This window comes from Lepus europaeus, chromosome 4, assembly GCF_033115175.1.
Source record: "Lepus europaeus isolate LE1 chromosome 4, mLepTim1.pri, whole genome shotgun sequence".
NCBI lineage: Eukaryota > Metazoa > Chordata > Mammalia > Lagomorpha > Leporidae > Lepus > Lepus europaeus.
In genome coordinates, this window is record NC_084830.1 from 22,167,872 (window position 1) to 22,668,479 (window position 500,608).

The 500,608-nt window shown below is 39.0% G+C and overlaps 3 protein-coding genes, 1 long non-coding RNA gene and 1 pseudogene across 8 annotated transcripts; 2 read left to right on the forward strand and 3 right to left on the reverse strand.

Moving 5' to 3' along the window:
• The first annotated feature begins 2,413 nt into the window (after positions 1 to 2,413).
• Positions 2,414 to 14,943, forward strand: LOC133757552 (uncharacterized). Of its 2 annotated transcripts, XR_009865696.1 has the most exons (4): positions 2,414 to 2,546; positions 9,476 to 9,529; positions 9,950 to 10,128; positions 14,667 to 14,943. It is a non-coding gene; the product is annotated as an uncharacterized LOC133757552 (long non-coding RNA). The 2 variants fall into 2 exon arrangements; XR_009865695.1 differs by lacking the exon at positions 2,414 to 2,546 and having other exon boundaries at positions 8,835 to 9,529.
• MTBP (MDM2 binding protein) lies at positions 13,608 to 105,644 on the reverse strand. Its single transcript, XM_062188049.1, has 22 exons — positions 105,472 to 105,644; positions 104,580 to 104,660; positions 103,040 to 103,113; positions 102,807 to 102,958; positions 101,197 to 101,255; positions 98,169 to 98,313; positions 97,132 to 97,249; positions 93,982 to 94,113; positions 90,551 to 90,645; positions 88,359 to 88,431; positions 78,728 to 78,845; positions 52,938 to 53,111; positions 51,117 to 51,224; positions 43,527 to 43,688; positions 38,555 to 38,672; positions 33,518 to 33,673; positions 30,100 to 30,195; positions 21,496 to 21,762; positions 19,453 to 19,705; positions 18,469 to 18,582; positions 14,285 to 14,350; positions 13,608 to 13,708 (listed from the first exon to the last, which is right to left on the reverse strand). Exons 1-22 carry the CDS (start codon positions 105,590 to 105,592, stop codon positions 13,670 to 13,672), a joined length of 2,721 nt encoding a protein of 906 aa, XP_062044033.1. The 5' UTR covers positions 105,593 to 105,644; the 3' UTR covers positions 13,608 to 13,669.
• Positions 105,645 to 105,883: 239 nt separating this feature from the next.
• Positions 105,884 to 149,246, forward strand: MRPL13 (mitochondrial ribosomal protein L13). The gene is made up of 7 exons (XM_062188051.1): positions 105,884 to 105,987; positions 106,856 to 106,979; positions 116,055 to 116,148; positions 120,988 to 121,048; positions 128,802 to 128,888; positions 139,233 to 139,354; positions 149,040 to 149,246. The coding sequence occupies exons 1-7, from the start codon at positions 105,961 to 105,963 to the stop codon at positions 149,059 to 149,061; spliced, it is 537 nt and encodes a 178-aa protein (XP_062044035.1). The 5' UTR covers positions 105,884 to 105,960; the 3' UTR covers positions 149,062 to 149,246.
• On the reverse strand, positions 136,790 to 137,159 carry LOC133758288 (small nuclear ribonucleoprotein Sm D1-like; annotated as a pseudogene).
• A 24,616-nt stretch (positions 149,247 to 173,862) lies between the features above and the next one.
• Positions 173,863 to 438,750, reverse strand: COL14A1 (collagen type XIV alpha 1 chain). Of its 4 annotated transcripts, none has more exons than XM_062188053.1 (48): positions 438,560 to 438,750; positions 415,648 to 415,772; positions 406,850 to 406,963; positions 400,627 to 400,770; positions 395,400 to 395,486; positions 352,195 to 352,350; positions 351,153 to 351,272; positions 349,478 to 349,642; positions 343,938 to 344,099; positions 336,115 to 336,266; positions 334,870 to 334,999; positions 333,232 to 333,377; positions 329,221 to 329,350; positions 324,550 to 324,689; positions 319,062 to 319,188; positions 317,232 to 317,371; positions 316,622 to 316,754; positions 314,615 to 314,674; positions 312,953 to 313,104; positions 306,536 to 306,665; positions 302,553 to 302,675; positions 300,384 to 300,533; positions 297,310 to 297,426; positions 287,014 to 287,160; positions 283,393 to 283,449; positions 279,829 to 279,968; positions 278,915 to 279,038; positions 278,604 to 278,747; positions 276,758 to 276,922; positions 276,143 to 276,181; positions 275,839 to 275,977; positions 268,291 to 268,433; positions 266,380 to 266,489; positions 264,287 to 264,445; positions 256,102 to 256,179; positions 252,083 to 252,169; positions 240,526 to 240,579; positions 236,445 to 236,540; positions 235,171 to 235,224; positions 234,731 to 234,784; positions 216,391 to 216,444; positions 215,852 to 215,923; positions 205,659 to 205,694; positions 204,621 to 204,687; positions 201,220 to 201,408; positions 178,739 to 178,816; positions 176,292 to 176,447; positions 173,863 to 174,731 (listed from the first exon to the last, which is right to left on the reverse strand). In XM_062188053.1, exons 2-48 carry the CDS (start codon positions 415,733 to 415,735, stop codon positions 174,652 to 174,654), a joined length of 5,388 nt encoding a protein of 1,795 aa, XP_062044037.1. In that variant the 5' UTR covers positions 415,736 to 415,772; positions 438,560 to 438,750; the 3' UTR covers positions 173,863 to 174,651. The 4 variants fall into 4 exon arrangements, with proteins under 4 accessions (XP_062044037.1, XP_062044038.1, XP_062044036.1 ...); XM_062188054.1 differs by having other exon boundaries at positions 312,962 to 313,104; positions 406,850 to 406,966; XM_062188052.1 differs by having other exon boundaries at positions 406,850 to 406,966; positions 438,560 to 438,749.
• Positions 438,751 to 500,608: the final 61,858 nt, after the last annotated feature.

Genomic DNA, 500,608 nt, shown 5'->3' on the forward strand with positions numbered 1-500,608 from the left:
TTTACATAGACAAGTGTTCTGTGTTAAACTAACATGTTTTTTAAGAGTCATATTTTAACAAATACCTATGCAAAGAGATTTAAAAAGTGAAATTGTTTTAAAAGAATGTGATGTTGCCCATTCAGACATACTTGTAATTGAGTTACAAAGTTCTATTTAAAATTATCATTTCCCCCAATATATGTATTGTTTGACACTAGTTCTAAGGGACATTGATTGAGAGGTATTATGAAGGGGTGGGAACAGGGTAGGGGTTTGGTAATGAAAATCTTTGTTAAATACCGAGTTAAAATAATGTTAAACAGATTTCAGTACTGCTGGCCTCCTTTTCAGACTTTGATGTTCACTGTGATTCTTCCAGGGGAGAATCCCTTACACTTACCCACAGAACTCCCTTCTAATGGGCCTCTGGTGAAGATAGTGAGTTTTTGAAAATTGCTTTAGAAAACACAGCTTTAGGATATTGACTTTTTATTGCTTATTTTAAAATGCTGAAGAGTGAAATCCCATCTTAAATACTGTAGAACAGCTTTGATGCATTTGTAAATTGTCTTGTACTCTCTCACTCTATATTTTCAGAATCACTGGAATGTTGTTATACAAGAGAATTATACTTGTGTATTGTAAATAACATGTTAAAATCCATAATTAATGCCAATAGTTTAATTCAACATAATGTAATCTAAGGTGCTCGGTACTACATGAAGTATGAGTTAATTACTCATGACTAAGTTGCAAAGATCCTACTATATATTTATAGACAGATTAAAACAATCATTACAAATATTATTTCTTCACTTAAGTTTTGGACTAATATTTGTGTGGAGATCAACGGAAACTACATTCTCTTACATTTATAAAAACTTAATTTAAATATTTATATTTTAGGAAAATATATTTGAATAAAAATCATGCAATTTCTGAAGTAAATTAAACTGTGTTCTTAGCAAGAAATAGAAAATTTTACCAAGAGAATTGTGTTGTGAATCATTATTTTTTCCAAGTATATAATAACAGAGTGAGTCTGATAAATCAATTTCAACTACCCATTTTTTCTTCTTTTGAATTGATTTCCATCTTGTCTCAATGTGTATTAGTGAGTATGACAGAGGCTCCCAAGTCTGGATCATCTCTGAGAATATTCAATGGATCAACTGAGTCATTTTGAGAAATTTGTCCAGTTCACTCTGTGCTCAACCCCGTGAGTTATTACGCTAATGATGTTTACCCTACATGAAAATCGATATAAATGAAAAAACAGTATTTGAATCTGTACTTTGTGGGAAGCTGTCCATTTTTCACTAGATGTGGTTCTGTGAGTCCTTTGGTTGGTGACATCTCTTAAAAGAGATTAAAGAAGGCCAATGTGAATATAGATATCAGTTGTTTATTCTGACTTGAATTAAGCAGGAGAAACAAAATCATAACCTGAATACAAAGTACCCAGGTGAGGTATTTAATTCTAACAAAGGATAGGATGAAAATGCTGCAGATACACAACCCTTTGTCTAAAAGCTTGTGGACCTGCCTGAATGGCAATGGAAAGAATGGTTTTAATGCTGAGGTGGATTCTCCTAAAATCATAGATCTCTGTTTTACAAATATTAGAGATTTCACTGGAGCAGGCTGGGAAGAGGAAGTAAATTTTTGGGTATTCCTAGAATTAAAAAAAAAAATGTGCCTGTATTTATAATATCATGACTATCATGTCAACTTTATACATGAATTAAATAAATATTCATCCATGATTTTCAATGCAGAAGTCTACATTATATTCCAAATATGATCTATAGTAGAGTGGATAGTGTTTCCATGACAGTTCAGACATGGTCTCAGAGGACCAGAGGAGTGTGAAGATGTCCTACCATTTCCTTTTGCCAGGAGTGGCTTTGGAAGTGCTCATGGATAAAGGGGATGCCATTAGAATTTTTTTTTGGTGGGTACACTTTACTTTCTGCATTCATTTGAAACATACAGGCTTTATTCCATTGCAGCAAGCTTTGAAACTATCTGAAAATTACATTGTCACCAAATTACCATGTTGAATATAGTTTCAGGATAGGTCTTTACCTGGGGCTTAAGCCTTTCATTTGTAACTAAAGGTTTCATGGGATTTGACCTGTACACCAAAGTCCAAATACTCAAATTCCCTTTGTCCTAGCATTTGTTTTTTGTTTAAATTGCTTGTGAGGGTTTTGTTTACAGGTTGATATTTTAGATTTACAACTGTATAATCTCAGAGATCATCAAGCACATCTTTTCCCAAGGTTTATATTTCCAGCAGTGCTACCTTAATATATTAAAGCATATTATTTGCTATTGATATAATATAATATAAACTTATAAAAATAAATATACACCAATTAAATTTCTTTTAGTCATCCCACACAGATGCCATGGTCAAGGTACTAGGGGAAACATTGACCTCGTATAACATTCCACTAAACTCAGAAATGTCTTCCTCAGATCTCTTGATGTTACTCATGTAACCCAAAGCTGAAAATTTCCTACTGTTGGGGACTGAGCTGCTTATCTTCCCCAGCCAGGTAATTCCAGTGGATCGTTTTAAAGTTCTTACACTCTTAGAGACAATACTTCTATCTGCCCAACTTTCAGTCATGACCTTCGTTCTACCTGAGAAGACACTGAAAGTCCAATTTCTCTTGCATATGGATGTCCGTAGAACAAGAGAAGTTGAAGCTGTGAGCTACTGAGTAACACACAATTGTCTGTAAATGGCTTTAAACCGGTCTGTAATATCTTATTTATATAAGGTGATTTAAGAGATTTACAGATTTAAGAGCATAATGATACTTCCCACCCTATACTCCCTCCTGTCCACAATCCCACCCTCCCTCTTCCTTCATTTCTTATTTTTTATTTTAATTTTTACAATGAAATATTTTCAGTTTATAGTCACAAGCTTAATCCTCCACCAAATAAAGAATTGACCAAGTAGTAGTTAGAAAAACCACTGTTCCTCAAGCGTATAGAAAAGGGCTGTAAACAATCAAATCTAAAAACATCAGTTTCACTCATATATACTACATTATTTTGTGCTCTGTATATTAATTACCACAAGTCAGGGAAAACATTTGTCTTTTGGAGACTGGCTTATTTCACTAAACATAATGTTTCCAATTGCATCCATTTTGTTGCAAAAGACAAGATTTCATTCTTTTTTACAGCTGAGTATTATTCCATAGTGTATATATACCAAAATTTCTTTATCTAGTCATCAGTTGATGGACATCTGGGTTGATTCCGTATCTTAGATATTAAATTGAGTTGCAATAAACATGAGAGTACAAGTAACGAACATGGAATATTTTTCCATTTTTTGTTTTCTATTTAATGTTTATAATTTTCATTGTAGAGATCTTTCAAATCCTTAGTTACATTTATTCCAAGGTATTTTAAATTTTTGTAGCTATTGTGAATGCTACTGATATTTCTCAGCTGTGGAGCTATCTGTGTATACAAAGGTATTGATTTTTGTGTATTGATTTTGTATCCTGCAACTTTACCAAACTTCTGGTTCTCCTATATATAGGATCATGTCGTCTGTAAACAGGGATAATTTGACTTTCTCCTTTCCAATTTATATCCCTTTGATTTCATTTTGTTGCCTAATGACTCTGCTGAAAGCTTTCGGATACCAAATAGGAAAGGTGAGAATGAGTATCCTTGTCTGGTTCCAGATCTTAATGGAAATGGTTCTAACTTTTCCCCATTCAATATGATGCTGCCTGTGGATTTGTCATATTGTTTTGATTGTGTTGAGGAATGTTCCTTCTATATCCAATTTGCTTAAGTTTTTTTTTTTATCATGAAAGATGTTATATTTTATCAAATGCTTTCTCTGCATCTATTGAGACAAATTTTTTTAATTCTTCAATATGCTAATGTGATGTATCATATTGATTTCTTGTGTATGTTGAACCATCCCTGCATAGCAGGGATAAATCCCACTTCATCCCGGTGAATTATCTTTCTGATGTGTTGTTGGATTCAATTAGCTAGTATTTTGTTGAGAATTTTTTCATCTATGTTCATCAGGGATATTGGTTTATAGTTTTCTTTCTTTGCTGATTTTTTTTCTAATTTTGGACTTAAGGTGATGCTGGCCTCATAGAAGTTTGGGAGGATTCCCTACCTTTCAATTTATTTTGACTGGTTTGAGAATTGGAATTAGTTTTTCTTTAGAAGTTTGGTGGAATTCAGTGGTGAAGGCATCCAGTCCGGGGCTTTTCTTTGTTGGAAGAGTCTTTATTACTGATCTCAGTCTTGGTTACTAGCCTTAATTAGGACATTTAAACTCCCATATTTTTATCTTAAAGAATGAGTCGACCAAGGTTAAAATTTTCTCTTATACTTACTGGTAGAAGGTGATGGGCATATATACAGCCATGATAATGTGTATATTTGGCTATAATTTTGGGTCACCTGGGCAACAGCCATAAAAATCTTAACATGCATGTACCTTTTGACTTGTGAGAGTTTACTCCAAGGCAGTGATTACATGTGTGCACAAAGGCTAATGTGCAAGGATCACTTTGGCAGCATTCTTATGAACAAGGAGCTGAAAAAGTCAATGTGACTAAATAAGCCCTGGGATACAGGTGTATTTGAATATTCTAATGGTTACAGTCAATGGTAATCAGCAAGTGGTCACACTGTCTCCCATCTGTTTAGGGCGTTTTTAGTGGTTTTGGGTTTTTTATTTTTGTTGTTTGTTTTGTTTCTTTTCAGTGGTTCTCAAGGAGCATTCTGTCTTAAACCCCACAATTAAGTCTAGGGGGGTTCTACTTGATCGTCAGAATGACTTGGGGGGAGGGAGCACCCATTAGTAGATATCATGCTAATGACAGCTCTTCATTAAATGGTGCTGTTTCCGTCACAATTTTTGTGTGTCTGAGTTAGTCACATATGTGAGAAACCTCTTTAAAATAATGTAAGCCTAGACTTTCACTACTTTCTAGATATGAAAACATTTTTTACTTATGCAATGTATCCTGAATGTTCGAGACATGCAAGTACCATGTATATGGAAGAAAGAACATATTTTTGTTTAATGCATTACCAAAAATCATTAACCTTTTATAAAATAAGTCACAAGTAGCAAGCCTGTATATGTGCTTGAGTTACCAATGCAAACCAGCTGGCTTATAGCCACTTCATTCATGGCAAATGTTAAAAAAACACATTTGACTTCATTTTTTCTTCTCTAGTTGTGCTACAGCAACTCCATATTGAAAAGTATATTTTTATCTAGTTTCCTTCTTAAAAATGCCTTTGCAGTTAGAATGTAGATCAATTTTTTAAAAAATTTCATTTTCTTGAAAGGCAGACAGAACTACTGGTTCTCTCCCAAAAATCCTACAATAGTCAGAACTTGGCTTGACCAAAGCCAGGAGCCCAGAACTTCACCTGGGTCTGCCACATGGGTGGCATGGACCCGACTATTTGAGCCATCCCTTGCTCCCTCCCGAGATGCACAATTAGCAAAAATAAATAAATAAACAAATAAGCCTGAATTGAAGTGGAGCAGACTTGAATCAAGCACTCCTATGTGGGATGCTGATGTCCAGTGGCACCTTGTTGTTGAGCCAAATGCTCATCCAGAAGCTATCAACTTTTTGAAGTCCTGAGTGTGTGTGTGTGTGTGTGATACGAGCATGTTGAATACATCCTGGGTACCTCCTGAAACACCTTGGTGCAATGCCATCCTCTCTTCTCCTAAACTCTCAGCTACTCTCTCAACCTGTACCACCACAGCTGGCTCTGCCTCTTAGAACCAAGCAATTGCCTTTCTGGAGATGCTGCCTTCGCTTCCCTCTTCCTTGGCTGCTGCCCCGTGGCCAGACTAAGGAGATGCATATGTAGACTTTTGGGTTGGATCATCAATTGCAGATCCAGAAAAGCAGCTACACTGCAAGGAATAGGAACTGGCTTTCTAAGCAGGTGCTAAAGAAAATAACCTGAAAAATGTAAGGCTGTAGGAGATTTAAGTCCTGTGGGGCCCAACAGGAGTTAACAGTAGAGAGGAGCTGACAGGTCAAGAATCCTCTCCTGGCCTGGGTACTTGTCTGAGGCACGGTTTCCTCCATACACCTTGGGCCCTGAGACGTTCGATGTGAAGGAGAGGACACCTGCTGCTGAGTGGCTGGCCACAGCTCTTGGGCCTCATGGAGCACTGATGATTCACCCTGCATTGTGTTCCTGCCTTCTCTGTCGCTCTTGGTGCATTCCAATTGGACCACCCCATAGAAGCACCAGCACTTAATTCTTGACTCATTTTTTATTTTCTAGGAAGCAGAGTAACCTGTAATGGACAGAACTTAGGATGAGAAATATTTGGGATTTTGTTTAGATTTTGGTATATTTGCATAGACATAATGAGATATCTTAGGGATGGGACCCACATCTACACCTAAAATTATATTTGTTTCAGATACCTTATCTACCCAGCCTCAACGTAATTTTACACAATATTTTTAATAATGCCCTTGAAACAAAGTTTCACAGGCTGAAATTCTCTACTTGTGACATTGTGTCAGTACTGAAAGTTTGATTTGGAAAATTTCAGAGTTTGGATTTTTGGATTAGGGATGTTTAACCTGTATTTATTACTTTCACTTCATGATGGCAAAGTGGACATCAAAGATGCTTTATTTTTTTGTGTTTTTTATTTTTATTTTTTTGACAGGCAGAGTAGACAGTGAGAGACAGAGAGAAAGGTCTTCCTTTGCCATTGGTTCACCCTTCAATGGCCGCTGTGGTGGTGCGCTGTGGCCGGCGCACCACGCTGATCCGAATGCAGGAGCCAGGTGCCTCTCCTGGTCTCCCATGGGGTGCAGGGCCCAAGCACTTGGCCCATGCTCCACTGCACTCCCGGGCCACAGCAGAGAGCTGGCCTGGAAGAGGGGCAACCGGGACAGAATCCAGCGCCCCGACTGGGACTAGAACCCGGTGTGCCAGCGCCGCAGGTGGATTAGCCTATTGAGCCATGGCACCAGCCAAAGATGCTTCTTATAAAAAGGGTGCTTTAGATAAGAAAATAGGATTCATGTAATTGAGAAACAATAGACACATATGTAATAAGCTTGCAGGTATATAAAAATGTTTGAGAGGAAACACTTTTAAAAAAAATAGGGACCAGTGTTGTGGTGCAGTAGGTTAACACACCCTTGCAATGCTGGCATACCATAGGAGCACAGATTCCAGACTTGGCTCCGCTGTTTCTTATCCGACTTCCTGTTATTACATGTGCCAAGGGAGCAGATGATGGCCCAAGTACTTGGGCCCCTGCCACCCATGTAGGAGGCCCAGATAGAGTTCCTTGCTCCTGTTTTTGGCCTAGCCCAATCCTTGTTGTTGTGGCCATTTGGGGAGCGAACCAAATAGAATTAAAACTTAAATAAATTCTTCTAGTACATCACTGATTGTTTCCTCAGTATAACTTACTAACGTAGAATTTTTGTGTCTCAAGCTTTTTTGTAAACACTTCCAAATTGCCTTCCTGAAATTCCACTAGCAGAGTCCCTGTTTCCTTTTTTGATGACTGAAAATAATAAAGGTGAACATTTTGGAAATGTGCTGGCAAATCTTTAATTGTTTAAGCCTAGCTTTTCTGACTGATTTGTAATGGTTCTTTTATGTTAAGGATATTGGCCTTATGTCAGTTTTGTTTGCGGTATTCTAAAATTTTATTTTTATGCAAATTTACCACCCCTTCTTCTTTATAATTTTTTCCAAATAAACAAATTTGCTTAGTGCTATACCGTGCTTATGCTGAAACCAACACTTAATGCTTTCAGAAATTGTTTCTAGGAGTTCCATGAAGTTGCTGATTTGAAATGCTTTTGCCTGAGTTTTTCACTGTCATAGGATAGTGCAGTCAGTGGATGTTCAGATACCAAGAGGTCAGCAAAATTGTCTTTTAAAATATTATACCAATAGGTTTTTTTAAGTGGAAATTCACCCAACCAGATTTACAAACATTTATAATGTGGAAAGGTTAGACATGACAGTTTGAAAACATATGGCTAAGGCTGTGTCCTGGCGTGGTAGGTAAAGCCACCACCTGTGATGCCCGCATCCCATCCAGGGTCAGTTTGTGTCCTGGCTGTTTCACTTCTGACCCAACTCCCTGCTAATGTGTCTGGGAAAGTAGCATTAGACGGACTGAGTCCCTGGGCCCTTGCACTCATATGGGAGACCCCAGTGAAGTTCCCAGCTCCTGGGTCTGGCCTGGCCCAGGCTGGCTGAGGTAGCCATTTGTGGAGTGAACCAGCAGATGGAAGATCTCTGTCTCTCCCTCTATTTTTTTCCAAGTGAAATAATATTATATATATTAATATATAATATTATATATAATATTATATATAATATATAATATAATATATATTATAATATATATTATATATTATAATTATATATATTAATATATAATATTATATATATAATATATATTATATATATATATATATAGATAGCTAGGAACTGAGTAATATCATAGGAAAGTCTTATAGCCTTAATTTCCTTTTCGTTAAGGATAATAGTAACATTTGTTGAAGGCTAACTTACTTCCAGTCATTATGCTAAGTATTTTACTTAATTATAGTAGCCATATGAGAGATATCTCCCATTATATAAATAAATTGAAGTTTAGCATGAGTGAGTAAATTTGTTAACATCCAGTGTCACACAGCTTGGAAATTTGAAGAAGCATCAGAACTTGATTTGTTGAAGTATACTGTTATGCAAATATTCAATCTCTTCAAGCTCTGGTTTACACAACTTTTCATTTTATTTCTTTCAAGAATCCTGATTTTCTACCATACTTATAGAGATTAAATGAAGTGGTTCACTCTCTAAATCCCACAGCAGTCTGGGCTGGGCTATGCTGAAGCCAGGATCCAGGAATTCTATTCTGTTTTCCCACATGGGTGATAGGGACCTGAGTACATGGGCCATCATCTGCTGCCTCCCAGGCACATTAGCAGGAAGCTGGATGAGAAACAGAGGCAAGACTCTATCCTGGGCGCTTTCCGTTATGGGATGCAGGCATCCCAAGCAGCAGCTTAATTCACTATGGAATAACACCATCCTTTTGATTTATTTATTTTAGGATGTATGACTCATTTTGAGTTAATTTTCAAATAGGGTTGGAAGATGTCCAACTTTATTCTTTGGCATGTAGATATCCAGTTGTCCTAGCACTTTTTGTTGAAAAGACAATTCTCCATTGAACTTTCTCGGCACCACAAACCTCATAAAATACTAATGAAAACAGACCTCAAAACTGTCAAAGTTCAATGGGCATGGAGCAGGATAAGAAAACATTCAAAGTTGCAGGTGTGGACTATTATTATTATTGGACTAGACTTGTCAGAAGAGTGAAGAATAATGGAGTACTACTCCTAGATAGCAGGTAACAGACCCTGATGAAAAAATGTCCTTGTCCTTCCAGTCCCAGCCTGGACTTCAGCCTGGATATGGACTAGTGCCTGGTCTCTTAATGCAAGTAAGTATCAGTTGCAGCTACCCTGCTTCTGCCTCACTACACTATATATTGGGTGTATGTACGGCCATTCACTTAGTTTTTTGGGTCCCAATAAATGAGTGAATTGTGGATTTTCGAAAGCCACACCTTAAGAGTCTCCTCCCTATCAAAATCATGAAATAATGGCCACTAGCCTGTACTGAATAATTTGCATGTGGAAAGAATGAAAGTAATTGTGACAAGAAGGTAGAATGTGGCAAGTTAAATCTATCAGCAAAGTTCTGAGCTCCTCCTATCAGGAAACAGTGTCTATTTCCCTAGTCTTTCCATCTGTGCTGGCAGTGTGACTTACTTTGACCAAGGCAGTGTGGCATAAATGACATCGTATGAGTGGGAACCTAGGCCTTGAAAGATCTTGTAGCTTTTGTTTTGCTTTTGTAGAATTTCGCCCTACGGGAAGGGGAACCACGTCAGTAAACTGGTCTAGCCAACTAGATGAGAGGCCATAAGGAAGATATCTGAGGTACCCTGCCTAACAGCCAGTACCAGCTGCCAGACATGTGAATGAAGCATCTTGGACCTTCCAGCCTAGCAAAAATGCCCCAGCTAAATACAGCCACGTAAGTGAGCAAACAAGGCAAGGAACTGCCCAGCCAATCCACAAAATAATGAGAAGTTATACATTGCTGTGTTGTTTGCCAACAGGTAGTGAGCTGGCTTGTTTTGTATACACTTAGGGTTACATTCACATTCAAATATTGAGAGCCAAGTGCAAAAATATTGAAAGAATTTGATTTATTAAAGGCCTTGATTTTAAGGAACAAGAAATAGCTTTTTGGACTGAATTTACCTTTCCTGTGAGACCAAGGAAATTTTGTAGAGGCATTAGTCTCTCCTCCCCACCTGCTATGTGCAGGTTAAAATTATAAAGCAGAGTAGCTGCAATGAATGTGGTGTTATTGAAGGTCTTTCCTGGATATCGCCTTTGGGTTCTTGGGAGGAAACAGGCTTAATTCATGCAAAGAATTATAAGTGAAAGTTGCTGAAAACATAACTGGCTTTTTTTTTTTTTTTTTTTTTGAGAGGCAGAGTGGACAGAGAGAGAGAGAGAGAGAAAGGTCTTCCTTTGCTGTTGGTTCACCCTCCAATGGCCACTGCGGCCAGCGCGCTGTGGCTGGCGCACCGCGCTGATCTGAATGCAGGAGCCAGGTGCCTCTCCTGGTCTCCCATGCGGGTGCAGGGCCCAAGGACTTGGGCCATCCTCCACTGCACTCCCAGGCCACAGCAGACAGCTGGCCTGGAAGAGGGGCAACCGGGACAGAATCAGGCGCCCCGACTGGGACTAGAACCCGGTGTGCCGGTGCCACATGGCAGAGGCTTAGCCTATTGTGCCGGCCAGCTTTTTTTTTAAATAAAGTTTTCTTTCAATATTTCCTGGTGTCGGTCCAAACCAAGTCAGAATTACAGGCACAAGCCATGTGGGAGAGCTGGGCAGTCTCCGCCTCTGAGATGGGAGCCAGTGCAGTAGGTTTTGTCCATAGTTTACCTTTCCCTCACCACAGTGCCAAAGGCAATGGATAGTCTGTGCATCAGTTCCCCTTGCTGCCTCTTGTCCCCACAGGACTTCCTTACTTTTTAACATCCCCCAGTTCCTGCTGTGATACTGGCTGAGACATGCTCACTATGTGGAGTCTTAAACTTTAAGAAAAGGCCTTATTTATGTCCAAGGAGAAAAATGGATAAAGAGAATAAAAGGCCAAACTAGAAGTTCCTGCTGCTTTCCGTTATCATTCAAATGTGACTCCATACCTTCCTTGGACATGGTTTAATCACTTTAATGAGGTATTATACTTGTTTCCCCTTATGAAATCAAATTTAGTGTAATTTAGAGGACTGTAGGTGACATGTTAATTGACTTCTGGTCACAAATTCAAATAGTTCTATTATTTAAGATTTTATAAACAGGTTAAAAATATTCGCTATCATCAGAACATTACCCATAAAAAGAATCATTCTTAAAAGAGAATTTGCAAACCCACATTTAAGAACTTCAGTAATGTAGAAGGGTACTGAGGTCATTCTCATCTCTGGTCCCATTTCACTACAATAACTTAAGGAAGGGGCCTTTTAGAATTTTGTAAAAAGATTTATTTCTACATTTATTTCAAAGGCTGTGTGTGTGTGTGTGTGTGTGAGAGAGAGAGAGACAGAGAGAGAGAGAGAGAGAGAGAAAGCTCATCCATGGGGGATACATTTCAAGAATCCCAGTGGATGCCTGAAACCTTAGATAATACCAAGTCATACATATACACACACAATGATTTTTTCCTATATATACAGAAATTTAATGGTTTTTTCCATCTTCACTAATTATTATGAACTATGGCCAAACTTTTGTAGTTTAATGTGCAACAACAAAATTAGCATAAATTTTCTCCCTTCTCAGTTATACAGATAGAAGATTCCTTCTCACCAGAGATCTTAGCTCAGCATGTGATTTTTTTTTCCCTTCCCTTATCAAGTGTAGAACTTTCACCTTTCCATCACCTGTAGGAAGCACTTTATGGCTTCTCTTTGGCATATCCAAATAGCCAACATCACTATTGTGCTTTGGGGACTTTATTAAGTAAAATAATGTTTACTTGAATACAAGTGATACAATATCATGACAGTAGACTTTTTTTTTTATAAAAGATTTATTTACTTTAGAGGTAGACTTACAGAGGGAAAGACAGAGAAGTTTTCCATCTTCTGGTTCACTCCCCAAATGGCTGCAATGGACGGAGCTGAGCTGACCCGAAGCCAAGATCCAGGAGTTTCTTCTGGGTCTCCCGTGTGGATGCAGGGGGCACAAGCACTTGCACCATCTTCCACTGCTTTTGCAGGCCATAAGCAGAGAGCTGGATAGGAAGAGGTGCAGCCAGGATATGAACTGGCGCTCATATGGGATGCTGGAGCCACAGGCAGAGAGACTTTGCTTACTATGCCACAGCACCAGCCCTGCTGGTAGACTTTATAACCAAGACAGCTAGTAAGTGAGTAGGAGAGGATAGTGTATACAACGTGGATACACATTAGCTAAACAGATGATTCCTATTCTGTGTGGGATTGAGCTGGACAGCATGAGATTTCATAACAGTACTCAGATTGGCATACATCTTATTTCTGTAATTTTCCATTTATTATTTTCAGACCAAGGATAACTGAAACCATGGAAAGTGAAACTGCAGATCTGAGTGGAGTCGAACTATATTGTTAAGTGAAAAAGCAGACTATGAATTAATACCCACAAACACATACATTGTATGGTCACAATATTAATGTGTTAATATTATAGATGGGGGAACATTAGTATATTTTTTCTACTCCCTTATATTTTCTACATCTTCCAGATTTTTAAAATTTATTTGAAAGGCAGAGATCTTCCATCTGCTAGTTCACTCCCCAAGTGGCCCCATGACCAGAGTGGTCCAGGCCAAAGCCAGGAGCTACTTCCAGGTCATCCATGTGGGTGCAGGGGCCCACTTGGGCCATCTTCCCCTGCTTTGCCAGGCACATTAGCAGGAAGCTGGATCAGAAGCGGAGCAGCTGGGACTCAAACAGGCACCACAGGAGGCTGCTTAACCCACTACGCCATGGTGCTAACTCCATCTTTCTACCATGGGAAAAGATATTTTTTCTGGGAGTTAGTACTTGGTTATTTTCATTATATCTTATTTTCATAATTTCTGCCTTTTCTTATTTCATTCAAAATAAACAATGGTTATGAAAGTGGCAGCTATAGGACAGAAGACTATAAATTGGGAGTAGTCCAATAAACTGTGCAATTGGGACACATAGGAAAAGCCTTTGGCAATGTACTGCTTAAGATTCAGTCATCCAAGTAGGCTTAACAACAATGACATATAACTCAAGAAGTAAACAATATTTCTATTTATTGTAATAAATAATGTAGTAAAATACATACAAATAACTTTTAAATATGGTAAAATGTATAAAATAATTAAAAATACATTAAAACTAAGCATTATCAAAACTATGAAATTCCTTAGAAATGAAATATTCTTAAAATGAAGTATTTTTCATAATTTTCAAACTAAGGAATGAAGCAGTAAATAGCTCCACCGAATTTATAGTTGTTCTGAAGAGAATGCTGCTGTATCATTTCTTGCTTGTCTTTTCTAATACCCATTCAATCACCTAGGGGAGAAAAAGCAAATAATTCTGGTACATTCCTATTGAAAATACAAGTGATAAAAAAAGTGTGGGAACTTCAAAACAGTATGGTAGAAAGCTTAAAACACAATATATCTAAACCTTATATTTAAAAATACTATATTTGCTAAGTAACACTTTTTGCTAGACTTCCAATGTGAGTACAATCTTGTTCTCAGTGGACAAAGTGAAGATTCTACTTCATTTTCCACTTGTATTGGAAAATACATTTTCAAAGGGTCACTCAAAAGAAATTAAACTGAACTTTGAAAGCAGCTAATCAAAATGGATTAATTTTTTTCCAGCTCAATGGATTACTTTTATTTTTCTTTTTCTCTCAACATAATTTTAGAAACTCTTTTGTTAACAGAGCAACCTATTAAACACTCTTAAATACTCTGACAGAGTAAATCTATTATTAAGTATCTTAAAGAGTTTTCATAGGGTAAGAGTTGAAAAGACCAATCACTAAGAATTACTGTTTGTATAACTGCAGCAGAGCTACCCTGAAATAAAATACTAACTTAACTGAATATAGTTTCTTGGTGGTAATTTGTTTACCTGTACAGCATTATTGTTTGCTGTTTTCTTCATTTCTTCAAATAAACCCCTTGAAGTTTTAAGATCCTAAACATAACAAAATACAGCATTCTGTAATTTGCATATTTGAGAACAACTATCAGTAAGTAAACTTGAGATTATCCTAAATCATTATACAAGTATCAATGTGATTAAAGAAATACTACCCTCCAGAAATCAAGGTAACAGATCTAATGCCATCTTGAAAAATAAAAATGCTCTAACCAAAATACACATACACACATACTTTCAATTGCACTAGACCTAATCTAAGCCTAATCCTCTACCATGAGCATCCACTGGTGTTCATTACTCAAGAACTTAGTATGTAGTCTGTACTTTTAAACTTTTTTTTCTTTTTCAGAGGCAGAGGAAATTGACACCAAATGTCCATAATGGCCAGGACCAGGCCAGCTGAAGCTCAGAACCAATAATAAAACCCAAGTGTCTCACTCTGATGAGGGTGCCAGAATGAAATCACTTAGGCTATCTCCACTGCTTCTCAGGGTAACAGCAAGAAGCTACAGTCAGGAATCAAATCCAGGCACTTCAATAAATGGGCTCAGACATCTTGACTGGCATTGTTTGACCAACACATGCCTTATATTCATTTTTTTTTTAAAAATTCATTTTATTTTTACTTAAAGTCACAGTTACACAGAGAGGAGAGGGGAGGGAGGGAGGGAGGGAGGGGGAGGGAGGCAGAGAGAGAGAGAGGTCTTCGATCTGCTGATTTACTCCCCAGATGGCTGCAGCAGCAGGAGCTGTACAGATCTGAAGCCAGAAGCCTGGAGCTTCTGGGTCTCCCACGTGGGTGCAGGGGCCCAAAGACTTGGGCCATCTTCTACTGCTTTCCCAGGCCATAGCAGAGAGCTGGATTGGAAGTGCAGCAGCTGGGTCTTGAACCAGCACCCATATGGGATGCTGGCACTACAGGCGGTGGCTTAACCCACTAGGCCACAGTGCCGGCCCTCATTTCATGTCTAAGATTTTTATTTTTTTAATTTATTTGAAAGGCAGAGTTACAGGGGATGGAAGCAGAGCCCATATGAGATGCTGGCATCACAGGCAGTGCCTTAATCTGCTGTACCACAACCTTGGCCCCCAACCCTGTGATCATTTATATGTTTGTTTAGAAAAAATACATTGTTCTCTCTCCCCCTCCCTTTTGGTTATGAAAAGGAACTGAAGTCTCCAATTTTTTAAAATTTAAAGACTACATCCAATTAGGTTACAAAATTTTAAAAAATGTTAATTATATATATTTTTAAAGGCAGTTTGCTGCTTAACCTTTAAGTTATGCTCCACAGAAACAGCCACTTTCAGTTCTCTTGGTTGTTCCCCTTATTTCTACAGTCATGTTTGCACCAACCTGCTTCTTGTGCTGCTTGGTGATTTAATCATCACAGGCAGCGACTACTGATATCTGAGATGGTAATTGTGGATTCAGGTCTCACACACCCTCTCTTCACTTCCTCTCAATTATAGCTGCACCATAATTTTTGATTAGGAAATAGTGCTTGCATTATTATATTAGGAAAATACTGTTGAGTCCTGAGCTAATTATAATTAGAATATTAGGGTTATAATTTCTCTCACATCCGATGTTCTGTAAATTCTGTAGCTAAACTACCATATTTTTTCATTTGCTTAGTTCTCCATGTATATAATTCTGTTCCCCTTTGCCCCCCATATGCTAAAAACGGACTAAATAAATGTGCAAAATTCTTTTAAATATCAAGTATACTGGATCATCTCTCAGTTCAGTTCCTTCCAAAAGATTCTTTGACTCAAAGGGGTAAAAATAAGTTTTTTTAGACCTACCTTTTCAAGATTTTATTTATTATTTGAGAGGCAGAGTTACAGACAGTGAGAGAGAGAGGTATAGAGAAAGGTCTTCTGTTGGTTCACTCCCCAAATGGCCGCAATGGCTGGCCGAAGCTAGGAGCCTCTTCCTGGTCTCCCATGCAGGTGCAGGGGCCCAAGCACTTGAGCCATCTTCTACTGCTTTCCCAGGCCACAGCAGAGAGCTGGACTGGAAGAGGAGCAACTGGGACTAGAACCGGCACCCATATTGGATGCCAGCGCTGCAGGCGGAGGATTAACCTACTGCGGACCTATCATGTTTCAAAGAAACATCTTCACTGAACCCTCATACCTGACTAAATTCTAGACAGGGCATATAGAATATTGAGTAGTCACTTTCTCAGAATTTAAATGTATTTCTCTGTCTTCTAGCATACAATGCCATTCTGATCCTTGATTCTCTATATGTAAACTACATTCTCTCCAGGGAACCTTTCAAGAAATGTTCTATGGCAGTGATGTGGGATTCCACAAGGAGGTGGCTTACTGTAGGGTTTTCATTCCCGGGGCTGGACAAGCAGTGTGCCCTTCCCAGCAGGCTTGTATCCTTCAGTTCTGGGAAAATTTCTGCTTTGTTTGAAAGTTTTCTCTCCTCTGTTCCCTATTTTTGAAACTCCAAGTATCTTGATCTTCTAAATTAATCCTTCAATTTTCTTTTTAGTGTTCAATGATTTTGAAACCTGGTTGTAATTTTGGGTGAATTTTTCATTTCCACTGTTTAGCCTTTCCATTGCATTGCTTTCATATTCTATTTCATGGAGTTTTTGTGTTCTACCCATTTTGGGGGCAGGCACAGCCTCTTGTTCTAGTTTCATGGATGCAATTATCTGGTTTGTAAGAGAATTTTGGCTTTATGAAGCGTTAGTCAACTTTCTGTTCCTTCAGAGTTCCCTTTCTTCCTTTTTAATTCGGCATCACTTGTTAGAAACCTCCCTCAAAGTCTGCTAAATCTTGGCTGTTATGTCACTTTAAAAAAAAAAAAAAAGGATTTGATTTATATTACAGGGAGAATTACAGAGAGAGGGAGAGAGAGAGAGATCTTCCATTTGCTGGTTCATTCCCCGAATGGCTGTAAAAGACAGGGCGGGGTCAGGCTGAAGCCATGAGCTTCATCCAGGTCTCCCATGTGGGTGTCTGGGGCCCAAGGACTTGGGTCATCTTCCACTGCTTTGCCAGGCAAGTTAGCAGGGAGTTGGATCAGGACCAGAGCAGCCGGGATTTGAACCTGGCACCCATATGGGATGCCAGTATCAATGGTAACGGCGCATCAAAGGCAGCGGCTTAACCTGTTATGCCACAACACAGGCCCCTGTCATGTCACATTGAAAGAGATACTAAAAACCTTACTGGCAGTTCTGTTGCTGTTTACTGATGGCTATACAAGTTAGGTGGTGTGACAAGGTAGCCAACTGGCTTTTTCATGGCAGCCTCTAAATTTTCCTACAGAGACTATTTCCTGCACTAGCACAGAGGTGGGGGAAAGAACCATGAATAACATCATGGGAATGGCACATGCAGAACAAGTTCAAGGTTCCCCAGTTCCCTTCGCAGATCTTTTTTTAATCCCCCTAGTTTCCACTTAACACCTTGCCTCTATTTTTCTTGTACTGCGTTGTCTTCAAATCCTAAGCACCTTACACATACCATCAGCCAAACTGGTATGGCCCTCCATGGTATTCCTCAAGGTAAGCATCAACAACATTCCAACTTCTTTGACCCTGCTCTGCCATGCTTCCATCCACTTTTTCTTGTTCAACAACATATATTGCTGTAACTTTTTTGTTGCCACTTTTGCTTGTGTTTGCTATCCTTATATTTTAGAACAGAGGAACACAGAATGCATATGGTCCACAATTCTAACCAGAAACATACACATGACTTAAAAAAAATTCAAGTCAGAAACTGGATCTAATACCATCCACGTTTTTAGAAAACTGTCAGCTGAGCGGCTATTCTGCCCAATGTCTTACAATTAACTGATAATGGATCCGAAATTAGAAAATGAGTGTTTTTATGTTCAACCCAGCAGCATTCTGACTATATACTGTAATACATTTACTGATTACTAACTAGTAATTAACAACTTAGACTTGTTGGGGAAACACCAGTAAAAATGTACTTTTCCTATATAAGAGAACTAAAACTGTTTTGGTTTCAATTCTATCTCCATTTTTAAAAAAATCTGAACAAGGTCTATGTTATCAGTGTAAAACATTTTCATTTAAATAGTTTTTAGGTTAAACAGGAACATCGGAACAGGAACTAAGCTTTGCCATTAGTAGAGACAACACTGTACCTACCTTTAGGTAGAATTTAGAGATTTCAAAAAGACGCTGGCTGCATGCAGTGAAACATTCATGAGCCTCAGTTATACTGTGCTTCCGCAGGGTTTCAGTAACCACTTCCTTCAGTATCTAGAAGAGAATGTAACATTTGACCACTGTGTCTTGGAAAATGTACATATATTTCAGCTTTAGAATTTAATTCTGTGTATTACACATTCCGTTGTGCTAAAGATAGGTAAGATTATTAAGACAAAATGATTGAAAAGAACAGATAATCTGTAACAATGACATAGTTACACATGTCACTGGATTAATATATTAGCAGGAACAGACTGGCATATCTTAAAAGGATTCAATAATGAGTTCCATATTGAAATCTGAAGATAAAATTTACACCAACAGGCATATATTTGTGAGTTTTTTTAAAAATGGAAAGATTTATTTTTATTGGAGTAGCACAGTTACAGAGAGACACCCAGAGAGTTTCCAACAACCTGTTCACACTTCTATGGCAGGGGCTGGGCCAGGCTGAAGCCAGGAGCCAGGAACTTCGTTTCTAAATGGGTGGAAGGGGCCCAAACACTTGGCCAATCCTCTGTTGCTTTCCCATGCATATTAGCAGGGAGCTAGATTAGAAGTGGAATAGCCAGGACTTGAACCCATGCCCATATTGTTTGCTGGAGTTGCAGGTGGTGGCTTTACCCACTATGCCACAATGCCAGCCACAAATTTTCATTTTTATTATGGAAAATTGCAAACATATAAAAGTAGAGAGAATACAATAAATCTCTATCTTGATATATCAATAGCTTCACAGGTTAACTAACTTGTGGCTAATTCTGTTGCATTTATATCCCCAGTTACCTCATCCTTCTAGTACTGAATTCTTTTAAAGTAAATTCTACATGTCATTTCATTCATTAAATGTTTAGATATACATGTTAAATAAAGGAAATTCTTCCCACATAGAACTAAGAAAGATGGGAAATAAATTATTACCCGTGTATGCTTCTGTGATCTGGATTCCTTAATTTGTCTAGATGGTTTTGATTCACGCATACTTTTTTGACCTGAACTGGCCTTCACAGTGACTTTTGGAACTTCACAGTTAGAAACTGGAACCAATGGATAAGTCACTGACAAGGAACGCTCAGCCCATGGCTTTCCAGATTTCACCATATGATGATGACGACGATTACTACTGTTACTTGTCTGAGACAGAAGCGAATCTGAACTTTCACATTTCATGAGTCTATAGGAGGGAAAAGTCAAAAATGTATGTGAATAAGCAATGAAATTCATTTTCTTAAATGTTATTCATTCAAACAAATTCAAGACAAGTAAAATTTCTTGTACTGCCTTAAATAAGCAATTCACATCATATTATAAAGTTGTTCCTTTAGTTCTACAATCAGTGACAAGAACTCAGAAGCAAAGAACTAGAATTTCAGTTAATAGGAAAAGCAAAAAGTAATATTACTGAGCTCAAATCCCTAAAATTTACAATTTCTCCAATGAATCAGCTGTCACATACCAAATGGTCTTTTTTTTATTGTATGTTCATCTGTTAACTACTTACACTTTTCTATTAAGAGAACTATAAGAAACCACAGCCTATATGTTGTTACTCCTATGCAACTGCCTGTGCAGACAGTGTTAAAATAAATACAAGCAAAACCATAAAATGGACTCATTTTAATCTAATTACATGTTCTTCAGTCAAGACACCAATTTTTCTTTTTCAAGATTAAAGTCTCTGAGCTTTCATTTCTGCTAAGCCATAGGCTACAGTGTGCTGTATTTTCCTGAACACATATCTTTTTATTAGTCACAGGTCAAAAATAAAAAAATACAGTTAAAAAAAAAAAAAAAGTATCGCAAATGTTAATGGATTTGCTTTTTAGCTTTATAGGTATAAGAAGTATTATGAATTTATTAAGCCCTCATCAAAGTACCTTAGGTCTCCCATATCAGGGAAAAATATTCTAATATTTTTAAATGCACACAAAAAAATTTGAAAATTTTGCTGTCATGTTATGTCATACATTTTGGAAGGTTTAAATAATATTTTTGGGCCGGTGCCGTGGCTTAACAGGCTAATCCTCCGCCTTGCAGTGCCGGCACACCGGGTTCTAGTCCCAGTCGGGGTGCCGGATTCTGTCCTGGTTGCCCCTCTTCCAGGCCAGCTCTCTGCTGTGGTCTGGGAAGGGAGTGGAGGATGGCCCAAGTGCTTGGGCCCTGCACCCCATGGGAGACCAGGAGAAGCACCTGGCTCCAAGCTTCGGATCAGTGCGATGTGCCTACCGCGGCGGCCATTGGAGGGTGAACCAACGGCAAAAAGGAAGACCTTTGTCTCTCTCTGTCTCTCTCTCTCTCTCACTATCCACTCTGTCAAAAAAATATATATATTTTTGAAGTCTTGCTTTAGACACCAAGCACCTAAATTTGACCAAAATTCTAGATACATAAATTTAATGGAAATTAGAGTGTTTACTATAGAAACTTCTAATTTCTGATCAAGTATTTGGACACTTTATCTAGCTAGCCAAAGCATGTCTGAGAATTTTGTGTAAATGTCTCATTATGCAGAGTTTAACACCGTAACTTATATGTGACCATTGGTTTGACAATGGTGTTTCATGGAACCTGCTGCTTGGAGGCAAAGTGGCTGAGGCAGCAGGGAGGCGAAGCTATCAGGGAACTCCCATCTCCAAACACCATCTGCAACAGAGCAGTTGAGCCACTTCACTGAATGGGGAGCTCTCCGGTATTCCATGACTTAAAAACTTTACAATCCACTGTGCCAATGGACTCTCTACATTAGCATATAAAGCAAGGAACTTTTTAAGATTCATTTTGTAGTCATTTCTTTTTATAACTTATAAACAAAATCATCAACTGCTTATAGTGAAATACTTGCTGGTATGGAGGAATCTAAAATTCATCTAGAAAGTAACTTAAAAATATGAAAGACTAAAATGAAGAAAACAAGCCTAAAATGCTTTCTGTGAAGATACTGTTTTTGTGCACTTCATCTGTCACCTTTTGGGGGGCTGAAGGCAATTCAGATCCTTGGCTCTCCGCTTCAGTCGGGATGCTTCGCTTCGGAGCTCATTTTGCAAAGCTTCTCCATCAGGGACGCTTCCAGACTCTGACAAAACAGCAGGAGATGGAAGAGGGCTCAACACAGCAGGTACTGGAAAGTTTTCTCGGGTGCAGGTAGTTTGCGTCTCATAACGAATGAGACGAGATTGAAGTTCGGAAAATTCCCCATCTCTTTCTAAAGCTTTTCGGTCATCCAAGCAATACCTAAAATGAGGGAAAGATCATTAAAAGTCTCCATGACAGCAACAGGCTTTCCCCTTTCAGTCAGCAAACAGCAAGACATTTACAAGCTCTTAACCTCCCTACAATTGTCGGAGGCTGAGTGAACAGCCTACCTCTCCCACAAGATCAGCTGCTCTCCAGTTTGCTATAGGACAGGAAGAAGGTTAAAATATTTGAAGTATAATCTGATTTTTCTTTAATTGTTCCTGGGTAACAGATTAAGTTAATCCTTTGGCTTATTTTCAAAATAATACAGCTGCTAATACTTTTTAAAAGTCTACCAACCTCTGATTTCTCAGCATGGCTGACACAGCACAACGTGAAACATTGACTTCGGGTAGGAAGGGCAAGTTTATTTTTGACACAAAGATTAAAAGGGGATGGATATATTGTAAACTGCCTCACCAAGAAAGTCATTCCCCACCTTACTAATTAACAAGATGTCCTTCAAACACTTCAGCTCTCTCTGTATCTGGCTTCTAGCTAAGTCTGATTCAGAGAATGAATGAAATGTTAGTGCTTCTGGACACAAAGAAATCTCATGTTGTTAAGTACAACAAACAAGCCCATCAGAGAAATCTCCAGTGAAGGGTGTGGCCTTGCCAAGCTCTTCATTTCCTCCTCTTTCTGCAGATGCATGAGGGAAACACAAATGGCCATACAAATGTGGAAGGGCAGGACTGAAAAAATTAAAACCTTTCTCTATTGTCTTTTTATCTGTGAAATTCTAAGGAGTTTCCTAAAATCAGATTTTTGAAGTTCAACTCCTGTATTATTACCCAATATCAGATTTCCTGACAGAAGTTTTAAGAACTTTATCTTTCCCTTGTTCTAGGAGTACAAACTATGGAGCCAGATGCCCTGGATGTAAATCTTATCTCCTCTACTTATGTGAACTTGGCCAAATTACTTAACTTTATCTGTGCTACATTGCCTCATGTATAAAATGACTTATACTACTTATCAGAAAGAGCCATAGTGAGAATGTGGGTACCTATTAAATATTTAAAATAAGTGCTGGGAACATGTGAGCAAAGCAGTCATGAAATGTATGCTGCTAGCACCAACATCGTCAGATTTATTTTCTACCACAACAAATCATATGCTAATAATATGTACCACAAATCAGGATTTAGTAGCATTTTAGTATTTTCCCTCTTATGTAAAGTTTGATCATCTTACTCGTAGATAATACATGGCTGAATGAGAACCATCTGAGGAGCTTTTAAGGAATACTACATGCCCAGAGTCCCTAATTTAATTGGTTTGGGGTGAGACCTAATCATGGACATTTTAAAATACCTAAATATTTATAAAGCATAATACTATAAAAAAGCTGAATATATTAAAACAGAGTACAGCAGTGGTTGCCAGTAGGGAGAAAGGCAGAAGATGTAGGTCATGAGATACAATATTGTAGTTATGGGGCCGGCGCCATGGCGCACTAGGTTAATCCTCTGCCTGGGATGCCCGCATCCCATATGGGCGCCAGTTCTAATCCTGGTTGTTTCTCTTCCAGTCCAGCTCTCTGCTGTGGCCTGGGAAAGCAATGGAGGATGGCCCAAGTGCTTGGGCCCCTTCACCTGCATGGGAGACCAGGAAGAAGCATTTGGCTCCTCGCTTTGGATTGGCACAGCTCTGGCTGTTGTGGCCATTTGGGGAATGAACCAATGGAAGGAAGACCTTTCTCTCTCTCTCACTGTCTATAACTCTACCTGTCGAATGAATAAATAAAAAAATCTTTTAAAAAAATTGTAATTATGTAGGACGAATAAATCTAGAGTTCTAATGTACACCATAAGGACTACAGTTAATAACACTGTATTGAATGTTGGAAGTTTGCCAAGAGAGGAGAGTTTGGGTACTTCTACTAAGAAAGAGGTAACTGAAATGATATGTTAACTTACTGGACTACAGAAATCATTTCAAAATGTATGTGTGTATAAACACCATGTTGTATATCTTAAATACATACAATTTTTTACAAATTGCCTATGTCTCTCTTAGAAATAACTGGTCCCGAAAAATCTGTGATCTAACCACTTCAGTTTTAACAGCTGAGAAAGCTGAGCGCCCAAGTCAGAATACTACTAGACAATCTAGAATATAGAGTAAATTTAAGAACTAGGTATTTTCAGAAGGATTCTAGGTTGAAAAGTGCAGTGCTTGATTAGTCTGTATATAGGACATTGTTGAAAGAAAAGATGTACATCTGATTCTAAAGAGTATTTTTTCCTACCCTAGGGTTCTGCTTCTAAGACACAGATTTTTTTCTTCCATTTTTTAACATCTCTTACTGACAGCTGTTCATCTCATCCCTTCTACTGAATTATGTTCGCTGCACAGGTTGACTTTAAAATGATTATACTATGACTTACCATTAAGACAAAAAGTTATAAACTAGAAGGGAAAAAGAAACAGTAGCTTATATATAGTTGCCATTTTGTGAAGTAAATGTATATTGTGGGATGAATGACTGCAATGCCGTATTTTCTTACAAAACAATTACCAAATGTTTTATGGGTCCTAAGAAAGAAAAAAGATCTGTAAGATGAGTAAGCTATTTTTGTTTTGTAACTAAGAAACAGACGAAATGCTGTCTATCACACACCAGGGCATTGCCACCGAAGGCAGGAAAAACCACCAAATCTCCTGAAACAGATGAAAGAAATTTCAAATCAGCAGAAGCTGGTGTGACACGAGGATTGTCACAGTATGGGAGCAGAATTTAACTTTTTGTTTATGGAAAGAATGTTACAACCAATGGTTTTCTACTTCAGGATAAGGTATAAAGTGAAGAAACAACAGTGCTTGGCATATTTCATTTGGCCTTAGGGAACACTGATTTGCACCTGAGCAGTGAACATATTTCTTCCAAATATTCCTTTATGTCAGAGAAGAGGAAGCTGTTTGGAAGTTCTCAAGGCCCACAACAATACAGGAATAGAGAACTTTCTTTGCAGTTTCATATTTACATTAAAATTCCTTTTGAAGCTTGTTTCTACTCCATAAGTTATGCTGAACACACAAATAAATGCCCTCATATCATATTCATGTGCCCAAATTGGGAAAAACATGTTTCTAGATTCATAGACTCCTACAAATGTCCTCTATAAATGAGCATACATTTATTGTTAAAAAGCAAACAACTGAGTCACAGTAGATCTGTGTAAGTGTTCATTTGTTTCTGGAGGTAGATAGCTAGTAGAAAGCAGGACTACTCTTATAAAATGAATCATAGCCTTGTAACATGTATATAAGAAAGCCCTATGTATATTTAGGCCCATCAGGAAACAGTGCTCAATTAATTTTTAATAAATAATTCAAAGAACATATCAAATTCTATAAATTCATGTGTCATTAAAATTTTCTGCAGTAAATGGAAAACAAATTGTAGGGAAGATGAGACAGATTAAACAAATATTTTAATAATTAACACATGGTGATGTGCTGAACACCTGAGCCAGCAATCAAAACAGAATTATTATAACTTATTTAAATTAGAGCTTCAATGAGTTTAAGGGCTGCAGGGGCAAAAGCATGGGCGCCCGGTGGGAATTCTGGCCATGCAGTAAAGACAATGTTACTTCTAGTATCTTTCCTCAGCTGTGATCACTATTTTTTATCATAGTAATAACATTATTTACTGCTTTTAACTATCAGATTCAAGTTACGTGCAAAAGAGCTAAAATGCATATATCAGAAAACCCCAAAATTCTTACCAAAATCGGGGAGGCACTGTTGTATAGTTGACAAAAGTTTAAACTTTTTTTTTTAAACACTTGAGAAAATAGTAGAAAGCTCAAAAATTGAGAAGGGAAACCAAGTCCGTATTGTTCATACTAGAGCATTCACAATATTTCCTAACACTGACAAAATTATATCCTGTAGAATAAAAGAGTCAACCATCAGGGAAACTAAAACCAAATAATAAAAGAGCTGTTTCTGAAAACAGAGATAATGTTTAAAGTCTGGTTATTTAATAAAATCCAAAAGGAGGAAACAAAAATATCTTATTAATCACATTTTTTTTTTTGACGGGCAGAGTTACAGTGAGAGAGGGACAGAGAGAAAGATCTTCCTTTTCCATTGCTTCATTCCCCAATGGCCACCATGCGCCGGCTGGTGTGCTGCGCCCACCCAAAGCCAGGAGCCAGGTGCTTCCTCCTGGTCTCCCATACGGGTGCAGGGCCCAACACTTGGGCCATCCTCCACTGCCTTCCTGGGCCACAGCAGAGAGCTGGACTGGAAAAGGAGCAACCGGGACAGAATCCAGCCCCCCAACTGGGACTAGAACCCAAGGTGCCGGCACCGCAGGCGGAGGATTAGCCTAGTGAGCAGCAGCACCAGCCAATCACATTTTCATATAGAAGCTTCCACTTAAACTTCATTAAGGTAAATTTAAACAAAAACAAATTTTATAATCAATGCACAAAATGGCATATAGCTAAAGATATAAATCATTTAAATAAAAAGGTTTACCTAATTTTATGACTAAGTGGGAAATATCCCTAACATTTTGATGCTAGAACAATAATCTTCTCAAACAAAAATCTTCTCAAGCCTTTTTGTTATATATCAAATAAAAAGGTGGAACAAGTGGCATTTCTCATCTTCTCACAGAAGTTGTCTCTGCATTGCCTATCTGTTCACTTAAATAGCTTAAAACTCTTATCTGAAACACTGGATTCACATTAGCACTTCATACAGGATTTTCAGAAATGATTCGTTATTGGATGCTATACTACCTATTGTTCACATCAAAGTCCTCAAATTCTTACTTCAACTGTTTTTTCACACAAATGTGGAAGGTTGTTGCATGTATCGATATTTTGTTCCTTGGTTTTATATAGTAGTAGAATTTGATAAACATATATCACAATTTATCTATTCTCCTATTGATACCTGCCTAGGCTATTTTCAGTTTTGGGCTATTACCAATAAAACTGCCAATAACATTTTGGTATAAGTCTTTATTTTATAGAAATATGCCTTCACTTCTCTTGGGAAACTACCTAGCATTGGAATTGCAGGGACCTGGGGCACAAGTATGTTTACTTTTATAAGGACCTGCCAGATTCTTTTCCAAAGAAGAGGGATCTCTTTATACTCCTACTAACAATGCATGCAAGTTCTGATTGTTCCACATACCTGCCAATATTTACCTCCCTTTTTAATTTCAGTCGTTTTAGAGGCTGCACAGAATCTTTATAGCTGTACTGTAATTTATTTAACTAAGTTAGACATTGTTTCCAGTGTTTCTCATTTGAAATAACATAGTAAAAATATCTTTGCAGAATAACATCAGTAATTTTTTCATTAAGCTGAATTAACCAATCAGATATTGCAAATTTTACATAGCCTTTGGGAAATTACAGCCCTCTAAAAATTTATACTCTTATGAGGTGAGTTGCTCATGTTCCCTCACCACCACCGGGTTTTATATTTAAGATTGATTGGCAATTTTATGAGTGCAAAAGTGATCTTACTGTTGCTTTTGATTGAGTCTCTCTCTCTGTCCCACCCCCTTCTTTTCATTAAAAGGCAGAGTTACAGAGAGAGAGAGAGAGAGACCTTCCATCTGCTGGTTCATTCCCCAAATGGCCACAATGGCCAGAGCTGGGCAGATCCCTACTGAGGAGCCAGAAGCTGCATCTGCGTCTCCCATGTGGGTCCGTGGGTCCAAGGGTCCAAGTACTTGGGTCATCCTCTGCAGCTTTCCCAAGCACATTAGCAAGGAGCTAGATGGGAAGTGGAGCAGCCAGGACTCAAACAGGCACCCACATGGGATGCTGCCAGCTTCACAGGTGGCAGCTTTACCCCTGGTAAAGTGGCCACAATACTGGCCAAACCGACATTTTTTTTTTGTTCACTCGTAAAGAAAAGCAAATTTTCATATGTATGCATCATCTGTGTTTCTTAATAAACAAATGGTTCAAGATTTTGCCACCTCTTCTACAGGGGTATTATCATATTTCTTACAGATTTGTTAAGTATTCTCTAATTATAAAGGAAGTATGCCTTCTCATTTATGTTAAAAATAATTTCCCCAAAGAAATGCTGAACTATTAATCTTGTTTTTGTTGGCTACTGAATATTTTTAAATAAGACAATTCTATTATCCTTTCCTTTTTTGGTTTCATCTTTTGGTAGAATGAATAAAAAAGCCTTTGCTACCCTTAGAACAAATTTCGTCCTATGCTATATCCTTTAATTAATTAATTTATTTGAAAGGGAGCATGATAACTGAAATTATGATAGTATCAAAAAAATGCTTTCTGGTTGTATGATAAAACATATCCTTTAGGGGAAAGGTTTCTTACTAGATAAATTATAAAATTATTTAATAAGTTCAAAATTGAAAAGAATTATACTGAGTATTCAATTATTTCAGGAGAACTAAAGCCTTTACAACATGAAATCTTCCCAAAGAAATTAGGCATGTTTCCCATAAAAAAATCAGCATTGCTTTTATGTGTCTTGTTTTTACAACTTATTCTACATTTCTTGCTAAGATTATTTCTAATATTTGTAGTTTTATTTGCTATTTTGCACGGATCTTTTTCATTGTGTTTCACAGTGGAAATGGCTGATTTAGGAAAAAGTTATTGCTTTTCACATGTATTTTATTATCTGCCACTTCACAAATTCTACCACTACCAATAGTTTTCAGGTCTCTTATCTGGCAAAATCTTGTTCTCCTTTTCAATAGCCAAAACTCCTTCAAACTCTTTAGTTTTCCTTATTTTAAGTTATTGGCTAGAACATAAAGAAAACTGGTGGGGGGGTGCTGTGGCATAGTGGGTAAAGATGTACCTTGCAACACTGGTATCCCTATGGGCATTGGTTTGAGTCCTAGTTACTCCACTTCGGATCAAGCTCCTTGCTGTTGGCCTGGGAAAGCAGGCCCAAATGCTTGGGCCCCTGCATCCACATGGGAGACCCAGGAGAAGCTTCTGGCTCCTGATTAGGGATTGGCCCAGCTCCAGGCTTTGAGACCATTTGGGAAGTGAACCAGAGGGTGGAAGACCTCCTCTGCCTCTCCATCTCTGTAACCCTGCTTCACAAATAAATCTTTTAAATAAACACCCCCCCCCCAAAAAAAAAAAAAAAACAACAACTGGTAGCAGCAGGTATTTTTTTTCCTTGCACCTGATTTTAATGAGGAGCTTGATTTTATACTTGAAAATAATGACTAAATATTTTCTCTAGTGATGAGTTTTCCATAAATATTCTTTAAATGAACTAAATCCTATTTAAACAAAACAAGGAACTTACACATTCCTAGAATGACTTGCTGCTTGCTCTTCCATTGTTTCTTCAATTGCATCACCATTTATCCAACACATCCAAACTCTATCCTACAGAAATGCTCATCTCCTTTCTCATCTCCCTTATCTAAGCAGACTCTTTTTGGGTTTCGTGGATAGCACTTAGTCACCTTCCTATTTTCATTGTATTGATGGTATCTTAGTCCCTTAACATCTTGCCAGAAATATTTTAATTCAATTTATCAAAAACATTTCTTTCAATAGCACAAATCCACAAAAGACACATTTCTTTCAATACCACATAATCTCAAACATTGAAACAAAAGGTTTATGACCAACTCAGAAATAAAGTCAATCCCTTTGCTATGTCAACAATGACTTTCATAAAGTGATTTAGTCCATCACAGTATAAACTTATTACAAAATAAGGAGTATTCAAAAATAGCTGTGCTATTTCTTCCTTCTTGAATCTGTACCTCTGTGAAAAATCAGGCCATTCCCTATTCTTGTTTATAGAAGATAAACAAAAATATTTTGTGAAATGAGTCACTGAGATCTTGAAAATTTATCATAAAATATATATTTTTCCACTTCCATTTCTTGTCCTTATGAAAATGGTAGATGTGCAACTGACCTCAGAAACTGTAGAATTCCTTAAAATTGTATTCAAAATGGCCAACCGAAATAATATCAAAATGTACCTATAATTAACACTTTAGAAACTGGGACACATTTCATCTAAAAATTTCTAAGCAATTACAATGACCAGAGAACATTAATGTGACCTATGGTATAAGAACACATTTATAATGAAGGACAAAAATAATTTTGATTAAAAAAAATAGCAATAATGGATTATTTAAATGATGAAAAACTGATGAATCAAATTTTTCAATAGTGGACAAATTTTTGTGTATGCACTGCTTTGCTTTTTGAAGTTTTTGACATACTTCCCTTTGACTCTCAATTTCTATCATCAGTCTTACACTCACATGAGAGAAGTTATACCAACTGCACACAGAAGTATAAAGTGTAAATAAAAACTTACTCAATTCCATGATAATGACATACTGAAGCTTTTTCAAAAGGTAAGATCCGAAGAGTCCGAGGACTAAGCTCTGGTGTCAAAACAAAAGTCTTCTCCCTGAAATTAAAAAAAAAAAAAGCTTACCTAATGGCAAATGGTTAAAGTTTCTAGATAAATGCATCTGACTTCCACCACTACAACTGAATTTTATATGGGATAAAGGTTAAGGTAACCCCGAAAGCCTAAGCAGGAGATGAGGCAAAGTTAGGCTGTGGGTTCTGTCATTTACACTGTACCTCAGTTTTAGGAAATTAGGATTTTATTTATCAAGCAGAACTATTCTTGGAAATGGATACATCAAGAATGGAAAATGATGTGTAATGGAAACTCAAGAATTTTATTATTCCTAAAACTTGTTTTTCTTTTTCTTAGTGGAGTGTACTACCACATTTAGATAAATCCTTTTTGGCAAAGGAATAAGGTCAACTTGAATCTTTGGTAACAAAACAAGTATTTACTTCCTATTCTAACACATGGAGGGGCCAGATCTTTCTTTGCCTGAAAATGTAGTCATCTTGACTGCACTTTGAGAGTCAGCAAGTTTTTACATATCAAAGGGCAGACAGCTGAATCCAGTTATCCTTCTCACTTAGATTTTTAATCAGAAGGTATGTTAGAAGGTATGTCACTACTATGCTCAACACCTTCCACACCCAGACCTAGGGGTATGCCAACATCTGGAAAAGATAAAACTCTCTGGGTTCTGATAGCTGCCTTCCTTCTCTGCCTGAACTGGGAATCATTGTTCTGATTCAATGGGCCCTGAATGGACCATGGTCCTGAAACTCAGAACTTGTTAGATGGCAATGAGGAAGAATTTTGTGAGCATTACATAGTGGGCAGAAGAAATATCCAGGTAAGTTCTGAACAATTAGCTGGGATACATGGAAAGGTAAGTAAATAGTAGAGTACCAAGAATAAATTTGCCATCATATTTTTCTCCTGTGGCGTTAGTAATGAAAACTGCCTTCTGCCAATGAAAATTACTTAGGGTACTACAAGCCTCTGAAATTTTTACAGTAAAATGTAAAACATCTGTCAATTAGTGAATTCTTTAAAACAGACTTTTTTTTTTGGATAAAGTGTTTTTTTTTTAAATTTTATTTAAGTTATACAAGTTTCACATATTTCATACACACAGATTTAGGAACAAAGTGGCACTTCCCCCCAAACCTTCTTTCAGATTTCCAATCTTAATGTTTACAACGATACATTTTCAGTATACTTAATGATCATATAGTTAACCCTGCTCTAAGTAAAAGAGTTCAACAAATATTATGAAGAGGAAAAACAAAACAAGAACTGTTCCTCAGTGGAAGAGACAAGGGCTACAAACAATCGTCAATTCTCAATATGTCTATTTCACTCCAATACATTAAATTTTAGGTACTCTGTTACCTTGCATCAGGGAAAACAAGAGTTTATATTTTAATTCATCCATTCAAGACATTTCATGAAAAGTAAAAACAGTACTACAATCACTCCAATATTTTATGGCTCTAACAATGAATAATAATTTTATAATATACAACTCTAAATATTTTACTACTTTCCTTTACCATGCTGTCTTCTATTTCTCATTTCAATCTCTCTTAGTTACTTTGCCTTGTTTCGGTTTAATTTCCCTCATAAGTGGTTCTTTCTTAAAAAAAAAAAAAAAAAAAAAAATCAAGGCCAGCACTGTGGCTCAGCAAGCCTCAGCCTGCAGAGCCAGCATCCCATATGGGTACTGGTTCTAGTCCTGGCTGCTCCACTTCTATTTCAGCCCTCTGCTAATATACCTGGGAAGGCAGCAGAGATGGCCCAAGTCCTTGGACACCTGCACCCAACATGGGAGACCCAGATGAAGCTCCCAGCCCAGACCCAGTCATTGCGGCCATTTTGGCAGTGAACCAGTAGATGGAAGACAGATTCTCTCTCTGTCTCTCTAACTCTTCCTCTCAAGTAAAAATAAATAAATAAAAGAAACATTTCAATAAATGTGCATTTTGTCAACATATATTACTTCCTTGGTATGCACACAGGAGTCATGCTTGCATTTTTTAATTGGACATAGCATTTTGTGGTTCCTTTTATAAGAACCTGTAGGTTCCTGTTTAACTGCCAGGAAAGCTCATCCTTCAACATTAACCTTAACAGAAGACACATTTGATAATGATGCAGTTCTGCACTAACATGAAAGAACCACATCAGATTTTCCTAAATAAATCACTTGGAAACTCCATTAAAAAGTAACCATATTTCCCCTACACTGCACCTTGAAAGACACTCTAGTCAAAAAGACTACAATCCACATAGATAAATAATTCAGTTTCACAGACTCATCTGACTCTGCCAGTTCCTACTTAATGATTTGAAAGGACTGCGATCCAACAGCTTAAATAGACGAAAATCTGTATGCTTCTTCACTTTTTTGATTTCCACAAAAAGGATTATTAATCCTCCAAAGCTATAAGAAAAGGCAAATTACTCCAAAATTATATAATTTTGATGTTATTATGATCATTAAGTCATTAAGTCCCAGAGTTATTAGGACACTTGTATTTCCAAAGTGGCTCTCTTCCTCTTTTTCTAGCAAACATGCACACAAACACAATAATACTCTAAAAATATTTTTGAGATTTAACTATTGTCAAATAAATCCTTTCCGAATTTCATCTTTAAAATCAATATTTATCACAGTGTAATTCAAAACAAGTTTTGTAAAAGTGATTTAAGTGCTCTACAATTTAAAGTCCTTTGGAAGGTTTTCAAAATAATGGAAAAGCAATTAAAAAAGAAACTGGGGTAATGAGCAAATAATTCAATTCTCATAAGTATTTGGAATCACAATTTTATCAGTAATTTAGTCAGCTTCAGCAGTATCCAGCATTTATTAACTAGTAACTCAGTGGAACTTAGGAAGTTGTCTAAAAAGTCAAATTAGTTGTAAATTATTCATGAAGACACTGAGCTCTTACTTGGTAGTAGTTTAGTTTCAAATGCATTTTTATTGCATCATCTCATTCTTTTCAGTTGAAAGGCCCATGCTTTTTGCTACAATTAGGCATGACTGACAATGATCACGCCAAGTTTTCACAAAAGCAAAACTGGAAAGTAACACAGAAAAGATTGTTTTAAAAATTTACAAGTCAAATTCCAACGTTTTTCTTTAAAAGATATTGTCCTTTGTATACCAAGTAGAAGCTAAGGTATTCCCTTATAGTCAATATCACAAAACAACTATAGGTAAGGAGTAAGGCCAGTTGTAACACACTAAGATCAAACGAATGATTTTTGCCTCAGTAGCATACAACATCAATTAACTAAGGAGTGACAATGTTATTTAAAAATGACTTGTAAAAAATTAACTGGAAATTATTTTAAGTTTCTAACTTACCCTTTTTGAATCTGTAAAGGTTGAAGATCTCCCACTGGCAAACCATCAGAAGTAAAGTGTTTCAGCAATTCTTTAGCATCCAACAATGTGCTTGAATCTCGTGGACCCTCTTTGTGACCTAGCAACTGTTCAGCCGAACGGGGCAATGAACTAGTTCTGGAAGATGTTATGCAGATTTATTAAAAGTGCATTCGAATTCACCATCATCAGGAAACGGTGATATGAGTAAACACCAAAAAAAGCACCAAGATAATTGAATAATTATACATTCAGGAAAGAAAAGAAAGTAAGATCTTTACAAATCATTTAATTTCAAACTTTTTAATTTGTAGGTCATGATGAAACTTGTCATTACCATTTTAATAATTCTACTTAAATAATAAGATAAATATACTATTTATAAATGATGACATATTATGCATTCTGAATTCTTGTATGTTCCAAAACCCCATGATAAAGAAAATTTTAAGGGCAGAAACCCAATGTCCCAATTTTCTGTGAACTTGAAAGATTAAGTACAACCAGGAAATGAGGCAGTAACTGGAATTCTCTCCAAGATCTGTTTCAGCCATGTTTGTGACTTTCTGAATATGCACTGAATCATTATGATACCTGAAATATATGCAGGACTTTATATTTTTCAAACTGCTTTACATACAGTGTATCCTTGATCTTCACAAATTTGCTTAAAAAAGATGGAACAGATCATTTCAAAATGAAGTAAACCCATAAATAAGTACTTTGTAAAGTGAAATCAGTACATCAAACCTAAATACAATCATTATTTCTATTTCTTATATACAGATACTTAGATCCTGGGTGACCCAGCTATTTAAGTGAGAGGCAAGATTAGACTGACTTCAAATTAGGTGCTATTTTTACTTAATGTATAAACCAGAAAAGTTCACAGAAAGTTATAAAAATTGGAGAGAGAAAAATACAAATAGTTTCGCTTTAGGGAACAGTAACAGTTTTATTAAATTACAGGTCCCCAAAGTTCTGCCACAATAGCACAAATGAAAAGTTTTCAATGCCTATACAGAAAAATAATTTCCTAACTTTATATAAATTCAACTATTTCATGATCACTTTATTATTCAAGTTAGGCATTTTTACTAATAACTACATGATTAAAATGTGGGCCACACAGTTTTAAATATATATTTCTATATACTGAGGATCGTAACATAGTAACTGTCCCTTTCCCCTACTGATTTATTTTTAAATAAAAAATATAAATCCAATATAAAGAGTTAAACAATACTCAACTATTTTCTTTGGCCTTAATATTCCAGGAGGGCAGGAATTACATTATGAGTTTAATTTAATTTCTATATTGTTAGTCTCTAATAATGACTCACAAAGATTTCTTAATGAATATCACTCTCAATCACTTTGGAGGCTAGATGCAATGGGGAAATGTACAATTTGCATTTATATAGAATCCTGAATACAAGGATATCAAAGCAATTTAAAAGTCCTGCTTATGATAAATTATACTCCCATGATATGTCATAGATTAAAAAAAACACTGATAATATTTTGCTCAGTGTTTTCAAGCTTACTAAGTGTTTTTCATATATTCTAATTTTTATAACTTCAGACTAGAACCAGAATTGTTATCCCCGTCTTAAAGATGATACAATAAACGCACACTACAGGTAACTGAGTATGCCTAAATCCAAATTCTTATGACTTATGAACTCTATAATGACCTTTTATTCTCTAGTAAAATTTGTTTTAACACAATAAATTATGAAAATATGAAACCTAACTTTTACCTCAATAATTTGGAAGTATTTCCTCATCTTTTGAAGTGCTCACAAGTATATACTGAACATTCACTTTACAAACATCATTAAGAAGTAACAAAGAGAGTCCGCTATAAGGCCGGCGCGGTGGCTTAACAGGCGGCGCCGGCACACCGGGTTCTAGTCCCGGTTGGGGTGCTGGATTCTATCCCGGTTGCCCCTCTTTCAGGCCAGCTCTCTGCTATGGCCCGGGAAGGCAGTGGAGGATGGCCCAAGACCTTGGGCCCTGCACACGCATGGGAGACCAGGAGAAGCACCTGGCTCCTGGCTTCAGATCAGCACGATGAGCCGGCCGCAGCGGCCATTGGAGGGTGAACCAACGGCAAAAAGGAAGACCTTTCTCTCTGTCTCTCTCTCACTATCCACTCTGCCTGTCAAAAAAAAAAAAGAGTCCGCTATAATTTACAGACCCATAATCACTGTTCAGAATATAGCATATGGGAATGACTTAGGAGCAAGAAGGTGAGAGGAGATAATACATCAACAGAGAGCAAGGTGAAAAGATAGAAGAAAACATGTTTTATGAAGGAAGTGATAAATAATACAGTCCCTGGGGTTCAAAGCAGGAAGATCACATGGTGTTGCAGTATTGGTAAAAAAGGCTTAAGAGAAAGGTGATATTTGACCTGAATCTTGAATTACAAACAAGCTTCTAGTTTAAGCAGGTATATTGCACAAAAACATTAAGCTCTCCACTCAAATTGACATCACCACGTTGAAGTACCAAAAATTAGGTTCATAATGAGAGTTGAGAAAAGGAGGAAAAAACAGTGAGCCAAGAGTTAAATGGATTTCAAAAAGGGATAAACATTAGCAAGTACCTCAAGAAGGACTAGGAAGAAAGGTATCAAAACAAGGTAGAATCTGTCTTCCTCCCTTACTACAAAGTAAAGGTGAGACTAAGTTTGGGGTTAGAGAGTGGCAAAGGGCACAAATCAAGGCAATAAATTTTAAGAATCTTAAAGATTTGCTTAACAGACAGGTGTTAAGCAATATCACCTTCCCACAGTCCACCATACTCGCTCTCCTCTACCTCCAAGTTAGAACCAAAGAAACTGCTCTCCAAGGATACAGAACAATGTCCTAATGTCAGCAGTCATGGCCAGGAAAAAAGCTCCCCTAATGTAGTGCTGGGTGAAGGGTCAAGGCAGCCTGATTGCAGATACCTAATGTATGTCCTGAAATGCTCTAAAGTGAAGACTGCCAAGTACACATTGCCTTTCCTCTCCCTCTTCCAACATTAATACAGCTGGAATCAGGCAGGGAACAGGGCTACACATGTGGAGAGAAAGGACATATCCACTGCTGATATAAAATCAAGTAGAAGAACAGGAAAAAAAAAAAAAAGTACGAGGAATTTAAAAAACGGCTAAGCCAAAAATTTTAACAAAAAAAAAAAAAAAAAAAGGGAAGCAAAAGTAAAAGAAATATTCCAGAACATAGAGCAGAAAAGATGAAGAAAGAGATTTATTAACAGAAAAATCAACAAAAACAAAATGAACAACAACAAATGAAAAAAACCGAACAACAACAAAGCAGCATATTCAACATTAGTTAAACAGGTATTTTAGAGATAGAAGAAAAAGGGAAAATGGAGGGAAAAAATTATTGAAGAAATAATAGGACATTTCTTAGAACAACAAAAAAGTCCTGAAACTAAAGCATCCCAAAGCATGGTCGCATGCAATTTCAATACATGAAGGAAAACAGAAAATTCTAAAAGTCTTAGAAACAACAGAATAACTACTAAAGAATAAAAATAAATCTGGCATTAGATTTCATAAGATGTGAACTGAAAAATATATGGAAATCATATTTTCCTTTCCCCTTCCCCTTCACTCCCCTCCCCTTCCCTCTGCTTTCTCCTCACCAAGTGACTTCCTCTACTGTCATGCAGTCATAATGACTGCAATTGAATTCAGCTCTCTCCTCTATTTCACTTGGTATTTCCCCTTGGGCAATTCACAGATCAAACTTAGTATTCTTAGAGTAGAATTCTTGAATTTTTCTTTCCATAGCTGGACTAACCCCAACTTTCCACCAGTATTCCATATTTTAAGTGAGACCACCACTCATGATGTTGTTAAAGTTAGAGATCTAAATTACCTTCAATGTCTCCCTCTCCCTGTCCTCCATATCCAGTCTCTCACAGGAAGTTTTTTCCTAATTACTACCAAAATACCTTCCAAAATTTTCCCTACCACTACTCTAGTTTGGAAGACAATTGTTTCCCTCTCAGGTAGCCTACAGAAAACAGATCTCTCTACTCCTAACCTCTCCCTCCTGCAGTCTACTTGCCACAAAAGAATAAAATTTTTTGCAAAACCAAGATCCCATCAGTTTTGGTGTAAAAAACCCTTCAAAAGTTTACCAGTGTCCTTTGAATAAAACTCAATGTCTGTATGATGACCTAGTCAGTCCCATATGACTAAATGGGCTTTACCAATTCATTCATTAGGTTTTAGCTCAACTATAAGAGTTCACCCTGACCATTGACCTCATCTTGGTTACCACTTCCATTCTTTTAATTACCTCTCTTGTTACATGATAAGATCTAAGAGAAAAGGGGCAATATATAGCTTGTTCTTCCTCATATGCCCAGTGCTGAAACACAGTTGGTGCTCAATAAATATCTGTTGGCATGCATATGTGAAAAAAATCATAGCAAGTCCTAAAATGATATCAACAGAAGAGCTAAAAATAGAAATGTGACTTATAATATTTGGGAGGAAGTCAATATAAGAGGCCTAAATTTCTATTTTAACTAATCATTCAATAATTATGTACTGAGTTCCTATTATGTACTAAATCAAAACCAAAAATAAATCCTGCCCCCTAGAATTAGTAAATAGGAACTATATGAACATTTGTAAATATAAAATAGGGACAGTTCAAAGTAACTCAATATTGGGGAGTTCTTCTATTTCATTTCACATGCTCCTGTATTAAGTTTGGCTTACACATTTATATATTTGTGTGTGTTGATGGAAGCTACATCCAGAAATATTCACTGTTATTATGTTCATATGGAAAGTACAACAGGAAGCAGAGGAGGGCAAATAGTTCCCTTTCAATTGATATACTATTCTACTAACTACTTACAGAGAGCACGTATTTCTTTTCAATAAAACAATAGACTACTTGTATGTCATAAAAATAGGATTGAAAAAGAGTTCATTTAAAAATACTAAGCAACAGCATCCTTTACTACAGACTCAAATATTACCTCATTTTTTGTTTAGCTTTTTCTAAAGTTTCCAAATTTTGAAGAACATGTCTCTCTGGCCATTCCAGAGGATTGGTTTCAATAAGACTTGAAGCATCAGGTTCTACTGGACTGGCATCTAAAAAGAAAGAATCACACATAAGAACTAAAAAAATTCAGCACATTGCTACATGAAAAAAAATACATAGAGACACATATGTGTATAAGCATTACCACAGCATTTATTAAAGACCTCTCTGATGGCCTGATTTCTGTCAAATGCCATAGAAAAGCTTGCTGGAAATGAAAAGAAAATATTTCCTCAGGGTAAATGCTACGAGCTAGAATTCAGAGAGCTGAATGGATACTATGAGGACTCACATGGAATAAAAGCATAAGTTTATTAGTGACATTAGTTCAAAATGAAAAAGAGGCAATTCTAGAGAATATATTAGATATACTATGTGATTTTTATACTAAAAACAGGAATGAGCACAAGTAGATTGAAAAATTGCATATCTTTAGAAAAGATATTGCTTCATTCTCAAAAGTATAATATTAAAATAATAAATAACCTAAAGTGATATTATCAGGTAAAGGTTACTTTAGAAATAATTCTCACTTATCTATTAATAAAACATGCCTTAGCATATACATCTTTAAATTATTAACATTGAGTATTATTTTATTTGATGACAATAAAACATTATCTGTCAGGTGTATAGATTTTCCAGTTAATATACTGCAGTGAAAATCAAGATTGTTCATTACACTGGATTCTCAACAAAAAAAAACCTAAAGGATAGCTGCTATTCTAATTGGAAATTACTAGCATATCCAAGCTGTTTTAATACTAGCAAAACTATTAACAGTACTAATCTTTGGATTCCAAACTATCTGGCTTTTAAAAATGCTTTGAACTATTTCTCAGACAATGTTCTAATAAACTGAAAATCACTGGACATTAGCTATTTGACTATCAATGCTGAAAAATATACTCATTTTATATTTGAGTGTGAGGAATCTTACAAAATAATGATTTGCTAATTTTTTTTTTTTCCTTGAGCAACGGAGAGAAAGAGCAGAGAGGTCCATCTGCTGATTTGCTCTGGAAAAGCTCTTAATAGCTAGCGCTAAGCCAGGCCATAGTCAAGAGCCAGGAACTCAATCCAGAACTCTCACCAGAGTTTAAGGAATTCCACATGAAAGGCAGGGACTCACCCACTTGAGCTATTACCTGCTGTCTCCTAGGTTCTGCATTAGCAGGAAGTTAGAACAGCCATCCTAACTAGTATCTTAACCATTAGTTTAATGCCTACCTCAGTTGTAGAATTTTAAAACAAAATATAAAATACAAAGGAAAGTTGAAGCCAACTGCAGGTTATTTTCCCTTTACTTACTAAACTATGTAACCATGAATATTTTAAATATTTCAATGCTTGTATGGGATTCACCTCACCAAATATAACACTTCCTTATAATTGGTATATGCGGTTCTTCAAAAAGTTCATGGAAGGGGTTCGTGTTTGGCCTAGTGGTTAAAATGCTGTTGAAGATTCCTATATCCCACATCAGAGTACCTGGGTTTGACCCCCAGCTCTAGTTTTTCACCAGTGCAGACCCTGGGAAGCAGCAGCTGATGGCGTAAGAAGCTGAGTCTCTGCCTTTTATGTGGAAGACAGCTTCAGCCTGGGCCAGTCCTGGCCACTGCAAGCATTTGGTGAGCGACCCAATGAATAACAGCTCTGACTGTGTGTCTCTCTACTTCTCTAATAAAAAAAATTAAAATGTCCATGGAAAACATGGAATTAAAAGATAAACTTAGTTTGGTGCAAAAAATTTTGAAACCCATGAATTGTTTTCTCATAAAATCAATTTCCATAAGTATTTTCTATGAACTTTTTCTGACCCCTCATATTTAATAAAGAATTATTAGTGCATATTAGAAGACTATTTCTAAATGTGTTAAGTAATTATATCAATATCATATAAATTATTTAGAAAATTCATTTATGCAGTGTGCTTACTCAACTGTCCCAAATAAAGGAGATCTAGTTATTGTATTGAGTTTATATATCACATTGGACATTGTGAATTCTTTAGCAACTTTGTGCCAAGTACATAAAATAGTTAAATTAAGGCATTTTCTACACATTTGTCAATCGTGACACATGCTAGAGTTTTTACGAAAAATGAGTATATCAAATAATCTCACCAATTTCTAATAACTCATAATGTGCATGGTTGCAAATAATGGATCCGCATGAGAAACCTGACTGATATAACTGTTTCTTTGGTTATATCATTTACACATAGATGTATAATTTAAATTGATGTCACAAAAGACATTACAAATTACAAGTTCATTCTCACTAATAATGTTTAAAGATACATCCTGTCAAATTTCAGTTCAAGGTCTAAAAACCTTCAAGCTTTCGTTTGCTCAATAATTACTTTAGGGATAGCCTATTCCTGTGTGCTAGGCACTATGTGAGGCTCTAGGGACACTGGAGAAAGCCAATAGGCACACTTTCATTGTTGTTGTTCAGAAGACACAACAGTTAGAGAGAAGACAAATATTTAATAAAGAATTGCATCAATAGTATGTAATTTTAAAAGTGGTAACTAACTTGAAGAAAAACTTCAGTAACTAAATACAATAGGAAGCAATTTCATTTTAGTAATGTCTGAGAAAGCCTCCTTGAGAAAGTGAAATTAGGATCTAAAAGCTGGGGAATGTGAAAGTGCACATATAAAGTTCCTGAGATGGGAAGGAAACTGTCATGTCCAAGGAATGGAAAGTCTAGTTGTAAGGAAACAGAAATGTGACAATGGGAGGACTAGAAAGAGCACAAGGCCACGAATCATTAAGGTTCTTACAAGCCATACTGAGAATGATCTGTTCTATGTGCAAGTGGGAATGATGAAAGAGCAAATAAGTGATATAATCTGACTAGCATTTTAAGATAAGCATTCTGCAGCTCAGTGTGGGAATAGCATCCAAGAATGTGACTTTGTACAGGTAACTCTCTGAGACACATTTCCTTATAAATATTATAGCAAGTATTTGAACCCTTCCTACCTTATCTCATATACAAATCCTCTGTTAAGGTTCTCTCTCTCCTTCTGTATGATTGATTTATTTACTTGTGAGAGTGACAGAGAATCAGAATCACTTTCCAAATGGCCAAACTGACCAGGGCTGAGCCAGACCAAAGCCAGGAGCCTGAAATGCCATTTGGGTCTGCTTTGTGGTGGCAGCTGCCCAAACACGTGGGTTATCTACTGCTGCTTTCCCAGGAGCATTAGCAGGGACTTGAACTAGTGACTGACTAGGGTTCTGGCATCACAAGCAGCAGCTCAGACTACTGTACCACAATGCTGGCCCAAGGCAGCTTCTTTCTTGATCTGAATTTGCCTCTTCTTACTTCCATGACTGGGTATGTCATTTCTTCTCTTTAAGAGTCCTACCTTCTATCCATCTACATCTTTTGCATCACTCAAAACCGACATCAAGTCCCTCAGCTCCTAAAAAGCCTTCTGTAACTACTCTGTCTTAGTAATAATAGTCTCATATGCCTCCCCTTTAAATTCAATTTTATTTGTTTAATGTAGGAAATGTATAGCACTCACCTCACACCATGCACCTACCTAAGCAAATGACAGATAACTAATCTAATTTTCACAACAATCTATGCTATTCCTAATCTAAAGATAAAGAAACTAAGGCTCAAAGAGGCCACAAAATGTTTCCAAATTCACACTGCAAATACACTGTAGCATTGGTATTCAACCTTGCTAGTCTTGCTCCTGGGCCCAGGGCCAGAACCATGAAGCCATATTTTCTCATTTATTGAACACACCCTCGACTTTCAAGTAACCTAAAAAAGTCTCCAGCATCCTGCAGATCTTCTGCACTACAATTTAACTTTACGATGGACCATGTGCTAATGACAGTGGCAATTCAGTTGACACCTAATACTAATTTGGCACAACTTTTGTTGTGTTTTACATGTATCAACCCAATCTTCAAGTAACCCCAGTAAGTGGGCCATATTATTAATCCCATGTTAAACATAAGGAAACAGAGGCATACAGAGGTTAAATAAATTGAGCAAAGACATTCAGCCAAGAAGTAACAAAGCTCAGACTCGAACCTCCAGCTCCAAACTCTCTGCACTTAACACAGCACCAAATACTATTTTTATATGAAGCTTTCCAAATAGATCTTAAGCCTGATAAATGCCCAGGACCAAGATTTTTACTTCTTTGTGCACCTTCATGGCGTCAAACACAAAAAAGGCAGTGAATAAATGTTATTGTTAAGTTGAATCTGTGATCATTTTCTCATTAACCTATGCAATACAAATGATCCTCATGTAATAAAAACAAACATCTTGAACATTTCAAATTCTGTCAGGCAGTCGTGAAACACTTTGTTACACCTTGGAAAGCTTCTCTCGATTCAAATTTATCACAATAGAATCCAAGAAAACCTAAAATCAATTAAATACAGGAATGACTTCTTGCTCCCTAAGTGAAGTTTGAGAACTGCTTCTGTCTTAATGAGTGCCAAATGTGAAGCATCGTGTGTCCTAGGTAGTTTGACCGCCACTAAACCTGCTGTGTCGATTTTACTTTCCTTCACTATATGAAAACATAGTTTAATAGAAATCACCAATTCTAACAGCTTAGTAAGACTAATAGGAGGGATTACCTTTAAATGCCTCTTCCTGCACTTAAAAACTAATATACTAACCAGGCTTAGTGAAAGATGCTTCAGAAAGTTTGTACTGTTTAAACGATGAGAAGCACAGCTCATGTATACATGCAAAGTTACATATATCTATTTGTGTGTGTGTGTGTGTGTATCAGCCTTTAATCTCATAAAATACATTTTGGCTGGACTAAATCTTGTAAGTTTTAATAATAATAACCATTACAGATGCCACACCCCAAAGGTCCCTAAAATTAAAAATAATAAAAAACTTACCATTTAACATACTGGAGGTTTTAATTTTGCCTGTCTGTCCTAAAACTGCTTTAGGAATAACAGCATCAAAATGATCTAAAAAGCGTTCCCTCGTGAGCATTAACAGACTTTTGAGTTCATCAACAGAAACTGCTTCGGGCTGCTTTGCCAACTTTCTTCTTTCTGAGAGACAACACAACACAATTAACCAGATGACTATGTTTTTAAAGCATTACTACAGTTTATCTACTTCTCTTTCAAGAAAAACAGTTCCCAAAGCTAAACAAGTAAATTTCTCCAGGACATCAACATTCCTATGTACTCTTGTTTCTGTTTTAATACCATATGTAGATAATGGCAGAATTTCCAGTTATACCAGATAATCACAAAAAGAATAATTTATTAATACCTAAAGTTCATAAATGGCAAAGGCAAGTTTACAAAAGTTTTCAGAAATACATTTGGAATATTAAAAAGATTTCATATTGGCATTTGTGTGGAAATAAAATGTGTTAGACTTTCAGTTAAAAATGGTAATTTGGCCACTTCTATTTCTTCTCTGTTCCTGAACCTGAAACCATAGCAAAAAAATAAAATGGAAGGATAAATAAAGACTTTTCCACAAATTCTGGCAGGCAGAAATGATACTGGAGTGGCCGCTGACTTACAGCAGAAGGAGGATTGCCTGGGGTGCCTGTGAAAGGCAGTACTGAGGAGTCTGACAGGGTGCTGAGGTTCTGGACTTAATGAGGACTGGATGGATAAGAAGCAGTTAGAACTCAAGGTCCCCTTTGTCCCTCCATCCTCTAGTTCTCAGAGCTCAGAAACTCTGGTTTCCTTTTTATTTTTCTTTGTTGCCCATGAATATGAAACTTAAGAAACACGGACTAGTAATGTTGAGACTGGGGTTAAAACTAAAGGATTAAAGAAAAGTCTATGCACTAAAAGGTCCGATTCCAAGCACTGCCACTGAAGAGCTAGCAGCTACAAAGGCCCCTCTGGCAAGATCACAGGAGTCTCATTGTGAAAAAACTAAACGCCATCAGAGAAAAGAACTCTGGATACTGATACTGGGGAGGAGGCGGGAGAGGAACTGACAACCGAAATGTTAAATTGTCACACTACCGCTCTCCAGTGAAGCTTGCCAGATATATCAGAGGTAGACAGATAAAACTTACACTTTAAAACAGGATGGACAGAGATGAAACGTCAGCCATTTAAGGGAAGGTGTTCAGGGAAGGGGGCTCTCTCAGACTTTATTAAACAGGTAAGGACTTTGATCCAGTAACACTTCCAGCTCCCGTCTCCCCTCACCCTTCACAGAGCAGTCATATGCTACATATACTCTGTTAACCCTTCTCTTTCATCAGAGCCAGACAGTTTTCAGGAAGCATGTTCTCCATAGAGAGGGAAGAGGCCTTCTCACACAGCACTGGTCTTCAGTTGCCTAGCTCTGACAGCCACTTGGACTAAGTTCAATTCTGCCTATTGACAGATGAAAAAGCCATCATAGCCACAGACCTAAACAGCCATATCCACTTCACCCATAACTTGTTTCCATCAGTAAGTTTCTCAGTATGTTTCCTTAATTGGTTCCAACTCTGGCAAAGAGAGAGGGCATTATTGGACTCCCCCAAACTAAAAGAAGTCCAATGTGAAAAAAATGTTATAATTAACATTCTCATAGAAACAAGAAAAGATATTAGAACAAGTTCAGGATGTTTTGATAAGGAAACAACTAACAAACAAGCAGTTAATTAACTGGCATAGCAGTTAATTTGCCACTGGGACACCTGCATCCCATTCTAGAATTCCTGGTCCAGTCTCCCATACAGTTTCCTGATAATGCACTTTATGGGAAGGAGAAGGTGATGGCTCAAGTACTGGGGACCCTGCCATCCATGGGAGAGACCTGGACTGAGTTCCAGGTTCCTGACTTCAACCAGGCCAAGCCCTGGTTGTTACAGACATCTGAGGAATGAACCAGCAGATGGAAGATATTTCTTGTTCTTGCTCTCTCTCAAAATGAAAATAAATCGTTTTTTTAAAAAAGGAAAAGCAGATGAGAGCTCAGATTTTTGAAATTTCATAAAAGGGCTGTAAAATAAAATGGAAAATGCCCTCATAAACTAGAACAAAAAGAAAATTAGACATTTTGTCTATGAATGTCAATATGTAACAAAAGAACTATAGAAAGAAAAAAGAGGAAGAAGGAAGTTAGGAAAGCAAAAAGTAAAGAAAAATGTTCAGGCTTAAAGATGTGACTCTTTCACTGTAATGGCTTATCAGGTACACAGCTCAATAAATCAGGTAGGGAGATGGTAGGAGGTACACATTCTATGATTCACAGTACAGCTTCCAGAGAGAAAGGAAAAAGAAACCAAACCAAGATCTCTGCAAAGGATAAGAACAGCATGAGATTTATCAATAGGAACACAGCAAAGATGCTCACAAAGGAACAGTCTTCAAAATTCTGAGGGTAAACAATTTTCAACCTCAAATTCTATATAAATTGTCAATCAAGTTATTTTCAGACACGCAAGAATTCAAACAAACATGTACTTCCTGAACTTCTACTCAAGGAGCTACTAGAAGATATGCTTCAACAAAACAAGAAGTAATCTAGGAAAAAAGAACAAAAGGTCTAAGATAAAGGAGATATAAAAGGTGAAGAAGAAAAAACCAGAAATTTTGAGGATTTAGCCAGTCTAAAAAGCAGTCAGTTCCCAGTTGAGCAAAATACAAAACACTCCCCCAAAAAACTAATAAGAGTGTCAATTGTTAAATCAACAACTGGAGTCACTGTGCACTTACTCCCCATGTAGGATCTCTGTCCTTAATGTGTTGTACTATGTGAATTAACAGTATAACTAGTACTCAAACAGTACTTTATCCTTTGTGTTTCTGTGTGGGTGCAAACTGTTGAAATCTTTACTTAGTATATACTAAGTTGATCTTCTGTATATAAAGATAATTGAAAATGAATTTTGATGAAGAATGGGATGGGAGAGGAAGTGGGAGATGGGATGGTTGCGGGTGGAAGGGAGGTTATGGGGGGAAAAAGCTGCTATAATCCAAAAGTTATACTTTGGAAATTTATAATTATTAAGTAAAACTCAAAAAAATACGCAAACCAGAAATTAAAAAAAGAAATTAAAAGGCACTGATAAGTTTGAACATGCAATGAATGCTAACATTATGGGTGTAGCAGAAACGTTGGAGTCTATGGAAAAACGTATTTTGTCTGTATGGAAGAGTAGGCTAATTAAAAATAAGGTGATTTGATCATCATCATCTATAATATGCCTTATTTTATAGTTATAACAATAATGTTAACAACTTCACTGATTTAACCAGAACTCAAGACTTACCGGGGGTTGGGGAGGAAAAGTGAACATGATGTAGAAACATTAAGTGTTTATAAGCCACAGTTAGATGTTAAGATAATGCCTGAGAGCACTAAATTAAGAAATAGGAGCATGCATACATTATTTAGAAATTAAAGGAAATACCAGAAGAGCCAGCTGGAACAGATAAGGATTGCTGCCTGTGGATATAGAGGCTGAAAGATGAGGCATTGGGAGGGTAATCTTTTCCATTTGAACTTTGCCAGCATCATATGGCTTTCAAACTTGCTTTGATAAAAATATTTCATTTTAAAATACTTCAACTAATAACAATTGCTGCCAAAAGAAAAGCTTCTTATAAATTCATAGAAAGTTCAATTGAACATTTATTGAGAACTTACTGCCTGCCATGCACTGTGCTGCGCCCTGCAACAGAGAAGATTAAAGCATATTACATTACACTATGTGAGGTCAGTACATAAATAACGCAGGAACAGGCTGAGAAGGAAGCATCTAGCTTCCAGGTTCTACTTTGGAATGCCAGCTTTGTGATACATGCCTCTGTAAAATCCTACCTTACCAGTATAGATATTGGTAGGATCTCCAGAGTTGACTTAAGGTAAGTCATACAGGTTTCTGTAGTCAAAATGTTCAGTGACGACTAAATGGTAAATGCAGCTTTACTATTGGTAAAATCAGAGTTGTGATATTTTCTGCTTCTATTTCAACTCCTCAGAAAATAAAAAGCTCCACTGTTTTTATTTTCTGCACAATCTGGCATTCATTTTAAAAGGTATCACTTTTTGCTTTCATCTCAAAGATGCATTAACGAGAAATGAGCTTCAGAAACTACAAGCCTCCACATTTTTATTAATGCTAAAAATATACTCAAATCATGAACTTGACTTCTATTTATTAAAACTGTCAATTACATTACAATTTAGAGAAAGGGTAAGAATTCATAGTGACCTTGAAGACTGAAAAATAGAAAAAACAGATGAGATTTAATAGAGTTAGGAACAGGGTAATTTATATAGTCAAAGAATAACCTTCAGACAAATAAATTTGATTACAAGTGAAAAATAAATATTTGGGAGAAAAATATTAAAGTAGAAAAAGAATGTTACATTCCTGAAAAAGCTACCAATAACTAGAGATTCTTTAAAGAGAAAAGTAAAAATATCTACAGGTATCAGCAGACTGAGCATCAGCCAAGTTTGCACTGGGTTCTATAATTTTTTAAAAGGGTATCTAGAGGGGCCAGTGCTGTGGCATACATAGCGGGTGAAGCCATCCCAAATGGGCGCTGGCTCCATTTCCGATCCAGCTCTCTGCTATGGCCTGGGAAAGCAGTAGAAGATGGCCAAAGTCCTTGGGCCCCCTGCACCTGTGTGGGAGACCTGGAAGAAGTTCCTGGCTCCTGTCTTTGGATCAGCACAGCTTTGGCCGCTGATTGGGAGGTGAACCAGCAGATAAAAGACCTCTCTCTCTCTCTCTGCCTTTCTCTCTCTGCCTCTCTCTCTCTCTCTGCCTCTCTCTCTCTCTCTCTGTGTAGATATGACTTTCAGGTAAAATAAATTAATCTTTTTTTTTTTTTTTAAGTGGGTATCTGGAGCCCAGAGTTGTGATTGCAATACTGGAGAAAAATGACAAGACTGCTCTTTTGATATTTATGTTGCATCGCACTGAACAGTCTTTTCTTTAATAAAAATGGTTTGGCATTAAGCTTTTTCTTGGAAAACCAGTGAAACAAGATATTTATCATTCCAAATATAAAAAGTAACAAAAAGCATGTAAGTATAAATTACATAATTATAAATATAATCCTTCTAATAAAATGGTACTAGGTATAATTTGTAAAATAAATTACAATTAATGATAATGTTAACTTCTAACAGATTTTATTTATTTTCTTATTATTTCAAAGTACCTCAATAGTGTCATAAATAAGTGTATTTCTGTGCAAACTTTTCAACAGTTTTTTTAATTCAGTACTAGTGAGGGAAAAAGAAGACAGTAATGTTTACTTAGTGGGTTGTTACTAATTTTAAACAAGTCTTTTTGAAGAAGTTTTATTTTTCTGCAAGGAGTGCAATTTTTCTATCAAGGTTGAATCATTGATTTTTTTTTTTAACAAAGAAAGCTGTCTCATTACATTTTTATTTTTTGTCATTTATAAATGAACTAACTATATTTAAATACTTTTAAAGACTTTTGTGACATTTCACTTATTTGAATATCAGTGAAGTAGACACTGAATATGCTTACAACAGTAACTTTTACTGTCATCTTCAGCTGCCTTTTTGAGATAAAAGAATTCAAAACAGATGATTCTTTGTTCTCAAATTTTTAATCTACTTTTCACTCTCTGGGTAGAGAAGAGCAGTATTTTCATTACAAAAAAATTAACTAGATCATTAACCTGAATCAAGATTCGATGTTTAAAATTGCCAGTTAGTCATTTCATGGATACTCCCAGAACTGGTGTTTCTAGCGGCTATGACCTAAGGCTTTTTTCAGTTTCAGGATCCATTCCTGTCCTGTGCCCAGTGCTGTGGCAACTGCATATGTTCTTATGTCCTTATAACTGCATACATTCTTATCAGCCTTGGGCCTCCCTCATGTCCTCCTGATGCTGTAGAACTTTCATCTACACCTCTAGGCAGCAACCTAATTATAGCTGTCAGTATTTCCCTTCCCACCCAACCAGGAGGGCTGGCCCTACTGCAGTTATCTCTTCTTTCCCAAGGAGAGATGCATCAGCTTTGGAGAGCTCCCTGCTCTTCCACTCTGACAGTTTTTCTGGCTAGAAGGGTGAAGAGGAAAGGTGAAGAGGAACAAGCAGAGATGTTGAAGGGACTGAGTTATGAAAAGCTGCAGGAGGCTTATGGCAAATTGGAACTCAAGAGATATTTGGCAGGGACAGAACAAGAAGTGAATAATACTGATTTGAAATAAACATTTTACATCCATAAAAATACTGGTATTTTCATATATTTTCTCTTGATTTCAGCATGTACTACCTTTTATTGAAACAGATTTGCCTTTGTAATTATACTTTCCTTGAAAGAACATCATTTTCTCAATTGGAAAAAAAAGCAATATTGGAGGAGTTCAAGAACGCACAATATAGGGCTGGCATTGTGTAACAGATTAAGCCGCTACCTGCTATGTCGGCATCCCATAATGGGTGCCAGTTCCAAGTCCTGGCTACTCCACTTCAATCCAGCTCTCTGCTAATGTGCCAAGGAAAGCAGCCAAAGATGGCCCAGATGCTTGGTCCCTTGGCACCCACGTAGGAGACCCAGGTGAAGCTCCTGGCTCCTGAAGACTCCTGGAGACCTGATAAAGCTCCAGCTCCAGCCATTACGGCCATCAGGGGAGTGAACCAGCGGATAAAAGATCTCTCTATCTCTTCTTCTCTCTCTGTAACTTTGCCTTTCAAATAAATAAAATACAAATACTACATGGCTTTACACAAGTGAAAAAAGTTTGAGATCCTAACATGAATAATTGAGATGAAGTATTCTAAAATTATCTTCTACTGAATAAAATAGGTTACTGAATTTAAGATATTTTAAATGTTTTTAAACAAAAGAATGATAGCTTTTATATAATTCTAGTATTTTTCTTCTGTATGCAACTAACCAATTTGTTGGCAATTACATATCAATGACTTATAATCAGTTCATATTAGGCAATAATGAATGCATAGTATTTAAAAATTTAGGAATAATAAGCAAGTTAACAGTAATAAAAGCACTCTTAAATTACGACTTTTAATAGAACATTAATGTCCTAAATAAAAGTCCATAAAGTCAGCTGCCTTCAGTATGTGAAATGTGACTATTGCTGATGATCATGATTAAAATCTAAGAATCAATGCTCAGGTTAACGTATTAATTTCTCTGAACTTTCATCTTCTTCTATTTGCAGTCTATCTTCCTGCTATCAAAAATATAGAGAAATTTTATAAGACCGATATTAATCAAAATAATAAAATATATATTTTTCCTAACACATAGTTTATAATAAATGTTGAAACACAAAATTTGCCTGGCAAAATATTTTTACAAATGTTAAAAGTGATATACAAATAAACAGGAATCTCCTGAATCCAGTAAAAATAAAATTGCATACCTCTCCTACTCTATATCACCTCTACCAAGAACACTTCTATATATAGTGTCATACCTAAAAGCATATAAGACAAAGTCAAGTCAACATTCTTACACTATGATTAAATGCACAAATTGCTACTTACTCAGGCATTCTTTCAAAGCCAAAACTTGAACATTAGCTAACTGCTTCTCTCTCAGTACAATCTGCTCCCCAGAAAAATGTGGAAGTGGTAATAAATCAAAAGGAAAGTCTGAGAAATAGAAAAAAAAAAAAAAAAAAAAAACAACATTAAAGATGTCCTATACCAAAATTCACTATTCAGTACCTAGGAAATGTGCTATGACATGATTTCAAAAAGTCAATTACTCACCAATCTTGACCTTGTGGATTTCAAAGTAACAATTAAGCAGAAGAAAATAAGCATACTAAATTACTTTGCATTTTAAACTTTGACTTGATTCTTAAATTGTAGTAATTTAAGTATCAAAAATGCAGATGGATATGGCAGCTAGTCTCTACAGATAGCACCTCTACTCACAGTGATTCATTTGCCCTATTATACTTCCTTATGCAGTCCTTTCCACAATGAATACAAGCTAGACATGTGTGCTAGATGGTCTTAGGATGGCTCTGGTTGACCTACTCGCTTCTCCTTTTAAAGCTCACAATAATTGCAGAATGTGCTGGAAATTTACCATTTTGAGATAGGGAGGAACTGCCCAGAATAGTTACGGCTTTGTTCCTGACCCTCCTAGCGGATATAACATCTGAGATAGGGAACTGCTTGGGACAGCCTGGAATTTGCTCATCTCTCCCCCAAAAGCAGATGTCCTTCAAAGCTTTGCCCAGTGAATCACAGGGTTCCTGAAGGGCACATGTAGTCAAAACCTCATCTACCCTGGGAAGCCTTCTTGAGCCTTGAGTATCCACCTCAATACGGATCCTACCCTTCTTCTGTCCTTTGCTTCCCTTCTGTAAGTCATAAATCCATTCTGTGTAACTTGTGGATGAGTATGTTCTGACTCAGTCAAACTGATAACACCAGGGCATGGGAGACCTAAAGAGTAGCTCAAGGGCAGTGGGCAGAAGTATTTGGATTCCTGTTCTCAGTGGCTGGCCTAGTGATCTTTACGATTCTCCATGTTGTAGGATGGCCATTCGTGAGCCTGCTTCACACTATGTGGCCAATAATGTATGTAAAAGTGACACAGGATGATTCTAGGCTAGACTCTTGTGGCTTCTTAAAACAACTGCTTTAAGAGAAATACGAAACCATGTAAGAAATCAGAATATCCTGAGACCACAATGCTGCGAAGAAACCCATGCTGACCACGGGGCAAGGTCTGACGTGAGAAAATCAGCCCTCATCTCTTCAAGTCATCCTGTCCCAGACACCAAACATCGGGGTGAGGAAGCCATCTTAGACACCAAGCCCTGCAGAGTGTTCAAATGACTGGAGCCCCAGGTATAAGTGACCATAATCACATATGAGAGCTCAAAACAGAAACACTGCCTAAATCCACTCAACTCAGAGTCATGAGAGGGAACAACAAATTGTTTATAAGGTATACTTGGGGTAGTCTGTCATGCAGCAGTGTATAACAAAGATTAGGGAGAAAAGTAAATATGGGCAGTGAAACAGACCAGAGGCCTGAAAGTAAATGAAAAATAGATTACAGAAAAATATTATGAGTCTATAGTAGAAAACACTAAAAACTTCATATTCTGAATTTCATGTTGATCTACTAAATATTTCTAGGTACAACATTAAGTGAATTAATTCTCTGCACTTTAAATTGTAAAAATGTGTTATGTTTAAAATAAAAAGTAAATTTAATGAAAGAAATGGAGTTTGGGGAAGTAATTTTATTAAATGCCTAATATTTCTACTTAAAACCATATAAAATGAACTATGTTTACAAACAAATGTAAAAATATTTCTCTGTCCAATATTAACACTTACTCAGTTTGGCTTCTTCTGTCTCAGTCTGCATCTTCCCATGAATTAAGCTGAGTGTAAATGAGCCACTGATCTGGTTGGCTGAGTGAATCAATGTGGCTTTACATCTTCTATTGCCATTACCTTGTACCAAGAGATAATAGCTAGAAAACTCCCCTTTCACTTCAACATCTGGAACTAAAGAAAAACAATTATCCTTAAATATGAAAATTTACACAACACAGCAGAACCATACACTGACTCACAAGAAACAATAAAGTATGTATGTTACTTCAAAGCAATCCATTTCAGAGTTAATGGTAGTCCACTGCATTGAGAAAACTGCTAAAGCAGAGTCATAACCAAAATAATATTCACAAAGCATCAATCTTTTATTTTCAATTAAAAATGTGTATTCAGGGTTGGCACTGTGGCGTATCAAGTTAAGCTGACACCTGTGATGCAGGCATACCATATGGACACTGGTTCAAGTCTTGGCTGCTTCACTTCCAATGCAGTTCGCTGCTAACATGCCTAGGAAAGCAGTGGAAGATGGCCTTAGTCCTTGGACCCTTGCACCTATGTGGGAGACCTGGATGAAGCTCCTGGCTCCTGGCTTCACATTGGCCCAGCCTGGGCTTTTGGGGCCAACTGTGGCGTGATTGAAGATCTCTCTATCTCTCTCTGTGCATCTCTCCCTCTCTGTAACTCTGCCTTTCAAATAAAATAAAATTTTTAAGTGTATTCATTCATTAACTTTTGATGTGGCTTACTAGAGTTTCACAGTATCTTACATAACCTCACTCATAATATACTACTATTTCCAGCTCTATTCCTTTATAGCATAATAAACAGAGTCCTGTAAGCACATGCAACTCAATAGCTGAGAGCAGAAGTGTACAGATAAACTTAAGAGTAGCTTTTTCTTGCAGTGGGCATCTATGATATACTTTACAGAGGGAATAAGGGGCATTCATTAATCTGGCATGTCAGTTATATGAAGGTCAGTTAGGACAGCTTCCGATATACTTTAAAAATAGAAGTAGAGCCTTTTTGTTGAAGATGCTGTGGTAGACATAAGCATTTATTTTCACTATCTCTTGAAATTCCACTAAATGAAAATAAAAAATTTTTAAAACAGGATTTACTACAATGATTAATATTTGGAGAAAATAGCAACTAATATTTTGAAATCATGAAAGCATACGAACAATTGGTAACACAGCTCAATCTCTCAGTTGCTATGAAAGCTGAGAAAAACAGTGGAGAAAGCCCAGAAGAATTAAATTTTATATTATAAGCACCCCCAAAGGACTCTGGAATAGTGTGCCTAGATAGCAATGGAAGTGAAATGAAGTAATAATAGGAAGATAAGTGAAAGTTGGGTTGAGAAGCAGTTAGACCCCCTGATACCTCTTTATATCATGCAGGCAAATGATTATCCTTCCCTAGCCACGAAAATTAAAGGTTTATTCTTGGAAGAAAGCAACACAAGGTGTCTCTGGCCTGGGAGACAGAAGACAGAGTAGGAAGTTGGGGTTCTGATTGTTAATCTAAGTCAGGGATGGGAACCATTTTTTGTGCTAAGAGCCATTTGGATACTCACAACATCATTTGTGGGTCATATAAAATTATCAGCTTAAAAGTTAGCCTGCTCTAGATTTACTGAATTTCTGTCCTGCCTGTGATTGCCTTGGCAAGGCCATAACAGAAGACACAGGCCCTATGTGACCCGCAGGCTGGATGTTCCCTATCCCTGATCTAAGTGAGTGTTTACATATTGCGTATTATGGCCCCTTAACATTCCTTCTCCTACATAACTTCCAGGATTTTGGAAACCAGATAGCAGAATTGGGCCTTCTCTTAAGATATACGGCCACTACTAGAGGAAAGACTAAAGAATCTCAGCATTGTGACTGTGTGGGGAGGAAAGTGGGGGAGGATGCAGGGGGTAGTTATCTAATGTAATATCCTAATGAGATCAGCCTAAAGTGAAGAACACAGTCAGCAAGCTTTAATCACGCACCTACACTACCAAACTTTCCAACCAGTTTTCTAATACTCTATCAAATGTGAACGGGTAGCCAAAAATTATTTGACCTCAAAGAAAGTTTTCCATATGAAAATCAGAGACCAAAATAAATATGAAAAGCAACTTCTTGTAGCTTTGTTTTAATTGGCTTATATAGATAAAAGATTGCTCATAAATTTAAACTGCTAAAATTAGTCAAAGATATATTTTGATTTATATGACCTGAATCTCTGTATCAGATGTTTTAAATCTGTTGGTAGAAAGAAACTAAAATCGTCTTTATATGTTTGTGCTTGAGTTTGCTGGTTAAACAAGCAGCTACACCATGTTAGATGTTAAAGAGTTGTTTCTAAATATGTGCACTCTTGCCTTGAAATTTGTAGAAGACATTGGATCTTCCGGTAAATGTTTTCCTAAGTTGTTATTTCATGGTTGAAATTGCTTGCTAAGTTTTCATTCAATATTTCTATTGTCAATAAGCAAACTGGGACTTGCTCCCTCATTTCTCTATTCTCTTCAAGGTGGGAAACTGACTATACTGAAGGACTCTCCAAGGTGCACAATTTGATTTTTAGATCTTATAAAAGGGATTGCTAACATTTTTCTGTAATAGCATGGCCAAAATGAGAGCTTAAATTATAATTTCAAAGCTAGATTTACTTCACCATCGGCACGGTAAACAGGCAAAACCTCCCTTTCAGACCAAAGAGAGAAAGTTTTAAAGTGAGGACACAGCTTTCCTCATGGGCATTGTCTATCTCACCAAAAAAAACCACTATCAGAACATGCCTGTGACTACAGACTTCTAGTTTAGGCCACAAAAATTAGAGATGGGACTTGAGCACCCCCTTAACTTGCATCCTCTGGTCTGCCTTTAAAAACCCAGGAGGAAAAGAAAGCTAGGCACAGAAGCAATGTGAAGATAGGTGGCAGGCCCGTTAAAGGCTGCTGTATATAGTGATCTGCCATCAAGGAGACCCAACAGGTCAGTCCACTGCATTGGTTTTCAATGTGGAAAGCCAGGGATTCAGCAGAAGTCAGCTTATGAAGAGCCCTGGCAGCTCTGCCAGCCAAGAGTTTGAATCACTGGAAACGGAATTGCCCTGGAGTGGAAGGACTCCCAGGTCAGAACCACAGACCTTGCTGGCTCTAAGCTGAAAAGCCCTTCACTTGGCCCAGCTTGCAAAGTAACCACCACTAAGGGGATGGCCAAGTAGGGTCAGTAACATTGCAGACAGCACTGTGAATTTCCTATTGGAGACCTGCCTTCACCTGTCCAGCTCTCCTCCCAGCCCAGCTAGGTAATGGAAGTCAATAGGGTGCCTTCCCCAAGGAGGTTCACATCCCATGTGAAGAAACAGACAGGTCTGGACCTCATAACTTATAAGGCTTTAAAGCGCACCTGATTATTATCAGGCCCCTTCTGTCAGGTTCTACTTGCCTCTCAGTAGGAAAATTTATCCGTGTTTAGGCAGCAGATTTCTTAGGTCCTCCAATGATGACTCTGTCCTTTCTTCTGGACCCTATCTAACACACCTGGGGCCTCATTCCTTTGTAATCCTAGTCTCTACTTTAACATCAATGGCTCTACTTCCAACCTGTGTGTATTGATGGTCCTCTCCTCCACTTAATGTTGTATGATTGTTCAGAATTTCTCCACGAAAAATCCCTCTACCCACAAAAGATGAGTGGTCTTTCTCCCAGTCTTGGTTGAGATCAGCTTTAAACTACATCCATCAAATAGTCTTCACAAGGGTCCAGAGGACCTCCCTCCCCATTTCCTCTCCTCTATAAATCCTCTCATTGCTTGGTTAATGTCAATCTTAGGATTACTGGTTGCTAATCTCACCCTGTCTTTATACAACCGTGTTTAAGTGTTTACAGGAGTTGATAATGGAACAAACCAAGGCCTTCACCAACCAGGTGTTCAACCAAATACTGCTAGAGGAATATACTCATTTCCCGACCCAGGAGACAGAAGCTTGAGACATCGCCCCCCGGCAGCAGGGAGTACCTTGCTGCCCCTTGTCAGCAGGTAGTAGCTCTAAAGACAGGTCATCGTCCCTCTACCCTTCCTGGATTTTAGGAGCTAATGTAATCCCATACAACTCCTATTAAAAAAAACAAACAAACAAAACAAAACAAAACAAAAAAAACAAGGAGAATGTTAGTAAAATGGTGCAGTCTTATCCATGGCACAATCTACACCCCAGACACCATCCTAGGCTCTAGCCTCCACTGCCATGGCTGGAAGCCAGATGACCACATGGCTCAACCACAGGTGTCAGCTCCACCCCCTACCCTAATGGGATTTGCTGCTCCTACCTTCCTGCCTGGCCCCCTGCAGTTTTAAGAGGACCTGTTCCTGAATACATGGCTCTCTTTCTCTCCATCTCCTGATCTCTCTCCCTTTCTTTCTCTCTCTCAATAGCTCTCTCTCTTGCTTGCTCTTTCTCTTGCTCTCTCTCTTATGCTCTCCTTCTCCCTCTTTTCCTTCTTTGCCCCTTCCCTCCAGTCTGTCCAGTTTCCCCCAATAAATCCTTTCCATTAAAAAAAAAAAAAAAAAGGAACTTGTATGAAAACAAAGAAAATGTAGCAAATGGTACAGCTCTCCTCCCAGGCCAGCCAAGTAATGAAAGTCAACAGAGTGCCTTCCCCTAGGAGGTTCACACCTCCCTTAGGATATACCCCATGTGAAGAGATAGATAGGTCTGGGCCTCTTAACTTACAAGGCCTAAAGCCCACCAGATTATTATCAAGCCCCTTCTATCAGGTTCTATTTGCCTCTCAATCAGAAAACTTAATTGTAGCTTAGACAGCACCTTTCTTAGCTCCTCTAATAATGACTCTGTCCTTTGTTCTAGGCCCTGTCTAGTGCACTTGGGCCTCATTCCTTTGTAATCATAACCTCTACTCTACCACCAATGGCTCTACTCCCAACCTGTGTGTATTGATGGTCCTCTTCCCCACTTAATGCTGTATAATTGTGCAAACCTGGTAAATGCCACTCTTAGGATCATTGGTTACTATCCTCACTCTGTCTTGTATGACCTTGTCTAAATATGATCAGAGTCGGTGAACTTGGAAGGCTTCCATAGCCTTGGCAACTCATGACGACAGCCTAGGATGGTTACTGGCGCCATAAACTAGAGTGTCAATTTGTTGGGTCAACAACAGGAGCCACTGTGCAGTTACTCCTCACGTGGGATCTCTGTCCTTAATGTGCTGTACATTGTGATTTAATGCTATAACTAGTACTCAAACAGTATGTTTCACTTTGTGTTTCTATGTGGGTGCAAACTGTTGAAATCTTTATACTAAATTGATCTTCTGTATATAAAGAGAATTGAAAATGAAAAAAAAAAAAAAAAAGCAAATTACAAACATGGCCAGTGCCATGGTGCAGTAGGTTAATCCTCTGCCTGCGGTGCCGGCATCCCATATGGGCATCGGTTCTGGTCCCGGCTGCTCCACTTCCAATCCAGCTTTCTGCTATGGCCTGGGAAAGCAGTAGAGAACGGCCCAAGTGCTTGGGTCCCTGCACCCACATGGAAGACTGGGAGGAAGTACCTGGCTCCTGGCTTTGGATTGGAAGGAAGTCCTTTCTCTCTGTCTCCCTCTCACTGTAACTCTACCTCTAAAATAAATAAACTCTTTAAAACAACAACAACAACACACAGATCAAAAAATGCAGAACAGGAACATCAAGTAGATTTCTATAACATTCCAGGGAGAAAAATCCCAATTTCTTACAAGTACTCAATAATGAGAATGCCACTAATCTAAACAATAGCACTAAATGCTGGGAGACAGAAATGTCTACAAAGTGCTAAAAGAAAAGTGCTCTCCAACCTAGAATGTTGTAAAAAAGCATGACTAGAATAAAAACATTTCTAGGCATAGAGGGTCTCAAAAAGTTTACTTTTATGCTTCCACAGAAAAACTTTAGTGAATGTGGTCCACCAAAATGGGAAAGTATATGCAAATATGGAAAGATAAAGCACACAATGAACCAACAAAGAAAGGGCAAAAGAAATCTTCATAATGATGAAATGATACCCTTGGAGCCAAAAGCTATAGAACACATCTGGAAAGTAAAACAAACCAATCCCTTGGACCAAACAAAGGGCTGGGAGAGATTTCCTACACATATACACTTGAAAGAATACTACACAGCTTGGCTCCAATTATGAGAACTGGTTACATAACCATAATAATGAAAACAATGAATGTTAACCTAAAATTACTATAGTCCATTCTTAAAGGACAGAAAAATAAAAATAATGGAAGTCAACAGAAATTATACTACACTTTAAAAGATCAACAATATAAGAAATGGGCAAAGGACCTCAACAGACAGTTCTCAAAACAAGAAACACAAATGGTCAACAAATATATGAAAAAAATGCTCAACAGCACTAGCCATCAGGGAAATGTAAAATAGGCTAATCTTCTGCCTGCGGCGCCAGCACCCCGAGTACTAGTCCGGGTTGGGGCGCCGGTTCTGTCCTGGTTGCTCCTCTTCCAGTCCAGCTCTCTGCTGTGGCCCGGGAAGGCAGTGGAGGATGGCCCAAGTCCTTGGGCCCTGCACCCGCATGGGGCACCAGGAGGAAGCACCTGGCTCCTGGCTTCAGATCAGCACAGTGTGCCGGCCGTAGCGGCCACCTGGAGGTGAACCAATGGAAAAAGGAAGACCTTTCTCTCCGTCTCTCTCTAACTCTGCCTGTCAAAAAAACAAACAAACTAACAAACAAAAAATCATAAACCAAAAGCTCACTCCTGTCAGAATGGCTAAAATCGAAGACTGTAACAAATGCTGGCGAAGACATGGAGAAAGGGGAACACTTTATACACTGTTGGTGGGAATGCAAATTAGTGTAGCCACTGTGGAAAACAGTATGGAGATTTCTTAAAAAACTGGAAATAGACTTGCCACATAATCCAGCAATCTCACTCTTGGTTATATATACACAAAAGACATGTATTAAAGAAATACCTGCACTATCAAGTTTATAGCAACACTGTTCACAATAGCCAAAAATTGGAATCAACCAAGGTGTTCAACATAAGATGAATAAAGAAAATGTGGTATATACAATGAAATATTATACAGCTATAAAAAGCAATGAAATTCTACCACTTGCATTAAAATGGGTACAACTGGAGGGCATCCTGTTGAGTGAAATAAGGCAGACACAGAAAGACAAATACCACATGTTCTCCCTTGTATGTGGGGGCTTAGATTAAAAAAAAAAAAAAAAAAAGAAAAACAAATCAAAAAACAAAAAAGAGAGAAAGAAATGCCTGTATGTATCAGCACTGTGCAAATACAGTTTTTTGTTTTTTTTTTTTTGACAGAGTGTCTTGGCTTTCCATGCCTAGAATACTCTCATGGGCTCTTGAGCCAGATCCAAATGCTTTAAGGGCTGATTCTGAGGCCAGAGTGCTATTTAGGACATCTGCCATTCTATGAGTCTGCTGTGTATCCTGCTTCCCCAAATACAGTTTTATAAAACTTTGTTTTATACAATTATCAAACTAATGGTTAAGAATGTTACACTACTATAGTTTTAATGAACTGTGATTACTGTAAAATGTATTGTATAAAAGCAAAATGGTCATTTTTCCATTCAATTATTGCTTACAGCTGTTGTCTATATTCCCGCTAACTAAGGGTCTTTTTGCTTTTTACTTGTTAAATGTCATATCTGGTAAAGCACTAAGCCTTTTTTACTGTAATGTAAATTTAAAATATACTATCTCAAAAATTAAAGAAAGAAAAGAAGAGGAAAGAAGGGTGGGAGGCAAGGAAGGAGGAAGGGAATATTATATTCTTAGAATTGTATCTTTGAACTATGCTAAATCTGTTAAAAACTAAGAATTTTTAAAGCTATTAAAAAGTTATCTCAAAAATAAAGTTAAAAAGAATACTAGCACACAGAAAAAAATTGTTAATTAAAAACAATAGAAATCCACAATCTGGGAAATATAAACAACTGATACTTTTAGATTTGAAAACAGTTGCTTCTGGAGAAAAAAATGAAAAGGGAAATGAAATATCTTCAGAGTTGTATGCCCATCAACACAATCTAACTTTAAAACATTTCATCCCCCCCGAAAGAGAAACCCCATACTCAATAGCAAAGTGACTGTGGTAGGGGTGTTCCCAGAATGAAGAAAAGAACAAAGACAAAGCAATGTGGCCTAATTAGTATCAGTGTACGTGCCTCATACATAGCCCTGTAGCAACCCTGTGGCCTTAGAGTACCCAATCAGAATGTATGCAACCACATAAGGGGGACAAAGGGACTAAAATTATAAAAGGGAACTAGCCAAAGGTTATATAAGGCAATGCTCTGCTGTGTGCAGGGCTTGTCCTCTGCTTGAAATCTGCTGAGCCAGTGCCTGCAGGAATAAACACTGCTTCCTGCTAAAAGCCTCGGTGTCCCACCACTTGGTTTACGAATCCCGCTAATGACTGCTTACTTCACAAATCTCATAACCTATTAAAATATAACATCTTGGGCCGGCGCTGTTGCATAGAGGGTAAAGCCACTGCCTGCAGTGCCAGCATCCCATGTGGGCGCTGGTTCCAGTCCTGGCTGCTCTACTTCCGATCCAGCTCTCTGCTATGATCTGGGAAAGCAGTAGAAGATGGCCCAAGTCCTTGGGCCCCTGCATCCACGTGGGAAGACCCAGAGGAAGTTCCTGGCTCCTGGCTTTGGACTGGTACAGCTCCAGCAATTGAGGCCAGTTGGGGAGTGAACCAGCAGATGGAAGACCTCCCTCCCTCTCTCTCTCTCCCTCTCCCCCCAACCCCCGCCTCTCCTTCTCTGTGTAGCTCTGACTTTCAAACAAATAAATAAATCTTTAAAAAAAATAACAACTTTGTCTGCTAAAATATTATGTGTGACTTTGATTAAAAAAAACTAAATGCAAGAAATAGGTATTCATTATTTACTCATAAGCTATATAGTAAAGGATAAAAATTACAGAAATAACAGAATAGCACTGACCACCACAAAAGCATTAATATTTAGATATGATTACATTTCTATACTTTATATTTACATAAAAAGTTATGGCTAATAACAAAGCCAAAACTGATGCTAACGGGGGAGCATGGAAATAGAGTTAAAGGGCACTCATAAACAGATGCTCAAGGTGTTGTGATACTAGAATATCTGGGTCAGTCAAGGAATGCTATGTGAAGAATTAGAAAAAGGATGGAAGTGTGAGGAAAAGAGTGAACTGTAACAACGAAGAATAAACTAATATCAGCACTATACATGCTTCTCTGCCATAAGGACTACTACATCATGTTCAGCCTCACAGCCCCAAAAGCTGTGGCACATGGTACATGGTAAGTGTGCAGTAAATGTTGACTGATTCATGAAAAGAAAAACAAATGACTCAAGTTGTCATGTGGTCTGAGCATTAATTATGCAGGTTTGCTTGGAATATCAATAGAAGAAAAATAATAGTGGGGCCGGCACTGTGGCATAGTGGGTAAACCAACCACCTGTAGTGCGGCATCCCATGTGGGCGCCAGATTGAGTCCCAGCTGCTCCACTTCCTATCCAACTCCCTGCTATGGTCTGGGAAAGCAGTATAAGATGGCCCAAGTGCCTGGGCCCCTACACCCACGTGGAGGCCAGGAGGAAGCTCCTAGCTCCTGGCTTCAGATCAACGTAGATCCGGCTGTTGCAGCCAACTGGGGAGTGAACCAGAAGATGCAAGACCTCTCTCTCTCTCCTCTCTGTAACTCTTATTAATAAATAATTTTTTAAAAAAATTTATTAAAGAAAAATAATAGTGATGATATAAAACTAAACAACGTCAATGATGCAAAAGATCTCCACAAGAAGCCACTTGAAAATTCTGCAAATAACTAAAGACAACTGAGAGGAATCGACCCTGTTCCAACCTCAGGGAATGTTTAATAACAGCGTGACTTTCCCCTAACACCCATGAATTTGTCTTACTGAAAAGTCAACATTCTTCTTATTCTGATCTCACTCTGAACATGACATTTCAACCATTTTTATTGGCTCCTGCAAACTTTCAAGCAACGCAAGAGTTTGCCCTCATTTTATTTCCTTGAAGTCAAGTGTTCTCTCTTTGCAATCTTATTTGCCCCTGACTGTACCAATCCAAGGCAATACATTAGGTTAGTGAGAGTTTCTTCTTAAAAGGTAATCTACATCTCTATTTCCCTTATGTTTACTTTAGGGGCTAGCAGAAACGCAGGTGAGACAACCTATTAATGTACTTCCCAGCACTACAAGTACATCTGGTAAAATTATCCTAGGGCTTTAGAGTAAATTAATATTTATTCTGGAAAATATACTAAGACTGGGTAAAAAACTGTGAGAGTGACATCACATTGGCCATGACCTGCTTTTCCCAACCCACTCACAGCACAGATGGACAGAAAGCTCCAATTGCGGCAGATACGGCTCTCAGCTCAGTTTAAGGTTACAGTGTATCAGGGGAGGTGCTTGCTGCCTGTGCTTCCGATGCTCTTGAGTTACTGATTAGTGTGAGTACAGAAACTCACTCCCTCCCTCCACTTGATAGCCACTTAGGTTACAGACTCCAGCCCAAAATAGGCTACCTGGGAATAATTGGGCCCCCACTCATAAACAGGACAGAAGTTCTGTGCTAGCTGAGAGAAGTATAGTATATAAGACCAGAAGCCACCACTTCAGCCTAGTGCACGTTGAGAGATTTTGCCCAGGGTACAAGACATTAAGTACAAAGGGCTCTAAAGTTCTTCCCAAAGAAACCGACTTTATCTGTAACAGAGTGTGGGTAAGTTTAAGCCTAAAGGTGGTCATAAAAATAATGAGGACTTGCTAATAGGTAAATAAAAGGAGTCTGGTAGTTCATTTAAGAGAAACTAGCAAAAGATCTAGTTCAAAGAGAGACCAAGAGTCAAGAGGAGCTGTCCTGGTGTCAGAACCCAATACAAAAACTGGTCTCAAAAGTTACCCAAATTTAACTCCATCAGCAATTTAAATGACTGTGAAGCAATTTAGCTAGGAAGCACTGTAGAAAACTATAAAGCAATAAGCTGGCAATTAGTGCAGTCTAACTGCTCGGGGTGATACCAAGTGAGGCAGACAAGGAAGAGATGGGGAGGAGGTGAGGGAGAGAAAGACAGCCCTGCAAAAACCACCTTATTCCTGTGGTGAATCTGCCCACAATGAAGGCTGCGACCTCTGAGAAGTGAAGCCAGCACCTTTACACAGCAGAGAAAAAGGACTTTATTAAAATAATAGCCGAGCCAACTCACAGAACAAGCAAGCAAATAGCAAAATACACCTACTTACAGAGGGAAAGGAATCACATTCCAGTTGCCACAATGACAATGCTTAAAATGTCATTTTATTTTTTTACAATTAATTAATTTGAAAGGTTCCAAGAGTGACAGAGACAGAGACAGACATTGATCTTGGATTCCCTCGGCCAGGCCAAAGTTGAGAATGGGAAACATGATCTGGGTCTCCCATGTAAGTGGCAGGGACCAAATTATTTGGGTCATCATCTTCTACCTAGCACCTTAGCTACTGCTCCAAATTCCTTCCAAAATGTCATTTTCATGAAAAAAGTATGAGACATACAAAGAAGCAGGAATGGGTAACACATACAGAAGGAAAAAAGTGGAAGAATATGCTGATGCCAAGGTCCAAATGTTAGATATAATAAAGGTTTCAAAGTAAACATTAGAAATATGCTCAAAGAACTAAAGGAAGTGGGGGCTGGTGTCCTGGCACTGCAGGTTAAGCCACTGTCTTTGACACCAGCATCCCATATGAACACAGGTTCCAGCTCCCTGCTAACGTGCTCAGGAAAGCAGCAGCAGATGGCTCCAGCACTTGGGCCACTGCCACCCACATAGGATTCCCAGGTGAAGTTCCTGGCTTCCGGCTTCAGCCTGGCCCAGACAAGGCTGTGACAGTCATCTGGGGAGTGAACCAGTGGATTGGAAGATCTTTCTGTGTCTCTAACTCTCTAACTCTGCCTTTCAAATAAATAAACCCATAAATAAATAAATAAATAAATAATCAAATAAAACCATGCTTAAAGAGGGGAAAGATGATAATGTCTCACGAAGTAAAGAAATAAACAGACAGGTATACTAATAAAATAACCAAGTAGAAATACCAGTGTGAAAGAGGTCAACAGCTCAAATAAAATAACTAAAATCATACAAAATATGAGTTTCCATTTCCATGTAGTACAATTGGAACCAATATAGAAAGAATTTTGGTAAATTAAAAAATACGTGGATATGATAGTTCTTTATTTTTTATTTTATTTTTATTTTTTTTTTTTGACAGGCAGAGTGGACAGTGAGAGAGAGAGACAGAGAGAAAGGTCTTCCTTTTGCCGTTGGTTCACCCTCCAATGGCCGCCGCGGTAGCGCGCTGCGGCCGGCGCACCGCGCTGTTCCGATGGCAGGAGCCAGGTGCTTCTCCTGGTCTCCCATGGGGTGCAGGACCCAAGCACTTGGGCCATCCTCCACTGCACTCCCTGGCCACAGCAGAGAGCTGGCCTGGAAGAGGGGCAACCGGGACAGGATCGGTGCCCCAACCGGGACTAGAACCCGGTGTGCCGGCGCCGCAAGGCGGAGGATTAGCCTGTTGAGCCACGGCGCCGGCCAAAATACGTGGATATGAAACAACATTCTACTAAATAACCAAAGTTCAAAGAAGAAATCACAAAGAAAACTAAAAAATACTATAAGATGAATAAAAATAGACACAATATACTAAAACCTGTAAAATGTAGTTAAAACAATGCTGAGAAAGACTTATAGTTATTACTGCCTTGAGCAAAGAAAGGCAGAGGGAAAGGAGGGCAATCCGTTGTCAATACTCTAAATTCTACTCATGGATTTACACTCAAAATAATTAAAATGTAGATTCATAGCAGCATTATGAATATTTATAGTAGCCCAAAAGTGTAAATGGCCCAAATGTTCTTCAACTAATGCATGGATACACAAAATGTGGTATGCCCCAACGATAGAATATTACACAGCAATTCAAAGGGCAAAGTACTGGTTCATAACATTTGAAGCTTGCAATCACTGTGCTAAATGAAAGAACCCAGTTACCAACACTAGATATCATATGATGACACTTATGTGAAGTATCTAGGGGATACAGGTTGTGAATGGGGAGTAGCTGTCAATGGTTACAGGTTTTTAATCAATGGAGATAAAATTAGCCAAAATTGATAGTGCTGTTTGTACAACTCTGTAATTATACCAAAAAGAGTGAACTGAATACTTTAATAGGCTAAAACCTATGCAATGTGAATAACTCAATAAAATTGCCTTTAAAATTTATCTTTAGCATATAATGTAAAATTCTACTTACAAAAGAAAGTTCTTTATAGTACACAATTACACAACAAAAGGTCTTTTATATTGTAGCTGGACTGCTATATGTATCCACACATAATATCCCAAATTTCTAAGAAAACCATTACTATATTATTATTACTGGAGTAATCATTAATTTTACATATATGGGCATACTGTGGGTTAAACACTATCCCCCAAAATAGTCATTAAGTAGAAAAAATTTTTGCAAATGTGCAGGAGAGATATTAATTCTACTAAATAGTGGTTTTACAAAAAAAAAAAAACCTTAAATAAAAGAAAGGAAAAATAGTTGTTACCAGGTTTTTATGGACACCAAAGTTTGCTGATAGATATGGTGACCTTTGTGGCCAGCACTGTGGTGCAGCAGGTTAACGTCCTGGCCTGAAGTGCCAGCATCCCATGTGGGCGCCAGTTCGAGTCCTGGCTGCTCCACTTCCGATCCAGCTCTCTGCTATGTCCTGGGAAAGCAGTAGAAGATGGCCCAAGTCCTTGGGCCCCTGCACCCACATGGGGGACCCGGAAGCTCCTGGCTCCTGGCTCTGGATCGGCGCAGCTCCAGCCACTGCGGCCATCTGGGGAGTGAATCAATGGATGCAAGACCTCTCTGTCCGTCTCTACCTCTCTCTGTAACTCTTTCAAATAAATACAATAAATCTTTTTTTTTTAAAAAAAAGATACAGTGACCTTTATTATCTTGGCACTTAGCCAACTCAAGTTGTCTTCAATCCATGACTTCCTTTCCATATGTACTTTAAATCCCATCATCCTAATCAGCATTTTAATTATGAAAACCTGTAATTACAGCAACCTTATTTTTCTCAAAATAAAAATATTTACTTTAAGGAACTCCCCTAGCTATAATGACTACACAATCACTAAAAAACGTTGTTCAAGATTTGGCAGGTATTAACAGAAGACTTATTAAATAACTTTTATTAAAGTACCATAGAGTATAACAGATTTACAATTAGCATAATTACACAATTCTCATTATTCTTCCTAAAGAAATGAGAAAATGATAATAAAAGAACTTTCTATTTCAACTGTCATATTTACACTGTGGCCTGTTAAAGGGATGTTTAAGTTACATGATCCTTTTCCACATTCTGGATATATCACACAAATAAATGTGAAAAATAGGAACTGCCAACTATCCATTATTTGCATCAAATTTTATAAACATATAGAACAATGAAGGCATATTAGTAGTAGAGTTTCATTAGCCAAAACATTATCATATGATAAAAATCAGGTGATAGTCTATATCAACAAGCTTCTTAGTGGTTTTCAAAAATACTCTTGCAGGGGCTAGTGCTATGGCTTAGTGAGTAAAGCCACTGCCTGCAGTGCCAGCATCCCATCTGGGTGCCAGTTCAAGTCCCAGCTGCTCCACTTTTGTTCCAGCTCTCTGCTATGGCCTGGGAAAGCAGTGGAAGATGGCTCATGTCCTTAGGCCCATGCACCCACATGGGAGACCTGGAAGAAACTCCTGGCTCTTGGCTTCAGATCAGCTCAGCTCTGGCTATTGTAGCCAAATGGGGAGTGAGCCAGCAGATGGAAGACCTCTCTCTCTGACTCTTGTTCTCTCTCTGTGTAACTCTTTCAAATAAAATAAATACATTTTTTAAAAAAACTCTTGCTTTCTTAACAGAGTAGAATAATACAAAAACAAAAATCGCATTAACTTAAAAGTGAAATAATATTCCATGTAATGAAAGGAAAAAAAATATCCTAGGACAATTAAGGAAACGAGATATGCTGGTTAAGTGATATTCTGACTTACTGACAATTATGCTCCTAAAGAAATGGTAAAACAATATAACCACTTATTTTGTCATGTGCAACAAAATGGATGCAACTGGAAACCATTATACTTAGTGAAATAAGCCAGTCCCAAAAAGCCAGATATGTTTTGCCTGATCGGGGGTAACTAATAGAGTACCTAAAATATAACGTATTGGAGTGAAATGGACATTTTGAGATTCGATTATTGTTTACAGCCCTTGTCTCTTCTGTTGAGGAACAGGTTTTTTTCTTCTTCTTCTTCACACATCTGTTGAACTCTTATTTAGTGTAGGGTTAACCTATACTAAGTGTAGGTTACTTACAGTAAACTGAAAGTAGATTACTGTAAAAATTAAGAGTGGGAATGGGAGGGAAGTGGAAGGAGGGCTGGAGCATGGGCAGGAGGGAGGGTAGAGTAGGAAATATCACTATGTTCCTAAATCTGTATATATGAAACACATGAAACTTGTATACCTTAAATAAAATTGAAGAAAAAAATCATGCCAAAAATTAAAGAAAATATAGTCTTCAACTGAGGCTTTTTTTTTTTTTTTTTGAAATTATTTATTAGAGAGGCAGACAGGGAGGCACTGCCATCTGCTGGTTCATTCCCCAAATGCCTGCAATGAAAGGGGCTGGGTCAGGCTGATGCAGGAAGTTTAGGACTCAATCTAGGTTTCCCACTTAGGTGTCAGGGACCCAAGTACTTGAGCTACCACCTGCTCCCTTCCAGGGTGAGTATGAGCAGGAAGCTGGAATCAGGAGCAGAGCTGGGACCTGAACCCAAGTACTCTGATATGGGATGCCAGCAGCCCAAACAGGTATCTTAGTCACTACACCTGCTTCCCCAACACACACCATGTGGGCATTTTAGCAAGTTACATTCTTCCCATCAATTATATTCACTATTTAATTTTTTTTTTTTTGATAGGCAGAGTTAGGCAGTGAGAGAGAGAGAGAGAGAGAGAGAGAGAGAGAGAAAGGTCTTCCTTTTTCCGTTGGTTCACCCCCCAAATGTCCGCTGCGGCCAGTGCACTGCGCCCATCCTAAGCCAGGAGCCAGGTGCTTCCTCCTGGTCTCCCATGCAGGTGCAGGGCCCAGGCACTTGGGCCATCCTCCACTGCCTTCCCAGGCCACAGCAGAGAGCTGGACTGGAAAGAGGAGCAACCGGGACAGAATCCAGCGCCCCAACCAGGACTAGAACCCGGGGTGCCTGCGCCACAAGGCGGAGGATTAGCCTAGTGAGCTGCGGTGTGGGCCCACTGTTTAATTCTACACCAAATTTTTTAAATAGCCATTAGGGCCACATGGAGAAGTGCAAGAAAAAGTCAATCTACTTTATTTTCAAAAAACATCTTCAAAAAAACTATACCTAGTCTGATTTCTTACCATTTTCATCATTTAAGTTTTGAACAATTTAGCATAAAACTTAGCTGCCATTGAGACTGTCACCCAAAATGCCTGGGGCTCAATTCTAGAAAGAACTTAAAATGGTTTTAAAAAATAATAGTATTGTTGAACAGGTATATGAAGTCTCCCACTGTGAATATGGGGAAAAACGCAAAAGGGTTTATACATTCCACCATGACTGTTAGACGTTTAGATAGATGCTAACTCTTTGTTTTTCATTTTATTTGAAAGGCAGAGGGAGAGATCTTCCATTTGCTGGTATGTTCCCCAGTGTCCACAGCAGCCACAGCTGGGTCAGGCCAAAGCCAGTAACCACGACCTCAATTTGGGTCTCCCACATAGGTGGCAGGGAGCCAAGTATTTCAGCCATCATCACCTACCATGCCCTGAGTACACATTAGCAGGAAGCAGGATCGGAAGTGGAGGAGTCAGCGGTTGAACCAGGCACTCCAATATAGGCTGCAGGCAATCACAAGTAGTCACTTAACTGCTGCATTAACCACTGGCCTGATTACTTTAAATAAGTACCATTAAAATCATAAACAGTATATTCTCTCAGTTAAAATACAGTAGAAGCTGCCACAGTCAACAAATTCTTAATTTCATGAACAGTTTGACTCAAATAAGCTTGGGATATACTAAGCAAATCTAACGAACCCCCACTTCCCAGATAAAGAAGCAAAGGCTTTGAGCAGTGATTCTCAATTTTCTCTGCCTTTAGTCTCTGAAGAACTCCCTTCAGGAACAGTGACTCTAGGCTAGGGCTGAAGAGGGAAGCACCTAGGGCAGGGGTTCTCAGTCTCAGGTGCAGATCTGAATTACTTGGGTGATTCACTCTTACAAACTACTGATGGCCTGGGTCCAATGCAGAGATTCAAAGGGAGTTGTTCTCAGGCGGGGACCAGACTTACTTTTTAAAAAATACCTGTCAAAGTGATTCTAATTGGTGGTTGGTGTTAAGAATCACTGAACTAGTCAGAGGAAGAAAACTGCATTTAGATCAAAGGACCTTCAAGTGACTCTCATAAAAAATACAGGCCTAACAAGGTATACTTTAGATATATATGTACATGCATATATCAAAGTGCAAGTTTAATGAATACAGTGAAATTTACACAATTGTGCATCCATTACTAAAATCCAGTTTTGGAAAATTTCCATCATACTTTTGCAGTCAACCTCCCCTCTTATCCATGACTATAGGCAACCACTGATTTGCTTTCTGTCTTTTGCCTTTCACAGAAATTTTATATAAATGATCACACAATAATCTTGGCTGATTTTATTTATAAACTAGCATGTTTTAGAGGTGCACCCCAAACTTTTTATTCCTTTTATTGCTGAGGAGTATTTCACTGTATGGCAAAAAGCCAAACTTTATTTAAACAGCAGTTTATGGATATTTGAATAGTTTTCGATTCTTAGCTGTCAAAAGTAAAGCTTTTATAAACATTTCCTTACAAGGCTTTGTGAGAACATATGTTCTCATTTCTCCTAGGAATGAAAGCACTGGGTTGTACAGCTAAGTGTAAGTTTAACTGCCAAACTGTTCTCCATAGTAGCTGTATTATTATACATCACAGCAACAATGTGTGAGGTCTGCAGTTTCTCCACATCCTCATCAACATTTGATAGTTCTTAATTAAAGCTGAGCTAGTGAGTGTACTGCAGAACCACATTTTCGTGTAATTTGCATTTCCCCAAAGACTTAAGTTGTTGGGCGTCTTTTACATGTGCTTTAGTAGCTATTCATTTTTCTTCTGTGAAAAAAAAAGTATCTGCTTCGGTCTTACCCACTTATTAACTGTGTTGTTTTATAAGAATTGACCAGGGCCGGCACTGTGGCTCAGTGGGTTAACGCCCTGGCCTGAAGTGCCGGGGTCCCATACAGGCGCCAGTTCTAGTCCCGGCTGCTCCACTTCTATCCTGCTCTCTGCTATGGCCTGGGAAAGCAGAACATGGTCCAAATCCTTGGGCCCCTGCACCCACGTGGGAGATCCAGAAGCTGCTCCTGGCTCCTGATAGGCGCAGCTCGGACCATTGCAGCCATCTGGGGAGTGAACCATCAGATGGAAGACCTCTCTGTGCCTCTCCTCTGTGTTAACTCTTACAAATAAAAATAAAATGACCATTGTCAGATATACGACTGGCAATATTTTTTAAAACAGTATTTTTTAATTATCTTAATAGTATTTTTCAAAAAGGGGATATTTTAAATTTTGCTTAATTTTAATTTACCAATCTTTTCAATGGATTTTACTTTTGCTAAACACCTATGTTATCACATGAAAATTTTAGTTTTAGGTCTTAAATGGGGGTATAGAATTTTTTGAGATAACTCCATGGAAAATCAAAGTCTCTATATAACTTTTCCCTATGCACTGTGTTGAGAAGACCACCCTTTGCCAAGGGCACCTTTGTCTCTGCTCTGTTCCACTGGTCAATGTGTATCCTCAGTCTAAAATCAGTCTTGATTGATCACTGTTGCTTTACAGTAGGTTATGAAATCAAGTAAATTCAAAAATGTTCTCTTCTTCAAAAGCATTTTGGCCATTCTAAATCCTTTGCAACTCTATATGGATTTAGAATCACTCTGTAGTTTCTATTTAACGTTCTGCTAAACTCTCGATAGGATTTGGGTTGGATTTAACAGATAACTTAGAAAGAAGTACTTTCTTAATAATATTGACTTTCCCAATCTATAAACCTGATGTCACTCTGCATTTGAATTTTAATTATTCTCAGCAATGTTTTGTGGTGTTGACTGTACAGCTATTGTACTTCTTCTGGCACACACTTCTCAACATCTTATTCACTGATTGTTCTACTACCTTCCTTCACTTGGATTAGGTTTTCTTGCATCTTGAGGCTGATGTTTAGATTACGGATCTTAAAGATTTTGTTTATGCCAAAGTAAACATTTAAGATTTTGGGACTACTTTTACTGCTTTCCATAAATTTGATTTTCCCTCTACTCAGTTAAAACTGTTTTGTAATTATACTTTTGGCTTCTTCTTTGATTTGGCAGAGTGTTAATTGTCAAACATTTTAGGGATTTCTCAGATTTTTCTATGGCTCATTTCTAACTGAACTATATTGTAATCTAAGAACATGATATATTATTTCTGTCCTTTTAAATCTGAAATTGATTTTAAAGGCCTAGCATATGTATGGTCTGTTAAGTAGAATGGTCCACATGTGCTTGGAAAGAATGAGTATGTTCTTGGGTAGAATGTTTAATAATGTCAGTAGAGTCAGATCGGTTTCGAATGTTACCACTGTATTGCTCGCACACAGAATAATGCCTTGTAATCAGCAGTCACACAATAAATATTTACTGACTGAAAGGACACTTTGCTCTGCCACTAAAACTGTTTCCAGGTACCTGCAGTACCATAGTGCAGGTTATTACTCCACCTGCGGTGCCGGCATCCCATATGGTGCCAGTTCTAGTCCTGGCTGCTCCTCTTCCTATCCAGCTTTCTGCTATGGCCTAGGAAAGCAGTAGAAGATGGCTCAAGTCCTTGGGCCCCTGCACCCGTGTGGGAGACCCGAAGAAGCTCCTGGCTTTGGATCAGCGCAGCTCCAGCCATTGTGGTCATTTGGGGGAGTGAACCAATTGAAGGAAGACCTTTATGTCTCTCCCTCTCATTTTCTGTAACTTTAGCTCTCAAAATCTTAAAAAAAAAAAAAAATCTGCTTTCAAAACTTTCTGCAGAATCCTTTATACTCTTTCTCACGAGAGTCAATTATACATCAGTTATACTGTTTCATTTTTACCCTGTTTCAGCTCACTATTCTGGAACACTTTTATCAGGTTGATTTGAGCATGAAGAAGGTACACAGTTCATCATTTCACAACTTTCCAACAGTCCATAGCCCTATCCCTTATAAACATTTTCATTAGAAGACTTGTGTGTCAACAAAACAGTAAGACATGATTTTCTCTAAGCACATCTTTAAAGTTTTTCATTTCAAAAGAATTCCAAAGAAAAAGCAATAAAAATCAGGATTATAAAATTATAGACATAAAAATACAAATTAGACATTGTTTTGTTACATAAAAATAAATGACTCCACAACATCAAGAAGCAAAATAAGACAACATTTTTAAAAGTATTTTCAACAGAAGCTCTACACAACGTAATAAAAGACATGAAGTATATAGCCTTTAGGTGATTCAGAATTGGCTGAAAATCCTGCCCTCTGACATTTAAGAAATATCTTCATTTCTCTGTTCTGCAGTTTTCTTATTTGTAATATTAAGATTTTTTTAAATCTACTTTTCAGTATTACTTTGAGAATCAAAGATAATGAATGCGAAGTAGATGGCAGATAGGTTTGTAATATTTGTAGCTAATATTTTTATTGCACAAACCTATGACCTGTTTATGTTGCAGATAATGTTCATTCAGTTTTTTGACAATTTCATAAAATATCTGAGAATTTATCATTAGGTAGGCAGTCTTCCTTACAGTTATGGTTTTTCAATATAATTCTACATATACAAGCTATTCTTTAGAAATATAATAGGGCTTAGATAATGGTATTTGTTAACATAGTTCTGTTTTTTTTTTTTTCCTGGGTATTTCACTGAACAATGCTTTTCAAAAAGCATTCTTTTGCTAATGTAACTTAGCCATATTTGTACTTCAAATTGAGCAAGATTTGTCTTTTAGTTCAAATCATCTGAAAAAGCATTAATTTTTGATCGACAAAAACAGCAACATTTAAACTAATACATTTATATATTTTATTTCAGCAAGGGATGAAACGTACAGAACTGATAGAAAACTGGGACACACATTTTGGTTCACATTGCCAGAGTACAGTCTATTCAAAGCCTTTTTTTATTTTTCTGGACGACAGTTATTACCTGGAAATACATACTTTATTTTTAAGTAATACTGTTGAGTACCAGCTACCGTTGAGTATCTACTGTCAAGCAGACACAGTATATTAGACAGTGGTTATGTGCTAAAGAAGAAAACATAAAGCTGGGAAGGCAGATATAAAGTCAGAAGAATGAAATTTAGAGGGGATAGAAAAACAGGTCACGAATGTAAAAATACTCTGGAGTAAAGGCCTGCAAAAACTAAGAGATCTAACAACATGGCTTTCCTGGCTAAGAATTACACTTGCTATCCTTACTGCATGAGGGTAAGGATTATGTTCTACATACTGCTTGTACAGCATTGAAACCAATGCCTAGCACACTGTATTTTCAATAAAAATATCTATCGGAAAAAAGGAGTATTTCATACTCAACAAATTGAGATGTTTTTCCCACAAATGGTAGTTTAACCACTGCATGCACATCTTGCTATTCTTACACAGTGTATCTAGTTACCACTAGTAACCACTAGTTACTGCTACATACAATATTATAGTTAAGACGTAAAATTACTAGTCAATTACTCCTAAATGTTATAGTGATACTTACAATTAATTTTCAATGGCCATTTTCTATGGAGCAGTATAAATTCCCTGAGAGGAAGATCCAAGTCTATTTGCTTGATCACTAATTCCCATGTTAAACTACAATGCCTGATGTGCAGTATCTGCTCCATATTTAAATAAGTGAATGAAAGGTATTACCAACTGACTCAATGAACAACAAAGTCACAAAAGAATAAAATTAGGGAATAGTTTTATGAAGTAATATAAAGTTTAGTTTGGAGACTATGGAATATGTAGGAGAACAACATAGAATATTTGGGCATAATTCAGTAGGAAGTAGAGAAAGTTATGGTTTAGGGGATGCTCTGAGTTGAAAAGTTGTTTAGAATGGTGAGAGTCAATCATTACTGGCAAGTTGTTTAGAATGCTGAGAGTCAATCATTAATGGTGCTAGGACACAGATATGAAATATTCAAGATGTAAGAGTTATAAACACTTTTATACTTAGTAAAAATTAAGCTTCTCTATTTTTACCAAAAGAGCTCTGTACATGGATTTGTAATGAATTTCCCCCTTCAGTTAGGGTTATGGGTAGAACAGAATTTAATAATCAACTGTACAATTTAATTCTGTTTCTACTAAGATTGAAAAAATACTGTAAAGCATCAGTTTAATTAGCCCTTAATGAACTGGTCTAATCAGTAATCAACGATCTGGCTTCAAAGATTATCATGTGATCTACACCTTATTATTAGAAGTTACCAATATTAACCTTCCAAATCCAAGTGATAATTTTTTAAAATGAAATTAAGCCACATAAACTACTTTCTTAAAGTTGCAATGAAAATCAAGCACAAAATCCCAACTTCAGTAAATTCTAAATTAATAAATTACCTTAAAATTAGAACCTCCAATATAGTAGCTATTTGAAATTGCAGAGTTACAAAAGAAAAAATGATAGATGGGTTATCCAAAATAAACTGTTTATGTAGAAGATGTTAGTATTCAGTAATATCAGTTTTAGAAATATAAGAAATGACTAATGTCATCCTACAATCTCATATGGTATCAGTGAACATTGCCACTCAGCAAGTCTATTTCTGATTTTGTTTTTGCAACTGCCCAAATCATCAGGTATACATTTATTCCTTGAGAGGAATAGGAAAGTGTTAAGACTATAATTACTCATGTACTACTACAGTGTAACAAGCTGTATTAATATCCTCTTTCCCTCCCCATTAGCCTGAGGCTAAGACTACATTAGGTCAAATGCCCTGGAACTGCCCTCCACCTTACTTTCATGCTATCAACTACACTCCTCACTTGACTACAAACTCCATGAGGGGCAGGATCACAAATCTACCTCCTTAAGTATAAGGATCCAACCTGATTCTCCTTTATTACTCATGTATTACATATTTTTACTCCATATTACAAATGTTTATTTTCATCATGATAATGATTATAACTAAGGCTTTCAACAACCATTCACTAAATTACTTTTTAACTTTTCTCCCACTTTTGCCTTAATCAAAGAATTTTCACATCCTTGGCTATCTTCTATAGCCATACTTTCCATGAACTGTTTTTATTTCAACCATTCCTAATTATTACCTGCATGCACATATGGGAGGTTTTTACAGTAGTGGCTTCTCAGTATTCACACCTTCTTGATTTTGAGCCCTTCTTGTGACAATGTTAAATAACAGAATCTGGCAGAAGTGATATTGGGCCAGTTCTTAGACTTAACCTTAAAAAGTCTCAGCAGCTTCAACTTTTCTGTGTTTATAAAAATTCTAGAGCACTTGCTAAAGAGATCACGTGAAGAGACCACACAGCAAGGAAAAAGACCTGGAGAGGCTATAAGGAGAGAAGCGGCCAGTTTTGTCTCTACATCCCAGCTGAATGCAGCCTCCAATTACTCCACAGAATTCAATGCAGCCACATCGGTGACCACTGGTGAAATACACAAGAACCACCTGGATGGGCTCATGTTAGCTCTCCCAAGCCACCCAGTTTTAGGGCAGTTTGTTACATAACAGGTAGGCAAAGCCTCTGGTAAACTCAAGATCAAATTCACTAGCCCTGACTCTATTCTAGAGATCTAGACCTAAATTTCAAACTACATGAAATTTTAAATCTGTAGTTATCTTGCCTGCATCTCAAATTCAACATCTGTTAAAATAAAATTCAGTATCTCCACTATTTCTTATATAGTACTGTAAACCACTCATTTAAAAACTATATTTCTCAAATTTCAGGGTTCTCTGCGGTATTCTTACAGGTTTCTCCTAAAACAGTACTGGTAGACATGCACTATATCTTATTATAGTCCTTAGTAAATTACATCATGGGTCACAAAAACTAACTGTAAGCTCAAGTTCTTGTTCAGTTTTTAAAAACCACTGAAACTGAAGCAAAAAGGTATGATAACTCATACTGTAACCGGCTCTATGACTTTGAGAAAGCAGCAAGCCACAATTACCACATGAATATTAGAATTTGGGTTTACATAATTTCTAGTTTTATAACAGAAATTAAGATTTCATTTTTATGGTGAAACTCTGAACATACCAGATTATTAGAGAAGCAATCAGAGTATAAGAGCACAGAGCCTGGGTTCAAATCCTTGGGGAAATTGCAGTCTTATTAACTGGGAGAGCCAGGATTGGTACCACAGTTGACAGTTAATACTCTGTTACTTCTCCAAGTCCCAGTTTCCTCATTTGTAAAATGAGGATAAAAATAAGCCTATGGGTCATCATAAAAAAATAAATGAATTGATATTTTTAAAGTATTCAGAACATTTTATACAAAAGTTAAGCCATTAAATAAACTCTACTGATTTCTTCAGAACTTGTAATCATAGGCTATAATCACCATGTAATAAATAAGCCACTAATTTTCATCAATTTTATTCGTGGACTATCTCTAAGAAACCCACGTTCAAAACAATTACCTCTCTAACCAAAAGTTCTGCCTTGGGGCTGGCATAATGGTACAATGGGAAAAGCTGCAGCCTGCAACACTGGCATCCCACGTGGGCGCAGGTTCCTGTCCTGGCTGTTCACTTCTGATTCAGTCCCCAGCTAATCACCTGAAAAGCAGTGGATAGCCCAAATGATTGGGCCCCCACCATGCATGTGAAAGACAGGGATAAAGCTCTTGGCTTCAGCCTAGCCCATCCCCAGCCATTGCAGCCATCTGAGAATTAAACTAGCAAATGGAAGATCTCTTTCTCCGTCTTTCTCTCTCTCTGTAACTCTCTCAAATAAATAAATAATTAATTTTTAAAAGTCCTGCCTTCACAACACTGATTTTTTTTTTTTTTAAATGGTTGTTAAAGATAGTTAACAGGGGCCGGTGCTGTGGTGCAGTGGGTTAATGCCCTGGCCTGAAGCACCAGCATCCCATATGGGCGCCGGTTCGAGACCCGGCTGCTCCACTTCCCATCTAGCTCTCTGCTATGGCCTGGGAAAGCAGGAGATAATGGCCCAAGTCCTTGGGCCCCTGCACCCACATGGGAGACCCAAAAAGGCTCCTGGCTTCGGATTGGTGCAGCTCCGGCCATTGCGGCCAACTGGGGAGTGAACCACCAGATGGAAGACTTCTCTCTCTCTCTGCCTCTCCTCTTTCTGTGTAACTCTTTCAAATAAATAAATAAATAAATCTTTTAAAAAATTAGTTAACAAGAAGAAGTATTATTTTCTAAAAAGAAATGTTATCTCCATTTCAAATTTGATACTTTATCTATGCAGCATCATTCAAATAATTTAAAGATCTACTTACCACTGATGGTCTTGGGTTTTTTAGCTACGTATTCTTTCCACTTCCTTGAACTGAGTTGGTTGGGAGGTGGAATAAGTATGTTACTAACAGTACATGGCAATATAAACAGAGCACCCACCTGGATAAAACAGAACATGCTTTTATTGACTTCATACTGAAATTCTTAAATTGTGTCATGTGATAATTTTTCAGTCCCATTTCACCTATGTAACAAGAATTTACTAGTGATCTCTCCCAACAATCCCACTGTAAAAAACTATCACTCTCCAGCAAAGAAGATAAAAAATAAGAAAGCCAAACAGCAGACAAACAAAAGCAGAGACAAGCATCCAAAGCTTTAGGCTTCCCTTTTCTAAGGTACACATCTCTGAAAACCTTACTATTCATAGTATTAGCTTTAAATTCAGGTTGTGGGTGTAATTTCTTTGCAAATATTCAAAACAATGAGAAAAGCTGGGATTCTAGCACCAAAAGATTTTGTCATATTCAGTCATCAGAATCAATGCACAGGATTATTGTCCTGGTTTCAAGATTAGGATACATATGAAAGTAGTTTAGAAGCATTTATTCCTAGAAATCAGAGATTTAATGCTAACAGGTAAGAACCTCAGAGAATGCAGAAAAGATAAAGAACTATATTCTAGAAAACAGAAGCTTCTGACTTATGTGCAAACTCATTCATTTTTTATCTTCCCAGGGCTGGGCATACAGATGCTTATTAAGCATTTGTTCAAAAAAAACCCCATCATAATATATTTAGGTAAATTCTCAACTTAATTAAAGGCTAAATTAAAACTGCAATTCTGAAAGCTCTATTTGTTAATTTTAGAGATATAGCTGCATCAATCAGCACACTCTAGTAAACAGCACACTTTTTCTTGAAAAATTTTTGGAGATATCTAGGCAGCAAGGGACTTACCAAAGATCTTAAAACAAATGCAAAATTATTTTTATCTTTCCTTTGTAGATGGATTTGTTGTATGAGCTATGAGATACTCAGATAATTAATATTTTAATGTGCTAATTATGTTGCTATTCATTTTTACTTGTGCACTTATAATTAGATAAAAATTTTAGGAACAAAGTAAGGAAGATAATAAATATGCTTATTAGAATAGCCATAAGTCAAATCTATTTTATATAGTCAAGTACTAGACATTAAAAATAAAAATATTTAGCAACAGAAAATCATTAAATGTAAAAGATATATCTAATTTTCTAAACCTTAAATCCCAGTTCTTCTCTCTTGAGTAAGTAAGACTTCATAGCTCCAAACGCATGTCAAGACCATATGTCCAGGAGAGCGGCAAGATGGTGGAATAGGAAGGGAGCACATTTATAGTTCGGCAAGACACAGTTTAGTAAAAGTGGAGATACTGCAGGGACAAGGAAGAGTAGGGGAAGAAACAGCAGAGGAAACTCTTCTGGAACTAGTGATTCACAGGGGACCTGCGTGGAGAGCGTGGGAGCCCAAGTTCGGGACACCAGCGGCAGAATCAACACACCAGCGCGGGAACGCGAGGTGAGCCGAACCTCAATAGCCTGAGACACCAGCGGGCAAGTGGAAAGAGGAGACTAGAGGGAACGAGGCTTGAAACTCCGTGGGGAAAAATTCACCAGGCTAACTAGAAGAGAGAGAGGAAAAAAAAAAAAAAAAAAAGTGACCGATACGGACACGAGTTTCTCTCTCTCCGCTCACCCCTCAAAGGCGAGCAAGACAAAGAGCAGGTGCCATTTTGGACATACTTCATAAGCAGGGCGACATCAGGTCTGCACCAGCCCTGAGCCTAGCAGAAAAACCTGACTCTGGGGGGAGGGGTGAAATAACAGGAGGTGAGCATCTAACTTGGCAACCCAGTGGGAGACTGCAGGAGAATTGGAGCCCACACTGAGGGCAGCAGAGATTCCCTGTGTGGTCCTTGGGAAAGAGCTTCTGATCTCTGGCTCCTGTAGGTATATCATTCGCCTGCTAACTACCTCCAATTACGTTCAGCTGTGCGGAATTACTTCCCTTTTGAATCAAAAAAAAAAAAAAAAAAAAGAAAAAGAGAGAGATTTATAAACACCTAACCTGGGAGTGTCATCTTTGACACACCCTCAACCCTGAGGAACCAAACACAGCTCTCAGTCCACACTCATCTCAAGCCTCTAAGGCTCCACCGAAAGCAGACAGTCCACTTAATATAGAGCCATAGTGTAACAAGAAAAAACACCACAGTGAAGAAACCAAATATCTCCAACATGCCAAACAACAAACGCAAAAAACGAGGTAACAAGAACAAGGAAGACACTATGATGCCCCCAAATGAAAAAGACACCCCAATGCAAGATTATGAAGATGATGAGATAGAAGAAATGCAAGAAGTAGATCTCAAAAAATTGATAAGAACATTAAGAAGTTCTCAAAAACAAATTCTTGAACTACAGAAATCCTTAATGGACAAGATAGAAAATCTCTCTCGTGAAAATGAAATATTAAGCAGGAATCAAAATGAAATGAAACAACTCGTAGAACAAGAAACTGTGATAGTGACGAGAAATCATAATGAAATGAAGAATTCAATAGATCAAATGACAAACACATTAGAGAGCCTTAAAAACAGAATGGGTGAAGCAGAAGAGAGAATATCAGAAGACAGAGAACAGGAAAGGAAACAGGCAAACCAAAGAAAAGAAGAAGAAATTAGAAATCTAAAAAATATTGTTGGGAATCTACAGGATACTATTAAAAAACGTAACATTCGGGTTCTAGGAGTTCCTGAAGGCATGGAGAGGAAGAAAGGATTAGAAGGCATTTTCAGTGAGATACTAGCAGAAAATTTCCCAGGTTTGGAGAAGGACAGAGGCATCTTAGTACAGGAAGCTTATAGAACCCCTAATAAACATGACCAAAAGAGATCCTCACCACGACACGTTGTAATCAAACTCACCACAGTGAAACATAAAGAAAAGATCCTAAAAGGTGCAAGAGAGAAACGTCAGATTACTCTCAGAGGATCTCCAATTAGACTCACAGCAGACTTCTCATCAGAAACCCTACAAGCTAGAAGGGAATGGCGAGACATAGCCCAGGTACTAAGAGAGAAAAACTGCCAGCCCAGAATATTATATCCTGCAAAGCTCTCATTTGTGAATGAAGGTGAAATTAAGACTTTTCATAGCAAACAGAAACTGAAAGAATTTGTTGCCACTCATCCTGCCCTGTAAAAGATGCTTAAAGAAACACAGAAACACGGTCACCAATATGAAAGAAGGTAAAGGAAGGAAACCTCACAGCAAAAGATCACAGGAAGCTCAATTTCTCTTTGACATAGAATTAAACTCTGATGCTCTGTTAAAGCAATGTGTTAAAGTAATCTATTATGTTCTCTTGATGTCTGTTAAATTCTAATTGTTCAAAAACAGCTGAATTTTTATTAAGAGCTATGGGTTATTTAACTATGTGCTTATTTTCAAAGACTTGAATAATCACCTTGTAACAATAATCAAATTTGGTCTATGTTATGTCATGATTTTAAGGAATCTTATTTCAACCAGATATTTTGGATTTTGAGCCTTCTTGGCATTCTCGACAGGCATTCAAAAAATCAAAGTTTCAAACAATCTGGACTCTAAAATTTCCAGTAAATCCTGGACTTTGGTTTTTCCAGTTTGGGCCCAACTGAAAAAATCGAAGGACCTATGTCTCTCATCTTATAGACACACCAACTAATCAGGCTATTTGGATTATATTAGAAGTACTGTCAAGATGTGATGTGGTACCAAACTTTAAGTTTCTATAATGGAAAATGCTATTAATACAAATGTTTGAGAATTAAAAAGTCTAATGATCTTGTGTTACTAGACATGATAGTTATTTTAATGAGAAAGCCCCAGAGGCCTAAAGGGTTAAATACTTGTAAAATCCTACAGGTGCTTTCAAAAATACTGTGAAGTAAGCAAGTGCCTCTTGTTGGTTGATGAGTTTATAATTTTAAACATGGCGACTTAAAGTCTTTTGTCATCCATAGTTATATATGATGTGCTGCTCATAAAACTAAAGCGTTGTTGGTTCTGTGTTTAGCTGTCATCCTATAGGTTCCTATGGACTTTTTCCAGCCACTTTTATTGTATTCAGTACTTTGGGATGGCTCTGTAAACAGATGAAGCCAATAATGTATTAACAGTACCAACTGAGAGAAAGTATGGTTAACTGAGGTTACTAAAAACAAAAAGCAATTCAAATCAATTGGCAATCTACAAAAAGAGTTAACGATTTTAAAAGCTATTATTAAAATTGCTATATTGGTCTATTATGCTATGTTATATGTGTGTACATATTGTATGTCCACATGGGGAAATTTTATTAAGAGTTTTATTTTAAATGGCTTATAGATAAGATTGTCCATAAATTTAAGATGCTAAATTCAATCAAAGATACATTTTAATTTGTGTGACCTGAATCTGTGTATCATATGTTTTAAACTTGTTGGTAGAAAGAAACGAAAAACATTATAGATGGTTGTGCTTAAGTTTACTGGTTAAACAAACTACACCATGTTAGATATTTAAGAGGTGTTTTCAAATACATGATTCTTAAAATTTATAGAAGGCATTGGACCTTCTAGTAAATGTTTTCCTAAGTTGTTATCTAATGGTTGAAATGGTTTGCTAAGTACTCATGTGATATTGCTATTGTCAGCAAGCGATCTAGGACTTGCCCCCTCATTTCTCTATTCTAAGCCCAACTTGTTCTTTCATTTCTCTATTCTCTTCAAGGTAGGAAACTAACTATTATGAAGGAATCTGTAGGATGCACAATTTAATCTTTAGACCTTATAAAAGAGATCGCTAACATTTTTCTGTAATAGCATAGCCAAAATAAGAACTTAAATAATAATCTCATAGCTAGATTCACTTCGCCATCAGCGAAGTATACAGTAAGTAGAAAAAACCTCCCTTTCAGACCAAAGGGAAAGAAAGTTTTAAAGTGAGAATATAATTTTCCTCATGGGCATTGTCTACCTTAGAAAAACTACTACAGAACATGCCTGTGACTATAGACTTGTAGTTCAGGCCACCGAAGATTAGAGATGGGACTTGGGCACTCCCTTGACTTGCATCCTCTGGTCTGCTTTAACACAAACCAGGAGGAAAAGAAAGCTAGGCATCAGAAGCAATGGGTGGCAGGCCTATTAATGGCTGATCTGTACAGTGATCTGCCCTCAAGGAGACCCAACAGGCCAGTCCACTGCAGTGGCTTTCAAAGTGGTAAGCCTGGGCTTCAGCAGAAGTCAGCTTGTGAAGAGCCCTGGCAGCTCTGCCAAGAGTTGGATCACTGGAAATGGACCTGCCCTGGAGTCGAAGGATGCCCAGGTCAGAGCCACAGATCTTATTGGCTCTAAGCTGAAAAGCCCTTCACTCAGCCCAACTTCCAAAGTGACCACTGCAGCTGAGGGGATGGTCAAGTAGGGTCAGCAACATTGCAGGCAGAACTGTAAATTTCTTGTTAGAGATGCCACCTGCCTTTACCTGGCCAGCTCTCCTCCCAGGCCAGCCAAGTAATGAAAGTCAACAGAGTGCCTTCCCCTAGGAGGTTCACACCTCCCTTAGGATATACCCCATGTGAAGAGATAGATAGGTCTGGGCCTCTTAACTCACAAGGCCTAAAGCCCACCAGATTATTATCAAGCCCCTTCTGTCAGGTTCTATCTGCCTCTCAATCAGAAAACTTAATTGTAGCTTAGACAGCACCTTTCTTAGCACATCTAATAATGACTCTGTCCTTTGTTCTAGACCCTGTCTAGCGTACTTGGGCCTCATTCCTTTGTAATCATAACCTCTACTCTACCACCAATGGCTCTACTCCCAACCTGTGTGTATTGATGGTCCTCTTCCCCACTTAATGCTGTATAATGGTCCAAACCTGGTAAATGCCACTCTTAGGATCATTGGTTACTATCCTCACTCTGTCTTTTATGACCTTGTCTAAATATGATCAGAGTCGGCAAACTTGAAGGCTTCCATAGCCTTGGCAACTCATGACAACAGCCTAGGGTGGTTACTGGCGCCATAAACTAGAGTGTCAATTTGTTGGGTCAACACAGGAGCCACTGTGCACTTGCTCCTCATGTGGGATCTCTGTCCTTAATGTGCTGTCCATTGTGATTTAATGCTATAACTAGTACTCACAGTATGTTTCACTTTGTGTTTCTATGTGGGTGCAAACTGTTGAAATCTTTATACTAAATTGATCTTCTGTATATAAAGAGAATTGAAAATGAATCTTGATGTGAATGGAAGGGGAGAGGGAGCGGGAGAGGGGAGGGTTGCGGGTGGGAGGGAAGTTATGGGAGGGGGAAGCCATTGTAATCCATAAGCCGTACACTGGAAATTTATATTCACTAAATAAAAGTTAAAAAAAAAAAAAAAGAATAAAGGAGGATTACTTTTGCTTTGAGGAAAAAAAAAAAAAAAAACATGTCCAGAGGTCCACACAGCTATAATGTGAGCGTGGCCATGATGTCAGGTCCCAGTCACAGCTTTCTCAACATGTCAGGAATGCTACAAGCAGTTCAATGCCTAATTGACAGCCTGATAGAAACATGTCATGACCCAGTAGCTGACGAAGTGGCCACACTTTTGAGAGAACTTAATTTTGATTAAACATGTGTTACAAGTATGAAAATAGTTCTAAATCTCAAACTATAATTCTCTACAAAATACACTTCTCAACTGTATCTATTCATTCATAATTAATTTGGATCCTGTTAACTTGTTCCCACCACACTAATCATTAGAAAACCTCTAAGAGACCTGAGGATGATTCGTTAAAGACTATCATTCTTTCTAGAATTTAAACGCCAAATACAGGAACTTAAATCTGAGTTTTAAACCTCCTGGCCCATCAACACAATGACCACCCAGCACAACAAATCCAAAACACAACAATTGAAAATGTGGTATTATTAAATATCAATAGTTTAGCTTGCTTTAGAATTAGTGTTGCCAATATTCAATAACCATAAGGATTAATTAAATCTATGCAATTACAGGCATATATTTGATTTTTAAAAAAAATTTATTTGAAAGGCAGAATGATAAAGAGAGCTCCCATCAGCCTGGTTCAAACCCCGAATGCCCACAATGGTCAGGGCTGGGCCAGGCCAAGGCTAGGTTCTGGGGACAACCTGGGTCTCTTACTTGGGCGGCAAGGTCCTAACTAGTTGAACTTTTATCTGCCATCTCTCAAAGTGTGCATCAGCAAGAAGCCAGAATTGACAGAACTAGGACTTGAACCCCAGCACACAGAAATGAGATAGGGGTGTTCCAAGCAGCACCTTAACCTCTACACCAAAGGCCCACTCCTAAATATCAGATTTTGATTTATAATATTCTCTATACAATTTGCATAAATTTCTCCACAAAATGTTTACAAATCTTATCCCATTTTTAAATATCTAGTGCTCCATGCTTTTCAAGAAACTCATATGTGTATTAATCATTTAAGCCATATGAACTTCAAAGATAATAAAAAACAGTAGGAAACACTTATGTTATAGCTTAAAAAATACAAGGGTATTTTAAAAAGTTAATGGAAAAGGAAAGTAAAAGTTTATTTTGGTGCAAAAAATTTTGAAGATTCCTCATATTCCAATTTGGTTTTCATTACAACTCTGAAAGAGGTAACACAAGGTTTATTATTTCAGTAATAAAGCTGTAATTCAGTGAGTGGCAGAACCAGGGTTCTAAACCCAAGTTTTCTAAATCAAATGCTCTTTTAAAAAAAGATTTATTTATTTTACTTGAGAGGTAGATTTATAGAGGGAGAGAGATAAGGGTCTTCCATCTGCTGGTTCACTCCTCAAATGGCCCTCAACGCCCAGAGAAGGGCCGATTCAAATAGGATCCAGGAGCTTCTTTCAGGTTTCCCACATGGATGCACCCATATGGGATGTTGGTGCTGCAGGCAGAGGCTTAACCTACTACGCCACGGCCCCAGCTGGTCCCAGCACTTGCTCTTCTCTTTAGGGTTTTCTACAATACCGTATTTCCTCCCTCACTTATTTGACAATATAAGTGAGATGGTTAATAAAATGGTAGAGGCAACCACGCGACGTACTGGTTAAGATGCCACCTGAGATGCCCAAATCCTATACTGGAGTGCTCACATTCAAGTCCCAGTTCTATTCCCAAGGCAGCTTCTTGCCGATGTACAGCCCAAATGGCAGCAGGTGACAGCTGAAGCACTTGAGTCCCTGCAACCCACACAGCAGACCTGCATTAAGTTCCTGGTTCCTAGCTTTATCCTAGCCCATCCCTGACTATTAAGGTATTTGGGGAGTGAACTAGGGGATGTAACTCTCTCTCCCAAATAAATGTTAAAGATAATAATGAATGATAGATAAGGGCTTCAAAAAGTGACTAGACACTGTTATACAGAAAACTACGTAGCTATTTCAGTGAAAATAGAAAGTTTTTTTTATTCTTAGTACATATTTGTTAATTGCATCTCCTCACAAGACTTCTACACACATAATGCTGTAGAAATGGACAAGTTTAATCTCGTTTTCTCTATTTAAAGTACATTTTCCTCACTTATTCACAGCCTATTTTCTTCATAGCTTGTATCATACCTACAGAGACTTATTCTCTATTTTCACACAAAAATCTTAAAGTTTTATGAGGATAGAGGTTTCATCTGTACAATTCATTAATGGGTACCCAACACTAGTGCACTGCCTAGCACACAGGATATATGTTAGATAATTAAAAATAAACTTCGTGGGGCTGGCGCTGTGGTGCAGGAGGTTAAGCCACTGCATGCAATGCCAGCATCCTTTATGGGTGCTGGTTTGAAACCCGGCTGCTCCACTTCCAATCCAGCTCTCTGCTATGGTCTGGGAAGGCAGCAGCAGATGGCCCAAGGCCTTGGGCCCCTGCACCCATTTGGGAGACCCAGAAGATGCTCCTGGCTTCGGATTGAGGCAGCTCTAGCTGTTGCAGCCAGTCGGGGAGTGAACCAGTGGATGGAAAACATCCCTCTGACTCTCATTTCTCTGTTTAACTTTTTCAAATAAATAAATAAATCTTTTTTTAAAAAAAAAAAGCAAACTTCACAACTTTGCATATTGGGTTTTCTTCAGCATGCAAACCGGGTTAACGTAGTACTATAATTTAAGCTACTCAATCAAAGGCCATTTCATCAAATATTTTAGCATACTACTAAAAAAACTATCAAATTTATGGGAAAATAATTCTGAAAGCCAGAATTTTGAGTGACCATTAGTTGAGCATCTTAAGATCAAATCATATTTCCTTCATTATATCAATTTTCTAAGGGAATTATAAACAAGATTTTAGTATAGCATCATGGGAAGTCCAATAATTATAATAATCATTTTCTTTTTACAGGTTTGATAATAGTCTGTTATAGAAACCATAAGCAAATATGATATAAATACTGCCAATAAGTATTTTGTGCATTAAAAATTTGAAATGTGTTAATACAAATTAGGACCAAAATCATGATTTAGTACATTAAAGGAACAAAGTCATCATGTAAAAACTGTTAACAAGTTACATCCTTTTTCTTACACATCCAAAAATGTTAACTATAAAAACCAAATATGAAATGCAAAAGCAACTATACCTTGCCACACAGAGAAGAAATCTGCTCCAACAGCAACATAGAATTCTGTCTGGTACTGTTTTCTGTCAATCCTCTGTACTAAGGAGTTAAGGAAATCAGGAAGTAGGAACTGCAATACTTGTACTCCATAAAACAAATTTTATCATTTTAATTCTTCCACAGGTTGTTTAAATGCACTTACTAAAAAGTTTAACTGGGATCAGCGCTGTGGCATAGCAGGTAAAGCTGCTGCCTGCATTGCCGGCATCCCATATGGGCACTGGTTCTAGTCCAGGCTGCTCCACTTCTGATCCAGCTCTGTGCTATGGCCTGGGAAATCAGTGGAAGATGGTCCAAGTCCTTGGGCTCCTTTACCTTGGGCTCCTGCGTGGGAGACCCAGAAGAAGCTCCTGCCTCCTGGCTTAGGATCAGTGCAACTCTGGCCCTTGCGGCCGACTGGGAAGTGAACCAGTGTTCATAGAAGACCTCTCTCTCTGTCTCTCCTTCTCTCTGTGTGCAACTCTTTCAAATAAATAAATAAATAAATCTTTTAAAAAAAAGCTTAACTATGGGAATTAATAAACTGTTGGTAAGCAAGAATTTCAAAATTTGTAAATATAAATAACTTTATTTGGAAAAAAATTTCAAAGCCACTCAGTGATTATTAATACTCAAATTACCCAAACTTGAACTCCTCTTTATTTATGAAATCTCCTCTTCTCATGTTCTCTTCATTTGTGGCACCAGTATCAACACAGGGAACCATCCTACCCTCCATTGGGACTCCTCACTTTCCCTAAATCTAACAGGTCATGATGTGCTATTACTTTTAAGTTGTTAACAAGTTCTGAATTTTTCTAGGATCTCCAGTCCATGTGCCACTTCTTATGTTCAAGCTCTTAAGTTTTTCAAAACCTTACCAGTATAATCTAAAATTTATTTTTTAAAAAATATTTATTTATTTTGAAAGTCAGAGTCACAGAGAGGGAGACACACAAAAAGAGAGATCTTTCATTTGCTGGCTCACTCCCTAGATGGTCACAATGGCCAGAGCTGGGCCAAGTCTAAACCAGGAGCCAGGACCTTCATGTGGGCCTCCCATGTGGGAGTGGGGACTCAAGTACTTGTACCATCTTCTGCTGCTTTTCCCAGGCCATTAACAGAGAGCTGGATCAGAAGTAGAGCAGCCAGGACACAAACTGGCACCCGCTTGTGAAGCCAGCATCACAGGCAGAAGTTTTACCCACTATGCCATAATGTCAGCCCCTAAAATTTACTTCTGATTAAGCTACTTCCTGGTTTGTAATTCTTCTATGATTCCTCACCCTCTTTAGGACAGAATTTAACCCAAGTCATAGTATATGAGGTATTTTAGGATATGGTCCATTGGAAAAGGTACCACAGACTGATTTCTTACCAAAGTTCCCCCCCCCCCCCAAAAAAAAATCACTTCTTTATTGATGCTAGAAAACATTTCTCAGCTTTGTGAGCTTCCTCTATGCCTCCATAAATACTATATCTTCCGGACAAAGGAATTTACAGTAAGACAACAGTGGGTACTCTGGTTTGAGCTGATATAATACAAAGTCATATTTACTGAGAACCTACAGTACACCATGACATACTGTAGTACCAGAATTTTTCAACAGAAACATTATATGGAGAAAAAACATGAAAGTCAAGAAGATGCATTCTTGGATTTCAAAAAAAGGGAGATTATTTTTAAAAAGTATTGAAGCACTAACCAGAGTAACAGCAAAAGTAATAAAAGCACATAAAATATACATGTTGGGCTGTTTGGATGGAGGGTGGGAGGGATAAGAGTTTTAAGTATTGCTAGACTAGGTGAGAGAGAGATCTGGCCTGTGCTCAGGGAGAGAACATTACAACTCCATTAGAAAACCAAAGCTCAATCACTTTCGGATTACTTCCAAAGCCCTACTCACAGCAAATGTTCAACAATAATGCCTGCAAATACTTACCTGGGGAGAAAGATTTCTTACAGGACAAGTATAGGATCCAGAATATGGAAAGAGAGAGAAGTTTCTTTTCTAGCAGCTTCAACAACAAAAAGTCTGGCAGCATAGTTGGACAACAATGTATACAGTGAAGTAAAAATGAATGCACACTTATAATAGATTTACCTGTCAATATGAGACCGTAATATCTGATACAGAAAATATGATCTAAATGAATATGTAAATAAAGGATACAACTCAAATTCAATGTCTGATAAATAGCAGGAAGGTAGATCCGATAATTTTATCATCTGTACAAATTCTAAAGCAGGGCCATAATAATGGAAAACCTGGGAAAAAAATTAAAATACTATAAAAACTAAAATTATAAAATTTAAAATTTAAATTATAATACTTTAAAAATGAATAAAATGAAAACCTGGGAAAGAAATTAAAATACTTTAAAAACTAAAATTATAAAATTTAAAATTAAAATTACAATACTTTAAAAATGATGAATAAGATGAAAATTACAAAATTAGTGATTAATAGTTCAAAATTTTAAACCAGATCTTGAAAATTAACATAGTATATATTATACAAGCCAGATATTTAATATGCTACAGCAGAATGAAATTCTTCTGCTCCAATTATACCTTTTAAACTAGAGAGATGGATATTTCCTAGTGACCAAAAAGAGCTTTAACAGAAGAAAACGTGTACAAAAAGAGGCAAGGAACAGAAGACTAGAGTTCTAAACTCGTGCTGTTTTTATTCAGGCAACCCACAAGATGAAGAGTGCTGAATAAATGAGTAACATACCTCTGCAGGTGGGATGTGCAGAGCTAAAAAAGAGAAAGAAAAGACACTCCAAGAAGAACTTAGGTTCTATGCAATGCTGAGATTAAAAAAAAGGGGGAGGGGGCATCACTGTGGTACAGCAGGTTAAAGCCCTGCCTGAAGCGCCAGCATCCTATATGGGCGCTGGTTCCAGTCCCGGCTGCTCCTCTTCCGATCCAGCTCTCTGCTATGGCCAGGGAAAGCAGTGGAGGACGGCCCAAATCCTTGGGCCCCTACACCCAAGTGGGAGACCCGGAGGAGGCTCCTGGCTTCGGATCGGTGCAGCTCTAGCTGTTGCAGTCATCTGGAGACTGAACCAGCGGATGGAAGACTTCTCTGTCTCTACCTCTCTCTATAACTCTTGCAAATAAATACAATAAATCTTAAAAAAAAAAAAAAAAAACCATTCTGGGGAAGCCAACAGTTGCCAATTAACACAGAAAGCTCCAGAGAAATATAATTTTAGCATTTCTTAAGGTAGAGTCTAAAATAAAATTACAGTGAGCTAGAACAATCACTTCAATAGCTGGAGCTGCAGTATTTCATATGTGAGGCCAAGAAAAGAGAATACACCTTGATGAAACTATATAACTTGAAGAAAGCTGTGTAATTCTACCATATACAATTATGAACATGTGTATAGATTATGTACAAGGGGTCTTGAAAAAGTTCATGGAAATGCATGCTTTTTTAAAAGATTTACTTATTTGAATGGCAGAGTTACTGAGACAGAGGTAAACAGGAAGAGAGAAAAGGGAAGGGGGGGAAGAGAGAGAGAGCACGCACAAGCATGTGTGCAAGCTAGCCCTTCCATTGCTGGTTCACTTTGCAAATGGCGACAATGTCTGAGGCTAGACGGGGCCAAAGTCAGTTTCACTCAGGTTCCCACGTGGGTAGCAGGGGCCCACACACCTCAGTCATCTGCTGCTTTTCCAGGAGCATTAGCATGGAGCTGGAAAGGAAGTGGAGCAGCAGCTAGGACTCAAACCAGTGCCCAAATGGGATACTGGCATGGCAGTCAGTGGCTTAACTCCCTGCATCACAACTCCAGCCCTGGAAAATGTTTACTAAAAAACCCTATGCTAGGGCCGGCGCTGTGGCCTAGTGGGCTGAGCCCCTGCCTATGGCACAAGCAAGCCATATGGGCACTGGTTCATGTCCCAAATACTCCTCTTCCGATCCAGCTCTCTGCTTGTGGCCTGGGAAAGCAGTGGAGGATGGTCCAAGTGCCTGGGTCCCTGCATCTGTGTGGGAGACCAGTAACAAGCTCCTGGCTCCTGGCTTCAGATTGGCCCAGCTCTGGCCACTGTGGCCATTTAGGGAGTGAACCAGTGGGTAGAAGGCCTTTCTCTTTCTTTCCTAGCCCCTCTTTCTCTGCGGTTCTGCCTCAGATGAATAAATTCTTAAAAAAAATTTCAAGAATTTTTGCATCAAAATAATCTTTCAATTCCATTTTCCACAAACTTTCTGAAATACTTATGTGTGTGTATACATATAAATTAGCATATATTATGTGTGTATTATAGAGAAGGAGAGAGAAAACCTTATATTTATTGAAGATGTTGTACCCTGACATTCTCTTCAACGGTAGAAAAAAACATTCATACAGGAATAGTATATTATCAAGAAAGAGAAGTTGAGGTCATCAATCACATGACTAATTTTAGAAAATAATTTAATATTATTGTGAAAGATGCACACAGTATGTTAAAGTAGAAAAATTCTAAACACTAGGAAATCAGTTTACATCAGGAATTATGCCCTTATTTGTAACACACTTTGATCAGAAACATTAGCCATCAATTTGACACCTTTGTAACTTCATAATCACTATATTGGGAAGGTACAATGGGAAGTATCATTATGCTCTTAAAACTCTATGTATAAAATACATGAAATTTGTTCCCTTTTTGTAAATAAAAAAAAATTTAGTTTTAAAGTGCTGCCATATATAAATCTGTTATATTCCTAATGTTTCTTTTTTTTAAAAAAGCTAACTGACCCTTTTCCTAGTTATTATTATATTTTTTTAAAGATTTATTTTATTTTTTATTTGAAAGAGTTACAGAGAAAGGTATAGACAGAGAAAGAAAGGTCTTCCATCCAAAGCCAGGAGCTTTTTTCGGGTCTCCCACGCAGGTACAGGGGCCCAAGGACTTGGGCCATCTTCCACTGCTTTCCCAGGTCATAGCAGAGACCTGGATTGCAAGAGGAGCAGCCGGGACTAGAACCAGCACCCATATGGGATGCTGGCGCTTCAGGCCAGGGTGTTAACCTGCTGCACCACAGAGCCAGCCCCGCAGTTATTATATTTTCTAATTACTTGTATTTTAATAATAAATATATGATAAGGGATGAACACATGTAATTCTTAAGTGTATGTCAGGTACTATCTCAGATAATCATTTCTTCATGTCATCTAAACTAATTAACTTTGTAAGAGAGAAGTGTTATTATTACCCACATTTCAGAATTAAGTTATACCCAATACTTTATTTGTGACAGTCAGGTTTCAAATCCAGGTCTACCTTCTATCAATGCCTATCCTCTTCCTGCTCTAACATATTCTCTCCAAACGGAGTCTTAGAAAGATCACAGAGTAAAGTTCAAACCAAAGGTAGTTTCAGGCTTATATTGCTGGAAAATTGGCATTACTTTTTTTTCTAACTCTAAAACAGGTTCACCACCGCTTAATATTGATTTTAATAAAATGTATGCTAGTAAACTTAAGCATGTACATTAGTAATATTAACCCAAGACTCAAATGTATTTTATAGGAACAAAAAGATACAAATGGATAACTGCAAAAAAAAAAAAAAAAAAAAAAAAAAAAAAACCACAATTACCTTTGGCAAAATATTTTTGTCCCTTGATGTCATCTTTTTGGCAAAAAGGAAAGTATTTAAATTATATGCACTAAAGTTCTTCGGTGTAACTCCCTTCAAACAAAATTCAGGAAAACTAATTTCAAATCCAAACTGCAAAGAAATCCAGAGAACACAGTTAACAGCATCATGAACAAACATAAAAATTAATCCAATTTATTACATGTACAAGTTTAGAGGAAACCCATGTGTAAATTTATTTCTGATGCCTCAGTTTAGTATATGGTTCTACCATTTAGATAAATATCTTTCCATCTGAACTGAAACATCAGTTTATCAAAAGCTCTCATTGGCCCTTCACCAGCCAGCAAGAGTATGTCAGTCTATTTATGCAACCACAGGCCAAAAAAACCTATATCGCATTTATTTGTTCAATATCTGGCTTCCTACCAATCTGTAAGTTATATAAAGATGGAAACTGTTTTATTCACTACTAGATCCTTAGTGCAGTGCCTCATACATATTTAGCCTCAATATATGTTGTTGATGAGATCAATTATTTCAGAAGTAATAACAGTAGGTGTTAACAATAGTAATGGTAGCAACAATAATAATTGCTAACACAGGGTGGTTACTTTGTGTTTTAAATAATTTAGTACTCATAAAAATCTATGAAATAGGAGCTATTATTATCTCTTTTATAGGTGAACACAACTGGGGTATCAAGAGGCAAAGTAGTATTTAACATGTCATACAAAACCTGAATGAAAAAGAACTGACATTGAAATGCACACACTATACCTCTTCGATCTATGAACAGAACCACTACATATATAAAATGCATTTTGACTAACAGCTATTCTGCACTAAAAAAATGTGACTTCAAGTTTCAAATGCATATTGTGGAAATATGGACATTCAAAAGTATTCAAAAGTAAGAGAATCACATGTAAAAGACTCTGCAGATATCTGCCTACAGTCATGTAAACTTACAGATTAAAAAAACATATATAGAAGCAACTTTAGCTAATCATAATTTCTATTCTTCCATCTGCTAATATTTCTTTCACATTAAAATCACCTGCAGAAGAAGTTTCATCTGTTAATTTAACCTTCCTGAGATTATAACAGGCCAACTTGTAAATCACTAAGACAGAAACGTCACATGAATTCCTGTCATCTTATTACAGGTTTTAGTAAGCCATTATTAAGGGTGAATTGTAAAGGGAAAAACAGGCGACACTGCCTGCGGTGCTGGCATCCCCTATGGGTGCCAGTTTGAGTCCCGGATGCTCTACTTCCAGTCCAGCTCCCTGCTAATGTTCTTGGGAAAGCAGCAGAAGATGGTCCAAGTGTTTGGGACCCTGCATCCATGTGGGAGACCAGGAAGAAGCTCCTGGTTCTTGGCTTAGGATAAGCTCAGCTCCAGCCATTATGGCCATTTGGGGAGTGAACCAGATGGAAGATCTCTCTTTCCCTCTCTCTCTCTGTTAACTCTTTCAAATAAATAAACCTTAAAAAAAATAAATAAATAAGAGGGCAGGGGGTAGATTCTAGGGATGGCATTGTAGCCTAGCAGGTTAATCTGCTGCCTGCCCATTCCTGTCCCAGCTGCTGCGTTTCCTGTCCAGTTCCCTGCTAAATGCCTGGGAAAGCAGCGAAACATGGCCCAAGTGGTTGATCCACTGCCACTCCCATGGGAGATCAGAAAGAATCTCCAGGTTCTTGGTGAGAGTGAAACAGTGGATGAAAGACCTCTTGATCTCTATCTCTTCTTCTAAGTCTGCCTTTCAAATATGTAAATAAATCTTTAAAAAAAAAAAGGTCTATTGATGAACACAAGAAAAAGCTTAAGAACACAAGGGTCAACTCATACTTCCATGCCATCCTGAACAAACAATAAAACTGTTGTTTAGTCTACAAAAAATACATAAATTACTAGAAACACTGTTTTCAGGCTAAACACTTTAAGATTTATTTATTTATGTGAAAGGCTGAGTCACAGAGAGGGAGAGACAGAGGGATCTTCCATCCCAGGGTCACTCCAAAGGTGTCTGCCAACTGCCAGGGTTGGGCCAGACCAAAGCCAGGAGCTTCACCTGGGTCTCCCACGTGGGTGCAGGGGCCCAAACACTTGGGCCACTTTCCACTACTTCTCCCAGGCTATTAGCAGGGAGCTGGATCAGAAATGGAGCAGCCAGGATGTGAACATGGCCATATGTGATGCCAGTGTTGCAGGCGGTGGCTTTATCCCCTGGCTTTATGCCAGCACCAAAAGGCAGATTTGAGAGAGACAGAGATCAATCTTTCATCCTGTTTCACTCCCCAAATGGCTGCAACAGCCAGGGCTGGTCCAGGTTGAAGCCAGGATCCTGTAACTCCACCTGGGTCTCCCACAAGGGTGACTGGGGATCAAATACTTCAGTCAATTTCCACTGCCCTCCCAGGAACATTAGCAAGGAGCTGGATCAGAAGTGGCACAGCTGGGACTTGAACCAGCACCCATATGGGAATCCTCTGCACCCTAATGCCAGCCCCAAGGACATACTTATAAAAACTTCCCAACATTTTCATTCATAATAAGAGACACCAAACTAGTATTGGAACCTCACAGAAATTTAGGATAGAAGAAACTAATTAACCTAATACTCTCATCTCACAGTGAAGAAATCTGGGGTATAGTAAAGATTTAAAAAAACCCAAAATTAGAAAACTGGTTAGTACAAAGCAGAGATCACCCAAGACAGTCTTATAAGTAACACAATATGCTCTGAGCAGTTTTTCCAGGTACTTCACACATGCAAAACAAAACAAAACAATTTGGTTAAATATGAACTTGGCTACTGTCAAATTCTGTTTCAAAAGTATTACATTCTAGAACTGCAAGAGCCAAAATTTCAGAGTGAATATTTTAATTAAAACTCAAAGAAAAATGCAGCTCATCCATCAAACTAGTCACATATAAAGTATTTAGTAGCTATACATGGTTGGTTGGCTATTGCAATAGTTCAGATATAGAACATTTCCACTGATGCAGAAAATTCTACTTAGTGCTAATCTAGAACATCTGTAAAAGGTACATTTCCAATAAGATATATTTACATTATCTGTGTAGTCAACAGAGTTGCAAGGCCTGCTTGGTAAACTGTGATAACAGAAAAATCCATTTACCTTTCTTTCCCATATCTGAATCTTTCCCCTCCACAATTCCTTTGGGTCAATAGCATTTCTGAGATCTTCTAAAGACACAATATTAGCAGAAAGGTACTCTGCAATTTTCTGACAGTTTCTATTAAAAAAAGATTATAATTAAATACAAGGTTTTATATTTTAGTTATACTTAATGGTTACAGTTAACTACATGCCTAAGAGGCAAAGTTGTAAAATTTGCACCATTTTTTCTATTTACATATTATGGAACATCCGTTAATTTGGTCTCTGAGTGAAGTGCTGTTATATGTTGACTTAATCCCACATCCCCACAATTTAAAAATAGTAATTATCCTTATTACTAAGGATGAAGAAATAGAGGTTCTTATAGTGGCTTAAATGTATCTGGTGCACACACAGACAGAAACTCAATGTTGGTACCTCATGGTCAAAAACAGAACTGCTCTCCTAAATTGTTCCCACACAGCTTTGTACAGAATTTTATCACACTTATTACAAACTATTTTGAACATTATCATTTCTGTTTCACCTAAACTTTGATGAAAAAGATTGTCTTCTTACTTTCTTAACTCAAAAGCACTTATTGCTGTGCTTGACATAAAGCTGGTGTTCAATGAACATGTTCGGAATGAAAAATATCATGAATAAATCCAATCTGAATACTTATTTAAGGATCAAAACTGTACCATATAACTGACATACACTAAAATGTCATAAAATACAACAGTGAATAATTCTACATTGTCACATAACACACAAACAAATATGACATTACAAATACAATGTATCCATGGTATTCACTGGACACTACAGCCTATTTTAAAACATAGAGTTTAAAGAATATTCAATAACAGTTATGAATTAGCATTGAAAATATTTGCTAAAAACTTAAACATCTTAGAAATAAATATGAGAAAAATCTAATTTATCCCCAAGAGATAAAACTAAGTTGTCACACTAAAGTAATTTTGAAATGTTCCCAACACCAACATATTTGGAAACAAAAATGGTAATAAAATATGAACAAAGAAGCTTACATTTCACAGTGATTTCCTGCTATAGTTATCTTTGCTGAATGCCACTCCCTCAAATGTTTTAATGCCCCTACAGTAGGTAAACAGTCTTTCACTTTAGGAGGGTCTTTGTCAGAAGGCAATAGTATTATATCTATTATTGCTCTACCTAGAAAGAGAGAGGAAAAATTATATTTTTGAGATGCTATACCTGATATTTCTCAAAACAGTACCCTGTACAATTGAATCTTTTTTTTTTACAAGATAAAGGAGGATTTTAACTTCAATTTCTGAAATTCTTCACAACAATATATATCTCTAGGAGTTCAAAATTTTTTAATGTTCAGCATGTGATGAAAAGCCATGTTCTTCTGAAATAGCTAGCATATGCTAGAAAACAATGAACTATATCATAATTACTTGCCAATTCTGCAGCAGTGGTTAATAACACACATTGCTCTTGAGATCATCAATGCTATTGTTGTACTCAGTAGAGGAAAAAAAGCTGTGCAATTCATTATATTTTTCTACTCTCAATGTTGTTATCCAAAAGGGAATGAATTAGTATCAAATTGTATGCTCAAATAAATTACTTTTCTTTTAAAAGATAATGAAACACTCAGCAAACCCAATTATACTGATAACATCATTGGATCCTTAAAAAGAAGGATAACTTCACAAAAGTTTAAATTTTATAAGATTATAAATTTGCTGGAAAATAAGAAAGATCAAAATAAGGCAGAAACCAAATAAAAATAATGAAAGTTCCTATTTGGTAACATAACACCCATATAATATTTTAATGCATATTTGGAAATGACAGATTAAGAAATTGGTAAGTTCACTTATCAATGCATTCAGTAATTCAGTACTGGGACATTTTGCATTAAAATATGATTGTCTTGAGTATCAGAATCAGACTTTCGTGAGCCATGGGTCCTTGATGGTCACCATGCATGCTTTACTCATCATTGCATACTTAGTCCTTAATACAATGCTTGTCAAATTATAGATACAATGAACATCTGCTTAAAATAGCCTTCACTGAAAATATTCAGAAAAGAAAGCTCTTCAGAAGTATTTGTGAATGCCTAATTGTTCCAGATTCTAGATAGGTATATAACACAAAGAAATGTTTAAGATAAAAATCAGTTTTAAGAATAGAAATGAATCTGGTTACCATTACAGGGAAAAAATATGAGTTTTGTAAAGAAATGCTGACTAAAGGGCTTCTTTTGCTGTATGAAATTTGATAATGCAGATATTGACTTGACCATAGAAGAATATTATCCGAATTATCTAGGACCTCTTTCTCAAGGAATTATTCATAGAACTTCTCTTCTCTAGCACACAGTCTGCAAAACAATGGTCCATGGAAAATGTAATTAAAAGTTAAACAAGGGGCCTGCACTGTGGCATAGAGGGTAAAAGCCACCACCTCCAGTGCCGGCATCCCATATGGGCACCAGTTCGACTCCTGGCTACTACACTTCCAATCCAGCTCTCTGCTGTGGCCTGGCAAAGTAATGGAAGATGGCACAAGTCCTTGTACCCGCGTGGGAGACCCGGAAGAAGCTCCTGGCTTTGAATAGGCTCGGCTTCAGCCTTTGTAGCCATGATAGGAGTGAACCAGCAGATGGAAGACCTGTCTCTCTCTGCCTCTGCCTCTGCCTCTTCGTGACTCTGCTTTTCAAAATAAATAAATCTTTAAAAAAAAGAAAAAGTTTCCATGCCTACAATACTCTCATGGGCTCTTCGGATCTGGCTGAAGAGAGGAGAGAACTTCCACTTTGACTATGACCCTATCGGAATAAGATCAAAGTCAGCGAACTCTAAAGGCTTCCATAGCCCTGGCAACTCATGACTAGAGCTTAGGGAGATTACTGACGCCATGAACAGGAGTGTCAAATTGTTAAGTCAGCAACAGAGTCACTGTGTACTTACATCCCATGTGGGATCTGTCCTTAATGTGTTGTCTAATGTGCAGTGATGCTATAACTAGTACTGAAATAGTATTTTTACACTTTGTGTTTCTGCGTGGGTACAAACTGATGAGATCTTTACTAATTATATACTGAATAGATCTTTTGTATATAAAGATAATTGGAAATGAAAAAAAAAAACCTGGTGTTAAATTGGAAATGGCATAGAAAATTAATTAAAAAAAATATTATGTGGGATCTCTGTCTTTAATGTGCTGTACACTGTTATTTAGTGCTATGACTAGTACTCCAACAGTATTTTTTCACTTTGTGTTGCTATATGGGGGCAAACTGTTGAAATCTTTACCTAATATATACTAAACTGATCTTCTGTATATAAAGAGAACTGAAAATGAATCTTGAAGTGAATGGAAGGGGAGAGGGAGTGGGAAAGGGGAGGGTTGTGGGTGGGAGGGAAGTTATGGGAGGGGGGAAGCCATTGTAACCCATAAGCTGTACTTTGGAAATTTATATTCATTAAATAAAAGTTTAATAAATGAAAAAAAAAAAAAAGAAAAAGTTAAATAGGGGGGCTAGCATTGTGGCATAGCAGGTAAAGCCTCCGCCTATAATGCTCATATAGGCACTGGTTTGTATCCTGGCTGCTCCTCCCTCTAATGGGCTTGCAAAAGCAGAAGATGTCCAACACAGGAGACCTGGATAAAGCTCCTGGCTTCCACCTAGCCCAATCCAAGCCATTGTGGCCAACTAGGGAGTGAACCAATGGGTGGAAGACCTCTCTGTCTCTCCTTCCCTCTTGGTATCTCTTTCAAATAAATAAATAATTAATTAAGTCTTAAAAAATAATAAGATAAATAAGGAAGCAAAGGTTGGTATTTAATTGTCTAAGTTATAATCTTTGCCTAAAAAATTGAAAAGAACTAAATGTCTCAGTAATGTACTTTATTAAAATAATAGAGTGCATCCTGTGTGAACATAATGAAGAAATTAATTTTCATTTTTAATTTCAAAATTAGAACTGAGAATACTATCATAAATGCTAAATTATCACCCATTCATAAAAAGTATAAAATAAGTTATACATTATGAAAAGTATCATTAAATATTACCAGGAGCAGGAAGCTTGTCTGATAACTGATGCAAATTTTCAGCAGATTCTTCAAACAGACTACAATAAAATGATATGTTAGAAACACATGCACATACCCAGAGATTACATATAGCCACAATATAAAATATTAACTAAAAGGATCTATGCTGAGTATTTGATCCTGATGAAAAGCCAATGATTCACTACATATTACTGCTATTATATTTCTATTTTAAATAATTTGTCTAAAGCCACATAATTAGCATGTGTGGAAGCCAGGATTTAAACTCCAAGCAGAAGTTCTTGCCCACACCCAAAAAACAAATAAATTTTAAAATTCCCTAAATTATATCTAGCATATAAAATTCAGAACAAAACATTTTTCTGAACCTTAAAAAGAAGTTAATGCTAAATACATAATAAAGAAGGATACTGGTTTTTCTTGATATGAAATAGTCCTGATTAAAGAATATAATGCTCTCTTCCAAATCTTGAAAACCTACAACTTTTAACCATGACAAAATTTTTTCTCAAATTGCTTATTACACAGCCTAAAAGTACTTAAATTCTTTATTAGAAACCCATTGCCTAAAAATTTCAAGGTCTCTTACATTAAACTATGGTTTTTGGGCTCCCTCTTGTGGAAGTAATTATGAGATCACATGTCAGAAACGCATACTTTCATATCTGTCATTCTTCGTAGTTGTAGGAAAACACAAGGACTGGTAAGAGTTTTGGGGGCTGACTGAAGGTGCCTTAGAAACCACCTAAAAGGATCCCCAAGCTGTATGGATGAGATAACAAAGGACCAGAGAAGCTTAAGTGACTGGTCCAAAATCATATAACCAGAGATCGCTTCCAAGAACCCCTGGCTGAAAGCACTTTTCCTGATGCTACACTCTCAGTATCAACAAATATGGTCTGGAAACAGAAAATGAAAACTTTCAAGCTTGCAGTTGCCTTCAGGTATACAAGTATTATTTGAATATAGAAAAACAAAAGTAGCTTTCTGTCGTGAGACAATGAAGACTAAAATGAAAGGTTAATAACTATCAGTCAGAGATGAAATATTGTACAAAGAAACAATTACCACAGCTATCATCTGAGACAAGTTATATGTTACACCACAATTCAAAAAAAACCTAAAAGGAAATTGGTCATGTAAATAATCCCCAAAAACTCTGGATTTCAAAAGCCATTTGAAATGCAGAAGTTAAACAAACTGAATAAATCATATATTTCAGCTTGAAGTTGTAAAATGAAAATGGTATTTTGATTTGAATGCCATCTAATAACATTAAATAACATTTCTATTCAAGTTCTTAAAATATAGAATCAGAATTTGTTTTTGAAAAGTGGCATGTTAATTAAAATATCACTTTGTATAATTCTTGCAATTACATAAGCTTGAGAAATAAAACACTTTTAGGTATGAATTTTTGTTTTTAAAGAACTTTAAGATAGGCCCAAATTGCCTAATGTCTTCCAAAACGAAGAGCTGAAACCTTCAATTAATTAAAACATTCTAACTATGGTTGGTAAGATTATTATAATCTTCACTTTCATGGCTTAGAATAACTGTTGAATGTTAAATATTTAACAGATAAAATAAAAAGTATACTAGCATACTCAGCCAAGGATAAGGATTCCCTGCTATTACTATCTTCTTCTTCAAAACACTCAACAGCATTCAAACATTCTTCGATATTTGCTTGAAGAATATCTTCAATCTCATCTTTCTCCGTATTAAAATTTATCTCTTGCCAGTCAGAACTGCAAAACTAGTAAACCAAAAGATGGCACTAAGTAACGGATTCATGGGATTCTCTCTATTAGCAAAGGAATTCTCTAGTAACTATTACCTGATAAAATCCACATATCGCCTGCACTGCAAAGAACCACTTCCTGGAACCAGGTACACTGCCAACTGTACAGGCTTGAATACAAAATCACACTTATTAGAACGCAGACCACAAACAAGAAAACATCACAACATATATATTCACAGAATTCTTTAAGTTTGAAACGTAGCTTTCCAAAGTTTATATAAATGTGGATCTTTTAAAAATCTCTACTAAAAATTCAAATAGATTGTTGTCTGCCTCAAGAAAAAAAAGCATGCATTTAGAATGAATCCTTTGCTTTAGTTCATCACAATTCAAAATCCATTATTGTAATGATCATACAGATCAAAATCTACCTTAAAGATTCTTAAAAATAGAGCCAATTAAATACTCCCGAGTAACACAAAAATCACAGAAGCCATATTAGTAAAAACAATTTCCTCTCCAAAGACTATGCAAATTTGGTTCCACTTGATTAGAGAGAGGAGTTAGAAACTATAGCCTAAGGGTATGGAAGACTATCTTGGATGATGGACTATTACATGAGTATATAAAATTAAAGGTGATGCCACGGTGCATATCAGAGAAAAGATGATGATGTTAGCATCATGAACAGAAATTGGATTCCAAGCAGGAAGCAGAAATGTGGTACTGAGGCTTGTCATCAAAGATGTTAAGTACCTATTAACACGTCTAATAATTTCAGCAGAAGACTTTATCTCTTTCTTAAAAAGATAGAAGTTATTATGTAATTCCCATAACATCCTTTCAGGAAATACACAACTCTTTGCTGCCGTAACTCTAGTAATGACTAGGCATTAATGAGAGTATTACTGGGACTTGGGAAACAGGCTATTGCAGAACGCACTCATCAGAAATCATTTCCCACTGGTAGTTGACACCGAGACAAGAGTTTCTTCAATGAGAGAGAGAAAGGAACAGATTGTACATTCATGACAACATCAATATTATAAATAAATGATTGTACTCCTCCTGGCACCTACAGAAACTTCCTTGAGTTTTTAGGCACTGGTCTGTCTCAGAAGGAGGCCATGAAAAAGAAGTAAAAACATGATAATTATTAAAGCAGGTAGATGGGAGGAGAGGTCTAAAAAGTGAAATACTTCAAAAGGTCAAAGCAGATGAGAATAAACATCGCTGTGTTTAACGATTAAGAGACTTGGTAAGAGCTACTGACAGAATAAAGAATATTGGTAAGGAAGATGGTGGTGGCATAAACAAAGTGCTTTTACTCAGGACCACATCTTCCTTAAAATGCCACATTCTCCTATATTATATGGACCAGTAATGATCCGCAAGAAAATATTATAAAGGGAGCAAAACCCAAGCTGAATAATCATCATCATAATTTTCGTAACAACTTCCTGACATTCAAGAATCATGGAGAGGTAATATGTTTTCCAGTTTTGTATCTCTTTAGCCACCTCCACATCCCAGTGCCTTGCAGACTGTCAACAACTGTGCCTTGTATTCCAAAGTGCCCCAGTTAAGTTAATTCCAATACAAATTCGCGCTAAAGAATTTATTTTATACTCACCAGGGAAAGTACTATCTTCTGGGTTCACTGCAGCACTGATGCTTCTTTTCAGGAGATGATAAACATTCGCTGCAGTGAAGTCTGAAAAAGAAACCAGACCAGCTCAGCGGGCTCAGAGCACGTAACCCAGGTCTACTCCGATGTGGCTATCAGAAAGTCTCAAGACCAATTTATCGTGCATAGAAAACCACACGCTACTCAAGGTGTGTTCAAGTTTTGATAAAGCTAAAGCAGATGGAGAAACCAGGAAGGGCCCCAGATTGCACATGCCAACCAGTTAACGCAAAGCCAAGATTCCCCTCCCTCAAAGGAATAATTTCAAAGAGGAGAACTGTCACAGTATCTTATACACAACCACATACATTTCCTCCTCGTCAAAACAAAACCCCCACGACGAACTTCAGAACACCAAGGAAAACAGCAGTACCACGCAGTGGAACTATTGCAGTCATAATCGATTAAAATCTGTCATTTGTTTTTTAAGCTTAGGGTATACGTGAAATGTCTCCTCCCATTAGAATGTAAACTCGAGGGCAGCAAACCCTTATTCACCTGTTCCCCATTAACTGCACGTGGAAATGAGGCGGCAGAAAGGCTTATTGAAGGCATATGTTGCCAAAAACCACTGCTTAGGCAAAGGAATTTATTCGGCTAAATAGCTACAAGTTCCGCAAAGTTCTGAGAGCTGGAAATCTTGCGTCCACTAATGCGACCCTATTTTTTCGCTTCCACGATATTTTTCGGCTATCTTTACTCGGCACCGCCCCAGGCAGACTCACAGCTTCCCGGGACACTCCGACACATCGGTCGGTAGGTCCTCAGCAGAAACTGATCCAAAACGCAGAGTCGCCTCCCGCAAGCCGTTCCCGCCCTTTCCCAGCCCAAAGCTTACCAGGCTGCTTCTCGCCGCTTCTCTCCTCGGATGACACCGCTGGCCCACGTTCCGCCTCCCCGCTGGCCGCCGACGGGGATTTCCCTTCCCCCCAGACCACCAGCAGCAGATAGCGATCCATCTCGGAGCTCAACCCCAGCTGTGGGTCTCCGCTTCGCCATCCAAATAGCCGCGCGCTGTGACGTACTTCCGGTTCCCTTCTGGTTAGAGCCCCTGGAAATCGTTCCCTGTATTAGGTTTCCGCAATTTTCCATCAACTGGGCTACTTTCCGGCGTTATTTTCTCAATGACTGCATTAGTTCACCCTTTCAATACGAAACTGCTTTCGTGGGGAGACTGGAGGGGGCCCCAGGCATGGAGAAGTAGCGGAAGTGTTGTTAGGCGCGCCTAGGAACTGTAATGCTTGGTTCTGCGCGTTTCCTACCGGATCGGTAACGCTGTGTGACCCGGCTCCGCGCCCGGGTGAGAGGGTCTGCCCGTCCGGGAAACATGGCGAGTTTCTCCAGGGCGCCCCAGGTGAGCCCGGATTCTCGTGGCTTGATGAGGTTCATTACGACTGCAGAAGGAGAGGGATGAAGCTGAGTCGGCCGGGAAGCAGAGCGCGTCCACCAGGAGTTGCCTTGGGGAAGCATAAGCGAGAGGGTCCACCTTCTCTTTCGTCCTCTCCTCTTTCTTAGCCTATTGTCTTTTTTTTTTTTTTCCAAAAAAAGATTTTTAGAAGTTCAGAGGAATAATGAACTGGGTTACCTGGGGGCATTGTAGACCATTGTAAGGATTTTGGTTTTTTTTTTTTTTTTTTGTGGTTGTTTATTTTTTTACTAAGCAAAATGGGACCTGTTGGAGGGTTTTGAGCCAAGGGGTAGCGTGATCTGACGGAGGTGTTGGGACGAGCGCTGTGGCCGCTGGGCCGAGAATAGACTGTTGCGAGGTGGGGGTGAGGGGAGGATGAAGCAAAGAATCTGTTTGGAAGCTGTCGAAATAAGCCAGGCTAGACCTGCAGGTGCACTAGCCAGGCTGGTAACACTGGAGTAGGACGACTGCGCAGGTTTTGTTGGAAGATGCTGGCGCCAATAGCATTTCCTGACGGATCGAACGTGGGCTGACATCAAAAAACTCCAAGTTTATTTATTTATTTATTTATTTATTTTTAAGAAAAGCAAGCAAGAAAAAGTACTGTGTTTACCTTCATAGAATGATGAGAAGAGACCCTCTCTTTCCAGAAATACAAATGAAAATAGAAATTCTTTACTGATAGTGTTTTATGTTCAGAGTCATTGGACAGTCATAGAATGGAGGTGATAGAATATAGTATTAAATAAAATCATTTCCATTTTAGCTAGCATTTATTTTCTCCTTTTTTTTTTTTTTTTTTTTTTTTTTTAAGCAATGGGCCACTTTTGCTCGAGTGTGGTATCTCTTAGATGGGAAAATGCAGCCCCCTGGTAAACTTGCTGCTGTGGCATCAGTGAAACTTCAAGGATTGCATAAACCTATATACCATCAACTGAGTAAGTATCATTTTACATTTATCATTAACAGCCATAATTTTCATGCCAGAATCAAGGACTGATGAAATTTAACTGGGCTGCATTTAAAGACCAGCCCTCCCACCCCAATTTTTTAACCCCCTGAGAATTCCTTGTTCCAGTCTTGCTGGCAACCTTCTAGGACACAAAACAGCTTGGCTTCTTAGTGGGAAACCATATGGGCCAGTTTTCTTGGGACATCTCATTTGTATGCCACTGCCCAGCAACATTATCAGTAGCCCCTCCATTTACTCTCCACAAAGTGTCTCGATTTGCACTGTGAATTAAATGTTCACCCTTATACATGTCTCTTTACATGATAACATGCATTTGAATAGTTTTTGAGAATAATCTTGCCCTGTCTTCTAAGAACCCTTTCCCTTAGAAAGATACAGAAAGCTGTTGAGGTATGAACAGCCTATTTCTCACTATTTCGAATTAATAGATACACTTTTCTGTATCTTTTTTTCCAAAACAGAATGAAAATTCTTTTAAAAGACTTCAGCTTATAGGTCATTTTGATTGACTTCCCCTTGGCATTTTGCTGCCAAATCAGATGTCAGTTCTTCATCCTTATCTCCTTTAACTTCTCAGCTGCATCTGTTGAATTGATCACATTCTTAACTTTCTATTGTGAAATACATTAAACATACAAAGTTATATAGTGTATTTGTGTACATATAGATTAAATGTGTATCTATTTGTGTATGTGTGTGCTATATAGGAAATTAACAATAGTAATGATAATGAGCAAATGAATACCTATATACCTAGCATTTGGGTTAATTTGCATTACATACAATGTAGCTATCAAAAGTCTTGCACCTTCTCTGTATACCAAGAAGAGTTTTTCTGGGATATGGCCATTAGATAGGAATTACCGAGTTTTAGATGAATGGGAAGCTACTGAGTCTTTATGCCAATGTCCTATCCTGCTAAAAGCATGTAATAGTTTCCATTCAGTAACATTTGACATTTTCATTCTATGTAATTTTGATTACTGTGGTAGATGTCGAAATGATGTGGCTCTGTGGCTTTAATTTGCATTATCCTTATTACAAATATGGTTGAATGGCTTTTTGTTTATCGGCCTTGATATGTCCTTTTCTGTAAATGTGCATGTGTTTTGCCCTTTTTTCCCCTGGGTTGTTTGTCTTTTCTTTCTTTTGTTATAAAAGTTTTTAAACTTTCAGAAAAATTCATAGTACAGTGAATTTTTTTATTCTCTTCACCTGGATTACACAACTGTTAATATTTTACCACAACATGTTTTTTCACTCAACCATTTGAAAACAAGCTTCAGATGCCATTATTTATCTCCCTAAGTTCTCAGCACATATCTCATAATAATAAAAATGTTCTCTGGGTGGGCGCTGTGGCGTAGCATATGCGAACAGCCCATGTGGGCGCCAGTTCGAGACCCGGCTACTCCACTTCCGATCCAGCTCTCTGCTATGGCCTGGGAGGGCAGTGGAAGATGGCCCAAGTCCTTGGGCCCCTGTACCAGTGTGGAGGACCTGGAGGGGGCTCTTGGCTCCTGGCTTTGGATTGGTCCAGCTATGGCCATTTAGGGAGTGAACCGGCGGGTGGAGGACCTCTCTCTTTCTGCTTCTGCCTCTCTGTAACTCTGTCTTTCAAATGAATAAATAAATCTAAAAAAAAAAAAAAAGATGTTCTGCAACATAACCAAAATGCCATTGTCACCCCTATGTTTAATCCTATGGTCTATTGTTCAGTGCATTTTTAAAATTCCTTAGCTGTCCCAAGAATGTTTCTTATTTGCTGTTTGTTTTTTATCTAGGATCCAACCAATGTTTCTTAATTGCCTTTAGTTTTTATATTCTTTTAGTCTCTCTCTCTTTTTGTTAAATATTTATTTTATATATTTGAAAGTCAGAGTTACACAGAGAGAGGAAAGGCAGAGAGAGAGAGAGGTCTTCCATCCAATGGTTCACTCCCCAGATGGCTGCAATGGCCAGAGCTGCGCCATTCCGAAGCCAGGAGCCAGGAGCTCCCATGCGGGTGCAAGGGCCCAAGGACTTGGGCCATCTTCTACTGTTATCCCAGACCATAGCAGAGAGCTGGATCTGAAGAGGAGCAGCCAAAGCTAGAACTCCTGCCCATGTGGGATGCCGGCGCTTCAGGCAGCAGCTTTACCTGCTATGCCACAGCAAGGCCCCTTTTAGTCTCTTTTAGTGTGGAACAATCTTCTATTTTTCTTTCCAGTAACTCAGTAGTACAACTAATTTCCATGTCTTAATTTTTTCTCAGGATGCCATTCTCTGTTTCTTCTCCATAAATCTAAGGCTCCTTTGTTGTCTTCAACTTTCTAAAGTCTTTTTTTTTTTCTCACTAAAAGTTGGGAGTGCCACAGGCCCCATCTTTGGACCTCTTTGCATTCCTTAGGTGACCCCATTCTCAGTTATCTAAATATTCTGAATCCTAATACTTACAAATGTTTGTCTCCCATTTTGATCCTTTCTGTGTATTCTTGACTCACATAACCAAATTTCTTCAGTATCTAAGTAGACATCACTAAATGAGTAAGTAGCAGATCCTCTTGGGTGTCTAGTAAACATCACTAATGAATACCCACTTGGATATGGCTTGCTTCCTGGTCTCCTCAGTCTAAACCAGCCTCTTCTCAGTTTTCCCCAACCTCAATTAATTATATTTCTGCCCTCCTTTTTGCTCAGGTTTGAAGCCTTTGCATTATCTGCAAACTCCACTTTATTCAATAACCCACTTCCCAAAAATTGATTTTGAAATTTTTCGTAAAAAAAATCTGTAATACGGTACCTTTCGTCATCTCTGCCTTCTTCACTAGTTTAAACTGCCATATTCTATCATGTTTATTCCAAAAGTCTCCTCACTGATTTCTCAACTTCTACCACTGCCCATATATAATCCTTTCCCCACATATCAGCTGTGATTATCTTTTGGAAAAGAGAAGTGAAACAAGAAGTAAAACAAGAAGCTTTGTTCAGTCTCAGCTGAAAATAACAAGCAATTTGCAAATACAGAATCTGTGAAGCTGATCTGAGATCAGCTGTTTTGAAAGTAAATTTGTATATGTTCACTAGTAATAAACCAGTCTATTTGCTTATAACATGTTTTGGCAGAGCAGAAAAATGTTATGCCTATAAAATTAACAATTTTATTTCTTTAGGACAGTAGATATTTTTGCTTAACTGCCTCATTGAAAGATGAGAAAACTAAGATCAGAAGAGTAAAATGAGTTTCTTGCTGTCATTCAGCTACACTCGCCTTCCTTACAAAGCAGGTCATTATTAAAAAGCATTTCTTAGGTACTGGAGACCAAGCATTCTGCTAGCATATCAAAAGAGTACTTGGTTTCTAAAAATGTCAAGTTTCTAAAAATGAGAAATTAACTTTTTTTGTTTTTTCCTTTTTTTAAAAAACATTTATTTATTTAAAAGGCAGACACAGTGAGAGAGAAGAGATCTTCCATCTGCTGGTTCACTCCCCAGATGGCCCAATGGAACTCCATCCGGGTCCCCTACATGGGTAGCAGGGCTCAAACGTTCAGACCATCTTCCACTGCTTTCCCAGGTACAGTAGCAGGAAGCTGGATTGGAAATGGAGCAGCCAGGACTGGAACCAGCACTCATGTGGGTTGCCAGCATCACAGGCAGCAGCTTAACCCACTATACCACAATGCTAGCCTCAAGAAATTAACCTTTTAAAAATATTTTTAACTTGTTATTTCAGAACATTTTTAAATTTACAAAATAAAAAATTTTAAAGTAGTACAGAGTTTCCATATATCAGGCCCAGCTTCCCCTATATTAACATCTTATATTAGTATCATGTATTTGTTACATCATAAAAGACTGAATTACATTTTTGTTTCACTATATTTAATATGATCTATATCAGCATGACTCCTTATGTCCACAAGGTGTCACTAAATTCGAAACTTAAATTGCAAGTGATTTTTCAATTTAAAAGATGGTATGTTTTAAGAGTTTATTTCTAACATTTTCTTGGGCTTTTTGTTTTGTTTTGTTTTCTTAAAAAATTTATTCACTTATTTATTTGAAAGGCGGAGTTAAAGAGAGGCAGAGAAAGAGAGACAGACAGACAGGCCCTCCATTCGCCAAAGGGCCACAAGAGGCAGAGCTGGGCTAATCTGAAGCCAGGAGCCACGAGCCTCCTTCAGGTCTCCCACAAAGGGGTGCAGGGGCCCAAGGACCTGGGCCATCCTCCACTGCCCTCCCAGGCCACAGCAGAGAGCTGGATTGGAAGAGGAGCAGCCAGGACCCAAACTGGCAGCAACATGGGATGCCAGCACTGCAGGCGGCAGCTTTACCTGCTACACCACAGCACCGGCCCCTACATTTTATAAGCATGTTTTATAAGCATGTATTAAGTGTTATGGGATCATAATCGCTATAAGCATGTTTATTTGAAAATTGGTTACAATTTCCCAGGAAAATATCAAATAGATCTTTATGAAATATTGGAGAAAACCACCCTTCCATTTATAAGTTTATTTTTTATCAAAAATATGGGCCAAGATGGTAATAATGGGAAACTAGGAAAAGAATTTCCTCCTCCTCTGTTTAGAGCTGCTCCTCAGCTTTTGGGCCTTAGGAGCTCTTGAATATTTTTCTTCTTGAACCAGTAAATCAAAAGAATGGGCATGTGATTTGTGCAGTGGGACTTGCTCTTCATGAGTACTCTACTTTCACTGCCCACCAACTAAGTAGTTAGAGGACTATAAGAGAATTTAAAAGAAAAAAAAGCAGAGGGAAACCTCTCTTTAACATTACTGGCCATTGCAGCCATCTGGGGAGTGAACTAGTGGGTGGAAGACCTCTCTCTCTATCTCTCTTCTGTGACTCTTTCAAATAAATAAAACCTTTAAAAAAACTAAAAATGAAAGAGCTTAAGTTACTCTAGGTCTTGCTTTCAGTTCTTAAAATTAATATCATGAATGCTAGCCCACAGACAATTCAGCAAAGATGAGACATGATCTAATCCTAAGTATACTTCCTTATAAGTCTATGATGACTTATTTATTTACTTGAAAGACAGAGTTACAGAGAGAGAGCAGGTCTTCCATCTGGTGGTTCGCTCCCTCAATACATGCAACATCAGGGACTGCATCACTTAATGTGCCATCAGCACTTAATGTGACTGAAGGCCCTATTATTATATAGGGGACCTACAATTAAGAGTCTGCAGCAGGGGCCGGCGCTGCAGCTCACTAGGCTAATCCTCTGCTTGCGGCGCCGGCACTCTGGGTTCTAGTCCCGGTCGGGGTGCCGGATCTTGTCCCGGTTGCCCCTCTTTCAGTCCAGCTCTCTGCTGTGGCCCAGGAGTGCAGTGGAGCATGGCCCAAGTCCTTGGGCCCTGCACCCATATGGGAGACCAGGAGAAGCACCTGGCTCCTGCCTTAGGATCAGTGCAGGGCGCCAGCTGCACCGCTCCGGCCGCAGTGGCCATTGGAGGGTGAACCAACAGTAAAGGAAGACCTTTCTCCCTATCTCTTTCTCTCTCATTGTCCACTCTGCCTGTCAAAAAAAAAAGGGGGGGGGGGGAGTCTACAGCAGGAACTTATAATCTAGTTGGAAGGTATAAAGTTATAAAATACTAGAACAATTGATAGTTAACTCTGTACCTAGAAGAAATTTAGTCATCTTTAAAGAGTCAAAGGAAATTTATTTTAGTATTGGGAAAGGCTTTGTGAAAAAATGATATTTATGTTGAATAAAATATGGATAAAATTTAATAAATTAGATAAATCAAAAGAGCATTCCTCTTGGAAGGAACAAAGACCAAAATTAAAGACTGGAGAACATGTTTAAGCATCCCTCTGTGTGTGTGTGTGTGTTGAATAGGGATGATGAAAAATAGCAAGTGGTGTGGCTTATCTGGCACAGACCATGGCATGGGAAAGGACTCATAAATAAGGCTAGAACATTTTGTCGTATCTATAGGTCTCTTTGAATACCTGAAGAACTGGTACCTGGTGAAGTGCCAAGATGACAAACCACTTTCACTCTCTCTTAGCATGCTTCTCAGCATGTTAAGAAGGATATCTGAGATTTTAGAAGCAGGCAGAAAAGGTGGTATGATTGACTATTGAGTGATACCATTGGCTCCACATGGCATTACACGCATCCCTTCTTACTGACCAGAGTGGTAAAAAGAGTAACAGTTCTAAGAGTTGGATTTGAAACTTGATTTCACCACATACCAGCTGTATAATTTAGCCATTTTAATGTGTTATCTCATTCAAAAAATCTAAGTGTTGGGAGACAAAGAGTACAACAAAGTCAATCTGACAAGTTAGTTTTAACATGCTCAGTGTTAGAAAGTGAAAATAAATTTCCTTGCTCAGTTCATTGCCTAAGGAAGATACGAATAAATGTTACTTCTCCTCCTCCTGGACAAATTTGAGGAGAACCTGTGAGTTATGGCTTAAAGGAGAATATGGGTCAAAACACCCAGGCTGCAGGACTGAGAACTGTCCTTGATTTTGTCATGCCTGATGATTCATATGAAAACTTAGATGCTGGGGCTGGCATTGTGACACAGTGGAGTAAGCCTCTGCCTGCAATACCAGCATCCCATATGAGTGTGGTACAAGTCCTGGGCTCTCCACTTCTGATCCAGCTCCTTGGTAATGTGCCTGGGAAAGCAGCAGAAGGTGGCTCATATACTTGGGCTCCTGCCACCCACGTGGGAGCCCCACAGCTACTTGGGAAATGAACCAGCAGATGGAAGATCTCTCCTCTCTCTCTCTGTAACTCTGCCTTTCAAATAAATGAATAAATCTTTAAAACTTACTTGTTGACTTTTTGGTTTGTTTTTGTATGAGCAACCAAATTTAGTGGTATCTTTCAATAGAAAATTAATGCCATACTAAACTGATCTTCTGTATATAAAGAGAATTGAAAATGAATCTTGATGTGAATGGAAGGGGAGAGGGAGTGGGAAAGAGGAGGGTTGTGGGTGGGAGGGAAGTTATGGGGGGGGGAGCCATTGTAATCCATAAGCTGTACTTTGGAAATTTTTATTCATTAAATAAAAGTAAAAAATATATAAAAAGAAGATAAGCTTTATACCACATGGACAAGTTAGGTTTTTTTTTTTTTTGGCTTCTCGTTGGTTCTAAGATCAGAGTAAAAAGAGAGAGGAGATATATATTTTCTGTTTTGTGTTCATAATAGCCTTTAGAAATTCTTTTTTTAATAGATATTGAGTTTCTAGTTGAAAATGTCTTGGCTGAAGGGGATTCCAATACAATCCCATCAAGGTGGCATGTACCAATGCCATCGCACTAGTCCAAGTGATCATCTTCAGTTCACAGTTGATCACACTGATAGGTCTAAGAGTCAAAGGGATCACACAAACAAGACAAGTGTCTGCTAATACTAACTGATAGAATCAAAAAGGGAGAGAACGATCCAACATGGGAAGCGGGATACACAGCAGACCCATAGAATAGCAGATGTCCTAAATAGCACTCTGGCCTCAGAATCAGCCCTTAAGACATTCGGATCTGACTCAAGAGCCCATGAGAGTATTTTAGGCATGGAAAGCCAAGACACTCTGGTAAAACAAAGAAAAAAAAAGAAGACCTAAATGAAAGATCTCTGCGAGTGAGATCCCAGTGGAAAGAACGGGGCCATCAAAGAAGGAGGTACCTTTCTCTGAAGGGAGGAGAGAACTTCCACTTTGACTATGACCCTGTCGGAATAAGATCGAAGTCGGCAAACCCTAAAGGCTTCCATAGCCTTGGCAACTCATGACTAGAGCCTAGGGAGATTTCTGAGGCCATAAACAAGAGTGTCAAATTGTTAAATCAACAACAGGAGTCACTGTGTACTTACGTCTCATGTGGGATCTGTCCTTAATGTGTTGTCCAATGTGAAGTAATGCTATAACTAGTACTGAAACACTATTTTTACACTTTGTGTTTCTGTGTGGTTGCAAACTGATGAAATCCTTACTTAGTATATACTGAATCGATCTTCTGTATATAAAGATAATTGAAAATGAAAAAAAAAAACTTGGTTTTAAATTGGAAATGGCATAGAAAATTAATTAATTTTTTAAAAATATCATGTAGGATTTCTGTCCTTAATGTGCTGTACATTGTGATTTAATGCTATAACTATTATTCCAATAGTATTTTTCACTTTGTGTTACTATGTGGGGGCAAACTGTTGAAATCTTTAATTAATATATACTAGACTGATCTTCTTTATATAAAGAGAATTGAAAATGAATCTTGATGTGAATGGAAGGGGAGAGGGAGTGGGAAAGGGGAGGGTTGCGGGTGGGAGGGAAGTTTGGGGGGGGGGGTTAAAGCCATTGTAATCCATAAGCTGTACTTTGGAAATTTATATTCATTAAATAAAAGTTTAAAAAAAAAAGAAAATTAATGCAATAAATATATTTTGGTTTTCAGGTCATCTGGCAAATGTATTTCTAGTTACATTTGAGAGTGGCAGTTTCAACTTAATCTAGCTAAATGTGATTTGCAAAGGCTTTGAGGCAATAGTTAAGCCTAAGATCATAGTGCTCTATTGTTCTCTAAATTTGAAAAGAATAATCTATTAGAATGTATCACATTTGTTTTCAATTTACTTAGTTATCAAACTTACTTTTTGTTACATCTGTATGCATATTGTTTTCATTTTCTTGACTCTTTTTAAGGGAAAATTTGTATCAGAAATTTAAACATACTTAATATAAATGATTTTATCTAAAGTATAATTACTAATGGGAAGAGTAATAGGAATAAAGGAATTTCTCTTTAGAAGTGTATTGTTGTGGGAATCTTTATTAAATTTCACTTTATAGGGTTGAGATTTTCCACATGGCCAACCAATTCTTTCTATGTATAAAAGTTATGTAAAAAAAAAGAGAGAAGTCTATTGAAAGTCTTTTTGATGTTGTACTGTAACTTCCTTTTTATTTTTTAGTATATTTTATGAACTTTGATAAGTTTATAAATAAGGCCATTTATTTCTTACAATTATTTTTTTCATATAAAATCTTTCTTTTTTTTCAATTTAGGTGACTGTGGGGATCATGTTGTCATAATGAACACAAGACACATTGCATTTTCTGGAAACAAATGGGAACAAAAAGTATACTCCTCACATACTGGGTAAGAGAAAAATACCTTTGTCAAGGAAAATGGAAGTTATAATATATTACTGTAAGAATAGTATGAGTGTTACTGTTTATTAAAAAAAAGTTAAAAGTTGGTATTTTGAAAATGCTGATTTTACTCATGCTATATAATAATAATAATAATATGGATGTTCTCATCAACTATAGGGGTAATTGTTTTCTGTTTTTTCTGTTTCTGCTGGCTTTCCACTTAGACCTTGGATATATGACTTTATTAGGCTCATAACACTGCATTACAATTATTTATCAAAATTTGTCTTTGGGGTCCAGTGCTGTGGCATAGCTGGTAAAGCCTCCACCTGCAATGCTGCTGGCATCCCATATGGGCACTGATTTGAGTCCTGGCTACTGCAGTTCCAATGCAGCTCTGTGCTATGGCCTGGGAAAGCAGTAGAAGATGGCCATGTCCTTGGGTTCTGCACCCACATGGGATACCCAGAGGAAGCTCCTGGCTCCTGGCTTCAGATTGGCGCAGCTCTGGCCCTTGTGGCCATCTGGAGAGTGGATGGAAAACCTTTCTCTCTATCTTTCTCTCTCTCTCTCTCTCTGCCTCTGCCTCTCTCTAGCTCTGCCTTTCAAATAAATAAATAAATCTTTAAAAAAATTAACTTTGAAAATTATAAAAATTTTAATGCATGCTAATTTTAGAAGAAACAGGAAAGCGTAAAGAAGAAAATAAAATTCACCTCTGAGCTCATGGCTTTGCATTTAAATATAGAAGTTTATATCCTTTTTCTTTTCTTTTTTTTTTTTTTTGACAGGCAGAGTGGATAGTGAGAGAGAGAGAGACAGAGAGAAAGGTCTTCCTTTTTGCCGTTGGTTCACCCTCCAATGGCCGCTGAGGACGGCGCATCTCGCTGATCCGAAGCCAGGAGCCAGGTGCTTTTCCTGGTCTCTCTTGCAGGTGCAGGGCCCAAGCACTTGGGCCATCCTCCACTGCTTTCCCGGGCCATAGCAGAGAGCTGGCCTGGAAGAGAGACAATCAGGATAGAGTCCAGCGCCCCAACCGGGACTAGAACCTGGTGTGCCGGCGCCGCAAGGCAGAGGATTAGCCTGTTAAGCCACGGTGCCAGCCTATCCTTTTTCATTTAATATAAAATTTTTTTTTTTGACAGGCAGAGTTAGTGAGAGAGACGGAAAGAGAGTTATAGAGATAGTGAGAGAGACACAGAGAAAGGTCTTCCTTCCGTTGGTTCACTCCCCAGTGGCTGCCATGGGCAGCTCTGCACCGATCCAAAGCCAGGAGCCAGGTGCTTCCTCCTGGTCTCCCATGCTGGTGCAGGGACCCAAGCGCTTGGACCATCCTCCACTGCCTTCCCGGGCCACAGCAGAGAGCTGGACTGGAAGAGGAGCAACCGGGACTAGTACCCGGCGCCCCAACCGGGACTAGAACCTGGGGTGCCGGTGCCACAGGCAGAGGATTGGCCAAGTGAGCCATGGCACCGGCCTTTTTTATTTATTTACTTAATATAAAATTTTTAGAGAAGCCTTTGTAAGTTTTACTTTTGGTCACTATGTAGTACTATATAATATAATTTATCATAATTAATCATTGCTCTGTTTTTTGAAATGAAAATCTTTTGAAAAAATGAATTTCAGAATCAAAAAAATGATCATTTGTAGGTCTTTTAATAGGCATTTTCAAATATCAGTTTACTGTTGCATAAACATATAAGAATGTCATCCTAGGACACAGCATAATTGTGAAAATGTTTTACATTATTTTTCCTATTAGTTTTCACAATAATACAAGAGTTTAACAGAGCAGTTCTGCTTTGATGAGCATCTGATTGCTTGTATTTGCATAATAATGAGATCTCTGCTTTCCTTATCACTTTCTGTAAACATTATCAAGAATATTGATCCACTATTTCATATTTTACTTTTAACGAATTTTCTTCATAATGTCCTTTACTCCTCTTTAATTTTTATGATTAAATTTGCCTTTTTTCTTTGTGTTTGTTTCTGTCTTCCAATCTCATAAACTCCTTTTTGGTCCACATATTTCGAAAACATTCACTTCTCATTTTTTAGGAGTTGGGTGAGTGGGACATACATGCACCTTAAACTTTTACATCCAACTGTTTATTCACTTAAAATATATTAGCATTAATTGAAAGTGCAGATTACTTCTGGTTGTATCAACAGTATTTAGTCATTTTTCTTGAAGACAAGATTCTGTCATATTTATCTGTACATTCCCAATACCCAGCGTAGTACACAGTCAGTTCAGTATTTATTGCATTAATTTAATAATTTAAATTCTCAGCTAGCATTTAAAACAAATTTTCTCTTACTCCATCCAGTTATTTCATACTGGACAAGGAAATGCAGTCATGTCTTCACTAGTAAAAAATCAACTGAATATTGCATTACTCAAGTCATTTCCTTTCTTAGAATTTTACATTAGTTTTCCAAATCTTTCAGAATAGTCCAAACCTCTCAAATATAGTGTAAATGGTATTATACTTTAGAATTTGCCATCTCAATGTTAATAATAGAAAAACAACCTGTAGCATAATAGTTTTTTTTTTTTTCCATACAGAGAAATAGTACAGGAATAGAAGTCTTGACAGAAATTTCTTTTTCTAAAACTGAAATTCCATTAAACAAAAGAGTATCAGTTTGATGGTTACCCATCTTTCTCAGCAAACTTCTAAATTTGGTTCCCTAAGTTTTATTATTAAAATCTGGTACTTTAATCATCTTTAAAATGTTTTAAAACTCTGTGGAAAGAATTTATGAGAAGAATCACAGTTAGATAACCTTACATTTTTCTTGCAGAATCCAGTAGCTTTCCAATATTATTTCACCCTTTCCAAAAAATCATTTAAAATTTTGTTCATCTATTCAGGATAATAAAACCTGCTTCTGTGTACTGTTTCTGTTTTCAATATCATAAGCCCTTTCATGCACACTTTCTAATTTTGCTCCGAAATTGTGTTAGGTAGATGTGGCAGAGTTTGACTTTTTTTTAACTCTAAGTTAAAACCATACATGGATGATGGATGGGTAAAACAACTTCCCTGTTAGTACCAGGAGTCACTGAGAAAGTCAAGATTCCAGAGCTGGATTTGGAGTATTAGAGTTATTAAAGTGTCTTCAATACTATACCATTTTTTTAAAAATGTAAGGGAGGAGGACGAAGAGATGGAACATGGTTGGGAGGGAGGGAAGTGGAGAAAGTGTCACTGTGTTCCCAAATCTGTGTATATGAAATACACGAAACTTGTATAGCTTAAATAAATTTTTTTAAAAAAGAAATAAAATATTTATTTGAAAAGCACAGACAGAGAGACAGACAAAAAAGAGTTCTGTTATCTTCTGGTTCACTTCCAAGTGCTCACAACATCAGGAACTGGGCCAGGGTAAAGCCAGGAGCCTGGATGCAGTCCAGGTCTCCCACATGGGTGGCAGGGACTGAAGTACTTGAGCCATCAACTGTTGCCTCCCAGGGTACACATCTGCAGGAAACTGGACTCACAAGGCCAGACGCAGACCCAGGCACTCCTGTATGAGATATGGGCATCCCGAGCAGCGTCTTAACCACTTCACCAAGTGCCCATCTACTAACTTTTTTTAAATTTCCAGTTTATCCATTTTATATATAATATTGGATTTGAACTCAGAAAAATATTTTATTACTTAGGGTCACTGTATACCTTAATGACCTGTTAACAACTGTTAAGAGAAAACAGGAGCATTATCTCTTGATAGTATGAACTTGAGAACAAATGATCTGCAACTGTGTTCTCCAGACCTCATCCCTAGTTTATACAGTTTGTCTAATCTGGCCAGGCATTGTTATGCTATCCTATTATAAATGTATGTCTGAACGAATGAAAATTCATATCTAAAAACAGTTATGCTAAGAATTTTTAAAGGTATAACACTTTATGAAGGCATTATCATTGACTACTTGAGAATAGCATTTCAAATAATAGGTTACTATGTGATATTTTTAAATCTGTTTTTTTTAAACAAGATTTATTTGTTTGTTTCTTTGTTTATTTGACAGAAAGAGAAGAAGGGAGAGAGGGAGAGAAAGAGAGAGAGAGAGATCTTCCATCTGTTGGTTTACTCCCTAAATGGCTGCAACAGCCAGGGCTTGCATGGCTGAAGCCTAAAACTACATCTGGATCTCCTATGTGAGTGGCGGGGCCCGAGTACTTGAGCCATTTAATGCTGCCTTCCCAGACACCTTCCCAGACAGTACCAGGGAACTGGATCAGAAGCAGAGAAGCTAAAACTCAAACTGGTGCTCCTTTATGGGATGCTGATGTTGTCAAGCGACAACTTAACCCACTTGCCACAATGTTGGCCCCATGTGTAATTTTTAAGTCATTAATAAGCAGCATAGTTTTGAAAAAGAGTATAATTTATTAATATGGTTTTCTTATTACCAAAGAATAATCAGTTTAAGAAAATAGTACTCACTGGGTGTTGTGGCGTAGCAGGTTAAGTTGCAGCTTGGGACACCTGCAGCCCACATCAGAGTGTTTGGGAATGGGTTCTCCCTTTGCTTCCGATCCAGCTTCCTTCTCCTGCATCCATGGAAGCATCCAATGGTAGCTCAGGTGTAGTGTTCCTGCCACCCACATGAAGACCTGTGTGAAGTTTCTGGCTTCTGGCTTCAGTCTGGCCCCGCCCCAGCTGGTCCAAGTATTTGGAAAGTGAACCAGAGAATGGAAAATCACTCTATGTCTGTCTCTCCCCCTTTGTGTTTTTTAAGTAAATAAATAAATTAACTTTTTTAAAAATAATACAGTTCCACAGTGTGTTAGCAATTCTAATGTCTTGCTCCTTTTGACAGTTACCCAGGCGGATTTAGACAAGTAACAGCTGCTGAACTTCACCAGAAGGATCCAGTGGCAGTAAGTCTGTATTGTTTTATTTATCATCCAAGGAAAGATTGATTCAGTTATTTTTTTTTAATCTCCCCTCTTTTCTAATGTAGCTAGTACTCAAGGTTACAAATGCTTCATCTTATCTATATTATGTAAATTTTGTTAAGTATTATGTTCATTATTCAGTTTTATCTTTTCTCTGTTGACTACTGTAATTCACATTTAGACGAATTCTGATCTTTTTAATTTCTTGATACCTACATAATTTTCTAAAATATTATGAATTTACTGAAAATGTCTTGTAGAGAGAGAAAGAGATTTGTACAAGGGTTCTTCAGAAAGTTCTTGGGAAAATAGAATTAAAAGTATGAGCTTATAAGTCTGTCAATTTTTGCTCTGAGTATTTTGAAAGTTTTGTATAAGTTTTAGGTTTGGGGTTATACCTTCCTAAAGAATGGACCAGGGTCAGTATGTATTGGCCCTATGTTTCCAGTAAAGCTTTTTATACTCTGAGGTCTATTTTTTCTGATACTACTGTGTCTGCCACCCACCTTTTGAGGAGTGTTAGCCTGGTATATCATTTGCCACTGTTGAATCCTCAGGTAGTCCTGTATTATTGTAAGCAATATATAGATTTATTTTCTTTCACCTCCTGTTTTCTGCCCTGCTTTGAATTGATTAAATTAGTTTGTTGGGAGGCTGAAGTTAAGGCTGAAGTTAATATCTTTAACTTCCTTCAACACAAATCAAGATTCTTAGAGGATGTATAGTACTCATCCTTTCTCCTGAACTATATGCTTTCTCTGTTCAAGATTTTTTAAACATTTTTTCAGTGAAACATTCTTTTTAATGCTGTATCCTATTATTAATTTTTTATGATTTTAAGATTTTTATTATTTATTTGAAATTCAGAGTTTACAGAAGGAGAAGGGTGAAACAGAGGTCTTCCACCCAGTGGTTCACCCTCAAGGTGGCCCTAATGACCAGGGCTGCACCAAGCCAAAGCCGGGAGCCAGGAGCTTCTTCCAGCTCTCCCATGTGGCTGACAGGGGCCCATGCACTTGGACCATCCTCCGCTGCTTTTCTCAGGCCATTAGCAGGGAGCTGGATTGGAAGTAGAACAGTGGGACTAGAACCAGAGCCTGTATGGGATGCCAGCTTTGCAGGCGGCAGCTTTACCTGCTGCACCACAATGCCAGCCCCATGATTTTTTATGATTTTCTTTGCTGACAGTCCTTTCTTGTAGTTCAGTCTGCCTTCTGGGATCGGTTTCTTTCTCCTTGTAGTGCTTCCTGCTGTTACTGCCATAGTAATAGTCTCTTAATACTTAACTCACCTTTTTTATCTAAAACTGCCTTCTTTATTTCTGCTTTCATTCTTGAAAAGATAGTTTTACTCTGTATACAGTTTTAGATAATAAATTTTTTCTCCACCTTTTGAAATTTATTCAAATAGATTCTAGATTCTCATATTGGTATATGTAAATTGGATATTAGTTTAGTTATTTGTGTTGTGACTTCTTTCTGAATACTTTTAAGATCTTTAAGATCTTTTCTTTGGCTTTCATTTTCATATGTTTCTTTCAGAGTCTTTATTTTGTTTGTGGGTTGGTGTATTCAGTTCTGGAAATTTATTAACTTTTATATCTTCTGATATTGCTTCTCTTTATTCCCTATTTGTTCTTTCCCTTTGGAAATCTGATTATATTTCCTGTAGTCTCATTTCACTGTGCATGATTCATTGCTTTTGGTTGTTCATGGCTTCCTGTCTCTGTGCTGCATCCTAAGTAATTCTTTTATATCTATGTTCCAGTTCTCTGTCTGGTTAATCTGATTTTTATTGAGTTCCTAATTTTAATTACCATCTTCTTTCCTTTTTTTGAGGCTTTATTATTTGCTTTGCTTTGTTGCAAATTTGCTGGTAAGTTTTGGTAGTCTATTAGTCTATTCTTTTGTTGTATTTTGGTTCCCTTTTATGTCTTTCAGCATAATAAACATAATTCTTAACATTCATATTTGATTCTTGTGTTTGTGGGACTGCAATTTATTTTGTCTGCTCAGGACACTTGGTAAGCTCATGTATCTTGATACTTTATTCAGGGAATTCTTTAGAGTCTGTGTTAAAAATAGGTTTCTTCAAAAAAAAAGATTCTGGCAAGTGCATGGTACTATACCAACCTATGACTTTAAACTAACCTCCAGACTTATGGAATTTTGATCCCTATAAAGAAGTGTGAATTTTAAACTCAAAGCCTTTTGACTTCACACTTAGACTTAGCAGTTATCTATCATTAAATGCCGTTTTTTAAATTTCTCCACTGTACACCCTTGATGTGGTCTTTCAGAGGAAAGTCTAGATTTATGAAGGAGTTTTTCATATTACTTCTGCACCAGGAGTTAGCCTTTTCTTTTTCTTTTAAGATTTATTTATTTATTTGAAAGGCAGAGTTACACAGAGGCAGAGAGAGAGATGTCTTCCATCTGCTAGTTCATTCTCTAAGTGGCCAGAGCCAGGCTGATCTGAAGCCAGGAGCCGGGAGATTCTTCTGGGTCTCCCACGCGGGTGCAGGGGACCAAGCACTTGGGCCATCATCTGCTGTTTTCCCAGGCCGTAGCACAGAGCTGGATCAGAAGTGGAGCAGCCAAGTCTCAAACTGGCACCCATATGGGATGCCAGTACCACAGGCATCAGCTTTACCTGCTATGCCACAGCAAGACCCCTTTTAGTCTCTTTTAATGTGGAACAATCTTTACTCACTATGCCACAGTGCCAGCCCCAGGAGTTAGCCTTTTCAAACCCAAGGCCTGCACTGAGCTGCTGGCTTAGAATAAACCAACTCTGGGGTTTATTTCATTGGAACTCTTACATCCTATTTCTTGCTTCCAAATGGTTCCATGCTTTAAAAAATAATTTTATAAGGAATATTATAATTTCACCAGTATTTGTTTATTACTTACTCATTTGGGTTATATACTGAAATTCTGATCCATATTGTTAGTCTCCAGTACTGCTAAAAAAAAAAAGTCTGCTGTTTGTTTGTTTAGAACGAGAAAAATAGATGGAACCCCTATCCAGTGGTTCACTTCCCGAATACACGCAGTGCCCAGGCTAAGCTAGATCAAAGCCACTAGCCAGAATGTGATCCAGGACTCCCAGAGGAGTGGCAGGGATCCAATTACTTGAGCCATCACCTGCTGAGACCCAGAATACAGGGTAGCAAGAATCTGGGTGTCAGGAGCTCAGCCAGGACTCAAAGGCAGGCACTCCCATATGGAATGAGGGTGTCCTAGTGAGCAATTTAATTAACCACCAGACTAAACACCCTCTTTTCTTGCTGTTTCACAATTAATGTTTCCTTACTCAACTCTTGACAAACCTAGACTTTGACTGATACGCATGGAATAGATAGCATTTTCCTCATTGAGGATTGTTTTAGTTTTTTCACATAAATACATTCATAAATGAGCAAATATGTCTTATTTCACTAAAGTAAAAATATGTTAAAAATATGTATTTTCGGCCGGCACCACGGCTCAATAGGCTAATCCTCTGCCTGTGGCGCCGGCACACTGGGTTCTAGTCCCAGTCGGAGCGCCGAATTCTGTCCCTGTTGCCCCTCTTCCAGGCCAGCTCTCTGCTATGGCCCGGGAAGGCAGTGCAGGATGGCCCAAGTGCTTGGGCCCTGAACCCGCATGGAGACCAGGAGAAGCCCCTGGCTCTTCGCTTCGGATCAGCGTAATGCACTGGCCACAGTGCGCCGGCCGCAGTGGCCATTGGGGGGTGAACCAACAGAAAAGGAAGACCTTTCTTTCTCTGTCTCTCTCTCTCACTGTCCACTCTGCCTGTCAAAAAAAAAATGTAATTTTGGTATGCAAACATTGTTCAATATAGTACTTAAGTTTCCTTTCTTTCTTTCTTTCTTTTTTTTTTTTTTTTTTTGGTAAAGAGGAGAGGGATATTTTGTTATATTAAGAACTGATCTACCATTTAGATGTCTAACTGTCTAACTCTCACTAACTCTGCCTGTCAAAAAAAAAAAAAAAGAAAATTTATAGTATAGTGATCAGTACATTTTTTAAAAAAAATCTTATCATGCTGTGAAGTAGGTTATAAATAGCTCTGATGGATAAGAAAACACACTTAGTGAATTGAAAGGAATTTCCCAATTTTATATGTCTAATAAATGGTGGTGCTAGAATTCAAACCAAGGAGTCTTACTCCCAGAACAGACCTATAGCACATGCTGGTATATGTTTGTACACAGAAAAAACACAGTGAGCTCTGCATAAAAATACAGATAGAAATTTATTTATTTAAAATAAACCATTTATTTTATATAATTCCTGCCTATTTTTCAAAAAATATGCTTAGGGATTGTTTCTTAGGAAGTATTTAATGTTCTGTTTCATAACTAATATGTTTTTAGATTATTGCATTCTAGATATTCTATTTTGACTATTAATATAGTTTGCATATAATGTTATAAAAGTTATAATGGTTACTGTTAATATATACCATAACTGTAAAACATTTTGTTTTAAATGTTTTCTAAACATTAGTTTGTTTTATTCAGATATATTTCAACTGTACACTAGGAGGCAGTGTAGTCTACCTTTTTTAGTAAGGCTTTGTCATTGGAAACCATTTACACAAGTTTCAGATTATTTTTTATGATCAAAGATCGAAATGCATTACAAAATGTTTCATAAAGGCTTAGAAATATTGCAGAGTTAAGTCCATATGAATTATCACCTCATTAAAAGATCTTAATTTTTTTTAAAGATTTATTTTTTATTTATTTGAAAGTCAGAGTTACACAGAGAGAGAAGGAGAGGCAGAGAGAGAGTTCTTCCATCTGCTAGTTCACTCCCCAATTTGCTGCAATGGCTGTAGCTGCACCAACCCAAAGCCAGGAGCCAGGAGCTTCCTCTGGGTCTTCCCAGGCAGGTGCAGGGGCCCAAGGACTTGGGCCATCTTCTTTTGCTTTCCCAGGCCATAGCAGAGAGCTGAATAGGAAGTAGAGTGGCTAGGACTTTAACCGGCACTGCAGGAACAGCTTTACTTGCTATGTCACTGCGCCAGCCCCAAGATCTTAATTTTTTAAGACTTAATTTTGACCTTGTATTTTGAGGGTATCTTTTTTTTTTTTTTTTCTTTTTTTTGACAGGCAGAGTGGATAGTGAGAGAGACAGAGAGAAAGGTCTTCCTTTTTGCCGTTGGTTCACCCTCCAATGGCCGCTGAGGACGGCGCATCTCGCTGATCCGAAGCCAGGAGCCAGGTGCTTCTCCTGGTCTCCCATGCGAGTGCAGGGCCCAAGGACTTGGGCCATCCTCCACTGCCTTCCCGGGCCATAGCAGAGAGCTGGCCTGGAAGAGGGGCAACCGGGATAGAATCCGGCGCCCCAACCGGGACTAGAACCCAGTGTGCCGGCGCCACAAGGTGGAGGATTAGCCTGTTAAGCCACAGCGCTGGCCCACTCGCATAACTTTAGTGTGTAGACTTCATAGTCTGATTTGATGGAAGAATAGGAAGAATAGGAAACCCTCTTGTAATGCAGCTCCATGCAACTAAGATGATATTCAGAGGATGTAATGGCTTATTTACTCAGAAAATCTGACAAATGGTTTTGGTATGTCAGATACTACTTAACAGCTTTTAAAATGTTAAAAAATTTAAATGCTGATATCTAAGTCAGTGCTGTCCACTAGAAATTTCTGCCATAGTGGAAATATTTTACGTCTGCACTGGCAAGTATGTAAAGTCTCCAGAATATAAAGTCTTAACAGCACTAGGACAGGAAATAGATGGAAACGAGGTACTGTAAGCCATTAGCTTTGTGAGACTTTGTAGTCTGATTTGATGGGAGAAGAAAAGGAATAGGAAATGCTCATGTAAAAACTTGTTATTTTAAGCCGGCGCCGCAGCTCACTAGGCTAATCCTCCGCCTTGCGGCGCCGGCACACCGGGTTCTAGTCTCGGTCGGGGCACCGATCCTGTCCCGGTTGCCCCTCTTCCAGGCCATCTCTCCGCTGTGGCCAGGGAGTACAGTGAAGGATGGCCCAAGTCCTTGGGCCCTGCACCCGATGGGAGACCAGGAGAAGCACCTGGCTCCTGCCATCGGATCAGCGCGGTGCGCCGGCCGCAGCGCGCTACCTTGGCGGCCATTGGAGGGTGAACCAACGGCAAAAGGAAGACCTTTCTCTCTGTCTCTCCCTCTCTCACTGTCCACTCTACCTGTCAAAAAAAAAAAAAACAAAAACAAAAAACTTGTTATTTTAGTGATTTAGCTTCAACAGACATAAAATTATACCCGTGAAATATGAGTGCAGGTGATAAAAAGCAATTCAACCTTTCAAAATTTCTATCTGTATTTTTATGCAGAGCTCACTGTGTCTTTTCTGTGTACAAACATATACCAGCATGTGCTATAGGCCTGTTCTGGGAGTAAAACTCCTTGGTTTGAATTCCAGCACCACCATTTATTAGACATAAAATTGGGAAATTCCTTTTAATTCACTAAGTATGTTTTCTTATCCATCAGAGCTATTTATAACCTACTTCACAGCATGATAAGATTTTTTTTTTTAAATGTACTGATCACTATACTATAAATTTTCTTTCTTTCTTTTTTTTTTTTTTTTTTTTTTTTTGACAAGCAGAGTTAGAGAGACAGAGAGAAAGATCTTCCTTCCGTTGGTTCACCTCACAAATTGCTGCTACGGCCAGTGGGCTGTGCCAGTCCAAAGCCAGGAGCCAGGTGCTTCCTCCTGGTATCCCATGAGGGTGCAGGGCCCATGCACTTGGGCCATCCTCCACTGCCTTCCCGGGCCACAGCAGAGAGCTGGACTGGAAGAGGAGCAACTGGGACAGAATCCGGCGCCCCAACCAGGACTAGAACCCGGAATGCCGGCACTGCAGGCAGAGGATTAGCCTAGTGAGCTGCGGCACTGGCCAACTATTCTATAAATTTTCAATAAATATTAGTCATTACCATTATTGTAAACCTGCTTCTCATAGGTTTATGAACTAAAATACGGCTGATCTCCCATCTGAAGGAAACAAGATTAAGTCTCTTAGATTCTGCTCTAAGTAGTATGTGATAGATTATTTGAGTCACAGGTTTTTTGTTTTTAATACTTACTTACTTACTTACTTACTTATTTGTTTATTTATTTGAAAGGCACAGTTAGAGAGAGAGAGAGGAGAGAGAGGAGAGAGATCCTGGTTCACTCCCAGGAATGCTGGGAGCTGGGCCAATCCAAAGACAGAAGCCAGGAGCTTCTTCCCCTTCTACCATATGGGTGCAGGGACCCAAACACTTGGGACATTTTCCACTGCTTTCCCAGGCCCTTAGCAGGAGCTGGATCAAAAATGGAGCAACTGGGACTTGAGTCAGCATCCACACATAGGATGACAGTTCTGTAGGGTGGCTACACACACTATGCCACAGCACCAACCTGGAGTCACAGGTTCTTATATATGCTTAGAGAATTTCTTATTATTCTATCTAAAACTGGCACACACAGATTATTTTTCATTTCTTTCTTTTGTTATTTTTCTAAATAAACAATAACTTTTTTAGAACTTAAAAAAGTTATGCACAAAGTAATAAAACTTCTTTTTCTGTTGCTTCCACATTTTTACTTAGTCTATTTCTTTCATGTATTCATGTTGAATCTTGCCTACCTGTTTCCATCACCATCTCTCTAATCATGTTTGCTTTCTTTTTATGCCAAGTCATGATTTACTTATTGAATCCTAGATATACCTGTTTTTCAGATTGTAAAATTGGCTATTTATGGCATGCTGCCCAAAAACCTTCACAGAAGAACAATGATGCAACGGCTACACCTTTTTCCAGATGAGGTATGTCAGTAATCGTTGGTTAATGATGCTTTTCCTAAATTTTCAATTAAGTATTTACTCTGCTTTTTAAATAATTACATAATTACATAGTACTTATTTTAATAATTATGTCAACCTCTGAATTTTCTTATTTTAATTTTTTATTTTATTTGAGAGGCAGAGAAACAGAAAGATGGAAAGACAGACAAGCAGAGTGATCTCCCACCACTGAATTATTTCCCAAATGTCAGCAACAGCTGGGGATGGGCCAGGCCAAACCAGGAGCTGGGAATTCAGTCCAGGTCTCCGATTTGGGTAGCATGGACTCAACCACTTGAGCCCTCATCTGGTACCTCTCAGCATCTGCATTCGCAGGAGGCTGAAATTGAGAGCAGAGCTGGGACTTTAATCCACACACTTTGATACGCGATGTTGAGATTCCAACAAGTGTCTTTGTAAAGTGAGCATATACGCATATGTATACCCTACACATGTTTATGTGTATATAATGACCAGTGCTTCTCTCCATCATTGGAATAAAAATCAAAAGCCTATATTTTCCAATTTTTCATTTTAATAGGCACTTCCTTTTTGTTGTTAAGATTTTATGGATGTATATATTTATTTGAAAGTCAGAGTTACAGAAAGATCAATCTTCTATTTGCTGAATCTCTCCCCTAGTTGAACGCAATGGCTAGAGCTGAACCAGGCTGAAGCCAGTAGCTTAATCCAGGCTCTCCCACTTAGGTTCATGGGCCTAAGCATTAGGGCCATCTTCCGCTGCTTTTCTCAGGCCATTAGCAGAGAGCTGGATCAGAAGTTGAACAGCTGGGACATGAACTGGTACCCATCTGAGATTGTTACATTGCAGGCAGTGGCTTTACCCACTACACCACAATGCTATCACATGCTTTATTTTTATTTCTTATTTTTTGTTAAGATATACTTGTATATGATTTGAAAGGCAGAGTTATACAGAGAGGGAGAGACAGAGGTCTTCTATGTGTACCCCCAAATGGCCACAAAAGCCAAGGCTGGGACAATCCAAACTAATGAGCCTAAAACTCCATCTGGGTCTCTTAATGTGGGTGGTAGGGGCCAGAGCATTCAGGCCATCTTCCAGAATCTTGCTAGGTGCATTAGCAGAGAGCTGGATTAGAAATGGAGCAGCCAGGACTTCAGCCAGCACTGATATGGGATGCTAAAATCTCAAGCAGTGGCTTAACACACTGCACCATAATGCCAGCCCCTCAATAACTACTTTGTTTTGAACAAAGAACCATGATGAGAGCTCCTGTTATATTGCAGTACTCATGGATAATTTTACCAACTATGGAAAGAAGTATTGATTAAGTTCACTTTTTGTTTGACCAGTAACAAAACGTCTGTGAATCATTTATTAATAACTTTGGTTGCTAATTATTATCTATAAATTAACTTTAGAATTTTTTTTCTGCTCAAAATTTATTCAGATAAGAAATAATTTTTAAAAATATATTTATTATCATTATACTGTTAAGCACTTAGCTTTTCCCTTTAGTATAATATAATAAAACACTAGAGGCTCTGGAGTGCAGACTCTGGAATCAGACTGCCCGGGTGTGAATCCATGCTCCACCATTTACTGACTGCGTGGACATGTGGACTAGTCACTTACCATCTGTTTCCTCATCTGTGAAATGAACTTAATGACAGTATCTACTTCACAGCATTGTTGTATGGGGTAAATGAAATAAATGTAGAGTCCTTAAAATACGGCCTAGCACAGTAAGTGCTTGTTACTGTTGCCCTTTTAGTTCCCACTGAAGGAATAATGAAGAAATTCATTCTAGAATATCAAGTTATAACAGTTGTTCATGCTGCTTGTGTGCTGTATTGCTAGCTTAAACAAAATGAGTAACTGTTTATACTAAGTTATTCATGTTTTTCTCAAAATGATTGATTGACTGCCACTGTTGAGTAAGATTATTTTCCACTACTCACTTTACTTCAGGTAACAAGTATGAAGTAGTATCATCATCCAAGGATAGATAACCTTCATGAAATCACAAGATTTAAAACTCGCATTTCTGATTATATATCACAGTTTTGGGGAATCATAATTTCCAGAAGACCCCAGAATATTATTTATTCCAATTACAAAGGAGCCAGATTTGAGTACGACTGTTTTAAGTATTTGTAATAATTCACTTGAATAGTGTGTCACCTAATTTAATTAATTTCAGACTATAAAATAAATGAGCCCAGTTCCTCAGAAATGAGCCAGTAAATATTCAAAAGCTGTAGGGCACATTTTTATTGTGAAGGCCATTGTGAAACAGACCTTCAGACATTGCTGAAAGTACCTTATCTGGGATTCTGGGAATTAGATAACATTTATCAAAAATACATATATTAGGAGATTCGCCCTTGATCCTTATATTGAGTAGATATACAAGAATGTAAAATATCTAGGGTGGAAGTACAAATTACTCTTAAGTGGTTCATCCAAAAGAAAGTCTATATATAGACAAAGAGAGAAAGCAGACATGTCATAGGATAACAATTGTGAATTTAGGGGAAGGTTATGTTAGTGTTCATTGTATTCTTTCAACCTTTATGTAGATTTTAAATTTCTTAAAATAAAAAGTTGCACCAATAGTGAAGTAAATGTATCCTACTTTAATGCTTTTGCTTGCTTCCCTTTTCCCTGCTGTGAAAAGGACTTCAGTTTGCATTCATGGGTCTATTTTGTCTGTATTCAGATTGAAGGAGGCCCTTCTCCCTCTCTTTGGTTTCATGTGGAATACCTAATGATGAACTTTAATTCTTCATTTTTCATCAATTTTATCCTTTCTGCAAATTCTCCCAGTAATAAGGGAATTTGGTAAACTTGTTTCAATCAAAATTCCATTCCATTCATCAGATATTTTCTCAGAACCTACTGTGTTCTCCACTCTTCTCTGTGCTGAGTGAATGAGTGGCAGCTTTTGAAATTATCTTTACAAATAATCTAGAGATTTTTTTAATGACTACTTAAAGAAATATGAATTTTAATAAAGTTCTAAATACTAGGTAGGCCCTTTCAATAAGTAAAAAGCAAGTGTCCCATAACAATATGTGTGTGTCTAGGCATCTACTGCTTATCCTGATTCTCTGTAACTATATTGGTAGATTTGAATACACTGAAGACACGATGGTGGTGGAGAAAGGGATTTTAAATATTATTAAAATACTTTTCAGTGAAAAAGTACATGATCTAAAGTATTTGTTGTGTTGTATATATTAATAGTGGCAGAGCCAATCCAAGCCTTAATTGTAATAGCCATTTTAAATACTTAAAAATGCTATAAAAAGTTTGCTATATTAGGTTTTAGAACAAATACAATAGAACTCTATGATTCTGAAGCTATTATAAAATTATACTTTAATTCTTAAGACATACTAATAGATCAGAACTGTCATATTTGGTGCCAAATCTTTGGCCACACATTTGATTCAAAATTGCAATATTGCTCTCTGTCCAGAACTGTAATGTATTATATGATAATCTTGTTTTGAAAACATCTAGACAAATACTACAAGGAAAAGAGGGAATTTTGTTGATTCGCCTTGTAGAAAAGCCCATAGGATATTTCCATATCAGCACCTTACCATTATTTCAACAGAGTCCTCCAAATTAATTTATCTCTTAGTCTTAGAATACAATTCTCCTTTCTACCTGCCTTTTTTTCTGGGTTACAGGCACAATGTTAATTTTTGGTTAACCACACTCTTTGTTTTATCATTTCCTTTATTTGCTTTAATGCTTATTCTTTCTTTCTTTCTTTCTTTCTTTCTTTCTTTTTTTTAAGATCCAGATATTTATTCCCTCAACTTCTTAATTTACAAAAGATGCGGAGGAAAATTACATACTGGTTGTATTTTGTCCATGCCAGTTCAACATGAATATTCATATAAAGTTGTCTTAATTATGAATTTTATACATTCTTTTTTGGATCAAAGGACTTGTATTCAAACTGGCTGATTTGTAATAAAATAAGTAAACACTATGGGTTAACTTTTATGACTTATGAACAAGAGAATAGACAGTCAATTGTGGAATAATCAAGAAATATTTAAATTTACTTGATGAGAGTGGATACCTTTATTTTTTTTACTAAAAAGGATAAAGTATTACATTGTACATCTAGAGTCAGGACAAGAGCTGATCAGGTCATTGTTTCTTATAGTGTCCATTTCACTTCAACAGGTTTCCCCTTTGGTGCTCGGTTGTCACCGATCAGGGAAAATAAATGATATTTGTCTCTTTGGGACTGGCTTAATTCACTCAGCATGATGTTTTCCAGATTCCTCCATCTTGTTGCAAATGACCGGGTTTCACTGTTTCTTACTGCTGTATAGTATTCTATGGAGTACATGTCCCATAATTTCTTTATCCAGTCTACTGTTGATGGGCATTTGGGTTGGTTCCAGGTCTTAGCTATTGTGAATTGAGCTGCAATAAACATTAATGTGCAGATGGCTTTTTTATTAGCCAAATTAATTTCCTTTGGGTAAATTCCAAGGAGTGGGATGGCTGGGTTGTATGGTAGGGTTATATTCAGGTTTCTGAGGAATCTCCAGACAGACTTCCATAGTGGCTTAACCAGTTTGCATTCCCACCAACAGTGGGTTAGTGTCCCTTTTTCCCCACATCCTCTCCAGCACCTGTTGTTGGTAGATTTCTGAATGTGAGCCATTCTCCCTGGGGTGAGGTGAAACCTCATTGTGGTTTTGATTTGCATTTCTCTGATTGCTAGTGATCTTGAACATTTTTTCATGTGTCTGTTGGCCATTTGGATTTCCTCTTTCGAAAAATGTCTATTGAGGTCCTTGGCCCATCTCTTAAGTGGGTTGTTTGTTCTGTTGTTGTGGATTTTCTTGATCTCCTTGTAGATTCTGGTTATTATCCCTTTATCTGTTGCCTAGTTTGCAAATATTTTTTCCCATTCTGTTGGTTGCCTCTTCACTTTCCTGACTGTTTCTTTTGAAGTACAGACACTTCTCAATTTGATGCAATCCCAAATGTTAATTTTGGCTTTGACTGCCTGTGCTCCTAGGGTCTTTTCCAAGAAGTCTTTGCCTGTACCTATATCTTGCAGGGTTTCTCCAATGCTCTCTAATAATTTGATGGTTTTGGGTCATAGGTTTAAGTCTTTAATCCATGTTGAGTGAATTTTTGTGTAAGGTGAAAGGTAGGGGTCTTGCTTCATGATTCTGCACGTGGAAATCCAATTTTCCCAGCACCATTTATTGAATAGGCTGTCCTTATTCCAGGGATTAGTTTTGGATCTTTGATCAAATATAAGTTGGCTGTAGATGTTTGGATTGATTTCTGGTGTTTCTATTCTGTTCCATTGGTCTATCCATCTGTTTCTGTACCAGTACCATGCTGTTTTGATAACAACTGCCCTGTAGTATGTCCTGAAATCTGGTATTGTGATGCCTCTGGCTTTGTTTTTGTTGTACAAGATTGCTTTGGCTATTCGAGGTCTTCTGTGTCTCCATATGAATTTCAGCATCATTTTTTCCAGATCTGAGAAGAATGTCTTTGGTATCTTGATTGGTATTGCATTGAATGTATAAATTGCTTTTGGGAGAATGGACATTTTGATGATATTGATTCTTCCAATCCATGAGCATGGAAGATTTTCCATTTTTTGGTATCCTCTTCTATTTATTTCTCTAAGGTTTTGTAGTTTTCATCGTAGAGATTTTTAACGTCCTTGGTTAAGTTTATTCCAAGGTATTTGATTGTTTTTGTAGCTGTTGTGAATGGGATTGATCTTAGAAGTTCTTCCTCAGCCGTGGCATTGCCTGTGTATACAAAGACTGTTGATTTTTGTGCATTGATTTTATATCCTGCTACTTTGCCAAACTCTTCGATGAGTTCCAGTAGTCTCTTAGTAGAGTTCTTTGGGTCCCCTCCGGTTCCCGCGCTGGCGAGATTCTGCGGCTCGGCTCCCGTGGTTGGGTTTCCACGTGGTGGGCTCCCTGTAGGTCCTCTGTGTCACATCCACTAGATCTGGAAGCGTTTCCTCTGCAGTTTTTTTCTTGAGTCTTTTCCTGAGGCTACAGTAATTCCACCTTTATGAAACTTTATTTTCGCAGACTATCGGCGCACGTCCTCACTATCCGCCATCTTGGCTCCGCCCCCGAGAGTGGATACCTTTAAATATTTATGACAAGATTTATGGTAACTTTAAAAAACACACACACACCATCTCCTTGCTATCACTTAATTGTATATAACTTTCCCCCAAGGCCTTAACTTTTAGATAACAGCTTTGCAGAAAATCTCCTTCTTGTTTACAAAATAAACAAAAATCCATAGGCATATTAAGCAGAAATATAGATTTAGGCTCCCCATTGGCCTCAAAGTAAGGTTTTTTTCCTTAACATATAAGCAAATGGTAGTAAGCTTTACAAAGAATTATACACACCAAGAAGCATTTTTCTGTAAGCTTAACCAATTAAATCCTTAATAATAGGAAAAAAATCATTTTGCTGTCGAATAAAGATTTTTTTCCCTTCTGTTTTTAAGGACTCCTTGAAAAAGTGCTGGAAAGGGGAGCCACTTAGGTGCCTCCACATCAACAGGTTTCAATATTGCTCATAACTGAGAATCTACAGCAGTTTCAACTCAGAGGCACATAAAACTATGTTCTATTCAGAACCTTCTAGAAAACTAAAGAAACAAAAACAAAAACCATTAACAATGACAACACAATCAATGACTTTTTTTTTTTTTTTTGACAGAATGGATAGTGAGAGAGAGAGAGACAGAGAAAGGTCTTCCTTTTTGCCATTGGTTCACCCTCCAATGGCCACTGCGGCCGGCGCATCTCACTGATCCAAAGCCAGGAGCCAGGTGCTTCTCCTGGTCTCCCATGCGGGTGCAGGGCCCAAGGACTTGGGCCATCCTCCACTGCCTTCTCGGGCCATAGCAGAGAGCTGGCCTGGAAGAGGGGCAGCTGGGATAGAACCCGGCAGCCCAACCGGGACTAGAACCCGGTGTGCTGGCGCCGCAAGGCGGAGGATTAGCCTGTTAAGCCTCGGTGCCGGCCAATCAATGACTTCTGATTCAAAGATGACTACCACCAGGTACCCAAGTCTCCAAAGAGTGAAACTCAGAAAAGCAGAATGAATGTTAGCCCCTATTCTATAATGACTTGAGTTTCTTTTTTTTTTTTTTTTTGACAGGCAGTTAGAGAGAGAGAGAAAGTGAGTGAGCGACAGAGAGAAAGGTCTTCATTCTGTTGGTTCACCCCCAAATGGCTGCTACGGCTGGCGCACTGCGCTGATCCGGAGCCAGGAGCCAGGTGCCGCCTCCTGGTCTCCCATGCGGGTGCAGGGCCCATGTACTTGGGCCATCCTCCACTGCCTTCCAGGGCCACAGCAGAGAGCTGGACTGGAAGAGGAGCAACCAGGACAGAATCCGGCGCCCCGAACGGGACTAGAACCCGGGGCGCTGGTGCCGCAGGCGGAGGATTACCCAAGTGAGCTACAGCGCCAGCCTAATGACTTGAGTTTCTACTCTACCAAAAAGAATTTAAGATTTCACCTATAGGTAGGTTCCACAAACAGGAGTCAAGAGTAAAGTAACAAAAAACATACTCAGAGCATGTGAAGTAAAAAGGTATGTGGTTGCTCTCTTTCTATATATATATTCATAATAGAAAAACTGTATTTAAAAAATTAAGTCTGATCATCTAAGAAGGAAACTATCTAAGAAATGCTTAGGCCTCACAGGGGCAATTTCATGAATATGAATCTACTAAAACCTTAATGTGATGCAGTCAATAGATAATTCTGCCCAACATTTATATTTATTAAAAAGTGACATAAACAAAGACTGTACAAAAGGAAATCCTGAATCACTCATCACTCTCCATCAGTAATCTTGAGAGACATTATCGCCTGGGACCCCCTCTTCCTCTGCTACAGCCACGGCCTCTTCCTCTACCCCGGCCTCGGCCTCTTCCTGCAACAGCTTCCCTTTTCTTAGATTTCACCTTGGGTTCAACATCCACAGCAGTGTTTCCAGAGGTAAACTGTCTGGTAGAATAAAATAGCGAATGTTATTTCCTCGAATACTCAGTGTTTCCAGCTGTACAGGTTCTCTGTTCTTCATGGTTATCTTCACAGCTTTACGATGCGTATTCATGCTGACATCTACACCTGTGATTATTCCATGGATCTGTGTTCCATCTTTAATTCAGTGGTTACAGTTTCATGACTCAGTCTCATCAAAAATCTCACGAGCTTCATCGTAGCGGCGCAATCGTCCTGTCTGCTGGATAGCGCAGGGAATGCCACAACCGAGACCGACTAGGCGTGTGAATGGCCGGAAATGCCTGATCCACGGGCTCCAGACGTAGCAAGCACGCAGAGCACTGTATACTTTCTTCTTTTAAAATACCTCTCAGATCGGTGCTGTACTCTTTAGTTGTTTTTTTATTACCCACATCCAGATTTTTACATCTTACTTTGATTACTAAAATAGCCACTTAACTGTTATCCAGTTTTTCCCTATTGCAGTCCGTTCTGCCGGCTATTGCCAAACCAGGCTTCCAACTTTTCATTTTTCTGAACATTTGGATATATAATTGGGTGAAAGTGGTTCTGAGCAGAAGGAATACTCTTAATAAAGGCCCCAGGATTTGAGTCTAGACCAAAGCAGGAAACACAAGGAGATTAAGTAAGAAGCCATAGATGTGTGTGAAATAAAGCTGGAGGAGCCAGCAAGGAGTGGGGACACTGGTTTAGCTAAGGAAGTGTAGCAAAGGAGTTTGAACATTATTTTAGGGGATTTTAAGCTGAGAGGTGACTTTAAAAACTGTAAACCTTTAGAGGCCTTGATCTACTTATTTTTCTTGACATATTTAGCACTGAGCACAATTTCTGGTTCATAGAAGAAATTCAATAAATGTTTCACAGAGAACTAAATGACTGCAGAACCAAAGAGATTTTCAGTTTTGAAATTTTTTTCTGGCAACAACCTAGAGTATAGATTAAGGTGGTGGCACTGGATACAGTAGACCTAGTACATGTACTCATCAGATGAAAAGACTGAAAATGAGCAAAGGCAGTGACTTTTTGCAATTAAAAAGAGAATAAATTAAATAGTATTTACTAAGGCAGTATATTATTATAGAAGGATATATCATTAACTTGGGATTTATACAAGTTTTTTATTTTTTTTTTTTAATTTATTTATTTGAAAGGCAAAGTTACAGAGAGGCAGAGAGAGAGAGAGAAGTCTTCCATCCGCTTGTTCACTCCCCAAATGGCCACAACGGTTGGAGTCGGGCCCATCTGAAGCCAGGAGCCAGGAGCTTCTTTTGGGTCTCCCATGCGGGTACAGGGTCCCAAGGACTTTTGCCATCTTTCTCTGCTTTCCTAGGCCATAGCAGAGAGTTATATCAGAAGTGGAGCAGCTGGGCTGATGCCACAGCTCACTAGGCTAATCCTCCACCTACAGCACCGGCACTGTGGGTTCTAGTCCTGGTTGGGGCGCCGGATTCTGTCCAGGTTGCTCCTCTTCCAGGCCAGCTCTCTGCTGTGGCCCAAATCCTTGGGCCCTGCACCCGCATGGGAGACCAGGAGGAAACACCTGGCTCCTGGCTTTGGATTGGCACAGTGCGCCAGCCATAGTGGCCATTTGGGGGTGAACCAACAGAAGGAAGACCTTTCTCTCTCTCACTCTTTCTCACTGTCTAACTCTGCCTGTCCAAAAAAAAAAAAAAAAAAAAAAAAAGAAGTGGAGCAGCTGGTATGGCGGTATGGCGCCACACCAGGACTGCAGGCAGCAGCTTTACCTGCTAAGCCACAGTGCCAGTCCCTTTTTTTTATTTTAAAGATTATATTATTTTTCTCATTCTGCAATCATTTTTTTAAGATTTTGCCAGATTTGCTTGCTTTTTATGTTATTATTTTTGTTTATTTATTTATTTGATAAGCAGTGAAAGAGAGACAGACAGAAGTCCCATCTACTGGTTCACTTCTGAAATCCTCATTGTGGCTGGGAATTTGGCCAGGCAAAAACTGGGAGCCAGGAAGTCAATCCAAGTCCTACACTAGTGTCAGAGACCAACTACTTAGGCTGTCACTTAGTGCCTCCTGAGGCGTTTATTATAATGAAGTTGAAATCTAGAGTAGACCAGGGGTTTTATAACGGGCACTTATGTATGAGAAGAGGCATCCCAACCAGTGCCTTAACCACTAGGCCAAAGGCCCATCCCAGCATTCTTTGCCTGTTATTCTTTAACATTTTCTAAATATTATTGATTTGTTTCTAAGAGAAATATTTTGAGAAAATTAAGCCTAATTTTTTTATTGTAGAATATTCCAGAAGATATCCTTAAGAATTTAGTGGAAGAGATTCCTCAACCACGAAAGGTACCTAAACGTCTCGATGAGTACACACAAGAAGAAGTAGAAGCTTTCCCAAGGATATGGTCTCCGTAAGTGTTTCCTTTCTACTTCCTGGATTCCTTCTTTTTTATTTGTAAAGTTGAATTTAGTTTCCTGATTCCTCAAATGATAAGATCCTTAAGGGTGGAAAGAATGAATTCATTTTTTTTTTTTTTTAACTCTCAGAAACTCAGCAGCTACTACCTACGAGTAATCTCTACGTATAGATGTTAGAACCAAAAGTATTTAAGCCTTAAGACTTTGCTTCATAGACAGTGCAGTCATATTTCTAGGTGCCTCTAGTTGTCAAATACTTTATTTAAGATGACCTTAGTTGGATTGCCTGTAGTCTTTTGGAATGATATATGAATTGTCATTAACCTAAAAGAAAGTTTTCCAGTTTTCCAGATTGCTTCATAAGCCAAAGATATTATCTAATAAAAAGTTATTCATTATGGAGTTAGGAGTCTTGACCCTACTAGAAAAACAAAATAAAAACCTTTTGCTCTCTTCTATGGAGTTTTCCTATCTAAGGCCCATAAAGCTGCTAAGATTTGACATGCTTTCTCCCATCTGATTGTTCCCAGGCTTCTCTGCCCAGGAGGTATAGCAGATGAAGCATTTAGATGTAACTTCCTCAAGCAATTCTTCCTGTAATCCTTGAACTGGATTAGGCTTCCAACTATACTATCTCATTGTACACTTTCCTTTACTTTTACTAAATCCACTCTAATGTAATTAAATATTTATGTAATTATCTGTTACTTAGTAGATTTCCTGAAGAAACTACGGTTGTCTCTTGTTTAGCTCAGAGCACAGTGCCCAGCACATTAAATGATCACTTAGCTAATATGTATTGAATGAATTAATGAAGATCTAGAATATCCTTTTATCAGCTTTTATAAGAGAATTTACACAGGAAGTGAAGCAAAAACAAATTTAATTTTTTTTGACAGAATAATTTGATTTATATACACGTGTTTATTAGTTTCCCTATACAAATAGGAATAGTAAAAATAGCAAGTACTAATAAAACATTTACTGTGTGATTTACCCGTACAAACCTATATAATCCTCAGGGTAACCAAATAAGTTAATAAAATTTTTATCCCCATTTTCAAACATAAGAAAATAGAGATAATTAACTTGTCTAACATAGATATTTGTAAGTGGTAGATGGGACTCAAACTTTAGGTGACTAGCTCCTAGGTCATGCTGCTGATCAATGTGCTGGAGAGCCCCTTGTTACATTGAGTACCCATAACATCCCAAATTCTCTTCCTGAGTGGTAGGGATATAAGTGCTGTATGGAGGGCAGATACATCGCCTTGTTCAGCACTTAAATCCCCAATACTTAGAAATGGTACTTGGCACATCAGAAGAGTGAAAAGATGAATTATTTCCCCTAAAAATTCATTAAAAATTAATTTTGAGGCTGTGAGTAACTTAATGAAGTTTTAGAGAAGTCTGAACCTAGTTTCAAATGTTGCCTCTATGGTATCTCTAACTGGGTGTTGTGGCTGTTTGGGGAGTAACCAGCAGGAGGAAGATGCCCTTTCCACTCATTTTCCCACTTCCCCACCCTTTCCTGATCCCTCTTACTGTCCCTCTCTGTTACTCTGGATTTCAAACAAATTAATAAATAAATCTTTTTAAAAATTCCGTATCATTTTTGCAGACTTGTTAATATAACGTTTTATGTAAGTATACTTAATTTGTATGTAGTTCTCAAATACTCAATTTGCAAGTTATATTCTAAAGAAAGCATTTTAATCCTTGAAGCTTTGGCAGCTTATCTTGCTGAAATAAGTTCTATAAATATATCATATGTATTTCTTATGTAAATACCAACATAAATGAATTTTATTCCTGACCAAGACTTTTTTTAAACTAGAAATACCAAAGGTGCTGTCATATCAAATATATGACAATCACATAGGGTACATTTAAAATTATAGTCACGAGTATTCTAAAATATATTCTCAATCCGTTAAACCCAGCAGTATAGTAATGTAATAACCATTCGCAGCAGTTTATATTGAGTGTCACTATAGCCAAAGAGGACTGTTGAAAATGTTTATTTTACTGAGTGGTTCCTGCTTCATTGTAAAACAAATGAGAAGGTAACTAAGTGCCTTAGAAAGTTTTTTTATTGTTATTTTTAAAGAGACTTTTAGAAAAACTTAGAGCCATTTGATGCATTTTTAAGTTACTACTCTGGAATGCAAATGGGTTTTTCTGCCCTTTATTTTTTCATTCCAATTTTCTCTCTAGCAGGAATATGCATTAGATATCACATTTTCCTTTATCTTTAATCAAGTTGTGATCTTTCAGGTACTCATGCAATATTGTGTTAACTTCTGTTCTCAAAATAATAGTGAGTATGCATTTATTAAAACCTGAGGCTATATCATTATATAAAAATTTAATAATCATTTGACACAAAATGTTCAGTTTATCATTCTTCCTGCATGTTAGAACATCAAGCCCAGTTAGTCTTTTTCACATGAAAAGCATGTGACCAGGAAAAAATAGTCATTTTGTGGTTTACCATAAACTTGATGTCTAACAAAAACATGAGAATTTAGTGCCATCCAATAGAACTTTCTATAATGATTTCCAAAATGATAAAACTCTGTATCTGAGCTTCAAGTATAGTAGCTATAGTATATAGTAGCTATATATTAGTCACAGGTGGCCCTTGAGTACTTGTACTATAGCTAGTGGGACCCAGGAACTGTTATTTTATTGTAGTTTAATAAATTTAAGTTTCAGTAGCTCATATGGAGCCTTACTGGATTATACCATTTTGGTCATTTTACCATTTCATAAAGTTCTATTGTGAAATATTATATACTTTAGAATTAGAATTAAAATATTTGATGTATCATACAACTGAGTGCATTTAAAATGGGAATCCTCGTTTATTGGAAGGTTTGCCTTTATGATGGAAAAAAAAAGTGATGTTCCTTTTGGAGGAGAAACACACCTAAAATATGCTCTCATACCACCCAAAGTAGGAAAGCCAAGAATGTACTCTTCCTGTGGAATGTGGTAACTAGAATTTATTCAAGATAGATCAGATGGTGAATCTGCCGAGACAGATTGAAACATATTTACTAGGATTGCACCACAAGTAAATAGACAAGAAAACAGCGTGGTTTGGTTTCTGTATCCCTAGTAATAAAGTTTAAAATGTTTATAGTGTAAAATATACATCTTACAATTAGATTTGCTATTAATTTTGATTAAATATACTAGCTTTTCTAATAGAGGCTAAAAGCTTTTGAGCAACAGTAACCAATTTCAAACTAAGTTTAAATCTAGTGGATGAATAACAATATTTTTTAAAAGATTTATTTTATTTATTGGAAATAGTTACAGAGAGATGTAGAGCCAGAGAGAGAAAGAGAGAGAGAGAGGGAGGGAGGGAAAGGGGTCTTCCATCTGCTGGTTCACTACCTAAACGGCTTCAACAGCTAGAGCTGAGCTGATCCAAAGCCAGGAGCCAGGAGCTTGCTTGAGGTCTCCCATGCAGGTGCAGCAGGTGCAGGGGCCCAAAGACTTGGGCCATCCTCTACTGCTTTCTCAGGCCATAGCAGAAAGCTGAATCGGAAATGGAGCAGCTGGGACTCGAACCAGCACCCATATGGGATGCTGGTGTTGCAGGCCAGAGCTTTAATCCCTTGCACCACAGTGCTGGCCCCAACAATATTGTTTTAATGTTAACTATAAGCTACTGTTGGACCTGATGTGGCGCAGCAAGTTAAGCTGTTGCTTGCCATGCCAGCGTCCCACACTGGAGTGCTGGTTAAAGTCCCAGCTATTCTGAACCACTTTCCTGCTAATGTACCTGGAGAGCAGCAGAAGGTAGCCCAAGTGTGGTGGGCCCCATCACTCTTGTGAGACACCAGGATGGAGTTTCTGGCTCCTGGCTTTGACCTGACCCAGTCTGGCCTGCTGTGACAACTTGAGGATCTCTTCGTCCCTTATTCTATCCCTCCTTCTCTGTGTTGCTCTGTGCTCTGCCTTTCAAATAAATAAATCTTTAAAAAAAGAAAGAAAATGCTACTGTTGTTGAGATTTCATTTAAATTATCAAAAAAATTGATTTTGTTTTTGTTTTATTTGAAAGGCAGAGAGAGACAGATATCTTCCATGTGTTAATTCACTCCCCAAATATACACAACAGCCAGGGCTGGGCCAAGCTGAAGCCCAGAACCTGGAATTCCATCAGGGTCTCCTACATGGGAGGCAGAGACCCAAGTGTGTGTGTGTCTGTGTGTGTGTGTGTGTGTGTATTTTTCAGGTAAAATCAATTTCCCATGTAAGTATTGCCTGTTCATTTTACTTGTTAAATTAATGGGTATATTTCATGTGTTAGCGCTTATGTTTCTTGATGGTGTATAGTAGATGTCTGTTTGCATGTGTAAGGGTGATTGTGGGGTTTGCATGTAGAATTTGTTTCTCTGTTTCTTTAAAGAAAGCAGTAACAACAGCACTATCCTTTTTTATAATTCATTTGACTAAAACTAGCCTTAAAACAGTCAGCTTATCTTAATAATATCTTCATAATCATTTCCATAATTATTGGAATTTTTCCAATGTATTACAAAACCCCAGTAATCATGGAAATTATAATGCTCCCATTGTAATGGAAATTTTTTATTTTATATAGGCCAAAAATAAAACTTGGAATATTTAAAGCTTTTTTATTTTCAAGTTTTAAAAGTAGGAGAGCTTTTACTTTGGAAAAACTAGGTAGATGGAAAATTTCTGAGGTGGCTTGTTTTGTATTGTTATGCTTCACTGTTAACTCAGGGTTCTATTTTAAGCAAAACTCTTGCCTTTGTAGAGATACTAAGTATGAAAAGTTTCAGCATCAATGAATGCTTGAAAACAGGTGTGTGTTGATAATGAAAAACCACACCCCTGATGTTTAAATGTCTTTACAGAGTGTGTGTTATTGGAAGTGTGCTTTTGGAGGAGGAAAGGGTAGGAAGATGAAGGTGGGGAGGTAAGATGAGGTGTGAGTGTGAGTATGAGATCTGAAATTTTCTCCCTAAAAGTAGGACTAAGTTTAGAAGTTTAGTCTGTAATCAATCTTGATTTGTTAAAGACAAACAGGGTTCTAGGTGCTTAGAATATTAGCATTAGAAAAAGGCCCGTTGAAGATCCTGTTTAGTCTATAGCTTTAAAAGAGAGCAAAAACTTAAGTTTAGGGAATGCCCTTTGATAAGAAACCTATTAATCCTAAAAATCTGTAGATTTTTCAGTTTTACTTAAATTAATATGCAGAAAAAATTAGTCTTACCTATGCCTTTTAAATATGTTTCAAATCAGAGACTCAGTTTTAAGAAAGCGAAGAAGGATTTTTACCTTTTCCAATCCCATATGGAGCTGAGATCTGGACAGCTTTAAGATTTTCCATAATTTTATGCTAGTCTAGTCATGTGGCATTTTCCTACCAGATTTAACTTAATTTGCTGCTCTTCTCAGTCAGAAGTTATTAGCTGGATTTGGGGGCAAGGTTACTTTCCAGCTTTCCCATCCATTTCAACCAGCTCAGTATTGGCTTCAACTGTAGACCTCAGTGTTTCCAGTGCTAAGTTTTGCTCAAATTAGCTATTCTAAACTGGACTATTCTTTTAGATATGAACACATCAGTACTGGTTGTTAATATAAAAAATCAATCTTATATTTAAACAAAATTTTAACAAAAACTAGTTAATTGACAAGTCCTAGCCAATGCAGATTCTAACCAAAAAAGTAATAATTGAATGCAATGGCAATTCCTGTTCATTTCTTTTTTTTCCCCTCCGGTTTTTACTTTTTTTTTTTTTTTTCCCAGAATGAACCTTTTATTTAAGGAATACTTCATGCATATCATACATGCAACTTTAAGAATATAGTGAATCTTCCCATCATACCTGTCCTCCCACCACTCTTCCTCCTCCTGTCCCACTCCTAGTTCCATTTTCCGCTGAGATCCATTTTCAGTTAACTTTATACACAGAAGACCAACTCTATACTAAAGTAAAGAGTTCAACAGTTTACATGGGGAAAAAAAAATAAAACACCTATTCCTCAACAGTCTAGACAAGGGCTGTTCAAAGTCATTGCATCTTGAAGTTAATTTCACTTTTTTTTTTTTTTTAGACACTTAACTTTAAAGAAGCACCCAAGAATGATACATCTTTTGGGAGCACTTAGAAGTGCATGTTAGGGATCTGAGTGCAAATCATCTAATCCAGTGCTTGTTTGCAAGCACCATTTTATTCCACTGAACTCCTATTAGATCGCCAGTTTTTCTGAATACAGGGTCCTAAACATTGCTCTTAAACTCCCAGCAATTAACATCGTGCCAGGCATAGAGTGGATCCCTGGTAAGACATCTGTCATTACAGCACCATGTCTGCCTTGAAAAGGCCACTTCATTTGCAAATTCATTCTTTCTTCCTTCTAAAGACAAGTAATCAGGATCTCTTCCAGATGGTCAATTTACTTGCAAGAGGGGAGAAAATAGTATAATGGCCAAGGGAGTAGATACTTTAGATGCTGGCAGAGTTTAAAACATCACCTCATACTGGAGGCAATTAGCCATATGACATGGCTTCAGGAGGTTCCCCTGTGGGAAACGGGTTTTATACTCAGTATGGTTGTATTTCTCTCAAACACAAACAAAAGCAAGCATAAATATACCAGCTTGGATTGCACACTCCCACTAAAAGAAGGAAATCCAAGATAACATAAGTAAGGAAGGGGAGAGCTAAAACTTTGGTACTTCTCACACTTGAGTTGGCATACAAATCACTTGAGCTCTTAGGAAAACATACATTCAGATTTCCCCTCATCTGTCTGTGGAAGGGCTCATCATTCTGCCTCCTAACAAGCTCTCCAGTGATGGAAATTGGTTCATGGATCACACTGACTAGCAAGGGTTCACCTTAGACTTCAGAGAGAGGACAACCATTTGAAGATGCTAGAAAGCAAAAGCAGCATCTGTGGATGGAATTTCTAACACTATACTAACAGGAGGTAACATCCTTCCTGATTGTGTAGCCTTAAAAAAGTTACTGAGACTCATAGTGACTTTGAACTGCAGAATGGGCTGAATAACAGTGTCTTTTTCACAAATATAATTTATTTGAGAGTAAAATAATTTTTATAAAATAGTTATACTTCATGTCACCTAATAAGCACTTGGCAAGTTAGAGGCAGTATAAATCCAGAAACTCTGTAGAAGAGCCACGCATTCTGAGAAGCAATCCCGGGGAAAGGAGCTCTGCCTAGGTTAGAAAAGAAGCGTTATGGACAACTTGCCAAAAGATATAATGTTTGAATTAGACTTTGAAACTTGGGTCAAGTTTTCTACAGAGGAAAGAAGTTCCAACCAGAGGAAATTTCCAAGTTCCCAAGAACAGCAGTATGAAGGTTTTTATCTGGGCAACAGCAAGGTGCAGAAAGATAGGATACAGAAGGAATGAATCAGCAGGGTTACCCAGGGCTGTGTCATAGGGAGCTATATGTTTAGTTTGCACTTTGATAAAGCAAGAGAGGGTTATTGAAGATTTTTAGCAGTGCCCCGTGATATGGCCAAGTAGCCAGAGAAAGGATCTATGCTAGAGACTCTCTGGTTTATTCCTCCTTGCCTCAACTCTCCCAGTGTACAAGCCTGATTTCTTGCTGCTTAATTCTGTCCAGATTTCATCATATTCAAAATAACTGTTGGGGGCTGGTGTTGTGGTACAGCAAGTTAAACCACTGCCAGTGATTGTGGCATCCCATATTAGCAAGCCAGTTTGAGTCCCAGCTGCCCATTTCCAATCCAGCTCTCTGCTAATGTGCTGGGGAAGGTAGCAGAGGATGTCCCAAATGCTTGGCCTCCTGCCACTCATGTGGGAGACCCAAATGGAGTTCCAGACTACTGGCTTCAGCCTGGCCCAGCCCTGGCTGTTGTAGCCATTTGGGAAGTGAAGCAATGATGAAAGATACCTATCTCTCCCTCCCTCTGTTAATTCTGCCTTTCAAATAACAAAATCATTTTTAAAAAATCAATCCTGTATACCATTTTCTTCAAAATAGGGTGGCATTCACTTCATTTTTCAAGCTGAAAATGAATATAATCTTGGAATCTCATTTTCCAGTAGTTCCTTCCTCTATCTTGTCCCAGGCCCCTTCCCTCTTCTCTCTTCCTTTCCAACACCCACCTTGCATGTTACTCTGCTGATTTCAAAATGCTGAAGCTGATCTTGCGTCTCACTCCTGATAGTCATCATCTTCATTCTCCTCACTTCCCCTAAAAGAATGTAAAACCAATTTGGCTCCACTGGCCCCCTCTTATCTTGAGGTCAAGATCCACATTCCCTTACATGGCAGATATCACCTTCATACCTCTTTCTGCTGAAAGAGACTTCATAAATGAACCTTTACTATGGTAACAGCTAGTTACTATGACTAAACACATTTACTTCTCTTTGAAGCAGATTTGTAAAGCCTTCTTTGGGATCTTAGCTTAGAAGATTTCTTTCCAATTACATCACCACCGTCCTGTTGCAATTATATGAACCAGCTGGATGGGAGAATAAATTGTTTTTTCTAATGGACTGATGTGTCTTGACTGGATCTGCTTTGATTGTGCTGAATCACGTAGCAAAGCTTCAAAGGGCACATAGTGGAGCCACTTTCAGCTGCCTTATCAATGGCCATTTTCCAGACTTAGGGTGCAGTTTTTACAGTTGAGAAGAGATTTCAAAAATACAGTGGCACAAATTCTGCAGTTCATCTTCTTGTTATAAATGACTGATATGGTGAAGCATATCTGGCTGGTTTCCCAGTTTTAAATTGTAATACACTTCTTTAATGAGCCAGTTGTTGATCTTCTTAGCTGAGCCATTTGATATCTTGAAGAGTATTCAATTAAAGAAAACATGCTGTAAAAGTAAAAAAATGACTAGATAAGTTGTTTCATGCAAACAGAGTTTATCCATTTTTTAAAGGAATTCAAAGTATCAAAGATTTTTACAGCTGTTTCAAAAATCAGTTTGTTTATTACTAAATTCCTTTATAAAATTCCATTTGAAAGCCCAACACTTACAAATACACTATTGAAAAGGTGGCAGAGACACTAAATGTTTTGTGTTTTGTGTTTTCCTGTTCTTCATTTTCTCTGTTATGACTTAACATTTCCCTGAAGTTTTCTTGGTTTTAATTGACTAATAGAAGCAAATTTGGAGTATAGTACTATAAATATGTACATGAGGGAAAAAATAGCCATATATAAATGAAATAGCAAAAGGCTGGTGTTTATACATGTCTTTAGTATATCATAGTGAAAATTAAATTTAGCATATGAAAAAATAATAAAAAGTGGAAAATTTGCCTTTGTAAGGTAAACCTATTTTTTATAGATCTTAAACTCTCAAAGATCATAGTAATACTTTCTATGAAAAGCACTTTATGAAAGTGATTAAAAATGTAACATCTAATTAAAATACTAAGAGGCACAAAGAGAACTATGTATTTATGTTCAAAAGTTCAGGATCATCACTTAATTGGTCTGCTTTAGGATGATTTGGTTTTAGTGATTTTACCCAGAATTTAGAATGTTTGCAGATATTTCTCAGTGAACATTTACTTTTATTGTAAATTGCAGAAATAATCTTTGTTCATCAGCCAAGAGAAATGAAATAGTGATTCATGAAGAAATAAATGTTTGTTGATTTTTGTCTTTCAGACCTGAAGATTATCGGTTGTAGCAGACTGAAAATTGAAGAAAGAATCAGTCAATTGAAACTGCTTTGTGATGTGTTTCTGTAACCTACAGGACAGAATGAAACAACTCCATTTCAGCATCCATTGCACCTGCTAAATGCTCAGGAGGAAAGGTCAGGGAGGGATATTCCTTCAAAAGGAATTTGCAATAAAAAAAAACATTGCTTGATAGATTTATTTTTATTATATAATCTTATTTGATTTTAAATGATGATTAAAAGTTTCCTTATTTAATTATTCAATTTTGTATTTAATGAAAACTCAGATCTGGGTATAGCATTGCAGTTATAAGTTTTAAAAAACACCCATCCAAGCAGATCTTTTTAAGTTAGATATCACTGTTCTCTTGCCCTGTGAACAAGCTCCAGCTTCACGTTTCCTTTCAATGATTATTTTGTCTACTCTTCATCTATCTAAATTCATCATGGTAGCCTAGTGTAGGGTAAGCCTTGCTAAACTACTCTCATCTTCTTCTATATCCAGTATAGCCTGTTGGTTCCATGACACCAAAATAACTGAATGCCTGGCTACTTCCTATAAATCTCCCTGCTCTGCCTGGGATGCGATTTGCGGACTCTGTACCGGTTCTCCATAGCTCTGCTGTTGGTTTCTGTTCACCTCTGTGCTGCGTACTTAGACTGGGGTCTGGAATGAATATCCCTAGCAAAATGTCTTCTCTTGAAATTAACATGCTGAACCACTGCCTGTGAGCTTATTTATGGTAATGGGTTTCCTTTTCATTTTTCCTTCTGTTGCTGTAGCTAGCCAGTCCAGTGAGTTTCAGACCATATTTCCCAGTCAGTTAGCGAACATATACTGAGTGCTGCTATATGCCAGGTACAGTGTTAAGCGCTAGGAAAATAGAAATCACTGATACCTCCTTTAGTACCTCCATTCCCCACCAAACAGCATACAATCTATTGTGGGTTGGGAGAAAGCTATGTATAGCTGGAAATAAGTGCCACTGAGTGCCAGAGGTGCTGATAGAAGTATGTATGCACTATGATGTGAGCATGTTTAGAGGGGAATAATAACCGCATTACATAAGAAATGTTGGGACAGGTGTTTGTATAGCAGTTAAGTTGCCAATGGGGACACTAGCTTTTCAGTACCCAGGTCAAAGATGCAGTTCCCAATTCCAGTTTCATGGTAGTGCATACCCTGGGAGACAGCAAGTGATTGTTAAAATATTTCGGCCCCTGCATTGACTTCCAGGCCCGGCCCCAACTCTTAAGGGCATTTAGGGAGCAAGCCAGTGGGTGGGAACTTGTTCCCTCTCCTTCTCTCCTGTATCTCTCTGCTTCCCAAAAACTTAGTTTGAAATATTACTAGCAAGCTCATGCTACATTCCAGGCTTTATTTAATTCACCCATCAACTCTATAATAGGTGTACTAATAGTCTTCTCATTTAAAATTGTGCACAATAAGGCAAAAGTACATTAAGTAATTTGGTCAAGGTTACAGAACTGCTGAGTATAAAATCAGAATTTGAATTCAGGAAGTCTGGCTCAAAAACCCATGAGCTTAGCCACTGCTGGATGAGAAAAGTACTTATGAATCACAAATTCTGATAAAACAGGCATAACCTCACAGGTTAACAACTACAGTTCACAAGGAACTTTTAGTTATATGTATTTTAAAGTATTGGACCAAAAAGAAGCTCCATCCCCTCTTGCTGTGGTCATCTTAGGTGAGTGAGCCAATATGAAACAAGCCCCAAGCTCCTGATACAGTGTCTTGATAAACAGTGATTTTTGGCTGGTGTATCCTAAACATCTAGAGCAATGCCTGGCCCACATTTACTGGACAATGAAAGGATATTGAAAAATAACCCTTATTTCTAGTAAATCGAATGGTTTGAGCAGGTGAAGTCATGGAGAAATAATATTATTTAATAAGAATATTGATACCGATCATATAAACCTCATTATCACTTGCTATGTATCAGCAGGAAGAGTTGCCTGATCCTGGTGACATATTTAAACCTCCACAGTGGCTATGGTGGGTGACTGAATTTCCCACTCCCTTCCTGCCCTTGCTGTTGGGAGATAACTCCATTTGTGCTCCATTTGTTCAGAGGGAATGGAGCAGGGAAGATTTTGCACCAAGATACTGCAACAGCTCAGGAGCAGAAACTACTACATGTGGCCATTTGCTGTGCCTAAGAGTTTGTTAACAGCTTGATGTAAACATACCCTGGAAGAACACAACCACAAATACCTAAATATGAATAATTTGTAGTAACCTAAGCGAGGAAGATCAGCTGTATTACTAGTAGTCCCTGTAGCTAACAAAATGAAGAAACAAAAGTGAACTGTTTATAAGATAGTAAGAGGGTGGACTTTGGTCTAGTGATTAAGCTGCCAGTCAGTATGCCCTAGTCCCATGTCTAAGTGCTTATGTTTGAATCTCAGCTCTAGATTCTGGTTTCCTGCTAATGCACTCTGAAGGGCAGCACATCTCCCTGCCACCCTCATGGGAGACCTGGATTGCGTTCCCAGTTTCTAGCTTCAGCCCAGCCCAGTCCCAAGTGTTGTCAGTATTTGGAGAGTGAACTGGTAGATGGGAATGATCTTCATCTCCCTCATCCCCATCTCAAAGTAAAAAAGCAAGAAAACTTACAGAAAAAGAAGGAAACCTAAGTATTCCAATAATTTTATGGGAAGGACAAGAAAGCCAATGCATGTTTTATTACTATGTTTATAATGTGCATAGTAGTGCAGATAAATATGTAATCAAAATCAAAATTTTTATAAGCAGTTTTTCACCAAGTGGCAGTGCATTGCACTTTTAAGTAATAACAGGTGTGAGAAATGTCACCCAGCTGAGCAGAGTGACCTGGACAGATGTACAACCCACCTCCTCTTATCCCATTGCCATGTGTGATTTATCCTGCTGATTCCAACTTTATGTATCTTCTCAATAAAACATGAGTATCATACTGTCACTAGCAAAGGGAAAGCCTTAGTCATCGTGAAGTTTTAAAACGAGAAAATGTGAAAGCACAACAGCTGGTGGGCCTGATGCAGTCACATAAGCAAAGATAGGAGACAGCAGTGAAAACAAGAGCTTCGTATGAGCGAATGATCACTGCTTCCCAGAGAACTGACACCTGAGGAGCAATTGGAGTGGACTGACGACACCTGGAAATCCCTTGCAGCATGAGAGCCCTTTGTGTCAACCATTCTCACCCGGCCATACAGATGACTTCATTATGAGAGCGTCACTTAGTAAACAGTAAGGGCTGCATTTCCGCTTTAAGCCTGTTCAGAACAAAAACAGAACAGCAGGCCACAGTCACCTTCCTGCCTTCCCATTTCATTCAAAAAGCTATGATCTTCGTCCACAAAACTGGAAATCCCTTATAGTTCATGTAGGGTTATTCCTCCAATTCAAAAGCCACAACATTTCACTTACAGATATGTACCAGGCAAACTGAATACATGTTAAATATTAAAATAACATTCTGTATTTACTATAATATTCCTTTACTAGAAATGTATGATGTTAAGAATTATGGTAACTTTTCTTGCATTCTATCATTTACAAGACTACAAGTTTTGAGTTTTGGGCCCAACTCGATTTGTCCTATAACTGTCTTAATTTTGGAATACAAAATTCCTTTACATGGGGATTATTTTAGGACTGCATATATAATACTATACTATAGGACAAATCGTACTCACTGCGAGTACGGGTTTAATGCATCCTCGTGCCAGTCAGCCTCCTGTTCCGGAGTCCTGACACACTTGCTCAACCCCAGCAGGTGTGGCCCCATGTACAGTAGTCTGGTTCAGTCCCCTTGCTTTGCCTTGCCTCGCCTTGCCTTGCCTTGCCTTGCCTGGGTTAGAGTAGGGAGCACCTCACTGTAATGTGTTCTTAATGGGCATGGAAACACAGCTGCCAAAGCCCACATGTTTTAGCAGTTCAATCAGGCCCTAATAGATGGGCTGAGATAAAGCTGGGAGATACAGCAGATCCTTACAACCAGTTCTTCCCCAGCCTTCCGCCCTTTCATTACCATAATTCCTACTCCACCAAGATGGCTGCAGGAGCTATGATTGGTGAGTTTGATAAGTTATGTCTCTTGATTTAGACAGACTGGACTGTGTGCTGCCACAGAGATTTGGGATAAAGGTAAAGAAATAATGTTGCCATCTTTAAAAGTGATTGAAGAGCAGAGTTTTGTTTTACTTAGAAGGTTATTGTGGAAGGGGAGGACGTTTAAGAAATGTGCATGTAAATTGCAGTATTTATCAGATTCCTACTGTAGTTCTTCTCCTTTATTACTAATTCCATCCAAGCCCAACTAAGACTGCCACTATGCATATGCTTCATCTTTTTTCTATGCTGCAGTTGACTGATTTGTTTTCCTACCTTCTCCTGGAAAAGGGGGTTAGTACCACATTCAGCCAAGAACAATTAAATGTCGAGGTCTCTCCTGGCTAAAAATCCCCCGATGGAACAGGTAGCAAGGTCTGAATCTGCAAAGCCTAGAAGCCCCAGGAGGGATTCGGCTGCCAAGTTCTACAATGCAGAGTTTGAGTTGGATAGAGCCCTATTTAAGAAGGTATGATCTTTCCAAGACAGACATTAAGGCTTCATTTCAACTTAAATACAAGTCTTGCAGAGAAACGATACTTCTCCAACTATGCCCAGAAATCTAAAATAAGGGAGTTGAGTAGTTTTGCAGCATCACTACTTCTTTGGGCTTCACCTTGGAAGAATGTAAATCTGAGATCAGCTACCAGTAAAACAGAAGGTCAGCTGCACCTGAGGGCCAACTTTTATTAGGCCACTTGCCAGGAAGGTTAAGGATATAGTTTCCACACGAAGACAGCATAAACAGGATCTCCAAAGGAGACACATTTGTATCAGTGCCATCTGGTTCCTGAGAAACTCTTTGATTTCAAGCAAATCTTTACTTTGACTTAACTCTGCTTTCACTGCCCCCAGTCTTCAATTCCAAAGTTACTACCTAGTAAAACCTTGCAAACAGTGGCTGCTTCAAGAGCATTTTCTTTGTGGTGGGACACCTGTGCTTTATAGGCACTGTTACAAATTCCAGCTCATCAACCTGTATTAAATCGTTTAGAATCAACACTTTGAAATTGTGATGCCATTTGGCATCTTTGTTAGCAATCACAAAACTCAAAAGGGTCTGGAAATTTATAGGAAATTCTGAGTATAAAGCATCTGTCTTTTACTTTTTGGCAGATTCACATGTTCCAAATAAAATATTTGTATAGCTTGTTAGAACATTACCAGTTATTTTACCATTAGTCCACTGTTACCAGCATGCTATATATACAGAGCCAGTAACTCATGGAGAAATGTGAATATGTCTATTCTTCAAGCAGTTTGATCTGGAAGTCTCAGTGTTGGAAGCAATGATTAAGCAGCCAGCTCTCCAGGCTACACTAGCAAGGATCTTCTGCTATCTTTCATCCAGTCATTCAACCAATTCCTGTTAGAGATGCATACTTGCATATAAAACAAAATTACCTGTTATCATGGAGCTACGTTATAGTGAAGAGGGGCAGATAACAAACATATATATATGGGGTGTGTGTATGCTAATATGTGTTATAAATATATATGTTGCATACAATTTTTACTTAGTATTCTTAAGTGTGAGATCTCTTGAGTGATAGCATAATAATCCTGCACAACTATCTCAAAATAATGTTTGTTTTTTATTGCTCACATGTGTGAGATGGCTGGACTTGCCTGATTGAGGCTGGGCTCAGCTGGGCTTACCTCCAGCTCCAGGTCTAGGGTGCATGTCTCTGGTCATCTTTGAGCCTGTACCTGAGGCTTGTTCTCAGAGGGAAAAAGAACACACAAGAGAGCAACCGTAACTGTGCAGGCATGGTTCAGACCTCTGCTGTGTATGTACGTGAACATCTCATAGGCAAAGGAAAGTTAAGGTCAAGGCCTTTGGAGTTATTCTATCATGGAGGTCAGAGAAAGGGGCAGGAAGGAGTAGATATTTTCTAGAACTTATCCAAAGTATAAACAGGTGAAGAGGACTAAATGGCATCTAGAGAGCTAAGGGGCTACAGGTAGAGCAAGTTACAATTTGTGGTGACATTTAAGAAAAGTTTGAGGAAGGGTCCAGCATTGTGGCAGTTAGTTAACCTGCCACCTGAGATGAGAGCATTTCATATGAGTGCCAGTGCAAGTCCCAGCTACTCCACTTCTGATACAGCTCCCTACTAATGCACCTGAGAAAGCCACAGAAGATGACCCGAGTGGTTGGGCCCCTACCGTCCATGTGGGAGACCTGGATGAAGCTCCTGGCTCCCAGCTTCAGCCTGGCCCAGCCCCAGCTGTTTAGACCATTTGGAGAGTGAACCAGTGGATGGAGGATCTCTCTGTCTTTCCCTCTCTCTATAACTCTACCTTTCAAATCAATAAATCTCTTAAAAAAATGTTTTAGATATAGGAGTAGCTAATGCAAATACTCCTAGAGAGTGTAATAACACCACAAAACACACCAAACACGGGAGTTAGAGGAAAGGTTTATTGTAGGGTGGGGAAAGCCCACAAGGCTGGAGGAGAGGGCGAGAGAATGAGAGAGAGGAATCGGGAGAGAGTGCACGTGTGCGATCAGCAGGTCCTGCTATACCTTTGCAGGGGGCAGGGAAATAGGAGCAGCGAATCCCATTAGGGTGGAGGTGGAGCTGACATCTGTGGTTGGTCCATCTGGTCACCTGGCTTCCAGCAATGGTGATGGGGGCTAGAGCCTAGGATGGTGTCTGGGACATAGACTATGCCATAGATAAGATAGCACCACTTTACTAACAGGGAGGAGCATATGTAATATCTATAGAGAATTACATGGAGACCAGTGCAGCTGCAGCAGAGTGTGCCAGTAGGCGAGCAATAGGAGGGGTAGAGTTTAGACAGAAAAAGAGGGGGTCAGTGCTGTTCTAGCCTGAAGCAGTGGCATCCCATATGGGTGCAGGTTCTAGTCCCAGCTGCTCCACTTCTGATCCAGCTCTCTGCTATGGCCTGGGAAAGCAGTAGAAGATGGCCCAAGCCCTTGAGCCCCTGCACCCACATGGGAAATCCAGAAGAAGCTCCTGACTCCCTGGCTTCAGATCTGTATGGCTCCAGCTGTTGCGGCCATCTGGGGAGAGAACCAGCAGATGGAAGACCTCTCTGTCTCTACCTCTCTCTGTTTCAAATAAATCTTTAAAAAAAGAAAAGGAAGAGCCTTATAAGCCAAATGTAAGAACTGTGGACTTTTAAGAAGTGACTTATCTTTGAAAAACATCACAGTGACTGAAATATTCACAATTGATTGTGGGGAGCCAAGAATAGAGGCACAGAGAGTAGCCAAGAGCAAAATGAAATCACATTGGAGTAAGGTGGTAGCTATGGAAATATGGAGAAGAGGTTGGATTTTCTGTTTTTGTTTTTTTAAGATTTTGTTTGAAAGGTAGAGTGATAGCGAATTTTTATCTTCTGGTTTACTCCCCAAATGACCACAATGTCTGAGATTGCTCCAGGCCAAAGCCAGGAGCCGGGAACTCCATCTGGGTCTCCCAGGTGAATAGCAGGGGCCCAAGTGTTTGGGCTATGTTCCTCTACTTTCCCAGGTGCATATGCAGGGAGCTACATGGAAAGAGAAGCAGACAGGACTTGAATTGGCACTCCAATATGAGGTGCCAAGTGTGGCAAGCTGTGGCTAAATCCACAGTACCACAATGCTGATCCTGCATTTTATGTTTGTAAAGGAGAGCCAGTTGATTGATCCACTTTGATTTTTTAACTTTTCTTTTGGGCGTCACCCCAATATGTCAAATTAGTGAAATAAGGAAGAGAAGCAAGCAATTTTATTGAGTCTAAAAAGAGTTGCCTGAGCAAAGTGTTTAAATCAGACTCAGCAGGCCAACGCCATGGCTCACTTGGCTAATCCTCTGCCTGCGGTGCCGGCATCCCATGTGGGTGCTGGGTTCTAGTCCCAGTTGCTCCTTTTGCAGTCCAGCTTTCTGCTGTGGCCCGGGAGGGCAGTGGAGGATGGCCCAAGTACTTGGGCCCCTGCATCCGCATGGGAGACCAGGAAGAAGCACCTGGCTCCTGGCTTCAGATCAGTGAAGTCCAGCCCTAGCGGCCATTTTGGGGGTTAACCAACGGAAGAAAGACCTTTCTCTGTCTCTCCCTCTCACTGTCTGTAACTCTACCTCTCAAATAAGTAAATAAAAAATCTTAAAAAAAAAATCAGACTCAGCAACGGGAATGCATTGTGCACTGATAGGCTCTGCATGAGTAAGAGGTGCCAAATTGCTAAGTCTAGATCCAAGGGACAACCAGATCCTAAAGGCAGCAGCCTCATTCATTTAATCCAAATGTGATGTGTAAATATTACAGTTTCCTTGTTGGCATGATGTGAAATGACTCAGATAATGCAACTTGAGATAACTGTGTATGTATAATATCCTAAAGAAATCTATCAATGCTGTCAGTCCTGACATAGTTTACTCAGCAAATGTCTAAAAGTCTCCCATGCACATGCTCTGCTCTAAGTACTGCAGGGAATATAAGATAAGTGAGATGTACTACATGTCCTTGGGGAGATCCCCAAAAGAGGTAAAGTTCTGCTCCTTTGACAACAGACAATACAAAAACTTTAGGCATCACTCTGGATTATGACTTAAACATTAGCATCAATTCTGCCCCCTCAGATTTGTCACTGCCAAATTAACTACTATTAGTGGCAAAAGGCTATTGACTTTTTTTTTTTTTTTTTTGACAGGCAGAGTTAGACAGTGAGAAAGAAAGAGACAGAGAGAAACGTCTTCCTTCCGTTGGCCCACCCCCAAAATGGCCTCTAGGGCCGGTGCTGCACCGATCCGAAGCCAGGAGCCAGGTGCTTCCTCCTGGTCTCCCATGTTGGTGCAGGACCCAAGCACTTGGGCCATCCTCCACTGCCCTCCCGGGCCACAGCAGAGAGCTGGACTGGAAGAGGAGCAAACGGGACAGAACCGGCACCCCAACCAGGACTAAAACCCGGGGTGCCGGCACCGCAGGTGGAGGATTAGCCTACTGAGCCACGGTGCAGGCCAAGGCAAAGGGCTATTACAAGAAACGGATTTACTAAAAATTGACAAATTTATTTGTTCTGATTAGTATGTAAGAAAGGTTAAGAGTAGCAACCACTTGATTGCAAACTAATTATTCAGGGGATGGTTCTGTCCTTGAAGCACTGCTTGCCTCAGGGTTTTCAGGATACATTTCTGGGTAAAACAGATTTGTTTCATGATGGTTGATACTTAACAAGGATTTCTGTGTGGGTTCACTTATAAGTGGAATATTTTCAAGGCACATAATGGAAAAATTGGGAAAACAATTTGCAAAAATTTATAGATAAACTACTTAGCCTGAAGGTATTGGGAAAATTAACAAAAAATTAGGTCTGTCCATAAATGCCCAAAATACATGTAGATAATCTATCATTGACTACCATAAAATATGCACAATATTATAAAGTTTTTTTTTCAAGAAACATTTACATACCATACATCGTGCCATTGCAAATGAAGGAAATGTAAACAAATGTATGGATGCAGTATTAAAGCATAACTGCATAAAATTAGCAATAGTACATATTGTACTATGTAATAAATTCTTAGCACTTCCTGTTGCCATACCAGGAGCTCGATTGTAGTGTGTACCCACTTAGAATACCATGAGTCACTAATTATCTCCACAGGAGACTTCATCCCTCCCAGCAACTGCCTTTCACTGTAAAAAATGATATTTACCAATTCTCATGCACTTTTTACTACATATAGTACCTGGAACATGTAAAATATGTGATAATTGTTTGTTGATAAGGCTTCCAATTAGCAACAGGCTGTTAGGAGTTGTCTTGGGGAGAACACTGCTGTCACTGGGTGGTGGACAGGTGGGGGTTAGTAAGTATGCAGAGACGTTGTCTTCCTGTTAGATTGTTCAGATTGTCTACCCATTGTGCTATACATACATTTTAGTTAATATTGCTGTGCATGAAAGATAAATAAGTCCTAACGTCCAATGTATGTTAAAAGTAGAGGTAGTAAAATAATCCATGTATAAATGTGCCTTCTGGTAGTTTTTCGGAAGAACTATCTTCCTGGGAGTGACCTTTGCTAGCCCTCCTCTGGGAGGGAGATGTCACAGTCCTGGGCTCAGCGATTGGAATTGTGAAAGGGGAGGATAAAGGGAAGGGGCTCATGACTGGTATCTCCTCTGTAGAAGATGGCTTGGGATTAGGCTAGTGGTGTATATGTGCGTGTTTTGGTAAAGTACCTGTGTTTATTGTGGACAAGGTTCATTCTTTGCAACATCTATGATTTATAGATATCCTAGAGTGGCCATGTATGATTAAAAAGTAGAGCTAGTGAATTAGCCAGTTTGTATGTATCTTTTTGTTACAATTGATAGCAAAAGATGCATCTTGCACATGGAGTTGTTAAACCACCTCTGAGCAGTGTGTATCAGAACTTCCTCACCAGCCTGGCAGCAGTTTTCGCTTTGATGAAGCCATTGATGATTGTGCATTTCTTTTGGCTGTGCTGTAGGAGTACCTTAAGTCAATGAAAGCAAACATGCCTTCGGGCTAATATTTCAATAATACCAATCTGAACATGAATTCTCTGAGAAACAATACACTTAGTATGCACCATTGCCGTGTGTGTCACTCTAAATCAGGCAGTGAGGGAATTCGGCATCTTGATTGTAACTCGGCCAAAACTTGTATTTATAGGTGTGTTGCTATTTTTGTCTCCTACAAATATTTTGTCCCCAAGAAAATCAGAATTACATTTTTTCTATCATATTGAATTGGTGTAGTGTATTCTAGGTTATCAAAATATTAATACAGCTTTGGGATTTTGGATTGTTAAGTATTCGTGAAGTATGAAAAACAATGATCCAGACATTCTGTACATCCACAAAGTGGATGTTGTGTGTGCATGCACGGGACTGAGAAGGATCTGTTGAACTTAACTGCTTGTGATTGTGGATGCCTTTGTTCTTTGCTTCTTGTTTTTCAGTTTCCTGTAGTGCACTTGTTAGCTTTGAGAAAACAAGTTATTTCAAAAAACAAAGTAATATTTGGACTCCTCATTTGGTGGGGCACAGGGAGTGGGTCAGCATCCCTAATCCTCACCTTGTTCAACAATGGACTATATTTTAAATGCTAGGCAACAGCAATCCTTCCCTCCAGTTGTACACACTTAGTAATAAATAGGAGCATATGGTGTAAAGTTAGTGTTCTTTTCTAAAGTATTTGGATGTTTATATTCCAAATTCAGATTCTGAAAAAGCACATCTTACAACTGATATTCCTTAAATGGAAAGCCATTTTACTTCTGCTAAAACTATCAGCCTTCTAATTCTCTGACTTACTCTCCTTCCCAGGCTTCCCCTCTTTCTTCATGTTAAATATCATGGATCTTGATGTTAAATATCATGGATCTTGGAGTTTTTCTAAGCACCCTGTGGGTTCTTCTTAACTGATTACCTACACATGCTTATCATCAAGTCTCCTTGTCAAGATTTCTACATCTTTATTTTTATGTAAACTTGATTTGTTGAACTGCAAACTCACCTGTCTACTAAATTTCTCCAGTTGAGTATCTCCTAAGCTCTTCAAATAAAATGTTGCATGCAAAGCAACTTGTGCGTCCACTTGCATCTATCTTTATTTGCCCAAGTCAGAAATTTGAGATACATCTTAAATTTCTTCTTTACCCTAAATTTGAGTCATCATCTATTGCTGCTAATAAATCTCCCAGCAACTTAAAACAACTCATCTTAAAACAGCACTTCATTTTTGAACGTTTTTAAGTAATTTTTTATTTACTTGAAAGGCAAAGAGACAGAGACAAATAGACTTCCCAACCACTGATTTCACTCCCCAAATGCTGCCAACATCCAGGACTGGGGCAGGCCAAAGCCAGGAACTGGGAATTCGATCCAGAACTCCCACATAGGTGGCAGTGACTCAAGTACTTGAGCCAACACTTGCTATCTTCCAGGGTGTGCATTAGCAGGAGGAAGCTGCAATTGGAAGCAAAGCTGAGACTAGTATCCAGGCACTCTGATATGGGATATAGGCACCCCAAATGACATAAACCTCTGTTCAAAACAGCATGCCCCACAGCACATATTTATTATCTCCCAGTTGCCATCAGTCAGGAGTCCAGGCCCTGAGTTAGCTGGATCTTCTGAAAGGCTCTGAACAAGTTGTGGCCAGAGATGGAGTCTTAGCTGACCACCTGACTGTGCTGACATCCACTTCCAAGCTCATTCACTTGTTGGTAGAATTCATTTCCTTGAGGCTTTAGGACTTGGGGTCTCATTTCCTTGCAGGCTATTTACAAAATGCTGTCCTCAGTTCCTTGCCATATGGACCATCCACCTTAACCACTTTCCTTCTTAAAGCCGATAAGCAATAGTGACTGACCATCAAAATGACTGCCATATTGTTAAGTAACACAATTATGTCCAGCCCATCACCTCAGTTGACTGGTATTGGTTAGAAGCAAGTTATGAGTTCTGCCCACACTCAAGGGGAGTAGCTCACATGAGGACAGGAATGACTGGAGAATCAGTCTGTCTACCACATTCAGGACCATGAAATACTGTCTCTTCCACCTTACTACTGTAGTTGAACTATAAATGAGTCTACTTAAGATCATTCCATCTACTTTGATTTGAAACCCATCCTCTTGTTTCTACCAAGGTCATTGGTCTAGACATTCCTTCTCTGCCACATGTCAACTTTTCTCTGTAACGTTTCCCTTAGCATGCAAAACGTTTGTTTCTCTCCTCTTAAAATTGTTTTCTTGACTCAACTTCTTTCACAAGTTACCTCCCTATTCCTTGCTCCTGTTTGCAGCAAAACTGATCCAAAGAATGGAATATTGCCCTCTCCACTTGTTTTTAGTTTCTCCCTCTCTTTTTAAAAGATTTATTTATTTGAAAGGCAGAGTCATGGGGTGGGGGGATTACGGGGGATAGAGAGATCTTCCATCTACTGGTTCACACTCCAAATGGCAGCAATAACTGGAGCTGGGACAATCAAAAGCCAGGAGCCAGGAGCTTCTTCCAACTATCCCACGTGGGTGCAGGGGCCTAAAGACTTGAGCCATCTGCTATTTTCAGCTGGTTCTTGAACCAGCACCCATAAGGGATGCCACAGTGCCGGCCCCTTTAGTTTCTCTTTTTGTCTTCATTTTCCTTGGGCATTTTTCCCTCACCACTCCACCGAAAGTGCTTTCTTAAAAATCTCAAATGACCTCCACATTTCCCATTTACCTTATAGTAAAAACCAATATTTACACAGTGGCCTATAGTTCAAAATATGAACTGGCCCCAGTCATCTAATTCCATCTCCTACAATTCCCCTTGTGTTTAACCGTGCTAACTCCTAGCTAATCCTAGAATATCCCAGGTACCTTCCCTTCATGGGGATTATTCTCTTGCTTCATATGTAGCTCACAGCAGACTCTGTCACTTCCTTCATGTCTTTGTTCAATAAAGGCCATCCTGATCACTTTATTTAAAATTATAGTTCTCTCTCTCCCCCTCAGCAAACACAATCCTTTTACCCTTCTTTTCCCATAACACCTACGTTTCATAGTGCTATACCATTTACTTACTTCTTAAATTTATTATTCATTTTCTTCATTCTCAGTAAAGTACAAACTCAATGACCGAGTTTTTGTGTCATTTTTGTGTTCCAAGGGCCTAAAGCTTACCAGAAGTATATAGTTACTGGTTCATAAATACATCTCCATTCTTTACCTATTCATCATGACTGGGGCAATTATAATGATTTCCTAATTTGTGTTGAATTTCTCCTCCCCACCCCCTCCCTTGCTTAAGACCCTTTAACTCATCTGTGACTTTAGCCAGAGCTCTGGTGACCAGAGGGTACAGACTCATCTGTACTAGGTGTGTCCTACCTCAAATATATGCAAACAATTTGGTGCTCTGCCCTTGAGTACCCTTGTACCAAGATGAGTCTCAAGGTTGGAAGTGAAAACTTGGGAGAGCAAGGCTCAACTAGAGGGAGACAGGAACCAGAGGAGGAAAGCTCCAGCCCCCCACCATCTGTGTGATAATTCTCGGAAGCATTCTTTTATTCCACTGAGGTCAAGGTGCAACTGAATTCTTACTGCCCACAGTAGTGACTCTGGTGATCCACTTTTAATTGATGCTCATTCACTCTGTTTCTGCACTGCACCCCTTGCATGGAAATCTTTGTTTCAAGTTCTATTTTCAGAGGAACCTGAGTGCCATTCACCCTCATATTGAAGCCAGGTAGATGTTTCTAACATAGAGGACTCCTAACGTTACTAAATCACTTAGGGATTCCCATCACCTGGCTTAAAATGCACATGCCTTAGGAAAGCCAATAAGACCCTCTAAGACTCTTCTCACCCCACCTCTCCATTCTTATCTCTATCTACTCCTATTTTTATACTTTACATTCCAGTTGCTCTTAAATTTTGACAATGCCCACACAATCTGCACTCTTCCACTCTGCCCCTTTTCATGCAGAAAACAACTCCAGCTCCCCCCCCCCCCCACTGACCCTATTTCCGCCATGTTTCATACATTTCAGTTCTTCTCAGACATCCTGAGCTATTTCTCCTCCCTACTGTGTCTGCTGCCTATATGTATATCTTTTCATTACCATTCCCTTATTGTGTTATAATTGCTTATTTCTCCATTGGCAAGCTGAGGCTGTAGAGGGCAGAGATTGTGTCCTGCCTTTTTCATCTCTCCAAGACCCAGCACATTGCCTTGATCATAGAAACATCTAAAAGCATGCTTAGGAACCAAGTAGGTCTGCAATAAAACTGGCTTATGTGAATGATGGCACTTTTGTTAGTTATGGTAGCTGACATCACACACACACACACACACAGATTTCTAAGCTGTTACACAGTGGAAGTTTATTTCTTGTTCATGTAATGATACAATACAGGTATTCAGGGTATGTCTTTCGGCTTCCACAGAGTCATTCAGGATCCTAGTCACCCTCCATCCTATAGGTTTACCCTCTAAGAAGACCTTGAAACCATAAGCATTCAGGTGGCAAAGGGAAAAGCAGCAGGTGGAGGAGACAACCATTTCTCAGCTTCCTTGACTGCTAGATCACATAAATATTTTGTTGACGAGAACATGCCATGTACCCGTATGGAGGGGTTCCAGGAAATGAGAATTTATACCCAAGAAGAACTGAGAAAATAAATTTATCTGTAGCTTTCCAGTTTGAGACACAGCAGCCAACATGAAATTCTCTATGGACAGGATATGACTATGTCTTTGTTAATATCAGAGTTGGAGAGATGAGAACACCAAACTTGCAACCACAACCCAATATTGGTTCTTGGTGAATAACAAAACAGGTGTTTGATTCCAAACACATTCGATTTTGCTGCAGTCAGTGCATGCTCTAACAGGAATACAAATGTTTTTTGAAAGTTCTAATTCAGAAGTAGCATATAAGCTATAATTTTTCTGGAAACCAGAAAGGTCTTGTACAAGTATGACAGCAGAATTATCAGCAGTTCCCTTGCTGCTAAGCTTTTGGGTGGATGGATGCTGACTTAATTGTCCCTGTAGTACTCCTCATCCTTGAAAGCTGTCTTTACCTGTGTCTATACCATGTAGGTATAGATCCAGATTCTTCAGATAGTACCCATAGATACGGATGACAAGTAGATATTTCGGGAGAAGACAAGTTTGTCTCAAAGCCCTAGAATGCCAACAAACTGACATTATGGCCGGCGCCACGGCTCACTTGGCTAATCCTCCACCTGCGGCGCCGGCACACCGAGTTCTAGTCCCAGTTGGGGCGCCAGATTCTGTCCCGGTTGCTCCTCTTCCAGGCCAGCTCTCTGCTGTGGCCCGGGAAGGCAGTGGAGGATGGCCCAAGTGCTTGGACCCTGCACCCTCATGGGAAACCAGGAGGAACCACCTGGCTCCTGGCTTCTGATAGGTGCAGCGCACCAGCCGTAGCACCCATTTGGGGGGGTACCAATGGAAGGAAGACCTTTCTCTCTGTCTCTCACTGTCTAACTCTGCCTATCCAAAAAAAAAAAAAAAATACTACTTGCACAGCAAGCTTTGCTTTTGCTCAGTATCTAGGGTCAAGGCTTCACTGGTTTGATGAAACAGATTCACAATTGAGAACAGAACCAAAGATAGAATTTGTGGACCACACTCCAAGAATATGAGCAGGGAGCCTATAAGATTGGAAATTTAGGTAGCAGGACTTTTACTGTGATATTCAAATCTGATAACTTGAATGTTAGGAAAATGAACTTCCAAAGTTCATTCCTTTCACTCTCCAAACTTTCCAGTTGAAAGGCAAAATATGAGCATGAATATAGGAAAAGACAGGTGAAGTGAAAACATGAATTTCTGTAAAACCAGATCCTCTTCAATGCATCCATTCAGTATTTAAGCAAATTTGAAAAATAATGACTTCTTGCCATGAAAGCTGAGCTGGCTAATGATTTTATGATGTGATTTTTTTTTAGAGCATAACCAGGATACAGTTTTATGAGGACTTACTGAATTTGTGCCAGATGACAAGACACTGAAAAATGGAGATCAATGTCTTTAGTAATTATGCTTCTCCCTTGTATCTTACTCATATTTTTGCTTTATTGCCAGACAGAACTCATTTTATTTCTTAAATATTTTTACTGCTCTGGAATTCATCATAAAGCTTCTTTTAAGTTAGGTTAATAAAGTTGAATTTTAACTTTTTAAAAATACAGTTGGGTTTTACTATATTGGTCATGGATTTTTTTAATCAACAAGATAATTAGACAAAAATTAGAAAATATGGTTACTCATACCAATGTTTTTAATTACATAGTAAGATACACAGGAAAATCAGACCATTAACTGCATTTATAAGTGCTACCCAAACATGCAAATGCTAGTGTGCATTTTGTTCATTGTTCCTCTTAGTCTGATTTTAGAATCATCATCCCCTACCATATTTATAAATGTCAGTAGCCCATTTTTCTTCACCCTCATTCCATATCATTAATTATACTATAAAAGCAATGAATTACTTCATAGAGTTTTATAAAATCTTGTGTTTTGCCAGTAAAGCTTTTGAGGGTACAATATTTCGTTGCAAAATATTTTTCAAACCATACAGAAATAGTAAACATTAACATTTAAGTGAAATTAATACTTTGAGTGAAAGCTATTCACAATCTCATACCCAGGAGGTAATCACAGTTCCTGGAGTTTATTCATTTCAGTTTTTCAATCTGACTAGAAGAATAATAGAAGTTTTATATACACTGCTCTGTAACTTTCTTCATTTATTAGTATATTTGACTATCTAGTCAAATATATTCATTTACTTAATTTGTTTTATTAATACAAAGAGAACAGATTTCATGTATCTCATTGGTGCAGTTCTAAGAAGATAACCATACTTCCCTCCTCCTTTCCCTCTTTCTCTCCCTCCCTCAATCCCCCTACTTCCTTTTTTTTTCTTTAATTTTTGCAGACAAGCTTTTAATCCACGCTATAATCACAGGCTTAATTCACCACTAACCATAATATTCAACAAATAAAAAGTAGAAGGATCATGGTTCCTTGTTAGTATAAGCAAGGGCAAAGAATAATAAGATGTCCATTTCATTTCTATAATTTTTTGTATTTCATATTAACTGCCACATAACAGAAAAAATGTATTTGTCTTTTTGGGACTGGCTTATTTCACTAAGCATAATGGTTTCCAGTTACATCTATTTTGTTGATAGTTTTTTCTATAGAGTATAGAATAACCAGGACTTTGTGGCATAAAGTTCTTTGCCCTCAGAGCTTGTCTAACACAAATGAACCTTTTCCATCAGTTTTTCCAGTGCCACATCAAATTTAAATGAAAAGTTATTCTTTTTAGTCAAATATTTTGGTTCATACTTGGAAACCTCCATTCTGAATTTGAACAGCCTTTCTTGTTGGGGACAGGCCCAAAGGGATTAAGCCCTGGCTGGCTGTCACAGCCTAAATTAGTCATACAAAATTATTCTACCCTCTTTTATCCTTCTTAAGACTCTATCTGCTGCTAATAATATTCTTATTCTGGAAAAGGAAGAAAAATCCCAAAGTCAATCTAAAATCATTTCCCTTCAAGTTTTTATCTCAGTGAAAATGTCACTCATTCAGTCTAGGACTTGAATTTGTTTTTAATTTTTATTTGTGTTTGAGAAGGAGACGTGAAAGAAAGAGCTCCTATCCTCTGGTTCACTCTCCCAAATACCTGCAAAGCTGGGGCTGTGCTGTGGCAGGCCAAAGCCAGAAGCCAGGACCTAATCTAGGTCTCCCACTTGGGTGGCAGGACCCTACTACTTGGGCCATCACATGTTGTCTCTCAGGATCTGCATTAGCAGGAAGCTGGAGTCAGGAGCTGGAGCTGGGCATCAGACCGGGGTACTCCAGTAAGGGACATGGACATCCTGAAAGCATATTTAATATAGACTGAATGCCTGCACCCAAACTTAACTTGAGGGTCATTCTTACCTCCCTCATGTCACTACCCCTTATCCTATCAGCCAGTAAGTTCTGTCCATAATATTTCCTCAGCAATCCTCAAAGATGACTATTCTCCCATTGCACTGCTGGAAGTCCAGGCCCCCAACTTCTGAAATACCCCAACAGAAAGTGTAATGTTTGTAAGGAAGTGTTTGCAAATTTTGGAATGAATCAGAGTTGGGATCCCTGCTTTGCCACTTCTGTGTGTTTAACCTTGGACATGTCACTTACTTTCCATGTTCCACTATATATCACAAAGGGGACACCTACCTTGACTTGCAAAAATCAACTTCAAGCAAAGCGCCCAGAACAGAGGCCACTACATAGGAAGTCTGCATTAAATGTCTTTTTCCTTTCTCAAGTTTCTCCACCTTAGTCTACTTTGTACCCTCTATCAAAATTGTGCCCCCAAAGAACTCCATCTAGTCGTGCATATGCTTAAAAAACATCCATTGGCTTCCTGTTTCCTGTGGCAGAAATCTGAACATCTTAGAATAGAATAGAAGATCTTCCACAGTGTGGTAAAAGCTGTCTTCCCTGCTCCAATTTACAGCAGAAAGTTAGGGAGTGGCTATGATAGTCTATTCACTTCTCCTTCGCCAGCAACCCAACACATGCCTGAACTCACAGCAAGTGCAAATTAAAAGTCTGATGGGTGTATCAATACATGTGTGGAGAGGTGGATAAGTACATGGAAGTATGAATGAATAAATTTATAGTAGATCCCTTTTTGGTTTTTCTTTCCATAGCTTCAGTTATTTGTGGTCAATCATACTCTAATATTAAATGAAAATTTTTGTAACTAAACAAGTTTTTACATATTGTACATTCTGATAGCATAAACTTTTTTTTTTTTTTTGACAGGCAGAGTGGACAGTGAGAGACAGAGAGAAAGGTCTTCCTTTTGCCATTGGTTCACCCTCCAATGGCCACTGCGACCGGTGCGTTGCAGCCGGCGCACCATGCTGATCCAAAGGCAGGAGGCAGGTGCTTCTCCTGGTCTCCCATGAGGTGCAGGGCCCAAGCACTTGGGCCATCCTCCACTGCACTCCCGGGCCACAGCAGAGAGCTGGCCTGGAAGAGGGGCAACCGGGACAGGATCGGTGCCCCGACTGGGACTAGAACCCGGTGTGCCGGCGCCGCAAGGCGGAGGATTAGCCTGTTGAGCCACGGCGCCGGCCTGATAGCATAAACTTTTACATCATCCCACTCTGTGGCTGGGGCATGAATCATCATTTCATCCAGTGTATCAACACTGTATACACTACCTGCCCTTTAGTCACTCAGAAGCTATCCTGGTTGTCAGATTGACTGTTGCAGTACTGTGGTACTTTATATAGGGTGTGGTACTCTCCACAGTTCCAGAAATCCTTTGGAGTACTGAAACACATTCCTTGCAGACAGGGGAGATTACTGTGTAGGAAGACAAAATTGTTTCTCTCACATTCTGTAACACTTAATAGATATGAACTTGAAAGTCTTCATAGAAGCTGGTCATTCACTTCTAGGCATTAGTAGTCATATATTCCAAATTTTCTGCCTTATACCTAGATAAAACTCTGCCTACTCTAAGCAGAATATGTGATTTGGCTCCGATCTTCATTGAAACTGCTAGGTTGTGATGCTTCTTAGTAGTATTCTACAATCACTGTTTGAGCAGCTGTCAATTGTCAAGCACACTGAGTAATCTGAGACCTATTAAAAATACACACAATACAAGAGCTCACACATTAAAGATTTCACTAGAAAATGGAACTCTGGTGTCATGGCTGTCAAAGTATGTCAAAGATACAAAAACAAGAAAGAACATGCCTTATGCTTGTTATACAACTAGTTCATTGTGGTTGTAATTTGGGAAACATTTGGCTGAGAGATCCACTTAAACATATTTAATAAAAATATGAATAACCAAGTAGGAAACTCTGGAAACAAAACGAAATAGGAGAAAGTGCAAAATTCGCCCAATTAAGTTAGTTCCTGTCACCCTCACAATATATCCTCTAGCCTACACACTGATGACTCACTGTTGGCTAGCTTTGATTTCTGTGTGCCACCTCACATTCAGTTTTTCTCCAGACAGAACTCTTCAACTTCCTTCCCCCAAATTTGTAACTCCCATAGGGATAAAATCATCTCCAGCGACCCAGTTGCTTGTACCAGAAGCCTGGGTTATCCTTAATACTCTCTTCTCCTTGTCACCACTTCCAGTTGATTAACAAGCCCTGTTGATTCCATTAGCTTAGATGGTCTTCCATTGTCTATCATGGGTCACTACACCAGGATAACTATGTTCCTCCAACCCACTCAGCCCAAGCAGTGCTTCTCATGCTGTGACTTGCTGCTCGCTTGAGATGCTCAGTTGAACAAAAATCCAGATATCTGTTCTCAACTTGGACAACTTAAATTGGAACTTGGGCTGAAGTTCTTAGAGTCCAGGAATCTGCACATTAATAAGCTCATTTCCACCTTTTGCCATTAAAGTTTAATAATCTCTGATACATGAGGCAGACCAGTTGAGAGGTCAAAAGTGGATGTCTTGAGCCAGATTAAACCTAACCTGGAATTCTAGCTGTGTGTCTTTGGACAAATAACGTCTCTGTACTTCTGCCTCCTCACTGGGAAAATTAAGTCAACAGTGAACTAGCTCTTGGATTGTTGTGAGCCTCAAATGAATTAAAATGAAAATGGTAGCATGTATTGATTGATTCTCACCAATATGCCTGGTTCTGTTTCCTAACACCTGAGAAGGTTGTATGTCTCTGCCCCCATGAAGTTAAATATGGTCGTACAATTTATTTAGGCCAAAGAAATATGAGTGGAAGTAATGTGATCACTTCTGAAGGAAGCTTGGGGAGAGGGTTCTCCATGTTCCCTCTGTTATGGAAGTGTTGAAGAAGAAACAGTATAGAGCACTGACCAAGATATGGTAGACAACTGCCCACTGCTCTGTGAGAAGAAATAAATGTGTATCGTGCCAAGGTCCCAAGATGTTAAAGATTTTTGTTAGCACTGCATAGCCTAGACCTACCTAACCAGCATAATTTTAAAGTTCTTAGAGTTGGCTTGGTGCAACTGCTTCATGATGGCTTCAGAACAAAAGTCTTGCAACAAGGCTTGATGGAAGAGCATTTTTTTTGACAGAATTAGAGAGAAAGAGAGGTCTTCCCTCCATTGGTTCACCCCCAAAATGGCTGCTACGGCTGGAGTTACGCCAATCCAAAGCCAGGAGCCAGGTACTTATTCCTGGTCTCCCATGTGGGTGCAGGGGCCCAAGCACTTGGGCCATCCTCCACTGCCTTCCTGGGCCACAGCAGAGAGCTGGACTGGAAGAGGAGCAACTGGGACTAGAACCCAGCACCCATATGGGATGCCGGCACCGCAGGTGGAGGATTAACCAAGTGAGCCACAGTGCCGGCCATGGAAGAGCAATTTTCCCTCCACTAACTTAATCATATACCAACTCAGGCCACTCCTGTGTTGACAACCCCTTGATTGCTTCTAATGGAATTAAAAAAAAAAATGTGCATTCAGCCCTGCTTGCTTTGTTCTCCAGCCTTATCCTACTCACTCTTCCACACATTCTCTTTCCAGCTGTCCTTCCTATGTTCCTTCAATGTGACAAGCATAGTTTTGACAAAGAGCCCTTGTATTTTATAGACTGTGGGCTTGAATTCTCCTCCCACACCTTTTGCCATCTTCTCGTCTCAACTTTCATGTCAGACCTTTAGGGAGGCTTTGTTTTGTCCATCAGTTGGAGGTAGATGCTCCTTTACATGCCTTCCTTATCTTATTCAGTCTCAGCACCTGTTCTGGGTCTTTCACATTATTCACTGTGATTTATAATTAATTCTGCTTGTCTGTACAATCAATTCTGTTTGTCCAGCACCAGAAAGGAAGCTCTGTGTGGAGGCCCACATCTCCTTGCTTTAGTATCCAAACCATAAGGGTCCCTGGGACACAGCTACATGAGATACAGTGAAATGGGTGAGGCAGAAGAGGTGGAAGAGAAGGAGGAGGAAGAGGAAGGGAGGATTGTCTGAACAATAAAATAATGCCCCAAAATGACCATACTCAAAAGAAATTGAATTTATAGCAAACATAGTGAAAACTGAGTAATGTCTTTTAAGAATGACACCTTGGCCGGCACCGCGGCTCACTAGGCTAATCCTCCGCCTTGCGGCGCCGGCACACTGGGTTCTAGTCCCGGTCGGGGCACCGATCCTGACCCGGTTGCCCCTCTTCCAGGCCATCTCTCTGCTGTGGCCAGGGAGTGCAGTGGAGGATGGCCCAAGTGCTTGGGCCCTGCACCCCATGGGAGACCAGGATAAGTACCTGGCTCCTGCCATCGGATCAGTGCGGTGCGCCGGCCGCAGCACGCTACCGCGGCAGCCATTGGAGAGTGAACCAACGGCAAAAGGAAGACCTTTCTCTCTGTCTCTCTCTCACTGTCCACTCTGCCTGTCAAAAAAAAAAAAAAGACACCTTAATTAAAAAATACACTATAAAATATAAACATTCTTGTCAAATAAGTAACTCAATAAAATGCACATTGAAATCAGCTTTTATTACAGCAATGTATTGCAAACACACCAATCCAGAATCTGAGTTCCACCTTTTATTTTGAACATTCCACTCATTAAAAATCCGATATTTGGTCCAAGTGATGACATACTCAACTAATGAAACTTTTCTGTAGTGTAAACAAACTTAGATCAAGGAAAATCAAAACCAAGTGTATCTGTAAAACCCAAGAATGATGTGAATGGATTAGAACTTGTGGCTTCTACTTCACTGTTTATAACAAACTTTGAAAGTATTTGGAGGGTCACAATAATATTTTTTTCCAAGAACTAAACACTAAGACATAGAATGTCTTTTCTATATGCACTTGTCAAATATCACAGACTGAGAAGTCTGAAAACGCAAGGTCACAAAGTGACCAATCAAAAACTCTAGTCAGTTAAGTGGGAGGAATTCTCTAGGGTGGTTGTGGTTCAAGCCATCTTGATCAGCCTTGTGCAAGCTTTCCTCTCCGTCAGTGCTGCTGCCTGCAGGAGGAGTCATACGGCGTAACTGAAAGGGAGGCCGTTGCTTATCTGTCTCTATCTCCTTTTATTCCATACAAAGACAGCACACACTATTTTCCTAGATCCCTAAAAGCACACAAGTAGACCTTATTGTTTGAACCCACTGGATGAAGAGGTCTTCTCCCATCTGTGCACTGAGAGCACTCAGAAGAACAGGAGACCCTTAAGAGGATAGAGGACCAGAGAACCTGGTCTGTGATCTGACAGACATTAACCATCTAACTAGCCTTTCCTGATTCAGAAAGAACCCAATGGCTTCCCTTTCTTTTTAAGATTTATTTATTTGAAAGAGTTGAGAGAGGGGTGGGGGAGACAGAGGAGAGAGGAGTGACAGGGAAAAGTCTTCCATCCGCTGGTTCATCCCCAAATGGCTGCAATAGCTGGAGCTGCGCCAGGCTAAAGCCAGGAGCTTCATCTGGGTCTCCCATGTGGATGCATGGGCCCAAGCACTTGGGCCATCTTCCGCTGCTTTCCCAGGTGCCTTAGCAGGGAGCTGGATGGGAAGTGGAGGAGCCAGGACTTGATCTGGCGCCCTTATGGGATGCCCGTATCACAGGCAGCAACTTTACCTGCTGTGCTGTAGAGCTGGCCCCACAACCAGCTTCTTGTTATAAGTTACCCCCTCCCTACATTTTAAAATTAATTATTAGGAATGAAAAGGCACATGGTTTTCTTTCATTTCTCTTTTTACCTAGCAAACAATAGTACTCAACTACTTCTCAAATATCTAGATTTTTTTTTTTTGTTTGTTTGTGGGCAAAAAGGGTTAGAGTCTATTAGATTCAACTTCATTTATTCTCTTTCTAGAGATCTTCAGGCTTTTCTGGATACCAGAAGATAGACCGTTTCCTTGGAAAGCCATGAGAAAGCATTTATTTAGCAAGAGTTAGGCATTTGAACTGCTGTTACTGCATGGCAGATTACAATGAATAATACAATTCTGTCAGTCTTAGTTCAAAATTACTGCTTCCTCTGTTAAGCTTCCTAATGAATGGATGAATGAGTGGGTGAAAGTTTGAATACTTACCCAAAGAAATGCAACTTTTGTTTCTCTGGTGACACTCAGCTAAGACCAAGAAATTTAAGATAATATTTATAAATGTAATAAAAAGAACCCATATATATTGTTTAAAATTTTTATTTGCTTACAAAAGAGAATAAAAATTGTTTGCAAAAAATTATCTACATGTACAAAGTAATCCCTGTAGACAAGGAGAGGCAAGTCCTGGAACTTACTGCTGGACAAATCATTTATTACAATTGGAGTACTTTTTCATCAGTGCTGGTGGAAGTCATTATTTTGCATGAGACAAAAACCACTGAAAACCTATATCTACTTTTTAAATCACCAAATTCATAAAGATTATATTCTGACACTTATTTTTGGATACCCGTGAAACCAATTACCAAATAATCTCAGAATTGGACAGATCAATTAAGCAAGAGGTAGTTTCTCCAATAATATCCCTTTTTTATTATTATCCAGGTCATTTCCATAGTGGGTAGGGTAGTCAGTACAATCTTTGACTCTCGGTTAATCCTATCTCTTCTGGGACCCCATTTTCCTCAAACACAACTTTCTCTGTCTTGTTCATTTAAGGACTTGAGAGAGAAAATTCCAAGGTTCAATTTGATTTTACCCAATTCCTTTTTGAGCACTCTTCTCTGGAACGGAGTTTTTATCTGGTATGTCATTAAAACCACAACGGGCAATCACTGCTATGGTGCCATAGATCAAGGTGATTTTTTTGATATACTTTTTTGTTAATCTCCTCTTTGGATAATTTTAATATTATTAACACTGCTGAAATGAGCCCTCCCAAAATAGCATACAAACCAAATAACAACACTTTCTTGAAAAAGGTTTCTTGAGAGTTTTTGTTGTTGGTCTTCAAATTTCTCCTGAGGCTGTCAGATCCCAGGGCCCCACAGTTCCATGGCTTCATCCTCATCTTGGACAGGGGTGAATTCTGGCTGATCCGGATGGGGAGCTAAAGAGGAAAAGTGGGGGGTGGGGACTTGATAGGACCCAGACACCATACATTGATAGTCTCCTCCCACATGGGTCCTTAGAGATGTGGGTTTGGTCAGTAAACTACAGAGATATCCTGCTTGGGTAGAAAGCAGTAGATGCCTTAACCCACCACATCGCTTGCACCTTCCCCACAGGGTTACAGAGGATTAATAAAGAAATGTTAAGAGAAATTGTTAGAAAACCAGAACCATAGCCAACTGCTTAAATATTATGTTTTATTTACAAAAGAAAACCTGGAAACTCAGTAGGATTATAAAAGAAAAATATATTTTAAAAATCAATCTCTTGTTAGAATTCCATCACCAGGGAGTTCACTGGGAAGGAACAGAAAGTAAGGTGGTCAGGGAGAAAGATGCCCATCCATCTTGTGCAGGGACAGGAAAGAAGAGAAGGCATATTTAGGTAAACTGATTACAGAGCCTTCACAGAGGGGAGTTTGGGATAAATTGCCGATACGAACATCTACCTCTACCCAGGCTGACAGAGCTGTTTCTATTGCAATGGACATACATGGTTTGGTAAAGTTCCAATGTTATTGCTGGATTGTGTCTACAGCAGGGAGCTAAGAGATTTGAAAACGGGAAGGCAGAGAAGCAGGTGAGGCAGGAAAGCAGAGTGCCCATTGTTAGGGGCAGGGGCTTGATGGTGGTGGTGGTCAACAGGACAGTTCTGTATCCAAAGCCAAATGCCCAGGGCAATGTAACCAGAGTGGAGGATTTTCACTTCAGTGCTGGTAATCATTGTAAGGAATCAGGTCTTAATATAAGACAGGGGGATTTGAGAAAGCAGGGAGGGAAAAGATGAACACAGAAAAACACATCAGCAAAACTCTGACCAATGTCGCTGGTAACCAAGGTTAAATTTCTCCTGAAGCAAAACATGTAAATTCACTGACTAATAAGTGAATTGCCCCAGAGCAGTCTCTGAACGGTCCCCTTGCTAAAAGGTCCCACAGCACAGCAGCATGCAAACTGCAGGTGTTCCTAAGAAGCATAATCTTTCAGAATTTCAGCCCAGGAGTTAGTGATGAGACATGGACCACATGGCCACTCTGTGTCTCCTTAAGACTATCCCTCACCACCTAAGGCAGGCAGGATGTCACTCATGAGAATCTCAGGGGAGCAGCCCATTATGGAGGAAGCTCTAACTTGGAGGTTTCCACAACAATGAAATTTTACAATATGTCACGGCTGCACCACAATAGTTGACAGAGACTAGGGGTCCCCGCAGAACATCTGATCATGTCCATCACGTGATCAAACATGAGGTCACAGGCCAAGTCTATGTGGATCTACCATCTGAAAGCACCCCAAGATACACTGTCGCTTTGAATTTCCTCTTAAAGTTTTTAAAGAAATAGCCTCTAGAGTAATTTGCCTCTGGATAAATTAAGGTAGTGAAGAGTTCAAGCTCTGTTTCCCTCTTATAAGTGATGTACTTTCATCCCACTCTTACCACACTTTGGTACTAACCATAGTAAAGGCCTGCTCAAAGCCCACCAAAGGCTGGGACTTACCTCCCACACCATAGGCAGAACACGAGGAGGGGTCACAATATCCAGGCTGGCCAGAAGGACCTTGGGGTCCAGGCACCCCCAGATGACCAGGTGGACCCCTTGGTCCAGGAGAGCCAGGGGGCCCAGGACTGCCAGGCCGACTTTCTCCTGAAGGTCCTAAGAAGCACAGATAAATGAGAAGTGTTGATCTTTTACCATAACAGCTTGAGTCTTAAAACGACCTAAAAGTAAACTAACTACAACAAGAAGCAAACATACATATCTTGCCCATTAACATAAACTGCCTTTTTCTTCCCATTGAGCTTTTTTTTTCTTAAACCCATTTCATGGACAGAGAAGATCATCCTGTAAGCACACATTCTCTTGGAGGTCAGTGCTTCTAATCAGCTCAGGAAACTGGGAAGTTCAGATGTTTTCTTTGTGATCTCTTGGGTATTACAGTGAAAGGAATATTCTATTCTCAACAAATTTTGTTTTTAGAGCTTTTGTTTCTCAAACAGTTCCTTATGAATTTCATGTATAGGCATGCAGACATAATCACACATACACACATTCAAATCAAACTTCATAATCTATTTAAAACAGTCATGTAAATTAGTATTGGCTTAGGGACCTAGGTAATTAAAATAAATTAATCTGAGTCTGAAAGAAATTATCCTGGAGGAGACAGTCTGCAAGGAGACCCAATATGAAATTCAGGATATTTTTGGGCTAGCTTCATTGACATAAATTATATTGAATGTAAATAGAAAGATTAAAATTTTTGTAAAATTAAGAAATTTTTCAGTTCTATATGCCTATTTGGTTTCAGACCTGGGTCTAACTATACTTAAAGACATTCTTCAACTAGAACTGAAATTCTTCATGTAGAACTGAAATGAAAAATAAGTATCCCCTAATATTTGGATAGCATGGTAACTCAGATACATTCAATTCTGCTCAATTGATACTCATCAAAAATCCATTCTGCTGTAATGTGTGCACCAGATCAATTCTCATAATCAATCTCTACCTACAGAGGTATTTACACTCAAAATGAAGCTTTTGCATTAAGCATTTCTCTCAGAAGTGTATTGTAATATTAGAATTAAAGTAGAAAGAGGCCGGCACTGTGGTGCAGATTAATCCTCCACCTGTGGTGCTGGCATCCCATATGGGTGCTGGTTCAAGACCTGGGTGCTCCACTTCCAATCCAGCTCTCTGCTATGGCCTGGGAAAGCAGTAGAAGATGGTCCAAGTCCTTGGGCCCCTGTACCCACGTGGGAGACCATGAGGAGGCACCTGGCTCCTGGCTATGGATCAGCACAGCTCTGGCCATTGCAGCCATTTGGGGAGTGAACCAACAGAGGAAAAACCTCTCTCTGTCTCTGTGTATAACTCTACCTCTCAAATAAATTAAATAAATAAAATCTTTTAAAAAGTAGAAAGAAAAACCTATAAAGCATTATTCTTTTTTTAAAATTATTTATTTATTTATTTATTGACAGGCAGAGTGGACAGTGAGAGAGAAACAGAGAGAAAGGTCCTCCTTTGCCATTGGTTCACCCTCTAATGGCCGCCGCACCACGCTGATCCGAAGGCAGGAACAGGTGCTTCTCCTGGTCTCCCATGGGGTTCAGGGCCCAAGTCTTGGGCCATCCTCCACTGCCTTCCTGGGCCACAGCAGAGAGCTGGCCTGGAAGAGGAACAACTGGGACAGAATCTGGTGCCCCAACCGGGACTAGAACCTGGTGTGCCAGCGCCACAGGCGGAGGATTAGCCTATTGAGCCGTGGTGCTGGCCAAGCATTAGATTCTATGTGGCTAAGATTGTGATTATAAGTATTCAATAGGATTGTAAATTTCACAGTTTTAAATATCAAGTCTGACCATATAGAGATCATTCTAAGACCACATAACTTTGTACTGAAAACTCTAAATTTCTCCAAAGCTCATTCAGTAAGACTACCATGACCGGACTGAAGAGTGCTCATCAAACATCCATGAGTTTCCCAGGTTTCATGCATCCCATACAAATCATTTGGGGGCTGTGTGATTAGTGGCCGCCAGTGAGATATGAATGGAAATGACCTATGACTCTCTTTGGAAAGTTGAGACCGGTGTGCTTCCTCTTTCTTTGGGAGGCCATACAATGCATTAATAAGGTCACAGACTGCATAGTAGGGGAGAGCACCCTACATTAAGTGTGAGTGTGAAATAAAGCTTAAGTGGGCTAATTCACTAAACGTTTGGGGTTTATTTGTTAATATAGCATAACCCATCCTATTCTGATACAACCAATAAGATCTTAGAGTAATCCGTAACTTTTTGGGCTTCTATATTGAGAGCATTGAGAAAGAGAGCCATTCCAGTTAGATTCAAGGATAGAATAAGGCCATTCTTATCTGCAACATTCAGTGAATATAAAGATTTGCATCCTGAAGTTTGTTGCTAGGTAGGAAGCTGTACCTGCTGGTCCTGGGGGACCTCTTGGTCCTTGCGTTCCAATGCCTGGATTTCCTTTCTCTCCTTTGATACCAGTTAGTCCTGTTTAGAAGAAGAAAAAAAAGAAAAAAAAAACTTCTCTCTTAAAATGTAAAATGAAATCAGGATAGTTTTGCTTTCTTCTGGGTTTCAGAAGTACTACTTTGCTGAAAACAATGAAGTGGAATGAGTGGGGTTATGAGTATCATGAAAATTTCAAAGCAAACTCTGACTCTGATAGCTTCTGCAAAATTTTCTCGAAGACTGGTTCTGTCTCTGATCCTGTAGTCTGTATTTGCTATAATGTAAGTTTATCTTTTTCCTTCCCACTGAAGTGGGTCAGACTGCCAGGAACTGGCCTGTCTCTTTACATGCACCAGGCCATTCAACGTATGCAGTTGGCACTCCACAAGTAACACAACAGAAATCACCAGTGAACACGTCTAACATTTTCCTTTTAGTCCACTCTGTAATGTATCTGCAAAATGCATGAATTGTAATTGGGCAACAATATTCTGAAGAGCGTGAGTTTCCATTAAATATTTGGAAGCTTCAGGAAAACCTGTGTTTGATTTGGCTGATTCAGTCCCATAAAAATCTAAACCCGTTTGTGTTTCTTTTCCACTGAGAAGCCCTCTTGTTTCCACATACTTTACAGTGCGATTAGCAAATGATACATTTTAAAAGGCAAAAACAAAAACCCAAAGAAACATACCCCAATATCTCATCATCCAAACAGGTCCTATTACAAGATCACCTGACAAGTGTGAACACCTGTACTGAGATGAGGCTTAACCCAAGACAGATTCATCAGAATGGGGTCCAGGTCACCCTGGCCCACACCACAGAAAGTCTGTGCTGTCTGCTTTAGATATGCAATAATGCTTAGAGCAGAATACAGAGCTGCATCTGTTACACCTACTGAGAAATTCTGCCAAATTGGAAACACCCAGTGAAGAACATAGGTGAGAACAGCCAATCTGATAGACAGTAGGCATTAAAGGGATTAAATTTTTTTTAACTACAAATAACTTCTCCTTTTCTATAAATGCCCTAAAATATTCACTATGAACAAATCAGAAGATACAACAAGGAAGATTCTAGTACTTGAAAATAATCACTGTTAACATCTTTCTTCCTAACTTCAGAAAGATGTTGATAAAGTATTTATTCTGGGACTGGCTGGTCAAGAAGACAGTGACGAGCAGCTCATGGGTTTGTTTTGTTTTTATTTTTATCCTGCACATAGCATGTGTGTCCCTGTAGTTTGGGTATCTTCCTTACCTTTTTTTTAGTAACCACATCTTGGAGCCAGGATATAACCTGATATCTTTTGGGAAAAACGCCCCTCTTCCTTGCTAGCAATCATCCAGCCTGGTCTCCCCACAGCTAAACTTCCCAACAGCTAGTCCTATTGCACATGGCTTTGGTGGTGTATCTGAGCTCCAAAACACCAGTACTTCGATGAGATCCCAGGAGCTGTTCCTGTGACCTCCTGTTAAGACCTGACTTTTTCTTAGGTTCCAATGAGGAAGATAGTGATTCCTCAAAAACAAAAATACATCCTCATCTGAGTTTCTAAAGCACACAACTAACTCTGACTAGTCATCATTTAATGTTCTATTTCTAATCAAATCGTTCAGACAGAAAACCATTAGTTCAGGAGCTAAGTAGAGTTGGCACATTTTACCTCATTCTTGTGCCTTATTGTACATTACAGGATTTTACCAACAAAGGGGCTTTTTCTGTTAGCATTGGCATCACTTGTGTGGGCATTGGCAGCAGTTGTCATGGCTTGAGACACATGCATCTCACATTGGAGTGCCTGGTTGTAGTCCTGGCAACTGTGCTCCCATTCAGCTTCCTGCTAATGAGCACACCGAGAAGCAGCAGATGATGGCTCCGATACATGGGTCCCTGTGACCTATGTGGCAGACCTGTAATGAGTTCTGGGTTCCTAGCTTCAGCCAGGCCCAGACTCAGTTGTTACGAGCATTTGGGGAGTGAACCAGTGGATGGAAGATCTGTTTGTCTCTGTCTCTGCCTTTCAAATAAAATAAAAATAAATAACAATTTTAAAAATAATTGGCATCAGTTTCCTGCAGGAAACCACTAATATGACTTTAGAGCATAACAAAATATACTGATGACTAATACCAGGCTGCTCTTAATTAACTGCAAGGTGACTCAGAGACCTCTCATGACTTCATGGTGCTGCAAGGTCATCCCTAACCACATGGTTTATTGGTGGCTGATTCTCCACCAGTAAAAGACATAGATTAGGCTGCATATATATATTCAGGATATATCCGTGAATATATCCTTAGGAATAACTCCCTAGATTTCCTGACTTATCCTTTACTTATTAATAAGAAAGCAAAGGGTGGAGAAGATTGGGGAGCCAAAAGTCTTGTTGTTTTATGTGAGAAAAATAGGATTTTATATTATCTATAACAAAGTGAAATGATATTCCAGGCCCTCCATATGCCTTAAAAACAAATTATAAAGCTACAACAATATATTAACAGAATTTTAGATTGTATTATCCTTGAAGTTATACTGTGTTCCAAAATACATACAGACTAATACACTACTAGCACTAGCATTCCATGTGTTCACAAATGGTTCTCACACTAAAGGAGTATTCATTTCCATGGCAGCTGAACTTGGCTGTAGATCTTTAGTTGGGATGAAAATAATGTTAAAAGTTAATGTTTAAGTACCTAAATTTAAAATTAAGAGCTAAGCTGACAGACTTATAATATCTAAAAATGGATCTGGATATATTTTTTGATAAGCCTTATGGGCTCTGATTAAAGGCAAGGAAATCTACCATGCTAAAACATCAGGCTGTAATTGTTCATGAGATGCCAAAGGGCAACCAAGCTAGGGAGAAAGTCATTCTTTACAGATAAAATGCAGTCATTGCCACCATAAATCTCTTTTGCAAGGATCCTAGCTGGAATAACTTGGTGCTGAGATGGAGTCCCCAGAGATAAGTACCAACAGCTTTCCACGAGGACATTAAGGCTTGGAGATTCATGGGACTCCATGCAAGAGGTATACCCTCTTGAAACACCCTCTCACCTTGTTTGACTCCTTCACTACTACTACTCATTGAAGATCCGACTCAAAACTTCTTTAAAATCATAATAAGGAGTACCACAATGGATTCAAGAGGGTAAAAGTTATTTACTCATAACTATATCTCCAACACTTCTATAGCATCTTCTACATGATATACAATAAACAAATATTTCCTACATAAACAAATGAAGGAATTAATCTATGACAGTATCTGTGCCCACTTTGGTAACACACCCCATAGCATTGCTTACTGTCAAAGTTAGAAATCCACTGACTGCAAGGACCAAGCTTATTTATCTCTCTAGCATCAACTGCAAGGAGAGTCTCACAGTTGATAGGTGGCCAAGTAAATACAGGAAGACCAACTGAATAAATGAATGCCTAGCCTAATACTTAGTCACCTATTATGAGAAAGTATGGCCTTTTAATTTCACACTCCAGGGTTATGTGCACGCTGGTTTTATAGTGAGTTTCCTGTGTGGGGATAACAAGTACTAGTGCCTTTAGAGATGAATATAAGGTTCTGTGATTTTTTTCATGATTGTAGTTAATATAGATGAAGATGTAACTTACCAAAAGTAAGATTTGGCCAACATTAAAATATACTTAGTTGTCTTTATTTTAATAATTATAAAAAGGGAACAAATTTAATGTATTACATATATACAGATTTAGGAGCAAAGTGATACTTCCTGCCTTCCCTTCCCTCCCACTCATGCTCCCACTCTTTTCCCCATATCCTTGCCAGCATTTATTGTTTTTTGATTACTGTTTGAGAGCCATTCAAACTGGGGTGAATGAAAGCTCACTGTGGTTTTAATTGGTATTTACCTGATAGCTAGAGATCCTGAACATTTTTTCATGTGCCTTTGGACATTTGAATTTTCTCTTTTGAAATATTCCTATTCAAGTCCTTTTCCCATTTCCTAACTAAATTGTTTTGTTGGTGGTGAGCTTCAGCTCTTTATACATTCTGGATATTAATCCCTTACCAGTTTCATAGTTTGCAAATATCTTCTCCCATTCTCTCCCATTCTATTGGATGCCTCTTCATTTTGCTGAGTGATTCGATTGCAGTGCAGACACTTCTTAGCTTAACGTAATCCTATTTATCTATTTTTGCTTTGATTGCCTATGCTGTGGGGTCTTTTCCAAGAAGTCTTTGCGTATGCCAATGTCTTGCAGAGTTTCCCCAGTGTTCTTCTCAAGTAATTTGATGGTATCAGCTCATATATTTAGGTCCTTATCCATTTGGAGTTGATTTTTGTATACGAGTAAGGAAGGGGGTCTTATTTCATGCTTCTGCACACATCAATCTAATTTTCCCAGTACCATTTGTTGAAGAGATTCTTCTTCCTTCAGGGCTCAATTTTAGTTTCTTTGTCAAAGATTAGTTGGTTGTAGATGCATGGATTGATTTCTGGGGTTTCCAGTCTGTTCCTTTGGTCTCCACGTCTATTTTTGTACCAGTATCAGACTCTTTTGTTATAGCTGCCCTATAGTATGTCTTGGAATCTGGTATTGTGATACTTCCATTACTGTTTTTAAGATTACTTTAGCTACTTGGGGTCTCTTATGTTTCCATTTGAATTTTGGCATCAAATTTTTCCAAAAATGAGAAGAGTATCATTGGTATTTTGATTAGGATCACATTGAATCTTTAAATTGCTTTGGATAGTATGGATATTTTGATGTTATTAATTCTTTTAATTCACAACATGGAAGATTCTTCCATTTTTGGCCCTCTTTCTTTAATGTTTTATCATTTTCATCATAGAGATTTCACCTCCTTGGTCAAATTTATTCCAAGGTATTAGAAGTTTTTTGTAGCTATTGTGAATAGTACTGATCATACAAATTCTTTCTCAGCCATGGCATTGTCTGTGTATACAAAGGCTATTCATTATTGCATCTTTACCAAACTTATGCATTCCAATAATCTTAGTGGGCTCTTTTGGTTTCCCTGTATATAAGATCATTCCATCTGCAAACAGGGATAATGTGACTTTCTTCTTTCCATTTTGTATCCCATTGATTTTTCTTGGGTCATCTTGCTTTGTCAAAGTTCACAATCTATAGGGTATAATATGTGCCTGTACATTAGACCTCTCTAGGATTTTAATGTCGACACTTTAAAAGTACAAACTTAGTCTTCACAAGAACTATGAGAGAAGACACTAGTATTAACCCTGAATGAGGACTGTGATACAGATACGACCCAGGATGATTGATATGAAAATCTCTATACTTCACCACTACACTTGTTGCTTCTCCATCCTGAGCCAGACCTGCAGGCTCATTCTTGTCTAGTTTGCTGTAGTTGCAGTTTTCCGAATTGCCTGCCAAACGAGGCTTCACTGCATGTTCTTCCTGGCCTCACACTCGGCAGTCAGCCCCAGGTTTATCACCATGTTTCCTCAGCTACTACCTCTGCTTGCACACTTGCCCTTTGCTCTGAGCAAGACTGAGGGTTGATTTTAAGAGAATTAATTTTTCTCACAATGAGTGCATTTCCAGGGACTGACCCTTAATTGTCTGTTTCCTGTTTCTTTGGCCTGTTGGCCTCTGAGTTGGAAGATTTTCCTCATTTCCATGGTCCCCTGGCCACACCCAAGCACTCCAGGCTGGAATCTCATGCTACTCCTTTTTGATTCCAGACATGCTGAGGAACTCACAGGATTTATACCCAGGAAGATTTGCAAGGTCTGGGGAATGCTTTCATTGTAATTGTACCAAGAAGTTGCTGAGCCTGTGGAGCAAGGCTTCAGCTGTGTTATTACATTGTCTGTTGCCTGGGAAATGCTGGCAATGAATTCAAGTATGGTCTGTTCTTCATTGAGTGTATGATTGAATGCCTACTAGGTGCAAAGTACTAGGTTTAGTATCGAGTTAAAATAAGGCAGATGAATTGGACTCAACACAGCCAGTTTTTCATACATGGTGCCATGGCTTGCTCCTTCTCCATGGTTACTTTATAGGACTAGTACCAGCATGTCAGGATCCATGCTTTGTGTTAAAGTGCCAAGGCTGAGAAAGATGCAGTTGTTTTAAAGGTAAATAGTCCTTGCAATTGATTATTATAGGTCTTTCTTCTTAGGGGTTTTTTCCTATAACAACTGGATGTATAGAATGCTTCTTTAATTCAGGGTTAAGAAAAGGAAATATAAATGACTCTAGATCTTTCAGGCTTAGAGAACTTAATACACAGGCTGGATAACATCAGGGACAGAAGGGCTTAGGAGCCAAATAAAAATTCAATCCTTCAATTACAACAGCAGGAGCCACTACCACCCCAAGAAGTGCAAGGGCAAAAGGAAAAATTGGTGTAACCGGAGCTCAGAGTGTAGGGCCCTCTGGTAGGACCTACACAGAGGGAAAAGCTTAATAAGAGCAGAAGCCAAGCGGGATTGTAGCCCCAAGTGGGACTGCAGAGGAGGCAGGGGTGGAGTTGATGGCAGAAACATCCTGCCTTTCTTTTATTTGCACTCTCCAATCTGCCTCAATGCCTCCCATTGGCTGATCCTTACCAGGAACATAGGGAAAGGGGGCTTGGATACATAGCAATAGCAACACACAACTAAAACAGGGAGAAGAACCAACCAACAACTGCCTAGCCCAGTCCCAGTATGCTGAGAATCCACAGTCAAAAGGGGCACTTTTTGCTTGTAGCAGATCCTCATGTAGGAGGGGAAACAGATGGAGAGTAAGTAGTTCTAATGCAATGTGAAAACAGCTCAGAACTGAGACATCCAGGGGGAATCACAGAAGGTGTCCTATTAAAGCTGACCCCTGAAGTCTTGAAGAGCAGGCATTAGTCACACAGAGGAGTGACATATGGGCACACGGCTGATGAGAGCACAAGTGTAAAAGCTTGTGGTGGCTGCAGCCACGGCTCACGTGGCTAATCCTCTGCCTGTGCAGCCGGCACCCCGGGTTCTAGTCCTGGCTGGGGCGCCGGTTCTGTCCCAATTACTCCTCTTCCAGTCCAGCTCTTTTCTGTGGCCTAGGAAGGCAGTGGAGGATGGCCCAGGTGCTTGGGCCCTGCACCTGCATGGGAGACCAGGAGGAAGCACCTGGCTCCTGGCTTCGGATCAGCGCAGCGCGCCGGCTGTAGTGGCCATTTGGGGAAGAACCAATGGAAAAGGAAGACCTTTCTCTCTTTCTCTCTAACTCTGCCTGTCAAAAAAAAAAAAAAAAAAAAAAAAAGCTGGTGGTGACAGCAGGGTACACCTGGGGAACTAGAAGTGGATGGGTAGGTTTTGGTAGCTGCATTTTGGGAGCAGAAGAATACAAGTATTATGAGAATGCCAAGCATTTTGTGACAGCTTTAATATGACCCTTCATTGTATGTGCCATCTTCAATACTCCTTACTTGTTTTAGTGTTCATAACTTGGTCTCTTTTTCTTAAGAGTAACCCAAGGTGTTTAGGCTTCAGGTCTTACAGAACATGGGTCTGCCCTTGCCAGGAGCTACAAAGTAACATGACCCATTAAGGCAGAGTGGAGTCCTACAGAGCTCAGCTCCACCAAGACACACATATAAAAGCAAGAGGGAAAGGTGCTGCATCATTAAGTTGGGCTCTAGGGTGGTCCCAGGAATGCACCAACCACACCAAGATCAAGAAGACAGAAGAGGTGTGTGTCAGGTTTTTCTATCAGTTTCTATGAGACAAGACAATGCATCCAGAGGGCCCTTTGATATTTTGACCACAGACACACTTAAATTTGGGCAGTGAGCAGAGGGGGGAGGAAGTGAAGCAGAGAAAAGAGGGTGAAAACAGGGAGTGTAGAGGTGAAAGAGAGGGAAAAGGAGACAGGGTGCATAGTTCATCAGTGCTCAGCAACCCACTGTAGTTTGCTGGCAGGGTGAGAACAGGGTTTAGATTGGGCACCAGGAACCCCAGCTCCCATTTACCTGATTTTACTACTAATACCATGGCCTCTCAGGCACTTAAGAATGTCATTCCAAATGCCAGTTTATTCCTTTTAGCTCCAAAACACTGATTATTCCTTCTTAAATATCATTGCTTCTAATATTGACTATTAAAAAATTGTAAATTATCCAAAATTAGTAGAAAATGTGCTTAAAAAGATGGGCATTTAAAGTTAAATATTCAGTTGATGGAATTTAACGTTCATTGCAGAAGTGCAAAATGCTGTGATGCCCTTGACTCTTGGGAGAGAAGAGAATTCAGTCAGGGCCCTGTATAAGGTCAGGTCTAAAAAATGTAAAGCAAAATGTCTTCTGAAAAATTACTCTACATAAAAAGTGTGAAGGTCTTCATATTAGGAATAACACATCCTAAAGCCAGAAAGAGCACTGTGGGTTAAGCCACCGCCTACAACGCAGGTATCCTACGTGAGTGCCAGTTTTGAGTCCCAGTTGCTCCATTTCCAATCCCACTCCCTGCTAACGCACCTGGGAAAACAGTGGAAGAAGTCCCAAATACCTGGGCCCTTACCACCCACATGGGAGGCCTGGATAGAGTTTCAGACTCCTGGCTTCAGCCTGGCCCAGCCCTGGATGTTGCAGCCATCTGGGGAGTGAACCAGTAGATAGATCTCTCTGTGTCTCTGTCTCTCTCTTTCCCTTTGTAACTGTGCATTTCAAATAAGTCATTTTTTTAAAAAAAATATAAAGACAAGCACATGCCACATTGAGGGTCATCATCACGTTTTTCCAAACTAGCAAAGAAGTTCAGGAAAGTCAAACATTGCTATAAGGCCAAAATTGTCTAGAACCAATGAAAACAAATAATTAATGAATATACCTTATCTATGTAACTTCTTACCCACATTTAAAAATGCATTTGGTATATTATAACATTTATTGCTTTTAAAAGCTATGTCAAAAATTCACAGAAAATGGCTTATTTTCACTAACAAAAAGAGCTTTAGTTTTGTCTACAAAGAGCTTTAGTTTTGTCAGAAAACTAGTAGGCATTATATCTATTTCACTTGTTTATGTTCAAAACCTAGAAATTCAGAAAATAGAGAAATATATCCCTCTATTTTTTAAAAGGAATTTCTCTCTCTCTACCTCCCTCTTTTCCTTCTTCCCCCTTTCTGTTATCCAGTTAAACCAAATATCCTTCTTAAAAACTGCACCCTAGTTTTCTGACTAAATTTACACGCTGATGACTTGAAAGGAAGTGCTGACACTGTTAACTTGGCAGTTATTTGCAATTAACATGTCTTGGGACAGATGTGGTATTACCACATGGGCCTCTGCTGCTATCACAGCTCTAGGACGAATGAGGACTTGCAGAGAGCTAGCCAAGAGGTAATCAGCACCATAAATCATATATAATCCTTTAAATAACTATTATATTTCAGGTATTATGTGTAATAAAAGAGAAATACACCTTAAATTTGGCCTCTGGGGGAAGAGTGAATTAGATAGCATTAACAGACATAAAATCAATTCAAGAAAGTATATTCTAAATGATATGTGTCATGCACTAATGAGGTATAGATTAGTTATCTATTGATTTATTAAGTATTTGCTCAGATATACTATATAGACTCGCTAGTTAAAGTTCTTAAAAGTTTTTAAAGCTACAGAAACAAGTGGCTACCATGGCAAAAAGGAGATGAAACAAAAGTCATAGCTTTTTTGTTACTGTAACAAATCATATTGTCCTAATTGCAAAGGCTGATGACAATTTGATGGCAATATTAATTTGTCAATAACTTTCATTTATCATTTTTAGAAAATAATTTTGTCCTGATTACATTTAATTTCAGAAACAGGGACAAAATTTTCCATATTCTGCAAAAACGTTTTTCTGGTAGGTGCTACTCTTCTTCAGGTGGTTGAACCTGCATCTTGTATTTCCCTCTAAAAAAACTACGTCTGGCACTGAATGAGTTTGCAGCAGCAAAAAATACAGATAAATGGTGAAAACAGGCAGACGCCGAGTGAGCCAAGCTTTCCTAAGTGCCCCTCATTTTTCAGCAGCCCAGAAGTCACCCTGCTTAGAAATCATTCTAATGGATAAAACTATTACCATGTTTGTATTCCAAGGCCAAAGGGTCCTTGGTTTAACTTAGAGGAGGGTGACTGTAAACTTACCTTCACAAATTCTTTGGTGTGCCTTGTGCAAAATGTACACAGCCCAGCTCCCTTCTCCTTGAATGTGGACTGAGCTTAGACAAATAGAACAATTCTAACAAATAGAAAGTGGCAAACGTAAAAGCTTGTAACTTCTGAGATTAGGCCTTGTCAAAAAAAGGAATTGTGAATGCCTCTTGCCTCCCCTCCCCTCCTTCCCCCTCCCCAAAGAAAGCAGCTGCTGTGCTTTGACAATGAACACTCAAGTTTTCATGATGGAAAAACTGGGCCCTCTATCAATGGCCTGCAATTCTCCTGCCAATGGTCTAGAGATGGAGCCATCTTGGAAGCAAGTACTTAGCCCCAAAGGTTCATATTGCACAACCTTAGAAGACATTGTGAGTGCAACCTCCCAAAAGACACTGAGCCAGTAACATCCACCTAAACCTCGAATCCGTGACCCGCAGAGACAGAATCTGTATGCCTATTGCTTTAACCACTAAATTTTAAGGTAATTTGTTAGCAACAGATAGCTAATAGAGATTATTTCTGCAGACATGATCCTATGTAAAGAGTCACAGTGTGAATGTGATGTAATGATGAAAAAAAGAAAAGGCATTCATTCTCAATGCCTTACTATGGTTGATTACTTTAGGGAAACCTTAATCAAACCTCTGGGGGAAGGTCTTATGCCAAAAGAGGAGAACTCTGTCTCAGAAAATGAGAGGCAGAAAAAGATGAAGCAAAAACTATTTCAGTAGAATTTGAAGGCAATGGAGAGAAAGAATATCTGGTGTGGTTGACTACCAACTACAACACAAAATCACAGGATAGACTTGTCAATATTTAAGCACCAGCAGTAAAACTACATGGAAGCTCCAGAGTGCTCTCTTTAATCCAGTGGACCTGTCCCATAGATTTCATTTTCCAGGGATAAACCAAGAAACACAGGGCATTAAGATGCTTCACAGAAAGTATCTTTACCATTGTGGCATTCCTCACTCAGAGCTGCTATGCTTTTATTCTGATTTGTTACCAATCTTCTGTCAAATTAATCATCGGGTCCCACAGCTTTTCTGAACCACAGAAATGCTGAAGCTAAGAACCCTGCTTTTCTCTCCTGGCTTTAAGTCGATCTGGGCCTCAGTTTTCTCCAGAAATCTGAGCCTTTGGACTCCCAGTACAGCCTGGGAATTAGGGACACAGGCTTGGCTTGAGCTTATAAATAGCATTTCCCTGCCCCGGTTGCCTTTTCTGAGTCTCCAAGAGGGACAGTCATTTATTTATGTTGAGAGCAAGGCTGATTCCTTTACTATTCTTGTTTGCTTCAGGGAGTTCTGTTTGCCAATGAGCCTGTGGCTAGAAAGTGAGAATGAGATAATACAATTGTATTGGCATAATGTCATTGTGTATTTGTTATCTTAGATCTTTAGTCAACAAAATAATGATAAATGTAGTTTAAGATAAATCTTTACAATGACATTCTGAGGTAGGACTTGTAGAAAGTTTACAGTGGCCGGAGCCGTGGCTTAACAGGCTAATCCTCCGCCTTGCGGCGCCGGCACACCAGGTTCTAGTCCCGGTTGAGGTGCCAGATTCTATCCCGGTTGCCCCTCTTCCAGGCCAGCTCTCTGCTGTGGCCAGGGAGTGCAGTGGAGGATGGTCCAAGTGCTTGGGCCCTGCACCCGCATGGGAGACCAGGAGGAAGCACCTGGCTCCTGGCTTCGGATCAGCGAGATGCACCAGCCGCAGCAGCCATTGGAGGGTGAACCAACGGCAAAAAGGAAGACCTTTCTCTCTGTCTCTCTCACTGTCCACTCTGCCTGTCAAAAAAAAAAAAAAAAGTTTACATTGCTCTTAGGATCAAGTTCAAATTCTATTTTCTTAAAAATTGCATCTACTTATTTTTTAAAGATTTATTTGTTTGAGAGGGAGGTATTCCATCTGTTGGTTCACTCTCCAAATGGTCGCAACCACCAGAGCTGTGCCAATCCGAAGTCAGGAGTTTCTTCCAGGTCTCCCACACGGGTGTAGGAGCCCAAGGACTTGGGCCATCTTCTACTGCTTTCCTGGGCCATAGCAGAGAGCTAGATTGGAAGTGGAACAGCGGGGTCTCAAACCGGTGCCCATATGGGATGCTAGTACTGCAGGCAGCAGCTTTACCCACTATACTACAGCACCGGCCCCATCATCTACTTATTTTTTAAGATTTAACAACTTTTAACATGTTATTGTTCACTTCATATATAGCTTTATATATTTATAAATTTATATTTATAGGTGTTATATAAATTCTCACCCACGAAGCTGGTGCTACTAGATTAAGCCTCTGCCTGCAGCACTGGCATCCCATTTGGGTGCTGGTTCGAATCCAGCTGTTTGACTTCTGACCCAGCTCCCTGCTAATGTGCCTGGGAAAGCAGCAGAGGTAGGTTAAAGTCCTTGGGCCTCTGCATCTGATGTGAGAGACCTGGAAGAAGCTCCTGGCTCCTGTCTTCAGATCAGCTCTGGCCATTGTGGCCATCTGTGGAGTGAACCAGCCAATGGAAGACCTCTCTTTCTGCTTCTACCTCTTTGTAACTCTATTTCAAATAAATCTTTAAAATTCTCACCCATTATTTTTTTCTTAAACAAGGATATTAATATCATATAACATGGGATTTATGACAATAATCATACAGTGAGGAAGAAGGTATAGTATTATGTAGATGGTATAGTTCAGTGAAGACAACATTTTGGACTATATGCTAAATAATGTAACATCCACACATTGGTATACTCTATGTGTATCTTAACTTGTACATATCGGAAAAAACATGGAGAATCTGTGTCTGGTTTGTTTCACTTAGCTTTACCCAGACCTCTAAAGTATTGGTTGCCTCATGTGGCCACTGTCCAATCCTCCCTTTTCCTGGGTTCTTACTCCCTTCTACAGCAAGCTACACGTGTTATTCATTTTTCTGTTGTTCAAAGCAATGGATCTTGATATTTTTTAGGGACAAATTATTTTAATATAAATGGAATTCCTGTGTATTATACTGGGGTGATTCTTTCTTTGCTGGTGTTTAGTCATGTGTAAAGATAGGTTATATTTATTAATTATGAATTTCAGTTTAGAACAGTAAAGGCATTATCACAAATTATGTTATAAAAAGGGAACAATGTACCTTCTAGGGTTGAGAATTAGGATTTTAAGCTCTTTCTCACTCCAGGTTCTTTGCACATGCCATTGCTTCCTCTGCCTAGAATGCTCTCCTTCAACTTGGTCAAATCCTTATGAAATTTTCAGGTATCAGCTGAAAAATTGCTGACATTGTAGACTGTTATTTTTTTCTGTGCTCATACACAATCTTGCACTTTTTTCAAAGTACTTATCACAACTGAAACTATTTATGTGGTATTTGTTTTATTAGCTATCATCCCACCAGATTGTAAGGTACCATGAAAGGCAGTAATACATGCCATTTACCGCTCTTGTCAATTCCTAGCACCCAGCCTGACATGTTGTAAATGCCGAATGAGTACTGGTTGATGGAATGAAAGATGATGCAGAGATTAGATTTTAGATATAAGTAGTCAAGATTGCATATTTAGTAAGTGGTAAAGTGAAGATGTCAACCCACATATGATTGAGGCCTCAGTCCATATTCTTTCAATCCCATCATGTTACTTCCAACTAAAATAGTATCACAAATTTGTAAGGCAAAAATGGTTTTGCTTCTATTGTATTAGAAGTAAAACAGGATTGAATTCTGTCAGTTCAGATTTCTCTCCTCTTTGTTCGCAGGGTAAGATACTGTAATGTAAGTATAATGTCTATGGTTGCACCCAAAGTGCCAGAATCATGAACAGTTTCTCTACACATAACCCCTGGACTTGGACTCTTTTTTATACAGTCTGCATATATGTTAAAATCACAGAAGAAAGGTCCAATTCAAAAATATATTACATGGAAAATATTTTTATCACATCCATATTTACCAATAGATCACCCAGATTTACTGGGTCATATACCAATTCCCAAGGCTATCCAGATACAGTAAGATGGAGTGCACAAGGAAACTGCAAACAGTATAGTTACAACACATCAGGACATTCTAGTCAATTCATTGCTTATTTTTTCCATATGTGACCTGAACAGTTATCAGTCCAGCTGAGCCATGGTTTCCACGTATACAAATGGGTCTAATCCTAATCTCATAAGATGTTTATAAGCATTCTATAATATACTTAGCAAATAATTCCTTAATAAACACCAGCACCATTTGTTATCAGACCACAACGGCATCTTTAAATTCAATTCTAAGATGGCTGAATAGGGAAAAGACATGCTGATTCTGAAAGCGGAAGATAGCAGAAGAAAAGTGGAGGAAGGGTCTTCCCAGGGGAAGGTTGGAGAAAAGTTTGCAATTGAAATTCTACAGAAAGAAAAGGAACACTGTGGAACAGCATGGAAAGTGCGAACATGCAGCAGTGAGCAAGGGACACCATCCACACTCCACAGCCAGAGGCTAGAGGAGATGCCAGGTTCTGAGAGAGAGGTGAGGACAGACTGCAGCAACCCATATCACTGGTGATATTGCATGAGAGGGAGCACTTTGTGGACAGCATTGACTTTGAGTCTGGCCTAGAGCTCTAAAGGTGGGCAGTGTACCCTCCTAGGCCAGCAAAGGAAAAGCACTTTCTTTCTCCTTAGTCCTGCACAGGGTGCCTGACAACCAGTGGGGAGAAGGTACCATCTTGATGCACGTAGAGACTGCAACAGTTCTCGCATTACCAGGGAAATGTACAGGAGGGAAAAACTTGCATTTCCCATTGACTTGTAGTCTGGGAGTGTGGACAGGGGGCTGAGCACTCACTTAGGACTGTGAGGTGCCCCCATCCTCTCAACCTATCACAGGCTCTGGGGCTCTAACTACCAAGGCAGAACACCCACGGGCAGTTGGTTCTTGAAATGATGCTAGTCTCTCTGTGGATGAGGCAGGCTTGCAGAGCAGGGAGGGGATCCTTTATACCCCACGACCATGGAAACCTTGCACACTGTGACTGTGGGAATCCTATGACTGCATAATAGTGCATGGGGTGTAGCTGAGTCTATGGGCAATCACTGTATCCGGCATCAGAGGCTCAGAGCACTTTGACTGCCTGGGGTTGGTCACTGCAGAGGGTTCCATGCTCACACTAAAGACTGCATAGATCCTTTGTGCAGTTCATGCATTAGTGTAGGTAAGGACTGTACCCACGTGGACTAACCTTGGGCACTGATCACCTTGGAAGAGAGGAGGTGAGGCTATGATTATGCTAAAAGGCATGATCATACCATCTCCATTGCTGGCAACAGAGATCTCCCATGCCCAACTTGGGTGTCACCCTGGATTTTCACCCCACCTTTGAGCACTGATCAGAGCTCCTGGGTCTTGCCCAGCACGTGCCTCTGGTTATTTGCTGAAGGAAGGACACTCCACTCAGCCACAGTTCAAAGATAAAATACATCAGTGGAGAGAATATGTCCATAGTACCTACCCAAAGCAATTTATATATTTAATGTGATCCCAATCGAAATACCAATGACATTCTACTCAGATATAGAAAAACTGATGCTAAAATTCATATAGAAACAAGAGAGACCCCAAATAGCTAAAGCAACATTAAACAACAAAAACAAACCTGGAGGCATCACAATACCAGCTTTCAAGACATACTACAGGGCAGTATAATAAAAAAAACACCTGGTATTGGCGCAAAAACAGCTATGGAGACCAATGGAACAGAATGAAAACCCCAGCAATCAATTCATGCATCTACAGCCAACTAATCTTTGACAAAGGAGCTAATGTCTATTCCTTGAGAAAGGATAGTTTCTTCAATAAATGGTGCTGAGGAAACTGGATATCCTAGTGCAGAGGCATGAAACAAGGCCCCTGTCTTACACTTGATACATTGAGTTGATTTTTTTTTGTATAAAATATCTAATTCTATGAGCTTATACCATCAAATTACTTGAGGAGAACATTGAAGAAACTCTGTAAGACATTAGTATTGGCAAAAACTTCTTGGAAAAGAAACCAGAGGCACAAGCAATCATAGCCAAAATAGACAAATGAGATTACATTATGCTAAGAAGCTTCTGTACTGCAAAGGAAACCCTTATCAAAGTGCAGAGGCTCCTGACAGAATGGGAAAAAATATTTGCAAACTATGCAACTAATAAAGGATTAATATCGAGAATCTATAAAGAGCTCAAGAAACTCAACAACAAAACACATGATCCAATTAGCCAATGGGCAAAAGACTTGAACAGGCATTTTTCAAAGGAGAAAATTCAAATGGCCAACAGACACTTGAAAAATTGCACAGGATCACTAGCCAGCAGGGAAATGCAAATCAAAACCACAATGAGGTTTCACCTCATCCCAATTAGAATAGCTCTCATACAGAAATCAAAAAAAACAATAAATGGTGGCAAAGATGTAAATATTATGATTCCCTAATCCACTGTTTGTGGGAAATGCAAAGTAGTATAGCCATTGTGGAAAACGGTATGGAGATTTCTCAGAAAGCTGAAAATAGATCTGTCATATGATTTAGCCTTCCCACTCCTGAGAATTTACCCAAAGGAATGGAATGAAATGTGCACAGAAAGCATTATCTGTACCCCCATGTTTGTTGCAGTTCAACTCACAATAGCTAAGATATGGAATCTACCCAGATGCCCATCAACTGATGAGTAGATATAGAAAATGTAGTACATGGGCCGGCGCTGCGGCCCAATAGGCTAATCCTCCGCCTAGCGGCGCCAACACACCAGGTTCTAGTCCCAGTTGAGGCGCCGGATTCTGTCCCAGTTGCCTCTCTTCCAGGCCAGCTCTCTGCTGTGGCCAGGGAGTGCAGTGGAGGATGGCCCAAGTCCTTGGGCCCTGCAACCATGGGAGACCAGGAGAAGCACCTGGCTCCTGTCTTCGGATCAGCGCGGTGCGCCGGCCGCAGCGCGCCAGCCGCGGCGGCCATTGGAGGGTGAACCAACGGCAAAAGGAAGACCTTTCTCTCTTCTCTGTCTCTCTCTCTCACTGTCCACTCTGCCTGTCAAAAAAAAAAAGTAGTACATATACAGTATGGAATTTTTTTTTTTTTTTTGACAGGCAGAGTGGATAGTGAGAGAGAGAGACAGAGAGGAAGGTCTTCCTTTTTGCCGTTGGTTCACCCTCCAATGGCCGCTGCGGCCGGCGCATCTCGCTGATCCGAAGCCAGGAGCCAGGTGCTTCTCCTGGTCTCCCATGGGGTGCAGGGCCCAAGCACTTGGGCCATCCTCCACTGCACTCCCTGGCCACAGCAGAGAGCTGGCCTGGAAGAGGGGCAACCGGGACAGAATCTGGCACCCCAACCGGGACTAGAACCCGCTGTGCCGGCGCCGCAAGGCGGAGGATTAGCTTGTTGAGCCACAGTGCCGGCCTACACTATGGAATATTATCCAGCCACAAAATGAATAAAATCCTGTCTTTCACAACAAAATGGATGCAACTGGAAAATATTATATTTACTGTAACAGGCCAGTTCCAAAAAAGAGAAAAACCATATATTTTTCTTGATCTGTGGTAACTAATAGAGTCCAAAAAAATAATGTATAAGTATTTGCATTGCAAACTGCATAAAAATATTCCTGTGCATAAATTCTTGAGGGGAAATGGCTTAAAATCTTGTAACCACAGAGGAAATATTTAGGTTTTACATTGTCCTTGGTGTTATTTCATTGAAAGTAATTATGAATGATTGACACAAAAAACATGCGTGAAATGGGGATTCATACATTCAATTATTTATAGGCATTGTCTATATTCCCAGTAAACTAGGGTCTTTTGGTTTTTATGTTTTTTAAAGTTCCTATTTAGTGAAGTATTAAGCCTTTTAATGCAATGTAAATTTAAAATAGGTTATCTCAAAAACAAAAAAAAAGGTAGAAGGAAGGGGAGGGTAAGAGGGTAGAGGAGAAAGGGAGAAAGGGAATATCATTATGTTCTTAGATTTGTATCTACAAGTAATATTGAATCTGTGAAAAAATAATGAAAATATGAAAAAAGTCTGATACTGTATATTTTGTACCTCTCTTAACATTTACCATCTCCCAAATCGTACATTCAATAAATTTTTAAATTCCTTCTTTATTCTAATCAAGTCTTTTATTTTACCCAAACAAAATAGTGTATGTATAGGACCAAGCACAATATTTGGAAGATGCAATTGATGCCTAATATGTGAAATCCAGAAACAATATCATTGTCTCACATACTGCCAAGCCAAAAAGTCTTATGAAAACTCAATATTTAACAGATATCTGCCTGTTAATTGTACAAAACCAACCAGATATGAATTCCATCTGTTATGAATATACAACATACAAATGAAAATTTTTCAGTTGGACAATGCCTCTGATCCAATAATTTTAGGGAAATCATCAAAACTCAAGAAGTTGCATGAGGAATGAAACCAGAATAATTTCTCATTCTTAACATGTAATTAAGGAAACTTAATTTTGTTCACTGTAGACCAATGTATTTATTAATGACTTCATTAATGTATGATTCACAATACTGGTATGAATTATGAACATTTAAATAATAGAGTAAGTAAGTAACAGGTAAGTCATCCAGCAATTATATGCAGGGATCAAAATTAGATGGTTTTGTTATCAAGGGAATCTAGCTGGAATTACCCAAAGCTGTGATTAAACGGTGAGTTAAACTCAGAAGATCCAGGACTTGGCTAACGCTTAAAGTAAATCCTGTCCTCTTCCTGAACTTTGAAATCACATGAAACTAGTTAATAAAGCACTATTTACCTGAAGATACTGTACAGTTTATTGGGGAGAACTGACCAAGTAGGAGTCTTTGGAGGAGGAGCACTTTTTTTCACAAACTAACAGTGATAAGAACAAGCAGATAAGAAATTGGACTGCATTGCACATGCATGATGTTATGCACATGAAACCTCTTAAATTTGGACAAAAATAAGTATCCGAATAAGTTGAAGTTCAAGATTTAGATAGAAACATGAACAGTATGAGCTACAGGACACCTCTAAATATGTAAATTCTAAGAGTTATCTATATAATCTTTGTAAGAAGATACCTAAAAGCCTGTCACCCACACAAACTTACGAAAAAGCACAGCATTGAAGTTAAAAAAGACAATGGGTTAATGAGAGAGGCAGACAGGTAATAAGGAAAGCCATGAAAAGCCACATATGTCATATTGCTAGTAGCACAGGTATGTAATTCTTCTGTGTAAACATAATAGCCAAGCAATATACATTTTTAGTGAAAGATATTATAACAGTGTTTTTCAAATGGAAGTAATTAAATTCAGTCTAACAAAATGAAAAAAGCCACAGTGTCTTGTTTTGCTTTATGTTTGCATGTATGCATTTACCTATGAATATATACACTCATGTATAGTGTATCACAATGTAAATTATTTTTACTGTGTATAATCTTTTTCAAGTTTAAAATTTTTCAATAGAGAAAACAGAGCACTTCTGTTAAAAAAAATTTGCCAAAATAAATGGCGTCATGAATTCTTTTAGGAAGAATCATATGAAGCCTCAGTAGAAAGTGAATTTCATCTATGTCATATGCCAGAGTATTCAACAGCTATGTTTGTAATAATCTTTCTTAGTTTATTATATTGTCTAGGAGTAATACTCAATTTTACTCATTACAAATAGGACCCTTTAAACATTATTATATGTTGCATAATGATAATTATACAGAAAATGAAAACATGGTCTCTGGTTTTAATATCCTATCTTGATATTAGCTGACCCTGAGCCTGTTTTTGATCTTGATATCTTTTAATGTACCCTTTTGTATAAAATGAACAGATCAAAAGAAGAGATTGTTCTAGACTCTTCAGGTTCTGAAGTCTAACATTGTGGGGGCTGGCATCATAGCACAGTGGGTTAAGCTGCCACCTGCAATGCCAGCACCCCATATGAGTGCTGGTTCAAAAGTCTTGGCTATTCTCCTTCTGATCCAATTTTCTGGTGATGCATCTGGGAAAGCAGCAAAAGGCCCCTCCCACCTATGTGGGAGACCTGGATGAAGTTCCAGGCTCCTAGCTTCAGCCTGGCCTTGTCCTGCCTGTTGTGGCCAATTGGGGAGTGAACCACCAGATAGAAGCTTGCTTTCTTTCTCTCTCTGATTTTAAATACATAATTTAAAAAAAAAAATTTAATGTTCTTGCTTAAAGGAAAGGCGCAGACATTTCCCCCTCTTAATCTGTCCTGGGGAATTTAGCCCATAAAGCTAAAAAAAAAAAAAAAAAATCCCCACCCACCTTAGGGCAAGGAATCCCAGCTGCAACTAAATACTTCCCTGGGAATGAAGAGCCCAATGGATGCTGGCCTATAAAACCCAGCCTAGGAGTCCCAACACCTCACCCCTCACTGATCACTGAAAGTACATTTCCTTGTGCTTACAGGACACTTGTTACTTTGACTTTCATCCTCTCTGCATGAAGGCTCTTCAGAAAGCTTGTGTAAAATGACTATTACCAAAAAAAAAAAAAAAAAAAAAAAACTATGCACACATTTCTAATTGGTTTTGTAGCAAACACTTTAATTCCATTTCCCCATGAGCTTTTTGAATTACCATATTTATGAAATATAGATGTTGATGTGTCTGTTGTACTGTCAAAGAACATCCATATCTTGAAAAGAAAATTACATCATGGAAATTCATGTTTCCATTGGTTGCCTGGGCCACCGTTTGAGAATTCCCGGGTGATTTCCTCTGGCCTAGTCATTCACATGGTCTCAGAACAGGAAAGACTTGGTCTGGCAAAAAGAGGGCTGAGACGTCCAAAGAGAACAGAGAACTTATGACTTGCTGGGAGTGACTCAGGTGCTGGCTCTGTGCTCCCTGAGTCACAATTTCTCCATCACTAGCATGATCACAGAGCACCCTGCTGACAGAGGCAGCCACCTTCCAGGCTGCCAGGTCTTGGTGTGTTATGGAAACATTATGTCTTTATGTCTACTGATTCTGTGCCCTAACATAGGAAAATCCTCAAAGGAAAATCGGAACTGGATCACAGTCAAAGCAACAATGAGTTAGTGAGTACCTATTAGACATCATACAAAGCAATCAGAGGTGATCTAGCTGCTCACTAACATCTGATGAACCCCGAAATGAGAAGAATGGCCAGCAAGTACTGTAGGTGTTCAGGGGTGGAGGTGTTTGTGGTCTAGGCTGACCAACAAAAGCTTCACGCATGAGGTAGGTGTTAGCTGAAGGTTGAGCTAAGAGTAATGTCTACAATAGACAAAGAAAGGGATATTTCCAAAGGGGAAAGAATATGTATAAAAGTACAGAGGTAGACATGTACAAGGCTGATCGACGTGGATCAAGAACAAATGTGAAATATTTTTGTAATGTACACTTTATATCCCACATTTATATGCTATTCATCTCACAAAAGTAACATGACTCACAGGTAAATAGGCAACAGTTAGCTATACCACACATTATTCTAGAAACTGTTTTTAGAAAGTAGTTTTATCAGTTGTCCCTTTTCCCATCACTGTCCTCAGGGTTATTGTGGAACCCCATTTCACATATCTGTTTTATCTGCTTCTGGATTGGGAGATGCTGATAGTTATAGAAACTCGACGAAATTCAACCAAGTGAGTCTTACCTTTGGATTACTTCTAAGACCTGTAGATAGTAGAAAATAAGGCAAAATAGGATCTTAATTTTAGTGAAAGTTTCATGGCAAAGACAAAACACTGGCCCATGAAACTCTTATGCTATCAACTCATAGTACAGAACAGTGAGCCACAAACAGTACTTGAAGTTTGGAGCTGACACCGTCTACGTAGGGATATGTGAACCTGTGTCCGCATAACTTGTAACTCTTCCCAGAAATGCCACGGAGTGTTGCCCAGTGTGGGCACTGCACAAAAGAAGCACTACATATGCATACTAAATGAAGTCTGCTGTCATGACTCCTGTGATATCATGTTTTCCCCAAGGGAGACATCATCTCCTAATTCTTCAACCTGGAAGAGGCAGCTTATCTGAATTGGTCTCTCTGGAGGGAATATCTTCCTTCTGTTAGCTCAAAAGCCTCTTAGAGTTGTGTTGGGGTTTTGAGCCTCTACTGTTCTATTAACAGATATGGCTCTGGATAAACATGTTGTACACTGTTCTTTTCTCCATCTTGGGAATAAGTAAGATATTGAATTGCAGGTGGAGAAGGGGAAGCGTCACTGTTGTGCCATGCTTCAATGTACCCATCTCAAGCAACTGTACCGGAGGAGTGATCCAGCTTACCTCGTTCTCCTGGGGTCCCTGGCACGCCTGCACTTCCTGGGAAGCCTGGTGAGCCCGGGGGTCCTTGTTCTCCAGGTGTTCCAGGTGAACCTGGTCTCCCGGGCTCCCCAGGAGGGCCTTGGATGGTCCGGATGGATGAGGAGTGGCTGGGAATCTGGTTGAGGATGGCTGTGTATCTGGCCATGTGACCTGAGGCAGGAAGCATAAAGCAAGCATTCAATGAACTGGCCCACAGAGGGGTCTGGGGGGACTTATTTGTTAAGGCTTTGAACAATTTCATTAGACATCCACCAAGAGAGAAAAAGCACACCTCTCTGAAATGTCGATTTCCAACTTAACATTTTTTTACGTTTTACTTTGGATGATAGTAGTGGCTGGATTGTACTCAAGGCACATCTCATATATTTGGAATTCTACAGTTCACGTCAGCATCTCAATAAACACCATTGAGCAGAAGTCATAAATTTTATTTTCACCCCCAACATTTATCTGACCCCTGAACCCTTACCCAGCTGCCTTTTTCTCTAGAAATTTCCCCCAAATTGTCTTTTTTCCAACCCATAAAGCCTGCTCCACCCTCTTGCTCACAAATCCCCAGACAAGCAGTGTCTCAACTCCTCTTTTTGCTGCCAAGATTTTCTTTCAGGAACACTTACTTGGGTCCCAGCTGCAGAAACGTCCATCAGTTTTTCTAAAAAACAAATCTGGCTCTCAACCCCATCGCCTCTTAACTCAATTATGCCTGGAAGAATATAGTTTTTAACAACTGGAAATACATATTTATAAAGTATTTGATACTATGGTTCCTCATTCTTCCAGCATCATCATCAGGAGATTTTTTTTTTCCCAAGTAAGTGAATTTCCTAGGTGCTTTATTTTTCATTTAAATATTTGCAAAGGGAGAAATAAAAACTTGGGAATTCAGCCTAGCGATTAAAATGCCAATCAAGATGTCTGCAATCCACATTATCAGTGTGCCTGGGTTTGATTCTTGGCTCTGGCTCCTGATTCCAGATTCCTGCTAATACAGATCCTCGGAGGTACCACTGATGGCTTAAGTGATTTTATTGCTGCCACTCACATGGGAGCCCAAGACTGAGTTCCCAGCTCCTCACTTTGGCGCTGGCTGAGTTGTCACAGTCAGTTGGGAAATGAACCAGCAAATGAGTTTCCCTACCTCCTTCCCTCCCTCCCTCTCTCTCTCTCTCTGCCTCTTAAATAAATTTAAATATTTTTAAAGACAAATAGCAGCCATCTTTTGAGGGATCATTTCTAATTCACTGCCTTCTTAAGCACAGGACTGTGATGTCACAAGGGTCTCCCTGATGTCTTGAGGGCCATCAGTAGCCATGTCTATTGCTTTCTGGGCAGCTAAGACATAGCTGCATCTGTGTCTTTCTCTTCTCCCTGGACAAGGGGGTAATCCTTTACCATTCTCGAGGCTGTCATCACTTTGGCCTTGCACAGTTTCCCATCTAACCCTTTTTCATGTAATCTTATCTACTGAGAACTGAAAACCAGATGACTGAGCTTGTAAAAAAAAATCATAGGCTAACCAGTTAATCAGGTTCTCAGTGAGAGCCCAAGGAATAAAATAAGGAGCACAGAGAAAATCAAAGCTGCATTTGGGAACAAGGTTGAGGTGCCAGAAATACCGCCTCTGAGTGGGCTGGATAGAATCTCTTCCATTTCCTTCCCTTAGATCTGAATTGACAGGCAGGGCCTTCCTATTCTAAAAACTTAATTGAACTTTCCTGGCCAACTTCCGGACCCCACCTTCTAGAAGTCATTTACAAGAATCTGAGAATTCCTAAGGGGCAAAATACAATTTTGAGCCCTCAATTTTTAGGGCAGGTTTTAAATAATCATATATTCACACAAATTTTTATTCTATAGTAGAATAAGAAAATATCATGATGCTTTCTTCTCATTGTGGTCTATGAATCATAAAATGTATCCCTCATTTTTCCTACAATAACAGTCCATTTATTTACACAGTACGCTTGAAATGAGAAACCTGCCAAATAATCCAATATGGGCCAAATTTGGATGCATTATACTACAAAAATGACTAATGTTCTATTTCCCTTTTATAAATCATATTTTTAAAGATCTCATTTTAGTATTAAATGAGTTATTTTAATTTAACGACAAATTCTCTCTCTCAAACACTTACAGCCAGTTTGGACAACATGTATAACATAAAGTTAAACTAAAGGGAGCATTACTACAGTTGTGAGAAGACAGTAGGTTTGTATTTGGTTTTCCCTGATGTTCTTACCTTAATGAAAATTCTGTGAAGTCCCTGCATTTCCTCACTTCATGGCTTCCCCAGGGTGACATCTGGATTTACTGCAGAACTCTGGATGGTAATCTAGACCCAGCCCTACAGGGCTCCCCTGACCTAACACTCAACTTTTCTTGTGTTAAAATAAATATAATCCTAAAGTAAACAAGGTAGCTACTCAGGTAATGTCAGCCCTGATCTCCTGGGAGGTTGCGGGCAGGAATCAGGCTAGAGTTGGGTGGGTTTGAGAAGAATAGTTCATCTCTATTTGGCTGCAGATCTTCCTCATACTGAATAAATTATTTAAAAGAGAAGAATACACACAAGGGAATTTCTGACTAGATTGAGACAAAATATATATTCAGTGAATAGGAAGAAAATATGCAAAATGGGAGGGTTAGTAAATGGATGAGCAGGAATCTGTCATTGAAACACAATGCTGTTGAAAAGTTCAAGTTTAATATGAAGAAAAGGGACAGTTATCAGGTGTGTTTCAATGTAATTTTTGGCATGAAGCCCAGTGTCATAAGTCTAATCAGATGTCGCAACAAATCTGTCTCAGCGTGTGTGAAAATGTGTGTATTTTGGCATAAAATCTAAAAAATAAAGGGAAGGACCTTAGGCTAAACAGAAGATGACAGATGTAAAATGGATTTTAATAATAAGGAAATATTGACTTAAATACTATGAGTCTGTGTAGCCATTTGGCCTAGCTGTTAAGCCACTGGTTGGGATGCTTGAATCTCATATATGCGGACCTGGCTTTATGTCCTAGCTCTGGCTCTTCATTTCAGCTTTCTACCAATGCTGGGGGCAGCAGCAATGGCTTGGATGATTAGATTCTACCACCCACATGGAAGACCTGCACTGGGTTTCCAGCTCCTGGCTTCTGGCCCCCAAGCCATTTTAGCCATTTGCAGCTGAGTTAGTAGACAAGAATTCTGTCTGCATCTCCAATTCTCTTAAATAATTTTTTAAAACACAACTGTATGTCTTCTTACATGTCTGCACCAAGACAAAGCTTCAGAGATATTCCCCTAAGTCTTTATGCTCATGGGAAAGGCCCACTGGGACAAGTAAGGTGAACCAACCTGCACAACCGCAGTGTACTTACTCTGGATGAGCTGTTCACATACTTGACGTGCCACTGCTCTCACCATGGCTTGGGACTGCAGGTCACCCTGGATGAGAAAAAAGCACAGTCCTGACTCGCAGGCACAGGCCTTGCCACACACCAGGACTTCCAGGATGTGGCTCTGACTTGGACCCACTGATGCCATCAGGGCTCTTCGGCTCCTAACAGAACATAGGAAGCTGCACGTAGAGGAGAGGGCAATTTGACATTCATGGCTCAAGATTCTCAAGAGTCTTATTCAAACGAAAAGGTGCAAGTATTTCTATCCCAGATTCCAAAGATTTAATAGTTTTGAAACAAACCATATATATTTAATGCCTCATTTACAGCTCTTTAGAGCTTATAAAATATAGCACTTTCTCAAGCAGTGATTCATTTAATACTAATAATAACTCAGAGGAAAGATGTTAAACCCATTTTATAGCAGAATAGTGTTAAGTACATTGCCCAAGATTTCACAGAGGTAAGTGGATGAGCCTAGAGCCACTGCTTTTCTATTATAGCCAATAGCCCAATTGTATTAGCAGCTGCATCACTTCTTAAAGGAGAGAGAAACTGACTTAAATTTGGAGGTCAGTTCTTTAATTCTATTCCTGTCATTGTCTGCTTGGGTTCCAATACTGGGCTATCAGGAAAAGCAGGACTCCCATGCTATTACTTAGCATTTGTAGAGAGCTTTAAGTTTTCTATAGCCCTTTTGCTTCCATACAATTTCCTTTGAAATTCACTTTGTGAGTTAAATGAGTTTGATTCTCCTCATTTTGTGCTTAGGAAGCATGCCCAGGTTATCAAGGTAGATGGTAGCAGTAAAGTAATATAAACTAGCTCTTCTGACTTCATCTTAGGGCTTTTTCCACTGAAAAATGTGTTCCCAGTCGAATAAGGTAGAGGGAAGACAAGGAAATGGCGTCACAGCAATGAATAACCACTGTAGGAAATAGTCATCCTTTAACAGGCTCATGCACTGGATGGTGTACAGCCAGCTGCAGCCTTTGAGCAGAGCCACAGAACACTTACGCGCTCTCCTCGCTCTCCCTTTGGACCGGGGACACCCTGGAAGTGAGAAAATTGTCGAGTTACCTAGGATACCACACATCGCTCAAACCAGCCAGCATGCATCTTTTCTTATTTTGTTAAGACCTTTTTCTTTTTTTTAAACTTTTATTTAATAAATATAAATTTCGAAAGTACAACTTTTGGATTATAGCGGCTTTTCCCCCCATAACATCCCTCCCATCTGCAACCATCTCATCTCCCACTCCCTCTCCCATCCCATTCTTTATCAAGATTAATTTTCAATTATCTTCATATACAGAAGATCAACTTAATATACACTAAGTAAAGATTTCCAGTTTGCACCTATACAGACACACAAAGTATAAAGTACTGTTTGAGTACTAGTTTTACCATTAATTCACATAGTACAACACATTAAGGACAGAGATCCTACATGAGGAGTAAGTACACAGTGACTCCCGTTGTTGATTTACAATTGACATTCTTATTTATGACGTCAGTGATCACCCAAGGCTTTTGTCATGAGCTGCCAAAGGCTATGGAATCCTCTTGAGTTCACAAACTCTGACCTTATTTGGACAAGGCCATAATCAAAGTGGAAGTTCTCTCCTCCCTTCAGAGAAAGTTACCTCCTTTGATGGCCCCTTCTTTCCACTGGGATCTCACTCACAAAGATCTTTCATTTAGACCATTTTTTGCCACAGTGTCTTGGCTTTCCATGCCTAAAATACTCTCATGGGCTTTTAAGCAGATCCGAATGCCGTAAGGGCTGATTCTGAGGCCAGAGTGCTGTTTAGGGCATCTGCCAATCTGAGTCTGCTGTGTATCCTGCTTCCCATGTTGAATCGTTCTTAATTCTATCGTTTTTGATTCTATCAGTTATTATTGGCAGACACTGAAGACCTTTTTCTTAGCACTAGAAATTCCACAACAAAAACAGTTATACAAGAACAGGAGTAAGACAGACAACAACCTGTAATCCCACCAGGCATAAATAGCTTTTCTCAACATTTTTATCCTCCAGCCTTTTTATGTAAATTGGAATGCAACACTATTTCTTTGTAACCTACATCTTTACTGAATGGGTCTTTCACCTTTTGCCACACTCTACTGTATTCTGCTGCTGCTTTGTAACTTATTTCACACATTTCTACTGAATAAATTATTGCAGTATTAAAGGAATATATCTGAAGCAAAGAACAGATCTCTCAACCTAGAAATTCAAATATGAGATGGGATGCTATACAATTCTCCCTATTTATCCTCAGTAAAAGAACACAATTATATTAATTCTCAGCTGAATTATTGTTTTTCAATGTGGCTTTGCTAGTATTCAATCCAAGGAAGATGTCACAATTATTTTAAAAAATTTCCTGAATAAGAGACATTTGCAGTACCACAGCAATAAAAAGTATACTCATGACATAAAACACGTCTTCAGAAGGATTTCATATTTTTGTTTCCACTCTTAGGCAAGGTTCATTGAACAAAATTTTACACTCACTTCTCCAAGGAGAGTAAATGGAATTTGTACATCAAATGTGCGACATTGTCAGGTTGTGCTCAGTCATTACTTCAACCTCAACAGGCCCCAAGAAATTCAGTGTGCTCTCCAAAATTTCTATTCAGTTAACAGTTACTCAAACTCAAAATTCTGGATTTACCCCATGATGTCATAAGTAGACTGGCTTTCCAGGAAAAGAGGAGTTGGGAAGAAGAGAAGCTCACAGTTGAGTCTCCTGAGCAAGTAAAGATTGTCCCTAATATGTTTTCCTTCCTATTCCTCTATGTCTACAAGTATTCAATACATACTCTATTTTTTAACTGCATTGTATTGCCTTTCACATTCATCTCTTCTGTCCCACCAATTCAGATGCTACCCTTGCCATCTCACACCAAGGCATTTGTAGCCTTTTTTTTTTTTGACAGAGTGGACAGTGAGAGAGAGACAGACAGAAAGGTCTTCCTTTGCTGTTGGTTCACCCTCCAATGGCCACCGCGGCCAGTGCACCGCGCTGATCCCAAGGCAGGAGCCAGGTGCTTCTCCTGGTCTCCCATGGGGTGCAGGGCCCAAGCACTTGGGCCATCCTCCACTGCACTCCCTGGCCACAGCAGAGAGCTGGCCTGGAAGAGGGGCAACTGGGACAGAAACCGGCACCCCAACTGGGACTAGAACCCGCTGTGCTGGCGCCGCAAGGCGGAGGATTAGCTTGTTGAGCCATGGCGCCGGCCTGTAGCCATCTTCTAATTGACATCCCTAATTAATGACCTTACTGCCAGTCCATCTATTTCCACCGACTAATCTCAACTCCCTATAATACCTTAGAAAGCTCAGTGACTACTAATTGATGGCAGCCTTTCTTCTACTCAAGATCACTCAGTGGTTCTCAGACATTCATGGGAAAAAACCCGAGTCCAGGAATCCAAAGTCTTTTGAAACTCAGACTCAACCTCCCTACCACTTACTCTTCAAATTAGAACTTCTTATTTTCAAGGGCCTGGTCAACTCAGCATATAAGAAATTTGAAATGTGAGAAGAATATTAAGCATAAATATTACCAATTAAATATTAACAATAGGAATAGTCTAATGAAGTATGTACCTTGACATAAAATTTGACACTAAATTTTTGTTGTATATATTTAATTTCAAATTAACGGGTGGGTTTTCCTTCTCTGGTAGGTGATAAGATCCCAAAAACAGAGAATCATACTTATTTTATATTCCCCAAACCACCTAGTCAATATCTTCCTTAAAAGAGTCACTCAAATATCCTGATTAAGTCCAATATGAAACTGAAATATTTATTATAAATCTAAGACTGCTGTTTACTTCCTTTGGCCTTGGGTTTCCTTTTGCTTTGTTAACAAAATGGAAAGAGTGGCTGGCTCTGTGGCCTAACTGATAAAGCTGCTGTCTGCAGCACACGCATCTCACATGGGTGCTTATTTGAGCCCCTGCTGTTTCACTTCCAATCCAACTCCCTGCTAATGGCCTGGGGAAGCAACTGAAAATCGTTCAAGTGTTCTGCACTCACATGGGATAGCAGGAAGAAGCTCCTGGCTCCTACCTTCAGATCAGCCCAGCTCTGGCTATTGTAGCCATTTGGGGAGTGAACCAGCAGATGGAAGATTCTCTCTCTCTCTTTCAAATAATTAAATCTTTAAAAGTAAAATAAAATGAAAAGAATATTAACTGATTTCAACTAGAAGTATGTGTGTACTTCAAAAAGTATGTAACACATAATTAAAAGATTATTTTGGTGCAAAATTTTGAGATCCATACATAGATTTTTCATGATGCACATTTTCCATGAACTTTATAAAGACTTCTATAAATTTACACTGTAGTGTGCCATAAGGTAATTTTTCAAGATCACAAATTCAATCAATGATTTAATCAATGAAAAGCCATTTAAACGCCTTGAAATTCTTTTTAAGATGGGGCCAAAGTATATTAAGTAGCCTCAGGGGTCCCTTACAAGGCTAACACATTATCATTCCATGATATGGTCACTATTTGGAGCAGGGAGCACATGAATAAGAAAGTAATGAAAAAGATAAGGAAGGATTCCAACTTCCCTAGAGAAGGCAGATCCTCTCTTGAACTGTGACTTCTACAAGGATGAGGCTAAGTCAAGTTTATAGGCTTTTGTATCCCAACTCCTAGGACTATGCCTGGGACATGCCAGGTGCTCAAAAAAATGTGTTGATTGAATGAATGGATGGTTGAGTTTCACTTCAAGTCTGGAGGACAAGCCAATCTGTGCTTCATTTTAACTACATTGATTGAAAAAAAATATTTAACACATACTCAAGTAGTGGACCTCTAGAGCATTAGAAAAAGTGTTGATTCTGTTTAAAAAAACTTAAATTGCAAAAATTTTCTGCAAAAATAAGATTTACATAGCACTCTTCCTCTGCCAGCTCAAATTCTCTTTGGAACTAAATGTACTGGCCGCGCCCTCTTCCCTCATTCCTTAGGCTCCACAAATGGACAAGTACCAAAAGAGATTCAGTCACGTCCACTGCTAGGTCCAAACAGAGATAAGTACTACTCTTCACACCACTAAATAAATCGTTAATGGGAACTACTTTTCAAGCATTGAGCACAAAACAAAACCAAAAATCAGCCACGAAAAATTAGTAAACACTCCACATTTTTAATGTAGTAAGAAACCAAAAATGCTAGGGGTTAATATTTAAACTGCTTTTCCCATGTACCAAGCACTATTTGTGGTGTTTTTACCTTGCAAAGCCAGTGAATCCCTTTTCTCAAAAATTTTTAAAATTTTCACTTTTATTTGAAAAGCAGAAAGAGAGGGAGAGATCTTGCATCTGCTGGGTCACTCCCTAAATTTCCACAATAGCCATGGCTGGGCCAGCTGAAGACCAGGAACCTGAAACTAATCTGGGTCTTAGGCATTGCTGGCAGGGACTGAAGGACTTAAGCCATCACCTGCTGTCTCACTGGATGTGCGTTAGCAGGAAGCTAAACTGGAAGCAGAGTACTCACAACTTGAACCAGGCACTCTAACATGAGACACAGGCTTTCCAAATGCCACACTGTAGTCAACCTTTGTAATAGTCTTCTAAAATAATGAATTTAATCCTTATAATACTCCTATAAGATTGGCTCATATATTCTTTGCAACAATCCTATGAGATAATATTTATATTTTACAGATTAAGGAAATGATGTAGGGATGTTAAACCACTTGTCCAAAGTCACACAATAACACAGTGGAACCTGAACCCAAATTGTGAGCTCCAGAACCCATGTACCCTGGAGTGCACTCTCTCTGCTGGAAGAGGACACTGTTCAATGAATGTGGCAGCCAGTGCCTTCCATTCTAGTGCAGATCATCTTTTCCTAATTACAACAGAACAAATACAAGCAAACGTAACATCCCTTAAACCTAAGTTTAGTAAATCAGAATTAGGTTTTAACTTGATTCCTGTTTCAAAACCCAGTTTTGTCTAAAATGTTTTTTCTTTCTGCACCAATACACTTTTTGACATTTCCATTGCTATCACTTATTATATTGTCCTGTTTGAAAATGTTTGAAATTTACAGAAAGAAAGTACCATGCAAAGCTGATTGATAAAGTAAATGGAAAGCAGCAGCCATTGCACCTTCTGGAACAGAGACGAATGTGTCTATTTGGGCCCGAAATCCCTCACACTCAGTCTCATGGTGCTTTTTATTATGCATCTAAAGGATCCAGCTAGGAGGCTGTAAGTGAAAGATCGTTCTAGTGAAATATCTCTATGGTAAGAAATTATTTTTATTCCAACTTTTCTGACTTCTCTCCCTTGATTTCTGCAAAGTAAAATAAAAACAAAATAAAAATTCCTGAGCAAATGAAGGCCCATAACTCCACCAAAATATGCTTTAGGGAAAACACATATTCCCTGTAGATGGAGGCCAGGAAAAAGTAGCACTGTTTCCTTTAATTTCAGGAACACTTGAAATGTAAAGAAAAGAAAATACAGTACCTACATTCACAGATTCACAGAATTTTAGTATTGAAGGGAAGAGGAATGATCTTGTGGTTGAAGTTCCATGTGTTAAAGATGCCTGTTATGCAAAATCAAACATTCCAGGCTGGTTCTGAAGGTCTTCCATGACCTAAATCCTGATCTACAATCATAGTTTTATTTCTCCCTTGAACACCAGCCTAACTAGAACCCATGTTTTCCTTCTTTCTCTTCCTCTGTTACTTATTTTCTTCCTCCCTCCTCCTGCCCCCTCCTCAACAGATACATATTAAGTACTCTGATTGTATCCGATCTCATTTCAGTCCTCAGAGAATTGCCACTTAGTAGGGGAACCCAACAGCTGAAGGAGATATCTAGCAGCCTAAGGAGATAAAGGTGGTTTTACAAGGAGTCTTACAGTCTTTGAAAAGGAACAGCCCAGACCTCAATGGGACCTGAAAGGAAGAGGAAGAAGCCCAGACTGACAGAAGAGCATCTCAAGGGGCAAGCAAAGCGTGAAACTGTGAGGCAGATCCTTGAGAGCTTAAAATAATTACATGTGACTCAATGCCAAGTAAAGGGATAATGGTAGACCCAGATAGAGGGGAAAGTGAAGTGCCAGGGCCATGTACACCACACTGAACACACAGGGCCCAGCCTTTGTTGATAGGGATCCAGCAAGGAGACTCAAGCCAGGGGATGACCCATAACAACGTCCTAAAGGATGTCCCAGCAAGCCAAGGAGTGGACCAGACCAAGGATATCACTGAGGCCATGGGCTAATAAGAGCTTCTCGTGACAATGTTTGTGAGAACCAAGGAGGGCCTAACACAAAACTATGGTAGTTATGATAGAGCTAAAGAAAGAGCAGAAAAATGCTTTAAAATGAACAAAAGACAGGAGGTACCTTGTCCTGTGTTTTACTAAAGGCACCACTTAAACACTATTATCTTCCTGTTTTTGAGGGTGGGAATCATTCCCACATTCATATTTCAAGATCCCAGTGACATGCTGCCTCTAGGAACTATAACTCCACCCCTGCAATGTAGGGATCTCCCCCTGCCCTGCCCAACCTTTCATAGCAAATTTCTTATCTTTCCTTTAAGGCGTTTCAACTTTCTGCCTTTTATTATAGAACTATCATTCTAACTAGATTTCCCATAAATGTGGAAGAAGGTCTAGATTATTTTACCTCTCACAACCCTTGCCATCTTGTAGGCTCATACATACTGTGCCTACTTGGTAAATATCTGCAATGACTGAACTAGCAAACTGATGTTCTGCAAGACTAGAGGATGTGTGTAAGTAATATGGCTCACACAGCTAGTGAGGGTCATGTCAGGGCCACAGGTAGAACCCAGGTATCCTGATTTGCAACATAATGCTCTTTGAGTGACATCACATCATACCTATATACTCATGGGGAAGTCAAACTAAGCATACAGTGCCAGCCAGAAGCAGCCTGTTCTTGCAAAGCCTTCATCATGCATAAACCCAACACCAGGAGGAGCACTACATTCAACCCTGTGCTTAAAATCCGGCAGGAATCGGGACCTTGGCAGCAGCGAGGGAGATTCTGCTCTAGGAGTCAGCAGTGAAGGCAGAGTGCATGGAAGCAGACATTTCTGGCACCAACTGTAGGAAACACATTGCTATTTTCAGCGGTGCAGTCTGTCTCTCTTGGTCTCTTTTCCTCCTGCCTTCCTAGACAGACATCCATGGGAAATCAATCAAGGCCTGAGCACCATGACACCGAGCCTGCTTTAATAGTTACACTGGTCTGGCAACCAGCAGGCATCTGAGAGCTGTCGGCCAAAATACAGGGACAAGTCTGGGCTGCACAGGGCAGAGAATGAGCTCCTTTTGAGAGGAAATCCCCAAGTCCACCACGGTACACCCACTCAGTGCCAAAGACCTAATTGTTCCTGCCTCTGATAAGACTATTAACAGCACAGGGCACATTCAAGGTCAAAGCAGGTGTTTTATTTGTGAGAAAATGTATTAGTATTTCTGTATGTGCTGTTTTTAGAATATAATCCAGAGCTACAAAAGGCCAGGTGGGTGAGCAGGTGCTATCATACTCACTTAAGGTCTTCCCGATCTCACTCTTTCCCTCCATGCTCCATTTTATCTCTCCCCAGGCCCCCAGAGCCTGCTTTTCCTTCCTTAGCCCTTCCCATTTGATCCGTCTTTGATCAGGATCAATCCATGACTTGTTCTTTCCTCACTTGAAGAGAAACTGTTGTAGTTGACACCAGTAAGAATGCAAAACAACAATCACAACAGCAACAACAAATGTGTTTATTGTCTAACGAACTTAGACTACGTTTTTCTGTATTTTCCTGTTTTATTTTCTGATGTGTCAAAGACATTAGCGCATTAAAATCTCCTGTAACTTTCTTAGAAAGAGTTAGCCTCACAGCCCCTGGCACTTCTTTGAACAAAATCTCTTGCACTCTTAAGCCCTATGGGCCTTTTCTACGCTCTGTCTCCCAAGAGTACATTTTGTGAAGCAGAGAGTATGTTTTTACGTCTCCTTTCTCATGTGCAATAGCCTGGAACCAAATGATAAAACACCAAATTATCTCCTGTGACCCACTACTAAATTGATTTGAAAAGAGAAAATTCAAAGGTATTTAGCAATGGCAATGTAGTTGGAATGAGTATGCAGTTTGTAAAGTGACTACTAGTATTATATAGCATTGCAATATTACACAGTATTACATAGTAATATTATACAGTATTATTTATAGTATAGCATTTGAATGCACAAGTTAGGCTGCACTTGCTAAAATCTAGATGCATTTTTATGCACATTCCTTATGTGATGTGTATATATGTACCATGTGAATCATAGCCTAGAGAAGGATCCAGGGATGGAAGAATTTTATTGAGGAAGAGCCTCTTTCAGTAGATAAAGAGAGGCATCTTTCTGAATAAGAACCAGTGGTTCTGGGCTGGGATTGTGAAGTAGCGGTTAAAGCTGCCACCTGCAAAGCTGGCATCCCATAAGGGTGCCGATTCATGTCCCAGCTGCTCCACTTCTGATCCAGCTCCCTGCTAATGGCCTGGGAGAAGCAGTGGAAGATGGCCCACGTGCTCGGGCTGCTGCACCCATGTGGGAGACCTGGAAGAAGTTCCTGGCTCCCAGCTTCGGCATGGCTCAGCCTTGGCCATTGCAGCCATTTGGGGAGTAAACCAGCAGATGGGAGATTGCTGTTTCTCCCCCTCTCTCTCTGTAACTCTCATTTTCAAATAAATAGAGACATCTATTTTTTAATAAAGGAAGCAGGGGCCAGTGCTGTGGCACAGCGGGTTAAAGCCACAGCCTGCAATGCCAGCACCCCATATGGGTGCTGATTCACATCCCAGCTGCTCCACTTCTGATCCAGCTCCCTGCTAATGTGCCTAGGAAAGCAGCAGAGGATGGCCCAAGTTCTTTGATCCCCGCAGCCATGTGGGAGACCTGGAAGAAGCTCCTGGTTCCTGGCTTTGGATTGGCACAGCTCCGGCAGTTGTGGCCATTTGGGTAGTGAACCAGCAGATGGAAGACCTCACTCTCTCTCTAACTTTGGCTTTCACATAAATAAAATAAATCTTAAAAAAACAGAAGCAGCATTGTTTGTTGTGTCTTATTTACTCTAATAGGCAGGAAAATGGTCCTTTCCATTCCAAATATTAATGCACTAATCCCAGAACCTGTGGATATGTTACTTTTTGCAGCAAAATGGGTTTTGCAAATGTGAAAGATTCAGGGAGCTTATCAATTGTGTGGGTGGCCTGAGATAACTACATAGGTCCTTAAAGGCCAGGCCTATTCCTGGCTATGGTGAGAGACAGGTGTGAGTGGAAGAATGGGTGGAGCCACATCACTGACTTTGCAGATGCATGTGGCCCCTGAGTGCAGGACAGTGAGCTGCCTTTAGAAGCTAGTACAGGTGAGGAACTAGATCCTCCTCGCTAGCCTCTGGAAAGGAAGCACCACACCCTGCTTCGTACTCAGTGAGACCAAGCAGCAATAGAAGGCTCATTAATTTCCTTCTTCCAACGTTCATCCATCAGATTTCATTCTTCCACAGCTACAAACAGCTTCTCAGCATGTTTGTAGCAATACATACCTTTACATATTTCAATTCTTTTAAGCCATGTATGTGGATTTAGGTCATCACCCATACTATCAGAATGCTAACTAACATCCACATATAGAAAAAACAACTTGCAAGTCACACATGCTGCTGCTATTTCTTCAAAATACACATATCTCATTTTACAGATGCAGATACAGGCCTAAAAGTGTTCATTTGCTTTTCTTTCATCTTATCCCTTGTGGGCAGAATTTAAAAAATTATTCCACTCACATTAATTTCTCATATCCGATATGTGCCCCCCTTGGGAGCCAGGCTTGACTGACTCTTAGCTCTTATACCCAATTCTTATAAAGATGATACTAAATTTGGCTAACACAGAGCCAAACACAAGCAACAAAACCTGTATAAGGAAAAGCATGATTGATTATGCTGTTAGGACCATGGTATATGTACAACCTTATACTAATCTACGTCCAAAGAGCTTCTCTGCTTTCCTTTATGGATTCCCATAGTGTTCAATATTGAATAAACACTGCTGACAAATAGAGATGCTGGTGAACCTAAACACGTAAGTAGAAGTGGTGAGTTGCCATGCATTCTGACCAGCTACTGCTGCAATACTCACAGGTGGCCCAAGTGCGCCTTGTGGTCCTGTGCTTCCAGTGATCCCTGGGATTCCAGGAGCTCCAGGAATGCCCTAAGGAAAAGGCAGGGATATGGAAGAAAGGTAAGAAGTCACACATTCTCCTTCTCATTACTGGTGATCGGGTTTCAGAGAACAAACATACACCATGATAACATCCTTCTCTCTCATCACCAAGACTTCAGGATTGATGGCTCTTTCCTATTCCCAACTACCAAAAACATAACGCAGGTATTTTTTAAGTCTGCACACTACTAGTCAGGCATACTTCTTTCAAATTCAAGCCTTTCTTGTGTCTGATGAATCCAGATCCATGCAGGTTCTCTTATGGCAAGAATGGCTCAGAGACAGAATTAAGCCACATGTTATATTTTCTAGGATGTTTCAGGGAAGACTCTGTGTGGTCCCACAGCAAAGATGGCTGCTGAGGAAAAGGTCCGGTAATAGGAAACCCTCTCTAAAGAAATGGAACAAAATGATTTAAAGCACAATACATCCTAGCAGTTTCTGGAAATACTTACAATTGGCCCTGGTGGTCCTGGAGGGCCAGAGGAACCATCCTTTCCAGGAAAGCCCTGGGAAAAAGAAGCACAGTGTGTCAACCAAGCAGTGGCTTTCCCTGGCTTTAAAAACAGGCTCACCTAATTCCTGTTGGTATTTGAGCAAGTCTTGCTGTCTGCACTGGATGATCAAGGATTCACTGCTTTTAAACTCTTCATGAGCATTGTTCTTGGCAAGATTTTTGTGTCTGTTGGCTCCAGAAAATTGTCCAGTCTAAGAATTTTAGGTGTAAGAAATGCCACTCACAAACTGAAACAGGAACTTGTTTCCAGAAGGTGTTTTTATTAAACTAAGCATAACAAATGAGAAGGGGATTGATTCTTGGTCATTCATGATTGGACAGAAAGATGAACTAGTAGTATCTTGGGCAAGGAATCCTTGTCATCGAAATCTATGCTGCATTGTGAGTACAACACTATCTGAAACCATGAGACTCTTCAGGAACAGGCTGGGAAGAATATAGGGTGCTTCCCGTTGCATGATATAGTTTTGATTTTGGACAAGTTTGTCAAATGGCTGTCTTCCTTGGATTACAAATAGCTAAATAATCATTTCCCATTCCAGGCTGGAAGAGTTTAAGACAGAAAGCAAATGTTCTCCTTTTAAAAACATCTTCCTAAATTACAGGATATGTGTGTTTTATTTTTAAATGAGCATTAAAAATATAAAACAGCTGGAATGATTCATTTTTAAATGGTTATAGTTCTTAATTGCTATTAACTAGCCTTTCCAAAGCAGTTAACATATAGGAGGGTTTTCAATCTAAATTTTATAACAGCTTCATAAAATTTTTGTTCAAATGATCACCTTCTGCTATAGGAAGAAACAGAATTTTCACCATGGGATTCATCTCCTATTGGAACAATCATTTCCTAACTCAAACCAACTAGAGCCAACCTCTTCTAGCTATGTTTCAGTAAGCTATGTTTCCCACCTATCTTACTCATGAAGAGTCCTCTTAGGGTTCCTCTCCTCAAAGACAGGAAGTAGTTGAGGCTGAGTGAAAAGAAATGTTGCATGATTGGCAAGAAACAGTGTGAGGTGGTGCAAGACAGAGATGGGATGAGTGTGTAGGAAAAGCATTGGTCAGCAAGGCCCTCAGGTCAACTGCTCAACCTCAGAATGCCAAGGAGTCATAAAACCAGATAAAGCCAAGGGTCCTGGAGCTCACTGATGTGCATAGCTTTCCTTTTCTGCCTGGACACAGTGCTTGGCTATGTTTGGCCACTGCATCATAGTTCTGTTGGAGTGATTGAATTCTGGTCATTGGAAAAGTGGTCAGTTCTAGTTCTGGTTCACAAAATTTATTGTGAGTCTCCACTTTCTTTCCCCCTACTGTAGCAATTTGAGAGACTGGGTATTAAAGATGAAAGTATTGAATTTTTTTTTTTGACAGGCAGAATTAGACAGTGAGAGAGAGAGAGACAGAGAGAAAGGTCTTCCTTTTTCCATTGGTTCACCCCCTAAATGGCCGCTATGGCTGGCATGCTGAGCCAATCCAAAGCCAGGAGCCAGGTGCTTGCTCCTGGTCTCCTATGTGGGTACAGGGCCCAAGCACTTGGGCCATCCTCCACTGCCTTCCTGGGCCACAGAAGAGAGCTGGATTGGAAGAAGAGCAACTAGGACAAAATCTGGCACCCCAACTGGAACTAGAACCTGGGGTGCCAGTGCCGCAGGTGGAGGATTACCCTAGTGAGCAGTGGCACTGGCCTGAAAGTATTGAATTTAGAGACTGGGTATCGAAGACAAAGACCCTAGTCTATTCTAGTATATTGTATTCAATCACTGAGATTTTAGGGTTGTTTATTGTAGCAGTTATCTGTATTTTTTTACTATTAGTTCTGTTCTTTAACATTGATCAAGAATATTAAGTCTGAGAAAGCTACAATGATGAACCTTGATAAAATACAGATTGTCACAGAAACACGGACACACACATACACACACACACCTTTTCTTGGACCTGATAACTAAACAACAAAAATTAATACCTAAAGAAATTATTTTAAACGGAATTTAAAGATAGTATGTCCAGGGGGCTGGCGCTGTGGCATAGCAGGTAAAGCTGCTGCCTGCAGTGCCAGAATCCCATATGAGCACCAGTTTGAGTCCTGGCTGCTCCTCTTAAGATCCAGCTCTCTGCTATGGCCTGGGAAAGTATAGAAGATGTCTGAAGTCTTTGGGCCCCTGCACCCATGTGGGAGACCTGGAAGAAACTCCTGGCCCCCGGCTCTTGGTTCTTGGTTCCTGGCTTTGGATTGGCACAGCTTCAGCCATTGTGGCCATCTGGGGAGTGAACCAGCAAATGGAAGACCTCTGTCTCTCTCTCTGCCATTGCCTCTCTGTAACTCTGTATTTCAAATAAATAAATAAATTTTAAAAAAAGAAGAAAGTCACACAAAATTCAGAAGATGTAAGAAATGGACAGGACATTAGAATTCATTCAGATCAACTCCCTCATTTTATAAGAAAAACTAGGACCAGGAAAGGTTAGGGAATCTAATAATTAAAAAGACCAACTATTAATGTCTTATTTCTTAGATGAAATTCGCATAAGAGAAATGAACTCTGGACACATATTCAATGACTTAACTCTTTGAGCACTGCATAGGGAGTTCACAGACACTGCGAGTGATCCTACACATGACACACGGCCAAGACTATTGCCTAACAATCGAACAACAGCACTACTGCTGGAATCTTCCTTGACTCATTTCCAGGCTGCTTCCAGAGGGGAAACATTTCAGAAACAAATAAGGGCAGATTTACTCTGAGAGAAGCAAACTATCACATATTTTCTTAAAAGAAAGTTAAAGAAAATTGAAGCGTTTCAAGGAAGATCAGCAGGAAATAACACATTTACTCTTCTCTCTGCATCCCTGGAAAGAAGCTCTTAAAAGAAACCATCTTATGGGTTACAATGGCTTCCCCCCTCCCATAACTTCCCTCCCGCCCGCAACCCTCCCCTTTCCCGCTCCCTTTCCCCTTCCATTCATGTAAAGATTCATTTTCAATTCTCTTTGTATACAGAAGATCAGTTTAGTATATATTAGGTAAAGATTTCAACATTTTGCCCATATAGCAACATAAAGTGAAAAAACTACCATTGGATTACTAATTATAGCATTAAATAGCAATGTACAGCACATTAAAGACAGAGATCCTACATAATTTTTTTTTCAAATTAATTAATTTTCTATGCCATTTCCATTTTAACACCAGGTTGTTTTTTTTTTTTTCATTTCCAATTCTCTTTATATACAGAAGATGACTTCAGTATATAATTAGTAAAGACCTCATCAGTTTGTGCCCACACAGAAACGCAAAGTATAAAAATACTGTTTCAGTACTAGTTATAGCATCACTTCGCTTTAGACGACACATTAGGGACAGATCCCACATGGGGTGTAAGTACACAGTGACTCCTGTTGCTGATTTAATAATTTGACACTCCTGTTCATGGCGTCAGTAATCTCCCTAGGCTCTAGTCATGAGTTGCCAGGGCTATGGAAACCTTTAGAGTTCGCTGACTTTGATCTTATTCCGATAGGGTCATAGTCAAAGTGGAAGTTCTCTCCTCCCTTCGGAGAAGGGTACCTCCTTCTTTGATGGCCCCGTTCTTTCCACTGGGATCTCACTCACAGAGATCATTCATTTAGGTCTTTTTTTTTTTTTCCATGATATCTTGGCTTTCCATGCCTGCTATACTCTCATGGGCTCTTCAGCCAGATCTGAATGCCTTGAGGGCTGATTCTGAGGCCAGAGTGAAGTTATGGGAGGGGGGAAGCCATTGTAACCCATAAACTATACTTTGGAAATTTATATTCATTAAATAAAAGTTCAATAAAAAAATATATATATATGCACTCCCATGTTTTTTGTTTTTTAGAGTTTTGAGCCCATTTTAATTACAGTGATTGGTATAAACGTATAAGCAGCTTCTGTTAATTCAAACAAGTGAGACAGATAATTGTCCTGATTGGCCTAATTGTTAGCATGTTGATCAATCAATTGAATTGGAGAGAAAAAGATAATCAGGCCCAGCCCTGGACCTTGGTGGCCGTTTGGTGAGTGAACAAGTGGATGCAAGATCTAGCTTTCCCCCCCAACCCCCATAACTCTGCCTTTCAAATAAATAAAAAATAAATCTTAATAAAGATAATCAAGGAGCTACAAAGACTGCCTGCAGTTGTCAAGATCCCCAGAAGCATTCTAAAAGGCCTTAGATACTCAGTTAACTACACAGATTTTACTGAAACAAATTCAAAAGTCTCTGTCCTCATTTAGCAATATCTTCATACTTTTTTAGGTGTGCAAAGATCACCAGAATGATGTGTATCACAGCTAAATCAAAATCTGAATTTACAGAAATGATTTTATCTGGGCAAAGATGAACTATCTCTGTAGGAGTTTTATATTTAAATACTATTTGTACCAAGTTCAAACGTGTACCAATATTACTAGATATCAATTGTGTACCTAGTGACCAGTTACAGGAGTCATGGAATGTCAACCAAGGTTGGGGTGTTTGGTACAGTGTTTAAGAAGTCTTTTGGAAGTGATCCCTGTTAAATTTAAGAGTGGAAAAAGAGAGGGAGGAGATGTACAATTTGGGACATGCTCAATCGGACTTGCCCAAATGATGGAGTTAGAAATGTGCCAGGGGATTCCAACACAATCCCATCAAGGTGGCATGTACCAATGCCATCTCACTAGTCCAAGTGATCAATTTTCTCTCATAATTGATGGCTCTGATAGGTCTAAGAGTCAAAGGGATCACACAAACAAGACACGTGTCTGCTAATACTAACTGATAAAATCAAAAAGGGAGAGAAGGATCCAACATGGGAAGTGGGATACACAGCAGACTCATAGAATGGCAGATGTCCTAAACAGCACTCTGGCCTCAGAATCAGCCCTTAAGGCATTCAGATCTGGCTGAAGAGCCCATGAGAGTATTGTAGGCATGGAAAGCCAAGATACCATGGAAAAGAAAAAGACCTAAATGAAAGATCTCTGCGAGTGAGATCCCAGTGGAAAGAACGGGGCCATCAAAGAAGGTGGTACCTTTCTCTGAAGGGAGGAGAGAACTTCCACTTTGACTATGACCCTATCGGAATAAGATCAAAGTCAGCGAACTCTAAAGGTTTCCATAGCCCTGGCAACTCATGACTAGAGCCTAGGGAGATTACTGATGCCATGAACAGGAGTGTCAAATTGTTAAGTCAGCAACAGGAGTCACTGTGTACTTACACCCCATGTGGGATCTGTCCTTAATGTGTTGTCTAATGTGCAGTGATGCTATAACTAGTACTGAAACAGTATTTTTACACTTTGTGTTTCTGCGTGGGTACAAACTGATGAGGTCTTTACTAATTATATACTGAATCGATCTTCTGTATATAAAGATAATTGGAAATGAAAACAACCTGGTGTTAAATTGGAAATGGCATAGAAAATTAATTAATTTTTAAAAAAATATTATGTAGGATCTCTGCCTTTAATGTGCTGTACACTCTTATTTAATGCTATAACTAGTACTCCAACGGTAGTTTTTTCACTTTGTGTTGCTATATGGGGCAAACTGTTGAAATCTTTACCTAATATATACTAAATTGATCTTCTGTATATAAAGAGAATTGAAAATGAATCTTGATGTGATTGGAAGGGGAGAGGGAGCGGGAAAGGGGAGGGTTGCGGGCGGGAGGGAAGTTATGGGAGGGGGGAAGCCATTGTAAGCTGTACATTGGAAATTTATATTCATTAAATAAAAGTTTAATAAATGAAAAAAAAAAGAAACCATCTGTCAGTGCTCTCATCTGTGATGGCAGCATCAGCATACTTTTGTGAACAACTTGATCTATGGACACCACATGGAGGCACGTGGAAGGGAAGACAGTGTAGGTGAGTTTAATTTGTCAGTGGATACAGTGTTTTAGTGAGATCAGATCAAACCAAGAGGCTGGATAAATGTTCGTTCTATGATCTTCTCCACACAGAGCATCTTCAGAGGCTGAATTTTTTTTTCTTTCTTTTTTTTTTTTTCTTTCAGGACAGGAATCATGTTTTATTTGCTGTTATAATCCTGACACCTTACTAGCACACCACAGACACACAATAGATGCTAATAAATGCTTAACATGAATAAAACTAGAGATTCCTGGAAGAAGTACTCTGCTTATCACGTTGAATAAGTAAGTGTTAACTGCAGCTGTGGAAATGTCTAGGCGGCAGGAGGAAAAGCTGGTGTCATTCCTCCTTGCCTTTGAACCCTCAGCAAGCAAGTAGGAAACTTACTGAGAGTCATGTACCCTGGGAAGCTGAAATTTCATTCCAATAGGCCCTTTTAAATTTTTTTAAACTTTTGTGATAACATTTTTTTTAACTTTTATTTAATGAATATAAATTTCCAGTGTACAGCTTATGGATTACAATGGCTTCCCCCTCCCATAACTTCCCTCCCACCCGCAACCCTCCCCTCTCCCACTCTCTCTCCCCTTCCATTTGCATCAAGATTCATTTTCAATTCTCTTTATATACTGAAGATCAATTTAGTATAAAGATTTCAACAGTTTGCACCTACATAGAAACACAAAGTGAAACATACTGTTTGAGTACTAGCTATAGCATTAAATCACAATGTACAGCACATTAAGGACAGAGATCCCATATGAGGAGCAAGTGCACAGTGGCTCCTGTTGTTGACCCAACAAATTGACACTCTAGTTTATGGCGCCAGTAACCACCCTAGGCTGTCGTCATGAGTTGCCAAGGCTATGGAAGCCTTCCAAGTTTGCCGACTCTGATCATATTTAGACAAGGTCATAAAAGACAGAGTGAGGATAGTAACCAATGATCCTAAGAGTGGTATTTACCAGGTTTGAACAATTATACAGCATTAAGTGGGGAAGATGACCATCAGTGATAACATTTTTAATTTACATTGTAGTCAAATGCTTAATGCTCCTTTAGATCAAGGGTTCCTCTCTGTTTCTCAATACCCCACCCCATAACTCCACCTTGCAAATAAAATGAATAGATATTTTAAAAAAACATTGCGGGCCAGTGTTCTGATATAGGGTAAAGCTGTGGCCTATGACGCCAATATCCCATATAGTTTCTGGTTCAAGTCCTGGCTACTCCACTTCTAATCCACCTCCCTGTAAATGTGCCAAGGAAAGCAGTGGAAGATAGCCCAACATGTGCCTCTGCACCCACTTGGAGACCCTGAAGAACCTCTTGGCTCCTCAAATCGACCTAGCTCCAGCTGTTGTGTCCATTTAGGGAGTGAATCAGTAGATGGAAGATTCTCTCTCTCTCCCCCCTTTCTGTGTATGTCTCTCTCTTTATCTTCCTCTCTCTGTAACTCTGCCTTTCAAATAAATAAATATATCTTTAAATCCAGAGTACAACAAATAAAATGTAAAAAGACCTTAATTCATCAGGAATAGAGTGAAGGGCTATAAATGATAATCAAATGAAAAGATGTCAATTTCACTAAAATGCATTCAATTTTAGGGGCCGGCGCTGCAGCACAGTTGGTTAATGCCCTGTCCTGAAGCACCAGCATCCCATATGGCCACTGGTTCTAGTCCTGGCTGCTCCATTTCTGATCCAGCTCTCTTCTATGGCCTGGGAAAGCAGTAGAAGATGGCCCAACTTGGGCCCCTGCACCCATGTAGGAGACCTGGAGGAGGCTCCTGGCTTTGGATCGGCACAGCTCCAACCGTTGCGGCCATCTGGGGAGTGAACCAGCAGATGGAGGACCTCTCTCTCTCTCTGCCTCTCCTTCTCTGTGTAACTCTTTCAAGTAAATACATAAATAAATCTTAAAACAAGGCATTGAATTTTAAAACAGTCCCAGACCATTACAACTATAGTAATGTTTCATCCCAATACAATCTTATGGCTACTTTCCTAGGAGCAGAATCAATGGGTTAATGTCATCACAGGAGTAGGTTCACTACAAAAGCAAGTTTGCATTATCTTTTTGTCTCTGGCCATCAATGCCTTCTGCCATGTTATTACAGCAAGAAGGCCCTCAACAGGTACAACCCCTCAGTCTTGCACTTTGCCACTTCCAAAACTATGAAACAATAAATTTCTGTTCTTTATGAATTACCAGATCTCAGGTGTTCTCTTACAGCAGCATGAAACAGACTAAAGTAGGACAGCTGCATTGTTCACATGCCACTGCAAAACCACACATAGCCCACCCTGGAAAGTCGTTAAATCTTACAGAGCGTCTGTTATAGCAGCACAGGCGGACAAACAGCTCTCTGCAATGAATCTCCCTATGCATACAGCACTCAGTACCAGCACACTACCCACCATGGGCAGGTTGGTCAGCTCTTACAAGGGCAGGGTTCACACCCTTTGCTCCCTTCTTCATCTCAGGATAAGTATCAGCAGAGGAAGCTTTTTTATAGGAAAACAACAAATGTGGTGGACAAAATTTTGTAAAATGGCTGCATTTTATGGTGTAAAATAATTGACTCCAAATTCTAGTTTTATGATTCAATTTATCTATAGTCAATGTTCACTGAATATTTTTCAATATGTTAAAACTGTATTTGCATTTCCCAAAACTTTCTATTGTAAAATTATCACATCAAGGAGCCAGTTTGAGGTGTATGCTTATGAATTAAGTATCCTCATAAAATCCAGAAACTTTATTGCAGCTCAACTCATAGTAGCTAGGATATGGAATAAACACAAATGTCTGTCAACTGAAGAATGGATAAAGAAATTATGGGATATGTATACCATGGAATACTATGCAGTGGTAAAAAATTAAATCCTGTCAACTGCAACAAATTAGATGCAATTGGAAAACATCATACTTAGTGAAATAAGCCAGTCCCAAAACAACAAGTACCATATGTTCTCCCTGATCTGTGCTAATAGAGCACCTAAAACGTAATCTATAGAAGTGAAATGGACACTTTGAGATGTGATGACTTTGAACAGCCCTTGTTTAGACTGTTGAATAACTTTTTCTTAATACTATTTGTTGAACTCTTTACTTCTAAAGAGTGTATAAAGTTAGTTGAAAATAGATCTTAGTAACAAATAAGAATGGGAATAGGAGGGGGAGGAGGAAGAAGGGTGGGAGTGGGAGTGGGAGGCAATGTAGGAGGGAAGAATCACTATGTTCCTAAATTTGAATTTATGGAATGCATGAAGTTTATATATGTTAAATTAAAGGTTTTTGGGGAAAAAAACAAACTTTAAGGAATGCAGAATGAATATTAGGAAATAGGTTAAACAATAGCATAAAAGCAAATATAGCATATTAAAGAAATTCACTTAAGCCAAATAAATGTTTTGGAAAGTATATAAAATCAGCTGCTCACAGTGAAGTTTTATTATATGAATAGCTACAGGTATTTGTTTCCTTTTCACTATTTCCACTTGAAAATATTAATACAGACCCACAGCCCACATTAAAAATAATTTTTGCTATAAAAACTTAAAAGAATTTTTATAATTTCCTTGTGAAAACATTTGGCTCTGAGCAATTTATTAAGTTATTATTGGTTATGATTTAGCAGCAAAACAAAATTTAATCTACAATTTGCTTTCAGAATCACTAATATTTGAATGAACACTAAATGTAACTAAAATTCGCAAAGCATATGTTCTATAGACATTTAAAAAACATTTATTCATTTACATTTTTTCAGTTTCTTTTCCTTATGCTAGAGAAAATACATATTATAAATGCTTTTTTCAGGTCTTAAGCAGTTTTTTTTGGGTAGGCTCTTAATATTTTTTGTAGTCTCCAGGTACTATGCCTACTATACCTAAAGGATGAAATCCCCCTACTCACAATATTGAGCTGAAATTAAAGTCAGAAGCTGGCACACGTAGGTTTATGTAGCTACCAGAAATAGTGACATGGCTATTCATCATCCACGGCTTCTTTGAATCCTGCAGTGGTAAATCATACTAGCCTTAAGATTCTGGAATATGGACAATTATTAAGGTTCTCCAACTACCACTGCACTCTTGGGTATAACGGGATCCGTAAGCAGCTGATACCTGATGAGTTTGTTGAAAGGGGACACACATACATAAGGGTTGGAAAAATGCTTGAAGAAACCCCTGAAGTACAATTTCAACCTTGTGGTGAGGCCTAGACCTCCTGAGAGTGGAGCAGTGTGGCAGTCAGCCATAAGAAATAAGGCCGCTATTTGCAGCTAAGAATTAAGAACCACCACCAGATTAAGAGGCCAAGTAGCAAAAAGCCACAGACTGCACACTGGTCCAGGCTGGAGATCCAAGATTAATCCCTATGGATGATACCAGTTGGGTCGCCTGAGAAATTTTAGTGATATAAACACACACTCAAAAATGTATATGTAAATATACATATGTGACACACAATTTTAAACATGTACACTTTTACACGTAATTTAATGGATATATAAAAGTCAACGTGTATATTTTTACTCTCCAGTGATAACTTCAAAGAATTAAGTCACAAAATATTAGCAATGTTCTGTCAAAGAATTACTTTAACATATAATAGGACTCCTGCAATATATGCAGGGTCTTTAAGAAGTTAATGGAAAATGCATATCATGAAAAAACTATACAAGGATTTCAATTTTTTTGTACCCAAAATGAATTTAGCTTTTAATTTCCCTTTTCCAGAAAGTTTGTGTAGTACCCTCTTGTTTTTGCAGCAATTCTATAAGCTGGCTAGTTATCACAATCACTGAGCTGTTTTTAGACTGTACATTTCTAAGTTATGCTTAAAATCTTTGATATCTGTATTTCTGAGAATGAATTCCAGGAATCTGTATTAACATTAAAAAAATAAAGCAAGAAGCTATGGCTGGGTGTAGTGGGCTAAGCCTCTACTTAAAGACAAGCATCCCATATGGGTGCCAGTTCCTGTCCTGGCTGCTCCACTTTCGATCCAGCTCCCTGTTAATGTGCCTGGGAAAGCAGAAGATGGCCTAAGTGCTTAGGCCTCTGCACCCAGTGGAAGACCAGGAAGAAGCTCCTTGCTCCTGGCTTCTGATCAGCCCAGCTCTGGCCGTTGCAGCCATCTGGGGAGTGAAGAGCGGATGGAAGACCTTTCTGTGTCTCTTCCTTCCTCTGCCTGTAAATTTGTCTCTCAAATAAATAAAAATCTTAAAAAAAAAAAAGCAAAACATCAAACAAGCTGATGGTTTAAGTTGCTTAATTTTAAGTGTATAAAGTTAATTAAAAATAGATCTTAGTAAAAAACTAAAATGGAAATAGGAGAAGGAAGAGGAGGGGTGGTACGGGGGTGGGAGGGAGGGTAGGGTTGGAAGAATCGCTGTGTTTCTAAATTTCTATTTATGTGATGTATGAAGTTTGTATAGCTTAAATAAAAGGTTTCTGTGGAAAAATAAGAACTATAAAAAAAAAAAACACACACACACACACACACACAAAAATATCTGCCCTGTTTAGGATCTAGCAGTATAGGAGCCAGAGCACAACTCAGATGTTATTGTTTGCATTATGTCTGTGCCCCAACAGCAACAGCAACCTTTAAAGCCAGTGATAACACAGGACAAAATGACCCAGCCATTGTTGTCTTCTCAGAAGTGTGTCGATACGCCGTTCTCCATGGAAGGTGGAAAGTGATCAAAGAAAACAATTTATGGGTGTAGCGTTAATATTTACTTAAGAAACTGGGATCCTCCTGCCCAAAATGCTGGGTAAGACATCTCTAGCATCAAGTCCCACTTTTTTTTTTTTTTTGACAGGCAGAGTGGACAGAGAGAGAGACAGAGAGAAAGGTCTTCCTTTTGCCGTTGGTTCACCCTCCAAGTCCCACTTTTTAATAAATATCTCCTTTGTGGAAGATTTTTGCACAGTCACAAAATCCCACAGCAATCTATATTAACATTATTTGGTAGAGAGAAAGAGAGTAGTGTTGGATTAGAATGCTGGCTCCTACAGTTTCTGTGTGGCATTTTACAGTTCCAACAACTTGGTGAGTTTCAGGCTCTTTGTAAAATTGGGGTAACAGTAACTCATATTCCTGGTTATTCTGAAGGTTAGAAAACCTAACATTTTTAAAGCACATATTCAATAAAGATGGTAGTCATTGCTAGTTTCTTAAGTTAATCTGCCAAATCCTGATTGCATATGCTATCATCACTCTGGCTGACTAGGAGAAAGTTTTCCTGGGATTTTATGAAAATCCATACAGAGCCACAAAGAAGAAAATTAATTCATTCTTTCCACCAAGTTTTTGAAGGTGTATTACATTTCCTCTCTTACATGAGGAAGATGCTGTGAGGGATAATTATCTCAGACCTTAATATTCCGCAAACTACTGGTTATGGATCTCTCATTACTGCTTTACATTTATAATAGGAATTAAATCTAGCGAGTTGAGTCAAGTTCAATTTCTCAAGTATATTCTTTTAAGTCTAATTCACCTTTGATGAGATGGGATCATTCATCACAATATAGCCTTTGTGTAACATCAAAGCCACACATATAAATAAAGAAGCAAATTTCAAGTGTTCTTTCAAGGTAGAATTCACTTACTTTCTCTTTAGACTTCTCTGCTTTGCTTTATAATCTTTCAAGACATCTTATTATATCAATTATAAGCATTATAATTAGAAAATATCCTAACTCATTAGGATTTTCCTAGAGAATAGTAAATACTGCTAATGCTAGCTAAAAATGAACTCTTTGTAGAAATGCTTTATATGGATTAATCTTCAGAACAACCCCAAGGAGTCAATTTTTTTTTACCCTACAACTAAGAAAAGTGAGTCTTATAAACATTTTTTGAACCAATGTCACGTGACCAGGGTTGAAACTCAGGTCTGACTAAGCAAAATATAGGCCATTCACCACAGGGCCAACTTGCATCCCAATTCCCTCACAAGTTCTGCAGGATTCAGATGCAGGAAGTTGTTTAAGTATTTCATCTTTTATACATGAGGCAGGAAGGCTGTGGTTGTGGCATGAGGGAAGGAAACATTCCAAATTAAGTCTACTTGGATCTTAAAAATGAATGCACTGTGCACCATGGGGGCATCACTATCTTTCAGATGTCATAGAAATATACCTCCTTGTCATTTTCATTTCTTGTTTCTTTGACATTTTATATAACCACCTTAAGAATTGGAAAACAGTTTACTGACTCTGATCATATTCAGACAGGGTCATAGTCAAAGTGGAAGTTCTCTCCTCCCTTCAGAGAAAGGTACCTCCTTCTTTGATGTCCCCGTTCTTTCCACTGGGATCTCACTCGCAGAGATCTTTCATTTAGTGGTTTTGTTTGTTTGTTTGTTTGTTTTTTGTTTTTTTGTGTTTTTTTTTTTTTGCCAGAGTGTCTTGGCTTTCCATGCCTAAAATACTCTCATGGGCTCTCCAGCCAGATCCAAATGCCTTAAGGGCTGATTCTGAGGCCAGAGTGCTGTTTAGGACATCTGCCATTCTATGAGTCTGCTGTGTATCTCGCTTCCCATGTTGGATCGTTCTCTCCCTTTTTTATTCTATCAATTAGTATTAGCAGACACTAGTGTTGTTTGTGTGATCCCTTTGACTCTTAGACCTATCAGTGTGATCAACTGTGAACTGAAATTGATCACTTGGACTAGTGAGAAGGCTTCTATAGCCTTGGCAACTCATGACTAGAGCCTAGGGAGATTACTGATGCCATAAACAAGAGTGTCAAATTGTTAAGTCAACAATGGTGTCACTGTGTACTTACTCCTCATGTGGGATCTGTCCTTAATATGTTGTCTGTCCTTAATATGTTGTCTGTCCTTAATATGTTGTCCAGTGTGAAGTAATGCTATAACTAGTACTGAAACAGTATTTTAGACTTTGTGTTTCTGTGTGGGTGCAAACTGAGGAAATCTTTACTTCATATATACTAAATCGATCTTCTATATATAAAGACAATTGAAAATGAATCTTGATGTGAATGGAATGGAGAGGGAGTGGGAGATGGGAGGGGTGAGAGTGGAAGGGAAGTTATAGGGGAGAAAAGCCATTGTAATCCATAAACTGTACTTTGGAAGTTTATATTTACTAAATAAAAGTTAAAAAAAAGAATTGGAAAACAGAAACAATTTGAACATTTCTACTTGTAGTCTTTGATATAAGTGATCCTCAACAGAAAAACTGTTGAATTTTCTTTTTCTTTCTTTTGCTTTCAGCTCTCTCTCTCTGACTCTGTATCTCCTCTATAGTTTCTCTAAGGACCACCAGGATGTCTACTCTGAGGATGACAAATCCACTTTCCATCAGAAGAGTTCAAAAATCACCTACTAGGCCCGAGCTTACAGATACCAAGAAAAGAAAGGAAACAAGAGGGAGGTGACAAGATCCACAGTGGGAAAAAAAGATGAGACCAGAATGCTTTTGGTTGGAAGGGCTCAGAAGGAAAAGTGGATGCCTAAAGACATTCGCTGTCCAATCTGAGTGTTCACTGTTGCTTTTTAAAGTGTTAACCTGCACTACGGTCCTTTGGCTTCCCAGGAGGGACAGGAACTGGTTCAGTGAAGAAATCCAGCTTTTGCTGGACTTGCTTATGGCCTCAGGCCCAGAGTTAAATAAGAGCTGCCTCTAAGAGTCAAAAGTTCTCCTTGGGAAAAGACAGAATAAGCCAGAAACACCAGAAGAGAACTTATTCCACCGTTTTCACTATTACTATTTGTGAAGGTCTCCCTCCTTCCAGGCCATATTCAGAGGTATCATTGGCACTATCTTCAGGAAAGTGGTGCTAACCTTCCACTTGTGCAGCTGATGCCAGGTTTGGGCATTAGTTCTCGGCTGTCAATACGAGCAGGCAAAGATGAAAAAGAGGGAAGGAGCAGTAAGGAATCGCACACTTCACTCACCAGCTCTTCAGACTGAGGAGGTAGAAGCACTGATTGAGCATCATCACAAATACTGCAGCCTCCTCTGCCCACAGTAGGTTTTCAAGAGAAATGTAGACCCAGCAACATCAAGATATTTAAGTGCTCAAAATGAAGGAAAAGCATAGTTCTGCTTTCCCGATTCCCTAGAAAGTCAAGCTGAACTGGAGAGCTTTCTGGAAGTAGCTACCCATGTATTTTCGTAGTGTCTCATCCTCCTCTGTTCACCTCCAAGCTCTTTTATGGCATGGTTGTAATTGCTGTTGTTTTTATTATGTTTCTCTCAATGAAGCCTTGCCTTTCTGGATGTCCTGAGGCCAAACAGGAATAATCATGAGGTGCTTGTTCTTGGTACCCTTTCAGCAGTCCCTTCCCTCCTACCACCTAACCAGAGAGACCTAGACCTCCAATGGAGCTGTCTTGCAGGCTTCTCCATGGCCCACATCTGTCTACTACCATGAAAGCAGGTCTTGGGCCTCCCCCCTTATGGCCCTGCTAAATAACTATCTAGTTGTTTCAGATCTTCTCTATCCTTAAACCCCCAGATCACCCGACTCAGCAGATCAGAACCAGTTAAGTAACTGTTTTCTCCCACGCTGCCTGACTTCCTTCTCTAGCATCTCTGAGAAGACCCATTGGCTTTCCTGGTCCAGGGAAATAATCACCCTTTGGACTCCATGGCATCCTTCCATTTCTGCTTGGCAAATGGTCTACAAATTGCCTTCTTAATTTCTGACATGTTCTCCTCTTCTAGATTCTTCTCTCCAGGCAATGAGGGACAACTCTTGGGGCTGGCACTGTGGTGGCAGCAGATTAAGCTGCTGTCTGCAGTGCCGGCATTCCATATGGGCAACTGGTTTGAGTCCTGGCTGCTCCACTTCCATTCTAGCTCCCTGCTAATGCTCCTGGGAAAGCAGTAGAAGATAGCCCACATCCTTGGCCCCTGCACCCACATGAGAGACACAGATAAAGTTCCTGGCTTCTGGCTTTGGTCTTTCTCAGCCCTGATCATTGTGGCCATTTGTGGAGTGAACAAGCAGAGGGACAATCTCTCTGTCTCTTTCTCTGTCTCTCTGTCTCTGTCTCTCCTTCTCTGGTACTCTGACTTTCAAATAAATAAATGAATCTTAAAAAAGGACAATTCTTTCCAGGGTGAGCATAATACATGGCTCATTGTATGTGATCAATTAGGATATGGCTGATTGATACACACACACACACACACACACCTCTCAAGCAAGGCAGGCATGTTGCACCATTCCATGGCATTACTGTGTTTTTACCCCATGTGAATGACATTCCCTTGAGACATACACGAATAGCACTGCCATCAAATATCTTTTCTAAAACAATCATCAAATGATTCATAAAATATTTTTTCTTTTATAAAAAATATGGTTCTGTAAGGAATGAGTATCCTCTAAGCCCAGCTTAAAAAAAAAAAAAAAAGAAAGTGCCTTTCCATCCCAGAAGTTTTCAAAAGAATCAGATGCACCCTGAATGTTTTAGTTCCACATTGAGAGAAGGAAAATTTAAATCCAGACACAGCTACCTCGTCAGTCTCTTATAGCTCCATTGCTTTTAATTCTATAGAAGAACACAACACATTTGCAGGCACAGCAAAATATTTATGTAAGGCTCAGGCTGGTATATTGGCTTTAAAAGAAAGAATTCTAAAACCAAATGACCCAAACACTAATCCAACATTTTTGATTTTGGAGTTCTTTGCCAAGATTGGACTCCATGCATAGGTAAATCAAATAAACTCACTGAACCAAATCTCCAGAATTGCCGTTTTCAGAATGTCAGGAATCAGGAAAGAATCTAGGTGTGTAACCACACAGGATCTTGGCTGAAGCCCTTTGCCAAAAAACATAAATACTTCTACATACTCCTTCCATGTATACAGGAGCTTTATAATAATCTAACTTTTATAGAAAGTAAAAAAGGCCTTTTTCAGTTTCATTTATCTAACCATGTTTTACAGAAAAGTTCCATTTGTTGAACAGAAACTACACTGAGATTTTAAGCAAATCAAAGTTTGGTGTAAAATAAAAAAAGAAAAGAAAGTGGAAAGGATTTAAGACCCCATATCTTCACTTCTATAGGAAAAACAGTTCCTATTCCTAGGCAGTATAGTTACCCTGAACTAAAGACAGTGTTTGAATAGAAAAATGAGTCTTCCAGGCAACTGTTTGCTGACCTAGCAGGTAAGCTGTACCAGAAACATCAGGAAACGCCAATTGTGTTGTCCTTAATTGGACTGGATCTAAGTGGTTGTCACTCTATGTAACTCAGTCTTAAGAAAAAATGTAGAACTGCTCATATGTCTAAATTAGTGACGGTTTAAATGATAAGATTAGTTTTTTTGTTTGTTTGTTTTTTTTACTTGCAGAAAATTTAATGATTTCGATTGCTTTCAAAATCCTCAACCTGGAAAAACAGACACTTCTAGTGAATTTGTGTTTACCTCCCCAGTTTTCTCTCTTGACAACCTTCTCCTATCTAAGCAATACATGCATACATGTGTATGAGTGTGTGAGTGCACACACACACACACACACTGTACTCTGATCTTCAGCAACACTAAACCATGTACAACACAGGAAACATCCCACCTTCTCTTCATGGCTTCTCTTTTGTATGTTATTCTCTGCTTGTCATAGCTTTCCTTTCCTCACCCTCCTGGCTTCCTTCCCTCTTTCAGTGACGACTCAGCTTAGACGGTCACTCCTCTGGGAAGCGCTCCACAATCTTGCAAGTCTGGCTTGGTTATCCCTTCTTTGTGTTCTCATAGGGCTTTGCCCCCATTATAGCATGTAATAGAGTTTCTCATTTAGTTATATTTCCTCTCAGTAAACTGTAAATTCTTTGAAAACAAGAGGCTCCAACCTGACTCAGAAAACTTTGTCAACTCAATGCCAGATGCTAACTTATCCATCCCTGACCATATTTATGCTCGGTATTATTGCTGATGACTTGAACAGGTTAAAAGAACAGATAAATGAAGTACACTAAATAAATAGAGATTCTATGCAAAGACATTCATTCTACTTAAATTTTAACTCACATTATTCTTGATTTCCTTTGGCCTCATGATGTAAGAATTTGAATTAGAAAAATCTAAATCAATGGCCCAAACTCAGAAGAAACCAGATTCACATAATGAGAACATTCGGAAAGAACCATGGTAGTCTGGAAGGTCTGATGAAAGTTTCCAGGTTTTGATGAAAGTAATGGACACAGGATATGTTACTGAAGGGAAATGGATACAGGGTAGGTATAATGTAGCTAGACAGGAGAAAACAAAATACAGAAACTGGCTTGACTTCCCAACGTGGAAACTGCCAACAGCCAATAAAGACTCGATGAAAAGTCTACTTCACTAAGGAGCAATCAGAACCATCCTTGGGCGGGTCCTTACCCTCTGGCCTGGTGAACCATCACGTCCAGGTGAACCAATGCCTCCCGGGATACCCTAGGTAGAAGACAAACAGAAATTCAGATCCACAGAAAGCGGTCAGTCTCATTCAACTTCCCTGAAACAAGTCAAAGCCGCGAAACAAAGCTAAAAGCAAAATGGTGAACCTTGATGACTTAGGTAGAGTTCAGTCCTGAAAGTTATCCACGGAAGAGAACCTTAGCACCACTATCCCAACCCCAGGGCCCACTAGAGCTTTCCTGCAGAGCATCAATGTGGGTCTCGGATGGAGCTTACGGTAAATGAATACAGGCACACAGTCTTTAATATGGAAACCATTTGTTGCCAAAATCACAGCTGACTTCAGAAACTACAGCCTCTTTTCCTTGGCAAAACTCTAGAGCCAATAATAGCATTAGACTGAAAAATATTAAAAATAATACCTGTGGGCCAGGAAGGCCAGTATCTCCTTTCTCTCCTTTTTCGCCTGGCATTCCCTGAATATCCAAAAGCACAGAGAGTTAAGTTCACATAAGCAAATTCTTAGTCTTAACTTCTCCCTGCTCTGACTTGTAGAATATGCTTCAACACGAAATTGCTTTAACACTAACATCCAAAAGAGCATATTTCACTCCTCACATTTGCTATGCCATTTATGTAAACATTCCTGTGAAGCTGAACATTAAACACCAGAATAGTTTCAACATAGAATACACAGTCCAACATTGCTAAGCAAATACCCTAAATACATGGGAAGGAGAGTTGATTTTTCCATATTATTTATATTTTAGATTTTAAAATCTCATACCTATGTAGATTTGGTTTTATTTTGGCTCAAAAAACATGAGTAGAATATAAAAATAGAAAAGCCAACACAAAACCTAAAAAGTAGTAACACCTCAACAAAATGTTTATCATTTATAATCATTTGATTATACAAACTTGCATGCTGATACTTTCTAAAACATAAAAGTAATTCTGTAGGGGAAAACTCTCAGCTAAGGAGACAGAAATACCATCTGCAGAAGGGTTGCTAAAACGTGTGTTTAAAGGAATCTGGTTACTTTAAATATTAATTAGAGACAGATCTTATTATTTAAGCTTATACCTTATTATTTTATTATATATTTTATTATTTTACTATTTAAATTTAGATCCCTATAGGAAGATTAATGAGAATCAGTGAGTGGAGTTACACTTGTCTTCAATGGTTCAGAATAGCTCTGCAAAGGAATGTTAACTCTATAAATACACCATCTAAATCTAAAACTCCCACTCAGTGTGACTGCACTGTGATGCCAGCTGCAATTAGGCTCATGAATAAATGGCTTTCTTAAAGCACATCCAAAATTCCTAAAAATAAATATTGAATAACTTAAATTTGTGTAACATTTATTCTTTTTTACTTAAGAATTTAGCCAAACAGGAAAACAGGCTATACATGATAAGCCATATTTTTCTCCCACAGACATAAATTTGTAGTTTGTGGATATTCTTATTCCCTGCTCATGCACCTGTATTTAAAAGACCTCCAACAATGAGCGAAAAGAAAAACAAACCAAGTGGCTAAGGACATAGCTGGAGAAGAGGCTCTCAATCAATCATCACTTTCAAAGGGACTGAGGATCATTATTAAAGCACAGAAGACAAAAGTTCATTCTTTTTAACCTCATGGAAAAGTGGATGAAACCCTTCTGAATGTTTGCACACAACTCACGGGCATTCCTTGAATGGACAGACCACTTGGTCCTTGAGGTCCAGGGGGACCTTGGGGTCCTGGAGGGCCTGTTTCACCACGAGGTCCATCTGGTCCCTGGAATACAAGACAGAAAAGTCATTCTAGAAACAAGTTAAACTCTTTGATACCAAGAAGATATTTCTGCTTAGGGCACTTACCATGTATTTCCTTATACAATTTTTCCTAAGCATGAGACATACAAACAGCAGCAAGACACTAAGCCTTAAGTGATTCCTCTCCCAGGCAAAATGTCATCCGTGAACTATATAACAGCAAACACACAGGGATTGCTACAATCTTATTTTTTTTGTTGTTTGCTTCCCTAAGTGAGAATGCAGTACCAACTATGTGAGTAATTAGACCCTCCACATGCCATAATAAATTCAAAGGGCTCAAGTGCTTCAAGACTGCCCTCCTGGGCTGTGACGTTTCAGTCACCCAGCTGTACTTGATTCTCTCCATCTTCATCACTGTCAACTACCTACCTCAGGGACATGCCTTTATATTTACTGAGAACTTTGCACCTGGCCTCAGTTTGCTTTCTCACCTTGGAACTGCCATCCCCTATACTTCTTCAGTGCCCACCGAATGACCTGCTGTAGGCTCTGTATTATTTGTTTACTTTCTTTTCAGGATAAGGTATCTCTTTCACTTTAGTACCCTTTCTATAATTTGGACTCTGTTGTGGTTTAAAAAATGCCGCCTCTATAATCAGAAAATCTACTTATCCTCAATTTCTTCTTCCCTTATTCTGTGACTCAAACTAAAGCTATATTTTATGCAGTTAAAATTGCCAATATTTGGGTACCACCTTATTTATTTAAATTAACATAAAGATGTATATTTATATGATGTACTTGATATTTTGGTACATGTACACATTGTATAGTATTCACATTAAAATAATCATATCAAAATCATAAAACATTTATCATTTCTGAGAAAAAAATCCAAAATCCTTTCTTCTAATTTTGTTGATATATTTAGTATATTATTACTACTACAGTAGTAATTACTATTAAAGGCACCCTACTGTGCAGTAGCATAGCACAATTTCCCTCTCTTATCTAACTGCAACTTAGTGTCTGTTGACCAAACTTTCCCTTCCCATCTCTCCCTCCTATACTCCATAGCCTCTAGTAACCACTGTACTACTCTCACTTTTACCAGATCAACATTTGTAGATTCCACAGATGAGTGACATCACACAGTATTTTTTTTTTTAAGTCTGGCTTCTTCAACTTAACCTAATGACCTCCAATTCTATCCAAGTTGTCTCAAATGCCAGTGTTTAAAACTTTGTAATGAACATGTAGTATTCCATACTGTATCACATTTTCTTTATTCGTTAATTAACTGATAGACATTTAGGTTGTTCCCATTTCTTGGCTATTGTGAATAATGCTGCAAGAAATATGGAAGTGCAGATGTCTCTTTGACAGATTGATTTCATTTCCTGTAGTTATTTCACTTGAGAACTATCTTATGCATAAGCTTGGGGAATCCACTACCTGAGTCAAATAATACAGAAGAAAAATCGTAATGGGATAAATAAAGATAAATTCAGTGAGAAGATGGAGATCTCATAAGAGTTAGATGAATGGGGAAAACCACATGGAAATGTCCAACAGTTTGGTAGTCAGGTGAAATCTGGATGGGATTTGGGGTAGTTGAAGACAAATTGTTAGGTGAAGTTATTAAGGAGAGTTTGTTGATACAGTGAAAGAGAAAATGGATAAAAATGAGATAAAAATTATATAGGAGAGAAAGAGAAGCCTTGGAAATAATCCAAAATGAAAAAGTGTAAGAATTTAGGGAGAGAATGAAGATATAATGTGGTAGTAGTGTAGAATGGGCTAAAAGAGGAGAAATATCCAAATAATGGGATGTCCAGTTGTTTCAGATATTGTATATGTCATAAGCAATATGGGAATTAAACCATAGCCAATGGAACTTGTAATGAGCAAGTAATGGGTGACTGTAATGAGAGGAATTTCATAGGACTTCTAAGGGAAGATAAGTCATATGCAGGTTGAGAATTATTTTGGAGATGAGGAGGTAGAAGCACTGAATGATAACTGTACATAAAAGTATGGTATAAAAGGAAAGAAGATAGAGGTATCTAGAAGTTTAAAAGTATGACTGAGGAGACAAACAGGCAGTTTATTAATATTATGTAACACTTTAATAGTTTAATAATATATAGATTATATATTATTGAGTAACTGAGATAAAAGTATTAGGACAAAAATTAGGTAGTCTGATTTTATTTCATATAAAGACACAAATATAAATATATATATATGAGACAAAATGACTAGGAGAAACGAGCCACATGATTTGCACTTCCAAATTCTTTTTATCTATTTGTTCTAACAAAATTTAAAAATATATATTGGAGCTTTAATATCAACAATGTAGCTTATCTGTTCCTATACTGTTCACACTGGTGAACACATGAGCATTTTTTGTCCAACAAAACTTTCTAAAACTCTTATATAGTTGTATAGTTGGTGCATCAAAATTATCTTATAGAAATAATCATATCAGTAGTAATTTTGTGGGAATGAAACAGTAGAATTTGGGGGCCACTAAAAATGTAGGAACTAATGTAGGAACTAAATGTAGAAACTAATTTATCTGTATAATTGGAACTATCATCCAGTAATAATGTTGGAAACACAATGAGGTCATGCCTGCAGGTGTTGGGATGAGGAGGTCAGAATCCACAGGAGCTCATGGGCTCTGCTGTTGGGTAAACCAAAGAAGATCCAGAGCAGCCTTATTTGACAAGAGGCCTCCAATCATGGACCTTTCTTACAGCACCACAAGAGATGGAGCCAAGTCAGATACTTCAACTACGCCTCAGGACACAGAAGACAATAAGCAGAAAAGGAGACAGCTTATGGTCTGCGTATGAATTAGTACTTGATGAACTATCTTCAGCCTTCTTTCAGTTACTTCATTTTATCCTCATAGTTTCTCCAATGTTGTTTCAGCTGTCTCCAATTATATAGTAAAATATTTTTAATGTTGTCTTCCCATGAATAAATGCTATGAAAATCTAATAAGAAGCCATGTTGAAGCAGTAAGTCAAGCAAGATGGCTGGAGAGGAGATGGCATGGAACAACATGATGGAGATGAGATGGGGATCAGATTACGAAGGACTTTGAATGTCATGCCAAAGAGGATGACCTCTGTTCTCATGGCAATAGCACATGACTACAGCTTTGGAAGAGAATGACATGATCCAGCATACACATTAAGGAAATTAATCTGGGGACAGATGTGAAGAATCATTGAGAAAGTCAAGCCACTGGAGACAGGAGACCAGTTAAGAGAATTGCCAAAAGCTAGAGGGTGGAGGATGAAGCCTGAACTCAATTAGTGGCTGGGATTCTGCCAGGCCTTAGGTTGCCTTTGTGCAAAATAGAAAAATGTGTGTCTTGGCATTGCTTACCATGGCCTGGTTGTCTTGGATGATGCCTTTGTACAACCTGAACCACCACATTTCACGGTTTTGGTCAGTGACAATGGAAAGTAAAGCTGTGTGTTTGATTATACAGAGTAGCAAAGGAGAAGAAGGAATCTAAAACCTGAGATATTACCTGGAAGGGATTGATGCCAAATTGTGATTCTGTATTATGGTTCAAAAATATACATTATTGTTGTAGATAGAGGAAGATGAGAACGTACCAGAGAAAGAATTATCTTAGAGACCAAGCCACTCAGAAAATTAACACTCTTATTTTGGACCCAGAAAAACTTTCCTGTTGTGAAACATTATTTTTGATTTAACAGCACATGTCTTCAAATATAAGGAAAAGGGATTCAATATGACTTTCTTGAAAATGTAGGCAGCTTTAGGCTACAATGGTGGATTAAATCATATTGAACTCCAAAATGATGATGAATTATAACAGAGAGGGAGGGATGATAAATGGATAAGAGGAAGGGGGAAAGGAATGGTAGAAGGGAAAAGGAGAGAGGGAGGGGGAGCAAGAGGGGGAATGAGGGGAGGGGAGAGGAGAGGAGAGGAGAGGAGGGCGTGCACGTTACCTTAGGGCCTTGTTCACCTTGTTGGCCCTTTGGTCCTCGGAGTCCTGGACCACCCTGGCAAACAGATGTTAAGTATTAGCTCAAAGAAAACTCTCAAAACAGTATATTTCATTCATTTCCCTTAATAATACAGATTATGTCATTATTATTTTATATAAAACCCACACATTGTGTAATGGTATACAAATGTACACCACATGATCCTTAACTGGAAATTTGCCTTCAAGTCTCAACCTTCCCTGTAGATGATTGCATAGTTTGAGAAAACTTTCTTTGCCAAATCCTTTCAAATCTTCAGAAATTATGAAGTTTATTTAGTGATTATGTAAGACTGCTATGACGAATAGATGCAGAAAATAAAACATATTGTTAATCTAAAATTTGCTATGATTTATAACATAATTTTGAAATTATTCAACTAAATTGTAAAAGGCACATGAAAATAGCAAAAATTCAATTTTCTTTACACAGAAAGAAGACAAATATGTGTTTCTATAATTTCAAACATTTCTACTTTCCCTCAAAATTATAATGTATCACCTATATTAGTATTCAACAGTTCTCTTTACATAGGCATATATACACATACAAAATAAATATGTGTATAAGTTCTTTGTATATATGCTTAACGTATTTAAACATATGCATGCATATACAGACTCTGGATAGTTTCTTTGACTCACTATTTCACTTAAATACATCTATTTTATTTATTTATTTTTTTGACAGGCAGAGTGGACAGTGAGAGAGAGAGAGACAGAGAGAAAGGTCTTCCTTTGCCGTTGGTTCACCTCCAATGGCCGCCACGGTTGGTGTGCTGCGGCCAGCGCACCGCGCTGATCCGATGGCAGGAGCCAGGTGCTTATCCTGGTCTCCCATGCGGGTGCAGGGCCCAAGCACTTGGACCATCCTCCACTGCACTCCCTGGCCACAGCAGAGAGCTGGCCTGGAAGAGGGGCAACCGGGACAGAATCCGGTGCCCTGACCGGGACTAGAACCCGCTGTGCCGGCGCTGCAAGGCGGAGGATTAGCCTAGTGAGCCGCGGCGCTGGCCTTAAATACATCTATTTTAAAAGAAAATCTTATAGCATTACAGCAAATGGATAAAAGTAGCACATGCTGAAGGAATGAGGTAACCTTAAAGATATAGTATAAATGATTTTACTAAATTTAGTTAGATGTTGTTCTTATAAAAGTCTGTGAGCCCAGAGTTTGCTTTTTGATGAAGAAGGAGATGAACAAGTGTTGGAAGGGCCACATGAGCACAAGATATAATTTCTCCTTCACATGAGCAGAAAGATTGGAAATGGATAATTTTTGTTGGGCTGGCACTTGATGTAGTAGGCTAAGCCTCTGCCTGCAGCACCAGCATGCCAAATAGGTGCAGGTGTGTGTCCCGGCTGATCCTCTTCTGATTCATAAGCTCTCTTGCTTATGGTATGAGGAAGCAGTGGAAGATGGCCCAAGAGCTTGGACCCCTGCACCCATCTGGGAGACCCAGAAGAAGCTACTGGCTCTTGGCTTCGGATCTGCCCAGCTCCAGTCATTGTGGCCATTTGGGGAGTGAATCAATGAATGGAAGATCTCTCTTTCTCTGTAAACTCTTTTAAATAAGTAACTATAAATCTTAAAAAAAAAAAAAAAGGAAACAATTTATGTCACTGGGAAAGTACTGGGTTAGGGATCTTTATGGCTTCTCCCACCTAATCTTAATCACTTAAGTCCATTCCCTCCTCAATATTAGTTGGGTGCCCATCTTCCAGATTTTTTTTTAATTTATTTTTTATTTCATAAATGTGAATTTACAAAGTGCAACTTTTGTATTGTTGTGGCTTCCCCCACCAACCTCCCTCCCTCCCGTGGCCCTCCCCTCTCCCTCTCCCATCCCACCCTTTATCAAGTTTCATTTTCAATTACCTTCATATACTGAAGATCAACTTAGTATATACTAAGCAAGGGATCTTCCAGATTTATAAAATGCAATTTCGAAATTGCATTTTATGCCTCTGTATGTATATCTATAAAAATATTGAAAATATTGCCTATAGCTACTATTGCAGTGTTAGTTCATGGTATAGATGTCATACATAATTCTAATTTTTAAACTTAATATGTTTTAGAGATATTACACAGAGATTAACCCATTATTCTTAATTTTTGCATAGTTGTCCAAATCTTAGATACGTATTAATTTTTTTAGTTATTCTTCTATTATTGGAATCTAAAGTGGTTTTCCTCATGTTTTTTGCTGTTTCAACAAAGCTTAAATTAACATCTTCATATATTCCTTAAGTTAAAATGTTAGTATTTCTCAAAAGATGCCAAGAAGTAGAATTGTAAGTGACATTTGACAGGTATGCAGATGCATTACCAAATTGTACTTCAAAATTGCTATGCCAGTTAAATATCTGCCAGTGATTTAAGAGGCTCCCTATTCTATAAATCTCAGTCAACATCAGATACTATCAACCAACATTTTAATAATCTGGTCAAAAAAAACCTCTTACTCTAATTTTCATTTCTCTGAAAATTACTATGATTTTTTCATAACTTCTGTCCATTTATGTTTTATCCTAACTGTGAGTGCTATTTATACACTTTGCCAAGTTTTCTATAGGATTTCATGCCTTTTCTCTTAAATTGTTAGAAATTCTTCATGTATTAGAATACTATACCTTTGCTGTATATATGTGTATATGTTCTAGGTACATATGTTACATATGTGGCAAATATTTTTCACCAGTGGGTCAAATACAATAGGTTGACCACCAGAGAGCCTTTTCTGACTCCCTTCTTGCTTTTCTACCTGCTGTTATAGGCTTAAAAAATAATTATTTGCTTTCCATGTTTTTTAAAATTTTTTATTTATTTTTATTTATTTTTTTGCAGGTAAGAAAGGCTACATTAACCTGTTTTGGCCAATTTGATGGAGAAGCATCAAGTCTAAGGAAGACAATGTGAGACACTGGAAGGAGCTCAGGTCCATGATGAAGCTGTTGACCAGACTCATCTGCCCAGGAACACTTATCTCTAAACATTGTGTTGAGTGAACAATTAATGCCCTATTAGAGTACACCTCTGTGTTAGTCAAATTTTCTGTTTTTTGCAGCCTAACTACAGTTAACCTTATTGAATGTCTATAACAACTCTAATTTGACCTGTGCATCTTAAGTGATTTGTATTTAACAAGTTTTATTCCAATGCGACTGTTTGTCACCCATATACTCATGCCAAAGGCCCCAATTCTCAAAGTTGGGGATCATTTTATAGCATTAATTTATTTTCCCTCCTTATCACTAACCTTCATCTCTGAGTATATAACAATAATTCAACAAATACTTGTGTATGAAAACATCTATCCTTTTAATAAAACAGAATCGGTCTAGCCAAATGCATATGGTTCTTCTGCCCATGCTTTTCTACAGGTCTCTTTATGATTTTATTGGCTGGTCATATCACTTTGTAAATGATTGAATGAGAAGATAATCAAAACTATGTTCCATCACCAGGCAGGATTTATTACATATTGTTTGTGATAATGTATCTTAATAATTTGTTATACTTTATATAAAACTCCTACTTTACATTTTATGCCCTTCCACCCAAGTTAGAGTTCAACCACCCTCCCCCCTTTTTCATTTCTCTGCTGTCTTTTCTCATTAGAGAGTTTCAGTCTTAGGTAATAAATAAATAAATATTTTATGAGTTGCTCCAGAAGTATTGCAGATGAAAGAAGTTCAAAAACCCTCCAGCTACAAATGCTTATTAGTGCTACCTAAAATAAAATAAACATTATTGTAATTAAGCACCGAATCCTTAATTACCAGGAATAAAGAAGAAACCAAAAATTGCAGCAAGACACATGCATTGAGATTGCCCTTGGGGAGGAGTTAGGATGGTTGAGGCTTGCTGCAAAGCTTAAGTGTAAGAGCCCATGCAGAGCGCTGAAATGGGAACCTCAGGCCATGACATGCAGGGAAAGGGTTGACTAGGAAACATTCTTTGAAAACAAAGAATCTGAAAGGCTATCTTCTGAAGGACATAGAAGAAAAAATGTCTCACTGTGTGGTGGAGACCAAGATAGTCTTTCTATTTTAGTTAAGGCAGGAATACAAAATGTCTCCCCTAAGAAATTTTACCTACAAGCCATTCTTATACCATCTGGGGATCAGAATTCATCTTGGCTAAGAGACTCAAAACAAAATGCCAGAGTCAAACCTTTAAAGTGGTTTTCTGTGCGTTGTATATCTAGGAGCTTAGCAGAGTAGATATAGGTATTCCCTGGAGTTTAAGTACAAGCTCCAAATACTATCAGAATTAAAGTTTCAAGTGTTATTGACTCAAATCCATATAAACACACACAATTACATAGTACATGCTGAAATGTTACTATGAGTAAAATTAGCATACAAAATGCAGAATCACATATATAGAAAATATTGAAATTATCAGATAAAGAATATAAACTTCAGGGCAGGCTCTAGCACAGAAGTTAAGATGATGCCTGGGATAGCCACATTGGTTCTCCAAGTGCCTGGGTTCAACTTCCAGCTCCACTTCTGGTTCCAGCTTCCTGCCAAGGCACATGCTAGGAGGCAGCAGGAGACAGTTCACATGGTTGGGTCACTGCTACCCACATAGGCGAACTGTACTGAGTTCTTGGCTCATAGCTTTGGCCTGCCATAGCCTTGGCTATTAGGGGTATTTGGGTAGTGAACCAAAGAATACAGGAGCTTTCTCTCCCTCTCTCTCACCCCAACTTTGTGTTTGTGTGTGTGTGCATCTCTTTCAAATAAACAAATAAACTCTTTTAAGAAAGGGCATTTAAAAAAAGAATATAGACCATATTTAATATTTTTAAAAGATTTATTTATTTATGTGAAATCAGAGAGAGAGAGAGAGAGAGAGATTACAATTGCCATCTGCTAGTTCACTTCTCAGATGGCTATAGCAGCCACCACTGGGCCAGGCCAAGGCCAGGAGTCAGTAGCTTCATCTGGTCTGCCATGTGGGTGGCAGGGGCCCAAACACTTTGGCCACCCTCTGCTGCTTTCTCCAGGCCATTAGCAGGGAGTTGGATCAGAAGTGGAGCAGTCAGGACAAGATCTGGCACCCATATAGGATGCTGGCATCACAGGCAGCAATCTAACCTCCTACATCACAATGCCAACTCCTGTATTTAATACTTTTAAAAGAAAAACTGTTTGAAATGTATTATACGAGAAGAAAAGATGATACAAATGATAAATATAAACCAAATATAATGCATAGATATGCAAAATACAAAGTTGAAATCAAGAACAAAATTGATAGCTTAATTAGCATATAAATATAGCCAAATATAGAATATACTGGAAGATAATTTTGAAGAAATTATCCAGAGATAATGGGTAGAAAATAAATGAGATGAAATCCAGAGAGATGGGTAGAAAATAAATGAAAGATTAAGTGACATGGAGAGTAGGAAATCATAATGCATATCCAGTTGGAGTATCAGAAAAAAGTAAAAGGAAATATCCAGAGAGATTGTGGCCTAGAATACTAAGTTATTCAGAAAGTTGATATTCAAATTTAAGAAGCTTAAAAAATCTAAAGGAGTTCAAACAATGACAATGGTGAAAATTCACATCAAAGATATAGTTCAGTGAAATTTCAGTACACAAAAGCCAAAGGTGTCTTATAAGCAAACACAGAGAAAAGACAAACTTCCCACAGAAAAGTGGAAATTAGAGTACCAGCTAATTTTTGAGTAACTATAATGGAAATCTTAAAAGAGTATAATCATTTCTACAATATGTTGAAAGAAAACTGATCTAGAATTATACCCACAGATTATTAGTTTAGAAAATTCTCTGCTTTAGTAGAGATCATGTTAAAATTTTAAAGACGGGAGTTATATTATTTTTGTATTAAAATCTGGTTGAAGATGGTTGCACATCTTTACCATGTAAGGCGGTATGAAGACTTCTGTTGCTTTCATCTTATTGCTCTACTAGTGCTCCAGGGCTAACTTACTGCGATCATGACCCCTTGCTAGCATGTCAGTTGGAAAGGAAGAAAATGGTTAGGGAAAGTATTTGGCTTCTGCATAAGAACAAGATCTACAGTATATGCAAGAACCTTTCTCTTATAACCCATTAGCTAGAATTCAGTCATGGAGTCATACCTATCTGTACAGGATTTCTCAGAAATCAAGTCACTAGCTGGATGGCCACATGCTTAGCTAAACCTCAGAGGACTGTATTACCATAAAGAAGCAGTGGGAGTTAATGTGGAGAACAATTAGTAATCTCTGTAACAACCATCAAAACTATCTGTTCATAATACTTCAAATATTTTCAGAAATAAAGACAATTAATAGAAGCAAAAATTAAGACTTACTAGCAACAGTCTCTCACTCAAAGGAACATCCAAAGGAAATTATTAAGAGAAAGTAAAATGTTATCAATGTTTACAAGAATTATAAACAAATAAATACCAAGCTATAGGCCAGCCTTAAGAAATATGAATAATAATAATCAAGATGTCTGATTCATGGTGTTAAAAACATTACTAAAATACTGGGGAACAATAGGACGTAAATTATAGAAAAGATGATCCAAGATAAAAAAGAACTCCAAAGACATAATACAGGTTGAAATGACAGTAAAAATATTGATTGTTGAGTATATCTGCTTATTTCCAGGTTAATCAGTAGAACAGAATTAATTTTCCAATTAGTGGAAGGGAAAGGAAAAGAATGAGAATAAAAGAAAAAAAAAGAAAACCAAAATTAAGACGATATATGCAGACAGAGCTGGTGAGAATGCAGGAAACCCAGACTCCTAATGCACACCCTCTGAGAAGAGAAATTGGCCCAACCAACTGAAGAGCAATCCGGGGTTTCTTCATGAAGCTGAGGTTACATCTTTCTGATTCTCCACAAGTCCAATTCCAAGTGCAATTTCTGGAGAACTCATATATGTTTGCAAGGAGACATTCAAAGAATTTCACTGTGGCAATATATGTATTAGAGAATCACTTCGCATGTAGTATTATATAGTGGAACTCTTGAGCTAAACAATGTGTATTAACTAAACAGTGTTCATGTACATACTTGTGGATGAAAAACAATCAAGTTGAAAAAAAGACACAACAACATCTCAAATGTGCAATACTATAGTATTTGTTCAGGGGTGCATACTTATTCAGCAGGAGTATATGTAGGAGTATACGTAGCAGCAGGTACGTATACGTAGCAATGGTACATGTCAAGTTCAAGGGAAGAAGGTAAGAGGAAAGAAAAGGAATGGGGACTGAGATTTAGTATGTGTCAGTAACTCGACATTATGGAGTGACCTGAACAAATAAAGTGAAAATGATTTAGCCTACTGGTAGGTACAAAAAATGATTATAAAGTAGATTGAAAGTCTAATATTTGGCGCTGCGGCTCAATAGGCTAATCCTCCGCCTGCGGCGCCAGCACACCAGGTTCTAGTCCCGGTCGGGGCGCCGGGTTCTGTCCCGGTTGCCCCTCTTCCAGGACAGCTCTCTGCTGTGGCCAGGGGTGCAGTGGAGGATGGCCCAAGTGCTTGGGCCCTGCACCCACATGGGAGACCAGGAGAAGCACCTGGCTCCTGCCTTCGGATCAGCGCGGTGCGCCAGCCGCAGCACGCTGGCCACGGCGGCCATTGGAGGGTGAACCAACAGCAAAAGAAGACCTTTCTCTCTGTCTCTCTCCCTCTCACTGTCCACTCTGCCTGTCAAAAAAAAAAAAGTCTAATATTACAAAAATTACAGAAAAAAAAAGGAGGAAGGAGGGAGGATTGAAGGAAGTATATTTTTCTTCTTAGAATCATATCTACGAGGGCCCAGTGCTGCGACGCAGTGGGTAAAGCTGCCTCCCGCAGTGTCGGAATCCCATATGGGCGCCGGTTCAAGTCCCAGCTGCTCAACTTCCAATCCAGCTCTCTGCTATGGCCTGGGAAAGCAGCAGAGGATGGCCCAAGTCCTTGGGCCCCTGAGCCCATGTGGGAGACCCTAAGGAAGCTCCTTACTCCTGATTGGTGCAGCTCTGGCTGTTGCAGCCAATTGGAGAGTGAACCAGTGGGTAGAAGACCTCTCCTCTCTGTCTCTCTGTCTCTGTCTCTGTCTCTCTCTTTCTCTGTCTCTCCTTCTCTCTGTGTGTGTAACTCTGACTTCCAAATAAATAAGAATCGTATCTATGAAATACAAGAAATATGTCCTCTTTATATGAACAAAAATTTTGGGGTCAGTGCTGTGTCGCAGCGGGTTAACCCCCTGGCCTAAAGCACAGGTCTCCCATATGGGTAGCGGTTCAAGACCTAGCTGCTCCACTTCCAATCCAACTCTCTGCTATGACCTGGGAAAACAGTAGAAGATGGCCCAAGTCCTTGGGCCCCTGCACCTGTGTGGGAGACCCAGAAGAAGATCCTGGCTCCTGGCTTTGGATCGGCACAGCTCCAGCTGTTTCGGCCAATTGGGGAGTGAACCATAGGATAGAAGACCTTTCTCTCTCTCTCTCTTTGCCTCTCCTCTCTCTGTATAACTCTGACTTGCAAATAAATAAATCTTTAAAAAATTTTAAAAAGAAGAAAAACATCTTATTAAAGTCTTATTTAGACATGTTATTTGAGGAGAAATTTTAGCAGAAAGTCCAGAGAGTTTTCACACACCCCCATGCACGCACACCCAGCTTCCCCAACTATCAACACCCAGCTGCAGAGTGGCACATTTGTTTCCATTTATGAATCTGCAGTCATTAGGTCATTAACACCCTAAGTCCACGGTTTACATTGTAATTCAATCTTGGCATTGAATGTTCTATGGGTTTGGACTAAATTATCCATCCACTCATACAGTATCAAACAGAATAGTTTGGTTGTACTAAATTATATTTTATAATCTTTTCTAGGCTTGAATTGTTCAATAATTAAACATTTATTTAAGATGTTACATACAATGTATACAGCTTTTATTTTGATAAAGAAAATTAGAGAAGTAAAACAATCTGTGAGTAACAAAGGTTAACTCAGCCCTACCCCCAAAATCTACTCAAACTGACCCTTGTGGGCCTCCTTAGCGTCCAGTCAATACTTTTTGCCTCCCACTAGGTTTGAAGGCTTATTCCTGAAAATACATCTGGACTTTTTCTGAGATTCTCAGGGACACACAAATGTGTAGCGAACACATTTCAGCCATGAATCAGTGAACTTCTAATATTCTGGACAGAACCATCATGCCTTAGTGTGCCTAATGATTGTTGATTCCACACTGCCATGTTGGAGATTCTATTTTTATTAAGTATCCTAGGTGATCAGATCTAAGCAGCGCTTTTATAAGCCATGGTACATAATACTGCTTATTCTCATTCTGGAGGCTGAGAGGAAAATTTGGCACACAATTGAAAATGAATCTGTTTTCAATTTCCAGGTTGAACTGCACATAACACCTTCCATTTAACTGAAGTTTTGTAACACAAAGAATGTGGGCATGCATATTATCTTCTGTAGCCTTCCCAATATCTGTTCACAAGGTAGGCACTATTTGTACGGTATAAATGAGGAAATGGAAGTTCATGGTGGTTTAGTAAACTGCCTAGTATTAAGATTTAAATTTAATATGTCTACCATTACTCCACATCTGCTTCTGTAGGATAAAAAGTCCCTTGTTTAAAAAAAAATGGGGTTCTACATCCAAAACTTGAAAGAATGATCAATATGCTAAAGATAGAGGAGGACATTCTGGGACATATTTCAAATACATTCAGCAAGTGCTCTTCATTTTTGTTCAGCTCAGAAAAAACGTATTAACAAATGAAGGAACATTATGTCAGAGGAGTCAACCTGGCCCGAACTTTCATGCTTCAAGCCAGCTGTCCATGCAGGTTACACACTGTGCATGTGTTTTGTGCTGCTGCCCCTGGCTAGGCAGTGTGCAAGCACAGGCTGGGCAGGAGAATATTTCTCCTGCAAGCCCTTGGGTTTATTTGCTTGTGCATCTTCTCCCCATTTTCTTTGTAATGCTGCCTTGAGACATTTGCCTTTCCTTAACTGCAGAATGGCTATAAAATCCTCATCTTATTTATCTTTTTCAATTTGACTATTATTTTTTAATTTTTAAAATTTGTATTAATATAAAGAGAAAAGATTTCATGTATTTCAGAGGTATAGTTCCAAGATGATAACCAGAGTGCCCTTCCTCGCTTCTCCCTCCCTCAACCCACCTCCTTCCTTTTTTAATTTTTGCAAAGACATAATTTCAATCCCCTCTGTAATCAAAGGATTAATTCACCACTAACCATACTACTCAATATTTTAAAGAAACTCATAATTCCAGCTTAGCATGTGAGAAAGTAAACTTTTAAATATATTCCAAAAAATGTATCATCATAAATTCAATGACCCAGATAGTGTGATTATTCACAGTTTATATTGTATAAAAGTGTTCTCTCTGCTCCCTCTCTTTCTTTGCCACTCCCTCCCACCCTGCCTCTCATTCTTCTTCCTTCTTTCTTTGCTTTCTTCCTTCTTTCCAAAATAAAATTCTGTAGAAAGTTTATGAAAGTGGAGAATTTTATGCTCAGGTGGGTGTTTTTCCTACTGAATTAGAAATACTCCCTTTGTGGGGGCCAATGCTGTGGTATAGTGTGCTGGGCCTCCACCTGTGGCATGGGCATCCCATATGGGAGCTGGTTCTAATCCCTGCTGTTCTTCTGATCCAGATCTCTGCTATGGCCTGGAAAAGCAGAAGAAGATGGTCCATGTACTTGGGCCCCTGGACTTGCATGGGAAACCTGGAAGAAACTCTTGGCCCCCAGCTCTTGGTTCTTGGCTCCTGGCTCCTGGCTTCGGTCAGCCCATCTCCAGCAGTTGTGAACCAACAGATGGAAGACTCTTCTCTCTGTCTCTCCCTATCTCTGTCTATAACTCTACCTCTCAAATAAATGAATACAATCTTTAAAAAAAAAAAAGAAATACTCCATTCACACACAAATCAGGATACAGAATGGGCCTGGGCACAGATGAGAATCTTACTAGGTGTAAGCAGAGGTTCCATGATTGAAACATGCGCTATGATGGTAAACCACAGGCAGTTAAAGGAAAGATTTTAAATACACAGCGTTAGGAGAGATGGTATGGCATACTGACGAGAAAATGGCTCTAGAAGTCTAAGACTTGTATTTGAAGGCAAGCTCCTCCACATTGTGTTCTTCAGCTCAGTCACGGAATGTCTCTGCACCTCAGATTACTTACAGGATTAAGTCTGTGTAACAGCCTTTCAGTATAGGGTGCTTCAAAAAGAGAAGTTTACTTGGGGACAACAAAAGTTTGAAATGCACCCACGGTCTCTTCACAATAAAAATTTTCCATGAACATTTTGAAGACCCATCTAGGCACGGATTTCAAATTTGCACCAAAATAAACTTATCTTTCAGTTCCATTTCTCCACCAACTTTTTGAAGCACATTCTCAAACAGCGGTCAGCATATGTGAGACTCAAAAAATGATGGTTACTAACAGTATTACACATTTAAGGCCCCACAAGGTAAACTTACTGGTGGACCTGCTGGTCCCAGAGCCAATTCATTGGTTTCAGAACAGGAGCAGGAATGTGGGAGGTCTGGGCAGGATTCTTCATCTCTCTGAAAAGAATAACAAGTGCACATTTAAGACAATTTAGAAATGGTTTGACTCAAGGAAATCATTTCTATTTAATACATTTAAAAAATTTTAAATGAGCATTTGTCTAGAAAGGCAATGAGTATTCACTTGTGATCGTGAAATTTTTTCTGTAAAAAAAAATGCATGCATGCTTAGTGAATCACTGATAACTGCTGTTATCAAAGATGTTGACAAAACCGGTATAGGATCCAAGCGAGGAGAGAAAGTCAGAAGTGGGCAAAAAATATTCATGGGTACTATTTAATTCAGTTGGAATAATAGTACCCTATAAATTGAAGGCCCTGAAAACTTTATGCTACAGTATTTTTGTTTGTTTGTTTCAAAGGATAAAAGCAAACTTGTTGGTATGCTAAATCCAAACAACTGCATCTATATTAAAACAAAGAGATGAAACAAAATAAAAACAGTGTGTAAAAACATCATCAATTCCCTGTGACAATTTCACCAACTGCTTACATTCTGTGGCTGACAAAAAGAGAAACATCAGGGCAATCTGCGCTTTGGGAGAGGATATTGCTTTTCTTTCTTGGAGAATTGCATTGCCATGTGACATTGCAAGACAGATTATTAATGTCAAGCAAAGTATATCTGCATGAGTTACTGGGATATAGAAGGAGACAGAGCACCTGGTTAGAGCTATTGAACAATTTGGAATTATCCTATTCAAAAAAGCAGCCAAAATCAACTCAGCCATGGAATAAAAAAAAAAAAAAAACTATAGACCTCCACAGAGTCCATCAGTCCCTTTGGACAGAGAAAGTGAGTTTCATTATTGAAGACTTTGTGGGAACAAAATGGTTAGAGCTGAACAGAACACAGATGATAGTTAAAATGCCAAACTGAAAATAATCTGGGGGGTCAGTGCTTTGGCACAGTGGGTAAAGCTACCGCATGCAGTGCCAGCATCTCATATGGGTGCTGGTTCATGTCCTGGCTTCTCCACTTTTGATCCAGCTCTCTGCTATAGACTAGGAAAACAGTAGAAGATGGCCCAAGTCCTTGGGCACTGGCACCTGCATGGGAGACTGGGAAGAGGCTCCTGGCTTGTGGCAATTTGGGGAGTGAACCAGCAGATGGAAGATCTCTCTCTCTCTCTCTCTCTCTCTCTCTCTCTCTCTCTTTCTCTCTCTCTCCCCTCTCTCCCCCCTCTCTCCCCCCTCTCTACTCCCTCTCCTCTCTCCCTTCCTCCCTCACTGCCTCTGCATCTCTGTAACTCTGCCTTTCAAATAAAAAAGTCTTTAAAAAATTAATCTGAATCTCTGAAATATTCACAACAAAATCCCGCCAATGGTTGAACAAATGGTCTATACATACTCCGCATGCTTTTTTCTAAATGCTGGACAATGGTCAAAGATTGCAGTTCAGTCCTACAGCTAACATATCTGACCACCTGAAGTGAAATAAAAGTGGAAATATTTTGAAAGATCCTTAAAATAAAGCTGACGTCAACCCCCTTGTGAGCAAAGACTGATGATTTTGCTATTGCTGTCAACTGCATCTCCAGGGAAATGGTAGATTCCTGGACACATACAACCTACCTAAACTGAACCAAGAAGACATAGAAAACCTAAACAGACCCATAACTGAGTCAGAAATTGAATCAGTAATAAAGGCCCTCCCAAAAAAGAAAATCCCAGGACCGGATGGATTCACTGCTGAATTCTACCAGACATTTAAAGAACTAACTCCAATTCTTCTCAAACTATTCAGAATAATCAAAAAAGAGGGAATCCTCCCAAACTCTTTCTATGAAGCCAGTATCACCTTAATTCCTAAACCTTAAAAAGATGCAGCAGAGAAAGAGAATTACAGATCAATTCCCCTGACGAACATAGAAGCAAAAATCCTCAATAAAATTCTGGCCAATAGAATGCAGCAACACATCAGAAAGATCATCCACCCAGACCAAGTGGGATTTATCCCTGGTATGCAGGGATGGTTCAATGTTCGCAAAACAATCAATGTGATACACCACATTAATAAACTGTAGAAGAAAAACTATATGATTATCTCAATAGATGCAGAGAAAGCATTTGATAAAATATAACACCTTTTCATGATGAAAACTCTAAGCAAACTGGGTATGGAAGGAACATTCCTCAATACAATCAAAGCAATTTATGAAAAACCCACGGCCAACATCCTATTGAATGGGGAAAAGTTGGAAGCATTTCCACTGAGATCTGGTACCAGACAGGGATGCCCACTCTCACCACTGCTATTCAACATAGTTCTGGAAGTTTTAGCCAGAGCTATCAGGCAAGAAAAAGAAATTAAAGCAAAACAAATTGGGAAGGAAGAAGTCAAACTATCCCTCTTTGCAGGTGATATGATTCTTTATTTAGGGGAACCAAAGAACTCTACTAAGAGACTATTGGAACTCATAGAAGAATTTGGAAAAGTAGCAGGATATAAAATCAATCCACAAAAATCAACAGCCTTTGTATACACAGGCAATTCCTCAGCTGTGAAAGAACTGCTAAGATCAATCCCATTCACAAGAGCTACAAACACAATCAAATACTTTGGTATAAACTTTTTTTTTTATTTTTTAAATTTTTTTGACAGGCAGAGTGGACAGTGAAAGAGAGACAGAGAGAAAGGTCTTCCAGAAGCCAGGTGCTTCTCCTGGTCTCCCATGGGGTGCAGGGCCCAAGCACTTGGGCCATCCTCCACTGCACTCCCTGGCCACAGCAGAGAGCTGGCCTGGAAGAGGGGCAACCGGGACAGGATCGGTGCCCCGACCGGGATTAGAACCCGGTGTGCCGGCGCTGCAAGGCGGAGGATTAGCCTAGTGAGCCGTGGCGCCGGCTAAATACTTTGGTATAAATTTAACCAAGGATGTCAAAGATCTCTATGATGAGAATTACAAAATTTTAAGGAAAGAAATAGAAGATACCAAAAAATAGAAAAATCTTCCATGCTCATGGATTGGAAGAATCAATATCATCAAAATGTCTATTCTCCCAAAAGCAATTTATAGACTCAATGTGATACCCATCAAAATACCAAAGACATTCTTCTCAAATCTGGAAAAAATGATGCTGGAATTCATATGGAGGTACAGGAGACCTCGAATAGCTAAAGCAATCTTGTACAACAAAAACAAAGCCGGACGCATCACAATACCAGATTTCAGGACATACTACAGGGCAGTTATAATCAAAACAGCATGGTGCTGGTACAGAAACAGATGGATAGACCAATGGAACAGAATAGAAACACCAGAAATCAATCCAAACATCTACAGCAAACTTACATTTGATCAGGGATCTAAAACCAATTCCTGGAGCAAGGACAGTCTCTTCAACAAATGGTGCTGGGAAAACTGTATCTCCACATGCAGAAGCATGAAGCAAGACCCCTACCTTACACCTTACACAAAAATCCACTCAACATGGATTAAAGACCTAAATCTATGACCCGACACCATCAAATTATTAGAGAACATTGGAGAAACCCTGCAAGACATAGGTACAGGCAAAGACTTCTTGGAAAAACCCCAGAGACACAGGCAGTCAAAGCCAAAATAAAAGCATATTTTTCTTTGAATTTGTGTGTATTATTTTTTATGCAACCACCCAGTTGTTAGGACATAAATACTTAGTAAGATTTTCTGACTTAATGTTTTCATAAATGGAACTGTTGGGTATTTCTTTTGTCCTGGGGCTCCATAAAAAGTGTGAGACCCTGAGGGTTTTGTGAACCATGAGAAGCAGTTCATACCACATGGGGGTATGTGTCTTAAGCTTGTGGGTTTCAGACATGCCTCCTTCTTAACATCTTCCTAATTTTAATTATCATCACAATGGATTATTTATGAATACTGAGAAATAGCATCTCATTTTCACAGAAAACTAAATTAAATTTTTAAACTTTCAAGAATCCTTACCAGGCCTGGAAGTTCACAACATTTGTCTCGATTGGCCCATGATGTAGAGCAAACAATATCAAACATCTGTAACTGGAACTGGGATTTTAAAAAGAAAAAATTGTCATTCAGTAAGAAAGATATATGTAAATTGCTTTTATTATAATAAATTCATATTGTATATTACATAATAAACCACTAATAGATTATGCTCTAAATAAATTTTAAAAGACTCCAACAATATCAAACTAATTTTATTCTTCAAGTGATCTACTATTTTGCCTACCCTGTCTACCATCCAAATCCCCTTCCTCATCACAATTCCCCCTCCTAGTACTACCTAGAGCAAGATCTTAGCTTCTCTGTTAAAGACTCCTAGTGAAGCCCATCACAGCATTCTGCAAATGCATTTGTAACCACACAACAATCCATTTTCTCTTTGTACCATACTCCCCTCCCACCATACAATACAATTATTTATAAGGGTATTATCTGCCCATTAGACTCTTCCAGGGACAGGGAAACACTCAGAGAACACTCTGGCAGCCTTCATAATATATGGCATATAATAAGCATTGAGGGAGGCTTATTAAATTAATTTTTACTTCATTCCTCTATGTATATACTCAGCAAATTTTTTAGTGCATAATGTAAACCAGATCCTATACACACTTCCAGGATAAAAAAAGGAGAAAATTTCAGGCCTGGAAGAATTTACGAAGAGTAAAAGATAGGCACATAACCACTGTACTCAATGACACAATGCTGTGTCATGACAGATCCACACTTGGCACTGTGAGGACATGAATAAGCATATTTTTATTTAAAGCATTGATTACTCTGTAAATATTTGGACAGACTTGTTCCACTCCTGCATATGGGTGACAATTCAATGTATGTTTTGAAATATATGTATTGAAATATCATTATAAAAACATTCAGAGCAAATGCTAGCTTAATGGCCTAAGCAGTTCTCATATATTTCTTCCTATATCATTGTCAGATATTAAAAGTGTCTTCAATTACAGAGCTGGAAGAAAAATAAAATTATTTTCATCTTAAAATCCATAAGCTCTCTTCAGCATCTGATGTTTTCAGCAGAGGTTTGAAAAGTGTGGTGTCTTATTTTCTCCGCAGAAGCATTACCCATCCCTAAGTCCAAGGTACTTCTAGACCACAAGACGGCCCAAGGAGATGGCACAACTGAAACAGGCTGTTAAAAATTTGCAGAGCACCACCAAAGAGGCTGCGCTAACCGAGGGTTTTTTTGCCTTTACATTCAAGAATTTCAGTGTCTTATTGTATCATTCATTCCACTTAATAGAACATCCCGTGACCACTGACAGCAGATCCCAGATCTGTAAGTCAAGGTATCTTATTTTCTTGATTTTATACACGTGTTGTGCTGTTTGCAGAAGTTTTTGTATAGCTCATTGCTTTGATTTTTGTAGATATTTTAAGGTCTCCCTATCAAGGTTGTGATACCTGAGCCTATCCAGGGCAAACACACAACAAAATTACCATCAATAAAAATTAAAGTTTTTAAAATAAAGCATTTTGTTCTTTTTTATTTATATAAAGGGGATAAATATCATGTATTTCACATATTCAGCTTTAAGAGCATAATGCTACTTCCCACCCAACCTTCCTCCTCCTCCTCTTATTTTTCTTTTAATTTTTTCAATGACATACTTTGAATTTTCTTTCTAATCACAAGCTTAACCCTTCACTAAACAAAGAATTCAACAAGTAGTAAGCAGTAAACCAACTGTTCCTAAAGAGTACAGACAAGGTCTATAAATAATAATCAAATCTCAAAATATAAATTCACTTAATACATCATCTTTTTTGTACTTTGTATATTAGTTACCACAAATCAAGGAAAACACAAAATATTTGTCTTCTTGGGACTGGATTATGTCACTAAGCATAATGGTCTCCAGTTGTATCAATGGATAAAACATTTTTTAAAGTGCACTGCAGCTGATTTATATAAATAACAGCAACAAACATTAGACTGGACTACTGGGATGTAGTCACTGATGAGCTGTTGTAGACAAATAATTTAGTGTCTCAGAGTCTCAGCTTTCTCATCTGTAAAGCTGGTATAATAATCAGGTTGAATACCCCTAATCCAAGAATCCAAAATTCAAAAATTTTAGAGCCCCATATGACACCATAAGTGGAAAATTCCACGTCTGACCTCATTTGATGGGTCATAGCCAAAATGCAAGTCCACTAAAAATATTGTGCTAAGTTATCTTGAGGCTACTTGTATAAAGTGTATATAAAACATAAATAAATTCTGTGTTTAGGTTTGGGTCCCCTACCCAAGATATATCTTTATGTATACACAGACATTCCATTGCAAAGTTTGAAAACATTCAAAGTCTGAAACACTTTGGGTAGCAAGCACTTCATATAAGGGATTCTCAACCTGTAGCAGCTTCTCATATAGCTTTTGTGAGGATTAAATGAGTTAGCATAGAGCAAATATTTAGAACAGTGTCTGGAAAAGAATTTTCATAAATAATAAATACATTAATTTTTATGCATAGTGCTTTCATAATTAAACTTTTAAGGTACTGGGGTATATATAATACAGATGGCAAAGAAGAAAGATCAGAATATGTGATGGTATTGCAAGCATAAATATAATAGTAATTTGTTTCCACAATAATAACCTTATATACTTGGTGTTGTGATTTAGAAAAAATTTACCAACTAACATAAACAGAAACCAACTAGTTGAAAATCTGTATGTACCAGGAACTATCTTAAGTATTTTGCATATATCATTTAATTCTCAGATTACTACTATATAATTCTCAGATTATTACTACTATAAGGTAGTAATCTGGGATGAAAAACTTAATTATTTGTTGAAAACTTAGTTCTGGTTGTGATTAGAACAGTATATCTCATTTTCATGTGGTTTATTTTGCAACAAAAGGATCTTTGATCTAGTGTTTAAAATGTAAATAGCCCCGTCTAACTTTATAATGCCATTTCATCTGGAGACATTTATTAAATGGATCCCATTATGACAGCATTACATAGATTCAGCTAAGTCTGCAAATCATTCTTCCATTAAGAATTTTCCATTTATGAATAGAGCTCTCAGTGTAAAAAATATTTTCGTGAATGGAAAGATTTACTTAAAGCAAAGGCCTTTCACTAGTCCAGTAAGCACTAGGCTTTCTTGAAGTTTTTCAAATAAACATTCATTGCCTAGCCACCTGTAATAGTACAGTGTCTACATACAAATCTTTTGCTAGACTCTTACCTCTGGAGTTACTGGATTAATAGCTCCATGTATTTATTTAAGAGTTTGATTGCCTACTAAGAGCTGAGTGAAGCTGATACTATCATTCGAGGAATGCTACGTGGGTTGCCCTTTCTTTTGCAAGTGACATGAAGTCAGCAGCTTGCTCTTAGAGTACAACAAATTTATTCATAATTGTCTTGAATTTATAATAGTGTAGATTCCTCAAGCTTTATTTAGAGGCTTCTTTTCCAAGATATATTTCTGGGGATTGACTTAAAAAAAAAACACTGTGGCTTTTATTACAAAAGCAATGATACACATATTTTCACAAAATATACAGATATGGTATATCTGAATATCTTATATTTGAGATCCTTAAAATACAAAATAATGTGACCTAAATAAATCATATTTTAGGCAACAAATGAAAGGGGCAGCCCTTTTCTACTTTTGTGATATTTTTCCTTTTCAACTAACTGAAACAATTTGAAAGATGTATTTGTGGGGGAAAAGAGGGGTGATTTGTTTAAAAAGGGGTGGGGGAGTGAGGGAGAGATGTGTAACCTCTTACTATCATTTTTTAGTGATCTCTTTCAAATGAACACATAGCCATTACAAGAGCTCATTTTTCATTATTGGACATTTCTTGCTTGGGTGTAACACAAAAGTCAAGTCATTTGGGGTCAAATGTTAGCATGAAAATAAGATTAAAATATTTGTCAGAGGCTGAGTCATTTTAATCTGTGAATGGAAATTAAAATGCCTTCCTGGCTCTACTTTCCACATAGTATCAGAATTTTCTCCCCTGATTTTTTTTCTAGCACAATATAACTCAGCTCAAATTTTTAAATACAGTTCTATTAGAATTCATACAAATATACAAAAAGCTTTATATCGCACAAGAATAATATAGAAAGAGTAGGGAGGACCAAGCCACCTTAGGCTATGAATAACTTCTATTGACTCCATCTGAAAATACGATTTACCAATCATTCACCATATTTTAGCTGTTGAACTGAGTATTTCTATTTGTTCTTAGTCCATTTATTGAATTTAATGAAAACACTAATTAGATTAGAAAATAAAAGTGAATCACTGTTGTATTTGTTGGTAGTAATTAAAGTATTAAATAGACACTTGGGGGTTATGATTCAATCAGTGGTGCATCTTTAGACCTGGCAATGAACAGAGTACATGGTCATTACAGATTGGACACTCTCTCTGCCTTAAGTTCTTAAAACTCAGTGTCACATTCAGAGGAACAAAGTGCTCCAATAGAAGGCAGGTGGTCCTATGAAAGGCAGATTGGGACTCTCTCCTTACTTTCCACACTTTTTGGAAATGGACCCCTCCCTAACTTCAAGCCTGAGTTTCTGCATGTATGGAGAGGGGGTAATATAAGCATCTTTTTTCTAGGGTTCTTTTGGATTAAATGATACCATCACAGAGAAAAATACACTGCTTAATTCTTAGTAGGCAAAAAATAAAGTTTACCTACCATTATCATCTTAAGGATTAAAAGACATAATTCATGTGAATACACACTAGCATTTTTTTTTGGTAATTTAACTTATTTTGTGGGATCATTGATTAGCCTACTTTTGAGTTCTACATAAAAGCTTTAACTCAGTGAATAAAATTATAAGCAACCCCACTGAATATTTCTCTTCTTGAACAGATAAGGGATAAATACATGCCAGTTAGATAACTACCTAAGGCTAGATTTGAAGAGCTAGAAGAGACACTGGGAGACATGATCCTATGTCCGAAGCTGAACGATTTTCTAGAATCATCTCTTTAGGCATCAGAACAGGTGGAAGAAATTTCTTAGTATGAAAAAGTTTGCAAAGACAGAGCACAGTGGTTAAGCTTCTTTCCACGTGTGTTTTCATGACTAAGTTACATCTGCTTATTAGTTTAGTCTCACCATGGACTGTCACTGCCTATAAAATCTTCCACTGATGAACACAAGCTGTTTTTATTAAGGATGTGAATAATTTCTATACAGTAGTTACTGTATCCTCAAATCCATTAATCTGTCTTCCACTCAACTATGGTTGAAAAAGAATATTTTTTCTAAAGACTGGATCTCTAGAATCTTCCACCATCTGGTATTTATTACTGTGGAATTCAACAGAGAATGCTGAGCTATAAGCTACTAATCTCTCTCATATGATAATTACTCCTTCTGGAATAATCCAAAATTTGTCCATCACACATTCTCTTTTGCTGAGCATTTGAGTGCAGGTATATATAAAGATTGTGTTAACAATCTCTGATTTTCAAACTGAACACTAACCACTGGGGCCTCTCTTACCTTGTACTGAAACAAATAATATCCCACACATCTAAGTTTCCAATCACATTCTTGGGATCTAACCTAACATCATCCATTTCAACATAATCAAATTCTTCAGTGAGTGGGAAGACTGAAAATCTATTTTGTAATCCGTTGTAGACTTCTAAATTCTAACAAAAGCCATGACTTTTTTCCATCTAGCCTTACAAAGAACTCTTTAACCACTGACTTCCATAAATTCCCCTTTGTCTACTACTGGTTTGAAGTTCCCACAGAGTGCCCTGTTTAATTGCTTTCCCTTCATGGCCAAAAGTAAAGATTGATCATCATTATGTCTAAAACCTACAGGCACTTTCACTTATAGAAAAAAATTCCTTGATATTTAATTGGCCACATATTTGAAAAATAATTATGATATATAATTTTAAATATAATTCTCATAATTGTTATTATAGAAATATGGCTATAAAATACAAGTTATGATTTAAGAGAAAGTGTGATACATATAACTGGATTGTTGTCAATGTTATAATATATATTCCAAACAAAATTTTAAGAAAAGACATGATGCAATTAAAATACACAACATTTTATTTAAATTCTACCAAGTGTTTCTTCCATGAAAGTTTCTATTATTCTCAGTTATGGTAACAGATTTTAAATAACTTACTCTGTTCACAGAATTTATTAGATACTGTGCACTGTAGGGGTGGTTTCTTTTTTTTTTTTTTTGGACAGGCAGAGTGGATAGTGAGAGAGAGACAGAGAGAAAGGTCTTCCTTTTTGCCGTTGGTTCACCCTCCAAGGGCCACTGCGGTCGGCGCATCGCGCTGATCCGAAGCCAGGAGCCAGGTGCTTCTCCTGGTCTCCCATGCGGGTGCAGGGCCCAAGGACTTGGGCCATCCTCCACTGCCTTCCCGGGCCATAGCAGAGAGCTGGCCTGGAAGAAGGGCAACCGGGATAGAATCCGGCGCCCCGACCGGGACTAGAACCCGGTGTGCCGGTGCCGCAAGGCGGAGGATTAGCCTGTTAAGCCACGGCGCCGGCCTAGGGGTGGTTTCTAATGAAGAATATGACAATGGTTTCTATTTTGGATAATTTATGCTCTGGCTACAAAGATGAAATGTGGATATATGAAGGAGTAAACGAATAATATGACTGTTGGTAATCAAGTACTAAAAGTCTATAAAAGGTGAGATGGAGTTTGTATTAATAGCTGTTTATCATTGAGCGCTTACTAGGTGTCAGAGATTTTATATGCATCATTTCTAAAATTGAGAACATAATAATAAGAGTAGGAAGTGATTTGGGCCCAGAATCTAACACACATAAAAATGTTCATACATTTTATATTCTCTTTTTAAACATCTAATCCATAGTTCTTCCAGGCAAAGTAGGATCAAAACAACTTAAAGCTACTTCAAAGCTAAGTATTAAACTAGTTAGCACATATCTACCTATCAAAGTGTGGGAGCATGGATCCTTCCCTATACACACGAGTTCTACTTCTGTTGTTACCACAAAGAGAAATAACACAAAACAGGGATATCCCAAAGTAAGTCACTCTACCTCTCTGGGACTGTTTATTGGTAATAAAGGGAATGGACTCTACTAGGGAAGTAAAATTAGAATTGTGCTCCTTGAAGGGATTATTGGAAGGTAAAGGCACCTGCCACATCATGTCTCTGCTCCCCCCAATTACCATGGGTCCATTTTAGTCTTACTTACTGACTTGAAACAGTATAACATTTCATTCACCCAATGTGATCTTCAGCATAAAATAACTTTGAGAACCACTGAATCTTTCTGAAGTTTCATATGGCTAGCTAGTACTACAGATTTACGAAAGTAGGAGACAGTAATAGCAATTCTTAATACACTTGATTATTCTGTTACATAGAAGAGAAATGTAGAATAGAATAGTCAGCATTGTTCACAGAACAAACTGCCTTACTAATTATAGAATGACTCCAATTAGAGAATATTGTTAATTAACTGAGAAAGCTTGGTGTTAAAAACACCATGTATCCACTATTCTTTTTGTGAGTGATGAGTGAAGAGAATTTATTTATTTGCCAATTGGAAGTCTCCCAGACTTCAACTCTATGTTGTAAAATGAAAAATACAGTCTATTAGGATGACTTGATACTTAAATAACTATTAATATTTAAAGGGTGAACACCACATCAGTCATAGAAAAAAATCCAGTATAAAAATGTTAAAATCTAACCCAAATTACAGGCCTGTGTCAATTTGCTGTATAAAAATATTCACAAATATTTTATGAATTTGCATTTACTTGTATGTATAAATTTCTTTTACAGTTTTAACAAACCATTTATGTCACAAATTGTGTGGCGAACATTTTACTATTCAAGTCTTGAAATGTATTTAGAAAATAAACTAGCCTAATTCCTGAAGCATTCTTCTTTTAAATAGTGGAACCCTACTGCCAAGAGCTTTGAATATACATGTTTTAGAGAATTATTTATTAGCCATTATCTATTTGGAAATCCATACATCTATTCATACATCCAGCCATTCCTGTACCAGACATTTCCCCCAGAAAGAAGCTGAATATACATTAAAATGATTTTTTTCTATAACAATAACACAGCTTTACTTGTTTGTCTACTTACCGGTGCCGAATTTCCATTTGGTCCTCTTGATCTAACCATTCTCCCTAGTACTTCTACACCGTCTGCTGTGATGTTAGCCGATGCATTTATTGCCTTCTCACCCACTTCCTTGCAGTCAATAACCACCTTGACCAAAGTCTTACTAACAATAACATGCAGCTGAGTAAAAAAAAAAAAAAAAAAAAAGTTTTAGGAAGTAAGAAGAAAGAGACATTAACCAAATTTGTATAGTTGTACGAGTCATCATTAAAAGTATGAAGAAAAGAGTATTTTCTCATCACATATTTTGCTAGAGAAGATAATTTTTTTTTTTGGACAGGCAGAGTTAGACAGTGAGAGAGAGAGAGAGAGACAGAGAGAAAGGTCTTCCTTTTCCATTGGTTCACCTCCCAAATGGCCACTACAGCTGGCGCTGTGCCGATCTGAAGCCAGGTGCTTCCTCCTGGTCTCGCATGCAGGGGCAGAGCCCAAGGACTTGGGCCATCCTCCACTGCTTTCCCAGGCCACAGCAGAGAGATGGACTGGAAGAGGAGCAACTGGGACAGAATCCGGTGCCCCAACTGGGACTAGAACCTGGGGTGCCAGTGCCGCAGGCAGAGGATTAGCCTAGTGAGCCGTGGTGCTGGCCCAAGTGCTGCATTTTTTAGCTGTTCAGAGATCAGTGGGTTTGCTCACCAAACACAAAGCAAACATGTAGAATGAAACATGACTACCCCAGTGATCACCAGAAGTAAATGCTTCTGAGAAATGAACATCAAGCAATGAAGATCTGTTGAAGATGCCAAGTTATTAAAATTATTAAAATTAAAATAACTAAAAGATTTTACAAAAGCTTCCCCCAAGATATCTGACATGATGACACTGATTTTTTTTAACTTTTATTTAGTAAATATAAATTTCCAAAGTACAGCTTTTGGATTACAGTGGCTCCCCCCCACCCATAACTTCCTCCCACCTGCAAAACTCCCATCTCCTGCTCCCTCTCCCATTCCATTCACATCAAGATTCATTTTCAATTCTCTTTATAAATAGATCAATTTAGTATACATTAAGTAAAGATTTCAACAGTTTGAACCCACACAGAAACACAAAGTGTAAAATACTGTTTGAATACTAGTTATAGCATTAATTCACATTAAGGACAGAGATCTCACATGAGCAGTAAGTGCACAGTGACTCCCGTTGTTGACTTAACAATTGACAATCTTGTTTATGGCATCAGTAATCACCCTAGGCTCTTGTCATGAGTTGCCAAGGCTATGGAAGCCTTTTGAGTTCGTCAACTCTGATCTTATTTAGACAAGGTCATAATCAAAGTGGAAGTTCTCTCTTCCCTTCAGAGAAAGGTACCTCCTTCTTTGATGACCTGTTCTTTCCACTGGGCTCTCACTCACAGAGATCTTTCATTTAGGGTGTTGGGTTTTTGTGTGTGTGTGTGTGTGTGTGTGTTTTTTTTTTTGGCCAGAGTGTCTTGTCTTTCCATGCCTAAAATACTCTCATGGGCTCTCCAGCCAGATCCGAATGCCTTAAGGGCTGATTCTGGAGCCAGAGTGCTATTTAGGACATCTGTCATTCTATGAGTCTGCTGTGTATCCCGCTTCCCATGTTGGATCGTTCTCTCCCTTTTTAATTCTACTAGTGATGAGACTGATTTAATATATAATATTTAATATAAAAATATCATGAATCAGTTTTATTTATCTTCACATTTTAAGATTTTGGCTGATTACATGTCTTCATCTGCATTGGCGACCAGGTAGACACATAATATACCCAATGAGCAACAATCCATTTGGTAACAAATAATCCTCTACTGTATTTTCCTCAAAGGGAGAACCTGGACCACTTCTACCAACATCTCCTAGAATACCTGCTAGAAATGCATATTTCAGGGTTCTAACTCAGATCTATCCACTCAGAATATTAAGTCCCAAAGATAGTAATTCTTTTTTTAATTATATTCTTTTTCTTTTTACAAACAGCTATTCTTATTCCCATTGAAATTTGAGGTCCAAAGCTCTATTAATTTTTAATAACTCTATTCTTTTGTCCAAGAGCAAGTAAAATATATATGTATATATGACATTACTAACCTTATGAAAGCTTCCATAGAAAATTTTCTTAATTTCAGGTCCTTCAAAAGTAACAGTTTGAAAATCCCCACTGTAGTCATAGTTGAAATAGGTTAGAGTTTTCCCACCATCTATTCAAACACAGAAAAACATTTTAGAAAGAATGAAATTGGTTCAATGATTTCTTTCCTACAATTCAACCCAAGACTGCAAATAATGCATCCATTATTAAAATTGTGCTTAAAACAGTGATGGGCAATGAAATGATCTATGGTACTGGTGTTGTTTCAGGCCTTCCAATGGCTATATTATCTTATTTAACCGCATAGTGGTAATGGTGACGTAAGGACCCCTACACAGACTCTTCTTCTCTACCATCTTGCTTATGCTCTTATTCCCACCACTCCCTTAAGTGAGGCTGACCAAAGCTGGAAGTACAGGAAGACAAGGGAAAGAATAAAGTTAATCAAATCTTAAGAAATTGAAACCAGGCCCTATGTCTTAGTAACGCACTACAGTGATTAACTATCCCAAGACATGCAGTTTATACCATCTAAGATACGTCATCCATTATGAACAAACAAAGGCCTTCCTAAGCCTAAATAGGGAACATTTTATTAATTAAAAACAGGAATATTTTCCTCTGTGCTTCATTCCTATGTTACAATTTAATTCTTCACTCTGCATTCAGAAGGAGCTAGTCTTTCAAAAAAAAAAAAAAGAAGATTTGTTTATTTGAAAGAGCTACAGAGAGAGGGAGAGACAGAGAAAGAGAGATCTTCTATTTGTTGGTTCACTGCCCAGATGGCTACAACAGCAGGAGCTGGGCCATGTGTCAAAGCCAGGAGCTTCTTCTGGGTCTCCTACATGGGTGCAGGGGCCCAACAAGTTGGGCCATCTTTGTTGCTTTTCCCAGGCCATTAGCAAGGAGCTGGATTGAAGTGGAGCAGCTGGGTCTCCAGTCCAGATCCGCATGGGATGCTGGCATTGCAGGCAGTGGCTTTTCCTATTATACCAAAATGCCAGTTCCAAGAACAAAGTCTTAATCACTTTGGAGACTTTTTTGTCTTAGAGTCCACAGTGTATATAGAGTATCCTATTTTAATCATCAGTTTTCTCTTAGTTTCAATGTAAATGCAACACACTTTTACAACATCATATTTAGTTGGTGATTTATTTCCTTATACTGAAAAGTCCTTTTATAAACACCCATTGGAAACAAGCTTAGAACACTTTCCTTATCCCAATGTTTGAGTGAGCACCTAGCAATAGTCTCCAAATTTTGGATCCTAGTTTCATTGGAATCCCACACTAAAACCAACTTTAGAAAACTCGACAATCCTCTTAAGTGATCATCATGTGCAACATTCAAGAGCGTGATTTGAGAAGTTTCTTTCACAGGTCCCTCCTCAACATGCTAAGTTCCAAAGACTAGGGCTTCTCTGTCTTTAGATCTATTCTCCTTCTAGACTCACATTCTAGAGGAGTCATGGCTTACAGATCATATACACACAACTTCCAAATTTATATATCCCAGAATTCTTCCTGATCTGCTGCTGCCAATCTGACATCTCTGGAATATCAAGTAGACATCTCACATTTATCTATCTGCTTGTACCCCTCCCTACACCATCACCACCACCAATCAACCTTGGTCTTCCTGGAGTCATCATTATCTCAGTAAAAACTCTTTGTCGCTCGTCATGTTGCTTACTACTCTATCTCAGAGCCTAGTGCTGGCACAAGATAGAACTCGAAGACTGTTGTTAAAGGGGTTAGTAAATAAACAAATGAATCAACTATTACATTAATTATTTAGTGTTTATACATTGCACGAGTTACTCTGCAATATACATGAAACAGGCCAGATGGCATGCCACACACATTATTCATTCTTGCATGTGCAAATGTTATATAAATTAATATACTTACTATCTAAAATGATCCCAACTAAGGGGTCAGAATTTTTATTTAAAATTTCCCAAAGAGCAAAGGGCTCCTGTGGTGTGTCAGGAAGAATCCGGAACAGAAAACTGATTGTGTAGTCAGAGGGCAAACCTTCTGGATGCAAATACCTGAAAGTGGAAAGAAAATAATGTCTTACTGTGTCCTTGCTCCAAAGTTACTTCTCTGATTACAAAACAATAAACTAATTCATCAAGATTTAGAAAAATAGAAAAGAAAACCACCACTAATCCCAGTCAGATTGCTGTTTTGGTCTGGCACATTTTCTTCCAGTCTTTAAAGAACGCTTGTCCCTTGATATTCGTAGCATCATTTAATAGATACTTACTTTCTTAGACACTTTAAAAGCCTGATTAAATGGCTGCGTAGCCGTCTCTTGGTTGGCTACAATGCTTCCTGTTGAACACTGATGCACTTTCATTAGTTTCAGTATAATAAAGAATGTCTACAACCCTTTTATAAAGCTTAAGACATTATCACTTTCCACCACATTTTTCATTTAATTGTGCTTCTCCCTTGGCTGTGTATTGTGATACACTATCTAGGTCAGCCTTCAAGAGTGAAAAATATATTACCAAGGTCCTGGGAATGTGGCTGAAGACAGCTTTCAGGCACCAACCCCCCTTCAGGAACTGCCTTTGCTGAAGAAAGACTCCTCGGCAGTGCTTCTTTTCCATGACTGATCTTTAAAAATACCTAAAGACCGGGTCTTTTGGTCTCAGCTCCGAAGGGTCATCCCATGTTCAATATCCCTCCAGCTGTGGCTTTCACTGACATGGCCTGACCTCACCCTCTGCCCATTCCTGCTTCCTTCATCCTTCCACAAAGTCACACCCCCTCAATTGCCCGCATGCTAATCTCCATGGGAGACTGCCCGTGGGGAAACCAACATCTGACACAAACTCATCTCTCTTCAAAATAGCTAAGCAACACTTATTTATTTTTTTAAGATTTATTTATTTATTTGAAAGGCAGAATTACAGAAGGCGGTGGGGAGACAGAGAGAGACAAGAGAGGACTTCCATCTACTGGTTCACTCCCCAAATGGCCACATGGCCAGGGCTGGGCCAGGGCTGGGCCAGGAGCTTCACTTGGGTCTTCCATGTGGGTGCAGAGACCCAAGCTTTTGAGCCATCTTCTACTGCTTTCCCAGCGTTATCAGGGAGCTGGACCAGAACTCGAACCTGCACCCATATGGAATGCCAGAATTGGAGGTGGCAGCTTTACCTGCTGTGCCACAATGCTGATCCCTTACTTTTTAAAAAATATTTATTTATTTATTTGAAAGGCAGAGTTACAGAGACAGAGGAAGAGACAGAAAGAGAGAGATCTTCACTCCCTAAATGGCCACAATGGCTGGGTCTGGGCCAAGCAGAAGCCAGGAATCTGGAACTCCAGCAACATCTCCCACGTGAGTGACTGAGGCTAAAGTACTTGGGCCATCTTCTGCTGCTCTTCAATCATCAGCAGGGAGCTGGATCAGAAGTGGAGCAGCTGGGACTCAATCCACACCCATATGGAATGCTGACATCAAAGGCTTAACGTGCTGCACCACAACACTAATCCCTCATTTATTTATTTTTCAATCTTCCCCCAAGCAAAATATAGCCCTTTTAATACAGTAGGAACTCTATAATAGTTATTAGCTGGATTGATACATTTTTGAGTATGTGGGAATTTAGCATGAGTGTGAAAATGAAAGTGTGTTTTGCATAGATAAAAATTAATATTTTGTTCAGTCATTTGTTTGTGTATTGGTTAATTCAACAAAAACTACTAAGTGTCAGACATTATAACAGAAATTTAAGATATATCAGTAAATAAAACTGATTAAGATCCTTGTCCTTGTATTACTTCAGTTCTAGCAGGGCAAATTATATGAGGGGTCTTCAACACATTCTTAGAAATGTGTATTATAAAAAATTATGCATAGATTTCTAAATCTTTTGCATCAAAATTAACATATCTTTTAATTTAACTTTTCCACAAGCTTTTCCATACAATTTATCAGAAGGTAATAAGTGCCACAGAAAAATAAACAACAAACATTTCATCATTTTGGGGGTTTGAAACATTGGAGGAGGATTATGTACCAATTTTACTTAAAGTCATTATGGTGGGCTCATTGAGAAGATTACATTTATTCAAAGCTTAATCAAAAAGATTATATTTGAGCAAAAACTCAAGAATGCAGGACAATTAACAATATGGGTCCATGAAGAAAGGGTGTTTTTGGAAAAAGGATTACTGAAAAGACACCAACATGAGATGTACCAGTTGTGATTAGGTTAACACCATGGAGGCATTATTCCTGGAGCAAGACTGAACAAGACAGGTGATGAAGTCAAAGAGGTAACAGTTTCTCATGTAATATGGAGCCGTGTAGGCCATTCAGGAATTTTGCCTTTGTCTATAAGGTAAATAGAGAACCGGTGGCAGATTCTAGAATGACATGATCTGATGTACATTTTAAAAGAATCATTCTGACTGCTGCTGCTACTTGTAGAACAGATGAGAGAGGGCAAGGGTTTGAAGCAGGGTGACCAAGCGGGAGTGTCATAGGGCAGAGATGATGGTGCCCCTGACGGGGCTGATGGCAGTGGAGATGTAAGAAAGTACAGATGAGAGGATTTCTTATAGACTAGATATGGAACACGACAGAAAGAGAAGAATTGAGTTCTTTTGCCAGAGAAATTAGTTAAACAGAGCTGCTATTAATTGAGATAGAAAAGACTGGAAGAATCAATATCATCAAAATGTCCATTCTCCCAAAAGCAATTTATACATTCAATGCAATACCAATCAAGATACCGAAGACCTTCTTCTCAGATCTGGAAAAAATGATGCTGAAATTCATATGGAGACACAGGAGACCTCGAATAGCTAAAGCAATCTTGTACAACAAAAACAAAGCCAGAGGCATCACAATACCAGATTTCAGGACATACTACAGGGCAGTTGTTATCAAAACAGCATGGTACTGGTACAGAAACAGATGGATAGACCAATGGAACAGAATAGAAACACCAGAAATCAATCCAAACATCTACAGCCAACTTATATTTGATCAAAGATCCAAAACTAATCACTGGAATAAGGATAGTCTATTCAATAAATGGTGCTGGGAAAATTGGATTTCCACGTGCAGAAGCTTGAAGCAAGACCCCTACTTTACACCTTACACAAAAACTCACTCAACATGGATTAAAGACTTAACTCTACAACCCGAAACCATCAAATTATTAAAGAGCATTGGAGAAACCCTGAAAGATATAGGTACAGGCAAAGACTTCTTGGAAAAGACCCCAGGAGCACAGGCAGGCAAAACCAAAATTAACATTTGGGATTGCATCAAATTGAGAAGTTTCTGTACTGCAAAAGAAACAGTCAGGAAAGTGAAGAGGCAACCGACAGAATGGGAAAAAATATTTGCAAACTATACTACAGATAAAGGGTTGATAACCAGAATCTACAAAGAAATCAAGAAACTCTACAACAACAAAACAAACAACCCACTTAAGAGATGGGCCAAAGACCTCAACAGACAACTTTCCAAAGAGGAAATCCAAATGGCCAACAGACACATGAAAAAATGTTCAAGATCACTAGCAATCAGGGAAATGCAAATCAAAACCACAATGAGGTTTCACCTCACCCCAGTTAGAATGGCTCACATTCAGAAATCTACCAACAATAGATGCTGGAGAGGATGTGGGGAAAAAGGGACACTAACCCACTGTTGGTGGGAATGCAAACTGGTAAAGCCACTATGGAAGTCTGTCTGGAGGTTCCTCAGAAACCTGAACATAACCCTACCATACAACCCAGCCATCCCACTCCTTGAATTTACCCAAAGGAAATTAATTTGGCAAATAAAAAAAGCCATCTGCACATTAATGTTTATTGCAGCTCAATTCACAATAGCTAAGACCTGAAACCAACCCAAATGCCCATCAACAGTAGACTGGATAAAGAAATTATGGGACATGTACTCTATAGAATACTATACAGCAGTAAGAAACAATGAAACCCGGTCATTTGCAACAAATGGAGGAATCTGGAAAACATCATGCTGAGTGAATTAAGCCAGTCCCAAAGAGACAAATATCATTTGTTTTCCCTGATCAGTGACAACTGAGCACCAAAGGGGAAACCTGTTGAAGTGAAATGGACACTATGAGAAACAATGACCTGATCAGCTCTTGTCCTGACTCTAGATGTACAATGTAATACTTTATCCTTTTTAGTATTTGTTGTTGTTGTTGTTGTTGTTGTTCTAGTACTAGTGGTTGAACTCTGTAATTAACACACAATTATTCTTAGGTGTTTAAATTTTAACTGAAAAGTGATCCCTGTTAAATATAAGAGTGAAAAAAGAGAGGGAGGAGATGTACAATCTGGGACATGCTCAATTGGACTTGCCCCAAATGGTAGAGTTAGAAATGTGCCAAGGGATTCCAATACAATCCCATCAAGGTGGCATGTACCAATGCCATTGCACTAGTCCAAGTGATCAATTTCAGCTCACAATTGATGGCTCTGATAGGTCTAAGAGTCAAAAGGATCACACAAACAAGACAAGTGTCTGCTAATACTAACTGATAGAATCAAAAAGGGAGAGAACGATCCAACATGGGAAGCAGGATACACAGCAGACTCAGAATGGCAGATGTCCTAAACAGCACTCTGGCCTCAGAATCAGCCCTTAAGGCATTTGGATCTGGCTGAAGAGCCCATGAGAGTATTGTAGGCATGGAAAGCCAAGACACCATGGAAAAGAAAAAAAAAGAAGAAGACCTAAATGAAAGATCTCTGTGAGTGAGATCCCAGTGGAAAGAATGGGGCCATCAAAGATGGAGGTACCTTTCTCCGAAGGGAGGAGAGAACTTCCACTTTGACTATGACCCTATCAGAATAAGATCAAAGTCGGCAAACTCTAAAGGCTTCCATAGCCTTGGCAACTCATGACTAGAGCCTAGGGAGATTACTGACGCCATAAACAAGAGTGTCAAATTGTTAAGTCAGCAACAGGAGTCACTGTGTACTTACTTCTCATGTGGGATCTGTCCTTAATGTGTTGTCTAATGTGAAGTGATGCTATAACTAGTTCTGAAACAGTATTTTTACACTTTGTGTTTCTGTGTGGGTGCAAACTGATGAAATCTTTACTAATTATATACAGAATCGATCTTCTGTATATAAAGATAATTGGAAATGGAAAAAAAACCCTGGTGTTAAATTGGAAATGGCATACAAAATTAATTAATTTGTAAAAAATATCATGTAGGATCTCTGTCTTTAATGTGCTGTACACTGTTATTTAATGCTATAATTAGTACTCCAACAGTATTTTTTCACTTTGTGTTGCTATATGGGGGCAAATTGTTGAAATTGTTACCTAATATATACTAAATTGATCTTCTGTATATAAAGAGAATGGAAAATGAATCTTGATGTGAATGGAAGTGGAGAGGGAGCGGGAGAGGGGAGGGTTGCGGGTTGGAGGGAAGTTATGGGAGGGGAGAAGCCATTGTAATCCCTAAGCTGTACTTTGGAAATTTATATTCATTAAATAAAAGTTTAATAAAAAAAGAAAAGATTGTTAACTGAAGCTGGTTCTGAAGAGATGATCGCAGATGTTATATAGAACACATATTTTGAAATGCCCTTTAGGCATCCAAGTAGAAATGTCTAGTGGGAAACTGGATACATAGGTCCAGACTTGAAGAGATAGGTCTGTACTGGAAAAGCAAATTTAGGAATATTTGGAAAATAGACAGTTGTTAATACTGTGATGCCAAAGAGATCAATAGGGTATGGGTGCAGAGAAAACAAGGAGAGCAATGAGCGAGGGAACAGCCCTGAAAACAAACAGCCAACAATATAGACAAACTCAAGAAAGTCCATGTCCTGGGAGCCCAGTGTGGAGAGTATATCCAGGAAGAGAGTAATCTACTGATCCAAATGATGAAGATAGGTTGAGGAATAAAAGTGAAGGGAACTGATGGTTGCATTTAGCACAGTGGACAGTATTGCAGACTGGATGGGCATTTCAGTGGGATATAAGAGGATGAGATGCTAGCGATTCTCATTTCAGGCTAGGCTTCTGGGAATGATATTTTCAGATGCCCATTTTAATAGTCATAATTAATATGAGAAAGTCCTGCTAGACAGGAACACTAGATTTTGGGTTTGTCTAAAACAATATACATATTCTGTAGGACAGACATTCCTAACTTTGTCTTAGAAAATTGAGCTATACCTGTAAGAAGAAATACTTAAATTATTAGCAAAGCTCTACTAATTTCAAGTATTATTCCCCACAAATAGCACAAAAAAGAATTTTGACAGTACTAATATAGATTAATATTTAATAAATGACATCTTTGAATAATACAGGAAAAATATTTTATAAATGGGAAAGTTGAATCTAATACTCTAACACAATCTTTCTCACTTTTTTGTGTCCATGTGCACAGTATATCAAAATTCAAATACTCTGAAAATGTTCCACATGAAACATCAATGGTATTTTAAGACAAAAACATTTTAAAAGGTGCGTGTGAGGAGGCAGCATTGTGGCATTAAGCCATTACTACCTGTGATGCCAGCATCCCATATTGGAGCACCAGCTCTGGTTCCAATCCAGCTTCCTGCCAATGCACCTGGGAATTCTGTCACCCACAAAGGAGACCTGGATGGAATTCCAGGATCCTATCTTTGTTCTGGACCAGTCCCATCCATTGTGGCTATTTGGGGAGTGAATCAGAGGACAGAAAATCTCTGTCTCTCCCTCTCTGTCACTCTGCCTTTCAAGGAAATAAAATAAATTTTTAAAAAGGACAAAAACAAATGTTGGTTTGGAATCTAAAGTAGCAGGTTTCAGGGTTTGAGAGATGATCCCTTAAACCATGATCTCATGGCCTTCAGCAATCTAAAGAGTTGCTGAAAATGGCCCCATGGAGCCCCATGTGTCCTACACTGTCTGCAATGTGGCTAGATAATGTGACTTTTACGTAAACTTGACACTACTCTTCAACTCTCTAGAGTTGTGACTTCTCAGGGGTAAAAGCCTTCTGAGTCATGGCATCATTGTCAAACAGTTCAGTGCTTGGATCATTTAACAAACTGTGCTACCTCATACAAACCATTACTTCTTTGTGCTTTGGTTTAATCCTTCATACAACTGAGATAATAACCAAGCCTAACTCACAGAATCATTTGGTGTTTGCATGAGTAAACATACAGAAGCATTTAGAACAATGCCTGATACATTGTCTTGCTATGTAAGTATCAACTACTTTTATTCATTTCCTACAATCAATTATACTAAAATTCCGGTAGTGTTACATGTGAGTCTGGTGTTTTAAAACACAAGATGTAAACATTAGCTGCTCTTAAACATCATGGAAATTCCTATCATGAGCCATTAGAGCATATTTCAAATTGACATAATTTTTATATTGAGAGCCAATAAACAAATGATTGCTTTAACATCTTGCAACAGGAACATACTTAGTTGGCTGGGAAACCAGAGCGTCTTTGTGGAGCTGGTAACAAGGATACACATTGAAGGTACCGGGCTCCATAGAAACTCCTTCCACCAATGAAAAATCCTTTTCAACCAAACCAAACATTTCCATCATCTTAAATCCTAAAAGACAGAAAGAGAGAACAAGAATAAACACACACTTCAGAGTTTTAAATTTCAAGGTTTTTCTATTAAGGATTTAAAAATAATAATAAAAACAGAAACTTGGACCTCAGATAAGAGTTATGCAAGATATTTTTATTTGGAAAAAAGTGTGATAGTGCGTACCTGCAAGATCAATGCCATCCTTGTGCAATAGTGGGCAGGCTGGAAAACAAAACAAACAACGTAAACCCCTTATGTAGACACTTTCCAAGCATACTCTTTTCCTGTCCTGAGAAGTGGAAACTAACCTAGTCTTTCAAGAAGTATGTGGACGGGCTCCCTATCAGATGTGGCTATGGTTTTCTGTGGTTTCACAAAGATGGAAATGTTCTAATGTCTTCCACTAACACCAGAGGGCCACAGCTTTCTTCTACTTTCTGTGGCCCACCAGAATCACTGTCATTGGCAGCATGTGTCAGAAGACAGTTCACGCTAATTCATTTTCCAAATAAGCAGTCTTAACACACTTTTGAAAACTGCCATTTGTGTTTAGCACAGCTGCTTTTAAACATATCCTCTCATCCAATAAGAAAAAGCCTGATCAACCTAAAACTCTAAACAAAGCAGAGGGCAGGTTTATTCCATATGTTCAATGCCATAAACCTTAATGTCTGCTTAACAGATAGCACAAGAAGTCAATATTCTTTTCTCAGATCAACCTGGGAGTCCTTATTTCATCAGTACTAAATAGTTAAGCCTTTAAACAACACAAGTAAGTGCAAATTCGAAAACACTAACTTGCTGATGCGGTTTCACAGACAAAAGTAATTAATTCATCTTCAATCTTCTTAAAGGCATCAAAATCGTCCACAAAGAAGACGTGGCGCGCACTGGGCTTACTGCCAATGTTAACCAACTCCGAGTAATCTGCATCGGCCACACCGACTGCAAAAATGTTGTAGCCTGTGGCGGAAGGGAAATAGATTTCTGATTACTTTAAATTGTACAAAATACAAATAGTGCATTACAAGACTCGTCCAAATGTTTAAAATATGTTTATTTAGGAAGGCCAGTTGGGGTGGATAATTCATTCTGTACAGTCTGTCGGAATTCTACTTGCACTTATTTCATTATGTGATAATTATTCCATCAAAGAAATTTTCCATTTTAAAGAAATTCAAGAGGGCCAATGCCCCAATTAGCGCCTGAGACCAAATAGTTCCCATTTAAGTAACATCTCTGCGATTGCCTATTTTAATAGTTGAGGCAGAGAAACTAAATTTGTCTCATTTTTCTGTTTGTGTCTTAGTTTTCAGAAACAGAAATGAAGATATTAATAGGCCTAGCAATTTTTTAGAAAACTTTTATTTAATATAAATTTTGAAAGTACAACTTTTGGATTATAGTGGTTTTTTTCCCTCATAACTGCCCTCCCACCCATAAACCATCCCATCTCCCACTCCTTCTGCGATCCCATTCTTCCTTAAGATTTTTTTTTTTTTTTTGGACAGGCAGAGTTAGAAAGTGAGAGAGAGAGAGAGAGAAAGGTCTTCCTTTTTCCATTGGTTCACCCCCCAAATGGCCACTACGGCCGGCGCACTGCGCCGAACAGAAGCCAGGAGCCAGGTGCTTCCTTCTGGTCTCCCATGTGGGTGCAGGGCTCAGGCACTTGGGCCATCTTCCTCTGCCTTCCTGAGCCACAGCAGAGAGCTGGACTGGAAGAGGAGCAACTGGGACAGAATCTGGCGCCGCAACCGGGACTAGAACTCGGGGTGCCGGTGCTGCAGCCTGAGGATTAGCCAAGTGAGCTGTGGCGCCAGCCAAGATTCCTTTTTAATTATCTTTATATACACAAGATCAACTTAGTATAAACTAAGTAAAGATTTCAACAGATTACACTCACACAGATACACAAAGCATAAAGTACTGTTTGAAGACTAGTTTTATTGTGAATTCTCATAGTACAACACGTTAAGCACAGAGATCCTACATGGGGAGCAAGTGCATAGTGACTCCTGTTGTTGATTTAACAACTGACACTCTTATTTATGATGTCAATGATCACCTGAGGTTCTTGTCATGAGTTGCCAAGGCTATGGAAGCCTCTTGAGTTCACAAACTCTGATCTTAATCGGAGTGGCAGTTCTCTCCTCCCTTCAGAGACAGGCACCTACTTTTTTGATGGCCCCTTCTTTCCACCAGGAGGCCCAGCAATTTAAGGTAAGTCAGCATTCAATGCTTGGCAAATAAATACCAAACTACCATATTCCAGACATATTTCATGTAATTTAAATTTCACAGCAGTCCTGTGAGAATCCCTGTTACAGGATAGAGAGCTGAAGAGGTTCTATAGCGAGTTTCTCCCCCTGGTCCTTTATATTAAATATTGCAGTTAATTGATGGAGATCCTTATATTAGGCATCCTGTACATAAAAATGGTATTAGAGTGATAAATTTTCTTTAATAAAGCAATGTAATTAGATTGGTAATACAGAGGGAGTTTTAAAAATCACATTGTCGAGTTAGTATTAAGAAAGATTTTGAACCATTTAAGGAATACCGATGAGGACTATAAATTTGTATTTAGAAAACAAAAGTTCTGACTTTATTTGTAACCCCTATTGTTTCTAAACATAAAACTTACCATCTGATTGCATCTCCTTGGAGATTTTGTTCACGTCATCTTGTGATCGTCCATCAGTTATAACCACAATGACTTTCGGGATTCCTCTTCTTGTACCTGACTCTGCAGTAAACAAGGTGTCTCGAACATGCTTAATTGCTTTCCCTGAAACAAAGGAAGACAATATTTAATTTCAATCCCTCCCATTTTTGTTTTTTTGGGGAGGAAAGGATAGGGAAGAAGTTCCTAAAGAAAAATCCTTTTGAAACAAGCTCATTAATAGCTGTTAGTAATTCACTACTTTGACCCTCGCTGGATTTGCTTAATCTTACCTGTTTTTGTATTTCCTCCTTTGTATGAAATGCGTTTAATTGCATCAAGCAGAGTCTCTTTGGTTTCATAAGCATTTAGTTTAAATTCTGTTCTGGGGTCATCAGTGAACTGAACCATTGCAACCTAGAAAGAGAAGTGGAGTCATTTGTACATATGGAGATTTCTACTGGGTCAGAGAGAAAATATCATACCACAATATCACCTACAATTTTAATTTCTTCCTTAATCCATTCCACGTTCATCTTGGGTTAAAATTTCATATAAGTTACATACCAAATTTGAAAACGACTAGCATTTTTCCTGTAAGTATTTCTCAAGAAATATAGGACTTTTTAAATTAATTTATTTTTTTTTATTTATTTTTTTTTTGACAGGCAGAGTTAGATAGTGAGAGAGAGACAGAGAGAAAGGTCTTTCTTCTGTTGGTTCACCCCCAAAATGGCCGCCATGGCGGAAGCTACACCGATCCGAAGCCAGGAGCCAGGTGCTTCCTCCTGGTCTCCCATGCCAGTGCAGGGCTTAAGGACCTGAGCCATCCTCCACTGCACTCCCGGGCCACAGTAGAGAGCTGGACTGGAAGAGGAGCAACCGGGACAGAATCCGGCACCCTGACTGGCACTAGAACCCGGGGTGCTGGCGCCGCAGGTGGAGGATTAGCCTAGTGAGCCGCGGCACCTATGGGACTTTTGTCACCTCATTTGACAGATGAACAAAGGCAGTCTAGGCCTGGTAACTTGACCCAACCAGGTATAAATACACTGCTTTCAAATGCAGAGTTTTACCTATACTTCATTTAGAGTTGAATCCAACCATTACTGTTCTTTATTATACCCCCGACAAGTAGCCAGAATAAGGGTTAAGCAATAATGTTAGCTGTGTAAGGATGAATTAGTGATTGCTCTATTAGACTTGCCTGAGTTCCATCTGCGCCAATCTTGTCCAGGGCTCCAACTGTGCTATACAGGAAGTTGATTATCTTATTGAAATTATCATCTCCAATGCTCCAGGATCCATCCACCATAAATACCAGGTCTGCCTTGGCAGCTTTACATACTGAAGACCAAGAATGAATTTTAAATCAGAGATAAGGGGAAAATATAGTAGTAACTAAGCCAGTAAGACAGATAATGATTTCCCTCTGGTGACTCTCTCTAAGGAGATATATGAAGCTGTTTAGCTTTATCTTCCAAACTCTTGCTCACCCTGCTTCCTCACCAACATTTCTCTTCTATCTTCAAGTTTCCTATTTATGACTAAAAAGCTTCTATGGGCATTGGAAAACAGAGAGAAAAGTCCACTAATTTAATCCCCAAAGAAAAAATGAGAGAATAGGAGAATGTAGAACTAAAGGCATTTAGACACAAAAGTATGAGCAAATGATGTCTGGTGCCTACTGATTGGAAGAAATGCAAAGGTACCACGCTGCACACCCTACCCTCTGCCGTTTCAGTCAGCAAGTTAATGTCAAAGATATTCAAGCTCAGAGGGAAGGCATGTGACACAATGGAAGCAGGCTAATCTAATCTACAATTTTATATGTATTTGGCCTGAGGCCATAGCAGATTTTAATCTCATCCTTGCTCAAAAATTGTCTATGCCTTTCTACCATCCACTGATACATGTCAAGAAATGTACACTAATGCTAGCCCAGGGAAACTATTAGTGGCAAGCATTAATAGATAAAAATATAATTGGACAACAAAGGATAAACCACTACCAACAAAGCACTACTCCCTTGAAAGCATTTCTAACAGTCTTTTTTCAGTATCATGGACTGTTTCAGATTATCTGTGCCTTTCTTCCCCTTCATCAGTGTACATCACTGTGGTTGATTCCATTTTATGATGAAGCAAACAATTTACTCTTCAATAATCTGAGTCTTTTCATCTTGGGCCAGTTGCACACAGTATTTATGAGTAAAGTGCCTTTCTCCTTTCCTTCAAAAAACTGCAGTTAGGTTTTTATCATACTAAATGCAATTTTATTCTCTTAAAAGCTATTTATAATATAAAATAAACCATCTTTAACTGAAGTAATTCTCTAGGGATTTTTTTCATGATTATGTGATTATTTTCATGAGTTCTGCAATTTACAAAATTTTACAAATTTGTGGTTTGAATTTAAAACTGAAAAGGATAATATTTGTTAATTTTAAGTTCTTAAAATGAGACCATCTATTTCCAAGGAAAGATTAAATAAAGATTAGGCTTCGGCTTCAAAAAGAGAGCAAAATCCATTTAAAAATGTACTCAAAATGAAAATTTTTCAAAACCACAGAAAAGAAAGAAAATACACCAACAAGTATGAAGGAATTACCTCTGGGACACAAACTTGTGTTTTTAATTTTCTTCTTTAAATTTTTCCTACTTTTTAATGTTTGTTTAATAAATAGTATTAGTATAATAACAAAAATTATAGGATTTTAAATTAAATAAATTCAGGGCAGACAGTCTAAAATGAATAATTCATTCAAATTGCAGAGGTCCCACCACATAAAGCATCATGATGAAAATTTCAGAACCAATGTATCCTCCTTGCTGATCTTAATTTGCACAGACCTTTCCAAATCACCTAGGATTCCCAAGAGAAATCATGAATTATCTAGTGAATGATATCCAAGTTCAGCTATAAATAAAAATATTCTGACCTCAAAGCATTCTGTAACACCTTCATCAGAAAGGCTTAATTAGTAAATTTAATTGGGATTATATTTTCAGTGTCAACAGTGTGAATAATTATAGATATTTAGACTAGAGAAGGCTAGATATGAAGATGGAAGGAGAGTTTGGTGTTCTAGATAGTATGAGCATAGTTTAAAAGATGCAGGACATCAGAAGACAAGTGTGGGGAATCCACAGTTGTATAATTTTGCTGTCATATAACATGATCTAGGAAACGATGCCATAAGTTGGGTTGATTACAGAAGACATTCCTGCCATGATAGGATAGATTTTGTACTTTATCAGAGTTTCTCATTGCCTCTTTGCTTCCCTGACAGTCCACTCTGACTGCACTGACTTTTAGCTCCTGTACGATAAGAACGATTTATTTTTCATTGTATCTGTGGCATGTATGGCATCTTGTGTAGTGAATGGAAGAAGCTTCCAATGCACCCTCTCAACTACATGCCCTCTCCCTTCAGCCGCCCATCTCATTTCCAAACATAAGTTTCCCTTTCTCAAACATAAATTTTGTCAAGTCATATTCCCTTAACACAAACTTCTTATGCAGGTCATTTCCTTTAATATAAAGCCCAGAATCCTGATTCTGGTCTACAAACCTGTTAGTAACTCTATCCTAACCTTTTTCTATGTGCTATACTAAAACATGTAGAGTTTCTCAAATACATTATTCACTTGGATTATTTTATGATTTTAAGTTTTTTCATTCCATTATTTATCTCTCAAACCCATTCCTCAAAATGTAGCTTAAATTCCTTATTCTTTATAAGCCATTTGCCTATGACAGCATTAACTGTTTTCATTTCTGAGCTACCATAATACAATCTCAATTTTAGTATATTTGGTAATTACCTAGGCAAGTATCTGTTTCTCTTGTAACACTGACAGTAAGCATAGAGCAGCACCCATGTGTTATGAATATGTTCCTCAAGCCTAGTATAAGAGCACTGACAATGAATAGCAGGATTAATAAACATCTACCCATGGAATGACAAAGAACTAACTATTTTGTTGAGAGGCATTTCTTTTTTTTTTTTTTTTTTTGACAGGCAGAGTGGATAGTGAGAGAGAGAGACAGAGAGAAAGGTCTTCCTTTTGCCGTTGGTTCACCCTCCAATGGCCGCCGCGGTAGCGCGCTGCGGCCGGCGCACCGCGCTGTTCTGATGGCAGGAGCCAGGTGCTTCTCCTGGTCTCCCATGGGGTGCAGGGCCCAAGCACTTGGGCCATCCTCCACTGCACTCCCTGGCCACAGCAGAGAGCTGGACTGGAAGAGGGGCAACCGGGACAGGATCGGTGCCCCGACCGGGACTAGAACCCGGTGTGCCGGCGCCGCAAGGCGGAGGATTAGCCTAGTGAGCCGCGGCGCCGGCTGAGAGGCATTTCTAAAAGTTACCTTCATAGCTCAGGTAAAAACTTCTAAGGAACTGTTGTGATGACAGAAAGAACAAATGGGAGAGGCATTTCAGAGGGAAAATGGAAAGCAATCACTCTTGACTACTGTATCATAAACTGCATTTTCTCCAAATTACACAACTATTCTTTCTTGGCGAACATTTACTACTCATATTTTCAATATTAATCAGTTATTTTATAAAAGCCACTCTTTATGTACAGAACTCATTATTAAGTGGTTAATTTTTCCAAATTATCACATTATGGTTTGACAAGCACTTGTTATGAAGAAAATTAAATAGCAAATAAATATCTTTTAGTAATACCCAGTTAAAAGTCAATAGCAAAAAAGAAACAGAAATCACAGGTCTAGGATCACATTATTATTGTTTTATTAGTTTTACCTTCTCTTGCTGGTGGAATGGTTGGAGGAAAAGTTGGTGGTTCAGTTGGAAAGGATTCTGCAAAGGAGAGGGAGAAACAACATCGATTATCATCTTCTCTGTGGGAAAAGAGGGAGTGACAGAGTAATAATTATTCTGGGGAGTCAATGATTTTGACAACTATCTGAGAATTTAATGACTACTACAAATCAGCCACGGCCTGAGGAAACTGGCCCCATCCACCCTCTCATACTCAGACTAAAGGCTTGAAATGCCATTTTGCCACAATTCAGTTTACACAGCAGGAGTCAATGAAATCAACCTGTCAACTACAAAGGTGTTATAACATGGATTTAAGGCAGGAATCTTGTCAGGCCATTTCAGATTTAGTGTCTGGCTGCTTTCACACATACAATTGACTTCATTCTCATTCTCCCGGACCAAGGGTTGACCATCAATCCTTGCTCAGTAGCGTTTCCTCCTTTTCCCACCATGTGTCCCCTAGGATGTTGGTTAGCAGTAGAATCTGATTCACTCTCTAGTCTGCGTGGGTTGTATCTGGAAAACGTTTTTCAGTTCTGAGTACCAAGTGTAAACATTGGCAGGCTAGAACTTATTTAACTATTTTCAACCTGGATGATATGCAATGAGATACCCAGACACTATGCAGAGGTGTGGTTTGGCTACAGGATCTGGGGACAGTTAGATCAGAGTAGTGATATTCATAGCAGTTCAAGTGCCAAAGCACTAGGAAGTTATGATGTCATTTGGTAAACACAAAATATTTATTATGTATTCACTAATTATTCTTATTTGGTACTAGAGATTTAAGAAAAACAGAAAATTCTTCTCATCATCTAAGTTTAATATATAGGAAAACTTGCTTAGGAATCAGAGCTATTCACAAAGGGGATGTCCAACCTCAGGAAATACTAAGCACTAAATAGCCCAGTAGAATTTGGACTCTGGCAGACTAACCATCTGCCCAGAAAATTACAAAGGGAGTTCTCTTGTTGGCAAGACTTTTGGATGAGGTAAATTTTAAGATCTGCTCCAACTCTAAAATCCAAAAAAAAAAATTATTTAAATAAAATAATTCAGAATTAAAAGAATGAGGTAACTATATTAACACTGATATGAAAAAGTCCAAGTTAATTATTATACAAAATGAAACATGAGAATACCATGGCATGATTTCATTTGTGAAAAAATGAAGATATATATATATATATATACATATACATATTTACACACACACACAACACACACTCACATCTAAAAAATCAGAATTTCTTGAAGGAAACCACAGAGGTAGAGATGGATATTTCTGGAAAGGAAGAATGAAGAAAGAGGAAAACTGACAAAGCACTTCATGCACTTCTGTTTTACAGCTACCTATCTCACTATTATTTTTGGAGATAATTTTTTGAAGCTAAAAAGTTTCAAAAGTAAAAACCTTTGAGAAATACTAGTGGTAAAGCTTTCTTGAAAGCATAACAAAACATTTATAAGCTGAGATTTATTCACCTTAAAATGGGTGCCAATAGTAGGCTATCCTTATAAATATGTATCTTCTTTAATGTGCACAATTGAGGCATTTCCCCAATTTGGTCAATGAATCTAGAGCGAAATCATTGAGGGGCGATGGCAGACAAATCATGATGTTTGGACAGAAACTTAGGCCAAAGACTCTCTAGGGTGAAAAGAACCACCATGAACTGGTGAGACGTGCTTATATCTGCACGTGGCATACAGATGGTCCCCATCTTCAAGTATGTGAGGGGCTGTCACACACACAGGAAAGAACAGCCTTGGTTTGCCCTGCTTCAGAAGGTTGGACTAGAGTCAACGGGTGGAAGAAGACAGATGTCTCCAACATAAGGAAAATATTTACATAAAACAGAGCTATCCAACTTGAATTAACCCTAGGTTGGCAACTGACAGTTGTGGGATAATATTAGGGGAATGTAAAATAGACCAAGGATTCCAAATTTGAATATTTTATAGGCCATATAAGTCATATAAGCAAAGAAGTTAGCCTAACTATTAAGGAATGGTAGCAAACTTGAGTGTTCATGCACTGTCTCAATAGACAGCAGTTAACTTGTTCCAATAGATCGGCACTATCAGGGTATATAGGTCCTGTGTTGCAGTATTTTTTGAATTTTCCAAAGAACTTTAAAATTTAAAATTAAAAAGTATGATCTAGAAAAAACATGGCTGATAGTGAGATCTAGCCCTATGGCCATCAGGTTGTGACTTCAAAGAAGATAATAATGGTAGGGGGGCAGCGCTGTGGCATAGTGGGTAAAGCCGCCACCTGCAGTGCCAGCATCCCATAAGGGCGGCAGTTCGAGTTCACAAACTGGAATTCTAATCATCAATAAAAAGGAACAACTGATACATTCTACAACATGGATAAACATTTGCCAGATGCAGAAGATTACATATTGTATATCTCTTTTTGCATCAAATGACCCCAAAAGGCAAATATATAATAAAAGAAAGTAGATGGCCTTGGGCTGAGGACAAGAAAGGAAACTTACTGTGAACAGGCAAGAAAGCCACCTTTGGAACGATGGAAACATTTTAAAATTAGACTGTAGTTATGGGTACACAACTCTTTAAATGTACTAAAAATCATTGAATTGTACATGCAGGATGGCACTTAAACTTTATGGTATGTAAATTATACTTCAAAAATATACATGTAATATAAATTGCTGAATATTTCACGCTATTCAATAACATTCTATCACAAAAAGATTAGATAGCTCAATTTATACCCTTACTCTGTGTTTGAAGGTCCTACATGGGTGATTTTTTCTCTATGTGCCAAAGAAGCTAAATTATCTATCTATAGCAGGTAGTTCATTCTAAGAACCATATACATGGTAAAGGGACTATCAAGAAAGGCATGACCCAATTGCAATTCAGGCACATATCCTCAGGGATTTCAAATCCAAGTACCAGATACTGAGTCAAGCACACAGTGTCTCCCAGAATCCACTACAATTCAAATCATTTCAACATTTGCGGTCTCCAGAGCAGGAATCCTTGATTAAACTCCATTCCAAGAAGTTGACACTCTCTCTGCACTTTGGAACATGTGAAAAGTGCTTTGTTTTCATTTTATACTTTGCCTTTCCCTTTGGTGCATCAGATCTGCAGCCAAGTTGGAAAAATCACAAGAGCCTCTTAAGCAGGCAGTGACTAGGGTCAGCCAGTTGGAACATCCTGGCTCCATTCCCACCCTCATGGCTGTGGTAATATGCCATGTTTGAATGTCAGGACCCAATACTTAAACTCCGTTTCACACTCCACATACCACAAATGTTCCTTATGGATATGAGTCACAATAGAAATCATTGTTTCAAGTCCTCTGCCATCATATGGCCTCATAGTCCTTTGTGAAACATATACAGAGGGTGGTAAAAACAAAAGGCCATAAGGATGACATCAGTGAGCCACATGCAATGAATTCTGGGGTTGGAAAGGGGGAGCAAAAGTTGTATTACACTGTATATTCCTGGGCAGCAATGGGTAATATTTCTCTGAATGGAATAGGTATTTGAACTGACATAGGAGGATGACAACACTGCTCATGGGTAGGGAGATCAGGAAAGAATATCCTTCACTTACGTGTTTTTTCCATTATGCTCACACTAGGTCCCTCAAGCTCCTGGAGCTTTGTGTAAACACTGATTTTATATTCTGAATCAGGCTGAAGTCCATAGAAGCAGTGCCTTGTTGTCCCTCCACTCACAGTGGATTCTTGCTTTTGTGTATCTATAATAAAACAAAACACACACATAGGAAAGTTTTGAAAACAGCCATTAATAGATGATATCCACTTTTAGTTAAAAATCACATTTTATATGTATAAAAATGAAATTTACTATAAAAGATTCCTGCAGCCAACTGAATGAAGAACAATTAATGAACACAATAAGGTACACACATCTTAACTGATTTATTGGATAGGTGTGAATGTATTTATATTTTTAAAAATCTGAACTCCCCTTATTCAACACGATTCTCTGAAACACAATAAAACACAAATAAAACAGATAGACACAGAGGAACCCATCCTTTTGGTACCACACTTCTTACTATCCAACAGAATCTAAACAACTTCTTACCATCCAACTCTCTAGTCTGAAGAGTATAGAGTTAGAAAACACAGGGTCTCTTGCCGGCGCCGTGGCTCAACAGGCTAATCCTCCGCCTTGCGGCGCCGGCACACCGGGTTCTAGTCCCGGTCGGGGCACCGATCCTGTCCCGGTTGCCCCTCTTCCAGGCCAGCTCTCTGCTGTGGCCAGGGAGTGCAGTGGAGGATGGCCCAAGTGTTTGGGCTCTGCACCCCATGGGAGACCAGGATAAGCACCTGGCTCCTGCCATCGGAACAGCGCGGTGCGCCGGCCGCAGCGCGCTACCGCGGCGGCCATTAGAGGGTGAACCAACGGCAAAGGAAGACCTTTCTCTCTGTCTCTCTCTCTCTCTCTCACTGTCCACTCTGCCTGTCAAAAAAAAAAAAAAAAAAAAAGAAAACACAGGGTCTTGGCAGACATCATGCCTTCAGTCTAGGAGTTAGGGTTCCAGGGTCTCAGAAGCTTTACCCAAGGGCCCAGACACTTTTCAAAGCTTCCAAACATTCAGGCAAGAGCTTGGAGAAATCCTGGGACAATCAGGGAATCCCTGCATTCTTAATTCCCTCCTTCAAACCTTGAGTTTTAACCCATACTCATGATTTCTTCCACTTGCACAGGAGATTCCTAGCAATTTCAGAGGAAGCTCTCCAAATTCCCTGGATCTACTCTGAAAAGTTTTTTATTCCTTTAAAGTGATACTTGAAGAAACAGGATATGGTGCTTAAGTGACTTAGGGTGAGACATGCTGTAGAACTGTCCCCAGTTCCTGGTTCCAGGTTTCTTTATGTAGTACCAAAGAGACACATCATCTACAGCCAATTCCATGAAGCATCATCTATCATTTTCCCCACCACTGCAGAAGCACAAGGAATTTTTGGGATCTAACTGTTGGATCCTTTTTCCATTCCCACAATCACAGCAAAGTTATTGTGCTTCTCCTGGAAGAGTTTGTGCCAGCCCTTTAGTCTGGAGCCTACAGAAACAGATTAACTATGTTTATTTCTGGAGGGCTTACTGGCCATCAGGCTGTGTGTCTGATATTTAATGCTAACAATAACAACAAAGACAATAATAGCCAACTTTGAATGAGTGCTTACAACGTGCCAAGAAACAGTCTAAGTATTTTATACGTATTAACTCTTCTGGCTCTTTATAACATCTATAAATCACCCTCAATCTAAAGCCACGAAACTGAAGGTCAGAAAAGTGAATAACGTCTCCCCAAGTCCATACACTATGTAGCAGAACTGAGATTTGAATTCAGAATTCTAATGCCCAGTCTCAGAGGATATTGTTATAATTTCCACTAATATATCATAAAAATATAAATTTAAAATACTATTTTTCAAAATGAAACTGTTTGAGGGCTGCTAAGTACATATTAAATAAGCAAACATGATAGCCTGGGGGTGAGGAGTCCTATGACTCAATACTTTATCACTTTATTGGACATGGCTTAATTGGGTGGCTTTAATTACAGAAGACTCTCAAGGGATTTTTCTTCACAGGCATACATTATTGTTTTTTCCACAAGGGATAACTGGTTGAAAGGCACTGTTACTGCTACCATGAAAAAGATAATTATTCAAATTTCCTCCTAGTTCAATCTTCTTTTGGTCCATAATTACATCTGTTTAATCAAAGCGTTATAAAATCTTATTTTTAGAAATTTAAAATTAGTTTTTAAAAATTGCATTGCTCAACATGGGTTTGTCCTGAGAACATTTTCAAATAACTTTGTAATAAGGAAATGGCTCTGTGCATGTTTTTGGAAATTCTTGTGTACATATATAGAAGGGAGGCGATGATTATTTTTCTACAAAGTAACTTATGATTTCTACCTTTCTAATGTGCCTTGGAAATGTGCCAAATGATGGGAAAAGAAATAGTAAACTTCATGATTCTTGAGTGAAAAAAATTGCACTGTTCAGATACTTATGCATATTATTTAGTGGTTACCAAGATCTATTCAGTTAAATGTTATTTTCAAGGAAGTTTATTTAAATAACTGAATACAAATATTTAAAAAGATGGAAGTGCTATTTATCATGCTTTCATCATCACACATTGTATACATGTATCAAATTATCACACTATACCCCATAAATATATAATTATTATGTGTCAATTAAAAAGAAAAAAATCAAAATCTAAAAAATATAAAAACAGACCAGTTGCTTTATGAAATGCAAGATGCAAAAAATGTCAAGTAACAGTTTTGTCTATTTTGTACATTTAATATCTATTCAAATTTCAATATGTATTTCAATATATATGGGAACAAAATATATGCATATATTCAAATAAACATGTTTGTCATTTTTAATTCTATGGACAAATACTGACTTTTTAAAGTAAAATTAAAGTCACTTGTTAACATTTGAAATTTATTTTTATATATTATGAATATTAAAGTTTCAGAGGTGAATTTTGTAATATAACCCTTATTCATATGTTTGTTCAGAATGAAATACTGTCTGCCTTAATCACATCTTTCTCATATTATGTAGAATGATGGAATAAAATAGTTGTTAAGGTTTTTGGGAGATCATGCATTACAGCGAAAGGAGTTTGATAGTAAATAAACCCTGCGCTCTGCTTTTCTGCTTTGCTGATATGCAACTTGAGCCTGGGTCCCGGGTTCGGACACTACAGTGACTATTACTTTCTGACCTGTCACTACCCTTTGCTGCCTCCTGGAAGTGTCTGTGAGCCACTGTCCGAGACACATCTCTGGACTCCTGGGCATGGATCAGATTGTTCTATCAGATTCCAGAGACTCCTGAGGAATTAATTCCGAATGTGCTTTTCAGTCATTTCCTATTTCTTGTGGATGCCCATCCCTTTAAGACCCTTGAAAACAGAATATAAGTGGATTTGACTGCCAAAAGAAAAATAAATTTTATAAACCATTGGAAAACTGGAAAGGTACAGTAAAATAAATGGCAAACAGTATCAGTTTGGTTCCCAATACTAACAAAGAGGGTTATATGAAGGAGGCGTATCCATGTTGCTTTTGGCATGTGTAGCTAAGGTCTAATGGCTTTGCCTTAAAGAAAAACATTAAAATTGATCAGATGATGACTAATACCCTCAGCCCCTTGTACCAAAAGCAAGAAGCCAATTTAATTTGGGGGTATGGGAGGGGAAGAAACCTGCCTTTATTTGTATATTCATTTATATGAAGCAAGGGTCAATACATTTTCTGGATTGTTATCCAGATTCCCCGTATTATTACAATGATGATAGTGACGCCACCAATTTGACTCACCAAAATTTCCAGCAAAAAGGTACTAAGATCCCCAACCAAAGGACATCCAGGATCCAGAAAACTATTCTGCTCGAATTATTTGATAGAAATATACTTTCTCATCCCTGGTCTCTCACATCATACCTATACCCCAATCATAATGTCATTGCTTTAAAAGTTGAATTTTGAATATAGACTTTGTTAACATGATCTTTTTTTTTTCTGTATATGGTTTTGGTAAGATAGACTCTCCACTATGCTGTAATTTTCTGTCCTTGTTAACAGGTAAAACAGCAAAATTGGCATCTCAATACCTAATGAAAGACAAGGGAACCATCCTATGGACCCTTTTCTATGTAGGCTATAAAGAAGGTCATCAAATTATAAGCATGGAGGAGGTAACAGAGTATTTGGGCCTCTATGGAATACAAACATATGAACTTGAGGGAAAAATGCTATGCCTAGCCTTAAGTACCGAGTCATAACCAGTTGAAGAGAAGGATGGAACTCAACAGTATCCGCAGAACTAATGTGGCTCTCACAGGGTTCTGAGTTACTCAAGACCAACCAAAACTCTCTCACTTTGGCCTGTCCTGAAATTAACCAGAAGCCTTTCATTTAATTTGGCAAGTGGGTGGCTGACTCAAAAGCATATTTTATTTCAGTCTCTCCTGAGAGGAGTTCATCCTTCTGGTAATCTTTATTTTTTTTCTTTCTTGGCCATAAAAATGTCATAATATTTACATGGGTAGAGTACATCTGTTGTTTTTGCCCGTCTTGCATCTAATCCCTTTCTTTGGACCCATTCCTTCCCACTCATGGTCTTCTGCTTTAGGGAAGATTGAATATCACCACCATCACCACTACCAATACCAGATACATGGGTGGAAGGCAACCAGGTCTAATCAGTCAGTTTATTTCATGCCCGTGAACTCAATGACAGATTTAAGGGCATATGACTTGAGTCAAGCCAATATGACTCAATTCCTGGACTTCTGTTGGAACTGTTGAGAAAGAGAAAACTCAATTTCACCAAAACTGCTAAGCTAGAAGCTGGAAAGATATAATTCTGGATCTGACTGGAGTCCACTCAGTTTAGCTGAGAATGAAAGCAGAAAACAACAGAGAAAGATGGAGCACGACTTCCTCTCAATAACATTGTTTGAATATTTTGATCCACCTGTGTCTGAAATTGGATGCTTTCAGACTTTTTAGTACATAAGCCAATAAACCAACTTTTTGCTTAAGTTCCTTTTATCTGGATTTCTGTGACTATAACAAACACACCTGAATGACCTGGCCTAGCTACTTTGTCACAAAACCGGTAAAATCTGTAAGCATTGCCTTAGATTCAATTGAATTAACTTCAGAGAAACTGAAGCAGAGAAGTTGACCAGCAGCTGTGGTTACAGTGGAGACTTCTCCATTGGTTCCAGCTTAGAAAAAAAAAGTGTACATGATCAGGCCACGGAAAACACAAGTATATGAAATAAATCACTGGAAAAAGTTACTCATCAAACTGTAGAAGTCTGGCATACATATTCAGAAATAGGTCACACTGGGTTAAAGCTTCTCTTTAACACGGGGGAATCTGGTACCATTTCTTCCTAGTATCTCCTCTGGTGAAACCAGAGAGAGAAATTTCTGCTGAGGCAGCTTAGACAACCAACGGGAGATATGACAGAGCCAAATCACCTGGGGCTCTGGGACCCAGTGGCACATGGAAGAATGGATATTTCACCATAAGCCCTTCAAAAATAATAAATCATGATGGTGACTACATTTCTCGATAAAATAAAGAAAAGCAGCCTAACTCTTCCCTACGCCAAAGAAAAAGATCATGTCTTGAGTTAACTAATGGAAGCTAAAATATCTAAGCTATTTCCTACTACCACCACTCCCTCACTCTCTAACCAAGCATTTTTTTTTTGTCAATTAGAATCTTTTGCTGATAAATAACATTTAACTGACTACTGGGCACTTGAGTTGTAGGCTAATTTTCTCATAAATTGCCCAGCTATAAATGTTAATGAAAAATAAATTCAACAACATTTTTGCGCATCCTTGTTTAACTAAGACTATAGAGGCTCAGTTGAAAATGTTCTGGCAGCCTGAAAACAATACTGAGGGAATACAGATTGTGCTGTTTAAAGATCTTGGCTTCAAAAAGAAGTTACTGGAGTTTTTGATTATCAGATCAATTTTATCACATATATCAATCACACCCTCTGATAAAAATCTCAATGCCGAGGTGCACATTTGACATAGCATAAAAAAGCCACTTGAACCTCACCCCGGTGAGAATGGCTCACATTCAGAAATCTACCAACAATAGATGCTGGAGAGGATGTGGGGAAAAAGGGACACTAACCCACTGTTGCTGGGAATGCAAACTGGTTAAGCCACTATGGAAGTCAGTCTGGAGATTCCTCAGAAACCTGAACATAACCCTACCATACAACCCAGCCATCCCACTCCTTGGAATTTACCCAAAGGAAATTAATTTGGCTAATAAAAAAGCCATCTGCACATTAATGTTTATTGCAGCTCAATTCACAATAGCTAAGACCTGGAACCAACCCAAATGCCCATCAACAGTAGACTGGATAAAGAAACTATGGGACATGTACTCCATAGAATATTATACAGCAGTAAGAAACAATGAAAACCGGTCATTTGCAACAAGATGGAGGAATCTGGAAAACATCATGCTGAGTGAATTAAGCCAGTCCCAAAGAGACAAATAACATTTGTTTTCCCTGATCAGTGACAACAGCACCAAAGGGGAAACCTGTTAAGTGAAATGGACACTATGAGAAACAATGACCTGATCAGCTTTTGTCCTGACTCTTGATGTACAATGTAATACTTTATCCTTTTTAGTATTTGTTGTTGTTGTTGTTGTTGTTCTAGTACTAGTGGTTGAACTCTATAATTAACACACAATTATTCTTAGGTGTTTCAATGTTAACTGAAAAGTGATCCCTGTTAAATTTAAGAGTGAGAAAAAGAGAGGGAGGAGATGTACAATCTGGGACATGCTCAATTGGACTTGCCCCAAATGGTGGAGTTAGAAATGTGCCAAGGGATTCCAATACAATCCCATCAAGGTGGCATGTACCAATGCCATCTCACTAGTCCAAGTGATCAATTTCAGTTCACAATTGATGACTCTGATAGGTCTAAGAGTCAAAGGGATCACACAAACAAGACAAGTGTCTGCTAATACTAACTGATAGAATCAAAAAGGGAGAGAACGATCCAACATGGGAAGCAGGATACACAGCAGACTCAGAATGGCAGATGTCCTAAACAACACTTTGGCCTCAGAATCAGCCCTTAAGGCATTTGGATCTGGCTGAAGAGCCCATGAGAGTACTGTAGGCATGGAAAGCCAAGACACCATGGAAAAGAAAAAAAAAATAAGACCTAAATGAAAGATCTCTGCGAGTGAGATCCCAGTGGAAAGAACGGGGCCATCAATGATGGAGGTACCTTTCTCTGAAGGGAGGAGAAAACTTCCACTTTGACTATGACCCTATCAGAATAAGATCAAAGTCGGCGAACTCTAAAGGCTTCCATAGCCTTGGCAACTCATGACTAGAGCCTAGGGAGATTACTGACGCCATAAACAAGAGTGTCAAATTGTTAAGTCAGCAACAGGAGTCACTGTGTACTTTCGTCTCATGTGGGATCTGTCCTTAATGTGTAGTCTAATGTGCAGTGATGCTATAACTAGTACTGAAACAGTATTTTTACACTTTGTGTTTCTGCGTGGGTACAAACTGATGAGATCTTTACTAATTATATACTGAATCAATCTTCTGTATATAAAGATAATTGGAAATGGAAAAAAAAACCTGGTTTTAAATTGGAAATTGCATAGAAAATTAATTAATTTTTTAAAAAAAATATTATGTAGGATCTCTGTCTTTAAAGTGCTGTACACTCTTATTTAATGCTATAACTAGTACTACAACAGTATTTTTTTTTCACTATGTGTTGCTATATGGGGGCAAACTTGAAATTGTTACCTAATATATACTAAACTGATCTGTATATAAAGAGAATTGAAAATGAATCATGATGTGATTGGAAGGGGAGAGGGAGCGGGAAAGGGGAGGGTTTTGGGTGGGAGGGAAGTTTTGGGAGGGGGAAGCCATTGTAACCCATAAGCTGTACTTTGGAAATTTATATTCATTAAATAAAAGTTTAATTTAAAAAATTGGAAATGGCATAGAAAATTAATTTTTTAAAAATATCATGTAGGATCTCTGTCCTTAATGTGCTGTACATTGTTATTTAATGCTATAACTAGTACTCCAACAGTATTTTTCACTTTGTGTTGCTATGTGGGTGTAAACTGATGAAATATTTACTTAATATATACTAAACTGATCTTCTGTATATAAAGAGAATTGAAAATGAATCTTGATGTGAATGGAAGGGGAGAGGGAGCGGGAAAGGGGAGGGTTGCGGGTGGGAGGGAAGTTATGAGAGGGGGGAAGCCATTGTAATGCATAAGCTGTACATTGGAAATTTATATTCATTAAATAAAAGTTTAATAAAAAAAAAAAAGAAGCCACTTGAGACACGTGTATCGTATATCAGAACACCTAGATTCAGGTCCTGCCTCTGCCTGAGATCCAGCTTTCTGCAGATGGGTACCCTGGGAGGTAGCAACGATGGCTCAAGTCCTGGGATCCCTGCCACCCTTTTGGGAGTCCTGGGTTGAGTATCTAACCCTGGTTGCTGAGGGCATTGGGCATTTGGGAAATCAACCTGCAAATGAGAGTGCTCGCTCTCTCCCTCTCTCTCTCTTTTTTCCTGCCTCTTTCAAGTAAGATGAAATAAAAGTTTGAAAAATACCAGTGATGCTTTGCAAATACACTATGAAATGCATTTTATTAAAATTTAATAAAATTACATGTGTTTCACTAATTTCATTAACAAAGCCATCCATATTTAATATATATTTATGTCAATCTATATATTTAGAATTTTACAAAAATGAATGTGTATGTAAAGAAGCTCATGGACCTTATTTCATGTTCTTATGTGACAAGTATAAAATTGCTGTGGGATAATTTGGGAATGTGATTATTATACCTTTTAAAGCTCAACAAATGCCACCAAACATCAATTTTCTGTATGAGAGTATATGTATATAAATATGTATGAAACATACATCTTGAGGTGATCTTCAAGATGTTATAGTTGTTTCTCAAATAGTTTCATCTACTTTTACTTCAGTATCCCATAAATCATATTTAATCCACAAAATCCATATGACTTGTCCTGACCTTCTCTTCTTCAATGTTTATTCCAGATTAAAGCCATTCCCATATGTACAGTTTTTATCAGGCTACAGGAATCCTTACATAAGGGAATCAGGGGAGTAGTGGTGCAGGAGGATCTTGGCAACAGTTGGTAGCAATTTCTTCTATTGTGTTTGTCGTATCTCAGCTCATTCATGGTCCACAGAGGCGTATTTCAGAAAGCTCTTAGCACTCTTCCAAAGTGTACTTTCCACTCATGGAGTGGATCAAAAAGCGGAATATATGGATTTTGAATGTAGTTAATATCAAGGATAAGGGCTACTACACCCAGTTTGGCTGGACCTCAAAAAATTAGTGTCTCCTTTTTATTAAATGAAGAAACCAAGATCACTTGTCCAGAAAGAATGGGCTACATTTTAAACAATTTTACTGCCAAGACTGAAAGATTTTAAAAAATCATTTTGGATTCTGCAATGTCTCCTGTAATTCTCACAAAGTGACAAATAGCTTATCTTCTCTGTTTATGCAGATCTGATTAAAGCATTTTTCATCATTTGGTTTCCGTTTTTTGAGTATTCTCTGTGCTAAGAGGATTAACAGGCCCTAGAAACTCATTTTTGGGTAATCATCTTTTTGTTGTTGTCCTTGCTATTTTCAATGATGACAAGAAGGCATTTTTCATGGTTGAACTTTGGAACAAATTGTAGATGTACCTGAGAACTATGATGTCGAAGGACTTATTCATGATGGTATAGACATATTAAACCCGCCCCAAAATGACAGTCTGATGTTCCCCAAACATCCCCAAAAACTATAGACACACTCTAAGAAAATCATTAAATTCATAGTTGATCCCCACAAATAAATACCAAAATTACAGCCTCATACAATTTTAATTTATGTTGTTCATTCTGGCTATTTGGCTCCAACCACCAACAGCAGCTAATATTTCTTAGGTGCTCTCTGTGTACAAAGCACTGTCACAAGTTCTTCATAAGACCTATCTCAGCTGAATCCTCAAAGAACCCTAAAACATCAACACTATGGCTATATCAGCTAATGGAGAAAATGGAAATTTGGCGAGGTTATGAGCCAGTACGATGCCAGGTGCTGCATGCTGCATGATTTAGCACCATAGAAATATCTTCCTCCACAAAAGGGCTCATGTTGAATGTTACTTATGTGTTGTTCAAAGTGATTTGCGTAGAACCAAGCACCTGAGTGCTTGACAAAAACACAGGCGATGGACTGTACTTACCTTGGAGAGATTCTATGACTACCCGGTAGGCTGTGGCATGACGGTGCATCTGCCACTGAGCACACAAGCTGGTCATTTCAATTTGGTTGGCTTGGAGATTGGTCACACCCAAAAACACTGTAATGAAATATGAACATAACTGCGGATAATGCCACAAACGTCCTCAAGTCTGAGATTCATTTACAGCAAAATTCTCATTCAAAGCTCTACACTCAGAGGTAGAAAATCCATTCACTCCCAATAGGCTAGTGTATCAAAGGGAACTATTTTATGATTTGAGAGACTAGCTTGTAAAATGCTGTGTATGATATGTTCTGGTATCTGTAAATGAGAAGGGAAATATATATTCCCAGGGAAAAGATCAGATATAATGGAGAGTATAAGTATGGGTGATTTTTAATCCTTCCTCTCTACTGTGTTTTCTAAATATTTCAGAAGTAATGTCCAATAATTTCAGAATAAAAAGTAAACATAATATGTGCTTATAAACCCATGAGATAGTCATGGCTTAAATGAAAAGGAAAGCCGGCGCCGCGGCTCACTAGGCTAATCCTCCGCCTTGCGGCGCCGGCACACCGGGTTCTAGTCCTGGTTGCCCCTCTTCCAGGCCAGCTCTCTGCTGTGGCCAGGGAGTGCAGTGGAGGATGGCCCAAGTGCTTGGGCCCTGCACCCCACGGGAGACCAGGAGAAGCACCTGGCTCCTACCATCGGATCAGCACGGTGCGCCGGCCACAGCGCGCCTACCGCGGCGGCCATTGGAGGGTGAACCAACGGCAAAAGGAAGACCTTTCTCTCTGTCTCTCTCTCTCACTGTCCACTCTGCCTATCAAAAAAAAAAAAAAAAAAAAGAAAAGGAAGAGAAAAGTAGACACAATGAGTGTTGTGCAAACAGGAGCATTTTATAAGACCTTACCTTCAAAACATGACTGAATATGAATGAAAACTTTAACTTTATAACAAAGAGTTTACATGCATAACACATTATTTAAAAACCATGTAAATTTTTATTAATCCTAGAACATTATGATAATAAAACATGGTTATTTGTGAAGCAAAAAGGATTGTTTCTCCAAGACAACAGAGATGTAAGTATCTGGTGTTTAGCATTTAGGTCCAGGCAAAAAAAGCCGAAAACTGCTTTCCCTAACCACCCCTTACTTCCATCCATATGATACTGTTTTTCTTAGCTAATTTGTAAAATAAAAATATTTTATGATTATTATTTCAACATGGTAAAAATAATGTTGTTCAATCATAACTGACATCTTTACATAGTTCCTTTTTGTTAGGGCAGAGAAGGAAACATTTTTCCTAAAGCAAATTAAACAATTCCTGTCTCCCCAGGAAAAATGAAATCAATAATGATCTTTATATGAGAATAACTACATTAAATTTAGAAAACAACCTTAAATCAATTTGCTTGCCATTATGTGAGATTTTTATTTTATTTGGGAGAAAGATAATAAATAGTAAATCCACTACATTTTTACTTTAAGGATAAGAATATAAAACAATTCAACATTCTCAGTATTTTAAAATATGTATTTATTAAGGAATGGAAGAAAGTAAATACAAGAAAAAGGGAATCAGAAATGAGAAAAACAAGGCAATGTAGAGAAATGAGAAACTATTAAAAAATCAGAGATAGAAGAAGTGCAGAGATAGAGAATTTTGACAGGAAAATAAAGATAAACCAGAGAGGAAGAGGGAGGAAAGATTGTGGGAAAATACACAAGATTTTTGATAGTGTAAGGAAGGAAACACTGTAGAACTATAATAGCACAACAGAGGGAAGTACTTGGAGGTTATGCAGTGTGCTTAGAACAATATTTCTTCAACAGTCAAGTTCAAGTTGGGAACCACATGCCAATGGTTTCCTAGATCTGTTGAATATAAAGACTATTTCTTTTGAGATCAAATTTATTTGGTACCTAGACTCCTCTATGAAATGGCTGGCCAGATCTACAATCAGGAGTGGTTTGGGATTTGGCTTAATACATGCCCATTCTTGTCAGGTACCACTTATCAGATTAATTATTTGATTAGGGATTAAGATAAGATACAAGCCAAGTGCATTTGGCATAATTATCATAACAGTAACAGTGGTTTGCTGTATGGTAGGCACTTTATATACCTTATCCCTTTCATCTACAGCTTGTCACTTGGTTATTAGCATCTTCATTTTAGAGTTGAGGAAGTTTGAGCTTAGAAAAGTTAAGTAGTTTGCCCAAGGCCATACTTAATGAACAGCAGATTTTGTTTATTGTTTTGATTATACCATCACTATCATTTTCAAGAGGGGAACACTTACTTTTGATAGCTCTTGGGATTATGTTAATTACCACAAAGCCAAATCATTTATATTTTGGTCATTTGTGCATTTAATATGTACTAAAAATATTGGTCTTATGTTGAGGGTAAAAATACTGGTTTTGAAACATACTTAGATCAAAACTGTAAGTTGGTTTGAAGCAAACTATTAAACAGATGGTATAGCAATATCATAAATTTTAGGAATATGGAATGTACATTTCTGGACTTTGGAAACATTGCATTACTCGGTGGGTATCTGGCAGTGGTATACATCAGCAAGAACCCCAGATGGTGTGCAGACAGCATGGAAGCTCTTAAAGGAGATGAAAGCCTTTTGAGTGGCGTGCCATATATTTTTGATGATGTGTGTGTGTACACAGGGCCGGGTAATGACTTTGAGATATGCAACTTCCCCCTAGCCCAACGTTGGATGGTATTGGCCAAGTCAGACTACAGGTTACTTGGAAAATGTCACCTAATTTGAAAATGCCAGCGAATATTTTCCAGAAGGAAATCCTATATCTGCAATCACTATATCTGGAAGCCAGGTGCTGAATTCCACCTGCCAGTCAAGACTCTGAACTGCCCTGAGTAAAAAGCACATTTTCCTTTCTATATAACAGCATCCGTAACAGGTAATTCTGATGAAAAGAAAAACCAATGGCCAAGTTGAAGGAGGGACCAAATTACAAATTACAAATTTTGTGCAACTGAAGCAGCAAAGCCACACGTGGGACTGAGATGGGTGGGCAGCGTCTTACATGTCTTCACCATGCCCGTCAAAGCATCGCTGAAGCCAGAAGCCTGAGAGGCAAATATTTTCACATTGTAGTCCATTCCACTAAGGAGGTTGGTGATAAGAATGGTGTTGATGTCCGCTCCCACAAATGTTTCCAATGTTGGACCAGTAACTACAGGAGAAAGAACACATATTTCATGTACAACAGAATATGGGGGGGTGGGGAGCACTCCTGGAGCAAACTGTATTCACTCAACTCCTTTGTGATTGTCCAGGTTTGTATAACAAGTCATCATCAGGACTGAGGTTGGAATCTAATCCATCTAAAGCTCTAATGGCTACATACCTGATCCAGGCTACATCCTCTTTTTGGGAACCTACTCTTTCCCCCAGATTTAGTTTTCCCACTTGTGTTTATACAAAGAAGTTAGCCCACCTTGCAACACAACATCTACCATATTATGAACTACCCTGTTATAATGCAATAGAGTATTTGCCCATTGGAGGAAATAATTTTCAATTACTCCTTTTCATACTCCCAACTGTGTCCTCTACAGGCATGCAAGGGGCAGTGTCAGCAAATTTTATCATGGACACCAGATCGCCACACAGGGAACCAAGTTGAATTACCACTATAATTTTAATTACTCCTTTTAGGATTTTCCATACAAGCAGATGAGATTAGTATTTTAAGACCCTTAATTAACTCTTTTTTTATAGGCCTTTACATCTTCCCCATTGTTTTGACCTGGTTGGGTCTTTGATTAAAGAGTAAAAACATTCCTTGCTAAGTTCTATACAAATTTATTTACCTCCTGACTGTTCTCATTTATGCTCATTCTTTAAGACCGTTGACTTAATGGAAAGTTCCTAAAATCCTCATCACTTTCCTGCAGAAGCCCTTCCAACAATCTATTTCTGTACATTTCCATTATCTCTGTGTTGATCTTCCCATTCCCCAAACATCTGGTGCAAATGACCATGAATGCTTTTCCTGCCCAGCCTCAAACAGGATTTCCCAACCTCAGCACTGCTGATATTGTGGACTGGATAATTCTTTAATCTTGAGTGGGAGAGTACTATACATTAAAATTGTAGGATGTTTACCAATACCCACTAGATAACAGGAGCAACGCCCTGCTCCCTTGCTCCAGTTGTGATAATCAAAAATAGCTCCACTAGAGAGCAAATTACACTGCAACCAGAGGCCTATAACAAAGTTATTTGTGGTCAGAAAACCTGAAAAATATTTGTAAAACAGCCTAAGAAGCAAATTTGATAAGTCTGTCTTGCAAATTAACACATGCTTCAAATTTAAAGCAGAGTCAAAAATATTAATGATGGATCCTAAGAAATCAACCTGAAGCAGGCTGGTGCATCCATGGTCCATTGTTACTATTTCACTGTCTTGATTCATAAAGATGACTGAGGAATTTGTACATAGGGTAGTTTAATTCTGTTGGCCTAGAGACAATAATGGAACTCAATGGAAAACGCTGAAAATTGATAAGGCAAGAGCAATGTCTCTTGCCTTATCTTGGTAGATTGGGACTAATGGAGACATGGACAGCAGAAAGAAGCTTTCAATGACCAAAAGAATGTTTTCAAAATTTTCCTGTCTAATAAAAAAAAAAAAAAGCAGGGGCCGGTGCTGTCGACTAATCAAGTCTCATCATCAAGTAGAATAAAAGGCTTCTGGAAAAAACCCAGTACTTCTTTAACATGGTTTATTTCCCCACATAACTTCCAAAATGAGAAGTCTGAGAAGTTTGTCAATGGAATTTTTCCAATCAATATAAGTAAGGGAGAGAAGAGAAGTTCAAAATTATAAATTCCAAATTATTTAGAGATTACATATCCATTAAGCCATAAAGTTTCCTATTTCTATAGAGGGTAGGTCTCTTTATACTAGTCCCTTGTCAAGGATGTGATAAGATCACATGCATACCAAATATACAGTACATTCTGCACAGTGGTTTCCTAAGAGAGGTCATAATTTCATCATTCTGATAATCCCTGACACTGACTCTACTAGAAAGTTTCTTTTTTCCAAAATAAATTAAAAGCTTTTCCTACTTCTTTAAAGGATAAAAGCATGCATTAAGAGAAAATTAGAATAAAACAATTCATTTTAAATGACATTTTAGATCCTCACCCATGATACCAATCTTTCATAAAAAGCATCACTTACCACTCACTGGTTTATAGACAATCCGATAGCCCTTTACAGGGGAAGGTGGAGGGTCCCATGTAATGCGCAGGCGGTTATACCATTCCTCAGAGACCCTTAAGTTTTGAGGACCCGAGGATGGCACTGAGCAGGAAAGAAAAGGAAAAATGGCATTCAGTGTAGTTTCCTCCTTCAGAGCCTACACTGTTTTCAACAAAATAAATGCATATTTTCTCAAGGGTAAAATCAAAGTTCACTAAAACACACAGCCAGAACTCCCAGAGAACTTGTGGTTTTTAAAATATTAAATACATGGAAAATAATCACTCATGATGAAACACTTCTACCTGAAATCCAGAAGCTGATTCAATGTCATTTAGCTTCCTTTTCTTAATTTTAAGTAAAATCAAACTAAATAGTGTTTATTAAAAATTTCTGTTTATACATCATTCTGTTCCACTATCAAAGTTATTTGTACAGCAGTATTGAAGGTGATACTCAATGCTCACACAATGTTAATGATGATATTCTTACAGGTAAGATTCTGATTTATTTTGTTTTCATCTTCATATTGCCTGTACTATCCAAAATTAATAGTGTCATTTGTTAATTTTTATCAAAACATTAATTTATGCAAAAGCCTTTTATGAATGATTACAGATATTGACAGATACCATTTTGTTGTTGATAGAATATATTGGCATTTGGGCCGGTGTTGTGGCATAGCAGGTAAAGCCACTGCCTGTAGTGCTGGTATCCCATATGGGCACCAGTTCTAGTCCCAGCTGCTCCATTTCTGATCCAGCTCTCTGCTACAGCCTGGGAAAGCAGAACTGGCCCAAGTCCTTGGGCTCCTGCACCCATGTGGGAGACCTGGAAGAAGCTCCAGGCTCCTGGCTCTGGATGGGCCCTGCTCCAGCTATTGCAGCCAATTGAGGAGTGAACCAGCGGATGGAAGATGGACCTCTCTCTCCCTCTCCTTCTCTCTCTCTCTGCCTCTGTAACTCCACCTTTCAAATAAATAAATATTTAAAAAAAAAAAAAGAATTTACTTGTGTTGACCATTGCTTAAAGAAGTAGAGCATGTCAGGTTGCCACATCCCACACTGAAGTGCCTAAATTTGGTGTCTAGCTCTGCTCCTGATTCTGGTGTTCTGCTAACACACACTTTGGAAGGCAGCAAGCAGTAGCTGAAAGGACTGGGTTCATGTCGCCCTCATGGGAGGATTGAGTTCCTGATTCCCAGCTTCTGTCTGGTGCAGCTGCAACTATTTTGGACTTGGGAAATGAACAAGCAGGTAGAGGAGATGTCCTCTTCTCTTCTCTCCTCCCCTCCCCTTCTCTCTCTCTCTCTCTTTCTCTCTCCCTCCCTCCGACCCTCCTCCCTCTCTCTCTTTTCCTCCCCAACCCTGCTTTTCAAGCAAATACATTTCTGTAAAAAAAAAAAAAGTAGACCAATAACAGTTTGATATCTGTATTGAAATTTAAGTCATTTTTCTGTAGTAATATTCTTTATTTATAATTAGGTAAATATTGCTGTTTTCTTCTTTAATCATTGCTTACATCTGGGGTTTCCAAACATTCATTTAGCAGCAAAATACCAAAATATGCAGCACATTCTAATGCATAGATCAATTCAAGATGCTGAGGCACTGCCACCTTGACATACACAATGTACACAACGTAAACAAGAATCCAATGTAGAGACTGATTCTAGGTGACGTGTGCTAGTAAAAATAGAATGAAAAAATGGAAACTCTTCTATAACTCTGCTCTCCCCTTTCCTTCTCTCTTTCCACATGACCCTTCAGGAAATAATTATGGCAACTCTGAGAGCTCACAATACTCTTAGTGATCTTTAGCAAAATGTGGTTTGGTGGGGGCCTGGGTAGAGGCACACAGAGCACAAGTAGGAGAAGGAGGAGATGCCAGCACTGTTAAATGAGGAGGTGCTACTACTGGGCTTGGCTGAGCAGAATTTTAATGACTTACACAGACTTAGTTGAAAAACTCACACTCAGGTGTCCAGTTACATAATTCAGGCTTCGACACCATTTTGTACTTAGTCTCACGTAACCCTTTGATAATTATGGTGGATTAAATATGTCATGGATTTTTTTTTGACCTGCCTTCCATGGAGAGGTGGAGTCTAGGACTCTTCAAATCTATAACTGCCTTGACCAACAGACTACAGCAAAAGTAACACTCTTCATTTCTGGCAGACCCCTGAACTCTGATAGTCTCCATTTTCAACTTCTTGAAGCAGCTCTTGCTCTTACAGCCTTGAGTTTCCAGTAAGAAACATGACTAACTGCTGGAAAGAAAATGCAGAGATGTTTTGAGGCTAATGGAGCCAGAGTCCACTGAGTCGGGCTTCCTACCATCCCACCAACATGTCAGGCCACATGTCCAGGCTGCCCTGGACCTGCTAGACCAATGTAGGATCTAGATGAGTACATCCCGGTTGTGCTAATGTGCAGCATACCGACAGGAAGAGTCTCCCAGCAAGCCCAGCCTAAATTTCTGCATCATATAATTGTGAACTATAACAAAATGGTCAAACTCTTTTAAGTCATTAATTTGTTGCATGGTCTTTATGCAAGGATAGGTAAACATTATGGTAAAAAAGACAACTAAGACCTTATAGTGCTTTAACAATGGGTTTTCATGTATATTCCTCATCTGATGGTCATGGCCAAGTCATCTTAAAGAAGCTTTTTATGATGCCTCATCGGTGCCATTCATTGATGCAGAAGCTTGGAACATAGAGGTAAACAACATAAGACCCCATGCTCCCTTGATGTTTGTCTTCCAGGGATGGGAAACAGATAAAGAGCTAATACATGGGGCCAATGCTGTGTCTGCAGCACTGTCATCACATGTGGGTGCTGGTTAGAGTCCTTGCTGCTATACTTCCAATCCAGTTCCCTTCTAATGCATCTGGGAGAGCAGCAGAGGATGGACCAGATCCTTGGGTCCCTGTATCCACGTGGGAGACCTGGGGGAAGTTCCTAGCTACTGGCTTCAGTCTGGCCCAGACCCAGTTGTTGCAGCAATATGGGGAGTGAAGCAGCAGATGGAAAATCTCTCTCTCTACTCTCTTTCTGTAACCCTGACTTTCAAATAAATAAGTAAATCTTTTTTAAAAAAAAAAAGGGAGCAAATACATAAGTAAACAAGCAGTCTCAGACAGTAAATAGTGCTATGATATGATCAGAGATAACCACCAACCAAAACTAGACAATGTCATAAAGAGTAACAGCTACTTTGCATGCAGTGGTCAGAAAATGCTGAGGAGGTGACACTGAGACGGGAATGACCACAAAGGCCGCATATGCAGACATCTGGGACAGGATATTCTAAATGGAAGGAACAGTGAGTGAACAGGCCCTTGGTCAGGGACAACCTTAGAGAGCCCAGTGGAGAGTAGGAAGTCAGGTGTGGTTGGAGGGTTTGTTAGAAGCTGAGATCAGAATCCAGGTCACATAGTTAGTAGGGTCTTGGGAAGGAGGTCATATTATTTCAGTATGCAGGAAGCTATTAGGAAACTTGAGACAGAAGGGGTGATAGGAGATCTTTGATAATTTGAAAATGTCTTTGGGATGGAAAAGGAAGGCAAAAATGGAAGCAGGAAGACCTGACAGGAGGGTAAGGTGCCCGTCTGGGTAAGAGGATGTGGCTTGGACTGGGGAGGAGGGAACACCAGGTGCAGGAAGGGGGACAGGTATGCAGAATTTTGGTGAACCAACAGGATTTGTGATGAATTAGATACTAGAGAAAGATGGAGTTGTTTTTCAAGTCCGCTTTTACACCAACAAAAGCCTGAAGCCCAGAGAAGTTAAGCAACTTGCCTAAACTCACAAAGGATTCAAACAGATTTTCTGCTTCCAAATCTCCTTAGTTCTTTTCACTAGACTCTACTGCACCTTTCGGTGTGTATTGCAGAGGACAAGCACTTCCAAGACAGGATCAGCCAGTATGCAGAGGGAGGAAGTTTCACTTACAGGTTTTCCCAGGGGCAGAGACGCTGACACCTTCTCCATCAGAGTAGATGGGCGTCACGGTGACTTTGTATTCCGTATCCGGAAGCAGAGACTTCAAAAGGAGACTGTTCTGCCCTCCAGGCACCATGACCTGAACACAAAAGTAAAGGACATGCTGTTGGTAAGGTGCCCGGTGCCCAGGGATTGACTGGTGGAGCACAGCTGGAGGCATTTGGAAATAATCAGATGCAAAGAGATGTGCTGAGTGATGAGAGAAGAGAGACCATCCATGCAAAATCACTTCTCTCTGAAGCTCCCTTCGTACTAAACCTACTTCATAATCACTAATACAAACTAATACAAAGGGGTTAACTCTGAAGCTCTTACGGCTCTAAGGAATATTCTTCTCTCAACATCTTGGCACTTGTAAAGTAGGCAGAAGAGAGAATAATGGCCTGTTTCCTCGGTGGGTGTTTATAGACTTGAACTGCTCATTCTATAATCCAGCCTGCTGCTTATCGGGTTTGACTCAACTTAAATGTCCTCTTGCAGAGGCAAAGTCAGCCTTGCAGGCTTTCCTTCCTCAGATAACCCGCCCCCATCATTTTCTTCTTTCAATTAGAAAGAATGGATGCCAGCCAAGAGCAAGAGAACCACGCACCCAAGCCAAGTTTTCTAAGCCGAAGCATATTTACCAGCAACACTAAAAAAATGTGTAGCTCTTTTATTTCTGAAAGGAGATGCCTTCCTCAATCTGGAATCACCTCCATCCCTGTGTCACTAAAAGACTGCCAAAAAAAGAAATGTGGCTGCAGGGTCGACACTGCACACGTGTGAGTGCAAGGCGCCATGTGGCACAGCAGAGTGAACTCGTGTCCCCAAAGAAGCCACATGCTCTCCATGCTGACACCACACTTGTTCGATGCTGGCACATCTTGAGGCCATTTAATCATGGCTGGAAAAAAAATGCTAGGATGTAAGAACTGACCCAAATGGGCTTAAGGCAGTCACAAGACCAGGACAGCTGGAGATGCTTACCGTGGAAGGATGGGTAAAATACCAGGCCAAGGGTGGTGCTGTCTACCTCTGGATGAAGGAAGGAACATATAAATCATGGAATAAGCCCTAGAAAGCCTCCAGTTGAACCCAGAAGCAGCTGTTGCTAAGATAGTACTGAGCCTAAAAAGGAATTTTAATAGTAAAAAAGATGACCTGAACTACATGACTTTATATTTAATTCACCTGATTTTGCTCCTCAAAGCAAAGTGACACTGGAATGTACCAGGCTGTATTGATGTGTGGATGCTAGTCCTGGGAAGGAAATACACACAAGGGAGCTTTGCTGTACCTAGAGTGAATTCGACAACTCCGGCATTCAGGACTCCGGAAAGAATTATGGCTGCCCTGCCTTATGTTTCCCCATCAGTGTACTTCCTTGGGGTGTTTCTCTTGAATATCACTACCCAGAGCCTGGGCTTGCCTTCCAAGCTGTCTAGAAACCACCCATGTTGACATTCCTTAAATAAGATCATCTCTCACACTGAGAAGCACTTGGCCTTGGAACCAGTCAGATTCAGGCTGGGAACTACTTGAAAAGTATTGTGATCATTTGAGAGAAATCATTGAGCTTGCCAAGAAGTTGTTGCTGTGGTTTTAGTAATACCCCTCACTCACCTAGCAATTATTATGTGCCAGGTGCTGTTTAACTATTCCAATACAGTAATTCACTTAGGCTTTGCCACAATGTTTTGAGAGAACAGATATCATTAAGCTTATTTTATAGATGGGGAAACCGAGGCCCAAAACAGCTATTGTGTAATGGGGCCATTTTGAAACCCCAGGAATCTGGTCTGGGAACCCTTACCCTTGTATGAACATTTTTATCCTAATGAGACTCATTTCCCAGAGTACTTTCCCCTTGGGTATGCAAAGTTTCTCTTGCTGGGTCTCTGCTTGCTTGGACAGAGTAAAGAAAATGTGCTTCTACTAAAAACAAATGCTGCAGGCCATAGCAGATGGTGATTTTATTTATAAAACAAGTCTATAAAATATGCTCATGGCTAAATGGAAAGCAAATATACCCAGAGTTCTCAATTTTTTCAGAAACGCATCTCCACGTCTGGCTCTATGATCACCCAGAGCTCTTCAGAGTAGCCTGGACCACATCCAATAAGTTCTTTCCTACAGTAGGAAGGATCCCCTACATCTCATTGTTTTCCCATCTCATAAAATTCTGTTGCTAGACAGTGATTCTCGAACTATCTGTTGTGTTTGTGGTGGTGGTGTTGTCATGCTCACTCCGATCCACTGCCAACCAAAACTTGCAGAAACGACAATAAGACTCAATTGCTAAAAGAAGTAACACGTTTGTGGACTGTTGTAGCAACATCGAGGTGGCTATCAGTACTTCTGAAAGCTTAAGCTTATTATCTTTCAGGACACTGAGTCATACTTCGATGAGCCCTACTCTGGAAAATTTCTTGCAACTCAGAATTCAGGTCAGACTTAAAGATGTTGATACCCGGGTTCTAGAAAAGTCTGAATCCTGATCAGACTTTTACAAATAAGTGAGAGACCTCCTTGCCCTGACAACACAATTTCAGATAATGTTACTGCCACTCCATATATCAAAGCAGAATTCAAAGTCAATCCATTTGAAATATTTGAGGGGCTGATGCTGTGGCCATGCGGGCTTTAGTTCATGTCCTAGCTGCTCGTCTTCCAATCCAGCTCTCTGCTAATGGTCCAGGAAAGCAGCACAGGATGGCCCAAGTGCTTGGGCCCCTGCACCCATGTGAGAGACCCAGAAGAAGCTCCTAGATGCGGGATCAGCTCAGCTCAGGCAGCTGTGGCAATTTGGGGAGTGAACCAGAGGATGGAAGACATCTCTGTCTCGCCCTCTCTGTCTGTAACTCTTACCTCTCAAATAAATCTTTAAAAGAAGAAAAAGAAATATTTGACAGGTAGCCTATTTCAAATCACTTAAAAGTGTTTACTTGGAAACATTTGTTATATATGATTGTATCCAGAAAGTATATAAACATTTCATATATCCCAATTGTAAAGGTCAATTTTAATTCACATTGCTTTACATATATTAAAGCTGACCATGGCTTATAGTTTTAAACATATAAGTACTTCAAAATGTTTGTTGAAATGGAATTAAAGGTAATTTTATTTTGATAAAAATTTTTAAATCCATGTGCAGTTTTTGACTAACAGACATTAATGAACTTTTTGGAGACCCCTTGGGGCCAGCATGGTGGCTTAGTGGGTAAAGTTGCCACCCGCAGTGCGAGCATCCCCTATGGGCACCAATTTGAGTCCTGGCTACTCCACTTCCAATCTAGCTCTCTGCTATGGACTGGAAAAGCAGTAGAAGATGGCCCAAGTGCTTGGGTCCCTGCAACGCATGGGAGATCCAGAGGAGGCTCCTGGCTCCTGGCTTCAGATCAGCACAGCTCTGGCCATTGGGGCCAATTGGGGAGTGACCAGCAGATGGAAGACCCCCCCCCCCCCGCCCTCTACCTCTCCTACTCTCTCTCTGTAACTCTTTCAAGTAAAAAAAATCTTTTAAAAAAAATGAAGACCCCTATACTAACCTATTCTTTAACTTTAATGTTATATATTATTCATAGTTCATGTAAATATAATCATCTTTTCCGTTTAAGGAAAATTTGGAAAAATGGTATGTCAGTCCTCTTATCTGGACACATTTCCTCTTTTGCTTTTTGTGATATAAGGGGATTTCAAGAGGGTCATAGAAAATAGAGTTAACAGATAAGTTTACTTAGGTGCCAAAAATTTTTGAGATCCCTACAGGGGTTTTTCATGCTACACATTTTCCACAAGCTTTTTGAAGATCTCTTATGTTTTAGCCAGTTGCCTTTCACTGCCAGACACCATTATTTTTTAGAAAAGATTTATTTATTTATTTGAAAAAGCAGAGTTACAGAGAGACAGAGACAGAGGTGGGGGGTGGGGGGAAAGGTCTTCCATTTGCTGGTTCCCTCCCCAGATGACCACAATGGCACCATTACTTTAAGACATCATTTGGTCCATGTGATTTCAGGGCACTGGGACTTTAGCACAGGCCTGTGTGCATCTGCCTATCCTACCTGAGCTGCACAATTCACACTTTGATGCACGCCACCTTCTGGTTCTTCTAATCTATACTGCATGTGTACAGCAGTGATACTTCATCAAACAGAGATAGATATAAATGGTCATTTATTCCCCAGGTGAGTTCCTGAGGAAGTTCCTGTAAACTCAGTGTGCACAAACCCAATTTAATTAAAATGTACTAAAGGAGCTTGATATTTAAGGCATTACACAGTACTTTATTCTGCATATCAAAAAAAAGAGAACCTCACTTCTGTACAGTAAATAATCACTGCCAAATTTATCAATATTTTTTCATTTTTGTTAAAAGTTTATTTAACTGGGGCAGACCAGTTAAACCTTTTGATCTTTATTTTTCCCTTCATCTAGGTGTCCAAGTGTTTCAAAAACAAACAGTGTTAAATGAAAGAAATTAGCAAAGGGCAAATTATCTAGAGACAATCCAAAGAAAATATTATTATTATTTTACCGTTTAGCTCATAAGTACATATGTAAGATTAAATTGTTGCTCTTTCCAAATCAGCAAGAATAATTCACCAAGAAGCTTAATGTGTTTCTTGAGTTAAAAAAAAAAAAGTAAAAGCAATAAAAAAATAAACTCCCACTCTGGGAATTTTTTATGCTTCTTATTTTTAAGAACTGAATTACAATATGAGGACAAAAACAGGAAAAATAAAACATTTCAAATTATATCTTTAATTATCATCCCTAAGCACAGCTTGAATTGTTTTTTTGAATGTGCCAGTAATGAGTCATTTGCAACGTATGGTCAGATGAATTCCTAATTCCACCTATGTTGCTGACGTGCCCTATACCCTTCTCCAGGTACTCTAGGGCAATTTCATGGATCTCCATGCTCTCCACAGTGGATGTGGCTTTTGTTGGGGTTATCATTGCTTCCTCACTATGTCCTCTCTCAGCCTGCAGTAAAGTATGTTCCTGAAAGAATGCTGGGTTTAGTAATTGTTTACATAAGCACATAAATGAAAATGTTTCCACCCAACACCTTGTAAATAAAGAATGGAAAGCAAGTATAATGTTTTTGAGTGATAATGAATTTTGGAGACTTCTTTTCTAGTGCCACCCCCTCAAATAATGTAATGAAGCACAAGGAATGCAAGTAATGTGGCTCAGAAAAGCTTATTCCATAATGCAAAGAAAAAAGAAATTCTTTTGGATGAAAACTGGAGTTATCTGGTCTGACTAGAAACATGTCTAGGAAAAAACAATCATGACTAAAGGGAATGATATGATATAAACTTAGAGAACATAATTAAGAGTGTACCCAGTTTATCATACAGGAAAGGAAATATTAATAAAAGTTAAACAAAATTTCAAATTACAGAAATCTCAATCCCTGAGGAGAGACATCCATGATTAAGTTAGAAATGACAATAAATCTTTTGAAAATGAGTTGATGTCTGTGAAAAATATAAATGTGTGGGATCTTCAAATTCATGGGGAAACTATTAAAGAAAAACTATCCACAGATTTTAAATTTTTCTTCTGCACTAAAATGAATTTACCTCTTTTTGTTAAGAGACAGAGAGCGAGAGAGAGCACCCCCTCTCTGCTGGCTTACACTCCAAAGGCCTGCAGTAGCCATGGTTGGGCCAGGTCAAAGCCAGGAGCTATAAACTCCAGCTGGGTGTCCCATGTGGATGGCACTGATGCAACTACTTGAGCCATCATCTGCTGCCTTCCAGAGTGTACACTAGCAGGAAGCTGGAATGGAGAGCTGAGCTGGGGCTTGAACCCAAGGACTCTAATATGGAATGTGGGCATCCCAAGAGGTGTCACCATGCCAAACGCCCACTCTACACATTTATCTTTTCATTGCATTTTCATTAACTTTTGAAGTATGTCATATTTGTTAATGGATGGCATTTTACTAGGAACTTTACAAAAATAAGACCTTTTCTCTGTGTGCTTTCCTTAAAAGCTTTTTATAAGGTTCCCACAGACAAAACAGTTGAGTAACTGTAGATACAGTTGTATACATGTATAAACAGATACAAGTGTATAAGGGCCCTTTTATGACCGAAATTTGCTGCTCTAACAGGTGGTGAAGACAACAGAAGCAATGATGGAAATGAGGTTCAGAGGTTTTATCAGTCTCAAAGAAACTGTATGAAGCCAGTTTGGGAACTAGAAAATCATCAAGAACGAGTAGTGAAATTTGGATTAACTAAGAGCGTTAGTGTCTGGACATGGCAGAATCATCAAGAAACAAGCAGCAAAAAGCCTTTGGCAATAGCCTTGTTAGCTCTGTTAGGAAATTCCATGTAGTTTCTAGTTAGCTGGACTCATACAGACCGTTCCTACCACTTCTTCCGCAGGGTCCCCTTGAGCGGTCAGGTAGGTCACCCTAAACTGCTCCACATTGCTGTCAGAAATGTCCCATGTTACCCGCAGGCTAGAAGTGGTTTCATCATCTACAACCAGGTTTCTGATTCCTGTCTGGAAAACTGGAATAAACACAACCAAGGATTAAAGAACGTTTAGCTCATCATATTTCAAACATTTAATGGGAGTCCCACATGGAGCAAGAATAGCTCATCTCTAATGGTTAGTGAGTCATGATACCTACCATTTGCAAGCAAATATGGATTTAAGAGATGCGTACAAGATCAGAGACCCCTCAAAGGTCTCAGCTCTGTAGTATTCATATACTTGCAAAGAGAACGTGGGAGAGGCAGTTGAACTAGCAAACTAGCGCAGAAAGTACTAAGGGGAGCATGGTCATGTGAACCTCACACTAGTGCTTTGCTGAAGGGGGCAGGTGTGCTCAGCCTGCTTGTGCAATCCTGTATCCAACAGGTGTCCCATCCACCTGGCCCCCATTTCTATCTAAACAATTGTTGCCTGAGCACGGATTGCTCACTCAGGCTGCCTTCAGCCATTTGGCCTACACAGATATCAACTTTTCTCCGATGTTTGCCTAGACTTCTTCATTGAGTTCTGTGGCACGTTCATCCTCATCTCCCAAGATTCCTGCTCCCTCTTTTGTCCCATTTTTTTCTTCTCCCATCTGCCCTGACTTCCTTTCATTCTGTCTTCCTCCACTGAATCTTCTTTTTCATCATTCGTTTAGTCAGAAAACATCTACTGAACTTTTCCTATATGTCAAGCCATATCAGGTCTTTGAGATGTGCAGCGATTTTTCTCTTTGCCAAAACAGCGAAAATGGCAGAGAGGAAGGAGGAGATTGAAATTCACCTAGAAAAACCAGGAGAGGCTTCCAGGTGGTCATGGGAGAGGACTTGTCACGTTCAAGGCAAGGAGCTCTTGACAGCAGAAAGGAATGGGGGATGCATAGGAAATATGGTTGAGACCAGGAAGGGAAGCCAGAATCAAATGGGAAAGATCTTGAAGGTTATGACAAAAGGACTTGAGGGCACAAAGCAGGGCTCCATAAAGATTAAATGAAGAATGAATGAAGGAATTAGTGGCCTCTAAAATGTTTTATATAAGGAAAATTACCATCAGCTGGTTTGGAGGTGTATTTCAGTAGAGAGGAAAGCTGGGCTGATAGGAAATAGCTGGTGCAGGGAGCACAATAGAGCAGCCAAGTCTCAGTTACCATGGAAAGGCACAGAAACTGTGATATGAGGAATTATCCACAGAGAGCAACAGGAGAAGTCCTAGATAAAGCAGAGAGCAAAGCTATCTGGTGGTGGTCGGGGGAAGAGGTTTGCTAACTTCACATCCTTTGAAAGGTCAATCAGAGTCCAAGGCAAGGATGGAAATGGTAGAGCGACGTGACAGCAAGACTCGCAAGCTCTAAGACTGGAATTTAAGTGTAAAGATGTTGGGAGGGTCTGAAAGGAATTAAATATAAACCTGTTCACCCGAGAAGGAAGGGAGGGGAATCACCTTTCAAGTTAAAAACATAAAATACATGAAGCTGGGATAACACAACTTCTGTTTAAATCAAACCGTGTTTTGGTAGATAAATAAGCTCATGTGTGTTCTTACCTGAAGTCACAGAACTGGTAGGTGCTATGGTTGTGACTGGTTCTGTCCAAAAACTGTCAACTAAAAAAAAAAAATTCATTACTTTTAAATTTTGTAAAAATGTAAGTGACCACAAATATGGATATAATATTTTATAGCTAAGAAACTAAATTTCTCCCATATTAAATCATTTGCTTTCCACAACAAACTTGACTGGTTGAAAAAGAAGGGTGTTCTAAGCATAGCGGTCATATTTGTTTCCCAGATAAGGAAACTGAAACTCAACGACCTAAAAGTGCTCCATCATAGATACCGGACTTCACAGAAACATTTATACCTACAAAGCTGTGAAACCTCCCAACTACTTTGAAACAGGGGCATAACCATAATTAAGGGAAATTAAACAGTGCTACAGACCAAGTTGTGAAACAGCTGCCAAACAAGACTACTAAGGATGGTAATGTGCTTGGACAAGAAGTGCCGCTTCTATTTCTTATATGAACCCTAGGAGCGGATATGTGGTGCTCAGCTCCACTGCAATACACTCTGCCAATGGCTCACATCTCTGGGAACTGACTCACTTGAGATCACGCCTTCTGTCAGAGCATAATCACCTATAAGGACTAGAGATGCAGAGGTACAAAGGCCCAATCCCATTCTCTCAATTTCGGACAATTCAGAAGGGTCATCTCAGCTCTAGAGCTCCTAATAGGATTTGCTAAAGGTTCAGGTTCCACTTCTCCCTATGTCCCACGCTGTCCTCCGTTCATTACGTAAGTATCTCCCAACTGCACTCTTCAATAAACCTTCTGGATGCAATTTTCTGTCTCAGAATCTGATTCCAGGAAACCCATTCTAAGGCAATTCAACATGTGGTTAATATCTCATATTTAAAAAATGAAGGAATGAATGAATCAGTGAGTAAATTTTGTACAAGATTTTTGGAAGCAAAATCAACTTGGAAAATTCCAAAAACTCTTGGACATGTTTATTTGTTTGCGAATTTATACATTTATAAATTGTTCCATCCATCCATCCATCCAGCTTTCGAGTATTTATTGTGCAGCTAAAGGCTGCCAAACATGGGCCAGTGTCATAGCACAGCAGGCTAAGACACTGCTTGTGATGTTTGCATCCCATACTGAAGCATCAGTTCAATTCCCAGATGCTCCACTTCTGATCCAGCTCCCTGCTAATGTGCTGGAGAAAGCAGTGGAGAATAGTCCAAGTGCCTGGCTCTGCCACTGACATGGGAGACTTGGATGGAGTACCTGGCTTCTGGCCCAGCCCAAGCTGTTGCAGGGAATGGAAGGCATCTGATCTCTCTCTCTCTCTCTCTCTCTGCCCCTTTCAAATAAATATTATAAAAAATAGAATAAAATGATGTACTGAGTACTATGCTAAGTGCTGGGGAATATGATGCTTAACAAGACAGATAAAGCCCCTCCCCTCATGATGCTAACAGTGTAGACGCTAAGATGCTTTACATACATATTTCAATGAAGGTGAAGACATACCAAGAATTCTGGAGGGCAAAGAGAAATTGAAGTTTCCCTAGCCAGGGATAGGGCTAATGTTAAAAGAGACCTAGAGAGTGGCCGGCGCCGTGGCTCAATAGGCTAATCCTCCGCCTTGCGGCGCCAGCACACTGGGTTCTAGTCCCGGTCGGGGCACTGGATTCTATCCCGGTTGCCCTCTTCCAGGCCAGCTCTCTGCTGTGGCCCAGGAGTGCAGAGGAGGACGGCCCAAGTCCTTGGGCCCTGCACCCCATGGGAGACCAGGAGAAACACCTGGCTCCTGCTATCGGATCAGCGCGGTGTGCCGGCCGCAGCGCACCGGCTGCGGCCGCCATTGGAGGGTGAACCAACGGCAAAGGAAGACCTTTCTCTCTGTCTCTCTCTCTCACTGTCCACTCTGCCTGTCAAAAAAAAAAAAAAGAGAGAGAGAGAGAGACCTAGAGAGGTGCAGAAGGTGCCAGAACACATAGTAGAATCTTCTAAAGCTAATCTTTGCCAGACTAAGACTTACGGGTGGTCCCAACAGCAGTCACCACCTCACTCTCACTTCCATCATCAAGTACAGCCAACAGTGAAACTTCATATTCGGTGCCGGGCTCCAAGCCTTCAATAACATGTGAATCTTGCTCTTCCCTTAGGACAACCTAAAAAGCATTTGGTGCTTAGTAACTAGGTTTACTTGAATAAAAAGAAGAAAAACAAAGTGAAAAAATATAAAAATGAAAAATATTCTTAGCAGAAGAAGTCACCAAATATAAAGAAATCCAAGGCTGTTGATGTCAATCTTTAAGTCATTAAACATTTTATTTCTTTTGATTTCTTCAACAAATAATTGTTAGTATCAAAAAAACTGACATTATGAGGTTTTACTAAATTTTATTTCTGAAAGCTAAATACTTTGAAAATCTGCAAAATATATAACTAAGTCCTGGCAATGCTGAATTTTCATCGTGGAAAAATATATGATTTGACCTTTATAAAACTTCATGTCTTGCAGCATATTAATTACTTGTGGGGTTTCCAATCTGTTTTAAAATGAACGCTATTCCAATGCATCAGTAGGCATTCAGTTTCAGGCAACATACTTAAGATTTATTTTCAGTGTGTTCCAAACAACTCACCTCTTGAGTCTTCCCACCATAGACTGGAATCCACATCAACTTGTGCTGCCCTTCATCAGCCGAGAGGGGATGCCAGGTCACTCTGAAACTGTCTGTCGTCACCTCATCGATTTCCAAGTATTGCTGGGCTGGAACTTCCTCTGTAAGCCAAGGCAGGAGATTTTGTTAGGGAAATGACAAGGTAAGAAAGCCAAAACGCAAGCGGCTCCCGGGGGGCCTTAGGAAGAGAGGACTCTTTGAGGAATCTTTTGCTTGTGGAAAGCACATGGGTGAAGGGAAAGCACAGATCAGTCCAGTATGGACTTATGTCTCTGCTTCCAACACGCACCAGCAACAAAAATGAAGAAAACCGTGGAATAACAAAATTCAAAGTTCTCTAGGGGCTTCCAGAATTCTTTTTAAAAAAATTCTTATTTACTTATTAGAGTGAGACGGTGAGAAAGACAGAGAGAGAGAAACACTCCCCCCACGTGCTGGTTCACTTCCCAATAGCCCATAACAGCAAGAGATAGGCCAGGCTGAAGCCTGGAGCTAGCAACTCCATATGGGTCTCCCAAGTAGGTATCAGGAGTACAGTCACTTGGGTCATCTTCTGATGTCTCCCAGCTCTGTGTTAGCAAGAAGCCGGAGTCAGGAGCCAGAGTCAGGCATTAAACTCATGCACTCCAGTGTGGCACACAAGCATCCTGCCTGGCAATTTAACCACTAGGCTAGATGCCCACCCTACTTTCCAGAACTCTTAAATTCTCTCTCTGGCTCTTTTCATTAACTATATAAAAAAAGAGTGCCATATTATTTTACAAAGATATTATTTTTGAGCAAATTAACAAATGGTGCCCGAGAAGCTTGAGAAATGTTACCTTTTAGCTTTCTTTCCTTTAGGGACAAATCACTCCCTAAGCAATAAGTTAGTTCTTGCAGAATAATTTTTTTCCTTTTATCTTGTTCATACAGTTGTCATCAGAAGTGAAATGTAATTTACCAAACCTCCTGCTATCTTACAACTTACACACTTTTAGGATGCACAACAAAGTTTAACATCCAGCTACATCCAAAGTAAATGTTCATGTCACTGGCTTTTATTATTCAAGATCACAGTTTGATCTTGTTGCTAGGGCACTCTGAGAATTCCAAGTAGAGTGAGCCCTCAGGAAATTTTGTGAAATTACTGAACTTTTTTCTGTAAACATTATTTCCCCATCCAGCTTCTTTCTTGTTTTTCTCCAAACTGCTTTCTCATCTCCTCTGTACAGGATTAACTTTGTACACAAGTGCAAGCAATGTTAAGTTCAGAGAGCAAACAAAGTTATTTCCCCCCTCAGAGTCAACAATGTTTTATATTTATTGATGACTGGGTACATACAGAAAATGAAAATAATGTATTCCTGTCCTATATTATTAAGATTGTAGATTCCATGAAAATGCATTATTGGATAAAACTGATATATTAGGTTAAATAGTATGAAACTGTCATTTCTGTAGGTCAAAAATTGTTGGACAGTAATAACTTCATGTACACATTCATATAAATAGAAAAAAGATAGGATAATATTACATCACGAAATGAAAGAAAAGGTATTGGATTAGGAAAAGAACAAGAGGCATATTTTTTAAGTTGAGAACTTTCAAACTTAGATATGCCTGTCTCTTTCCTTACTCTGATATAATTATCCAGTGCATGTATTTGCTATCTAATTGTTCATTTGTTAATAACAAAATCAATAAAAAATAAAATGTGATCCCTTCAAAATCACAATTAGTGGAGATGTTCCAGGTTCTGGTTTCAATATAGTGACTCTTGAAACCCCCTCAAACCATCACGAAGCTCACCTGTGGTAAAAACCCCGGTCAGAGGCTCTGACTGCCCTTCCTCGTACATGGAGAAAATGGCCACAGTATACTCTGTGAGTGGTGTCAAGCCTTTCAGAGGGAAGGTAGTAATAGGATCAACTTCAACCTGCAAAATAGAGGAGACGAAACAGCCACATCTTATGCTTTTGTCCACAGCATCGTCTTATTATTGTCTGCAGTTCACTTGGCTAGCAGTAGAGCTATACATGCTGCAAACAAATTATTGAATTAGAAAACCAGTCAGCTTCTATCTACATATCTCTCATCTTGCACCCTTTTATTACCTCTTAATTAATTCTCATGACAACTTTGCAACCAATATCACTTTGTCTCATGAAAAGTATAGGAAATTTTAGTGGTGGATGTAAAGATCTAGACTGTCCCCAGCCAGATCTGCTACGGGAAGCCAGTTTTTTAGTTTCAGGTAAGTAATACACATAACTTCCTGTAAGAGTTGGAGAAGTGAGCAACCATACAGAGAAAGATTCAGAGAGTACCAATGCTAAAGAAAATAGTACACATTTGAAATATGCCTGTATCTTCCACAGAAAGATGTATCTGGGGACAACATGGACCAATCTCTTTAGTGCACATGAGGGATAGGGATCAAGGGTGTAAGAAATGGAAGGATGAAAAAAGAGAAATCTACAACAAAGAGCAGACTTTGAAAAAGAAACTCCCACACCGAGAAGAGATGAAGACAGAACCTGGAAGATGGCCCTGATCAAAGTCACCTTTAAGGGGAGAGGGAGGACAGATACAGCTTTATCATTGAGAAGTGGGGTGTTGGTCTAAGGAGATGTAAAGAACAAAGAACAGGAATAGGGCACCCATACCTAAGTACTTCACATATCTTCTTAATTAATCCTCACAAAAACTTATCACAATTTCTCACAAGACACATGGGCTCTGGTGAGCCTCGGGAAAAATGAAATAATTGTGCTCACCTGGGAGCAGGCACCCCCCAGATAGGTCCCAATTAAAACATGTTCCAGAGACATTTTGGAGCAATATCAATAAGATGTCTTATTTATAATACTATCAATGGCTAAATCTTGAAGCTGGTGAAGAGGAAGATGACCAAACTCACTCGATGTGTTTGCTGATGGCAGTCAAAGTGATCCTTACCAAAATATAAAATGTCAATTCCCTACTTTAACTTGCCCTGCCTGTTTCCCTCCAAATCAAAACCAAGCATCCAGAGATAACCTCTTCACATCTTATAGTCAGAGGCACTACCTCTTATTTCTTCCACTTTCCCAGTGTCCCACTAAGCTCCAGCAATACTGCGCTCTATCAGGGCCAGTGAATATGCAATTTATTCTGCTCATGAGTCTATTCCCAAGCTCTTTTCAGAAGTAGGCTTTCCTCACGTATTTGGACTGCACTTAAATAGCAGCTCCTCAGATGGGTTGTTCTCTACCACTGTTTTTTCTTTCCTGGCACCAATCACACCTGAAATTATTTTTTTATTTATTTATGTACTTTTTTATTGTCTATGTCCTAAACAAAATGTAAACTGCTTGAGAGAAGAATCTTTAGTTCATGTTATAGGTTAAACTGTATTTTTGTTTTGAGTGAATATAATAAATGAGAATGAAGATAGAGGTGTCAAAGAGCCTTTAAAAATAAAAATCACTACTCTAAATTAAGAGCCAGTTCACAAATAATATACATCTCTAAGGCACCAACCTGGGGCAGGAATTTTGCCTTGGATGTCTTCATCCCAATACCAATTCAAGTCCTAGCTACTCTGCTTCCAAACCAGCTTTCTGCTAATTCAGCCGGGAAGGCATTGGGCGATGGCCCAAATATCTGGATCCTTGCCTCCTATTTGGGAGACCCAGATGGAGTTCCAGGACCCTGGTTTTAGCCTGGCCCAGCCTCAGCTGTTATAGGCATTTGGGAGTGAACCACTGGATAGAAGATTATATATATATATGTTATAACATATATATATAATCTTGTGCTAAATTATATATATAATATATGTATTATATATATAATATATATTATATAATATATAATTATATATAAAATTATATATAATATGTATTATATATATATAATCTCCCTCTTTTTCTGTCACTCTGCCTTTCATACAAATATATAAATAAATCTTTTTTTTAAAAAGCATACAACTCTGAGAAGAAAAGCTTCCATTTTACCATATTGGTGCCCTGAGCAATTCTGCCACAGAGCGCCAGATAACCACAGCCTTTTCACCCCAGCTGAGGTCCAGACATGGAAATGAAGTCATCTTGGGAGTTCCAGCCCAACAAAACTCCAAGAAGAATGCAAGACTCACCCCGACTGACACCGCATGGCTAAGCTCGCCAAGGTTGTGCAATCATGAGCTGCTATTTTAAGCTGAATGTCAGTCACACAGCAATACTTAGCTGAAATTATATCATTTTCTTCTGAATCAAGAATTGATAACATTATTCACCATCCCTAGCACTTACATAGACTTACTCCAGTCTATGTATTGTCTGCATGCTTTATACATATTAACTGACTCAGTCCTTAGCACACTGTTGTAGGGTGACTAAATATTACCCACAACTTAAAGATGCCAGAAAAGAGGATAAGTAAGTTGCCCAAGGAAAATCAGATTGTGAGTGCATGCTTCAGTGTGTATTTGTGTGTGTTGAAAAGGATCTAGTTTATTAAAGTATTTATTTGGCACTAAACATATTTTATATCATTTCAACATTGATTATTTTATTTCATTGAATAAAGACCTCCAGGCATTTTTTCTTTTTATTAATTATCATATTTAACCTATTAATTCTGGAACTGGGTTTCTTTTCTGGTGTAGTACTTTTAAGATGTAGGAGAATTTAAGTAAATGCTAACAAATGACTATGATTTCATTGTTATGCAACCAATTTTGAGAATGCTTTTTCAAACAATCTAAAGGCTTAACTCCAGCCTAATTTTGGGAGGGATGAAAAGAGAGCCCTTGATGAGGAATGAGGGATTTGGGCTTCTCTCTGGGCTCTGCATCTGAGTCACTGCTTTTGGGAACTGGCTTGAGTCTAACAACTGTGGCCTTTGCATTTATAAAACTCAAATGGCAGCCATTAATTCTCTATCATGTTAGCACATACCCCAAATCCTTTCAAACTAAATGCTATCCAAGATGGCTTATGTACTTAATTTAACAATTTAACTACTCTTGCCTTGCCAGAATTTTGTTCTGAAGGATTGCATAAAGCACTCTCTGAAGAGCTCTCAAAATAGTACCTGGCTCATGGCAAGTGCTCAGAAAATATTAGCTTCCATTGTCATCATTGCCTTTTTCATCATAACCACTACCATCACCATCATCACCATCATCACCATTGGGGTAAGTGTCTGGTTTTATTTTTATTCTTTTGTCTTCGTAACGTTGAGGAGAGCAGTAACACAGCAAAGATACAGAGGGAAGAAGGTAGGAGGAAGAGGGAATGAAGTAGGGGAGAGGAAGAGGAAGTGAAACAGAAAACTATTAACTGTGTGTAATGCAAGTTTTTACAATTAATTACATGTATGCACAAAGTGTATTTCAGTAGAGATATTTAAAAGTTCATTCTGTGATATTTTGGGGGATTTCCTAAGAAACATTATTATCTATAAATAGAAGCTTATTAAATTCTTAGAAGCTAAGGCAACATCTGGTAGGACTATCCACACTTAAAATCATATGTTCCAATATTAGGCAAAGTAACACTTCATTTAAATGACACTTATCCAGCGACCTTGAGACTCCATTTCATGGCCAAGGATTTGGAAATAAAACACACACAGAGGCAGACATTGTGGCATTTAGAGGTAGGGCCTATGGGAGGTGAGTAGGATTAGATACAGTCATTAGGGTAGAGATCCTACATTGAATTCTGATGGCTCAATATGAAGAGAGATCAGAAGACACACATCCATTCCTTGTCTTTTGCCATGTGATACCCAGCACCATCTCTGGAATCTGCCAGCAAAAAGGCCAACCTCCATTGTGATCCCTCAATGTTATACCTCCAGAGCCATGAGCCAAATTAAATTTCTTTTTATTTAATCTTACCCAGTCTGTTACACTGTGTTACTGATAGCAAAAAATGGATTAATTTAGCATCTGTGTCCCCAAAATGAGAACACAAAATACACCTGTTAGCCTGCCATTTCAAGAAAAGACAAACAGGAGAAAGAGTCTATTCCTACACATTGATTGGCATGCTTCCCTCATTTCTGTTATCTTCCTCATCTCATACTCAACTCAACTTAGCATTTTTATTTCTCTCATTTTACCGTTACAAGTTCCTGTCTTCAGAAGCAAAGCAAACAACAATGAGTTCTTTAGGATTGTTTTCCCTGAGGACTTCAGAAGGTTTAATGGAAGATGTTGAACAATGTTAGCAAATGTGCATGGTTATCTATCCATTATACAACATCCCTTTTGAGGGTACATTCTGTAAAATATTGTTTGGATTTAACTGCAGGAAAGTTTGTCTCTGCATATGAAATACTTGAATTATTTTTTCAGAAAATAAAAATGATGTGACCCAACATATTTCCTTCTTTGTCATAGCTTCCTGGACCAAGATAAGAAAACATAAAAATAACTTTATCTTGCTAAAACATATTTCCAAGAATTTCTGAAGGTATTAGTCACTTCATGCAAGATACTGTGTCTTCGGGGGTTTTAACAAGCTCTATTATTTTAAAGTATTTTCCTACACAAACTTGGACTATTGATTTTTTTAAACTTAGGCTTACTACCTGGGGTCTTTTAGATGCCAATTTACTCACAAGTAATAAACTGGATAACACCTATGCTATTTCTAATTTGATATTTCTATGAAGATAAATACTATCACACCCCCTTCCATAAGTATTTTCCAAAGATGACCACAACAGTGTATATCTCCCATTCTATACAACTCTCTTATGGAACTGATGTGCTTCCCACTACAGCTAAGATCTGCATTTCTCCCTACCTTGAATCTGGGCAGGGGCTGTGACATCTCCTATAACAGTGTGTAGTAGAGATGACAGTAAGACACTTCTGAATTTGAGTTATTAAAGAAGCTAATGCTTTCATCTAACTTTCTCTCCCCTTTCTAGATGTGAGAGGTGGAACTACTAGGTCAATTCCCCCAAAACTGCACGCTGGAGGCATCCTGTGAAGAGTCTGGCTGCAGATGCAGAGCTGTGCACCAGCTCACAGCCATTGCAGTCTCTCCAGATCAGGCATCAGACACATGAGTAACGAAGCCTTGAACATGACACCAGCTCCAGCCACTATCTATAACCACATGAGTGACATCCAGTCAGAACTGCATATTCAAACTGCATTTCTAGACTCACAGAAACTTTGAGAGAAAATAAGTAGTAGTATTTTTAAACCTCTAGGTTTGGGTATGATTGATTCTACAGTCATATATATCTAATACACTATCGCCCAAAAATATATTCATGTTCCACAACTTGCCTCATTGATTTCAGTCCCATCTGCGTTGTTATATACGATTCTGTAGCCACTGATCTTTCTTGAAGTTGGGTCCCAGGTTAATCGAGCACTGTTAGAGCCAACATTGGAGATCCTCAAGTTTCTTGGTGGACTTAAGGGCACTTTGAAAGAAATGGAATAGAAAAGAATTAAAAATTTAAGTAACACCCATTGAAAAGTGATAAGAAACGGCATCTTTGATTTCTAAACTCTTACAGATAAAAATCTCACCCAGATAGTAGCATAACCCTGAAATAGCCTGAATAGAGAGTTGTCACAAAAATTAATACTGTGCTCAAACTAACAAAGAAAATGTTTTTCTTGTAGAGAATAAATAGTAGTAATACATTGCACATGTTTAGACATAAGTAAGATTTAGGTAAAGTTTCTGTGGCTTTTTGTCTCTGGTTATTGCTATCATTATAGCCTGATGTAAATATGAAACCTAACAGACGGAGACACAAGGTCATATGAAATCAAATCTTAGCTATTCCATAGACATTTCATGTGACTTTGGAAAAGTCACTCTCTTTCTCAGCTCCATGACTTCCAACTTGTAAAATGGGAACTATCCATCTGTCATCTCTTTGTAGGGATCTATTAGGCCTCTCCAACTTAACCTGTCCAAAACTGTACCTGCTGACTACCGGCTCCTCCCTCAACCTTCTCCTTCAGTCTTTCCCTCTGAGCAAACTGGAACTCTATACTTCCCATCATTTGGGCCTAAAACCTTGGAGTCATTCTGGGTTTTCATTTTGCTCACCATTTACTGCCAATCCATCATCACCTACATCCTTCTAGATACATCCAGAACCTGAAGCCTTCTCTCCTCCCCCACTCTTCAAATTGGAGGAAGTGCCTGTCCCATTTTTGCTTCAATGTCCACAGTTGTCTCCTAGCTGATGTCCCTGCTTCTGTCTGTCTCCCTACTGCGGCCATTCTTATATAAGCAGAGCCCTCCTTTGAAAGCCTAAGCCAGATACTTTTACTTCTCTGCACAAATACCTGCCGAATGGTTCCCAAATCCCTCTGAGTAAATCCACAGATCTTAAAATGGCCGGGGAGACCCTGCACCCCAGCCCTCTGCCATCCTGCTGCCCTCATCTCCCACACTGGCCTCAGCCATCAGAGGCCACCCTTTCTGGTGCTGGAATCTGGCAAACAGTTCACGCATAGGGTACTGCCCTTGCTGTCCCCTTTGCCCCAGGCCTCTCCCCCAGATAGCTGCACAGCTCATTACCTTGCCTCTTGCCTCTGGACATTTGCCACCTTCTTGGTGAGGTTTTCCAGGATCATCTGTGTAAAATAACTCTTCTACCCCAGCACTCCTTTTTTTTTTTTTTCCCCACAGGCAGAGTGGATAGTGAGAGAGAGAGACAGAGAGAAAGGTCTTCCTTTTTGCCATTGGTTCACCCCCAAATGGCCACTGCAGCCGGCGCACCGTGCTGATCCGAAGCCAGGAGCCAGGTGCTTCTCCTGGTCTTCCATGCAGGTGCAGGGCCCAAGGGCTTGGGCTATCCTCCACTGCACTCCCGGGCCATAGCAGAGAGCTGGCCTGAAAGAGGGGCAACCGAGACAGAATCCGGCACCCCAACCGGGACTAGAACCCGGTGTGCTGGCGCCGCAGGCAGAGGATTAGCCTATTGAGCCATGGCGCCGGCCAATATTTAAATTATTATCATTTATTGAGTGCATCCCCTGAGTCTGGCACATATTATCTCATTAAAACTTGGCATTTGACTGTAGGGATAAAGTTGCAATTATTCCCATTATATTAATGACAAAATTTAGATTACTTGGCCAAGGTCAAAGTTAATAGGATTAGAAGAGCAGGTAAGAATTTAACCTGAGTACTTGAATAAAAAAGAATAGATGAAGGGGATTCTTCCCCAGTCATTAAACTTCCATTTTTCCAAGTTGAATCTTAAAAGGAAAGGCATTGTCAAAATTCCACTATTCACCTTGTCTGGAGGCTAGAGTGGTGACAAGGTCCCAAGTCTCCCTGCACTTTCTTATATCTCAGAAGATCATGAACAGAGCCAAATTTTTTTTTAAAGACTTGTTTACTTATTTGAAAGGCAGATCAACAGAGAAAAAGGAGGGGAGGAGAGAGAGAGAGAGACAGAGAGAGAGAAAGAGAGAGAGAGAGAGAATGAATATCAGAATCTTCCATCCATTGGTTCACTCCCTAAATGGCTACAACAACCCAGACTAAAGGCAGGAGCCAGGACCTCCACCCTGGTCTGCCACATGAGTGGTAAGGCCTCAAGTACTTGGGCAATCTTCCACCACCTTCCCAAGAACTTTGACAGGAAGCTGGATAGGAAGTGGAGTAGCTAGAACTTGAATCAGCCCTCTGATACAAGCTGACAGTGTTGCAAGCTGCCCCTTAACCTACTGCACCACAACACTGGCCCCAGAGCTAATTTTTAATGGGAAGTGGTAAACATTAGTATGCCAAAGTAGTACTTTGTCTACAGCATATTATTTATAAATGGAAGCATGAACTTCCTTGCCAAGAGTTGGATCACTGGAAATGGACCTGCCCTGGAATCGAAGGATGCCCAGGTCAGAGCCACAGATCTTATTGGCTCCAAGCTGAAAAGCCCGTCACTCAGCCCAACTTCCAAAGTGACCACTGCAGCTGAGGGGATGGTCAAGTAGGGTCAGCAACATTGCAGGCAGAACTGTAAATTTCTTGTTAGAGATGCCACCTGCCTTTACCTGGCCAGCTCTCCTCCCAGGCCAGCCAAGTAATGAAAGTCAACAGAGTGCCTTCCCCTAGGAGGTTCACACCTCCCTTAGGATATACCCCATGTGAAGAGATAGATAGGCCTGGGCCTCTTAACTTACAAGGCCTAAAGCCCACCAGATTATTATCAAGCCCCTTCTATCAGGTTCTATTTGCCTCTCAATCAGAAAAATTACTTGTAGCTTAGACAGCACCTTTCTTAGCTCCTCTAATAATGACTCTGTCCTTTGTTCTAGACCCTGTCTAGTGCACTTGAGCCTCATTCCTTTGTAATCATAACCTCTACTCTACCACCAATGGCTCTACTCCCAACCTGTGTGTACTGATGGTCCTCTTCCCCACTTAATGCTGTATAATTGTTCAGACCTGGTTAAGGCCACTCTTAGGATCATTGGTTACTATCCTCACCCTGTCTTTTATGACCTTGTCTAAATATGATCAGAGTCGGGGAACTTGGAAGGCTTCCATAGCCTTGGCAACTCATGACGACAGCCTAGGGTGGTTACTGGCGCCATAAACTAGAGTGTCAATTTGTTGGGTCAACAACAGGAGCCACTGTGCGCTTGCTCCTGATGTGGGATCTCTGTCCTTGATGTACTGTACATTTTGATTTAATGCTATAACTAGTACTCAAACAGTATGTTTCACTTTGTGTTTCTATGTGGGTGCAAACTGTTGAAGTATTTTATACTAAATTGATCTTCTGTATATAAATAGAATTGAAAATGAATCTTGATGTGAATGGAAGGGGAGAGGGAGCGGGAGAGGGGAGGGTTGCGGGTAGGAGGGAAGTTATGGGGGGAGGAAGCCATTGTAATCCATAAGCTGTATACTGGAAATTTATATTCATTAAATAAAAGTTAAAAAAAATATTATGAGTTCTTAACACACAGCTCAAATTAGCCTTATCTATACAATTTTTACTCAAATAAAAAACTAATTAGGGGGCTGATGTTGTAAGCCCAGTAAATTAATCCATTGCTTAAAATGCTGGCATCTCATATCAGACTATTGGTGCAACAGCTCTACTTCCAATCCAGCTTCCTGCTAATCTGCTTGGGAAAGCAGCAGATGATGGCCCAAGTATTTGTGCCTCTGCCACCAAATGGGAGACCCAGATGGAGTTCCAGGCTCTTGGCTTCAGCATGGCCCAACCCTGGACACTGGAGCCATTTAGGGAGTGAACTAGCAGATAGAAGATATATCTATCTTTCTTTCTTTCTGTCCTTCTTTCTTTCCTTCTGTCTTTCCCTCTTCCTCTCTCTCTCTCTCTCTCTCTCTCTCTCTCTCTGTGTGTGTGTCTGTGTCTGTGTACATCCCTCTCTGTACCTCTGCCTTTCAAAAAAGTAAATCTTTTAAAATAACAAAATAAAAATAATGCTAACAAGCTCAGATAAGAACAGCAAAGATTTTAGGAAAAAGTTGTTAATTTTGATACAAATGGGACACAGATACTGAGTAATACATACTAAGTACTTTCACATGCACTGCTACATTTACTCTTATGTCAACCACATGCTGTAAAATCACTATTCCTCCTTTTTCAGACTCAAAGCTGCATCCCTCGCCCATGCCACATAGTTCAATGTAGCTTGAGCTAAGATTCTCAGCCACCACAATTCCAAATCCTACACTCTCCCTGCCCATTCTGCTCTAGCATTTGGATTCAGACTCTGATGGAATTATCTGGAGGGTGCCAAGGTTTAGTTCTAGCATCCATATCATTCAACATAATACATGATAGTAAAAAGACATTTCCTTCCTCTAAATATGATACACAATTTCTTAAGATACACTTTAGCCTTCAAAGGTTCTCATCTGAACTAGCATTTGCAGTTCAGAATCTCAATATTCATAGAACTTTGATTGCAGCATTCCATCTCTGTGATCACTCTGCTCACATGTTGTTTCCTGCCCTGTCACAGGATCACTGGCTTCTTCTCCAAACATGGCATACACCGTGACTGTGTACTCCGTATTAGGTGACAATCCACTCAATTCAATATCTGTGTAGGTCTCTCCAATTTTCATCTGAAAAGAACACACAGTATTAGTTCACTTGCCAATGTCTATTATTCATGCATGGGAGTAAAAGTGAATGAAGGTGAGACTTCATGGCATAAGACTCCTTATAATCCTTTCATCAAACAGGCGTCAGGAATGATTTTTCATCTTCTGTGGCTTCTTACTAGGAACAGGTACAATGGATCATATACAACTGAGCATACCCACGCATGCCACGCTGGGATAACTCTTAACATCTGATCAAATGGCAGCAGCAGCCAGAAATTACCAGTGCCTAGTGTATGGTTCCCAGAAGAGTGTGGGTGGAACTGAATCAGAAATTCTCTCTAGAGTGTGTGAGACACAAGCCAGTATGCTGGAGGCAGGGGAAAGTGGGCCTCTGTCACATTTGGTTAATTCCAACAAGTCCTCTGGCTGGGTGCCCATGTGTTGCTTCAAGCTTGGGTGAGCTGGATTAGTTCTGCTGCCCATTTAACAAGGGGCTTGTCCAGTTGGATGACAAGCCCCTACTGTTATAAGTTATGCCCACCTTGACACTCAACTCTGCAACTTTTGATAGTGGGATATTCACAGTTGTGTGGCACCCACATGCCAACTATGTACAGGCAGAAAAAACCCTCCATGGACAGTCTCCAGTCACATGACTGCCAGTGGTATTCAGAAGTTAAAATATTTAATTTGTTTATATCTTAACATAAAACAAACATACAGAAAATAATTTAATACACCCAGATGTATCAACTATTCAAAAATAGATAATATCAAATTTTTTTATATTGAATTCAGATCTCATTTTTAGAAGGACTAAAATATTTAGATGTAACAGAAATTCTTTCTCATTCTGTTTTCCACCTCTATCCTGGTGTTGATTTAATTCTGATTGCTGCTGAATTTTTTCCCAAAAAAAACTTTTATTTAAGGTATACAAACTTCATGCATTTCATAAATACAACTTTAGGAACATAGTGATTCTTCCCACCCTACCTGCCCTCCCACCCACACTGCTACCCTTCTTCCTCCTCCCTCTCCTATTCCCATTCTTACTTGTTACTAAGACCTATCTTCAATTAACTTTATACCCATAAGATTAGCTCTACACCTAGTAAAAGGGTTCAACAAATGGTATTAAAAAAAAAACTGTTCTTCAACAGTTAAGACAAAGGTTGTTCAAATGTATATCTCTCTTAACAACAAATGGTCCTATGTTTAATATATGTAAATGGAACTATATCAACACTTCCTTTTTACAATTTGTTCTTCTTTTGTCAATATTATGTTTCATGACTTGATACATATAGATTTGATATTACTAATTCCTCTATGGTATTCTTTTGTATAAGCATAACACTTTCATCCATTCTACTAGCCTATTAGTTCTTTATAACATTTTGATGTGGCCAACTATATGAATTGATGTTTTCCTGTGATATATTTGGTATCTAAAAAACCAGTATGCATCTTCAACATGATTAAATACTTCAAAATATTCTCCTAAGCAGCTGTACCAATTGACATGCCTATCAGGAGTGTGCAGTGAGAGTTCTCCCATAGACTCACTAATGTGTGGTCTTATCTACATCACAAAATTTTTGCTAATCTCCTGGCTATGAACTAGTATTCCTTTATCTTTATTATTCTCTTTCCTAGTAATACTTAGTCTCTTTCCAACACCATTTTTAAATCTTTGCAAAATAAAATGTCAGATCCAAATTGGTAAAGGTTGTCTAGAACTTGGGGAAAAAAGGGACACCTGCCACCTGTGCTATCTGCTGTTGGCACTCAGTTACCCTATTTTTGATGGTAAAGATTTGGTCATGGAGGCAGGTTTTAAATGGTATTAGAGATCCAAATTCCATACGGCTTCTCCTATGCATCCTACTTGCCTAGTGAAAACATTCCTTTTTATTTCTTAAATGTCTGCATTAGAGTAATCATTTCCTATCAATTAAAAACAGGAACTAAAATAAATCATTTGAAAGTCAAGGATTCATCAATTAAAATGGAATTAATGCCAAAAATTGATATCAATGAGATAGATGTGTCTGCTACTGAAATCACTAAGATAAATTTCTTTCAGTGTATATGGGGAAAACGGCATTGAAGAACTGCATATAGCAAAATTAATTACATTAAAATTTCTCTAGGGGGCAGGCATTGTGGCCCAATGGGTTAAGGAGACACTTGGATTGCCCATACTCCCACACTGGTGTGCCAACTGGAATCCCAGTCACTCTGAATCTGATTCAGCTCCCTGCTAATGTGCCTCAGAGGCAGCAATTGATGGCTTAAGTGTTGGACCCCTACCACTCATGTGGTAGACTTGGATAGAGTGCCTGGCTCCTGGCTTTGGCCTGGCCCAGCCCTGTTTTGTTCAGGCACTTGAGGATTGAATTTGAAGGAGTGAACTTTTAGGCACTTTAGCAGATGGAAGATCTCTCTTTCACTCTCTTTCTCTCTCTCTATCGCTCTGCCTTTCAAGTAGATAAAAACAAATAAATGAACATTTTTAGAATTCTCTAGAGCTATTCAATAATAACTGGTATAAGCCCTAATAATGTGCATGCCTTTGAAAAAGAAACTCCACTTACATGAATTTGTCCTAAGGAAATAATGGGACAGTTTTGCAAAGATTTGTTAGGAATGTTCACAGAATCATTATTTACACATGCATGTTCAATAACATTAATTAATTAAATATGATCTATATAAACTAACATTGTAATATTATGGTAGTACTAATGATTATATAAGATATTCTTAGTGATCTGAAAAGATATTCACAATAATAAACCAGAAAACCATTTCCATTTGTTATATTTAAAAATACATTGAGGGGCAAGTGTTCAGACTAGCACTTAAGATACTAGTTAATGCACCCTCAACCCAAATCAATCTCTCTCTCTCTCTCTCTCTCTCTCTCTCTCTCTCTCTCTCTCTCTCTCCCCAACACACACACACACCCTGCCTTGAAATAAATAAATCATTCCTACAATGCACTGAAAAGGACTGTTAACTCAATGTTAACAATGGTTATCTCTAGATGGTGGGGCTATAAGTGATTTTTTTTCTTTTGATGATCAAAATTTTCTAAATTACACATGCTACATTCATACAGGAAAGCAATTTTTTTAGATTTATTTTATTTATTTGAAAGAGTTATAGAGAGAGGTATATATAGACAGAGATCTTCCATCCACTGGTTCATTCTCCAAATGGCTGCAATGGCTGGAGCTGAGCCAATCTGAAGCCAGGAGCTGGGAGCTTTTCTTCTGCGTCTCCCATATGGGCTCAGGAGCCCAAGTACTTGGACCATCCTCCACTGCTTTCACAGGCGCATTAGCAGGGAGCTGGATCAGAAGTGGAGCAGCTGCACCAGTGCTGCGGCTCACTTGGCTAATCCTCCACCTGCAGCACTGGCACCTGATTGGGGCACCAGATTCTGTCCCGGTTGCTCCTCTTCCAGTCCATCTCTCTGCTGTGGCCCAGGAAGGCAGTGGAGGATGGCCCAAGTGCTTGGGCCCTGCACCCGCATGGGAGACCAGGAGGAAGCATCTGGTTCCTGGCTTCAGATCAGTGCAGCGCTGGCCATAGCAGCCACTTGCGGGGTGAACCAACGGAAGGAAGACCTTTCTCTCTCTTTCTCTCTCTCTCTCTCTCTCTCTCTCTCTCTCTCTCTCTCTCTCTCTCTCTCTCTGTCTAACTCTGCCTGTCAAATAAATAAATAAAATAAAACAAGAAGTGGAGCAGCTAGGACTTGAACCAGCACCCATATGGGATGCAGGTGCTGCAGGCTGGGGTTTTAACCCGCAGCGCCATAGCGCTGACCCCAGCAATTCACTTTAAAGAAGTCAAGGATGCTAGGACTCAAGTAGGCAGCAGATGGTTACCTCCTTTTCATCTCCAGCCAGACCCTCTGTGAGAGGAGCATAAAGGATCAGGTATCCTGAGGCTCCAGGCACTGCATCCCACTTGACCCGCATACTGTTCTCAGTCACATCATACAGTTCAAGGTCAGAAGCCATGGGTAAAGCAACTGCAAAAGAAGATTTTTTTAAAAAAAAACTTTCAGACATTTGTAAATATCCTTGAGAAAAAAAAATTGAATAGCCAAGATATAACATTGGTCATATTTGAGGTATAGGGAGAAAGGTATTAAAGATATATTGCAAATTACTTCTTAAACAATGCTAGTAAAAAAAAAAAAACAAGAACCACTGTTGTTTTCAGTTATAAAGCTAGACTTTTCACAGCGTGGCCCTGCAAGCTTTCCTTGCCTGCTGTCCTAAACAATGTCAATTTCAGGACTTTGCTTACAGTTGTAACTCTTTGTACACATTTCTATTGGCGTGCCCACAACACTTCACCACCCTAGTTTGCATGGCCTTGCTTTGTATCCTCTACCCCTGACCAGACTAAAACATCCTTGAGAGTGGGAATTGTTACCAACATATTTCTGCAAAATAAGGGCATTGCCACCTGCCTTACAGATTGTTGCCAGGGATAAATCCTAACATGCATAGCGAGTGGATTATCATAGTACCTTGTACACTATTACTGTGTCACTGTTGTATCAGGCAGATTTTTCAGGTCAGCTTTACATAGAGCCTACCATGTTATAGGAACTCAATGTTTGGAATGGCTAAAAGAATGGTTGATCTTTTCTTCTTCAAGATCATCTCTTATGGGCACTGGTTCTGCCCTGGCTTCTCCATTTCCAATCCAAATGCCTGCCTATGGCCAGGGAAAAGCAGCAGAAAATGCCCAGTTGTTTTCACCTCTGCCACCCATGTGGGAGACCCAAATCAAACTCCTGGCTACTGGCTTTGGTCTGGCCAAGCAGTGGCCACTGTGGCCATCTGGGCAGCAAATAAGCAGATGGAAGATATTTAACCCTGTCTCTCCCTCTCTCCATGTAACTTTTTCAAAATAAATAAATAATTTTTTTAAAAAGTAATTAATTTCCTCTTGTGATTCTCTGAGTTGTGTATGTAACATCATGATCATGCCCAGGAAAGGAATTATTAGTAGTCAAAAACTTGATATAAATGATATTAATCATGAATATATGAGCTTACTTCAAAAACAAAAAATGAAATTCAAAGATGTTTACTTGGTTTAAAATTTGAAATCCATTCATAGATTAATACATACTTTCGATGAATTTAGTGAAGATTCCTCATAGAGGTAACATAATTTTTTGGTGTTTTACTGAGCAAGAGAGCTACAGAGCTCCTTCCCTGTTCTACTGATAAATTCAAGCTCAGTTCTTAGTTCATAACAGGCAATAAATAAATTAATGAATATGTTGTATCTTCCATCACTAAATTTGCTCACTTCTAAATAGATCAGAGTGTGATGTCCTGATTCCCAAAACATAGCACCTGCAAAACTGCAGCTGTAGCACAGACAAGTACAAATATAGCATAACAATGCTTTGCAATGAAGTTCATCCAGGATGTCAGCAGACAGAATCTTAGCAGAATTCCAGTTTAAGAGAAGGTCATCTGGTAGAATGAAATACATACGTGTAGTTTCAGTTCCCCGGAGGCCTTCACTAGCAGTATGCGCATATATTGCAAAGACTGCTATCTGATACTCAGTAAGAGACATCAAGCTTTTCAACACTGTGGAAGATACACTCCCATCCACCACCACCTGTTTAAAGAACAGTTTGAGGAATGAGAGTATGTCATATCTCATGTGCAGAATTGAAATTAGAAAGCAAATAGTCCCAGGAAGAATATTTCATTACATTTTTATTTCTAGGGCCCTATCCTCCCTCCCACTGTGGCAGTCAACTCCTGTTGAATATTAAGTGACCCGCCTTTTACAGGATGCTTCCAAAATCCCCTTACTAATTTATATCTGATGGAAATTTGTTGGTCCCTGGCTAATTATTATCCTATTAAGAACAATATAAGCAATATTTTTCCACGGAGTTTTGAGAAGCATTTAAAAGGACTGTTGGTCATGAAAAGATAGAAGCATTGGAAGCACTCTCACTTTTTTGTTTTGGTCTAGAATGATTTAAAATTCTGTGATCCACTACTCTAACACTTTATAAAAAAAAATACCATAAATCCTGCCATAATAGAGAAGAAAATTGTGAAACATGCTGAGTTCAATCAGAGGTTAGAACAAAAAAAGGAAAAACGATTCCATCATGTTTTTGTATTTTCTCTGTGAACTGCTGTATCAAAGGTAGGAACTGGGAAGGATCCAGTCATCTGGCAATAGGTTTTCTCCTCTGTGTTGGCCAAACCATGAAAAATGCTGGCCACCATTGCCTTATTATGGCTTTTCCATTGCACTAATCTCTCCAAATGTCCAGGAAACTCCAAACCCTGGAGAACTATAGTGCATTTATGAGATCACATAATTTGGAACACACAGACTGCACTTAGGCAGAAAGCTCAGAACATTCCCAAGTAGAAATAATGCATATATAGCAAAAGGGGTCCTGGCCAGATAATTCACCAAGGATACCTTTTGCTTCAGAGCTCATTAATTCTGATCAAATCATTTGTGTTATAAATGCATATCTGGCCAGTTCAGAGGTTTTTTATGTAGAAACGAGAGACAACATAAATACCATAACCGGAGAACTGAGAGAACCATTTGGATACATGGAAATGTATTTCAGTCAAATCATTTAAAATATTGGTGACAGAATAATTTCCTTATATATTCATTTCTGTCTTTTTCTCCCTACTGTAGAAGATGTGAGAGAATGAAAAGAATGGCTTGAAAATACTTTAGTTCCTTAGTACCTCTTCTGGCTTGCCACCCCTGGTAGGATAATAGACAACTCTGTATTTCTGCACTTTTCCTGGGGCATGAGTCCAGTTAACCATAAAGCTCCTGGCAGTCACTTCAGAAGTAATCAACTCTGTAGGCGGCCCAACGGTGGCAAGAGCTGAAGCTAAATTAAAGAAACACATCAAATAAGTCACTTTCCTAAAGTTATTTCTTATGAACCTAAGACACTGCATTCATCAGAAAAGACTACTGGTTATTTGCTGTCTTTAATTTTTTATATTTAGATAAATTTATTGTTACTCATTCTCACATTTGTTCATTCAAACATTTAATTGGCTATTTGGTATCAGGCATCACGCTAGATTCTGAGGCTATAAACTTAAGTAAGACTTAGCTCAACTCCAAGGAACTTTCTTAATTAAAGACATTGCTAATGAATAATTAAAACAAACATTAATTTAGCACATTTGCATCTAATAGTATTCTTCTGAGGTCTTTAAAAGAATTATCTCATTTTCATTTTCAGTAGTTGCTGTTATTTCTAACATTATGTAGAGGAAACAATGAAGTCAGAATGAAGTTAAATAACTTGACCAAAGTAACAGAGTGGAGAATGATATCAGGGCTTCTAGACACAAGAACCTATGTTTTTAAGGATCAGAAGATATAGCCTCTCTATTTAAGATTTTAGTTCAACCAATGACCAATATCTAAAAAATCATAAAATAAAAGGCAAGGAACATATACTGAATACCTCCTATGAGTCAGATACTACGTAGCTTTTCAGGTGTGTTACATACATGTTAAATCAAATGGTTCTATAAAGATGTAAGACATGTAGAATTTAAGTGGAAAAGAAAAACAATGAAAATGAAAATAAGGAGGTTAAACATTAGGAATTCTCACTCATTAGGGGCACTAGCCAAAAGGAAGTTTAATAATCACAATAATGAAAAAGCACAGCTTTGACTATGAACTATGCCTAGGAACTATATTAAATGCTTGGTCATCAGCCACATGTAGAATTATTTTGATGGGAAAATCCAAGCTCTAAAATATTCTCACTCTGAAGTTCAGAGAAATTTCTTCAGTATCCTACTGCTTAGATGCTCAACTCAATTCCAACAGATTTGGTTCAAGGAAAGGGGAGTGCTATAAAAGAAAAGGACATGAAGCCAAACAGAACCATTGTCAACCCTGGATATAAGAAAGGCAAGAAATAAAAGTGGAGTCTTAAAAGAGAACCTGGGTAATGCCCTCCTCTCAGATCACATCCTTACCACCAGACCAATGATATCATGAGGGGCAAAGGCTAAAAGTGTTCTACTGGTAAGCCTGAGTACATAGATTGTTTTCTACTTCTGCTCCTAAATATAACTAACTTATCTGAAAATTAAATTCAAGCATAAGAAGGCACTGAGAAGTGGAGAGAAAAGGAAGATGATTTGGGGCTGCAGGATTCAATAAATGGCACGGTGGTAAGTTCTCCTTCTTTTTGACTCACAGATCCCAGACATGGGACTAGACTAAAGTCACTGGCAACCTAGAAACACCGCAACAGATATCAAAAATGAGGCCCCCATAAATTTGATTTCTTTAACTGAATGGCCAGGAAATGGTCAGCCAAGAAGACAGAAAACATCAGGTGATAACTACTCCACTCTAGACAAATCTCACAGAAGAATAGCTATAGAGCCTCCATCCTCATTCATTTTCTTTGGCTGCAATAGGGTGCTACAATATCCTGCCCTATCACCTCACCCCAGCAAGAGTAGGATGAGAGAAGATCAAGTGGGAGAGAAGATGGTCATCCCCAACCAGGGGTAGCAAATCCATTCCCTCACAATTCCACCTGTGACATCAGCAGAGACCACACAAGCAGCCTGCCTGGACTTAACAATTGCACATGGTAGTAATGAAGCACTGCTCTCCCTTCACTCTGTGGTGGTGTCAGAGGAGAACTAGTTGAGTTACCACTGTTCAGCAGTAAACGAGGCTATGGTCACAGCAGTGCCAGTGGAAGCCTCGTGGGGAACAGTAATGAGGGACCCCTGTTCTCTAATAGAGTGGTATTAGCAGAAGCCTGGTGAGTAGGTGTGCTTCTCTCCTCCCGAGGATGTCAAAGGAGGCCAATCAGTAACCTGGACTTTTTACCCTACCTGGTAAAAATCAGGCATGCCCTTATTCCCCTGCCAGAGTGGTATAAGTGGAAGCCAGCTAAATCAGAAGGGAAAGCCATCAGATAAATGCTTCAATGGACAATTACAAACACAAATGAAAAAATTAACACTCTCAGCAAAGAAATAGTAAGACTTAGCCAAGAATCAGAAAATATAAAAATCACGTAGCAATTGTATAAATAAAAATAACCAAAACTTTTTAAAAACTTACTGGGGGCCAGCACTGTGGTTCAGTGAGTTAAGCACCACCTGTGACACTGGCATTCCCTATCAGTGCCACTTCGAGGCCAGGCTGCTCCACTTCTGACCCAGCTCCTTATTAATGGCCTGGGGAAGCAGTGGAAAATAGTCCAAGTCCTTGAGCCCCTACACCCACGTGGGAGAACCAGATGAAGCTCCTGGCTCCTAACTCCAGCCTGGTCCAGCCCTGGCCATTGCAGCCATTTGAGAAGTAAACCGTCAGATGAAGATTCTGTGTGTGTGTCACTTTCTCTCTGTAACTCTGCCTTTCAAATAAATAAATCTTTAAAAAACTTAATCTATGGGTTTAATAATATAGTGAATGGGCAGAAGAAGGAAGCAATGACCTTGATTCAAAAAACAATAGAAATTTGAAAATGAATCTTGATGTGAATGGAATGGGAGAGGGAGCGGGAGATGGGAGGGTTGCGGGTGGGAGGGAAGTTACTGAGGGGAAAAAGCCACTGTAATCCATAAGCTGTACTTTGGAAATTTATATTCATTAAATAAGTTTTAAAAAATCAATAGAAATTACCTAATCTGAACAACAGAAAGAAAACAGACTTAAAAAATTCATAGAACCTCAGATATATGAGACTATAATATCTAAATTTCATGTTGTAAGATCCCCAGGAGGAGAAACAAGATAGGGATGAAAAAGTACTTGAAGGATAATGTTGAAAATTTCCCAAATTTGACAAATCACATAAACTATAGACCAAGAAAAAAAGTAGACCTCAAATAAGATAAGCCCAAAGAAATTTGCACTATGACATAGCATATTCAAACTTCTGATAACTACACATAAAGAAGAATCTTAAAAACAATGAGAGAGAAAGAAATGGCTCCTTACCTAGAGGAGAAAAACAATTTGAATAACAGCATGTTTCTCATCAGAAGCTATGGAGAACTGAAGGCAGTGGCACAACACTTTTTAAGCTAAAAAAACATTTGTCAAACCAGAATTCTATATCCAGCAAAAATACCTTTCAAGAATGAAGGGGGGTGGGGGCAATGGCGTCCTGGCTCACTTGGCTAATCCTCTGCCTGCAGCACCAGCACCCCAGGTTCTAGTCCCGGTTGGGGTGCCAGGTACTAGTCCTGGTTGCTCCTCTTCCAATCCAGCTCTCTGCTGTGGCCCGGGAAGGCAGTGGAGGATGGCCCAAGTGCTTGGGTCCCTGCACCCACATGGGAGACCGGGAGGAAGTACCCAGCTCCTGGCTTCCGATCAGTGCAGTGCACCAGCCATAGCGGCCTTTAGTGGAGTAAACTAACAGAAGGAAGACCTTTCTGTCTCTCTCTCAGTGTCTATAACTCTCTCTCTCTCTCTCTCTCTCTCTCTCTCTCTATCTCTGCCTGGCCAAAAAAAAAAAAAAAAAAAAGAATGAAGCGGGGGAAGAAATCACTACATTCTCAGATAAAGGAAAATTAAAAGAATTTGGCACCAACAAACCTATTTTAAAATATTCTATTTCTAAAAAAAAATGATAAGGACAATGATATATAAAGAAAAGATTCTACTCTCTCAGAAAGGAAGAAAAAAATGAAAAAAGCATAAAATGAGGAAAACACAATACATTTTAACCTTTGGAGTCTTCTAAGTTATATTTGTAGGATAAAGCAGCAACTATAAAATTTTCTGATGTTTCTAAATATATAGGAAGAACTGTTAAGGATGATTATGTGTAAAGGGACACAGGTGTGGTTAAGGGCCTGGCAAGAGGTAAGGTTTATTCACCTCTCAAACTGGTAAAATGTCAACATGCAAGGCTGTGATAAGTTGTCTGTATAAACTATAGTACCCAGAGCAATTACTAAAAAAAACCTATTCATACAGGTTCGCTCAAAAGCACTGTGAACCAATCACAATGGAATTCTTAAAAAAATATTTAAGCAACCTGCAGGCAGAAAGAAAAAGGTAAACAAAGAACTAGAAACCAGAAAGAGCAAACAGGAAAAAAGAAAAACAAATAAAACGTTGAATGTACACTCAAATATGTCAATAATTACATTAAATGTTGGATTTATAGACATAACCATCAGTATGCTGTCAACCTAAAGTCAACTTCAAATATAATGAGATACATAAGTTGAGAGTAAATAGAGTTATATTATGTAATATTAACCAAAAGAAAGTAGGGGTGGCCATACTAATATCAGATAAAGTTAGACTTCAGAACAAAGACAAGTACCAGAGACAGAGAAGGCAGTGCAATGGTAACTGGTTAATCTACCAAGAAAACACAGCATCCTAAATGTGTATGCACCAAAGAGCTGCCAAATATGTGAACTAAACATTGAGAGAAATAAAAGAAGAAATAAACAAATTCAAAATTGTAACTGGAGACCATCATTCTCTCAATAATTGGTAAAAAAAAATAAATAAATAAAATACCTCCGCCTTGCGGCGCCGGCACGCCGGGTTCTAGTCCCGGTCGGGGCACCGATCCTGTCCCGGTTGCCCCTCTTCCAGGCCAGCTCTCTGCTGTGGCCAGGGAGTGCAGTGGAGGATGGCCCAAGTGCTTGGGCCCTGCACCCCATGGGAGACCAGGAGAAGCACCTGGCTCCTGCCATTGGAACAGCGCGGTGCGCTGGCCGCAGCGCGCCTACCGCGGTGGCCATTGGAGGGTGAACCAGCGGCAAGGGAGGACCTTTCTCTCTGTCTCTCTCTCTCTCTCACTGTCCACTCTGCCTGTCAAAAAAATTAAAAATAATAATAATAAAATAAATAAAATAAAATAAAACAACTAGGCCAAAAAAATAGTAAGGACATATCAATAAGACCATTAGTCAGTAGGATCATAATAGATCATGACAATAGCACATAATTATAACACCTTTTCAAGCAATCACAGAGCACATATCAAAACAAACCACATCTTGGTCATAAAACAAAACTCAACAGACTCAGAAAACTTCCAAGAAGTTGCAAGTTAACTTACCACTACATAGTCTGAAAAATCATTGAGTCAAAGAGGAGAGGAGATGAAAAATTACTTGAACTAAGTGAAAATAAAAATACAATCTGTCAAAAGTTGTAGGACACTGCTAAAGCATTGCTGAAAAATAAATTTATGACAGTAATTACTTATATTAGTCAAGAGGAAATATCTCAAATCAATAACCCAAGTCATCACCTAGAATCTATTAAAACAAGAGCCAAATAAACCCAAAACTAGCAAAAGGAAAAAAATGTAAATAGTAGAAGTGAATGAAATCCAAGACAGAAAAACAGTTAAGAGCTGAAACTTTGAAAAGATGATGAAGAAAGGAGAAAGGAGGAGGATCAGAAGGAAGAGAGAAGAAGGGATGGGGGAACAAAGTCCTAATTTAAAAGGGAAAAAATAAGGGAGAATACATAAATTACCAATATATATAAGGAAAAAAGATATATAATTATTAAATCCATACTCATAAAAAGAATAGTAACAGAATATTATGAAGAGCTCTGCACACATACGTTCTACAAATTCAATAAAATACATTCCTTGTAAAGCAGAAATATTTTCCCTATAATGGAGAATAAGGCAACAACATTCATTCTAAGCAGTTTTATTCCATATGGTTCTAGACATTCTATCCCATGTGATAAGCAAGAAGAGGAAGTACAAGGCACGGAGATCAAAAAGTGATGAATCAATCTATCCCATTTGCAAATGGTATGATTTTCTACAAAGAATATCCCCAAAAATCTAGAGGAAAACTCTTTAACTACTAGTGCATTAAGATAAGATCATAACATACAAGATGCTGTATTTCCTTTTACTGCAATGAACATATGGACACTGAAGTTAAAAATACAATACAAAGTCACTCCAAATAAAGTAAAATAGGTATGAATTAACAACATGTGTGTAGAAATTGTATTCTGAAAACTATGAAAAAATGCTCAGATAAAAGAAATCAAATAGATATCTAAATAAACAAAGAGATATACTGTGTTCATGGATTGGAAAAATCAACATAGTAAAAATGTCAATTCTCTCCAACTTGGTATTTTATAATGTATTATTGCAATTCTTATTAAAATTCTAATAAGGTATTCTAATATGTATGGAAAGGCAAAGGAAGTAGAAGAGCAAAAACAGATTGTTTACAGAATAATCAGGTGAGTGAATTCAAATCTACCCAATTTCAGGGCTTACTACCAAGCTACAGCAAATCAAGATTATATGATATTAGAAGAGGGCATGATACATTGGCCCTTTGGAATCGAATAGAGAACCCAACTCACACAATTATGCCTGATACTTGACAATAAAGAAAAAACTCCAACTAGGTAATGGGGAAAAGACATGAACAGACATTTCACCAAGTGGATATACACATGGAAAAGAAGCATGTGAAAAGATATCCAATAAGTCATGAGTGAAATAAAAATTAAAACCACAGTGTTAAAAAATCATACAAAAAAAAAAAAAACCCCAGTGTTGTATCACTACATGCCAATCAAAATGGATAAAAAAAAAAAGCACTTGAATGACAACAGATAATGATAACACATCGAAACTGAATTACTCATAACATTATCAATGGAAACATTATCAATGTTACAGTCACTCTGGAAAATAATTTGGCAATTTCTTAATGAAAACCAAGTTAAAAATGTGACTCAGATATGATCCAACCATTGTACTCTTGGGCATTATCCCAGAGAAACAAGAACTTATGTTCACATAAGAACCTATACACGGATATTCAGAGCAATTTTATATGTAATGGCCTTAAATTTTAAAGCACTCAAATGCTCTCCAATAAGTGAATGGTTAAACAAACTGTGTGACATCCACACCATGGAATATGCCACATGCAACACTTTGGATTAATCTCTAGAAATTATCTTGCATGAAAAAAGCCAGTCACCAAAGGTTACATAATTCCATTTATATAATATTTTTGAAATGAGACAAATTAAGAAATGGAGAGAAGATTAGTGATTGCCAGGGTTTAGGGAGACAGTGAGGGAGGAATAACAAAGGGAGTGGCTATAAAAAGGCAAGATGCCTTGTCTTTGCTGTGATGGAAAAGTTCTGTGTCTTGGCAGAGTCAACGTTCTGCTTACAATATTGTACTATAGTTTTGCAAGATGCTACCATGTGGGGAATCCAATAAGAGCACATGATCTCTCCATATATCATTTCTTACAGCTGTATATGAATGTGTAATTATATTGTAAATGAAGAGCTTGAATTTTTAAAATGATGCTCTAAATGTAAACACTACAGAAAAAAAATCGAGTAATTAAAGAATCCGTCTCTCATCCACAAAGCCGGCCAATATACTCCCTTTTCCTCCCTGATGACTCAGTTCTTAGGAGAAAAAGGAGTCTTTAAAGCCAATGTGAACAACAGCAACAGTTTTCCTAAAGCACAATAGACCCAGGCTGCCCAGGCTGCTCTCTGTCACTTGTTTACCTTTGATTTCTCTGTCCTGTTCTTCCACCCTGGAGCAGACAGTCCTCGTCAGACTCTCCACCACCGTGTGCATCAGGTCGAACTCTGCGACGTTGTACACATGAGTGCTGTCTGGTTCGGAGGCAATCTCTTGCAGTTCATTCACATCAGCGTTTTTTACCCCTGGCATTGAGGACGATAGGAAGGACAGTGACATTCGCATCCCACTGGGAAGAGCAACTGCAGTGAGCCTGACCTGACCCAGACTCCACTGCAAACAAAGCTCTGGTGTGGCTTTTTTAAAAATATAAATAATGCAAATTTATTTTATAAACACATATGAAATAAATTAATGAAATGAAAAATATAGCTAAGTCTTGTATTTATTATGTAACAAAATAATAGCACTAACAGATTATGCAAATAGAAAAAATAAATAATAAAAGAGAACATCAAGAACATGTATCAGGATGGCGCTGTGGTATAGTGGGTAAAAGCTGCCACCTGCGGTGCTGGCATCCCATATGGGCACTGGTTCATGAACCAACTTCACTTCCAATCCAGCTCTCTGCTATGGCCTGAGAAAGCAGAAGATGGCCCATATCCTTGGACCCCTGCACCTACGTGGGAGACCCGGAAGAAGCTCTTGGCTTCGGATCAGCACAGCTCTAGCCATTGGAGCCATCTGGGGAGTGAACCAGTGGATCAAAGACTCTCTCTCTCTCCCTCCCTCTCTCCCTCCCTCTCTCCCTCTCTGCCTCTGCCTCTCTGTAACTTTGCCTTTCAAATAAATAAATCTTAAAAAACTAAAAGAACACATATCAAGGACAAAACAAAAGATATCGTATGCCTATGTTTGGATCAATGGCCACTTGGAGCTCCCATCTTAGAGGCTGCTCTCTCTCCCATTGAGAGACTTGTCATTCTTGGATTTGCTATTTGGAAGAGCCACATTTCAAATCAGATTGTTTGGGGAAAGGTTGTTTGAATTTTTATTTTTATATACTTTAAAGGCTGAGAGACAGAGATAGAGGTCTTCCCTCCATTGATTTATTCCTCAACTTCCGACAACAGCTGGGGCTGGGTCAGGCCACATTCAAAATCCAGATCTTTCATGTGGGTGGCAGGGACCCAGGTTCTTGAGCCATTAACTGCTGCCTCCCAGAATGAACATTGACAGGAAGCTGTAATCAGAATCAGAACTGAGACCCAAAATCCAAACACTGATATGGGATGGGGGAGTTCTACCAGTGTCTTAAGCACTTGCCAAATGTTAGCCCCAGACTGCTTTTTAAAAGTTGCCTTCAGGGGCTGGCACTGTGGCATAGAAGATTAAGCCTCTGCCTACAGTGGGTCCCATATGGGTGCTGGTTCAAGTCTGGCTGCTCCACTTCTCATCCAGCTCCTTGCTGGGAAAGCAGCAGAGGACAGCCCAGGTGTTTGGGCCCCTGCGCCCATATGGGAGACCTGGAAGAAGCTCCTGGCTCCTGGCTTTGACCAGCCCAGTTCTGGCCACTGTGGCCATTTGAAGATGGAGGACCTCTCTCTCTGCCTCTCCTCTCCAGCCCTCACTGTAACTCTGCCTTTCAAATAAATAAATTAATTAAGAAAAATATAAGTTGGCTTCAGAATAAATTTAAATGATTAAATATTAATTTTTCGTTGCACATCTTAATAGGAAAATGAGTTGATGAGATTAACTTGACTGTGTGAACATTATACAAGCAATCATAACTAATCCAGCATTCCAAATAATCAAAGATAGCTTTAAATTTCAATCAAATCAGTTTACTTACATTGAGAGGAACTTCAAGAACAATATAATATAAATTATTATACCATTAAACCAAAGAGGAAGTTTATGGGAAAAAAAGTTTTAACACATCTCAATATAGTTTTTGTCTAATAAGCACCACAATTTTGTCAAGCATATAGCATATAGGAAAGTTCTGGTCCTTTCATGGTATTGAATTCCATTACTATGAAGATCAAGTATAGTGCTGGGTGTTTGGAATACAGCAGAGAGCAGAGTGAACAGCAAACTATGGATGCTAACAGTTGGTATGCTTATTACTCTCCAAGCACTGTACTAAGTGCTTTACTTATATTAACACATTTACTCCGCATAGCCAATCCCATGAGTTTGACACTACTGTTTCTGCCACTTTACAAAAGAGTAAACATTCAGAGAGGTTAACTAATTTGCTCAAGGATGCACAGTTACTAAGTGCAGAGCTGCTGTTCCCCCATATCATGCTGCCTCTCACAAGATTTAAAATGTGTCAACATTTACCAATGAAATAAGAGAGAGGGAAAAAAAGGAAGGCACAATGTTAAGTAGACTTCCCTTCTCCAGGCTTCAGCAAACAAGGAGGATTTTTTTTTAAATCCTGTCATTTCAATCATCTGAGGGTATTAAAAGGAGGTACTACAAAAGCAAGGAAGAGAGATTGCCTGGGGCACATGGATTTCTTCTTAGATGCCTGACTACACCAGTTAATTTACCTTCCAACCTCAACTTATGGAGTAACAAAGGATTACTTGTCTCTAAACTATTTGCTTCAGGATGTTGTAAGATAATAAATGCTGACGATTTTCAGGTGACTTCCAGAGAAAGTCCAAATCATTTCTGAATGAATTCACTTAAAGTTTTGTTTAAATCCATTCTTTATTAAAAGGGGCAGAAAATGGAGGGTAAACATACAAGTTAATCCCCCCAATCACTTCAAGTTTCTAGAGATTTCCTTTATGAACAAAGGAATACAAAAATAATAAAATCTGATGTTTCTTGCCTGAAGGACTTCTACAATAGCATCTGAAAGGTATATCTGAATCAATGGAACACTGAGAGCATACCTAAGCAATGATCTTTGTGTCTATGTTTTTTCATGGCATTCATAGTCCCAAATCTATCTCCCTGTCTCCCTCCCTCCCTCTCTCTCTCTCTCCCTCCCTCCCTCTCTCTCTCTCTCCCTGCCCCCCCCCCCTTTTCTTACTCTATCTCTTGCTCCTTCTTTCCAAATAAAATAGTTTGTTGCAACTGCTTGGAAACAGAGTAAACGAGCAGCATGACTTTGAAGGAATCTGTTTGGTAAGCATTTTGCTTTGCTCATCTTTGTGTTCCAGTATCGGACACAATGCCTGGCATACAGTAAATAAATAAGCAAATACTTGGATGACGCCTTCTGTAAACCACATTTTCAGTAACAAATCCAGGAATGCGTCAGAGAATTTTTTCTCTCGCATTGGTCGCTCTGAAAGATGTACTGTTAAAGCACAGGTAAGAAATGTTGAAGCTAAGCAAATTTGAATCAGTTCCTCAGACCGAGGTCACGGTTATCTTCAACAGTGAAGTGACCATATGGTTGAAGTCATTTAGTTTATTGCACAGTTAGGTCCCAGGGGCCTGCTGGTAAACGTGGTAAATATTTAGCTTTCTGCTCTGATTTGTAGTGTTTGCCATTATTTTTTTGTAGTATAAACACCCCACTCGACTTATTTAAAACTACCAATGTGAGGTCAAGGATGCAGATGTTGGAAGAAATGTGCAAAACTGGCTCTTGCAATATGTTATAAGCCAGCTCCTGCACACCACTGAGATACAACATCCATCTTCCCCACACATACACATGCACACAAATTAACAAGGTGATAATTTACCAAAACAAAGTCTGAACATAAAATATCTTTAATTGTTCCCCTGGACTTCTTTGCTCTTTCTTCTGTGTGTGGAAAATGTTTCAGTGATACACAGATTACCATAGGATAATATACTTGAATAGTAGTAATACACTTCTCTCTACATGTGTCATTTATAAACATCGTAATTTTTAACATTAATGGTAATACTGCTATTTTATAAATTCTTTAGGCTATTAAATTATTCAACAGCTACTCACTGGACACCTGTTAAGTGTCACACACCAGGGCAGGTAACTGGCAAGAACCACTCAGAGAAGCTGTGGGGCTAATGAGAAGGAAGAATACAACTTCCATCACTTCTGCAACTGTTCTGAGTACTAGGCTAAAGTGCGTAGGAAATAAGTTCTGAAAAACTAATAGATCAGAAACACACTCTGACTAAATAAAACACATACAAAGGAGAACAGTTAGGGTCTTTCTCTAAGGGAGAGAATCTTACCAATGCACATAGTCGAGATAGTCCAATGAGTTCACCAGCAGCTCTCATTTCAACTCTGAAGAATGTTTTAGAAATACACATATGGAAAGCCCACATTCCCAGGGCCTTTGCCCCAGATATTTCAATTTAGTAGGCCTACACCAGGACCCTGGAATCTGTACTTTTTCTACTGGCATGTCCCTCCTATCTGGTATGCAATGCCAACATGGACAGCATACTCTTCTGATTAAGAAACATCTCATAGGCAGTTCACAAAGACAAGACTACACACTATCATTGATAAATACAGATGTAAATGCATACAATTGATCTTAATATTGATAGTAAAAATAGTTAAGTATGCAAAACAATGAAAAATGGATCACTCAAAATAACCAATTAGTGTTGGATCTCTGTTAATGAATTTGCTGTGGCATCTCAATTTATATTTTAGAGTTGCTTGGGACTCACTTTTTTTTTTCTGAAATCTTGTGTATCTCTACCAAACAGGAGATTTTCCTATTGCTTAACAAAATGTAAAACTTTAATTAAGAGAGAAATTGCATCGTGTAAATATTTTGTATTCTGAATGTATGTCAAATGCCTACTTGTATAAATTTTTCCACAAGACGTACATCTTATAAAGGGTTAGTATCAAGTAAATAATACTATATATGTAGAACTTTGTACTTTCTTTAAATAAGTACAGGTACCTAATTCCTTAAAAATGTTAAGTTGGTTTATACCTATACAACAAGAAAAGATGTAGCTACAAAGAGACCCTAAAGAAAAAAGTCACCACTAATTAAATGGTAATTATGCACCTGACCTTTGCATGACACTTATGCTTTTCACAACATGTTATATATATGATATCTCAACTAGAAATCCTGATTTTATGGGACACACAACAGTTGGCATTATTCCTGTAACTGGCTAGGGAGTTGGGATCTAGCAAGTGCTCAGTTCTCCTAACTATTCATTAAAGTGCACTTTGTGTTGCATATTGTTTTAAGCAGCTGTGTGTCTCTGGCCATAGTTGAAATAGGGCCATAAAGAACACATACCAGGGCCAGAGCTGTGGCATAGCGGGCAAAGCCGCTGTCTGCAGTGCCAGCATCCCATATGGGCACTGATTTGAGTCCCTGCTGCTCTATTTCCAATCCAGCTCTCTGCTATGGCCTGGGAAAGTGTAGAAGATGGCCCCAAATGTTTGGGCTACTGCACACATGTGGGAGACCTGGAAGAAGCTCCAGGCTCCTGACTTCGGATCAGCACAGCTCCGCCTGCTGCAGCCATTTGGGGAGTGACCCAGCAGATAGAACACACACACTCTCTCTCTCTCTCCCACCCCCCCCCCACCTTTCTGTAACTCTGCCTTTCAAATAAATCTAAAAAAAAAAAAAAAAAAAAAAAAAAAAGAACACATAAGAACACATACCTATGGCAAACAACTCTACTCCAGATTCACGAAGGTTTCTGGATGGCGGAATAATATCATCTTGGGATTTTCCATCTGTGATTAAAATTCCAATTTTGGGTACTCCACTCCTTGATCCTGCTTCTGGTTTGAAGCTGTTTTCAAAAATGTAGTTCAAAGCAAGACCTAGGAGAAAACAGGGAAAAATAAACATTAACCAACCATCTCTAATAAAAAGCCTTCTATGTAAAATTAAACTATGAGATGGGTAACTTATTGATCTGAAAGTTTTTACTAGGTGTGAACCTTCATTTCTGTAATGACCTTGTCTTTGATATATCTGATGAAAAACTAAAATCCACCAGATAAAATTAATCAATGCATTATTTCAGAAACTAACATTCATGATTAACATTGGATTCATGTCCAACAGATGCTAACAGACTTTGTAAAAAAGAAAATCTAGGCCGGCGCCGCAGCTCACTAGGCTAATCCTCCGCCTTGCGGCGCCGGCACACCAGGTTCTAGTCCCGGTCAGGGCACCGGATTCTGTCCCGGTTGCCCCTCTTCCAGGCCAGCTCTCTGCTGTGGCCAGGGAGTGCAGTGGAGGATGGCCCAAGTGCTTGGGTCCTGCACCCCATGGGAGACCAGGAGAAGCACCTGGCTCCTGCCATCAGATCAGCGCGGTGCGCCGGCCGCAGCGCGCCTACCGCGGCGGCCACTGGAGGGTGAACCAAAGGCAAAGGAAGACCTTTCTCTCTGTCTCTCTCTCTCACTGTCCACTCTGCCTGTCAAAAAAAAAAAAATAGAAAATCTAAATCTTTAGGATAAAGCAAGAATACCTCCCCACCCCAAGGAGAGATTGTCCCCAAAACACTCCCTGGCTTGCTTGCTCTCTTTCTCTCTTTCTCCTACCAGCAGAAGATATAAAACCATGATCATACTCCTGCCCTTGGAGTGTGACACTTTCCACCCTAAAACTATAAGAAGTGTTGCAATATTGTTATAGGATTTATATTTAATAACTTTTAATTCACAAAGCTTCATTAAATTATAAACCAACATGGCAAAGCAATTACTAAGATCTCAGTGGTTCACTTGGAAGTCAATCACAGCATCTATATTGTTTGTGCTAAGACATTCATTGTGCCTGTAGAAGGCAATAAGAGCTTGTGTGGAGGTTAAAATCTGCACAAACCCCTATGGCTGTGCCTTGGGTAATTATAATGTCAATATTCTTAGCTTAGTCATTCATCAAAAGGAGTGGTGAGCCAAATATCCACAAATATTTTCATGATAACTACTGATTACAGAATAAGGGCAAAGAAAATATTCTCTATGAAAATAAAACAGAATTTTGTTTTCATTTCAATGACTGAATGGCTGGAAATGAAAAGAAGGGAAAAGAGAGGAAGGCACACAAACTAGTCAAGTTTAGACAGCGTCTGAAGGCTATTGGCCTCATGGGTTACTTCATTGTCTTCTAGCCCAACCAAGTCCTTCCTGGGACATTAGATTCATACAGCAAAAGAAATTAGATGCCTAGGGTTTGAACTCTTAATGCTGAGGTTGGGAAAAGCCCTCTAAGAATTTCATGTGGTAGTTTGGTTACAAATTAATAGGCACCCTCTTTAAAAAGGGGAGAAAAGAGGCATCCAGCTATTGTTGCTAAGAACGTGCACTACACAAAACATACCTGTGAGTGTGTTTCCTCCCTTATAAGGAAGGTTTCGAACAGCTTCAATTACTTCATCTTTTGTGCTAAAGGCATTCAAGTGCCATTCTATTCGAGGGTCCCCGCTGTACTGTGCAAGACCTGGAAAAGATAAATGAGAAATCCCACCAGAAATAATGGGTTACCCAAAGACCTAGAGGAACAGTCAAGAAACAGGAATGATTAAGGGGGCCCAATACTTCCTTCCTTCCTTCCTTATTTATTTATTGCCTAACCATTGACTTTCAAAAAGACTTCCTGACCTCAATTAAAGGAATCAGGTTGTGTATATCTGAGGGTGAGGGGAGGTTTCAAAAATTTTGTGGAAAAGGGAATTAAAAGATAATGTGCATTTTCCATGAAACTTTTTAATCCTGTTTGGATTTTCCAACAATTTAGAAGTGACTACCCAATTAGGCCACTGGCATTAAAAATATCCTGATTATGTGTATAGGTGAAAAGCTGAGATATATTTGCTGTTGTTTTCTTCTCAAGGGAATTATTTTCCTCAACGGCTATTTAAAAGCTAAACTGTAAAACATTATATAATAAAAAATATTATTTTTATAATATTGCTCAAAGATTTAAAACTTCTTTGCTTTTTTATCTTGGCTTGGGTTAATTTGGCAAAGAGTATCTTGCACTATAAAACTATTTCCAATTTTCAATTTCCGTAGTTCAACATTTTCCTGGATCCAGCTGTTTCTTTTAAATAAAAAGAAAACGGCTCTGTGACAACTTCTTAAGCCAGCTACAACATTAAACATTGTTTTATATTTTTAACAAAGAATATTTTTATTTTTTCACAAAGTTAAAGTGTTTCTGATAACTAATTGGATGACAACGCCCCAGCAAAAACCAATAGTAATAATTATTTATTATCCAGAATTCTGCTTCAGGGAACATTAGTAAAATTTATCAATAATTCTGAAAGTCACTTTGTAAAGTTTTTAAAAATCTTCAAAAGCTTTGTGGCAGTTCTACATGGACAGCTGATCGCTGCTGCTAATACTAGAGGACGTACCGACTCGTGTCTTCTCTGAGCCCACATTGAATGCTGTAACCAGGTTTTCCAAGAAAAGCCGGACCAGTCTGAAGTTGAATCTTCCAATACTCCATGAACCATCAACCAGGATTACAATGTCAGCAATGGCTGGAGTCTCACAGACAAATTTCACTTCTGCAAGGCACAAACCACAAAAGCCCGTGTGTTACTGTTGGAAACTTTAAAGGAGTGAGTCTATTTTAATATCTTTCAGAAAACTTAGTGCTAAGAATACAATAAAGTTCCCATTAATACAGCTATCTTTTTATAACTCTTCCCTTAAATGCATTTTCACTAGGAAAAAAATTGTATTAACAACTGGCAGCAGAGTTGGTGCTCTGGAAACAGTTAGCAAAAACACTGGCAGGTTCACGCCATCCTGGCAACTCAGCCTTCTGTGTGTTTTAGAAAGCAGTGTCCATGCAAAATCCTCTGCGTTGGGCCCTAGCCTGCAGATTCTTTCCAGGAAAGGTCTCAGCAAAGCTGATGCGGGCCAGTCAGCCGAGATGGGCAGATGTCCAGGAAGCAGAAATGCGGCTGTCCTATTGTGATAAGTCTACGCTACAGGAAGTGATAAGGGGAGAGAAACACGGACTTCTCAAATGCCAGAACAAATCAGCGCCGTGCATTTAATCTAACAAAGCCACACAGACCCAAGTTGAAGCAGAAGATATTTTTGGAAGAAGAAAATAGAAAAAAAGGCTCAAGAGTTTCCATAAATTCACAAATTGCTTGCATGTTGTATCCTTGTGACAATAAGATGTATGTCCCTAATGAACATTTCAATAACTGATTTTTAAGTGGTTTAATTAGGACTCAGGATGAGAATCCAGAGAATGGTCCCAGCGGCTGGAGTTGTGTAAAATAAGCTTTACCATTGAGAGAGGGCCTGAGCCACCTGCAGTGATGCTGGGGAAGTGCTGAGGGGAAGTGGCTAAGTCCTTACATCAAAGAGGGAGGCTGTGTGAATACTGAAATATTCTTAGAGAAGTTTAGGAATCCTTGAAAGTGTCTTGGTATTTTCCATGTCTTTAGTTGCACTGCTTCATATTTAAACCTGTGCTTCCAAAGGGCTGCTGAATTTCACTGCATTTTCATGTTAGGACTGAATATTGCCATGTGCATATGCATGTTTCTTACATGTATAGTTTAACTTCTGGCAGGTCCAGAAAATCCCTAATCTGTTTTTTAACATTAATATCACAACACAAAATATTTTAAGCATAATTTATGTAAGGAAAACAAAATTTTTTAAAAAATTGAAATACCATGGTTTACTTAGGCAGTTTAATATAATATGCCTTTCTACCTACCTTACTTTGCTTAAAGGATATTTGCTTTTTTTCCCAGACAAAAATTTGTGGGGAAATGCCTAGATCCTTTTACCAGATGAGGAAAAATGCATTTGCCAATGAAATAGCACCATCTTCATTATGAACAGTACAACTCAAAGTCTATACATTGCATTTTGGGCACCAAACCCTCCTCCTTCAATCAGCCCTACTGTAACATACTGCAGAAAAATCCATAACAGAATACTGCAAGGAGACATTGAATAGAAATTATGTTGTTTTTTGGATGTGACCAAGAAAAATTCAAGTCTGATTAAGCTTCAAGAACCCATTCTCCTGGTTTTCATGGAGAAAACTTACTCTGAAATGGAGATTAGTTTTTTTATGTCTTCCAAAACTACTAAGAATATTATTTCATTTTTTAATTATTTGAGAACATAGAAGGTATCTTAGAAAAGGAATGCTTCTTAATGTTTATTTAGAAAAGGAATAAGGAAGCTAGTATTTTTTTTTTACATTTTTTAAAAGATTTGTATTTGTTTTTATTTGAAAGTTTATTTGAAACTGCTGGAGCTGCACCTATCTAAACCCAGGAGCCAGGAGCTTCTTCCAGGTCTCCCATGCGGGTGCAAGGACCCAAGGAGTTGGACCTCTTCCACTGCTTTCCCAGGTCATAGCAGAGAGCTGGGTTGGAAGTGAGCAGCCGGGTCTGCTGGTGCTTCAGGCCAGAGCATTAACCCACTGCACCACAGCACCGGGCCTGAAACTAGTATTTTTTTAAACAATTGATTTCTAACAAAAAATTTTGTTCATTCAAAAGAAATTCTTTGGGGATACAAATTCTAACAACTAAATAAAACATAATTGATTGAAAGGATTGAAAATACTAAAATTTAAAAATCTATTCATTAAAAATAATTTAAAGACAAATAAAAAAGTAACAACTGGAAGAAAATATGCATAGTATTTTAAAAAGAAGAATTAGCATTAAGAATATATAAAAAACCATGAGCAGACCCTTTAGGAAATAAGCAAAACATATCATTAATAAATGAATGAACACACATTTAAATTAATGACTGCAGAAAAAAGCAAAATTACAAGAGATAGAATTTGTACTCATTCAACTGGCTACAATTAATAAACAATGCTATTTACAACTGCTCTGAAGATGATGAAATACTTAAGTATATACTTACTAAAACAAGTTCTTGGTCCTAAAAATTACAGAATGGATAAAAAAAAAAAGAATTTTAAAAAGTGGAGAAATGGGGCTGGCACTGTGGTGTAGCGGATAAAGTCGCCACCTGCAGTGCTGGCATTCCATATGGCCGCCGGTTCAAGACCCGGCTGCTCCACTTCAGATCCAGCTCTCCGCTATGGCCTGGGAAAACAGTAGAAGCCCTTGGGTCCCTGCTTCCACGTGGAAGACCTGGAAGAATTTCCTGGCTCCTTGCTCCTAGCTTTGGATCGGAACAGCTCGAACCATTGCGGCCATTTGGGGAGTGAACCAGCGATAAAAGACCTCTCTCTATCTCTCTCTCTGCCTCTCCTTCTCTCTCTGTGTAACTCTGATTCTGACTTTCAAATAAAATAAATCTTTTAAAAAAAAAGAGAAATGTGCTGTATTCATGGGTTGTAGTACTCAACATAGTAAAGATGTCAATTATTACCATATTGACCTATGTTTATTATTTTATCTAAATAAAATAATAAGTGAATATAAGTGAAATATAAGTGGAAAATACAAACTATAAAATATATAAGTGAACAATACAAAATCTAAGACAATTGAAATCATCATGATAAAGACTAAAGTATCATGAATCATTTTACCCAATCTTAAGACTACCAGCGACTGGCACTGTGGCATAGTGGGTAAAGCTGCCACCTGCAGTGCAGACATCCCATATGGGTACCAGTTCGAGTCCTGGCTGCTCCACTTCCCATTCAGTTCTCTGTTACAGCCTGAGAAAGCAGAAGACAGCCCAATTCCTTGGGCCCTTGTACCCAAATGAGAGACCTGGAAGAAGCTCCAGGCTCCTGGCTTTGGATTGCCCAGCTCTGGCTTTTGTGGCCATTGAGGAGTGAACCAGCGGATGGAAGACCACTCTCTCTTTCTCTCTCCCTCTCTGCCTCTGCAACTTCCCCTTTCAAATAAGTAAATTTTTTTTTAAAAAAAAAGACTACTAAATAGCTTCAGTAGTCAGTAAAATGTGGTATTATTGAGGGATAGACATATATACATCAACGGAAAAGAACAAACTGCAAAAGTAAACACAGTATGCTCAACTGATTGCAGACAAATGTACAAAAGCATTGCAACAGAGGATGCTGGGAAAATTGGACATTCATGAACAATAAAAATCAGCCTTGACCTAAGCGTCATATACAAGAATCAATTAAAAATGGATAATGACTTCTAATTTAAGATGTAAAACAACAAAAATTTAAGAAAGCACAAGCAGAAAATCTGTGAAACTTAGGGTAGTGCAAAGAGAGTTGTCATCAAAAGTTAAACACATAAAAGGAAAAGTTGATAAATTGGATCTCATAAAATATTTTTGCTCTGCAGAACCTCATATGAAGAAGATAAAAAGATAAGCAATGGACAGGTACAAATATTTGCCAGTTACACCTCCAACACAGCATTCGTATAAACAGTACATAAAGAACTTTCTAGTAATGACAAACATCAAATAAGAAAATGAGCAAAACATATAAACAGGCCTTTCTCCAAAGAAGATAGACAGTGGTGGATTAAGTACATAAAAAGATACCAACATCAAGAGCTATAATGGAAATGCAAATTAAACTCACAAGGAGACAGTACTATATTGCTATCAATAACTACAATAAGAATTGGTAAATGTATGTAGAAATTGGTTCATGCTAGTCTAGAGATAAAGTAGTACAAACACTCTGGAAAAGTTTTCCAGTTTCTTAGATACTAAACATACAAACATGATATGATTCAATAATTGCCATTTTGGGCATTGATGACAAAAATGAAAATTTATGTCCAGACACACAACTATACATGAATGTTCATTGCAGCTTTATTCATGAGTCAAATACTAAAATCAGTCCAAGTGGCCTTCAACAAACATTCACAGTAAGGAATATTACTCAGCAGTTAAAAGGAATAAAATATTGATATATGCAGTAACTTAGACGGCTCTCCAGGGAATTTCCTTAGTGGAAAAAAACTAAATGCAAAAGGTTACATGTTGTGTGATTACATTTACATAACATCTTTGAAGTGACAACATTTTAGGGGCTGGCACTGTGGCACAGCATGGTAAAGCCCCGGCCTGCAGTGCCAGCATCCCATATGGGCACAAGTTCAAGTCCCAGCTGCTTCACTTCTGATCCAGCTCCCGCTAATGTGACTGGGAGAACAGAGAAGGATGGCCCAAGTCCTTGGGCCCCTGAACCCACATGGGAGGCCCAGAAGAAGCTCTTGGCTCTGGCTTCTGATCGGCTCAGCTCCAGCCATTGCGGCCATTTGGGAAGTGAACCAGCAGATGGAGGACCTCTCCTTCCCTCCCTCTCCCTCTCCCTCTCCCTCTCCCTCTCCTTCTCCCTCCCTCCCTCTTCCTGTAACTTTGTCTTTCAAATAAATATAATTTTAAATAATTTTTTTAAAAAATAAAGAAAATGTTTAGAAATAGAGGCCAGAATCATGGCTGTCAAGGGATAGAGACAGGAGATGGGCAAGCAGAAAGCAGGCAAGTGTGATTACAAAAGGAGAAAACAGCGTCTCTGACTGAATACACAAACATAAACATGTGATCAAATTGTAAAGAATGAGATTTACACATACTCACATGCATGCCCCCACCCACATACACACAGATACACAAAGAAATGCAAGTAAAAGTGTAGTCATCTGAATAAGTCAGTAAACTATATCAGAATCAACATGCTGGACTGATACTGAACTACTTTTGTAAAAAAGAAGTATAGAGGGGAAACTGAGTAAAAAGTATTCAGGAAATTTATTATATCTTATAGCTTCATGGTATCTACAATTACCTCAATTAAAATTCAACCAAAAAGCATAAACGATAAAAAGTAGAAAGTCTAATAATACCAAGCACAGTACAACAGACTTTCAGGATGTCTCCTACCCTGCTGTTGAAATGTAAATTGTTGTAAATTCTTTGGAGTATCTTTTTGGCATTTTGTATTAAAGTTGAATATTAGCCTACCTTGCTACCCAACAATTCCACTGTTAAGTCTATAACAAGGGAATTTTTTGCATGCATGCATACAACAGGAGATAAAGATTTTTTTTAAAAGATTATTTATTTATTTGAAAGGTAGAGTTACAGAGAAGCAGTAGCAGAGAAAGAGAGAGGTCTTCCATCCACTGGTTCACTCCCCAGTCGGCTACAATGTCTGGACCTGGGCCAATCTGAAAACATAAACCTAGAGCTTCTTCCAGGTCTCCCACATGGGTGCAAGGGCCCAAGCACTTGGGTCATCTTCCACTGCTTTCCCAGGCACAGTAGCAGGGAGCTGGATTGGAAGTGGAGCAGCTGGGAGTCAAACCAGTACCCATATGGGATGCTGGCACTGCAGATGGTGGCTTTACCTGCCACACCACAGCCACAGCATTGGCCCCAAAGAATTTTAATGCTAGTGCTTGTTTAGGACAGCCAAAAGCTATAAAAAGTTTAAACACCTATCTGTAAGCAGGTGAACCCATATATTATATAACAGCAAAGACATGTAACATATTGAAATACAAGAATTTGAATGAATCTTAACACCATATTGCTGTCTGATGGGTAGGAAGATTTGGTGAAAAAATTGCCCCAAAAGGTTACACTTAGCATTTTTTTTAAAGAGTAAAGAGCTTGTGTTCTCCTAAATTTTTGTTGTTTTATGTCTTAAGTCATTATTTTTTAAAAAGAGTAAAAATAGTTAATATAAAAAATGTACTTTTTACAAATGCATATAGTTACCACAGGTCAATATATAAAGGAAATTCAAGGCAGTAAGTAAGAGTAATCAAGGTGGTGATTGTTTTAGATGGGAAACCAAAGAGCTTGCGTGGCAGTGGCATCTTTTGAATTTGGAGAGGGATAAAAGTTTTGGTACTTATTATGCCATTGAAAATAACTAATTAAAAGAAGAAATAATCCTATCTAGTGTATGGAAGATATTATCTAGAAAAAATATTTTCATGTCTTTTTTTATTAATATAAATAGAACAGATTTCATGTATTTCATTGGTACAGTTCTAAGAAAATAACCATAGCATTTTTGTCATACAAGCAAACACCAAAAACCTTAAAACAAGCTACAATTCAGCACATTTCATTTGAAATTAAGACTCACAAAGATGCTCCTTTCAAGGATCTTAGAAGTCAAATATTGTTCTGGTTTTGCATTACAGAGTATGACATTTCTTCAAGATGGGTGCACACTTACTTGGGAACTGTGAAAAAAAAATTTTCCCAGAAGTCCTGGTTTTTAATTCTAAGATACACCAAAACACAATGAGTTCTAGTGGCCATTTTCCAGATTAACTGGTACAAATTCAGTGTGTCCAGCTTCAAGAAGGTTTATTGCAGGCAGAACTTTGTAAGTGCAACGTTGGTCCTGTCAACAGAATTGCCAGTGCCAGAGGCACATGGATGTCCAAACATTTGGACAAAGAAGTTGTTTTAACGTTGCTGTGTTCAGTAACTACATAGCTGAAACAGGATCCCAGCTGCTACAGTAAAGCTTCTAAGAGACACATTCATATCATTGTTTTACTAAAATCAGCCCTGATTTGAAACTGAAGACGAGTGCACCTTCCAGTGGCAAACAACCTTATCCATTTCACTGTTCTTAAGAGACACTAATCAGAAGGAAAAAAAAAAAAAACTGAGTGCTTCAATATGTGTTAAAGAATTAACTGGTAGAAAATTAAGCCAGACACACCTGAAAATCCAGGTGGATGCTGTATAAAACCCATCATTCAAGTATAATTTAAATCTCCATTAAAGAGGATAAGAATACAAGCTCTTATTTTCCATAATTTTCTTAATTTTCAATAATTAAGCTTTTTAAACAAATCCTTTTGGTCTTCAATTTTGTATTTAAAAAAGTATGGGAAAATGTTGGACAGTTAGGATATTTTAGATGATGTTAGTGATGTAAACACGGCTTTAATCAACATTCTAGTGAATAAATCTTTGCACACACTGAATAAGAAATAAAGCAAAGAGGTACAGAAAGTGACATCATTTTAAAAAAAGATTATTTATTTAATTTATTTACGTATTTATTTATTTGAGAGACAGAGTTACAGCAAAAAGAAAGGTTTTCCATGCATTGGTTCACTGCCCCAAATGGCCAGAACTGGCCTAATCCAAAGCCAGGAGCCAGGAACTTCTTCTAGGTCTCCCTAGAAGGGGCCCAAGTAGAGGCCCAAGCACTCAGGCCATCTTCCACTGCCTTCCCAGACCATAAGCAGAGATCTGGATCAGAAGAGGAGTAGCCGGGACATGAACCTGCACTCATATCAGATGTCGGCACCACAGGTGGAGGACACTATCTCATAGGGCTGGTCCCAGAAAATGACATTATTTTAATTCTATTCTTGTATTTTAATTCCATTAAAATTAATTCTATTTAATTCTATTATTTAATGTATTTTAATTCTATTCTTGGCTTAACATGGGTTTTATCTAAAATGTAGCTCTGAATATACAGGTAATAAATACCTAAGAGCAAATGAATGCAATCCAAAGGAAGCTTGCATTATATGGACTAGATTACAAAGGTAATAATATTCTGGCATCACAGACAGAAACAGGAGGAGCAATTACACAATTTCAGGAGGAACAATTCTCATTCTTTCCTACACCTTCTGAACTGCATGAGGAAGTGGCCCAGGAGAACTAACAATTTCTTAACATTGCATATCTGAAAGTTATGAATATCACTGTACTCAATGTATGCCCCCACACTTACCTATGAAACAGGCAGTGTTATAATCAGTTTTGATGGCAGCAGAGTGGCTGACATAAAAGGGCTGTGTGATTTGCCCAGGATGTCACACAGCTAAGATTGGCAAAGCTGGGACTTGAGCCCAGGTAATGCGAGCATGTCCCCATAGACTAGGCTCTTAACCATAAGGCCATATTGATTCCAGAGAGGCACTGTACAATTTAGAAGGCAGGAGAAAGAAGCCTCTAATGCAAGGTGGCATCTCCATCAGGCTTGCCCTTGATGTGTCCACAGCTGATATGTGCTGTTTGCACACATGTGCTTTTATTCACAGGAAACTGTTTCCTCTCAATGTGTGCATTTGTACTGAGGCAGCCCATGCAAAAAGCAGCCCTTTACCAACAACTTCATAACAATTTTATTGTGTTACTGACATCATGAAAAAATATAAACCCCTATTCATGAATTTGACATTATGCAACTAATTCCTTGGATGAACCAAATGTAGTAAGAATATATATATTTAGTGCTTACTATACACCAGGCACTACCAAAAACAGAATAAAGTTCCCAGCTTCAGACAGCTTACATTCTCAGTGAGAAGAAATACTGTCATAAAACAACCTAAGTTCCAACTGCAAAAAGACAATCATAGAAATGATATCTGTGCATGTGAGGAGAGGTATTCTACTTTAATGAGAATGATATGACATTACCAAATTGATAGTCTTCTTTTTAAATCATATTATTCCTTTTGTTCAAATGGTATTCAAATTAAAGGTCTAATTATGGCTTATACAGAAATGTTTACAACATACTGAAAAGCATTCACCAACGTACTTAATGAATATGGAGAAAGAGGAACTGTCAGAAGACATTTTCTGCCAGGTAAACTCCCATTCCTCCTCAAAAACCCAGATTACACTTATGCAACTCTGTGAATCTTTTCCCATAGTCCTCAGATGGGACGCGTTACCCGCCCTCGGTATTGCCTCTGTATTTGCACATGGTTTCTTGTGCTAATCACACTAGAATGTAATCATTTGTTTCCATTTCTATCTCCACGACTACATGGGGAACAATTTGAGGAATGAGGGCTTTTGCTTCTTATCTTTTTAGCCCTTTCCATCCTGCTTACCTCTTAGTATCCAAACAGTTCATGAAAAATTAAATGAAAAGGTAAATTCACTCTGGTGCAAAATAATTTGAAATTCATGCATAGTTTTTTTCATAATATGCATTTTTCCATGAACTTTTTGAAGACTCACTGTCTGCATAGATTTCCAAATTTTTTTAACTAAACCAAAATTCCCTTTTAATTTCACTTTCCACATACTTTTCGACATACCTTCTCATACGGTATATCAACCAATGTGAACTGGATTGAATTATGTTGGTAATGAATTCCTCTTCTCAGATAACTGATACCTACAGCAGGGCATTACAGAAACGAACTGTGGTGGCTCAATTAAGTGTGGTCTCTGCTGCCCCGCCACTCTACCACACTGGGAAAGCGGATTACAGTTATTTAGAGATCAGAGCTCCTATCAGAGATGCCTGTCTTCCTTGATATTTGCCCAGTGCTGGAGGCTAGGGTGAATGAAAGGGGAGTGTGTACTATTTTTATTCACTCTGTTTTAACATGCAGACAGAAAACCTCACAAGGATTTCACCACAACTGCACTAGGATTCATTTAGTGGCTTTGAATTATTTTCTTCTATGCCACTAGCAAAATACCTAGCTAAGCCATTCATTACCCAAGACATTTGAAGGAAAACTGTGGTTACAGAACGATTTTTCACTTAAGTCTCCTGTGAGGTTAAATTCAAGTTTCCAAACCCAGAGCAAAAGAAAAACCTAAGAATTTGGAGCAGTAGAATTTTTGAAAACTTACTGTTACCAAGCTCAGATTGGTTCCAGCCACACCACTGAAGGTATTACTGATCTGAGAGACAGACAGAGCTCTCATCCACTGGTTCACTTCCCAAATGCCCGCAATGGCTGGGGTCAGATCCAGGAGCCAGGAACTCAATCCAGGTCTGCCATATGAGTGTCAGGAACCTAACTGTTTAAGCCAGCAGCAGGAAGCTGGAGTCAGGAGCTGGAGCCAGGACTCAGACCCAGACACTCCTATATGGAATATTGGCATCTTAACCGCTAGACTAAATTCTTTCTCCCTGGAGACTATCTTTTAAAGAGTTAATATCAATTTATATTTCCAAACTCTGAATTGTTCTAAAAGAGTGTTTAAATACACTGGTACATTCTGATTCTCACAACATTCATGTGAGAAAGCAGTATTTTCTCCATTTTTCAGAAAATAAAAATGACATTCACAGAATACTAGTGAACTCACTATTTATTGGGACTTGATGCCAGCTCCCCTAAGTTTAGCCTCCATATGTCTTTTTTTTTTTTTTTTTTTTGACAGGCAGAGTGGATAGTGAGAGAGAGACAGAGAGAAAGATCTTCCTTTTGCCGTTGGTTCACCCTCCAATGGCCGCCGCGGTAGCGCGCTGCGGCCAGCGCACCGCGCTGATCCGATGGCAGGAGCCAGGTGCTTCTCCTGGTCTCCCATGGGGTGCAGGGCCCAAGGACTTGGGCCATCCTCCACTGCCTTCCTGGCCACAGCAGAGAGCTGGCCTGGAAGAGGGGCAACCGGGACAGGATCGGTGCCCCGACCGGGACTAGAACCCAGTGTGCCAGCGCCGCAAGGCGGAGGATTAGCCTAGTGAGCCGCGGCGCCGGCCCGTATGTCTTTTCTAACATACCATGCTATCCCTATCACAGATGATGTCCTTATAGAATGCAGCATGGTGGGAGGAGGGACTCTGTGGCCTAGTAGGTTAAGTCTCTGCCTGCAGTGCCAGCAAGCATCCCATATGGACACTGGTTCATGTCCTGGCTGATCCTCTTCCAATTCAGCTCTCTGCTAATGGCCTGGGAAAGTAGTGGAAGATGGCCCAATAGTTTGAGCCCCCACACCCACATGGCAGACCCAGAAGAATCTCCTGGATCCTGGCTTTGATCTAGCCCAGCTCCAGCCACTGGGGCCATTTGAGGAATGAACCAGCAGATGGAAGACCTGTCTCTCTCTGTCTCTCCCTCCCTCTGTCTGTGACTTTGCCTCTCAAATAAATAAATCTTAAAAAAAAAGGATGCAGCATGGATGGTCACTGTCATAAAACATCTAAAATAGTCCATTTAGTGGATATGGAATAAGGGATTCAGCTCAGTTGTATTTATGTCTTTTTTCTCAGTTTTGTTTAGAGTTCACACTAATCAAAGTGAGCTTAATCCTCTTGTAATCCCATGTTGGCAAAGAAGTACCTTTGATCACCCTGTAAGATAGCACTCTCCTTCTCTCTTCTCCTCTATCCTATTTTATTTTTCTACGTAGAATTCCTTGCATAGAAATATATAATGTGATACACTTTTTTTTTCTGTGTGTGTAGCAACTTTATTGGGCCAAAAGTGGCCCACTTATTTGGCTAAACATTATTCTAGATGTGAATGGATGAGGTTGACATTTAACATGGTAGGCTGAACACAATAGAATGCCCTCTCTACTGTGGGTATGTCCTCTAAAATAATTAAAGACCTAAATGGAACAAAGAGGATGAATAAGAAAGCATTCTGTGTGCCTGACTGCCTTGGGCTGGGACAACAGTTTTTTCCATCCCCCAAAATGGAACTGGACATCAACTCTCCTTGGGTTTCAGGCCTACTGGCTTTTGAATTGGAACATTTGCCGTCAACTCTCTTGGTTCTTGAGCCTTAGAATTGGGCTGAAACTGCACCATTGGCTCTCTTGGTCTCCAGTTTGCTGGCTTCAGATCTTGACTCTCCAGCCTCCAAAATCATGTGGGCCAATTTCTTAAAATACATCTCTCTGTACATGTATCTTTTCCATTTAAGCCCAATATCAAACTCTTAAGGTAGGAGTTCTTCCCTCTTCATAGAGAAAGAAAGGTTCAGTAACCAGAGAGGTTAAAAAAAATTGGCCACTAACACACTCAGAACAAGTGGAAAGGCTGAACTGAAATTCAGGACTCAATCCAAAGCCTGGACCATTTAGCTATTGTGCTATTTAAGTCCTATCCCAGAAGAGAAGTATTGGGAGAGAGTGAAGGAGGGAGAGAAGAAAGGAAGAAGAAAGGAAGAAGAGAGGAAGAAGAAGGTGAGAAAGAGAAAAGGAGGGGAGGAGAAAAGAAAGGGAGGAGAAAAGGGGGGGAGGAAATGAGCAAGGGAGAGAAGTAGAGAAGGAAAGAAAGAGGGAAGGGAAGCAAAAGGAAGGGAAAGGGAGAAAGAGGTTTCCCTTAACAGAATCGCTAAGGAGCCTCAAAAATCCTCTTAATTGGTTGAACTACATAACTCAAAGTGACACTACATTTTATAAATTTTTCCACCTATCAAATTAAGCTCAAACTATTCATTGCACTTTTCAAAGCTCTCTGTAATTCAACTTCATTGACCTGTCCATATAAATTCACTTCTCACCATGTCCTCAGGGAAGGAGGGAAGAGATTGCTAAGACTTGTGATTAAAGATAGCATCAAATCAAAGTGGTACTCATGTGTCCTATACCTGACCTGAGATGAATAACATGACAACTTGCAGGAACGTGAAGCCCAAATTTTGTACCACTGCCAAGAGAACATTGCAGGTGTCACTCAGAGACCAACATCTTGACAGTAACTGACAGTCCTGTAAACACCACATTCATCACACTTCTCCTTGGCTCTAAACCTTAAAGGACAAGAAGAAGACAAGGCAGCTGTCTTCAAATATTTGAAGGGCTGTCCTACAAGAGAGGGATTATGATTATTCTGCATGCCCACAAGGCATGTGCAAGGTGACAGATTTCAACTCAATTAGACAGGACATCTACAGACCACTGTCTTGGAAAACAGTAAGATCTCTGTTACTGAGTGCAGGTGCAGGACAACCCTTCATGCAACGGCTAAGGAACCTCAGCCATCCCCTTCCCTGGTGAAACTACAAGGCTCTCAAAGTGGCTTCCAACACTACATTTTATGACGATTTCTTCCATCCCACACCTACCAAACTCAGCCTAAACTATTCACTGTGCTTTTCAAAGCACTCCATAATTCCACTCTGGTGACCTGTCCACCTTTATTTTTTGCTGTGTCCTCAGTGATTCTTCCTTTCCCCACTGACATTTCCATCTCTCAGACTGTAGACTCAATTTTTATTCCCACCTCGATCTCTTCTTAGCCATCCTTTCCAAATTCTAACCAGCACAACGCAAGATCTCTGCAAGTTTTATTTCCTTTGACAATATGCAAGCAAATTTATACAAAGGTTGCTTTAAATTTTTATTTGCACGGTTATCTAAGTTATTACCTGACTTCCTTTAGTCAGTTAATGCAAACCCAAAAGAAGTTATTTTGCCTTACGTCTCCTATTTTAAAATGAAATGTGCTCAACTTCAGGAGCAAAAGTATCATATTCTCATTTATTTTCAGCTCTGTGTACAATAAATATAGGATTTAGCTATATGTTTATTTTGATTGTTTAAGGTGATTCTCAGCAAGATACAACAACTCAATCACCCCTATTACTATAATTCATTATTAATAAGGATATCCTGATATTTTGCCATTTTTAGAGCCAAAACATATGCTCAATTTCAAGCCAACATTCAATTGTATGCATATTGAAACAAGATGTTCAACAGAAAATTCTTAGACAAGAAATAAGGCACCAATTAGACCAACTCAAGCACACCTATGGGAGACAGATTCTGCCAAAATCAATAACACTACTCATAGTTGTAAGTAACTGATTTTTAAACAATATTAAACGTTCTTTTAAAAATAAAGATGTATGAAAACTTATTTTGGATAGAGCTAACAATTCTTACTATTAGAGAATTCACAGGTTGAGAATAAGCCTTGCTGGAAGTCAGGAGAAGAGACATCAAAATTCTTTAAAACCATCTTAGCAAAGGCAGTGAGGGAAGAACTAGGGGAAAACTGGAGGTCTAATGCTAGGAGAACAACACTAGGGATGTGCAGGTATAATTGTATGCACAGGTAGAGAATACTTTACAAGTGTTCAATGATCATTTTATGAATGACTGATCCTCATTCTTTTTTTTTAATTACTGGATGCATAAACCATAGTGTTTGGCATCAAGAAAAAAAGGGAATCTGTTTTTATTAAAAATTCTTCTAATTAAGAAGACTTTCTTGTATTTCAATGCAAAAATTAAAAAAAGGATAAGAAAGGAAGGAGGGGGAGTCTGGGAGCATGGGAAGGAGGCAGAATAGGGTGGGGAAAAGGTATCATTGGGATTTTGATAAATAGTGCACTGGATCTGTAAATTGCTTTGGGTAGGATGGGCATTTTTACAATATTGAGTTTTCCAATGGATGAACATGAGAACATATTCACTTATTTTATTATTCCTTAGTTTTTTCATCACTGCTTTACAGTTTTCAGTGTACAAGTCTTTAAGCTCTTTAAGTTTATTTCTAAGTACTTTATCCTCTTGATGCCATGATAAATATAACAATTTTCCTAATAAATACTTTCTTATTCTCCCTGGGATTTTGAACCTCTTTTCTTGAGTCTAAAAACAAGCAAAAATATTCCACAAATAGTTTTTGAGCATTTACAAAGGATCTTCAAAACATTCATGGCATATGTGTCTTATCTTGTAATTCTAATTTCCCTCTAATTACTTGAAGTATCCTCATATAATACAACGCACTGCTGTGTTCTGTATGCTAATATTTTCTTTTAGAAAAGAAAGCATCAAAAAAAAAAAAAAAAGAAGAATGAGAAAAGGAATGAAAGCCAACTTTCTGTAAGTACCTACTATGTACCTGGCAGGTTACAAACATAATAGCATTTAATCCTCTGAACAATCATGCATAACATTCATGACTACTATGTTCATTTTGCAAACAAAGAAACAGATTGTCCAGAGTGAATATAACTAAGTTTACACAGGTAGGTAGGAAGCAAAGGGATTTTTTATTCCAAGGGATGTTTGACTGAAAAAAAAAAAAAACTGATGCACCAAAGAAACAATACTGCATGTTCTCATTCATATGTGAAGGATAAAGAGTTGATTTCATAAAGTGAAGTGTAGAACAGTGGTCACTAGACACTAGGAAAGGTAGGGGAAGAGTAGACAGAGGGAAAAGACACAACAAGTACTAGAATACTGGAATAAGTTCCAGTGTTCTACAGCACAGTAGGGTGATTACAGATCACAATAACTTATTTTATATTTTATAGAGAACTAGAATAGAGGAGTTTAAACCTTCTCATTGCCAAGACATGATAAATGCTTCTGGATCAGGAAATGCTAATCACTGTCATTTGATTCATCCATGCATCAAATTATCACAATGTGCTTCATTATGCGTGTCAAAAAAAAAAAAAAAGCTCTGTATTGTCCACTAATCCAGACAGACACAAATAACAAGAACAATGAAAAACAAAATGTTGAGCTATGGGATGAAAAACTATTTTCCTAACAATGTTGTTCCTCATACTCTCCAACGTCAGGCTAGAAAGCCATTCCTCTTATTTCTGATGTCATGTCTGTTCATGGTGACTGCCTCCAGGAGCCCTGAAACACACTGACTGCCTGAAGTTTGAGAGATTATCTTTGCAGTTGGTCTCTGTTTCCCCAAGGCAGTGTGGGTGATCAGAGGGCAGAAGTGGGGGGAAAAAGGGCTAGAATCACATGACTCTGTGACTCACTTGTCACATCAGAGCAGTGTTTCCCAACCTTTTTATCAATTACTACTCCTATAAGGGGTCTTTTTACAAATTTTTTCTTTATCACTTCCTTGAGAAATTTTAATGTTATGGATATGCTATATACTTGTTTATGTACTTGTGTATACCTATACTTTTTTATAAAAGGAATAAGGTTTTATCCTCTGCCCAAAGAACAAAGTTGTGCTCCATTGAAAGTGATGTTACCCTCATTGGGAATAAAAGTGTTGGGTCATCATTTTTTAAAGGAAATTGCTTTTTTCCCCAAAACCAGACCAATTTAAGACATCATTATAAATATGACCTTAGTGGTTTAACTATACTTAGTATGATAGAAACTCTACTCTTTAAAAATTCTTCCATGAGGTAACAGAAAAAAAATTTATCTTAATAGTGTTTATTTGGGGGATAATCTAAGGACAATCATGAAATATTTTACAAGCTCCCTGTAGGATGACTTAATATGTTTGCCCAGTATCATTCTCAATTTAAGGTATCTCAGTTAAAGCTGATCTTATCTATGTGGTTCCTGGTGTGGCCAATCAGATGCTTAGGCAATTGATTCAGGGATGGGAATATTATTCAAACTGAAACAATCAAAATGCCTCTTGAGATGTCTCTGAAACTTACATTAAACAGGCTACCTCCCTTATGAGATTGGGATTGCTCCTAACCATGTAAATCCAAAATTAATGAGCATCTCCATTACCACCTTGGTGATTCTGTCTAGAAACACACCCATCCTCAAGGATAGCAGAGCCATGAGATGGAGAGGCAAAAGAGAGCCACTAAAACTGGATTGAGACCCTGGGCCCCAAAATGTTTCAAATACATGAGCCAAAAAACTCCTTTTTGTGTTTAAACAAGTTGGAATATGTTCCTTTCAAATGAAGCCAAAAGATTGCTCACTCAGACTACCTAGAACTTTTCAGTAAAGGCGGATCATAAACTAAATGAGAACCAGGTATAAAGAAGAAAAGAAAGAACACTACATAGAGCCTGAGAACTTAAAAAAGTATTTCAATTATCTCTAATGAAGACAAAGTGTGTGAGTTCCAAGTTCTGTCATATCAATTTCCTTCTTACATTCAGATGGCAGCATTTAAAACATGTTACTAGGAATATTCCCAGACTGTTGACTTCTTGTATCTTTGTTGTCATGGCTTCATCTAAATCATTAACATCACTGTTTTAAAATAGTGGCTTCATCCCACTCCTTGGAATTTACCCAAAGGAAATTAAATTGGCAAATAAAAGAGCTGTCTGCACCTCAATGTTTCTTGCAGCTCAATTCACAAGAGCTAGGACATGGAATCAACCTAAATGCCCATCAACAGAAAACTGGATAAAGAAATTATGGGATATGTACTCTATAGAATACTATAGAGCAGTAAAAAAAAAAATGAAATGCAGTAATTTGCAGCAAAATGGAGGAATTTGGAAAACATCATGCTGAGTGAAACAAGCCAGTCCCAAAGAGACAAATACCATATGCTCTCCCTTCTCTGTGACAAATAACTGAGCACCTAAAAGGAAAACTGTAGAAATGAAATGGACACTGTGAGAAACAGTGACTTGATCAGCCCTTGTCCTGACTGCGGGGAACAGCTTACTATTTTATTCCTTTTAGTGTTTTTTTTTTTTTTTGGTTGTTGTTGTTCTACTTAATACCATTGGTTGGACACTTTAATTAACACACAATTATTCTTAGGTGTTTAAATTTAACTGAAAAGTGATCCCTGTTAAATATAGAGTGGGAATAATAGAGGGAGGAGATGTACAGTTCGGCACATGCTCACTCCAATTTATCCCTAATGGTAGAGCTAGAAACGTGCCATGGGATTTCAAATCAATCCCAATTAGATGGCATGACCAATGCCATCTTACTAGTCAAAGTGATCAGTTTCAGTTCATAATTGATCATAATGATAGGATTAAGGGATCACATAAACAAGACTAGTGACTGCTAATACTAACTGATAGAATTAAAAAGGAGAGAACAATCTAACATGGGAAGCAGGATACACAGCAGACTGATTGGCGGATGTCCTAAACAGCACTCTGGCCTCAGAATCAGCCCTTAAGGCATTTGGATCCAGCTAAAAGCACATGAGAGTTTCTCAGGCATGGAAAGCCAAAACACTCTGGCAAAAAAAAAAAATGACCTAAATGGAAGATCCCTGTGAATAAGATCCCAGTAGAAAGAACAGGCCACAGAAGGAGGTACCTTTCTCTGAAGGGAGGAGAGTACTTCCACTTTGACTATGGCCTTGTCTAAATAAGATCGGAGTTGGCGAACTCAAGAGGCTTCCATAGCCTTGGCAGCTCATGACAAGAGCCTTGGGTGATTAATGATGCCATAAACAAGAGTGTCAATTTGCTAAGTCAACAACAGGAGTCACTGTACACTTACTCCTCATGTAGGATCCCTGTCTTCATGTGTTGTACTATGTGAATTAACAGTATAACTAGTACTCAAACAGTATTTTATACTTTGTGTTATCTGTGTGGGTGCAAAATGTTGAAATCTTTATTTAGTTTATACTAAGTTGATCTACTGCATATAAAGATAATTAAAAATGAATCTTGATGAGGGGTGGGATGGGAGAGGGAGTGGGAGATGGGAGTGTTGCGGGTGGGAGGGAGGTTATGGGGGAAAGGCCACTGTAGTCCAAAAGTTGTAATTTTGAAATTTATATTAGGAGAGCGGCAAGATGGCGGAATAAGAAGGGAACACATTGATAGTTCGGAAAGAAACAGGTTAATAAAAGTGGAGATACTGCAGGGTCAAGGAAGAGTAGGAGAAGAAACAGCAGAGGAAACTCTTCCAGAACTAGTGATTCACAGTGGACCTGCGTGGAGAGCGTGGGAGCCCAAGTTCGGGACACCAGCGGCAGACTCAACACACCAGCGCTGGAACGCAAGGTGAGCCGAACCTCAATAGCCCGAGACACCAGCGGGCAAGCAGAAAGAGGAGACTAGAGGCAACGAGGCTTGAAACTCAGTGGGGAAAAGTTCACCAGGCTAACTAGAAGAGAGAGAGGAACAAAAAAAAGTGACCGATATGGACACGAGTTTCTCTCTCTCCGCTCACCCCTCAAAGGCTAGCAAAACAAAGAGCAGGCGCCATTTTGGACATACGTCATAAGCAGGGCAACCTCAGGTCTGCACTGGCCCTGAGCCTAGCAGAAACACCTGACTCTGGGGGGAGGGGTGAAATAACAGGAGATTAGGGTCTAACTTGGCAACCCAGTGGGAGACTGCAGGAGAATTGGAGCCCACACTGAGGGCAGCAGAGATTCCCTGTGTGGTCCTTGGGAAAGAGCTTCTGATCTCTGGCTCCTGTGTGTGGGTATATCATTCACCTGCTAACTACCTCCAATTACGTTCAGCTGTGTGGAATTACTTCCCTTTTGAATCAAAAAAAAAAAAAAGAGAAAGAGAGAGAGAGAGAGAGATTTACCACGCCTGACCTGGGAGTGTCATCTTTGACACACCCTCAACCCTGAGGAACCAAACACAGCTCTCAGTCCACACTCATCTCAAGCCTCTAAGGCTCCACCTAAAGCAGACAGTCCACTTAGTATAGAGCCATAGTGTAACAAGAAAAAACACCACAGTGAAGAAAACAAATATCTCCAACATGCCAAACAACAAACGCAAAAACCGAGGTAACAAGAACAAGGAAGACACTATGATGCCCCCAAATGAAAAAGACACCCCAATTCAAGATTATGAAGATGATAAGATCGAAGAAATGCAAGAAGCGGATCTCAAAAAATTGGTAAGAACATTAAGAAGTTCTCAAAAACAAATTCTTGAACTACAGAAATCCTTAATGGACAAGATAGAAAATCTCTCTCGTGAAAATGAAATATTAAGGAGGAATCAAAATGAAATGAAACAACTAGTGGAACAAGAAACTCTGATAGTGACGAGAAATCATAATGAAATGAAGAATTCAAGGGGTGGAGCCAAGATGGTGGATAGTGAGGACATGCACCGTAGTTTGGGAAAATAAAGTTTCATAAAAGTGGAATTACTGTAGCCTCAGGAAAAGATTCAAGAAAAAAACTGCAGAGGAAACGCTTCCGGATCTAGTGGATGTGACACAGAGGACCTACAGGGAGCCCACCGCGTGGAAACCCAACCGCTGGAGACCAGCCTCAGAATCTCCCCAACGCGGGAACCAACGGGAGGCAAGACAAAGGCGTCAGAAACCCGAGACACTGGGGGGGGAAACCAGAGGCCTCTGAGCAAAACAAAGAGCAGGCACCATTTTACATATGTAAAGCGCCACCAAGGAGTTCACAAACTCAGTAACCTTGGAACTTCGGTGAAATTTGAAAACACATTGAGGGCTGCATAAACTCTTTGTGTGGTCCCAGGGGTAGATCAAACGAATACTCACAGAGGCCAGATTTCAACTACACTCAATTCCACTCACCTGTACCGAATAACTTCCCAACTGAGTCAAAAAAAAAAAAAAGAGAGAGAGAGAGAGAGCAATCCAGCAAGGAGCAAGGGAGAGAACAATCTGGGTGAGTCGCTTTTTGCACAGCCTTAAACCCGAAGAATCAAGCAGAGCTCTCTGGCCACACCCATCACAGCCTCTAAGGATCCATCAAAGCAGACAGCCCACTTAGAGGCATAGTATAACGAGAAAAAAACACCACAGCCAAAAAAAAAAAAAAAAAAAAAAAAAACATATATTATCTCCAACATGCCAAACAACAAACATAGAAACCGAGGTAACAAAAGCAAGGAAGACACAATAATGCCCCCAAATGAACAAGACACCCCAATCCAAGATTATGAAGATGAAGAGATAGAGGAAATGCAAGAAGCGGATCTCAAAAAATTGGTAAGAATATCAGCGCGGTGCGCCGGCCGCAGCGCGCCAACTGCGGCAGCCATTGGAGGGTGAACCAACGGCAAAAGGAAGACCTTTCTCTCTGTCTCTCTCTCTCACAATCCACTATGCCTGTCAAAAAAAGAAAAAAAAAAAAAAGAAAATCCTGGGTGGGGGGGGGAAATTGGTAAGAACATTAAGAAGTTCTCAAAAACAAATTCTTGAACTACAGAAATCCTTAATGGACAAGATAGAAAATCTCTCTCGTGAAAATGAAATATTAAGGAGGAATCAAAATGAAATGAAACAACTAGTAGAACATGAAACTGTGATAGTGACAAAAAACCACAATGAAATGAAGAACTCAATAGATCAAATGACAAACACATTAGAGAGCCTTAAAAACAGAATGGGTGAAGCAGAAGAGAGAATATCGGAATTAGAAGACAGAGAACAGGAAAGGAAACAGGCAAATCAAAGAAAAGAAGAGGAAATTAGAAATCTAAAAAATATTGTCGGGAATCTACAGGATACTATTAAAAAACCCAACATTCGGGTTCTAGGAGTTCCTGAAGGCATGGAGAGGGAGAAAGGATTAGAAGGCATTTTCAGTGAGATACTAGCAGAAAATTTCCCAGGTTTGGAGAAGGACAGAGACATCCTAGTACAGGAAGGTTATAGAACCCCTAATAAACATGACCAAAAGAGATCCTCACCACGACACGTTGTAATCAAACTCACCACAGTGAAACACAAAGAAAAGATCCTAAAATGTGCAAGAGAGAAACGCCAGATTACTCTCAGAGGATCTCCAATTAGACTCACAGCTGACTTCTCATCAGAAACCCTACAAGCTAGGAGAGAATGGCGAGATATAGCCCAGGTACTAAGAGAGAAAAACTGCCAGCCCAGAATATTATATCCTGCAAAGCTCTCATTTGTGAATGAAGGTGAAATAAAGACCTTTCATAGCAAACAGAAACTGAAAGAATTTGTTGCCACTCGTCCTGCCCTGCAAAAGATGCTTAAAGATGTGTTACATACAGAAACACAGAAACACGGTAACCAATATGAAAGAAGATAAAGGAAAGAAACCTCACAGCAAAAGATCATAGGAGTCTCAAACCATATATTAGAAAAAATCTTTGGCAAATGACAGGGTAAAGTTACTCCTTCTCAATAGTCACATTGAATGTTAATGGCTTGAACTGTCCAGTTAAAAGACACCGATTGGCTGATTGGGTTAAGGAACAAAACCCATCTTTTTGCCGCTTACAAGAAACTCATCTTTCCAACAATGATGCATACAGACTGAAAGTCAAAGGCTGGAAAAAGATATACCACGCCAACAGAAATGAAAAAAGAGCGGGCGTAGCCATCTTAATATCGGACAACATAAACTTTACCACAAAAACTGTTAGGAGAGACAAAGAGGGGCACTATATAATGATTAAGGGATCCATTCAACAGGAAGATATAATGATTATCAATGTATATGCACCTAATTACAGGGCACCAGTTTATTTAAAAGATTTGTTAAGTGACTTAAAGGGAGACTTAGACCCCAATACAATAGTACTGGGGGACTTCAATACTCCACTCTCAGAGATAGACAGATCAACAGGACAGAAGATCAACAAGGAGACAGTAGATTTAAATGACACTATAGCCCAAATGGATCTAACAGATATCTACAGAACATTTCACCCTACATCTAAGGACTTTACATTCTTCTCAGCAGTACATGGAACCTTCTCTAGGATTGACCACATACTAGGCCATAAAGTCTCAGCAAATTCAAAAGAATTAGAATCATACCATGCAGCTTCTCAGACCACAAAGGAATGAAACTGGAAATTAGCAACTCAGGAATCCCTAGAGCACGTGCAAACACATGGAGATTGAACAACATGCTCCTGAATGAACAAAGGGTCATAGAAGAAATTAAAAGAGAAATCAAAAATTTTCCGGAAGTAAATGAGGATAACAGCACAACATACCAAAACCTATGGGATACAATAAAAGCAGTGTTAAGAGGAAAGTTTATATCAATAGGTGCCTACATCAAGAAATTGGAAAGGCACCAAATAGATGAGCTTTCAAGTCATCTCAAGGATCTAGAAAATCTGCAGCAAACCAAACCCAAACCCAGTAGGAGAAGAGAAATAAATAAATTAAAGAAGAAATCAACAGGATTGACAAAAAAAAAACATTACAAAAAATCAGCCAAACAAGGAGCTGTTTTTTTGAAAAAGTAAACAAAATTGACATCGCATTGGCCCAACTAACTAAAAAAAGAAAAGACCCAAATCAATAGGATCAGAGATGAAATTGGAAACGTAACCTCTGCAGTTTTTTTCTTGAATCTTTTCCTGAGGCTACAGTAATTCCACTTTTATGAAAAGTAACAACAGACACCACAGAAATAAAAAGAATCATCAGAAATTACTACAAGGACTTGTATGCCAGCAAACAGGGAAATCTGTCAGAAATGGACAGATTCTTGGACACATACAACCTACCTAAATTGAGCCAGGAAGACATAGGAAACCTAAACAGACCCATAACTGACACAGAAATTGAAACAGTAATAAAGACCCTCCCAACAAAGAAAAGCCCAGGACAAGATGGATTCACTGCTGAGTTCTACCAGACATTTAGAGAAGAACTAACTCCAATTCTTCTCAAACTATTCAGAGCAATCGAAAAAGAGGGAATCCTCCCAAATTCTTTCTATGAAGCCAGCATCACCTTAATTCCTAAGCCAGAAAAAGATGTAGCATTGAAAGAGAATTACAGACCAATATCCCTGATGAACATAGATGCAAAAATACTCAATAAAATTCTGGACAATAGAATGCAACAACACATCAGAAAGATCATCCACCCAGACCAAGTGGGATTTATCCCAGGTATGCAGGGATGGTTCAACATTCGCAAAACAATCAACGTAATACACTACATTAACAGGCTGCAGAAGAAAAACCATATGATTCTCTCAATAGATGCAGAGAAAGCATTTGATAAAATACAACACCCTTTCATGATGAAAACTCTAAGCAAACTGGGTATGGAAGGAACATTCCTTAATACAATCAAAGCAATATATGAAAAGCCCACGGCCAACATCCTATTGAATGGGGAAAAGTTGGAAGCATTTCCACTGAGATCTGGTACCAGACAGGGATGCCCTCTCTCACCACTGCTATTCAATATAGTTCTGGAAGTTTTAGCCAGAGCTATCAGGCAAGAAAAAGAAATTAAAGGGATACAAATTGGGAAGGAAGAACTCAAACTATCCCTCTTTGCAGATGATATGATTCTTTATTTAGGGGACCCAAAGAACTCAACTAAGAGACTACTGGAACTCATCGAAGAGTTTGGCAAAGTAGCAGGATATAAAATCAGTGCACAAAAATCAACAGCCTTTGTATACACAGGCATTGCCACGGCTGAGGAAGAACTTCTAAAATCAATCCCATTCACAATAGCTACAAAAACAATCAAATACCTTGGAATAAACTTAACCAAGGACGTTAAAGATCTCTACGATGAACACTACAAAACCTTAGAGGAAGAAATAGAAGAGGATACCAAAAAATGGAGAAATCTTCCATGCTCATGGATTGGAAGAATCAGTGTCATCAAAATGTCTATTCTCCCAAAAGCAATTTATACATTCAATGCAATACCAATCAAGATACCAAAGACCTTCTTCTCAGATCTGGAAAAAATGATGCTGAAATTCATATGGAGACACAGAAGACCTCGAATAGCTAAAGCAATCTTGTACAACTAAAACAAAGCCAGAGGCATCACAATACCAGATTTCAGGTCATACTACAGGGTAGTTGTTATCAAAACAGCATTGTACTGGTACAGAAACAGATGGATAGACCAATGGAACAGAATAGAAACACCAGAAATCAATCCAAACATCTACAGCCAACTTATATTTGATCAAAGATCCAAAACTAATCCCTGGAATAAGGACAGCCTATTCAATAAATGGTGCTGGGAAAATTGGATTTCCACGTGCAGAAGCCTGAAGCAAGACCCATACCTTTCACCTTACACAAAAATTCACTCAACATGGATTAAAGACTTAAATCTACGACCCAAAACCATCAAATTATTAGAGAGCATTGGAGAAACCCTGCAAGATATAGGCACAGGCAAAGACTTCTTGGAAAAGACCCCAGGAGCATAGGCAGTCAAAACCAAAATTAACAGTTGGGATTGCATCAAATTGAGAAGTTTCTGTACTTCAAAAGAAACAGTCAGGAAAGTGAAGAGGCAACCAACAGAATGGGAAAAATATTTGCAAACTATACTACAGATAAAGGGTTGATAACCAGAATATACAAGGAGACCAAGAAAATCCACAACAACAGAACAAACAACCCACTTAAGAGATGGGCCAAGGATCTCAATAGACATTTTTCGAAAGAAGAAATCCAAATGGCCAACAGGCACATGAAAAAATGTTCAAGATCACTAGCAATCAGGGAAATGCAAATCAAAACCACAATGAGGTTTCACCTCACTCTGGTTAGAATGGCTCACATTCAGAAATCTACCAACAATAGATGCTGGCGAGGATGTGGGGAAAAAGGGACACTAACCCACTGTTGGTGGGAATGCAAACTGGTTAGGCCACTATGGAAGTCTGTCTGGAGATTCCTCAGAAACCTGAACATAACCCTACCATACAACCCAGCCATCCCACTCCTTGGAATTTACCCAAAGGAAATTAATTTGGCAAATAAAAAAGCCATCTGCACCTTAATGTTTATTGCAGCTCAATTCACAATAGCTAAGACCTGGAACCAACCCAAATGCCCATCAACAGTAGACTGGATAAAGAAATTATGGGACATGTACTCCATAGAATACTATACAGCAGTAAGAAACAATGAAATCCAGTCATTTGCAACAAGATGGAGGAATCTGGAAAACATCATGCTGAGTGAATTAAGCCAGTCCCAAAGAGACAAATATCATTTGTTTTCCCTGATCGGCAACAACTGATCACCAAAGGGGAAACCTGTTGAAGTGAAATGGACCCTATAAGAAACAATGACCTGATCAGCTCTTGTCCTGACTCTAGATGTACAATGTAATACTTTATCCTTTTTAGTATTTGTTGTTGTTGTTGTTGTTCTAGCACTAGTGGTTGAACTCTGTAATTAACACACAATTATTCTTAGGTGTTTAAATTTTAACTGAAAGGTGATCCCTGTTAAATTTAAGAGTGGAAAAAGAGAGGGAGGAGATGTACAATTTGGGACATGCACAATCAGACTTGCCCCAAATGGTGGAGTTAGAAATGTGCCAGGGGATTGCAATACAATCCCATCAAGGTGGCATGTACCAATGCCATCTCACTAGTCAAAGTGATCAATTTCAGCTCACAATTGATGGCTCTGATAGGTCTAAGAATCAAAGGGATCACACAAACAAGACAAGTGTCTGCTAATACTAACTGATAGAATCAAAAAGGGAGAGAAAGATCCAACATGGGAAGTGGGATACACAGCAGACTCATAGAATGGCAGACATCCTAAACAACACTCTGGCCTCAGAATCAGCCCTTAAGGCATTCGGATCTGGCTGAAGAGCCCATGAGAGTATTGTATGCATGGAAAGCCAAGATACCATGGAAAAGAAAAAAAGAAGACCTAAATGAAAGATCTCTGTGAGTGAGATCCCAGTGGAAAGAACGGGGCCATCAAAGAAGGAGGTACCTTTCTCTGAAGGGAGGAGAGAACTTCCACTTTGACTATGACCCTATCGGAATGTGATCGAAGTCGGCGAACTCTAAAGGCTTCCATAGCCCTGGCAACTCATGACTAGAGCCTAGGGAGATTACTGACGCCATGAACAAGAGTGTCAAATTGTTAAGTCAGCAACAGGAGTCACTGTGTACTTACATCCCATGTGGGAACTGTCCTTAATGTGTTGTCTAATGTGCAGTGATGCTATAACTAGTACTGAAACAGTATTTTTACACTTGTGTTTCTGCGTGGGTACAAACTGATGAGATCTTTACTAATTATATACTGAATCGATCTTCTGTATATACAGAGAATTGGAAATGAAAAAAAAAAAAACCTGGTGTTAAATTGGAAATGGCATAGAAAATTAATTAATTTTTTTAAAAAAAATATTATGTAGGATCTCTGTCTTTAATGTGCTGTACACTCTTATTTAATGCTATAACTAGTACTCCAACAGTATTTTTTTTTCACTTTGTGTTGCTATATGGGGGCAAACTGTTGAAATCGCTACCTAATATATACTAAACTGATCTTCTGTATATAAAGAGAATTGAAAATGAATCATGATATGATTGGAAGGGGAGAGGGAGCGGGAAAGGGGAGGGCTGTGGGTGGGAGGGAAGTTTTGGGAGGGGGAAGCCATTGTAACCCATAAGCTGTACTTTGGAAATTTATATTCATTAAATAAAAGTTTAATTTAAAAAAAAAAGAAATGAAGAATTCAATAGATCAAATGACAAACACATTAGAGAGCCTTAAAAACAGAATGGGTGAAGCAGAAGAGAGAATATCGGAATTAGAAGACAGAGAACAGGAAAGGAAACAGGCAAATCAAAGAAAAGAAGAGGAAATTAGAAATCTAAAAAATATTGTCGGGAATCTACAGGATACTATTAAAAAACCCAACATTCGGGTTCTAGGAGTTCCTGAAGGCATGGAGAGGGAGAAAGGATTAGAAGGCATTTTCAGTGAGATACTAGCAGAAAATTTCCCAGGTTTGGAGAAGGACAGAGACATCCTAGTACAGGAAGGTTATAGAACCCCTAATAAACATGACCAAAAGAGATCCTCACCACGACATGTTGTAATCAGACTCACCACAGTGAAACACAAAGAAAAGATCCTAAAATGTGCAAGAGAGAAACGCCAGATTACTCTCAGAGGATCTCCAATTAGACTCACAGCTGACTTCTCATCAGAAACCCTACAAGCTAGAAGGGAATGGCGAGACATAGCCCAGGTACTAAGAAAAACTGCCAGCCTAGAATATTATATCCTGCAAAGCTCTCATTTGTGAATGAAGGTGAAATAAAGACCTTTCATAGCAAACAGAAACTGAAAGAATTTGTTGCCACTCATCCTGCCCTGCAAAAGATGCTTAAAGATGTGTTACACACAGAAACATGGTCATTAATATGAAAGAAGGTAAAGGAAGGAAACCTCACAGCAAAAGATCACAGGAAGCTCAATTTCTCTTTGACATAGAATTAAACTCTGATGCTCTGTTAAAGCAATGTGTTAAAGTAATCTATTATGTTCTCTTGATGTCTGTTAAATTCTAATTGTTCAAAACAGCTGAATATGGGTTATTTAAATATGTGCTTATTTTCAAAGATTTGAATAATCACCTTGTAACAATGATCAAATTTGGTCTATGTTATGTCATGATTTTAAGGAATCTTATTTCAACCAGATATTTTGGATTTTGAGCCTTCTTGGCATTCTCGACAGGCATTCAAAAAATCAAAGTTTCAAACAATCTGGACTCTAAAATTTCCAGTAAATCTTGGACTTTGGTTTTTCCAGTTTGGGCCCAACTGAAAAAATCGAAGGACCTATGTCTCTCATCTTATAGAGACACCAACTAATCAGGCTATTTGGATTATATTAGAAGTACTGTCAAGATGTGATGTGGAACCAGACTTTAAGTTTCTATAATGGAAAATGCTATTAATACAAATGTTTGAGAATTAAAAAGTCTAATGATCTTGTTTACTAGACATGATAGTTATCTTAATGAGAAAGCCCCCAGAGGCCTAAAGGGTTAAATACTTGTAAAATCCTACAGGTGCTTTCAAAAATACTGTGAAGTAAGCAAGTGCCTCTTGTTGGTTGATGAGTTTATAATTTTAAACATGGCGACTTAAAGTCTTTTGTCATCCACAGTTATATATGATTTGCTGCTCATAAAACTGAAGCGTTGTTGGTTCTGTGTTTAGCTGTCCTCCTATAAGTTCCTATGGATTTTTTCCAGCCACTTCTATTGTATTCAGTACTTTGGGATGGCTCTGTAAACAGATGAAGCCAATAATGTATTAACAGTACCAACTGAGAGAAAGTATGGTTAACTGAGGTTACGAAAAACAAAAAGCAATTCAAATCAATTGGCAATCTACAAAAAGAGTTAAAGATTTTAAAAGCTATTATTAAAATTGCTATATTGACCTATTATGCTATGTTATATATGTGTACATATTATATGTCCACATGGGAAAATTTTATTAAGAGTTTTATTTTAATTGGCTTATAGATAAGATTGTCCATAAATTTAAGCTGCTAAAATCAATCAAAGATACATTTTAATTTGTGTGACCTGAATCTGTGTATCATATGTTTTAAACTTGTTGGTAGAAAGAAACTAAAAACATTTTATATGGTTGTGCTTAAGTTTACTGGTTAAACAAACTACACCATGTTAGTATTTTAGAGGTGTTTCCAAATACATGATTCTTAAAATTTCTAGAAGGCATTGTTAGAGATGCCCCCTGCCTTTACCTGGCCAGCTCTCCTCCCAGGCCAGCCAAGTAATGAAAGTCAACAGAGTGCCTTCCCCTAGGAGGTTCACACCTCCCTTAGGATACACCCCATGTGAAGAGATAGATAGGTCTGGCCCTCTTAACTTACAAGGCCTAAAGCCCAACAGATTATTATCAAGCCCCTTCTATCAGGTTCTATTTGCCTCTCAATCAGAAAACTTAATTGTAGCTTAGACAGCACCTTTCTTAGCTCCTCTAATAATGACTCTGTCCTTTGTTCTAGACCCTGTCTAGTGCATTTGGGCCTCATTCCTTCGTAATCATAACCTGTACTCTACCACCAATGGCTCTACTCCCAACCTGTGTGTACTGATGGTCCTCTTCCCCACTTAATGCTGTATAATTGTTCAGACCTAGTAAATGCCACTCTTAGGATCATTGGTTACTATCCTCACTCTGTCTTTTATGACCTTGTCTAAATATGATCAGAGTCGGCAAACTTGGAAGGCTTCCATAGCCTTGGCAACTCATGACGACAGCCTAGGGTGGTTACTGGCACCATAAACTAGAGTGTCAATTTGTTGGGTCAACAACAGGAGCCACTGTGCACTTGCTCCTCATGTGGGATCTCTGTCCTTAATGTGCTGTACATTGTGATTTAATGCTATAGCTAGTACTCAAACAGTATGTTTTACTTTGTGTTTCTATGTGGGTGCAAACTGTTGAAATCTTTATACTAAATTGATCTTTGTATATAAAGAGAATTGAAAATGAATCTTGATGTGAATGGAAGGGGAGAGGGAGCGGGAGAGGGGAGGGTTGCGGGTGGGAGGGAAGTTATGGGAGGGGTAAGCTATTGTAATCCATAAGCTGTACACTGGAAATTTATATTCATTAAATAAAAGTTTAAAAAAAAGAAATTTATATTTAATAAATAAAAGTTTTTTAAAAATAAAATAGTAGCTTCATTTTTTAAAGATTTATTCATTTATTTATTTGAAAGGCAGAATGACATAGGGACAAAGGGAGAGAGAAAGGAGGAGGTGAATTGGGAAGGGAGAAAGAGATTTTCCATTGGCTTATTCACTCCCCAAATGGCTGCAACAGCCAGAGTTGAGCCAGACCAGAACCAAGACCCAGGAACTCTGACAAGTTCTCCCATGTGGGTGGCATGAACTCAAGTACTTGAGCCATTAACTAAAGCTTCTATGCTTTAAAATCTTATTTTCATCTTTGGTATACTACAATTTCATCCACATGACTCTGAGAGTGGCTCTAAAACTTTATGTTCTTCAGAACTCTATTTGCTCTGTTTTCAAATGTAGCTATTTATCACAGTTTTTGATCTCCATTTTTGAGCATTTCTATGGCCTTAATAATATTTATCATATAGTTTTTATCTAATCATTCCATAATTGAAAATCAGGAAGGGGCTGGTGTTGTGGCACAGCAGGTTAAGCCCTTGCTTGTGATACTGAACTCCCAATCTTGGAGTGCTGGTTTAAATCCTGGATGCTCTGCCTCTGATCCAGCTCCCTCCTAATGTGCCTGGGAAAGCAGCAGAAGATGAGCCAAGAACTTGGGCCCCTGCTATCCATGCGGGAGACTAGGGTGGAATTCCTAGCCCTTGGCTTCAGCCTGCCCTAGATCTGGATGTTGTAGGCAGTTAGAGAGTGAACCTGCAGATGAAAGATATCAATCTCTCTCTTGATCTCTCACTCTTTCTCCTCCCTTCTCCCTCCCCCTCTCTCTTTATTACTCCACCTTCTACATAAATAAATTATATATATATATAAATATATATATATATATATTTGACATGCAAAGTGGACAGTGAGAGAGAGAGAGAGACAGAGAGAAAGGTCTTCCTTTTACTGTTGGTTCACCCTCCAATGGCCACTGTGGCCGGCGCACCGCGCTGATTTGAAGCCAGGAGCTTCTCCTGGTCTCCCATGCGGGTGCAGGGCCCAAGGACATGGGCCATCCTCCACTGCACTCCCGGGCCACAGCAGAGAGCTGGACTGGAAGAGGGGCAACCGGGACAGAATCCGGCACCCCGACCAGATCTAGAACCCAGTGTGCCGGCATCACAAGGCAGAGGATTAGACTATTGAGCCGCAGCGCCGGCCTTATGTTTTTTAAAAAGAAAAGGCATGAGATTCTGAGATCACCATTTTTCTCCCTTCTCACTCTTATTCATGGCACATGGTTTACTTCTGGGTTTTGGACTGGGAACTCTTCTTTGCCTTATCAGTGGCAATCTTTAGAATTTTAGCTGCGGGCCAGTGCTGTGGTACAGCAGGTTAATGCCCTGGCCTGGAGCGCTGGCATCCCATGTGGGCACCGGTTCTAGTCCCGGCTGCTCCTCCTCCAAACCAGCTCTCTGCTGTGGCCTGGGATAGCAGTAGAGAATGGCCCAAGTCCTTGGACCCCTGCAACAACATAGGAGACCCTAAAGAAACTCCTGGCTCCTGGCTTCAGATCAGCACACCTCCGGCCATTGCGGCCATCTGGGAAGTGAACCAGCAGATGGAAGACCTCTCTCTGTAACTCTGTCTTTCAAATAAATAAAATAAATCTTTAAAAAAAAAGAATTTTAGCTGAACACAAGTGCCCCAAAATGTGATTTTATGTTTGCTTATTCCAGGTATCACATAGCTTTTACCTTTTACTCTGAGCAACTTTTACAGTAATTCCTGGAACTAGAGAATCCCAGAGTACATGATGAATATGACTGTGAATGCCATCTGTATGGTACAGGCCCACAGTTCTGCATCCACAAGAAGACTTTTTCTGCATTCCACAAGCATAGATAGAAGGCCTTCCCTATATCACTCTGCACTCATCAGCAGTGGTTTTCTAGCCTGCCCTGGTGGGGCTGGTAGAACACCATGTCAAATGTCTGGATATAATAATTATAACAATGAGAATGAGCAGGTGGGAGAGGTAAGCTGGAGAGGTAGAGGAAGAGGAAAAGGAAGGAGGAGGAGCATGAGAAGCAGGAAAATAGAAAGGAAGAGTAGGAAAGAAAGAAACACTTACAGAGAATACTGTTTGACCCAGGCATCTTTCCAAAGCCTTTAATGCATGAATTCCAGTATACAACACGACTCCCATTTATTACTGGACCAAGTTCCTTCCCCTCACCTCCAAGAGCAGAGCCGGGCTCTAGTCAGCATCAACCTATAAAACCCACCCATTCCCCTGTGCCTCTGCTGATCTTCTGACCCCTGCCCAACCAAAACTAAAATCCTCCTGTCCCACTCCTGCCAAACTGAACTCACAGTCCCAAGTTTGGCCAATCAAAGGTCCAGAACAGCTCGTGGAAAAGCTGATAAAATTTCACAACAATCTCGTAACTGTGAGTCAAGAACCATAAAAATATTAATGGGAGATAAGTGACCCTAGGAAGTTAAATGCATTTTCTGAACAATCATGTGCCCTGGCTCAACTATGATCATAATTCAGAACTAGATTTTCATGGAGAAAAGGCACTGGGACATGTGTTGAGTCCCATGAAGACTAGGAAACTCCATGAAGGTAAAATTCTGCAGTTTATCCCCAGAAATGAACAGAGTGCTCAGTTCCAGGGTAATCACCAAACCTCCGCTACACATTTATTATCCAATCTATAGCGCACAAGATTGTTCTACAATGATATTACCTAGCCAAAAAAAATGTATTATAATATTCACAGTGAATACTATATGGTAGTGATTGTATTCCAGGCACTTTACATTTATTAACTCATTCAGTTCTTATAACTCACTCTTGGGAGCTATGTTTCAGGTAAAAAATAAACAAAAACATGTGGGTTTGAGTCAAGATGGCAATATAGGGAGGGAGCTTACTGTTCTAGTCTAGGGAAAGACAGTTTCAAAAAAGTAGAGAGAGCACAGTCTCAGGGAAGAGTTAGGGAGAAAATGGCAGAGGAAACTCCACACAAATTACAGGGACACAGTAGACCTATGTGGAGAGTGTGGACTCACACAACGCAGGACCCCAGCAGCCAAGAGCATCAGCACCAGCTTTGGAGTGAGGCGAGACCAGACTGCAAGCCAAGCCACTGGCAATAAAGCTGCAGGAAGAGCCTGGCAGCAGTCTGGCTCAGAACCCTGTGGCTCCAACCTAGAAGGAAAAATTCTCTTTCCCCAACCACCTAGCACAGACAACCTGTAACTAGCCAAAAGATGGCAGGAGCCATTTTGGACATATACAACCACTGTGCCAGCTCATGTCTGCGTGCCCAACAACCAGCCAACAGGAGATGCCCGAGTCTGGCTGGGAGAATTGACAGGGGACTGAGAGCTCATGACTGTGGGAGCCTTGTGTGCCAGGACTGTGAAAACACTGGCTACATGAAAGGGCACATGGTGTGGCTGGGTCCATGGGCAGTCACTGTGGGTGGCTCCACAAGCTTGGGGCTCCCTGATTTCCTGGTGAGGGTCATTGCTGCAGGATCGTGTTCACACCAAGTATTGCATGGATCCTTTGTGCGGTTCTAGTGGCAGCATGGATGAAAACAGTATCCACTGGGGCTATCGCCTAGGCATTGGTCTACTTTGAGGGGAGGAGGTAAGTGTGACACCATACTAATAGAGCTAAACAAACCTCTCCTCTGATTAAAAAAAAGAGAAAGAGAGAGAGCCAGCCATTTGCCATGCCCAACTTGGGTGTTGTCTTAGACACTCCCTTCACCCTGGAGCACTGAACAGAGCTCCCTGTTCACACGTAGCACATGCCTATATTCAGTGAAAGAGTGGAAACCACACTAAGCCACATAGTTCGAAGATAAAAGCCATCACAGGAGGAAAAAAACAACAAATATCACCTCAAATGCTGAATAATAAATGCAGCAATTCAATAAGTGAGAATAAAAAACAACATGAAGGCCCCAAAAGAACACAAACACTTCCATACTAGAATGTGAAGATGAAGAGATTGACAAGACGCAAGAAACAAAATTCAAAAAATTGATTGTAGTATTACTTGGAAGTAATCAGAAGCAAATTCATGAACTAAAGAAATCCATACATGACATGAATGAATAGTTTTCCTACAAAATTAAGATTTAAAAAAATCAAAAGAAAATATTGGAAATGAAGAATTCAATAGAACAAAAAATATAGTGGAAAGCCTTAAGAACAGACATAGCGAGGAAGAAGAAAGAATATCTGAATTAGGGGGCCAGCACTGTGGCATAGCGGGTAGGGCCGCCACCCGCAGTGCCAGCATCCCATATGGGCACTAGTTCTAGTCCCAGCTGCTCCACTTCCTATCCAGCTCTCTGCTATGGCCTGGGAAAGCAGAAGATGGCCCATGTCCTTGGACCCCTACACCCACGTGGGAGACCCGGAGGAAGCTCCTGGCTCCCGACTTAAGATTGGCATAGCTCTGGCTGTTGCGTTCATTTGGGGAGTGAACCTGCAGAATGAAAGATACCTCTCTCTCTCTCTCTTTGCCTCTCCTCTCTTTGTGTAACTCTGACTTTCAAATACATAAATAAATCTTTGAAAAAAAATAATATCTGAATTAGAAGACAAACCTCTGGAAATTTTACAGTCAGACCCCCCAAAAAAAGAATAAGAAAACTAAGAAAGAGTGTCAGGGATTTATGGGATACTATCAAAAGACCCATACAGGTCTTAGGAGTTATTGAATGCATGGAAATAAAGAATGTATTAGAATGCCTTTTTAGTGAAATAATTACATAAAACTTCTCTAATTTGGACAAAGAAAGTGACATCCAAATCCAGGAAGCATATAGAACTCCTAATAGACATGAGCAGAAAAAATCTTCACCATGAAACATTGTATCCAAACAGTGAAACATAAAGAAGAGATTCTAAAATGTGCATGAGAGAAACACCAGATTACTTTCAGAAATTCTCCTATCAGACTCTCAGCTGACTTCTCATCAGAAACTCTACAGGCTAGGAGAGAATGGCAAGATATATCCAGGTCTTAGGAGAAAAAACTGTCAACCCAGAATACTATACTCTGCAAAACTCTCATTTATGAATGAAGGTGAAACAAAGATCTTCCATAACAAACAGAAATGGAAAGAATTTGTCACCACTCATATAACCTTACAAAAGATGCTTAAGGATGTGCTATACACAAAAACATAGAAACACGGTCACCACTATGAAAGAAGGTGAAGGCAGAAAATCTCTCAGTAGAAGTACAAAGGAAATACAAAGTAAACAAAACAAACATACATGGGAAAATGGCAGGGCAAAGGCACAGAAAGTGAGAGGATAGAAAAAGATATTCCATGGTAACAAATGAAAAAAGAGCTAGTGTAGCCATCCTAACAAACAAAATAGACTTTTTTTTTTTTTTGATAGGCAGAGTTAGACAGTGAGAGAGAGAGGTCTTCCTTCCATTGGTTCACCCCCAAAACAGCCACTACAGCCGGTGCGCTGTGCTGATCTGAAGCCATGAGCCAGGCACTTCTTCCTGGTCTCCCATGTGGGTGCAGGGCCCAAGCACTTGGGCCATCCTCCACTGCCTTCCCGGGCCACAGCAGAGAGCTGGACTGGAAGAGGAGCAACCGGGACAGAATCCAGTGTCCCAACCAGGACTAGAACCTGGGATGCCAGCGCTGCAGGCGGAGGATTAGCCAAGTGAGCCATGGCACAGGCCACATAGACTTTCACACAAAAACTCTTAAGAGACAAAGAAGGGCAATATATAATGATTAAGAAGTCAATTCAACAGAAAATGTTACTATAATAAATGTATATGTAACTAATTACAGGGCACACGGCCTTTTTTAAAAAAATGTTAATGGCTCTAAAAAGAGACAAAGATTCCAATACAATAGTAATGGGAGACTTCAATACTCAACTTTCAGCAAAGGACAGATCAACCAGACAGAAAATCAGCAAAGAAACCACAGAATTAATGGACACTGTAGACCAAATGAACCTACAGATATCTACAAAACTTTCCATCCTACAGATGCATTATACACATTCTTCTCACCAGTGCTTGGAACTTTCTCTAGGATAGACCACATGCTAGGCCATAATGCAAGTCTCATCAATTCAAAAAAATCAAAGTCATATCATGTATCTTCTCTGAACACAAAGGAATGAAGCTGGAAATCAACAACTCAAGAATCTCTAAAACATAAGTAAAGAAAAGCAGGTCACTGAAGAAATCAAAAGAGAAATGAAAAATCTGGAAACAAATGAAGATGACAATACAACATATGAAAACTTATAGATACAGCAAAGCAGTGTTAAGAGGAAAGCTTATAGGAGGTGATGCCTACATCAAGAAATTGGAAAGGCATCAAATAAATGACCTATTAATGCATGTCATGTCAAGGATCTAGAAAAACACAAATTCAAAAAAATTAGAGAAGCAATAAACAAAATTAAAACTGAAAAAAAAAACACTACAAACGGTCAGTGAAATGAAAAGCTGTTAAAAAAAAATTGACACACCATTGGCTCAAATAAGCAAAGAGAGAGAGAGAGAGAGAGAAGACCCAAATCAGTAAATCAGTAAAATTAGAGCTGAAAAAGGAAATGTAACAGCAGACACAGAAATAAAAATCATCAGAAATTACTATAAAGAGCTGTATGCCAACAAACCAGGAAACCTAGAAGAAATGGATGGATTTCTGGACACATACAACCTACCTAAATTGAGCCAAATGAAGACATAAAAAACATAAACATACCAAAAACCATGACAGAAATTGAATTAGTAATAAAGACCATCCAACCAAAGAAAATCCCAGGATCAAATGGGTTTACTGTTAAATTCTACCAGACATTTAGAGAGGAACTAACTTCAATTCTTCAAGTTATTCAAAACAATTGAAAGGGAGACCTAAATCTATGGACCAATGTGATCAAATTATTAGAGAACATGAGGGAAATCTTGCAAGACATTGTCATAGGCAACGAGTTCATGGAAAAGACCCCAGAGGCACAGGCAATCAAAGCCAAAATTCACAAATGGGATTACATCAAATCAGGAAGCTTCTGCACTGCAAAAGTAACTCTCAGCAAAGTGAAGAGGCAACTGACAGAATGGGAGGAATTATTTGCAAACTATGCAACTGATAAAGGATTAATAACCAGAATATATAAAGAGATCAAGAAACTCCACAACAATAAAGCAAACAACCCAGTTAAAAAATGGCAAAGGACTTAAACAGACATTTTTCAAAAGAGGAAATCCAAGTGGCCAATAGACACACGAAAAAATGCTCAGGATCACTAGCCATCAGGGAACTGCAAATCAAAACTACAGTGAGGTTTCACCTCAGTCCAATTAGAAAGGCTCTCATACAGAAGTCAACAAACAAATGCTGGCAAAGATGTGGGGAAACAGATACCCTAATCTACTGTTGGTGGGAGTGTAAACTGGTACAGCCACTGTGGAAGACAGTATGGAGATACCTCAGAAAGCTGAATATAGACCTACCATATGACCCAGCTATCCCACTCATGGGAATTTAACCAAGGGAAACGAAATCAGCATATGAAAAAGTTACCTATACTCCCATGTTAACTACAGCTCAATTCACAATAGCAAAGATATGAAATCACCCCAGATGTCCATCAACTGAAGACTGGATGAAGAAATTATGGTATAGTCACTCTTGGTAAAAAATAAGAATAAGAATAGGAGAGGAATGAGGAAGAAGGGTAAGAGTGTGGGTGGGAAGGATAGGATGGGAAGAATCACCGTGTTCCTAAATTTTTATATATAAAACGCATGAAGTTTGTATTCCTTAAATAAAAGGTTTCTGGGTAAAATTTTTAAAAAGCATATGTGGTCGTATAATAAGTAGAATCCTACGACTAAATACATAGGATAGCATACCCTAGGCAATTCTACAAAACATCAGATAGACCAGCTGTCCTGAGAAAAACAATTAGTCACCCAGTTTAGTGAGATATTCTGTTGCAATATTCAAAAGTTTTAAACATTGTAAGCCAGGGATCAGCAACTTAAGCTGAAAAGGGCAAGATAGAAAATATTTCAGTCTTGCAGGCCATATGATCTCTATTGTAACTACTCAGCACTGATATTGTAGGAAGTCAGCCACAGGCAATATGAAAAGGAATGAGCACAGCTGTGTTCCAATAAAATCTTATTTTAAAAAATTCAGAGGACTGGACTTGACCCATGGGCCATAGTTTGCTGACTTCAGGAAAGAATAGCTTAACTCATCTCAAATTTTTCTTTCGGAAAATAAGAACATGAAAACCCATCCTTTCTTTTTTCACAGTAGAGAACTAAAATAAATATATAAAAAATATTTAAGGAAACAGAGGGTCAGTGATCTTAATTGAAAAAAATCACTAAGAGGGGTAGGAGGTAGAAAGAACCCCTATGGTATTCTTCCTATCTGTCTCTCAATCTCTTGCAATCGGGATCTGTGTTCTTGTGCAAAAGTCCAAAAATAACTAGAGAAATCTGTTTGAACAACAATAGAGAAATAGCCATTTATGCAAATATGCCAACATTATGCTCAAAGGCAAATACCACTTCTGTTTTGAATTACTGAAGAAACATGTACAGTAGATTGAAAACAAGTAACTCTTTAACTGTATAGTAACTTCTGTTAAGGATCTTAGCTCTCTGCATTGAAAATAAAATTCTAAAATATGTGAACTATGTCTGATTGTATCTGAGCCACTATCAATGTAGTCTCTTGTACCGGAAAACTGCAGGGAAAACAAAGAGCAGCACAGTTTCATGTGAATTGTGGGTTTGGTCACATCTCGAAAGAATGGCTTATACTAGATACAACATACAGAGACCTAGGTGGGAAGGGCCTGTCTCGGCGGTCCCAGTAAACCTTCCACCATCAACCTTCTGCAAGCCCTAAGCTCTTGCCTGGATGCCATCATTGCTGGTAACTTCCCTCTTAAGACAATTTTCTCACATAACCAGGACCCCCATAAAGTCCTCACCACCCCCACACACCTCATGGGAGCCCTACCTGAAAGAAGAAGTCACCCTTTTTCCACAAATTCCTGAAAGTCCTGGCCCTAGACCATGTCCTTGTCACTACAACAAACACTTTGTGATGCACCTGCCTGAAAGGGGGCCCAGGAAAGACCCCACTAATAGCTGGTGTTCAGCAAGGAGGCACAGGGACTGTGATATGAACATCCCTTCCACAGGCAGTCCTGAGCACTTACTAGAGCTATGCCGACATTGCTCTCACTATCCCACTGCCCAGCCTCAACTCACTCAATCCTAGTGAAATGGATTTAAAGAAAAAGAAATTTGATCAAATTTGAGAAATAAAAGTTAGGTGCAAATAGAAAGCACAACGTAAATGTAAAGTCTAGAGGAACAAGCACCTTCATTGAGTTTAAGTGAGTTCAAGTTATCAAGTAAAAAACAGAGATTGTAAGACAGAACATTTTAAATGTTACTAAATTATTTTAATAAAATTAGCTACCTTGAACCTGATGACACAAATAAAGTGAAAGTTAAAGAATAGAGAATCAACATATCATGTAGGTGCTACACGAAATAAAGGTGGGATACTTATACATATTACTTCCAAAGTTTGTGGGAAAAAGTTTTGAAAATGTAATTACAAGTTTTAACATTATACCAAAATCTTGAAATTCAAGCACACTTTTCTCATAATGTGAATTTTCCATTAACTGTTTTATTTATTTATTTGAGAGACAGAGTTACAGACACAGAGAGAAAGAGAGACAGAAAGGTCTTCCATCCACTGGTTCACTCCCCAAATGGCCATCCATTAACTTTTTGAAGTACCCTCACAATAACATTAGACAAAATAGTCTGTGAGGCAAATACGGAAGTACTAAGTATGAATGAAATCATTACAAAATAATAAAAAGCCAGTACTCACTAAGAAAATATAACAGCTCTTAAATTGTATGTATCTTTCCTGTAAGCATTTAAAAATTGTCACAGTTGCAAATAAAAATGGACAAATATCAGCGAGGCAGATTAAAACATACATTTTTCTCAAGGGCACATAGAATAGTTTTAAAAATTGACCTCATTTAAGTAATGAAATGCCTCAAGAAATTTCAAAAAACATTCCAATACATCAGATTCTCCGACCACAGAGCAATAAAGTTAGATACCAAAATCAAACAAAGATCCCTTAAAATATAATTTCTCCATATGTTTAGAAATTATAATATACTTGTAAGTACTTTATAAAACACAGGGGAAAATATCATGGAAACCAGAAAATAGTATGAGCTACACAATAACAATGCTACCTAGCAAAATCGAACCTTAGACACTTACAGATTTAAATAAATTCATCTTGGGGTATCGTAGTACAGCAGGTTAAGGTTTGACACTGACATGGCATTCTGTATCACAGTGCCTTTTCAAGACACAGATATTAATCCAGCTCCTTGCTAACGTGCCTGGCAAAGCAACGAAAGTTGCTGGAAGTACTTGGGCCCTGCCACCCAGGTGGGAGACCCAGGTGGGTTTTCATGACCCTTGCTTCAGCCTGACCCAGCCCTGTGCATTAAGGCCATTTGGGGAGTGAATTAGCAGATAGAAGATTCTCTCTCTCTCTCTCTCTCTCTCTCTCTCTTTCTGCATTTCAAATAAATGAATAAAACATTAAAAAGAATAAAATAAAAAATGCATGTGGGATGGCACAGTGCTACAGAGATTTAAGCCACTGCTTGGGATATTCATATTCTATTTAGAATGCCTGATATAGATTCCAGCTACTCCGTGCTTTCTTAATGGCTTAAGTACTTGGGTTCCTGTGACTCATGAGAGGGAGCTCCTGGCTACTAGCTTTGGGCTGACCTAGTCCTGCTATTGCAGGCATTTGGGGAGTGAGCCAGCAGATGGGTGATCTCTTTCTCAGTGTCTTCCTTCCTATCAGTCACTCTGCCTTTCAAATCAACTGATCAATCATAAACAATACATATAATAGAAGAGAAAGATTAAAAATCAATGAGATAAACATCCAATTCAGGAAGTTAGAAAAAGAAAAATTGAATAAAGAAGGAAGTAAATATTAGACTACAGAAACATAAAATGGATATATAAGAGAGAGGACAACAATATGCATCTACTACAATTGAATGTTTTGATTAAGATATATACTCTAGAGAAATTATATCCTATACAAAGAAAGAGACATAGACAAGGATATTTATAGCAAATTAATAAAACAAAATACAAGTGACATGAAGAGTAGAAAGGCTAAACATATAGGAGTATATGTATCCAGTGGAATTCTATTCTACACAGAAAATAAAATGAATACATTGTCTTTATATAAATCAACATGAATAATTCAAATACTGCATAAAATACAAGCAAGCTATAAAAGTATACGCCCACCACAAGATTCACATACAATTTAAACTTTGAATGAATAATTAAAAATGGCTTAAGGATGCATGTATAAATAAATTTTTTAAAAGACACATACTGGAAGAAAAACAGTGAATTTAAGATGGGATAGCCCCATTATGAGAGGAAAAGGACTCTTTAGAGGGATAAAGAATAAGCTTCAACTGTATTGTAACATTAATTTTCTTAAAAAAGACAAATTTATTTATTATACTATGTTATGTATTTTTCTACATCTGGAATGTTAATAATGAACTATAATACATGAAACTATACATTAGAATAAAAATAAATCTCATAATCCAAGGAAATTACAAAACAAAGAAACTATAAAAGTTCAGAGGAACACACCTGTCATTTTAGTTTCATTAAAATTATTCCCAAAAACATAAATAACATTGCAAAACACATAATACATCAGGATTAAACATTTTCAAAGATACAATAACATAATAGAAAAGCAGTCCATATCTAAAATATTAACAAATTTTCTACACTTTCATAAAAAAGATAACACAAAAAATAGATAGGAAACAATAAAATGGCTACTAAGTTAATGAAAGAAATGGATAATTAAGAAATCAGGTATTATTGGGAAAAAATTTTAAATACTGATGTTTTTGAATGTTGGAAAGGACATAAGGAAATGTGCTGGTACACATTTTGGCAGATGTATAAGTTATTGAGAGAAATTTAAGTCAATTTGGCAGACTTTATCAGAAGCCTAAAATATGCATGTCCTTTAGTATTGCAATTCCATAGCTGAACATAAGCTTGTTCCAACATATCTGTGACAGTCAAAATTTTAAAACACCCGCATATCCATTAGTAAGGGAATAATCAATGACTTACATGAGTCTTTCCCAGAGAATACTACCTGACCATTAAAAGAAATGAGGTAGACTAACAACAATACCTAACATTACTCAATGGTGGGCATGATTCTAAGTATTCTACACATCAACACATTTTATGTCAAAGAACTCTAGGAGGTAAATCCTATTCTCCACCTTTTAAAGATGAGGAAACAGAGACATAGGAATGTGGATAAGTTGTACAAGATCACTCAGGAAATGTGGCAAAGCAAGTTTTGGATCCAGCCAGCTAAATAGGAGAATGCATGAAATTTACCACTGGGTGATCCTGCCTCCTGAATCTAATTACATGGAAATGTCCCAAGTGTAAAAGCAATGCACAGAACAGGGAATATAACATGACAGGCTATGCATATATGTTTGTATAGAAAAGTGATTGCAAGGTCACACACCAAAGTGTTGACAGTCATTACGTGTATAGTGGAAAGGAGCCAAAAGCAAGCTTTCTATTAGATCATATTATTCTTCTAATGGAACCAACAACCGTGTCTGTGTGTGTTGCCTGGGTAATCAACACAACTGGAGTCCAGAAAGAGCTAATCAAACAATATCTCACCTTCTGGTACCGACGGCCTACTCCCATTTCCTTTGTCCACAACCTTGACTCTGGGCTTAGGATCCTTTCTTTTTTCTAAATCTTTAACTGGAAGAAAAGTAAAAATACAGAAACATGTTATGTACAAATCTGAAATAAAATCTTCAGTAAGTTTTACTGAAATCCTTGCAAGCCCTAAACATATTATTAGAAATTAGCTCCATGGTACAAACTTATCCCCAAATATTAGCAACACTATTTTTTTTTTCAAGAGAAGGTGTGAAAAGCACTTAAGAAATTTGATCAATTTGGGCAGATCAATCAAATAAATTTAATGGCTCATAGCCAGTTTAAAATCAGTACATTTACCCCATCTCATTTGCAAAGGAATGAAGGGCCAAAGGACTAATACGTATCTCATAAAACTAGGAACTGTAGGCAAGGATTCAAACCATATCTTCAAGTCTTTGGGTTTAAGCTATAAGCTTGACCCTCATTCTAGAAAGATCTGAGTCATGAACATCCTCATTTGGAATTTCTCTATCTGCAGCAGAAAATAGAGAATCCCATAACATTTTTTTCCCCAAACTTAAAGAAAATGTTCATTAACAAATGATAATGTTTCTCTGTCACTTCAATTAGAAAATATTCAGGGACCAAAATTTGCCTTTGGTGTTTGCATGCATTCATAGCAACCTACACCATTAGGTTAATTTCCCACTGCATTTTCTGCTTGCAGCTCCACCACATTTTTCCTGCCATTGCTTGGCATCTTAAACTATTTGAAGCAGCCAAGACCAGTGCCAGATGTCTAGAGTTTCTGCACAGATATGAGTGAAACACCCCGCAAAAATGTAGAAGTGAGCCAGGGGCAAGATGGATCATTCCATTTCTACATTCACTTTATGAAAATCAGCAAATTTACAGAGGAAGCAAGGATTTCCTCTGAACCATCCTTGCTCTCTCTGGCACATTGTTCCATTTCCCTACTCTTGACCACATCCTCTTTTTCTTCCCCACTGACTTCCATCCTTTGCTCAAAGGCTTGAGACCTGTCACCTGTCAAGGCCATCTCACTCCAATTCTATTGTCCCTTTCCTCTGAACCTCCCTTGGCTTCTGATAACCAGCCATTAGATCATTAAATTCCAAGGTTATAAAAATCACTAAGAACACAAGATGGTTTGATCCTGCTATGCCCACTGACCCAACGTATTACATCCATCTTTTCTTAGACTTCATTCCCTGACTTTGTGAGCACTGGCACTTTGGAGTACACCCTTTCCAAAAGTCTATTCTTTGTTTATTTCTTTAGTTTGTTCATGTTAATATAACATTAATACAAAGATTGATATCAAGCCCCTTCTATCAGGTTCTATTTGCCTCTCAATCAGAAAACTTAATTGTAGCTTAGACAGCACCTTTCTTGGCTCCTCTGAGGATGACTCTGTCCTTTGTTCTAGACCCTGTCTAGTGTGCTTGGGCCTCATTCCTTTGTAATCATAACCTCTACTCTACCACCAATGGCTCTACTCCCAACCTGTGTGTACTGATGGTCCTCTTCCCCACTTAATGCTGTATAATTGTTCAAACCTGGTTAATGCCACTCTTAGGATCATTGGTTACTATCCTCACTCTGTCTTTTATGACCTTGTCTAAATATGATCAGAGTCGGCAAACTTGGAAGGCTTCCATAGCCTTGGCAACTCATGACGACAGCCTAGGGTGGTTACTGGTGCCATAAACTAGAGTGTCAATTTGTTGGGTCAACAACAGGAGCCACTGTGCACTTGCTCCGCATGTGGGATCTCTGTCCTTAATGTGCTGTACATTTTGATTTGATGCTATAACTAGTACTCAAACAGTATGTTTCACTTTGTGTGTCTATGTGAGTGCAAACTATTGAAACCTTTATACTAAATTGATCTTCTGTATATAAAGAGAATTGAAAATGAATCTTGATGCAAATGGAAGGGGAGAGGGAGCGGGAGAGGGGAGGGTTGCGGGTGGGAGGGAAGTTATGGGAGGGGAAAGCCACTGTAATCCATAAGCTGTACACTGGAAATTTATATTCATTAAATAAAAGTTTAAAATAAAAAAATTAAAAAAAATTAATACAAAAAATAAACAGATTCAATATAGTTCATATATACAAGTCTAAGAACATTTTTCCCTGCCCACCCTTATTTCTCTGTTTTTACAAAGGACTTACCCCAATTCTCTTCCATACCTCTAAACCCTCCTTCACATTATCTCTCTTTTTTTTTTAACTTGACAGGTACAGTTATAGACAGTGAAAGAGATACAGAGAGAAGAGAGAGAGAGAGAGACAGAGAGAAAGGTCTTCCCTCTGTTGGTTCACTCCCCAAATGGCTGCCATGGCTGGCGCTGTGCCAATCCAAAGCCAGGAGCCAGGCGCCTCCTTCTGGTCTCCCATGTGGGTGCAGGGGCCCAAGCACCTGGGCTATCCTCCACTGCCCTCCTGCGCCACAGCAGAGGCTGGACTGGAAGAGGAGCCACCGGAATTAGAACCCGGCGCCCATATGGGATGCCAGTGCTGCAGGTGGAGGATTAACCAAGTGAGCCACAGCACCGGCCCCCACATTCTCCTTCTTTGGATCCTTCATTTCCATACCTGACACAATCATGTGCTAAAGTTGCCTTGCGTCTCTGTACAAACTCCCTGTAATTTTATCTTCCCACAATTGAAATGCTCACCCTCCTATAGATCACTTCCAAGTTTGTATATCAACCCCACACATGGGCTGTTGCCCCAAATTGCTTACATTTTCTAAATGAAAAATGTAGGTCTGCAACTTTTATATGAGAAAAAGTATACTGAGTGATGCTGGAAGTAGACATAGATCTGAAAGAGAAGAATTCTAGAGGAGAAGATTCAGAACACTTCACTGGAAAGGCAATACTTGAGCCAGACGTTGAAAGATGGGCTGGATGCTACAGGCAGAGGTTGCTAAAACATCAAAGAGGAAAAATGGTGGCCAAAAGCAAAATTTGTAAAAGTAGGGCCAGAACACCATGGTACAGATGCAAGAATAAATAAGTCACTGGGAAAGTTGTGCAGCCACATCACATATAAAAGGTACAACAACTATATTCCACCAAGCTACTATACCTGTCCTATAGAAGCAAAATCAATTAGAAAATAGTCTGTCCTGAGCAAAGGGTATAACCACCACTACCACGCTGAAGTTAAGTTACTATGTGCTGAAGTAAGTTCATCTGCACAGGCACTTGTCATCACACCCATTTATGGTAGAGAAAACCAAGGCTAGAAGTAGCCAAGTTGCTTGTGGGAGATGTAGAATCATAATATCCGGTAGATCACACATGTCTTTATGTCTTTAAAATCCAATGATTGTTTTGTATGCTTTCCTTTGTATCAAAAAAGAATGGGCTCATAAAGAATCCAAATCACAAGTTTATACCCACAAGATTTTGTCTTGATCACAAATTTCCTGGATCCAATCAGGAAAGATTTCTGGGTAGGAAAAATCAGCCATTAACTCCATCTCACAAGGAGCGAGAATGTAACTCACATGCAAAATGGAAAAGAGCCATTTCAAATGCAGTTATTTTAATTTCATGTCTACAAACTGTTTGGGCAAAACTAGTATCTCTAGCCTGCCATTAAAATAACAGATAAATACAGATAAATGCTTACATATAATTTATCTAGCTAACCAATTAGACTTTCATTATGATCATCTCCTAGAGCTAAGCAAGCTGTAATCAAACTAATTTCCTTAAAAATGCTTTGAATAAGTAGCTACAGGAAAGTTTTTTAAAAGTCTCTGTTCCTTCTGCTGCTCAATCAGTAGAATATTTGAAATAATCAATTGGAAAACCTTCAGATTCAGACTGAAGGAAAACGAATTATTTCTTCCTATCCTTTTCACTGCTTCTCACAAACTTTAAGCAAGTTATTTGGTCATGTAGGAATTGGACAGAATTAAAGGGCAGTGCCAATACAATGAAACAGAGGCTAATTTTACTGAAAATCACATTAAAAATATTTTCCTGAGCTCCCAGACAATGTGATTCTCAAAAGGATGTAATATTTATAACTTGCGTATATCGTGCTGACAGGTGGATTTACCAAACATCTTTGCTCAGAACTTTCAGGAGGCAGCAGCTGTTTGAGCAAAGTTTTATTTTGTTTTAATGTTTTAAGAAGCCACAAAAAATGGCTCACAAACTATTGCTTAGGAGAAGAAGAAAATAAGGGAGGGAGGAGTACAAAATCCTGGTGGAACATGGCAGCACAGAGTCTGGAACTGTCTTCCGGACCTGCAGATTCATCCTGTGACAAGACTGGAAAAGCTATTGTTTACAATAAGAAAAAAAAAAAAGAGAGAAAACTGGGAGGTGCAAGACCCTATACACGAAACAGGATTGGCCATAAGTGACTAATTACGAAAGCCAAGTGATGAACATTTAGAGATTCATCATAGTATTTGGCTAATTTTTGTTATTTTGTTTAAAGTTGTCCCCAGGAGTAAGTTAGGTTTTATGAAGAGTCTATTTTAGCAATGAAGTAACAGAAAGTTAGCCAGGATAAGCTCACTATACCAAAAAATGGAGCAACTCTCTTCACATAGTCTTAAATATGTACCTCTCCCTACTACTTAACATTGTATTTATCTGTAAGTTTGCTTGTCATAGACATGGTCACCTAATAGTCCCTTAATAAACAGATTACCTATTGGAAAGGGTTAAATCCTCTGTTGTGTGGGCTGTTTTGGTGGAGGCTGAATTACATTTCTTGGATTCCAAAGATGTGGGCATGGCTCGTTCATTCAATACCTACTGAGTACCTATCATTCCAGGTACGTGACATGCAGATGCAATAAAAATGAGAAATAAAATTAATCAAATCTCTACTTTCTCAAAGCTTGTGGGCTTGTTCGTCAGGGACACAGAGAAGTAAAAAGACGATTGTGATGTGCTGTTAAGGGACAACTAGAGGAGAAGTATGGAAGCATATAGGGGAAATGTCTGGTTAAAGTTTGGGACACAATGTCAAGCAGGGCATTTGGAAACCAAAATACAATGGACAGGGAAGAATTCAGCAAAGTGGGGAAAGGGAAGACAGAGATGAGAATAATTTATGGAAGCTGAACGGAGTCCTTAAGGCTCTCCAGCTCTAAAAAGTCTAGGAAATTAACCCTACAAAATATAAACCATAGACTTAAGTCCAGTGCTGGACAGAATGCCAAAGTGGTACATACTTCTGAATTGACCTTGAGCTGGCTTGCTTTCTTTGTCTTTGTTGTATGCAATAATTTGAACTGTGTAATTCTGTTCTGGCATAAGACCTTGAATAATTGCTTTAGTTGCAGTGTTCTGGAGATTTAACTGATTGGTTTTTCCACCTATAAAACAAAAAAAAATGAATTAATATTTAAAATTAAGGTTAATAGTGTGCATTAAGAAATTTTATTAATCAACAATCAAAATTTTAAAAGGTGAAGACTTTTTAAAATTTTGTGCTTTATATTTACAGTGTACAACATAATGTTTTGAAGTATGTCAAAAGATGAAGATATTAAAAATATTGATAATGGTATTTATTTGTATTCTTTTTCTGTTACAGAACTGAATCAGTTGTCTAAATGGGATAAAAATATATTCACAAAAATCTTTCATCATAATCACACTGTTGCTTTTATACACTAAGGAAAGCCATATTGCAAGGTTAGACCACAGCAAGCCCTCAACATCAGATACTCTCTTTAAGGAAAGAATTCCATCTAAAAAATGAAGGGAGACAGGGGCAGGCTGAATGTAATTATCCACACTGGAATTTTTCCTGTGGCCTCTCTAAAGGAGAAATTTAATTATCTTAAATCTCACCATCAGTGGCCCAGGATGCTGAAGGGACTTCTTACTGCCTGGCTACTTAAAAGTTAACTTGGTTCATGAAAAGATTAAAAATTTCATTAGCTCTTCAAATAGGACTATTATCTATAGATTTCCTGAAAATGTTGTTGGTTAAATAATCAATTAATGCAAAATTCCAAGTATACCTTTATTCTCTGACTTCTGGCAATGATTGCTGTGACTGAGAAAAGGGAAATGAACCTAAACGTTTGACCCTCTAGCAGAAGCAGTAATAAGGGATCAAAAACTTGCGGAGTTAATCAAATATAACATTATAATATATATTATATTGTAACATAATATACTTCATCTATTTATTTTCATCTATTTCTAATAAAATTGTTAATGCTGAAATTTGATGTTGCTATCATCCATGCTACTTGCTACTAGAGAGCAAAGCTAAGCTTTCTCTTGCCAAAACCCATTTCCTAAAATACATTTGTGTCCAAGATATTAAATTTGGTTTCACAAACTTCTGTCATTTAAAATTTATCTACTACAAAATATATCAAATAAATCTAAATGTGTACATAAAATAAAAAAGAAAGAAGTTCCTTAGAAAACCAGTATATTCTGTAGATATGCCTGTTTGAGAGGCATAGAGTGTATTATTTTATTAAACTCATTGAGAATCCTGCAATAAAACAGATATAAACCAGTGTTTCCTAAATCTAATTTTCCATTCAAGCATTTGATTGCATAATAGCATTGAATATTCCACACAAGACTATTAAACATACTTTGAGAAACACTGGCATTAACAATGCTTGGACCATATCTCATAGTGCTAAAACTTATTTTGGCTAGATGCATTTATTAATTTTTTATTTATTATATTTAATCAAGTAGATACCTGAGTGTCAAGACCTTGATTGGCTAGGGCCACTGACGTAAGAACACTGAGTAAAATAAACCCAATAATTCACCATGAAATAATTTTCTTTCACTCTCAATTTTTGTCACTTGAGGTGTTTAAGTTATAGATATCTATTTTGGAGGTATATCATTGCTGAGGGGGATTGAAGGATCAGGCTGACAACTGATTCTGAGGTTATCATCAAGTCATTACTGAGATTCTATGATTACTCAAGGAAACCTACGTAGGCCACTTAATAGTTTGGTTTTATTATATAACCTTCCCATAAGACATAGGGAATTCTCAGTAACATCTATCTTATTCTTAAGAATCATGATGATGTTCATGAATCTCTTAAATTTTCCATGAAAACTTACTTTCTAAAACAAAATGTATTTTTAAATGTCAAAGGCATTTCAAATTTGGGCCATATTCCAAAATGAAATCACTAAACTAGGTTTAGGATTAAGTTATGCCTTCTATATAGGTTTACATAGGAAAAGTTAGCATCAGTATACTCAATGGAAAGTCATTCTAATGAGCTTATGGATAATATTTAACAAAAATGTCCATTTTTGTGACCAAGCAAGAAGTGAAGTATTTTATCTACTTGTTTTGACATTTAAAGTCAACTATTAGATAAGATGCCCACATTTAGGAAGATCAGAGCATCTATCTCTCTCAATTAGTTTTGAAAGGCTTCCAACAGAAAAAAGTCTAGCTCCATAAAACCACTTTTATCAGCAACAAAAATTTTAAAATAATTATATTTGTATAAATATAAATATTACACTAACATACCATTAATACTTATTATGTAATATGTAAAAATGGATCTTTGTTCCAATATGGGGAGCAGGATACACAGCAGACTCATAGAATGGCCGAAGCCCTAAGTAGCACTCTGGCCTTGGAATCAGCCCTTAAGGCATTCAGATCTGGCTAAAAAGCCCATGAAAGTTTCTCAGGCAAGGGAAGCCAAGACACTGTGGCAAAAAATAAATAAATAAATAAATAAATAAATGACCTAAATGAAAGATCTCTATGAGTGAGATACCAGTGGAAAGAATGGGCCATCAAAGGAGGAGGTAACTTTCTCTGGGGAGGAGAGTACTTCCACTTTGACTATGGCCTTCTCTAAATAAGGTCAGAGTTTGTGAACTCAAAAGGCTTCCATAGCCTTGGCAGCTCATGACAAGAGCCTCGGGTGATTACTGATGTTATAAATAAGAGTGTCAATCATTAAATCAACAATGGGAGTCATTGTGTACTTATTCCCCATGTAGGATCTCTGTCCTTAATGTGTTGTACTATGTGAATTAACGGTAAAACTGCTACTCTAACAGTACTTTATTCTTTGTGTATCTGTGTAGGTGCAGTCTGTTGAAATCTTTACTTAGTATATATAGTAAGTTGATCTTCTGTATATAAAGATAATTGAAAATGAATCTTGATGAAGAATGGAATGGGAGAGGGATTGGGAGATGGGATGGTTGTTGTGGGTGGGAAGGAGGTTATGGGGGGGAAGCCTCTATAATCCAAAAGTTGTACTTTTGAAATTTATATTTATTAAATAAAAGTTTAAAAATAAATAAAAATGGATCTTTGTTGCCGATCAGGGAGAACATATTATATTTGCCCCTTTGGGACTGGCTTAATTCACTCAGCATAATGTTTTCCAGATTCCTCCATCTTGTTGCAAATGACCGGATTTCATTGTTTTTAACTGCTCTATAGTATTCTATAGAGTACATGTCCCACAATTTCTTTATCCAGTCTGCTGCTGATGGGCATTTGGGTTGGTTCCAGGTCTTAGCTATTGTAAATTGAGCTGCAATAAACATTAAGGTGCAGACAGCTTTTTCGTTTGCCAATTTAATTTCCTTTGGGTAAATTCCAAGGAGTGGTATAGCTGGATTGTATGGTAGGGTTATATTCAGGTTTCTGAGGAATCTCCAGACTGACTTCCATAGTGGCTTAACCAGTTTGCATTCCCACCAACAGTGGGTTAGTGTCCCTTTTTCCCCACATCCTCGCCAGCATCTATTGTTGGTAGATTTCTGAATGTGAGCCATTCTAACCAGAGTGAGGTGAAACTTCATTGTGGTTTTGGTTTGCATTTCCCTGATTGCTAGTGATCTTGAACATTTTTTCATGTGTCTGTTGGCCATTTGGATTTCTTCTTTTGAAAAATGTCTATTGAGGTCCTTGGCCCATCTCTTACTGAGCACCAAAGGGGAAACCTGTTGAAGTGAATTGGGCACTATGAGAAACAGTGACTTGATCAGCCCTTGTCCTGACTGTTGATGTACAATGCAATACTTTATCCATTATAGTATTTTTTTGTTCTAGTACTGGTGGTTGAACTCTGTAATTAACACACAATTATTCTTAGGTGTTTAAATTTTTACTGAAAAGTGATCCCTGTGAAATATAAGAGTGGCAATAAGAGAGGGAGGAGATGTACAATTTGAGACATGCTCAGACTTGCCCCAAATGGTGGAGTTAGAAATGTGCCAGGGGATTGCAATACAATCCCATCAAGGTGGCATGTACCAATGCCATCTCACTAGTCCAAGTGATCAACTTCAGTTCACAATTGATCACACTGATAGGTCTAAGAGTCAAAGGGATCACACAAACAAGACTAGTGTCTGCTAATACTAACTGATAGAATCAAAAAGGGAGAGAACGATCCAACATGGGAAGCGGGATACACAGCAGACTCATAGAATGGCAGATGCCCTAAATAGCACTCTGGCCTCAGAATCAGCCCTTCAGGCATTCAGATCTGGCTGAAGAGCCCATGAGAGTATTTTAGACATGGAAAGCCAAGACACTCTGGCAAAAAAAAAATAAAAAATAAAAACAAAACAAAACAAAACAAAACAAAAAAAACACTAAATGAAAGATCTCTGTGAGATCCCAGTGGAAAGAACATGGCCATCAAAGAAGGAGGTACCTTTCTCTGAAGGGAGGAGAGAACTTCCACTTTGACTATGACCCTATCAGAATAAGATCGAAGTCAGTGAACCCTAAAGGCTTCCACAGCCTTGGCAACTCATGACTAGAGCCTAGGGAGATTACTGACGCCATAAACAAGAGTGTCAAATTGTTAAGTCAACAACAGGAGTCACTGTGTGCTTACGTCTCATGTGGGATCTGTCCTTAATGTGTTGTCCAATGTGAAGTAATGCTATAACTAGTACTAAAACAGTATTTTTACACTTTGTGTTTCTGTGTGTGTGCAAACTGATGAAATCTTTACTAAGTATATACTGAATCGATCTTCTGTATATAAAGATAATTGAAAATGAAAAAAAAAAACTTGGTGATAAATTGGAAATTGCATAGAAAATTAATCAATTTTTTAAAAATATCATGTAGGATCTCTGTCCTTAATGTGCTGTACATTGTGATTTAATGCTATAACTAGTACTCCAACAGTATTTTTCACTTTGTGTTGCTATGTGGGGGCAAACTGTTGAAATCTTTACTTAATATATACTAAACTGATCTTCTGTATATAAAGAGAATTGAAAATGAATCTTGATGTGAATGGAAGGGGAGAGGGAGCGGGAAAGGGGAGGGTTGCGGATGGGAGGGAAGTTATGGGGGGGGAGCCACTGTAATCCATAAGCTGTACTTTGGAAATTTATAATCATTAAATAAAAGTTTTTTAAAAAATAGATCTTTGAAGTAATGAGCTCCGATGCACTAAAGAACATCTTTATAACAATCATAGGTACCATTCAGCACTTACTATATGACAGCTTCTGTTCAAAGTGCTTTATCTTGATTAATTCATTTAATCCTTACAAATAGTGCTTCCTGAATTTAACGTGAATAGAAATCACCTGGAGATCTCTTCAAAATCCAGTTCTGACTCAGGAGCCTGGGGGTGGGCTCAATATTTTGCATTCTTAATAAGCTCTTGAGTAATACCAATGCTGCTTGTCCCTAGATCAACCTTTAGTTGCAAGCTCATAAAAGCTCCATGAGTTGGATATTAATGTTGTTCACATATTTTATAAAAGAAGAAACTGAGGCACTGAGAGATTTAAAATTTGCCTGAATTACACCACTTAACAGTGAGAAAACCAAAATTTGAACTCAAGAAATTCTGTTGTTGCCTTGTCTCTGTGATACTCACGTAACAGTGGCAACTTCCTTATATGTCCTCTATGGTTTATTTATTTGTGTAATATTTATTTGTGTAATAGAAACATACACTACGAGAAAAAAATATTCAGCCAAAATGAAATATTTCACATTACTACTTTATATTTACAATTAATAAATCTGTTAAATTTATGTATTTCCTGCTTTAACTCACTTATTTTCACAATGTCTACTATGCCTTTATCATTGTAATGTCATGATGTCAACAATTTCATTCAACAGATCACAGCTATTAGACACCCAAGTATATTGGAGCTTTTATGAGTCAATGGATCCAAAGTACTCATTCTGTGTTGAAACAGGGTAAGACTTTTTGATAGTCCAGAAACTTGGCCTACAGAGAATTACAGTGACTCCGAGTCACTCTTTACACTTTTGGGAACACTATTTTCTCAAATAATGTACAATATGTCAATCTCAAAACATTTAAAAAATGGAAAGCTTGCAAATGATCCTAAAGCAACCATGTTTTTAGTTGCATATGGGTATAAAAAGTTGCTAATGTTCTAGAAAACAGAGTCAATTATTTTTACCTGAAGCTGGAGTCACAAGAAGTTTGTATCCACCAAATTTCCCTCTTGGAGCCTTCCATGAAATCTGAATACTGTCATGAGATAACACACTATATCTTAACCTTGTGGGTGGAGCTACTGAAAAAGAAAAACAAAAACAGCTTAAACAACAAAATATTTAACCTTCCATTTGTGAAACTGAAAAGTCATTTTATTAATGTAATAAAAATGCACAAGACTTCACTAGCCTTAAATATATTCTTTCTGCATATTCACTAATGAATTGATCAATTTTTAAAACAAAACAGATCTAAGAGCCTTTGGTTTTTTACTCAAAGCACATTTGTTCAAATAGTTACTGCCCTTATGACAAAGAACTAAGACTTATTGTTCGAACTCAATACTCTAGCCTCATTTAATAACTGAAGCCAATCTTGTAAAATTGCTTTCATTACTGTTACAACGATGAATATTTCTACTTGGAACATGTGAGTTTTTATGGTCTACTGGGATCTGTTGTATGCTTTTAGGTTTTTCATTGTGGTGATCCAGTATTTCTGATGAAATGGTCATCTGAGAAGGCTATTATAGACAATTAGTAATAAGATACTCATTTAAAAATATTTGAGAAAGAGATTATAAAGGTATTCAGAACCAAACACAAGATAACTATGTTTCGTAAACTTTGATCCACTCTTCAAGTGTAACTGATTTATACCTGTCAGAAAGACATATAGCACATGGTCATGACTCAGCTCAGAATATTTAATCTTTTCTGACAGTTCACAAAAATGAGGAGGTCTGTTTACTTTTTGTGTAAATCATTCAAACTTCCAAACACATTTTTGGCATCCTATGTAAATGTTCCAGAATTTCAAAAGAAGTGCTTAAGAAGTATTTTATTATGTAATATCTAAATTCATTTGTTTAAAATAAAAAAGTTAATACTTAACAGATAACACTCATCCCTCACTTTTATCATCAACATTTTGTTCCCCCACTTTAGGAAACAGAGTACAGGGAAAGTAATAAACATTCTCCTAACTAGGTATGTAGCATCAGATGGGGTTTGGGTATTTGTTTCCCACTTTCATCATTAATTAGCTAAATAACCTTGAGCAGGTGATTATTTCTTCAAATGCCCTGGTTTCCATATTTTTAGAAAAGGTGACAGCAATACTTTCTGCAAAGGAGAGACGATAACTTTAAATAGGATTATGGATATAATATACTATAATTGGTGGTTAATAAATATTTGTTCCCTTCTCCCTTTTTTTATCTAGTGGTTGAGCACAAAATTTCATTTAATCCTCACAAACATACATTGTTATTCCAGTTTTATAGATAAAGGAACCACGGAGCAGCTTAGAGACTTGTTCGAGTTCACGTGCTGATGAAGAGCCATCTCGGATCCACTTGAAAGGCACTGTTTCCTTGAAAGGAGTTCCATATTAAGTCACCCTTCACTGAGCTAGATGACTGAAGAACTTCTGACCTTAACCTATCCACTCAACTAAAATCAGTAAGAACGGAATACACAATCTTGAGTAGTCTTCCTTTTGTAGTTGTCCTTTATCATCTTTAAGGACAGGATGTTAGCAATCAAAACAAAATCATTAGATTCCTATTCTCAACCTGACATGAATGGAAGAAAACATTTACATTTCTCTGTTAATTTAAAATTATGAATCTATCCTAAGATCAACTATTGTGGGGGTCAGCATTGTGGCAAACCAACCAAAACTACTGCCTGTGACCCTGGCATCAGTTCACGTCTAACTGCTGTACTTCCAATCCAGTTCCCTGTGGGAAACCCAGATGAAGCTCCCAGCTTTGGCCTGGCTCAGCCTGGATCTTTGCAGCCATCTGTGGAATGAACCAGCAGGTGAAAGATCTCTCTTTCTCTCTCCCTCTCCTATCTCTCTCTCTCACTTTGACTTTAAAAATCAATAAATAAATATTTTAAAAAGATCAACTATTTTCACCTGGAAGAAGAAAATGACTAAATGTAAAATTTAGATGAACAGAGAATCTTACTACTTTGCTTATTCTTCAATTTGGGAAGAAAATCTATATATACATAGGTTCCTATTACTTGTGGAAGAAAAATTTAAAATAAGAATCTAGAATTCTAAGGAACACATACAGGCATCTGAGTCAAATCAAGTCACTGGCTGGTAGATATCATTGGCCAATCTTCCATGAATTCACACGTGAAAAAAAAAAAAACAAAAAACTGTATTCCTGGAAATCATCTAGTGGAAAAAATACAACCAGCAGGATGGTGGCTTCAATCTAGTCCGTTCCAAAAGGTCAACCAATTCTGTTAGCACTCCAAGTACGTTGACATTTCTTTTTTGTTGTTGTTGTTATTTAATGTTTCTCCAAAATATTTTATTCCGTGTTGTAGGAGATGGTTTAAGATACTTGAATTGAATTTTATTTTGAAAATAATACAAAATAAGTTCTATCTCCTATGTCAAAAAGATTTAAGACTTGTATCATTACTTTTGCGAACCTTTCATGTTTTCAGTCATTGTAATAAATTATAAAACCTTAGGACACAATTAGTGTAAGGCCACCACAAAACACACTTAACACTGGGGTTAACTCCAGTATGTTGACGTTTCAAGAACAAAGAAATTAACAATATGCATGATTCCCAGGCTAGAGATTAGACATCTTCTGAACATTTTCTATGAATGCTACTATTCTTTAAACACTATCAGTTTTATAACCCTGAACATCTCTTCAATCATTGGCTAACCTTCTTAACTTTCAGGAGAAAATAAAGAGAGAGAGATGGACTGTGCTCAGAAAATTCAGATGGTGCTACAGAACCCAGAGTGGCATTGGTTTCCACAGAATTGCTAAAGGAAACACAATATGAACCAAATGCATGCATATTCAACTTTTGAAAATTAACTTACAAATGATTCACAGAACTGCAGCCCTGGTACAACTGCTAGCAAAAATCAATACTGCAATAACTGTTAGTCAACAGACTACATCTGTTGCCTATAAGCATAAATACTTTCACAATCATTAAACAAAAATCTTGTTTAGACACAAAGTTTACATTTCCCTTATGATTTGACCTAAAAGAGGCACTAGATAAGAAATAAAGAAGCATAAGATACAGCTATAGATTTCAAAATTAGCATTTTTTTCCCATTTAGAAGGCACTGGGACTTGAGCCAAAGCAAGGGCAACAAGATTGACAGAAACACTGTAAATGCATGGAGAAATAATTGCTCTTACCTCATGGAACAAAAACGTGTGTATATTTAATACCAGACCCAGGATTTTTTCTTTTACAAGCACAAAGGAAGTATTTTCTATGTATATGCACTGTCCTTAACTTCCAGGAATAATTATAAATTCTTGCATGAACTTGACTCAAAAGTTAATTTGTATCAGTTCAAATACTAATCTTTTCAAAAAGATTAAAAAATCAGTGGTAAAGCTTGATTTTTGGCACACATTACAAACCCAGCAGAAGCCAACAAACTCATCCCTTGTATGGTGAAGTCCGATTTCCTCTGTGGAATTAGCTCAATATTACACTTGTGAATACATGAACTTCACCCCAAAGGAGATTGAGGTGGAAGACTTAGGTGGATCCACTCATTATCTTCTTCATAATGGCAGGGTTGGGTTTGTTAATGATTGTACAGGATTATTTGTTTTTCTAGTTTGTGTTGTGTTATATTGGAGAAGAAAGATTTTTTTTAAACTCAAAGAATTTCACTGTAATGATTCACATAGAAGCCCATGGGCAGGAGGAAAACTGTCACTCTACTGAACACTCACTGTTATCAACCATCTAGGAAATTCTATTTCATAAACTGACTACATATTAAAAAACTAATTTTCTACTGTTTTCCCCCCTCCCTTCCTTCCTTCTCAACTCCATTGAAATCTTGTTATTTTGATAAGAAACAACTTACATAAAGATTTCATTCTGGTAAAATCTTCTCAATTTCTTAAAATACTACTTTTTTCACAGGGACTTTGCCACGGACATCTTGTATTCATCACTACACACAATCATGTCCTTTCCTGCTAACACCACCACCTATGGTTTTCTTCCAAAAACAAAACTCCTTCCCCAACACTGCATAGACCCTTGGTTACACTCAATCAGACATCATCCTCTAGCCAAGGAGTAGAAAATGCCCAGTCATGTAGACTGCTCCAGGAATCTGAAACTTGTGTCTAGCAATGAAAGGATGGAAAATTGCTCCAATAATTTAATTCCAACAGCATGCTCTCAAGAAAGGGGTCATTTGTCCTACAAACTGTATTCCAAGAGGGTATGCAGATAGATTTTTTTTTATAAACCACTTTTAATTTTTTTATTTTTATTTTTTATTTTTGACAGGCAGAGTGGACAGTGAGTGAGAGAGAGAGAGAGAGAGAGAGAGAGAAAGGTCTTCCTTTTTGCCGTTGGTTCACCCTCCAATGGCCGCTGCGGTAGGCGCACTGCTGCCGGCGCACCGCGCTGATCCGATAGCAGGAGCCAGGTGCTTATCCTGGTCTCCCATGGGGTGCAGGGCCCAAGCACTTGGGCCATCCTCCACTGCACTCCCTGGCCACAGCAGAGAGCTGGCCTGGAAGAAGGGCAACCGGGACAGGATCGGTGCCCCAACCGGGACTAGAACCCGGTGTGCCGGCGCCGCAAGGCAGAGGATTAGCCTGTTGAGCCGCGGCGCCGGCAGGTATGCAGATAGATTTTAAAGCTTCATTATTTAACTTTTACCTTGACTATAGGGGTTACTGTAATACCTACTAGTCAATACATTTTTCCTTAAGTTGGCTAGAGAAGCTGCTTTTACTTGCAACCAAAATCTCCTACTGATAGAGAGAAAACAGTATGGTCACACCAAGATCTATTTTCCCCTTCAAAATATAGTGTAATGTGCTAAACTGATGGAACAATCTATTATATTTATGTAACAAAGACCTTTAAACATGAGAGAAGTATTTGGCTGTTTTTCCAAGAAATTTAAATAAATAAAAAACAAAGAGTAAAAACTTTAGCTATTCATCTCATTTTTTCTATTAAATGCACTGCCCAAATGCATAATGCATTTCATGATCCATTATAAAGATGATAAAAACAGCAGTAAGGAAAACATTCTCAACTTTCAAATATGTTTGACTACTATTCATAGCAAAAATGTGTCAATCTGTTAACACAGAAGTCTTTATAAAGTTAAATCGAGCTCCATGCAAAGTCTCCAATTTTATTTGCCTTGAGGTTTTTAAATGACAGTTACTTTACCTTCAGTGGTTCCTTCTTCTTACCATCCAAAAAAAACATTGTGAGAACCAAGCATATATTAACTGTGAAATTCTAAGAAAGTGTTGATGCTATCATTCTATCATCGCTATATGTATTTTTCCCTACAATCAACACAGCAGCACTTTTTCTGTATTCCAGTTCACTTAACAACTTATCTGGAAAAGAAGATACTAGAATAACTGAGGTATAAATAATTACTGAGGTTGATGTGGGTTCATAGTATCTGAAGAGGGAAAGTTTTTCATAAGATGTTACATGAAAAGACTACGTGGTAAAAATGAATTCTGTGGACCAGCAATTCAAGGGAAGAAAATTAATTCCTTTTATGCTTTTTAGCTAACTCAATTAAATCCCTATCACTGCTGTAACAATTTCTCCAAATTTAGCAGTTTACAACAAGGATCATTTTCTTACAGTCTTGGGAGTCAGAAGTCTGAAATGTGTGTCCCTGGGCTAAACTAAAGACGTTGGAAGGTGCATTCCTTTTTGAAGGCTCTAGGGGAGAATTCATTTTCTTGCATTTTCCAGCTTCCAGAAGTTTCCCCCATTTCTTGACTTGTGGCTCCTTCCATCTTCAAAGCCAGCAGTGACCAGTCCAGCATTTCTCATATGCCATCACCAACACTGGCACCTCTGCCTCCATTTTCCACATTTAAAGCCGTTTACAATTACATTGGGGACATTCAGATCACCCAGGATAATCCCCCTGTCCTAAAGTCAGCTGATTGGAAACCTTCATTCAATCTGAGACCTTAATCCCCCTTTGCCTTCATATAACACAACACATCTACAAATTTTGGAGATTAGGACGTGAAGATCTTTGCAGATCATTGTTTACTCTGCCTAACACCCTTGATTTTTTTTTCCTATTTTATTCATAAACATAACTCTAAAGGTTACTATATGGGCTTCTCAAATTAGTGTCAAAATTGTCCAGTCCAAAGGAACTCACTGCTGTATTTGTTTTAAAAGAGGAAAATAATCCAATAAAGCAATTTGTATTCTTTTTTCCTTGATCAAAATAAATCATGTAAATAAATTATATTATAGTAGGAATGAGGTCTCTCAAAAGTCTCATGTATTTTCCCAAAGACTAGAGCCAGTGCCATCTAAACATTTTCTTAGTGGAATCTCCTCCAGCAAGTCAGCACCATCTTGTCTTGAAAGTTTTCTCTACTTTCACTTCTGGGTCACTACATTCCCTAACCCTCCTTATAACTACTAAATTATTTCACACTTTTAATCATTGATTTTTCCTTCTGCTAAACTTTTAGCGTTGGTATTCGGCAGACTTCATACCCACTTTTTCCCAAGGCAGGCCTTTCTAACTCTACCTCTACAGCTACAAAAGTCTTTGAAAACTAATTCACAAGCACACAACAATTCAAGTACAATCTCCTGCCTTGATCTCTTTCTCCAAAGATCCAGACCACCAACTACCTATCAGACATCTCCACTTGGATGTCACACAAGATCCTTAAGTTTCATATATTTTTCTAAGACTGAACTCAGTGTCTTCCATTTCAAATACTTGTTTCACCTATTAATCTTTTCAACAAACACCTACTATGACTGAAGTATTTTTCTGTACTGGAGATATAGGCACTAGAGAGAGCACCTCTGCCTTTATGAGCTGAAGTAAACGACAATGCAAAGGTGCAGAAGCAATAAAAACACATGGGTTGAAATTAAAGGTCCCATCCACTCAGGTCTCTGGCGGGAAGTTTCAGAATCATCTTAGATGTCTGTTTGTATTCTGTCTCCATATTTAATCAGCAAACAAGCTCCATCTTTTCTACCTCTTAAGTGAATTTTTGGCTTTATTCTCTTCTTTCTCATCATACTCTCCACTTCGGATGTCAACACTCATTTCATAGACAACTTGATATTTTAGTAGTCACTCTTACTTATTCCTAGCTCTCAAATCCTGGGAGTCACATATATAAGGGTCAATGCTGCTGTCAAAGTTTTCCTGAAAACAGTTGTTGAAAATATTTCATATTCAAGCTTCAATCAATCTGCCCATCTTTGTCTTCTACCAGAGCCTACATCATTTATGTTGCAATTTATCTGTTTATGCTTCTGTTTCCCTAGTGGATTATAAACCCCTTAAAGGTAAAGAGCTTTATTCGGCTTTGTTTCATGAACCTGACGCACGGAATGAATAACTATTTCTGAATTAAGCTACACTGAGATGACAATCCTGGAAGGGCTCAGCAATTTGCATCTTGTGTCCCGAATGCAGATAGCAAATTATCTAGGATTCCCATTATCACTGTCACAACTGAAAGCATTCTTTCATCAGTACAAATTAAATCAGCAGAATTTGTCAACCTAACTGCATGCTATGTGTTCAGTGAACTAGCTGGAAATATAATCATTAATAAGCTCAGGTGTACAGCAGATAGTTGAATATGGTCAAGTTCTATTTCTTTTCAAATAAGTGTGCCTCAGTGACGAAGAAGGGTTTGATGGTGCATGTATTCGATGTTTCTATCATCCTCAATTCTAAACATTAGATATTAACATTCCTAAAACCACCTTATTGCATTTAGTTTGCTTGGCTGATGAATGACATTTCATATCAACACTTCAGTCTCTGCAGGATTAGCATGCTTTTCTAGTCATGTCACTGTGTGCACTTGTGCATACTGTGTACTTACTTCAGTGGTTAGCACATTCTTTCTGCAAAGGGTCACGTAATAAATAATTTAAACTTTACAGGGCATACAGTTTCTTTCATGACTACTGAACTCTGCCATTGTAGAGGGAAAGCAGCCACAGATAATATGTAAACAAATGTGCATGGCTGTATTCCAACAAAACTTAATATATAAAAACAGGCAGTAGGCCAAATTTTGCTCATGGGTGGTCATTCTTCAACTTTAGATTTCCTTTAGAAAAATGAATAGAAATTTTTTAAAAGTGCCTGTAACACAAAGACTAACTTTCACAAACTAAATTTAATTTACATGAAACTTTCAAGCATTTGAAGTACTTAAGATGGCAAACCAGTAGCCCATGTCAAACCTTTCATAATTTTTAGACTATGGGCTAAGTTTTTAAGGAATAGTGCAAAATGATGAACCAGACATGAAGTGCTATAAATACTTTGTAGACACTGTAGGTAAGGCACAGGGCATGATTAGGAACAGTGTACACACATTATAGTTCTTTGTTATTAACAGAACTGGTTTGTTATGGGCAAATTTGACTCACTGATTAAAGTCCCAGAGTCTTTTCAGAAGCACTTTCAGAAAGAGCTATTTAACCAATTACCACAAAATTACTATGTTCAGTCAAAGGTGTAGTTGTAATCCTCATCAAAGTTGTGTCACATTTCTACAGTGCAAACCACCGGTATAGCTGAGTAAAAGCCAACATAGTACTCTGCCCAGAAACACAGTTGAACCAATGAAGCACTATTTGAATAAGTAAAGTATAAACAAGAATCAGAACCAAGATGGCTACAGTCCCAGCCCCCACTAATTCTCTTAAAATTTCCAATTACCTTGACCCTGGACGATAGTGCAGAAATAAACAATTGCCAAAAAAGCTGGAAGCAGCCAGTACCGCATCTTGCATTGAAAAATCTTCATTTTCTTTCTTGATTTTTACATAGATTGTAGCAGCTGCCTGAAAACAGAGAACACAAGGAAGACTGAAAAATAAAGTCTATACAGTCATCTAGGACAGGCAGATGTGCCAATCTGAATTAACTTGTCAGGACGTAATTAACCTCCTCAAGCACTGTGCGTTTCACTCTAAAATAAAAGCTGATGAAAGATTTGTTTTTTAAAGATGCTATTTTTAGTCATTTGAAATATTTGGGAGAAAATATCAATATATATCTTGTATAAGAACATAAATTTCATAGTGAATTTCCCAAATGGCTGAATTTCCCAAATGGCTAAATTTCATAAGTTTAAATGAAATGAACATTAGAATGAATCACAATGACATGACAGTAATGTTTCCTCCCAAATTTACCACATAAAGTTAAAACTCCTGCAATTGTCTTACATTGCCTATTAAGTACAAATACACAGAATGATCAGAGAATTGAAAAACCATCTTGTGCTGATATTAAGTTGCTAATGAGACATCTCTTTCTTGAGTTGAAGAACCTGTAATCCTTGAGTCTTGTCTCATAGCTCGTTTTTTCCTAGTTTGTGTGAATCTCAGACTCTTCTAAATTTTTCTTTTTCATTAGGTATAAAAGAAAGAAGAGCTATAAGAAAAAGAAAGATAAAAATAGACAAGGAAAGAATAAAGGAAGGAAAGGAACAAGGAATAGGGAGGAGGGAGAGAGGAACAGAAAGAGGGAGGTAGAAGGGTGAAAATTGGGTATTAATTTAAAGGTCAGTCAATAGGATGAGCACTATAGTACAGTGGTTAAGGTGCTATTTAAGACACCCATAAGACACACTTGGGACACATAATAGAATGCCTGGTGTCAAGTCCTAGCTCCACTCCCAACTCTAGCTTCCTAATAATGCGCACCCTGGGAGGCAATAGGGATGGTTCAATCTGTTGCCACCCATGGGGGAACCTAGATTGGGTTCCAAGCGGCTGGCTTCAGCCTGGCCCAGCCACAGCTGCTACAGGCATTTGGGGAGTGAACCAGTGGATGAAAATTTGTCTCTATTTCTCTTTCAGAAAGTAAAAATAAATAATAAAAGGACAATCTATAGACTATGATTTATTATAAAGGAAAAATTATAGGTACTATCCTTAGAGATAAAGAAGACATTTCAATACCGAGGATGTATTTTTTTTAACTTTTATTTAATAAATGTAAATTTCCAAAGCACAGCTTTTGGATTACAGTGGCTCCCACCCCCAATAACTTCCCTCCCACCAGCAACCATCCCATCTCCCGCTCAATCTCCCATCCCATTCACATCAAGATTAATGTTCAATTATCTTCATATACAGAAGATCAATTTAGTATATATTAAGTAAAGATTTCAAGAGTTTGCACCCACATAGAAACACAAAGTGTAAAGTACTGTTTGAGTACTAGTTATAGCATTAATTCACATTGTACAACACAGTAAGGACAGAGATCCTACATGGGGAGTAAGTGCACAGTGACTCCTGTTGTTGACTTAACAATTGACACTCTTGTTTATGGTGTCAGTAATCACCCTAGGCTCTTGTCATGAGTTGCCAAGGCTATGAAAGCCTTTTGAGTTTGCCAACACCCAGGATGTAGTTTAAATCATATATCCATTCATTCACTCATTCCCCAATATCATTCCATAAAGGATTTGAGGCAACACAGCAACACATAAAACATAACATAGAAGGTAAGATTGCAAAGATCTAACACATAAAATATAGAACTCCACTTTAATTTTAGATAAACAGCAAATAATGTGAGTATAAAAATGTTCCAGGCACTATATGAAAAATGCATTGAGTAAATTCTTTTAGTTTCATTTTCCACAAATTTTTGAAGTAACCTTAATCCTGAAACAATTACCAATTATTCATATGAAATGAAACTTTAACTGAGCATCCTGTATTTCACTGGCAACCTTAGTATAAAGGGAAATTTTGTGAGAAAATAAAAATTAGCTAAGAGAGCACAGAAAAAAAATGTGTCTGGTCCTATATACTTAGCAGAGATAACCACAAATGTGGCCCCAAACCAATGAATTTGCAGCCCCCCCCCCCAAAAAAAAAGGAAACATGCTAATATTTAAGGTTTATTATATTGCTAGAATAAATTTTAAAATGTAATTTTCTGGAGCGGAATAGGCTTTCCTGATACTGAAAGCTGAGTCCATTTTTCCATGGTTCATCTATAAAAGATCCTTGCACTTTATTCACCATAAAATGTAGAGCCCCTGCTGTATGCTTAGACTGTCCTATGCATTCTGCACAAATAAACTCCTTTATTCCACATATTCGACCATTCCAATGGAGGGAGAGGCTTCCCTGCCAGTGTTAGGTCCTCCAGCAAATCTAAAGTCAAAGTGGGGAAGGTAACTGCTTTCTGGACACTTGCCACAATGAATTCCTGGGGATCCTGCAAGAGCGCAGCCCACGGAAGACAGAGTTGATCAGACCATTTTGCTGCATCCTGTTGGACCTCACCTCTACTTAAATCACACTGAACAATGCCAAGACAGCTCCCCCCTGGGGGGGTCACATAACCCACAAAGGGAAGTCCAGGAGCTGGCCTCAACTTGTAGAACACAGTGCTTCACTTAGGAACACAGCCCTTGTCTGTGGTTTGCTTTCCCAAGATTCCTGGAACACTGACACAATGTCGAATTATTTGAAGGCGAGAGCTAGGTCCCTGTGAGGCTAGACTTGGACAAAGAGGTGACTCAGGGATTCCAAGGTTCTATCCATCTTGGTTTTGCCTCTGCAGAGAGCTCTGATGCCTGAATTCTGACAGTCCTGGACTGAAGTTGTGCAGCTCACTGATGCATTGGATCACCAAAGAATCCCTCCCAACACCTGCCAATCAGAAATATCCCGGAGTCCAAGGGCTCCTCAGCGGGAGGGCTGGGGGGAGGCTCTCCCACCAGCTCACTTGTCTGATTGTGTCTGCATATTATATAACTTCGTGCTTTATATAACATTCAATTTACATAGCTACTTTTTGAAATTATATTAATAACCAACCTTTAACAATTAGTTTTCTTTTCATAAAGGGTTATGGTATCAACATTAGTTTAGCTTCAAAGAATAAACTAGGCTGGCACCACGGCTCAACAGGCTAATCCTCCGCCTTGTGGCGCCAGCACACTGGGTTCTAGTCCCGGTCGGGGCACCGGATTCTGTCCCGGTCGTCCCTCTTCCAGTCCAGCTCTCTGCTGTGGCCCAGGAGTGCAATGGAGGATGGTCCAAGTGCTTGGGCCCTGCACCCACATGGGGGACCAGGAGGAAGCACCTGGCTCCCAGCTTTGGATCAGCGCGGTGCACCTGCCACAGCGTGCTGGTTGCAGCAGCCATTGGAGGGTGAACCAATGGCAAAAAGGAAGACCTTTCTCTCTGTCTCTCTCACTGTCCACTCTGCCTGTCAAAAAATAAACAAACAAACAAACAAAAAGAATAAACTAGAAAGCTTTCTCTATTTTCATAGTTTTGTAATTGTCAAAGTAGCATGAGACTGAAACAGAGGAAATGGGATAAATGGTGAATAAGTCTTTGATGAACTACAGGAGGAAAAGCCCCAGGAGATGCTTAGGATCCCAACTCCACAGGGACAACTAAAACAAGATTAGAGGATTACCCAAAGATGTAAGCAATCCTTACACAGACAGAAGGCAGGCAGACAAGAGATTTGACAGGTACCACTTCAAGCTTCAATTCTATCTAATCAGCACATCAGTCCATCTGCCAGTTATACAGACAGCTGTCCACAACACCCAAAGAAGAATACACTCTCTTAACTCAAATGAAATCTTTTTTAAATTCTCTGCCCCAAACACCATAACTGTTGGTTTCAAACAGAACAAAAGCAAAGGGAGGAAAAGCTACACCTGACCATCTTTGCCTTTTCTGGCATTCAAGATGCCATCAGGAGACTAACAGCAGATACCACATGATACTATTTCAACAGTGGGCAGGGGTGGTGGGAGGAAGGAGGGGTCTTTTAAGTCACAATCCAATAAATAGCCTTTCTCTGTTCTCAAAGCACGGAGGTTCCTGTGCCCAGGTGTGAGGCCATAATTAATGTGTTACATTGGAAGATAATCTGCATTTCAAGTACTTTAGCTTAATAAATAGGTAGATGCTATACTAGTGTTGGCAACTTTTTTTTTACTATTTACATGGAAAAAGATTGTAGTCAGGGCCTATCTTTAAGTTCTTCTTTTTTGTTGTTTATTTTAAATTAAGATGAGTGATACCATATTGGAGAAGTGGAATTTTAGTTTTCTCAAGCTTTTCTGCCAAGTCCCAAATTCTTGGACAGTACAGTGGAGGCAAGAAAAAAAAAATCTCAGTTCCTATTAAAGTGCCATGAGATATTTTAATATTTACTAAAATGTCAAATCCTAATTTGCTGAAATTTTGCCCAAAAGCCTGCACAACACAAATAACTTTCTTGATTATTTGGGGGAAGGGGGTTGGTTTTAAAATATTAGAAAAGGCTACTTAGTACTGAGTTCAGAAAGTATAAACCATATTTGAGGGAAGTTGATAATGTTTAGTACAAGTTTTCTCAAAACGCTGTCCCACCTTTAAAATCAGTAACTTAAAACCAGCCCCATTAGTTCTAATTTGCCCTTTCTCGACTTTGTATGTTTGTCTTATTTAATCTCCCTTTTACAACCAGCTTTAAGAAGGAGCAAGGACCCCAAGTACAACATTAAAATGTGCTCACAGGCACCCACGAAACTCCCAATCTAACATAGAGCTAGTTTTATCAAAATTCTTAAAATATTTATTCTAAAGTGTTTATACACCACACACAGGCACACACTCCTGCCAAGACTTACATATATATACATGTCCAAACTTTCAATAACATTCTATTTAATCATTGCTGACCTATGAAAAAATAAAACTTAAACAAAATGGTTTTTAGCCACCTGGCATACCATATATCCAGTAGTTCCAGGTTTTGAAAAAGATTGTTATTTATAGTCTATTGGAATTTTCAACAATCACTATTGAGAGTCCTATCTATAACCAAAGCACTGTGTTCGATACTTAGGAAGATATAAAACTTGATACTTTGGTGAGATCACTTACAACTAATTGAAAAGAAAGACTACCTGAAAAGCCCTCAGGGAGGTCCCTTACAATTTATTGCAAAGGGGAAACATAAGGAACCACATAGAAAAGTTGAACAAAATAAACATGAAGTACAGTGAAGAGTCAGCACATGGTTAGCAGCATGTTATCAACAAGTTAAAAGAACTTAGAGGAAAGGGGATGGTATCAATGGATTTGCTACTTGGGTAGATGCTGAAGGAGGAAGAAGAATCATTTTAAGGTTGTGGGACTCACATGGCAAGAGGGTTTAGGCAAAAACTGAATATCCAGATAATAACAGAGACAATAATTATTTGCATGTGGGAACTGCTTTAGACTTTTCAAAATACATTCCTATCCATTTTTAATCAGTCTCCTGAGAATAGCTCTATACAAGTTTAAAATAATTAACCATACAAAGATGTGAAAGGCCTGACTTAATGGTAAAACTACTACTCAAACAGTACTTTATACTTTGTGAGTGCAGTCTGTTGAAATCTTTACTTAGTATATACTAAATTGATCTTCTGTACATAAAGATAATTGAAAATGAATCTTGATGAAGAATGGGATGGGAGAGGGAGTAGGAGATGGGATGGTTGTGGGTGGGAGGGAGATTATGTGGGGAAAATCTGCTATAACTCAAAAGTTGTACTTTGGAAATTTATATTTATTAAATAAAAGTTGAAAAAAAGTAAATCATAGGGTTAGAAAAAGAGCAATTATAGTTGCAAGTTCACAAAAATGAGGCTTGAAAGAAATGGAGATATTTAGGCGCATGTTCTTTTTTTATTATTTTATTAGAGATGGGGGAGAGAGAGATTGTAGAGGGATGGGGGGGCACAGAGGGAAAGAGAGAAATTCCCATGCATTGATTCACTCCTCACAACAGCCAAGACTGAGCCTGGGCCAAAGCCAGAAGCCAGGAATTCAATGTAGGTCTCCCACATGGATGGCAGGAACACAATTACAAAGACCATCACCACTGCCTCCCAGAGTCTGCTTTGGCAGGATGCTGGGGTCTAAGGCCAGAACCAGGAAAGGAACCCAGGTACTCTGAAGTGGGAAGCAGGTATCTCAACTGCTAGGCTAACAGTCTCCTCCCATAAGCATGTTTTAGGCCTAGTTAAAATAAGAATCATGCACACAGAACAGGTATCTTCATATATCTGAATAGCTTTCATGAAGATAATACAGGATTATTTTGGGTAGCTTCTGAAAATAGAACTTGAACCAGTGGATTGATCAAAATCTATGGGAATGTGGATTTAGAAGTAAAGAATTTTTAATGGTAAAACGAGTATTTAAACAGTATTTTATCCTTTGAGTGTCTGTGTGGGTGGGAACTGTTGAAATCTTTACTTAGTATATATATACTAAGTTGATCTTCTGTATATAATTAAAAATTAATCTTAATGAAGAATGGGATGGAAGAGGGAGTAGAAGATGGGATAGTTTGCGGGTAGAAGGGTGGTTATGGGAGGAAAATAATCCAAAAGTTGTACTTTAGAAATTTATATTTATTAAATAAAAGTTTAAAAAAGAAATAAAGAATTCTCTACGTAAAGACAGACAACAATTACAAGCCATGCCTAATTTATGATAGGTAGTTGAACAATGACTTTTTGATCTTATAAGGGTGTGAAAATGATGTGAATTGAGTAGAAACTCTTCTTTGAATTTGAATTTTGATTTTTTTTCCTGCACTATGCAGTAGAGTTCTTTCTTGATGCTGGGCAGGGCAACGAATCACGGTTTTTCAGTCAGACCCATGATTGTCAGGGAGAATAACCAAATAACCGTACATGTACTGCATGCTAAGCTATGAGGTTCAGTAAATTTAAAGTGTATTAAATGCACTTTCCACTTAGAATATCTGAAACTTATGGTGAATTTTTCAGGACATAACTCCATCATAAGTCAAGAAGCATCTGTATTATTTGTATATTAGCATCATGGCATAGTAGAAAAAACTCTGCAGTGGGATTAAAGACCCAGTTTTATCATGGTTAGCTTGGTAGTTAGCCTTTGCCTCCCTGAGGGAACTCCTCTCTACGCACGGGGTGGTGTCAGAAATCAAAGGGAAATCTATAGCACTCTTCTTAGTCCAAAGTGCCCATAGGGACAGATCAGGCATGCCAGCAAAGCTGGGCATTGAGAAGGAAAGTGACAGGAAAGAGTGAACCACAATTGGCGGGGGGTGGGGGGGTGGAGCAAAACTCCTCTTAAGTTCTGGACACTTCCAAATGGTAAAGAGATCATTAATCAGGAACACTTAATCATTCATGTGTATGCACGTTATATTAGAGCTTCAACATACTCAGGGGCCAGCGCAGTGGCGTAGTAGGCTAAGCCCCCGCCTGCAGCACCAGCACCAAATATGGGCACCGGCTCATGTTCTGGCTTCTCCTCTTCCTACCCAGCTCTCTGCCAATGGCCTGGGAAAGTAATTAAAGATGGCCCAAGGGCCTGGGCTCCTGCATGCACCTGAGAGACCCAGAAGAAGCTCCTGGCTCTTGGCTTTGGATCGGCCCAGTTCTGGCCGTCGTGGCCATTTGGGGAGTGAACCAGCAGATGGAAACCTTTCTCCATGTCTCTCCCTCTCTCTCTTCTGTGACTCTGCCTCTCAAATAAATAAATTAAGTATTAAAAAAAAAATACTCCTATGGCCAGTGCCGCGGCTCACTTGGCTAATCCTCCGCCTGTGGCACCGGCACCCTAGGTTCTAGTCCCGGTCGGGGCACCGGATTCTGTTCTGGTTGCTCATCTTCCAGTCCCAGCTCTCTGCTGTGGCCTGGGAGTGCAGTGGTGGATGTCCCAGGTCCTTGGGCCCTGCACCCACATGGGAGATCAGGAGGAAGCACCTGGATCCTGGCTTCAGATAGGCGCAGTGCACTGGCCGTAGCAGCCATTTGGGGGGTGAACCAACGGAAGGAAGACCTTTCTCTCTCTCTCTCACTGTCTAACTCTGCCTATCCAAAAAAAAAAAAAAATACTCCTACACAAAGCAACAACTTATATGAAGGAAATCATAAGCAAGAAAATGTTAAGACTGCTCTCAGAAATTAAACAACAAACCAGATAAAATATCAGTAAGGATACAAAAGAGGTGAATAACTCCATGAACTGATATTTGTTGAACATTCACTAATTGCAAAATGTACATATTTTTCAAATGTACCAGGAAATTTTAACAAAATAGGCCATTCTGGGCCATAGACTCAGTAAGTTTTGAGAGACTAAAAGCTTATAGAGCATGTTTTCTGAAAACATAATTAAATTAGAAACGAATAACATCTTTACAAAATCCAAATATGATGAAATTAACTGGGCTTCTAAATAATCCTTGGGTCAAAGGAGAAATCACAATGGAAACAAAAATATGCTTGAAAGAAAATGAAAAATAAAAGACAATCCATAAAAACTTTTGGAATGCAGCTACAAGATTAGAAAGAGATTTATAGATTTAAGTGTTTACATAAAAAAGGAAGACTTAAGGGGCCAGCATTGTGGCAGTGCAGCATAGGCTACTGGCTGCCATGCTGACATCCAATCTGAGAACTGATTAAAGTCCCTGCTTCTCCACTTCCAATCCAGCTCCCTGCGAATGCACCTGAGAAAGCAGTGGAAAATGATCCAGGTACCTGGTCCCTGCCATCCATGTAGAAAACCCCAATGTAGTTCCAGGTTTCTGGCTTAGGCCTGGCCCAGCCCTGGCCCATTTTAGGGAATGAACCAGCAGGTGAAAAGTCTTTCTCTCTCCCTTTGCACATGTGTGTGTGTGTGTGTATCTATCTCTCTTTTTCTCTCTGTAATTCTAGTTTCAAATAAATAAATAAAATGATTCTTTTTTAAAAAAGAATACTTAAAAGTCAATGATCCACCTCTAGAAGCTTAAAAAAGCAAATCAGATGAAAATTAAGTTGATACTAACCAAACAGTACTTTATACTTTGTGTGTCTTTGTGAGTGCAGTCTGTTGAAATCTTTACTTAGTATATACTAAATTGATCTTCTGTACATAAAGATAATTGAAAATGAATCTTGATGAAGAATGGAATGGGAGAGGGAGTGGGAGATGGGATGGTTGTGTGTGGGAGGGAGATTATGTGGGGAAAAGCTGCTATAACTCAAAAGTTGTACTTTGGAAATTTATATTTATTAAATAAAAGTAAAAAAAATAAAATTAAATTGAAATGAATTAAGACAAAAGCAAAATCTAAAAAAAGCAAAATTATAATTAGTAAAATTGTAACAAAAATCAAAATGTTCTCTTTGAAATATTAATAGAATTGAAAAGCTTTAGAATGTGTAGTCAGAGAATACAGATAGAAAACATGACTACCAGCACCATGAATAAAAGAAAGCATTTCACAAACTAATTAAAAAGAAAAAAAATTATTTTGTCAATAAATCCAATAATTTAACTTAAAATTTTTAACTGTTGAAATATTCAATCTTCAAAGAAAGCACTGTCGCATAGTGGGTAAAGCCACTGCACTGGTTTGAGTCCCAGATGCTCCACTTCCAATCCAGCTCCCTGCTAATGCACCTGAGAAAGCAGCAGAGGATGGCCCAGGTACTTGGACCCCTAAACCTACATGGGAGACTGGGAAGAAGCTCTTGATTCCTGACTTCATATGGGCCCAGCTCCAGCCACAGCAGCCATTTGGGGAGTCAATCAGAGGATGGAAGATCTTTCCACCATCTCCCGTCTCTCTCTCTCATGCTAACTCTGCATTTCAAATAAATAAATAAATCATTAAAAAAGAAATATTCAACTTCCTAAAATAGATACATAAAGAAATAGAAAATTGAAATAGCCCTATGTCTAATAAGAGGGACTACATTTATTTAAAATATTTCACAAAGAAAATTACAGTTCAAGATATTTTCACTAGTGAATGCCATGAAATATCTAAGGAAGATGTAATACCAATCCTTAGGGCCGGCACTGTGGCATAGCAGGTGAGGCCACCTGCAGTGCCGGCATCCCATATGGGTACCGATTTGAGTCCTGGCTGCTCCACTTTCGATCCAGCTCCCTGCTATGGTCTGGGAAAGCGGTGGAAGATGGCCCAAGTCCTTGGGCCCCTGCGTGGGAGACCCAGAAGAAGCTCCTGGCTCCCAGCTTCAGATCGGCACAATTCCAGCCATTGTGGCCAATTGGGGATTGAACAAAGCCAATGGAAGACCTCTCTCTGCTTCTCCTTCTCTCTATGTGTAATTCTGACTTTCAAATAAATAATCTTAAAAATACCAATCCTTCTCAGAAAAGACATGAACTTAATATAACTTTTTTATCAAAACTACATATCAATACAAAAAATAAAAATTATAGAATATCTTTAATGAACATAGATACAAAAATCCTTTATAAAATATCAAATAACATTCAAAAATTTATAAAAGTAATAATAACTAAAGGGATTTTATCTCAGAAATGTAAGACTAATTTTTTTTTGACAGGCAGAGTTAGACAGTGAGATAGAGACAGAGAGAAAGGTCTTCCTTTTTCTATTGGTTCACCCCCCAAGTGGCAGCTATGGCCGGCACACTGCGGCCGGTGCGCTGCGCTGATCCAAAGCCAGGAGCCAGGTGCTTCTCCTGATCTCCCATGCGGGTGCAGGGCCCAAGGACGTGGGCCATCCTCCACTGCCTTCCCGGGCCACAGCAGAGAGCTGGACAGGAAGAGGAGCAACCGGGACAGAATCCGGCGCCCCAACCAGGACTAGTACTGGGGGTGCTGCTGCCGCAGGCAGAAGATTAGCCTAGTGAGCCGTGGCGCCGGCCAAGACTAATATTTTTAAATCAATAGAACTTATACTGATGGACCAAAGAAAAAATCATCTCAATAAATGAACTAAATGTTTGAGAAAAATCCAAAACCCACTCTTGGATATTAAAAAGAAGAAGAAAGAAACTCAGGGGCAGACATGAGACATCTGGCACAGCAGTCAACACACTGTTTGGGAAATGTGAATCCCATATTGGAGTGCCTGGTTTGAATTACTGCTACTCTGCTTCTGATCCAGTATCCTGCTAAGGCACACCCTGAAAAGCATTAGGTGATGGCTCAAGTATTTGCGTCCTTGCAATGCACGTGGAGGACCTACACTGAGTTTCGGCCTCCTGGCTTCTGCCCAGCTAAGCCCTGGCTATTATGCACCTCTGGGGAGTGAAATCACAGATTGAACATCTCTAGCTTTCTCTTTCAAATAAAGTGGAAATAAATATACTTTTTAGTTTTTTAAAAAAAGTCGGCAAACTTAGAAGGAAACTGCTTCAATCTGATAAATGCTACTTATGAAAACCCATAGCTAATATCATCCTTAATGATAAAATATTGAATACTTCTCTCTTAAGAACAAGAATATTAACTAGGATCATTTTCATTCAATATCGTATAAGTCCTAGCCAGTGTAATAAGAGAAGAAAAATAAATAAAATGCAAAATGAATGGGAAGTAAAAGGTAAAACTGGCTTTATTCACAATCAAATGACTGTTTGCATAGAAACTCTTAAGGAATCTATCAAAAAAAAAAAACTTCCTTGGCTTAATAAATAAATTTAGAAAGGCTGAAGGACATATATTAGTAGGCAATAATCAATCAATTCTTATATAATAGAAAACAAAAAGAAATAAATTCAAAAAATATATTTATAATATCATCCAAAATATAAAATACTTATAAATTAATAACATGTAAAACTTCTACATTCTTCAGTGTGCAAAATATAAAAATACAAGACTGTACTGCTGAGAGAAATTAAAGTCAAAATAAATAGAGCAATATACCACATTCATAGGTTGAAAAATGCAATACTATTAGATTGTCCTCAATCTAGAGATTGAATGTAATGTTAACCAAAATTTCCACAAGTCATTTCTTGGGCAGAAATTAAAAGATTACATAAATTGCATAGAAATGCAAAGGACTTAGAATAGTCAAAACAATCTTAAAAAGAGCAAAGCCAAATAACTCATATTTCCTACTATCAAACCTTGTTACAAAGCTCCCATAAATGACAGCAGAGAAACTTAGCCTAAGTAAAGCTGGAATGGAATAACTCCAGACATTTTTGGTCAATTCATTTTTCAGAAATACGTCAAGATAATTCAATAGGGTAGGGAAAACCTTGTCACCAAGTGGATTAGAAACAACCAGATGAGTATGTTAAAACTAGACAAAAATATCCCCTCAATCTTAGGATATATAAGCATTTCTAGAAAGCATATAAAATCTACTAATTATGGAAGGGAACAGCAATAACTTGAAATTATTCAAAATTTAAAATGCTCATCAAAAAACAAGAAAATAAAAATAAGAAATAAAATGGTAAGCCACAAATAAAATGGTAAGACAAAATATTTCATATGGATTTGAATTAGATATCTGGTGATTCTTAAGATTTTCTGAAGTTTTTAATAAAAATATTAGGGGCTGATCTGAATATTCTAGAAAAGCGCCTGATAGAATAAAATCACTGACTGGTCCAGGACCAAAGGTCTTCTCTCCAGGCTGTATGCTTCTTGAAACAGAAGCCAGACTTTATTTGCCGTGACATCTTTAGTATGACATAACATCACACATTTATACTCAAGACACATCCAGTGAGTGAATGAATACCACATGACGCTGGTTTCATATCTATAATTTTACAAAGGTTTATTTTTTTCTGCCTCTTCTCAAATTCAGTTCTTTTTAAAGCAGTTGTCTGGTGTGAGATTCTGGCAAAGCAGTTAAGATGCTAGCTGGGACACCAGCAGCCCTTCTTGGAGTGCCTGAATTTAATTTCAGGCTGCATTTACGATTCCAGCTTACTGCTGATGGTTCAAGAACTTGGGTCCCTAATAATGACTCTGTCCTTTGTTCTAGACCCTGTCTAGCGCACTTGGGCCTCATTCCTTTGTAATCATAACCTCTACTCTACTCCCAACCTGTGTGTACTGATGGTCCTCTTCCCCCACTTAATGCTGTATAATAGTTCAGACCTGGTAATTGCCACTCTTAGGATCATTGGTTACTATCCTCAATCTGTCTTTTATGACCTTGTCTAAATATGATCAGAGTCGGCAAACTTGGAAGGCTTCCATAGCCTTGGCAACTCATGACGACAGCCTAGAGTGGTTACTGGCACCATAAACTAGAGTGTCAATTTTTTGGGTCAACAACAGGAGTCACTGTGTACTTGCTCCTCATGTGGGATCTCTGACCTTAATGTGCTGTACATTTTTATTTAATGCTATAACTAGTACTCAAACAGTATGTTTCACTTTGTGTTTCTATGTGGGTACAAACTGTTGAAATCTTTATACTAAATTGATCTTCTGTATATTAAAAAAAAAAAAAAAAAAGAACTTGAGTCCCTGCTGCCCATGTGGGAGTTGAGTTCTGTGATCCTGGCTTTGCCTGGCCCGGACCCTCTGGGAAATGAACTAGTAAATTAAAGTTTCTCTCTTTTTCAATTAAATGACCATAAATAAGAAAATTTTAAAATTTGAGTGGTCACATTTTATTTTTAATTTCAATCTCATAAGTAATATGAATATATTCATCAGAAAATTAGAAGCACACAGATAAAGCTAAAATTCCTTCTGCATCTTTACTCTTAGTAACTTGGTGGCTATCATTCCCAACTTTAAAAACTTTCATATATGTATACATATACTTTCATATATGTATGAAGATTTTGCTTTATGTGGATGTTTTTACGTAAACTATACTGTCTTGTACTTACTGGCCTATAACACAAATTTAGTCATTCAACACCATAACTTTGAAATCTATCCATATTGATACATATAGAATTTATTATATTTCTGTCATAATTTCATATTATGAATATACCTATTTTACTCAGTCATTCCTTTACTCACAGATGTTTGATATTGTTTCCATTTCCCCCCATTTTAACAATTCTACAAGCCACTCCCTTGAACACAGACAGATGTTCTAAAATCACTAAAGGTGGAACTTCTGGACACAGGGTATGCTTATTTCTTTTAAAAAGTATCAACAAATATTGCCCAATTGGTCTCCAAAATGGCTATGCCAGTTTTTATAATAAAAGTATATGTGAGGCTGGCACCGTGGCTCAACAGGCTAATCCTCTGCCTTGCGGCACCGGCACACCGGGTTCTAGTCCCGGTCGGGGCGCCGGATTCTGTCCCGGTTGCCCCTCTTCCAGGCCAGCTCTCTGCTGTGGCCAGGGAGTACAGTGGAGGATGGCCCAAGTGCTTGGGCCCTGCACCCACGGGAGACCAGGATAAGCACCTGGCTCCTGCCTTCGGATCAGCGCGGTGTGCCGGCCGCAGCGCGCCGGCGGCCGTGGCAGCCATTGGAGGGTGAACCAACGGCAAAAAAGGAAGACCTTTCTCTCTGTCTCTCTCTCTCATTGTCCACTCTGCCTGTCAAAAAAAAAAAAATTAAAAAAAAGCATATGTGAGTGCCTGTTTTCTCATACTCTGATATCAGCAAATTCTTTTATAAGTAATTATACTTTAATGTTCAATATTTCTTTGACTAAAAGTATAAAAGATGGTACGCCTTCTCATATACTTAATTTTTTTATGAACTCTCCAGCAAATACTTGGTCCTTTTCAAGGGATTGTTCATCTTATTCACGAGAATTTGTGCATTTAATATGTGGTTCCTGTTCCATCATATATACTAAAAATATTTGGCCCAATACCATTTTTCCTTCTTTTTGTCTTCTACAGTTAATGGAAGGCATAGAAATCTTTCTTCTTTGGAATTTTAATAGTTTCCATTTTCTTTTCGTACTCTTATGGTTCAAATTTTACATTCAAATCTTTGCTCACTCAAGAACTAGTGGTCATTATGCTGAGAAATAAGCCAGGCACAGAAAGACAAGTGTCACATGGTCTCACTCCTGTGTGACAACTAAAAAGTTTAATAGTGCATAAAAGTGGCTACCAGACGCTGGGGAGAGTAAGGGAAGGGAGGAATGGGTTCTAAGGTATATTTAAATAGGAGAAAGAAGTTCTGGCAATTTTTTGCACAGTAAAGTGACTATAGAAAATTATAACATACTGTATGTGTGTGTGTGTGTGTGTGTATGGAGATGTCAGACAAAAGAATCGTAGATGTTTTTACAATGCTAAAAGCTCCCCTGATTTAAACACTGCATAATGTGTACAAGGATTGAAATCCAACATGATATCCTATAAATATATATATATATAACATGTATATAATTTTATGTCAGCTAAGTTTTAAAATTACTTTTAAAATCTTTGATAGTCTAGAATATCTTATTAAATGGAAAGATTTTTAATTTTCTGCCTTGATTTATAGCCAATTAGTCCATATATAACTTTTATAGAATTATCCATCTTTTGCTGAAGCTTAAAAATGCTACCTTTGTTTTCTATGGATTTTTCTGTTTGTATATGGCTGTTGAATAATTATAATGATCAAAACTTTTGGCCAGTGCCACAGCTCAGTAGGCTAATCCTCCGCCTGCAGCACCAGTACACTGGGTTCTAGTCCCAGTCGGGGCGCCGGACTCTGTCCCAGTTGCCCATCTTCCAGGCCAGCTCTCTGCTGTGGCCAGGGAGTGCAGTGGAGGATGGCCCAAGTGCTTGGGCCCTGCACCCCTTGGGAGACCAGAAGCACCTGGCTCCTAACTTTGGATCAGCGTGGTGCGCCAGCCACGGCGGTCATTGGAGGGTGAACCAGCAGCAAAAGGAAGACCTTTCTCTCTGCCTGTCAAAAAAAAAAAAAACTTTATAATATAGGGCCAGTATTGTGATGTGGGGGGTAAAACCACAACCTGCAATGCTGGCATCCCATATGGGTACCAGTTCGTGTCCTGGCTGTGCCACTTCTTAATGAGCTCCCTGCTAATGGCCTGGGAAAAGCAACAGAAGATAACCCAAGTGCATGGGCACCTGCATCCAATGGGAGACCTGGAAGAAGTTCCTGGTTCCTGGCTTTGACCTGGCCTCAGTCCTGACTGTTGCATCAATCTGGGGAGGGATTCAGCAGATGGAAGATTTCTCTGTCTCTCCATCTCTCTTTGTGACTGTTTCAAACAAGTAATAATTGTTTAGAAAAAAACTTTTATAATAAATATAAACTTACATCTTGTTTTACATTTTTTCTATCTATTTTTGTATACCAAAAATTCCTCAAAATTAAATTATTAGGTCAATTTAGGTAGTTTTTTTCTAACAGTTTATCTTTCCATCCATGAAGAATGTATTTCTTTGTGCTTATTCAAGTAGTATTTATTTTCTCATGGAAATTTTCACAAAATTTTCATATGTTTTGTGCATTAACTTTTTTCTAATACTTTTTAATTTCTTATGTATGTTTCTCTTTAATCATTTTTGACCAAATAGATTTAAAATTCATTTTTATATTAATTTTATAATCTAACATTCCATACTAGAAGTTCTTATTATCTCCAGTAGTTTAACATTGTCAGTTTTAGTCTGTAATAACTGATTTCACTACTTTTTTTCCAGCAGATGATAGCTTTCCTCTTATGTTCCAAATATTATGCTTTTCATTTTTCCTGTCTTATTGCTTTGTCTACTATCTCTAGAATACTGATACTTGCTACCTTGTCTTATTCTAGTTTTTAATAGGAAGGCTGCTTTAGCATGAATTTGGTTTTGGTGATAGATGGCAAGACCAACAGACTGGTAGGTAAGACAAATAAATATATACTAACAAGTTTATTTTGTTATGTAGCCCCATCCATGTAGATTATTAAGTTATTAATCTGACAAATAAAATGCTAAGTTATGTTAGCTAAGGAGAGGATCAGTGTCTGAATAATAGTAAGCATAATAAAAAAAAAAAAGAAAACTTGCTATGTCAAGTATGAATACCAGTATTATTTTGCTGGTTTTATAAAAATAACTTCAAAGATTTTTTTTGTGTGTGTACTGTATTGTTAGTTTTAAGAGCACTGGCATTATAGATTTTTTTACATTTTTGTTAGTATTCAATTGCAAAACCATAAGGGACTGGTACTTTTGGGGAGGTTACTTTTTAACAGTGTTTAACATTTTGTACCTATTGTTTTAATTATAATTTCTATATAATCTAGGATCTGTTTTAATGATTTCTATCTTGCTTCAGGTAATCCATTTAATCCAGATTTTTTAAATTTTCATCATTTTAATTACCACGTAATTCTTTTTTATTTTGTTTTCATTTGTGATTCTTATTTATTGTGTAATTGGGCTTACTTCATTTTGCTTTTTTATTTTCTTAATTTTTTTTATTTTCTTAACTTTTCTTCTTTTTTATTTTCTTAATTTTTCTTTTTTTATTTTCTTATTTGAAAGAGTTACAGGGGGAGAGCAGAAGATACAGAGATCTTCCACCTGCTGGTTCACTCCCCAAATGGCTACAATAGCTAGGGCTGGACTAGGCCAAAGCCAGGATCCCAGGACTCCATCCAGGTCTCACACTTGGGTTGCAGGGGCCCAATCACTCAGGCCATCTTCTGCTGCTTTCCCAGACACATTAGCAGGAAACGGTCAGAAGCAGAGAACTGGGACTTGAATAGTGCTCATACAGGATGCCAACACTGCAGGCAGCAGTTTAACCCACTGCACCACAATGCTGGCCCTTCATTTTGCTTTTTAAAGACAAAATGGTGAATCAAATTCAGAGATTTTCATTTAGAGGGAAACATCTAAAAGGAAGGCAAAACAAGTAGAATAGTAATAAGAGATGGGAAAGTGAAAATAATGAAGAGGATGAGGAGGGGAAAAAAAAAGTAGGAGAAGAAAGAAAATACTATAAAGGCAGAAAAAGATATTTAAAAAAAAAAAAGGTAACCTCCTTTGTCCCAATGTGGGACAGTGCTCTCTGGATCAGTGCTACTCAAAACAGCTGATCTGTGAGCTGTTTGTTACTGACCCACAATAAAATAAGAAGTTTATGCCCAATTGAGAGAATGCAATGCTTTCTTTATCAGGAATGCCTTGCTGTGAAAAATTTCTCAGCTGAAGTGACCTATGGTCAGTGACATTTTATTCACATTTCAGTGCAGTTTCATCTTATCAAGGGCAGGTACCACCAGTTTGTGAATGTGCACCAGGAAGCAGTAGCAACAAACTACATCCTTCATTTAGCAGATCTCCAATAGACTGCATCTATCCCTCATCCCATTGCAACCCTCCAACTAACTTTACGGCCTTTGGTAACTGTTCTCCCTTCTGGATCATAGCTAGATGAGTAGTTTAATCCATAGTCAAAAAGTTCAACACACATAATAGGAAATCAGTAAATGTGAATTGATTTTGATGATCAATAATTGAATGATCAGGATTGGTATGTACACTTCACAGTCATTGCACTGCACACTTTGCATTTGGACTAAGACAAATGATATTTGAAATTTGCAACTCAGCTTGCCAGTTGTGTGCTCCAATGCAAAGCTGTGTCACCTGGAAGAAAGGAGTTGTTTTCCCCCAATTGTGTGGACCTGCCCAGAAAGGCCACCTTTTTCTAATTTACAGAAAGACCCTATTAGATGAACAACAGTCCAATGAATTACTCAAATGCAAGAGATTTGATTGCAAATTAGCCTCAGAAATGCAGCTGCTCCAACTGTCTTAAAACAGCTGCTGTAAATTCTATGTGATAGAACACAGATCCTACCCAGAAAGTAGGAAAAATTGGATTGACAGTTCCCTGGCACAGGAATGTTCCATCGCCTATCTTCTTTTTCTCATTCTTTAAGGACTGACAGTTCCTCTGTCAAAGAACTAGGCGCTTGTTTATCAAAAGCTGTCTGTAACTGGTATAAAGCTACATGCACATCTCTTCACTGATTTCCTTTCACTCAGGAAGGCTTCCCTGATCTGCAATTCTAGGCTCAGCTGCTCTTCCTCTAATTCCTTCAGTAGTAATCTGTTTGCCATTCTGCAGCACTTAACACAGTACTACAGTTGGCTATTTGCAGTCCTACTCACCAGAGTATAGTATTCTCATGTATTTTGAATACTTAGCACAGTGCCAGTAACATTGCAGGAGACAGGGCTGGGAAGTAGAGGGAGAAGAGAAGCAAAAATCTGGAGATAGAAGCTCAGAATCAGACATCAAGGCAATGTGCTCCTCTTTGAAAAAGCAGACAGAAAGCTACCCAGGAACAAGTCCTTATCCAATAAAGGCCCAATAAGTATCCTTAGATGCAGACATATCCTAAGACATTCTGATGAGCTTAGTGAGCCCCATCCTCTAGACAAAACTGTCATAAGCAACTTTGATAATTTCTGGGAGAAAAGAGACCAAAACTATCCATTAAATTCAAAGATAGGGACATCTTCCGAGGTAGCTTCAACAAAGGTGTGTTGGCAGAAATAGCAACAAGACTACTGACTGAAGCAAATTTCCTTGTCAGAGCAGGGGTTTGGTGTGGTGGTTAAGATGTTATTTGGAATGCCTGAATCCCATATCTGAAGTGCCTGTGTTGAGATCCCATTTCTGCCCATGATTCCAACTTCATATGAATGAGCACAGCTTTTACGGTACAAGTATTGGGGACCTTGCCAACCATGTGGGAGACATACATTGAGTTCCCAGCTCCCAGCTACAGCTTGGCCCAGCCCTGGCTATTGGGGGCATTTGGGGAGTGAACCAGCAGATGGAAGATCTCTCCCTCTCTCATTCTGCCTTTCCAATTAATCAATTAATAAATCTTTTTAAAGTATATTTCAAATTCCATATACTTTTCTTAATCATGTATCTGTCACCTGACTTTGTGACCCTAGGCAAATGTACCTCATTTCCCTGACAGTCAGTGATCTTATCACTAAAGAAGGAATAATATTTCCCAAGTAACTGGGAGATTTAGCATGTTTCTGAAGGAGAAAAACACAGATACCCAATTAGTAGACAGAAAATATGTTGATACTCCCAACTCACACTCCCCCCACCCCAAACTCCACTGCAGCACTTCAGCTTATACTAACAGCTTGGTGTATCTTGAAGAATAACTGGATCTCTGCCAATTTGTATTTACTTATAGAAAGAGTAGAAAATGGTTTTCCCTCTGTCATCTAGCACCATCTGGGAGCAAATCTGCCCAGCTTACTTTTGTCACATTCTTTTAACATTTCTTTCCCCTGACCCCCACCGCAGGTTCCCCAAGGGGCCTCTAAGATCTCCTTTATTACTGACTTTGTTCTCATCAAATCATAACCCCAGATAATGTGTTAGCTCAGTGGTGCCCCAACAACACTGCCCCCAGCCTGCAGCAATTCAGAAAGGCCCTTGTCCTCTACTGGAACCGTAGGTTGTACTTGACAAGCCAGGAAAACAGCATTCATTTAGCTGAGTTTGGATCAAAGTGACGGCCAGTGGGGTCTGGAGGCACACCACTGCAGAGACTGTCCACTGAACACAGGCACAAGATCATGTTTTACTCCATGAAATATGTAAGACTCAACAGGAGCTTAACCCCTGAAAGGGGTCTTTTGGTGGGCAGGGGGTGGGGGTGGGGGGCTTGCCTTTAGTGACCCTGATCATAGCAGTTTCTCAGCCATTCTCGTGAACAGCCCCAGCGGATTCTAAGGCAAGCATGGAAGGCCCCTCGAGTGCTCTGTGAAATCCTGTGCTGGACAGTTAGAAGAGGATAGGGCCAAAAAACTCCTCCCATGAATTCTGAAGCCTGGAACCCATCCAAAACTGCTCCAGGAATGCCGATGGGTTCCAAGGAATCCAGCCCTGGACATTGCTAAGAGGCCTCCCTCGTGTGGTTCCTGTCTTCTCAAAGGGACCTGCAGGAGGCCAGGGCTGCCCTGGAGGTTGAGGTTCATTCTGGTTCAAGGCTTCTCAAGCAGCAGTTCAGCGCTGGCTGAAAGAGCAAAAAGGGATCGTGTGCATCATGGGTGAACCTCGGATGTGTTTCCCTTGATCAAAGAACCAGTCACAAAGGACCGGGTGATGTACACTTCCATTTCTATCAACTGTCCAGAGCAGTCATGCCCACAGAGCATGGGTGGCAAATTAGGGGCAGAAGGGGAGTTACTGAAATTTGAGGTTTTTTTTGGGGGGGTGCTAAAATTTGGTGCATATACTATAAACCATGGAATTGTACACTTTTCATGGGTAAAGTATATGATCTGTGAATTATATCTCAACAGATCTGTTTAAAAAAACAAACTGTTCTGAAGTCTCTCTTATAATGCACCAAATCCTTGATTCCAGGTTGAGATCATCCAAGTTGTGCTTCTGAACAACCAAGAATCCGAACGCCATTCATTCATTCATTCACTCGTCTATTCATTCTAAATTCCCCAGTGAGTTCTGTGTGTGCAAAACGGGGCCATCATCTCAGAAACAGAGCAGGCCTCCTCATGCACCCAGAGGAAGTCTGTCGCTGATGGAGTAGGGCGCTGCAAGCGAGGCTGCAGTCTCTGACCCTCTGTAGATGAGGGGCCCAGCTTTTAACAAGAAAATATTTTGTCACTTCTGCAGAAGTTCCACAGAGCTACCCAAGCCTTACTGCCTTATTTCTCTTAGTCCTGGCCACCCCCATCCCCACCCCCACCCCTCCAACCTCTGGCAGCAGTGGACTTTCCAAAGCCTCCAAAGGGGAGCACGAAACTTCCAGAAGCAATAGACCTCTCAGTAGACAGAATTAACCTTCGGGCGGGAAACCCAGGCCCCCGGGAAAACTGCACGCAAGCTTCGCTGGACCCTTTCTTTCCAGAAGAGCAGTACAAAGCCCTCCTGGACCTCATAGCGCGAACCTGAGCTAATCGACGGGGCGTGCTGCCCACAGAGGACTCAGAGCCCAGCTCCAGGAGCCAGATGTCTATGGTCACGCACCTGCGGGCAGCCTGTCTCGGTCCTGGCCCCACGAGGCTTGTGTTTGCCGGACCCTCACCACGCTGCGCCTGTGCGCACTGGGAGCCCAAAGCCAACTCTGGCAGACGCTTCTCCGTCCAGCCCAGGCGCCGCGCACGCCAGGGCTAGAAGCAGGGAGCGCTCCAGAGGGGTTGAACGATAGGAAGAGAGGTAGAGAGATCCTCCAATATCCAAGCCTGGAGGAACATCTCAAAGCCTCCTGGCTTCAGATGCCCAAGCAAAACGCTCTAAGCTTCCGGATTTCCCGGCACAGAGACGCGGCAAAGAGCGCCTCACTTCAGCACTCTCCGTCGACGCGCTCTGCCCGGCGGCTCCCCTTGGCGGCCAGCTCCTGTTCCTCAACTACCCAAATCCACTGCAGGTCAGCGCACCTCATGATCCCAAAGGGCTGTTCTGGCAAGCTCTCCAAATACAACTTAAATAGAAACTCTGCCGTCTACAAACAGTCAGCCGTTCCCTTAAGACAAATTTCTGAGCCCCTTTCCCACCAGACAATCGCCTTTACTAAGCCTCATTCTAAATGGTAGAGTTGGAGCCGCCACGGCACCCCTGGCCAAACCCAGCTTCTTCCCGCCTCACGCAAGCTCCCAAGCGCGTGGAAAGCGCCCGGATAACTGCAAAAGGTATCTCCACACTCGCGGCACGCAGCGGGGCGTCAGGGTGCCCCGCCCCATCTCCCCAGTCCCCCAGCCCAGGTCTCCAGTCCCTCCAGGGCGCGCACGTGTAAACAAGGTGCGAGTAATTGCGAGGCGTTTGCAGGTGGCTTGCTCTCCACTTTTCCTACCTCAGGAACACTCTTCGAAGCGGAAACGCAGAAGTGCAGAGAAAACGGACCTACCTGTTCACTGCGATGCCCCCAGTCCAGGTTGGGGGGGTCTCTCCACGCTTCGGGAAGCTGCGCGCTCTGCCGCGAGCTGGTTCTTAGAAGCGCACCACCCTCGCGCGCTTCCCTCCAAGCGCCCTTTTAGTCTCTCCCTCCTTCTCCCTCTCCCACCCCCTGCCTCTCCCGCGCTTCGCTCTCCCTGAGCGCCCAGGATCAGATAAGAGGGAAGGCAGGCCCGCGGGCGGCCAATTATAGGGCGGAAGGTGGCCAGGAGGGCGGGAGGGAGAGGGGGGAGGCAGGCCTAGGGCCCTAACCTCACCCCCCCCCCAACCCGCCTCAACTCCGCTTTTCCCCTCCTCCTCTCCCCCATCCCCGCCCCACAGGCGATGCGGAGGAGTCCGCCCCGCGCCTTCCGCAGGCGCTCCCACCCGAGACCTGGTTGCAGCCCGGTGCAGTGCGCCAGGGGCTGGCCGCTCCCGTACCAGCCGTTCTGGAGGCCCCTGGAGGCCCCGGGGTCTCGAGCTCTCCTGGTTTCGTGTGCTCGGTGCCTACCTCCTCATCCTCAAAGACCCGTGCTGCCTTACCGCGTGGGAGACCCCGCGCTCCGGGTTTGTGGGTGAGGCAGACGGGACCCGATCCACCGTAAAGACTCTCTTGGGTCCTTTCCATGCGCCCCCCTCCCGCTTTACCCCATCATAGCTCTCAGAACAGGGCTATAAACGCCAGAGCAGCGATGCTCAAACTGTAGAGTGCAGGGGTGTCGAAGTGGATATTTTCGTTGGTTAGAGAATCACGAAGGCAAGCGGTTTCCTGCGGTCGGACTTCGCACCTGCAGGGTCCCCGCCCGCCGAGATTCGGGCGGGCTGCAGGGCTAGGCTGAGGCCGGGGACCTGCGTTTATTAAACACCGCAGTGGGTTGATCCACGCAGGCCACCCTTTTCAGGTCTCTGCCCTGAGGGGCGAACAGGAGGTCTCCAGGGCCCGGCGCTCTCCCCACTCTGACCTCTTAAACCCGCGTCCGTTTTTTCACCCCTTCTAGAACCGTGTAGAACCCACCCCCTCGCCCGCTCTATTTTTCACCACCTGGCTTATTAGGTGTGCTCAAAGGTGACGGGGAGGGCGCGTAGAAACTAGGAATCTAGCAAGACCCTATTTTTTTTATGAGAAAAGTGATTTCTCGCCTTCAAAAGGAGCTATCCCACCACGGACAGAGGCTGAGGATGTGCAGAAGAGCGAGGGCAAGGGCTGTGTTAGAAGCTCCGGCCCTGCCTCCGCCCTGCACCGCCAAGCATCCAGGAAGGGGCCACAGCCACGCTGGGATCCATTTCAGGGTGGGCCTTCCCACGCCCTGGCTGTTGCGCGCCGCCGCCGCCTCTGCGTTCCGTGCCTTTGCGTGCTATCCGCGGCCCTGCCCATGCCCTGCGCACTTTGTCCCCCAGGTCCTGCGGTTGGAGCAAAGAAGGCCAGCTCCAGACCCCGCCACCGCCCCGTGGTCTTGGCAGGAGTTGGCCTCGGCTCGGGCGCAGGGTGCAGCTGCAGCCAGGCGCCACTCCGCCTCCGCGCTTCACTGCACGCGCAGCGCAGCTTTCTGGGAGACGGATTCCAAGTGCGAGGGCTCCGTCGCAGAGCGGCAAGTGTGAGAGCACCACCTGGTGTCTGGATGGGGAGGGAACTGGAAAGGGCCCCTCGCCCTAGAAGGACACGCAGGGAGCTGAATTCCTAGCGTTTATTCCCGGGGATAACTACCATTTTATTAGATCGTCCTCTGCCCTCGAACAGGTGATTTTCATCCTCATATTCTGTTCCCAGTTTTCACTAATAAAACTTTTTTCTTATGTTCATTTCTACCAAGATGCAAATGACCAATATAAGCCTTTCTTTTCATTCCCTTGAGGGAAGTCTCTGCATGTTAACACAAGTTTTTAGGTAAAACTTCCAGGAATACCTTTTATTCATTAGAGAAAACTGGGACTGGGAGATTCCCGGATGATTTTACAATGTAAAACGTATACAAAAAATCCAGATACAAGTAGACATGCATATTTGAAAAATATTGTATGATGATGTGTATTGGTGTACTAATCTATTAAATGTTATTTTTAAATTTCCTAACTTGTACTCACCGTTTTTAACGTTTGGCTTCTCCCCTTTCTCTTTATAAATAGGCTTCAATTAATGTTGAATAAGAATAGCTGGTTGCAATCAATTTCCCACTGAGTCACAGTTGGATGTGAATTTCCAGACCTTTCAACTGTTATCTTAGGGTGAACCTAGCATCTGGTAGAGTACAGAGAACTGAACCATAGAAAAGACCAGAAGACAGCACCCGCCAAGGGTCTCCATCCTCAGTCTAGGAAAAATTGCATAAGCTTATGTGGTGCCTTTTCAAAGATAAACAAAAATCCCAACTTCCCACTGTGAATGATTCTGAAGCTCTACCACTCTTCCCCAGAGTGTCATCGAGAGTTTGTGGTGTGATTATAAACCTCCTCCTCTCTAAGGCACACACACACACACACACTGTTACTCCTTTCCTCTCCGTGCCCTGGAACCTTGCAGGAAGACTTCGGGGTAAACCCGAAAACCTGAATTGAAGGGCTTCGCTGCCCCTTGTTTTTTCACTTGAATGATTTAGTGTCTCTGAGAAGAAGAAAATTATAAAGGATTAATAAATAACAGCTATATTATCCACACTAGAAGAAGAAAATGACAGCTTTATTATCCACACTGGGATCACCTCCTTAAGTCCATTGCCCATGACAGTACTGTCCAGCAATCCTGCTGGAAGATTCTCCCTTGTTTCTCAACAGAGGTGCTATTGGCATTTGGGGCAGGACACCATGACTTTGTAAAATATTTATCACCCCTGGCCGCATCTACCAAATTCCAGTAGAACTACCCCTTCTCCTAGTCTCTATAAAGTCAGTAATATTATGAAAATAATACCAGCACACCTCCTGTATGAATAGCAAAGCAGTTTCCAGATGAGAGTTATTTGCAGTTCTACTCCAACCCCTCTGTAATAACCTGTTGTCGTCCCTGTCTGTGCCCCCAAGCCTGCTGTCTGGTAGGTAAGCATCGGCTGATAATATGACCTACATATGAGCATTAACCCCAGCCCAAGTCCTGCTCCCTGCTCCCATGTTCGTCCCTCCAGGATCCAAGGGTCCATGTCCCTTCTGATTGACCAGTGTCCCTGTCAGACTGGCTGTTAAGTACTTTGTTTCTCACCCTAAAGATACAAAGCCCTGAATTCCTTTAGGAGAGCACCTCCTCTTCATCGGATGTAGTTGCTGGGGAGAGTAGGCTGTTACTTAGGATGCCCTGCTTCCACCTAGCCAAGTGTAGACAAAAGCTCTAAACTAAGCCAACCAGATACTCTCCCTGAAATGTATTAAAGGCTGGGACACAAGAGCAGGAAAAAAAAAGTGTTTTCCCAATGTTTTACTCAAGTTCATCCTAATAAGGCTATCTGAACCATTACTTCTTATCCTCAGGCACATCTCACATCCAGCAGGAACACACCAGTGCAGCTTGCACTGACTGAGAATCATGAAATGCTCCCATACCAGTTGTGAATTGCTGCTGTCCCAAAGTCCTGAATGCCTTCTCCCCCATCACCTTCCTGGATCTACAACTCCAACTCTCTTTGATTCAATGACTGGAAAGTTGAATCAGTTGATGGCCTCTAGATCCCTGCTCAAGTGTGGCTACTGGCATCCATTCTATCCATTGTGATTGGGTTGTCCTTGTACCATCCTGGGTGTTCAATTTCTTGAACCCCAGCCTTGCCCAGAGCCCCAGATATCTGGTCCCTGCCCTTCCTGAAGCTCTGCCTGGGTTGCATTAGAAATCTCCATTTATTCTGGATTTGATTTCTTTCCCTATTAACAAACCAAGTCAACCTGTCAACCAAGTTGACTCAACCAAGTCAAACTGTAGTTTACCAGTCCAAAAGCTAGGACAAAGGGCTTGTCCAAGCTTACCCGTAGTCCCATAGTGTTAATAGAAAAGTCAATACTAGGATTCAAAAGTCTTAAATCCCAGGCCAGAGCTTTGCCCACAGTAGCACGCTGACCCCTTTTCAAAAATGTTAATGATTAGGAGTTTGCTTGTTAAATCTGTCCATGTGCATCACCATATCTTAATTTGTTAGCCCTTCGGGTATGAAGAATTCCAGAAGTTCGAATCATATTGCCCTGTGCTGTCCGTTGTGGTGCTGGAGTCCTTCTCCACACAATTACCTTTCATATTCTTGAACCAGTGATTAAGGCATTCCTCATCTTTTCAGCTCCTTGGCCCAGATCAAAGGCATGATTTTGACTGCAGCCAAGTTTTTCATGTGTGACAACACCCCGTCAGTGTATGCATGCTTAATAAAAGGTTCTGTTCATAGCAAAATTGCATTGGAGCAGGACTAAGAGATGTACCTACTCATTTTACAAATGAAGAAACTGAGGTCCAATGAATTAAATACCCTGTGCTAATCCCCCCAAAAAGGACAGTGGCAGATAATTCTAGATGCAATATTGTCTAACAAGAAGTCAAGATGTCTGGCAATAATAATGTCCTAATAAAAACATGAACTTTTATTGAGGGTCTTTTGGATGCTAGATAGGCTGAAAGAGCTCACATGGTTATTTTAAATTATTATTTAGGGGCCAGCACTGTGACTTAGCAGTTTAAAGTACCACCTGCAAAGCCAGCATCCCATATGGGCACCAGTTTGAATTCTGGCTGCTCCACTTCCCATCTGGCTCCCTGCTGATGTGCCTGAGAAAGCAGTGGAAGATGACTCAAGTGCTTGAGTCCCTGTACCTATATGAGAGACCCGAATGAGTATGCTGGCTCCTGGCTTTAGCCTGGTCCAGCCTTGGCCTTTGCAACCATTTGAGGAGTGAAGTGGGTGGAAGACACCTCTCTCTCTGCCACTCCTTCTCTTTCTGTAACTCTGCCTTTCAAAATAAATAAATAAATAATTTGAAATTTGATGTCTTAAAATAATTCATAAATGTGTTTTTATTTTTTAATTTATTTGACAGGTAGAGTTATAGACAGTGTGTGAGAGAGAGACAGAGAGAAAGAGAAATACAGAGAGAAAAGTCTTCCTTCCATTGGTTCACCCCCCAAATGGCCGCTACTGCCGGCACTGCACCGATCCAAAGCCAGGAGCCAGGTGCCTCCTCCAGCTCTCCCATGTGGGTGCAGGGGCCCAAGCACCTGGGCCATCCTCCACTACCCTCCCGGGCCACAGCAGAGAGCTGGACTAGAAGAGGAGCAACCGGGACTAGAACCGGTGCCCAAATGGGATGCTGGTGCCGCAGGCAGAGGATTAACCAAGTGAGCCACAGCGCCAGCCCCTCATAAATGTGCTTTTAAACCAACATATTCCTTGTGTTTTTTACATGTGTTTTAAATGTGTTTTTAAACATGCATATGCCATGTGTCAATCAATTCTAAACAACTGTCATATATTTGCTATTGGGTAGAAGAGGATATGCTCTCATGCTGCCAGCCCTTCTCCTCTATCTCCCCAGCATAATTAGATTACAGTTTTGGTTAAATCCAAATTGTGCTTCCAATCACATGCTATGCACACATTATTCATGTTAAAGCATCCTGATGCATTATAATTAGTTTCCCTTTCTACTCTTTGTTTCCTAAAGTTGATAATTACCTTGCTTTTTCATTTGTCTAATTTTCTTTTGCTTTCTTCTAGCCCTTCCTACCACTTCTAGTTGCATCTCAGTATGACGTTCCATAGGTCTGTTGAATTAGCTGAATCTTCTTTTTTTTAGAAAATCCTCGTTCTCTGGGCAGTTTTCCCTTTAGAACTGTTGCTCAGTTGTCATCCTTGCCTTTGTGTCTATTGCCCTGGAAATTCCCTCTGCTTTTTTCAAGACTGAATTCCTTTTTTTTCCCTGGATACCCTGTCTTCCTCCTTGTCAAAGTGGGTTCAGTATATCCTCTGGGAGTTCCAGCTCATCCAAAGAGTGACTCAATGGTAGCACACAGTAGCTGGCTTTTGTGTCCACTGCAATCTGATTGGCTGCTGCTTAATTCAACTGCTGTAATAATCCCATAGACTTGTTAGCTTAAACAACAGAAGTGTATTTCTCATAGTACTGGAGACTGGAAAGTCCAAGGTCACGGTACTGCTGGTTGGGTGTCTGGTGAGGGTCCACTAGTTTGCAGACAGCTATCTCCTTATAACCTAACATGGATATAGGAGGAAGATGATTCATTGTTCGTGCATCTCTAATCTCACTTACAAGAGGTCCACCTTCATCACCTAATCTCCTCTCAAAATTCTTCCCTCCAAATACCGTCACATCTGGGACTGAGGCTTGAACATAAGGATTTGGAGGGGGCACAACCATTCAGTTCATAGTCACTTCTCTCCCCACCAGAAGCACAAGCATTGCTCTAGATTCTATTTCTTCCTGACACCCTTTCAATTTTTCACGTCTCCCTGGTTCTTGTTTTGTTTCCTTATTTTGAGTGAGAGCACCCCCTAGTGGTGCCTAAGATAGGTGCATGTGTGGGGATGATAGGTTTTTTGGGGTTTTTTGGTTTGTTTGTTTGTTTGTTTGTTTGTTTTTAGACCTTGAATGTATTTTACCTTCACATTGCATTATTGGTTTTACTTGGCAATAGAATTCTAGCTTAGACATAATTTCCATTCAAGATGTTGAGGTCATTGCACCCTTATTTCTTGTTTCCAGCCTTGCTTTTATGATTAAGAAGCTGTCTGACATTTGGTCCTAAGGGAGCTGTCTCCCGACCAAGCAAGTCACTCTGAAAACTTGTAAGATCTTCCTTTGTCTCTTATGTTTTTGAAATTTCATAGTGATGGACTTTGATGTGGCTCCAGTTTCATCCATTGTACTAAGTAGTCCACAGACCCTTTCAATATCGAAATTCCTATCCGTTGATTCTGGAAACACCTCCTGAATTATTTTATTAATAAAATCCTATGCTGGTTTTCTTCTCCCTATGTCAGGATTTTTGCTTATAGATGGTAGACTATGGAGAGCATGCCATATTTTCTTTTTACTTTTCTTTCCTGTTTCCCATCTCTTTTTATTCCTCTTCTGAATTTTGTAAATTTGTCTTTCAATTTCATTTTAATTTCTAATTTCTGCTCCCACATTTTAATTTCTAAGAGTTCTACTTTACGTTCCTTAAAGGTTTTTCTAATAATATCCTTTCCATATATCATGGGCAAAGAAAGAGAGAACGGTGACAAATGTTAACGACAGTTGCATTTTTGTGAAGACTGGCTAGCCTGTGTACTAATCTTTGAACTTTTTTGTAGACTTTAATTTTTCAAAGTAAAATGGTGAGAGTATAATCAGAAAAAGGAATAAAATACTGAATTTAAGCCTGGAAAGGGGACTAGATGTTCTGAGTGGACTGGGCTTTTTGGATTTATAGTGCACTGTGGAGTGATCCCCTCAGTAGGCCCTTTGTTGAGGAACCTTCAGAGTCAGTATGTTCAGTTTTTCCTACTAGCCTGGAAGATTCCTCAAAGTAGTTCATCCAATCTGTTGGCTCAAGGGTGGGGTCTGGCTGTGAGTTCTATGGCTGAATAAGAAGGTTGGGGGGACTTGCCAATCAGTACTCCATGTGCATATGCCATAGTCTCTGTGTTCTCAGTACCATGCTATGATCGCCTTTGCTCAGGTTATGCTCAGGCTCAAGATCCCATGTTTTACCATCTCTGAAAAATAAACCCTAGTGGTCTACCCAGATATAGGAGTATAGTACTGCAGAGGGCAGCCAGGTAACTAGGGATCTACCCTCTCAAACAACTTCTACCCAATCCTCTTTATATTATCACCAATACCTTTTATCCCAGAGTAATGTACTGAATGTTTTTGTCCACCGCAAAATCCACGAGTTGAATCCTAACCACTAACATGATGGTGTTTGGAAGTAGTACCTTTGGGAGGTAATTAGATCTACATGAGGTCATGAGGTTGCAGCCACCATGAGGGTAGGAGTCGCCCTATAAGAAGAGAATGAGACCAGCGCCTTCCCTCTCTTGCTGCAACACGAGGATACAGCAAGGTAGCCCTCAAATCAGCAAGCAGCCCCTCACCAGACTTGTATTCAGCCAGTATAAGAGACTTGCCAGGCTCCAGAGCTATGGAAAGCTAAGTGTGTGTTTTCGAAGCCAACCTGTCCATCTACAGTATTTTGTCATAGTAACCCAACTGACTACAACATTTAGAGATCCTGGTATATTTTACACTGCCTTCTGAAAATTCTGCGATGTAAACTGAGTGATTCCTCAGCTTCCCCGACTGCTGCTTAGGACTGAGTTTCCTGTGGTCTACTGTCAGTGACCACTCATGCATTTCTTGTACTCGGTTGCTATTGTCCTCTTTCATTGCCTTCCTCACACATTTCCAGAAGATTTATAGAAAGAGGATGTGATGTATATGTTCAAGCTGCATCTCAGCAAAGAAACATTTCAAAAGGCCTATGAATGGTACTATTAAACTCCCTGTTTTTCTTTCTTTCTTTCTTTCTTTCTTTCTTTCTTTCTTTCTTTCTTTCTTTTTTTTTTTTTTTCTTGATGGAGTAGAGAGAGACAGAGAGGAAGTTTAGAGAGTGAGAGAGAGACAGAAAGGTCTTCCTTCAGTTGGTTCACTCCCCTAATGGCTAATGGCTGCCATGGCCGGTGCTGCGCTTCTCCGAAGCCAGGAGCCAGGTGCTTCCTTCTGGTCTCCCATGTGGGTGCAGGGGCCCAAGCACTTGGGCCATCCTCCACTGCCTTCCCGGGCCACAGCAGAGAGCTGGAATGGAAGAGGAGCAACCGGGACTAGTACCTGGTGCCCCAACCAGGACTAGAACCCAGGATGCCGGCGCCGCAGGCGGAGGATTAGCAAAGTGAGCTAAGGCGCCAGCCAAATTCCCTGTTTTTCAAAGAGAGAACTCAGAGAGAGGAGATTATCACAGTTAATAAATGAAAGAGATCGCAAGTCAAGGTTTCCCTGTCACCCAAGACATTTCCCTCATTCACATTTTCTTAACAAACATAAATACATGTTATTTATTCTTGCCAATATTTTCTATTTTTTTATTATTTTCATGCAGTTGAAAAATGGTGGGGAGATCAACCTTCCATCTGATAGTTCAAACCTAAAAGGCCCTCAACATTCAGGCTAGACCAGACCAAAGCCAGGAGGCAGAAATTCCAACCTGGTCTCCCATGTGGGTCACAGGGACCCAAGAACACAAGCCATAATCTGCTGCCTTCCAGGGTGCATTCACAGGAAGTTGGATGGGAAGCAGAGGAGCCAGAACTTGAGCCTAGGCACTATGATGTGGGATGCAGGCATCCCAAGGAGCAGCATAATCTACCCACCACAGTGCTCACCCCTTTCCTGTCTTTTGAGGGGACTGAAACTACAGCTACCCCATCACTTATTGCCTGGAGTCTAACATAGTCCACAAATCTACCAAGGCTAGATTCAGAGCTCTGGTGAGCCTTCCTCTGAGAGCCCATACCCCAGAAGAAAACTCCAGGAAATATATAGCCACCTACACTAAAGAAAAAAAATGTAAAATATTACTAACAGGAGCAAAACTTTAAATCAAAGGAAAGAAGCTCTATGACAGCATTTCAAAATCAGCCTTAAAAGGAATGAAGAGATCTTGAAAACCTCTACTGATGGAATTTTAGGTTTCCTGCAAAAATGAGAGGCATACAGAGGGAGACAGGTGGGAGGAAAGGGAGGGAATTTGGAAGTCCACAATGGTCTCCTCTCCCACAGGGAGAGTGGGGGAAAGCAGAGAGAAAGAGAAGGCAAGAGACAGAGAATCCCATTTTGGTCTAGGGTTTGGGGGAATTGTATGAGGGTACTTCAATAAGTTCATGGAAATGAAATTAAAAGTTTATTGAAATCCATGTGTAGTTTTCTCATAACATCCTTCGTATGCATAAATTTCAAATATTTTGTGCCATCTTGTAATTCCATTTTTCAGTAGCTTTTTGAAGTCACCTTCTATTTGCTATTTTATTTGTTTAACAAAGTGTCTGGGGAAACTCAGTTTTTCATTTTCAGCTATTATTCATGTAAATTTTGGTCCAAGTTGATATCTTCTTATGCAGCCTCTTTGAAATGTTAATTAGGCGACGAAACTTCTCATATTTTTCAGCTATTTCAATCTAAAACATTAGATGGTTTTCTCAGAAAATTCACCATTGGCCAGCAAATAGAGAATTTCCATACTCTACAGCAACTTCAAGACAGAGGCTCAAAGGAAAAACTGAGAGCTGAAGTCAGCAGGCAATGTCCTGCTCATTGATTATTGTTTTCATTTAAAATTGTCCAGCTTATGGTCTTCACAGGGTTTGTGATCCTTTTGTGTGTGTGTGTCCCTAGCACTTAGCTCAAAGCTAAACATGTGTTATCAGCCCAGTATATCTTGGGTCAATGAATGAACAAAGGAAAGTGTGAATGAGCAAATTACCACATTCCACAGAGCAGCATGATGGTTTAGAACTCATAATCACCCACAGGCATTGCTCTCCTGGGCTGGGTGACACCCACGTATGTAACATATGATCCTCATTGGATTTTTCAGAAAATGTTTTCTAAGTAGCAGGTGTGCTGGACTCTGAGCGTGCAGTGGTGACCAAAACAAGTTTCTTTACCTTAGGGAGCATACAATCTAACTACACTAACCAAAAAGAACATGCTCTGAAGGCTGCAGGTTGAGGATGAGACTATAGACATGGAGCATGAAATACATAGTACAGGAGTTGACTTTTAGGCTAAAGAGACAGAGCCAGCTATGAGAAGACATAACACAAAAGGCATTTTGGAAATTGGGAGCATTTTGCACAATAGTCCTTAGGTGGGAGAGAGCAGGAACAGATCCAAGTTGTCCTAAATGCATAGAGTTTAGTGAGATCAGAGAAAAGGCCTTTGTAAGGTAAGTGATGTGAGATCAATTACAAGAGATGAGCAGATATCAGAAGTTGGACAACCTTGTGTATCAAGGGAAGTATCTTGACTTTATCTCAGCAAAATGAAGTCTGAAGGGTTTTGAGTGAATGACATGAACGTTGGAGATTCTTATTTAAGTGACTAGGACAAGGAGCAGACCTGAGTATTTAATTAGACACTCTTCATTGATTCTACCACAGAGCCATTTGAGGACCAATGTTCTAAGTAGTCCTGCAAGAGTAAACCTGCTTACTCACATCTCTGCTCTGAACTTCCCATCATGCCTCATTTATACAGAATGAAGCATAATTATGTTTCTGCAAGTCTGGTTCAGTCTAACTTTCCTGCCCTACATCCATTCAGCATAGACAAACTGCTTACTTTAGGCTATGGTGTGAGCTCTGCAGTCAATAGAGTTGAACACATCACTTTCTTCATAATTTGCAGTGGTAGTGACGGTTGCTTCTCATTGTGTTGAGATTTTAATTTGATAATATGTGCAAACCTTTCTACTTGTCACTTACTAAGTACTTCCTAAAACTTAGCTCCAGCATTTACATTTTCCTAATTCTGCTCTTTGTCTTATTTATCTCATTTGAATACTTTCCCATTATTACCCACCTTGATAGAACCTACCTTCCTGCTCAGTTCCTCACAGACACAACTTATCTTCCCCCTCTTTGAGCTCCTACAGTAATTATTGACTATTTTTGAAAAAAAATCTCATATATTAATTTGAAAGCACTCTTTTATTGCTGTCCACTCTGATGGGTATTTAATGTGTTTCTTATCTGCCCTGGTAGACTATGTGCTTCCTTGGAGGCAACATGATGTCCTGATAAAAAGCATGGACAGAACTCTGGCACCACTACTAACCTTGGAGAAGCTACTTAACCCCTTTGTTCCTGTTTCCTAGTTTGTCAGTTGGGATTGATAAGAGAATCTAGCCATCACTGGGACACACTGGAAAGAAGATCCGGAGGTGGAAATGAACAAAAGCTGTCTTTCAGATGCAGTTGTTGGGGTGACTCTGCGGAAGGGCATTTGAGCAGACACAGCGTTAATGCAGGGAGCCAACCAGGGAACTAAGAGGAGGAAGGGCGGAGGGAATCTCAGTTGCAGAGTCTGAGGGTGGAGGAGCATAAGGTGAAAAAAGGGGAGAGCAGAAAGGGCGCACTTAAGGGATGAGTTCAGAGAAATAGTTGGGTCCAGGGGCTGTGAATATTAGAGCTGGATTCAAATGTAAATAAAGACTTCGGGGTTTCCTCTGTGTGCAGGGTCCTGAACAGAACAATGAAATGGTCAGAGTTAACTAACAGGAGGTTCACTCAAGTTCCCGGGTCTGACTTTCTCATGTACTTTCCTTAGAAAAATCTCGTTTCTCAGAGTAATAATAACAAAATAAACTTTTATAAAATAGCTGTTTTGCCTTCAAAGCCTCCTGAAATAATCATTTATGATCTTCACCTTCAGATGGAGTTTTCAAAGTGACTCTGACCATAGGCATTTGAGCAGACACTGTGTGAAGTCAGGCAGCCAGCCATGGAACTAAGCTTAGGAAGGGCAGAGGGAACGGCAAGTGCCAAATCTCAGAGGATGGAGGAGCAGCAAGAGCGTGTAAGAGTATCCCCCACTTAGGAAAAGAAGTGTGGTCATGAGAAGCTTACCCACGTAAACAGGTTCTGTAATGGCATGGCAGATCCCCAGGAGGCACCACCCAACCAGGATGTACATGTGCTTAATTGGGTTAATTTCTCAAGTGTCACAGAACACTTCCATTCAGAGCCTCCAAGGAGGATTCAGGAGCATAAAGGGTTAGACACTTTCCTTGGCCAGAGGGATCCTGCACAGGCACTCATCCTTCACCGTGGGGGAGAAGCGCTGGCCAGCCTTCAGCTCATTCCGAACCTCCTGTGAAGTGAACCTGCCAAGTCTGATCTGTCAGCACTTGCGATAATGAAGTAATTTATGATGGTCTGTGATGATAGAGTTGAACGGGGCTTGAAAATCTTACTACATAGGACAAAAATGCATTTTAACTAAGAGATTTCAAATTAATGAGCAGAACAACTGTATCCATCTGATCTTTGGAATGAGTATATAGAGTGTAGTTGATTTAGTTGAATGCAACTAATATTCAGATGCAACACTGTCAGAAACTTAATGACTTTCATTGAGTACCTAAATCGAACCACTTTTTGGAGAAGTAAATAATTCTGTTGGTGGGGATGTAAAATTCTGATAAACCTGAATCATGTTTCAGAAGAAAATTCCATTAAAAATAAAAAACATCATTTCCATATTTGTATAACTGAACTGGACAATTAAAACGACTACCAGTCATCACCTGGTCTCTGGAATCATATGAAAATAAAGAACTTATACAGTTTTTCCTTTTTTTAAAATTATTTTATGACATATGCAAATGGAATTTTCCTGAAGTCTCAAGTGTGTTCTTTTTGTTTTCTCAGCTTCTTCACTGTACAACAGCAGCTGCTTCTACACAGTTGATCTTACTGGAGTGGCATTTTCTTGCACATTTGCCCAGAAAAGGGCATTCTATGATGGCCTCACTGCCCGTGATCTATTGTTTTCCTCACTGAATTTTTATCTTCCACATTGAATTTTTGTCTCTGTACTTTCTTGATCAGTTCTAGAAAGACTCATTAGCATGATTAACAAAAGTCAAAAGCTGTATAATTCTTCAACTGGAGTTCATTAAGTTTCCAATGATGAGGTAGTGGGGGGAAAAAATCAGAGATAATTTCAGCCAGGGGACACTCCTACAAAATAACAGACTCATCTGCTGCAAAGCATTTGGGAGATTATCTCCTCTGTTTTCTGCTTCCAGGCAAGACATCATGTAAGCCATGTCAGCGCCTCAAACTACCCTCTGACTGGAAAGCTCCAACGAAAGGAAATCACATCCTCTCCTCCCTCTTCTGATACTCTCATTACTTAGAAAAGCCTCACATTTTGAGAAATCAAATATGGAAAACAGAAGGTTTTACTCAATTGATTTTTTGAAGATTATCAAAAATACATGTATTTTTATATATGAGAGAACTCAAAAAGTTCACAGAAAAATTTTTGAAATCCATCCATAGCTGTTTCACAACATACATTTTTCTTTTTCTTTCTTTTTTTCTTTCTTTTTTTTTTTGTGACAAATAGACAGTGAGAGAGAATGACAGACAGAGAGAAATGTCTTCCTTCCATTGGTTCACCCCCCTATGGCCGGAGCTACGCCGATCTGAAGCCAGAAGCCAGGTACCTCCTCCCGGTCTCCCATGCAGGTGCAGGGGCCCAAGTACTTGGGCCATCCCCCACTGCCATCCTGGGCCACAGCAGAGAGCTGGACTGGAAGAGGAGCAACGGAGACTAGAACCAGTGCCCATATGGGATGCCGACACCACATGTGGAGAATTAACCAAGTGAGCCACGGCGCTGGCCCCAACAACATACATTTTTCTTGAAGTTTTTTGAAGACACTTCGTAGCATGGATTTCAATTTTTTGCAACAAAATGAGTTTGTTATATGAATTCCATTTCCATAAACCTTTTGAAGTCCCACACATACATTTTAAAAAAGGACTTAAAGCAAAGCTGAAAAATTGAAAATGATACTCAAATAGCATTGAAAAGAGCTAACACCATTTCTTCTTAATATTGAAATGGTTCATTTCAGATCCACATGATTTCTAAAATAGCTTTTTATATTTTTAGCCAAATAACTCATGTTTATTGTGAAAAAGTATGAAAGAGGAACTTTTAAAAAATCACCTGTAATTCAGCCTCTAAGGAGCCACTGTTAATAACCACTTACATAAAATGATTTCCTCTGCATGTAAAGATCTCAGTGAATATTTTACAAGGATGGGTTCAAACTTTTTAGGATTTTGGAAATACTTTTTCTCACTGACAATTGGAACAGAGCTCTTTCATATATTTAAAGCTTTTAAAATATATTGTTAAGTTAGCAAGAAAGTTTTTAAAAATGACTGTAGTAATAAAATCTTAGAAGGCAAAAGAGTTTTTTTTGAAGGATTCATTCATTTATTTGAAAGAGTTGGAAGGCGGAGAGAGACAGAGAGACAGAGATAGAGAGAGAAAAAGAGATCTTCCATTTACTGGTTTGGCCAGGAGCCAGGAGTTTCTTCCATGCAATTGAAACCCGGAACTTGCTATTCTATCTAGCTACAACTTAGTACCTGCCAGTCAACCATTCCCCATCCTCCTCACTCCCTTCTCTCTCCAGTCTCCAGTAACTGTTAAGAACAGGCCGGCGCCGCGGCTCAATAGGCTAATCTGGATTCTGTCTTGGTTGCTCCTCTTGCAGTCCAGCTCTGTGCTGTGGCCCAGGAAGGCAGTGGAGGATGGCCCAAGTGCTTGGGCCCTGCACCCACATGGGACATCAGGAGGAAACACCTGGCTCTTGGCTTCGGCTCAGCGCAATGCGCCGGCCGGAGCGGCCATTGCAGGGTGAACCAACGGAAAAGGAAGACCTTTCTCTCTGCCTGTCTCTCTCACTGTCCACTTGGCCTGTCAAAAAAAAAAAGAACAAAAATTATCTGAATTAAGAATAGTGATTATTAAGAGGCTGAAGAGGGGGAAGGGCGATGGTATAAGGTCATGTGGAAATGGGTGCCAAAACATCCAAAAGAAATAACAAGTTACAATGTTCCATAGACAATGAATTGACTACGGTTCACAATAATGTTTCATATTCTGTCTAAAGAACTGGAAGAGAGGAGCCAGTAGGTTCAAAACACGAAGGAAAAATAAATAAATGGAAGTATTGTCAGATTTGATCAGCTTATGCTGGACATATTTATTGAAATATTACACAGTACCCCATAAAATGTACAAGTATTAATTGTTAATTGAAACTTTAAATAATAAGGAAATTATGAATGAGAAAAGATTACTAAAAAACTATGATTTTAAAATGAGTTAATATTAAAATTTATGTGAAAAAATAAGCACACATAAGCAGTCAAGAAATCCAGTAAAAGGAACAAATTTGGAGAAATAGCTGATTTCAGGACTGACGAAAGAAAAATACAAGATAAGCTTGGAACATCTTGTTCCAGAGAGTAAAGAAACTGCTCAAAAATTGATGAAGTCATGTCAAAAGGATAGAGTCAGTTTAAATGATTTCGCTGGCCAAATTTGCAATAATTCATTGAGTAAAAATGAAGGGGATTAGTGTTGGGAGGGGAGAGGAAAAGCTTTCCTTTCTGTAGACTGCCAATAAATGAATGTAGAAGGACTCAGAAAATTTCCTTTTGCACCCAACAGCAAAAACTGGCTTGGTAAGAATCACTGGATGCTAAAGTTATCAGAGGGTGAAACACTTCATAAGCAACGAGATATTTATTTAGTAAAAGGTTGTGGTGTTGGCACATTGCAAATCAATGGGAAATAAGGGAACAGTTGGCTGGGGAAATTGGCTATTCATCAGGGACTAAGAGTGTGGATTCCAGAGCTGAAGTGTCTGAGATAGAATCCTTGCTCTGCTGCTTACTTCCTTTGTAATTTTGCACAAGTTCCTTAACTTCTCAAAATTCTGTTTCCCCATCTGTACAATATAAGAATGCTTACTAATATATTTATGAAAATTAAATGTTACCATTTGTAAAACACAGAGAAGTGCCTGGTACACAGTCAGCACTGTATATGAAATAAATTTGGAAAAGTAATCATAAAATTATAATCAATCACATCACATCATTCCAAAAATTTGTCCCAGGTAGACTAAAGACTGAAATTAAAAATTAGAGTTTTACTCTCTGTCTCTCTCTCTCACTGTCTAACTCTGCCTGTCAAATAAAGAAAAAAAAAAAAAGAAAGATCTCTGTGTGTGTCTGTCTCTGTCACTCTGTCTCTCAAGTAAATAAATAAATCTAAAAAACAAAAATTACGGTTTTAGTAGATATTATGAGAGTGCACATTTTACTTCTTTCTAAAATGTTTTAAAATTTTATTTATAACTCTTAACACACACTTAAAAATATGCATAATTATGGGGTACCACATGATGTTTTAGTTTCCGGAGCAAGATACAAATAGTGCAAACCATGAAGGAAAATATCAATGAAGTATATTACATTAAAAATTAAGAGTCCAAAAGGCATTTGAAGCTCAGCTAGTCCAAGACAACACTCTGGATTCCAGACCTCCTTTAGCAAGTTTTACCTCAAGGAATGACACCACTATTCATTTATAGTCAACCAGAAACCTGGGAATAACTCTTGATGACTTAGTCCCTTTTGACTTCCATTGTTGTGTTTATCAACGAGACTTTCCAACATTCCCACAAACCTGCTCAGTTGAAGTCAAAATGGTCTTTAAAAAATGGGAATCCCGGCCGGCGCCGCGGCTCACTAGGCTAATCCTCCGCCTTGCGGCGCCGGCACACTGGGTTCTAGTCCCGGTCGGGGCACCGATCCTGTCCTGGTTGCCCTTCTTCCAGGCCAGCTCTCTGCTGTGGCCAGGGAGTGCAGTGGAGGATGGCCCAAGTCCTTGGGCCCTGCACCCCATGGGAGACCAGGAGAAGCACCTGGCTCCTGCCATCGGATCAGCGCGGTGCGCCGTCCGCAGCGCACTACCGCAGCGGCCATTGGAGGGTGAACCAACGGCAAAAGGAAGACCTTTCTCTCTGTCTCTCTCTCACTGTCCACTCTGCCTGTCAAAAAAAAAAAAAAATGGGAATCCCAACAGGTTATCCTCCACTTAGTATCTTTCAATGGGTTTTATTGTTCCTATAATAAAGTCAAACATTCTCTGCATGGTCTAAAACATCAGGCATAGCAGAATCACACCCATCTTCCCAAACTCACCAACTTATCTCACTCTATGCTGTCTCACACTACTTCTGCTCAGGTCTTCAAGATTTTATTTTCACCCCACCCCCCTACCCTGGCTTCCACCTCTGGGCTCTTTATTTATTTATTTATTTATTTATTTATTTATTTTTTGACAGGCAGAGTGGACAGTGAGAGAGAGAGAGAGACAGAGAGAAAGGTCTTCCTTTGCCGTTGGTTCACCCTCCAATGGCCGCCGTGGTCGGCGTGCTGCAGCCGGCGCACCACACTGATCCGAAGACAGGAGCCAGGTGCTTCTCCTGGTCTCCCATGGGGTGCAGGGCCCAAGCACTTGGGCCATCCTCCACTGCACTCCGGGCCATAGCAGAGAGCTGGCCTGGAAGAGGGGCAACCGGGACAGAATCCGGCACCCCAACCGGGACTAGAACCCGGTGTGCCGGCGCCGCTAGGTGGAGGATTGGCCTGTTGAGCCACGGCGCCGGCCCACCTCTGGGCTCTTATTCTCCTTGTGTGGGTGCTTTCTTTCCCATTCATTTAGCCACCTCCTACTTTTCTTCAGATCTCTAGCAAGTCTCACTTTTTCAGAGTCTCTGGAAAGAGGCCCAATCCTCCTGTTTGGAGTACTGATAACGGCTCTTCCACTGGACTTGTCTCTGTTGCAATCTTGCATTTATGTAGGTCTTCTCTCACCAGACCTTCATCTCTGTATGATTAGGAATAGTGACTATTATTTCAGGCATGGAAAGCCAAGACACTGCAGCAAAAAAAAAATGAGCTAAATGAAAGATCTCTGTGAGTGAGATCCTGGTGAAAAGAAGGGCCATCAAAGAAGGAGGCACCTTTCTCTGAAGGGAGGAGAGAACTTCTGCTTTGATTATGGCCTTGTCTAAATAAGGTCAGAGTTTGTGAACTCAAGAGGATTCCATAGCCTTGGCAGCTCATGACAAGAGCCTTGGATGATTACTGACGTCATAAATAAGAGTGCCAATTGTTAAATCAACAACAGGAGTCACTGTGCACTTGCTTCCCATGTAGGACTTCTGTCCTTAATGTGTTGTACTATGTGGATTAACGGTAAAACTATCCTTCAAACAATAATTTATATTTTGTGTGTCTGTGTGGGTGCAAACTGTTGAAATCTTTACTTAGTACAGAGTTGATCTTCTGTGTATAAAGATAATTAAAAATGAATCTTAATGAAGAATGGGATGGGAGAGGGAGTAGGGGATGGGATGGTTGTGGGTGGGAGAGTGGTTATAGGGTGAAGAACCACTATAAGCCAAAAGTTGTACTTTCGAAATTTACATTTATTAAATAAAATTTTTCTATAAAAAAAGGAATAATGACTATTACCATCATGCTGTGTTAATCACCATCCTGAACCAGCAAGCTTGCTGAAATAAGGATGACTTTTTAAAGGCTTAGCTATGCTAACAGCTTAGGTAGCAACATCTTGCAGGGTTAGTCAGTGTCTTGTAGGATGTGTTATATACTCTGTATTCATCTATTTTCTATTATTGTAATGAAATAACTGAGGCTAAGTGTTCATAAGGAAAAGAGCCTTGCTTAGCACACAGTTTTGGAGGCTCAAAGTCAAAAAAGCATGGCACTGGTTCTGGTGAGGAGGCCCTGATCATATCACATCATGGATGGTGATGTCATGGAGGAGCGCTTCATGACAGGAGCACATGTATGAGGGAGTGATCATATGGCAAGTGAGAGTACACAAAAAGCCAGTAATGACCTCACCAGGCCCCACCTTCTAAAGCTCCCAAACTTCAACACTGTTATACTGAGCACCAAGCCTGCAGTGCATGAACCTTTGAAAGAAAAAAACCACATCCAAAGTATATCATGCTCTAAGTCAGTCTCCGGTAGAAGATCCTGTTTCCCCTTTCATCATGATTGGGAAGTCTTGGAATGAAAGTTTGGAAATGGAAATGATTCTTCTTACTGTACCTTTTGCACATCATCCCTGGAACTACAGATTCTAGAGCTGTCAAATCTTATTGCCATATGGAGGAATGTTGCCACTAAGGGATACAACAGTGATTGTCCGAACTGGAAACCAAGATTGCTGGCCACTTTGGGCTCCTCATGCCAGTGAATCATTAGGCAAAGAAAAAGATTACTATATTGGCTGCAGTGACTGACCTGACTGTATGAGGATACTGATTGTGTCCAAATAATGTGAGTAAAGAGAAATGAAATGAAGAGGATTTTAAATGAAGAGGATCTTCTGGGAGTTCCACAATATTTCTCTATCCTGTAATTAAAGTCAATGAAATATATAAAACAAAACAGAAGCAGGTATGACAATGGTCCAGACACTTCAGTATTAAAGCTTTGGTTCCCATCACCAGGCTTCCTAATGTGTTTACATAGCTAGGCTATGGGCTTTGTGGTGTGTCTATTCGACTAGGTTATACTACATTTCCCAGAATTCTCTCCTCTGTAAATTATTAGAGTGGATTATAAGAAAGATTCTGTGGATATCTGGAAGGCAGGAATGAAACCACAGCCCTTTTGTCATGTACATATTTTGCCTCTCATATGTGTCTCACCTCATTGGCATGAGGCAGTGGCTAAGCCTAAAACTGTTGCTTTTTCCCCTGGATCTTCCTTTAGCTTCACTGGATTTCCAGAGCAGATGTATATTTAGCTACATGGTAAAGGGTATCAGATGTTCTGCAAAACACTCACATTAAAGTTGAAAGAGTTGAGAATTGCTTAGATGTTGCTAGAACACATAAGACCCATAGTCTAGTATTGCTTATGTTTATTGTTCAAGGCTCATGCCTGTTCACCTTCATTTTACATCCATCTTCCCTTTTCAATGGCCTTGTAAACTTCAAGGTCCAGCATCAGATTAAAGATAGCAGTGTTGGGAATAAGATGGCAGAGTAGAGAGGGAGCTTACTGCTCTAGTTTAGGAGAAGATAGTTTTAACAAAGAGAGGACAGTCTCAGGGAAGATTTAGGGAGAAAATAGCAGAGGAAACTCCACACAAATTAGAGAGACACAGTGAACCTACATGAAGGGCTTGGACATGCATAACTCAGGACCCCAGCAGCCAAGTGCCTCTGCACCAGCTTTGGAGAGTGAGGTGAAACCAGACTGCAGCAGCCCAAGCCACTGGCAATAAAGCTGCAGGAAAAGCCTGGAGGGAATCCGGCTAGGAGCCCTGTGGGGGACAGTGTATCTACTAAACTAGAGGAGAAAAAAAAAGGGGGCACATTTCTCTCTCTCTGATCACCCTGAAATGCATCCTGTAACAAGCCAATAGAGAGCGGGAGCCATTTTGGACATACATAACAGCTGTGCCAGTTCTTGTCCATGCCCAGCAACAAGCCAAGCAGAGACTCCTGAGTCTGGCAGGGAAAACTGGCAGGGGGCTGGGTACTCATGACTGTGGGAGGTTTGTGTACTAGGACTGAAAATACTGAGGCTGTGTGGGAGGGCTCAGGGTGTGGCTGGGACTTTGGGCATTCACTATGGGAGGCCCCACACACTCAGGGCTCCCTGGTTCCCTGGTGAGTGACATTGGGACATTGCTAGGGAATCTGTGCTTACATCAAGGACTGCACAGATCCTTTGTATGGTTCTTGTGGAAGCATGAACAGATATTATACCCACTGGGGCTGGCACCCAGGCACTGGATTCCTTTGAGGAGAGGAAGTGAGCTGAATCTATGCCAACAGAACAGAAAAACCTCCCTTTTGAATAAGAGAGAGAGAGAGAGAGAAATACCTTTACCATGCCCAACCTGGTTGTCACCTAAACACTCTCTTCACACTGGAGCACTGAACAGAGGTTCCTGGCCACACACACCACACACTTCTAGGTATTCACAGAAAGCAGAAACTCCATTAAATCCACACAAACATAGTTCAAAGATAAAAGTCACCACAGCAAAAAAAAAGAATAAACCAACAAGTATCTCCACAGATGCCAAATAATAAATACACCAATTGAAACAAGAATAAGTAACACAACACGATGCCACCAAAAGAATACAACCCTTCAATACTAGTTTGTGAAGATGGAGAGATTGAATAAATTTCAGAAATGGAATTCAAAAAATTGATCATAGGATTACTTAGAAGTAATCAGAAGTAAATTAATAAAACAATGAAATCCATAGGTGACATAAAAGAAAAGTTCTCTCATGAAATTGAGACCTTAAAGAGAAAGCAAAATGAAATCTTAGAAATGAAGAATTCAATAGAACAAATAAAAACTGCAGTGGAAAGCCTTAACAACAGAATCAGTGAAGCAGAAGAAAGACTATCTGACTTAGAAGACAAATCACAGGAAATTATACAGTCAGACAAAAAACAAGAGGAAGAAATTAGAAAACTAAAAACCACCGTTGGGAATCTACAGGATACTATCAAACAATCTAACATACGGGTCTTATGAGTTCCTGAAGGCATGGAAAGAGAGAAAAGATTAGAAGATTATTACTATTAGGGAATAGTAACAGAAAACTTCCCTAATTTAGAGAAAGGGACATCCACATCCACGAAGCACCAAGACACATTTTAATCAAACTATCCACAGTAAAATATAAAGAAAAGATTCTAAAATGTGCATGAGAGAAGCACCAGCTTACTTTCAGAGTAAGTTCTCCAATTAGACTCACAGCAGACTTCTCCTCAGAAACCCTACAGGCTAGGAGAGAATGGCAAGATACATTCCAAATTTTAAGAGAAAAAAAAAGTCAATCAAGAATACTGTACCCTGCAAGCTCTCATTTATGAAGAAGGTGAAATAGAAACCTTCCATAACTAACAGAAATTGAAAGAATGTTTCACCACTCATCCAGCCTTGCAAAATATGCTTAAGGATGTGCTACGTACAGGAAAACAGAAACATAGTCACCACCACGAAAGAAGGTAAAGGGAGAAAATCTCCCAGTAAAAGTACAAAGGAAATCCAAAGTAAAATATAGGATTATTTATGGAAAAATGGCAGGGCAATGTTGTTACTTATCAATAACCACCTTGAATGTAAATGGCCTCAACTCTCCAGATAAAAGACACAGACTGGCTAAATGGATTAAAAAAACAAAACCATTATATTTGCTGCCTACAAGAAATACATCTCATCAACAGAGATTAACACAGACTGAAATTAAAAGGATGGAAAAAGATAGTCCATGCTAATGGAAACCAAAAATGAGCTGGTGTAGCCATTTTAATATCAGACAAAATAGACTTTAACACAAAAGCTGTTCAAAGAGACAAAGAAGGGCACTATGTAATGATTAAGGGATCAATTCAACAGGAAGACCACATGCTAGACCATAAAGCAAGTCTCAGCAGATTGAAAAAAATCAAATTCATTCCATGCATCATCTCAGACCACAATGGAATGAAGCTGAAAATCAGTAACTCAGGAATCTCTAGAACATATGCAAACACATGGAAACTGAACAACATGATCCTGAATGAACAATGGGTCATTGAAGAAATCAAATGAGAAATCAAAAAATTTCTGGAAATTAATGAAGATGACAATACAACATATCAAAACTTAAGGGATACAACAAAAGCAGTGTTAAGAGGAAAGTTTATAGCAATTGGTGTCTACATTAAGAAATTGGAAAGGCATCAAATAAATAAGCTATCAATGCATCTCAAGGATCTAGAAAAATAACAGCAAACTCAAAAACTAGTAGGAGAAAAGAAATAATTAAAATTAGAGAAGAAATAAACAAAATTGAAACCAAAAAAATACAAAAGATCACCAAAATGAAGAGCTAGTTTTTTGCAAAAATAAACAAAATTGACACCTCATTGGCCCAACTAAGCAAAAAATGGGAGAGAAGATCCAAATTGATAAAATTTGAGATGAAAAAGGAAATGTAACAACAGATACCACAGAAATAAAAAAAAATCATCAGAAATTACTATTAAAGCTGTATGTCAACAAAGCAGGAAACCTAGAAGAAATGGGTAGATTCCTGGAAACACACAGCCTATCTAAATTGAGCCATGAAGACATAGAAAACCTGAAAAGATCCATAACCAAGATATAAATTGAATCAGTAATAAAGACCCTCCCAACAAAGAAAAGCCCATACTGGATAGCTTCACTGCTGAATTCTACCAGATATTTCTACTCAAGATTTTCAAAACAATTGAAATGGAGAGAATCCTCCCAAATTCTTTCTATGAATCCAGCATCACCTAAATTCCTAAACTTTAAAAAGATGCAACAGAGAAAAATAACTACAGACCAATTTCCCTGCTGAACACAGATGCAAAAATCCTCAACATAGCCAATCAAATGAACAATACATCAGAAAGTTCATTCACCTGGACCAAGTGGGATTTATCCCTAGTATGCAAGTATGGTTCAACATTCACAAATCAATCAATGTGATACATCACATTAGAAACTGAAGAGCAAAAAACATATGATTATCTCAATAGATGTAGAGAATGCATTTGATAAAATACAATACCATTTCATGATGAAAACTCTATGAACTGTAGAAGGAACATTCTTCAACACAATCAAGGCAATCTATGATAAACCATGGCCAGCATCTTATTGGATGGCAAGAAGTTAGAAGCATTCCCACTGAGATCAGACAAGGGTGCCAACTCTCTCCACGGCTATTCAATGTAGTCTTGCAAGGTCTAGCCAGAGCGATTAGGCAAGGAAAAGAAATCAAAATGTTATAAATTGGGAAGGAGGAAGTCAAACTATCCCTATTTGCAGATGACATAATTATAGATATAGATATGATTATGATATAGAGAATCCAAAAGACTCCACTAAGAGACTGTTGCAACTCATAGAAGAGTTTGGTAAAGTAACAGGATATAAAATCAACACACAAAAATCAACAGCCTTTGTATTCATAGACAATGCCACAGCTGAGAAGGAACATCTAAATTCAATCCCATTCACAACAGCTGCTAAAAAAATCAAATACCTGTAATAAATTTGACCAAGGATGTCAAAGAACTACAAAACATTAAAGAAAAATAGAAGATACAAAAAAATGGAAAATTATTCCATATTTATGGATTGGAAGAATCAATATCATCAAAATGTCCATAACTCCAAAAGCAATTTATACATTCAATGCAATACCAATCAAAATACAAAGACATTCTTCTCAGATCTAGAAAAAATGATGCTGAAATTTATATGGAGGCAAAGGAGACCTCAAATAGCTAAAACAATCTTGTACAACAAAAACAAAGCCAGAGGCATCACAATACCAAATTTCAGGACATACTACAGGGCAATTATAATCAAAACATCCTGGTACTGGTACAGAAACAGATGGATATACCAATGGAACATAATAGAAACACCAGAAATCAATCCAAACATCTACAGCCAACTTATATTTGATCAAGGAGCTAAAACAAATCCCTGGAACAAGGACAGTCTTTTCACCAAATGGTGCTGGGAAAACTGGATTTCCACATGCAGAAATACAAAGCAAGACCTTACACAAAAATTAACTCTACATGGATTAAAGATCTAAATTTACAACCTGACACCATCAAATTATTAAAGGACATCGGAGAAAAACTGCAAGACATTGGCACAGGCAAAGAGTTCTTGGAAAATACCCCAGAGGCAGAGGCAGCCAAAGCCAAGATTAACAAATATGATTACATCAAATTCAGATGTTTCTGTATGGCAAACCGAGAGAATGAGCAAAATTATTTGCAAACTATGCAGCTGATAAAGGATTAATAACCAGAATCTACAAAGAGATCAAGAAAATCCACAACAAAGTAACAACCCAGTGAAGAAATTGACCAAGGACTTAAACAGACATCCAAATGGCCAACAGACATATAAAAAATGCTCTGGATTACTATCTGTCAGGGAAATGCAAATCAAAACCACAATGAAGTTTAACCTCACGCCAGTTAGAGTGGCTTTCATACAGAAATCAACAAACAATAAATTCTGGCAAGAATGTGGGGGAAAAGTACCCTAATCCATTGTTGATGGGAATGTAAACTTGGATAGCCACTATGGAAGACAGTATGGAGATACCCCAGAAATCTGAATATAAACCTATCATATAACCCAGCCATCCCACTTCTGGGAATTTACCCGAGGGAAATGAAATCAGCATATGAAAGAGTTATCTGTACCCCCATGTTTATTGCAGCTCAAGTCACAATAGCTAAGACATGGAATCAACCCAAATGCCTGTCAATTGAAGACTACATAAAGAAATTATGGGATATGTGTACTATGGAATACTACAAAACAGTTTAAAAAAATGAAATCTGATCATTTGCAACAAAATAGATGAATCTGAAAAACATCATATTTAGTGAAATAAGCCAGACCCAAAGGGACAAATACCATATGTCTTCCCTAACCTGTGGTAACTAATAGAGTACCTAAATAACTGACCTGTGATAATTAATAGAGCAATCCGTAGAAGTGAAATTGACACTTCAAGAAGCAATGACTTGAACAGCCTTTGTCTTGACTGTTGAGGAACAGGTTTTTTTAGATATTATTTGTTGAGCTCTTCACTTAACATAGCATTGAATATATGCATATAAAGTGAATCAAAAATAGATCTCAGTTAAAAATAAGAGTGGGAATAAGAGAGGGAAGAGGAAGAGAGGTGGGAGTATGGGTGGGAGGGCAGGCTCAGTGGGAAGAATCACCATGTTCCTAAAGTTGCAACTATGAAGTGAATGAAGTTTTTAAATATAAAGCTGTATAGTTTTGCATACATTCCTACAGACTTATTTCTAAGGGTACAGTTTAAAAACTTGCCATGGCACCCCAAATCTGCTTAAGCTGGGTAGTGAAAATACCATCTTAATTGTTAAAGTGATCATATGGATAGGATTAAGTGTCTGGTTGTAATAATAGAATTTAAAAGGATTGAATGCTCCAACATGGGAAGCAGTCCACACAGCAGACTTGTAGAATGATAATCACTTTTAGTAGCACTCTGACCTCAGAATCAGCCCTTGAGTCATGCTGGTATGGCTGAAAAGCCCTTGAGAGCATTTCAGGCATGGACAGCCAAGACACTGGTAAAAAATATTCTTCATGAAAGATCTCAGTAGGTAAGACCCCAGTGGAAAGAAGTGGTCTTGAAAGAAGGAGGAACTTTTCTCTGAAGAGAGGAGAGAATTTCCACTTTGCTTATGGCCTTCTCTAAATACTGACAGAGTTTGTGGATTCAAAAGGCTTCCAAAGTCTAGGCAGCTCATGTCAAGGACCTCATTGATGTTACTGATGTCATACATAAGAGTGTTAATTGTTAAATTAATCACAGGAATTACTGTGCACCAAGTTCCCATACAGGACCCCTATCCTCAAAGAGTTGTATTATAATTATGTCTAAGTGCTTGTAAAAGATATATCATTCTTGGGTGCATCTTTAAATCTAATTAAGTTTCCAAAAAATAAAGGAAGTGAAATTAACTTCAAGATGCAATGACTTTGAACAGCCCTAGTCTCAACTGTTGAGGAACAGTTTTTTTTTTCTTTAGTGCAAATTGTTGAACAGTTTACTTAATATAGATTTGACAGTCTGTGTGTAAAGTTAATTGAAAATGGATCTTAGTGGATAATGGGACTGGGGATGGGAGAGGGAGGTGGAGGAGGAGTGGGAGAGTGAGTGGGAGAGTGGGGATGAAGGGAAGAATCACTATGTTCCTAAAGTTGTACTTATGAAATGCATAAAGTTTGTAAAAAGTTTCTTTGGAGGGGGAATAAAGTTAATTGAAAATAAAAAAAGATAGTAGTGTTACAAGTTCTGTCAAACAAGATCTCTCATTACACCTATCTCCTAATAGTTCTCCACCCTGACTGATAAGGAAGGTAAAAGAGGTAAAATTTGAGCTATTAAGGTATTAATTTATTTTTATTTTTATTTTTTTTTATTTTTGGCAGGTAGAGTGGACAGTGATAGAGAGACATAGAGAAAGGTCTTCCTTTTGCCATTGGTTCACCCTCCAATGGCCGCCGCGGTAGGCGCGATGCGGACGGCGCACTGCGCCGATCCGATGGCAGGAGCCAGGTGCTTCTCCTGGTCTCCCATGTGGGTGCAGGGCCCAAGCACTTGGGCCATCCTCCACTGCACTCCCTGGCCACAGCAGAGAGCTGGCCTGGAAGAGGGGCAACCGGGACAGGATCGGTGCCCCGACCGTGACTAGAACCCAGTGTGTAGGCGCCGCAAGGCGGAGGATTAGCCTAGTGAGCCGCGGCGCCGGCCTAAGGTATTAATTTAATACTTTAAAGTTTTACTAGTTATGGTCGGCTCACTAGGCTAATCCTCCGCCTGTGGCGCCAGCACCTTGGGTTCTCGTCCCATTCAGAGTGCCGGATTCTGTCCTGGTCGTTCCTCTTCCAGTCCAGCTCTCTGCTGTGACCCGGGAAGGCAGTGGAGGATGGCCCAGGTCCTTGGGCCCTGCACTCACATGGGAGACCAGGAGAAGCGCCTGGCTCCTGGCTTTGGATCGGCTGCACCGGTCGCAGCATGCCGTCCGCAGCAGCCATTAGGGGGTGAACCAATGGAAAAGAAAGACCTTTCTCTCTGTCTCTCTCGCTGTCAACTCTGCCTGTCAAAAAAAAAAATTTTACCAGTTAGATTTTTCATGTAAAATCTGATATATGTATGAATATACAAAATGATTACTTTGCAAAAAGTTTTTTTGCTTCAGTATTTAACTTTTTTGTCTTTTTAATTCTTTTTTATTTGTTTGAGAGGTAGAGTTACAAACAGAGAGAGGATGAGACACAGAGAAAGGTCTTCCACTGGCTGGTTCACTCTCTAAATGGACGCAACAGCTGGAGCGAGGCTGATCCAAAGCCAGGATCCAGAAGCTAGGAGCTTTTTCTAGGTCTCTCACATGGGTGCAGAGACCCAAGCACTTGGGACATCTTCTTTATACTGCTTTCCTAGGCCATTGGCAGGGAGCTGAATTGGAAGAAGAGCAGGCAGGACACAAACTGGTGCCCATATAGGATGCCAATGCTGCAGGTGGAGGTTTAGTATACTTAGCCACAATGTCAGCTCCTTCAATATTTACCTTTTATTGATGCCTCTTAGTAGACCAACATTTCTGCTGCCTTGGCACTAGTCATAATTCATCCCACAGAAAGCTATAGTCTGGAATGGTAAAGCCTAACAGTTAAGGTGTCAGGAGTCATGTGTTCTACAGAAAAGTACATACATAGGTTTCATTTCCAGCTCTGACTCCTGATTATGGCTTCTTTCTAATGTAGACCCTGGGAGGCAGTAGAGATGACTCAAGTGTTTGGGTCTCTGCAACTCACATAGAAGATCAGGATGAAGTTATAAACTTAAGCCTGGCCCAGTCCTGACCATAGTGGGTATCCCTTGGAAGGATTTATTCACCCACGTGGAAAACCTGGATTGTATTATTGATTAATTAATTTTTTGCAAAAATCAACAAAAATACACTTTTGGTGTCAGAGAGATATCTATAGTCAAATACTTGCTCAACCATAGTTTTTGTGAGTGTATGCCAAATTTCTTGCTACTCTCCAATGGGATAGTCTTCATGAAAAAATTTAGAGAGCTTCCAATATTTTATTTTTATTCAGGAGCCCAGGTACCCATCATAGACTGGACTCCACCGGCCTTCCCATCTGGTTCTCACATATCATCAATCATGGTGTCTTTCTCATTCTTTTCATGCCTGATCCATCTTAAGGCTATTATGAGACGAGACTTAACATTTCACAGAGTCTGACACATCTTAGGTAGGGAAAATGTTTATTCTTAGAATGATTTCTTTCCAGATGGTTCATACTTGAGATCTTGCCGCGGACCGGCTCTCGCGTAGCCACCAGACCCGAGGGGAACGAGGGCCGAAAGCACAGGAGAAATAGAAATCGGCGAGGGGAAATGACAGACAGACACACACTTTTTGAGTATGTTGTTGCTGCAGTCGTCTGCCTGCAGTTGTCTGCCTGCAGTTTATTGGTGGGAAAACCAGAGTTTATATAGGGAAGCTTACATTGTTGAAGACAAAAGAAATTTCAAGATTACAAAAAACTTGTTAAGGCTAATGGGGTTACATGATTAACTTTATAAGAGACACAGGGAGACATTGTGGTGATGATTCGCAGTCCTACTTTTAAGAAAAGGTAAAGGTCAGGTTACTAGTTAACCTCTCATTAGGAGAACCTGGGACAGGGGAGTTATCAGATGGTGGTGCCTGTTAGCCTAAGTCCATATATCACCTATGTAAGATTGAATGTAGCTTTCTCATCCCCATGCTGCTTAAACTTGATAACCCAGAACCTAAATCACACCTCAGCTCTCTAAAGCTAACACCTCAGCTCCCTTTGTTTTATCTTGTTTAGGGTGTGCTGTTTTTTGTCAGTGTTTAATGCCTCCTCGTAAATTGCCCTAATGACTGGTGGGCCAAAGTCTAAAGTGCTTTTTGTTGATTTTTGTGAAATGCTTATTGGCACTACTTGACTCCTTTGTTTTTAATCATGGTGCACTTGTCCTAACGCACTACGTGGCATAACTACTAAATACAAAATCACTATTAATGTTGAGACACATTGTTTTATTAACCAGCAGTAATTAGGTCTTTCACTTCTTGTTACGTAGCCAAAAGTCTTTACAACCCTGGGCTACACAGAAGCCACCGAGGCCACACCCCACAGGGTTCTCGCCTCGTCCCTGTAGCGTGAACCCCTGACGTAACAAAAGTTTGCTACGCAGGTGTTACAACAGCTGTGGGCGCAGCAGCTCCCCCTTTTTTTAATTTTTAAGACGAAGTTTAAAGACCTCCTGCTGGACATCTTGCAATGAGCTGAATAGAAGCTTTAAGATTTCAGGAAGAAAAAGAATTATTAGTAAAATTACTAATGCCACTATTCCCATATTTATGAGGTAGTTTTTTTAAGTTATGGGGTTTAAGTTTTTGATTTCTGCTTCTAAGCTTGCAGCTATACTCTGTAAATCCCCTATTTGCAACCTAGATTGACTAACGGCAGCTATCTCCTTTTGCAAAGCATGTAAATTATGTGTAACCTCATTATCATGCCATACACCCTGTAAGTGTGTTTTTATTTTCTCCCAAGGTTTTGAAGTATTGTATGGTAGCGGAGTAACACAGATTGACTTAAAATTACTATGACAACGAGCAGAAAACATTGTTTGCAGATTAGCAACATCCTGTCCCAAAGTTAAGACTACTTTCTTTAACACATTTATTTTTGTTTTTAATTTCTGATTTATTGTCTTTTGTGTAATTAATGCCATGGTAATATTTTTATTTAATGTATTGACATAGTGAGCAGTTTGAATTTTCTGAACTAAAGCAGTAGTTGCAATCGCAAAAGTAGTGATAATAGTAATTAAAGTAGTAATTCCTAAGATCAAGGCAGCAACAAAGCGTTTCGGACGTAAAAGCCCACTTAACAGATCTAATACTTGTAAAGCAGAATTATTATACCAATTTTTTTCTTCTAATTTAACAGGTAGCAGCACAAACGGCGGTCTACGCACTAACAGTATGGTAGTAAAATTTTTAGGCTCAGCAGAAGTAATACAATTTGTCATTTTACATGCAGCACAAGTAATCTTATATGAACGACCTTTTTTTGTTATTTTTACAGCTTTAGTTTGAGCTAACAAGATAGTACTAGGATAAGCTACACATGTTTTAACCGTAATAGGCTGTGAAAAAGTTTGATTGGGTTGTTTTTTTTTTTTTTTTTTTTTTTTTTTTTTTTTTTTTTAACAACATATTTGTCATTTGTTAACACTTTTACAGGTTTCCTATCCAACCACCCCACAGGCTGTACAATGGGAGGATTAGGAACATAAGCCCAATATGAAGTCCCCTCAGTTTTTGGAGTTGAAATCAAGGCAAGAAAAGCCACAAAAAGATAAGAGGTTGTACGAGGCTTCTTTTGTTCAGCGAGAAGTTTCTTTGCCTTTCGAGCTAGGTGACGGATCATCGTCCAAGTGATTTTCTGCCTCTGCTGGACTATTTTCAATTTTTTCATCTGATGTTTTATGCGTTTTTTCTGCTTCTTCCAGCATCGCTGCTTGCGGCGCTGTGCCGGGGGCCTCCCTGATGAGCCTATCTGGGATCCAGACAGGAGAGTCGGCATCCTGTGGAAAAACACAAGCATAGCCTCTTCCCGAGGTGATTAGCACATCCGGACCTTTCCACATTTCTGTTAAGAGGTTTTTTCAGAGTACTTTGGGCAGGGGGGTCTTATAAACCTCCCTGTCCCAGTGTCGTAGGGCTGCTGTAAGGCCCTTCTCATCAGCATTTAAATGATTTAAAACAAACAATGAATGAGACAGTACATGATGAGGTGAGAAATAAGAATTTGCAGTTTGAAGACGCTCCAATTGTAATTTTAATGTTTGATGAGCTCTTTCAATGATTGCCTGTCCTTGAGGATTATAAGGAATTTCTGTAATATGAGTTATGTGCCATTGGGCACAAAAATTTGCAAATGCTTTAGAGATATAAGCTGGTCCATTATCAGTTTTTATTTGAGAAGGAATGTCCATAATTTGAAAACACTGAATTAGATGTTGAATAACATCTTTTACTGCTTCTCCCGTTTTAGCAGAAGCATGCACAAAATGAGAAAAAGTGTCAACAGTCACATGCACATATCCCAACTTACCAAAAGAAGACACATGAGTTACATCCATTTGCCAAATAATGTTAGCTTTTAAACCTCGGGGATTTACACCCATCTTTGGAGGATGATATACGGGGGGACAATGAGTACATTGTTTTACAATCTGTTTTGCCTGTTCTCTAGTAATAGAGAACATTTTTCGCAAAGAGGCTGCGTTTTGGTGATGAATGTTATGACTCTCTAATGCCTCCTGCACTGTAGCTACAATAGACTGGGTATGCATATCTGCTATGGCATTTCCTTCTGCCAGAGGCCCTGGCAATTTACTATGGCCCCTTATATGTGCTATGTAAAACTTTGCCGTTCTTTTTCTGATTAACTTTTGTAATTGTCTTAATAAAGTAAGAATGGGTGATTTTCCTGATAAGAGAGCTGTCTCTAGAGCCGGAAATAAATTAACCACATATTTAGAATCTGAATAAAGGTTAAATGGTTGTGAAAATTTTGTAAAGGCCAAAATGACTGTTTTTATTTCCGCCTGCTGGGCAGAGGTTTTTTCACCACTCTCAACATACACACCGTGCTCTTTAGAATAAACCACAGCACAACCTGAAGATGACCCATCAGTAAAAATATTTTGAGCTTTAGCTAAGGGTTGTGGCGAAAACCAGACTGGAAATACCAATTTTACGTGTCTTGCAAATTCTATAATAGGATGTTTTGGATAATGATATTTTATCTGCCCTGTATAGTTTTGCAGCGCTATGACCCAATTTTTATTATTTTGCATTAGCTCCTCTACTTGACTTTTATTGTATGGTGTGACAATAGTGGCTGGCTCCTTGCCAAACAATTTTTTAGAGCGAGCTCTACCTTTGGTAATTAGTAAAGCACATAAATAAGGATAATCTGCAAGCATTTTTGCCTGTGTATGAGGCAAGTGAAGCCATTCCAAGACTCCCTCCTGCCATAGGCAAGCTGTAGGCGTATAAGCTGTGGAAAATATTAACAGACTCCATGGCTCAGTATAATTTACCTGATGCACTCTTGCTTTTGATAATGCCTGTTTAACTAACTGTAAAGCCTGTAAAGCTTCCGGGGTCATAATTTTAAGTGACTTTGGATCTGAATCCCCATGCAAGATAGAATATAAGGGACTCAATTCCCCTGTGGTTATTCTTAAATGAGGTCTTAACCAATTAATGTCTCCTAATAATTTTTGATAATCATTTAATGTCTTTAACCTATCCCTTCTTATTGTAACTTTTTGTGAAATAATATAATCATCCTTTATAATTTGACCCAAATAATTTAGAGGTCGATCTCTCTGCACTTTATCAGGAGCAATAACCAAGCCATGAGCAGTTAAAGTTTGAATAGTATCATACAACAAATTATCTAATATAGCAGAATTTTCATGAGCCAATAATATATCATCCATATAATGAATTATATATGCAGTAGCATATTTTTTCCTTATAACTTGCATAGCCTTGTCTACAAATTTCTGACATAATGTAGGAGAATTTTTCATCCCTTGTGGTAAAGTGACCCACTGATACCTTCTATAAGGTTGCTTAAAATTTGATGATGGCACACTGAAAGCAAAATGCTCACAATTTGCAGGATCCAATTTTATGGTAAAGAAACAATCTTGTAGATTTATAATAATGACTTTCCATCCTTTAGGAACAGCAACCGGAGATGGCAGTCCAGGTTGCAGAGGACCCATGTCCCTCATAACTGCATTAACGGCTCTTAAATCTTGTAAGAGCCTCCATTTACCTGATTTTTTCTTTATAACAAATACTGGTGTATTCCAAGGACTTTTTGATTCTACTAAATGCCCTTTTTTTAGTTGTTCTTGTACTAGCTGTTCAAGAGCCTGTATTTTTTCTTCCGTAAGGGGCCACTGACTCACCCACACAGGTTTTTGAGTCAGCCACTGAATTTTATCTGTAAAAAGATTTTCTGCAGTGGCCCCTATAAAAAATGCTGTTCATTTAAATTATCTGCTGTTACCAACCTAACTTCCATTGCGTCCAAGAAATCTCTTCCCCATAGTGTAAATGGTAAAGAGGGAAGAACATAAGGCTGTATATAACCTTCCTTACCTTCACAAGTCCATTTTAACATTGCTGAACTTTGCAGGACACCATTAGCTGTCCCCAGTCCCAACAGTGAGGAACCTGTCTGTTGCACTGGCCAAGCTGAAGGCCAATCCGAGGAAGCTATACATGTTCTATCTGCTCCGGTGTCAAGGAGCCCTTTAAATTTTTTGCCATTGAGATACACGACTTTGAATGGACGCTGGCCAAGATCTTGCATCAAAAATACACCCTCATCAGTGCTGCCAAACTGGCCTTGGCCCCTGTTTTTTTTGTAAAATTTTGTTTGGCAGGTTTATATAAGGTAATAATAAGATTTGAGCTATTCTTTGTCCTTTGTGAATTTGAATTGTCTCTTTTAAAGGTCTGATCATTATCTTTATGTCTGCTTCAGTGTCCGCGTCTAAGACACCAGGAAGCACTTCAAAATTTTTTGCATAATTTGAACTTCTGTCAATTATTAATCCGACTGTCTGAGGCAACAAAGTTCCTTTTACATTAGTGGGCACTAAAGTTACTCCGTCCCACTTAGACACTATAATGTCTTTTGAGCTAGCTAAATCCAGCCCTGCACTACCCGGTGTTGCCCTAGGCAAATTATGCACCGTAAATTTCGGGGCTTCAGGGTTTAATTGCTGTTTCTGCCCTGCTGACTCCTCTCCCTTTGGAGTGGGGCTAGGAGACCGCCCCTCATCTAGTTTTTTGCTTCCTCCTGTTTCTCTTTTTTCTTATTTAAAGGAGTCCCATCTTTATGGAACTTGGATTTACACTCATTTTTCCAATGTCTTCCCTTCTTACACCGAGGACACAGCCCCGGCGGCCCTTGCTTCTTTGAGCCTTCTTTTGAATGTTTGCATTCCCTCTGCATATGCCCTGGTTGGCCACAATTATAGCAAACATCCATGGATGATGATTTGGCGCCTCCTCCGTATGTTTTCTTAACATATGCACTAAACTTCTGACCTTTCATAGCTGCAGCATAGGCCATTCCCTGGACTATAGCTGGTGAGGCATCTAAACATGCTTTTACATAGTCTTGAATAGTTCCTGTCTTTCTAATAGGCCGAATTAAATCCTGACACAGTGGATTAGCGTTTTCCCAAGCCAAGTGTTTTAAGAGCATGTCTGTCCCCTCAGAAGGGGGCAGCATCCTAGTTACTGCTTCTTCCAATCTGGAAATGAAATCCTGATAAGGCTCTTCCGTTCCCTGTCTAATACCTGCCAATGTTCCTGGTTTGGTTCCTGTAGGGGGAATGTTACGCCAAGCGTATATTGCATTGTTTGTTATTATCTTTAAAATGTCTTTTGGAATTTTTTGCTGAGCATTTAAGGGGGCATATTCCCCTGACCCCATAAGCATAGACAATGTAGGCTTAGGGCCTCTTTTCTTGTTACTTTGGTCAATAGTTTTTTTACACTTATCCTCATACTCCGTTCTCCAAAGGATAAAATCCCCAGGATTAAGAGTGGCCTTAGCTGTTTGCATCCAATCATAAGGGGTCAGCCATAAGCTGGCTATCATGTCCACAATTTGTAAAGTGTAAGGCGCGGTAGCACCACTAGTTTTTACTGCGCTCTGCAGTTCTTTGAGCGTTTTTAAAGGTAAGGGCTCCCAGATAGGTTCTTCATTTTCAGAGGTTTCCACAACAGGAAAGATGCCAAAGGCAACATCCCCATTTTTCCGAGCCTCAGCTATGGCACCTTTAAAGCCCATTGGAGGAGGGGGTAATGGAGGAGGGCACCTTCTAGGCTTAGGAGGCTTCCTCATCATAGATTGCATAGGAACAGGAGGAGGCCGATGGTGGTCTCTATAATTATCCTCCTCGTCCTCCTCTCGTTCTTCGTCCTCCAATTCCTTCCAATCTACCTCGCTATAATCATCATCTTTCTTTTCATCCTTTTTTATGGCATTATACACCATAGGAGGTGCAGAAGCCATCAAAGGAATACACTTCCTGGGACCCCCTGGAGCACAGTCCGATATTTTATAACCTGTAGCTTCTCCTATATCAGAGGCTGTCTCACGGCACAAGCCTTCAAATGGCGTGGTTTCTGCCAAAAGTTCTTTAATTAGGTACCAAAGTTGATATGCTTGTGGGGGCAAGGTATTTTCCCCTTGGTTTTGCACATACGTACGCATTTCTTTGCCAACCTTTTTCCAATCCTCTAAGACTAAAGAGCCTCCCTCCAGGAACCAAGGACTAACCCTTCTGAGAAAAGAAGTAAAAGTTTTTACTGTTTTTACCGAGACAGGAAATCCAGATTTAGTCAGCATTTTCCGTAGCATGACAACTAGCATTTTTTCTTTTTTGGTTAAAGCATGCCCCATGATTCCCCTTTACAATGATTATTTACACTTAACCAGTAAGCCTTCACTGGCGGATCTGCAGAATCCTGGTAAAAGCCGTTTCTTATTCCTGAAGAAAAAGAAAGAAAAAGATTACCTGTCCTTCAGGTCCCTGTTCGGGCGCCACCTGCCGCGGACCGGCTCTCGCGTAGCCACCAGACCCGAGGGGAACGAGGGCCGAAAGCACAGGAGAAATAGAAATCGGCGAGGGGAAATGACAGACAGACACACACTTTTTGAGTATGTTGTTGCTGCAGTCGTCTGCCTGCAGTTGTCTGCCTGCAGTTTATTGGTGGGAAAACCAGAGTTTATATAGGGAAGCTTACATTGCTGAAGACAAAAGAAATTCCAAGATTACAAAAAACTTGTTAAGGCTAATGGGGTTACATGATTAACTTTACAAGAGACACAGGGAGACATTGTGGTGATGATTCGCAGTCCTACTTTTAAGAAAAGGTAAAGGTCAGGTTACTAGTTAACCTCTCATTAGGAGAACCTGGGACAGGGGAGTTATCAGATGGTGGTGCCTGTTAGCCTAAGTCCATATATCACCTATGTAAGATTGAATGTAGCTTTCTCATCCCCATGCTGCTTAAACTTGATAACCCAGAACCTAAATCACACCTCAGCTCTCTAAAGCTAACACCTCAGCTCCCTTTGTTTTATCTTGTCTAGGGTGTGCTGTTTTTTGTCAGTGTTTAATGCCTCCTCGTAAATTGCCCTAATGACTGGTGGGCCAAAGTCTAAAGTGCTTTTTGTTGATTTTTGTGAAATGCTTATTGGCACTACTTGACTCCTTTGTTTCTAATCATGGTGCACTTGTCCTAACGCACTACGTGGCATAACTACTAAATACAAAATCACTATTAATGTTGAGACACATTGCTTTATTAACCAGCAGTAATTAGGTCTTCCACTTCTTGTTACGTAGCCAAAAGTCTTTACAACCCTGGGCTACACAGAAGCCACCGAGGCCACACCCCACAGGGTTCTCGCCTCGTCCCTGCAGCGTGAACCCCTGACGTAACAAAAGTTTGCTACGCAGGTGTTACAACAGCTGTGGGCGCAGCAAGATCTGACTAAGTACCCAAGCTTCAGGGAAATTTTTGGCAAGGAGAAGACAAGGAGGTCATCTATTCATGGCGAGGTAAAAAAGGATTAAACTTAAAAGGAATTTGAACTCCCTTTTGGCAAAGATCCTCCATTTTTTTCTAGGCTCTCTGCCCAAGCATAGATTCAACCTTCATCTTGCAGGTGTCTGTATTATACAGTGGGTGTCATTTCATGGGGATGGGCTGGAGGCAACCTGGCTAAATATCAAAACAGAGAGTCTGAGAATGGGGAGGAGGTGCTACTTCTTCATGTTTCTCCACGCCTTAATTTGCAGCTAGGTTAGTCTTCCTTGGAATTTTAACTTCTACTCCTAATGTAGAGAACATTGTTCAATGCTTTCAAACTTATAAACGACTCACAGGCAACTTTAAAAAATAAAAGATTTACTTATTTATTTGAATGGCAGAGAGTTTGAGAGAATGGGAGAGAGACATCTTCCACCCACTACTTCACTTCCCAAATGGTCACAACAATTGGAGCTATGCCAGGCCTAAGTCAAGAGCCTGGAACTCTAGAACTCTACCCAGGTCTCCCATGCAGGTGGTGGGCCCAAGTACTTGGGCCATTTTCTGCTGCTTTCCCAGGCACTTTAGCAGGGAGCTGGATCAAAAGTGGAGTGGCATGGAAGATTTTTCCATTTTCTGGTATCTTCTTCTATTTCTTTGTTTAAGATTTTGTAATTCTCATCGTAGAGATCTTTAACCTTCTTGGATAAGTTTATTCCAAGGTATCTGATTGTTTTTGTAGCTATTGTGAATGGGATTGATCTTTGAAGTTCTTTCTCAGCCGTGGCATTGCCTGTGTATACAAAGGCTGTTGATTTTTGTGCATTGATTTTATATCCTACCAATTGCAATTTTAAAAGCATGGAAATAAAAAAATACATTTCATTCTCACAATGGAATTTATGCAACATTAAAAATTAATCATACTCATATACAGAGCCAAATACATATAATAAAAAAGTGCACTGTTAAGGAATAGTAAAATGGAGTTAGATGGCCCTGCAGCAGAACTCTTGTGGCTGGATTAAAGTGACCAGGGAACAAATATCTTTGTGAAGACAACTATAATAACAACAGCTAACAGTTACTGGTCTGCTATGTACATGCATATACCTATACAGGATCCCAGTATTAATGATATCTCTACTTATGAAAGTGATACACAGTCAGTAGAGATTGTACTTAAAATCTTGAATGTGGATCTTTTCCTGGGCTAGAGATATGCAGCACAATTCTCCATCTCAACTCGGGACAGTGGCAGACAGCTGAGCCTCAGCTTCCAGACAGCCCAGTGATCACGAGAGGAAACAACTGAAGCGTCTTGTGTGGCGAAGCTGTCACATTTGGAAGATCTAGTGCATCAAGTGCACTTTCAGTTTATGATATTGTCAACTTAGAATGAGTTTCCTGGGTTGTAACTGCATGGCAAATTGAGAAGCACCTGCATGTAATGCAAATATACACAAGGAAGGCTTTATTAGACTCATTCTACAGAAAATTGAAAAAGGTTAAGTAGCTTGACCAAGGTCTTAAAGCTATTCCATGTTAGGAACCAGGATTCAGTAGTAAGTTAGCTTGGCTCTCAAGCAACACACCAGGACAAGAGCAAGTAAGACAGTTTGTCAGCCAAGTTTTCCTAAGCACCAAAAAGTCAGGAATCTGCATATAGTAGCCACAAATTTCTACCAGCCCTGTAGGATTTCACCACCTAAATAGTGAAGATAGGAAAGGAATAAGTTGCGTGACCTGGAACAAGAAGATAATCGTAAAACAGAATGTTTTTACTTTTCCTTTTTCTTTGTTTCTATGACTTTTGTTAACATAGTTTTTAACAGTCTTTTAAAAATGTTGGCCCTGGGGCAGGTTAAGCTGCTGCCTACAGTGCCAGCATCCCATATGGGTCCTGGCTGCTCCACTCCCTATCCTACTCCCTACTAATATGCCTGGGAGGGCAGAGGAGGACAGCCCAAGTTCTTAGGTTCCTGTACTTCTGTTGCAAACTTGGAAGAAGCTCCTGACTCTTGGCTTTGGCCTGGTCCAGCCTCAGCTGTGGCAGTCATTTAGGGAGTGAACCAGCAGATAGACAACATCTCTCTCTCTGTGTGTCTCTCTCTCTGTCTCTCTCTCTCTCTCTGTAACTCTGCCTTACAAATAAATAAAAAATAAATCTTTTAAAAAATGCTAGTCCCTTCACCCCCAAACTTGCATCAATGAATTCTGAGTGGAACTAAGCACTGGACTAAGTTCTGGATTCAGAACAACACATGTGAGCAATTTCAAGTTAGCAACAGGAGTGCCTTGTGGTCATGGGACTCTTCCATAGACTGCATCATGCAATTCACTAGGCGCTAGCCTAAGTGGCTGTTGAGCAATTGAAATGTGGCTAGAGCAACTAAGGAGCTCAAATTTTCACTATAGTCAATCTACACAGCCACGTGTGGCTAGAGGCTGTGTCCTGAACAGTCCAGTTCTAGGGTTTCCTATTTATTGAGAAAACAAATGCAGCTCCATCTAGTGGATGCTCCTTCAGCCTGACCAAGGATGGCTCAGAACAGCATCACAGCTGGCAGATGATTTTTACAGTGGATAGAGAGAAGGAAACGTTTGTTATTGTAAGCTTCTGGGATTTTTCTATTGTGTAATGAACTAGTGAAGTAACATAGTGAAGTAACATTTTCCTGATGTAGAACTAATTAGATGAGACCTTTAGTAGAAGGGTTGGAACCAAGTCACCATTGTCCATTATGGTGGAGGAAGGTAGTCCTGTGTCACATGTGTAGGGTGCTGCCCCTCTGATGCCACCTTCCTGATACTCACAGTCTAGCCTCAGCAGGAGCAAGTGTAAAGCATACATGTGCCTTGGTCCTCAGGTGATCTAATGTGAATTCCTGCTCCACCACTTAATACTGTATAAGTTTGGGAAAACTACGCCATCCTTTAAACCTTAGTTTCATTGCCTGTTAAGTAGGTAGAAAAGCAAGCTTTTATGAGGACTAAGTAAGATAATATATGTAGACTGACACATAGTAAGTGGTGTTCACAGAAGTTCTTCTCCTTATAGTGTTAGTTTGAAATATCCATGGAATCACACAGCCACAATAGCATGTATACCATGGGGAATCTTTACACGTCTTTAATCTGAAATTCTGTCATTCTTTAGTTGTTCTTAAATTACTTAATCTCTTACAGGTTACTTATTTCCAAAATGGATAGTAAACTACTGAACTAGGTGGAGCTGCTGTGTTGGTTAGATGAGATAGTATGGGTGGAGTACCTGACACGTAGTAGGTGTTCAACATGTGCTCTCTTTGTGGTCAAGCCATTGTCTTTACTGTTTCATTCTTCTCCCCTGCTCTACCTTCCCTTCCTCCCTCTCTTTCTCTCTCTCTCTCTCTGCAATGCACATTTCAATCCCAATTGCATTGAACCTGGCCATAAGCACATGGACAGTTTCTAGTTAAAATAAGGATGCCTACGGGTAATCAAAGATAAAATAAACAAATGGGATTACCTCAAATTGAAGAGTTTCTTTACAGCAAAGGAAACAATCAGGAAAGTAAAGAGGCAACCAACAGAATGGGAGACGTTATTTGCAAACTACACAACAGATAAAGGATTAACAAGTAGAATCTATAAAATGATCAAAAAACACCACAAAATCAAAACAAACAACCCAATAAAAAAATGGGCCAAGGACCTTAACAAACATTTTTCAAAAGAGGAAATCCAAATGGCCAACAGACACATGAAAAAATGCTCAGGATCCCTAGCTATCAGGGAAATGCAGTTCAAAACCACAATGAGGTTTCACCTCACTCCGGTTAGATTGGCTTACATACAGAAATCAACCAACAACAGATGCTGGAGAGGATGTGGGGAAAAAGGGACACTAACCCACTATTGCTGGGAATGCAAACTGGAAAGCCACTATGGAAGTCAGTCTGGAGATTCCTCAGAAACCTGAATATAACCCTACCATACAACCCAGCCATCCCACTCCTTGGAATTTACCCAAATGGAATTAAAGGGGAGAAAAAAAGAGCCATTTGCACCTCAATATTTGTTGCAGCTCAATTCACAATAGCTAAGACATGGAATCAACCTAAATGTCCATCAATGGATGACTGGATAAAGAAACTATGGGATATGTACTCTATGGAACACTATACAGCAGTAAAAAAAAAAAAAAAAAAAAAAAAAAAAAAAAAACCACACACACACACAATGAAATCCGGTCATTTACAACAAAATGGAGGAAGCTGGAAAACATCATGCTGAGTGAAATAAGCCAGTCCAAAAGGGACAAATATCATATGTTCTCCCTGATCAATGGCAATTAAACGAGCATCTAAAATGATACCCATTGAAGTGAAATGGACACTATGAGAGACAATGACATGATCAGCCCTTGTCTAGACTGTTGAGGAACAACTTACTATTTTATTCCTTTTAGTATTTTTGTTGTTGTTGTTGTTGCTCTGTTTGTTCTACATAAGACCATTGGTTGAACTCTGTAAAAAAAGAAAAATAAAATAAGGATGCCTAAGCCCTTTCTAACTCAGCACACCCTCCCTAGCACATGTGAAAATAATTGATAAAATGTGGTCCATGGCCATCAAAGAAAGAGATGCCTTTCTCTGAAGGGAAGAAAGAACTTCCACTTTGACTATGGCCTTGTCTAAATAAGATTGGAGTTTGTGAACTCAAGAGGATTCCATAGCCTTGGTAGCTCATGACATGAGCCTCGGGTGATTACTGACATCATAAATAAAAGTGTCAGTTGTTAAATCAACAATAGGAGTCACTGTGCACTTGCTCCCCATGTAGGATCTCTGTCCTTAATGTGTTGTACTATGTGAATTAACGGTAAAACTACTACTTAAACAGTTCTCTATACTTTGTGTGTCTGTTTGGGTACAGTCTGTTGAAATCTTAACTTAGTATATTAGTATATATTAGTATAAGTTGATCTTCTGTATATAAAGATAATTGAAAATGAATCTTGATGAAGAATGGGATGGGAGAGGGAGTGGGAGATGGGATGGTTGTGAGCGGAAGGGAGGTTATGGGGGGAAAAGCCACTATAATCCAGAAGTTGTACTTTGAAAATTTATATTTATTAATTAAAAGTTGGGAAAAAAATGTGGTCCATGGTCACAAGTTAGGCAGCCTTGAAGGAACAGTAAAGATGCCTCTTGAATTTCCAAGCTTAGGAGATGGAGAAGATGCCATTTACCAGTATTCTAGGGTGGGAGTGGAATGTGTCTGACCTGACCTTCCTTGAGAGAGGCAATGAGACCTGGAGTTACGGCCACATTTACATCATGCAAGAAAGTGGGACTTGAGCAAATCTGGAGAGATGGTGGAAGCCCAAGGTATAATCTCCAGAGCAACTGTTAAACATATGAAATTCCAGGAGTGATAAGATTTGCATGTCCAAAAGAGAAGGGGTAGAAAGTTCTGCCCCTGAGCCGGCATTGTAATGTCCCATAAGGGTACCTTATGTTTGTGTCCCATCTGCTCTACTTCCGATCCAGCTCTTTGCTAATGCTCCTGGGAAAGCAGTGGAAGATGGCCCAGTTGCTTGATCCCTTGCACCCACATGGAAGACCTGGATGAAGCTCCTGGCTCCTGGATTTGGCCTGGTCCAGCCCTGATCATTGTGTGGCAATTTGGAGAGTGAACTACTGGGTGGAAGATCTCTCTCTCTCTCTCTCTCTCTCTCTCTCTCTCTCTTTCTCTCTCTCCCCCCCCCTCCCTCCCTCCCTTCCTCCCTCCCTCTTTTCCTCTCGCCATCCATCCATCCCCTTCTCTCTTATAACTCTGTCAAATAACTAAATCTATAAAAAAAAAATTCTAAAAAGGAAGTTCTGCTTCCAGTTGGAGCTGTTCAGACTGGAGGAGACTTAGAGATATAACAATTAAATATCATGTGGAATCCTGAATAGATCCTGGAACAGAAAAAGGAAATAATTTAAAAAAACTGATGACATTGAAATAGAGTGTACATGTTAATCCTGTAATGCCAATTTTAATTTCCTGATTTTGATAATTGTACTATGATTATATTTGGTGTTAACATAACAGCAAGGTTACTTGGGACCAATCCTAACATTGGGAATGAATAAAAAAATGAATTGTATTAATTTGCATGCAGCAAAATATACAAATATTTGATAGTTCAATGTATTTTTATGCATGTAATATAGCCATGTGACATCCCCCTACTCACTCAGCCTTCATCAGGTTGTAGACTGCATCCCTCCACCCTTCCACATTACAAATCTATGGTGTTAGAAGTCAAGCTAGGGGCGGAGCCAAGATGGCAGAATAGTGAGGACGCGCACTGATAGTCCGGGAAAAGATAGGTTGATAAAAGAGGAATTACGGTAATTACAGGGAAAGGCTCAAGGAAAAAATTGCAGAGGAAACTCTTCCAGATCTAGTGGATGTGACACGGACAACCTACAGGGAGAGCAAGGATGCCCACGGCTCTGAAACCCAACAGCGGAGTCTACACATCTGTGCTGGAAGGGGAGGTGAGCTCAGTAACCTGAGACATTGGCGGGGGAAACGGCAGACAGAGCCTAGAGGGAACCAGGTTTGAAGCCCCACTGGGGAAAGGTCACCAGACCAACTACAGGAGAGAGAGGGAAAAAAAAGGGGGGGGGGAGGACCAGTACGGACGAGTTTCACTCTTTGCCCACCTCACAAACATGAGCAAGAGACAAAGAGCAGGCGCCATTCTGGATATAGATAAAAGGTGTGCGACCTCAGGGCTGTGCGCAACCTCAGAGCTGAGCGCGTGACCACAGAGCTGCACCCGCCCTCAGTCAAACAGAAAAACCTGACTGGGGGGGGGGGGGTAAAATACCAGGAGGTTAGGACTTAGTGAATAGGTAGAGCTAATGAACTGAGGCGGTGAAAAAAGAGACGGTGGGTGAGAGAACTCACGGAGGTCACATGAGTACTCTCCAGAGACCTACAATTTGGTAACCTTGGCAACCTGGTGGCAGACTGCAGGAGAAATTGAGCCTACACTGAGGGCAGCACAGATTCTTTGTGTGGTCTGTGGGGAAAAGCAGACAAATGATATACACACAGAAGCCAGAGATCAGAAGCTAACTACCATGAATTCCGCTCAGCTGTGCGGTATTACTTCCCTCCGGAATAAAAAATAAAAATAATAAATAAATAAATAGAGAGAGATTTACCATGCCTAACCTGAGTGTGTCACCTTTGACACACGTTTAACCCTGAAGAACTAAGCAGAGCTCTCTGGCCACACCCATCTCAAGCCTCCAAGACTCCTCCAACAGCAGACAGTCCACATAACACAGTCATAGTATAGCAAGAAAAAAAAATCACAGTGAGGGAAGAAGAATTCAAAGAATATCTCCACAATGCCAAGCAACAAACACAGAAACCAAGGAAACAAGATCAATGAAGACATTATGACGCCCCCAAATGAACAAAACACCCCAAGCCAAGATTATGAAGATGATGAGATCGAAGAAATGCAAGATATGGATTTCAAAAAATTTATGATAAGAACATTTAGAAGTTTTCAAAAGCAAATTCTTGAACTACAGAAATCCTTATTGGACAGGATAGAAAATCTCTCTCGTGAAAATGAAATCTTAAGGAGGATTCAAAATGAAACGCAGAAACTAGTAGAACAGAAAAGTGTGATAGTGAAGAGAAATCAAAATGAAATGAAGAACTCAATAGATCAAATGACAAACACATTAGAGAGTCTTAAAAACAGAGTCCGTGAAACAGAAGAGAGAATATCAGACTTAGAAGACAGAGCACAGGAAAGCATACAGTCAAACCAAAGAAAAAAAGAGGAAATTAGAAATCTAAAAAATATTGTTGGGAATCTACAGGATACTATTAAAAAACCCAACATTCGAGTTCTAGGAGTTCCTGAAGGCATAGAGAGAGAGAAAGGATTAGAAGGCCTTTTTAGTGAGATACTAGCAGAGAACTTTCTGGGTTTGGAGAAGGACAGAGGCACCTTAGTACAGGAAGCTCATAGAACCCCTAGTAAACATGACCAAAAGAGATCCTCACCACAACACGTTGTAATTAAACTCACCACAGTGAAACATAAAGAAAAGATCCTAAAATGTGCAAGAGAGAAACGCCAGATTACTCTCAGAGGATCTCCAATTAGACTCACAGCAGACTTCTCATCAGAAACTCTACAGGCTAGGAGGGAATGGCGAGACATAGGCCAGGTACTAAGAGAGAAAAACTTCCAGCCCAGAATATTATATCCTGCAAAGCTCTCATTTGTGAATGAAGGTGAAATAAAGACCTTTCATAGCAAACAGAAATTGAAAGAATTTGTCACCACTCGTCTGGCCCTGCAAAAGATGCTTAAAGATGTGTTAAACACAGAAACACAGTCATCAATATGAAAGAAGGTAAAGGAAGAAAACCTCCCAGTAAAAGATCACAGGAAGTTCAAAGCATATGTTAGAGAATATCTGGGAAAATGACAGGGCAAAGTTACTACTTATCAATAGTCACATTGAATGTTAATGCCCTTAACTCTCCAGTTAAAATACACAGATTGGCTGAATGGGTTAAGGTACAAAACCCATCTATTTTGCTGCTTGCAAGAAACAAATCTTTCCAACAAAGATGCAGGCAGACAAAGTGAAAGGCTGGAAAAAGATATACCATGCCAACAGAAATGAAAAAAGAGTGGATGTGGCCATCTTAATATCAGATAACATAAACTTTAACACAAAAGCTGTTAAGAAAGACAAAGAGGGGCACTATATAAGGATTGAGGGATCAATTCAGCAGGAAGATATAACGATTATCAATGTATATGCCTAATTACAGGGCACCAGTTTATTTAAAAGATTTGTTAAGGGACATAAAGGGAGACCTAGATTCCAATACAATAGTACTGGGGGACTTCAATACTCCACTCTCAGAAAAAGACAGATCAACTGGACAGAAGATCAACAAAGAAACAGTAGATTAAAATGATACTATTGCCCAAATGGACCTAACAGATATCTACAGAACTTTTCATCCTACACATAAAGAATTTACATTCTTCTCAGCAGTACATGGAACCTTCTCTAGGATTGACTACATACTAGGCCATAAAGCAAATCTCAACAAACTCAAAAGAATTAGAATCATACGATGCAGCTTCTCAGACCATAGTGAAATGAAGTTGGAAATTAGCAACTCAGGAATCCCTAGAACATAAGCAAACACATGGAGATTGAACAACATGCTCCTGAATGAACAATGGGTCACAGAAGAAATCAAAAGAAAAATCAAACACTTTCTGGAAGTAAATGAGAACAACAACACAACATACCAAAACTTATGGGATACAGCAAAAGCAGTGTTAAGAGGAAAGTTTATATCAATAGGTGCCTACATCAAGAAATTGGAAAGGCACCAAATAAATGAGCTTTAAACGCATCTCAAAAATCTAGAAAAACTGCAGCAAACCGGACCCAAATCTAGTAGGAGAAGAGAAATAATTAAAATCAGAGAAGAAATCAACAGGATTGAATAAAAAAAAAATTACAAAAAATCAGCCAAATGAGGAGCTGGTTTTTTGAAAAAATAAACAAAATTGACACCCCATTGGCCCAACTAACCAAAAAAAGAAGAGAAAAGACCCATATCAATAAAATCAGAGATGAAAAAGGAAACACAACAACAGACACTACAGAAATAAAAAGAATCATCAGAAATTACTACAAAGAGTTGTATGTCAGCAAACAGGGAAATCTATCAGAAATGGACAGATTCTTGGACACATGCAAGGTAACTAAATTGAACCAGGAAGACATAGAAAACCTAAACAGACCCATAACTGAGACAGAATTTGAAACAGTAATAAAGGCCCTCAGAACAAAGAAAAGCCCAGGACCAGATGGATTCACCACTGAATTCTACCAGACATTAAAAGAAGAACTAACTCCAATTCTTCTCAAACTATTCAGAACAATTGAAAAAGAGGGAATCCTCCCAAACTCTTTCTATGAAGTTACCATCACCTTAATTCGTAAGTCGGAGAAAGATGCAGCATTGAAAGAAAATTACAGACCAATATCCCTGAAGAACATAGATTTAAAAATCCTCAATAAAATACTGGCAAATAGAATGCAACAACACATCAAAAGATCATCCACCCAGACCAAGTGGGATTTATCCCTGGTATGCAGGGATGGTTCAATGTTCACAAATCATTCAATGTGATACACCACATTAACAAACTGCAGAAGAAAAACCATATGATTATCTCAATAGATGCAGAGAAAGCATTTGATAAAATACAACACCCTTTCATTATGAAAACCCTAAGCAAATTGGGTATAGAAGGAACATTCCTCAGTACAAACAAAGTAATTTATGAAAAACCCAAGGCCAGCATCCTATTGAATGGGGAAAAGTTGGAAGCATTTCCACTGAGATCTGGTACCAGACAGGGATGCCCACTCTCACCACTGCTATTCAACATAGTTCTGGAAGTTTTAGCCAGAGCCATCAGGCAAGAAAAAGAACTTAAAGGGATACAAATTGGGAAGGAAGAACTCAAACTATCCCTCTTTGCAGATGATATGATTCTTTATTTAGGGGACCCAAAGAACTCTACTAAGAGACTTTTGGAACTCATAGAAGAGTTTGGCAAAGTAGCAGGATATAAAATCAATGCACAAAAATCAACAGCCTTTGTATACACAGGCAATTCCTCAGCTGTGAAAGAACTGCTAAGATCAATCCCATTCACAATAGCTACAAAAACAATTAAATACATTGGAATAAACTTAACCAAAGGCGTTAAAGATCTCTACGATGAAAATTACAAAATCGTAAAAAAAGAAATAGAAGAGAATACCAGAAAATGGAAAAATCTTCCATGCTCATGGATTGGAAGAATCAATATCATCAAAATGTCCATTCTCCCAAAAGCAATTTATAGACTCAATGTGATACCAATCAAAATACAAAGACATTCTTCTCAGATCTGGAAAAAATGATGCTAAAATTCATATGGAGGCACAGGAGACCTTGAATAGCTAAAGCAATCTTGTACAACAAAAACAAAGCTGGAGGCATCACAATACCAGATTTCAGCACATACTACAGGGCAGTTGTTATCAAAACAGTGTGGTACTGGTGCAGAAACAGATGGATAGACCAATGGAGCAGAATAGAAACACCAGAAATTAATCCAAACATCTAGAGCCAACATATTTGATCAAGGATCCAAAACCAATCCCTGGAGGAAGAATAGTCTATTCAATAAATGGTACTCGGAAAATTGAATTTCCACGTGCAGAATCATGAAGCAAGACCCCTACCTTACACCTTACACAAAAATTCACTCAACATGAATTAAAGACCTAAATCTATGACCCGAACCATCAAATTATTAGAGAGCATTGGAGAAACCCTGCAAGATATAGGTACAGGCAAAGACTTCCTAGAAAAGACCCCAGAAGCACAGGCAGTCAAAACCAAAATTAACATTTGGGATTGCATCAAATTGAGAAGTTTCTGTACTTCAAAAGAAACAGTCAGGAAAGTGAAGAGGCAACCGACAGAATGGGAAAAAATATTTGCAAACTAGGCAACAGATAAAGGGTTAATAACCAGAATCTACAAGCAGATCAAGAAACTCCACAACAACAAAACAAACAACCCACTCAAGAGATGGGCCAAGGACCTCAATAGACATTTTTAAAAGAGGAAATACAAATGGCCAACATGAAAAAATGTTCAGGATCACTAGCAATCAGGGAAATGAAAATCAAACCACAAAGAGGTTTCACCTCACCCCGGTGAGAATGGCTCACATTCAGAAATCCACCAACAATAGATGCTGGCGAGGATGTGGGGAAAAAGGGACACTAACCCACTGTTTCTGGGAATCAAACTGGTAAAGCCACTATGGAAGTCAGTTTGGAGATTCCTCAGAAACCTGAAAATAACCCTACCATACAACCCAGCCATCCCACTACTTGGAATTTACCAAAAGGAAATTAATTTGGCAAACAAAAAAGCCGTCTGCACCTTAATGTTTATTGCAGCTCAATTCACAATAGCTAAGACCTGGAATCAACCCAAGTGCACATCAACAGTAGACTGGATAAAGAAATTATGGGACATGTACTCTATAGAATACTATAGAGCAGTCAAAAACAATGAAATCTGGTCATTTGTAACAAAATGGAAGAATCTGGAAAACATCATGCTGAGCGAAATAAGCCAGTCCCAAAGGGACAAATATCATATGTTCTCCCTGATTGGTGACAACTAACCGAGCACCAAAAAGGAAACCTGTTGAAGTGAAATGGACACTATGAGAAACAGTGACTTGATCAGCCCTTGTCCTGACTGTTGATGTACAATTTAATACTTTATTCCTTTTAGTATTTTTTTTGTTCTATTTAATGCCATTGGTTTAGCTATGTAATTAACACACAATTATTCTTAGGTGTTTAAATTTAACAGAAAAGTGATCTCTGTTAACTATAAGAGTGGGAATAAGAGAGGGAGGGGATGTACAATTTGGGACATGTTCAAGCTGACTTTCCCCAAATGGTGGAGTTAGAAATGTGCCAGGGGATTCCAATTCAATCCCATCAAGGTGGCATGTACCAGTGCCACCTCACTAGTCCAAGTGATCAATTTCAGGTCACAATAGACCACAATGATATGACTAAGAGTCAAACGGATGACATAAACAAGACTAGTGTCTGCTAATACTAACTGATAGAATAAAAAAGGGAGAGAATGGTCCAACATGGGAAGCAGGATACACAGCAGACTCATAGAATGACAGATGTCCTAAACAGCACTCTGGCCTCAGAATCAGCCCTTAAGGCATTCGGATCTGGCTGAAGAGCCCATGAGAGTATTTTAGACATGGAAAACTAAGACACTTTTGGAAAAAAAAAAAGAGGACCTAAATGAAAGATCTCTGTGAGTGATACCCCAGTGGAAAGAACGGGCCATCATTGAAGGAGGTACCTTTCTCTGAAGGGAGGAGAGAACTTCCACTTTGACTATGACCTTGTCTAAATAAGATCGAAGTCGGCGAACTCAAAAGGCTTCCATAGCCTTGGCAACTCATGACTACAGCCTGGGAAGATTGCTGATGCCTTAAACAAGAGTGTCAATTTGTTAAGTCAACAACAGGAGTCACTGTGCATTTACTCCCCATGTAGGATCTCTGTCCTTAATGTGTAGTTCAAAGTGAATTAATGATATGACTAGTTCTCAAACAGTATTTGGCACTTTGTGTTCTGTGTAGGGGCAAACTGATGAAATCTTCCCTTAATATATACTAAATCGATCTTCTGTGTATAAAGATAATTGAAAATGAATCTTGATGCAAATGGAATGGGAAAGGGAGCGGGAGATGGGATGGTTGCAGGTGGGAGGGAAGTTATGGGGGGAGGAAGCCATTGTAATCCACAAACTGTACTCTGGAAATTTATATTTACTAAATAAAAGTTAAAAAAAAAAAAGAAGTGAAGCTAACGGACTGGCATTGTGGCATAGCAGGTGGAGCAACCAGCTGGGGAGTGAACCAGTAGATGTAAGATCTCTCTCTCTCTCTCTCTCTATCTCGCTCTCTTACTCTGCCTTTCAAATAAATAATAAAATAAATCTTTATATTTAAAAAAAAGAAGTCAAGCAAATGATTCCTTTGGGAGTAAAGAATGACGTAGCTTCTTAGTAAGGAACTAGAGGGACATCTCTGGCCCTGCTAATGTTTTTTTTTTCCTGAGCCAGGTGTTGGCTATAGACTTTGCTTTATTTTTGATAATTTGCTGAGTTGTATACTTATGGTTTGTCCATTTCTCTGTATGCGTGCATCACCACTATTAAAACAGTGGGGCATCACACTGAGTCTGACTCAGGAAAACTGAATGATAGGTGTTATTTTAAAATCCTTAAGTATTCATTGCTACTGGGATTTGTGTCTGATACATACTGTCTATAATTTCCCAAAGGACAAAGTGTCCCCAGGTGACATATGGGCTCTGCATAGCTTGGACTTTCCAAATGAAAGGTTGACCATATAATGAAATGAATTTGGCTTTTAGAAAAGGATTTTGCTCCATTCTGAACCAAAGGTCAGGAAAGGTTTGGTCCAATGGCTGCTGAACAGGTTCAAAAAGTCCATGTTACAGATACAGGTTTGATTTCTCATATGTCTGAGAAACAGTGCTTACTGATTTTCTTTATTACAAAATAGAAATGATTGTGTTTAATTTCTCTAGGGATATCATAAAAGTTTTTAGCTGAATCAAGTGTAGTTGTAACTATGATCCTATAACTGCTGGATTTTTTTAAAGATTTATTTATTCATTTGAAAGGAAGAGTTACAGAAAGGCAGAGGCAGAGAGAGAGAGAGAGAGAGAGAGAGAGAGAGAGAGAGAGAGAGAGAAAGCCTTCCATCCACTGTTTTATTCCCCAAATGGCCAGAGCTGGGCCAATCTGAAACCAGGAGCCAGGAGCCTCTTCCAGGTCTCCCACATGGGTACAGAGGCCCAAGGACTTTCTCAGGCCATAGCAGAGAGCTGGATAGGAAATAGAGCACCTGGGATTCGAACTGGTACCCAAATAGGATGCTGGTACATTACCCACTATGCCACAGCACCAGCCCCATAATTGCTTGATTTTAGCAGCTGAGACGATGGGAGAGCCAAAAGTAATTACCGAGACAAACAGGTCAATGCATTTAAAAGTAATAATTGGAGAATGAGCATTTAGCCTCGTGGTTAAGATGCTGGCTGATATCCCACATCAGAGTGCTTGGGTTTGACTTCTGACTCCAGCTTCCTGCTAATGTAGATCCTTGGAAGCAACAATGCTGTTCAAATAATTGTATTTCTGCCATTCACATGGAAGGCCTGGATTGTGTCCCCAGCTCCTGGCCCAGCCCCAGCCATGGTTGGTATTTGAGAAGAGAACAAATAGATAGTAGCTCTCTCTAAAAATAAATAAATAATTTAAATTTTTAAATTAAGAATTTCTTAAAAAAGAAAAACAGAAACTAGCGGCCTATTTTATGTCATGATGGGTAAAGCTACCACCTGCAATGTCAGCATCACATATGAGTGCCAAACTGAGTCTTGCCTGCTCCACTCCTGATGCAGCTCTCTGATAATGGCCTAGGAAAAGCAGCAAGAAATGGCCCAACTGCTTGGTCCTTGCCACTCCCATGGAAGACCCAGAAGAAGCTCCTCATTCCTGGCTTCAGCCTGGCCCAACACTGGCCATTGCTGCCAACTTGGGAGTGAACCAGTGGATGGAAGAGCTGTGTGTGTGTGTGTGTGTGTAACTCTGACTTTCAAATAAATAAATAAAACAAACAAATCCTATAAAATAAAAACAAAAATTAAAAAAAAACAAACTAAATAAGCCATGCAAAAACACAAGGGGGCAGCATTTCATAGTAGTCATGAGGATGCTGAATAAGCATTTTTTAGCATTCATAAGTTGGGCGTGGATCTGAAAGATCGTTTTATCTAATAAAGAAACTAAATCCAAAAGAAGTTATTAAATGAGTCACTGATTAAATTTAAGTCACAGAGCTCAGTGGTGTCAAAACAAGGACCACAACTAATTCTTTTCAACTGTTGATGGAATACTAGTAGTTTTGCTGTCTAATAATATGTCTTCCTGGATTACAGATCACTTTCTACATGCTAAAAATGATTGACTTCTCACAAAAAGACCCGTAGATAATGTTTCCATTTTCTGTGGACATAGATTAAGGCATAGGTATCTGGTACCTTAGTGCTAAAAATGAACAGTTTAATTTGAATAAAACATGAATCAATTTCCAATATGCTCCCAATGTAATTATCAGCCAATCTTCAACATGAAAGCAGCCTTAAGGGAATGATTAGGTTGTGAAAATTTCAAAAACATGTTTGCAAGTGTTAAAGCTGTGCATTTTAATTTCTTCCTTGGATCATGTTTGCATTCTCCCACCTTCGAGGAAAACGTGTCAGGGTGTTAGAAAAGCAACAAATCAGGTTTTATGAGAAAAGAAAACGAGGATTGCATTGCTCTTTATCTGCAGAGCCTATTACCATGTCAAAGTTAGACCCAGTGGACTAATTTGCAGACAGTCAGGCCAGACACCAGAGAAGTAAGAGACATTCTCTACCCTTCTAACTTGTCTTTCAGAAGAGATTGTAGCCCAAAGGAGAATAGAAAGAAGAATGATGTGATCAGTGTGTTGTTCCTGATTTCTCCTCTCTGTAATAAAGCTGGAGAGGAAAATGAATGGGAAGAAAGATTTCTTCCCTCCTGCCCAGTCAGTTCTCTGGAACTGATGGCCACTTCTCAGGCCGCCCAACTTGGCCACAGCCACATAAAGGAAGCCTGAGGGTCCCCAACAGTTAGTGAAGAGAGTAATCAGCATTGAGCTTCTACAGGCAGCTCTGAAGAGAGCTGGAGCTCTGAGAGTCCAGGAGTTCTGAGCTTGGAAGGCAGCAGAGTGGAGATTGAGAGCTGTAGAATTATCGCATGCCCCAGTGGCAAAGGTCAAGGTTGTCACAAGGCAGCTCATAAGTGTAGAAAGCAGAGCCATAGGGGTAGGCAGAAGAAGGAATGGAAACCAGGTAGTATATACGGCCAGGAAGAAATAAAGTGAGCGTAAGGCAGCTAAGGAGGAATCCAGGCCTGAGCCCCCAAAGAGAAAACAGATTACAAATTACAACATCCACAGCTTTGTTTGTTAAAGACTGAAGTCATAGAAATGTCTTCCCACTTGGGTCAAACTCGTATTAAGTCACAAGCAGTACAGCATTGCTACCTCCCTTTCTTAAGGGTGCCTATTAGTCTATAACTTCTTTTCTACTAGATTCATTAATAGTCCCTTTATGTCCCCTCTTTCTCTAGGGACTCATGCTAAGGCTCTCATATTGAAGCATAAAGCAAATTAAATGCTATTAAACTATAAAACTTCCTCTCGGGGCAGGCTTGTTGTGAGGCAGGTTAAGCCATGCCTTGAGATGTCTACATCCCACATTAGAGTGCCAGTTTGAGTCCCTGAAAGTCTGCTTCTGATTCAGCTCCCTACTAATGCACCTGGGAAGCAGCAAGTGATGGCCCAAGTACTGAGTCTCTGCCACCCATATTGGAGGTCCGGATGGAGTTCCTGGCTCCTAACCTGGCCAAGCCCCAGCTATTGTAGCCTGCCCATGCATAACCTGGACATTCTCTCTTATGTCCAGGGAGATAAGTGGTCATCCTATGTGGCAAGGCTCTTAGGTGGGACACTTACCAATGTTCTGAGGAACTTCAACAAAACTAATGATGTGTCCATAAGAAACAGAGTTCAAGGGACTGCAAAGGACACTGCCCTTGAGCCTCCCATTTTTAGGCAGTAGGAGTGAGGATGCCTGCAGGTCCACAGTTCTGGGATAACTCCCTCCACTGGCCTGGGCAAGAATTCCAGAGAATTGGCAAAGGAGTTCCCTGGGAGTAAAAGCAGTCCCTGTTGAGAACCATGACTATGGAACCTCTGCATCAAGTTTTTCAACCACTTCTTCCTACTAAACAATGAAAGCAAAAACACACAAGACTGACCCCTCTGAGAGAATGGCATCTGAGCTTCCATGTTGTTACCCTTTATAAAAACTACCTGGTTAATGTCTATTTGATCTACTAGCATAAAAACCCCATAACGGTACTATATCTGTCCTGTCTTCTGCTGTGTCTCCGGGGTGCAAATCACCCAGCACACAGCAGATGCTCCAAGAAAATATCTCCAAATGAGTAAATTAAAGTCACTTTTTCAGTAGTCTCTATCTACTGACACAAGGTTCTTACAGCATCGATAGGTTTGAGGAAAGTATCTTTCCCTGTTACCCTGTTGCTAAAATAAAGATTCTCTTATGAGAACTTACTATTGCAAAGCAATAAGGTCTACTTCAGACTACAAGTGCTTGAAGGGAGGCCTGGAAAGGGCAAAAGAGAGCTGCAGACTTTTTTTTAAAGATTTATTGATCTATTTGAAAGTCAGAGCTACAGATTGAGAGGGAGGGAGGGAGGGAGGGAGGAAGGGAGGAAGGGAGGAAGAGAGGCAGAGAGAGAGAGAGAGAGAGAGAGAGATCTTGCATCTGCTGGTTCACTTCCCAGATAGTCACAACAGCTAGCCAGGGGCCAGGAGCTCCGTCTGGGCCTCCCATATAGGTTCAGGGGCCCAAAGATTTAGACCATCTTCCACTGCTTTCCCAGGCCATTAGCAGGGAGCTGGATCCGAAGTAGAGCAGCCAGTACTTGAACTAGAGCCCATATGGGATGCCAGTGCTGAGGCTGAGGCTTTTACCTGCTATGCCACAGTGCTGGCCCCCACAGGGTTGCAGTATTTAGGGTCAAATATGAGGATCCAAGAGTCAGCATAAGGAATCCATTTCAAGTCAAAGTGACAGAAAAATAGGATCCAGAGGAACTTCAGAATTCCCTGTCACAGGTAAAGATATGCTGAAGTGGGGTGTGATGACAGGTCCAACTTGGTAGCTAGGCATAAAGAGGTTGCAACATCACTATGGATAAAAACCCTGGGCCCCTCCTGTTGTTCAGGGTCATGAGCTATGCCCCAGGCATAGAGTTCCCTGGATAATGATGTGTTTGTGTTCCAGGTCGCTCTGCCCTTGTTATTTCTCACATGTGGTGGTTGAGTGAGCCTGAAAAAGTTTACATTCTGTTATGTGCTAAAATCACATTGCTCACTTACTCATCTCACAACTCTGTCTGCATGCACAACCCTAATAACAACTATCCTATTTCATTCTAACCTCTTTTTGGTCACTACCAGGAAGCACAGTCTTCTCTAACTATTCTGGCATCATAAAAACTTGTCTTATGTCCACAATCTCATCAGTTAAGTGGATTCTTGTGTTTCTTGCTGGCACTAACCCAAAGTCACCACTCAGCTTTCCTGAGTCTGAGAGCTGGACCCAATCTGTGTCCATGGTTTCCTTGACTCCACTTGAATCTATTTTCCCTCTCATGCATCTATGGCTTTGCTCTTGCACCTGAATCTCATTCCTACTCCCTCTTCTAGAAGCTTGGAAGCACATCTTAATCATCTCCTACATATTTCTCTGAATGCTTTACCTGTTCCTTACTTTTGTCCTTGAACAAATACCACTTCTCTTCCTCCTCTATAAGAAATGGTCTCTGTAGGATCTCCCAGGAGACAATAGTAAGGACTATATTGATGACCTAACAGAAAATGGGCCAAGACATGAATGGATGTTCTCAAAGGAGACTACCCAAGTCGTTAATAAATGGGAAGATATGCTCAGTTTCAATGGCCACTAGGGAAATGTAAATTAAAATCATGAAGCACTGCTGCCCCACATTCACCCCAATTATTGGCATTAAAAAGACAGAAAGCACCAAGTGTTGGTCTTAATGCTCATGTACTACAACTGGTGATATATATATTGGTACAACTGTTATGGAAAACTACTTGCCAATACCTAATAAAGCTCGATATATGTGATTCCCTACACCAATGAGTGTTTATGCCCATCCAGATACATATTCTAGAATGTTCATTGTGGTGCCATTCACAATTGCCTCATACTCATCAACCAAAGAACAGAAAAATAAATATCACAATCTCACAATGAAACACTAAATAGCAATGGAAAGGCATTATACAACTTAATGCAACAACAGAAATGAATCTCACAATGTTGAGCAGTAGAAACCAGACAAAGAGTATACACTATATGTTAATAGTTAAGCAAGGTACTAATGCAAACAAACCCAATCCATGTTGTTAGAAGTGATACTTATTCTTGGTGATGAGAGGAGACCATGTAGGAAATTTATTGATTTGGGTGGTGGTTATATGAGTGTAGGTGTGTTCCCTCATAAAAATTTATCATCAGCTGGTGCCATGGCTCATTTGGCTGGTCCTTCACCTGCAGCACCGGCACCCCAGGTTCTAGTCCCAGTCAGGGTGCCAGGTACTGGTCCCGGTTGCTCCTCTTCCAGTCCAGCTCTCTGCTGTGGCCCTGAAGTGCAGTGGAGGATGGCCCAAGTGCAAGATATAGTCACAGGCAAAGACTTCTTGGAAAAGACCCCGGAAGCACAGGCAGTCAAAGCAAAAATTAACATTTGGGATTGCATCAAATTGAAGTTTCTGTACTGCAAAAGAAACAGTCAGGAAAGAGAAGAGGCAACCGACAGAATGGGAAAAAATATTTGCAAACTAGGCAACAGATAAAGGGTTAATAACCAGAATCAACAAGGAGATCAAGAAACTCCACAACAACAAAACAAACAACCCACTCAAGAGATGGGCCAAGGACCTCAATAGACATTTTTCAAAAGAGGAAATCCAAATGGCCAACAGGCACCTGAAAAAATGTTCAGGATCACTAGCAATCAGGGAAATGAAAATCAAAACCACAATGAGGTTCCATCTCACCCTGGTTAGAATTGGTCACATACAGAAATCTACCAACAACAGATGCTGGCGAGGATGTGGGGAAAAAGGGACACTAACTCACTGTTGGTGGGAATGCAAACTGGTAAAGCCACTATGGAAGTCAGTTTGGAGATTCCTCAGAAATCTGAATATAACCCTACCATACAACCCAGCCATCCCACTCCTTGGAATTTACCCAAAGGAAATTAAATTGGCAAACAAAAAAGCCGTCTACACATTAATGTTTATTGCAGCTCAATTCACAATAGCTAAGACCTGGAATCAACCCAAGTGCACATCAACAGTAGACTGGATAAAGAAATTATGGGACATGTACTCTATAGAATACTATAGAGCAGTCAAAAACAATGAAATCCGGTCATTTGCAACAAAATGGAGGAATCTGGAAAACATCATGCTGAGTGAAATAAGCCAGTCCCAAAGGGACAAATATCATATGTTCTCCCTGATTGGTGACAACTAACTGAGCACCAAAAAGGAAACCTGTTGAAGTGAAATGGACACTATGAGAAATAGTGACTTGACCAGCCCTTGTCCTGACTGTTGATGTACAATTTAATACTTTATTAGTATTTTTTTGTTCTACTTAATACTATTGGTTGAGCTATATAATTAACACACAATTATTCTTAGGTGTTTAAAGTTAACTGAAAAGTGATCTCTGTTAACTATAAGAGTGGGAATAAGAGAGGGAGGGGATGCACAATTTGGGACATGCTCAAGCTGACTTGTCCCAAATGGTAGAGTTAGAAATATACCAGGGGATTCCAATTCAATCCCATCAAGGTGGTATGTACCAATGCCACCTCACTAGTCCAAGTGATCAATTTCAGGTCACAATAGACCACAATGATAGGACTAAGAGTCAAACAGATCACAAAAACAAGACTAATGTCTGCTAATACTAACTGATAGAATAAAAAAGGGAGAGAACGATCCAACATGGGAAGTGGGAGACACAGCAGACTCATAGAATGACAGATGTCCTAAACAGCACTCTGGCCTCAGAATCAGCCCTTAAGAAATTCGGATCTGGCTGAAGAGCCCATGAGAGTATTTTAGGCATGGAAAGCCAAGAAACTCTGGCAAAAAATAAAAGGGGGAGGGAACCTAAATGAAAGATCTCTGTGAGTGATACCCCAGTGGAAAGAACGGGCCAAAGAAGGAGGTACCTTTCTCTGAAGGGAGGAGAGAACTTCCACTTTGACTATGACCTTGTCTAAATAAGATCGAAGTCGGCGAACTCAAAAGGCTTCCATAGCCTTGGCAACTCATGACAAGAGCCTAGGGAGATTACTGATGCCATAAACAAGAGTGTCAATTTGTTAAGTCAACAACAGGAGTCACTGTGCACTTACTCCTCATGTAGGATCTCTGTCCTTAATGTGTTGTTCAATGTGAATTAATGCTATAACTAGTACTCAAACAGTATTTTACACTTTATGTTCTGTGTGGGTGCAAACTGTTGAAATCTTCACTTAATATATACTAAATTGATCTTCTGTATATAAAGAGAATTGAAAATGAATCTTGATGCAAATGGAATGGGAGAGGGAGCAGGAGATGGGAGGGTTGCTGGTGGGAGGGAAGTTATGGGGGGGGAAAGCCATTGTAATCCATAAGCTGTACTTTGGAAATTTATATTTACTAAATAAAAGTTAAAAAAAAAATGTGGGCACCCATGAGATGAGAACATGACCTTGGACAAGGCAGCTCTCTTTAACGGAGGGCTCTACAGGATGCAGTTTCCCCAGAGATCCACTGCCAGGAGAATGAGTGCCCCCGGCCAGAAGGGAACCACAGTAACCAAAAAGATTCTGTCCTCAGATGTGAAAGAAGAACCATTTGAAAGAATGAATGAACAAGACAGCTTAGATAAAGTGCATGCTATTCATACATACTATCAGCAATTTGTTTCATTATCTTGAACTCTGGCTTAAGGTGGACTGTGACATATTTTATTAGTTACTTCCAACATCTGAATCCTAACAAATATTTGTTTTACACCCTGCTTATTTGCAAGAAGAATTTCTGTGGCTTGCCTGAATGCTGACAACCCTAGAAGAGAGAATTTAGTGATAGTAGCCCAATGTGGAAACTCATTTTTAATGTGGAGCTCTGAGGAACATTGGACCTTCAAGCATTCTCAGCCATGCTTCTAGTTTCAAAGGGAGAGGCTTGTGAGGACATTCCTACTGCTCAGTGCTCATCCCTCCTGTGGCACGGATATCTCTATTTGCTCCAACAGGGCTTGGGCTTGATCAGTTGAGTGTTCACGAGAGTTGAGGCTGCAGCTTTCTGGAAAGCATACACAACTCTGAAGTTAAAGAGCTCTCCCTAGCACACACTGTGTTCTCTGCAGTGGTCAGGGGTCCACTAGAAATCACATTCTGGTGGGGCTCTCTCCTCTCTTTGGAGAGGATCCCACAGCCACCAAGTCAGCCTTCCACACATTTATCCACTCCTTTGTCTCCTAGCAAAGTGTTGGGCTAAAGACAGCAGATTGCTGGTGAGTTTTAAGCAAGAAATCCTCTGCAAGGTGGAGTAGATCATCCCAGGGTGACAAAAAGTAGCATCTCTCTCTGCTCTCAGATTCATCACAAATGGTTGTGCTTTCCAACAACAAAGCTGCAGCAGGAGAACCAGCAGAGACAGAACTTGGACCAAGGCCCAGCTGGAATGGCAGGGAAATTCAAGGTTAGCAATCCTCCTTCCCAGCCTTTTGCTATGGAATTCTTACTTCCTTTCCCTTCCCTAGCCCCTCATTTAAAGCTCAAGGTGCCCAGTGCCCTTAGAACTCTATTAAAGGGTTTTCAGGGCAAAAATCCAATGAGAAGAGAACCACAGAATCCAGATCGAGCCTCTTCCCTACATCACCATCATCATTTCATTTGAGAGTGCCAGTGGCTCTACTCAGGAGCCTTGGGGCCTTACATATCTCTGTCAAACTGTTGTTTACCATGCTAGGAAGGGATCAAGCAGCTCTATGACTGCAGTCTTTGTTACAGAAGATTGCAGAGGGTTACCAGGGTTGTAGCATCCACAGTTTCACCCCTTTCTCAGGTAGCTCCAGTGCATTTTATGTAACAATTAACAGTTCACATATTGCAGGCAGACTTGGCAGTAGGCACTCTATAATAAAGATTGTCATGATGGATATTTGAGGTTTTCTCTCTCAGAGGAGCCTTTGTCTTTGCAGAAATGGAACTACAGATTCATTGTATTCCTAGGTCTTCAATGCAGGAAGGGCATACAACCTAGGATGAACCAATAGTAGAAAGAGTCCATTCTTTCACCCACAGAGATTGGTCCAGGAATGTCCATGCAATGTAGGCCAGAGTACCTGGAATTCTTAGGCAATCACTTGAGCAAACAGAAAAGCATCCTCTCCCTTCTATTTGGTGAGCTGTGAGAATTTAAGGATGGGGTTTTTCTCAGCTGTGTCCTCTGCTTAATAAAGTCTTATGAAATAAAGCCCACTCAAGACAAGTAGAAAAAAGCAACAGTGAGAGACAGAGAAGTGTGTGTGTGTGTGAGAGAGAGAGAGAGAGAGAGACAGACAGGGAGGGGGAGGGAGAGGGAGAGGAGAGCAGGAGAGG

What these genes read in the sequence shown, in the direction of transcription:
- MRPL13 (XM_062188051.1), top strand. Translation starts at nt 105,961, where the DNA reads ATGGCGAGTTTCTCCAGGGCGCCCCAG. An exon ending in ACCAGAAGGATCCAGTGGCA is followed by an intron (nt 121,049 to 128,801) that starts GTAAGTCTGTAT and finishes CCTGTTTTTCAG; the next exon opens with ATTGTAAAATTGGCTATTTA. An exon ending in TACACCTTTTTCCAGATGAG is followed by an intron (nt 128,889 to 139,232) that starts GTATGTCAGTAA and finishes TTTTTATTGTAG; the next exon opens with AATATTCCAGAAGATATCCT.
- MTBP (XM_062188049.1), bottom strand. Translation starts at nt 105,592, where the DNA reads ATGGATCGCTATCTGCTGCTGGTGGTCTGGGGGGAAGGGAAATCCCCG. An exon ending in GAATCCTTATCCTTGGCTGA is followed by an intron (nt 101,256 to 102,806) that starts GTATGCTAGTAT and finishes ATTTTATTGTAG; the next exon opens with TCTGTTTGAAGAATCTGCTG. An exon ending in CAAACAATAATGCTGTACAG is followed by an intron (nt 13,709 to 14,284) that starts GTAAACAAATTA and finishes TTTCTCCCCTAG; the next exon opens with GTGATTGAATGGGTATTAGA.
- COL14A1 (XM_062188052.1), bottom strand. Translation starts at nt 415,735, where the DNA reads ATGAAGATTTTTCAATGCAAGATGCGGTACTGGCTGCTTCCAGCTTTT. An exon ending in TCTATGGAAGCTTTCATAAG is followed by an intron (nt 264,446 to 266,379) that starts GTTAGTAATGTC and finishes TTTTTTACTCAG; the next exon opens with CTGCATGTTATTGTTAGTAA. An exon ending in AGGTCCCCCAGGACCAGCAG is followed by an intron (nt 176,448 to 178,738) that starts GTACAGCTTCCT and finishes TGTGCTTCTTAG; the next exon opens with GACCTTCAGGAGAAAGTCGG.